The sequence below is a fragment of the Cyprinus carpio genome, chromosome B14 (assembly GCF_018340385.1).
Source record: "Cyprinus carpio isolate SPL01 chromosome B14, ASM1834038v1, whole genome shotgun sequence".
Taxonomy (NCBI): domain Eukaryota; kingdom Metazoa; phylum Chordata; class Actinopteri; order Cypriniformes; family Cyprinidae; genus Cyprinus; species Cyprinus carpio.
The window spans coordinates 11,025,888-11,602,603 of record NC_056610.1 but is presented as its reverse complement, the minus strand read 5'-3'; the positions used below and the strand labels follow the sequence as shown (position 1 = coordinate 11,602,603).

Genomic DNA, 576,716 nt, shown 5'->3' with positions numbered 1-576,716 from the left:
ATGTTTCATTGATTCACAAAAAAAATATTTTGAGTTTAAACTATAATTGGCACACTCCTTGTGGTACTGCTGGAGACCCCCTGTTGAAGACTCCTGATTTATGTTTTTTCTTTTGTTTATTTTTCTTTTTTTCATTTGCTTTGCTCTTTTACTATAACCACAAAGTGCCAAATAGAAAGTATTTTTGATATGTGTGACCGGTATTAATATAATTATTGTAATATTGTGTTTTTTAGTTTATATAGCAATGGCTTGCAGTTTATTAGATTATACCTCCAATATCTCAATTTCACCACTGACTTTGATCGTTGTGAAAGATGTAGAGAATAACTTTTCTCAGGAGCTTGCTTGTTTTGTACAGATGGCTCTGAGAGAAACTCGTGTCTAATCAACGAAGATTAATAGCTTCGGAGAGTTATGCAGTTGTTACAAAAGAGAGAGAGAAAAGACAAAAAAGATGATGAATCTCATTCCCAACAGGAGTAAATTAAAAATGAGTGTGTAACACTTAATTATGATCAAGATAATTACAGATGTTGAATATTTAAAAGCCACGAGAACTTTGTCTTACAAACACATTGTACTGTGTCACTTTTAGAGGTGCATATGAGGGTAAAATAATATGCTTTGGCTTTAGTTTAACCTGTTTGAATTAGTTTATATTTTCACAAGTTTACACTGTGTTATTCTTTTTGCCTTAAGCCATGTGAAAATATTTATATTAAGCTACATATATTCAACTGAGCCTTACAACACTGTAAGGAAAACAAAAATGCATATACTTATTTTCTCAGATAATATTTACTGATGTTTCAAACAAGATGGATATATATTGTAATGAAGTAAAAAGCATTATTTACATTATTGGATCTCGGTTAATGGCCCTAGTTCTGTTTTTGTGGAATTAACGATCATTCAAAGCATCTCTGACATGAGACACATGAATTGGCCCCTAAAGCAAGGCTTCGTGATTTAGTGAGAGGCAGGTAGAAAACGAGATGGGAAAGTGCAAAACGAGAGGAGAGCCCCATGAGGTTCATCTGAACTTTCAAAGAAATCCAATTAAACGAGGGAGATAAAGAGGCAAACACCAGCAGGGTTCCCTTTGTCTGCAGCTCTTTTCGTACAAAATGCTATTTGCTCACTGCATTGCCAGGAGGAGTTAGAAAAATAAATAAATTAAAAAATTGTAAATAAATAAATATATAACAAGCCTGGACTGCTGCTATTGAAGTTTGATGTGTATTTTTTTGTGCTTGGGTTCAAAGTGAACACAAACCGTGGTGTGTGGCAAAGCAAAACGAGCTTCAAGGTGCTTATCGCATCTGCTAGTTTTCAATGAGTCGTGATATACCTTTTCTTTGCATGTGACATGAGACGTGCTCACTGGATCCTAAAATAACACAAGGGGAAAGGAAAGCCATTATTCAAACAGGTCTTGTGCATCTAAAATTGTGTAAAGTACAATCAGCGAGAGTGTTTTTCAATGATTTCAAACTTTTAAAATGACACACTTTGTTATTTGCACTATTGATTTGAGTGACAGTGGATGATATACGTGTTTCATTAATATTGAATTTATGTCTTAAATCCTATTGGTGTTTTTCTTGTTGTTCTGATTGTTATCATTATTTTAGGGTCATATGTCTTCGCAAAAATTAATTACAGACTAAACGAACGATGGGTGGATGGAAACAGCAGATAGAGAGATGGATGGATGGATGCACTTTTGGTGTTTTTTTTGTTCTGATTGTTATTTTTGGATGATTTTTTCTTGAATCACTGAAGAAGGCTTTTTGCCGAAACGTTTGATTGTCCATTGCTCTGTTGCAAAATAAAAATTAAATTACAAGTCATTAACAAGATACAGCATATGTAGATTTTTTATCTGAAAGTGATGATTTTTCTTTGTAATGATGAATTACAGACTAAACAAACAATGAATGGATGAATGGATACAGTAGATAGACAGATGGATACCATGGATGGATGGATAAATGCACTATTGGCATTTTTCTTCTTGTTCTGATTGTTATTTTAGGGTCATTTGTCTTTGCAATAATGGATAGATGGATGGATACAGTAGATACTGTAGATGGATGCAATGGATGGATAGATAGGTATGCATGTGGATTTTAGACAGATGTCACTTATTAGGCAAAATGCAATGTCATTTAAATAATGTTATTTTATCTAAAATGATAGATAAGTGGATGGATGGATGGATGAATGGATAGATGGATACAGTAAATAAATAGATATGATTGATGGATGGATGAAATACAGTGGATGGATGGATGGATGGAAGAATGGATAGATGGATACAGTAAATAAATAGATATGATTGATGGATGGATGAAATACAGTGGATGGATGGATGGATGGATGCACTACTGGTGTTTTTCTTGTTTTTCTGATTAATAATTTAGGGTCATTTGTCTTTGCAATAATGAAATGCAGACTAAATGAATGATAGATGGAGAGAAGGAAGGATAAATGCAGTAGATAGATAGATAGATGTATACTATTAGCATGTACAGTTCATTATGTAACATTAATTCAATTTCATGTTCATGTTATTTGTTATATTTATGATACAATTTCTCATTTTTGATTTCACCATATCTCATAACTGGAGCATTGTGGCCTGTAAAGAGGCTAGTGCCGTGGGGTCTCTGAGAACTGTAATCTGTCCTTGCAAAGGGGCTGCATGAACAGTGAGGGCCAAGTGATTTATGATGCCTAACTGATGCCAAAAGCTGTGACCATGAGCTGCCAGTGTGGCTCCACTCACCTCTATTACTGGTCAAGACTAGCAATTACATTATGAAAGGCTGGTCTTAATGGAAATATTTTATGTTGCATAGATTTGAAACTGTATACAGTCTAGAGTGGAATCTATTTCCTTCTCATATAGACTTTTATTTGGTTATACACTGACGTGGCTAATGTTTATTTAGTTAAAATACTCTCTTCTGTTTCAGTTTAATGTACAGAGACAAGAAAGTTGAAGGCTGATTCCCCGAAATACATACATACATACATACATACATCCTAAAGTAATACCAGCCTGACACAGCAAGATTAGCTTAGCCAATGGCATAAGTCTATGGCAGGACTATCTTGGCCAGTGGCAGAGAAACCTGTTTGACAACAGTCAAATCAAATAAATTTTTGCAATTATGGCTGTTGGCACAAAAAATTCAACCTTCAAGTGTACTGAATTGTTAGTAGAGTCCTTGTGAACATCTTTTAGATTATAACAGACATACTGTAATAGGTTATAACAAAGAGTGCATTATTTCACAGCACTATAGTTTAGATTAACAAAGGGGCTCCCAAGACATTTCTTTTCAATTCTGATTGAATGAAATGGGTTTGAAGCATTTTTTTCTGTAGGCATTCTATATGAAAATAGCCCCTTTCAAGCTGTGCAATGGAATCTGAATAAAATCACTCCCGGGATTAATAGTGTCCTTTGATGTTCCTTGGGGTTTTATGAAATGGTTAATTTTACTGCAGCACACATGTCTCCCTCATGCTAATAACTGATGTCCTCTCTTGTCCTTGTCTTCTGGTGGGCTCTGCATTCTGTGATCTGTAGCTCGTCTATTTCTTGTGTCCTTTAGAACCACAGCCTGACAAGCTCAGCGCTTTTACACTAATCAAGATAATTAATAATACGTAAGCGTTAGCATGCTATTGTGTTAGAGTGTAACATTTCATGACAGTTCGCAGAGTAGTGTGATAAAGCTAGCTTGTTTTTATGTGACAGTGTATTGTGCATGCAGCTTTAAATAAAGTTATGATTAAACATGCTTTAAAATATTATCTCTTTTATATTATATAGCATTGGGAAATTGAAATTTTGTAGTGAATTGGTTAATTTAGATTTATATGAAGTCTTTCAAAAAAAAATTGTTGAATGATTCGAGTCTCTTTAGAGTTAATATATCTCTTCAAGTTAGTTGTTTGTGACCCTAATCAAGATTAATTTAAGCAACGATCATTCATCATGGGCTTATTGGGAAAATGTGTATCTACATTTTTGCTCCAAATGTCCCTTAAGAATGAACTATGGTAACCACAAATTATCTATGGTTAAAAAAATTGTGGTTATGCAAATGGAAATTAATTCACCCAAAAAACATGGTTACTACACTTTTGGTATAATAAAAGAATGGTTTATTTTCAGAAGGGGTATACATATAGTACAATTCCCTGTGATTTCTGGTTGAAAGGAACTAGTGGCTGTAAAACACCAACAACGTTTATTCCATTTTCTGAGTTTTTAAGTTAACTTCTTTCCTGAAAATCTGCTGTTTTTTAACTTCTTCAAATTAAGAGTAGCTTATCTCACCAAGCAACGTTTCCCTGACACTGATAGTGCTGTGTTATATTTCTGTGGTAAACAGAACTCACTGATAAAGACTTGGCTCACAGTTCCTAATAAGAATGCAAGAATAGTCTTTGCCATAGAGTCATCAGCCTATCCAACAACTTCTGAAACACCAGGGAATTAGCATTTCAAAGACATTCATTCATTTACCTTGTCTCCTTTGCATAAATCTCGTCTAGACTCCTGATATTGAGTGGTCTGAACATCTTAACTTCAATCTGAACCAATTAGGTCTTCCACAATAAGTAATTGGTATTCTGATAGGCGCCTGGTGGACTACACGTGGGAGGCTGCCTTGGCCATAGAGAGTTGAACTTAAGTGGCCCAGATGTTTCATCAATCAGTAAGATAATAAGATATCAAAGGGCCTCTCTGGGATGGTGGTGATGCTTCACCAACTCTTGAATTTATCTTCTTATTCTTCATGTATGCCCTGCTTTAATAAGCATGAAAAGCTGATTTACTTAACACCGCTCTTCTCGGAGGCCATGGAAAGAGAGAGACATTTGGGTTCAGTGTGTTAGGCTCAGTTATCAAATTTCTATAGGTGGCTGGCAGTTCAATTTTGCAGCCCAGCAGAGCTTAATCCAAAGAAATGCAGTGCATGAAGTAAGAGAGCGGATTTGCTTGGGGAAAATGGGCTGTGATATTTAGCACCGCCATATTCAATGGCAGCGGAGCTTGTGTAAATATGTTTTCAGTGCACACTGGGGCTGCACTGGATACTTTAAACTGCATGAAGCACACCTAAGCTCCTTTCGTATCTTAATGTTATTTTGGGGCTGCAAACACACCAGAAAACAAGGCATTACGTAAACCAAGGCACTCGAGTGCACAGATTGAGAATGTAAGGCCTGTTTATGTACAGCAAGACTTGCTGTGTGACGAAAACAAGGTCATATAGCCCTGTTTACACCTGACATTAACATCCATCTCAGGTGATCTGATCACAAGACAAATCGCTGGTAGTAAAATGCATCTTTTAAGACATCTTCTGTGACCACTTTTGATCAGATTTCATGGAGAGGGTGTCAGATTTTTATGACTGCATTTGTTACTGCGTGTTGATAAGTAATTGTTACTGCATATACTGTAAATAACCATATTGATAACTAAATGAAACATGATTTGAAAGGAAATTAAATATGTTTTGAACTTTCTACATATGCAGCAACAGTTCTGCAAAGGTGATTCGAATAGAACTTGATATTAGCATGATGCTAAGATGTCAAAACAGTAATCTAATATATGGTGATAGCAATACTTAGCACATACAAATATTGTAGACTTTTTTTTTTTAATTGGTTGAAACAATTTTGTTTACAATATTTTCAGAATATGTATTTATAACCAACATTTTTTTTTTACTCATTTACTATATTGGATGATTTTACATGGGGTTTCAAAATCAAATGCAACATTAAAATAAATGGGGTGTCACAATTATTCACAATAAAATGGAAATAGTAATGTGTTTTATCAAATTGCAATGATCAAATCAAAGGCTGTGACAAAGTAACTTTGTTCTTTGTTCCTTTTGGCCCGAAATGCAATAAATGCCCCAAAAATCAATCAATCTATCGAACTATCGAAGTCATGCAGTACTATACATCAAAAAATAAAAAAAATAAAAACTATCAATATAATACACCTACTTAAATTTATTAACACATTATAACATTTTGAGACATTTGAGACAATCAGTTGTATTTTTAATTATACTGTGTATTCCTTTTTTATTTATTTCTTAAATGCATACTTTTCATTTTATGTATTTCATAAGTTTTGTGTCCCAATTTTTGTCAGCTCTTCTCTAAAAGGTTTGAAGGGTCTTCACCACATGCCACTGTGGGATTGCCTTCTTCATGTAGGATGCTGCAATGCTGCTTTATAATTTGGCCTATTGGAACAGACTTTATGTCAGTAGCGTTCCCACAATGCCTTAAAATGCTGTCTATGTAGGCAGCTCACCAGGCATTGGAACAGAGCTATTATTTTTTATAGCCCATAAACCGTGCAGTGCAGTGCCAGTTTAGCTGAAGGTAACCGACTTTATCTCATGCTGTTTACTGCTTATATGTGTCTTGATGCCTTTTTCACTGTTTTTGTCACATCGATTTTGAATCTTCCGACATTTGGCTTCCAACTGAGAGTGTTTTGTCCCTGCTTCTCAGTATCGGTAAAATGGCTTAGGACACAGACTCATTAATTGAGGTCACAGGGTCTCTCCAGCGGTGCTTTTCTAATCTCCATAGCCTTCAATCTCACTCTTTATAACATGCTGAAATGGAGAAGTCCTCCAGGAGTAACCTTTGAAATTAAATGGCCCATAATTCTACTGATATGTGTCAGTGCCTGTCATTAGAGGCAGGGCTTGGCCATCTCCTCATCTGTCCCCAAAAACTGCAGGTCCCAGAAGAGATGCCCTCATTGCTCTTCCGTCTCAGAGCACAGCCTCTTTTTTTCCATTTGCGTGTCAATGGAGCTGTCAATCATGGTGTCCCTTGGCCATAATATATATATATATAATATATATATATATATATATATATATATATATATATATATATATATATATATATATATCATATTTCAGAGGATGAATCTCAATTCCAGGGCCCAAAACTCTGTCTCTCAATGTGATGCTGCTCCGATGGAGATTTGATAATACAACTCTCCTCTCAATCTTTTCTCTTCAGCCTCATTTACACATATAATATCAGAATCAATTGAATGCAAATAGATATCTCCTGACTGACAGACATGCAGATTTATGGGAGATAGGCTGGGTAGGTGATTGAATGCTTATATTCTTGGAGTGATATATTCATTTGCATCACATATTAGACATAAGCGGAATTCAGAGAATTCTTGGTCGTCATTCGTCATGATTTGCATGAACTACAATTTACAGAGCATTTAGTCAAGATAATGTATTGCTAATACAAAATTTTGCATAAATTGTGATTCATGGAGCCATTCATACTTGTATGAAAAACATACAGTCATTGTGCTAAGTGTTTTTGGGGTGTTTTTCTGGTCTAATAGTGCATGATTAATGAATATAGCAATATGAAAATGTAAATGCATTATACATTTGGGTATTCATTTTTTTTTTAAATAAATATAAAAAAAAATAATTGTTTTTAAATAATAGAACTGGTGGATTTTGAAAGCAACATTTGTGTGATTTATGGCTTCAAAAAATGTAAATGCAAAGTGATGGAAAGAGGCCTGATCTTTTAGACTTGTATTTGTTTGGTATGACAGGAAGATTTAATTCTTAATACAAATGATGAAAGATTAAAAAAAATGTCTGATCTGCCAGGAGGCCCCAGTGGTCAGTTTACTCTGAATGGTTAGCTTGGGTTGAATACTGCCTGAGGCATTAGAGGCTCCTGGCAGTCTGGAGGCCCTAGGGCCTCCCGATAGCCATTTCTTTAAATTTGTGTCCTCTTTAAAGGGATAGTTTACCCAAAAATGAACATTCACCTTCATGTAGGCCTCATAATAGAAAGCAATGGTCTCCAATGCTTTTTAGTTCCCAACATCCTTATTTTGTTCATCACAGAGGAATGAAAAGTACAGATTTGGAATGTCATGAGTGAGTAAATAATGTGAACTGATGTGAATAAAGTGAACTATTCCTTTTAATAACATTATGATGCAGTTGATCTTGGTTTTACAAAACAATTATTTTATCATACTAACCCTCCTGCTGTTCCAAACCTGTATGACTTACTTTTTTTGTGGGACACAGAAAGATAGATTTTGATTGATGTTTGATATTTTCAGTGCAATTATGATGAATAGGGACTGGAGTGTTTAAGCTTCAAAAGGGATACAAAAGATATACTAAAAATATCATCAAATAGTCCATGTGACTCAAATAGTCCATTCTGGAGCCTTGCAGTCAAGGTGAGCTGTAAACTGCAGCAACCAGATCATTGAATCAGTATGTTTTTGAATTGATCAGTCAGATTTGAAAACAAATCACAATCAGTTGTTCTGCTTAAAAAAAATTGTGGAAACCGTTTCTTTTTTCGTCTTTCTTTAAAAAGAAGTTTGAATAATGTATTTAACAGTCTTCATCCCTTACTGCTGCTACTGTATGCGACACTGAATTCAGGTTGCATAGAGATCCACCTCAAGAGATTACCTCAGAAACATTTCTTGTGTAAGATGTGATGGGGGTCTCCTAGCCTTATGTAGGACCCAGTGGAGACCATTTAATTGACATAGACTTTTCATGGCCGCAGGATGCCAATTGAAGCCTGGCTCTCCAACCAGCTGAGTGCTGTTCTGAGATGAAGAAAGCAGCTGAGTATGAAAAGGCTACCCTTGAGCGTAAATGATAATGGAATTGATTTTTTTTCTCCAGCAGCCTCATGTTTTTGTGGAACAGGAAGTGGAGTGCGTGTATTGGTGCAAAAGCACAGGCATGGTAGTAAATAGATATGCAGGAATATGCTACGCTATGCAATTAGAGCTTTAGTTTCTTGATTTCCCACTTGCACCGTTAAAAGCAACATAGGAGCCACAAGATGTCTAAAGCAGTTTACTTTCATTAGCTTTTAGGCCAATGGGAATTAGGGAAACCAAAACAACAGAGCTACTGTTCTTTCCCATATAAGTAAGAACATCTAGCATTCAGGTGTTTTTTATATTGGATCTTAAAATTTTGCATTCTAATAAAAGTAATAAGATTTGAACTCCAACAGAGGGACTTTGAGACTGATTCTGCATTCCAGCTTTGACCTAATTATGGAACTACAGGCTACTAGAACAACTAGAGTTGTGTTGAGATAGATGCCAGATGTTGAAGGAGTGTAGTAAGCACCTGTTTATATCTTCTCTGTCGTCTTTGGCTTCTGGCTCTTCCAAAACTGTCATTCTTAACTCTTTCATTAAGATAAATTACTGAGCTCTTGAATGGGTAAGGGGTGGCATCTTAATATTCATGTCTAATAGGTTTTCTAAATTTGCCATCGATGGCAGAAATTATGTGACTTTTCATTATAGGCAGGACTTTTTGATTGCATCTTTTAAAACTTTTAGAACTTTGATTTGAAGGCTTGCTGTCAATGAATACATGGTTTTCAGTGGATTGTTCAACTGTCAAAAACTTTACAAAAGTCTTTCAACAGAAGGAAAAAAAACCCCATGTTTTTAAAATGTTCTCAAATTTCACAGCCTCGTTTTCATCCATGTAAAATTCTGTAAGGGTTCTGACAAAGGTATTTTGTTCCTTATGTTCTGATATCTTGAGTATGATGCCACAAATGCAATGGTTGTGGGTTTTTGAATGGAACCACAGTATCAAAGTTTATTTTCTGTCCACACACTTGTGTGTGTTGTGTTTTTATTTTTTATTTTTTATTATTTTTTTATTTTGACCTATGGGGTTCTAGTAACTATGGTAACATTATGGTAGTGTTTTACATGCATTTGCTGTCTTTCCACTAGAGTTGCTTCCATTATTTTTGTTATCTGGTCACAACACTAATACACACTGGAGTTCAAAAAGGTTGGTTAAGATTAATATTTGCAAACTGCAATTTAACTTGTTCTTTAAATAACAATTGTGACATCTCGTTCTGATGGAAGTCATCATCATCATGTTTACTTTACTGTCACTATGGTTGCCTGCATTCTTTGACTTTTGGTAAGGACATAAAGTAAATCATGGCAAAAGTCAGTACACTACACCTGCAAAAATTATTTCCCTAATTTATTAAGACATTTCCACAATGGTGACATTTCAATCCAGCTGGCTCTTCATCAGAACACTCAAATTGAATTACTTTCTTTGTTTTTCTCTCTTTTTTTTTAATGGCTGAGTGCCTACAGTGAAGTTTTTAGGTGCTGTTCAAGGTTTTATTTCCCCTGTACTTTTAAAATTTTATTGGTGAGGATAGAAAAAATAGACAGCATTTGTGCCGCTGATTTCAGAGTCATTCCTGTAAGTAAATATGCATGTGATAACTGATTAGTATGAACTATATATATATATATATATTATATATATATATATATATATTATATATAGATATATAATATATATATATATATATATATATACATATATCTTAATACACAGTATCTTAATTATTAAAAAAAGAGTTAAATGTTTTTCAGTAAAACATCTAAAAACCCTAAAGATAGACCAAGATAAATTTGCTTGAGAAGCAAGACTGCATAAGATCTTAAGACTTGTTTTCATAGATTGTGTCTCAAATACAAATGTATTTTGTCTTTGTGCACTGGTAGATGTTTTAAAATTGTTTATACTAAAACAGGTGAAAAAAATATGCCTGTATAATAAGTCAAAATCAGTTGTATTAAAGATACATACTCTGAAAACAAGTCTTACTATCTTGTGAAGTGTTGCTTCCGAACTAAATCTTTTTATAAAGATTATTAGATATTTTAACTAAAAATAAGACAAAATACTCATTAAAAAGCTTGCAGAATACACTATATAATCTATAAGAATCTTATTTGTAAGATATATTTCTGTCTTGCACATATTAAAATTGATGTTACTGTTTTCCTTCAACCTCAGTAAGCAGTCCACCAGAAAGCAGGAACACAAAACCACAAAACAATTATATGAAATCACTTTATTATTTGGGTGTTGGTGATTCCATTTGGCAGGAATGTTACAGTCTAAAATCTGTCTATAACGGGCATGCAGTGAGGCCTACAGGTGGAGCGCTCAGAAAACACAGAGGACACACAGAAATATCATTTACAACCTCACCTACAGTGCACATCAGATGCATGCATACAATTCATCAACAAAGAGAGGAGAAGAAGAATCTACAATGACTAAAAAAATGCACCAAATAAGAAACATAATTCTTCCAAAATACAGCCACCAAGAGACAGGAACAGGAACAGATTACAGACGGAAAATCACACCGAGATAATTTATAATTTTTAACATAGAGGAAACCACGCAGGACGATGCAGTAGAACAGTAGACACATACATTCAGATAACAACAATGGAATATTTCATAATGTTACTGTGTTAGGCAGTATCTTCATTAGCATCTGAGAGACACGGAATGACTTTGAGTGAATGTATGATTTACATTTAGAGAAAGAGATGATGACTATGCAATATTTTTTCCTTTACTGAATACAAAATATGTTGAGGGAATGGGTGAACATTTTGTAGTTAATTGTTTTCACATTTTAAATTTAATTGTGTGATAATTTCTTTGTTCGTTTTAGGAATCTGTTATGGACAATCACAAAACCCAAAGCCCAGAGAGCTGAGATGGTACAGTAATCGCATATCACACTACCTTAGACAATAATGTAAAAGAACGATATTAAAAATAATAAATAATGGTAAACGTTCTTACAAACAGGAACACTCTTTGGTTTAATAAAACAGGTCATGATAGTATGGGTTATGGGTTTCGGGCAGTATTTATTTATCAGTGCAGCTGATGGAAACTCACTACGTCACACAGATCTCATTTCGGAGAGCGGCAGAATCAAGGGCAGTTGATAGTCATGTAGAAAAATCACCAAAACGGTAAAATTTGTGCTCAGAAATGGCCTCTGTTGATTGTAAAGCACACTGAGTTTCGGAAACGTGAGATCTTAAGTCATTTGCATGGAAGGTGGCACGTATTTCGCTAACAATTGTATGTTTTTAGCTGAATCTCATCTCTCGGAAAGTGTTACAGCTGACATCGTCACTTCTGGTGAGTAAAGGCCTTAAACACAAGTGGCAGTAAAATCAGACAACATTCAGGATGATTGACTACTGATATGAAATTTAGCATCTTAGCAACTGGCTAGTTTGTTTAGCTGTTGAAGGACACCATTCTAATCAGCAAGCACATTCATATCTTACACATTAATATATATATATATTTAATCAACTCCATGTTCTTGTGTTACATGGCAGGACAGAATGCTATGACATCACTGTGACCGTGTGCTATAAATCCACACCATTTTATTAACTAAACTGAGTTTTACTTTTAAAGCCACGGCTTATATGATTTCTAGAGACACCGAATAACATTTTTTATTTATATGCACACAAGCCAGTGTGGATCGGATGGAATGTCTGGAATATTCGGAATGTTCAAAACAACAGAATGGCAGCCTGATTCCTAGTATTTTTCTGAATCTGAAAATTTGCCTGGGTTTAGACATACACAATGATCTGCGACTAACAGGTTTTCCTGAACGAGTTGTTATTTACAATAATTGCGGACGTAATATAATGAGAATACAAGCATACTCTATCAAACCATGGCGTACTGTAGCTTATTTTTTCTTAGTAAAAATAAGAGAGGATGGATAATACAATCTGACTCCACATCTTTCAAATCTGATTTTCTCATTATTGAGTAATTCAGTCCCGCTGTTTTCCCCTTTTTTCAGTTACAGCAACAAGAAATAACGTCATACATAAACTAGCAACAAGCAAGCATAAAATCACAAGTCAGATCCTTTTGCAGCTCATAAAATAAGAGCCAGGCTTTGTTTAGAAACCCTAAAGAATAGGAATCTCACAACTTCCTTCTTTAGATCTATTTACTAAGCTTGTTTGACTGATACTAGGAAGACGACACGGCATTTGCACACAAACATTCTCTAGCAAATAAGCTGAATACATAGCTATGAAGATTGTCTGTTATTGCTGATCTGGGATCAGAGTCCCATATACAACCAACGGACACAGGACATCTTCATTCAGAAACAAATATTGCACCATTGTCACTGTCTGTTTACGTAATGTGTGCTCACAACCACGTTGTGAGAGCTAACGTAAATAAATGTAGACACTAAGAACTAGATTCTACTATACAGCAGTGAAGATGAAGAGAATATATATTTGTATTTATATAGCCCTATTGATCCAATTGTAGTTGTATGTGATCGATGTCACCCCTCACATTCTTAAGTACTGTAAAAAGCACAAAGAATTCAATTCAAGATGAGCGCTAAGCTAAGTGCTAGGTTTCACTCGCGGCGGCTTGCTAACACATGTGATTCCATTTTAATCGATCAAATCCAGTTTACTAGAGTGTGATGTGAATGTGTGTGACAATGTAATGAGGGACTTACTTTAAAGTTTAGTTACCTAAATTACAGATGTGAACATCAAGCTATTTAATCCAAAACCAGTGTATACCAGCTAAAAATGCTAAATGAAATGGGATACAGTGTACTGATAAACAAAGAAAAATTGATAGCATGCTTAGAGGAAAACAACCAGCGAAACAACCAGATCATGTGTGATATCGTACGTTCTCTTCCATATTACAGTTTTCAGTCATATTAATCAGATGTGATGTGACAATTCATGATGGCAGCAGGAACTGTATACTAGTTTGGATGATAATGAAACTGTATACAGTATATAACTAAGTATACTACATGGATTCATCAGTAATATCTATAACAGAGCAACAATCAAAAATATGATATGATTGGAGAAATTTCTCCAAGATAAATTTATGGCTTTTACTCATAGTCATTGTTATATATATATATATATACATATATATATATTATATATATATATATATATATATATATATGTATATATATATGTATATGTATATAGATATGTATATGTATAGTATATAGTATATATGTATATTTATGTATGTATATATGTATATATGTATATATATGTATGTATATATTGTATATATATATATATTATATATATATATATATAATATTTTTTTTTTTATATATATATATATATATATATATATATATATATTTATGTATGTATATCTGTGGTCATATACAGTTTTTTTTTTCATTTGCTATTTACAAACAAAAATAATGAAGCATGGGGAATATTCTTGCTCTAAGTTCTGGACTCAGGGGGCATTCAATTGGTCTTTAAACAGAGTCTGATATAATGTAACATTTCTAGTGCACACATTGTATATTCCTCATTGTTTTAATCAGAAAATGTCACATGTTTTGCTGTTAAAGACAGATGTTATGGCACAAATTTTGAGTCCAGAGATCTTAGAACATATGCGAGAGAGGGGAAGGGGAAAGAGGAGGTGGATTTCATGACATTAATGATTCCCGTTTTATTACAACTTGTCGTAGAACACTGTTACTTTTTATTGAACATATCTTGAAGCGGGCCTGGGAGGAACTTCATGACGGTGTCCACGATGCTTTCCTCCTCCTCTTCTTCATTGCCGCAGCCGGCAGGGATTGCTTTCTTGGGACGGGTCAGACTGCCTTCTGATGCCTGCTCCATGGCTGCCTGGGCTTCTGCCTCCTTCTCTTCCTTCTTCTTTATACCATACTGAAAAAACACAACAGTGTGTCAGGTGTTTCCACTTGTGACCTTTGGTTGTTTTATAATCACATATGTCTATATCCATTGTTGTTTATCTTCTGCAAAGATATGCACGCAGTTTATTAAAACGAAATCCTTAGAACAGTTTTTGTTAAATGAAATAAACTAAATAAATAATAATAATAATAATAATAATAATAATAAAACAATTTGAATGTATCTTTATGTACTAAAATAACTACAACTAAGTCTAAAACCAAATTAAAAATAACAAGAAAAAATATATGTGGCCACAACAACAATAATAATAACAAAAACACAACAAAATTACTAACATTTTAAATAAAATTACAATGAAAACAGAAACTATAAAAATAAAAAATTATTCATAAAACTAATAATACTATATCCATGATACTGTAATAACCCTGCTTGCATGTGAACTTGTTTAAACAAACAAACATACATACATACATACATACATGAATAAATAAAATATTGGTGTATAATTTGGTAACACTTTATTTTACGGTGTCCTTGTAACATGTACTTTTTTTATTTTTTATAAAACCCCAAATTTTAGTCTGCATTTTAGGATATAGGATAATGCTATAGTCAAAATAAGAGATTATTATGGCATTGCTTAATATGATGCTACTCTACTTGCTGTTTCTTTGCAAATATTTGTGAATTTTAATAGCAAAAAAATGTTTCTATAAGTAACATTATAAGTAACATAAGACCCAATGTGTGCCACCCTGATATTGTCTGGATGTCAAAATGTTATAAAACTGAAAATCTATGAACACTTTGGTGTCTGGAAAGGACAGGCAATTTGCTAAATGAATGACTTGCAGGACTATTTCCTCTTAATTAGCATACAAATGTTTAAGCATTGGAGAATTTTGGCTACACCCAATTCTAAATTACCTCATGACCTGGATGTTAATTTAGAGACATTTAAATTGGAATGGTGTTGACTATGTCCATAAAACCTTGGCGTGGTGCCACCTGGCAAGTCAGTGTAATTATTTGGACCTGACAGTTAGCTGAGTGATTCACAAAAGCTTCATTTAGATCTGAGACACTTTCTCATTTACAAACAAATGCCCTAATTTTAAATGGTGTGCCAAATATTGGCAAGGAAATCCACTTCATTAGAGAAGTGCTTAGAAAACAAATGGTCCATTTCTTCTTTTTTCACCCCCAAAGGGTCTGAGGCTCATTAATTCTTGCCTATTCTGTTTTAACCTTTTGGGTACATTAGAAAGACCACAAATGTATTAAGTAATTTTATATTGTGCTTATGCTGTTGATATATAAAAGTTTTTTTTTTTTTTTTTTTTTTTTTTTATGTTTTTGAAACCCGTTTCTTTTGCTCGCCAAGGCTGTATTTTTCTGATTAAAAAATACAGTAAAACAACAGTTATGAATTATTATTGCAATTTTAAATATTTTAAAATGTAGTTTATCCCTGTGTTGGCAAAGCTGAATTTTCAGCATCATTACTCCAGTCTTTAGTGTCACATGATTCTTCAGAACTCATTCTAATATGAATTCTATAAGAATCATTTAAAATTATTATCAATATTGCATTCATTTTATCAACATTGCATCAATTAAATGCATCCTTGCTAAACAAAAGTGTAATTATTATTTTAAATTTAATAAGCTTAAACTTTTGAACAATTGTGCACATGTATAATTTCTTATATTTCTTGTTTTAACTCATACATTCTGCAGATATATGATGGGTTCTGTTTCCTGTATCGCTTCAGGAATCACAGTCAAATCCTGAAGAATGAGGATGTATAGTAATTGGTTGGAAGGAGATTTATGTGAAGGAATGATGTTTAGGGCAAGGCATATATCCATTTTAGGACTCTCTGCTGCTTTAAAACATTTATAATTGTGACGTTTTGCCAATAAATGGATTAAACAATGGATGATGCCTGCCTCTGTCCACTGAGGTCACAAACTAGCTCTTGCAATCAGCAGCTGACCTTCTAAACAATGATTTTCTGCTTTTCTCTAACCATCTACTTGCTATAATTCCATCACTTATGTATGCATGAAATCTTATTAATGCAGCTTAATCTGAGAAATACTTATGGGTTACTTGAAGAGAGTGCTTGGCAAACCCTGAGGTTCAGTCATCGTGGATAAGACATAAGGACTACCCTCAGTATTGCAGTCACGTTTTGTACAGAATGTGGAGATGCTGCCTTAATCCTTGTGGTAAATTAGACCCATGGGGTGATGGCTTAGTGGGAAAAAGACAGGCTTTTTGGCCTCCCATCCTTTTAGCATGGTTTTGCTTAAAAATGTATCTGTTTTACTCCAAATCCGTTTGCTCACAAAAGGAGATCATTCTCCATTTTGTGCAGCAATGCATACAATCTCTGAGACTCAGCGGCCCAAGGTAAATGATCACGACAAATTCGTAAGTGGCAAGTCTGCTGATAATCATTTGTAGCTCTGACTTTAATACATTAATAAATAAGGCCTATTATTGGCAGTAATTGTTATTAAAATGATTAACAAACAATATGTAATATAGATCAATAATAAACATATATAACATATATATTAATAAATTACACTTATTTTTATTAAAAATAATTAAAAACAGCATGTAATGGAGATAACTAATAAATTTGCATTTCTATATGAATATAAGTGGGAATTAATTAATCAAAGTGCCATGGCAATTCTATATGAATATACATCAACTAATATAGCATTGCATATTGTAATAATGTTTATTGTAATGTACATAATGTAATGAAGTTGTTATATACCACCGTCTGTCATTAGAATAATATTTCCATTTACATAATCCCTGGGTCTTTCCTTTCGTGACACCTTTTCCCTTTTTTTCTTCTTCATATTGTCACACAGAAAAGCAGCCATATGGTGGTATGAGCGCAGGGACTGAAGCATAGTCAATCTCCACAGCCTCCATAGTAATGGAATGCTTGCCAGAGCTAGACCGTTATTTTTCCAGTCCCTCTGGTTCACAGCGTGCGCCTCAGGGCCCGTCCATCCCCATACACGCTTATCCCCAAGTGCTACACAGCATTAGCCTCCTCAAAGTGAAACCAAAGCAGCACTTTCACTTTAGTATTTATTTACCTAATTAAGAGTCATTGAAACACAACAAAGATTTTCCAAAACTAGATCAGTGATTCCCAGAAATAAATGTAATATGATCACATTTTTATGTATAGATATATATGTACTGTCGTGGCCAAAAGTTTTGAGAATTATATAATATCAGTTTTCAACTAACCTCTTTCCTATATCAGTATTAATATAATCTGTGGTTCCTGAAAATAATTACAAGCACTAGATCAGTGATTCTTCAAAGACAATTACATGAATTATGCAAAGAGTCAGTATTTATGATGCAATTCGACTGGGCATGCCCTCAATCAACTTCTGGGCCAAATCCGACTGATATATACTATATGGAGTTTGTCAATTAGAGAGAGCCTCTTGAGGAGACCACAAGTTCTCAATGGGATTAAGATCTGGAGAGTTTCCAGGATGGACCCAAATTTCAACATTCTGGTCCCCGAGCCACTTAGTTATCACTTTTGCCTTATGGCACGGTGTGTGTGTGGTGTGTTCTTGTGTTTGTGTGCGTGTGGGTGTGTTTGTGTTTATTCATGGCTGTGTGTGAGTGAGCCCACTCCCCTTGGATGAGAAGTTGAATGGTGTCAGGATGCTTTTACTTCGACACAGGCACTGATGGTAGCGCTCCCCTTTTCTTCTTTAATACTTTTTCCAGAAAACAAGAAACTTATATTTGGTCCCTCAGTCCATTCTGCTTCTGCAAAGATCAAAATGTCCCTGATTGGAGAGAATGGCTTTTTGATGCCCTTTTGACATTGCCATCTTCCAAAGTCAAGCCTCACTAAATTACTAAGCAGCTGCCATTTGTCCCGCAGCTGAATCCTTTTTGATTTTTGGACTTTATTTTTTTTACAAGAATTTTTGTATGAACCTATACACATGTGAGATTTAGGTGCATCTGTAGTAGCAACATCCTTAGGATATCCTTGCCTGTGAAGCCATTTTTAATGCAACGCAATGAACGCGTTTCTTTGCAGGTCCACTGGTAACAATGGGAAGAACAATGATTTCAAGTTTTAGTCTGCCATTCTAAACCAATCAGCCTGACATTGATCTCCATTCACCTGAGTTCAAGATGATTACTGAAATGATCTCAGCAGGTCCTTTATGACATGAAATAGTGGAAAGGTTTTTTTGGGATTAAGTTAAATTTTCATGGCAAAAAAGGACTTGCAATTATCTGATAATTCATAACATTTATGAGTAATGCAAATTGCTATTATCTAATAAAAACTTATCCTATTTATGTAATTCTCAAAACTTTTGGCCTATATATATATATATATATATATATATATATATATATATATATATATATATATATATATATATATATATACTTTATTTGTGTATGTGTGTGTGGTGTGTTTATAATTATAATATTGTTTTAGGCATAACTCCTTAATATAAATTTTTTCAGAAAACAAGACTTAATATCTAGTTTTTGCTTTTGTAAATTTATTAGTTTGAAAATGTTTAGATATTAACAAGTTTTAGACTAATAACTTAATTGTTTTTTGTTTTGTATTTGTTTTTTTTGTTTTTTTGTTTTTTTTGCACTGTAGAACAGTTTGAAAACTGTTTTTATTATTTTATTATCATTGATATTTTATTAATGTTAAGATTTTTAAGGATTTAATTGCTATTTTATACTAATATATTTTTAAATGTGAAATATAAAATAAGTTTTTTTTTTTTTAGTTTGTTTAGTTTAGGTAGTGTAATGTTAATGATAATGAGAAAGGCTGCCTGGTTTAAGTTTTCTTTTTATGTTATTTTAGATTAGATAATCAAATTAGCATAATAACTAGTTGAAATAAAATAAGTTTTCTTTTTTTTATGTTATTTTTGTGAGTGTTTGTGATTTTTTCCTTGTGCTATGTCGAAGCGATTCCCTCTCCGCTTCCATTTTTGCATACTTTGCCTTCCTCTCCTCCTCCTGTTGCCTTAGGGCTTCCTGTCTTTCTTCCTCCTTTCTCTCGGCATCAGGGTCCTTCTCCTCCTCGCCCCCCAGCATTTTCCCCATGTCTTTGGTCGCCCCTTTGAGAAAAAAAATTAAGGAGAGAATAAGGAACAGGAAATAACTGCATACTGCAGACTGCATACTGGTCACAAAAAGGGACTTCCAAAGACATTTGGAGGATAACCTCTAACACAAGGTGAACTAAAAAGCTGATAAATTAGTTCTCACTGTCATCCAGTTTCTTTTATAAATACTCTCAATGACGTCCGCTCTCTTTGTCGGCAAGACATGCAAGTAGGGCAGCCGCCAAGAAAAGGACAATGGGTCAGATCGTTATAACAAAAGGACTCCATTAGGGCCATGAGAATACAGGATTTTGACAAAGCAGATAATAAGTTCTGATTGCATCCGCAACTCACATTCATCAGTCATCAGACTGCTTGTTAGCACTCCGCAGTGTGACTATGTGAGACGTGGTGTATCTCTCCACTGGTTGGTCAAACTTTATTATTGCAACACAATGTTAGGTTGTGTCAGGCTTACTTTTGTTAAGTAATTAGAATTTAGCAAAAGACAAGTGCTTAGAATCACACAAGTGCTTAGAATCCCTTCAAGAGCAGCCAGCTAACACAATCCAAACATACAGACACTGACACTGAATAAACCATTAAATCAGGGGAAACAGTGGAAATAATGCACTGATTTAGTATAAGATGAACATTTATTGACATGATATTTTTAGTTTAGATAAAAACTAATCTGCATATGCATTAATTTTAATATGGTTCAATGTTAATTGACAACTTTGCATTGCGCCACTTACTGCAGATATTCATTTAGCAAATGTTTTTTTTTCCCAAAGTGATTAACAAATGTAAAGTATAACAGATTTTTTATAATTTATGTAGAATTAGTGCAACAGGATTTAAACAAGTGTAAAAAGATCCAAGTTACTGTCTTTTTTGACCAAATTGCTCATGTTATAACTTTCAGATCTAAACATTATTTGTGACATGATATAATTATATTGGATCAGAGAGGAAAGTCTTAAATTCATGGCATCAAGTGTTGCATGCACTGCAAAAAAACAGAACATCTTACTCAGTATTTTTAGATTTCCTATACAAAAATCTAAACCTCCTTGAGTCAAGATACATTATACTTGATACATCAAGATACAAGATACTTGAGATGCAAATTAAACATATGAAGTCTTGAAGTTTTGAACAAATGTGTTCATGCTTAAAACAAGAACAAACTTTTTTCAATGGGGAATGAAAACTTGTTTTCCCTTTGAATTAAGTTGATTTTTCTGAGCCCACTGGCAGATATTTTTCCTTGTTTTAATCATAAACTCACTCCACTTTGATAAATTTCTCATAAACCAAGATTTCCTATTTTATGCCATTTTGCTTCTCAAGTAAATATATCTTGATTTAAGAATCTTTGGACATTTGCACTTGAAAGCAACCAAAATACTGATTTTGGTTGGCGGTGTGAATACAAGTACAGTGAAAATTATTTCCATAGCAGGGCTATTAAAGTTTTTGTTTTTCGTAAAATAAATTAAAAAGTAATGGAGATCTATTGGAAGTTATATTTTCAAACATTGAAGCATTGCTTATACAAGACATACCTTTATAAAACCTGCAGAAACTGGATAAAAGTGTCTGCCAAATGTAATAAGATCTGATGATATGTATTTTAAAACAGGTTTTACCACTACATTTATCTGAAGCAACTAAAATTCCACTTATGTTACACATTTTTTTTATACCCATTACTGTGTCATTGCTAATGCCATGCTCTACAGTGTAAGAAAAAAATCCAAAGAAGAAACATAAAAGGTACTGGTAATTTTATACACTGGTATATATACACTGTAGGTAACATTCTATTGAAGTATAGCATATAAAAATGCAGTTGTGTCAGGCTGTAAACACACTTTCATTTCCAATTACTTTTTTGTATCACCAATCTTGTGGCCAATAATACTCAAATAATAGTACAAATAGCCACATTCAAAACTATACTTTTTGTCCCACTGCCACTTTTGTGTCTGAGTTACTGTAGGCTGACATTGCAGAACAGAAGTTATCCAAGTTCATGCAATATGTATTCATGTCACGTCAGTTTGTGCTGGGAGACAGAACGGCATGTAAATGCATGAAGGGTTCTGTTTTCAGTCCAGGAGTTTTGTTCTCCCTGGATCAGCAGTTTAGTGCGGCACACTGCCATTCCACCGGTCCATGAGGTCTGCGTTCAGCCTGCGTGACACATGGTCTCGCATTTACTGCTCTCTAGCAATTGATTTTAATGAGTGCTGGGTCTCTCTGACAGCAGAGACGTGTAAAGACTTCAGCCTTCAGATCTGACGATTCACTTCTCTTTCATCAACCTGGGCTTTTCGTTCTACTTGAGGGTTAGGAGGACAAAGCCTATCTTTACTCTGGAGAGGGTTGCTAAACAAATAGTCATCTGCTTTTTGTCAGGTGTTCATGAGAGACCCAGTTTATGGTTAGTGCCAGCAAGAGTCTTAGCGAAAGCTGCTAATAACTAGATAGTAAGAAAGTTAAAGTCACAAAAACATTGCTGGTCTACAATTCATCTGTCTACATAATTCATTTTTGAAGTTTTACTGTAAAAAAATAAACGCGTAATATTTACATAAAATATAACTGCTCAGCTGCTGACCGCAAGGCACTGCAGAGGGTGGTGAAAACTGCCCAACGCATCACAGGGACACCACTTCCTGCTATTGAGGACATCCAGAGGAAACGCTGTCTACGTCGAGCTCGCAGCATTCTTAAGGACTCCTCTCACCCTGACCATGGACTGTTTAACCCCCTGCCCTCCAGGAGGCGCTTCAGAAGCCTCTGGACAAGGACCAGCAGATTCAGGAACATCTTTTTCCCTACAGCTGTCTCCTTACTGAACTCTGCCATCTGACACCCCCAACGCCCCCCCATACCACACACAGACTCCTCACCCCTCCTCATCACTACATCTGATTTATTTATTTATTTGAAAACAAGCAAAAAACAGTAAACTTGTTATTACTTGCACTACTGTCTGTTCATCCAGAATACTGAGTAATCCATTTGCACATGGAAATATTTTCTATGCACTTTACTGTCCATTGCACTAGTGTAAATGATGTTCATATGTTCATAGTTTCTGCCTATGGTGTACATACACTTTTACATAATCCATCTGTATAGTATGTTCATAGTACACCTATCTGTATATCATGCTGATAGTATTTAAAAATCTGTAAATTATGTCCTTAATACTGCCTTATCTGTATATTTTTCTTGTACATTTGTAATATATTGTAGACCTTGTATACTCTATACTTACTGCTTATTGCACTTCTGGTTAGATGCTAACTGCATTCCGTTGCCTTGTACCTTACATGTGCAATGACAATAAAGTTAAATCTAATCTAATAAAAATATGGTATAGCAACAGTTTAGGTTTTACAGAACTCAAACTGAAATTTACAATATAAAAGGTATGTTTTATATTCTATCTAAAGTAATACCATTTATTTTGTACTAATATACTGTATATATAATGATGTACTGATATAATAATATAGTACATAATAAAAGAGACACATGATTAGTTATGCATTATTAGTTATTTTAGTAGGCATTGTTTTTGCAGATAATTAGTAAATGCAAATAATTTAAAGAAAAATATTTATTTAAACATAATTGTTTCAAATGTAATAGTTTTGGGTGTGTCAGTTTATTTTTTTTCTCTGTAAATTATAAGATGACTCTTCGTTTTTAATTCCAAAATCTGTACCATTCTGTTTATAGCAAGGGAACTTGCTGTTAACCAAGTAACTTTTTATTTTTATTTATTTATTAATTTATTTATTGTTACCAAGGCCAAAACAGACTAATAGCACATGCTAACCCTTTTCAGATGGGTTTTTTGGTCAAAAAGACTCCGCAATCAACTGCAAATTCACTTTCAGTCTGACTCCATCTTTTATAAGATGCCCACTTTTGTTTCGATTCATTTTTGATAAATCCATTTTTGATAAATTTTAGCCCTAAGTTTTGTTCTCAGAATATCCTCTTTTTGAAAGTAAAATGTACTGTAAATGGCATTGGTTTTAAATTTATCTGCATGATGTGAGGTCAGAACATAAATTTATATCACAAACTGATTGACGTTTCAGTGTGACTCACTTAAGTCTTTCTGTAATTCCAACGAAATGAAACAATTATCCTCACTCGTATCACACTGGAGCCAGCCATTCAGCTTTAGTACAATCAATAGGTTAGTAAGAGGCAGAATTGTACAAATTTATGAGCTTGAACAAAGCATGCCCATAAGGACTGTAGGCTTACTACTGCTCTCAAATTGACTTCTGAGAAGACAGAATGAGTCTGTGCAAAATGGGAAAAATGAGAGGAAACATTTGTCTTTTTTTAAATCCATTGATTTCAGAACAGTTGATTTGGGGTTTTAATTTTAGGGTTGGATCAACCTATGAAAACTGACTCAGTGGTGACTGAACTGAAACTACCCACTAGGGCATCCATGGAAAGGATTAGCTGACATAACCGAAAACTTGCTGAAACCGAGAAATTCTGTAGAGAGCTGTCACCCTGAATTACCAGTCAAGTGCAGAGTATATCCCTGTATGGAACAGCTTTAGCAAACTCAAAAACTCAAAAGAGTTTTGAAATGAGAATAGCTGGTGTGTATTCACAGAGAATATCTTTGGCTGCAGAGGTGAGCGTCTTGAAAGTACAAATAGTGCTTCACTGCAAAGTATTTTGCTTCCAAATCGCTCTTTTGAATTGCTCAGAATGCTCTGTATTGGTATCATTTCAGTGTAGGAGAGAATAAAGTAACACATGATATTTGTGGTTTGAATTTTGCATGGCACTCACTTAAATGGGCCAAACCAAAGACATTTTTATAAATTCTGTGGTTATATTATAAATATTTTATCTTTTTAAGGGAGTTTGACATTTAAATCAGTATGTGTAACCCATTTTACGTACTTTACTTTTGTAATGTGCTAGAGGATTTTCAACAGGTAAAAACTCCAGAGTAAAAGCCCATTCACAGCGAAGATAAAAATAAATAAAGTTTTTATAATCATTCTCATTCTGTGATAATAGTGAAGTCCACATCATGACTATAAAGTAACACAAAAGACACAGAGATACGATATTGGTGGGTAGCTCTCAGAAAGATTTTCTTTCAGCTGATGAAAAATAAATCATCAACAGCAAGTCCGAATTTTATGGAAGCATGTCTCCACCATGGGATCAAAAAATAAAGGTAATTTCGACATTTTATCTCACAATTCAGACTTTTTTCTTGCAATTCTAAGAAGAAAAGTTAAATCATCAACAGCAAGTTAATTCTTTGTATTTGTAACTTTTTTTTTTATTTATTAAAATAAATAATGTATTTGATGGATTATTTGTATGAAGTTAGGTTAGTTTTTTTTCTTAGTTATAGTTAGTTTATATTTCACTTTTTTCCTCGGAATTTCAAGCAAAAAAGTTCAAATTGTAAGATAAAATGTTGCAATTACATTCATTCATTCATTCATTCCCAAGGCAGAAATGGCCTTTCACAGAATCCATCCTCAGTTGCTGAAGTGGACGCTAATATACAGTAATTATTGATATGATTATCTTTATAGTCAAAGTTTTTGGGTGTGATGGGCCTTTAAGACTTATATCCATTGGGAATGTATTTTAAAACTGAACTGAATCTAAATAAAAATTGTATAAATACTCATAATAAACTCAAAAACGAATAATACCCTTGGTTAGACCAAAGAATTTTGAAGATAAAACTTGTTTCAAAGATACATAACTACATCCACTCAACTTCCAGTCCAATTAATATTAACTGCTTTTTCCCTAAAGTTTTTGAAGATCACAGGTGAAAGCCGTCGCTCTGTTCTCCCGTTTGAACTCTAGTATATTCCATTATCTGTTTTTAATTAGCACTGTTTTCACTGGCACTGGCACTGGCTCTTGTCTCAGCTCCTCTGCAGCATGCGTTGTTAATCTGCGCTCCTGAGGCTAATTAGCTCATCTGATCGTGACAAAGTCACCGCATGACACAAACTCTTTACGGCGTCTCTGTGCAGCATAGCGCTATCTACTGCTCAGCCGCTCATGCAGACCAGACCAGAGTCCCTTAAGTAGATCTCTTCATAACTAGCAGCTAACCACGCTAAAGCTACATTGTTCAAGGGTCTCCTCTATGTGTCATTGAACGTTTGTCGGCCGGGAGGCACTGAAAGATGCCTAAGTGATGCTTGAATTTGAAAAACGGTACAGTCACATGGGCTAGAAATGGACTGTGTTACATAAAAAGAGTGTGTTTGCGTAAGTATGTGTCTGTTGTAGCGGAAAAAAGTGATGGAGATGGCATACTTGACAGGTGGCATATCCTCATACCTTTGTGTGGCTGTCAGTGTGTCTATGTGTCCTTACTGTGAGAGAAAGTGTAGGTAGATGAGAACAAAATGTGCCACTCTTTACCTGAGTGCCTGTGCAGAAAAGGAAAACATAGCTGTATGGCCGTGCGGTATGTGTCGTGTGATAGTTGAAATGTGTCAGCTGGTGGAGAATTTGCAAAAACATTTGCTACACCTTTATACCACAGTAGATATTTTTGTACAGCTACATATTAACGGCCAGCCTTTTTATGGCCACTATCTATCTATCTATCTATCTATCTATCTATCTATCTATCTATCTATCTATCTATCTCGTGATTTTGACGGGGGGTGGGTGTGTTCGCAGAATTAAGAGATATAAATGCAGAATTCAGAACTTTTTTCTTGCAATTCTGAGTTTACATTTCACAATTTTGAAAATTGCGAGAAATTGTTGCAGTCAACTTTTTTATATATATTTCTCAAGTGGCAGATTACAACTGGAATGTGTGCTTATATTTGTTGTTCTATCTATCACTCTATCCATCTTTCTAGCTTTCTGGTGTTTCTGTGTTCCTATCAGTCTACTGATCCATCCATCCATCCATCTTTGTAATTTTATGTACACAAACGCAAACAGACACACAAAGACACACACACACACACACACACACACACACACACACACACACAAGTTTGTTTCTGTGAATTGTGGGGACTTTTCCATAGACTTAAAATTACTTTTATACTGACCAAACGATATTTTTATATTGCAAATATTGTATAAAATATTGTATAAAATATAAAATATTGTGCAATATAAATGTATTCCACTACACTTTTCAAGGTTATTTTTCTCTCTGTGCATGTGTGTATCTGTGCCTGGGTGTGTGAAGGTCATCCTCACACTGAAGGATTGTGAGAGGGGTGACCAAGTCCCCCATGGAGCCTGGGCACATGGAGAGAGCGCACACTCAAGGACTCTGTGTTCCTTTCTTGCTCCATCTGTCTTTATCTTGCACCTGCTAAACAGCGAGAGCCCAGCGGCACACCCTGCTCCCTGTGAGGACATTAATGTCCACCGACAGATCAGATACCACACGGGACACCCACAAACACTGTCTATTCCACAGTGCCACACAGCAGAGAGGGTACAACCTCTCCACTACTCTCCGTATGTTACCGGTAATCATGTGTCTCATGTGACGTATTCAATCCATCCCAATTAAATGATGATTTATGGTGCTTCAACCTTGAAAAAAAAAACTTTATTGGGCTTTGAAAACAGATTTTTTAAAACTTATCATCCTGTCCTTGATTGTCTCCGTAACTCCAAAATAATGATGTCTTTGATCATAAAAAAGTTTCATGTGCTCCTGAATTCTAGCTGATTCTGTTGGACAGTTTCTCTTCGCAATTTTTTTTTAAATTTTTTTTTTGTTACTATATATACCCTCCCAATTCCAAGTATTGAGGAAACCAAAAAGAGAAGAGCAGTGAGCATTCAGCTTCACTGGTATGATATATGTGTCTTTCGGGAGAGGTCAAGTAAACTAAGAACTGTGCAAAAGCCTGGGGCCAAAATGGAAGGATTGTGCCAGTATTCCATGCTCTAATGAGAGGTGGATTTTTTTCTTTGGGACTGGGTTAAAGGAAGTGAGGTGCATCTCCTAAATCTCCCAAGAATAGATAGGAGAATGTGTCAGGAGTGCTATCACGAAAGCCTTTTATCACCCATTCTCTGCCATTATCTTCCCTAACCAGCATGTGAAGGGCCAGGAAATGGAACTGATTGTGCAGGGCTGGACTGATCCATCACCGGTCTGGGACATTTTAGAGGTCGCTGTCTATCTGCAGGAGTTTAGCAGCCATTGTGGCTGTTAATTCATGATAAATGAAAATCTGTATAAGGAAGCAGAAGGAAAAGGATCTCAGAAATCTATCTATCTATCTATCTATCTATCTATCTATCTATCTATCTATCTATCTATCTATCTATTGCTGTATCATTCTATCAATGTATCGTTCTTTTATGCCATCTGAATTCGCTTCAATGTATCACTCAGTTTCTCTTCTAAATCATATTTGCAGCCTCTCTTTTCTCGTGCAGATCCTACACCTTTAGTCGTGCGTGCTGGAAGTACTGCAGTCCTGGGCAGCTCAGCATGCTGATCTTGGTGGGCTGCCAGAAATCGTGTATGACTGCAGCTGCCTCTCTCACACTCTATTACTTTCATCTTGCTGGGTACAGAGTTATGGCAGGAAGGCAAGAGCACCTCGTCCCTCAGTACTGAGAAACAGACAGAACCCAATCCACAAAATCTTAACCTGGGGCGAAAGAATTATTCGAACGAAATTCAAAGCGCTGCCATCGTTGTCCAATGATTGCCCTTCACTACAGATGCCGTGTCATGCGTAAAGGTTCAGCACAGGGAAATGAGAAGGAGGGAAGTGGAGAGAGGATTGCTTTTGGGGACTGGAGTCCATGGGATATTTAATCTTCAGCTGAAGGATTCAGGGACGCTACTTTGTCTCTGTAATGGAAGCCTGATCAGAAGAGGTTATGTTCTTGTAACTTTGAAGATTCTTTCAAGGATCTATGATGAACTTGTGTAATCGAATCTAGTGTGGTTACCTTGCATACCAATTACCAAAGATCTCAATGACACCTCCCGCCTAGTGTCCTCTGTTCCGGTGTATAAAGGCATGAGGGAATATTTCATAGGTGATTATTTTTAAATTCAAAGGGTTAAAGATAGTTTTCCTTTTTTGCTGGTCTGCTCAGATAAATGATGGAGGATATAAGCCCTGAAAAGTGTGCAGAACAAGATTAATGGGGAGAAAAAAAGTGATTTTATAGTGTCTATGTGTTTTGATTTTATTTTTTTTCTCTCAAGGGGGTTTTGTGAGTGTATCCTCAACATTGATGTTTAGGAACTAAAGTAATTCATCACCTAAAAGCATCTTGGCCGACTTTGCAAATGCCAAAGAAAGAAAAATAAAATAAATAAAAATAGAGAAAATTATGAGATGGCACCCACATTCTTATTTACTAAAGCACGTAGGATGTCAATATGTTGCCTTGGATACACCAAATGCTTGTGGAGCTGTTTAATTATGCTGTTTTCTTTCATGTTTCTGTCATTTGTGACCTTGAACATTTTCATGAGACTATTTTTTTCAGGCAAGCTGTGCTCTTGTATTAAAATGTATATGGCAGTCAAACAAAGCACTGTTTTAAGGGTTTAACTGAAGAAATGAACAAAAAGCACCCAATCCAAAAGCATAAATTGGGCTGATAGATAGATAGACAGACAGACAGACAGACAGACAGACAGACAGACAGACAGACAGACAGACAGACAGACAGACAGACAGACAGACAGAAGGACAGATAGATAGATAGATAGATAGATAGATAGATAGATAGATAGATAGATAGATAGATAGATAGATAGGTAAGATTTTAGTTCTGCAAACTAGTTTTTCCTTGTTTGATAATGATTAAATGCAAAATGATGAATTGTAAATGTAACACTTGTTTGTGTTAATTACCTAACTATAGCTAAATGTAGCTGTACCACTGAACAGATGATAGAAGTCTCTGATAAATGAGCATTGGCACTGAATGTTATGTGCATTTTACATGGAATTAAAGTATATATATGATTAAAAGAGCTTTGATAATTGTAGCGTGCAACACGTTTCACCGAATCTTCTGAGAGCATTTTGATGTTTCTCCACACCTGTGAACAAAACAAGAATTTAAATTTTTATTTATATATATATTTATATATTTTATATATATAATAAGCCAGCCTACTCTGTGTAATTAAGGTATCTAACTCACCTATTTACTCTATAATTTAAAGAAACCCATGCAAATGAACTATAATGACATAAATCTCATTTCATTTGCATATCAGGTGCAGCTACACATACCCCTAATTGTGGATTCAGCAGCCAATTAAAAACGCTTCTCTGGCAGGGTCACAGAGATGGAGCTAGTTATTAACACCTACTCTAACACATTTACACATTAGCATTCAACTAACCAGCAACTGGTCTGGACTCACTTACAAATTATACGCTGCATGTTTGCATTGTGCTTTCTTAATTGTCCATGTCTCACACAATTAGGACTTTTCTTTGGGCCGGCTAATTGGAATTAAGGCTTTTAAGTCTGGAATGTCTAAATTGGTTTTTTAACTTTCTTTTTTGGCTTTTTTTTTCTTTCTTTTCGGTATTGTTTTTTTTGGGTATGGTGTTGTTTTGTTATTGTATATTGTTGTTTTGTGATTGGATCTTCTACACACTGTGAGAATAGATTCAGATGCGCAAATTAACACATACCTGTGCCTGCACTTCATCTGCAGTACATCTTTTGTACTTGCACATATACGCTGTAAAATACACCTCCATGATGTTTTAGAGTAGCTTTTAATAATGTTGTTTTATATTAAAAGGCAACAGGGGCAACTTACAGGGTGGTGTTAAAAGCACAGCGACACGTTTTATGTCACTCTGTACTTCAACTATGCTCAAATAAAACTACTGGTGTGTTCATTTTTCATTCATTCAATACATTTAAGTAAAAACAAAATAGCATGTACATCATAGTGCCATCAAAAGGATAGTTTTATTGCTTCACGGTGCTCTTTCACAGCTCATTAGAATTGCTCGAGCTCTAAAGGTATAGGTTTATTTTTTAAAGGTGATTTTTATTGGTTGATTTGTATTGCTCGAGCTCTCGAGCAATAAATAATAAAAAAAATGATTAGTGTTGATTTTTAAAATCTATTTAGTTTTGCTCGAGCTCTCGAGATGGAAATAGTAATTCCGATAATATGGCTCAAATAATAAGTTTGAGGAGAAATAAATTTATATATAAAATCTTTACATTATTTGGGATATTAGCTGTGTCTCAATTCTGCAGCTGCATCAAGAATGCAGACTTCAAAGGTTACATCTTCAAAGGCCATTTATGATCCATTTATGTACAAAATGTAATATATAAAATAGCATCTTAGTAAGATAAGTCAAAAATGTGTTGTTTTTGTTTCTTCATTAAAAAGTGTATGAAACCCAATGCTTTCATTTAGAGGTTTAATCTGGCATTTTTTTTTTCTATATACAAAAAAAAAAAAAAAAAAAAAATAAAGTATTCAGTGATGATTGATGATTATTGAGTTTTTATATGGTTTAATTTTTTGTTTATTTTATGGTTTGTGGAATAAAGGATGAATTTTGAGTCCGCATTTGAAGGAGCTTTCAAAGTGGAACAGCCTTCATCGTGCAGCTGAGACACATTCTGTCTTCGAATGCAGCAGGATGTAGTCTCTGAATTGAGACACAGCTAATATGTATTTGAGAAATCGAAGTGGTCTTGTTTATGATCTTTCTTCCTTTCATTGAGTTTAAATGTTTACTTTTAAGTGTAACTTTATGTGGGTTTGCATGTTGTAGCAGCAATAGTGCCAATACTATTCTCTGCATCTGATTGGCGTTGCTAAAATCATATTTTTCTCATGACTGGAGGCCATGCTGTTGTTTTCACTGCTGAGCTCTGTCCTTTCTCATTTCTGGTTTTTGAACCTCTTATTTTTACCATAGATCATAATAGTATGTATTATTAACCTGTGGTTTTTAAATAATGAATATTTGTACAGGGGAAATTGCTTTTTTATCATAGAAGGAGTTTCGGTTAAGTTAACTGCTATATTACACTAGCTCTGCTTGTCACATGTCAGTATTATGTAAGAGTGACTGATAGCTCATTACTGGGCCTGGTAAATGTCAAAATAGGTTGAATAAGGCTTAAGGTCTACTGACTGACACAGATAAAGGTCACAGAGAAAGGTCAGACTCAATGATTTGCCATTAGGACAGAATTATTTGAGCCCTCAAGAAACTAACAGCAGGGTGCTAATATTAAAGGAAAAAGACTAGATTCTTGCTTCTACTCTCTGTGAATCCAGGAAAACACATACACATACAAACATTAACAATTAAACATGCATTTTTTCAACAATGGTTTTAAATGTGGACCAAATGAAGTAGCTAACAATGAGATAATTTTTTTTTCCTTTTGAATTTAGTTTATTTTTCCTATAGCAGACTTTTTTTTTCTTGTTTTAAGTATAAACATACTCGATTTTGATATTTTTTTCAGAAAACAAGACTTAATACCTTAAAGGCACAATATGTAATTTTTCACCGCTAGAGGAGGCGCATTCAAAATAAAGACCAGGTAGCATAGTTTGATGATGCCGTGACTGAGTGTGGAATCATGGGAGTTGTCGTCTTCATCCTCACAGCTGATGCAATCCGACGGGACTCGGGCAGAAATCATGTTCATGGATGAGCTAATGATTTATTAATGTAGTAGAATGAAGCAGGGTGAGGCTGGAAGCAGGGTAAGGCTGAAAGCCGTCGGAGCAAAACAAGGCCGCTGAACAATCGTGACACATGGCTCGAAAGCAGCGGAGCTTTTATTATGCCACAGTCGACCGATTCCGCTCCTTCCGGTCGTGCGTATGTGGGGAAAAAAGCAGTGCCGTTTTATCTTACTAGATACATCTGAAAGTTCTGTTAAAATGTTACTCTGTGCGGTCGTCTTCTGTCTAATAAAACGCATACCATATTAAAGTGTCTTTGATGTTTCTATTCTTCGGAAATTGAGGGGTTATGAGGTCATTGGAAGATGACACAATGACACTATGGACACGGTCCGTGTCACTAGTTAAAATTGCTTATTTCTCTGGATTTAAACATTCTTCAAAACATTTGGGATACTGTAAGTCAGCAAAATATATAACACTGTTCTAGTGGTTTTTGGATATTGTAATAAAAAAAAAACTTATTGTGCCTTTAAGTAATTTAATATATCTGAACAAAAGTCTTCAGATATTTGTATTGTAAAACAAGTCAAAAATAAGTAATCTATTTTGGGAATGGAAGCATTATAAACCTGCTCATGAATATTAATTAGGTGACATAATGTTCACCAAGTAGTCCTGATTTGCTAACAGGTAGGAAGAAGGTCTTAATAAAGTCTCATAATTTGCTCCAACTTCTTCTGAAACCAAAATATAAGTTCAAATATTTCCTATTATATATGTCAAAGACCAAATAACCTGAGCTTAGTTTTTCCAATTGTTTTTAAAGCTCTTTTCTTATTTTGTATGTCAACAATTGTCTTTTTTACTTCCTCTATGAGCTTACAGGAGAAGCAACGGAAACAGATCTTGATACTTGATACCAAGAACTAGGTACAGTATGTTTCAAGAGCTATAAATGAGAAAAATCAAGCCCTCAAATTCTCCTCTGTTTTTCTCTGGCACTTGGCATTGTAAAGTATTAGCCATCTAAATATGCCTTTTCTTATTCTGTGCAAACATATCATCCTCCACTGTGACTCCCAGAAGTCAGCCATCGATCTCGCAGCCGTTCTGATTCCCAAGATAACTAACACCATTATTCAAATTTGGGCTCGCCTACGTCCCTCCCAGCTTCTGCCTGTGTGTGATAGAATTTGTTTGCATTCAGTTAATCGTGAGATCTATGAAAACTCATTTGAGGACAATCCCATTCCCAGCATGACGCTCATGAGAACGCTATGGACGGGTCAGAGAGACACTCGAAAAGCTCTCGAGTGAGTCTCATCAGAATACATTATTCAAATGCACAGTGTTGGTTAAGCAGCTTGGTATTTGCCCTCCTCTTTCATCTTTTTCTCCCAGCAGCCTTGAAAAAAAGCCATTTGGCGAGACATATTGAAGCATGCGTTGAGCCAATAAGCCAAGGTCAAGGACAATTGCGCTCCATGCAGGTCACGTCATTTGTCGATTCACAGGATTAGACTCACTTTATCTTGCTGACACCATTAATGTAAAGCTGTGCTGTTTGGCCTGCTAAAAAAAGAACAGGGTAGCTGGTCACTGCAAGGCTTCTTATCTAGTTTAACCAGAAATGAATGTGCAGTATTACCAGTTGGATTGCATGGCTTTGTTGGTGCACCAGCTAGTCCAGCGGCAAATGTATTTATATTGATGCTTAATTTAACTTAATATGTATATTAGGGCTGTTGATTTAACTAATTAATTTGCAATTAATTATGGAAAAGCAATGTGTAGAAATTTTTAATGCAGTTAATGTTTCTGCCCAGGCCCAGAGCTGTAGTCTGCTGATGCAGGACGATGGGATGTACGGTAGTCTGTTAGAATTCAGTTATTATCCTATTGTCTTATATTTATATCATATGATATAGTTTAGCAATATCACATGAACAAGAGTGCTGTTTTCCCGAATATCTATACAATCACAAATGTGATACTGATTTTATGCAGTAGTTCAATAAACAAGTTTTTAAACACAATATTGTCAATTTATATATATTGAAAACGAAGTCTTTTTTCGAGTGTAACTAGAAAACTTATAAACGCATTTATGTCATAATTACTATTAATGATTGATGTCCTTGTTTTTTTTAATGTTTTGATGATTGTTTTCATGAAGTTTTTAATTATTTTGCAGAAATTAAACATGACTTGGTACATGCAAATCAGCTGCAGATGGTATTAGGGGGCGGAGCATTCTGAGAGGGTGTTTGATTGAACAAAAATCTGTGTAATGCAGGATTAGTCATTAGCATTTTTGTTTTGGTGTCCTTGAAGAGAAAGACTTTTAAATGTCAATTGTAAATGGATATAATTGCTTAAAATTGTCAGAATTTACAACAGTTAGTTAACAAATTTGGTCACAGCAGACCCATTTTATTGTAAATAGTATAAAATGATCGGTCCCACTTTATATTAAGAAGCCTTAATTACTATGTACTTACATTTAAATTACTCATTTGGTACAATGCATTTATTGTGAACATACATGTTTTTAAATTGTACTTATATTTTGAAATACCTGCATGTAATTCCATCTGTAATTAATTTCTATAATTACATTTATAATTAGACTTATCCTTTACACCTTAACCCACCTTAAACCTACCCATACCACCAAACCTTTCCCTAACCTTACCTGTATCCCACCTCAATAGCAAAAGTGTTTTGCAATACAATATGAACCCAATAAGTACAGTGTAGTTATTTTTTGATGTAATTACATAGTAGTTAAGGCCAACTTATATCAAGTGGAACCAAATTATCAATCCGGAATCCTTATAAAGTCTGAATAGAGGCCCTTTTCTGTGTTGTTCTACTGTACATTATCTGATTCAGAAGAATAGCGTTTATCTATTCTGTTCAAGGCGTTCAGGTATTCATCAATCTGAGCTGTCTGGTAATTGCAGAGGGACAGGACCTTGACATTATGCAGAGTCTCAATGAGGGTGTGATTCTGCAGCCGCTCTCCTCCGAGTCCATTAATCCAGTGTTAATATGACAGTTATGGTGTTTAGGGTTTGTCCTCTCAACCACTGAGGCCACTGAAACCACAGCAGTGCACAAACAACTCACAAGCATTTGATCCAAAAATCCCCATGTTCTCCATTACAATGGTGAGAATGGTAGAGTGTGTACTTTTCAAGACAGTACTGTATTTCTAATGTTTTATTGATGATGAGTTGTTTTTAGCACCTTGTGAAGCACATTGTCAAATTATGAAAGCCACTGAAAAGAACAATTGTGTGTATTGACTCTGCATTGAATCAATAGTATGAATCTGAGAGAAATTACACAATGGTGAAGCACATTTCTAGAGTTTATTGTTGATGTGCAATCTATTAAAATTAGTCTCAAGCAGTCTAAATTACCTTTTGCCTTTTACCAAGCACAGTTAGCATAATGAAAATGCATCTTGATGACTTTTTGTCTAAACTCAATTTTAGAGTGCTAATGTTTAGGAATTTAAGTGTTTTTGTGATAAATAAAGGTATAATGAAGTATGACAGTTTGTTTTTGTCAGTGTACTTTCAGATAGTGATTTGAACAGAATGTGTTCAAGTAGCCTGCTGTTGCTACGGTTACTCCATCTGGCCAATACAACTTTTGTTAGCAAGCATGTATTTGACGTCAAATAAAATACTCTAACTTTTGTTTTTACTAAAACAAATTGTTTGAATTCAAGGTTTTTGCATGTGTAATTTTTATTTTTATTTTTCAGCTTCATACACAAATGGGCACAATTCTTAATCGAGAACACAGGTTATGCACAAGTTAATTTATTTTTAATTTCACATTTTCTCATGTTTCATAAATGTGTATGTATGAATGTGAACATATATTACTGTAAATAGTGATCACTCTCTGTCTCTAAGGCCTGTGACCAATATATAAACTTCAAATAAAAATTTCTTTGAATTTCATTTTGAAACCTATTTCCACGTAGTCAAATTTTCATTTCTATTTTGTGTCATGTTTGTTACCTGATTTCAAAATTACAAATTCATTTATTTATTTATTTTTTAGTTCCAAATGGTGCACAACCCTGTCTTCAAAACCCAATGAATATCACACACAGAAGTTGAAATTTACAATTAGAAATTGGGGCAGAACAATAAAATAATGCAATGGAATATATAACAGGTGATATAAGCAACTCCACATCATGCACTAGTGTTATCTCAGTTCTCTATGTGTCAAGCTGTGCTGCAAGATGTACAGTGTACAAAATGTTCAAATGTTTCAAGGACAGTTGGTGAACTGACAAATATTCAGAGTTATTTCAAATGTCTTATTACTGAAAGGGAAGATTGTATAACTGCTTGCCAAGCCTCTGAGGTGTCAATGTTTTAAATATCGAGAATTCCCTGATGTTAGTGACTGGACAAGGACATCGAAACAAAGAGAGCCAAGCAATATGTTGTAGGTTTTGATATATGCTGACTCATTCACCATGACGACCTTCTTCTGGCTTGCCCAGGAATATCAATAGCTATACTGTATCTTGCAGAGCCAGGCTGTTTATTTCCCCCATCATTCCAAGCTTCAGTTTGGTATTGCCTCGTTTGGCTCATCTTTCACAGGAAATGTTTTAGATGAGGACAGCAGCAATGGTACAGCAATACCCAAAAGGCATAAGAGGGAGATCTTATTTTAACAGCTCCCCCCTTTTGTATTCAGACTTTAACTTTGTTCTCAAGGCTGTCAGGTTTTGAAGAGCAGTGTTGGGGTTTTTTAACATGTCAAAAATTTTGCTGCAGACTTAATTCCTTAGTGAGTCCACATTATTGGACGTGTTCTTGAAAAGATTTTAATTTCAAAATTATGTTCAAATTTTACAAATTTCGCTAGGCTCAACACCTTTGGTTACTTTTGCTAAGACCACAGCTTGGGAATTCTTGCTATAAATAGTGTGATTTAAAATGTGTACATAAAGTGGTAAAAAGGTAAAAAGGTGATTATTCTTAAGTGAGCTAAAATAAATTGTTACAAGCATTTTATCTGTCATTTTTATTTAAAGAAAATGTTCATTTATGCTTTTAAAAATGGGAATTTATTTAAATTTGGGGAAAATCATCTATATTATCCCAGCAACAACATTTGCATAACGTTTGCATAATTTCTGTAAAGTAGTATTCATAATGATACATATGCATAGAATTATATATATATATAGATATATATATATATATATATATATATATATATATATATATATATATATATACTTTTTTCCATAATGACAGAAGTCAACTGTTCTTAAATAACCTTTGTGCAGTATAAAGCTTTCGTAGATGTTAAAGTTGGAACCATTGAGTCTGTTTCTGAAGCAAGAGTTGAGGAATTACCCGCCTGACACTGTCTTCCAGGAAATGTACTTAAGATAGTATTGAATGATTTATATATGGATACAAGATGGCACTTCCTATGGCAGGATCATAGATGAACCTCTTGCGACTCGTTAAACCAGAGATCCTCACTTTTCATTCAGTCTTGCAGGCACATTAAGTGTTGGAAGCCTTACACATTTACATCATGATAGACCCAGAAAGCTCTGTCTCTCCTCGAGTTATCTGACTTATCACTCAGTGAGCCATACGGTGACTGTGTTGACCCTCTGGCCGTTGCTCAAAGACTCACACAGTTGTTGCAGAGATGCAGTCGGTGTACACAATGCCATTGTCTGGATCTATTACATTTGTCATTACTGTAATGCATCTGACAGGACCTGCTCACTTGGAAGATTAACCTTTTTATCCTTGAGGGGAGACTGGCAAATGGAGTGGGCATGGTAGGGTTCTGTGCAAGATGCTAAAGAAAGAATGAACATGAACGTTGATTTATTTGGTGCCAGAGCCACTTGGATTGTTTGCACACTTGTGTAAAAAGCCTAGGGCCGAACAGTACAATGACAAGTACGATCAAAGCAACGCAAACAAAAGTCCACAACAGCCACAGCACCAGCAGGACAACTGGTGATAAAACTAGCATAAATCTGTTATTTGTCCAAATAGATCTGTCAAGAAAGTTCTGGAAATCTTAAGGGCTTTTCAGAAAATGGTTTGTGTTTTTTTTTGTTTTGTTTTTTTTGTCACAGCACCAACCACAAATTGCTGTGCCAAGAGAATTCAGAAACAATGCAGTGCTAGAATGTAAAAGCGTGTTGTTTAGCAAAAGACAACCAATCATAAAATGCCTCAGTGTTTGTGTCATTAAATATTTATGCACTTTTTAGTCATCAAGATGTTCATGTGTTGTGCTTAGTTTCAGTGGTGGAACTGAAATGTCCAACAGTGATTCAAATTCTCCTCTGCATTTCATTTTTGTTCATTTCATAAGAATTTAGACATGTAGAATCAGTATTTTAAAACTGTAAATAGGCCCTTTTTTAGTATTTTGTAATTCCAATAAGATATATTGACTTTAGAAACAACACTACATAAGATATTAAAATTTATTTTCATATTCTAACATTAATTACTAATACGTTTTTTTTTCCACTGACACCACCATTACAAGCAATATACAAAAGACCAATTTATTATGTTACTTCTTGCACGTTTTGCGACCATGTTTTGAAATTTCCAACGTGTGCCATGAAAAGTGTATTCAGTTTAATCTGAAAGAGATTATTGTGAATCTGACACTATTTTATAATGTTGGTTGTTGTGTATTCACTGCGCAGTTCAAAAATGAAATGTCAGGTGATTGGTCCTAAAATGTTAATGCTCTGTTGTGTCTGAAAATATATACCTCCTACTGTAAATCTTACCAATAATGTAAAAGCATACTTTGCTTTTTGCGTGAGCAATCATGTCATTTTAGCTTGCTTTTTAAAGCCTTTGAGCTCTTTTATCAAGATTTGTACCCGGGTGCTCCACATAGCAAGAGCAATACTGTACCAGGTGAGCTACTGAGCAAGTTTACTATGCCAGAAAAGCTGTAAATACTGAGCTGGTTATGTGTTGCAAACATCAAAATGTATTAGTTTACAAACCATGCACTAAAAGCATTTTGACATAGCATAGCATAGTGTTTTACAGGAACTGTGTGAGTGATGTAAAAGTGATTTTGTGAAGAAAAATATATATATATATATATATATATATATATATATATATATATATATATAATTAATCGTGTATCTCTGGCAACCCAGTGCCACATCTGGTGCTATATAGTCCAACAATGGTAACCACACACAATTCTGAACCATTACTAAGAACACACCCTCAAACCAGTTTCACAAAATTTCTCTTTGCAAGCATTTGGACCCAAACCTTGTCAGACCTCACCCAGCGACAATGCATTAAGGGAAACTTGTGGCACTACAGTATCTTTAATAAAAATGTTCTTTGTCTTACTGCACTGGCTGATTTTTTCACTTGTTTGAAGTGTGAACAAGTCCAAAAATGTGCCAGTACACATTATACTCATGAGAAACAAGTGTTAATATTTTAAGCAGTGTTGCTTCTCAAGTAAATGTGTCTAGTTGGATGTATTTTTAGATATATTTACTGGAAAACCAGTCAAAAAAAAAAAAAAAAAAAAACTAATTAAACCTCATTAAGTCATTTTTGCAGCATGAAGAAGAGTTAAAAATATGGGAAATTTTGAATTACGAGAGACTCTAGCACTGTGGGAACTACAAGCATGTAGCTTTGATTTCGGGGTTTACACCCCCATTCCTGGTTAAATAACCTATTTTAAGATCTTATCGTGCAATGAGCAGATTCTAATTAATCAGCTTCACCCTGATTGCATTCCAGCATCCGTCTTCCCTAATCGAAATCATTAGTAATTAACCGCTTTAAGCATGTACCACCATTGTCCCTGTCTCCCCCTGAAGCCTAGCATATCATTTTGGTTTCCCCCTCATTAACAAAGCTCAGCATGAAACCAACTCAACTCGGAAAACATGGCCGATGGTAACATCATGTCCTGTGCTGGAACAGCCTCTGTAGTATGAACACTGTGAAGCCACTGATTGCTTTTATGAATGCACTTCCAGAACCACCTCCTTGTCTTGTCGCTCGTAGATTCTGACATGTTGATCCAACTTGGTGATTTTTCTTCATGTTAAAAATGAGCCAAAACATTGTTTAAATAATTAATCATGCCTGGCAGAGGTGTAATAGTGACATAAATCATTACGAATGCTGCACAAACATGATGACAGCTCACAGAGGAAAACAAGAAAAATTGTCATTCTTCAGAAATCTTACAGTGCTATCACAGATTCTCCAGAAAATATAGGTATATTTAGTAAAAATCAAAATTAATATCTAGATTATCTGGAATAGTATTAAGGGAATAATTTAGGCTGTACCATCCACAATGACAATATTTGCAGTGTCTTGTAACAACATTTATTTTAGTGTAAAAACACTACCATTTTAAGTGTTTACCTTCTTCTTTCTTACCAAGTGTTCATGTACTTGATCAAAAATAACAGTAATATTGTCAAATATTATTGCAATTTATAATATAGTGTTCATAGTGTTCAAAATTCAAGTGTGGAAAAAAATTGCATTATTTTCTAAGTAGACCATCAGAGAAAAATCAAGCCCAGTGCCCTCTGACCTGTTAATGTAAAGGAAGAGAGGCATTTTTAACCTCCCCTTTGAATTGTCTGTTATTACCCAGCTGATGGTCTCTATGTCGGACCCCATTATGAGCTATTACACTGCTATCTCTGTGCATTATCCACAAATGGGTTGCTAATTACATTCCTACATTAGCTTTGCTCATCCACTGTCTGCTCTGACTTACAATAACAGCAAATGACACTGGTGCTCAGCCCTCCTCTGATGTTTTCTTCCATAGAATACTCTGCTGTGCTCTTTCTGAGATGTGGCCTCAACGTAAATGACGTTCATTGTTGAAGTGTGCTACAATATCGGTGTGCAATTCCATTTACGTCTCTGACCTTTCCATGTGTAGCCATGCATGACTCTGGAATTGTTCACTTGCGGGATTGGTTGATAGCAATTGATTTTGCTTCCATTATTATTTTATGGGGGTCACACTATCTGTCTATGTCTTTGTCTGTCTCCATCCGTCCCTTCTGTCTTCCTCATATGATAATGTAATGCAAGTGTTTTCAAAACTTCATTTGTTCCCAGATTCAAATTAGATCTTGTATGTGGACTCTGCCTTTTGGATCCCATGTTATCTTCTTTTCCCAGGACGGGTCGGTTTGGTCCAGTGCGTTTGGCCTGTAATCAGATGTATTTGTGCCTTGGAGTGTATGGATGAGACTGATATCACTAGCTGTTGTTTCAAGGACAATTCCGTCCTTTGATGTCTACACTTCAATGGTCCCAGAAGTCCACCTGTCTTCCAGCCATCCAGATAAAAAAATTGGCTTTCTTCTCCAAAACACACACTACAGTCCTGAAATCAAGTTGATCTAAACAAGACTGCATATGGCGTGTTGACCCCCTCGAGGTGATTTTATTAGGTGTTAAAATGACATGGGCATTGAAAGAAGAGTATAGACACAAGTCTGATTCTCTCTTTCGTTTGCCCTCTGAACCCTCCTTTTCTTTTTCCTAGAAGCAAGCATGTCTGTTTGTCATGCAGAATGGGCTGACATTTTTGAGGCATCTCTGATCAACAGTGAAATGCACTGTCTTCAATTCAGCTTGTCAAAGAATACAATCACTTTAAAGTGATTCACCAAGCTCTGGCATTTTTAATTTCTTTCTCAGATGAGTCCATGTAATCAAATAGTTCATCCAAAAAATTAAAATTGTATCATCTTTTACTCCCTCTCATTTTGTTCAAAACCTGTATGACAACAAATAACTAACAAGTAACTAACTAAAATTAGCAATGCAACATAGGGTGACCATACATTTATCTAAATTGGCTAAAATATCTGGGTTTTGGCTATGTTTTCTCATTGACATGCTTTCTACAGTTCTCAAACATGTATGTATATTTGTATGCCATTATATATACAGTATGCCTATTCCCTGTGGATCCCACCTACTCACACGCCACAACTGGTTGATTACCTGTATGCAAGATGCCTGCACGCTAATGGACAAACAACTTTTTAGTCAAGTGTGAAACCAATATGAAAGCAAAGCTAAAAATCCCCAGCAGGACATGTCCAGGAAAAAGGACATACCGTCACATTAACGTAACAACATTTTTATTGGCATACAGTAGTTCAAAATAGTGCTGCTTTTCCAGTAACCTACTACTTTCTACAAATACTGGTGTAGTGTGACAAAACAGCAGCCCATGAATGTCCATTCTCTCATCTGTATAAAGCATTGAGAAGTCCAACTCATTTTAACAAATCAGTTTAATAAAATAATTCACTGACTCGTTTCTTTTTTATGAGTCATACCATTTCCCAGCACTGCACAGTGACAGTTCACCCAAAATGAAAATTCTTTTATTATTTACTCACTGTAACCTTTTCTAAAAGGACACAAGATATTAGATTAGATTGAAGGAAGATTAGAAATGACATGAGGATGAGTAAATGATGACATTATTAGGGGCCAAGCACCGAAGGTGCGTAGGCACCTATTGAAATCGTTGGCGTTATTATTAGGGGCCAAGCACCGAAGGTGCGTAGGCACCTATTGTATCCGTTGGCGTTATTATTATTCTTCTTCTTCTTCTTCTTCTTCTTCTTCTTCTTCTTCCGCCGCAAGTCTATGGCAGCCCATAGGAACCGATTGCGGGAAAGTTGTATAATTTGGCACACTGATAGAGGACAGTCCCCAGCATTAACTATAGCAAATTTGAAGTCTCTATCTCCTACTCTCTAGCGCCACCACTTGTCCAAATTTTCAATATTTTTATGCTAATAACTTTTGAACCGTAAGCCACAAAATGAAAATTCTTTTTTCCTCTGAATCCTTAGCTCAGGCCACGTCGAATGAACCCCGACATTCAAAAATCGCAAGGTTTAGTTTTTTCGCTATTTTCAATTGTTCGAAAAACCTACTTTTTCGAACTCGTCCTAGACGGTTAGTCCGAATTTCATGAAAATTGGCTCAGATCATCTTCAGATGATGGTGGCAAAAAGTTATGGAATTCAAGTTGATTCGTCCAACCGTTCTCGAATACCACGCGAAAAAATTCTACGAAAAGCATGCAAAAATGCTTGTGAGGCTATAACTCCACAACAGTTTGGCGTATTGAGACCAAACTTGGTGTGTGTAATAACAAGCAGGACCTGAGACTTCCTGCAGTGTTTCGACGCAGCGCCACCTAGTGGTCAGGAGATATGAAAAATGCATATTTTTGCTTATAACTTCTGAATGGTTTGGCCAAAAATCAAAAAACTGGTCTCATTAGATTCGGTGGGTCATGTCAAGTCGAATGATATCCAATTTTCCCGTGTCGGCCATTTTAGGTGTCGGCCATTTTGAATTATGTTTCAAAATGCTGTATTTTTTGAACGCACTATCGTATCGCTACGAAAATAATTACAAAAATGTTTGGCTCCATGCCCTGAAGCTACTCAAAAAGATTGGTGGCAGCGCCACCTTGTGGTCAAAGGTTATAATGAAATATCTTAAAAATGCTAATAACTTTTGAAAAAATTAGACTATTGCAATGAAAGTCATGTTGCTATATTCTTTGGGTAATGCCGAGAACATCGATACCAATTATGCCAAAATTGGCCATACTTCCTGTTCGCCATTTTGATTAAAGTTGAAAACCTACTTTTTCGAACTCCTCCTAGACCGTTAGTCCGATTTTCACCAAATTTGGTTCAGATCATCTTCAGACCAACCTGATAAAAAGTTATGGAATTCGTGTTGATATGCTAAACGGTTTTCGTTTAGCGCATCAACGAATTTGTTCGTAAGATGCCAAAACACATCTGAGGCTGTATCTCGGCAAAGCTTTGACATATTTGCACGAAACTTTGTATGTGCCATTGTCACCTCAAACTGACCACGCCACATTAATTTGGTAACAGCGCCACCTATTGGTCAAGAGTAATAAACCATTCATTAACCATTAATAATTACATTTATAAAAATGCTAATAACTTTTTATTGCATTAGCCTATTGCAATGAAACTGGTCTCAACATATTCCTTGGCTTATGCCGACAACATAGATACCAAATATGCCAGAGTACGCTGAACTTTCTGTCCGCCATTTTGATTTATGTTGAAAACCTACTTTATCGAACTCCTCATCAACCGTTTGTCCGATTTTCACCAAATTTGAATCAGATGATCTTCAGACTGTGTTGACAAAATGTTATGGATTTTGTATTGATAGACAAATCCGTGTTCGCATACCACAGCGACGAATTTCAGGCATGATGCCAAAATGACACTTCAGCCTGTATCTCTGCAATGCTTTGGCATACTGACACCAAACTTTGTGTGTGACATTGTCACCTCACACAGAACACACCAAAATGATTTGATTACAGCGCCACCTGTTGGTCAAAAGTGATAAGTCATTTAATCATAATACTAGTGCTTGTATTTATGATTTTTCTGCTATTTCAATTACAATCATCATAAAATTGTTGTAATTGTGAAAATCTATGCAAAGCTTTGACATATTTACACCAAAATTTGTATGTGCCATGGTCACATCACATTGACCACGCCACATAAATTTGGTAACAGCCCTACTCATTGGTCTGGAGTAATAAACCTTTAATTAATTCTAAACTATGAAATGTTCAAAAATGCTAATTACTTTTGATTGCATTGACCTATTGTAATGAAAGTGGTCTCAAAATATTCCTTGGGTCATGCCGACAACATACATATCAATTATGTCATAACAAGCCAAACTTCCTGTCGGCCATTTTGATTTATGTTGAAAACCTACTTTTTTGCACTCCTCATCAACCGCTGGTCCAATTTTCATCAAAATCAAATCAAATCATCTTCAAACTTTGCTGACAAAAAGTCATGGATTTCGTGTTGATAGACAAAACCTTTTTCGTACAGCTCTGCTACAAACTTTAGGCACGGTGCCATAATGACTCCACGGCTATATCTCTTCAAAGTTTTGACATAATGACAACAAACTTATTGTGTGCCATTGTCACTTCACACAGAACACACCAAAATGATTTGATTACAGTGCCACCTGTTGGTCAAAAGTGATAAGCCATTTGATCATATTACTAGTGATTGTACTTTTCAGCCATTTCAATTACAATTATCGTAAAATTGCTTTTATTAATCATTGTTGCACTTGGTGTGATGCTCCATGCCATGCTTAGCTCCTCAATTTGCCGCTGGAGTGCTTGGCCCCGTGATTGCTGCTTGCAGCTATATTTAGGGGCCAAGCACCGAAGGTGCGTAGGCACCTATTGTATCCGTTGGCGTTATTATTATTCTTCTTCTTCTTCTTCTTCTTCTTCTTCCGCCGCAAGTCTATGGCAGCCCATAAAACCGATTGCGGGAAAGTTGTATAATTTGGCACACTGATAGAGGACAGTCCCAGCATTAATTATAGCAAATTTGAAGTCTCTAACTCCAACTCTCTAGCGCCACCACTTGTCCAAAATTTCAATATTTGTATGCTAATAACTTTTGAACCGTACGCCACAAAATGAAAATTCTTTTTTCCTCTGAATCCTTGGCTCAGGCCAAGTTGAATGAACCCCGAAATTCAAAAATCGCAAGGTTTAGTTTTTTCGCTATTTTCAATTGTGCGATAAACCTACTTTTTCGAACTCGTCCTAGACGGTTAGTCCGATTTTCATGAAAATTGGCTCAGATCATCTTCAGACCATGCCGGCAAAAAGTTATGGAATTCAAGTTGATTTGCCCAACCGTTCTCGAATACCACGCGAACAAATTCTACGAAAAGCACGCGAAAATGCTTGTGAGGCTATAACTCCACAACGGTTTGCCGTATTGAGACCAAACTTGGCATATGTTATAACACTCATGACCTGAGACTACCTGCAGTGTTTCGACGCAGCGCCACCTAGTGGGTCAGGAGATATGAAAAATGCATATTTTTGCTTATAAATTCTGAATGGTTTGGCCAAAAATCACAAAACTTGTCTCATTAGATTCGGTGGGTGATGTCAAGTCGAATGATATCAAATTTTCCTGTGTCGGCCATTTTAGGTGTCGGCCATTTTGAATTATGTTTCAAAATGCTGTATTTCTTGAACGCATTGTCAGATCGCTACGAAAATAATTACAAAAATGTTTGGCTCCATGCCCTGAAGCTACTCAAAAAGTTTGGTGGCAGCGCCACCTTGTGGTCAAAAGTTATAATGAAATATCATAAAAAATGCTAATAACTTTTGAAAAAAATAGACTATTGTAATGAAAGTTATGTCACTATATTCTCTGGGTCATGCCGAGAACATCGATACCAATTATTCCAAAATTGGCCATACTTCCTGTCCGACATTTTGATTAAAGTTGAAAACCTACTTTTTCGAACTCCTCCTAGACCGTTAGTCCGATTTTCACGAAATTTGACTCGGATCATCTTCAGAGTGTGCTGACAAAAAGTTATGGATTTCCTGTTGATATACGAAATGGTTTTCGTTTAGCGCATCAACGAATTTGTTCGTAAGATGCCAAAAACACATCTGAGGCTGTATCTCTGCAAAGCTTTGACATATTTGCACCAAACTTTGTATGTGCCATTGACACCTCACACTGACCATGCCACATCAATTTGGTAACAGCGCCACCTATAGTTCAAGAGTAATATACCATTTATTTACCATTAAAATGTACACTTATAAAAATGCTAATAACTTTTTATTGCATTAGCCTATTGCAATGAAATTGGCCTCAAAATATTCCCTGGCTTATGCCGACAACATAGATACCAAATATGCCAGAGTACGCTGAACTTCCTGTCCGCCATTTTGATTCATGTTGAAAACTTACTTTTTCGAACTCCTCATCAACCGTTGGTCCGATTTTCACCAAAATTGAATCAGATGATCTTCAGACTGTGCTGACAAAATGTTATGGATTTTGTATCGATAGACAAAACCATTATCGCATACCACAGCGACGAATTTCAGGCATGATGCCAAAATGACACTTGAGGCTGTATCTCTGCAATGCTTTAGCATACTGACACCAAACTTTGTGTGTGCCATTCTCACCTAACACAGAACACACAAAAATGATTTGATCACAGCGCCACCTGTTGGTCAACAGTGATAATCCATTTGATCATAATACTAGTGCTTGTTTTTATGATTTTTTATGACGCCATTTCAATTACAATCATCCTAAAATTGCTGTAATCGCTCATTGTTGCTCCACGCCATGCTTAGCTCCTCAATATGCCGCTGGAGTGCTTGGCCCCGTAATTGCTGCTTGCAGCTATATTTATTAGGGGCCAAGCACCGAAGGTGCTTAGGCACCTATTGTATCTGTTGGCGTTATTATTAGGGGCCAAGCACTGAAGGTGCGTAGGCACCTATTGTATCCGTTGGCGTTATTATTATTCTTCTTCTTCTTCTTCTTCTTCTTCTTCTTCTTCCGCCGCAAGTCTATGGCAGCCCATAGAATGGGTTGTGGTTGTGTGGTTTTGTTTTGTGATATAGGACAGTCCCAGCATTAACTATTGTAAATTTGAAGTCTCTAACTCCAACTCTCTAGCGCCACCACTTGTCCAAAGTTTCAATATTTTTATGCTAATAAGTTTTGAACCGTAAGCCACAAAATGAAAATTCTTTTTTCCTCTGAATCCTTGGCTCATGCTAAGTCGAATGAACCCCAAAATTCAAAAATCGCAAGGTTTAGTTTTTTCGCTATTTTCAATTGTTTGAAAAACTTACTTTTTCGAACTCGTCCTAGACGGTTAGTCTGATTTTCATGAAAATTGGCTCAGATCATCTTCAGACAATGCTGGCAAAATTTATGGAATTCAAGTTGATTCGTCCAACCGTTCTCGAAGACCACGTGAAAAAATTCTACGAAAAGCACGCAAAAATGCTTGTGAGGCTATAACTCCGCAACGGTTTGGCGTATTGAGACCAAACTTGTTGCATGTCATAACAAGCATGACCTGAGACTACTTGCAGTGTTTTGACGCAGCGCCACCTAGTGGTCAGGAGATATGAAAAATGCATATTTTTGCTTATAACTTCTGAATGGTTTCACCAAAAATCACAAAACTGGTCTCTTTGTATTCAGTGGGTCATGCCGAGTCGAATGATATCCAAATGTCCCGTGTCAGCCATTTTAGGTGTCGGCCATTTTGAATTATATTTCAAAATGCTGTATTTTTTGAACGCATTGTCGGATCGCTACGAAAATAATTACAAAAATGTTTGGCTCCATGCCCTGAAGCTACTCAAAAAGTTTGGTGGCAGCGCCACCTTGTGGTCAAAAGTTATAATGAAATATCATAAAAATGCTAATAACTTTTGAAAAAAATAGACTATTGTAATGAAAGTTATGTCTCTATATTCTCTGGGTCATGCCGAGAACATCGATACCAATTATTCCAAAATTGGCCATACTTCCTGTCCGCCATTTTGATTAAAGTTGAAAACCTACTTTTTCGAACTCCTCCTAGACCGTTAGTCCGATTTTCACGAAATTTGACTCGGATCATCTTCAGAGTGTGCTGACAAAAAGTTATGGATTTCGTGTTGATATACGAAATGGTTTTCGTTTAGCGCATCAACGAATTTGTTTGTAAGATGCCAAAACACATCTGAGGCTGTATCTCTGCAAAGCTTTGACATATTTGCACCAAACTTTGTATGTGCCATTGACACCTCATACTGACCATGCCACATCAATTTGGTAACAGCGCCACCTACAGTTCAAGAGTAATATACCATTTATTTACCATTAAAATTTACACTTATAAAAATGCTAATAACTTTTTATTGCATTAGCCTATTGCAATGAAATTGGCCTCAAAATATTCCCTGGCTTATGCCGACAACATAGATACCAAATATGCCAGAGTACACTGAACTTCCTGTCCGCCATTTTGATTCATGTTGAAAACCTACTTTTTTTCGAACTCCTTATCAACCGTTGGTCCGATTTTCACCAAAATTGAATCAGATGATCTTCAGACTGTGCTGACAAAATGTTATGGATTTTGTATCGATAGACAAAACCATTATCGCATACCACAGCGACGAATTTCAGGCATGATGCCAAAATGACACTTGAGCCTGTATCTCTGCAATGATTTAGCATACTGACACCAAACTTTGTGTGTGCCATTCTCACCTCACACAGAACACACAAAAATGATTTGATCACAGCGCCACCTGTTGGTCAACAGTGATAAGCCATTTGATCATAATACTAGTGCTTGTTTTTATGATTTTTCCGCCATTTCAATTACAATCATCCTAAAATTGCTGTAATCGCTCATTGTTGCTCCACGCCATGCTTAGCTCCTCAATATGCCGCTGGAGTGCTTGGCCCCGTAATTGCTGCTTGCAGCTATATTTAGGGGCCAAGCACCGAAGGTGCGTAGGCACCTATTGTATCCGTTGGCGTTATTATTATTTTTCTTCTTCTTCTTCTTCTTCTTCTTCTTCCGCCGCAAGTCTATGGCAGCCCATAGAACCGATTGCGGGAAAGTTGTATAATTTGGCACACTGATAGAGGACAGTCCCAGCATTAACTATAGCAAATTTGAAGTCTCTAACTCCAACTCTCCAGCGCCACCACTTGTCCAAAATTTCAAAAATTTGTATGCTAATAACTTTTGAACCGTAAGCCACAAAATGAAAATTCTTTTTTCCTCTGAATCCTTGGCTCAGGCCAAGTCGAATGGACCCTGAAATTCAAAAATCGCAAGGTTTAGTTTTTTCGCTATTTTCAATTGTTTGAAAAAAACATACTTTTACGAACTCGTCCTAGACGGTTAGTCCGATTTTCACGAAAATTGGCTCAGATCATCTTCAGACGATGCCGGCAAAAAGTTATGGAATTCAAGTTGATTCGTCCAACCGTTCTCGAATACCACGCAAACAAATTCTACGAAAAGCACACAAAAATGCTTGTGAGGCTATAACTCCGCAACGGTTTGGCGTATTGAGACCAAACTTGGTGTGTGTTATAATAAGCATGACCTGAGACTACCTGCAGTGTTTCGACGCAGCGCCACCTAGTGGTCAGGAGATATGAAAAATGCATATTTTTGCTTGTAACTTCTGAATGGTTTTGCCAAAAATCACAAAACTGGGCTTTTTGTATTCGGTGGGTCATGCCGAGTCGAATGATATCCAATTTTCCCGTGTCAGCCATTTTATGTGTCGGCCATTTTGAATTATGTTTCAACATGCTGTATTTTTTGAACGCATTATCGTATCGTTACGAAAATAATTACAAAAATGTTTGGCTCTATGCCCTGAAGGTACTCAAAAAGTTTGGGGGCAGCGCCACCTTGTGGTCAAAAGTTATAATGAAATATCTAAAAAATGCTAATAACTTTTGAATAAATTAGACTATTGAAATGAAAATGGTCTCCATATATTCTTTGGGTCATGCCGAGAACATCGATACCAATTATGCCAAAATTGGCAATACTTCCTGTCCGCCATTTTGATTCATGTTGAAATCCTACTTTTTCGAACTCCTCCTAGACCGTTAGTCCGATTTTCACCAAATTTGGTTCGGATCATCTTCAGGCCAACCTGATAAAAAGTTATGGATTTCGTGTCGATATACGAAACGGTTTTCGTTTAGCGCATCAACAAATTTGGTCGTTAGATGCCAAAATACATCTGAGGCTGTATCTCTGCAAAGCTTTGACATTTTTGCACCAAACTTTGTATGTGCCATTGTCACGTCAGACTGACCATGCCACATCAATTTGGTAACAGCGCCACCTATTGGTCAAGAGTAATAAACCATTATTTAACCATTAATAATTACACTTATAATAATGCTAGTAACTTCTTATAGCATTAGCCTATTGCAATGAAACTGGTCTCAAAATATTCCTTGGCTTAAGCCAACAACATAGATATCAAATATGCCAGAGTACGCTAAACTTCCTGTCCGCCATTTTGATTTATGTTGAAAACCTACTTTTTCGAACTCCTCATCAACCGTTGCTCCGATTTTCACCAAAATTGAATCAGATGATCTTCAGACTGTGCTGACAAAATGTTATGGATTTTGTATTGATAGACAAAACCGTTTTCGCATACCACAGCAACGAATTTCAGGCATGATGCCAAAATGACACTTCACCCTGTATCTCTGCAATGCTTTGGCATACTGACACCAAACTTTGTGTGTGCCATTCTCACCTCACACAGAACACACCAAAATGATTTGATCACAGCGCCACTTGTTGGTCAAAAGTAATAAGCCATTTAATCATAATACTAGTGCTTTTATTTATGATTTTTCCACCATTTCAATTACAATCATCCTAAAATTGTTGAAATTGCTCATTGTTGCATTTGGTGTGATGCTCCATGCCATGCTTAGCTCCTTAATTTGCCGCTGGAGTGCTTGGCCCCGTGATTGCTGCTTGCAGCTATATTTATTATTCTTCTTCTTCTTCTTCTTCCGCCGCAAGTCTATGGCAGCCCATAGAACCGATTGCGGGAAAGTTGTATAATTTGGCACACTGATAGAGGACAGTCCCAGCATTAACTATAGCAAATTTGAAGTCTCTATATTCTACTCTCTAGCGCCACCACTTGTCCAAAATTTCAATATTTTTATGCTAATAACTTTTGAACGGTAAGCCACAAAATGAAAATTCTTTTTTCCTCTGAATCCTTGGCTCATGCCAAGTCGAATGAACCCTGAAATTCAAAAATCGCAAGGTTTAGTTTTTTCGCTATTTTCAATTGTTCGAAAAACCTACTTTTTCGAACTCGTCCTAGACGGTTAGTCCGATTTTCACGAAAATTGGCTTAGATCATCTGCAGACGATGACGGCAAAAAGTTATGGAATTCAAGTTGATTCGTCCAACCGTTCTCGAATACCACGTGAACAAATTCTACGAAAAGCACGCAAAAATGCTTGTGAGGCTATAACTCCGCAACGGTTTGGCGTATTGAGACCAAACTTGGTGAGTGTTATAACAAGCATGACCTGAGAATACCTGCAGTGTTTCGACGCAGCGCCACCTAATGGTCAGGAGATATAAAAAAATGCATATTTTTGCTTATAACTTCTGAATGGTTTGGCCAAAAATCACAAAACTGGTCTCATTAGATTCGGTGTGTCATGTCGAGTCAAATGATATCCAATTTTCCCGTGTCGGCCATTTTAGGTGTCGGCCATTTTGAATTATGTTTCAAAATGCTGTATTTTTTGAACGCATTATCGTATCGCTACGAAAATAATTACAAAAATGTTTGGCTCCATGCCCTGAAGCTACTCAAAAAGTTTGGTGGCAGCGCCACCTTGTGGTCAAAAGTTATAATGAAATATCTTAAAAATGCTAATAACTTTTGAAAAAATTTGACTATTGCAATAAAAGTCATGTTTCTACATTCTTTGGGTCATGCCGAGAACATCGATACCAATTATTCTAAAATTGGCCATACTTCCTGTCCGCCATTTTGTTTAAAGTTGAAAACCTACTTTTTCGAACTCCTCCTAGACTGTTAGTCCGATTTTCACCAAATTTAGTTCGGATCATCTTCAGTCCAAGCTGAAAAAAAGTTATGGATTTCGTGTTGATATACGAAACGGTTTTTGTTTAGCGCATCAACGAATTTGTTCGAAAGATGCCAAAATACATCTGAGGCTGTATCTCGGCAAAGCTTTGACATATTTGCACCAAACTTTGTATGTGCCATTGTCACCTCAGACTGACCATGCCACATCAATTTTGTAACAGTGCCACCTATTGGTCAAGAGTAATAAACCATTAATTAATCATTAATAATTACATTTATAAAAATGCTAATAACTTTTTATTGCATTAGCCTATTGTAATAAAACTGGTCTCAAAATATTCCTTGGCTTAGGCCGACAACATAGATACCAAATATGCCAGAGTACGCTGAACTTCCTGTCCGCCATTTTGATTTATGTTGAAAACCTACTTTTTCGAACTCCTCATCAACGGTTGGTCCGATTTTCACCAAAATTGAATCGGATGATCTTCAGACTGTGCTGACAAAATGTTATGGATTTTGTATTGATAGACAAAACCGTTTTCGCATACCACAGCGACGAATGTCAGGCATGATGCCAAAATGACAATTCAGCCTGTATCTCTGCAATGCTTTGGCATAGTGACACCAAACTTTGTGTGTGCCATTGCCATCTCACACAGAACACACCAAAATCATTTGATTACAGCGCCACCTGTTGGTCAAAAGTGATAAGCCATTTAATCATAATACTAGTGCTTGTATTTATTATTTTTCTGCCATTTCAATTACAATCATCCTAAAATGGCTTCAGTTACTCCTTTCTGCATTTGGTCTGATGGTCCATGCCATGCTTAGCTCCTCAATTTGCCTCTGGAGTGCTTGGCCCCGTAATTGCCTGCTTGCAGCTATATTTATTATTATTATTATTATTATTATTATTATTATTATTATTATTATTGTTGTTGTTGTGGACTATCCCTTTAATATTATGTTCCTACAGTAAATGAAATGCTGTTTTTGTATTTTGATCTTGCTAATGATTTGAATGTTTTTTTTTTATAATCATTTTAATATTCATAATTTTAGTCAGGAATTGGCAGTTTTTACAAATGCTTATTTTGAGCAAAACAGTGTAAATATTAATAAGGATGCAGTTTTAAACTTTTCCCGGGGGTTAGAGAAAGGAAAGGTCCAGGCCCTCATGGTATTGGAGGCCGTATTATTAAAAAACAAAATTATTATTATTATTATTTTTTTTTTAAAGGTTTTATCTGATATACTTTTTTCTTCAACTGGGTCACCACAAGGATGCGTTCTTTCACCTCTTTTATTTGTGCTTTATACTAATGAGTGTCAAACGCAACTAGAGAGGCATCATATCATCAAGTTTGCGGATGATTCAGGGATTGTTTCCCTTTTAAACAGCGAGGATCTTGATCATGGTCCTGTACTGGCAGATTTTATTGATTGGTGTAATTTGTCCTTTCTGGACATTAATGTATTTAAAACTAAAGAGATGATTACAGATTTTAGGAAGAATCATATAGTCATCTCTCCTGTGGTTATTAATGATCATGTTGTTGAGGCTAATGTAGATGCTGTGTGTAAGAAAGCCCACCAGCGTATGTTTTATCTGCGGAAGCTTTGTAGTTTTAATGTGGACAGTAGTTTCATGAAGATGTTTTACTCTTGTATTGAATCTGTCATTACTTTCTCATTTGTGTGTTGGTATGGGTCACTTAATGTAAAAACACAGACATAGATTGCAAGGTATTGTTAAAGTGTGTGGTAAGATTGTTGGCACCACTTTAAATGATTTGAAAGACTTGTATAAGGTCAGGTCTTTGAAGAAGGCTAAGTTAATCATGAATGATCCCAGCCATCCCCTGCAGATTGTTTTTAAGTTGCTTACTCCTACTCGCAGATATTATTTGCCTTTATGTAGGACCAATAGATTTAAAAATTATTATATACCAGATGCCATCATTTTTTATTTTATGTATATTGTTAATGGAAGTCATTGTTTTTGTCTCTGTGTTGTGGTGTTTGTTTGTTGATTGTTTATGGTTTACTGCTGGCTGTGAAACAAATTGCTCTCTGAGGATAATAAAGTTGATCTTGACCTTGACCTATTAGTACAACACAGAACTGGCAAGCCCATGAATTTGAGCAAACCTGCAGCCTCATCAAAACACCAGCTGTAGCCACAGCTGGGGATTCTTTAGTGTGTTTCCTATATTAGTTACTAATTTGTCATTTTGCTGAAGCTTTTATCCAGAGCAACACACAGTACACTTATTACAGGCACAGTCTCCTTGTGCAAGGGCATAATGCTGATCCTTCACAGCTCAACCCTTGTGAATTTGAATTTTACAGTTACAGTTTCAGATTTAACCCATTAGATTACACTTTCAAAGCTATAGTAGCTCTCTGCTTTTAATTTCCCATAGTTCCCATTCAGAAAGAAGGCGAGTGACGCTGTAATCCAAGCAATGATAGTAGTAGATGTAGAAGAGTGGGATGACTTTTTTTCCTTTAAGGTAGCCTAATTTTTAATTTTAACAATGTTTTTGTAATGTATTAATTATCACAGGCTGTAAAAAAAATAAAAAAAAAAAAAAAAACAGTAGGCCTATAGCCTACTAATGCTAAAAGTATATATTTGGTCGAATAGACAATATTTTAGTAGGCTATAATAAGTATGGCCTGTGATATATATATATATATATATATATATATATATATATATATATATATATATATATATATATATATATATATAAACACACACACACACACACACATATATGTACAGATTTATGTGTGTGTGTGTGTGTGTGTGTGTATATACACATCTACACACACATATATGTATGTATGTTTGTGTGAATGTGTGACTGTTAATACAAATAAGGCTATAAATCATTGTAGCTTTCAGAAGACAGGTATTAAGCAAAAGTCAACTGTAAGAAAAGAAGTGTGTTTGGCAGCTTTTGCTCTTCCTGGCTTTCAGTACTGGCTGGAAGTATTTGTTTAGATGGATGTGGTGCTTTCTAGCAGAGCTCTGCAGGGACTCTGTAAAGTGTTGGTGGGTCAGCAGAGGCCTCTCCAGACGCCCACTACTCCCTTTTTCTCTGACGCCTACCTTCACCACGTGGGTACTGCTCTGAAGGCATACCAAAACACAAGATTCATTCTGAGACCTTCAACTAAAAAATGGAGAAATAACCTCCTTCACAAAAGATGCTTTTTTTGTTAAATTTTGGCTTTAATAATTTTTTGACCTATCATCAAATGGAAAAGTTTGATGTGTAGCTGCATTTGGCTTTCTGAAAGTTTTAAAATATGTTAAAAGCACATGCTTTGAGAAGCATGCAACCTTTTGGAGCTGTGGTATTACTGTGAACACAACCCTGTTAGGAGGCCATGGACTCCCTTTTTATATTCCTAAGGCTGCACACAGTGCAAAGCTCAAGGTGATGAATGGTTTTGCATTGGCGTCACTGCAGGCCATAACTCTCCAACAGTGTCACAGGGACCACAGTGACTGCGTATGCTGCACAATTTCATATACACCATTTGTTGAAAGCAAGGCCGCTCTCTTTCTCTCTCTTGGAATATATAGTGGGTGAGTAACACCAGGTGAGGAAGTGGTGAGAGATGCTGAATAGAACATTTTATTTCTCTATGAGCTTTGGGATTCAAGGCTTTGAACCATGAAGGTAAAAAAAAGAAAAAAAAAGAATGCTAATTAAAGATAAATTAACTTCAGGAGCACATTACATGTTTATTGTTGAGACTTATTTAAAGGTGTATAATATTATAATATTAAGTTTAATATTAAGGAAGTGTCAACGAGGTAAGAAAAATACTATAATTCAAGGTATATTCTTTGAAAAGTCTTCTGCAGTTTTGGCTTATTATTATTGTTTTTTTTTGTTTTTTTTTGCAATGTAAACAATGAATCATCTTTCGATTTTCAACTGCTTTAGTATTTCATGGACAAGATTTTTTTTTTTTTTTGAAGTCGTTTAAAGATCTGCCAGTAAACGTGAAGCCAAAAATACCTTGCATTGATCAAAACATACTGTAGACACTCGCCTTTGTTCTGTTCAGCCCTTCTCCTTTAAGCCACTTAAGGCACTGAAAATTTATTACAACTTTCACAAGAGGGGGAAGGAATTTCCTTGTGACAGATGGTGAATGACATATCTTGCTGTCTGCATCAGTGGAAGCTGGGGTAATGCTGGGATCCAGTTCTGTCTGAAACCACTGACGGTGTCACATACTTGTTTCTATATGTGCTGGTGACATTTTATATACTCTAGTTGACCGTAAAGGTGAAGTGTATAATTATTCTGATGTGAAAGTGCCTTTTTTTCAGATTAATGTGCAGTGACAACTTTAAGTAAACCATTTGTAGGTTGACTTCCTGAAGTGTGTAAACACTTCAACCCTGTGGTGCTGTCAAAACGTGTTTCTGACATCTCAGCTTCTGGCTCAGCCAAGAGAATGTAAGAGTATTTGGGAAACCTGTTTGAAAACAATCATTACCTTACCATTTAAGTTTGGTTTGTGTCACAGAAATCATAAAAGTCACCTGTAAAGGTCCATAGTGGGAAAGCATTTCAAAAAATAAAGTGTATGGTGAAGACCTGTCATGCATATATACTATACATACATTCATATATTTCTGAAAGGTCTTTATATTTTATGCAGGATTTTTTTTTTTGCCAATGTAAACATAGTCTTTGGGATAACTGTTGCTTTGGTATTTCAGGGACAATATATTCTTGAAGTTGTTTGGACTCCATCTGCCACCAAACATGAAGCCAAAAATAGATAGCAATGATCATAACATACTGTAGATACTCGCCTTTGTTCTGTTCAGCCCTTTTTCTTTTAGTCACTTAAGGCATAGAAAATTTATTACAACTTCCACAAGAGGGGAAATATGACTGACCTGACTGATATTAGTACTATAAGCAAATATACCACTGTATTAAATTAATTATTCAAATTTATGCAATATTGCTGTTGTATCAGCTTGAACAAAGAGAACCCAATAAGAACCAAAAGCATTTAGACCAGATAGAGCAAGAGAGAGATTTTCAGAGTTCAAATACAGAAGACTCAAGCAAAAAATTCACATTCATGACTCTTGTAGCATGTTTCTGTATTGTTGATAAACGGTCTGATTCCATCTCTTTGGTAATGAGGCTGAAACAGTCATTCCATTTAAGAGTGTGATTGCATAACCTGGTGTTATTGTCGGCACAGGCCAAACGTCCACCACCAATCACACGTACACTTAATATCAAACACACACACACACACACTGACAAATGGTCTAGTAGTTCATCACAAAAGCACCAGACTGCTTAATAAACCTCCACTGTGGGACATAGCTGATGAGCACTGGAGAAAAAGTCGACAGAAAGTAGCATCTGTGACTGCAGTCACGGAAAGGGAATGGCTCGCAACCTTTCCAGGCCTGCTGTAGGATTACCTCTGCTAGGGACAGAAAGGTTGCCAGAGTTTCATGCTGGGCTGCGACCGTCATTTTGGACAGCGGTCAAGGGCAAGTGGCGTATCGGCCAAAAGACCTCTGCCCTGTGCCAGCGAGTGATGGAGTTCTCGCGCAGGGATACCGGATAGCACCTCGGAGACCCAACCGCCAGAGCGTGGCACGTCAAGGTTATCTAACAGCTGACGTTGGCAACCTATTTTTTGCTTGCCGAGGTTCCTTTATGTAATTTGCATGAGAACATTATGGGTGTTAACTTTCACTCATTAGTTTGAGATTTTATTTAGAGTGTGTTCAATTCTCAAGAGACATCCTGAGTTTATTGTGTCTGGATCTATTTCTACACTTGAATATTCCTAATTTAGGTCAGATGTCTTGTGGCTAAAAAAGTCTTAAAACAAGGACGTTTTAAAGTTTTTGTCATGCCGGCAGACATATAATGATCTTCACTGAGGAGCTCTGGGATACGGAGTATGATAATTGTTCCCTGGGCCAGGCTGTTTTATGGCTAAGATTAACCTCACAATGGTTTCATGACACTGGATTAATATTAGGCCCACTGCAGGAGGAAAGTAACAGTTGAAGAGAGAGCTTTGAGAGTTGCCTATAATGAATCAAATAAATTAAATGTCAAACAGGTTTTAATGGGGCCATTTGGACAACGTCTAGTAGGTACTAAATCACTTTTTTCTGTATTTTAACTTTTTTTATTTCAGTCATGGCTGTAATGACCATGTGTGCATCGGGAAGAGAGCATTATCTAGTTTTTTACATGGGTTCTTATAAAATATTAATTTAGTCAAATTTCATTTTATAAATTGAGATGGGGAAATGTTTGAAAATAATGCTGTAAAGGTGCCATGCCAATGGTGAGGATGAGGTGAAGGATGTTAGTAGTTTATGACGGTGATAATGATTACTGATTAATAAGAGCTTTCTAATGATCTACTGACACCTGCCTGAATCAGAAACTGCAGAGTACAAAGCAGGAGCTCACTGATCACACTGATGAGCACTGCATGTATAATTTTCTTATATTTTAAGTTGAAGGGTATTACTAACTGGTCGTGGCCAAAACGTCTGATACCCCTGATAAATATGATCAAAGGTGGCTATGAAAATAAATCTGCATTCTTTATCCTTTTGATCTTTCATAAAAAAATAAATTAAAAAAAATCTTTAATTCTTACAATTGCTAACTGTTAACAGTTACTGGTAAAACATCTACTATAATATAATGAAATTCTTCTTTGAATTAAGATTATACTTTTATGTAATTTTTTTGCAAGATGCTTTTTGCCCAATGAATGGTGTAGTTGCGACATTCACCAGAAGGGGTTGGATGATGAGTCCTTGTATATGTCAGAGAGTCACAGTCACCACTATCAACATAGTCATCAGCACCGACGTTCACAAGATCACTGGCCTCTCTCTGCTACAGACATGTTGGAAGAATTTGTCAATACTCTTCGAGCTTCCCTCTCGCCGGCACCTGCCTTTTGGATGTCCCATGGCCATCCCTGCTTCCTATGCGGGTGACCCAGCTGGGTGTGGCGGCTTTCTATTCCAAGTCTGGCTCTACATCGAAATGCAGCCCCAGAGGTTTACCACCAAGCGATCTAAGGTAGCATTCCTCATTTGCGTTGCTGTGGGCAAGGGTGATTTGGAACGCCCAAAGTGCTGTTATTAAGTCCTACGAAGCTTTCTCCAACCACTTCAAGGAGGTCTTTTGTGTTGCTGCTGGAAGGTTGTCCATGTAAGATCAGCTCCTGCGATTTAACATCAAGGTGGATCTGCTATCAATGAATATACCCTGGAGTTCCTCAGGCTTGCCATGCAAATGGATTCCATTCGAATATCCCACACAGAGCAAGCTCGCTGCATAGCAAATGGATTATGTCTGTACTGTGCTTCTCCAGATCATGCCATCAGAAACTGCCCCATAAGACCGCCACGCCCAGCAGTGAGTACGATTCAACTCGAACCAAATATTTCTTCATTATCCCTTCTCCCTGTGCAAGTACTTACCTCTTCATCCTCTGTTTCAGTCTCTGCCCTTGTTGACTTGAGCTCCTCTGGGAACTTCATATCTCAAGCCCTCCTAACCAGACTCAACCTACCCAGAAAGCAGCAGCCCCGGTAGCTCAGAGTCGAATCTATTCAGGGAGAGCCGCTGGGCCATGGAACGGTTAACTATCGTGTTCCCCCTTTTACATTGAGATTTGGATATCTGCACGAGGAAACCATCTTTTCTGGTACTGGAGGGACCCACGGTGGACGTCATCCTGGGATGCCCCTGGCTTAAACCATATTCTCCAGAAGTCAGATGGGATCCCTGTGAGATCACTCACTGGAGCGAGACCTGTTTCCTGAACTGTCTATCCTCGGTTCTGAAGCCGCCCCCGAAATCCTCACAGATGCAAGTGTGCTCCACCCTCGTTGAAAGTCTCAAGCCTCAAGTGAAGTGTATGATCCCATCTGACTACCAGAGATTCCAGGATGTATGTGGCAAGCAGGCAGCCACCCGCCTTCCACCGCATTGTCTATGGGACTGCGCCATCGACTTGCTGCCTGGGGCTAAACTCCCCAAGGGCAGAGTTTACGCTTTGTCCATGAAAGGCAATGGAGGACTACATCAGGGAGGCTCTTCAACAAGGATTAATTTGACCTTCTACTTCACCAGCCGCCTCAAACTTCTTCTTTGTGGGCAAAAAGGACGGAGGCTTGAGGCCTTGCATTGACTAACGGGCACTGAACCTGTGGAAACAAAACTATGACACCGGCAACCGTGAACTGCTGGCCATCAAGTTGGCTCTTGAGGAGTGGCATCACTGGCTGGAGGGAACCTCTTAACCATTCACCGTCATAACAGACCACAAGAATTTACAATATCTCAGATGCTAAACTCCTTAACCCCTGTCCAGCCCACTGGACCCTATTCTTCACACGGTTCCATTTCATCATCACATACTGTCCTGGAAACCAAAACCCCAGACATTTAAATTATTTAATGTTAATTTAAAATGTTGCACTTTTTTTTTCTTTCATTCATAACTAAATGCACATTTGTTTTTGTTTTTTCATATCTGTTGTCAGTGCAGAATGTACTATTTGAAATGTTAATGCTAATACTAAACACAGGCATAGATTTGTGAGGCAAAATGCTCTGTAATATCTTATAAGTAAAATCTCAAACTCAAATGTTAAAAACTCACCTTGCTTAAAGGGACAGTTCACCCAAAAATCAAAATTCTGTCATTAATTACTCACGCTCATGTCATTCTGAACCTGTAAGATCTTCGTTCATCTTCAGAACACAAATTAAGATATTTTGATGTATGCCAAGAGCTCTCTGACCCTCCCATAGACTGCAAGGATCCTAACACAATCAAGGTTCAGAAACGTAGCAAGGAGATCAATAAAATAATCCATGTGACATCAGTGGTTCAACCGTAATTTTACAAATCTACGAGAATACTTTTTCTGGGCAAAGAAAACAAAAATAATGACTTTATTCAAAAATCTGTCTCCTCTGCGTCACACTATAGTGCCATTTTGGAGAGTATCACATACTCTCAAATGATTTCAAATGTTAAATCATTTGACTGAAATGATTTAGTGACTCACTCATAAAGACTGTTTTGTTATTAAATGAATCAGCGTTTCTCAAAGAATCGATTGAATGATTAAATGACGTTCTCATTAGTTTCATTCGTGAATGAATCTGTCTTTTAAATTGCTTGCTAATGAAGATCATTTCACTTCCATTTTTTTTTCTCCTGTAAAGTGTGCTTGCTGTGTCAAACTGGCAAAGACCTTATGGAGACCCATTGCACCGTGTAGGACCATCGGCCGGTCCAAAGTCATGACTCATCCATTTATAACACACATGAATGGTTGCAGCTTGACTAGATATCTAACCCGCGGTCATTCTGGGGACACAGCCCATCTGTGCTGTGTCTGTATGTGTATGTGTGCTTATACGAGTGTGTGTGCAAATGTGTCACTGCATGTGACTTGGCAATTAAAGGACATTGATTGTGGATTTATGTGTTGACAAGGTATCCACAAGGCATCTTTTGTGCATGAATGGATCATAATGTCAATTTGATACATGCATTGGTGCATTGTGGGTATGTATATGTGTGTGTGTGTGTGTGTCATGATGGCAGGTGTTTTCTCTGTGTGGAACTGAAAGGGCCATTGCACACTTGTAGTCCCTGCAGCTCAGAGCCAGAAACCTACAGCCAGAGAACCTGCCCATGTGTCCTACCATGTGGTCATCTGCTGACCCGAAAGAGAGATGGATTGAGATAATGAGAGAGAGAAAGAAACAGTGAGAGCGTTGTGTTCCGCTCAGAGGTTTAAGGTCAGGCACGATTCACAGCAATACTGCTTCTTACACTATCTACAGGAGGAACAGGAAAACATATTGCATCCTGTCCTGGAGAGCCATTTAATATAGTAATGAAGGTGTGCATAAAGAAAGAAAAGTGTGTGCAGGTTTATTAAGCTGTATAGACCAGTGGTTTCAAATGCCAATGCCAATGACCCCCAAATATGATAATACCCTTGCGTTGTATATATATCGTGTGTGTGTTTGTGTATTTTCTGTTCCTTGCTGATTTGATTATATTTTCGTTATGCACTTGTTTTTATCCCTTACTGTTAAAAACAGCAGAATAAAATAATCATAATTCTCTTGAAATTTTTAATGAGCAATTTGACTTTATATTTGTCAATATTAAATATTTCAAATATTAAAATATATTATTTATTTTATATATTAAATTTGATTTATTAAAAATAAAAACAACAAAAAAGAGAATGTGTATATATACATGTGAAAAAGATTTTTCAAAATAATAAATAAAACAAAGATTATGGCACATTTTACAAGAAGTACTATTTTCTACTTCAAATGTATGTTTAATTTAATAATGAGTTACTTTGTATATGTGATATTTACTAGCAATTTCTGAGTGAAAATAGCTTCTACAACCATTTTTTAGTGTATATATTTGTCTATTTGTCACTGATTTTATTAACTACATGCACATTGCTTTCTGTCAATATGACTGTCATAGATAATAATTACTTTTCATCCTTTTAGACCAGTTTTTTTTAACAGAATGAAACATATAAATGTTAAATTCTGTAAATGTTAACATTTTTCATCTCCAATTTTCTGCTGACCCCTGTTTGATAAACCGTGCAACTCTGAGGGCAAAATCATCCTCAGAAGTTAGCTAAATATAGCAAAACATCCCTTTGAGGATGCTTCGTAATAGAGTTCATTGGTCATTCTAGATTTTATTACCCCTTCTCAGCCTGATTTCCCTCCCTTCACTCACCTTAGAGGCTCACATTACAATTAAAACTTGTGTCTGTCAGATTAGTTTGGCTCTAAGAGCTCCTAAAAGCCCTATAATCAATTTAATGTTCGTCTGATTCCAGCCGAAATGCCGGATCTAGCATTTAACCTCCTACCCTGCAGCGGAGGGATTGGCACCTGGCCCTATCTCAGCTGGCTTATTGATTTCAGCACATTGCATTTACCGTTCTTCTCATTACATGGTTAAAAATCATGCAGGCTGAATGTAAGTAATCAGTCCTTTATAGGTCAACACATAAATCAATAGGCATCGGTTCTAGTGCTGCACAGAGCTGGGCTTCCTGACGTCACAGACTTTGATTTCCCCTTGTAAGTTACACATGATGTACTGATGTACATTGTTGTTACTGTGGTAATTTAAATATCTGTTTGCTTTTAGGCCATCTATATGTCAGTGCAAGAGCTTTCAAACTGGGGTCTAGGGATGCAGAAAATTTCAGACATGACAAGGTTAACATTAACAGTTTTAACATTAAGGGAAAAAAAACTTTAATATAAATATATAAGTGTAAGGAAACTAATTGTTCCAAAGACCCTCTTGTGTGTATTACTCTCTGCAGATTCAGAACTGTTGAAACAAACAGAGTCCAGAGTCATCAAATCTATTGATTAAAATGACCCTCATAAAGACTTTCACTTTGTTACTAAATGAATTAGCATTTCTGAATGAATTAATTGAATGAATGGATGTGTCAGGGGTGGACTACTGAGAGGAGTGCAAAGCAAGGAACGAAGGAGACGAGGAGTGCATCAATCGAGAGAATTTAAATGACATCAAAGAACCAAGGAAAACTCACGTAGCACAGGTTGACATGAACAAAACCGGACGCTGAACTAGGCACAAGGGACACTATAAAAACACATGACAAGACGAGGGGATGATTCAATGACATCTAAATTAACACTCACTTGTTTCCTTCCTGAATGATCCCGTGTTTTTAAATGATTCATTTAACCGAATGAATCCATGAATCACTCGAAAATATTTTTTTTTTTACTTATTTTCATCCCCTGGATGAATCATTATTCAATTTTTATTTTTTTAAACAAATCAGCTGACTGAATGATTTAAAGACTCACTCATAAAAACAGTGGTTTGTTTCATTCCAGGATGATTTTGTGTTTTGAATGGTTGAATGAATTAGTCAAAGTCTCACTAGTAATGAAGGTCATTTATCGCCACCTACTGCTGAAACAATGTAACCCACAGAAAGAGACAGGGAAACCCCCACCCCCCAAAAAAAGAAAAGAAAAAAAAAATTGCATAACAACAGTAATATGAGTTTCTTGCAACAAACAACTGAGCTTATTGGGAATTTAAGAATAAAAATAAGGGGCAAGCTTTTAGATATGCCCTGCCAACACAGGGCTGAAGCTTAAAATGGGAAAACGTGACATAAGTAATAGCTTGTTTTCGCATGATAAATTTTTTTCCTTCATTAAGGTAAATCAAATTAACCCCTGTGACAGCCGAGATGTGGTATTACAGCACAGTTTTGCACAGCCATCACTTCAGTAGAACTCAATTTAGTTCATTTCAATTTACTTTGCATTGTGCATTGTGAAGTTACATTATGCATTTGATTAGGGGCATTTGATTAGATTATGCATTTACACGACCCATGCTAATGTATGACCCTTTGTCAGAGTGGCCTGCCAGAACCCCACAGGAAGTGCGAGAGCGTTGACACTAGGGTGAAGGTGATCTGATTCAGATCCGAACACCTCAGCTCAGTTTTTAAAATTGGATTCAGCCGAGCAGCTTCTGCATATTAATGACAACAGGTGTTAATTTACCACAAATGTGAGCGTCCCAATTAACAATGAAAATTATATACAGTGAGGCGTGAGAGCACATTGAAAATCTAAAATTTTAATCTGGAAACAAACTTTAAAAATGAAAACACATTCAGGCATGTCGAGCTTATTAACAACGCTGACCAACTCTATGCAAAACTCTGTTTCCACTCCACTGAGCTGCTTTAGCCAGAGAGATGCAAAGAGAGGGGTAAAAGAAGAAAATCATGGTTATATATGGAAGGAAATCCTGCAAAAATGTATGTGCATGTCAAGTCAAGTTTATTTATATAGCACTTTATACAATACAGATTGTTTCAAAGCAGCTTAACAGTAATGAAGAGGAAACTAGCAGAATCAATAACAGATCAAAAACATATCTGCCTCAGTTGGAGAGCATATGGGTTTTTTTATTCAAATCTTGTCATTTCTATCCATTTTTTCAATGCAATATCCCAAATATGCATAAAAATATGTAGATGGAAACATAGCTAATGATGCAAACTTCATCAAATATATGAGACAAAGCAGCTCTGTAAAGCAGCTCTAAAAAGACAATGGTGTCATTATTCAGTTCAGTGTTGGTTCAGTTCGGTTCAACAACTGTCTAAAGTTCATAAATTATGAAACAAGTTCAATTCAGGTATAAGCAGTTCTACTGAAGACAACAGTATCATTGTTCAGCTCAATTCATTACAAGTTTTGTTCTCATCCAATAGTGTCAGTGCAGTCAATCGATATTACTAAATATTTAGTGTCTTTTAAATCCCAACTAAGCACGCTAAAATGCAGTACTGAGCAAAAGATAAGGAAACAGAGAAAATGTATGTGAAATTCATAAAGAAAGTGAGATGAGTAAGTGTGAGAGTGCATGTGTGCATAGGGGTAGCCTCCCATTCTGGTTGCATTCTGGCTGATGCTGCAGGGATGCCCAGGAGATTTCTCTCACATAACCGTGATTAGTCTTACATCCGTGAGCTTTAGTGCCGAACTCTCTCGCCACATGCTGACCCGCTGCCTCTAAATCTCTTACTGAGCCAGACAGGCCCATTATTTCACTTCAGCCTGAGCTTTATTATCTAAAGTCGGTCAGAATCGCGTGTGGGGGCCTGTCAAAACGGCTGCTGGCAAATGGAGATTGCCTGTTCCATGATTTACAGGATCAATCAACAATGGAGACTGCAAGCATACAAAAAAAAAAAAAAAAAAAAAACAAGAGCAGCAGTTTTGAAATGGGCCAATATAGTAATGCATTTATGGATGCATCTGAATGATGCAATAAAAGCTTTAGAGCAAATACATACAACCGCTTCCATTTATTTGGTATCACGGGATTGCTTTTCTTTTTTTGCATCAATTTGCATATAGAATTATGATTGACCTGGTCTTCGTTGCATATTTTTAAATGCTTATTTGATTGTACCTTTCCTTGAGTGTGTAATATAGCTGTTTGTGCATCTGCAGACTTACAAAACACAGAAGTTCACATCAAAGGGAGTTCATCTCTCCAACATAGAACACTCATCGTTTGTAGTCCTGCCATTTTTCTGTGACTTAGCTTAATCACAATGTTATACATTTGCATAATGCCTGCCGTCTGGCTGCTTTAGCCCCACCCTTAAAAAGCAGTTGAGTAAGTGATTTTGCCATACTGGCTAAAAAATTTGTATATATAATGCTAATATTGACACCACAGTTACCAAAGATATAATACTATTTAAGCCAAGTCAATTCACCTTTATTTATATCACTTTTATACAATACAGACTGTTTCAAAGCAGTTTCAAAGCGGTGTAATTATTCAGCTCAGCTCAGTTCAGTGTTGATTCAGTTCATTTCAATAACATTATTAGGTTAGTTTAGTTTTGGTTTTGTTTAGTTTAATTTCAAAATTAGAGCTGTTTATGAAGCCTAGGGAGCTAAAACCCACAGTTATGAAATGAAGCATTTAGAGCTGCTCTATTCAGCTCAGCTCAGTTCAGTGTTGATTCAGTTCAGTTCAATAACAAAATTAGAGATGTTCTGGACCAGCTGACCATTCAGAACAGTCTGGGCTTTTTAGAAAGAGGGGTTTAATAGGCACAGGTTTTTAAACAGAGTTTTTCGGGCAGGCAGAGGATGTATGGTATGAGAAAAACAATGTGTTTTTGAACTTTAAATCATGTAAATGTATTCTAGCAGACCCCAATCATGTAAATGTATTCTAGCAGACCATGGATGTTTTATTATTTTATATGTGATTTTTTTGTGCAGCCAACTAAAAACAAGACACACCATGAGAGTCATCATCATTTGTGCAGAACCGAAGCCTGAAACTATGCTTACCTAAAACTTATTCTCTTGCTGCCTTGCAAGCACTGGTAATCCCTGCAGGAAATGCAAATCTAGCCGACTTGAAATCTTTAAAACATAATAACCCAAAAACATCTGAAGCCAGGATCAATTTATCTTAGATACACGCTGCTACTCTTAGAAAAGGACACGATAGGACGAGAGAGGAAAGTTGGGAGTAAACATGAAGCTGGGGACCACTCTCTCTTCTCAAGGGTGAAATCCCTTTCCATACAGCTCAGTGGATTTCACTCATTTTCTTTATTGATGGAGCAAGTGGACTAGGGCAGGACCCTCATGGGCTGCTTTACCCGGCAGCTGGTTAATGAAACAGGTCATACGCCACCTTTTTATAGCACATCCCCACTAATCAACCACCACAGTCCTGCTCTCGTGACATCCCTGGGGACCAGACTGTCAATCTCAGTCTTGATGGGGCTAAGTGCTCTGAGGAGCGGAAGTCCGCACTGAGTGAGATGGATAAAATCCTCATTACGAATGCAAAGGAGATTAATGAACCACATTAAGATGCAGTTCTGTTTAGACGTATTTATTTATGCCAATATTTATGGAATTATTATTATTTTGATTAAACTCGGCAGAGCACATTGTCAATAGTCAGTAATTCTGGTGTGTCTAGATATAAAATGTGCCTTGCAAAAATAATTAAAATGGAAAAAATAATAATTAGCAAAAGGATCATTTAAAAGTTATAGTAAATACAATAGAGAAAATTATCTGAATTGTCTTCCAACTAGAAAACAAACTCTTTTGTCATGAAAACAACAGGGAACTGCGGCAGATTTTGAAATGCGCAAAGACTCGCGACCTCTATCTACCAGTCCAACAGATCAAGTGCTTTCTAATCCATCACAATATTATCTTAAACCTCATTGTTTGACTTAAAAGATAAGCTATGCAAGACTAAGACAGATAAGAAAATACTACTCCAAAGACAAAAAAGCAACACTTGGTTCATTTTCCATGTGCATGCAAATAAAGGGCAGTGCATGACTTACAAGCCAAGAGAAAGATGATATATAAGCAGATTGAGCATAATGGTATTTCTGTGCAAGCTTACTGCATGAGTGTATAGTTTCTGCCCTGAGACTATTCTGTGGTTATGTCATGTTTGGAAAAACGGGACAGTCTGAAACTTACCTCCCAAAGCTTGCTTCATAACAAAATTCATGATGATGGCTTTTTATTCCTGCCTTCTTCAACCAAATATTACATTCAGGTTGAGCTTTTCAAGTAGTCCCTTGTCGCCAGATCTACAATGTGAAACAGACAATTACTTAATAGCAAAAACTTCGTTTGTATAAACAGCTATTCACCTTCAAAAAAAAAAAAAAATAAATAAAAAAACCCTAAGGGGCTATTTCTAACTTTCTTGACCCTTCAATTTTTTATTTGAGTATGTGTGTGATTTTGTCATTTTGTCATATTAAATAATGTGTTTGACTGGATCAAAACCATTTATCATAGGTGTCACAGATGAAGGCATTTTAGGTTATATGATAAAACATTACTAAAGATTGTAATAATAATGACTGCATGGCATACACAACACTATCCAACCGATCAGTTCACAAGATGCGACATATGAAGGACAGTAAAGGTCAATATACCTCGCATACAGTTCACACAAAGTGCAGAGTTGTAAAATTACGACGGGCTCCCGTTAGTGGCTTATCGGTGCCTGTATGTAACTTAACCTACACAAGGAAAAAATAGCGCTAATAACAAGCTCTGGGACAAGCATACATCGTGTACATTTGAAGTAAATCTGCAGGGAGCGTTTGTTCTTCTCGTGGGGAATGGCAACATAGCATTGCAACCTAAATATCAAATAACATTTGAGAACAAGACGAATTATGATGATTGTTAGAGTTTAAGAATGTAAATCTTAGAATAAATTATATTACAATACAACGCAATACTGGATTCCTTAATCTGTGTGTAAACTTTCCCTCATCCATCCTAATCAAACCCACACGCTTATAGTCCGAATGCACCGAAACGTTGGCTGATGAATGAGTCCGGGTGAATCTCGTACGCTACTGTGCTCCTAGTATCTTCTTACGCCTATAAATGCGTTAAAACGACCTGCTTTAATATTTACTACCGTTCCCGATGCGTGCCGAAGACAAAATCACTTCCTCGTTCATTGAGGCTGATTTCAGCACCATTGCTGGCGGACAGCTCCCGCTCCATCCCACATAGAGCAAAAGCCAAACGCTTGCGTTCCACACACACACATAAAGGTCATAATTACCTGCACGGCGATTTCAAATGTCTCAAGAAGCTGATTAACTCCTCAGAAATGAAAGTTGAGCAGTACTGATACAGCGAGGCTTTAACTGCTCGTTCCTAACATCTCTGGTTTCCAGGCAAAAGAAGGACGTCCTTGTTTCTCGTGCTCAGAGAGGCAGTGTGAGTGTCTGTGAGAGGAACTGCAGCTGCCGCTGATAAAGGCACTCACTGAATCACATGGAGAGCTCCCATCTGAAGCGTCCCATGTTCTGAGCGATCAATTTTTAACGACTGTGGCTGTCGTGGGCAGGTGTCCTGCTACATATTCCCGTTGTATGCTTCTGTAATCCCTGCGCTGGGGGATGAGCTCATTTAAAGCACCTTGCCTTGAGCAAAGGACTTGTCGCATACAAATGGGATATGCATGGAAGGTTGTGTATATAGGATGCGGTGCAATGCTTTTAGGGTTACGGCACGGTATGATTGAATGATTAAGCCTCCGTTTGCTCGGCCTCACCTCGATTCGTCCTTGAAGCTGTCTGATCCGACTTTGCATGCGTTTTCCTGACCAAGCGTGATTTCAGAAAGTGTGGCCGATATGTTTACCCCGAGAGCGTGATGAGTGCTGGTGATGTGCCTCGGGTTTCAGTTAGCAGGTTAATTGTTGTGTGCAATAATAGTGAAACCATCTAAGCCACCAAATCTAGGACTGGATGTATTAAAACAGGTCAAACTTGCTACTGTGAGTTGTTTAAGATATATTATAATTAGAGCATACTGTAGGCTATTAATAGTTCATTTAGCTTATTCAGGTCTATTATAACTATAGGGGAAAATTATCATTTGGTAAACTGTATATCCAGAAACGTGGCTTTGTTTCTTTGTAATTATTTGTTAAATTTACTAGCAAATTCTGGGTGAAAATTGCTTTCAGTATAGCAACTGAAAAAAAAAAACGATTTGTTCATCTAATAAACCCACAAATTTGTATCAAGGCAGTTATAGATTTTTTTGCATTTAGCAATGCAAGGAGCTACAAAACTTGTTCTTTCATCACTATGTGCGCACTATATGACATGGCATAATCCCCTCTTAAAATTAGAGGCAAACATATTTGCCTGATATATTAAATATTAAACCCCAGAGTCGCAATGAGATGCATATAACTCAACACACAAATCTCAAATACGTTGAGATCAACAAATGTTAATTCAGTAAAAAAAATGTGAAGTCAGAATACAAATCAATTTGAATGGCCATCAATGGAGAAAAATGCCGTTTGGTTTCAAATGATGTGCTTCTAGCATCTGCCAGCAGGGGCTGAAATACTTGAGATATATAACATGCTTTGCATGCTTTGTTATATTCAGAGTGATTGGTTTTCCCTCAAAAGTGCTTATTGCATCAGTTCGGTGCCTTGTAAACATAACTTCACTTCCAGACAGGTACTCTCCAATTTCCAGCCAATTTGATTGAAGCTGCTGATCTTTGGGTATGGCTTGCCAGATTTGTTTGCATCATACAGTCAGGAAACAAACAATGGGTGTCTGTGGGTCTCTGTGTAGCTACAGAAGAAAAGTTTTTCATTTATTTGATGCAACCCAAGAACAAGTAGTGAAGTGGGTGAAGCTTTATCCAAGGAAAAAAAGCAGTGCAGCACTGAATGGTAAATCAGTCACACTGCCTTTTGTGCCTTGATGTGACAAGAATGAAAATCCATTTTGTTTATCTAGTCTTGCGTGTTAGACATCAAGTGTTAAGTAGGCAGACATGGTTTTGAAATTACCATTAATACATGTCATAAGATTATCACGGCTATATCAGTTAACGCTGAAAACTTCCCTGCATTTTTAAAGCCAACTTGATCTGAAATGCTACAGGTAAAGTAGTATATTGCAGCAGAATTTACAATGCACACAGTGGTGATGTATCATATTTACGATTTGACCATCCTCTCTGGCCTTCTGCACCGCAATATTTTATTTAGCTTTGTATTCAAATCCACCCATTTGTACTGATGCCAAAAGAGAAAATGATTCACATATGAGGGAGTGAAGGCTGGTAATAACCTGGATTACAGACCGCAGTGGGTGTCAGATTCCCTGGGAATTTTGAAGTTGACATTTTGAGACATTTCGCCTCCCACCGCACTGTTACAAACAGCAGTGAAGGAGCATTCAGCCTCAATCAGCGTTGTCGCCCACACAAAAACCTCACAAACGCTAAACACCGCCTAAATACTTCACTTTCTGACCAACAGCAAGCACACAATAGTGATTAGGACGATCACAATGATGATGACGATGAAGCTAGGTGGTATGCGAACAGCTGTGTTTTTGTATTGTTTTTTAATGTATTAATGAATGCTGCCTCCTTAAATCCGCTCCTTAAATTAGAGATTCATTCCCCACATCTGTGTTTATCTGTGTTGGCTCTGTCTCCCTCATTTCAATCTAAACACATTAAAATGTCAAATGGCTTTGGGGCTGAATTGAGTAGCATTATCAAAACAGCCTGTCACACTTTTGCTGCATTTGATTTCTTGTCTCTATTTGTCGAGTTATTGCTACCTAAAATTGGAGATGGCTTTCGAAAATTGTGACATTAGAGTCACTATCCAAACCGTCAATCTTTCTCATGTTTGTATAATGTTATTATGGTTTCTCGGCGACACACACTTTCCCATAGCAATCAAAGTAGTCTGATAATTATTTAAACCTGATTTTAAAACAGACAGCGTTCAGAAGATTTTGTGCCACCTAAAGTCCATTTCATTTTTAATATGTAATATTTTTAATAAGCAGCAGCATCCAGTTCATGGCCAAATAATGGAAAAGTAACCTGAATCAACTTATTATTGGGTAAACAACATGAGTAGCTTTTTATTAAAGCTCTTGTGTCCTTCATCATGAGCTGTTGCCATGCCGGCCGTATTGTTTTCATTTTTTTAATCATGCCATAGTCAATTAAGGGAACAGCCTGCACTTTACATGGGTATTAACAAAAATCCCATTCTGCTAAATTGTCTAAATCCTGAACTGTAGAAACCGAAACGCCCACACATCATATTTTATAGCAGGTACCGCATCTTCAGCGTTCAAAGAGAAAAAGACAAAAGTGTTTACTGAAGTAATGGATGTTCTGACTCATCGTTCCGAAGAAAAAACACAGATCCTGCCTTCTAATCTCATATAAAACGCTCTAATTCTGAGGATATTTTCAACAGTCTTCTGTGTCCTAAATATTAAACTGTGACTGCAGTGCTGTTGTACTAAATGTGTTAATGCACCATGCGAATGAAGTAATGCGTCATGTGGAAACAAGCTACCCTGCAAGTAAATGTCAAAAACCAACTAAAGAACAGGATGTAGCACAAACAAACCAACACACACAGGCATAAATATATATACCAAGCAATTTGCTTGCTCCCAAAATGAACTGGATTACCCTGAGTAAGCACAGTACTCCATCTGCGCTTGTGTTTGTTGTTATTTCTTGGTAGATGGTGTGCAGGTTTGCAATAATGACCATGGGTAAGTGGACGCTGAGAGACCCCTGAACAGGATGATCATAATTTTCCATTCCTCCCGGTTCCTTCAGTTTGCCCTTTGGGAGCACAGTTTTCAAAGCTATACGTCACGAGGAATGGGTTAAGAAAGGGTCATTTTCCTGAATAAGCTCGATTTGCCTTTAGGCTACAACTTGCTGTTTGATAATCACTTGTGGGACTGATTTGTTTTCATTAACAGCATCATCAAGCGTTATGGTCAGAAAAACACATTAGACCTCGAATTTAAACAGTCACGTGATGTGAAACAGTATCCTTAAGGTAAGAGATAATTACTAGATATAAATCCCCACTGGTCATTTCCCTTTAGATTCCATGCGTTTATGCAAGTTGGAGTGTTTCAAGGGTTTAATAAAAATAGCTTTAATTATGAAAGATCTTGTGTTCAATTATACCCCCTTAGGTAATTAGGAAAGCTGTAGTAAACAAACCTGCTCACATCCTTGAGGCTGTGATGACAATCCTTTAGTTTATTCTGAACTGATGTATAAATTGTCTTCAGATGCATACTGAATCCACCTGCAATTTTTAAAATTATCATTTCAAACCTGAATTTCTTTTCTTCTGTGGAACATGACAGGTGAATTTTTGAAGATTGCCCTGTGCAATGCCATGATTTGTGCAACAGACCAATTTAAGTTAAAAATATTTAGGAGAGTTCAAGCGAGAAATACAGCAAAGTCTGATTTAAAACAAATCTGTTCATTGAATAAAATCTTTTTAATAAATCTTTTGATCCGGTTGCAACACAGCACTTGTATTCTCTCTTGGACTCTGTCTAAAACTTTTAAAATAGCCTTGCTCATATTGTGTGTCTTACAGCAGCTATTCAGATAACAATGTCTGTCTAGACCTTAATATCTTTAGCTCTCTATTTCTTTCAGTGAGTCATGACCAGTGGTCCTAATGATAGACCCAATTCAGATCCCTCGCACAAAATTGGGCTATCTATTTACAACAGGACAGAATGTTACTCTCTGATCACAGAGGTGGATTTTTGTCTCTCTGACTGTCTTAAAACAAGCCTGATCGCTTCACATTCTGTCCTTATATAAACACTGAGCTGTTCACTGCATTCAAAGGTGTGAGTTTCCACTATATTTTGGAACTAATTGCTGTAATTTCACAGTACTTTTTCTATGCAGTTCTACAGTTAACAAGAAATTAATGTTAAATCTTGACTGTGGAAACATGTTACTCCTTGTTATGTACTGAAACAACACTGGGTGATATTCATACAGTCTATTTTTTTTATTTTTTATTTTATCTCTGTTACAGTGGAATACAGCTGTGCTGAGCTTCACATGGTTTTGTTGTAACATGTCCCCAGATAATAAGTATATTCTGCTGTCTTGTGTCTTTTCTTTTCTATGTCTCTCTTCCCCTCCCTCTCTCTTTCTCACATATTATGTCTCAAGACTCTGCTTGTGACCCAAACTGTCATTTGTTTTCATTAATGCTGTCATAACTAAGCAGTCTAAAAATAAGGAGCCTTTCAAAGAGCTAAACCACAATGGTGCTTTCATCCATATTCTGCTTTTAGAACATAGTATGTACTCTAAAGAAGATTCAGTTCAATAAACAATATACAGTAGCCTAACTTAATCATGTTAGAAACCATACTGAGTTTAACGCGGATGAAAACAAGGTTATGAGTGACAGACTTGAAATGACAGGCACTATAAAAAAAAGTCCTAGATCATTTAATTGATCACAACTTCTACATAACTTATGGTAGGTATCTTTTAAAACTTTATGGAGTTTTTGTCTACCGGCTGACTAAGGCGGGATTTACGGACCAATAATTTCGATTCTATGTGTGCAGAAAAACTCTCGCAAAATAGAAGCGGGATTCATAACAGTTGTGTTCTCACGTGCTTTATTCTTACCTTCGTTCTAATGTTGATGAATCCGAATTATATTCTAAATGACGGAGCGCGTCCACGTACAGTAGTGATTTGCATAAAACACGCCAGAACCACGTCCATATAAAGCCTTTCCTTACAACCTCATCTCCTTTGCTCTCCTGCTCTCTCGCATTTTCTAGAGGGCACAACGGGCATGCGCACTAAAATCGAGAACAGTTACTCATTCTCAAAGCCAGTAAAAATGTAGGCTATTAGTGTATTTTGTTGTTACAGCTAGTTCTAAATTGGATCTTATTTTAAATAACTTTATATGAAAATGCATTGTTAAATCACGATTTCTGCGTGAAAACGTTTTATGCAGGAATATGTAATGACATCCAATGTGTTTTAAGCCGTGAACTCTGCACAAGATTTAGTACTGTTTACTGATGCTTTTAAACCAGAACAAGTACTTGCACAAAGACTGTAGAATTACTTTATTTCATTTATTATTTATAAAAAGTATTGCTGATAAACTACATTTGTATTACATCTTTACAATGCAGAGGTGACATAGGATGTAAATAACAAAACGACTAAATAAGATGACCATGTTGCACCTGTCACTGAAAACTGTTGGCATTGCAGCTTGTTGAAAGTAATCACATAATCAGAATCAGAATGACTGCTCTGTGGAGTCAAAGGTACCTTTAATGGTGCCTTTTCCGTTAACGTCAGCAGATCTGTCCGACTCCCTCTCGTACAATCCAGCCGTCTAATTCTGTTTCTATGTAGTAGCAGTTTGAGGACACAAGCCGAGCATCATCTCAATTTTAACAGCTAGGCATTTCAGGCAAAAGACCACATGTAGTGCAGACTTCATTTTTAGTGTACTTTATAAAAAAAAAAAGGCTAAGAGGAGACTCCATCTTCTTTGACTTGTGTGAAACTGAACAAAGACTTTCTAACTTTCCAAATCCTGCTGAATTTCCATGCTGGTCCAGACTGGTTTATGTTAGTTAGTGCTGGTATATCAATTTAGCCATGCTGTTCACCAGCTAGACTAGCACTAACTAGCCTAAGGAACCATCTAGCACTTTTAAGCAGTTTAGCCACTGAAAAGTAGTGAAGCAACAGCTCATTCTCTGACAACTTGTCGCTTGCATACACCGCAACACTTCAGATATAACCTAATGGCACTAACTCAACAAATAAAATAAAGAGAAGGAGGTCATGAAACCTGTGACTAAGGAGAGAGGTTTATAATTCCCAACACAGGTGCTCAAATTAACTTTGGCAGTGTGAATTAGATTGGTGGTCGGCTGACCCACTCACAGTGGTATAACATTAATTATCTTTCCCCAGAAGAAGTAAGATGAGACTGATGAGATGGCTTTACAGGGTAGTATGAGCAAGACTTAAAATATCAAGGCCAAGAGAAAAAAAAGTTAATTATGTTCAAAAGTTATATGAGGATATAATGAATAGTTGATGCGTTTTTGGAACTGCTAGTGGCTAGTGAGGATGTGGGCCTGTTCCTGGCAAAATGATATCCAGGTGATGACAAGTTACCATAAAAGTGCAGCCGCCATCATTACGCTAGGGAAAAATGGGAGAAAAAGACTTCGGCTCATTTTCTGCATGGGTAAAACATCTCATGAGATCAAATAAAACAATGAGAAATAGTGAGCCATACATCTCTGTAGTCAAAAGAGAAAGAAAATGAGGGCATAGAAGATTGGCAGAGTCCAAAAAAAGCATGTTTAAAAAGTAATTTCATGTGCACATGGTGTCATCTTGAAGACACAGGCATATGTGTTCTCTAATATAAAACAATGACCAGTTACTTTCTTTCCCTGGTGACAAAAAAAAAAAAACCTGTCTAGCTGTCTATGTGGCCATTATAGCCATCACAGGTGCACTCTTGATGCAAAGCCTGTTCCAAAAGCAAGGCAATATACTTATCTCGTGTGAGTGTAGAACCTTCTCTTGGACAAATAAATTCTGAAGCAACATCACATGTAGTTGAAAAAGAAAATCCAGTAATACATTGCAATTTCACAAGTACAGTTAAAGATATCAGACATGTCAAGAGGACATTTTGATAAAGATATTTAAATGTAATTAACAAATAACTATTTATCACAGTATTTGAGTGCATTGATTATACTAGTATAGTGATAGCAACATTAACATGCCTTTTTTTATTTGCTTCATATGTGTATGACACACAGTATACAGCAAAGTATGGTCACTTTTTAGATCTCATTTCAGTTATGATGTCTATGTAGGCAGCAGGCAAGGTACTGTAGCTCACTAGGTTATATAGAGCTATAATGTCAGTTTTATGGGGTATTAGGGGGGTACAGTACTGTACTGAAAAAATAAATTGGTGTAGAAACAATTTTCACTTAGAAAATCCAAAAAAATTTCACAAATAATTACAAAGAATTAGTAACTAACTGTGAATTAAACATGAAATTTTGAAGTAGAAAGGTTGAAAGTCTTTTCTTGTAAAACATACTCCAGTAATCTTTATTTACTAAGAAAAATATTTTTTACAGTTTCAAATGTAAAAAATAAATAAATAAAAATGTATAAAATACTATATGCATACTATGTTGTTACTGTAAATCTAATTAAAAATGTAAAATACAAAATAAATAACTATAAAAATATTATAATTTTAAGAAATATTTTACCTAATATGTGTTTGTTATTTGTATGCTTATTAGAATACAATGTCATTAGTTTAGCAACATATTAAACATTTGAAATGAAATGTTGACTTTTAACATAATTTTGTGGTATACAGTTGCTTCATTTGATCACTTGAATTACTTGTGAGGTTCTATTTCAGTTAAGGCTCATACAGATGAACACAAAGATAGCTCAAGGAATTTTGGAACACAGCCCATGCATTAGAAAAAGCAAGAGAGTGAGAAAAGCCACAAGAAGCAAAACAATGGAGGGGTCATTGCTTAGTAAACCTCATTAAAAGCCTCAGGGTCATCACAAACCTCAGTCTGATTTGAGAAGCGGGACATGATGGCGTTCTGCTCTCTAATGAGGAGAGAGAAGGGCCTGAAGCCTCTGAGAAGAGCCAACGTCTGGCACTCTGTCTCTGCGACACATAGAGGCCTGTCACACTCTCTCTCTCTCCCTATGCTCTTTTCGTCACTCCCTCTTTCTCTCTATTCCTTCTCTTATTTTACATATTCATTCACACACACACACATTCGCTGAGACAAAGATAAGCAGGAAACCTCTGACAGGACTGAAATTGGTCTGTGTGATAGACTCTCACAGTCTCAATGGGGCACCTCATATAGTTTCACCGTGGGATCTGACACAGATGACCAGTTTAATGAGCTTGTCTCTCTTTCCTGCAGCTTGCAACCTTTTCCCAGAAAAAAATGTGAAATGGACCTGTGTTACAAACAGCAGTACCTAAATGTTGCTTTACAATGACACATTCCTATCAACACTATAAAAAGCATTTGACCTGAGGATAGAATGGAGTGCTGTCATACTTCAATGGATTGTGGTCAGGAAAAAAACATCATTCAATTGCTCACTGCATTTCCGCAGGAGATTTTCAGTGACATAACAGATTACTAAAGCTGGTGGAAATGCTTGAAAATATTTCAGAATGATAAAATAGCTGTTAAATGTGAAACAATGCAGCATTTTCCATAAAATCTTCTTTGGAAAGCAATAATAAATCAATTTTGAATTTGTAATTAATTTAAAAATTTGTGTGTTTTTTAATTAAATTGCTAAATATTATTATTTTATTATTTTTTTCAGTAGACATTTTGCGTGATGGCAATTTAACTCTTGCAACTTTCCTATAAATAATATGAATCTGTGCACCAAACTGACTGGTAAACTACATATTGATTCACTGTGCTTCACAAAATGAGAGCAGCAGCCACGGCAGGTCATATTAATTCAGAATATAAAAGACTGTCCTATAAATTTATGAAAGGAGAAAATTCATTCTGTTGAAGAAGACTGTTTAGGTCAGGTCTTGAAATGTTGAAAGTACGTTACTTGAATCTTAATTCATTGGTTCAACACAGCAGATGTGAGTTAGAATTAAAATCTCTACACAGGACCAGTAAATCTCAGAACAGATGGGGGCTTCACACTATGAGATTCTCTTTACAGGAAATGATGCGTATAAGATCCTGTCTTCAATTGCTCTTAATTGTCATTATGCTTCACTTATGTGTCACTTGACGTAAGAGAGACATGAATTTTGCTGCTGTACTCTCCATCTAACACCTTTCAGATCAAATTGAAGAGCTCAACTTGTATGGCCTCACCTTTTTATTCAAGATCTCCCCCATAGGTCCATCTGTCAGCATGTAAAAATATGTACCTCTTGGACAATCAACTGACCTCCTACACAGTGCTGCCAGTGTTACATATTGACAGTGCAATTTCATTGCCAAATAATGAGATAATTCCAATAATAATAAAAATGTTTACAAATATTTGAATTGACATTTCAGTCTTTTTAAAGGTATCATAAATGCAATCCAGTTGACCTAAATGATATACATATACAAATTTGTTCACATGTTTTCAATTTTATCAAAAATGTATTCATGTTGAAATTTGTTATATTATTTCATACAGTGGATGTGCTGAATGTTTTTGATTCACTAAAAAGAACCAACTATCACACTGGTTCGTTTGGGAATCACTAAAAAAGACTACACTGGATGAATCAGATTACACTGAAACTCATTAGAATCATTCGTTTGGGAATCAGACTACACTGGATGCACTTTTAATGGGCAATCAGGCTAAATTAGTTTTAATTTAGGTTTTAATTCAATAAAAGGAACTGACTTATTTAGTACCACTGATTTAGGTATCAGACAACACTGGTTATGCTAAATGTTTTTGATTCACTTAAAAGAAGCTAACCTACTTTAGAGTTATTTGGTTCTAACTACACTGGTTGCATGCATGTTTAATAATCGACTTATTAGAGTCATTTGTTGTACGCTGATTCAGTAGCAGTGTTCCGCTTTGATTCATAAGATTATTCAGGCTTACAGATTCTCTGTTTTACTTCAAAGTATTACAATATACATTTTATTTATATGTATTACATTTTTTTTTTGTATATTTAATTTTTTTTTGCTGTAATGTTAAAGAGGACGAAATGTTTCTCTAGGAGACTTTAAAAGGAACAAAACAAATTACAGCAATATGAAAGAAAATTTTGCATACATAAATTGTCGTTGGTGTATAGTAAATTCAAGAATGGTCACTTTGTTCGTTGTGTTATGAATAAAAATATACTTGGTTGCAAATGTTATATAAGGAACATAAAAATAAAATACATTCTGGATCACATCATCTCAACTTGCATACTGTCTTCTGTCTTCATCTTGTAAGCTGTCATAGTCATATTCATCACAGGTTTGTATGGCAATTACTTTACAATCAATAGTTTAATGGAAGAAGTTTCAGAAAAACAAAACATTCTCAAACAAAAACCAAATCACAGTAACAATAATATTCAGAATAGATAGCTTGGTGTTATTGTATATCCCAGAGTGGTCACTTTGTTCGTTCTTATGAAAACACATTGAGAAGCCACAGGGCATGAGACAGAAAATCTAATATACGGATCATGTCAAAAGGAAAACAAGGCCTCCGATGAGAGGTGAGATAATGGAACGGAATGAAGAAAAAACCAAATTTCAGTTTATTTTTCTTCATAGCCGTGGCCTGTGGCGTCTGGTGAGCAGTGGCTTGTGTATCGGCTGCGTTAGAGTTTACAGTTCAGTTAATGGCAGCCAGAGGCAGTTCCAGGGTCAGTGGATATTCACGGCTCAGCTCAGACATCTGTGTACCATCCTTTGAAGTAATAGTGGAATATGATACACTTTAAAATAAACGTTATATCAGTGAGGAGTCATGTTATGAAGGAAATCTTTCAGTATTACTGGAGCAACAATGAAAAAAGTCTTACTAACCTATACTAAAACATGCCTAAAGGTCAAGAGTTACAGTCCAGGACTCAAAGGATTCTGTAAAATAGACTTTGTGTTTTCCCTGTGTATGGCAATGAGTTCTAATTTCTGATATCTCAATAAACACCTGCACCATTACTTAAATGAGTTTTCAGCTTGCAGAATAAGCTACAATACGCAGTATTAGAGCTCCGAATTAATGCACTGTATTAATTAGAATATTACTAGGCACAGAAACATAAGAAAAACAAAAACTTTCCTGGTTTTCCTAAAGACTTTTTATGCACCAAATACGATGGCAGGAACATAAATGACATACTATTTACACAATGTTGAATGATATACACTACTGTTCAAAAGTTTGAGGTTGGTCAATTTTTAAAATGCATTAAAAAAAGTTACATATTTTTACAATTTAAATAACTTTCAATTTTAATAAATTTTGCAGTTTTATTTCTTTCTTATGCATTTTCTGTGTCATTATTCCAGTCTTAGTGTCACGTGATCCTTCAGAAATCATTTGAATATGCTGATTTGCTGCTCAGGAAACATTTCTTATTATTATAAATGTTGAAAACTGTTGTGTTGCACAATATTTTTGTATGAAAACCATGATACCTTTTGATAAATAAATGAATAGTTCAAAATAACAGCATTTATATCATGTCAAATTATTTATATATTATTAATTATTTATTATGTCTTTACTTTTGATCAACTTAATGCATCCTTGCTGAATAAAAGTATTAATTTCTTTCTACAAAAATAAATAAATAAATAAAAATCATACTGACCCCTTTTGAACTGTAGTGTATTATGCAGGCAAGTACAGGTAAAGGCTAATGCACTATTGTGGTTTCAATGTCTTATATAAAAATCAATGTATATACAAAGAGCTCAAGAGCTGTATTTAGTAAATTTGCCTAAATATTTGATAAACTGAATGTTTAATCAGGAATCATGAGCTGACGTACATTAGGGGCTTCCTGCATCTTTGATGTATATAGGGAAAGTCTTGTCTTCATATTTCTGCCCGAGCTTCAAATGTTTTATTAAAAATGAGAAAAGTCTATGGTTTTCTGTGAGCCGGTTGATTTTCACATTTTGTTTTTGTCCAGCTGGTATAAGCACTCTGCTGGGAGCTCTGCAGCAGCACTGGCACTGTGGGGAAAACTCCTGCTGACTCACAACCTGCAGTTCAGCACTGAGTGATTGAGGCAAACACTGCACACGTTTCTCAGTTTGGGTAAGATGAAAACTAGTTTTTGGTTTCAAGGCTTTTCTCTTAGTTCTTAAACATAATAGTTCAGGCAAAAATGAAAAGTCTGTCATTATTTAGTCTATAAAACCTGCAAGAACATATAAAGTCTTCTGGATGCAGTACTTAACTCATACATCAAACAATTACACATTCATATTAACAATGCCAAATATTAAATCTCTCTGAATATGTGGCAATTTCCTTCAGTTCTATTATTAGTAGGTTACATAACCAGGTGAAACCTTTTGTCCCTTTAACAACGTGTGACAAAAAGCTGCACACAGCCATTATTCATAACATGATATTTCATATACAAGCATGGAACCCATAATTACCAAAATGTAGTGATTCCATTGCAGTTATTAATATAGCCACAAAAAAAGCCCCCTGACAGCCTATCATTTCACCATGTCTTTTAGAAACCCTGACAAACCTTTAGACAGAAGTTATATTTTGTGGAGCTATCTTTTGGTCTTATTTTTCTTAGAGTTTTTAAATGTTTTTCTATGCCTGACTACTAACAGCATATTATAAATTCAAGTCAGGTCACCTTTATTTATATAGCACTTTAAACAATACAGATTGTTTCAAAGTGGTTTTAAAATAATAAACATCAAAATATGATGCAAATGTGGATTTCAGGTGCCTTACCGTGCCCAGAAATGGACAAATGCCTGATTAAACTTTCAGTAACAGGAACAATATGTAGACATGTAATAGACCAATGAGATATTCATGCATATCAGACAAATGCAGGTGCTGGTGAACAAAAATACATAACTTTATTTCTTGTTGCACTTGCATATGCACATAAATGCTAAGACGTTTATTTCACAACAGGACAGGTAAAAATGGAATAATGGAAGGCTTAAATGATATGGGATGTACATCCCATATCACAAAACTTCATACCTGAAACAATTCAAATAGAATCACACTGCAATAGATGGCTATCAGTCTTGCATACTGGTCACATCAAACGATTAGAGTCTTCTTTAAATACGGACGGCTTCACACAATGGTGCTTCTGCGAGCGATTACATCAGATATAGTGTGTTTAAAACACTATACAGTTTCTTAATTGAGAAAACATCTTTGAGAATATAACATTCAAAACCTACCGCATTTTCATTCACCTGCGCTGTACTGAAATGCTGTGCTAGCAGCACTCCATTAACATGTGCCATTCGCTCGTACAAATGGCTAGTCGCCCTCTAATTTACATCACTAAGTATAAAAAACTGTTTACTGACACCACACACCTGACCTACTTTCCTATGTGCCACACAAACTTCATCAAGTATGAGCTTAATTCAATAAAAGTTCCCTAACAGTGTCAATGTAGCAAAACTCATCAAATCTGAAACAAAGATGATTTAGCAATAAGGTAGCGCTATAGAAGACAGTAGTGTCATCATCCAGCTCAGTTCGGTTCAAGTTTTGGTCTTATCCAATAGTTTCAGTGCAGTCAAATCAATAATGTTATTGAATGTTCTAACGTAAAACATTCTGCTATCCTTTAAAAAAGTGAATAAAGTTGACTGGAGGACAAAAACTACACAATCTGATGCAACTGTAATAATGGTTTAGCTCTCAAGCTACAGTATCCATCGATGTTACATCATGGATTCACATCTTTCCTCTGCTCTCCTATGTAAGTGCTCGGAGGCTTTGATGCTGTGCCCCTTCTATCGATGTCAGTGTTTTGAGGACAGTCAGACAACACCGCCTTCACACGCAAAAGTTTGCAGATGAAAATGGGCCTGGAACCTTTCATTCTGCACTGCTGAAGGTAGAGGGGTTGGGGGGTGGAGTCTCGTGGGGAGGCCGCTGCTTTCCCCTCCTACTCTCCCCTCACACACAAACACAAAGTGCTGATGACTGAGAACCTTTTCTGGTGTGGATGTCTTGGATTTAAAAAGGTGCCCACTCCATCTCCCACATACATTCTCCATTAGTAATACTTGGTCTGGTCTGGATAAAAAAAAAAGTTTCCATTTTTAAAAATTTCACAAATAATTACAATAAAAATGGCAAGTAACATTGAATTAAATGTGATATTTTGAAGTGTGAATTATAATTTTAAAATGTATAATTTTAAAACAAAGCAACTTTACAGAAAAAAATATGATGTTAATGTTTTTAATATCTTGACACCTTCATGCATTACAGTCGCATTTAGTAGATTAGAGCGGGGCAATAATAAAGTTTGCATTTTGCAACAATAAAGCAGAATTTTTTTTTTTTTTTTTTTTTTTTAAAGTGAGTACTCTGCAGATAAAGATGGACATACAGAGCTGAGCAATAACATCACTTTGCAATCCATTTCTTTACACATAATAAATCTCAATCCAAAACTATATTTTATATTTATAATTAAATAATCTAATATGCTGGGAAATATACAGTCAAAATAAAACTCTTTTTCATATATTAAAATGAATGGTTTGAACAGCAGATATTGAAGTGCTTGTCATTTATTTATTTATATTAACATTGATATTCATATTTACAATAATTTGACTTTTTTAGTATGTTCGTCCTGATTCTGTAAAACTGGTAAGTGTGTGTGTGTTTGTATGTATTTGTATTTATATGATCATAAACTGTGTGAAAGCTGAGCTATAAAGTAGATGTATGCACATTGTGCATTTCAAGTGCTATCAAAGATGACTCATTTTTGAGCTGCCTTTGATACCAGTCCGGACAGTTGCTTCAGGCTTTTTATCCATTCCATCAGTTAATCTTACATCCTTCCAGCCTCTTCTTAGTATTGATTGTTTCTTAGGTTAAAAAAAAAAAACATCTACAGACCTATTCCTGGAAATACAGCTTATGAATACTGATCTCATACTCTTGCATCTGCACAGAGTTTTGATGAACCTGTTATAAACTTTTTCCTGTTCTCTTTCTCAAATAGTTCATACAGTATGCCATATCAGGATTCTTTAAAAAAAATAAATAAAAAAAAAATAAAAAACATATATGTGACCCTGGACCACAAAACTAGTCATATGGATCAATATCAAAACTAAGATTTATGCATCATCTGAAAGATTAATAAATATGCTTTGCATTGATGTATAGTTTGTTAGAATAGGGCAATATTTGGCTGAGATACAACAATTAGAATATTTGGAATCTGAGGGTGCAAAAAAATCTAAATATTGAGAAAATCGCCTTTAAAATTGTCCAAATGAAGTTCTTAGCAATGCATATTACTTATCAAATATTACGTTTTGATGTATTTACGGTAGGAAATTTTAAAAATATCTTCACTGAACATGATCTTCACTTAATTATCCTAATGATTTTTGGCATAAAATAAAAATCAATAAATTTGACCGATACAATGTATTTTTGGCTATTGCTTAAAATATAGCCGCGCTACTTATGACTAGTTTTGTGGTCCAGGATCACATATATGATTTCAAATAAATAAATGTATGTAGACTCACACCTATAAGATAAAATCATATAACATCTATGTCCCGGTCCATTGCTGGTCCATTTTCACTGCAAGCTGCTTCCATTTTAAATTTGTATGAAGTTTCTCTTTCCTTATCCGTATAGAGGCCTGTTTGGTGCATTGTTTCATGTGCTCACATGGGCATTTAAATATATTAAACTGGATGCAATGGTTGTAAACAATTTACTGTGCAGTGCCTCCATTGTTTGCCAGTGAATTCAGTGCGACTGTGGCTTCAGTACAGTCAGAGTGAGTGGTATTACATTGTGGATCTGCAGAGTGAAGTGCCAGCCAGAGGCTCTTCATATTTCCATCAGCAAAAAATGGAGCTGCTCATCACACTGGCCTTCATTTCCTCTGAAATTTATCGATCACTGACCCATGTCTCCAGCTCTCTTTCATTCTCCCTCCCTCTGTATCTCTCTCCTTTTTTTTGCTTTTTTTGATTAATAATTACTTATATTTTGTGTTTTTTTGTTGGGAAGATGGTGGTCTTATACTCACTTCAATAAAGAAAAAAGATGAAGCATTGAAGCATTGAAAATAGCAGAGTTGAACACAAAAAGCTGGAGGTATAGTGATTTGGTATGCTATCACACATTTATTCACCAGATTTTTACATCAGATACCATTCTGGGATGCTACAATTCAGTTGTTCATTTGTGAGAGGAAGCTAGGTAATACTGTAAAATTATATTTAAATAAATGCTAAATAGATGCAAAAGCATATCATGTTTTTGTGATGGTATCAGATATTGTTTTCTTTGAGAACCATATTCTTATATCATGTCATTGTTGATTTATTCATTCTGATAGGTTGACAGAGGTTCAAGTGTTGATTAATTTTTAATGCATGGACATAAAGTAGTAGATATGTTGAGAGCGTTTCAATTCCATATCACTGAGTTCTTGGAAATTAATGCTAATTGATGCCTGATTGCATGATCTTCATCAAAGTATAAGATTAGAAAAGACAAGTCTTTGAAAATGACTACACAGCCACTCAGATGCTGAATGCATTAAGAAGAAAAACATCAATAAGCTCTGCTGAAATGACTGCAGGGAAAAGCAGTCAATGAATAGATGAATGCATTGTGTATATTAAAGTGATAAAGGGTGCAGTTCTATTTCCAGGCAGAGGATATCTACTACAGTTAGCCTCAGAGGGATTGCTTTTGTACTCTGGAGAACTGAGCCTGATAAAGCAAGAGAAGCCGCTAGCAAACAGGCCTACAGTAGGCTACATCATCAATGCCTGTGCATGCACAGATATTCTCAGGTATTCTCACAAGCTCCACAAAACTGTTGGTGACAAGTCAGTTTGACACCAGAGTTCAGTTTAATTTAGTTGATGTAAAAACTGCCTTCCAACGAATTGCATCGGGTCCGTTTGCTTACGCACATCAATACTGTGTAATTTTTGTCACTCTGAACAACAATAATTACTGTATTTGCGTTTTGGTAAGGGATAGGTTTGGGGTTGATGGTAAGTATAGACGTTAATGTGATAGGTAGCAAATATACTTTATTGTTTTTTTCTGGCCATAGCTGTATCCCTTCTAGCCAGAAATTGCTGAATCATGTTTTGAACTAGCTCGAACCGAACTGTTCAAAAGAACATTCGAAAATGTATGTATGTATCATTGTATGACTGAACTGTGTTCAGCATTTTCCATGCTGTCTTCGGAGGACACATTTCAAGGTAGGACGGCTTCAAGGCATGTTCCAATCCAATGTTAGCTTCACTTCCTGCCTCCTGAGATGCCTTCATCTGGTTGACTTTTGAAGGCAGCATAAATGTATCCTTCGCTGCCTTTGATATTCCACAATCCTGTGCGTTCCATTCCGTGATGGTTGAGCAAAAAAATAAGATGGCATCTGAAAGTTGCATTTGTTGGTTAGTTTGTGTGTAAACTTTTTGCACTTTTGATGTTATTTCTAGTGAGAAATCAGTATTATAGTAATTAAATCTTCACTTAGTTATCACCAAACCTTGTTCTATTTTGTTGTAGGTCATTAAACGTTACGCTGCCTCAGAAGCATGTCCGAAATCAGTTTTGTGACTTGCCTTCGTGGGTAAACGCTGCCTGCGAAGTCACTGCAGGATAAGGCAGCGAGGCAACAAGTCAGCTGCATAGTTTTTCTGATGCAGCCGAAATTCCCATCACTAGTTCATGAGGACTCATACGGGCTGTAGTTGGTATGAACACAATCCATCATACAGTGACACAAAACATATAGCAGTAATACCCCCAAAATAGAATGTGAAACCAGAATGAAAACCGCTTTCACACACTCCTGCCAAAGATTGCGACAAAGCATAAATGAGGTCAACTTTCTTCAACCCACCACCATAGCGATAAACCCGAGCTCTGGCTTTGTGTGTGTATGTGATGTGCTTCAATACTTCTGTTGAGGCTGTGCCTGTGTGTAGGTGTGTGTGTTGTGAGAACTGTCTTGTGATTAAAGTGGGCTCTGTTGGTTCGTGTGTGGGTGGTGACGCTCCCTGCGGTAGTTGTGTAGAGAGGTGAACGGCGCCGCAGGCTTTTGTGTCGTTTGTTGTGTCTCCATTTCTGCAGGTTGAAGGAAAGAATAGCTGAAAAGATTCTTCTTACATCAGTACCTGCTCTTGTGGGACTCAATTGTTTTTTACTTCTTAGTGACTGAATTGATGTTTGAGCGCTGGAGATGTTCAGCTGTCAGGTTGGAAATAAGAGGTAACATCAGGACGACATATTGACTATTTCTTTCTCAGCGGAAACTTTAAGAAAATATACAGTTACAAATAAACAATAATTTAAACTCAAATCAATATTTCACATCCACATAGTGATTTATTTTGAGAATTGCGATGTATTAAGCAAGAGACCTTCTATATAGTCCCTTACATAATTTATGACTGCATGAAGTGCAATTCTCAATATGGGAGCTCATGTAAGTCATGTCATTTTCTGTTGCAGTTGTGCTGGTGCAGTGCAAAACCCATTTCCTTCATTTTCATTTTCCATCACACATTTGATATTAAAAATGAAAAGTCTCATAATGGTGCTTCATCCATATGTGAGCTGAATCTGAAGTGCCATCTCAAGTCACAGCTGAAAGAAAAGCAACTTGGATCATGTATTGATTTCTGCGCCGCTGCTGTAATGAAGATGGTGAGCGCATTGACAAACCTGCTAATGGTTGGGCAGATATTCCACAGCTGCTGCCACTCTTCGGCTTTTGTTTGGCTCCTGGTGTAGTGGAGATGGTGTGAGAGTTGAAAAAATTTATAATGTTTGTTTCCTACTCTTTCCAGCAAGGGTGGCCTATTATGTGCAGCCTGTAATTAGCCATTGATTGATGGAGATAGAGGTGCCATTTCCTTTCGAAATAAATGTAATACAGCCTCTGCAAACCATGTGATCCATGCACAGGCAGGACATTATCTGTGCGCTTTACTATGTGGTTCCAGTCTTTATAAACACATCAGGCTACATTCTACAAATGCATCATGGAGAATAAATAATACTTGTGTTTTTCTAGTACTCTACAGTATCGCTCATGATTTCAGTTCTTTTCATCCTCGTAAGTGAGGATGTGCTGCTATGCAATTAAGTCCTTGGGGTGGATAATGCATACAGGGTTACTACACAGTCTCTACAGTGTCAAGGGCCTTTCTTTCATGTCATCTCCATTACAGGAGCAGGTATGATGCATAATTGAATTTTGTGAATTGTCTGGCAGCTGCTGGTGGGGGCCCTGGCCCCGGCCCCAGGGTTAACAGTGTTTACTCTCCAGTAGACACATAGGATGAAAAATGACACTTTGCAAATTGAAAGACGATTTTTCTGTTCTCAGTCACGCAGCAGGGTTTGCAGGGCATCTGTGGAAAGGCTGTCATCGTTAATGACAGAATTATAAAAGGGTTTTTTTATTTTCGTTTAATTATCTTTTTACTTTTCTTTCAGGGGGCTGGAAAGCTCAGGGAGTCGTTCAGGTGCCAAAACTTTTAATAGACATCTTATTTTGGGTATCCTTTTTAATTGTGTTCCTTTTCTGTATTACATTTTTAAGCATAGGTTTCTTTTTTTCTTCTTGTTCTTCTTTTTTTTAACCATACTTGGTTTGGACATTTACAGGCTTGGGGTACCTGCAAGTTATTAGGTCAAGTGATTTGTCAACTGATACGAATTTGTTTTATTTGAGTCGTAGTGTGTTGGATAAGATAACAATTTATTTTATTTTTTATTTTTTTGTATTATATTGTACATGTTCCTGGTCCTGGTAAAGTGAAATGAGTAAGTTAGTGTACTGCACATGTTATAAAACATTGAGTTGTCTTCATATGGGTGACATTAATTTGTATCCCATTGTGTTCTATCATCTCTTAACTATTGTTATATCATATTCTTTGTTTTGACATATTTGTCCTTTTTAGCACAATTTCTGTTTTATTGCCTGTTTTAATCTTTTAATTTTGTTGATTTTATATATAGTTTATTATTACTGGTATTTTTCTTGTTGCTGTATCTTTTTTGGAAATAATGCTCTTGAACTTTGGAAAGGCTTAATGTTAAACATATTATTATTTTTAGTAATATAATATTTCTTCTTCTTCTTCTTCTTCTTCTTATTATTATTATTATTATTATTATTATTATTATTATTATTATTATTATTATCAATATAAAGAAAAATGACCAAAATACGTAAGTACATACATACATACATAAGTAAATAAATATGTTTTGGACCCCAGTGAATGGACAAATACACTTAAATGTTTTTCAAAATATATTTTTGTGTGTGTGAGTAAATGATGATTTGTGATGATTTATTAATGATGAATATTAATTTTTTTTGGATGTACTGCTCTTTTAACTCGTATTGAAATCAAAAACATTTTAGTAGGTAGGATGCAATTCTTTAAAACTCTTCTTATCTGTTCAGCAGCCATATTAGAGCGAAGGCAGCCAAGCTAAGACACACTATGAAATGCATGTAATTAGTTCAGATGTATGCATGGATTACCCTTACGCAAACATATCATAAATTCATGTCTGTGCAAGCAAAACAACTCACAGCTCTCACATGATTACAGGGGCTCAGCTCTCATCCTAGCTACAGAGACAGCTATATATGTACATACTGTGTATAGATATATATGTGTGAGAGAGGATGCATTCAACAGTTAATATTTCCTCCACTGCTGCAGTGGATCAGTAATGTGTTTGGTGTCAGTGGTTTCTTGACACGCTGGTAGAAAAAAACAACCTGTCATCCATCACTGCATGTGTAAACTGCACAAGAAAGAGTGAGTTAAAAATAATTCATTTGGGATGTTTGGTAAAAGTGCTTTTGCATTAAAGATACACTTAATTTTTTTTTTTTTTTTTTTTTTTTTTTTTTTTTTTTTTTTGCTAATTTGTACAATTAAATATACATCAGCTGGTAAACCTATTTACACTATTAATACTATTAACTGAAAAGAGATCAAGGGTCTTTCTTCTTCCAGCTGTCTGCATATGTTCATAATTTTTGATAATAAAAATTAGCCAGAAGGTCTAAACGAAAGCCATCTGCTACTTGACATTAGGTGTGTGACAACGTTCCTGTTTATGTACTGACAACTCCCACAAGAATTATATTGGAGGCTAATAACTAGAAGTACATTCACCTTGAACAGTAGTCACAGCACAAAAATAACCATTTAAACAACTTTATAGTTGACATGTTTTTACAAGTATTTGTGTATTTGACATTATACCATAAATAGATTGTGAAGAGATAACCGTTTGATCTGCTATTGAGATTCGAAACAACTTAATTATTCATATGTTTCTAAATATTCAAAATTTATTGAATACCGAAGTAATTCATTGATTTTTATGGTTGATGAATTTTTAGCCATCACATTTAATGCAGTTAACACATATCATAGTTTCATTCTGTTGTGTGATTTCTAAAGATAATAAATTCAGCTCTAATTAAGTGCAAATGATTTTAATCTAATTGGACCCATCCTGACATCATTTATAAATAATCATGATGGTTTTCTCTGACAAGTTTCCTTCTGCACAAATGTCTGGCTGCTCTAAAAAGTCTCTGAAGTTTTAAATTTGCAAGAGTTTTTACATTTTAGATTTTGTCATTATGTTGATATTGTACAACTCAGTGTCTATACAAACTACAAAAAAATTAGCGGTATACTCTACAAATACAAATGAGATCACTCTGTTAATAAACGTCCCAACACACAAAGTTAGTCAAAGTTGGGCCCTTGGTCAGACATTGAAATGTATTAATATTACAGTGTTTGGGGATGAGGAAAGGTCTTTTTTGGCAGATGAATTCGCAAGAGAATAGTTGGATTGGACCCAAAACCTTTGACAATAGGAAAAGAACAAGGCTTTTCACATCACCATCCAGCATCTGTCGCCCCCTCACTATGTGTTCACAGATTCAAGCGCACATCGCAGGCAACAGTCGTCTCTGCTCTGTCTCATGAAGTTCAGGTTACGGAGTAACAGAGGCAGTCGGGCGAGTTTGCGGTGTTGTCTGCTCACAGCTGAGTGAGGAAATATGGGGTTGCAGTGAACAATTTCAGGCTGACAGGCTACAATTAGGTGGAGTTTACTTGTTATTCTTGGAAGTGCCACAAAGGTGGCAGCTTTCAGGAGATGAGAACTTTGTGTTTGCTAAGTATAGTGAGTTTAAGAAAGTTGTGTGCTTCTAGATAGATAGATAGATAGATAGATAGATAGATAGATAGATAGATAGATAGATAGATAGATAGATTCTCTAATTCATTTTCCTAGCTTTAATATTTAGAAGATTCAGTGGTTTGTTGATACACTGTCAACTTGAGTTATTTACTTTTGGCTCTGCTGTTCATCATGCTGTATGAGGCTGTTTATGTAACAGCACATCCGTTTGTATCCAACTAAAATGCTTTTGGGTGTCCCTCTGCCTCTCCAGCTAGTGGCTTCTTATCAGACAACGTCAACTTGAATTACATCCATGTAGAATTAACCAGAATTCACAAGAAAAGTGAAACTTTAGAACTACTAAACTTCAGACACCATCTACAGAAACTCTGCAACATTACTATGCTAGAGAAAGACTAATGAGAGATCGGTGAGACACGAAAAAAGTTTACAATAGGGAACAGAAAATCCATATGATATTAACTTTCATCTCCGACTTAGGATTTTTATGAAAGGATGATTGCAGAAGATTATCAGCCTGCATTATACCTTTATTTCTTCAATAGAAAGAAGCTCGCTGTTAGCTGCAGTGGTATAGCATGAAAACTAGATCATTGTGTTTTCTTAAAAGAATGCTTATATTAAAAGAATGAGTGTTGTTGCAGTTCTGGATTGTTTTTGGGTTCTCTATAATATTCAAGTCCATTTTTTGTTGCCTATTGCATCATATGGGATTGCAGAAAGGTAATAGCTTTAATGAGGCATGATAAATGTCCATAAATAGAACAAATTAAGGTTTACGGTTGAGGGTATTGTCATCTCATTTTGCCTAAGTGGTCAGTTCTTTGTTAGAACAAGCTACTGTAATGACCAGACTTTATTCTTTAAGTCAAAGGCCTGGCTTTGTGGAGCTAGAGCTATAATAATGCCAATGTTTGCACAAAGAAAGATCCAATAATGAAGTATTTCTTGTGAAAATGTCATTTTTAAAAGAAAAAAAAATTAGACTTCTACCAGCTGCACACTCAGCACACTGTCATGCTTCACATAACGCATCAAACTCCTTTATAAACAATTGCTTATTTTCTTCAGAGATTTGACACTTTGTGTCAACCACTATATGGGAGTAATTTTTGCCATTTTTCTAATGTCAGAATAATTCATTTTACATGTACAAGTTTGTAACAATTTGCTGGGTATTAAAAATCTGCTGGAGGGAATTAGAGATCATATGCTGGCCTTTATTCACACCCACAGGACATCTGCAGCAGAAGAACCACCTGTGGAGATCTGTCAAAATACATACGCTTGCTAATTACTTTACCAGTGGTCACTTCACTCTGTACAGGTGGCAGTAATCCTGCTAACAGAGTTTCTCAGAACAGACCTTCTCAGAACTTTGGTTTTGATAAAGAGCAAAACAACTGTGATTAGCTTTATCATTTCATTTGGAACATTACTTGGAAAAGGTGAATTTAGATGACATGAACTGAACAGCATAATAAATTGAAAACAGTGAAACAGATGAAAGAAACCTAAAACAGCAAATAAGCAGGCATACAGGGGTCCTAAAAAGCACACTTAAAATTATTTAAATGATTTATTGCATTAGATAACAAAAAAAGCTAACTTTTCATTGGAGAAAGCATTATTATGAATAGAAGACTCGTATTTTAGTTAATTTGAAGTTAAAAGGCATTAATGATTGATTTGTTTTTTAGAAACATGCAGCTTTTCACTTCACAATACATTAACTGATGGACTGGAGTCGTGTGGATTACCTGTGGATTATTGTGATGTTTGGTAACACTTTATTTTAAGGTGTCGTTGTTACACATGTAAAATGTTCTTACTATTGAAAAGACAATAAATTATGCTAAATTACATGCAAATAACCTTAAACCAAACCCTAATCCTAACCTTACCCATAAAGTAAGTATATAATTAAAATTACTCAGTCCTTCAATACACTGTATAATTACACTGTAACAAGGACACCTTAAAATAAAGTGTGATGTTTTCAACAGCTGTTTAGACTCTCATTCTGACGGCACCCATTCACTGCAGAGGATTCACCAGTAAGTAAGTGATTAATTTGTTCTAATAAATGAGGAAGCAAGCTCATTTGAGCACATTTTCAGCAAATTTTAATTTGTTTAATGAGCATGTTTTCACAGAAGGCACATTTTCATTTAATCAATTCACAGCACAAAAGTGTTTATATGTGAACAATTACTTTCCTTATTTTTTAATAATTCATATGTCCATATACTGTATCCCTTTTCCATATTTTCCACATCATTTTCCTACTTTACAATTTATGTTTTTTTATTTTATTTTATTATTATTATTATTATTATTATTGCTGTATAAATACAATAATGAATATATTCTATTCACTGAGTTTTCTTTTGAAAAGCCTGTACATTTGTTTCCCTCTCATACAGGTGAGATAAGTACATTCTCTTATAATTTACTAATATTTCTGTTTCTTTGCTTCTATACCTCAACTGTCTTATTTTTAGAAAGCATGTGGGCTGTAATTCAGTATTTTTTCCCTTTGCAGTCACGTTATGTTCCTGCTTCTTACATGGCCCACTTTCACTCTCCCGTGACACTGTGTACAGAGAAGCTGCTCACTCCAGATCTCCACTTTAAAGGCACAGTCCACCAGCTCTGAATCACCTGAGGAATTGACTCCCTCTGAGGTCATAGTTTATTGTTTTCAAACATCGGCTTGAAAACATAACTGGAAAAGAGACACATGTTTATATTCTTTGACAGTATGTTCTTGCACTTGCCTTTTCTCAAATGGCTGCCAACCAGAACTTAAAGCTTACAAAAGATTTATATTTCAAACAAATGTTGTTCTTTTGAACAAAAAGGAAAAACACATTTCCAATATGTATGTGTGTGTGTGTGTGTGTGTGTGTGTGTGTGTGTGTGTGTGTGTGTGTGTGTGTGTGTGTTAAATTGTAAAAATATTTCACAATATTACAGTTTTTACTGTATTTTTTATCAAATAAATGCAGCCACAAGTAGATTCTTTTAAAATAAAATTAAAATATATATATAATAAAATAATATATATACTGTATATATATATATATATATATATATATATATATATATATATACATATATATACATACATGCATACAGATGACTTCGAAGCTTTCTGACATGAGCTACAAGCCATAAAATCACTTTTCTGTTTTATTTTCTCCATCGGTGACATTTGCTTTTTCTCATAGTGACAGTTTTGAAAGGAGCGGTACAGTCAGAAAATGTCACTGCATAGCATGTCAATGTGGGCAGAAGTTGTTGATGCTGATCTGAAATCAGCTTTGTGGTGTTACCAGCAGCGGTGATATTTTAAGACGGGTGGAACCGTGTCTGACGCTGGTCTAGGATCAGCGAAATGTCCACCCAGACAGACTCTGAAATGCTTGCTAAAGGGCAGGTCTCCTGGGATATCTGCCGTCTCTCATCCTGCTGATGTCCTGATGCCGCATGCAGAACCACAGGAGAGGCAGAGAAATAGCACTGCTCTGTAAAAATCTTTTTTTGCACACTTTTGATTTAATTTATGTGTTGTTTGACAACACTTTCATTATAAATATAAAATATAAAAGCTTTTTCCTGATTTATCCTGCTTAATACTTTTCTTTCCCCCATTATCCTGCATTACAATCTGATTTGTACTACGCTTGCTATCAGAACTACTCAGCTTCAGCCGTAATACTTGTCATGTTAACCTGCCTCATCTCAGCTTTGTACCTTAATATAGCACTGGAACAGCATAAGCACACTATATTTTTAATGTATTTTTTTTTTTTTTTGTCTTCTTGTATCAGTGCAAATGCTCACTGTGCCCTCAAAGAGATGAAAATTACTTTATTTTTTTTACATTTTCTGAAAATGTGAGCGATGCCTGTTTGAGATTCAGTAATGCATCACATTTTTCTTTTTCTTTAGTTTCACAGCACATTTGGAGGGAAATCTTTCATTTTGTGAATTCATATTGCATTTGCATAGTATTCGTAGAGGATTAAACATGTAGCCACATGTGGTTGCTAGGGTGTTCAAAGTGGTTGCTTGGCAAGTCAAGTTTATAAATATAGATTGTTTCAGAGCAGCTTCACAGTAATAAACAGGAAAAAAAAACAGAATCAGTGATGCAAACTTCATCAAATATGAGACAAATCTTAAATATGTTGTAAAGCAGTTTCTAAAAAGACAATAGTGTCACTATTCAGCTCAAGTCAGTTCAGTGTTGGTTAATTTCAATTCAATAACAATCTAAAGTTCATAAATTATAAAACAAGCTCAATTCACTACTGAAGACAATAGTGTCGTTATTCAGCTTGAGTCAGTTCAATTTTGATTCACTTCAGTCAATTCAGCAAAATTTGTCAAATATAAAACAAATTTGATTCAGCTATAAAGCAGCTCAACAGAAGACAATTGTGTTTTCATTCAGCTCAATTCAGTTTAATCAATTAATAATAATAATGAATATTTAGTTTCTTTTAAACCCCAACTAACTGAGCTGAAGGAGCCCAAACTCCATCAGTTGACATAAATTGAGGAAAAAACCTTGGGAGAAACCAGTCTTATACGAACAAATAGCCTACGGCGTGATTCATGATTTCAGACTGTAACACAAGTCCAGTTTAAGAATTAATATTGTTTTGGTGGTTTAGGTGATTCTAAAGTGGGTAGGTTGGTTCTCTTTGGCCCAACTGCAGACCTCAATCTAAAGAAATGTCTAAAAGAAAACATTGTCTCATTGATTCTTTTACCCATTTTATCATCATCCAGCAAGCAAAATTCATGTTAGCTTAGAAAACCAATATCACACCTCTGCTCAACAAACCCATTGTTTGCGGTGTCATATGTCTATAGTTGTGCACCAAATGTATTATAGGCTTAGAGTTTGTTTTAATCAATAACCCCAAGAATCAGCAAAACATACGGCAGTCAGTATTTGACAAGTCTGATCTTCGTTTTAGGATGTTGCAGTCAGTCCAAGTGTACAGAGAACAAGCAAATTACATATTCAAATTGCTAGAGCTTACTCATTTGATGTCCCATTGACATAGAATATAACATAAAAAGCAATCGATTTCCTTTGTGTATGTGATTGAAGGTGAAGCCTGTCAGAACGGCATGTTATTTGGTTTCATTTACACATTGAGCTAGATGTGTGTGCGTGCATTTGCTCGTAATTGTCCTTGTGAAGAAGTGTTTTTTCACAGAGGAATCTCCACACATCATCTTTAACTGGAGGTGACATATAATCTACAAATGGTTGGATGCCTGAAAATGGGATTTAAATTATGCAAAGGCTTCTCTAGGTGCTGGGTCGTTTGGTAAGCAGACATTTACTTGCCGACGGTATACAGCCAAAATGAAATTCAAGTAAATAAACGGGAACGTGCAAGAAATATAAAAAGATGTCAAAGAGCAGAACTTCTCGATGCAGGATTCGGCCCACAAACCATTTATCCACGCTGGGTTATAAACACTCGTGCTCAGCCAGAACCTCTCCTCCCACGCACCATATTTGCTATTGCTGCGTGCATGGGTAAGCATTCATCTGCCTCTGCTTCAGCATATGCAGGGGATCAACCCGGCTTGCATTTAGGTCTTATTCTTTACTGGACAGGAGAGCAGTGCAAAGGCTTTCTTTCTTTGTGACTGCTAGCTTCCTGGTTTCTGCTCAGTGTATGTGCACTTTTTCTTGCAGAACATTTTTTTTTTTTTTAAATCTTCCTATATGATTGCATCAGTATTTGTAGGTGTTCGTTTGAGTAGATGTACAATATCAAAGTATGAACAGCTTCTAAAACAAATCTTTTTATGCTTCTACTTCAGAGGTCTACACATTTTTTATGAATTCTCTTTCTAAAGACTTGGACTGGAACTGGAATTGCTGGGAATTTTGCAATAGTACTCCAACAAGTCACTAAGTTCAATATTCTGACAAAATATCATTACTCTATATTATATGTGAACAATGGAGAAACATTGTATGAGGAAAACTGTTTTTGGATATAATATTATATATTATAATTTACCATTGGAATATAGCACAATGTTTATTATTATATTATATTATATTATATTATATTATTTTTATTTTATTTTATTTTTTTTTTTTTTTTTTTATATTATATTATATACATTATTATATTATATTATATTATATTATATTATATTATATTATATATATATTCAAAGAGCAGAACTTCTCGACACCGGATTCAGTCCACAAACCATTTATCCAGTTTTCTGCTATAATATATAATGTATTATAATAAACCAATAGAATAGATCATACAATGCTAATATTACTTTACAAAATCATAGATTATATTATATATATTATATTATATTATGTTATATTATGTTCTATTATATTATATTATATTATATAATATTATATTATATTATATTATATTATATTCAAAGAGCAGAACTTCTCGACACCGGATTCAGTCCACAAACCATTTATCCAGTTTTCTGCTATAATATATAATGTATTATAATAAACCAATAGAATAGATCATACAATGCTAATATTACTTTACAAAATCATATATTTTATTATATTATATTATATTATATTATATTATATTATATTATATTATATTTTATTATATTATATTATATATTGCAAGGTTTGGAAAATGTTATTCAGGATTTAGTTGCACCAAAAAGAATTGTAATTTAGTTTTTTATGGACATTTTCCTTTTTTTTATTATCACCTGAGCTGTTAAGAAATGCTGTGTCTTCAGTAACAGACTCAATGCAAAGTCTGCATCACATTGAATTCATAACCATAAGATAACAAAAAAAAAGTGTTTAGGAATGATAGTATTTATTTTGCTTTCTCCTGATTTCCTCACCATGTGTTCTGGAACTTTACATACTAATATGTGAGAATACTTAATCACATCCATTAATCTTTGCATGCTTAAAACATGTTCTTAAACATGTTTGTAAATCTTCTAAACTGTAAATGTGTGCCTCTGTATCTTAGAATCATTTACTTAAGGGCCTACCAATCATTAGTTGTTTGAACAAATGTATGAACAATGAACAACTTTTTTTTTTTTAGTTTTTTTTAGCTGATGTAATATATGTTTGTCAAACAGACTGTTTAAAGCAGTGCACTTGAAGCCACATCCAGCAGTCAAAACTGACATGACTTCTGCTGTCCTTTGGGGAGATTTCTTCCACATGCTAGAACAGACTCAACTCTCTATCTGTGTGTGTGTGTATGTTTGTGTGTGTGTGTGTGTGTGTGTGTGTGTGTGTGTGTGTGTGTGTGTGTGTGTGTGTGTGTGTGTGTGTGTGTGTGTGTGTGTGTGTGTGTGTGTGTGTGTGTGTGTGTGTGTGTGTGTGTGTGTGGTGCTATCAGTGATAGCCGCAAGAGGCCGACGCAGCTGAAGGCTGATCCTGACATATCGATTTGTCTTGCATGTTGAGTGTGTGTGGTGTGTCTTGCATACTGAATGAATAAGTGTGGGTTTGTTTGCCATGCTGAGTGACTATTTATCCCAGCAGTGTCTACAGATATTGACCGGGGAACCTCTGACAAGCCAAACCCTCCTCCGTTCTCTTATGAATTTTTCTCCCCTGGCCTCCAGTTTCTCTCTACATACTAAATAAGATTTTGTATTTAACAAAGCACGGCTAATCTAAATGCCCTTGTAAGTCTGTGTGTGTGTGTGTGTGTGGTGTGTGTGTGTGTGTGTGTGTGTGTGTGTGTGTGTGTGTGTGTGTGTGTGTGTGTGTGTGAGGCTCTTGCTGGCCACTCTCCCTCCATATCATTGTGCCTTCTTCAGACGAAAGTAAAGTAATTAGCATGTTAATTGTATTCTAATTAAGCAAGCCCGTTTCATTTATCCTACAATGCTCTCTCTAATCATCCATTCTTTCTCCTTTTCATTTAGAAATGGATGGACATTGTGCAACAACAGTGTGCTACGTACACATAATAGTGAGTTATTCAATATAATTTTTCAATAAGACCATAAAGTCACCTTAATCTAACGACTGCTTCACTATCACCTTTCATAACTTTTTATTGAGGAAATTAACATTCAAAGCTGCATGATATTGCACCTAAGAAGCCAATACTAAAAGTGCAGAATTTACCCCACCTCGAAATGTCATACTGTAAGAAGCTTTTCTTCATCACTTAAATCAGATAAAACCCTTCGTAAGTTTACGTGAAAGAACTGACTGCATAACTTCACGCATTGAAAATTAACCCAGAGTTACTTTAAACCTGATCATATAATTGCATCCATTCTCACAGAAAGCCTCTTAATGATGGCCAGATTATTAGTATCACCTCTCATGTGAGATGAATTTAACCTCTGTGAGTCGACCACAGCAGGATTTAAGGGACATACATAATGCTTGTAAAAGAAAGGCAATAAAAGTTGTATCTGCATGTATTTGTTATACAAAAACAAGAATATTGTTATACAAATAGACCTACACCGATAGAACATAATGGACTGTAAGGATGTAGAAATATGGTTTGAAAGGAATAGTTCACCTAATAATTAAAATCACAATAAAATCCATCAAAGTCTTCTGAAGTGTAAAGCTGTGTGTTTGTGAGAAATAAATTCATCAAGATGTTTTTTAACTCCAAACCATTGCTTCTGATTAAAATATGAATCTATAATCCATAATGTTTACTCCAGTGAAACAGTCCATCCCCTGTTGTTCTCTCACATCAAAATCCACAGACATATTTGTTTATAACTGTTTTTATACTGTTTGTGCTTGTAAACGTTGTTTGATCTGTGGATATTTCTCTCCTGTTTCAGACGAGGAAAGCAATATTATGTATAGAGGACTCAACTGAATTTAAAACATCTTAATGATTTTGTTATTAATATGCAGCCTTTTACTTCAAAAGATGTTAACTAATGGAATATGCAGCCTTTTACTTGAAAAGATGTTAACTAATGGACTGTACTTGTGCTTATGGGTTTATCATTTCTGACAGTTATCAGCATTTCAATGTGCAAATGTATTAATTCTGACACACTTTTCATGTTATATAAAGAGCTATTTAATCTCTGCAAACTGTCACTCTTTTTAAATTTAATTACTATGAATTACATTTGATTAGTGGAATGAAGACTCTGCTGCTGTCAAGGCCTACTAAAAAAATATAGCCCTGACAACTGATATACTAAAAGATACAGTTTAGGTTCCTCATAAAACTTTCATCACCGTTTTTAAATGCAACATGTGTGACTGCAGGACCCTGTAAATGATAACTTAAATTTTGCAGATTGCGCACTATCATTTCAGACAGCAAATCAGCATTTCATAGCGGGGTATTAACAGACACTGATCTGTTAGGTTAGGAGCTATTTAAGTCTTTTTTGAAAGTGACGGGCAATGTGGAGAAGTCAAAGGAACATCTCTACACAGCATTATACTTGCAGCATGCCAGCTGTGATCAAAGCAACTGTGAGCAGTGCAGACATGATATTCAGCAAACACACAGCAAAGGCACATATGGAGGACAGAGCGAGAGGACAGAGAAAGTGACGGGTACTGTGGAGAAAACACTACACAGCCCAAGTACTTGCACAGGAACATGGAGGAGAGCGAGAGACAGAGAGTGAGGTATAAAACACCTTCCCAAGCAGCCAAGAGCGAGAGACACACACATAAAACACCTTCCCAAGCAGCCAAGTGTCATTTCCTTTTCACTACAGTCCTGACACACACACACACACACACACAGAGCTTTTGTATTTTTCTACTTCTTGCTCCAGGACCTGAATTAGCACTCCTGGCTCTGGATCCAGTGCTATTTGGGACTAACTGCATTAATGGTTACAGCACTGCCGTTGGCTGTTAATATGCTCTCTATTATGACATCCATCCAAAATAATACAGTCAAAGGTCTGAGGTGTTAAAATGTTCCCATATCACCAGTTCTATGGCACAGATTGGACCAAAATCCATGATTAAGCATTCTTCCAACCCAAATTCTGCCCTGGATTATCAGAACTCCTTTTTATCCAAAAACGATTCATTATTAATACATGTTAAATTATGCAAATCTGCCCTCTAATAGAATTTCACACATTCTAGAACATTCTTCAGAAAATGTGTCCAACTGCGCCTGTAATTTCCTGCCAGGTCTGAATTTCAATCATTTTGACTGATGAAGGTTTTATTTTTAGAGATTAGAGCAGGATCATTGGTCTTTTGTAACACATTGGGTCATTTTCAGTAGCTCATTAAGTTCTCAGTGAAGTCTGTCTCTGGTAAATCAAACAGAACCTTACAATTTCCATTGTTCCATTAAAAAAGGACTAATTAACAGGTTCTGCTTGCTGATTGGTCAGTTCCAGCCACATTGTAATTTGAATTAGTAGCTTTGATGTGAAACACGTGTTACTTGATTAGTTTCTTTAATCAAAATGTTCAGTTCTTGAATATTTTGCAACAACTTACTTACTTTCTTTCTTTGTGTTATGACTATAAGTGAATATTTTTGTTGCATAATCTGAAACTGGGCAGGGGATTTTCAGTTCCCAGCATGCTTTGCACAATACTGCAAAGTCACCCTGCATCCCAATGTTCATACTATCCATCCTAACTAGTATGTGAGATTAGAATAAGTTTGTCCCAATGCATATTATGTTGAAAAGATCAAGTCCCCAGATGGTCTTCTATTTCAGGTAGGTTTTTGAAGTGTGGATCCATGCACACTCTAATAGCTAATATTGCACAATCCATTATTTTAACCTGGTAAAAATATTTATTTAATGTTATCTGTGTTATATTTCATCTGCAACAACAATTTGAACTTTTATAAACGTCTGTTTAGCCATTTTAAATGCTTTTAAATGCATCATTATGCAAAAATATGAGCAGATTTCTCTGCATAAAGACCCACGGCTGGCAGATCAACATGCTTCTTCTTTTCTCTTCAATACTGTAAGAAGTTAAATTAAATAAAATGTGGAGAAAGTGAACTGTGACAAGATGACTGACAGGCCAGTTGTACTTATTAAAAACGGTTTAAAAAGTATGTTCTATGCACAGTTTTGAAAATAAAGATTCTTTATTTAAAAAAAATACTTTTATAAACTTTTATGGGAAAATATGAGCGGAAATCCGCTTCACTGCTATTCACAAATCCACTCCTATGGCCTTATAGTAAAGTGTCCATCAGATACAGAATCTCACCGGAAGTATAGGTCATCTGGGAACTTGTTGCCTGGTTGTGACTAGAAGGGATACAGCTAAAACTGGAAGCTAACAATAAATTAAATGTTCTACCTATTAGATTGTGTTTTATTAACGTCTACACCTACCCAACCCTAAACCTACCCCTTACAATAATGCAAATATTGTAATTGCTGTTATACAGTGTGACAAAAATTACGCTATATTGATGTGTGCATGACCAGTAGTTTTAGCTGTATCCCTTCTAGCCTTAACCACATGAATACTGTGAATTCAGACATGCTGCATTTTTCACATGCTGGTTTTCACCGAAGGATATTTTGATGTTTTTTAAAAGTTGGTTCCCAAACAGTTTTGGTTCCCATTAACTTCCATTGTTAGGTCAAAAAGTATAATAGGAATGATGGGAACATTCAAAATATCTTCTTTTGTGTTCCAGATAAGAAAGAATGTCGTATAGGTTTGGAATGATATGAGAGTAAGTAAATGATGACAGAATTGTCATATTGGGGTGGGTAATTGTTTTGTTATTTTATGTGATTGAGGCAGATGAGGAAAGAAGAAAACTTGTTAGTGTTTAATTGTCTGATTTGTGTACCTGAGTCAACCTGAAGATGATTCATTTGAGTTAATTTAATATTTAATAACTAGTTTTATTGGGACTTACTCAATTCAGTTCCACGATATAAAGTTTGAGTCTACATTAACTATTTCCAACACAGAACCACCATACACAACTAAACCAAATAATTATTTTACTTTTTTTTTCTTTATTATTATTTTTGGATGCAACAGGTCATTATTTTTGTTGCATAATGCATACTTAATGCATCATATTTTTATCATTATTTGTATATATTCATATTTTTATGTATTCATTCATGTGCAATTCGTCAATTTTTTGCTTAATAGCTTATTTGATTTTTATTTGTATTTTCCCTATTACAAAATGTCACAACTAATGTCAGATATCCCCTTAACAAGGGAATTTAGTTTTTCTGGCATTCTATTTTCCAGCACAGGACTGCCATTATGCCTAGAAAGCAAAACTACATTTGAAAGATGGCTTTGACCTGCTAACCTTTACTACTCATTTAGACCCTTGTTTTGTCTTCAGGGATGTGGTACTGTATGCACTGAGTCCCTGTTTATAATCGAGCTGTCAATCAAATGGGTGCATGCGGAATCTAGACTGATAGAGCCGCTACATGCCTGTAGAATTACCCACGGCATTCCATCTGTCATACGCATGTTAAAAAACAGCATGATCAATGCATTCAAATGTTGTTCAAACATGCTACATGTGCTCTGTTCTCTGCTGGGCTCTTTGGATCAATGGAATAAGTACACAACAAGCCTGTAGATATCTATAAGATTCTGTTTTCGTATAGTATTTTTCGCTGAATAAATGCACAAAAGAATTGACTCAAAAATCTGATATGGCTTTCAAGGACATCATGGCGTCCACTGTTGTTAGTGAATGCTGTTTCATCCTCGAGTAGTTTGAAAAAGAATGTTCATGAAACATGAAAGAGCTCTCAGAAGCTCAGCTAATGCACAGCACTGGAACACTGAACACAAACAGACTGCGCCACAGATTTATAGGCCTGCTGCAAAATGCAGCATCTTCCAAAGAATCAACCAACATTTCTTAATCAGATCTCTGTGTATTTAGGGTAGCATTCACTGACATGGGGTAAAATACAGCTGCCTCATAATAACAAATTATTATTATTGTTGTTGTTGTTGTGCAGTGTATGTGTATGTGTCTTTGAAGGAAAAAAAAAATATATAAAGACATACAATGAATAAATAAAGTTATTAATTTCTGTTTTTTGAAGCAAAAGACAAAATTGTTAATAATATATAAAATTAAAGATGCTGTATATTAGCAATGCCTGTGATCTGATGCATTTCACAGCAGGTCTGAATCTGTGACACAGTCTGTTTGTGTTCAGTGTTCCAGTGCTGCGCAGGGTTATTAGAATTAACTAAATTTAAAACTAACACTAAAACCATAAAGTAATTTTTGTAACTTAATACACACACACACACAAACTAATTTAAACCAATTAAAATCTATATTTTTTAAATATAAACTTATTTCAGCAAGTCGCCAAGACAACATTTCTCATTTTCTGGTATCTTATATTGATGTACTAAAATAAGTAAAACTGAGAAAAAAAAAAAAAAAAAGATTGAAACCTGATGATTTCAAAAACCTGATGACAAAAAATAAAATAAAAATAAAATTACTAAAACTTTAATTAAAATTAAAACAGAAAATATAAAAATCTAAATTAATTCAAAATAGTGATACATATTCTCACAATGATACTAAAATAACCTGGGTGCTGTTAATTAGCTGAGTTTTTTTTTAATACATATTTATATAATATTTTTATATAATTTTTTTTTTTATATATATTTATATATATATATATATATATATATATATATATATATATATATATATATATATATATATATATAATTTAAATGGTAATAATAAAATTGTATTTAAAAAAAAAACTCTGCTAATGTTCTCCCCCCAGAATGAATTTATTTATTTGTTTTTTTAATTTACTTTTTTCCACAAAATATTATGTTTTAACTGTCATCGTTTGTTCTTCTTAAATTGCTTTAAACTCCAAAATAGACCATTTTAGAGTCTTTCACATCATCTTTTATTCTAAAACAGACAGACTCTCCTGAAACAGATAAACTCAGGAGTCAAAGCAATGAAAACTCAGTCTGCTCTCATAAAGAGAGATGCCTTGAAATTGCTATTGATCGTTTCCCGTGAGGCAGTGAGAACACTGGAATTTAACCCACTAAATGTGTGACCAAATGCAGTCGCTGTGAGAAAGAAACATTTCTGTTCAAATTCACTTTAAATTGGCACAAAAATCAGTCCACATCTCTTAGATAGATCAGAAGACATCGTGGGCTGGCCGTTACATATCATGGAGTGAAATGAGGCCTTTAGGGACTAAACCAGAGGGTTTTACTGAAACTAATTCTGTTTCTAATACTTCTAAAAGTAGTCGATAGTAATCAGCATCTTCCCTCAAAAGATCCTAGAGCTTGGAAGATCACTTCAAAGAACAACGCATGAATTAAATACACATCAAGATCAAACCAAAGAGGAGGCAGAAGCCTGTAGGTAAAAACCTGTCTGGTCCAGGGCAGCAGACGTCTCTGAATATCATTTTTTTTTTTTTTTTTTTTGCTTTTTTTTATTGCTCTCAGTGTGAGAGATCTTCTGAGAAAGATTGGCTGGCCTTTAATATCAGCAGCAATGTGTCCTGAAACTCCCTCCAGTCGCTTTAATTCTGTTTGTCATCTTTTTGTAGGCTTGTGGGAAATAGGCCCACTTCTCAGAGCAAAGCAAAGGGCAGTACAGGTGATAGACAAGACATGGACTGAAGTACTCAAACATTTCAGGTAATGTGGCGTTTGTTTTGGGGAAGACTGAGATGAAAAACACTCTAAATGGTCTCAAATGGAAAAGAAGGGGATATAAGGCAGATATTAGATTGTAGAGCAGAGCTGAGGTCTTACAGCTTTGTATATACAATAAAAAATGGCTTGTTTACTTTCTTGTGGTAAAGCATTTCCTATTATAACAGGAAGTCATGGTGGGACAAGGTTTAAAAAAAAAAAAAAAAAAAAGCCGGTAGTAGTGTTTTTAAAACAGTAGCAATAGCCTTGTGCTGTTGTCCAATCCAATCGTTAATTGAAATAAAGCTGAAATAAAATATAAATATTACAAAAAAATCTATAAATACTGTAAATAGAAGTAGTAAGAAAATTTAGATTTTTAAAAATAATATTTGAATTATGTTTGTGCTGTTATATATAAGCTATTATATATATATATATATACACTCACCTAAAGGATTATTAGCAACACCTGTCCAATTTCTCATTAATGCAATTATCTAATCAACCAATCACATGGCAGTTGCTTCAATGCATTTCATTTTCAAAAAACATCTAAAGACTCATCTTTTTCACCTGCACTTAACCAACTAATACTAGTACTTACCTTTTCTTTTTCTTGTCTATCATATTCATATAAAAAAAAAATAATAAAAAAAAACCCTGGCTACGTGTTCTGTATTAGAATAACTGAGACTTGTCATAGCACTTGTATATCGTTGTTGTTCTCTTGTTGATCTGATTGTTTCTACTGTTCTCATTTGTAATTCGCTTTGGATAAAAGCGTCTGCTAAATGATTAAATGTAATTTAGGGGTGTGGTCCTGGTCAAGACAATCTCCTGAACTCCAAACTGAATGTCAGGATGGGAAAGAAAGGTGATTTAAGCAATTTTGAGCGTGGCATGGTTGTTGGTGCCAGACGGGCCGGTCTGAGTATTTCACAATCTGCTCAGTTACTGGGATTTTCACGCACAACCATTTCTAGGGTTTACAAAGAATGGTGTGGAAAGGGAAAAACATCCAGTATGCGGCAGTCCTGTGGGCGAAAATGCCTTGTTGATGCTAGTGGTCAGAGGAGAATGGGCCGACTGATTCAAGCTGATAGAAGAGCAACTTTGACTGAAATAACCACTCATTACAACCAAGGTATGCAGCAAAGCATTTGTTCGAAGCCACAACACACACAACCTTGAGGCGGACTGGGCTACAACAGCAGAAGACCCCACCGGGAACCACTCATCTCCACTACAAATAGGAAAAAGAGGCTACAATTTGCACGAGCTCACCAAAATTGGACAGTTGAAGACTGGAAAAATGTTGCCTGGTCTGATGAGTCTCAATTTCTGTTGAGACATTCAGATGGTAGAGTCAGAATTTGGCGTAAACAGAATGAGAACATGGATCCATCATGCCTTGTTACCACTGTGCAGGCTGGTGGGTGGTGGTGTAATGGTGTGGGGGATGTTTTCTTGGCACACTTTAGGTACCCCCTTAGTGCCAATTGGGCATCGTTTAAATGCCACGGCCTACCTGAGCATTGTTTCTGACCATGTCCATCCCTTTATGACCACCATGTACCCATCCTCTGATGGCTACTTCCAGCAGGATAATGCACTGTCACAAAGCTCGAATCATTTCAAATTGGTTTCTTGAACATGACAATGAGTTCACTGTACTAAAATGGCCCTCACAGTCACCAGATCTCAACCCAATAGAGCATCTTTGTAGGATGTGGTGGAACGGGAGCTTCGTGCCCTGGATGTGCATCCCACAAATCTCCATCAACTGCAAGATGCTATCCTATCAATATGGGCCAAACATTTCTAAAGAATGCTTTCAGCACCTTGTTGAATCAATGCCACGTAAGAATTAAGGCAGTTCTGAAGGCGAAAGGGGGTCAAACACAGTATCAGTATGGTGTTCCTAATAATCCTTTAGGTGAGTGTATATATGTGTGAGTGTGTGTGTGTGTGTGTGTGTGTGTGTGTGTGTGTGTGTGTGTGTAAAATATTAACCTTCTCTGTTAAAATGGCACATTCTGTCTTTTTTTCTGTTAAATATTAATAAACTCTCTCAATTTAATATCACAGAACATCTGGTCCTGATTTTTTGTCACTGGCCCTAAAAAGTGTCTCTCACACTAAAGCCTAATTCATTTACTGAACTGTGATTTAACCCCAGCACAGTATAGACTTCAAGTGCTAAAATGAAGTTTATGGCAGCTTGCTTTAGCCTTCATTGCAAAGTGAAGCTGAGATGCTAAGTATGGAGCACTGCCCTCTCAGGCGGAGATGTTCTTTATGTCCCATACACCATGAACTAATCTGTTTGAGTGGAGGACTGTTATTTTCTCTGTCAGGTGGAATCTATTCTGAGACATCGGGATGAATTTGTGCTACACAACGAATGGAGCTGCGGAAACTGAGCTCTCGCCTATGAAGGTTCAAAAGAGTAGAAACAAATTATCTCCACACTGTGATTTCCTGAACATGCCAATTAAAGCATTGCTGGGTTTAGTTGAGTCAGTGGTTAGCACAGCACGACCAAACTTAAAATACTAAATTAATGAACATGAAAGGCCATGATTTGTCTTTGGTGGCACTTCAAAGAAAAAAAACAGCAGATGGCATCAGAAAGAGAAACCGGGGCTAGTTGTTACTTTTCACACTTTTTAACAGCACTGAATATATCTTTGATTGGGTTTATTTTTGAAAGTCAGTTTCTGTACAGGCAAACCTTAAAGTGTTAAAAAATATTTTCACAATTGCTACCCAAGAAAAAGATAAAGTTAATTGAACACAATAATGTAAACTAAAGGCGGTGACAAAAATAGTTGCAATTAGTCACAAATGGAAACTGCATGTAAGTATGTATAATAGGCTTTTCAATTAAAACTATTTTTTTTATTTTTTTTTTACCTTTTTAAAAATGTTGTTTTGGTAATACTTAAATTCATGCAAAATATACATAAAAAAACTAAATACAATAAATCATATATATACTGTATGATGATATTGAAATTTTTGTTTGAATTGAAATTAAAACCATTTTGAACTGTTTCAAAACAGCAAACAAAACCACCATATTTTTGCATTTTGACTCAAAACTTTATAGATACTGAAACAAAGTCTATGGTCATTTTTATCATAGTACTTGATGAGATTATGATCTTTGTGATCACGTACACCTCTGCTTGAATTGTAATAAAGAATAATTCTCTTATGTGACTTTTTTAAAACTAAATTCAGAATGATTTATTAATATCACAAGTAACGCAGCCCGTGATCGATATGTATATAAACCAGAAAATAATGACATTTTATAGTGACAGCATTTTCAGCTCTAAAATAATGGGTTGTCGACATTACATGTTCTTGGAAATCCCATAATAATGGATGGATCTAGTTTAATTTATGTGTAAAATAAGTATCAGATTCTTTAGTGTAAGTAAAAATGATTGAGGAGTGTGATTGGTTTTGTATTTAGTTGATTGGATCAATGGTTCTAGACTAATCTGGTGTGGAACAATCCTGTAAATCAGAACTGTTGTGAGATCGTAAGTGCATGTTAGTGAGAAGGCACCAGAAAGCCATAGACTGATCGATACAGCTGCTCGCTACACTGGAGCACAATGACAGCATGCCAATGTTTTGCTCATACACAAGAGTCAGCAGATGTTTTGAGAGATGAATGGTTATTTTCAATCACCTTTTTACTGGAATCAACAGCAGAGTGTTTTGGGACCTGCACAGATTTGATTGGATGGCCTGATTTTGAGCAGACGCTGGGCATGAGCAAAGATACGGCCGCTCAGTCGGAGAGGAAATTAAATCTCAAAGTTTTGGAGGGTGATTGATTTTAAACTTCCTAGTGTGCTTTTACTGGGAGCTGTACAATATCAAAGCAATAAAAAGGCAAATTCCTTTTTTATTTTTATGAAGAATAAGTTATATAACATCCATACCGTATAATTACCATAATTACTCAAAGAATTGCCCAAAGAGAGAGTAAGATTAATTTTGTATTTAAACCCAGCAAGTCATTTATGCTCTCATCAGGATATCAGACATTAAAATGTAGCCTGTTCATGCAGATACAGTTGGTCAATGATTATTCTCAAAACATGAATCACTTCAGATAGAATTTACGATATTATGCTTCTAAAGCAAATAGAACCCATTATAATCAGTGATATACTGCAGGCTGTCAGTAAAACAGTTACATATAAAGACAGATTATGGTCTGTGAGGCCGCATCTCGTCAGAATTTTGCAAGAGGAAATTTGATGAATTATATATGAATTTATATGATGTGAACTGTATGAAAACATACGATTTTTAGAAATAAAGTATACACGTGAAGGTCTGCCCCTTACCCCACACCTAAACATAACCTTCAATGGGACGTCTGCGCATCATACATATATGTACGAAAGAGATTTTGCATGAATTCATATAAATTAGCCGCCAATTCACCATAAACTCAAGAGCTTGTTTCTGTCATGGGATAATAAATAAATAAATAAGCAAGCAATAAAAAATAGACTATTTATTCTCACAATTTAGACTTTTTTCTTGCAATTCTGATTTTACATCTCACGAATCTTAGTTTATATCTCGCAATTGAATATTTTTCAATTCTGACTTTAAAAAAGGGTAAAAAGGTTCCTCAGAATTGTGAGATATAAAAAAGTTTTTTTTTAGATTAAATTAAAATTTATATCCACTAGGTTCCATATAAAATAGTTACAAATTGGCATAGGATTGTGTTAGAATTGCAAGATGTAACATCCAAGTCATGAGAAATTATGATGCAAATAATGCAAATGCAAGGTATGAAGCTGCAACACATCATGTATGTGATACATAGCAAAACATTACATTTTTGACATGGTGCTCCACGTTCACTTATTACATCCAAGAATCAGTGGCATTGTTGATGTAAATTTTTGCGTTCCACTCCACAGACGGAAACAGCAAATAAGTGTAAGGGGCTGTTCACTAAATAAGCACAACTTTTAAAGAAAGTGTATCGAGGCTTTGCATTTTTTTTCAAGATGCAAAAAAAAACAAAAAAAAAAATACAGTGTCTAGAGATGCCATTTAGACTTCATTTAGCCTCCATGTAGTATGTTACCATAGAAAACCAATGGAAAACAGGAATGCAAAAAGCACGTGAGTAAATACAATTGTTATTTTCGTGTAAACTGTTCCTTTAAATACTAGCCACTGTTCTTTGATTAGTCTGAAATTTAAGCATCCCTGCTGAATGACTCTCAGCAGTATTTTGATGTGTCAGCCCTTCCACTCCAGATTGGCTGCTGTGCTTTGTTTAGTGCCCCATTAGTAGGAGGCATTCCCACTGAGGTCTGAGGAAGGTGGATTTAGTTATTATCATCTTTCTGCTGGTGCGATTTGAAAGACTGAAGAAAATCAATAGGCTCCTTGGAAAAGGCAACACCTCTGATGTATAATAAAACCAGAAGACATCAGCTAATTTATGGATCTTTAAAATGTGTTTCTTACAGACTGCTGCTCTTAAGTAGCACATGTCAAAGCTTAAAACACACTTTCGCTCTCTCTCTTTCAGTTAGTTTTCAAATTCAGACTTTTAGAGTTTCTAAATGCTTGATGCATTTTGGTTGGATATTAAATTTCCCATAATAATAACATAAATGGAATAAACAGTGCCTCACGGTACTGGCAACCAGGGTCTATGACTCAATATCCATGGCAGAGATGTAAGGGCTGCAGACATAATTGGTGGACAGATTCAATTACATGTAATCAAACCACTAGCACAGCCCTCAGTGGTGGTTGGACTGCAATAAATAAATAAAGGATCATTACTTATTTTCTCGTTTTGCAGTAAAATATCTAAACATTCATAAATCAAGGTACATTTTATTTGAGAAGCAAAATGAAATAAGATATGAAGTAATTTTCTTTAAAAAAGTATCAAAATGTAGTGAATTTATGCTTAAAGGAATAGTTTACCCAGTAATGAAAATGTATTGAAAATGTTCTCATCCTCAGGCCATTCAAGATGTAGATGAGTTTGTTTCTTCATGGGAACAGATTTGAAGAAATGTAGCATTACATCACTTGCTCTTCAATGGATCCTCTGCAGTGAATGGGTGCCGTCAGAATGAAAGTCCAAACTTGATGAAGAAACAAACTCATCTAAGTCTTGGATTGCTTGAGGGTAAGAAAATTTTAAGCACATTTTAATTTTTGGGTGAATTATTCCTTTAAAACAAAATATCTGTCAACAAAAAAACTTGTTTTCCGTTTTGAATTAAGTTTATTTTCCTAACCCCCCATTTCAGAAAACAAGAATTAATATGTTGAGTCATTTTCCTTCTCAAGTAGATGTATCCTGATTTAAGAATATTAGGATATTTGTAAACAAGTCAAAAACACTGAATGATAAAATATTTTTGCAATGTGAAAATATTCAATCTATTGCCTGTTTATCTTGAAGAAACAAGTTGCAATCTCTGACTTCTTGCTTATTGGCTGAGAAAAGTTATACTGCTTTCTTCATCTGTGCCATTGTATTGCCCCGCTGTGAAATCTGATATTTGTAACGATCTGAGAGGTCAGCAAACATCAACATATGCATATGTATGGACTACCTAATTATTTAGGACTTTGTTATTAGTATCTAAATCACTGAAACCTTTAATCATTAAATTAGTAATTAATTATAATGCATATTACCTTAGAAGGTTTGTCAGCCAGATTCAGAATCGATAATTCTAGTGCTGTGGCACGAAAAGCATTTATCTTGTAAAAAGATATTTTCAAGCATTAAACGTCCACAGTATGGTGCAGTAAATTATAAGTGCAGAGATCAGCTTGCAAAAAATTATCAAACATTCACAGACACTTTAGCTTCACATATGGCCTTCTTTTAAACAATAATAGCACTCGAGACAACGATCCTGGTTTAAGCAAAGCGTGTCAGGACTTTATGTAGGTGTATAGATGACAAAATACTGCGTATAGTTGATCAACACTCTCTCTCTTTTTTTGTGCAATAAGACAGCTGCTTTATCAAACGCTTTCATACAAAATCCCATTCGAAATGATGTTCTAAATTAAGATATTTACTAGATTTTCACATCTGCAACAAAAGTGATTATCCATGCAGAAGTCGGCAACATGACGATAGAGGGTTGAGGAGGGCCACAAGGTCATTGCTGTTGCTAAGTTGCTCTGAGTGGTTTTAAGCATGACAATACTGATGTATGTTTAAAAAAAGAGATGATTTTGCTCACTAAACATGGCTCAGTGTAAGTCTATGATGTATTTTATTATTTGCTGGCAAAATTAATGGATTTTTTTTCTCTGCCATGGAATAAAAAATGTAAAAAGTAATTGTGACTACTTATCGCACATGCCTGACCTTTAGTCTTATAATTCTGAGTTTATATCTCACGATTTTAAAATTTGAATTGTGAGATATAAACTCAAAATTTTGAGAAAAAGTTTAAAATTGTGAGATAAAAATTTCTTGATGGAAACAAGTTTCCTTAGTTCCAAATTAATATTTAATGTCGCTTTTTCTTTCAGATGAACCATGGATATAATACACTTGCCAGCAGGCTTTAAATAATATTGGAGTCTATGTTCCCACATAGCTCTTTTCTCAGGATGTGACTGGTGGGACTGTTACCAATGATGAACAGGCTCATAAGTCCAGAATAATATATTAGCTAGAAACAGTACCTCTGGTGTTATGTGTGCTGGTTCATAATAAAAACTGCCCGCTGTAGCATTCAATCTATTTGACACCTCATATTGACTCATATAAACTCAAAACAGGTATTGAGGTATTGTCCCTATTTTCAAAATGTCACAGCCTTGTTACTTTTAGTCCCGGTGTTTAATGGCAAGCATTGAAATTGTAATCACGAAAAGAACAAATGCACGCTCGGGTGCAAATCACACAGGTCTGTTTTCTGTGGTAGGCCCAGATTTGGCACATTAATAAGGATGAAAAAGTAAGTGTTATTTCGTGGTGGGCAATTAGATTTGCAGCAGTGAGCTGCTTTTTCTGGCCAGTTAAATGCCCATGGCGTTGTGCCCTCATAAAAGACCAGCATGTGAGGCTGATGCAGCAATAAACGCTTTAACCTTGAGAGACCTTCAGTCGCAGGGCGCGCTGGATTAAAAGCGTCTTTTTGGCGCCCCCTACAGACAAATGCGGAACTGCCGCTAATTACGTGAACAGGCAGAAGCGATGTGTGGAGATGATGATAATAATGGCACACCGGCCCTAGACAGAGCCTAGAATACAAAACATGCAATCACAGCAGGATTATTCAAGTGCTTATGATCATTACAGCCCGTGTTCAGATAGAGGACTCTTACTCCAGACTAATTTAGACGAGCTTGGAGGAAAGATTAAATGGCATGGATTGGATTGATGAGACATCATCATAATAACCATTTAACCTTAATGTAATATATGAAAACGATAAACTATATATATATATATATATATATATATATATATATATATATATATATATATATATATATATATATATATAAAGTAAAATGAAAAAGTTACATTTTATTCTTATTTTATTATAAAAAAATATATAATCAAATCATATATAAAATCATAATCTATTGTGGTGTTAAAATACTGCTTGTTTCACTGAATAGTACAAAAAAGCATATTTTTACCATTACCAGATTAACGCTGGCAAATATAAAACTAAGTTGTATTATAATTTTGATTATTTCAATGCCTGCAGAATAACTGGTGAGGGTTGTGGTTATAGCCGCTAGATGTCGTTGTTGTGTTTAGTTCAGAATGTATTCAGAGCCGTAGAAGAAGACGCGTGTGTCGTTCCTGTCGCGGTGTCTTCGGCTTCTCACTGCACATCACTATTATCATTTTTCAATAATGTCTATTGAAATAGAGTCAGCAGAGTAAGTTAATTAAATTGCGTGTTTCCAAACATCATATGCATGCATAATTGTGTAATTTAAACGAGCACTTCTATTTTACAGACTGTTTTTTAGCGGTCAGCAAACGTAGTTTTCTCTAGCTAACTGTGTTAGCATTATCAGGAGCTTGTTTTGCACACAGCTTAGATATTAAATAGAGTTTTTATCTTTCATACTTTTTGTATTTGATGTATTGAAGCTCAGTTTTTTCTCTGGTTTTAGTAGCAAATGCAGCTCGCGATTCCACTAGAACATGTTTTTAGAATAACAATTTTGTGTATTGTGGATGTCGTATGTGTGCTTTATCACAATACAAGATTATTTATTCGTTTGCACACATCAATTTGTAAGCAATGCTCATAACTATATAGACACTATATTATTTTATTCAACTCTCTTGTAATATATTTGCTCTCCAGTCTTGCAAAGTACTATAATGTCATGTTTTTCCAGCGTTATTCGTCTGATCATGCAGTACCTAAAGGAAAACAGCTTGCAGCGGACTTTAGCAACGCTCCAGGAGGAGACGACCGTGTCTCTCAACACAGTGGACAGTATTGAGAGTTTTGTGGCAGATATCAACAGCGGTCACTGGGACACTGTGCTTCAGGCTATACAGTCCCTCAAACTCCCTGACAAGACCCTCATTGACCTTTACGAACAGGTGAGAGGCAGATCAAATTAGGATTTTTATAAGTCGGCTGTTGTGATGTGGCTCATTTTGAATATTGATTGGGCTGTGGACTTTTTGCAGGTTGTTCTTGAGCTGATTGAGCTCCGAGAGCTGGGAGCTGCCAGATCTTTGTTGAGGCAGACTGACCCCATGATCATGCTGAAACAAACCCAACCTGAGCGATACATCCACCTGGAGAATCTTCTAGCACGCTCTTACTTTGACCCCAGAGAGGTGAGGGATCTAAAACAATGCACTTCACAAAAACCTAGCTATTTATTTTTACATATTTAAACATATTGCATATGAAATAGAAATACATTTATCTAGTAATTCATGCAGTGTTTCCTACAAGGTTTTGTGAGACCGTATCTAGATATAGACTATATCTGTATCTAATATATAAAGATGTTTTCGGTTCATTATGAAACTGTGGCACGTAATTAATAGAAAACATTGGTTTATGTATATCTACTTGGATTTTTACAAACAGTTTAATTTCCATTGTGGATGAATTCTGAGCTGATCTATCTATTTTTAGGCCTATCCTGATGGCAGCAGTAAGGAGAAGCGTAGAGCAGCTATAGCTCAGGCTCTTGCTGGTGAGGTCAGTGTGGTACCACCGTCACGTCTGATGGCTCTGCTTGGACAGGTGAGTTAAACTGCCCTTGCAACAGTGATGCATGTACACTGGTCTCAGAATTACACTGGAGGAATAGTTCACATTCCTGTAGTTGATGGTCTGCCTCTGTCTCTAAAGTCTCTGAAGTGGCAGCAGCATCAAGGTCTTCTGCCTCCCGGTATGACCATTGATTTGTTCAGAGGTAAAGCAGCTGTGAAAGACGTCGAGGAGGAGCGCTTCCCCACTCAGCTGGCCAGACACATCAAGGTACAGGAACCAGCATCTGGCCTCCACAGGAACATAAGATACAGTGGAGATTTGGTACTCACCTCAGTGTGTGTTTTTTTTTTTATTGTAGTTTGGTCAGAAGTCTCACGTCGAGTGCTCACGCTTCTCTCCTGATGGTCAGTATCTGGTTACTGGATCTGTGGATGGATTTATTGAAGTATGGAACTTCACTACTGGAAAAATCAGAAAGGTCTGTGAATCTGCGCTGCGACTTCTGGATCTGCATTTGTAGTTTATATATTGTTAATGCACGTTTATTCATGGATTGCGTGTCTTGTGTGTTCTGGACAGGATCTGAAGTATCAGGCTCAGGATAACTTCATGATGATGGATGACGCAGTGCTGTGCATGTCTTTCAGTCGGGACACAGAGATGATGGCCACAGGAGCCCAGGATGGCAAGATTAAGGTCTCATACACACTATATTAAAATTGGACAAATGATTAAAACCTTCAGTGCTCATTGATCATTTGTTTAACACAGGGATGCCCAAACCAGGCCCTGAAGCTTTTTAATTTGGCCCTGCATGCCATATCATCATATCTTAATTTCTGATTATTATTTCTAATTTTGTATTTTGAAAATCTAAGTGATCAGATATAAATCTGAAAGGATAAAAGTTTGTTTATTTAATATATGTGTGTTTACTGTGTATATTTATTATGCATGTATATGTAAACAAATATAAATATTTGCATAAAAATATAACATTTTTCTTACATATTTACATTCATTTGTGTATTTATATATATATAATAAATATGCAGAGTACACAAACATACTCTATATAGACATAGAAGTAAACAAACTTATTTTGGATGCGATTAATTGTGATATATATTATTTTGTATTAATGACATTATTATTTTTATTCTATTTTATTATTAATAGTTTTTATTAATATCTTAATTTGTTTTTATTTTTATTTTTTATTTTCATTAAAGTTTTTGTCATATATATTACATATTTTTTTAAATATGTCTATACATGTTTTAGTTGAACTACAAATAAGAGAATTTTATTATTATTATTTTTTTTTTTTTTTTTATAAAAAATAACCATTTAAATAAATAGAGTATTATTATTTTTTTGTATAATAAAAAGATGCAAACATGATATGTTTGAATGTAAGATTTTTGTGTTGTAAAAAGATGCAAACATGAGCTATATTTTATTTTTGTAGTAGGAAGGCTGATTTATTGGTTATTTTTAATGCTGGATGGGTTGTCTTTGTTTTTTTTTTTCAGGTGTGGAAGATCCAGAGTGGCCAGTGTCTGCGGCGATATGAGCGTGCTCACAGTAAAGGTGTCACCTGTATCAGCTTCAGTAAAGACAGCAGTCAGATTCTCTCTGCATCCTTCGATCAGACCATTAGGTGAGCGTCTCTTTTCACTGTCCTCAGCGTCCACAAAAATCACAGCACATTTCACTTATGCTTGATTTTCCACCAGGATACATGGGTTAAAATCAGGCAAGTCTTTGAAGGAGTTCAGAGGTCATTCTTCATTTGTGAATGATGCCACACTTACTCCTGACGGTCATCACATCATTAGTGCCTCATCTGATGGAACTGTGAAGGTACAGATCTTAATGCATTATCTCGACTCTCTCAAGTAAAGGCTCATAAAGTGTAACTTGTGTTTTGGTTTGACATCATCTTTCTCCCAGATCTGGAACGTGAAGACCACAGAATGCACCAGCACATTCAAATCTTTGGGCACGTCTGCGGGAACCGACATCACTGTCAACAACGTGATCCTGCTTCCTAAAAACCCTGAGCATTTTGTTGTGTGTAACCGATCCAACACTGTTGTCATCATGAACATGCAGGGCCAGGTGAGAAGCTCAAGTGTGGTGTTAATGAAAAAGGAGATGAGAATATTGAAATGATTTGGGTGATTGTTTATGAATCTCTTCGTCGTCTTACGGTTGTTCCTGTTGCAGATTGTGAGGAGTTTCAGCTCTGGTAAGAGAGAGGGTGGTGATTTTGTATGCTGCTCTCTGTCTCCTCGTGGCGAGTGGATCTACTGTGTCGGAGAGGACTTTGTGCTTTACTGTTTCAGCACAGTCACAGGCAAACTAGAGAGAACCCTGACTGTAAGTCTCCTCCATCCATCTCTCACTTCATTTACCAGTATTTATTAAATCAACATGTTTAAATCATTTTTTTTGTACAAATGTTTGTATTTTTACACAAAAGCTTAATATAGCTTTAAGTCCTGTTTAAAAAAAATGACTGTCATTAATTTTTTTACCATAATTTGAGGGAAAAATGTCATTGTGTAACAATAGTAATTGTAAAACAATCCTGTCAGGCAAATTTAGAGCAAGAATAATTAGATGACATTAAAAGACTAAGGATCACAGACTAATTTTATTGTGAATTAATTGTCATTTTAAATCTTTACCATCTTTCAAACCAGTAGGTTTTACCCGTTTTGTCAAGTTTTTAATCATTTAAAATATAATACAATTTAGTATTTACATAAATATCTGTTATGCTGAATGATGAAACACTATTTCATCAATATTTTCACAAAAGTCATTTGAAAAATTACAGTAGATGCAAACTTTACTTACATTTATTATGGTTTCTGTGTATATAAAATCACATTTTTAAATTGAATTTGATGTGGTCACTAAAATGGGATGTAAAAACTAATTATGTATGTTTTTAAATTTTTAATGTATTAAAACAAATGCATTTTTTTTTTCCCTACAGGTTCATGAGAAGGATGTCATTGGTATTGCCCACCACCCACACCAGAATTTGATCGCCACATACAGTGAGGACGGGCTTCTCAAACTCTGGAAGCCGTAACCACACAGATGTGATGTGGGGATTTGGATTGGTTGGGGCAGGAAGGAGAACACAATTAGAATATGTTGCCTACTTTTTTAACCCTTTTTTGTACATACCTGTTTTTTTTTTTTTTTTTTCTTCAAGTGCAGTGGATAAGTTTTTCAAATGGAAGCATCTGTAATTTATAATAAGTTTTCTTTTGATCCAACATTAGATAATTTTTTCTTGTCATTCTCTTCCTTTAAGTCTCATAATTAAAGCATTTGACCACAAGTTGTCAACATGTTGTCTTGCACATTGAAAAGCAAGAGGTTTAAAAAAAAAAAAAAAAAAAAAAAAGGATTTTTTTTGTAATCAATCACCCCGACATTAAAATTTGTAATCATAAAAATGTTCAAATTGAAACACCATAAGCATTTTAATATACTATAAATGAAGGCCAATATTGATTAATTTTTATTTTTTTGAACTTTAGGAATGAAACGAGTAAATACAGCCATTCAACAGTGACAGGCTCCTACACTACAAATTATGAGATTCATCTGTATATTAATCTCCTGCAAATATGAATTGGACAAGTTAAAAAAAAATGATCAAATTTATTTTAACCTAAAACATGGGTTAGTTTGGATTATGGGTCTTAACAAGAACCTACCATAAAACGTAGTCACACATAACACTTACACTTTGCTCTTAGTTTCAGAGACTAAATATGATTGTGAACTACAGCTATGAAAAAAATCAGAAGACAAAAAGTAATTTGTTATTTTTAATTATTTCATAATATCCCATAAAATACAAATACATTTATTTGCATAAAATGACCACAAAAAATAAAACAGCCTAGAGACACATGCAGACTATTTGAGAATGCTGAGTTTCCACTTGACAGCGATCCTCATCTTCGGAGCAGTCAGGGCTTCTGTGTCTGAGGAGTGAACAGGGTCATTGGAAATTCAAAACCAATCCTACGAATGAAAACAGCTTCACTGAAAGTACTCACCTTGCTGAGGCACAGCGGGTCTCTGCTGCTGAAATGATGCCATAATGCTATTGGCGGTTGAGTTTGGACCTGTGAGCTGAATAATTCAAGACTTTAAATATGCATGATTTACTGTCTTAGAATTCATAGAAATTTTATTATAATCTTTGTTTTCACATGGAAAGAGGTTAGCCAGTTGTAACATTTAATTGTAAGGAAAATAAACAAGCACCAACTGTTAAATTAGAGTAAAAAGTGGGCTTTGGGAAATTAATAAACAAAAAAGTACATTTTTGACCCGTTATTTTTTTCCAGAGCAAAAAAAAAAAAAAAAAAAGACAAATGAGCATGTAAACCTAAATTACAAAAAAAAAAATATTTCAACATGGTAAATATATTTGAAAATGAAACTGTAATATAAATGTTTAACACTTTTTAAAAATCTGAATATCAGTTCAATTAATCTCAAGTTCTACATTCAAATTATATTAAACTATTTAAAACCAAAACAACCCTAAATGTGCTGAAACAGTCAATGGGAGCCTGTGTGTGACTCACTGGGGTTTGGCCCTGCTGCAGGTTGTCAGTCCAGATCTCTGGAAGAGCCGTCTCCATGAGCTGGAGCAGCTCACCGTAGTCTCTCTGCAGGCTGCTGGCCGCACCGTCAAACTGGAAGAGCACCAGAGCCTTCAGCAGGCTGTGAACTTCCTCTGCAGGGTCAGACAACAAAAATCATCTGTGTGAATCTCATACACATACAGAATACAGCTACATAAGGAAACTGATCAGATTCATGTCAGTTCTGTAAAGCTTTAAAGTACCGTGGAGTCCAAACTATGCCAAACTTAAACTCTTAGATGCACATTTGTTGATGTCTGATTCACTTGAAATATGTCCATATTTATTCATATTTATATATCCATTATATCCATCTTATAATTGCAATATACATGCATATATTCAGATTTATACTAGTATTACATGTTTTTGTGTTTCTGTTGTGTCCTCAGCTCACCTCTCATCTTATCAACAATGGTGATGATTTGAGTAAGTGCGTTCAGGAGGGCAATGTCCTCGAATGGGCTTCCTTCCTTCAGACTGTGTTTCTTTCCCTCTGCTTTCCTACGATTCTTAGACGACCTCCTGCAGATCAGTTAGCAAACTTCAACCTCGACATTTGAGCTGCTGACAGGTTATAAGACACTAAAACAGTGAAGTGTTTGTTAGGGATGCACCAAAATGAAAATTCTTGGCCGAAGCCGAACAAAACGAAACACTGAGCCAAATAGCAAACATAGTTTTTTGCATTTTTTCCCCATATATTTCGCCAGTTTTTTCACCATTGCATAAACTGAGTAGCCAAAATATGCTTTTTACTGTTTTGTCTAGCCTTTCAAAGAAAAAATCATTTACAAAACGACAATTTAAAAATATTTACTTAACACTGAACTTTTTTTTAACATTCTAGAAACTTTACCAACAAAGCACATAAATTTAACATAAAATTAATAAGTTAGTAAAATATTTTTGGTCCATTTTTGAGATCCCCTTCTTTTTTACTGTAAAAATAAATGCAACCTTGGACTTTGAACCCTGGTGCTGCGAGCTCGTGCAGCACTGGATACATTATTTAATTTGTGCGTATATTAGAATACACAACGTTCTGCAGTTTATTTACTAATTGTTTAAGGCCATTTCACGATTTCAATCATCATTAATCAGCAACTATCACCCCTTCCTCTTCTCATCGGAGACATGCAATGCAGTACTAAACAGTCTCTCGCTGTCAGTGCTTGTAATGATTTTTGCGCTTTTCTTGGACAATTTTAAAAGCTTTTCTTACTGCCAACATGCTTGCTGCATTAGTGCGGGCCTCTATTTGATCGCGTCACGTCATTGTTTGGTACAGTGGTATTCAGTGCATCCCTAGTGTTTGTAAATTTGTGTTAGCAAAGATGTCACTCACGATGAAATGCGAGAGTTGCTGCGGGAGTATTTCGAGCCAAGATGGCTGCCGGTCAAGACGCTGCTGGCCTCTGAGTAGAGCTCAGCATCCGCACAGTCAGGGCCATCCTCATCTGAAACACCAAGAGGCTGTCAGTGAGCAACAGGAAATAGCTTAAAACCAAAAGTATACTAATGAAGATTTCATGTGATTCAGTAAAACCTCTCCATTTAAAAAATATATATTCTGTAAGATAAAACATGCTATATTTTTTCTAAAGGACACACACAGTGTCTTCTGAAAAGCTAATAATATAAATGGAACTCAGTAATATTTCCCGTTTACCAAATAACTCCAGTCTGGCCTTGGCTTTGAGTTCTTGGACCACAGCAAGGCGGTTTTTGTGACGGATAAACAAAGCCTTCTGGGACTCCAGGAAAGATGTCTGATTATTGTGAGCTACAGGCAACCAATTATACAGTTAAGATACAGCATAAAATAAATCCAACATTAACAGGTCAATGACAAAAATAAAAAATATGATGGTTTACCATCTAGAAGAGCAGACTTCAGATCAGTCTCAATGATGTCCTGTCTGTTGTACAAATAAATCTGAAATAAGAAATAAATTAAATTATGGTTTTTGTAATTATATTTTTTATTATGTTTTTGTATACACACACAGCAATAAATCTGAAATAAGAAATTAAAGTTTTTATACAGCTATTGACCAATATATATATATATACACACACAGTGATATTTTTTTTTTTTTTTTTTTTTTTAAACCAAAATGCATTTAAAAGAAATTGCCAATCAAGTAAAAAAAGTTTTATAATATTATAAAACATTAAAGCCACTTTACTGCAATATTAATAACTGGTAAAGCTATGTAAAGAGATTGCAACATGCTGATCAACAACTCACCAATCTGAGCGCTTCTTCCCATGCAGCTCCCTGTATCAGAGCAGAGATGGCCTCCTCACAATCCTGCCAACACACAGGCATGAGCACATGACACAGCAGACAACAGTCTTGGAAACAATGATGACTATGAAACATACAGTGTAGTTTTGCATTATGATACTGATCAAAGGGCGGGTTGGTTTTGTTTTGTGTCCTGGAGTAGTTTATTTTATATGATAAGATAAGACATACAACATGGCTTACCGATATTCATGATCTCATGGAAACATGCATACATGACAGAGATCTCCACCTGCCAGGTCTCGGGCGAGCAGTGCCAGCTGTTCAGGTGGTAATGGGATGTGTGTGGCCACAGCGAGGGCGTTTCTCCAGCTCGTACAACTGACAAAGGCCTGCAGGGCACGGGCGTTCTCCCCACATCTCCATAGCAACAGTCCCGCCTGCTCCGCCTGCTGCTGCTCCACTAGATGCTCTGCATAGGCCACGCTCAGGGTCTGATGACATCACAGGGGTAAAGGGTCAAGATCATGTCATCACAGCTACAGTTAAAACATTACCACACAAGCTAAATATTTAAGTCAGTTCTGCTATGGCCTTTTAGGTAGGAGTTTATAAAATAAAACTTGCCTTGTATTGCTCACTGTTTAAAGAATAAAGCTCAAGAGCATCACTGTACAGCCTCTGATCCTTCACCAAGTTTAACAATTCTGTGAAATGTTCTTCACCTGAAAAACATGAACAGGAGATACCAAACAGGCATAAAGATGGTGGAAGGGAGTGAATAAAAACAGAGGAATTTGCTGTCGGATTGCTCATGGATGTCCAACAAGGCTCTCACCACACTTGCTGAGGTGATGTAAGGCCTTCCTGTATCTCTTGAGGTGTTTATCGATGGTGTAACGCTGGTAGTTCGGCTCCAGGGTTTTCAGCATGTTCAGAAATGGCAGGTACTCTTTGGGGTCCTACATGTTTGAGGGAAAAAAAACCTTTTATACATTCCTTTTATAATATAAAATAATGTAATTGCAAAATAAAATAATAAATAATAATAATAATAATAATAATATAACATATTACAGAATACAAATATGTGAAATGGCTGCTTATGTGAGAACAAGAATTTTATTCATTACGCATTTATTAAATGATTTGTATGTTTTATAATATAATATTTTTAACATAATACAATAAAACCAAATACCCAATGTGCAATTGCTATACTGAATTTTATTTATTATGTGTTTACTGAATTGTGTTCATTAATTTCATACAAGTTTTGTATGTAAAATGATGAATATAATATAATAATGTTATAAAAACTAACAGTTAAGATGAATCAGAGTTGGAATCTTCTGACTGACCTTCTGAGATTTTTCAGCCACCATGAGCACTAGGTCAAAATCGTAGGTGCCGAGGGAGTGTTCATACAGCTCATTCACGTTAACGAGGAAGAGCAGATACTTGAGGGCTTCCTCTGCGCTCACACTGCTGCTGCCACTGGGTGGGTTCACTAAACACACAAGCACACACATGTAACAGACACATAATCAAACTTATTTTTATTGGGCTTGAGCGAATCCAAGCTCACCTCGTAACTCGTGGACCTTCTGTAGAGCGAGTTCTAATTCTGGTGTAGTTTTTCTCACGTGTGATGTCAGAATACATAAACAATACCTGTGTATAGATGAAAGCATCTCAGAGGAGGAAGATCAGGGCTTGATGTACATCATGTAATCTTATCTCAATTGGAGAAGGAAGTAGAAGGGCTATACTATACTTCATGCAATTTACAAAACATAAGTAACATTAATAACCGTGGAACTGACTTTTGTGGGTCGAGAGTCTCCATTGTTGACCGTAAAGCATCACAGATGATGTCCACCTTCTTTCCTCCTTTACCTGAGACAGAACTAGAGGCTGAGCGTGAAGGACATGGGTACATTGTTGTAGTGGTGTCTTCCTCTCTAAGAATCAAAAAACATTTTTTTATTAAAAGACAAATGAAAGGGAAAAAGCATCAAAAGAGATTTAATCAATGCCTTTGTGTTAAGGTTTACTTGAGTTCAGTGAGGAACAGGTTGATGTAGTTGATGGAGTCGATGTGTTTCAGGAACATCTCAATGTTGGCAAGAAACACCTGTGAGAGGAATCATGGGATGGGGGTAAATGGAGTGGTGTTATTCATTTAGTGCCATTCTCTGAAAGAAAATGCAATCCATGGTGTAGAAGAATGTGTTTAGATGTTATTGTAAAAAAGGAAATGACAACAGAGTGAGGTCACTCACAGTTGGATTGTGGTCATAAATGAGGTTGAGGTTAATCCTCAGCTTCCTCATGCACTCGAAAGCATCTTTAAATCGGAGACTGAAACAAACAACATAGCAAAATGATTCAAATCAAATCATTTAATTTATCAGGAATTAATTTTTACATTTTTAAGTAAACTATAAATGCAATATAAAAAATATAATGCAATATAAAATATTTTTGAGAAAAAAAAGTGTTTTTTTTTTTTTAAAAAAGGTCAGTATTCTCTTTGTATATGTAGCATTGTCTGAAGTTTATACCCATCAAGCCACTTTCTGAGCTGAGCAAGTACAAGAGCTTGATGATGGATGGTTTCCAGATTCCCTCGTGGCATCTGAAAACAAAACAAATCTATTTGTCATTAAAATACATAATGAAAAAAATACATAATCATATGAACATGTTCAGTTGACCTGCAGGATGAGTCTGGTGTCCTGGGGAACCACAGAAACGATGCGAGAGCCTCGTTCTACCTTTCGTACAGTCTCATCATTCTGATGAGCATCCGAGCTCAGAGCTGACTGCAGACCTGCACAGGACACCAATATAGAAATAGAAATATTTTTATAATTATGGAATATATGCTGTATTTATATTGTATTATAATACACTACTGTTGAAAGGTTTGGGATTGGTAGGATTTTTTTATGTTTGTTTTAATAGGTCTCATTTATTTTATAAAAAAAATACAGTAAAACAGTAATATTGTGAAATATTATTACAGCTTAAAAACCTGTCTTCTATTTTAATGTTTAAAAATTTAACTTTTTCTTTTAATGAATTTTCAACACAGTCTTTCAGCACAGTAGCTATGTTTCCATCCAAATTTACAAACTAAACTTATGCGCAAAATTGTAATATCGCATAAAACATTTGCGAATAAAGCACCGTTTTAGCACCAAGTTAAAGAGAACAACACTGTCACTTCCTGATTAACTTGTGCTAAATATCACAAAGAAAAAAATTATTTGCTGCAGCAGGAGAAGGCACTCTATATAATAATGTGTGTACAATAAAGCCTCTGAGCATGCAGACAAAAAGCGTTCATGTTATCTTATTTTCGGAGCCTGCTGTTTGTGAAGGGAGTTCATTATAAAAAAACACTTTGCTCAAGAATTACAGAATGAAAAAAAACCTAGCATTTCAGATGCTGTACAATGTGATCAGTTTGTTGGTTGGTCCAGCTGTGCTGTCCCATCGCAAAGTCACATGTCTTTTCAGATGCACATAAAGGAATTTAGTAAAAGTGTTTCCATCGTAGTTTATGTGCATGTTTTCTTACCGGATAAGACATTTATCCTACTTAGTTAAGCACAAAAGTTTTTTCTGCACATTTTTAGAATTTATGTGCATCTTGGCATTTCCATCCCACGTTTTTTTATGCAATATCCCAAAATACCCATAAAAATAGATCACATGATCCTTTAGAAATCAATCATTCTAATATGCTGATTTGTTGCTCAAAAAACATTTCTTACTATCAATGTTCAAAAAATTTTTGTTGCTTTTCTTTGCAACTTCGATGCATTTCTTCAGGATTATTTAATGAATAGAAAGTTTGAATAAAAAGTATATTTTTGCAATATGATGCATTCACATGTACCTTTGATAGAGAGTGTGCTGAGGTTGAGACAGTGGCACATGTGAGAGTGTGTGGTGAGCAGGAGGAAGTCGTCATAAACTACAAATGAGGAAATATTGGAGGCCACCTGCGGAAGAGACACTCCAGTGAGCATACCAGCCTGGATTTTGGCACTAAAACACTAAATGTAATGTAATTTATATCCTTTTTATATCATTTTGGGGTACTCACACCTACCAGTGAGTCACCGATGTAGAGGTGTGACCTCTCTGTGAGGCCTATCAAATGTTCCTATTAAAAAACAAATACATACGAAGCATTTATTGAAACTGAAGTGAGCATGATGAAATAAAGGTCAGTGATAGATGCAGACTATATATGCACCTCTCCGCTGAGGGTACATAGTGCCGTCTGAACACAAGGCCGGGGAAAGTTGATGATATTGCCAGTAGAATCCTTCCATTCTGTTAGACTGAGCTCTGAAGAGTCTGTGTAAAATATTCTAGCATTTACAGTGGTCTTTATATGTGTGATTAAATTATTCATTTTTAAAGTGCATTAGGAAGAAAAACAAACAAGACAAGTGATAAAACAGATACTACATAGAAGCCAAATCCAGTTCCTGTTATAATTAGTGGACTGACTGACTGACCCATGTGAACTTTCCGGATCTGTCCGTCATCAAGTTGCAGGGCCACAGTGCCATTTCCAAGGCTGTGACACAAGCTGATCACAAAACCATCCACTGGAACATCTGACCTGAGAAATGACCAACACCAAGAATTTAAGAAAAAGAGACACTGCATAAAGTGCAGAGTTTAAAAAATGCAATTTTTTTTTATAATTCCCAGCCCTTGAGGTCATGTCTACGCTCGTTAGATCAGTCTGTCTTTGCGTGAGCTACACTGAATACAAATATGGACAAGATTGGAGGAGTTAGTTATTTTGGCGCCAGTACCTGATCTCCAGCGTGTCCTTGGAGTCCTGGCTGTCTGATGGGCTGAGTTTCAGCAGGCGGGTGAAGTATCTTCCATGAGCCACAGCCAAAAACAAATCGTCATTCAACCACAGCAGCAAGCGCAGGGTCAGAGGTTCCTCCTGATCCATGGTGACCCTGGGAGAGAACATCAGCATCAGCATATATGCTACATGTAATAATTACACAGTAGTGTCGATCTGAATAGATATGCTAGCCCGATGAGAAAATGACAGAAAAGAATCCAAAAACAGTGGAAAGGACAGTAGAAAACAGTGGATTTTGCAGAAAAGAGCTGTGGAAAGACTGCTGCAAGTAATATATTTTTGTTTGTAGTATATTGTATGCTGTATATTGAGTTTGAGATCACTAAGATTTTTTTAAAGAAATAAATACTTTTATTCAGCAACATTGATAAATATTTCTTGAGTAGCAAATCAGCATATTAGAAGGATTTCTGAAGGATTATGTGACATTGAAGACTAAAGTAATGATGCTGAAAGTTCAGCTTTGCCATAAGAATAAATATATTTATTTAATAATTAATATAGACGAAAAATATTTTAAATTGGTAATAATTGTTTAAATTATTATGTAAATGAATGTAGCTTTGGTGAGCACAAGACTTTCAAAAACATTTAAAAATCTTACCGACCCCAAACTTTTACAGCTACACTACCATTCACAAAACATGTTAATTATTTAGTGACACCTTCTTGTTAAATAAGGATTGGAGAAACATGAATAAACATAAAACATAATCAACAGTCAAACTCAAAATCATCTGTACCTGTATGTCTTTCTTAAGACTAATGGTGGCGAGATGACTTTAAAGCCAGATACCCCAGGTACACCTCCATTTTCAACTCCACCACCTGAATATAAGAAATGTAAGTGAGAAATCCTAAACAACGTTATGTTTGAATCAAGTTTCAAATTATGTTACTCACCTTGACCATATACATAAATATGTCCATCGGCTGTGAGTGCAGCGAGCTCATTGGTCCTCTGGGCTTGAGAACGGAAGGTGACCAAGTTCACGGGAACAGGAAGTTGAAGTTCAAAAGCACACATAGGTGGAGGGATCACACACTGGCGGAATGTTGTCAGCAGGATTTTATCTGCAAAACACATTAGTTAAACACTGAAATCATTCAGACCTTTAATTGTTGGACTGTACTCAAATGTCTTATTTACTCTATAAATGATGTAAAACTAGATATGAGAAACAGCGTGTTGTCTGCAATTTATTAAAGTAGATTAATCAATTATTCATAAGTTAGACAATGGCCATGCCTACCTCCATCAATCACTGCCACATTGGCGTTATCATGGCAATCTGTGCCATGACTGCGGTCTGTGCTCCAGCCCCAGTCATAGGTGTAGCTGACCCATCCTCGAGTCAGGAGGTGGAGACGCAAGGGCTTCTCCGGATCCCAACATACACACGCCGGAGCCCTGAGGGGCTCACTGCCAAAATGCAAGCTCTGCTTTAGATACCAATGATAATTCCCGACTGTCCACAGCTGAACTGTGAAAGAAAGAGGTCAGATGTTTAAAACAAAGCATCCTGGCTGTCTTGTTTGTGCATTTTCAAATGTTAAATTATCAAATTTAATTTTGACTGAAAACTACAGGGAGCCCTTAAAGCTTTTGTTGATAAGCACTTTTTATTACAAAAATGTGAAGATGGTTGGTGCATGCTGGATTCATAAATGCACAATAAAATGACCCAAAATCAGAGAAGATGGAAAGATGCAGTTTGTGTGAAGTAGTATTTACTGAACATATATTTATGCAATTCAACTGCAGCCTTTGTAATTTGATATTCGCACTAAACCTTGTAAACTCAACCAGAGGTCCCAGGCTCAAATTTCTGATTTTGTTATACATATACACATACATACATACATACTCACACACACACATATGTATATATATATAGATAGATAGATAGATAGATAGATAGATAGAAAGAAATATATATATATATATATATATATATATATATATATATAGAGCTTTTCTTTTCAACATACACATATATGTGTTACGACTAAAATAATGTTAAAACTACAAATCAAATTTTTTTCTATCGGCTCAATTGCATAGAACATACATGTCTTTGAGTGTCATAAATATTATTTTTCTAAATCTGTCATGCTTGTAACTTTACAATATCTTAATATCCTTCTAGATTCTCATTCTTAATAAGCTTTTCTTTTGGAATCTCTATTGCTAAAGTCAACAGATTTTACTAACAGACCTATCAATATTCTTAATATCCTTCTAGATTCTCATTCTTAATAAGCTTTTCTTTTGGAATCTCATTTGGCTCCAAATCTCAGGTCAAACTTGGCATTTTGACACGCCTCTAAAAAATAGTGGATTACTCAGTAAATATATATCTGTGACATTTAATATTTTGGCTTTCAACACTATTTATGTACATTTAATAAGCTTTTCTTTTGGAATCTCTATTGCTAAAGTCAACAGATTTTACTAACAGACCTATCAATATCGTATGATTTTGGTTTATTTTGATTAATCATGCAGCCATAATTAAGCAACACTGATCATTACTGGACCCATCACTGAATATGCAAAGCAGTCTGATCTGCATCTTACTGAATGTGTTGGGATGCTCGTTCTCTCCAGGCTTTAAGTCCTCCATCCAAACAGCCAGAACAGTAGCGTCACTGTTCCACAGCAGTTCCTTTACCTGAGAAAAACACACAAATCATCAGCTTTTCATGCACCATGACTTGTATTTCTGATCTTTGAAAATAACATATACAGAGGAGATCTACCTTGACCTGTTCCTTTCCAAAAGGCAGATTAAAATCTCCATGCAACAGTCCGTTCTTTTCCATAAACACCACACTGTGTTTGTTAGGGTGCCGCTGTGTGGAAGCGATCAGGCTGCCGGAGGGTCTAGAAGAAAAATCCATTTTTGTCAGTTCATATCAGGTCAGACAAACGCAACATGAAGTCAAAAGAAAAAAGTAAAAAGACATTCAGAATATCTTACCTCCAGCAGAGAGGCTGTTCCAGACCATTAACAACCTCGCTGGTGGCCTGCAGAACACATTCTCGGTTCCAGATTCGAACCTTTCGAGCACCTGAAACAAAAAGCTGCTATATTTTACATTAACATTAATGCATCTGGCAGACACTTTTATGCAAAGTAACTTTCAAAATACACACTTTATCAATTAATGCATTCTTTGGCAACCAAACACATGACCTTGGTGTTGTTAGCGCCATGTTCTGCTGTTTAAGCTACTGTAATAATGAACAATATTAACTGTCACAACTTTTCATGTGATAACAATAGCAGAAAGTGAGAGTCTCACCAGTCTGAGGACATACAGTGCTGACAGCAAAGAACTGCCCATCGCCACGCCATGTGATTCTTGGCTTCCTGTCATCCCATGGCAGAGCAGGCTGCACTTCCTGTGAAAGTGTATGAGAACTAGGTGAGAAAAAGACCATATTCAAACCAATGATCTCCTGATGATCCTCAGGTCAGTATCATACTTCCTAGCTGCAGCGAGTTGATTTGGTAAAGCAGAACGATGCTAAGCAGAACAAAAACTTACTGTGGCTTTCCGCTGGGCGGCCTGCTTGCCCTCAGAGCCATGAAACTGAGTCTCCTTCTTCCCCCAACCAACTGTGATGAACTTACCTAATGCACAGAAAAAAATTTATTAATCACCCATCAGACACGATATCTGCTCATATGCAGAGAACACAAGTCACCTAAATGAAAGCATGATATTAAGAGGTAAATGAAGACTTTTATAAATTATACCTTCGCCAAAGTCATCCTGATTGATCGCAACTTCAGTTATTGGCTCAAAGTCCTTGGTCATCATGATAATCGTCTCCTGACCTGACATGCAACATAAGACACAAACAAACACAATGAGAAAGCGTGAAATGGCACTATTATGCACTTCTAAACAGATATATGCTGAGTGGCAGGGTTATTATAGTTACTTAATCTAAAGCCATAAAAAACAATTCTGTTACTTGAAACAATATAAATGTTAACTTAAAATAAAACATATTTTAGCTATTAACTTTTAATTTAGCAACATTTCTCTTTTTTATTTAGTTTAACTTAATGCCCTAAAAATTTTTAATTATAAGTAATATAAAATAAACATAAATACACAATTAATATATATATATATATATATACACACACACATAATAAAAAACTAATAAAACTGACAAAAACTCATAAAAGTACTAAAACTTAAAATGAAAATGGAAAATATATACATAAAAATAAAATCAAATAACATCTCAAGGATGTTAAAATAACACTGCTAGTGATATAGACCTGTGGTCAGAGTCACTAACTCTTGGTCTGGGCTCCACGTCATGCCAGTTAGACCGCTTTCCACACTGCCAACACATTCTAACTGTGAGAGAGAACTTGATATTGTTAATTAGACAGTACAACACGAGCATATACATTTCACAGCATCATTTAGCAATCATTTTATACAATCATCAAAGCATTTAGAACAAATGAACGATCACCTGACTGGTGTTGAGGTTGTAGAGAATGACATCACCACTGCCAGTGGCTACACACACGGACTCCTGATCTGGCAGATCTTGTATCGCCACCACAACCCCACTGCCGTCCTCTGGGAGATACTCCTCCGCCGTCAGTGAAACCTCTTTATGAACCTATAGAAGCACATTATACAGAAAAAATCATGTATAGCTATTTAGGTATTAGAGATCCTAAACCAGAAACAATCCCCCTGGAACAAAATGGGGATACAACTATCATAAATCACCCTTTCTGGGATTTAAACTTCTATGAAAACTTTTTATTTTGATTATTTAAATACCTCTTGGGTCCGAGGGTCAAACTCTGTGATGGCAAGCTCAGAGGCCACCAGCACGGTTCCAGTCTCGCTCCTGATGGAGAAACACTGTGGGGTTCCCGGGAAGGAAAGATCCACGCACTTGAAGCGCTGCAGCAGACTGAGGTTTCTCATTTTGGGTGGATGCTTTCAACAAGATGAGATCTGAAACAGTTTTGCAGTTTTTGTTAGATTGATATGATTGCAATCAGTAAAATAAGACAAGGCAGGTGGGAAAGACTTCATGTCAACTTCAACTGCACGACATGCATTCTGGGATGCTTTTTAAACAACTATACATGATAGACATTCATTGGTTGCCTTACCTGAAAATAAATGTATACTTCAAAAAGTTTAATAGATTATCAGCAATAAATTTTGTCAAGTGTGTCCGAATTTGACCAGTGTTTCCATGGTACTGAATGATTTCAATGCTGATGTATCATGGTATTCACATGATGGTACTAATGAATGAGTAATACCAAAAATACCATGTTACATGTCCACAACACACGACATTACCATGGTACTAAAACATGGTAGCACCGGGGAACATTATGTTAGCGAGTTAATAACAATACAACGACATCAAACTGAATGAAACGTAACGTTATCTCTTTAACAGGATCTACCTCCTTATCCAGTATACAAATGCTTTCAAGATCAGAATAATTCTTATGATTACAAAATGGATACGTATTACGTATGTTTGAAAGATGTGAGCAGCAATTCCAGTTGTATTTAAATAAAGACACAACCATCAGTAATACTTACCTTGTTGTGTTTTTGACCTTTTTATATGAGGTAAATTATCATTTGCGGCATACACATTCACAACACACGCACGTTGTTGTCAGTACAGCCTGCCCTGAACTCTGACGTCGTAGAAAAAATGGCAGTGTGTGATGATGCGAGCAAGTGCGCACTCTGTCGTCTTGGAGGAACAGCGGGGACGTCAGATTTTGAAGAACCGGTTGGATTCTTTCGTTTTGGCATTCAATCGTCAAAAGTTTCAGCTTCAAAGTTCCAAAAACCTTAGTAAAGTTATGTGTTCACATATATTAGTTTTTTTTTTGTTTTTTTCGATTAAGTGCCATTTATAAAGGTGTAAATTTAGGTTGCTTAGGTCAGTTAAGATCTTCTGGGATAGGTCTTCTGTACGTCTCAAAACAAACTGTGTGTGTGTGTGTGTGTGTGTGAGAGAGAGAGAGAGAGAGAGAGAGAGAGAGACCCTAATAATTTGGACCCTAATAATTTCAGAGGCATTTGTGTGAGCAGTAATCTGGGGAAGTTAGCCTATTTAGCAGTATTTTAAACCACAGAATGGTAAACTTCCTTAATGAGCATGATGTCCTGAGCCCGAGTCAGATTGGCTTCCTTCCAAATCACAGAACGACTGACCACATTTACACCCTACACACCCTAATCAATAAACACAGTAAAAAAATATTTGCATGCTTTGTGGATTTCAAAAAAACATTTGATTCTATTTGGCACGACGGATTATATTATAAGCTTTTACAAAGTGGTGTAGGGGGAAAAGTTTTTGTATTCAAACAAATCCGAATTGGCAACAAACATACAGAACTCTTCACCCAGAAAAGAGGAGTGCGGCAGGGCTGTAGCCTGAGTCCAACGCTGTTCAACATTTACATTAATGAATCAGCGGTGCCGTTGGAACAGTCTACAGCCCTTGGACTCTCTCTACAAGACAAAAACATCAACTTTTGCTGTACGCAGATGATCTGATGCTGCTGTCATCCACCCCACAGGGACTACAGCAGCACCTGGACCTGCTGGACAACTACTGACAGAACTGGGCCCTGGCAGTAAACCTCAAAAAGACCAACATTATGGTCTTTTAGAAAAAGCCCAGATGTCAGGAACACAGATACCAGTTCAGTCTAGGCAGCACCACCCTAGAACACATGATGCAGTACACTTACCTCGGCCTGATCATCACTGCATCAGGGAGTTTCAGTTCGGCAGTATTGAAATACCGCTTCCAATTTGGTGTAAAATCTTTGATAGTGTGATTCAGCCCATAGCGCTGTATGGAACTGAGGTTTGGGGTCCACTCAGTGATCAGAGCTACATTAGATGGGACAGACATCCAACAGAAGCCCTACACACAGAATTCTGCTAAATGATTCTAAAATTACAAAGAAAAACACCCAATAATGCATGTAGGGCAGGATTAGGCTGATTCCCATTTATTATTAATATGCATAAAAGATCCCTGAAATTCTGGATGCATCTTAAATCAAGTCCCACAGAATCGCTACATTTTAAAGTGCTACAAACCCAAGAACTGAACCCTGAAAAGAGTCCACTCAGTCAGCTAGCTCTGAGACTTACTAACCTGACTAACTCTACTAACACTAACCAGTCTCAAACCAGCACTGCTTCTCACCTGAACATCAAAATAAATCATTATCAAACAATCTAAAAATACACGTCTGGAACATTATGATCAAGAAACTAAAACACAAAGTAAATTACAATTCTATCGAACTCTAAAATCAGATTATGAATGTGAAGAGTATCTCCAGAGTGTCAGAGACACAAAGCAGAGACAGATCCTGACCAAGTACAGGCTCAGTGAGCACAGTCTAGCCATCGAGACGGGCAGACACAGAAAGAGCTGGTTACCCAGAGAGCAAAGAGTGTGTGCTCACTGTCAGAGAGATCGAGACAGAGATGCACTTCTCTGCCACAGCCTGAGAGACAGCAGGTGAACGTGTGTGTGTGTGTGTGTGTGTGTGTGTGTGTGTGTGTGTGTGTGTGTGTGTGTGTGTGTGTGTGTGTGTGTGTGTGTGTGTGTGTGTGTGTGTGTGACCTCAGTGTGTCTGACCCTATTGTTCACCACAGTCATCCTTAGTTATGTTTGTGTGATTCTATGTAAGTTAAAGACTGTGGTATCAAATGTTCACACATTATAATCTGTTATAGTTCAATATTTTAAGATGTTATAATATTTAGTTCCATTGCTGTGATGTTCATTTAATTATTATTATTGTTAATTTATTATTATTTTTATTATTATTATTATTATTATTATTATTATTATTATTTTATTATTTTTTTTGTATATGTATATTAAGCTTTGGCAATATTGAATAATTTACATTCATGCCAATAAAGCAATTTTGAATTGAATTGAGAGAGAGAGAGACAGAGAGAGAGAGAGTTGATTAAATTTCGAACATTAAACGGTTCTTTTGCCAAAAGAACCAAACGAATCACTGCGAGTCGGATATGTTCGACAGAAATGGTTCTCGGTTCAATGAGTCGGTCAGTTTTAGCAAAGACTTTGGTGTTAGTCTGTAGTCAGTCTGTACTAACAGAGTTCAACTGGATTTTCTGTAGTTGGGTAACGATGCTTTTTGAGATTGAGGTCAATTCAAGTCAATTTAAAATTGCTTTATTGGCATTTCTGTAAATGAATATTGCCAAAGCTTAGTATACATATACAAAAAGATAGAAAATAATAATATAATAACAATAATAGTAATTAAATGAACACCACAGTAATATAATATTATAAAATCTTAGAAGTATTAAACTGTAACAATTTATAACGTGAACATTTGATACCACACTCTTTAACATAGAAACACACATAGGCTACATACTAAGGATCACTGTGGTGGACATTAAGGTAACACACATTCACCTGCAGTCTCTCAGGCTGTGGCACGTCCACACGTATCTCGCAGCCAGTGCTGCTGTCTGTCCCTCTCCCAATAGTATCTTTATTTGTTCTGTTTCTCTAATGGCTGTAAAGTTCTTTATCAAGTTGGTGAATTTATTGAAGTAGAGGTTTCTTATGGATATGTATTTATGACAGTGAAGGAAGAAGTGCATTTCTGTCTCAATCTCTCCTGTCTGACATTGAGCACTGAGCACACATCACGCTGCCTACGCCCTTGGTTTTGACTATTAAAAACAGTTTACAAGTTTCTGAAATTCGACAGATAGTTGGTAAGTGTATACTTATTTGAAACGAGCAGTAGGCTACTTCAAAACAGTGTTTGAAGGCGATGACATTCATGACACGCCTCCCTAAAGACGAACGCAACACAATGTTACACATTCCTGGTGTGTAATATTTCCTGATTTCCTTAATGGGACTCGCTGAAAGAAATATGATTCACTTGTAAAGGAAGGAAGCGCAGCAGTGTGCGTGTTGTTTAGATCTGTAAGTGCCACGAGACGCGCCCTGGACAGACACATGGAGTAAAGAACACTGAGCTTTTCAACAGAGAAGGTATGTGATTATTATCAACTACTGTGCTGTAAACAGTGTGTTTTATTTCAGTTTATTCATTACAGCAAACAGTGAACAAGGCGCGCATGTTAGCACATGTTGACTTATAAGAATGACTTGCCTACGATACAGCGAAGAGTTTATCCATTTTATTTACTGTTTCATAGATTAACATGCATTATACTATTTTATGCTTGAAAGTCCGATATTAAATAATTAAAAAATGTCAAACAACTTTATTGGAACTATATTTCCCTATTTGAATTAATCATTTTCTATTTGATACGAAGCATCTTATAATGTTTAATTATTATTACAAAGAATTACATGGAGTTGTACATTAATGAGCGCTGATGATATGTAATTGTGAAATATTCCTATGTGGAAACTGAAATAAGGTCATAGCCGTACATAGGCCTATATTGTGCAATGTTTTTGAAAGTGGAATTTGTATCCCACAGAATGTATGGTTCTCCATGCTGCTACTGCTTCTTCTTCTTTAAGTATGATAATATCGGGCAAGACGCCCTCCAGGACAAGTTAACCCCACCTCTTTTTTTTTTTTTTTTTTTTTTGACCCCTCAAAGCTTTTGAGGTTATTTGCTTTAATTTTGTGTCTCTAGAAAACAGTTATTTTTGACATTATGTGTCTATTTGGTAATAAGGGATTTGTTGGCATACTGATGTTTTTAGACTTAAAGAGTAAAAAAAATTGTTTTTATTTTTAAGTAAAGAAGATTTTGTAATTTTGGGGGTTATTATTCAATAATGCCATGACTTAGCAGCACATTTTAGACTAATTGATTGAAATTATACAGTTTGAATTCAGAGTGTTGCTATTATGACATGTTGTCAATAAAATATTGCACATGTATATATGAATTTGCTATGTAATTTATAGAATAAATGTAATGTTCATATTAATCTTTTACTAAGATTCTGCTTTGTCCTTAGTTATTTACTTATTCAACTAAACTGGCATAACAGAAAATAAAATAGATCAGATGATATATTATTATTAATCAATGACAGAATATATAGGTAGGGTGGCTAGATGGATTATTTTTAATAATGTTACATCTTGTGTTATGACAACTAAATTAGCAAATGTTTATATTTATATTCCTTATATTTATATAAAGTGTATTATACATATCTTCTACTGAAGCTCTAAATGGCCATATTTTTATGGTGTGGCTAAGCTAATAGACGTCATTTGATTACTTGAAGAACATTTTGTCTGATGTTACTTATTCTCTTTAGATAACCAGATGGAGAGCAATGGAAGCTCCAGCATGCCGCCTCCACCGGATGTGCACGTATCTCCTGCAGATGAGTGTGTCGGCTCTGAGGAGACCCAACAACAGCGTTTGGGACAATCAGATGGGGCTCAGGATAAGAATGACACCCAGATCCATGCTGCTGTTTGTGGCGGGGGGTCTGAATGACTCAGAGGTACATGCTGTTCTTCCAGCACTAAACTATGTGGCTACCTCAACAAGAAGGGTGGACCTCTCAAAGCCTGGAAGTCCCGCTGGTTTGTCTACGAGGAGAAGAGCTGTCAGTTGTTTTACTACCGTATGGCACAGGATATCAATCCTCTGGGTAAGGTGGATCTGTCTCGAGCCACGTTCAGTTACCCGCTGCAGGGAGAGGAGGGAACCTTTCACATTCAGACACCAGAGCGCACTGTCATTCTCAAGGTAATGTAATCACATGGTTTGAAATAACAGATTAAAAAATTGTGAATTGTGAAGCAACAAAGGGCGACAAGCTTGGGATAGGTTGGTACAGTAATTGTGAAAAAAATCTCTCAGATGAACATGGCCACTATAGATTATTTTACATAAGTGTTTATATGAAGAAACTTAAGTCCATTTCAGTGCTGTTATTGTTAAATACAGTAAATCTATTAAAACTCATTTTATTTAACTACAAAATGAAATAAAATAAACATTAGATAAAACTTGAAGGAAAATTAGAAATGCTGCCTTGGTTACTTACTGAAATAACAAATAAGATTAAACTAAAGCTGAAAATAAATGACAATTAAATATAAAACTGTAGTACTTTATATATTACAAAAAGTAAAACTAATAAAAATGAGAACAGCACATAACAATTACTAAAACTTATTGAAATTGAAGCACAAATCTGTATTGTCAGAATTTATCTCTGCAGTTAACTTTGTAGTTGTCTGTAAGTCTCATTATCCTGAAAGGTGATTCTCATTAAAAACTACTTTTTAGTTTTATTACTTAAAGGGATAGTTCACACACAAAAAATTACAATTCTGTCATGTTGTTCCAAACCCGTAAGACCTTCATTCATCTTCCGAGCACAAATTTAAATATTTTTGATGAAATCCAACAGCTTTCTGACCTTGCATAGACAGCAAGGAAACTACCACATTCAGGGACCAGAAACGTAGTAAGGACATCATTAAAATAATCTGTTAAATAGTTAAAATAGTAATTAATGACTGAATGTTCATTTTTGGGTTAACTACTCCTTTAAATGAGCATACTGTACATTGAAGACAATACATCAAATACTGTCATAATGTATAAACACTTAACTATTTATTTATTGCACCACAGTAATGAGCACTGGAAAGAATATGTGCTTCATTGCAACAATATTGAATAAATGCCAATGTGACTGGGAAAGTCCAGGGACTGAACTGGGAATGTCCCATGGAAAAAAAAAAAGTGAAAGCATGTTTTATGATTTAAAAAAAATAAATAAAAAATTGACAATTACTGATTTAAGATTAGCGATTCTAAAGGTCAGTTGCTTTCCAAAAACGAGATTGTAGGGTATAAATGGGGGGAGGAATCTAAACGTTTCTTTCTTTCTTTCTTTTTTGTCTCCAAAGAGCTTGTTATCTTTGGGGTCAGACAGCCTTTAAAATAGCACAGTGATCACATGACTGCACTTCATATTACACGCACCACATACTAGAGTATCAACAGAGAGAAAAGGCTGCTGGCTGTACACATTTTGATAAAGTGTAAAGTTCTGATTAGTGGTCATTGGTCATGTTTTTTTTTTCTTAATTCTAAAATTATATTCACCCTTGAGTCTCTCTTTTGACTGTTACTCATTAGGGTTATGTATGGAGGAATAACAGTCAAGCTTCTTGAGTAAGACAACAATACTTTCCTCTCAACAGTCTTCAAACATGATTTTGTTTTTAGGCAGCTAACAGGGATGCCCAGATGTACTGGTTGCAGCAGCTGCAGTTGAAACGTACGTTATACAGGGAGCAGCATGCTGAACATAAGTCCATATCCAGCCCAGACAAACACAAATTGGAAAGCAGCCCATCAGCAAACAACTGCCATGGTAAGAGCCTAACATCTTAGTAATAATGAAACCCGACATTGATTACATAAAACTAAAAAAGATATTTACTACATTATGAAAATGACACTATGAAATAGGATCAGAGGGTGAATGCACTTAATTTTTTTCCAAATAAAGTTCAGTTGTTTGGCCAGTCATGTGATACCAAGTTAATAGAAAGTGAAAGATGATTAGAACCAGTCAGATCTTTAGGGTTATTCCAGAATGCCTTGGAATCTGTGCACCAAAATAGTGTTTTAACTGACTGTTTAACTGACTTCACCTTCAAACTGGTAAGATAATAATGAAAAAAGATGCCTTGTTAAAATTACTAAAACTAAAAATAAATTACATTTAAAAACTAGTAAAAATGTCAAAAGCATTTAACAATGAACTAATATATTCTAGGACCATTTTTCTTTTTCCTTTTTGTATTGTGACAGTATTTTCAAGACAAATAAGCACATTTGTATCTAAATTTTTATTATCAGAATGTGTCTCTGCATTTAACTTCATAGTTTTTTTTTTTTGTAAATCTCATTATTGTCATTATTCTGAGCACAGGGCAGAGACGGAGACAGGAAGCAGAGGCAAGGATAGAGGGAGGAAAGCAGCAGATTAGGCTGCAAAAGCTCTCTCAGATATTTAATTTGATAGATCATCAGGACTCATACAGTCTCCAGCCAGTTTGTGCATGTATTGTCTACACTCATTCTGTTATCTGTCTTAGCAGGAGGGTGTGTAGACAGGAAATGTCAGGACTGTTAATCATCCACAACTTCAAGCCAAAATTTAGCAGTTCTGGAAAAATGGTGGGATGGATATTGATATCCATCTTTTCTTTTTCATGATCCACTACATCTCACATAAACTATGGAAAATGATAAAAGCACATGGTCACTAAAAACATAATATATGGCTGATGAAGTTTGAAATGTAATTTAAACTAATTTTTGAGGCACCCAAAACTTTTGGCAATTAAAGTGGAAATGTGGCAGCAGTAGTTTGATACTTATTGTTTTTTAGTGTATACCACCTGTATCCAGAAAACTGGATTAATTAATTAATTAATTGCAAGTTGTTCCCTGTCTCTTATAATTTCCAATGCATAAATGGATCATTTCCAGGAATCCAAGTATACAGGGTTGGGCTTCTCGTGCTAAAAGCACATTCATTACTTACATTCGCAGCCATCCCCTTCCAACCGCAAGCTGTTAAGGCATTAAGCAACAGCTGTTGAATGAGAGTCAAATGCAGAAAAAGAGGAAGTGAAAGTCTGAGCGGCTGAATCGGTAGAAAATCTGGAATATTTCATCATCAGACAAAGACAGACAGTATGGATATGTATTTATGTTTTACTCAATGCTAGCTTGTGGTTAGCATATGGATCTTTTAAACAGTACTTATGTGATTATTAGAAATTCCAGGCATGCTGGGACATGTACTGTACCCCACCCTGTGCTAAACAACATTGTTTCGTTCTGTCATTAGAAAAGAGATAGGTAAAGCAAGATAAAGAAACAAAACTAAAATATCATTTTACTGGCATAAGCTTTATTTTTCTTCATAAGCTTTTTATATTTTCTGTCTTACTCTACCATTTAAAAGTTGGGGGTCAGTAAGATTATTTTTCGTTTTTAAGAAATTAAGAAATTAATACATTTATTCTGCAAGGATTTATTAAATTGATCAAAAGTGACTACAATTATACAATATATATTTCAGATAAATGTGTTTTCTTTTTAACTTCATATTCATCAAAGAATCCTGAAAATAAATGTCATGGTTTCCACAAAAAAATATTAAGCAGCACAACTGTTTTCAACTTTAAAAAAAAAAAAAAAAAAAAAAGAATGTTTCTTGAGCAGCAAATCAGCATATTAGAATGATTTCTGAAGGATTATGTGACACTGAAGACTGGAGTAATGATACTGAAAATTCAGCTTTGATCACAGGAATAAATGACATTTTAAAATATATATTTATATAGAAAAGAGTTATTTTACAATTCTCAGTATTAAAGTTTTATTATATTTTTATCAAATAAATGCAGCCCTAAGCATAAGAGATTTTTTTCCAAAACATAAAATCTTACTGTGATCTCAGCATTTAAAAAATTGTGTTTTCTTATCAAACAATTAAGAAACAAGAAAATCTCATTATCTGAAAGCATGTTGTTATACTGGTCTGTCAGATGTATTTAACGCAGTAGGTTTGCTGAACATACTTTCTGCCTTCTATTACACAGCTGACTTCTTGCCCATAGTGAAGACACCTTCTGGCCTGGTGGGTGAAGAAGCAGCCAGTCTGCCTGCACCTGGATTAAACAGCCCGCTCAACATGTCAATCAAACATCCACTAATTGAGCTGCAGTGAGTACATGTGCTTATGATGTATACTCTGTCTGTTCTCACAGAATGGATGGGATATTTCTAAAAATGGTAAAATGAAAAAATGGTTCACGCTAACAGTCTGCGTCAGTGCCTTCCAACAAAAGCTGTGTTGTAATTCTTTGCATTTCTCTAGAATTATTATTTTAAGGAAGTCAGACCCACAAGTATATATGTCATTTCCTGGGATTTTATTATACGCAGGAGTGACCACATTGTTTTATAAGGGATTCTCATACTAGACAACATCTGTTATATTATTAGTCAAAAAAGTGATTATTTTTTTGTTCAATGTATAATGTGAGCATTGTACCAAATAGTTTATCTAATATTAGGGCTGTGCAAAAAATCGAATACGATTTTCATGCGCATCTCATCAGTAAAGACGCTCCTGTAATTAGTAGTAGATCTCCAGCACGTGCGTTCAGATCAGGGTTGCCAGGTTTTCACAACAAAATCCTGCCCAGTTGCTTCTCAAAACTAGTCCAAAACTAGCCCAATCGCGTTTCCAGGAGGTTTCCGCGATAAAAATTGCATCCCGGGGTTAAAATGTACGTTTTTTGGCATGGTTGCCTTGGTAAAATTCTCATTTTAGGGGCTAAATATCACGTTATTGGTATTGGGGTCGCTTCAACCCGCGGACATGAAAAACAACCGCAGACTTGGCAACACTGGTTCAGGTGGAGCGGCATTTATTACACAGAGCCGTAGCCCACCGACAAGCTACACAAAATCGCTTTCAAAATCGAGAAAGAATCGCCTGCGATTTTAAAATCAATTTTGTGTAGACTGTCAGTGAATTACGGCTCTGTGTAGTAAATGCCAACCAGTGTTGCCAAGTCTGCGGTTGTTTTCCATGTTCGCGGGTTGAAGCGACCCCAATACCAATAACGTGATATTTAGCCCCTAAAATGTGAATATTACCAAGAAGCAACTGGGCAGGATTTGTTGTGAAAACCTGGCAACCCTGATCTGAACGCACATGCTGGAGATATACTACTAATTACAGGAGCGTCTTTACTGATGAGATGCGCATGAAAATCGTATTCGATTTTTTGCACAGCCCTATCTAATATATGATTAGGAAGTAATATTAGTTTCACATCTGTCTCAATGAAAGTGGGAAGTTGCTTCTATTTCTGAATAAAACACATCACGACAAATACTATTTCATCATCATCTTCAATGACAAAAATTATTAATTATTTTAAATGATTATATAAGGGTGCATGTTAGCCTGTTAATAGTTGTTGTTGTTACTTGTACTTATGTTTGAGACTGAAACTAACCAATCAGCACTTGACTTTCATTAACTGAGCTATGGGCATGATACAAATCATGAAGTTGGTGCTGTTACTTTTAACCATGTAAAGTCTGACATATGAAATAAGAGTCAGAAAAATTTTGTGTGTGTGTTTTGTTGAGTATCATATTTAAAGAGTCAGGTTTTATGACTCAGTGTGATATAGGAGCATTTAAAGCATTTTTAGAATTATACTTGAAGACAACAATCAAATGACTGAAGGAATGTAGTGGATTGTTTACAACAGGTTTTGCAGAAAAGTTTGATCATGTTGATAATTTACAGGCCTTGTTGATAATTTACAGGCCTAGCAGATATAATCCAGTAGACTTTGATTTATCTGATGGTTAATAAGATGTGCATTGCGCAATTAAACCCTACAGACTTAAATTAAAGAGCCTAAGACATGTCTATAGACTACAGTGTCCTCTGTTAATTTAAGCCACCTAGCAACCATCTACAACACACTTAGCATCATCACAACAAGTTTTGTACTCGCCTTTTTCTTCCAAAAATGAAGTTATCAGTTCTTCAGTGGTTTCTCTATGTTTGATTTATAGGAACACAATGCACAGTTTCCGTAAACGGCACTCACAGGAAATTAGACAAAGTGTCTTCCATATTGATGATCCAACTGACAAACAAAAAACACCCTCATCTAAGACATCCAGTAAGTGCCACAACTTTCTCACTAGAAAAATAATAAACAATTGTTTCAAATTAAAATGCTCATGGCCACCGTCCTTCTCAGCTTTAGAGGTTCCCACACCCAGTTCTTCTCAAGGCCCAGAATCCCCTGCTAATGCCAGGTCTGAGGAAGATCTCTCCACCATTTCATCAGTCAGAAAGAGTAGCAAAGAAACGTCCAAATCACTGGATCTCAAGGACACATCTCGACTTCAACATGAAAAACTTTACCTGGCAGAAGAGGTCAAAGCGCAGAAGGTAAAGTGAGAAAGTTAATAACCTCTTCAGCTTCTCATTTAAGATGAATCAACTGAAAATCACATATGCATGTGTTGTCAGGAGTTGGTGTTGCTGTTGCATAAGGTACTAGAAGCTGCTCAGCTAGAGAAGCGCACCTGTGCTCAGTTTCTAGCCGCTGAGGGGGAGCAGGAGCGATTGGAGCTCCTCAGACACGGCGAGCGACGAGCGGCCGAACTGCGAGACCAACTGGAGTCCCTGCAGCAGGAGAACGAGAACCTACGGAGGGATCTGAACCAGAGGGACGCCCATATCGCCGAACTCCAGGAGAGTGTCCAGCTCCTGATGCACAAGAATCAGGCCAAACAGGAAGTGATACTGAAGCTGTCTGAGAAGTTTGTAGTCTTTGGGGAAGACCAGCATTGCACCAATGGGCTGCAGTCAGAGGCCTTAAAACAGCTAACAATCGAGAATGAGAATTTGAAAGTGAGAAAATACAGCATTTTTACATACAAATGTGTGATATTACAATATATTTTTCTATATTTACATAAAAATATTGTTCTTTTTGTCAGTATTATTTTATTATATATACATATATATATACATACATATATATACGTATATATACATATATATATATATATATATATAATACACACACACACACACACACATATAGATAGATAGAAAATTCAGCTTTTCCATCACAGGAATAAATTACATTTTAAAATACATTAAAACAGAAAACAGTTATTTAAAATTGTAATAATATTTCATTATATTACTGTTTTACTGAATTTTTGATCATATAAATGCAGCAAGAGACTTCTATATAAAAAAAAAAAAACATACAACAAAACTTACCAACCCCAAACTTTAGAATATATAACTAATACTATAAATGTGCATTATTTATGAGCAGTTTATTGCATTTTATGCTTCTGAAATGACTGCTCCAAGCATGATTGCAACTTTACTCTAAGCCCAAACATGATCATATCTCTATTTCAGGATGATTTGAAGGCATATAAAACTCAGAACCAGTACCTAAACTCTGAGATCTATCATCTGACGACACTTTGGAGAAAAAGTTGCGAACAGGAGCAAAGTCTGATAGTAAAGGTAAATTATTTTTCAGTCAAGGTTTCTAGCACCAGAAACAGACACATTTTTGCTACTGTCTTTACCCTTTGTACTGATTGGCTAATCTAAACACTAAATGGCTCTTCATGAATTGAGAGAATAGTGTTTTGAAATTTAGAGTGTGTTCACTTCCATATCAAAAGATCAAGAGAAATTAAATTTTTATAATATAAGCACTTAAAAGGTGGTCAGAGCCATTTGCGATGGTAATCTGAGATGATAAACATCAAGAAGTGTTTGAAAATTGGATTAAGTGGTGTTACTTTGTGTGTGCCAGTGTGCTGTTCTGGAGGCCAATAGCTGTCAGAAGGAAAGCAGATACCTAGGAATCCTCCAGAAGCTCCAGGAGAGTAAGGAACTGAATCCAGAGCAGAGAGAAGCGGTCAAGAAGGTGGTTAAGGATGCAGTTCGGGCAGACCTGAGCACTGCCGTCAAACTAAACTCAGTCAGGTAAACAGTCCCATCCGTTTACCCCCAAATACAAATTCTATCATCATTTATTCAGCCTGTTCTTTTCGTCTGTGGAGCCTTGCTGTCAGCAGGCCTTAAATCACAAACATTTTCCCATATAAATGTTTGTCAGAGTTCTATTTATGTTGGAACTCACAGTTCCCGACATTCCACAGGGACTACGATGAATATGGATTTAGGATTGCAATGGACTACAAAGTTGAAGACCTGAAGCTCCTTGCTAAGATCCAGGCCCTGGAGATCCGATCCCAAACCCTGCTGAACCAGGAGGAATGCGACGGGCCATTGTTGGCTCGTTGCGCTCAGCTCCTGTTTGGACGGGCTGAAGGAGAACTGTCTTCATCCACAGAACTAAAGAATCTCCTCCGGACGGGCTTACCACGCGAGTACCGTGCGAGGGTTTGGCGCTTTATGATACAGACTAGGACCAAGTCTCTAAAAGAGCGTCATCCCAACTGCTATCAAGAACTGTGCGAGAAGAGCAGAACCTCGCCTCACCTGGTGCCCAGACAAATCCAGCTGGACCTGGATCGTACGCTGACCTCCAATCAATACTTTTCCCCTCCTTCAAACCCCTTGATTCAGAAGCTGGAGAGAGTTCTGCAGGCGTTCTCTTGGCAAAACCCCACCATCGGCTACGTGCAGGGACTCAACAGGTATTTAGCCTCCATAGACATAAAAAGAGAACTGGCTTTGATTAGAGGTGATTGAACTAATGTGAGTAGTACAAGTAATGCAAACCACAAAACCAGTCACAAGGGTCAGCTTTTTTAAACTGAGATTTATACATAATTTGAAAGCTGAATAAGTAAGTTTTCCATTGATGTATGGTTTGTTAAGATAGGACAATATTTGGCTGACAACTAGAAAATCTAGAATCTGAGTGTGCAAAAATTTAAATATTCAGTAAATCGCCTTCAAATTTGTTTGAAAATTGAAAAAGTTTTTAGCAATGTATATTACTAATCAAAAATTCATTTTTTGATACATTTACAGTAGGAAATGTACAAAATATCTTCATGGAACATGATCTATACTTAATATCCTAATGATTTTTGGCATAAAAGAAAAATCAATAATTTTGACCCATACAATGTATTTTTGGATATTGCTACAAATAACCCCCATGTGACTTATGATTGGTTTTGTGGTCCAGAGTAACAAATTTACATAAAAATAAAAATATTATAATTTTATATAATACATGTTACAAAAAACAAAAAGTGCCAAATTTTGACAAATTTACTACTAACCACTTTAAATGTATTTTTAAATATAAAATGTATTAAATATATTATATATTTATTTCAAAGTTATAGTTTATAATATCTTATATAATGTAAAATATAATTTTTGAAAGAAGTCAGTATCTTATTTATTAAATAATTGAAGCTTGCTGATTTTAAGTGTGGTCTCAGATTCTCAACTACTCTTAAATAGTTCAAATATTGAACATAAATCTCAATGTTAAATCTAAATGTTAATATATAAAATACACAACTTTTTTGCTTAATCTGGTAAAATATGGCTTAAAAATGCTTTATTTCAAAATTCTAACCAAAGCTATGTGGTAAGTGACAGAAATGACATGTAGAGTGATAGTTGCCTCCTCTGCCATGCTGAACACTGCATACTAACGATTTAATACCATAACATGTATTGTACTGACATCTGCTGGTCACTTGTTGATCAACAACATTCTGATGGAGGGTTGCCAAATTGGGCTACTTTACACTGTTGTCGTGGGTTGTTTTTCATGTCCGCGGGTTTTAGCGACCTCAATAACGTGATATTTAGCCCCTAACATGCGACCCCACCAAAAACGTGTATTTTACCCCACCGGAATGCGATTTTTAATAAGGGGATTCCCCGCGAAACGTGATTGGGCTAGTTTTTTTCAGTAGCAATTGGGCGGGTTTTGTTGTGAAAACCTGGCAACCCTGCTTACAGGCCAAACAGAGTTAGGTGTAGGTTTACTGTAAGGGCCACAATATCTATATGCAAAAAGAAAGGTAAATAACACCATCGATGCCACTGTGTGCAGACTGGCAGCCATTGCTCTGCTGATATTACAGGACGAGGAAGATGCCTTCTGGTGCTTGGAAGTGATTGTGGACTACATCATGCCCCCCCATTACTACACTAAAGACCTGGTGGGCTGTCAGGTGGGAACTCCGCATTAATCCTAAAACCTGCTGCTTATTTGAATGGTTCAGATTTAGTTTACAATCCCAGATTTTCAGTATGGTCTCAAACTATTATACATGACCATTTTTAAATGTTTGGAAGCAAGTATTGAAATATTTTTGATTTTCTTCTTCCAATCTCTCCAGGCCGACCAGCGTGTGCTAAAGGACCTCATGTCTGAGAAGCTGCCTCGACTCACGGCTCATCTGGAAGCGCTAAAAGTAGACGTGTCACTCATCACTGTTGAATGGTTTCTGGTGTTGTTCGTTGAGAGTCTGCCTGCACGCATACTGTTTAAAGTATGGGACGCCTTCCTGTATGAGGGCATCAAGGTACCGTAAAGCATTCTGGGGAGATGCTGTATACATCAATAGCTGGGTCTCTAATAGTTTGAGGTTTCTGGATATTCCACTGAATATTTTGCGACAGTTTTGTTTGTAATATGATTTACCCTCATTTTGCCCCTTATCCACTTGTGTAAAAGACCTACATTTCCCATCATTTTCACAAAATTTACAAGCCTGCAGGCCAAATACAAGGACACAATATTGAACCAAATCCCTCATTCATGTCTCACAGGTGATATTTCGCTATGCATTGGCTCTTTTCAAATACAAAGAGGAAATCATCTTAAAGATCAATGACAGTGTTGAGATGTACCAGTATCTCCGCATCTTCCCCTACACCATTGCAGATGGAAGGTAAGATGAAGGATAACAAATGGAAGAGAGAACAATGTACAGAGTGTGAAAAAAAGAGCAAGAGTAACATAAAATATACATACAGAATACAGTATATATATATAATGACCTAACATGCAATTCTACAGTATGGAATTTTAATATTATCATGCATACGATGCATTCTAAAAGTATTAAAGAATTATACAGTAAATTTATTCATGCCTTGTGCTATAGGATATAATGTATTATTCATGGTTACAACTTTGAAGGAGTATTATGAATTTTACCAAAAGTCTTTTCTAAAAGACTTTTCTCTGTAAAGATATCAGCAGGTATTATAATGTGTTTATGATAAGAAACAAAGGACAATATATTAATAAGCATTGTAACCAGAGCACGTTTTACACACTTAAAAAGAGTTATAATTATGTACAAGCAAATTATTGAAAACTATAAAACATTCATGCATAATCAAAATATTTTTTACAATTGTGATTTAAATAGTATATATTAGTCCATCTAAATTTATAAAAATATTTTTCACAAATTTTATTTTATATATATATATACACACACACACACACACACACACACACATATATAATATATATATATATACACATACATATATATATAAAAAAAAAAATCAAACTTGAAATGGCTTTTGTATGTGTATGTTTTTTTTTGGTGTAGTTATTTTTGACAATGTATGAATTCACTGTGTATTATTAAAAACAAAGCAGCCTGCATCTGTTAGAAACAGAATATAGGTCAGATGCTTCTGTGGTGTGGCTATTTTAAAATAGTATGCCCCTGATACTGTGTGCACACACCTGCTCACTCCTATTTCCAGTGCATGGCATCGTTTCAAAAAAACAATGAGGAAAAGCTGGCTTGGGGAGAGTTTTTCCAAACCGCAGGTTTCTGCAGGAAATAAACAGAGCAGCTAATTCATCACTGGAGTTTCAATCCCAATATACCTCATCTTTCTTGTCCCCAGGAAGCTGACAAGCATTGCCTTCAACGATATGAATCCACTGCCCATGAAGCTGCTACAGAACCGGCGCGCTGCACATCTGGAACGCCTCCATGCTGAGATTAAAGAACTGGAGAAATTACGGAAAGCATACAGAGCTGAACAAGTCCAGTGCAAAGACAAAGAGCTGGACACCCTGGCTAGTGAGGATGAAGAGGAGGTATAAGACATCAAACATAAGCTTTTGATGCATGTGCTGAAGCCTTGAATGCTGAGTGAGAAACACTAAAGAAAAAGAACTCCTCATCATTTATTCACCCTCATGTTGTTCCAAACCCACAAGTATCAGTTCTTTATCAAGTGAATGGAGATGGCACAATAAATTAATCTATTTAACCATATTAACTATATAATGGGTGGCTAATATATGATGAGGAAAAGACCAAACACAAACATCATTTGTAAAAACAAATCTTTCCATCAGCTACTTTTAGTGCTTTTATCAGAATGATATGAAGGTGAGTAAATGATAGCAAAGACACTGCATAAATGGTTTGACCAAAATCATTTTATCAGCAAAAAAGCAGCACTGATCTTAGTATTGGGCATGCTGAAGTCCTATTTATTTGGACTGATATGCATGTGCAACTACACTACTGTTCAAACGTTTGGGGTCAGTAATATGTATAATTATAAATTAATTAAATCTTCAATTCTGCAGGGCCACATTAAATGGATCAAAAGTGATAATAAAGGCTTGTCAAGTTTTCCACTAAAATATTAAGCAGCATAACTGTTTATAACAGTGATAAGAAATATGTTTAGCAGCAAATTACTATATTAGAATGATGCTAAATAATTCAGCTTTGCAATCACAGCAATTAAATTATATTTTAAAATATATTGAAACTGAAAATGGGTATTTTACATTGTAATGTCATTTCACAATATTGCTGTTTTACTGTATTTTTTATCAAACAAATGCAGCATTGATGAGACGAAGACTTTTTTCAATAACTTTTTAGAAAACTTACCAACCACAAGCTTTTGAATGGTAGTGTACATGTAATCTCTTCAGCATAGATTTGTTTTTAAATTGGAGTGTTTTATTGTTTTTGTTTAGTTTTTTTTAGTTTTTATAGATTTTCTACTGTATATATATCACATGCATGCCTATATTATCAGCATCATGCAGAGTTCACAGACTAATATGGTATGCCATAAAATGCACATAATAATAAAAAACTTTAAAAAAGAAACTTTCACTTCAGTTTGTCTTCATATTGAAGAAAATCCAGGGTGAACATCGGACACATCTGAAGAAACAATATCCTTTTTTAACCCCCATTTTATTACTTTAAAAAACAGGATACGTATGAAATCATAAATATAAAAATTAAACAAATCAACAAAAACTTAGTTCAGTGTTACAAACAACTTTACTGTAGGTAAGAGCTAATAGCTAATATCACACCAGAGGAGTAAACTGATGTATTGCCCATCCATGACTGTATCCGATAACAAAATCGGCCTATTCCCCCGTGTGACATGAACAGAAGCACAGTTTCCCAAAATGAAGAGAAATAGCCTCACAATCTCATCTTGAAAAAAACAAAAACAAAATAAAAACAGTGGCTTGTCGCATAATAAAGCTATTGTTCTATCAGTGTTAAGTCACATGTATTCTAATGCCAAACAGTTCACGTTCCTACAAAAATGGCTCATTGTTTTAAAGAGTTAGAAAAGTCCCAGGTCAGGAGCATGCAGGTCATGTGTGTGTGTGTATACAGTGGTTATGGGTTTACTAGCTTGTCTCTAAGCACAGCTCATCTGTCTCTTTCTAATACACACTGACAAGACTAGAGAAGTCACGGCTGTTACTGAGATGCTTTCAGTGATTTAGAGAAAGAAGAAAAAGGCTGTGAACAAAAAAATCCAACCGGTTTTCCACCAGGTAGCATAAGAGAGAGTTTGTGCACTTCTTACATTTCCTTTTGTGCACATTTGGCAATATAAAGTGGAGTTGTGAGCCAAAGCCGATGTCTGAGGCCAAAAAGATCCTGTTCAAGTGAATATGACACAGGAGTCTGTAAAAAAAAAAAAAAAAAAAAAAAAACCTTCTCAGGCAGTAAATGCTCATTGTAAGTTCAGTTTTCCGGTCCAAATCCCTAAGTTCAAACCCTTTGAGTCCAAAAAAACGATCTTAGCTGATCTTAGTTCAGCATCAAAAGATGTATCTCACAAAACCTTTTTTTTTTTTTTTTTTTTTGCATAAAACATTTTTAGATTCCTTTTTGCATTGTTGACATTATTGTTTAAAAAAAAAAAAAAAAAAAGCACAATCATCATTACTGCATTGTAGTGTATATGTACTGTAATATATAGGTGTGTGTGTGTGTGTGTGTGTTTTAAATTGTATTTTAATGCTGTTAAATTAAATTACATACATTTTGTTCAATTACACAAAATTATTTTGTAATAATAATATAGTATTAGGCAAAACAATTGTTTAAAATAATTACAGTAGTGAAAAATTAAGCACATTTCCCTTCAGATTTTCATGTAAATAATGTCACAATTACAAATAACCTTAATGGTTCTAATTTTCTTTATGCAAAACATTTTTTCTTTTGATTTTGGGGTGACGTTTTTGTGAGATTCACCCTAAAAGGCAAGTTCCACCGTTCATCTTGAAAACACAACCTACTTGTTCAGTCATCAAGTTTGTTACCTGATAAAACTGTGGGTTGCGTAACCAGAAACTGCAACGTCAAGCATTTAAAAGACAATTTTGTTGACAGAGAAGATTTTCTTTAAACATTTATGAAACATCTCTATATTGAATGCGCTATATAAGACGATTTGAACTATAAATGTTTTACAGCTATCATTAATTCATCTCTGTGTTTAATGTATGCCATCTTAGTGCAATATTTAACATGCTTTCAGCATAAATTTTGTGTGGCAAATGTTAAATCTCTTTTTTTTCTTAATTCATGCTCATAATATCTCATAGATACAATGTTCATTTCTGAACCCTCTCCCCCCAAAAATCTCCTCCTTTTAAGATAATTAACATTTCCCTCCAATGCAAGACACGAAAACATGGAATAAAAATGATAAAGGAAAAAAAAAAAAATTCCTCAGTCAATATTTATCAATATGTAACATGACGTTCAAAACATCCATACAAAACTGCACACATCGATTTAGCTAAATCTGACATTTGTTAGAAAACAAAAACCAATAGACTGCACTGCAGATTTCTCTGTGCGTAAACAAATTATATATATTCTCCTCAGCCAGACTGAAAACATTCTGGCATTCCATGGGTTAGTTAAATTACTGTGAATAGTTAGATCTGTTTAAAGGGATACTCCACCCCAAAATGAAAATTTTGTCATTAATCACTTACCCCTATGTGGTTCTAAACCTGTAAAAGCGCCGTTCGTCTTCGGAACACAATTTAAGATATTTTGGATGAAAACGAGAAACCGGAAGGCTTGTGACTGGTCCCATAGACTGCCCAAGTAAAATACAATGTCAAGGTCAAGAAAAGTATGAAAAGCATTGTCAGAATAGTCCATCTGCCATCAGTGATTCAACCGTAACGTTATGAAGCGATGGCAATACTTTTTGTTCGCAAATAAAACAAAAATAATGACTTTATTCAACAATTTGTCTCCTTTGTGTCACTCCACATCAGCGTAGTGCCATTTTGGAGAATATGAGCTGAACGCAGGCAGCGTATGCTCTTCTGTGTCAGCCACGACACAGGATGCGCTGTTTTCTTTCAAATCAAAGCGTAAATATGTAGAAAACGTATCCTTGTGGCGCAGCTGACGCAGAAGAGCGTAAGCTGCCTGTGTACAGATCAGATTCTCCAAAATGGCACTACACTGACACAGAAGATACAAATTGTTTTATTGGAGAAAAAGTATTGTTTTTGTCTTTTTATAATTTTGGTTTTAAACCACTGATGGCAGATGGACTATTCTGATGATGCTTTTTATACTTTTCTGGACCTTGACAGTGTATTTTACTTGGCACTCTATGGGACAGTCACAACAATAGTGTTTCGAAGACCATAAAAGCTTTTATGGGTTTGGAACAACATGGAGGTAAGTGATTAATGACAATTTTCATTTTGGGGTGGAGTGTCCCCCTTTAAGGCAGGGGTAACCCTGCTTAGGCGATCGACTGTCCTGCATTTTTGCTTCTAATACAAAACACACCTCTTTAATTTTTAACTAGCCTGAAGTAATAGTTGCTTCAGATTAGGGTTGGAGCTGAACTTTGTAGGACATTCGATCACAGGGTTGGCCACCCCTGTGGTTAAGGCTTTAGGAGACTGTTTCTGTTCTGCAAAGTTGTGTTCATGCGACTCACTCCTGGTTCTGCACAAAGTTTCATGCGACTCTCCTCTTCCACTGCACTAACAGAAAATAAAACTGTTTCCTTTCAAAATACTTTGCATGAGTAGGAAGACTTAAGTTTGATGCGGATATTAATGTCGGTGCCCCTAGACATCTTAGATGAAGAATCGCACACAAGCAGAGATCAGTACTTTATGCTGTGGATCAACATCAGGGATGCTCATGCACTTAATTTCTGTTGACTGAGGCAAAGTCATGTTACTTTAACAACCAAAGACAATCTCCAAGACATGTCGCAGCACCAGAATTGCCCCGCTGCTGATTTATGAACAAGAGTAGCCTTGTGTTTCTTTGAAGGATGAATTGTTTTGAATTAGCTCTGAAGATAAGGTACACATCAAAGATTTGGAATTATTAGAATTTTACATTTTTGTAAAGAATCTCTTATTCTCACCAAGGCTGCATTTATTTGATTAAAAACACATTAAACACAGTAATACTGTAAAATATTACTAGTTTTAATACATTTTAAAAAGTAATATAGTATTACTGTAATGCACAGCTGAATTTTCAGCATCATTACTCCAGTCTTCAGTGTCACATGATCCTTCCAAAATTATTCTAATATGCTGATTTGCTGCTCAAGAAACTTCTCATTATTATTATTAATGTTGAATACAGGCTTTGCTGCTTCATATTTTTGTGGAAACCATGATACACTACTATACAAAAGGTTTGAATTAGATACAATGATTAGATAAAAAAAAATGAATAAATGCTGTTCTTTTGAACTTTCTATTCATCAATCAAGAAACTTTGTCAAATGTAATCATGGTTTCCACAACAAAATTAAGCAGCACAACAATAAAAAGAAGAAATGTTTCCTGAACATCAAATCAGCATATTAGAATGATTTCTAACAGAAGATTGGAGCAATGATGCTGAAAATTCATCATAAGAATAAATTCTATTTTAAAAGATATAAAAATAGAAAACCGTTCTTTTAAATTGGAATAAATTTAAATATAACTGGTTTTACTATATTTTTTATCAAATAAATGCAGCCTTGGTGAGCAAAAGAGACTTCTTCCAAAAACATTCAAATCGTCTTGTAGTGTAACTGTACTGTTATTGTTTGTTTTATTTGTTGTTTGCATGTGCTTTTTGTTGTAATGTCACTCATACTCACAGTTATATCAACTGTGGATCGTAGTCAGAAACCATTAATGTCTTCCTCCCAGTTTAAGGTAACCAGACCCAGTTTCTATCAGCACTAACAGTCACAGCAGGAAAATTTGACTTTTACAGTTTTATCACAACTCAGAAACAAACTAAAATTACCACCATTGGAGGGAAACCAACCAACCTTATTACACACAAGTTAAATTCAAGGACAATACCCTCATTTCAGGCATGGTAACGTTATTTTAGTAAAATAACACAACCAAGCATTTTTTTCTTTTCTGAAAATAAAGAAATAAAAAGCGTAAATGTTTCATTATTTGAATTAAATGAAACAAAAAGAACAAGTGCTGCACTGCAGTATGTGGGTTTCTCATAAATTAAAAAAAAGGTTTCTTATGAAAAATTGACATAATAAAAACAGTGATTCTAGACATTATTAATACTGTGTTTCACTAGATGGCAACTGGGTTTTTTTAGTCTTATAAAAAGGACATCACTACGAAAAAATGCATCAGGCTTTTTAAAATATGCAGCGCTCCAATATAAAGTGCTTCATTACATTGTTATTTCATTTTTTTACAGTTTCTTATTAAAATATTGTATTCCCTGGAGTGAAACCATAGTAAACATGTTACACATTGGTAAAAATAAACATTTTGGAATGTCTTTAAAAAGTCCCATGGGCTGATTTTGGTCAAGCAGAGCTTGTCCCGGGAGCCTACAGGAAAGAAAAAGGGTTATTAGTCTTATTTACTCCCAAACAAACCAACAACCAATCAACTCATCTGGATCTGGAGGAGTTCGTCCACTTCAATCAATTTCAAGCAGCAGAATGCATTAGAAAAAAGCAGGTGTGAGAAGCATGCATATCCATGCATATGGAGAGGCTGTTATGATGGATGTTAAAGGCTGTCTTGAAACCAGATTCTCAGCCCCAATACACATCAACACTATTCATAGTAACAGAATTTCAGAAACATGGAAAGTATATGGGTAGTTGACAAATGTGCACTTTTAAAAATGATCATGAATTTCTAAAGCAATTGCATTTAGTTTTGTGTACAGCTGAGTGGAATAACAGACGTATTTACAGTGGATAACTGAACATGTCCATTTGTTGTTGCCATAAAAAAAAAATCCACCCTTTCTGCTGAATTTTGTTTCCCCGTTTACCAAACATACATACTCCCATAGCAGACATTTGGAATGTTTTTGCTCATCAAATGAAAGTGGAACCCAGTGTGTGCACAAAAAGTATTATTGTAGCTTCATAACATTATGGTTGAACTACTAATGTCACATGGGACTATTTTAACAATGTCCTTACTACTTTCTGGACCTTGAACGTGTCAACTGCATTGCTGTCTATGCAAGTTCAGAAAGCTCTCGGATTTCATCAAAAATATCTTAATTTGGTTCCGAAGATGAACGGAGTTCTTATGGGTTTGGAATGACATGAGGGGTGAGTAATTAATGACAAAATTTTCCTTTTTTGGGTGAACTATCCCTTTAAATAAACCATGAATTTTTTCGTTTTTTTTGTGGGTTTTTAATTTAAATAAAGCATGAATTGTGGAAATTAATTATACAAGTCTAGAGGAACGTCATACTAACTGTCATATAAACAACCTTCCTGAGCCCCTTTTGCTACTGTGTTATTGTTAACCCACTTATATTTAATTATACAGTCAGCCCTAATCTTATGCTACCAAACAAACTGTGTTCTTCCTGACCCACTTATTTTAAAAAAGTTATTTTGTTTTATTTGCTATCTCTTGTTTTTCTAGCTTGGCAGTTTCAATTATCTTTCCTCCAAATAGCAACATGGTGATTTTAAGGCAACGGATAAAAAGTACAGTACAGTTTATAGCTGCCATATGAGTTCAAGACAGTCAATAAAAAAAGAAGAGGCAAGAATGGAATGAAAAAACAGATGAAAAAATAATAATAATCCACAGAAAAACAGAAGTTCATGCTCTGTTAGTGCGATGCACTAAAGGACAGATGAAATGATAGATGGGTGAAGGAGGTGAGGAAGCGTTAGTCAGCATGCAGCAGCAGCCACCGGCGTGTTCTGGAGCAATGTGACCAGGAAGAAGAGGGTGGAGGTGGGCAGGCAGACAGACAGGAAGATGATCATGTCTTGTGTGAGGCAGAGCACCAGTGTGTGCTCCGACAGGACCCAGTCCATCAGCACACACAGCAGCAGGTAGTACAAGTGGAACTCCTGCAAGGCCTGCCACTCCGCCCCTGCCACGCCCACGTCACCACTCACCATGGCCTTAACCTCCGTCAACTCTACCTCTTCCTTGGGACGGGAACGCTTGCTGCGGCCCTGCTCCTCCACCGCCATTGACCTCCTGCTGTTCTCCACAAACTCCTGCAGGAGAGGAAAGTAATAAATCAAACTATAGTCCAGTACAGCTGCTTCCTAGAGGCTGCTGTCACACTAGGTTTGATTTCTTAGTCTGAAACCCACTATCTCTGCCACAGTACGTTTGGGTGAATGTGCAAATCATATCTCACCCTAAAATAACACCTAAAGTACTCACCCCTAAAGTAATAAAAGATTATTAGCTTATGTAAGAAGCATTAAGACCATTAAATGATAATTATGCACATTTCCAAATTCCCATTACTGTAATGTGAAAAAAAAAATCTCATACTGGCAGAAAAAAATACTGTAGATGAATATTATATAAACAGTATATAATATAAAAGTATATATATATATATATATATATATATATATATATATATATATATATATACACATATATATATATATATATATATACACATACATAAACAGTATTTATATGCGTAATTTTTTATTGCAATTTTTACTGTAAATGTTTTTTTAATCACTATAAATTAAAGACAGAACATAATATCAACATGTATAAATACACATATAGGTATGTGTAAATTAAATACATAAATATCCATTGAAAATAATTGGAATTGTTCTTTAATTAAAAACATCCAAAATGTAAAACATCTGGATTCATTATCTGATGATAATTTGGGGGAATATAAAAAAATATTATTAAAATGCAATGGTTTTAAAATGTGTCTAAATGTATTTAAAGCTTAATTTAAGAAAAAAAATGTCTGTTTGATGCCTTGCAAGAAATGCTTACAGTAAGAGATTTTATTTGGAAAATCTGAAATTTTGAAAAAGTAATTCTTTAAAAGCGTTTACACTGGAAACAAAATATTGGTTTAGAAAAAATTCCATCAGAAAGTGCTAAAAAAAATTGTACAAATTAATTACAAAGAAATGGCAAGTAACACACTGAATGAAATGTGTAATAAATTTTCAAAGTAGAAATAGTATTTTCTTGTAAAACACGCACTAATATCTTTGTTTTATTATAATTTCGATTTATTACAAGTTTTTAGCGTAATTTCTCCTGTTAACCAAATCATCATTTCATCTTTTTCCTTACAGAATGATGATTGTGTAAAATAAATGTGTCATCAATAACAGATCACTTCTGCAACTTTCATAACAATTGCAAATTCTATTCCACATTCCTTCCACCAGAAGACCATTTTCATGCAGTCTAGGCTACAGTTCCTCAGCATGCAGCTGGAAAACAGCTTTCCCAATGAAAACGTGCTAAATGGAGCCAGTAAGTGCAGACTGCACAGATATTTTTACCCAAAACAGCCCTGAGAAAGAAAACAGCTGACATGTTCCAAAGTCTGTTGCTGTGCTACAACCTTTACTGCTAGCGACTTTGAATTTCTGAGGGCCGTGATTCTGTGCAGCACCTCAAGGCTCAAGCCTTCTCCTTTGATATCTCAAAGCTGTTGGCTACAAGATTTGGCTGACTATGTGAAAAGTAGAAAGCAGCTTTATAAGAGTGCACAAGAAACCACCCTTGTGAGTTTTTTCCCCTTGAAAAATCAAAGAGCTTTTCAAAACAAAAGTTGAAAGTTGCCCAAAGAGAATATCTGGGACACCATCTGAATCTTAAAATATTAACGTATCCAGGCCAGCAGAGAGCCTGCATTCAAAAGATGAACGAAGCTACAACACAAAACAGAAACGTGACTCAGATGGCAAGTGCTCTCTCAACACTGAGACTATTTATGGCGTTCTGATCCAACAGCAGACAGGAGAGAATTGCACAGATTCTCTTCAGCGGTGACTCACCATCAGGGCCTTGTCCATGTAGAACTCCCTCCCATGTGTGCCATTGTTGTATTTGGTGTCGATGGCAAAGCAGAGGAAGAGCACGTCCACCACGATCTCGAAGATGGACAGGAAGCAGTGTGCCACCAGGAACGCAAACAGACACACGATAATGAGCGGCAGGACCCACTCGGTGTAATCTCTCTGATAGTTCAGTGCTAACACCCCAGTAATCGCTGTGCACGCCACGATGAGGATCTGCATGGGGATAAATATGCAATTGCTCAATTACTGGGTATAAACATACGAAAAAGCATGCAGAAAAGTCGAGCTTAGCTGGTCTCCAGCATGGGATGCTGATGTGTCTTTTAGGCTTCTTAACTAGTTCATCCATCAAGGCTTCCTTTGTAATCTAGCTTCATAAATAAGATGGTTGAAGTAGCTTAACTGTTTAAAACACGGTGTGTTAACATAGGTATACTAGTCAAGGCACACTAACACAACCAGCATAAACCAGGTTAAACTACCATATACTTGTCTAAACTTATTGTTTATTCTTAAGGTTTTAGTGCATGTCTGTTAGCTTAAAGGACCAAAAATTGACTAATTATAAATGTAGTAATTGTGGTGAGAAACAGGCTAAAATGTTGCAATATATCATATTTATGCTTCATATTTATAATACAATAAAATACTATAACACTCTAAAAATGTTTGTATTAAAGAAAATAAAAGAGAAAAAAATGAATAAATGATGTTCTTTTGAACTTCCTATTCATCAATCAAAAAGCTTGAAAAAAATTTATCAAGGTTTCCATAATAAAATTTTAACACTGATAATAATAAGAAATGTTTCTGCATATCAGAATGATTTCTGAAGGATCACTGAAGTGACACTGAAGACTGGTGTAATAATGCTGAAAAATCAGCTTTGCATTACAGAAATAAATGACATTTTAAAATATATTAAAATAGAAAACAGTTATTTTAAACTGCAATAATATTTCACAGTATTACTGTTTTTACTGTATTTTAATCAAATAAATGCAGCCTAAACTGCACTATTCGAATTACAGTTTAGCTGGCTGCCTTTATCTTTTTTTTTTTTAATATTTGATGACCACTATCAAAACTCATCTGTCCTTCACCTTGCCCAGAAAGAGAACAAAATCTCCAACGGTGTTGATGGTTGCCACCCTAAGAGCGTTTTCCACCAGGATCATGAAGGCATCGCGGGCCGAGGTGCAGAAACTGGTGCTGTTTATGGCCGTCGCCGCATACGCATTTTGAAACAGATCGTAAGAATTAAAACAACAAACAAAAAGAGCTACAATTTCTACTTCAATCGCACAGTATGAGTTATCCATCGACTAACTTACCTGATTTAAATAATTGAGGCACTTCTCCAGACACCACAGACAGCAGATACAGGCCTTCAGCATGCAGCGTGCACAAGCGTTTTCCTGGAGAAGAATCAGAAAGAGCACAAACGTTTTCCACAGTGCATGTCTGATGCACATTTGTCAGCCTCTTGCTTTATGCTCCAAATCTGCCTCTATAAAGCTGGCACTGTTATCTATTAGAGTTCATTATATTCCCAAAATCCCCAGCCATATATCAAGTAAATGATACGTCACCTAAGTGAAACCCAAGAGGACAGTAATAAATTGCTTTCAGCATTAACTTCAAAAGATACCCACCCAAGTAAAGTAATGATCACCTGACTGCTGATTCAAAAAGCAAAAGCCAATTCAATATATTTTTCCACTTAGCTTTAAGCCATTGCATTATTCTTAAAAACTGCAAGTCAAAATTGAGCCTATTTATTTTAGTGATTTTATTGTGCATTATTTATTAGTAAACACCATTCTAAAGAAAAACCGTGATTGTCCACCCAGGATCACCATTAATAAAACTAAAACCATAAAAATAAAGATTTTTATTTCTTGAAATAAAATAAACATCAACTAAAATATAAAAAGAAAAATGTTTTTTATTTTAACCTGAAGTATTAAAATAACCAAAACTAATAAATAAAAATCAATAAAAACTATAAAGACATTCAAAAAACTGACACAATGAAATTACTAACCATAAAAACAGAAAACAGAAAACAAAAATCAGTTCTCTACCATGAAAACATTTAAATACAAAACCCATATTTAGCATATAATATTATCATAATACTCCTAAAAAAAACTCCTAATATTAGCATAAATATTCATGACATCAGTTAAGATTCTTGCAACGAGAGATATTTGCAATTTAGATCCAACATCCCAAGGACACGTCAAGCGAGCTGCCTCCCTACCTTTCCTTTGAGCTGGTTGTGGATGTACATGAGAATGAGGCGTGGGATCTTGACGAGGGTGATGATGAAGGAGCCCTTGGCCACAGTGCCCAGGTGATACCGCACCAGCCGCAGCACTGATGACAGGATGGGCGTCACCGGGAGTTTGTTTTTGTCCCTGCATGGATATGAAATAAATTACTGCAAAAAAAATGCAGTCTTTTTTCAAGGTTGCAACTGTGAGCTATTTCAAGAACAACTTCATGAATACAGGATTAGTTGAAGACAAGTACAATTATAGGCTTATAGTTCAGCCAACAATATAAATTTGCTAAAAATGTAGTCACCCTCAGGCCATCCAAGATGTAGATTAGTTTGTTTCTTCATCGGAGCAAATTTGGATAAATTTAGCAGTACATCATTTGTTCACCAATGGATCCTCAGCAGTGAATGGGTACCGTCAGAATGAGAGTCCAAACAGCTGATAAAAACATCACAATAATCCAGACGACTCCAGTCCATCATGTAACATCTTGTGACGCGAAGGTCCATAATCCATTGGACTCTCATTCTGACGGCACCCATTCACTGCAGAGGATCCATTGATCAGCATGTAATGTAATGCTACATTTCTCCAAATCTGTTCCGATTAAGAAACAAACTCATCTACACCTTCGATGGCCTGAGGGTGAGTATATTTTTTTTAGATTTTTTTCATTTTGGGAGAAATCTAGAGGAGAGAGATGTTTTGAGTGTGACAAATTTTTGAAAATCAAACAACAAGGGACTTAATTCTAGCCATCTCTGCATTTTAAAATGTGATTAAAGGAAATATTTTCAAAATATATTAACCAGATCACCTTTAACAAGAAAAGTGGTATTTCAGGGCATTTTCACTAAAAATACAGACCTTGTGAAATAGTAGGTTACCACAGCTCCGGCTACAGTCATCTGCTGACAAGCCAAGATGAACTCACTGATCCAGATCAGTCCCACTGCGTGGTACCAGGTCATGTACTGCAGCCCTCCTCTGAGCCTGAACTCAACCAGGCCAGTCTCCTCGCTCTTCTCCGGGTTCCCTGTGGACACGAGTATACAAGCTGCAGCCTGAGATTACACATTTAAAATGAGAACGAGATGCCCATGCAAAGTCGGTTCATTTGTGCTGCAGTACGTAAATGTCCTACATCAGGGATAGGCAACTCCAGTCCTGGAGGGCCACTATCCTGCAGAGTTTGCTTCACATAAAAAACTCACCTGCCTGTATCTATCTAGTAATCCCGGAAACACTGATTGCCTTGTTCAGGTGTGTTTAATTAGGGTTGGAGCTAAACTCTGCAGGACAGTGGCCCTCCAGGACCGGAGTTGCCTATCCCTGCCCTACATTATCTGTACAAAATGACTTGAACAGAAGGCTTGTACACATTACGTCTGAGAAAAAAAGCAAAGCAAAGCAATTCCTAAAATTGTTCATATTTCTTTTTGCACATCTGTACTTCAAAGTATGGATTCTTAAGTTATTTAAGGGACAACTAAATATAATTACATGATGAGTGAAAAAAGACTGCTTTTAAACAGAAATAACAAACTTAATATGTTTCCTGAAGTGAAATCAGAGTTCAGTATTATGACTGATAACTTTTTAATACGTTTAAAACTTGGCAAAGAATGTATAGTGACAATAAAATAATAAAAAAGAACAAAATAAATCAGAACAAAATAAAATGTACATAAACAAACAAAAAAACTAAATAAATAAATAAATAAATAAATAAATAAATAAACAAATAAACAAATATATATATATATATATAAACAAGTGAAAAAAGAAAATTTATAAAAAATTTTAATAAAGAAAAAAATCTTCAAATGACCAAACTGCTCCATGCATCCGATTGCATTATTGTGTATATTTTGGACTCAAAAAGCAGATCCAATATTGAATGTGCAATTAGATTTCAAGTTAGTTGTTTAAGGGATATTTCAACCAAAAATAATGAGAAGTCTGACATCATTTACCCATCGTTAAGTCATGACTTTCTTCAATAAAAACAAAATGAAGTTGCTAAACAAAATGAATGCTGTTTTTTCTCAATACATTGAAAGCAGACTTTGATAAACAATTTTGGAACAAATACAGTTTGGAACAAAATAAGGGGATGTAGCCTAACTGATGAAAGAAGTTTTTTTTTAACCCACAGGAATCTTCATCTCACCAGAGGTGCCGAGGAAGAGGAGGACCATGATCCAGTAGACCCAAAACAGAGAAAGAGCGAGGAACGTGCAGAAGGGCTGTAGTGCCAACAGCGGCAGGTGGATAAACACTTTTCCCGCCACGTGGAACAAGGCGATAGTCAGAGCCACCCTCTTCCTCATAAACAACATCAGAAGCAACAAAATTCCCTGCAGGAGCAGAAAGATGGAAATTGGCAGCATGACACAGCAAAAACACCAGCTGGGATCTCTCTCATATTCAACTTTCCATTTCTCTGAGGGCTTACAGTGAACACGGTAGCTGAAACGGCGTAGATAAGCAGTCCTTGAGAGTGGTCTTTGGTGGTCTTAATGCCACCGTTGGGTTCTTCTGTTTTTCTCAGATCTTTAGTCATGGTCTCATTCATTGTCATTCTATAGTCTATGTACAACCACCACAGAGCGCTGGTACCTCCTGAGAAAAGCCAAGAACAGACGTCATATTCACATTCAACACTGAAAAAAACAGGTGTAAGCCTAGAATAAAACCCACACTTTTAATGATGATTCAACTTTGTGTGGGACTGCATTACTGTGCATCCCTTTGGAACAGACACATAGTTCTAGCTGACAGTCAATATGAATATATGAACAGTGATATTATAAATCTATACAGTTGTCTGTTTTTCAAGCAAAAATACTATTTACAAAAAACAGATTCTCTTTCCTGAAGTAGAATAAGACATCAAATCATTATAATGTACGGTATTAAGATAACTGTTTAATACTTTTGAAACCTGGCAAAAAATATATAGTTTGAGAAAAATAAAATGAAATAAAATAAAATAAATTATAAAAAACTATAAAATAAAACAACATTATTAAATAGAATTAAAATAAAATAGAAAAAATAAATAAATAATAAAACTAATAAATTGATCAAAATAGACCAAGGCAAAATTAAATTATTTAAAAAAAATAATAAAATACAACATTATTAAATAAAACAGAACACAATTACAAAAAAAAAGGAAAATAAAATAGAAAATAAATTAATAATAATAAGAAATAGGAAAATAGAACAAAGCAAAATAGAAAAATAAAAAATTAATTAATAATAATAAGAAGAAATAAGAAAATAGAACAAAGCAAAAGTAGAAAAATCAAATCAAATCAAATTAAAAAAAATAGAGTGAAATAAATGTTTAAGATATTATTTAAAAAATATATATTAATAAACAAAATAAAATAAAATATTGACAAGTTGCCAAACTGTTCTAATCAGAATGTTCTATTCTGCACTCAAGATTAGGATGTGCAAATGAAGAAAGAAAGGATGCCATTCTCAGCTTGGGAAAAGAGCACAGAAAGCAGACTTGCCCAGGGAACCCAGAACCACCAGTCCAGTGAGGATCCAAACCAGGACAGCAGAGATGTAACGAATGATCACCATGAGGATCATGGACAAAACTGCAGCATGCACAAAACAGGATCACCAGTTAGAGGAAGACCCCAGACTAAACTACAATTAGTAGTTAAGCGTAATCTAAATGCATTGGAGCATGAAACTTAAAAGTGTTGTAAATGCTGTTTCATGACATCTTAAAGAGAGGACAAAATACTTCAGCTTTCATCTGATAGTGGCTCAAAATACTGTGATAATATTAAAATGCCGCACCTTAGATTAAGATAGTTGTTTGTTAATGCTTAATAGTGTAGAACTTAATTAGCCTTGATTTAATATGGATAAACCGTAATTATTCATTTCAACTCATTTTACAGATAAACACATAATCAGAAAATTGAATCAAATGAGCCTCAGCAGCAGCAGCAGCCAGAGAAAGTAGATGATTACCTAACGCCAGCAGACACAGCCCAACAATGATCTCTTTGCTGGCCGCCACCCCGGCAATCAGCCTGTTTAACATGCTGTTATCACTGACAAACGTGACCACCGCTTCAGCAAACTTAGCATAGCAGGAAATATCCACCGGCGTGCAGCGGTTAAACACTGGAAGAGCTTTGCTGCAGAGATCGAAAAGGCCAGAGGATAGAGGAAAGATCAAGAGAGAAAAGAGCTGTGCTTTACAGGGAGAGTTTGTTTGTCAAGAGTTTGTTTCATACCTCTGTGGTACTGGAAGTTTGGGACACTTTTCGAAGCGCTCTGGAAGGCTTGGGTACTTATGACCAGGTAACTCATATGAACAAAGCTCAGACCCTAAAAGAGAAGAAAAAGATTCAATATAAATCAACATCACTCCTATAACGCTAGGTCATGCTAAGGTGGTCAAGATGGTCTATAAGTTTAAGATGAAACAAGCTCTGGCAAGACTAGCTTAAATCACAGTGTTCCACCAGCTCTAACTAGGTTGACACCTTTAAGGGCTCAGTCGCAGGGCAGTCTTTATAGTTTAAAGATAGAAATAAGATGAGCTAAAGTACCTTTTTAAAGTACTAACTCCACTGGATTATCGAAAAATAGACATTGCTTCTTGATGATATGATATATGAATGTCAGGAGAGTTTCCTCCGAGGAGGCAAGGGAGACAGTGCCACTTCAAAATATTAAATGAGAAAACAATTTGAAGTATAAAAATAAAACAATGGCAATATTACAAAATATAACATTAAAAAGTGTATAAATCAGTAGTTTTTCTAAAGAAACATTGTCCAACAGCGACACTAGCAGGTAAAGTTACAGCGGGAGCCCGTGTCTCTCGCCTCCCCTGAGCCCATTGAGTTTTAACAGACCCTCTAAAGTGTGCGGTGAGTTTGCTGGGGGGTAATTGAGAATGAATGCAGGAAAGTCACGTGAGAGGAGGCAATGCCTCCAAAGCGATATGATTGGTTAAGTTCGGCTGTGGTTTTAAACTAAATTTCTGTGTCTTTGACTAATATTTACCAAGGTTTGATGACTGATGATCCAAAAAAGATCTTAAAATATATTGTTTAAACTGTCAATGCCTTGAGTTATTATTTTGGAATAAATGTAAAATGGTTAAAAACAATAACTTGATGAGATTCTTACCTGACTTTAATAATTAGAATACTGATTACATTATTAAATGTAAAAATCTAAATCTAAAATAATCTAAAATACTATTTTTTCTTCTTTTTCTGACAGTGTACGTAATGTTTATTTAAACAAGAAAATGTGATTTATAAATTTAAATTTATATTTGATTTAAGAAAAAAATTTAAAATGCAATTTTATGCAATGTTATTTTTTGCATTATTTATACACTATAAAAGTATTACTTAATATTTTTAATAAGCTTTTGTTTATATATATTCAGTTTTCCTTTTAATTCTAGTTTAAGTTTTAGCATTTCTGTTACATTCCTTGATATTTTTCCTTGTCTTTTTTTCCTCTTTATCTTTAATTTATTTAAATGAAAATTAAAAATGCTGACTTGGCAATTAACTGAAATAAGTTGAATAAGTTTCCATCTAATACTTGTTTAATTTCAGATTTATTTCAATTATCCAAAAAACAAATTTTAATCATTTCTTTTTAGTTAACAATAACAACACAGATTCAATGGCTAATTCACAAAAAAAATGACAACAGAAATTGTTTACATTTGATTGATTTTTATTTTTATTTGTCACATACATGGTTATATGGAGAGCATATGACCAGCAGTGAAATGAAATGTTAATTTCATTGACAATATTTTCAATAGAATTTTGGGGGAAGAGTGGGACTTTCATTCATGTGATCCTAATCTTCTTTACATGGGCAAACATCACCCTGTCATTTATTGGCCAGGCCAATATATCGGTATATATCGGTTTCAGTAGGGATGTGAAATGAGACAAATTAAATCCCCGTCAACTCACTAAGCATTTAATATGAATGTGAACTCCATTATGAACTTTCCTTATGTACAGAAAACACAGCTGGCTGGCTGACCGACTCACCATTTATCATGGCAAACTTCTTGAGGTCGTAGTAAGTCGCCAGTTCCTCGGTGGGACATTGTGACACACACAGCGCCATGGACTTTATTTTCCTCTGAATGATATCTATGTTGCATGGATCCAGGAAAAAGACGAATCTGTGAATAAAACAACAAATTCTCATTTTTCAAGACAGGAAGAGTCTCCAACTCAAATCTGATGACAAATGAAATACCAAAGCAGGATGTTTATTTCATGGAGTCTGATCTGTTACCACTGTGGGACTTAAAACACAGCATTATGTGATAAAGATCGACTCTGAACAGCAGATATTTTTGGTCACAGGACTGTTCAGCCCTGTTTTTTTGGCAGAGGGGAACTGAGAGCTTGTTTATGAGGCAAGCCTCCTCTGCAGCCATGGCTTTACTTCGGCATTTCATGCGGTGTGAAGTGGGCACACAGGCACCCATTGTCTTGTGTGTTCAGCACAAAAACAGACTGTCAGTAGCAGGGGATGCACGCACTTGAGGAAAGAGCACTTCAGCATTAGCACAGAGCTTGTCAAAAAAGCCTGGCCAAAGAAGAGGTTTACTGTGAAAACGTAGCCCAGATCTGACCTGAGGCTAGTCTAATGTGAAAGCATTGGAAGAAATAGCATTCAAAAAATTGCTAACTAGCTATTCAGGCATCTAGAACAGCTTAATTTCTTTAAAAAAAATTGAGACAAAATTTGTATTTGAGGTGAAAATAAAATTTGGAATAGAAATATTTTGTTACACTGTAAATTTATTCTATTTAATTAATGTTTGGTGAATAAGTGTTAATTTCTTCCAAAAAATAAATAATCAAATACATAAATAAATCTAACTGACCCCAAACCTTGACCTAGCCTGATGAGCAACAGTGTAAAAATCACTGGCATCTGGAGGTTAATGCACCGAATGTTCGGCAACCGAAATCATTCCGAAGAAAATAGCAAAGAAAAAAAAAAACATTTCGGTGTTCGGCCGAATAAGTGAAAATACTGAATAATACCTAACAATGACATGACATGATCAAATAGAGGCATGCACTAATGCAGCAAAAGTACAATCACACAGCGAGAGACTCATGTGTCCGATGAGAAGAGGAAGGGGTGGTTGGTTACTGGTTATTGTATGATGACTGAAATCATGAAATGGTCTTAAACAATTAGTAAATAACCTGCAGAATGTTATGTTTTCTAATACACGCACAAATTGCATGTATTCAAACAGCGCTGCGCAAGCTCTCAGAGCCTGGGTTCAAAGTCCAAGGAGCAAGGAAAATCTTGTCAGTTGCTCTGTAACTTTTTTAAAAAAAAATTTAAACGCATGTGACAATGTGATTTGTGCGACAAACATCTTCCCAAATTCGTAATGAGAATCATTTATAAATCTGCTGTTGTCAACAAAACTGAGAAAAGCTGAGAAAAACTCAATTCATAAATGTTAGTATTGTAATTTTACTGTTGTTCTGTAAAATAAGATAAAAAAAAGACAATAATGATAATAATTACCTTACATCAGCTCTATTTTTACATTTATTATAACATTCAGTCACACATAGTGTTCAAATTGGGATCTGTAGCCTAATATTTTCCAATGTTTTAAAAGAAGTCTCTTCTGCTCAGCAAGGCTGCATTTATATGTACAGTATAAAATGCATGCCTGATTCAAGAAGGGGGGTCTCAAAAATGGCCAAAGAATTTGATTTTACTAACTTATTAATTTTAAGTTAATTTCTGCTTTGTTGATATAATGTCTGCTAGAATGTTAAAGCGTGTTCAGTGTTAAGTAAATACTTTTTTTTAAATTGTGGCTTTATAATTAATTCTTTATTTGAAAAGCAAGACTAAACAGTAAAAAATGACATGGGCAGGGCTCCAAACTGTGAATAAAATGGTTGAATTTGCGACCATAAATATTAATTTGCATCGGCACGGCTCTGGCCCATTATCTTCTCACCGTTGCCAAGACTGAGCCGACAGAGCCTTATTTCAGCCAGAATCGGCCCGAGTGTGGTTGCTATGTGTGTATATATTTAAATGTTATAACTTAAAAAAAATTTGATGTAATGCCTTTTTTCCTAATTGTTTTGCCATCACATCTTTTGTTATGTTCACGCATTAAACTGAGACGATGCTCATCAAAGTTTTAGCGGGGAAAAAAAGAGTTTCAAACAGTCCTCATCTCTGCCGCACATCAGTGCTGACGCACACAGTCTGCTAAACACAGCTCAGCTGTGCAGCACGAGAGAGAGAAATGATGGAGAAGTAAGAAGGGAAAGTGCAGAAAAACAGCATCTATTTCATACACAACTTAAACTAGAACAGGTAAAGCTGTCAGCTGTGTGGATATTGGCAATATCTTTAACAATTCTCGTTTATAATAATTACTAATATGGCTTCTTCTTAACAAGATCATGGTCTGTGTTCTTTTAATGCGTGAACTTCATTAGCTATTTGCAGCGCACTTGCAGTACCAGCTTTAAAATTATTCCAAATTCATAACGAAATTCAAACAGTAAATACAGTTTTGGCACTCTTTAATGCAGCAGGCGTGGTTGCTTCAGTTCAAGGGCAAGTGAACCCATTTAATATTTGTCTTTACTACTATAGTACATAATGAACATGAATTACCATTAAAAGGTAGGCTATTTTATAAGGGAGTCTACAGGACAACTTACTGAAATGTCATGTAAAAGCTCATTCAGTGTTTCAAAATGCAGAAAACGTGTAAAGTTTGTAAACTTTGCAACGTAATATACATTTACCTCAGAATAACCATTAAGTGTCCATAAGTTCATCAGTCAGCTAGAAAAATAACTATAAAGAGGAGCATTTTGCTATATATATGCGCTATTGCATATTAATATTTTTACTTAATCTGTTGTCTACATGACTATAAAACTGCATTTTACTAATTAAGAAAAACCGGCTGAAAGTGTGAAAGACACACTCTTAAAAATAAAGGTGCTTAAAAGGCTCTTCGCAGAACCATTTTTGGTTCTACAAAGAACCATTCAGTCAAAGGTTCTTTAAAGAACCATCTCTTTCTCAACTTTTTATAATCTGAAGAACCTTCTTTCGCCACAAAGAACCTTTTGTGAAATGTAAAGGTTCTTCAGATATTAAAGGTTCTATATGATACCATTTAAACAAAAAATGTTCTTCTATGGCATCGTGAAGTACCTTTATTTTGACAACATTTACAGGATGCATTGAGGAGGAGCCCAAGCTACACTCAGTGGCCAACAGATGCTTATGGTCCATAATATTGGTACAGATTCTGTGTAATAAACAATGCGTGACTGTATATTTCAAGTTGGAAAAGACACTTAGTTCCCACTTTAAGTGAACTTAGTTCCCAAGTTATCTACAAGATTAATTAAAATGCTGATAAAGTCAAGACAAGATGAGACAAACACATGATGGTATGATTGAAATGTTAAAATGTAAATAAATAAATAAATAAATAAATAAATAATTATTAATAATAATAATAATAATAATAATAATAATAATAATAATAATAATAATAATATTAAAATAAATAAAACACATTTATTCTGTGGCACCTAAAAAAAATATTTTTTCTTACAGGAGCCAATGGCTCCTTGCTCGATTTTTTTGTTTGGAGCCCTGCATGGGGGAAAAAATTTGAAAAACCGTGTTTTGTATTTGGCCTTCGGCCCAGTGTTTCATTTTGTTCAGCTTTAGAAATCGGCCAAGAATTTTAATTTCAGTGCATCCCTAGAGAAAAGACAAAATAAACTCTACTGAACAATGACATTTTTGGTGACATGATTTGGATTAGGGCTGGGTTTCGATTCAAATTTCAAGAATCGATTCGATTCCGATTCTCAAGATCTTGAATCGATTATCATTATTCGATTCGATCCGATCTGATCCGATCCGATCTTCGAGATTTAGATAAGTGTTTTTGAAGAAAGCATTTTTTTTCCATTCGGCAGTTTGAGACCGGCTTGCGAGGCCAGGTTGATTATGTGCGCGAAGCAGCCGACGTGGGGTTAGCCCCGTAATCTCAACCGCACGGATCATATTCGCCGCGTTGTCAGTGACTATGGCTGGGTCTTTACTCAGCAGCCCCCACTCCACCATAGCTTTGGTTAATATTTCAGCTAGACTGACAGAGCGATGGTCCGTTTGAACTTCGGTTGTCTGCAGCACGTAAGACACGAGGTTCCAGAGCTCGTCTATGTAGTGTGCTGTCACACTCATGTAAGATTCCGTAGCTACGGATGTCCAGGTGACACTCGTAATGCCCACCCTCTCTGCGGTCTTAAGCTTAGACATTACACCATCTTTTACTGTCTGGTACATGTTGGGGATCACTTCTTCAGACAGACGTTTGCGAGACACAATGACATAATTTGGTTCCATTACCTTCATTAGCCGCCTGAATCCCACATTCTCAACAACAGAATACGGGCGCATATCTTTGCAAATGAAGCCCGCAATCGCCTCAGTTATTTTGACAGAGCGAGCAGAATTAGTTGGCAGTTGTAGAGTTTGTTTCAGTGTCATCTGTTGCGGTCCGGTGGCGGGTTTGGATATGATGTCTTGATGATGTCGCATCATGTGGTTCCTGAGATTAGTAGTATTTCCACAATACTTCACCTCCATTTGGCAGGCTTTGCAAATTGCTTTGCTTTTGTCAAGCTCGTTCTTTTTATTGCTTCTGAACCCGAAATGGTGCCAGATAGCAGCTTTTAGCGTTTCTGGAGTTTTCAAATTCAATTCAATTCAATTCAAGTTTATTTGTATAGCGCTTTTTACGATACAAATCATTACAAAGCAACTTTACAAAAAATTAAGTTTCTACAATATTTAGTAGTAGCTTATCAGTGGGACTGTCAGTTCATGTACATATGGCAGAAATGTTCAGAAAAATCAATAGTTTTCAAAGCTGCCATGTTCGTTGTTTTAATGTCCTTCCACCTCGCACGCATGCGTGAATTCAATGACGCGGCAAATTAAAATTCACAGGGAAAATGTAGGCCTATTATTAAATCGATCCTCTGAGTTATGGATCGATCTTTAGAAATTAATATGAAAATCGATTCAGAATTGGTGAATCGATTTTTTCAACACAGCCCTAATTTGGATGACCAAAAAAGCACCACCACCAGTTCTGAGTTCAGTTAAAATGACTAATATGCATTCATACATGGTTACTAATTATAATTACTAAAGTTCTATCATTAAATAATACTTGATTATCATAATATATTATAAAGCTTGACTGATGTTAAGAGTGTAGTTTCAGATATAAAAAGTTGTGCCATTATACAAACATATATATAAGTCTTTGAGTAAAAGTAAACTAAAAAATTTACTAGCCAATGGCGATTCAATTGCCAAGGTGTCCATAGAGGGATTGAGATGTGGCAAAAAGTTAGTTTAAGGCACTGCTTGCAAGTGTAGAAATTAGGACAAATTTATTGCAATTTCCCTACTGCAAGGAATAAGGAAAAATAATATACCTGTGAAACACTCATTTTCATTTATTTCACAGTGCAATTATTTTACAATATATGGCTATTACTGTCATAGGAATAATAATATAAAATTATTATTATTAGTAGTAGTAGTAGTAGTTTGGCTTCCAAACTCACCAGTGAGGCTGAGACAATATATCACAACTAAAAGGAGGGTTGAGTGAGTCCCTTTTAAATTTCAAGTACAAATAAATTCACCAGCCTTTTTCTTTGTTTAGTTTGCACACTGAACCGGTGTTGGAGCTCTTAATTTTGAACTCTGAAAGTGCACCAGATTGATGAATTAAAAGATATTATATATAGCTTGTAAAATATATTCATACCGACAACAGGGGAAATGGGAAATGAGCACTGAACCTAATCTAACCCAAAGCTTGCTGCACAAAAACTGCTGACAACCTTTATAGTATTCAATAAACACAATGATTACACATGAGAGGCAAAGATGGACCATACCCAAATTAATAAGAGATGGATAAAGTGAGGGATCATGGGCAGTGGGAGTGGGCTGCTGAATCATGGTATTAGCAGCTGAGAAAGTAAAACTGCTAATTGCATTAACCAGATGAACTTTGCTCGGCTAAAAACATTAGCTTGCTAACTCAATCTGGCTCCTAACACACACACAGTTACACCTCCAACATGTACTTTATCGAGTACAGCAGTAAGGTTGCTAGTAAAGTTGTTCAATGTTAGGTTTTTCTGAGTCAACTCCCACTACAGAAGTTGATGGAATTGACTCCACGACTCAATTTCCTTTAAATTAAAACAGGGTCAGGAACAGAATACAAAACTGCAGTCATTATTACACACTAAATTTATTCTTAAATATTCCTAAATTTGCTTTAACAGCCATTACCAGAGTACCATAGTAAAACCAAAGTTAATACTAGACCTCAGTCCAGACCACAACCAGGATCACTATTACTCTCCCCCACGACTGAATGACCCACAGGCCTGTGCTAATCTAATCGATTAAGTCTAATTACTACTAACATGGTAAGTGCCAATTAGAAAGGTAAAAGTCCACAGATCACAACCCTCCAAGCCTATTAACTGTGCTGTACATATGAGACTAAAAAGAGTGAAGGTGTGAATTCTTAGCTATTCATGAACAACAGAAATTATGAGAACAATTTGATAAGTCGTGATGTTTTTCTCTTTCCTTTGACTCATTAGGCAATGAGTCCAAAGCAATAGCAATGTACAACTCAGGCTCACTGGAAGTGTCTGAGGCAGCATTTCTTCAAAATAATATTACAATGCTTCTTGCATGTTTTGAAACAAGTTCAAAGCAAAATGTCCAGTGACTGGCATTAAAAGTGGTTCAGTTTTACTCAGAGAATTAGAAAACAGAAGAAAGTGAATCTGACAACTAGGGGTGTGCGATATCACAAATTTTGATAGTAGACGATTAAAAGATTAAAGTAGTATTGTGCTACAGCGCACATTTTATCAGTTGCAGTTCTGGTGCCTGCATCTCAGTACAACAATGGCATGCATTCACATCAAATGTTAAACTCTGTTTTTTTAATAAATTTTATCTTTATTAAAAAATAAGAACAAACATATAGGTTACAAATACACATACAAATAAAACAAACGGTTTTCAGGTTCAGGTTGAATTAACAAATATAAAAATAAAACACTATATACATAAATTCATTGATGATTATTAAAGCAACTGTATTAAAGTTCTTCAGTCAAGAGCAGTGAGTGATTTTTCACTTTGTGTTTTGTTTTATTACCATTATAAGGATAGCTCACCCAAAAATGACAATTATGTCCATTTATTCACTCTCAAGTTTTTTTTTAAATCCGAATGAGTTTCTCTCTTCTGTTGACAGTTGCCGGTCACCAGTTACTTCCATAGTATTTTATTTATTTTTTCCCCACCCACATTCAAAATATCTTCTTTTGTGTTCAGCACAAAAAAGAAATTAATGCAAGTTTGGGACAACATGTGAGTGAGTAAATAATGACTATCCCTTTAATGAGAAGTGGCATCATGTTTAGTTCTGTCACTTTAAGAGCTGCATGCATCAGTTTATTTTCCATGTAGGCACTCAGAGAAAGTGCATATCAGAACAGCACGCAAATGAAATGTTTAACCTGCAAGGCTGTAAACCACATGCAAATAATGTACTTTTGTGATTACGAATAAGTGCAGTGTCTAGTGAGTGTACTGCTGAGATAACATTTGATGTGAATGTGTGATGCGTTGTACAGTATATTGAGATGGAGGCACACTGTAGCATGATACTACGATATTAGTATAGCAACTATGCCATTTCAACTTGTTTCTACAAGCCTTTGAGCCCTTTTATGGTGACTTGTGGTATCCAAGCACTGTAAATAGTAAGTGAAATAACATACCAGGTGAGCTGCCAAGCAAGTTTACTACGTCAGAAAAGCCATACATATGGAGCTGATTATGTGATGCAAAAGTCCAAAAGTTGATGTTTACAAATCATGCATTATGGTAAAATTGTTTTGAGGTCATAACACAGTATTGTCCTAGAAACCACACAAAAATCATTGTTTACTAATCAATAATCTGCCCGTGTAATCATAATTTGTGTGAAAAGGAATAAAAGTTGTTGGTGTTTTACTGCCACTAGTGTTCATTGGAGCTTGAAATTACTGTGAATTGATATAGGTATATTTGTATAGGTACGCTTTTGAAGTTTGCAAAAATATATGCAGAGACGCATATTTCCAGCGAGCCTAGGCTGGCGTTGTGATGTGCGTGCATGTGTGCGCGTGTGTGTGCACGTGTAAAAAAGGAGACAGATATGGAAATTAGTGTGGTGCTGCTCAGGGGTGATTACACGTCTCTAGTGGTTCTATATTTTGAGCCAGAGTTAAAGCTGTAATAAGAGGAAGACAAGAAACGAGCAGTCACGCCTTCCAGTAGGAACAACTCACTCTAGGTGGTATTTACCACATCCGTCTCTTTTATGACATGAATAAATAAAGCAATTACTCAGAGCTATATGGTTGTAATAGGATAAGCAAACACCTAGACACATACTAATTCACACACAGGCAGCATCACCCTCATGAAAAAATGACTAAATGTGGAACACCAACATAAGATCTGATAATCACAAAAAAAAAAGATTCTGTAAATGGCCAGTTGACATGACATGTAATTTTACTGTCTTCAAAGGCTATAATTTTTCACCATGGCTGAACAGCAAAGAACTTTCTTACCATAAACATAACATTATATATTCAAATTGTGCATTGTTTTATTAGCAATTTCATGTCAAATGTGACTACAAAATTGCCCTGTGAGGTGATTGCCCTCATCATGAACTGTGAAATACAGACACACATCAAAATGATCAACAGTCTCTCAGTTTGGTTCACTAGGCTACACAATCATGGGGAAGACTGTTGATCTGACAGTTTTCCAGAAGACAATCATTGACACCCTACACAAGGAGGATAAGCCACAAACATTCATTGCCAAAGCCATTTTCAAGCTGGCTGATCACAGAGTGCTGTATCCAAGCATGTTAACAGAAAGTTGAGTGGAAGGAAAAAGTGTGGAAGAAAAAGATGCACAACCAACCGAGAGAACCGCAGCCTTATGAGGATTGTCAAGCAAAATCAATTCAAGAATTTGAGTGAACTTCACAAGGAATGGACTGAGGCTGGGGTCAAGGCATCAAGAGCCACCACACACTGACGTGTCAAGGAATTTGGCTACAGTTGTCGTATTCCTCTTGTTAAGCCACTTCTGAACCACAGACAACGTCAGAGGCGTCTTACCTGGGCTAAGGAGAAGAAGAACTGGGCTATTGCCCAGTGGTCCAAAGTCCTCTTTTCAGATGAGAGCAAGTTTTATATTTCATTTAGAAAGTGGTGTAATGTAGTCTGGAGGAAGGGTGGAGAAGCTCATAGCCCAAGTTGCTTGAAGTCCAGTGTTAAGTTTCCACAGTCTGTGACGATTTGGGGTGCAATGTCATCTGCTGGTGTTGGTCCATTGTGTTTACCAAGAAATTTTGAAGCACTTCACGCTTCCTTCTGCTGACCAGCTTTTTGAAGATGCTGATTTCATTTTCCAGCAGGATTTGGCACCTGCCCACACTGCCAAAAGCACCAAAAGTTGGTTAAATGGCCATGGTGTTGATGTGCTTGACTGGCCAGCAAACTCACCAGACCTGAACCCCATACAGAATCTATGGGGTATTGTCAAGAGGAAAATGAGAAACAAGAGACCAAAAAATGCAGATGAGCTGAAGGCCACTGTCAAAGAAACCTGGGCTTCCATATCACCTCAGCAGTGCCACAAACTGATCACCTCCATGCCACGCCGAATTGAGTCCGTAATTAAAGCAAAAGGATCCCCTACCAAGTATTGAGTACATGTACAGCAAATGAACATACTCTCCAGAAGGCCAACAATTAACTAAAAATGTTTTTTTTTTTTTGGTCTTATGAAGTATTCTAATTTGTTGAATTGGTGGGTTTTTGTTAAATGTGAGCCAAAATCATCCCAATTAAAAGAACCAAAGACTTAAACTACTTCAGTCTGTGTGCATTGAATTTATTAATAATATAAATTATGTTTCACAATTTGAGTTGAATTACTGAAATAAATTAACTTTTCCACGACATTCAAATATATTGAGATGTACCTGTATATTACCTTAATGCTCTTGGAGATGCTTAAAAATTGAGATCCAAAAAAGAATAACATATTTCTTTAGTTATTCAATTTTTAAAAACATCTATTATCTTCCACATGTCGTCAGACATATTTGGAAAGACATAAAGGTGAGTAATGACAGAATTTTAGGTTGAGCATTTCTTTAACAGCTTAAAATTGCATTTGTATGAAGCCTAAATAACATTAAATATACAGGTAAACTGCATGCCCTCGGCAAGTGCAGCCATCTATCTTTGACAGCTCCAGCAAGACCTTTTCAAGCTATTATTAAGTTCACATCTGCTCTGACAAGCCAATGAATACTCCACCAAATGAATCGCTCTGCCTCGTGATGAGTCAGATCTCAGTCCCATCTCTAAAAAGCTACGTACAATTCAGTTCAACCACACCTGAGAGCCAAAAACCATCATTTCACAGTGCTGCAAAGGAAATGGCCCGCAATACGGCTCTTTCCTGCAGGCTAGCACCCATTAAGGGCCGCACACTGTGACAGTACCCATCCTCAGGGCCTGTACTGAATTATTCAAGGCTCGTGTGTGTAGCTCAGATAGTCCTCAGCCATCTCGAGGTGAAACGCCAGCCATTTGACATTTTCATTGATGTGATAATCGAAGGGCAAGAGCTGGAGTGCTCTGATTTCACTGCTGACCATTTACGACGGAGAAAAACGGGTGTAAAAGCAGAGAATGAAAGAAAAAATGAGGGTTTGTGATTGTGCCGAGTGTAAAAAAAATAAAAAAAAGGGTGAGAGAGGGAGGAAAGACAAGCTGACTCACTTTCTGTCAGTATGATCGAGACCACTCAGCCGGACCCCTTCGATGGGCTCATTGCGTTGGCCGCATGTGTTCCCGTAGCTGTCATATCCGAAGACGAGCCGCGCCGCCCCTCCAGTCGCAATGGTAAACCCACAGATGCCACACTGGAATGAGAGTGGAAAAAAAAGTCAAACTCATTTGCAGCAAAGGCTAAATAATTAACAGGATAAACCTAATTATAGAAAGAGTCACCACTAATCAAAAGATTCCTGTGAGTTTCTTCATTTGCGTAAGACATGCATGTTGAGACATACACTAACACAATGTCCAAAATTTGCAATGACAAGCAAATTTGTCTATTCGCACTAAATGTGAAACTGCTGTGAGACCACATACAATCACAGCCAATCAGAATACATTTCATGTCTACTGGTATGTGGAACAGGATATTTTAGAGCAGTGAGATTTCACACTGGGTGGAGGTACCCTGTAAATGTCAAAAGAAATAGGAAATAGAATGAAGATTGTCGTTCATTGTTTGTGGTTGAAAAAAGCAAGGTGGGGTGGCATAACACTATTTATCAAAAGAGAAATTTCAAGAAAAAAGCTGAGCCATAAAATATTTAGGTCTGGTGTTTCTGCACTATCCCGAAAACAGTAATGAATGAATTATCATGGTGGGATGTTGTATTATACAGTATGGCTATTCACTAACTCTCTAAATAAACAAATGGGCTTTATTTAAGGCTGCATGATTTGGGAAAAATATCCAATTGTGACATTTCTGATAAAAACTTGCATTTCTTTTTCTTTTTTTTCTTTTTAAATTTTGCTTTGCTTGTTTATATGGCTTTTATAGTTTTGCCAACATGTAGAAATGATATATCAATATGGATATAATAATAATATTAATAAATAAAAATTACTAATTAAAAAAACATTACTATTGTAGAAAAAATTAAGAAAACTAATAATTATTTTTATTTTACTGTAAATTTACAGTTCATCTTTTTCAAACATTAAACCATCCAACATTTATTTACACTTTTAAAGCTGCTCTATTGTTGATAAGCACTTATCATTACAAGCGTGGGAAGATGGCTGCTGCATGTTGTTTCCAAATGCACATTAAATCAAACTCAGAGCACATGCAGAAATGATTTCATGTGGAGCAGCATTTACTGCAAACTGAGCCGCTCCAAACACCAGCAGATGAGCTGCTCATGTGTAAGAACACTCTGAAACACACAGCACTTTTATATATTATTGTTTATCAGCACATTTATTTATTTATTAAATCACACTAAGCCATATTGTGATTTTGATTTTATCTCAAATATTCATGCAGCTCCGGCATTTATTACTTTTTTTTTTAGCATTTTTTAGATATTTATTTTATTGTTTTATTGTGAGAGAAGAAAATGACCACAGGATGTCCAAGAATCCTAAATTCTACATCATAGTCCTGATTTACCTCTCTGTGTTTATTTTGTGTTGCATGTACATTATCTTTCTTTTTACAATAATAAATAAACAAATGCATGGATATAAAATACATTATAACACAGTGTTGCCCTGGACATCTGACTGTTGAATGCAAAACTGACCAATTAGAACTATAACATGAGCACTGACTATAATACACAATGTGACCAGAAGTATTTTCATAACCTGCATATATGAACATAATATTGTCTATAAATTATGAATAAAGTGAAATGTTGACTTACCATTCCCACAAGGAACAATGTAAATAACAGGAACCATGGCAGATCCGTGCAGTTCCGGTCCTCCAAAGGTTTCCATTCTCTTTTTGGCCTCTGAAATACAAAGACACGTTGCTGCATGTTCAATCATGCTTAAAATGGTTTTCGTTTGATTTAAATAACATATCTTCACACATTAAAGACCAACTGATAAGCAATACCATCTTCCAATATTTATACTTTTTCCACTTAATTGGTTCTAAACTTTTTGATAAATATTTTAAAAATAATTATTTTTAAATAACACTGCCCATTAAATAGGGGAAAAAAAACATTAGTAAAAAAAAGTTTAATTTACATAAGTTATTTATTACTATTATTATTATTATTATTATTATTACTGTATTATATTATTGTATGATTATTATTATTATTATTATTATCATTATTATCTTATTTTCATCTATTCCTTCATATGTCAGTATTTGATAATACATTTATTATTGTATCACTGCGTTTTACATTTAGGTTATCAAGCACTTAAATATAAAAATAAATCAAGAAAACAACCTAAGTCAATTTCTTCTTTACATAACTAGTTAGCATGCTGCAAACGTTAAACAGTATTTCATATAAGGCCTCACAAATGTAACCTGTCAAAACGGACATATTCAAAAATCAATTTCATATTACAAGCACCGACCACAATTGATATCCATTTATAAATAAGCCCCTTTGTGTAACCAGTGAGTTGTAAGAGGACAGCAGTGCCTGTAAACATCTTTACTAACACACTACACTAGGATGATGGGAAGCAAAAAACAAGGACAACGGTTTAACGCGGTGTATTTTGATGCAAAGACGAAATCATCACATAACTGTCATGGTCAAATCCATTCATCGCTATGTGCGAGCGCATAGGACATAATAATAGGATTACATGCAGTGCAAGCGACAGTACAGCACTTCACTGGCCCGTCAAAGGCGATCACCCGTGAAACAATGTATCACAGCGCCAGCAACAATGTAACAATGTATCAACACATCCGCGCCAGATTCCATACATGTTATCACGGTTTGTCGCGGCCAGCATCGCTTACCTCTGCGCTTCCACAGCATCCCATTGCCGGAGGGAGGTTAGGACCGCAAAAAAACTAAACGCTACACCGCAGGAAAACAATAACCCCAACTTGCAGGGAGTTGACGGTGTGTTTTTTACCCTGCATTAATCGCGCGCGTCGATCACATGAATCTAATCGCAGGGCTTTCCCCGGATGCACTGCATAATAATGTTTGTTCGCTCCTCTCGCTCCAGGTAAAAGGGATTATTACTTTAGGATTTATCGCCCTGCACTTCCTGGTGGGATGAGCAGGTGTAGCCGGAAAAGAACGGCAGCCGTCCATTCACATCACGAGCTGGATGAGGCGGGACGCGCGCTGAATGCAGGGACGCTGGAGGAACCCGGGAACTTCGAACCGCTGCGGTTTAATTCTGGAATTTGTGTCTAGAATAAATATAGTTTAAAAGATAAAGCTTGAAAAAAAAATTTCACATTCTAAACAGAATCGCTCTACTGCTTGTTTTTAAGAAATAAATAAAAAAATTATGCAAAACTAGGCCTTTATGCATATTGCCGAATATCAAAATTGTTTTGAAATTATAATTGTTATAATTGTATTTAAGTCATTTTTAACCATGTTTCCATCGTCAAGCTATTACAGGTTCTCACAGTCATTGAAATCCTGGAGTGAGCAATACTAAAATTGGGCTTTCCATTTTTTTTAAATAATAATAATAATAATAATAATAGTATTTTTTAAATTCACAAAAATCAATCAAATATTTATAGTGGTTTAGCTTTGACATATGAGTGTAATCAGAAAGAAGTAAAAAAATTAATTAGTAAAAGTTATACTGTAAAGGAATAGTTCACCCAAAAACGAGCATTTGCAGAAAAGTTTGTTTCTTCATCAAAACAGATTTTCCTTGCTTACCAATGGATCCTCTCTGGTGAATGGGTGCCGTCAGAATGAGAGTATAACAGATGATAAACACGGCCGTATAATTCACAATTGAAGTGAAAAGTCATTAAGGTGTTTTTAACTTCAAATCATATAAAATCCATAATATTGCTTTCTCAAGTGAAAAAGTCATCTTGTCTGAATCAAGAGAGGAATATAAATGCACAGATCTAAACCAAGATATCAGTTGATTTTAATGTGAAAGGAGAACAGGGGATGGACTTTTTCACTGGAGGAAGCGTTATAATGGATAATGGACTTTGTATTTTAACCAGAAGCGATGGTTTAAGTTAAAACGTCTTATAATGAATTTGTTTCTGTTCCGATGAAGAAACAAATTTTGTGTACAAACTTTCCTACTATGTACACAAGGAACTTCATTACATTTTCCAAGTGGTTTTGATGACGTCACTGGAGAAACCGTCTTTTTCACAGTCCATGCAGGAATGTATGGGTTCCATTTTTATGTTTCTCAGAAAGCTGCCCATTTAGATAAAGCGGGTCCAGCCAGTGGACTGTGATCTCAGACTCCCAAACAGGGCCTTAAATATCCTTTCACTTTCAAAACATTCACATTTCAAAGGTCAGAATGTGTGGGATCTACAGTTATTGTTAATTCTGTAACAAAAAACACATTTGCCCTAACAGTAACTATAGTAAGTATGATATTTCTGATAGAAAGTAAAGTTTATATATATATAGCTTCATAAGGGATTTAGTCGTAAACATTCCTATCTTCTGGTGATATAAACATGAAATAACCCTGATTGAAAGAATTTAAGGAAGGTTTAGCTTGGGCTTTAACCAGACCTCAATGCATATGCCTACAGATTTCTATAAAAACGGGACTGAAAGGTCACTGTTTATTTGACCACTATGAGCAGCACAAACATCAGTCGATATGTTGGGAATCTGCGTCACCGCTGCCACTCAGTGTGCTAGTCACTGTAAAAACTACAGCAAAACACGCACATTTATACAGGAACTCTATTTCCCAAACTCTTGTTTGTATACTTTAACCGGAGATTTCTAAATTTTTAAATAGTATTAGAATAATAGTAAATTACCACAATAGTTGATAGTGTGTTTAAGAATAGCTTAAGAACTCCTAAAACAGTTCAAACTCTTAGAGTATTCAAAATGTCACCAAATAAACTTCAAAACAAAGAAACTTCAACTTTTAATAGTTTTATATACACTTAGAAAGGTTATATACACTAGACGTTTCATTTCTGCCTATTTTATTTTTTCTGCTTATTTTTTCTATGCTCTGTTTACTTTTAGAAGTCGCACTATTACTTTCTGCCTGTTCTAAACTCGTAAGTCACTTGAATCGCATTAGGATAATGTCCCACCTTTATCCAGCTGGACCTCGTCCCCGGCCTATAGAAGCTTGATGTGGACCGTCTCACCTCCCTCATCTTCGGCGGTGTGTCGCATCACAGCGCTCAGTCTGTGAGGGGTAGAGCCTCAGCTTAGAAACGCCAACCCGGACCACAGAAGAGCTGCATTGTTTCATTGTTCTTTGTAGTACCAGGGATAGAGTGAACATAGAGAGTTATTGTGTGTGTGCGTGTGTCACAGAGAGAGACGGGGAGATAAAGAGAAAGCGAGAGAGAGAAAGAAAAAGGGAAAAAAACCTCCCCACATAACTGTAAACAACACAAGTGGTTTTATTGTCAAACTAACTGTGATTTAATGAGTGTGTCCACTAGAGGGAGCTCATAAACAACAAATACAGTATTACTCAAAACGGACGCTTTCTAATGGATTGCTTTAACAAGCATACCTGTCAGAATATGTAATGTATATACTGTACGCTAATGTATCACTATATTTCGAATATTATAATAATTATTAAATAATGAAAGTCACAAAGCTGTTTTCTTAAACCTCAGTTTTCCACAGCTTAATATTAACTAAAATCTGTTTGGGTTTTCTATTCATTGTTTCATTTTGCTGGTACTTAGTCAATGTTAGTTATGTTAAGTTCTTATTATCTCTCTCTACGTGCTTGGTACTGTAAATATAAGGGTCATGACCAACATTATCTCTCACAACTGGGTGAAACATTCAATTTACTCTTCTACTCTATGTTTATGTGCAATCTTCAGCAGTTTTAGTGGACGTCTCGACTTGTTATGCAGAAATGATAAGTTTTTTAGAATATATTTTGCTGTCTCTACAGCACCTAGGAGGCTGTTTTGCTCTTACAAACAAAATAGGTCTGTTCTATTCCTTAAACCCATGTAGCCTGAACTTTCCCCTTAAATGTGATGAAACAGCATTGACGTGTCTGTCACACACTTCTAAAGTCAGCATGTTTTTCTTGTTTATAAGTCCATTGTCAGCTTAGGTGTTATTAATTTTTCCATAAGAACCTTTACTCTATTTCTGACAAAGAGTAGTGTGATATTTATGTGTCATTTTAACATTCAAGCTCTCTTCTTCTAGCTTTCCCCGCTACTTTTTCAAGAAAACATCAGCTGCTCATATTTTATGGACATGAAACCTTGCAAAAGCCACCAAAGGTGGCAGGTATTTCCCCCACAGGACACACTGCAGGACACAAGCCAAAAATACATAGTTGTCCAAAGAAGACATACACCATGAAAATTTATTTTTACAGCAGCATCTAAACTTGTTATTGTAGCCAGTGTTTCCGAACTGAAACCTAACTGGCTTCATCTGGCGAATTATAACATTGGCAACAATTTCTAATCATTTTTTTTAATGGTAGCAAGTGTAGAGCATGTGTTCCCGGGGTTTTAGACAGGTGTTTTCCATCATTTCATCACCCTCCTCCACTTAAAATGTCAGTAATATTTCATGATTCCTGTAGCAGAGTAACTGACAGAGGTGGACTGTATGTACCACGCTGCACTGCAGCAAAAGCACTACATGAAGTGGTAATATCAGCTGACCCTTCCTCCCAAAAGTTAGATCACAGACAGGTTACTTAAGGTCATTGGCTGTTTGACTCGAGCTGTTTTTAAACCTTCCTATTGTCTTCTTGATCGCAATGTGTACTAAGAAATCATCTTAGTATTATCATGTATGAATTGTTTGGGAATTAAATTGTCTGTTTTGTTCTGCTAGTATTATGAAATACCGTTACTGCCCCATAAATGAAGATATCACTAGAACATAAAACATGGCTAAATTTAGATACTGAACTCTGCAGCATTTCGGAAAATTAAGATGACTCAGTGTTTGTGTTTCTCACAATTCCAGAATACCGGATTTGGTTTGACACTAGGTCCAGGATTTTACAGAATTTCACTAGCTTTCACAATGCCAGTTACATCTATATTGCAACACCACTGACAAACAACACACACGGAGAAAGTACATGTTGGCATATGCCATGGCATATGATAGTCAGTTTGTACCTGAGTTTACTCAGATGGTTATGGAAAATTGTTCCCTGATAAGGATTAAAGGATTAAGAACACAATAATAAGTGGCAGTACATAGCTTAATACATCTTATTCTGGTCCAGTCCGAGGTCTCCGCCTACAAGAAAAGCCTTCAAAAAACAATACACAGCCTACCTGGCCATCACAAGCCATCTTGGAGATACACCAGATATAACGTTCCTAATGCCTGGACATTGAGTCTGTCAAGCTGAAGATGACCTTTGGCACAGTTCCCATAAATGGTCTGTCACTTAGCACTCCATGTTCACATTCATGGATCATTTCCCATCAATACAGATGATTAAACTTGGATAAATCCAAACTAAATGGTAATATTAACCTAATTTACCATCCTTCAACCACTGTGAAATTCCACTGGCTATTAGATGGCTTTTAGTTGAATTAACATTTTGTGTTTTAAGGGAATGTCTCAGTCTATATATATGTGTGTGTGTGTGTGTGTGTGTGTGTGTGTGTGTGTGTGTGTGTGAGATAGAGAGAGAGAGAGAGAGAGAGAGAGAGAGTCACTGGGGTATATTTGTAGCAATAGCCAACAATACATTGTATGGGTCAAAATTATATATATATATTTTTCTTTTATGCCAAAAATTATTAGGATAAAGATAAAGATCATGTTCCATGAAGATAGTTATGTAAATTTCCTACTGTAAATATGTCAAAACTTTATTTTCGATTAGCAATATGCATTGCTAAGAACTTTATTTGGACAACTTTAAAGGCGATTTTCTCAATATTCAGATTTTTTTGCACCGTCAGATTCCAGATTTTCAAATAGTTGTATATCATCATAACAAACCATATTGAAAGCTTATTTATTCAGCTTTCATATGATGTAGGGTCCAAATTTAAAGAATTTAGATTTTGTTTTACATTAGATAAAAATTTAAAGAATTTAGATTTTGTTTTAATATATATATATATATATATATATATATATATATGTATATGTATATGTATATATATTGTGGCGAGGTGAAGGAGGACACGACTCGAGGATGAAGGGTAAGTTCCCCGAAGGGTGGATTTTATTAGAGGTCCGGGTAGTGAAATGGCGTTGGCGTGAGGTGGCTTGGTGCTCGGTGCTCGGCTTCCTCGTAAAAGGGGTGCGCTGGTGCAGTGTGGGTCCGTGCTTTCCCGTGGGTGTTGGGGCTGGCGGTCACACGCTGCTCTCTGCGGGCACAATGAAAGAAAGGGTTAGCCGAGTCTTGCGGAGACATCTCTCACCTCTGTGTTCGCTTGCCGGGTTTATGGGAGCAGCAGCGTTTGATGGGGCGCAGGTGTGGCCGCTCAGCCCGTGATGAGCAGGTGCAGGTGTGCCTGCTCAGTTTCCAGGGCGACGCTGATGAGAGCTCGGGACACGCGTCACACTCCCCCCCCCTAAGCGTCGTCCTGTTCCTATGGAGAAGCGGGGAGATCGGAGGAGGGTGGGGAGTGGAACCTGACAGACCTGCGAAAGCTGACCATAGCCGGGAGAGTCCGTCAGCGTTGGCGTTGGCCGTCCCCGCTCGGTGTTGTACGGTGAAGTTGAAGTCCTGGAGCGCGAGGAACCACCGTGTCACCCTGGCATTCGTCTCCTTGGCTCGGGCCATCCACTGTAGGGGAGCGTGATCTGTTACCAGGGTGAAGTGGCGGCCGAGGAGGTAATACCTGAGCTCCAGGACTGCCCACTTGACGGCCAACGCTTCCCTCTCTACCGTGGCGTATCGTTGTTCCGCAGGGGTCAGCTTTCGGCTTATGAACATCACCGGGTGTTCCTCACTGTCGTGGCCCTGCGATAGGACGGCTCCCAACCCGGTGTCGGATGCATCCGTCTGCAGCAGGAAGGGGCAGTTGAAGTCGGGGGCTCGGAGGACGGGTTCCGTCGTGAGGGCCGCCTTTATCCGGTGGAACGCCGCTTCCGTCTCGGGGGTCCACGGGACCTTCTCCGGCTGCCCCTTCCTGGTCAGGTCTGTCAGGGGAGCAGCTAAGGAGGAGAAGTTAGGGATAAAGCAGCGGTAGTACCCCGCCAACCCCAAAAAGGCCCGTACCTGTGCGAATGAATGACGACATCATCGATGTAGGCCGCCGCATATGCCTGATGCGGCCGAAGGAGGACGTCCATCAAGCGTTGGAAGGTGGCCGGGGCCCCGTGTAGGCCGAAGGGAAGGACCTGGTACTGCCAGTGGGCACTGGGGTAGAGAAGGCCGTCTTGGGTTTGGTCTGCTCCGTTAAGGGGACCTGCCTGTAGCCCTTGGTAAGGTCGAGAGTGGAGATGAACCGAGCCCTTCCCAAACGGTCCAACAACTCGTCCACACGGGGCATTGGGTACCCGTCAAATTCGGAGACTTCGTTTAGGCGGCGGAAGTCGTTACAGAAGCGGAGGGTGCCGTCGGGCTTCGGAACCATGACGATGGGGCTGGAACATGGGCTGCGCGATGGTTCAATTACCCCTAACCTCAGCATCTCCTGTACCTCCTCCTCGATGGCGTGTCGCCGAGCCTCCGGGACACGGTAGGGCCGCTGCCGGACGATGGTCCCCGGTGGTGTGCGGACGTCATGTTCTACGACTGGGGGGAGAACACATCCGGAAACTGACTGACCAGGTGCTGCAGCTCCGACTTCTGGGCGGCGGAGAGTTGAGGATCCATATCAACAACCACGGGAGTCGAGCTGGTGTAGGCCGAGAGCTGGGGCCTGGTCCCGACCCAGCGCTTCAGCAGATTGACATGGTAAAGCTGATCCTCCTTCCTTTTCCCTGGTTGCCGTACACGGTACGTGACGGGACCGACCTTCTCCGTGACTGTGTAGGGCCCTTGCCAGGTGGCCAAGAACTTACAGGCGGCCGTGGGAACCAGCACCAGGACATGGTCTCCTCGCTGGAACTCCCGTGGTTGGGCCGCCCGGTTGTAATGCCGTTGCTGCGCCTGTTGTGGCTTGACGAGGTGCTCCCGGACGATGGGCATGACTCTGTCGATCCGCTCCCTCATCTCACGCACATGTTCGATGGTGGTCCGGTGTTACCGCCGGTTGTTGTTCCCAGGCCTCTCGGGCCACATCGAGCAGACCGCGGGGTTGTCAGCCGAAGAGCAGCTCGAACGGGGTAAAGCCAGTGGAGGCCTGAGGGATCTCCCGAATCCCGAAGAGCACGTAGGGGAGCATCTGGTCCCAGTCCCGCTTATCTTCGGCCGCCACTCGAGCCCGGCGAAACATCTGTTTGAGGGTCTGGCTAAAGCGCTCGACGAGCCCGTCGGTCTGGGGGTGGTACACCGTGGTGAAGAGGGAGCTGTCGGATCTTCAGGAGGTTACAGACTTCGGCCATCATCCGGGACATGAACGGGGTGCCCTGGTCAGTCAGTATTTGGGAGGGGATGCCAACCCGGCAGGCCTGGCAGGCCTGGCAGAATCGTCGGACTTCGGCCTCTAGGCCCGGCCAGTGGAACCGGTCGCGGAGGCGCTGGATCGTATTTTGGGCCACCAGGTGGCCTGCCATCGGATGGGCGTGGGCGATCTCGATTACTGCCTCCGTTTTGCTGTGCGGGACCACCAGCAGGGTTTTTTCCTCCCCCCTCCGCTGGGCGACACAGTAAAGCAGGCCATTGTCCACGATAAAGTGGGGCGTTGGGTGGGGTGCCGGCTGAAGTTCCTTTCCCTCCTCAACCCTCACCCGAGCCCAACAGTGCTTGAAGCGATCGTCCTCATGCTGCTCCTTGGAGAAACCCCCGGCCCCAGTCACCTGTTGGAACCAAATCAAAGTAGAGGTTATGAGAGGGACGGGGTGACTCACCACCCCTGGGGCTGTCGGAGGGCAGCAGCACGGGACGTCGTCGGGCTTTCCTGCCGGGCTTCCGGGTTGGGCGGTTTCCCGGCAAGGCTGGCAGGCTGAGTGACGGCGGCGAGTAGGCGGTCGAACCCTGGCCAGTCCCTTCCAAGGAGGACCGGCACTGGCAGATCCCTGACGAGCCCGACGTCTACTGGCCAGGCACCGGTTGGCGCAGCGATGGTAACCCGCCGCGCTGGCACTTCTCGGGGTGTCGCCGTGCACACAGGTAATGGGGAGTCTAGTCTTGGCTTCGGCCCGCGGGGGTAGGATCGACGTTTTGACCAGGCTGACCGCACTGCCAGAGTCCAGAAGAGCGAGGAACGGGCGGCCGTTTATTTTCACCTCCGCCCGCGGCGCGTTCTCTGTGTGCACGGTGCAGCCTGCCAGCCAAGGTCGTCCTGGGGAGCGGGGTGCTTCCGTGGGCATGGGCTCATCCTGTGGGCCGGGAACCGCTGGCCTGCTCACCGGTCGCTGGGTGCCCTCCGGCGCGCGCCGCTCCTGGACCACCCTTCGGGGAAACGGAGGCGCTCTCTCCCCTACCTCCCGGTGTTGGGTGGCCTCCGCCAGCTCTATGGCCTCGACCAGTTCGTCCACGTTGGTCGGGTTCCGCATACCGGCTGCCTGACGTAGCGGGCGGGGAAGGGCACGCAGGAGGTGGTCCACCACAACGCGCTCAGCTACCTGGTGTATGGTGGGACCCCCGACCAGCAACCAGTGTTGGGCCAGACGGGAGAGGCTAGCGGCTTGAGCCCGGGCCGGCTGCCGCGGGTCGAAGGTCCACTCGTTGAATAGCTGGGCAGCGCTGATCGGAGACAGCCCCATTCGGCCCAGGATCTCTTTCCGTAAGACCTCGTAGGAGGTGCTTTGTTCCGGGGGAAGCGCGAAGTACGCTCGCTGAGCCTCTCCCGTGAGCAGTGGGGCCACGATGCGTGCCCATTCCTCCTCGGGCCATGCCTCCCGCGTGGCCACGGTCTCAAATATCTGGAGATACATCGTTACGTCATCGTGTGTTGTCATCCTGGGTAGTAGCTGCGTTGCCTGGACACGGGGGTCAGGTAGCGGAGTTCGCGGGGCTGTGGCGAGACGGAGCGCGGCCAGCTCACGTTCGGTTTCCCCCTGCTGGGAGGCCATGTGCTCCATGATTTGCTGCTGGCGGATGCTCACCTCGGTGAGGTGCTTCAACAGCTCTTCCATCGTTGGGGGAGGAGCGCCACCTGGGGAACCAGAGAAAATACGTGAGGCAAGGAGCGTGGGGAAAAAAAACAAAACAACAATCCAAACCAGTCCAGTCGTCGAACGCCGTGTGAGGAGGGGTCGTCGGTGTCCTCTTCACTGTCCTGCCTGCCCGCATTCTCCACCAGTGTGGCGAGGTGAAGGAGGACACGACTCGAGGATGAAGGGTAAGTTCCCCGAAGGGTGGATTTTATTAGAGGTCCGGGTAGTGAAATGGCGTTGGCGTGAGGTGGCTTGGTGCTCGGTGCTCGGCTTCCTCGTAAAAGGGGTGCGCTGGTGCAGTGTGGGTCCGTGCTTTCCCGTGGGTGTTGGGGCTGGCGGTCACACGCTGCTCTCTGCGGGCACAATGAAAGAAAGGGTTAGCCGAGTCTTGCGGAGACATCTCTCACCTCTGTGTTGGCTTGCCGGGTTTATGAGAGCAGCGTTTGATGGGGCGCAGGTGTTGGCCGCTCAGCCCGTGATGAGCAGGTGCAGGTGTGCCTGCTCAGTTTCCAGGGCGACGCTGATGAGAGCTCGGGACACGCGTCACAATATATATATATATGCCGCTCAGCCCGTGATGAGCAGGTGCAGTATATATATATATATATATATATATATATATATATATATATATATATATATATATATATATATATATATATATATATATATATATATATATATATATATATATATATATATATATATATATATATATATATATATATAGGCTATATTTATTTTTTTCTTAGCAAATTGCTGTCTTTTTTTGCGTTCAAAGACTTTTATCAGACATGGTTGAGTATTTCATCCCATCAACTGTATACAAAGAAATAAATCCAATGGAGTGAAAAGGGAAAAGGATTGTGCCAAGTGTTGTAATATGAAAGACTACATAAAAATACTTTTTCATCATCTATGTAATAACTTTTTCAAATAAGATTCTGTCATTTATGTCATTAAAATTCAAACAATATGTCACATTTTCCCAAACACCAGAAGAGGCATGTTTTATATGTTGTTCTCATGGTACTCGTTTGTCAGCAGATGTTTGCAGTTATGCTGTTTAAGAGCTGTTTTGAGCTCCACGTGTTGCTCCAGACCCAGTTAAAATGTGCAGCACACTGGATGACCGACAGTAACCCCGGCGCTCAGAGCGGATGCGATATAAAACCACTTCAAAACCTTCAGATGCTCCTTCACACGAGAACCAACAGCGGCGTCAGAGTCTAGACGGACGAATAATACATTCGATTTATTGGGATTACAGTCAATGTACATCATAGGCCATCAGCTGTCTGGTAAGATATATTTATGCTTCGACTTCTTTAACATCGTTTTATGTTTTTTTAATGTTCTGGAGAGAATGAACGGCAAACGCAACGTTTCAGGTGGCGTATTATTGAAAACAATATAAATACCATGACAATATTTAAGTGTTTATGGCGAGAGAGTAAACGTTGTCAAAGGAAATCATTGAATGAAGAAAGTTCATTCAGTTTTTTTTTCTTCATTGAAGTAAGACTTCAAATAAAATTGTGCGACACGTAGTTTTTATTTAACTGAAGAACATCTAAGCTTCAGATACAAAACCTGACATTTTTAAAAAAGTAAAAATAACATAAAAATAGCAAAAGGTGACATCGTGTGGTTCTTTATCAGCGGATAGAAAGACCAGAACTGCTTTAAGAAAAAAACAACAGAACAATGAACAAGACAGACAAAGGTACAGGTATCAATGTGCAAAAAACAAAACTACACTGTAAAAATACGAAACCCTACATTTAAGTGCCTTAAAGTATTAAGGAAACTCAAAGTGATGACAAATCCAACCTGGAGAAAAAGTTAATTAGACGTTTGACCACTTTCGGTTGAATTACAGATGAAAAAAAATGTGTAGAAACTCTGAAAACTTATACAGTTAAGTCAACATAACAGAACTTACTGTGCCAAGCTAAATTAGTAGACATGGATGTTTAAAACATGAAACATGAAAAAGAAAACAAGTTTACACTTATCTATATGAAAGCTTTTACCACCTGCATCTGTAATAGCGGAAGACATAATGTGCAAGTTGCTGGGAAAGAAAAGCTGTCTGAATTCTCAGAATGAAATGCAGCCTCAAGCATTTCATCTGAACATAATAGGGAATGCCTGGAATTAATAGTTAATGACCAGACGAATGTATATAAAAACACATAGAAAGCAGTTTGTATTTGTCATAGGTATAGTCATGTTTTATCGTGATCTGTGCATGATGATAAAGAATAACCTAAATATCCGCCTACGTCTCTGGGGCTGGGGTTTGGAAGGGCCAGTATGAACATTGTCCTGATTTTACTTTACTTTTTGTAAAATTTACTCTAAAGGTTCAGTAAACTATTCCATTTAAAAATGGAAATGTCAGGCTTTACAGTCCTAAGTTATGTTTCCATCTAAGCTCATCACAAACCTGATCATTTCTGTTTTGGGTTAGCTGATTAAATCACTGAAAGGGTCAGACAGTGAGAACAATGTATGCGTTAGATGAAGATCACTCAAGAATGTCTGGACCCTTTTCGCATTTGAATAGCTTTGTTAGCATAGAGCAAGGGCACTATGATTCTCTCCCTGACTTCCAGCAAATCTGTGCATTTTAAATGAAGCTCTTTGATCAAACGTGGCCATTAAGAGTGAAGCTACCATTCCCCAGAGACCCTAATGGCCTGTAAAATAACTTCCTTGATCATTCTCTGACACTATAAAGTCCACCACTTCCAGGAATTCTGGGGAAAAAAGAAAAGGTTGGCCTTCCCTAAAACGGGGCAGGAGAGGAGAGATGAAAAGGGAAGACGTGAGCGAGCAGCAGAGAGTCAGATAGGAGGGCTGCACTTTGTCCTGGACTATTGAGCTGCTCTGTTGGTCTTTTTCACTCCGCACGTCTCCCTTGTGTCATTGCAGTTGAGAGCTGAGAGTGAAGAGGGACCCGAGTGAAGATGTCTATCTCCACTCAGCTGGGTCTGCTGTTGTGGAAGAACTTCACCTACAGAAGGAGACAAACAGTAAGGACAACAGATTTAGTATATATATATATTATATATATATTATATTTTTAATATGCCATATATATAATATATTAATAACATTGTTTTTCAATATACATGAAGAAGAATAATTTTATGCAAATTCAAATATTACACATTATATTATTTTATGTATCGTTATAACAGCTCTTCATTCCTTATAATATAATTCTAGAATCTTGAGCTGTTTACAGTCTATAACAATCCACATATTTAGTAAGATATTTTTAGATAATTTCTAATTACTTCTAGAAGTAAAAGTGATGCAAATACAGACAGGCATAGAATTCATATCTCCATCTCCTCAAAATAGGGTATATTACTCTTTAAACCATTACAAAAAGCACTTTGGTTGTACGATACTATGGTATTTTGATGTATGGTACTGTAATGTGTATTTACAAGGTACTTCCAAAATGTCTTGTTCAATACAAAAACTTCAAAAAATTCAGTGCTTGATTTAATTTTCTATTGTTAAATGGCTTGAAACAGTACAATACTGATGCATTTACATTTTTATGCTTTAAAATAAATAAGCATAACCCACGAAAGTGCTAAATGGAGTGGTCAGATGGGTTTCATTCCCCATTGGATCTATGTAGACATGCCATGTTCCCAGTGGATGATCCTCTCTGCTGTTGTACTATATCTGGGGGGTCTGATTGATCTCCTGTCATGTATTAATAATAAATGTTGTTAATAAAAACCTGCCCTTGATGACATTACACACCAGAAGCCCTAACCTTAGACATTAGAGACTTGAGAGCTTTTTTCCTGAGAACTCTTAGTCATGTTTCATCAGGACCAAAGATGGTCTCTAACTGTCTGCACTTTGCAGAAAACGCTGACTGTTTTTGTCCTCTTGTGTTTGACTTGTTCAGCTCCAACTGCTGACAGAGATTGTGTGGCCTCTCTTTATTTTCTTCATCCTGATTGCTGTGAGGTTGAACTACCCGCCTTATGAACAACATGAATGTAAGTATACTCCTCAGTTTTGTACCTGTGAAAAGAGAGAAAACACATTTGTTGTGGTGTGTCTACACAATGCATCATTTATCCTGTTTTGTAGCATTCAGTTCCTTACATGACATTGGAAAACTAAATGGCTACCACGTGTTGCATGCAAAACAACTTTTCTAATGCATCCTGTGCATATTAATTGCATTGCAAAACCTAAATACATGGTGCACATGGGGCAAAAACACGTTTCGTTTCATTGGATGGTTTTTTTATGGTGTATCATTATCAGATGTGTCAAACTTGCAAGGTGTTTATGAATTCACATTGATAACTGTTCTATCAGTCACACATGATGTGTATAAAGATAGGGTCATGCTATCAGGAGCATGTCGGGATTTAAATAGTGCCCTATAGACAAAGTGACCACTATTTCTGCATTTTAGGGCACAAAAAAGCACAAAATGATCCATATTTCAACATTAGCTAGTTATATGATAGTGCTGTGATTTTGAACAAACCAGCTAATAATTCAGCTAATAAATGCGGTCATCAGTCTATCATTATTTCTTGTTTTATAGTTTTTATTGTGCTTGATCGGCTTTGTAATAGATTAAGTTTAGATGTCACCATACCCTGGGTAATGCTACTCATGCCAAGCTGTAAACTAGCCAGGAATTCAAAACACAATCCTTTTGAAATCCATTTGAAAAGACATACTACAATACAGATACAATTTTGTGAGATTGTGAACTTTCTGTTCTTCTTTGTGGAACGGTGAGCCTTTGTCATGAGATCTTGTTGACGTGCGAATGTGTTTGTGTGCTACCGCTTTGGTTTATACAGGAAATAGGAGGTCCTGTGTATAATTTCACTTCTCCCAAAGTCTGGAGTGTGCTGATGGACAAATAGATTTGTCATATGCGAGTACAGGCATGTTGCAACCTCTCTTTGTGAAGCGATTAAATGGACAGAAAAACAATGTCCATCATGTAGGTAATAATAAATTTTAAGACATCAAAACCAGCAATATTAATTTGCCTAAAGCTGTAAATACAAGGTTATGTAGGTAAATGAAACATTTACCTTATACATAGGTATATGTAAAAAGAAAATTATTATATTCCACAAAAATATAAGATTTTTTTGTTTTGTGATATTTTTGACAATTACTGCTGTAAACACAAGATTAAGGATTAAGTAGATAAATAAACTATATATATATATATATATATATATATATATGTATATATATATATTTTTTTTTTTTTTTTTTAGGGAAATGTTTTCTTCTTCCATATAATGTTGTGTTTTACAGGGAGCTTAAAATTGCTGTTTTTTTGCATCATAAGGAAATTATTATTACATTAAACAAAATATATGACCCAGTTATGTTCTTGATAGATATTTTGATTTCTTCTTCCATATAATGTTGTGTTTTACAGGGAGCTTAAAATTGCTGTTTACAAATAGCCCCTGAATTGATTACTTCATGCTTTAAGTATTATCTTATCTTTGCTGTGCTCAGCAGTGGAGCAGCTGGCAGTCTTAAGGTTGACTGATAGCACGTCTGCTTATTTGACTCATTATAGAAATAACAGTGAGTCCGTGGTGGGACATAGGTCACGTATACCGCTTAGGTAATCACTCGATAAGGTCCCCTCATAGGGTACGCATCCTCCAGGGATGGACAGTCAGATATTTGCTGATGTTTTTTAGGTCTGTGGGAAGATAAGGCAGTCTAAGGGTACACGTCAATTATTTGTACTGTATATGGGGATGGACCACAGTATTGGGATGTAGAAATAATGAAAATCTCATCCGGAACATCATGCCCATGCAGTTAGATGTCAATCTGATAATGTATCTGCACTATCTAGAGCTCCCATTATCAGGATCACGTCATATATAAAGTAAATGCACTTTTGAAGTCAAAGATGCATTATCTGGGGGGGGACAAGACGGATTTTGGTTTTACTGGAAAAAAAAATGCTTTTTTTCAACTTTTTCTGATATCATCACTCCATGCCAGTCTTGATTATGCTGGTTTTATCGTGTACACTTTCTCTTCTTCTGCTCTCTAAGAAATCCTTAATGTGGAAACTCTCCTTTCAACCCTCTTCAGTGAGGTATTTCATTTTGTCTCCTTTTATTTGTTACAGGTCACTTTCCCAACAAAGCCATGCCCTCAGCAGGCACCCTGCCCTGGATCCAGGGCATCGTCTGCAATGCCAACAATCCCTGCTTCCGACACCCAACCCCCGGGGAATCTCCAGGAGTCGTAGGAAACTTCAACGATTCCATGTAAGTAGTTGCCTACAGCTGAAGATTTCGAAATAACTCTGTAATGTGGCCAATTACGTGTAATACAAGACCATGCATGCAGTTTGGTAGTAATCCTGATTTCTTTTTCAGAATCTCACGCCTGTTTTCAGATGCCAAGAAGATCTTACTGTACAGTCAAAATGACAAGAGCTTAGATGGATTCAAGGAGCTTATCAGTGCAGTGAAAGTCATGCAAAGCAACACAGCTGGTGAGTACAGAATTGCCTAGAATGAAAACAGTTCATCCTCACGTGTTTCCAAACATCAAATGCTGCTCTTCTCCATAAAGTGAAAGCATAAAGTGACCAAGCTCGAAAAAGGACTAAAAACATCATTAGTAATCCATATGACTTGTGTGCTGTATTCCAAGTCTTCTAAAATCATATGATAACTTATATTTTCATCAAGTTTGAATATGCGATTCTGTAGTAATTAATTACTTAAATACTTATGTTTGAGCTTGTTCCTTTTTATGTTCCACCAAGGAAATAGAGCCATGACATTTGCAATGACACAAGAGTGCATAAATGGCATGTTTTTCATTTTTGGCTGAACTGTCATGTTTTTTGCCCTTTTCAGCAATTGTTCTCTTCCAAATCAAACACATCTCCTAGCCTAAAGTAACTCATTCAAATTATCAGTTAATCCTTGTAAATATATAAGCGAAAGGTTAATGCCCATCAGCCTTTTGTTGGGATAGTGCAATTTTTCCACTGAGAGAGGAGGAAGTGGGTGGCTGAATGAAGGATCAAGCCTTTCATGCAAGCCATGACAAGTCACATTCAGGGCTTGTGTGGGTGTAAATACGTACACACATCCCAGAATCCTGTCCTCTAGCATTACCTGCCCTTTTCACTTAGTGCGTGCTGGGTATACAGCGTGAATTGTCTCTTCCCGTTCACAGACTTCTCTTCTCACGCAAAGTGAGCTTTAATTGCATTTCTCCACCTAATGGAGAAAAGGTTGCACAGACACCATCACAGAATGTCTGCAGTAACAATAAAAATAATGTATTTACCAAAAAGTGAAGTATGATGACATTTTTAGATCTGTGACAGAGTGAAATGGGGAGATGAATAAATAGTTTTCATAGCTGTACAGAGAAAAACAGGATCAAATGGTCCAAAATTCACAGTTTATCGTAATACACCTTTAGAAAAGAGTTCAGCAAAGTATTGAGGAAAAAAGAGTTATGTCATTATCGTAATACACCTTTAGAAAAGAGTTCAGCAAAGTATTGAGGAAAAAAGAGTTATGTCTGACAATAGGAATGCTTTGAACTCGCCATCCAGTCATTGTGGGGCTTGTTGTGGCATCCGCATGTTGTGTTTTGATTAATTTTTGTGTTTATTGTCATGTTAGGGTCCAGTTCTCTGGGTTTAGGTTATATTTATCGCTTGAACCCATTCACACCTAGATCATTTGCTATGATTAGCTGTGATGCTGAATTCACAAAGAGTTTTAAATAGCTGCTTTACACTAGCCTCATAATGGGTTACAAATGTTTATGAAAAACATCACGCCCAAAATATGATGCTAATTGTTGTAATGGCCAAAGAAAACTGTACTGGTTCTCTCTTTGGTTATTGAGGGTTGAGTTGAGTAAGTGACTTGTACATTTACATAGCTGTCCTGATCACTACCTCTTAGATGGTTTGTGCACTTTCTGCAAAAAGAAAAACAAAAACAAAAAACAAAAACATAAAGGTACACTACTGTTCAAAAGTTTGGGGTCAGGAAGATGATTTTGTTTGCAAGAAATTTATACTTTTATTCAGCAAGGATGGTTTAAAGTGGCCCAAAGTGACAGTAAATACACTTACTGTATAATGTTATAAAAGATTTCTGTTTTAAATAAATGCTGTTCTTTTGAACTTTCTATTCATTGAAGAATCAGTTTCCAGAACAAATGATAATAAGATGTTTCTTGATGAAATCAGCATATTAGAATGATTTCTGAAGGACCGTGTGAAATTGAAGACTGGATTAATGATGTTGAAATTCTGCACTTATTGTCATCAATTGTCATCACAGGAATAAATTACATTTAAAAATATATATAAAAATAGAAAGCCATTATTTTGAATAATAATACTATTTCACAATTTTAGTGTTTTTACTTAATTTTTAATCAAATAAAGACAGTCTTGTGAGCATAAGAAACTTTCAAATAAATAAATAAAAAAATCTAACCAACCCCAAACTTTTGAATGTCAGAGTAAATTTCAAGACAACAGTTCAAACTGTCTGAGAACTGGATTAAAGGATTTTGGAAACCCCTGTATTACGTATATGTATTTTTTTTATTTCACCACGGCTCATTTAGACTCTTTAGACCCTCTCATTTTATGCTTGCATATACCTGTACTATCTAAAAAGGCCTAACAGATGTAATTAGCCATGACTTTACAGAAGGTCCATGCACATGTCTTTTCAGACCCGATTTTACTCCCCTATTTCTCTCCCTTTACCCTCTTTTCAAAAGAATGATTATTGGGGAAGCGACTGAATAGTTCAGGAATCTGCCACCTCCTGGGGCTTTGCCCCTCCCTAGCAACGAACACACTTCCAGCCTTTGTTTCCCTGAACAGCACAGATGGAAGACATGGAGACAGTTGGGCTACTCCGGGTGAGGGTTATCACGGGTAATTGTTAGCTAGGTGTGAATGGCTTCACTTTTCCATACACATCAGGTATAACTTTAGTTGTATGGATTGGAGAAGGGGTTTCTACTGTCTAGCAACATGAGAGATGTCCCCAAATGTACAGACTTGACCCCACTTTTGACACACATTTCCATCAAAACAGGGATCAGAAAAACTTTCAATCTGACCAGACTTTGAATTTCAGCAGATCCATCTCTGCATTTTAGGATTTTTGTTTCGATTGTGATTTGTCATATTCATCAGATAATGTAAAAAATCGACTTCACGTTTTAAGATTCGTATGATTAAGGAATTGCATTATCATTATAAAAGTTTTGAATGATAGTGTGATGCCACAGATTTAAGGAAGGAAGGGGAGTCTCACACAAGTCTGTCCAATTTGTGTGAAACCCCGTTTTAAATTCCAGAACATTTAGGCATCTAGACTCCCTGTACATTGTTTGTGGAATCACACGATGAATCAGTCATCGTTTCTTTCCACGCCCAGGAGAACCGCACTTGGCGGCCTGCTCAGACATGCACTTGAACCTTGAAAGAAGAATGAAATTTAAGGAGAGCACACGAGTGTGTAGTTAACACTCTCAAAGGCTGCACACCTGAATGAACAGCTCTTAATTCCAGCAAGTGAGCGCATGTACTCCGAATAAAAGTTTGACGTTTTGTAAGAATGCAATGTAAATGTAATCTAATGGAAAATGGGGTGCATTTCCAAAAACATTAATCCTAAAATGTGGGGGCGGGTCTTCTGAAATTAAAAGTCTGGTCAAATTGCTGAAAACCGATAACTACAGCCATTGTATGGTGGTTTTGTGAAACACTGCTTAACACGCACACACTTAAGTGGTATGTTTGTTCTTAGGTTTCAAGCTGAAGGACTTCCTGCGTGAAAATGAAACCCTTTCCATGTTCCTCCAGCAAAATGCCTCCTTTTCCCATAATCACGTGCAGAATATTTTGGAAGCTGATGTAAATCTTGAAAAGGTGAGAGTTGAAAGCATTATTTTGAAGCATAAATGGTGTCCATGACTATTTAGGTTCTCCACTGACTTACTTCTTCCATGCATCAAAGACCCAAACCTCACACTTGCTCTACTGTAATTACACCGCATACAGTTTGGAAGGCATGGTATTGGTCATAGTTTCTAGGTCCTTTTTGATAGTTTACCCCACACAAGCTGCTAAATTGACCCTAGGAATCAGTTAAAGAGAGGAAATCAGCATGCAACTTGATTTTTGTTTGTAAATCAACAGCTGCTAGCCGTGTGACATGCCCTCGGGGCATTACACAATCTACAGTCCTCATAAATGACCATAGGCAGCCTAGTTTTACCCTAATGTACCCTCTCAATGTGTATTCAAGGCATCTAGTCTTAGTGCCTTATAATTCCTACTGTCCTGATAACAAACTCATGGGTCATATGAACCGCTCTGTCCTCTTCTATCTCCAAAACCCCTCACAGATCACATAAACACCTTTAGTCTGCTCTCACTCCTACTGCTTATCACCAATGCTCCTCATGTTTCAGGTGCTGCTCAAAGGTTTTGGCGTCCATCTGAGAGACATGTGCAACACCACCACACTTGAGGATTTTGTGAGCATCCCAGACGAAAGGTTGGCGAGATTCACCCAGGACCTCATCTGCAGCGCTCCCAATAGCTGGCTAGACCAGGCCGAGAGACACTTCAAGTCCAACTTGGATTTTCTCAAACCTATTAGGGTAAGAAACATGGTACAGTGAATCAAAATGAACAGATTTGAAACATGTTTTTTTAATAATAAATAAATTAATTAATTGGTATTACCTTAAAATATTTAATAAGAAATTCTTAGAAATACTTAAAATTAGCATATATTCAAATTATCATAATGTAATTAAAAAATATTTCCATGTCATAAATTCCACGCAAAAATCAAAAGAAAAAGAAAAAAACACAAAATAATAATAACAGTAATACAATTTCATATTTTTTATTTGGGTGGAATTATTATTATTATTATTTATTTCGGTATTACAATATTATTATTTATTTCAATAATGCATTTCTATTTCTATATATTTTAAATGGTATTTTTTAAGGGTCAAAATAATAACGTTTAACTTAGATATTAAAATACTTTTTAAAGTAATGAGAATCATAATTGAGAGTAATTTAAAAAAGAGAGGAATTTTAAAAAAGCTAAAAAAAAGTTATTAAAGTTAAAACTTAAAAAAAAAAAAAAATATATATATTTTTAATAGTCAAGAAAATGTTTGTTAATTTCATAAGAGTGTCCAGATTATACATAATTAGTTTTGTGTTGCAGAGGACACAAGCGGTTTTACTGAAGACAAATGTAAATGGCCAGTCTAGAGCTCTGGATGAGTCCAGATGGGGTGGCTTTGTTGTCAAGAAAGGGAGTGAATAAACTGTTGCTTAAAGGGGTCATATGACATTGCTAAAAAAGAACATTATTTTGTGTATTTGGTTTACTGAAATGTGTTTATGTGGTTTAAGGTTAAAAAAACACATTATTTTTCACATACTGTACATTATTGTTTCTCCTCTACACCCTCCGTTTCTGAAATGTGTCGACTTTTACAAAGCTCATCATTCTGAAATGCGAGGTGAGCTCTGATTGGCCAGTACTTTGTGATGGGCTGAATACCTCAAGCGTGTGACGGAAATGTTACGCCCCTTAACATACTGTGATGCCGCCTCCCTGCACGACAAGACAAAAACAAAAAAACCTATTACAAATGAGGCATTTGTAACATCCAGTGGGGACATAAGTACAGATTATAATGACTTATACTGTCTTTTTACGCATGGCGTTGCATCGCGCCGCATAAACGTAAAACCATGTCTGCATTTGTGATCGGAGAAACGACAAACAACAAGCGCTACTCTACACTGCTCAAAACTCGCATTTGAATCATCAGTGGCAAATCCTTTAAACATGAAAACGTACTTACATGCTGTGAGTCAGCATTATTTGTCAGAACAACGTCATTGTAGGCTACTCTACAGGAAACAGTCCTCGTCCGGTGGCAGCAACTATATACAGCGAGAATAAAAGTTTATTTCTTTGCGTGAACATTTGGGCGGTGTTATGCAAATCTTTCCACACAGTGACGTAGACGTGGCAGCGTGTTTAAAAAAGGCATTTTAGGAGGGCATGGACAAGCCTTAATTTTTATAAAGAATATCTCTTTGGGTTTGAGACTTTAGCCTTTGCAACTTTAGGGATCTTATCTATTCACAAACAGCTTGTAACACTCAAAAGAAAAAGGAAAACTTGAAATCGCATCATTTAACCCCTTTGATAAATTCCCCCACCTTGTGTCTGAGGGTGACAGAGGTCATCATCTTATCACCTAAAGCATTGCAATAGAGTCCTTCCCTCCTCCACTGCTGTTGCTGAGGTGTTAAAAACAAAACCAGGTGACTTTATCATTGGCATGCACTGTGCTGAGACACAAACAACTCAACAACCAGCTAAAAGAGAGAAAGGAAAAAGAAAGAACGAGTTAGCTGGTTATGAACAGCGTGGGAGGACGCATGTCGTTGCATGTTGCCCTACACTCCTACTTTAATATATAGCCTGAAGGCACAGCTGGTAGTTACAACAGCTTCAGTTCCTCTCTTCTGCTTCTCCCTATGGTTGTTTAAAAGAAATACGAAGATGTCAGTTTGACTCACAGGTCTCACTGGTCAACGAAAGATGATTTTGACTCATCATTGGGATGCTTGGAAGTGAAGTGCAGTGAAAAACCAGATAAATATGTCATCTTAGTTTTATTTCACTGGCTGATGGCATGTAGAATGCATGAAATGAATATGGCCTTGCGTAACTTTTATGGTTCTCTGATTATTTTAATAGACATGCAAATTAGATACAAGCTATAAGATACTATTACGAGCAACTAGATTTGATTTAACAGCCATATAAACCGAGTGACACACAATATTGTAAATGACCTAAACTTTATCTGTAAATGACATAACCTTTTTATTCAGGTTTATGCATATTATAATATTTCATTATAGTTATCTAATGTTACTTAACGTAAATTAAAACAAAAAGTAAAACAGTTACATTTTTAAAAAACAATATTATAATATTTCATTATAGTTATCTAATAGTTTATATATATATATATATATATATATATATATATATATACCACACACATATATATATATATACACACACACACACACACACACACACACATACAGTATATAAAATATATATAAAACTGTTTTTTAAAAATAAAAAACATTAAAAACATAATTTTATAGCATATATAGGTTTATATTTTATCTAATGTAAGGTAAAGCAAAATGTTAATTATATTAATGTAAAAAAACATATACATTATTACTTTATTATATTTGTTATGTATGTGTGTATATACACTGCCATTCAAAAGTATGGGACCATTATGATTTTCAATGTTTTTTTAATGGAGTCTCTTGTGCTCATCAAGGCTGTATTTATTTGATCAAAAGTTTTTTTGATCAAGGTTTTCTGTTTTAATGTACTTTAAAATATAATTGATTGCTGTGATCAAAGCTGAATTTTCAGCATCATTACTCCAGTCTTCAGTGTCACATGATCTTTCAGAAATCATTCTAATATGCTGATTTATCAGTGTTACTCAGTTACTCAATATAAAACATTATTTTATGGTGTATATATATATATATATATATATATATATATATATAATATATATATATATATATATATATATGTATATATACAAATATAAATTTTTTTTTTTTTTTTTTTAATCTACACCATAATGTAACTACAAAATGTAAATGACATAGATAAATATACTTATATATATATACCATAGGCCTACTACTTTTTTGTAATAAGTGTATATGTGTGTGTTGTGTATATATATATATATATATATATATATATATATATATATATATATATATATATATATTTTTTTTTTTTTTTTTTTTTTTTTTTTTATTAAATAAGTGTATTTAATTAAATATTTTCTCTGTGTTTTACAGTCAGACATAAGGACTAATGCCACTGATGTCCGTCTAGTTGCCAAAGCTACAGACAACCTTCTGGAAAGCCTGGGATCACTGGCTGTGGAGGTAGACTTCATTTTAATCACTTATCATTAAAGTCTATGAGTTTATCACTACAGACAAGGTAGAACAATCCTGAGCATTCCTGTGAACTGTCAGAAAACTGCATGCGAGAGTTGACTATCGTATTTAAAACAACCAGCACACAGTAAAGCTCTAAAATCATCCCATGAGAGTGAAAGTGACATTTAATGGCGAGGACAACTGCAGGGCCAGTGACGCAGCAGTAAATGTGTCGCACTGAGCCTGTATGTGTCGATGGGTTCGGTAGTGTCTCGTTTGCCAGCTGTAGCAGTGCACAGCAGGAGGAAGAGAAAGTTGGTTCAGCTCCCAGCTGGACAGATATACAACCAAGCACAGCTGAACAAGCATCCAGAGAGAGAGTAACACAATCTACTCAGCAGTCAGTATCCAAAAACCGCAAGAAAGACGTTTGCTTAACACAGTGAGATGGGCGTTCATGACCTGTTTGCCCATACAAAAGCCCCTCTGTTTTCTGCTCCACTGAAAGGGAAACCTTTGACTATACAAGTCTACGTGAATGGAGCATTAAAGTCAACCCACTGTCTAGTTCGCTGGCTCACTTTCACGTTTGAGACGGATGGTGAATACCAGTAACCTTTTAATGTGTTGGTAAGAGACTAGACGAAGTGCAAAAAACATTTTCATTTCTCTAGTCTTCAGTGTCACATTATTCTTCAGAATCTTTTCTAATATGCTGGTTTGCTGCTCAAGAAACATTTTCTATTATTATCAATGTTGAAAACAGTTATGCTGCTTACTAGTATAAGATTCTTTGATGAAAAGATATTTCAAAAGAACAGCATTTATTTGAAATAGAGATCTTTTGTAAGATTATAAATGTCTTTGATGTCACTTTTGATCAGTTGAATGCGTTTTTTCTGAATAAGCTTACTTACCGCAGCATTTTGGTTGTGTACCCCAATTTCCAAAAAATATTAAGCAGCAAAAAGTTTCTTGTGCACCAAATCAGCATATTAGAAATAGTATGAGTTTATTCTGTTCATTCTGGAACTCAGAAACTGCGTGCAACTTTTCTCTGTACAGCTTTGTGAAGTTTAGATGGCTCATTATTCCTCTTTGATTTCTTGCTCTCCCCCCCTCTGAGAGAGTTTTTTGTTTTTGCAGTAGGACATCTGTTGCACCCTCCGCCCTCCATTCTCTGTGTACTTTTACACAAAATTAGCGGCACGTGACTTGTTTGCTTGCTGAGTCAGATCCGTAAGGCTCACATGGTTTTACCCAACAGTTTTATGCCTTACACCACACCTGCTTCAAAACAAATGACCGGCAGAAGCAATTCTCTACTTGGTGGATGTGTTCGAAATACTAACCTACTGCTTACTGCATACTGCCTACTATTTTTTGTTTAGTGTGCTTAACGAAACCTCCCAAGATTCAAGTTGACTCAAGAAGTAAAAATGCACCTGTAGGAAAGAAAAAATCAATAATAATATGTTTTATTTGTTTCTCTTAGACTGCAGTAAGATTAAACGGAGACACACTTGAGACTTTTTCTTAATATTTATAATAAAAATGAAAGTGTTCTCAGGGCAGTTGGGTTTTTTAAATGTGAAATGTCGTGACCAGCACAGAATAACATTTCTTTTCCTGTCAGTCAACCTCGAAAAGCAAACCTCCCAGCTTAGAAATGCATTTATGATAGACTTTCATTTTATGTTTGACAAAACCCTTTGTGTGTTGAAAAAGCAGAACCAGCTTTTCATGGGAGGGTTTGTTTGTCTAAAGTGAGTTGTGTTGGTTTGTCAGGCCCTTGGGGCATTGGCTTTCTAGATTCAGGATTGTTGGGTAAAACATCTAAACATGAGCTACACAATGACAGTAGCTGTCAAGGATTAGGCAAACACAGCCTGCACTGGAGTGAATAATGAAACACTAACATTATCTCTGCTAATAGTTGACAATTTTCTCTCTGATGAAATGTTACAGGGATAGTTCTCCCAAAATTAAAATTCTTCTGTTATTTACTCATCCTTAAAAAACTGTATGACTTTATTTCTTGAGTGAAACACAAAAGGAGATGCTTGTTTCACTTCTTTTCAATTAGAATGAATAGAAACTGGAGCTTTCATGCTTTAAAAAGGACACAAAAGCAGCATAAAAGTATCATGATAGCAGTTCAAACTACTTGTGCACTAATATTCCAAAGATCGTATGGATTTGTGAGTTATTTGATTTAGTTTACAAAAACTGTCTGAATGATTTGGTTACAAACCGCAGTGGGGAAATATTTTCAGTGAATTATGACTTAAATTCTGATCTGTTCCAAACACAGTTGCTATTATATGGCTTTAAAAGATTTGGATATCGTGTGCAAGTTGTTTGAACTACTTTAATAGTACTTTTGAGGCCTGAAACTCTCTGAGAGTGATTAGTCATTTTCAGTATGTGTCCTTTTGTGTTCAATGGAAAAATAAATACATATGGGTTTCATGAGGGTGAATAAATGATGACAGAATTTTCCTTTTTTAAGTCAACAAATTATTTAAAGATGCACCAGTTTAATATAAAACCCGACACGCCTGTTTAACAAACTAATGGAAACTTCTTAAGTAAATTTGTTGTGTATCAGCCGTCTTGACTTGACGATTATAATTGTATCCTCTGTCATTCTTTCAGCTGGCCAGTATGAGGAGCTGGAGTGACCTGCGAAACGAGATCCTGTTTCTGACAGAAAACGCCACCGGCTCGCCGAGTCTGATGTACCAGGCTGTGTCCCGTATCGTGTGTGGACACCCGGAAGGTGGTGGGCTCAAGATCAAATCCCTCAACTGGTATGAGGACAGCAACTTCCAGGCGCTGTTCGGCAGCAACAACGACAGTGATAACGAACCAGTTTCAGTCTATGACAACACCACCAGTACGTCAAAGCTACAGTAGTGTTCAGTATTTTTTATATACTATTATAGTTTTTATCAATATTTAGAATTAGCTTTTGTTTTCATTTTTAGGTTTTTTTCTTTGCTTTAATTTATTTTATATTTCATGTTTGGTTATTGTAATTGTAGTACTTTAACTTAGATTTTATTTCAGTTAACTGCCAGGGCAACTTTTTTTTTAATAATATTTAATTATCTTGATATATCATAAAATCTATGCCTCAGGGCAGGTTGATGTTTTAAAAAAATCAATACATGAATACAGAATTTCCCTAAAAATGATGTTATTTTATGGTGCCTTTATTTCAGTTAAATAAGCACTTTTTTATAGTTTTAGTTTTAGTTAACAAAAACATCCATGATCTACAACAGAAATTATGCTTTTTCATAAACAAAATGAATTGCGCTTGAAATATGATACTAGCATACTGCACAATAGTGGTACAATATGATGCAGAGCATGCAACATTAAATGAATGCTAAACTGTCCTTTAATGCATCTTCTTATGTATTGTGCTGCTAGCTCCATACTGTAACAACTTGATGAAGAACATGGAAGCCAGTCCTATCTCTCGAATGATCTGGAGAGCATTGAAACCTCTCTTGATGGGGAAGATCCTCTACACGCCACACAGCCCTGCAACACAGAAGATCATTCATGAGGTAACCATCCTGGAAAAGAAAAAACATGTTAATGGTACTTGCCATGATTTGTTGATTAACATCTTTGTTCTTTCCCAGGTCAACAAGACATTTCAGGAGCTCGGAATTCTACGAGATTTAGGTGGAATGTGGGAAGAAGCCAGACCGAAGGTTTGGAACTTCATAGAGAACAGTGAAGAAATGGATCTGATACGGGTATGATCTGCCTAACTCTCATTACTGCCTACATTTGGCTGAAGGTTACCAATGTTGAAGCTAATTTTAATTTCCGTTTCATTGTTCTTCCAAATTCAGACGCTTCTTCGGAACAATGCCACTGCTAGTTTCTTCAGTGCCCAGTTGGCTGGGACTCAGTGGAGCGTGGAGGATGTTACAAGCTTCTTGTCTAAGCACTCCGAGGACACGCGTCCCCATGGAACAGCATTTACGTGGCGGGATGTCTTCAATGAGACAGATCAGGCCATTATGAGCATATCCCGTTTCATGGAGGTCAGAACAGCTCTCTTTCATGCTACCTTTTCCTTTCTTTTCTCCTCCTACACATTTCCTTTCTATCTCATAATCCATCTGTCTCCCACATACATACTTTCACATAAAACATATCAACAACCATTCATAAGTCGCATAGCATGTCACAACCAGCACATTTGTCGGGAGAAAGGTATGTGCAAAACGTGTTTGTATGTCCTGTTCCAATGAATTGTGTGGGTTTTTGAGTTTATAATATAATATAATATAATATAATATAATATAATATAATATAATATAATATAATATAATATAATATAATATAATATAATATAATATATCTAAGTCAGCAATATGACGTATGTTAATATGACAAAATGAGATGTGAAAGATAAAAAGGAAGTGAAAATCAACTTGAATGTAGACTCAAGAGAAGTATAACACGACTTTAGAAGACAAACAACACACAGTTATTTTTAATGGGTCAAAAGTTCCCTTTTACAGTAAAAGAAGACCAAGCTATTACAGATCAAATAGATTATTTTAGGTCAGCTATAAAAGTTATTGATTAAATCACCTACTGTAGCATGTTCATAATCTAATATGGTCAAATAAAATCAACTCATTATCAAAAGATAGATAAAGCCACATTGTGACTGAATGGTGTTGTTTTTTTCAGTGTGTAAACCTGGATAAACTTGAACCTGTGAGCACAGAGGAGAAAATGGTGAACGAGTCCATGAGTCTCCTGGATAACAGAAAGTTTTGGGCGGGAATTGTGTTTCTGGACATTCAGTCCAACAGTTCTAAACTTCCCCCACACGTCAATTACAAGATCCGCATGGACATCGACAATGTAGAGCGCACAAACAAGATTAAAGATGGGTAAGTTGGTGTTTTCTTTTCTTAAATGCCCAGTAATGGAAACTAGATAGTGTGCTATGAAATCACATGCTTATTGGGTTTTTTGGTTGGCAGGTATTGGGATCCCGGTCCCAGGGCTGATCCGTTTGAAGATTTGCGGTATATTTGGGGAGGATTTACTTACCTACAGGATATAGTTGAACACAGCATCATCAGAGCAGTTACTGGGACCAAAGAGAAGACTGGTGTTTACATCCAACAGATGCCTTATCCATGTTATGTAGATGATATGTAAGTATTTCGACTGCACTGCAAATAAACCTAATTGAATAAAAGAGACTGAATTAAGCATTGTCTTTAAACTATTTCCCATGCAGTAAAAAGACTGCTTCATGCTAATCTTTCAGTATGTTCTGTAACAGTTGGAAGTGGAACAGTTATTTAAAAAAAAAAAAAACCTTTTTCCTGTAGTTTCCTTCGTATTATGAGCCGCTCCATGCCGCTTTTCATGACTCTGGCCTGGATGTACTCAGTGGCCATCATCATCAAAGGCGTCGTCTATGAGAAGGAGGCCCGGCTCAAGGAGACCATGAGGATTATGGGATTGGACAATGGAATCCTGTGGTTCAGTTGGTTCATTAGCAGCCTCATCCCTCTTCTCATCAGCGCAGGCCTGCTGGTTCTTCTACTCAAGGTACTAAAAAGACTTCAGCAGTTCTTAAGACAGGTTGTTTTCTAGGAAGCGCACTTTTTGCCTTACAAAAAAATGTTCAGTACACAATTTAGTTATTACAAATTATTTATACTGTATTGCAATTTTGACTTTTTTTCTGTTGTAGGATTTTTTATGTTAATAGTGCTAGTGACTTTATTAAATTAAATTACTAACTAAATAAATTAATTAAAACTAAATAGAAATGAAGATGAATAAAATAAGAAATATGAAAATAATAGAAGATATGACATATAATGACAAAAATGACTACAAACTAAAATTAAAATAAAAAAATTTAATAGAAGCGATAAAGCTCATTCAAAATACTATAACATAAAATAAATAATACTAACATAACACTTACTATTATTAATGTTATTTTTGTACCTTTGAGATAATATTTAGAATAATTTATTAATATTTCTATTTTCATTTTAAGTTTTAGTAATTTCATTGTTTATGTAGTTTTAGTCATTTTTGTTTTACATATATATGCATATGTGTGTGTATGTAAAACAAAAACTTTATATTTCTGTTAGTTTTATTTGTATACATAAAATATACCATATAGTAACCTTGATTATTATTATTATTAATTGTAATAAAGATTATTATTCATTATGTGGCATCCATTAATAGAAGCAAAACAGAGACAATAAAGCTGATTTCTTTTACCTTTCCAGATGGGTAATCTCTTGCCCTACAGTGACCCTGGCGTAGTCTTCCTCTTCCTTGGATCATTCGCTGTGGTAACCATCATGCAGTGTTTTCTAATCAGTACAGTGTTCGCACGTGCCAACCTGGCAGCGGCTTGCGGGGGCATTATCTACTTCACCCTCTACCTGCCTTATGTGCTCTGTGTGGCTTGGCAAGACTACGTGGGCTTCAGCGCCAAAGTCATTGCTGTAAGTTTATGACAACCTACCAAAACACTTAAAAAAAAAAAAAATATCAGTTACAAAGTGCAAATGCGTGCAGCGTCATCAATTATTGGCCTTAGGTTATCATACAGTATATTGCATAAGGAAACTAATTTGTACTGCTCTCCTTATCTAAAATGACTTACAGGTGCGATGAGAATATCTTAACTGTAAAATCGCACTTTAAACCCATTGTAGGCTTTGGTTCCTGACTCTAGATTACAAGGAATCTTCACTTGGGTGTTCCTGTTGAAACTAGTTAAATGCTTGTGATAGATTAAAGGTCTGGGCCACTAATAAAAGAGTTCAGTTAGAGGTGAGCCAGCGTTGGTTAGATTACTTTGACCAAGGCACTGAACCCTAGGCGGATTGATCCTGTGCAGTTCCTTGGTTACTTGTCATTAAACTGATTTACAGCAGACTTATTAACTCCAGGTCCTGCTGGAACAACCTGAGATTAAGTGTCCAGCTGAAGGGCACAGATGTAATAGGGAATATCAGTCAGTTCATTTACAGTACATGCATTTTTGAAAGTAATTTGAACTATTTGAGTTGAAGGTCATTATTTAATCTGACTCAAATCATACCAGATTATTTTTTACTAATTTTTGTATTTTTTTACTCAATATTTTTATCTAAACATTCCCAAATCGTGTTTTACTTGAGAACCAAAATTATATCTGTTTTCCGAGGGAGTTATCAAAATTAAGTGAGTTTATGCTTGAAATGAGAAATAAATCTGCCTGTAGGGTTAGAAAAATAAAATAATTTACCTTTTACCTTTATTTTTTATTCCCAATTTTAAGCTTAAACTAAAAAAGACAGACTACTCATTTTATGTAATTTTGCTTCAAGTAAATATATCCTGATTAATGAATGTTTAGATATTTGTACAAGACAAAAATACTGCGTGAGAAAATCACTTTTTGCATTGTAGATAGGCAACTGCATTATAGGGAATGTAAAATGTTAATGTAAAACTAAATTACTTATTTTGGTGCAAGAAACTTTGACTAGCATTATAAGTGGACTTACTTCTCACTTTCTACTTACACTTACTTCTAATTTGGTTGTGTTCACAGAGCTTACTGTCTCCAGTGGCATTTGGATTTGGCTGTGAGTATTTTGCCCTGTTTGAAGAGCAGGGTGTGGGCATCCAATGGAATAACCTCTTCTCCAGCCCAATGGAAGAAGACAACTACAACCTCACCACCTGCCTCATCCTCATGTACTTTGATGCCTTCCTGTATGGGGTCATGACCTGGTACATTGAGGCTGTGTTCCCTGGGCAGTATGGCATTCCCAGGCCATGGTACTTCCCTTTTACTAAATCCTACTGGTTTGGAGAGAGCAACACAAACAATACTGCAGTTCATGGAAAGAAGGGCAATGCTGGAGGTAAAAAAAAAAAAAAAGTTTTTTTATATAAGGGATACACCAATATTAAAATTCTGAACGGATGATTGTTTTGATATTATGGCTGATTACTAATTAAAAAGCTAAAAAAATAGCTATTTTTAAAAAGGCAGTTTAGTGTCAGTTTAGAGTTTTAAATTTGTTCATTAGATATAATCTTCAATACAACTGATTAATTGTGTTTTGTGATGTTTTTTTTAAAGCTGTCTGCATTGAAGAGGAACCCACTCACCTTGAACTGGGAGTTTACATTAAGAATCTTGTGAAGGTCTACCGTCATGGCAAGAAGCTAGCAGTCGATGGGTTGACGCTTGGCTTCTATGAGGGGCAAATAACTTCTTTCCTAGGTCACAATGGAGCTGGAAAAACAACCACCATGTAAGTTCACATTTCACTTTATATTCATCCAAGATTCATCACTTTCATATTAGAATGATTTCTGAAGGATCATATGGATTGGAGTAATGGCTGCTTGAATTGAGTTTTTTCTTTTTGGTTACAATATCTAACCCTCCAATTTGCCTTCATTGTTTTAGGTCTATCCTAACTGGCCTATTCCCTCCCACCTCTGGCACTGCATATATCATGGGCAAAGATATTCGCTCAGAGCTCAGTTCCATCAGACGGAGCCTCGGAGTGTGTCCACAACACAACGTCCTCTTCAGCATGTAAGTGCTTTAATTCAAAAAGTCACATACTAGTTGATGTTAAGATTGTATAGTTCTGTGGATGTTAATCTACCGGTCATATCTCAGGTTGACAGTAGAAGAGCACATCTGGTTCTATGCCCGTCTGAAGGGTCTTTCTGAGGAGGACGTGAAGGCTGAGATGGAGCAGATTCTGACAGATACTGGCCTTCCACACAAACGCAAGTCCAGGACCAGCCAGCTGTCAGGTGTGTGCCATTACAACCTCTGAAATTATGATCTGATGGTTGTTTGATTTGTTGCAAACTTACATTTTTTTATGCTTCTCAGGTGGTATGCAGAGGAAACTCTCAGTAGCCCTTGCTTTTGTTGGAGGGTCAAAGGTTGTTATTTTGGATGAGCCCACTGCTGGTGTGGACCCATACGCTCGAAGAGGCATCTGGGACCTTCTTCTGAAGTATCGTACAGGTAACTACTCCATTCGTTTTGTATTTAAAAACAAAGAAAATGCCATTAGATCTTATTGAATCAATGAGGACTATGGGTATTTCTTAGGTCGGACTATCCTTCTTTCCACCCATCATATGGATGAAGCGGATATTCTGGGCGATCGTATTGCTATCATCTCCCATGGAAAGCTTTGTTGTGTGGGCTCTTCGCTCTTTCTTAAGACTCAATTGGGAACTGGATACTATCTTACCTTGGTAAAGAAAAACACTGAGCCTTCTCTCAGCTCTTGCAGGAACTCAAGCAGCACTGTGTCCTTTGTTAAGAAAGTAAGTGCACTTCAGTTTGCAAAATCACTCAATGAACACATTGATTTGTTGTTTAGCTAATCAGCTAAACACTGTTGTTTCATTGTTTTTTAGGATGACAATGCATCTGAGAGCAGTTCGGATGCTGGTCTAGGTAGTGATCAAGAGAGCGAGGCCGCCACAGCAATAGGTAAGACACCACCTGACCTCAAATTTTAAAATGATGGATATCTTTTCAGTTCATGAGATTTTACCTGAATCTTCACTAAAGTTTTCAATATGTTCTGCAGGAACTACATGGCCTGAATCTCCTGTTGTTCCTGTTGATGTAGACCTCATCTCCAGTCTAATCCTGAAGCACGTTCCCGCTTCTCGCATGGTGGAAGACCTCGGTCATGAGATAACATATGTGTTGCCGTACGAGTCTGCCAAAGATGGTGCTTTCGTTGAGCTCTTCCATGACCTGGATGATCGGCTCGCTGACCTTGGCATTTCGAGCTATGGTATCTCAGATACTACACTTGAAGAGGTACTGTAGGTGTAGCTTGTCTTGGCTTTTATCTGTCAACAAAAAGCTTTAGGATGTTAGCTGTGATTTTTTACTACATGTGCAAGTTACTAATCATCTTTCTCGGGTGTCTTTATAGATTTTCCTTAAGGTGGCAGAGGACAGTGGAGTTGACACTGAAATCATCTCAGGTAAATTTGTACCTCACTATGTGCTCTCTAGTAAACTGAATAAGCAGTACAAAAACAAAAATCCAGAAAAGACCTCATCTTCTATTTTTTATTTTGTAGATGGAACATTGCCAGTTCCCAGACATAGACGACATGCATTCGGTGCTGACCACCAGAGCTGCCTCAAACCCCTGACTGAAGACGATGACTTTGACTGCAACGAATCTGACGGTGATCCAGGTAAACCTTAAATGCCCTTAAACATCTATAATACCCTATCTTTACAGTAGAGTCATCCAAATATCTTTCTTCAGATATCCCTATCTTATTTGTTTGGTTTTAAATGTGCTGTGCCAATTCCTTTTGATGTGTTTGATCACCAGAATCAAAAGAAACAGACTATTTGAGTGTTTCCAATGGGAAAGGATCCTATCAAGTGAAAGGCTGGAGTTTGAAGAGGCAGCAGTTTGTGGCTTTATTGTGGAAGAGATTTCTTTATGCTCGCCGCTCAAGGAAAGGCTTCTTTGCACAGGTAGGAATGGGAAATATAGTCAGTAAAAAATAAACCTAGGATGCGTTTACCAAAAGCATCATAAGACTAAGGAGATCAAAGAAACTGTTGGTGCGAGTGGTTTCTTTGATTCCCAAAAACAATGTAAGCCTAAGTAGATTGTATACACTATTGGTGCCAATGGTTTCTTCCACAATACAAGTAGATCGTAGAGACTACCGATGCCAGTGGTTTCTATAATCTAGTTAGGCTTATGCTACTTTTGGGAAACAGTACACTTCAGGTTTGATCAACTCACTTTGATCCTCTTTGCAGATTGTTCTTCCTGCTGTGTTTGTGTGCATTGCTCTGGTATTCAGTCTTATTGTGCCACCATTCGGAAAATATCCCAGCCTTGCTCTCAATCCCTGGATGTATGAAGAACAGTTCACATTCATCAGGTATGTCAATGACAATATTCTACTCTACGTTAAGTTGAAATACTTGCATAGAACCACTGAAATTAAATACAGTGTATTTTCATTACAGTGATGATGCTCCACATGATATAAGCACACAAAAGTTACTCAACGCTTTATTAGATGATCCTGGCTTTGGAACACGATGCATGGAAGGAGAACCAATTCCGTTAGTATATTACATGAAACCTTTTTTTCTGTAACTGCTAATATTTTTAATTTAAGAAAAAACTTAGCTTGTCTTCTCCCTTGGTTTTAGTGATGCTCCCTGTACAATGGGCGATGAGGAATGGTCTACACAAGAAGTGGCAGAAAGCGTGATGGACATTTTCATGTCGACAAACTGGACCATGGACAACCCATCGCCTGCTTGTGAGTGCAGCTGTAATGGCAAAAAGAAGATGCTCCCAGAATGCCCTGCTGGTGCAGGTGGACTGCCACCTCCTCAGATTAAGATGAGTGAAACTGAGACGCTCCAGAACCTGACGGGACGAAACATCTCAGACTATCTTGTGAAGACCTATGCACAGATCATTGGGAAAAGGTATGGCCTGATTGTCTATCCACATGAACTGAAATAGTTCAGTAGCGTCATTCAACACATTAACAGATTGTTTCTTTAATAGCTTAAAGAACAAGATATGGGTGAATGAATTCAGATATGGAGGATTTTCATTGGGAGCTAGAAGCACTCAGGTGCTTCCTCCTGCTGAAGAGATCGACGATGCCATCTCTAGAGTCAGGGAAATCTTCCAACTGGAGAAGGTAAGCCGAAACGTTGACTCTTAGGAAATTAATCAAATATTTCTCCAGAATAGTGCATGAAGTATTTCTTCTTATCCTACGGTTGTAGGACTCAGGATCAGCGGCAGACCGTTTCTTGAAAAGCCTGTCTACCTTCATCAATGGGCTGGACACTAAGAATAATGTCAAGGTGAGTCACAACTGGATGACTGCTATTTTTAAACCCATTATAGACATTCTAAGTGTACTTGGAATGATCTTTATTGGCATTTTTTTCAGATATGGTTCAATAACAAGGGCTGGCACAGTATTGGAGCCTTCCTCAATGTTATGAACAATGGTATCTTGCGTGCCAACTTACCAGCTGGCAAAGACCCTCGTCAGTTTGGCATCACTGCGTTTAACCATCCGCTCAATCTGACCAAGGAACAGCTTTCTCAAGTGGCCCTGTAAGCATTGAAACTGATTGAATGCAATTTAAATAACGTTAAGGACATTATTCATGTTGGTCTAATCTCTGAACCCTGATTTATGGCAATTTCAGAATGACCACCTCAGTGGACGTGCTGGTTTCCATCTGTGTGATCTTCGCCATGTCTTTCGTCCCCGCCAGCTTCGTTGTCTTCCTCATTCAGGAGCGAGTGAATAAGGCCAAGCACATGCAGTTTATCAGCGGAGTGCAGCCATATCTCTACTGGTTGGCCAACTTTCTCTGGGATATGGTAATTGTTTGATTTCACTTTCAAATCTCATAATGCACTACTCACCTTCTTGGCTGCTGACCCAAAATCTTTAATGCACATTTCTGTCTGTTTTTTGGTACAGTGCAATTATGTTGTTCCTGCTACTCTGGTGATCCTGATCTTTGTGTGCTTTCAACAAAAAGCCTACGTCTCTGCAACCAACCTGCCTGTTCTTGCCCTTCTGCTGCTTCTTTATGGGTAAGACAAATAAAGACATTCACTTATATTAATAATTCCAGCTCAATAAGGCAATAATTTATGTAGATACTGACAATATATATATTTTTTTGTAAATGGAAACAGAAAAAAACTGATTAATAACCACATTTATAATAGAGATATAATAAAATAGGGGAGAAACAGATTATAAAGTATGCTTAGGGACATTTTTGAAGAAAATGTTAAACAAATCTAAAAATAGAAAAAAATTGAATACAAAATAAATATTCAAATAAATAAATCACATTTTAAAGTATGTTTGGGTATATTTTCTAAAGAAATTTGAAAGAAATGGAATACAACAGAAAAAAAATACAAAGTAATTTTAGGTAAATTTCCTAATGAAGATATGAAATAGATATAAACATAAGAAAAAAAAAATGTACATTTAGGTATATTTTCTGAAGAAAATGGGAAATAAACTGGATATTAAAAAAAATCTGATTATAAACCACATTTAAAAATAAATAAATAACGTATGTTTAGGTATATTTTCTGAAGAAAATGTGAATGGTTCTTATCTTTACGAAATATGTATCTTAGACAGTCTGATCCCTAGATATTGCTGGGGTTCCCACATGGGGCCTATGTTTATTTCTGTATTGAAAGAGCCCACCCTCATACAGATAATATACTCTGTTCTGCAGATATGTAAAAACCTCTTTGGGTCCCCGTATGGGATTATACATTATACTTTCCAAAGTCAAAAGAGCCCACAACCTGGGAATCTTCCTTAGTGAAAAGAGCCCACCCTCATGTCTCTATGATATTATAGTACCTAGATATGCTTGGGGCCTGACATGGGACCTCAATACACTGCCAATTTGCACATAACATTTTCCCTGATAATAAATACTTACTCTTGTCTCTCTTCAGATGGTCCATCACTCCTCTTATGTACCCGGCTTCATTCCTCTTCAAAATCCCCAGCACTGCTTACGTGGTGCTCACTAGTGTCAATATTCTCATTGGGATCAATGGCAGCGTGTCCACTTTTGTCATGGAGTTATTTGGAAATAATGTAAGAAAATGCTTTTTTGGTTTCATCCTAATGCAGTCTTACGATTTGCTAGCTATTCTAAGCAGTAATTCTCAAGCACACATCGTGATTTCTAATGCCGCTCATCCTCTGCTGCAGGAGATTGGTGGCATCAATGACATCCTGAAGAACGTTTTGCTCATCTTCCCACATTTCTGCCTTGGTCGAGGTCTCATCGACATGGTGAAGAATCAGGCCATGGCTGACGCTCTGGAGAGATTTGGTAAGATTAGCTTGTTCCACTTTAAATTTAAAAAGATAGTTCACCCCAAAATGAAAATTCTGTCATTAATTACTCACCCTCATGTCTTTCCAAACGCGTAAGACCTTCGTTCATCTTCGGAACACAAACTAAGATATTTTTGATGAATTCTGAGAGCTCTCTGACCCTCCCATAGACAGCAAGGATCCTAACACGATCAAGGCTCAGAAACGTAGCAAGGACATTGTTAAAATAATCCATTTGACATCAGTGGTTCAACCATAATTTTACGAAGCTACAAGAATACTTTTTTGACAAAGATTCCAAGAATAAGAGCAATGAAGTTCAGAGTTTGACCTCATCAGCTTGATCTATGTCTACTTTATTACCTGTAACTACTGCAAGGGTCATTGAATGCTCTCTTATCTTGCATTAGGTGAGAACCGTTTCCGTTCTCCATTGGAGTGGGACATGGTGGGCAAGAATCTTTTTGCTATGGCTGTGGAAGGAGTGGTTTTCTTCATCATCACAGTCCTTATCCAGTACCGTTTCTTCTTTGAACCCAAGTAAGCAACATCACAACACGACTTTCTGAAACAAATTACATTTATATGAAATGCTAATGAAATTATGGATTTTGAAGATTTAGGAGATCTAAAGTGATGGTTTGATCAATTTCCACAGGTCTTTAAGTGCCAAGTTGAGTCCCATTGGAGAGGAAGATGAGGATGTGGCCAGAGAGAGACAGAGAATCATGAGTGGAGCTGGACAGGGAGACATTCTTGAACTCAGACAACTCACTAAGGTCAGCAGAAATCCTCTGCTGATGATCACAGACATAAACTTTAAATTAAGTCAGATAAATGGGGCCTTCATCAATATGTCATCCTTGTCTTTTTCAGGTGTACAAGCGGAAACAGAAGCCCGCTGTTGATCGTCTGTGTGTTGGCATTCCTCCGGGAGAGGTAATTCATGACAGCTGCCTCATGATCAGCCTCATCCGAATGAGTCACGTCTACTGTAAGACCACAAACTTTTGTTTCCTCCTCCTTTCAGTGTTTTGGTCTGCTTGGTGTCAATGGAGCCGGAAAGACAAGTACTTTTAAAATGCTGACCGGAGACTCTGTGGTCACCAAAGGAGAAGCATTCTTGGCTGGGAAAAGGTACAGACAGTAAAATACAAGTAGTTATTACATTAGAACAGATGGTACTACCTTATAACACCTTAGTCTATTATAAACAGATAGGTCATAGGTTAATCTTAAAATTCTGTGAGTGTGAATGCATTTTTTGATGACGCTGCTCTTTCTTATTTCTAGTATACTCAGAGAAATAGATGAAGTACATCAGAACATGGGCTACTGCCCTCAGTTTGATGCCATCAATGATCTGCTGACAGGACGGGAACACCTGGAATTCTATGCCATCCTGCGCGGTGTACCTGAGAAGGAAGTTTGTGAGGTGAGCAGAGTATATGAACTAAAACTAGTATTTAAACAGTGATTTGATATCATTTTTATTATTTTAATATAAATGTAATTATATTTTTTATATAATTTCACGGTATGTGACATTTAGGGCGAATCATACAGGTCCATATTTAACCCCAAATGAAAAATAAACCCTGAAATTGTACATGCTCATAAAAATTTAATGAGTGATATTTTTCACATTTGACATGCCAAATAAGTGCTTGCACCACCATAATGTTTATTATCAAAAAATAAACAAAATAAATATAAAATTTAATACAAATAAAAGTATTTAGACAGGCTTTAAGGTATGCTGATTTAATGAAAAATTAATTGTACAAATTATAAAAATACTGTATTTCAGTAATAATTTCCACTGACAATACAGTGAATTACAAATAAATATATATATATATATATATATATTGCATAAATATTTTAGCATTTTAACCATTAAGCACATTTCCCCATAATTCTCATCTCATTATTGTCATGCATAACAAGTATTTATACAGCCTTCAACTTATGCTGATTTAATAAAATACACAAAAAAATGTGATAAAGGGAAAAAAAATATGTATTATAGTAATGACAAATCACAATTAAGAACAAACAGAATTACAAAAAATAGGATATTGTATAATTTTTTTTTTGTTTGTTTTTTATAATAATATAATATAATATAATTCCTTCTTTTGATTTTATGTTAAATATGACCTGGTTTTGTGAGATTAACCCTAATAGAAACTATTAATGTGTTGTTCCTTGGCCAGGTGGCGGAGTGGGGAATCCGTAAACTAGGCCTCGTGAAGTACGTGGACAAGAAAGCAGGAAGCTACAGCGGTGGCAACATGCGCAAACTCTCCACCGCCATATCACTCATTGGAGCCCCACCAGTGGTCTTCCTGGTATGTACATTTCCTCAAACACACACGTACACACAAAGACACTTACACAACTGGCTCGAAGTCTTATGCCTCCTAGGGTGAATGTCTGCAAACTTATCAACGAAAACAACATTAGTCGGGATCATATGACCACTGTTTGGTTATTCTCTCAACTGGGTTTCCCGCTCTGGTTGTATAAGGAGTTCAAGACTATAACACCCCCAGAGCTAAATTACCCTGAACTCTTTAGCCTTTGCTTTCAGAGAGGCCTCATAACGGGTTGATTACACAAAGATCACATAAGAACACTTAATAGGTGGCAAGCCTGTTTCGGTTCACTTGAGTGTGCAATACACATGTGAAGAATAGATGGTGTAGCTAATCAGTGTGTGTTTCCTGTTGAACCAATGGTCGAATCTGAGCCTGGCTGTGCTTTTGGTTACAGGATGAGCCCACCACTGGAATGGACCCCAAAGCACGAAGAGCACTGTGGAACTGCATCCACAGCGTAATCAAAGAGGGACGCTCTGTCGTACTTACCTCACACAGGTACATTCACCACAATCAAGTTTATGCACTTAAACTAAACACTAAATGTGAGCTAAAGTTATAGACAAGCACATTAAGTGAGCTACTGCTAGACAGCAGCACTGGTAGCATTAATGATAGTATTGTTTTCCTCTATGTCTTCTTAGTTTAGCTTTGATTTTTGCTAAGCTTAAGACTTTCATCTATCACTAGGGGGCGGTATTTAATCTGTTTTCTTCCATACTAACCTGTGTGCTGTTCACTCTTAGTATGGAGGAATGTGAAGCACTGTGCACCAGGATGGCCATCATGGTGAACGGCAGGTTCCGATGTCTGGGTAGCGTCCAGCACCTTAAGAACAGGTAAGATCATGAATAATATAGAGTGCAGCAATTGGGTTCTGGAAGCAAGAATTCCATTAAAATCCTCCATTGGGGAATTGGTTTTTAAAGACTTATAGACAGACCTACTGTGTGCTGTGAGGATGTTAGTTGATTATCTATGCTTTATTGAATTCATCAGTTCAAATTATTTGTTATTTTTAATTGTGTGTAAAAATGGATTTCTTGTGGAAAAACTACATTACCCATGATTCTGCAGGGAACTCTCTACCAATCAGAGAACCGAAACAAGCAAACTGCCCCAAAAGAAAAACTACTTAAATATTTAAAAGGATGTACATGTTTTGTGATATACATGAAATTATATTTCTATATACACTAGAAACACCAGCAACAAATCAAAAGTTTTATAATTATGTCATTTTAATCAATTTTGTCATTCCCAATGCTTCATGGGATTGTAGTTTTCCCTCTTTGAAGTCATTAAATACACAGCTTTTTGTCCAATTTTTTTCCAAATTAAAGGTTTTGATTCACCGTAGGTGGATGGTTTGGTTCATGGTTTATTTAAGCTATTAAAGGTACAGTGTGTTAATTCTCCACACTAGCAGCATCATTGAATTGCAAAATTAACGACTCAAATCAAGAACATTAAGCATAATGCATACATTACTTTTTAGACATGTGTAAGAGAGTTTTGACACATATATATGTATGTGAGATCACTTGCTCCTCTTCCTGCAGATTTGGCGATGGGTACACCATCATTCTGAAGGTTGCGGGGCCAGATCCTGACCTGCAGCCGGTGATGAAGTTCATTGAGAGCGAGCTGCCAGGAAGCACCCTGAAAGAAAAACGAAGAGAAATATTGCAATACCAGCTTCCCTCCTCCCTCACCTCCCTCGCTCACATCTTCAGCATCCTCGCTAAGAACAAAGAGTTTCTCAGGATAGAGGACTACTCTGTGTCCCAAACCACTCTGGACCAGGTGAGGGGGCATTTCCAACACTGACACATTTCTGATTAGGGTTTATGTACTGGGGACAAGAGGAAGTTAAACAATTATAGGATAGTCATCATTTACTCTCTCTCATGTCATTCCAAACCTGTATGACTTTCATATTTAATATATTGTGAAGAATGTTAGTAACCAAACAGTTTCGGATCCCATTGATTTCCATAGCATTTCTGTCCATACTGTTTAGTTACCAACATTCTTCAAAATATCTCATTTTGTGTTTCACAGTAGAAAGAATGTCATACAGGTTTGGAATGACATGAGAGAAAAGTAAATGATGACAGAATGTTTATTATTATTTTATTATTATCCTTTTGGGACATGGCACATGATTAATATTCATTAAAGACAACAAAAAAATTGGCATCACAACAATATTATAGTTAACTTAAACTAAAGCCATTAAAAACGCTTTAAAAAATAAATAAATATATATATATAAATAAATATATTAAAGTTTGTGGAAGGAAATAAAATATATGAAAGTTACTACTAAACAAATGGCAAATTTTAGCTAATTAAAATAGCAAAAAAATTCACAATATTAATAAAAACTATAATATATATAATATAAAAAAACACTGATATACAACACATTTAATTCCCATAATGTGAAAAGTGTATGTTTGGCAGTAAATAATGTAGGTGATTATTGGATAAAATTACTTTTTCAGCAGAAAAGTGAGATATTTTTACATTTTGATTTAAAATAAGGAAAATAAACTTTTTCTTTACAATAACTTACACAGGTATTATTTAAAAACTACATAGGGCATCAAGTTTTATTTCATGTTTTATATTCATTTCCGTCTTTAAATCTCATAAACTAGTATAGTATTTAGTATATAATTATTTATTATGTTTTTTTGTCTTGCTGTGATTACTAAATACTCTTCTTCCCAATCATCAGGTATTTGTTAACTTTGCCATGGACCAAAGTGATGACCACTTTGACAGCTCCATTCGTCGTAAAGAGACAGCGGTCAACATGGCCCTCCTGAGCCCTCTGTCTGCTAAAGAGAACACTGAGAAGCCAATAGAAAGCTTTGTGTGAGCCGGAGACTCCCTTTACACTACATGCTAACTGGAGCCAGTGGATTCCACATATTTCATGTTTCTGTGGCCTTTAAGCTGTGGTCCGCCGTTCTGACCTCTGTCTGAAGATAGACGTCTTCACCGGTCAGCAGAGACGCAGATACTACAGCCGAGACACTCAATGCAAGTCAATGCAAAAAAAAATTAAAAAGACTTCTCTCGTGTTTCTAGCATGGCTGAATCCGAACCATGTTAGTCACTGTGTTAAAAACTTGAAGCCATAATTTGTGGACAGACTCTATTTTGTGCAGTCGTCAATAGAGATCGATTTTCATCGTGCAAGATAATCGGCTCGATGGAAAAATACCAATGATCAATAATTCAGGGTCAGTATCTTTGTATTTTATTTACTTAAGACTAGAAGACTGGGAATCACATGCTGAAGAATCAGAATCGTTTGCGTGGCCAAGGGCTGAACTGCAAAACTGGAAATTGTACTATGTTAAAATGATTTTGTCTTTGATATGTCTTTATTTATAAACAAACAATTGTTTTAGATGTTTTAAATAGTCAGAAGGGGCATTATTTTATAGGTTGTTCTATCCAAGAGTGCCTCATTATATCTTCATACATGCCTTTGTGCATGGGCAAAACAAAAAAAGTGATTGATTTCGTAGTTTTTTTTTTTTTTTTTTTTTAAATAAAAGAAAGTTTATACAAGTAAGCTTTACAGTTACAATATGTAACAAATACCTCGACTGACATGGCAATCCTAGTGGATGCTCCAGGAGTCGCATGAACAACTTAGAAGGAAATGATTTAAAACATACCATTTATGTGGCTTCTTTCATATAAGGGCATCTGGTGTGCCCTTCATTGTATCTCTGGACCATTAAATACAGAAATCCACAAACAACACTGATTCCAGCTGTATTACATAGCTGTTCATTACAGTAAGTGTGATCTGTCCATACATTGAGTTTGGATTGTTAAATCAGTATTTTGGATCTCATTGGGATTGGCGACAGCGTTGTCCGCCTTTATCCAAGCACTTTACTTGCTGTGTTAATTAAAATTTAATTTAATATCCAAATGTGTTAATCTTTTTGCACTGGATTCTCCACAGACAATGTTTTTGCTGTTTTTCATTTACTGTTTAGTTTTGGTTTGGGTTCGACCAAAACAATAGAACAACAACAAAAAAAAAAAAAAAACCTAAAAGGAAAAAAAGTTTTAGTACCACAGTGATGTTCCTCATTTAATACCTGTTTACATTTCAAATTTATGGCTGTGGATTGTCTGTTACTCACTTTGTACACTTACTGTATTTAGACAATAAAATGACAATTCTACAACCCTAACACTGTTTGATCTGTGACGTCATATTGGGAAATAAAACGTATGATTTATTTTCAGTGTCAGTCTGCTTAAAATGTAACCAAAAGAAGCTATTCTACATCTTATTCATGCAAAAATGCAAATTTTGACATTTTTGATTTTGACATGTAAGCATTTATTTAGAAATAGAATGACATTGCGAAACACTGACGGTGAGTATCAGCAGTAGCTTGAGGATGGAAGTCTTACTGTAATGCAAAGCATTATTTTGATTCACAATAATTACTTGACCATCAGCAAAAAACTTGCTAGAATTAAATCCATTTATCAGTTCACTGATCTCATGCACTGCGTCAATAAAATTTCCCACTACATTTACATAAGTTTGGAGTCAACCCATGAAGCCATTTTATTTGATTGGTGAAAGCACAGGGGAACATGAGTTTGTTCTTCTGTGATACCAGGTACGCCGCACTCTCCCTTACTGCAAAAATAAAAAATACAAACAATAAAACAGAAATAGATCATTTTTCCAAGACAAAAATTCCCAGAATGCTCTGATAATAATGGTTATATATATTATATTTAAGATTGACCTGCTGCCACCACTCTGGCGTCTTCATGAGATGTACGCCGTATCGCTGCCCGCTCGTCTGCGCTCTCATACCACCATAAAACATGCACTGTGCATGGAAATAACAGAATATATATTATATATATATATATATATATATATATATATATATATATATATATATATATATATTTAGATCAAAAATGCAGTACTATTAAGAAACATAACTGCTACTAAATTGTTTTATATTTTAAAATGTAATTTATTCCTGTGATGTTAACGCTGAATTATGATTCACTATGAACTGATACAGCATTTATTTCAAGATTATTTTATGAATGGAAAGATTTTTTTAACATTATGAATGCCTGTACTGTTGTCTACTTTGTTGAATAAAAGTATTCAAACCCCCTACCCCCACTCCCATTACTGACCCCAAACTTTTGGACACTAGTGTATATTTAAATTACAGTTTGTAAGTATGAAAAATATGATTATGCATTTGTTTGAAAACATATTCTTGTCTACACTCACCTTGATTGAGCGGTCCAAATTCAGAGTGAAAAACCCCAACTGCGTGGGCGTATCCTGACCCTGTGCGGATGCCCACTGATGCATGAAACGCCTTGCCCCACACCGCAGGACCGCCTGGCTTCATCTGGAAGGTGGCCAGCTCGAAAACTCCTACAAATAAACATTTTTCAAAAGAAAAAAAGCCAACTAGATCAGTTTGCCTAGAGCATTTGTAATCTGTACAACTTTGTTTTGTTAACAATTTATAAACTTTTATGCACAATTATAATGACAGAAAGGGGACTATTTGGGGAAACCTCTTTGAAAACAGTCATTATGATCAATCAATAAGTTGATAAAAAATTTTTGCTTATGTTTATATTCACCTTTAGTATCATGTGAGCATGCACTGGTGCTCCATTGAAAATCAATGCATGAATGTTAATCCACATAGTTCTCACCTCCATCTTTGGGTGGTTTCTGAATTTTGCTCCAGGGTACGAGGTACATCACCTCATTATCCTGAGAGCTCAGCATGGGCATCGCTTTAGAGATGTACTGCTCAATCCAGTTGGGGTCTTGAGCCAGGGCTGCCCGCACTGATGCCCGCTGAGCATAGCTGTCTAAACACAATTACAGCAAAGACAGAAAAAAGTGTTTCTTATGGAGTAGCATGTGAGCTGCATTGTGCTTTTAGGCATTTTAAATAAAATCACATTATCTTTGTAAGATTACTTGTTTACTGCATTAACGCTAAGAATGTATAAAACTGTCGTCCCTCATTTGTGTTACGGCAATTTTGACCTAGAAAGGATTTTATTTTTCTTGAAAATGCTAGTTAATGTTATCACATTAGACTTAAACTTACTAAGTCTGCTCACAAAGGGCATTCTACTTTTTGATGAATTCTAGAACATTTTAAAAGCATAGATTAGACATTCAAGAATTCAGTCATCCTCACCATACTTCCAGATGTGGAAAACCTGATTGAGACCTCCATATTCCACACTCCAGTATCCGATGAGCTCTGAGTGGGCTGTTCGCAGATGGATCTTCTCACTGGTCAGTTTGAGGAAAGCAGCGTTGAGATGCGGCTGGATGTTATAGGTGCGGAACTCATAGAAGGTTCCGTGCTGCTGCTGAGGTCCGGTGGAGATCCATGCCCTGGGCTGCTTGGGAAATGGAAAACAAACTGCTAGTGTCACCATGTGGTCATCATTGGAACGGTTCAACTTAAATACAAGATCTACACTTGTCTGAATCTATATGAACCATGAGATCACATAAAACTGACTCTTCTGACTCCTGCTTCTGTTTCTTTTTTATTTCAATTTCCTAAAAAAAAAAAAATTAAGGCACAGCCCCCCATCCTAAACACTGAGTGGATTTTAAAAGCCTTGAAACTAACACGTGATGTTTAAGATAAAAACATCACAAATGTTTGCATTCTAAAGCCTTAGACCAGCCAATTCCCACTGAAGTCCAAAGATCTGGAAATTATGTCCCAAATCCTGTATATACGATATACAGCATTTTTTAAAACGAGAAAACCCTATGTTTAACTCTAAGCAAGGACATGTTAAAAACTGAACAGCTAGACACACTATGTATAAATATAGAAGGGTCAGAAAGTCTCAGACTGCATTGGGAATTCAATTTCTTTTGGACCTTTAAAGATGGAAATGTAAGAAGAAAGACATTATGTTTTTGCACTATTTATTTCATTAAATCAAATAAGCAAAGCCTTGTGAACTCCTATACACAAAAGGTCAGATTTTCTTCATTTTCACAAGATGTTCTTTGGAGCTTTCTCAAATCATGCTGCTGAACACGGTCGGTCGTCAGGTTTTACAAATGTTTGGAGTTTATGCAGCTCAACTGCTGCTGTCATAAAGAGTCATATTAAGACATTTAAACTTTTCACAGAAACTGTAATGCTCATAATGTAATTTGTTATTAATTTTTGCAGTAGAATGTAAAATATAAGCAAATTTACCAGTAGCCTCAAACATTTGGACCTCACTATATAATTAACATATGCACTGTGTCTATTAAACACCTCTGCAATGATTTCATGCTTTTGTAACTCCTGACATTGCCAAGGTCTTAACAAACAATGTAACAATGGAGTTACATGATCATATGACTACAGTGGTGGGGCGTCCTCTGACACGTTTGTCTTTTAATACAGTGCCATTAAAAAGTCACACAGGTTCAGAATCATCAAATCGTTTTGTGAAGAAAGCTTAAACTGTTGAATGTGAGCTATTTCCCAAAGTGTAAAACTATGATTAAACTCACCGTAGCTGGGCTTTTCACAGACAGACAGTGTTCTGCGTGACGTGACGCGTTCCGGAAAAAAGCGCGTAATTGTATCATTTTATCAGTTTGAATCTGAACTGTACCTGCAGCGTGATTGACAAGCCAGGCGAGACGTGCAGTACTGAACGAAGTTCACTGTCAGTACGGAAGCCGATAAGGACCGTTGCACAAACTCGCTGCATAAAACAATCAGCTCTTGTGCAATATGTACATTTTTATTTATTTATTTATTTATTTATTTATTTATTTATTTATTTATTTATTTATTTATTTAGTTATTTAGTTAGTTATTTATTTATTGTTGTTGTTGTTGTTGTTGTTGTTATCAGCCTTTAACGTATTACATTTATTTAAAAACGCACAGCATAAGGATACATGTTGTCGAGCTAGATGTTTCTGACATAAACAAATACTAATCCTTTGCACATTAAAGAAACAGTTTGCCCTAAAAATGCTAGAAATGATTTTTTTAAGAAGTCTCTTCTGTATATTCTGTGTGTGTGTTTATTCACCATTTACTCACAATATGCTGATTTTTTTTTCCACACACACACACACACACACACACACACACACAAGGGAATTTTGAATTTACAGCTGTCAAACTCCAAAACACATATTAAAAATCCATAAAAGTATCAATATGATGACTTTGTGATTTTTATTTTAAAGTTAATTTAAGTTATTAAAGGTATTGTCCACCAAAAACAACAATTCTGTCATAATTTACTCACCATTCCAAACCTGTATGCATTAATTATTATTATTATTTTTTATTTTTTATCAATTTTCAATTTATTATTTAAGTTATTCTATGATAACCTGTATATGGGGGCTGTGTGTATTCAATAATTGTTATTAATCTGAAGATTATTGTACTTTAAAAATCAAGTAGAATATAGTACCTTATATCTGTCGCTTTAATAACTTGATTTGTTTTTGGTTAAATTTGCCAGAATTTCTGTGTTTTGTTTTGTGCCATATTTTCCCTCCACCTCTATAACACTATATAATTGTTAAAAGCGATTCCATTTTGTGCAATTTTTCATAAGATTAAAAAAATTATATTAATTTCAGAAATTTTCAACAGGATGTTCTCTTTTGCCACACATATACATTTTTAAGTTCAAAGTGTTTATTAATCCAATATTACCTTCTAAATTATGTAGTGAAATATTACATTACATAATTATTGTTAACTGCATTCCATGTTTAGTGGAATTCCATTCATTTCACTTTGGGGCCAATAAACAGGGACACACCTCCCAGCCAGACCTGTTTTGAGGGATATTATACAGACCAATGCATTTTGGATTGTGCTCAGCAATTTTTGGACAGACTGGAATGTTTATCCCTTAATAAAGAGAGAGACAATAGAGAGGCTTTGTTCTCAGTGTTGTTGATGGTGGGTAGGTGGGGTGGAGAGCCGTCAAAATATCAGCACCTCTCCTCCTCCTCCTCACTTTCAAACTATATGTTGCCGGTCATCAACAATACAACACTCATAAACGAGCTGGAAGTCATCAGTTGCTAAGTAAAAGCTCTCTGCCTGAACTTACAAATACAGATTACCCTTTTAAAATCCGGAGTTCCTTCATTTGAGCATCATGACTGGAACAGCAGTGGTTCTGATGAGCCTGGTCCTCATCCTCTCTGTGGGTATGTCACTCCCATTGGAATTTTTAAAAAGCACTGTTATTATTTGAATCATTGATGTGTGCCATTTGTATTATTGCAATGAGATTAATCCGACAGTACACATTTTTTTCAGGTGCAGAGGATAAATCAAGACTCTACCGCAGGGTAAGTCAATTTATGCACTAAAACTCAGAACAAACACCAATTAGAACATGATTTGAACAATTGTGTATGTGTTTTTAATCTGACAGCCTGCATGTGGAGGTTTGAGCGTCAATCAAGCATGCCCTCTCAATTACTCTCCCGTATGTGGTAATGATGGAATCACATACGTCAATGAATGCACCCTGTGTGTGCAGAGAATGTGAGTCCATTCATCTGCTTCTGTTTGTGTGGGATAACAGCATTACTGTATGGATTTTGCTGTTAGTTAGTAAGAGTTATGGTACGGATGCTGGGATTTTGAATCACTGAAAAGGTGTTTGTTTTTTAGGCACACTAATGCAGACATTTTGATTGTGAAAGATGGCCGCTGCTGAGGTGGAGGACCTTATGATATCATCTCTTCGCTTTTCATATCCATGTTTGTTTAAGAGTGTTGTTTGCTATGCTCATCCGGGGGATGTGATCAGTATACCTATAAACAGTAGACGTGTGAACACATCTAGCACATGTTAAAATGAAAAATATAAGTACTAAAAGCAAGTACTAATGTGTCAGTTTTATCACATCTCAGTGACTTTGAGTGAATAGTGCTTGGATTTTCTACTAAGTCAGTTGGTTTCATGATACTGTCCTGTCTTTCTTTAACATATTTCTTTCTATAATATAAATTTATTCCTTTATTTCTGTAGTAACTGCTCTGAGTGCAATGTTTTAGGAGTGAAGTTTTGCAGTGACCGCTTATTTTTATAAATATGTTTTTAAAAAAATCTAACAAAAATGGAATCTGTCCATGGAAAATGGACAGATGACAAGCTGTGGGAAGACCATTTATACCTTTATTTTATTTATTTATTTATTTATTTTTATTTTTTTTTGCTAATAAAATAAACATACTTGGCCAAACAAATGTAAGACTGACCAGCTTCACTTTGTCTTGCTTTTCTTTGCATGATCTTTTAACTCCCTTTAAAATCACCAATGAAACATCTCGTTCTATTAAAAACATTGCTGACAGAAATTTTTGATTTGTGTCAGATGCAAGTCATTACGCTTTTAAAGCTTCTAAAGTAGCTGATGTTTCGTAAACTGTGTGGCGGAACAACATTTTCAGAACTGTATTTTAAGGGACTTTATACGGTGACGTACCAATACAATGACCGCTTACGCACATGTGTGTTTTGACACCACATACTTCCGGTTGAAGAATAATATTTTGTAATCAGTATAATGTTAAATATTTAAAAATACAACGCGTTTTAAGAAAAACACTAGTTGAAGTTCTTCCCGAGATATAAAAATTAACATTTAATTCATGTCGATGCGCTTTCTGGATGACAGCTATCCGGTTACGCCTCACAAATATTCTGAACTAACAACATGATTTAAGTTTGATTTTAGTTTAATCGTTATTTTTCTTGTATTTTTTTTTGATGTGATTGTTATAGGTCTGTTTTAGGTGGATTTTAGAGGGCTTGAAGATCTTAAGTCTTTATTTAGTCTTATTTTCTGTAATTGATATGTGCAAATTTGAATACGTAAGAAACTTTGAGCTCGACGACACATGTTTGAGAAACTGTTACATTGTGGTTCGGCTAGATGGACGCAACTTCCACAAGTAAGTGCTTCTGTACAGTTACAACATGCTATTGCAGTCTCGTGTTCGTACAATTTCGAGGAGGGTAGAAAAAGAGTGATGATCTTTTTGATTCCAGGTTTTCTGAACAGCATAACTTCATGAAACCCAATGATAACCGAGCTCTGGGTTTGATGAGCCGCAGTGCCCGTTCAGTCATGGAAGAGCTGGAGGACATCACTATAGCCTATGGACAGAGTGATGAGTTCAGCTTTGTGTTCAAAAGATCCACCACTTGGTTCAAAAGAAGGGCCAGGTACAATGCTGACACACTGCTGTAAATAAACACATTGCCTGAATCTGCTTTAGTTACTATCTTGATGGCAAACACCACAGCTGGAAGATGGTTGTCCAGTGTTATGCTTTCTAGGAAACTCGCCCGTTAAATATTTTGCTTTCTCTCTACAGTAAACTGATGACCAATGTGACATCCCAGTTTTCCTCCAGCTTTGTTTACTACTGGAAGGAGTATTTTGGGGAGCAGCCGCTGCGGTACCCACCCAGCTTTGATGGCAGGGTGGTTCTGTACCCGAGCAACCGTAACCTAAGAGACTATCTAAGCTGGAGACAGGCAGATTGTAAGTGAATGTATTTCGTAGTAGATTTAGTGATAAAATGTGTAACATGCTTAAAACAGTATAATAGAATGAAGTAGAATTATTTTTGACTTTTGATTTTTCCTGTGATTGTATTTTATTTAATGACAAGCCTTTGATTGTTAATATGGTAATATTAAAATGTTTGCTTGTAATGGAGCATTAATTTATACATGTTCTATATGTTAATAACATAAATATATTGTATTTTGATATTGCATTAAAAAATAAATGTAAAATGAAATCCATTATTTTTAGGGGTCTTCAAAATGAACGTCTAGCTATAGAGACTTTTAAATATTTAACAAAGGATTTAGAATTGTTTCAGAATCTCACTTTTTTTTTTCAAATTTTACATTTGTTATTTCTATACAGGTCACATTAACAATTTGTACAACACTACGTTTTGGACGCTGGTGCAGAAAGGTGGACTGAGCACAACGCAAGCTGAGGAGAGACTCGGTGTATGATCAATTAAATTATTATTTGTTTAATTGAGTATTTTTATGTGTGTTCTGATTTGTTTTCTTTTCTAGACCAGTTATTATATAGTTTTGGATCGAGAATCTGGATTGAGAATGCTTGTCACTAATGTAATATGAACATGGCAATATATAAAAGCAGACTAGGTTTTGTCTGTCTTTTAGGAATGTTATCCAATAAACAGATTTAACCAGAAACATAATCAGTACTTAATTAACAATACAATACATAAATGTCTAAGTGTGCCTTAATAGATTTTATTTTTCCATATAAGTTTAATTAAAAGTTGCATGATTTTTCCCATATACAGGGAACACAGGCAGCAGAAAAGAATGAGATCTTGTTTTCTGAGTTCAATATCAATTACAATAATGAATCCCCAATGTACAAAAAAGGCACAACGTTAATATGGGAAAAGGTAAGCTGCAGTTGCAAACATTTTTTCTTTAAATTATCTATTATCTTAAGTGCAATTTTTAATTTTCAAATTCTTTACTTTAGGTGAATGAAACCACAACTAAACGGATAAAGCAGCCAGATGAAGGAGAGACAGAAATGAATGTAACACGGACAAAAAAGAAGGTCACAAGTCATTCCTGTGATATCATTGGAGATCAGTTCTGGGAAGAACATCCAGACATTCTGGAAAGCGACCAGTGTTGATCACATGGTTAAAAGACTGTACCAGACCAAATGCAAGTTCATTTTTCCCTTTGGTATTTAATAAAAGAAATATATATACAAAAACTTTCTGTGTTTTATAGTTTGTCTAGTTTGGAGGAAAAGAAGCAGAATGAAGGGGGATGTCGCCATGTTATTTCCCCCCTAAGATTCCTAGAAGAGATAAGGAGTGACACAAGGATCTTATTCTCTTCCTGCAGGGATGAGCATCTGTTTCACCTCACCCCCTGCTGTTTCCTCTCTGTGTGGAGATGACTTTAAAAAGTCAGTTTTTTTCTCCAGCCAAATTTCAGTGTCATATCCTGTACAACGGTGCACATGTAATGAAATGAGGATTAAATAATTACTTTAAGAAATTTTTGAGGTTACACTTAGTCCACAGCATTTGTGGCATAATGTTGATTACAACAAAAATTACTTAGATTTGTGCCCCCTTTTTCTTAAAGTAAGAAGGAGCAAAAATTAATAAAATAATAATGTTTTGGTGATGCTTTTATGATAGAAGTAAAATGTCCAACGGCCAATTTCTGGATGATTTAAAATAAAAAAATGTGAATCTTATAATTCCATAAAAGCACATAAAAATTGTGCATTGTTTAAAGAGCTGTTCAAGTTGAGCTCAAGTTTTGTGGTATATGATATATATAATATTACAAATTGGCCCCCACTGAAACCCAGATTTTTGCTTTAAAAAAATGTAATATCAAAGCTTTGACAGATCTGATGTAGTGTGTGCTGGTCTGGTCCTTCCTGTACTTTGATGTTGGACACAATTAGACGAAGTCACGGAATTATTGCTCACACAGCATGTAGTCTGATCACGAAATCTCTCTCTCCTTATCTGTACTTCTAGTTTTAATGAATTACCGCAAGCACCAACATCTCCTTTCTACACTACTCTCTCCGCTAGCTGTTTTGAAGCCAAGGTGTATATTATTACACACAATGTTGTGTGTAGTGTGTAATATGCTACCCCTGACCTCGTTTCGTGCTTAAATTATAACAGCGAATGTACACCGTCACTGCAACAACTGTAAGTGCCTTTCAAGACCAAGCATGAACTTGATATTTTTACCACTAATATTTAAGCAGTGGTCAGTATTATAGCTCACTCAGCATGCACGCTGCTGATAGAAATCTCTGTTTCTTTTAGTTTTAATGAATTACACTTATAGTGTAAAGTGTACACTTAAAGTTATTTTGGTGTCAAGGAGTATTTTATTTCATATAAAGTTATATTGGGTAACCCTGACCTCATTTTGTGCTTAAATTATAACAGCGAGTACTGTATAACAGCATGTTGTAACTGTAACAACTGTACATGCCATTGAAGACCGAGGACGTCTACTAGTTCAGGTTTTTTTTATTTTCATTGAATTAATCTTCATCATAAATCATGTAATTTTTATTGTAGGGATTTGTTACTATAGTAAAGACGTGATAATGTAATAGACGGAAGGACGGATAGATAGATAGATATTTTTATGAATGGTAGGGGAGGTGCTTGTATCTGGTAGAGAGCTGTAAAGATGCGCTCCTCTCACTGCCTCTGTCGGTCTCTGCAGACACACACATACCGGTGCTGTTCATCATGAATGCTATTCATAATCGATGATAATTCATCGTGCACGGCTCGTTTATTTCGTGCATTTTTTTTTTATTTACCTTTTATGATGTTTCAGGGCGTGCATTTGAATCGCTGCATGGTCGCGGGCGCAGTGCAGTTGCGATTATTTTTATTGTTATGTTGTTGTTGTTTTCATCTCTCTTTAAGATGCGCTGCACATGGCGAGGACATACATACGGGTGAGTGTTATTGTACATAGTCATTGTAAAAATAATACCGGATGCTCGTTGTTGGGTTTCGTGGAAGTCTACGTGGAATAGAAGATGCTGAGCGCTGGAACTCTGGCTAGAAATTGTGTCAGATTGATTATTTACTGGTTACGTGATTGATTTTTTTTTTTTCACGAATAGATAAACCTTGGCATAGAGACTCATCTCGCATCCATGACAACCCGGAGCACTTTATCACTTATCCACAGTGGATCAGCCCAGCCAGACACAAAAGATCTCATAAGGGCTCTGAGGTAATGAGACTCTTAAGTATTGCTGTTTTAAGAATGAGAGTCTTTCTAGGTGCATCTGAGTGCATCTGAGGTTCATTGTGCTTTATATTGTCAAACTACACATTTGGAGGCTTTATTTGTCGTAAGGTAGCTTGCTAATCAAACATTTAGATCTAGTTCTAATTCAATACATTATATTTCAGAATAACAATTTCAAATAACTAAAAATGTTTTCAAAAGTCTTGGTATATTGATATGAACTCCTTTGTGTACGTTATCCAGAATGATTTAAAATAGTCGAAAAAGTATGTTTATTATAAAAAATAAAACATTTGACCTTTAGTAAACCAAAGTTTAACTAATCATTTTAACAAAGTTGCTTTTGTGATAAGTGCTTTAGAATTAGGAATATTAGAATATTCCTAAGAACCTTAGAATATTTCTGTTTTTAGCATACATTTAGTTTAAATTTGCTTAATTTTGTTTTTCTCAGTGTGTGTGTATATATATATATATATATATATATATATATATATATTCTACACCTATATATGTATATATATATATATATATATATATATACACACAGTATATTCCTCTTCTCTTAGTATGCTCTCATGTTTTTAGACCCCACTGTATATATAATACCTGTAAAACAACTTGCCTCTTTCATTTATTTGTTTATTTTTTTTTGCATAATGGAATTTATTGGGTAATTCTATTCTAACCTGATTGATTTACCTTCCCAGCATCCATCTGAGGCAGAGGTCAAAATTACTGTGGGAGGACAAGATCTGATTCTACAGCTCCAGAGAAATGAGTGAGTTTGGGCGCGTAGTCGTTTAAATAAGCATCTCCATTCACTGTCCCGCTTTACTCCCCTGTAGCCACATATCACTTACCAACTGGAGGTGTCGTGATATATTCGCAATGAAATGCTGTTCATAGCCTTATGCCAAAAATACACGTCTATGTAGTTTCCCTTTTCATTTTGGCACAAGCAGATGTGCATGTGTTGATGGAGTGCGTTTGCACCGCACGAGATTTAAGCCATATGGAAATGACATTTGATACGCCTGCTCCAGGACACAGGAAGCTGAGCGCATCACATGGTTTACTTTCTCCCCCTGGAATGCATTGCCATTAGGGAGTAAGTTAATTAGTGGACATGATAACAGACAACAGAATAAATCAGGTCGATTGTTTCTGAGGTGTATCATTGGCATTAAAAGGCTAGTGACAGGTCTTAAAAAAAAGACCTCCCGCTTTGCTTTTCTGTGGCAAGGATTGTGTTGGATGCCTCAGAAAACCCAGGTTGCAACCAGTACAATCCTAGGCTAGTTTTGACATAAAGGGGCACTAAGTTACAACGTACAGTCTAAGTTACAAAAAGTACAGAGTTAGTTACACACTACTGACACTAGCTAGTAGTTACTAAGCCTTTAGTTTGGACTATATGTTCCATGTAAGAACTTGTAAACGGCTGTGGTGCAACTCTGCAAGTGGTGTCACATTAGTAGAAGTACTATCTGAAAATCAGAGCAGATGGAAAAGCCAAGGGCTACAAACTGAAGATCCATCCAGAGCACGACTCCATGGTGTCTGACTGAGATAAGCCCAGGGGACGACACCCTGCTGTGAGCATTTGTTACAGATGAAACTTTTTTTAAAAACATGTTCTTTGGTGTGATAAAAAACAGTTAGTTCTGTTTCCCGAGCACTACATTGTGTCAGCTTATTTTTAGGAAGGATGTGGTTGATAATTTGCAAGAATTTAGTCATGTTTTACACTTAATATTGAGTAACGTATTCTTAGAGACAATTTGTTATTCGATTCCAATCTGATGCAATGTCAAACTGTTAAGAAGTCACAGTGACTGACCAACAGCAGTGTTTTGGAGAGCAGCATCAATAGATAATATCCATACAAAGTAATATTTTTTCAGTTCTGTAGTGTGTGAAGCGCTGCAGAAATATAGAATAACTGGAAATGCTGGATTTTCATAAATGTGAGCATTTGGTTTTGAAATTTGGTTAGCAGCTATGTTGAGTTGGCCTTGTTTAAACCCATTTAGCAACTTGTTAGCAACTGCCTTTTTGAAGACAAGTAAAAGCTTTAAAGAATCACAAGTGATTTTTTTTAAAGTGTTGTAGAATAAAACATAATATCTTGAGCTTGTGTTAACCACAGACCTTATTTCAGACATTTAACCAAAAAAACCATCAACAAGGACAATGGAACCTGAAATGCTAAAATGCAACTAATTTCCAAGTAATACGTCATGCTTGCAGCTCCTCTCTTGAGTAGGACTGATATGATATATTCTACTTTTGGTGTTTCTGCAGAACAATTTTTTTATGCCGAGGGTTTGAGTACTAGTTTGATTTTCTTTCATGTGGATTGTTTATCAATTAAAGATGTTGCAAAATCAATGCAGTGTTTGCTATACCACACTCATTCCCGCATTTATATCCAAGCACTGAATATTAATACAAGCTGGGTTTAATTTTCTCTCGTGGATACTTTTAGTATTTGTGTGACAAGATAAAAGCAAGGGAAATGGTTTTAAAGATATCCATCTCTGTACAAATGCTCGGGTTAATACTAATTGGGGTCAAGTTTCTCATTAATTAGAGATATTTTTCTGTCATTCCTACTTCTGGAAGCCTGTGAACTAGAGTGTATCCCTCTGTTTAGCGATTTAACCTCCATCTTCACCCATGGGTTCCACAGTGGGAAAAACAATCCATGCTAATTAGGTTTCTTGACGGATGATTTTGAGTGCAGGATATTATAACAGAAATTTCAGCTTCTCTCACATTAAACTGCAACTGAGCTCTCATTTATACACAATTACATACTGAACTGATAAATCTTTAACTGTTAAAGCCAGTTTGATTTATTGACTGTTTTTGTTTATTTGCACATGAACTTTTAGCACTTTCAGCTAAAATTGATATGTAATACACTCCATAATCGAGTGCAATCCATGTCAGAAGGCTGGTATATAATACAAGTTTCTTAGCTTTTTAAGGATTTTGTTGCTGCAGTAGTTGATTCGGGGGAATTTTTGGCTGTCAGTGATGTAAATGTTAAACATTTTCTGCAACAGTGGTATGAAGCTAAATCTCTGTGCTTTCTGCCTTCTTGTTTAGTCGTACATCTTATTTGCTCCATTTAAAAGTAAGTGCTCATGCATAGAATATCAAAAAGCAGCTGTGAATCTCCAGGCATTTGTAGTCAGTGGCCGTCATCCAGGATAGATCCATCACAGTCTGAAGGAAAAAGCTTTTGTGTGTTTGTGTGTGTGCTGGCGGAGTATCCAGGCTTTTATTCTAATGAATGTTTGCCCTCATGGACCCAGAGGAGGTGATTGGGTTTAGATCCAGGCAGAGCGCTGCTGATTCAGTTTTTTTGAGGGTGGTATGTCTGGGCTATGACTTGAAGGTCAGTCGAGAGATGTTATTCGGGGCTCAAGTTTTCAGCAGTGAACCCCAAACTAGAGTCCTTGTTCTCTTTTGCACCCATAAACATTAGGATAATTCATGACAGACATTAGACTGTGTCTGCTGACCTGCCAGTACAGTTTCTTTCACTCTATCCCTCTTGTATTTCTGTCTGTTTTCTCTCTCCATAGGGCTGACAGATCTCCGAGGATACATTAGTCTCGGGTCTGACACCATGTCCTCCCTAATAGTTATTTCTATATGCTTGCTTGTGACATCAGAATGATACATAATCAGGGGATTGTTAGGTCACTAGTGGTTATTTATTAATAAAGTCAACCTGAAATGTAATTTACAACCATTTAGCTTTTATAGTGCTTCATATTTTGGAATCAAATAGAAATTAGTTAGAGCAGGACTTGGGTTTACCATCTGGAGTTGGATTGTAAAAAATGGGTGTTAGGTAAAAAAAAAAAAAAATGGTGTAGTGAGGTTTTTTTTTTTTTGTATTTTTTTTTTGATGAAATATTACAAAGACTAACATTTTTGCACCAAGAAATCATTCACAGTAAGTCCAGGAATGTGCATTAACCCTGTTAAGCTTGAAATAATAGTCAGGAAAATACTTTTTTTTTTGAGTATCATATTTGATATATCAGGCTTTTACAAAATATATGAAATGCAGTATAATGATGATTGAGAGATGAACTTTAATAAATCTTACTCAAAATCCTGATGACACATATTTAATGTTCATTAACTATCAGATACTCACATTTTAACATTATTTAAAAAATAAAAAATGATATATGGATAATCAAAGTTACTCCAGGCCTGTAATTGTTCATCTTGAAGTATATCTAACAAAAAAAAGGTTTACTTTATAAAAATCATCATGGATTTCACAGCAAAAATTAGACAACAGAATGTTTTGATCATGTTGATAATTTAGAGGCCTCAGAAATTTGTGTATGAAATACGATACAGTCTTTATAGGGTTAAGAAAGTAAATATGTTCAATATAGATTTTATGTTGAGTTTAATGTGTGCGTTCTGCAATTCTTTATTTTCTGAAACATGCATGGGCTCGTTTGACTTTCAGATGACCCCTCTGGGAGGCTGACTGGCTGTCAGTTAGAGGGCAAAGTGCTCGGACAGGCTTTTAGGCTTGCATACGCTCTTGCAAAGGGCAATAAAAGCCCCTCCATCACAGTGATGGCCAAGGCAATGCCCTCAATTACATCATCCTCCCCTCCAGCCCATCCTCTCTCCTCTTTTTACCCTTTCCAATCATTCTCTGTCTGTTTGTGATGTCCCTATTTGATCTTTCTCTCTCCCTCCTCCCTCGCCCTCCTTCTAGAATGATGTCATTTGATATGAGGAGAAAATGTGGCCCACTGACCCTTGAGACGCAGCCCGTCTGTACTGAAATGAGCTCTTTGTTTCAGCTGCTGCCAGACGGCCGCGTCTCAAACACACAGCTCTTCATCACTGCATCTGTCGGGCCCAGTGCCAACCCTTTTAGTGCTCCGTGGGTGGAAAATCATTCCTTATCCATTTTGCATCTTTGTGTTGTAATATATGAAAATTATTTTTCTATATTACACAGAAGGAGGTAGGAAGAAAGAGGATTTATTATCATTTTAAATGTAAATTTTATTTGCAGCAAACTTGAGCTAAGGAGTTTATTGAACCTTAAGACAAAATCTAGAAAATAGTAATAATAACATTTGTATGTTTTTGTTTTAGGCTGTTTTGGCTCACATAGTGTGATATAGGAGAATATGGAGCTCATACTCTGAGGAAAAAACACCTCAATTTTATTCAGAGGCCTAAAATGATCAAAAACATTAAAGAAAATTAAGATGAAGCTTGTATATCAGTGAGATCTTTATATTTTTACAGTAGACCACTTACATAAAATGCATATAAATATCAGTTGTCACTCTATATACTTTATAAAAATAAAGATTTCGCAACAAAAAGCAGTATGCTAAATAAACCCCTTTGTAATAGAGACAAACATTTTTTTTTTTAATAATGATGGGAAATAAAATTTAATTGTCAAATATTAATGGGCGGTTACGACCATTGGCGAGTTAAGAAAACAGTTATTCGAGGGCTCCTTGTACAGTTAGTTAGTTTGGGCCGCACTCAAACTTTCAAGGGGGTCTATTTTTACCAGTGCTTGTTTTATAGGTGTCTATTGAAAGTGTTTGTTATCGCGTAGCTAAAACAACTGCCAAGGCGCCACTTAAAATATCTGTTAATCGCCCACCTGGTAGGCACAACATCCTTCTTTCTGTCCGTAAAATTCCTCCTATCTCTTTCTCACTCACTCTGTTTTTCCAGAGCCTAAGGGACTGTAGTGTCATTCTCAGCCAGAGTCAGTTTATTGTTAATTTATGAGTCTTCTTGTTGGCCCAGGGGCTGTTTATGGCTGGGCTCAATATAGCATCACATTTTGGGTCACTGGGCGGCAGTGTGGCAGATTAAGTGCATGCCTTGTTTTAGTTCGCTCTTACTGCTCAGCAGAGGGTTGGATCAACAGGCGTGCATTGTTTGAGAGGGTATTAGATACACTCAAGAACCTTTTTGGCCTACTACCCCATATCTTGTCTTGAGTGCTTTTCCACACTTTTTTTTTTATTGTATTTGGAAGCAGAATGCCCTTGATGTTGTTCGCTGTCAAATGAAAAATTCTGACATAGCAAATTATACGCCTTTATTTGTCCATCAAAAACTGACTGGGCCTCCAGTAGATGTTGTCTCAGTTTGTTGCTGTCTGTTAAAAAAGTGGTCAGTGCACTTTTCTTTTCAAAATGAAGACTGCTTATTAAATGTCACCCTCTAAAGTTACTATGCTTAATTAGATGTCAGTGCTAATACATTTGATTACAGGGTGAAAAATGTTCATAAGTGTCTTGATTCTTATTGTTGAATTGGTGGTATATCTGTCCGCTTTGCTCTCGAGCCTAAGGAGCTCACGCTTGCATGTATTTTTCATGTATTTGCATATATTACGTTAAAATCAAACAGGAGAGGCATTTATTTCATAAATATCAATCACAATTCAATTCAAAAGTTGAACTGTATGTAACTGTAAAAACCTGATAATGTTCAAATCACTGCTGAGGTAGCTTCTATCCAGAATTGCCTTCATATTAGCATTAGGGGAATTAAACTGTTAATATGTAAATTTATGCTGTGCCTGTGACGTATGATTATACGACCTTAAAGAGACCCTGTGTGATCGTATTTCTACTTGTGGCATTATTTTAAAGACCCAGTGTATATCAGAAGGGTGTATGACCGGTATGTCTCTGAGGGCCTCTTTGGACTCGCGTCCATGACACTTTTTCTCCCTGGCAGAGATCCAGGGTCCTGCAGGGCCAGTGCGGACTTGTGCTGCCTGGTGGGTGTTCCTGCGTGGGGGTGATGGAGGTTGTGGCCCAGTAGGTCTGGACTGTGTCCAGCAAGTGTTGTTGGGCCAACTAATTTAAACAAATAGGGACAGATGCCTGAGATGTATATGTTTGTGTGTGAGAGAGTGAGAGACAGAATGAGACTACAATGTGTGGTAAGGTTTAGACAGACTCGTTAGTAAGTCAAATTATCACATCAAATGTACTTTTAGTGGTAGTTTGTGTCAGTTCCTATTTTGTTGGTGTACATAATGCATCATTTATTTATTTTTTAAATAAAGGTTAAAACAAGGTGGTACAAACAATGTGGCATATAAACTGGCTGTCTTTGTTATATGCTGGTGTAAATTTTTATTTCAGATGTGGGGGTACAGAACAAGAAAATAATCATAATCGTTATTAGTACTGTGTCTTCAAAGTATATATAAGACGAGATCTGAGTGTTATTTTTGAAAATCGTTTGTTAGACTTGTTAGGAGAAATTAAATATTTAGGGCCAGTTTAGCACTTAGTGGTCTGGTTTCAACATTTGAGGAGAAAGAAGAGTATATAGTTACAGTAAACAGACTGTTCTCAGACTGTAAGCATATTTACTGAGTATCTCTGATTCTCAAAGCATTCAGCCACTTTAGATGAATCTTTAATGAGCTCAAAGACATTAAAGGAAAGAGAACTCACACTGTCAGCCATTTTCTGTGTAGAAATCTTTTGAAATAAAACCAGCAAGTCCTCTTATGTCATCTGATGAGGATCAAATCCTGATTTGTGTGTGACTCCAGAGAAGGAATGGAAACAAGTTGGAAGTGTTTATGTTATTCCTTCATGGACATGATGGAACTTGTCTGGTTATATACCAGCTGTGTGCTGATTAAATGTATAACTGAACGATTTTGTCTTTTTATGTATGTTCTTCTCCAAGAGCTGTTCTCCTCTGAATATCAGGAAATATGGTACAATCCGAATGGAGACCGTCAGTTTTCCAGGCCTTCCAGCAGGGTGAGTGCAGGAGCCGTTCCACAATCTTTCACTTCTAAATTACACATGAATTGCATATATATTGTCATGGTAATCTTATGGTAAACTATGTTGTCACAGTAAGCTAATAGGCTCTAAATCACTACAGACACAAGTCATTTGTTTTGCTTTGCTTTTATGCGTGTTTAAAATGATTCAGTAAGTGTGATGTTAATGTTGTGAAAGTAATTCCAGATTAGATAAAGCAATATGACATCCATTACACATGATCACATTTTTTTCCCCTTTCCTCTGATGTTAGGTGTAGGATACTGTACCTAATGTATATGATGGATATAGTGTTGTTTTGGTTCCAGGAACACTGTTATTATCATGGGTCAGTCAAAGGGATCCAGGGGTCAAGTCTGGTCATTAGCACCTGTGCTGGACTCAGGTAAGAACCACAGCAGATCTGCATAATATACATGCATATTGGTAAGAACCACAGCTTTGTATAATATACATGCATATTTTTTTTTTTTTTGTATTGCATGTTCTATAGCTCAAAGTTATTATTTATAGTGACAATAGGATTGCAATAAAGTCTTTTTTTACTTTCAAATTATTTTTGCAGTTTCTCTTAGTACCACTAGTGGTTCAGAAATTGCACATTCGAAATATAACCGGGTAAAATCATGATAACTCATAGCCTACTTTGAGCTATAGCTTCATTTTCTGATTTAAATCTTCTAAAATCACACTAAATTTTTTTTCTTCTTCATTTTATATTTTATTTTGATTTTATTTTCTTTTGTTTGTCAGATTTATATTTTATAATGTTATTTTGCATTATCATGCAGAACTATCTCCTGTTTAGTAATTGGGACTTTCACAAACCATTTTAGCTCTATTTCCTAAGCTGTCAGACTCTAAAACTTCAGCATTAGTGCCATGACTTTGCATCATGAGGACATGTTTTCGTTGTGCAAAAGTTCTAGTTTATTAGCCCGGAAGTGAGTTCAGCGAGTTCACTGTAGAAGCATGGCCAGGTCTCTGGGTTTCTGAGTGGGCCGAGGGTAGATTTATAGAGTTGTGTTGAGCGCTTCGACACCTTCTGAGACTCAAACAGGAGAAGAACAGACATGCATTGACTGATCCAAACAGATCGATGAATATTTAAGCCAACACAGCTTGAGTGAGTGAGGCTTGACTGGAGAAGGGGAAAACTAGAGCGTTTTATAGTGTATACACACACCCTTCCAGATGATTTTCACAGCTGCGGTGTATGAGTCCAATAAATGAGAGCAATGAAGGCATTTTTGTCAGTGTTTTATGTATCATGGACGTGTCAACATATCTTAGCATGTTTTAGTTGACACATGAGAATCTTGTTATTGTGACTGTGCATTCTGCAACTTTGCAAAATGCTCATTCCTCAGAAAGTAGCAAGTTGTAACATTTATAGACAATTAACATTTCCATGAATCTTAATCTTATGTTTTGGCTTCTTTTTATGGTTCTTATTGTTTTGCATTTCTGCAGTGGAAGCATTGTTATTGATAGTTGGCCATCACTGCACATCTGTGAAGGCTGGTATGTGTAACTATGCTTGTGTTTGGGCAAAACTGGGGTATCCAGGAAGCAAGGAAATCTGTTTTTGCTTAAATAACCCAGTTCAGCATAAACACAAGTTGGCTATCAATTCGTTTTATTCCATTCTTTCTTCACCCTCCCATCCGGGATAAAGATCATGTTGTGTGGCGAAGCTACTCTGCTTCCTTTGCAAAACCCCGATGAGTGGTTTATATCCTGTCAGCCTGTTTAATTGTCCATAGCTACGATTGTCCCCTTTGTCATTCAGTCTCAATGTTTAAACATCCTTGTGATTGACATGTTGTCTTCTCAATCCCCAGGGGCATGATAACAGTCAATAACAGCGTGAGCTACATGATCGAACCGCTAGCTAACCAAACACACTCTCAGGGACATGTCGTTTTCAACGCTCAGAGTCTGAAACTGCCAGTGGGCACCTGCGGACACTACCATGGAGACGAGAATCACTCGGAAAGCCTTCAAGAGCTGATTGATGTCATGGCAAAGCCTCAGCAGACCAATAGGGTGAGATCATGGGTAACATGGGATTCCTGTACAAGAACCCTTGAACCAAATCCAAACTAGAGATCCTCTTGGATCAGTGTATGTTTTTGGTGCCCCATGGCATTTTTGAAGTGTTAAGGCACATTTCTCATGTTTTTTGTTTTGAAACTATTATGTTATCTAAAATTAACCTAGCATATAAAGTAGCTAGTTTTAGAAGCAATAAATCTTTATTAATAAATTCAAATCTGGATAAATCTGTAAAATATATAGTCTGTATATATATATTTTTTTCGTATTAGTCACAATTGAATGATTCAGATCAAACTAAATTTATTATTACACAGATAAACCGAGTAAATACAAAAGGCAGTTTTGAAATAATGAATTAATTTACTAAAGGAAAAAAAGCTGTCCAAACCTACCTGGCACTACGTGAAAAAATAATTGCCCCTTAAATCAAATAACTGGTTGTGCCACCCTTTGCAGAAACAACTGCAATCAAGCGTTTACGATAACAGGCAATGAGTCTTTCAATTCGCAGTGGAAGAATTTCGGCCCACTCTTCTTTGCAGAATTGTTTTAATTCAGCCACACTGGAGGGTTTGAGCATGAATAGACTGTTTAAGGTCATGCCACAGCATCTCAATCGGATTTAAGTCCAGACTTTGAGGTGGCCACTCCAAATCCTTAATTTTGTTTTTCTTGAGCCATTCAGAGGTGGACTTGCTGGTGTGTTTGGGATCATTGTCCTGCTGCATAACCCAAGTGCGCTTGAGCTTGAGGTCACAAACTGATGGCCGGACAGTCTCCTTCAGGATTTTCTGATAGAGAATTCATGGTTCTATCAGTTATGGCAAGTCGTCCAGGTCCTGAAGCTGCAAAGCAGCCCCAGAACATCACACTACCACCACTATGTTTTACTATTGGTATGATGTTCTTTTTATGAAATGCTGTGTTGGTTTATGCCAGATGTAACGGGAAATGCACCTTTCAAAAAGTTAAACTTTTGTCACATCAGTCCACAGAATATTTGCCCAAAGGTCTTGGAGATAATCAAGATATTTTTGGCAAATGTGAGACAAGTCTTTGTGTTCTTTTTGGTCAGCAATGGCATTTGCCTGGGAACTCTCCAATGGATGCCGTTTTTGCCCAGTCTCTTTCTTATTTTTGAAACATAAACACTGACCTTAATTGAGGCAAGTGAGGCCTGCTGTTCTTTAGATATTGTCCTGGGTTCTTTTATGACCTCCTGGATGAGTCGTCATTGTGCTCTTGGAGTAATTTTGGTAGGCCGAACACTTCTGGGAAGGTTCACCACTGTTCCAAGTTTTCTCTATTTGTGGATAATGGCTCGCTGGAGTTCCAAAGCCTTTATAACCCTTTCCAGACTGATACATGTCTCTCATCTGTTTTTCAATTTCTTTTAGATTGCGGCATGATGTGTTGCTCTTTAAGCCTGCTTCACTTTGTCATACAGGCTCTATTTAAGTGATTTCTTGATTCAACAGGTCTGGCTGTAATCAGGCCTGGGTATGTCTAATGAAATTGAACTCCGCTTTCTAAAATAATGTGGTTAAACACAATTCTTTCATGATTTAACAGGAGGGTGCAATTAATTTCGGGTCACGTAGGTTTGGACAGCTTTTTTCCCTTAATAAATGAAATCTTCATTTAAAAACTGCTTTTTTGTATTAACTTGCATTATCTTTGTTTAATATTAAAATTTGTTTGATGATCTGAATCTTTTAAGTGTGACAAATATGCTTAAATTGTTTAAATTGTAATAATAATAATAATAATAATAATAAAAAACAGGAAGGATGCAAAAACCTTTTCACGGCACTGTATGTGTGTGTATGTATATATGTATGTATGTATGTATGTATGTGTATATATATATATATATATATATATATATATATATATATATATATATATATATATATATATATATATATATATATATATATATATATATATATATTACAAATATATTTCTCTACGCTGTGCTGTTTACATTAGTATATATTTAAAATATATTTTGGCCAGGTATTTTTTTATTTTAATTCTCTTTGCGTTTATTTGTTTAATGTTTATTGCTAGGTTTAGGTTATTGGAATTGTACTTTTTTGTATTTTGTCAAGTTTTGAGAAACATTATAGCAAATGAATATAAAATATGAAATTTAGTTTAACCTCCTGAAAATGACATATCCTGATTAAGTAGACATATCCTGATATGCACCTCCTTTCACGATTTATTTAAAAAAGAAGAATGAGTTCATGCCCTATTCTGTATATTATTCATGGAAAGTACCAGTTAATAAACTTGTTATTTAAATAAATGTGAAGAGCTGACTAAAGTGGTACTAAACCAAGGACACATTGTTCTTACATTGGCTTGCATGAATAGAGTGTCTGTCCCTGTCCGAAGACACAGGATGTCCCCCAGTCCCAATTAGTCGTTTCTCACAGTATTTAAATTCATAAACTCAGACTTTGAAGTAGTGACTCAGCGCTTCTTCTGTAGTATATCAAATTAGCCTATGCTCATCCCTATCTTTTCTATCTCTTCCTGCAGGGAAGAAGAGATGTCAGCAGCAGCATGAAATACGTGGAGCTGATGGTGGTGGCCGACCATGCAGAGGTAAAATTTCTTAAAGGTGCAATAGTACATCTTGGAAAATGCTAACTTTATCCTGATACCACTGAAAGCGAATGTCCCACCCTCCCTGCAAATCACCATCCAAAGCCATGCCTCCTAAATGCATATACGTACACAGATCAGAGACAATATTACTACAATACATCATATATGTTGTTTATCCTGTTATCCGTTGAGTAATATTTATAGTACAGTTAGTAACATTACTACAATACCAGGAATGAAGATCAGGTTGTTGATGTTTGCCTGGCTTTCTTGCTGTCTGCATAGCATACGTGTACGTGCTGATGGCGTATCCTGTCTGCACGAACCAGGTGCGCAGAGGTATGCGAATACATATGTTGACAGGCAGCGCTTTGACTGGATGAACATTTCTTGGTCCTACGCCTTCCACAGAATACATAAATACAGTTAAACAACTTAACGATTGCTATCGGGATGTGAAGAGACTTTCAACCAGCATAACAAAACATGTTTCTGAAGACAATCATCTATCGCACCTTTAACTTCAGGCATCTGCTGAAAAACAGGGGTTTCTTGGGGAGCTTTGGGAGATGAGAGAGACTCTTGTCTTATTCACATCAGTGTAGATTAACTCAAACAGATGGCCGATAGACTCTGCTCAACAGATAAAAAAAAATATAGAAACACCACGTTTGAGATGTTTAATCAGTTTCAAACTGCTTCATGTTAAAATGATTGAGACTGTTTGTTCTTCGTTTTATCAGCATTTTTTGTAGGTCATATTTATCAAATAAATCATCACAATTATAAGCCAGCTGGTTGCTTTGGATAAAACTGTCTTGTAAATAACAATGACAGTTACCTGATAGCTCTGGAGCTTCAGATCTTGTCTGTTTGTTGACTCACTCTACTGTTCCTCTGCAGATAAGACTCGTTTCCTGTCATGACTCATGATAGAATCATCTCATCATCAACACCTATGTCTGTGGTTCTCAACTGGTTTGGCCTTGGGACCCACACTTTCCCATGGTCATCAAGCCATGACCCACAGTGGTGTGAAAAAGTGTTGGCCCCCACATATATACATATATATATATATATATATATATATATATATGCTATATTGATATATATATACACAGTGGTGTGAAAAAGTGTTGGCCCCCTTCCTGATTTCTTATTTTTTTTGCATGTTTGACACACTTTAATGTTTCAGAGCATCAAACAAATTTAAATATTAGTAAAAGATAACACAAGTGAACACAACATGTACTTTTTAAATGAAGGTTTTTATGTGTTGTTAAGGGAACAAACATATAATATATAACATTAAATTATAATATATTATTAAGGGAAAACAAAATCCAAAACTACATGGAGTTGTTTGGTTATGTGTTTGGTTATTGGTTTGGTCAAACTTGTTGGGAAAAACTGCATTAGCGGCTTTTTAAGGTCATGCCACAGCATCTCAACAGGATTCAGGTCAGGACATTGACTAGGCCACTCCAAAGTCTTCATTTTGTTTTCTTCAGCCATTCAGAGGTGGACTTGCTGGTGAGTTTTGGATCATTGTCCTGCTGGAGAACCCAAGTTCGCTTCAGCTTGAGGTCACGAACAGATGGCCGGACATTCTCCTTCATGATTTTTTGGTAAACAGCAGAATTCATGGTTCCATTTATCACAGCAAGTCTTCCAGGTGCTGAAGCAGCAAAACAGCCCCAGACCATCACAGTACCACCACCATATTTTACCTAGATGTTCTTTTTCTGAAATGCGGTGTTACTTTTATGCCAGATGTAATGGGGCACACACCTTCCAAAAAGTTCAACTTTTGTCTCGTCAGTCCACAGAGTATTTTTCCCAAAAGTCTTGGGGATCATCAAGATGTTTTCTGGCAAAACTGAGACGAGTCTTTATGTTCTTTTTTGCTCAGCAGCGGTTTTCGTCTTGGAACTCTGCCATGCAGACCATTTTTTCCACGCCATTTTTGCCCCGTCTCTTTCTTATGGTGGAGTCATGAACACTGACCTTAACTGAAGCAAGTGAGGTCTGCAGTTCTTTGGATGTTGTTGTGGGGTCATTTGTGACCTCTTGGATGAGTCTTTGCTGTGCTCTTGGGGTAATTTTGGTCAGCCGGCCACTACTGGGAAGGTTCTCCACTGTTCCATGTTTTTGCCATTTATGAATAATGGCTCTCACTGTGGTTCGCTGGAGTCCCAAAGCTTTAGAAATGGCTTTATAACCTTTTCCAGACTGATAAATCTCAGTTACTTTCTTTCTTATTTGTTTCTGAATTTCTTTGGATATCGGCATGATATCTAACTTTTGAAGATCTTTTGGTCTACTTCACTTTGTCAGGCAGGTCCTATTTAAGAGATTTCTTGATTGCGAACAGGTGTGGCAGTAATCAGGCCTGGGTGTGGCTAGAGAAACTGAACTCAGGTGTGATAAACCACAGTTTTAACAGGGGGGCAAACAGTTCTTCACACAGGGACATGTAGTTTTGGATTTTGTTTTCCCTTAATAATAAAAACCTTAATTTAAAAACTGCATGTTGTGTTTACTTGTGTTATCTTTGACTAATATTTAATTTTTTTGATGATCTGAAACATTAAAATGTAACAAACAAAGGGGGCCAACACTTTTTCACACCACTGTATATATATATATATATATATATATATATATATATATATATATATAATAAACATATATATAAATATTATTATCGTAAAGTTAAAAAACAAAGCAAATTTATTTCGTAAAAATTAAGTTAAGACTGTTAAGAATATGACCAATATTGAACAAACAGCCTATAAGGTGAGGCTATTAAATAACAGTCCTAAACTAGTTTTTGTTAATACAATAAAGTTGATATGAGCCACGCCACTACAGTCATTTAAAAATATACAAAATGACACAAAGTGAAAATAACATGGTATTTTTGGGTTATGGAAACAACAGTTACCATGGTGAATATACAATACTAACATGAACTGTTAATGAAACGTGGAAACTGCCCCTGAGTAGAATATCATACCTTCATGCAAATCCAGCTAACACACGCAGTACCAGCTGTGTGTTTTATCGGTACTGTACTTCTACTGTACTGTACTTTCATTTCACGCATTGCATTGCATGCTCATAGTGTCTGCGCTTTAGTGAAGTGACAATCCATGGCAACAGTGTTAAAGTAGCCCAATTCCGCGGGAAAACCGCCGACTTGGAAACACTGATCGGGACAGCGCGTTTTTCTCTGCCATCTAACAGAAGTGTCAACAGCTTTCCTGCACGTCTATTAAAATAAGTCTCACATCAGAAAAACATTTAGAATTACGTTTTTTGTTGTTGATGTCGTTTCTTTGGCCGTACACTCCGCGAGTTGAGAAACACTGACCTACATGACACAAAATTAATTTCAGCCATCTAAGGTCAAAGACGCATACTAATAGTGTCTCTTTTTCAGTTCTTGAAGCACGGTCAGAACCTTGAAAGTACCAAAATGAAGCTGCTTGAAGCAGCTAACTTTGTGGATAAGGTGAGTTTGCTGTGAAGTGTACTTTTAAGCACACTCTTTATCATTTACCTGCTTCTGGACTCTTAATATATTATGTGATTTGATGTTCTCAGTATTACAAATCCTATAACATCCGTGTGGCTCTGATCCGGTTGGAGATCTGGAACGATCAAGACAAGATCACTGTGACCGACAACCCCTACAGTACCCTGAGTGCATTTCTGACCTGGAGGAGGAAACAACTGCCACAGCTGCCCAATGACAACGCTCAGCTAGTAACGTCAGTCTCACTGTAGCTCCTCCCACCTCATTAACATATGAGCAGATAATAATGATCACTGATAATGATCTTGTTTATAGTTTTAAAGGGGTCATGAACTGAAACAAATTAATTCCCTTGATCTTTTGACATAAGAGGTCATTGTACTATAAAAACATCCAGTAAGCTTTAGAACTAAAAACTTTCTCATTGGTCTAAAAATAGCTTACATTGAAGCCAGTCTGCCAAAATGACAGCTTGTGGAATGTACAGTTCTATGAAGTAATAGTGTGGTTTAACACAGACTCCACAGAAGATGACCAACGCCTGTTTCTACAACAATGCCTGTTTAGCCCCGCCCACCAATTCACACCTATAGTGTTTATGAGAGATGCAAACCAGGTCTATGCAGAACCCAAAGGATCAACTTTATTTTATTAACTTTATTCTTAATGAAGTCTGAGACTGCATCAGTAAGAACTTGGTCCTTCGTTCACTTAATTTTACTGTGGATTCGTTTGCTTCCGAGTCTACAATCTTTCACGCCTGTTCAATCAGAGTGTTATGATGAGGGGGTCAAAACAGAACAGAAAATAGCTTATTCTAAATTATGATGGTTTTTGATTGAAAAATCTTGGAAACATTATAAGTGGTCATCTGAGAACAGTACAAAATAAAAAAACAAAGGCAGTTCATGACCTCTTTAAAATTCTGTCATTTACGTACACTCATGACGGTCCAAAACTAAATGAAATTTGGCTAAATTTTACTGTCCACTGTCTATTGTCAAGTGTAGCTATACATGAAGCTTTCTGTTGGTCAACCCACCAAATTCAAAAAGAAACAACTTTAACCTGATATGAAATCTGTGTGTGAATATCTTTTCCCCTCACAATTCAAGAATATGAATCACTTTGATTCCTATAGAAATGACTGGATATTGTGCATTAATTCTGCAGATTTTTTTAGTATTTATTTCATTTATATTATTAATTTTGGATTCTATTTGATTGACTAGTAGAACAAAACTGGCCCAATGGCTACTCAAAACTAGCCCAAAGGTGTTTCGAGGGGGGTCCCCCAGTAAAAATCGCGTTCCGGGGGGTAAAATGCATGTTTTTTTTTTTGCCGAGGTTCCCTGTTACAGAAAGAAAGCTGCAAAGAAGCAGCAAAAAGGACATAAAAGTACAATAAAAGTAGTCCATAATGCTCTATAATCCAAATCTCCTGAAGCGATTTTATAAAGTTGTGTGAGAAACAGATATTTAATAGTGCTTCCTCTCCAAGAACATAAGGGAAGCTAGGGGGAAATTCATTCATTACAAAATAGTACATAGATACTATTATACACCATCTAGACTTTACAGGATGGGGATAGCTGGAAATAATGTATGTTGGAAATGTAAGGAAGAAGAGGGCACTTATTTACATATGATTTAGGAATGTTCTTTAGTTCAGCCATTTTTGTTTAAGGTTATGGGAATTTTTTAAGTGTGTTTTTTGTTTAATTTACCTGTGGAACCACAATTATGCGTGTTTATTTACAAATATTTTTTGTATGAGATATGTCAGTTTGTTATTAAATAATTGGATATTATATAAAAAAGCTGATTTGAAAGACTGGATTCATGGGATGATTGAAATTGCATCATATTAGTGCATGTTGGGGAGACTGAGTAAGAGTGAGGGAGAAATGAAAAAGAAAAAAAAAAACATAGGTTAATTTTTGGCAGCATATAAAAATGGTGTGATGAGCAGGACTTCTTAACTGTTTCATTTCCATGTGCTTTTGTTTTGTTACATTGATGGTGACAAGTGGCTGAATATGTAATTGATTGGAAAGGTGAGTATGGAATACTGTGATGATTTACAAAGTTATGACTGTTGAACAATAAAAAAGTTGAATTACACATGAGTTTGAAAGGAAATGTGAGAGAGGAAATGATACAATTTTAATTTTTGGGTGACTATCCCTTTAAATGTTCAGCTAGTCAGTGCATTGGTTTGATTTGGTTCCTCAGTGGCTTTATTGGTTCTTCATCAGTTGTTTTTGTTGTGTTTGTAGGGGGGTTTCTTTTCAGGGCACCATCATTGGTCTGGCTCCCCTTAAAGCCATGTGTTCTGAATACCAGTCCGGTGGAGTCAATTCGGTAAATTCACCTACAGCATTATTCCAGTTTTTATAGCCATGTGCACTCAGTTTTTGTTTCATCTGCCTCTCTCTATATAGGACCACTCTGGAAGTGCTGTGGGGGTCGCTGCCACCATGGCTCATGAGATGGGGCATAACTTTGGTATGAACCACGATAGTCCAGGCTGCTGTCTCACTCAGCCTGATGATGGAGGCTGCATTATGGCTGCTGCCACAGGGTGAGAACCAAAGATGCTATATCATCTCAAGCCTGCATAACATTAGTAAATAATGACAGAATTTCTCACCAATTTTTGGTGAACTGCCACTTTAAAATCAACTTAAAAGTCAATGTTCTTCAGGGATCCGTTCCCTCGCGTCTTCAACCCCTGCAATCAGAAAGAGCTGGAGCACTACCTTAGCTCCGGCGGGGGGAAGTGCTTGTTCAACCCTCCCAACACCAGTGTCATGTACGGGGGCCAGCGCTGTGGAAACGGATACCTGGAGGAAGGAGAAGATTGTGATTGTGGGGAAGTGGAGGTCAGGAGAGAGTTTCATTGCTTCCTCTGTCTCGTTTTCTCCTACGCTGATATTCCGGTTGATCTTTAACTCTCACATTTTCCGTTTCTGTTTCCTTTACTACAAAGGAGTGCTCAAGTCCCTGCTGTAATGCCAACAACTGCACGCTGAAGATTGGAGCGGAGTGCGCACATGGAGTTTGCTGTCATGAGTGCAAGGTAAATCACTGCCAGACTCATCTCACGTTCTCTCTCTACAACCTTCCTGTGGTGACAAACAAACAAAAAAGGATTTTTAGGATGAATTTTTAAATCTGAATTGTAAGTGTTACTTAAAGTGCTGTGAATAAATAAATAAATATATAACTGTTTTTGTGTTTTGTTATGTTTAAAGTAAATAAGCAAACAAACTAACAAATAAGTTTTTTTTTTAAATGTTTTGATGACTTTAAATGGTAAGAATAAATAAATAAATGTTTTTTAGTGTTTTGTGATTTTATGATGAGTTTAATTAAAGTAAATAAGCAAACAAACTAACAAATAAAGATTTTTAAAAATGTTTTGATTACTTTAAATGGAAGAATAAATAAACAAACAAACAAACAGCATGTGGTGTTGCATTTAAGGTTAGTTAGAGGGTTTTTAAGAGAGTAGTATTTTTAACCTTAATTATTAATTCATCATGTCAGCTAATACAACAAAGCTTTTATACTCAAGATTTTCCATCTGCATATTTAGACAGGTCTCAAATGTTGAAAGTGTAGTTTTCTGTCATACTGTTAAGAAAAACCGATTGTATTGTAAATGAGTACAGTTTGATCTGTTTGTTTTCTCACACTCTTGACCAGCTGAAGAGTCCAGGAGTGATGTGCCGTCCACCTTCAGGCTCCTGTGACCTGCCTGAGTACTGCGATGGGAAATCAGAGTCCTGTCCTGCTAACTTCTACCTGGTGGATGGCAGCAGTTGTGCGGGTGGCAGTGCCTACTGTTACACAGGAATTTGCTTGACGCTGGAGCAGCAGTGCCTGTCTCTCTGGGGCAAAGGTCTGTGTGGTACTAAAGTCTGATAAAAGTCCCACAGTTTAAAAGTAAATCAGCATATTAGAATGAATTCTGAAAGAGTATGATGCTGAAAATTTAGCATTGCATCACAGGAATAAATTAAAATTGTATATATTTTTCATTTTTTTTCAAAGGAAATCCACATGTCAGTGTACTGTAGTTTACTGTATGGCAGATACTGTGCTTGGCTGTGATCTTAGTATCTGAATGTGAGGCCATCTGTTGCTCTCTGTAGCCATCATAGTCCAGCTGAGATATATAACATTCACCTAACCATTAACTTAAGACATGAGATGATGTGTTTGTTCTGTTCTGTTTCTGCTCTAAGGGTAATTTTCTGTCTCTGTGTCGTAGATGCCCGTCCTGCTCCTGATCTTTGCTTTACTGAGGTAAATAAAGCAGGCGATCTCTTTGGAAACTGTGGCAGTTTCATGGGTACATACAGGAAATGCACTGAAAGGTGAGATGCACTTACTTATAGTTAGACTACTGATCAAATGTTTGGAATAGATGATTTTTTGGAAATTTTGTTGGTTTAATGTGTTCATAAAGGTTTTGTTTGTTTTTTATAAAATTCAGTAAAAACAGTAATATTATCTAATATCATTTCAAAAAACTGTTTCTGATTGAAATACATTTTCAAATGTAATTTATTCCTGTGTTGCAAAAGCTGAATTTTCAGCGTCTTTACTCCAGTCTTTAGTGTTACATGATCCTACAGAAATCATGCTTATATTTGGTGCTCAAGAAACACTTCTTATTATCAATGTTGGAAATAAGTTTTTGTTGCTTAATATTCTTGTGGTAACTGTGATATGGTACCATTCAAAAGTTTGGGGTACAAAAGATTTTTTCAAAAGAAAGAAAAACAAATTGTTATGCATTAAAAAAAGAAATTAAATGGACACATTAAATCATCAAATTATAAAAGGATCCAGAAAAAAAAATATTAAGCAGCAAAAGCTGTATTCAACATTGATGAGAATAACTTTTATATTATTAAGATTATTATTATTTGAGCACCAAACCAGCAAATGATTTCTTGAAGATCATGTGAAATTGGATACAGCTTTGCCATCACAGGAATGAATTGCATTTTAAAATGTTTAAATTAGTCGACCGATTTTTGTTTTTCAAGCCCGGTTATTACAGATTAAGTGGAGCAATAACTGAAATCAGAAATGAAAATTAATGTCAAAATTAAGAATAATAAGGGCTCTGAAAAAAACCTTTTTAAAATGCTTTTAAATTGGTTATGAAAATGACCAATACCGATAACCATAGAAATGCTTAATATCGGTGCCGATAACCAGTTGACCCCTTATTCAAATATAAAAGTTATTTTACATTTTTAATAATATTTCACAATAGTACTGCTTTTAAAGTATTCTTGATTCAGTAAATGTAGCCTTGGTGAGCATCAGAGATTTCTTTGAAAAGCATTATTAAATCTTTAATCTCTATTCCAAACTTTTGACCAGTAGTTTATGTCATCATTGTTTGGGCCGGTCAAAGATGTTCTGTTGATCTTCTGTTAAGGGATGCTAAATGTGGGAAGATTCAGTGTCTGAGCGCTGCCAGCAAGCCTTTAGAATCCACCGCCGTCGCCATAGACACCAACGTCCAGGATGGTCAACAGAAGATCCTGTGCAGAGGGACACATGTGTACCAGCGGGGTCAGGGTAATGAGGAGCAGAGTGACACCCTAGACCCAGGCCTGGTTCAGACTGGGACCAAATGTGGGGAGAATGCGGTAGGTACTGATAAACTGAATAGATCTATCAATTTAAGTCTATTGAGAATTTATTACATTAACTTTTTGCTTCATTTTCTGTCTGAACAGATCTGTTTTGAAGGGGAATGCCGCAGTGCGTCCTTTCTGCAAGCCGATGAATGTAGTGCAAAATGTCATGGCCACGGCGTACGTTCATATTGCTTATTTATATGTAGAGTTGGCTAAGCTTTATTGTACATACATGGTCATCTTATAGCTACTGAAGCATGTCCTGTTTACATTATTTCCTCTAACTGCAAATACTCATCTATAATGATAAGTGATAAAATCCCTCACCCTTCTCGCTATTAATCACATGTGGGTTGTGTCTACATATATCACTATATACACATTACTCAAGTAATGAGTTCATTTGAGGATATGACAAAAGTGTGTGGGGAAATTTGAGTATTTTTGGATGTGCTAAACTTACAGCAGACTTCAGTAGTGTTTCAGTTCCAATGAATGCAGGTCACCATTATGTGACTTTATAAGCCAGTGTTTTTTATAGTACTAAATGAATATCTGTACTTTGGGAAATTCCTTTAAATTGTTGTTTCCCTGTGTTTCCCTGCAGCTTTGTAATAATAACCACAACTGTCATTGTAACTCCGGTTGGGCACCACCGTTTTGTGAGACGTCAGGTCCAGGAGGAAGTTTGGACAGTGGGCCTTTGATCACACACAGTACGTCAACAGGCAATGAATAAAAATGAATATTTCCTTGAATGTTTATCTTAATTTTTGCTCTTTTGTTGATGCATTTTGTTCTTGTCTTATCTTATCCAGGCAACCTTTATCTTGTTCTGGTTTTTCTGGTTCTGTTTTTCCTTCTGGGATTGGCTGTCCTTGGTGTCTGTTGGTGCTGCAAACAGAAGCTCCTTTCCACCAAAAGCCCCACCCTTCCTACTACCCAAATATGCATCAAGTAATCTAAATTCTTAACTGTTAAATACAAACACATTCATGCAGTGATCTTCATGTATTTGGCACTTCTTGCATTAGAAAATGTGTTATTTCTCTTCTTGTCAGTGTTCCAGACACCCCTGAGACTAAAAGTCACACCACGGGTCACGCCAACCCAGTGTTCCTGCCAAAGAAATCTCATGCTGAAGAACAGGTGTGAAGTTGTTTTGTTGTCAGCGTGGGTTCGCAGTATATGCATCCAAAAGCGCAGTTTCGTGGATCATTGGCTTTGTTCCGACAGCAAGCAAAAATGTTCTGCATCCAACTCAAATCCATTTAGTTGTCTGTTGATCAAACAGCAACAAACCATCCATATCAGTGCTTTTTTTAACTAAAACTAAAGCTATTAAAAATAATTTCCGTTAATTGAAATAAAGCTGAATAAAATAGTATATTCAAAAAAAATCTATACTTAAAATTCAATGAAAAACTGGAAATGTTAAATTGGCAACTAACGGAAATGAGTAAGTTAAAGTTGAACAAAAATAAATAGAAATATTTTAAAAAGCTCAAAACAAAATTACTAAAATGTAAAATAAAATAGATATGAAAACTGATGATATAAAATATTAAAAGCTAATTCAAAAATATTAATAAACACTGATCCATATGTGTTTTTAAATCTTATTAAAATCTGATTTTTGGGAATGCACAGGCAAGTTGGATTTCAAGTGGTTTATTCTGTCATTTTGGACACAATAGAAACTAACCAGAGCTTTGGGGAGAAATGCCTCAGATATTTACAATGTGTGAGTAAAGATACCCATGAAAATCAATTTCAGGGGTTGAATATTAACTCATATGCATACTGAAATGAGCAGAGAAAAAAATCCTTTATCCATCTTTCAATGCAGTGACAGTGACTCTTATGTCTCTTGTCATTCATTCATTACTATAGCAACTCATGCAGAAATACTGACTATCGACTACACTGTCTGACCAAATAGCTCCAATTCCATTACTTACAAAATGATAATGTGGAAAATTTATTTGAACTGGTAAGGCATTGTCATTAAAAAATGACCCGCATTCCACCATCCCAAGAATCCATGTGAAATGTATTCATTGTTATGATAAAATCGATTATTCATATTCATATTAGATTTGCATTCTTCAGGCCAGTCCTCGAGCGAGTCCTACAGGTCCACCCAGATCCAAACATTCTGTCATTCGACCCGCTGTGAAACCACCTCCAATCCCAGCCTACGCTCCACACAAGCAGAGTTTACAGCATTCAGACTTGCCTCAGCCGTCTCCATCAGCACCTCCCAAAACAAGACCGCTACCGCCCAGGAGACCCCCTCCTCCCTGTCCCATAACCAAACCCTCCCAGCCTGCAGAGGTGAGTGTCTTCCTGAGCAAATGCACCTCTAGATCAGTCATGCAGTTCAATATTCCTTAACAATTAGTCTATCTGCATAATTGTAGTGGATTGATTTGGTGTGCCAAGCATGTTATTTAATCAGGTAAATGTTCTTTCAAGTCTTTGAGTCAGTCGACCCTACAAAGGATTCACACATTTAATGGAGTGGAAACCCTGTTGAGAATATGGGTGAAATATTGAGGTACTTTTTATTGAAATCATAAAAACACTATCGTGTAGTTTTTCTTTTGCTATTTGAGCAAATGGGAATGCAAAAAATATATTTGTGGTACTCTCCCATTCACTGCTCTTCAAGTTAACCCAACTATGACGACTTCCGCTGCTGAGAAACCCAGAAATGTGAAAAAGGTCCATTGTAAGAATAAATGAAACTTGTTTTTATACTTTAAAATAATTAAACATGCTAAAACATTTGGTAACAATTTGGTAACAATAAAACATAAGGTTGGAAAAAAATAAAACATTTCATTTGCCGTAATTTTTTTTTAAAACTTTTAATAAATTGGTGTTAAATTGTTTAAGTTCATAAATGTATAATTAATTAGACATGCTTTTTGATTAATAAAATTTAATTTAACCATTAAAAAGTAGTTCAGAAAAAATTTAAACAGGAAAAAAAAAACGTAAACCTGAAAAAACACTGGGGAAACACTGATCATGTGACTCAAAACATCATGTCTGTCACATAATAAATGAACTGTTCACTGACTATGATTGTGCATTAGAAAATATTTGCCTGTTTCATCCAGATGCTGCCTAAGAATGGTGTGCCAGCATCACCAGCCATTTTGCAGAAAGGGAAACCCAACCTGATGCCCCCTTCTGTGCCTTTTCAAAATGTCAGGTAATCAGAAGGGAGAAGTCATAAGCACAGAATACTAGCATGCTGTTAGGAATAATAATAATTATTATCAATCATTAATTGGTAATTCTTATTATGATTGTGTTTTAGGTTCCAAAGGGAAGTTTCTGGAAAGAGCTGAGTCGCAGTGAAGCTCATTGGAGCGCTATATTGATCAACTCTGCATCTTTAAGATGTCCATAAGAGTGACCAATCAGACTGCCTCACTCATAGTGATCCCCGCCTTATTGACTTGAACACAGACTGAAGGATACCTTCCAACTTTTTTCAGGGGGTGCAGTTCCACTACTCCTGTGCCATATGTTGCATTTGCTTTTTTATGTCTATTTATTACAGAGACCTCAGAGAAATTAAAAACAAAAAAATATGAAGTATGGCATTATAATCTAATAAGAGCATGGGTCATCTAAAAGAATATCTTGCACCGAGAATATGAAATGTCAATTTTTGCACGCAGTAGTAATACATTGTAAGTACATTATATACATAGAATGAACTGGAAAATGGGAGCAGATTTCTGTACTCAGGAAACAGCTCTGGAAAGGGATATATATATATAAGTTAAAAGATTGTTTTCATAGCAATAATAATTCAAAAACTCATATGAATTGTATGGCATTGTGTTAAATTCTGTGTAGTCGTATAATATGTACTTTATAAGAAGTTTAAAAAATAACCTGTCTTGAAGGGTGTTTGCAATGATGCTGGACAAGAAAGGGTTAAATTACATATGGTGCTTTGTTTTTGAAATCTTAAATGAGAGAAATTCTCTAACAACCCTTTTAGATAACTCTTGATTAAATGTTCTGTTTAATATGGCATTAACCCAGGGATTTAGGTTTAAATAACCTATAAATGTGTAAATATGTATCTTAAGTTTTTTTTTTTCTTTGGTTGTCAGTCATTTGGAGGGAAAAAATCTCTGGACAATGCATTTTAATTTCTCCTTTCATAATGTTTTATGACCTACTATGACCAATGTACTGGTTTTCTGTCAGATTTTTCATGTTGTAGTTAAACTTATTTATTCATTCTGTTAAATTTTTAAATGCAATGACGCCTTAAATTTGGGTTTACATGAATGTTATTTTATTGATAATAATGGTAAGTGTTTATGTATTTGGATGTTAAGGTGGCTTGATATTGCACTGCATAGGAAGTCAGAAAAAGTCACTGTCATTTTTTATTTGGCTTAATTTTAGTTTTTAGTTTAGTTTTTTTTTGTTTTTATTAAAAATAAAAAATGTTGACCTATGCAAAATGCAGTGCCTTCCACGTGACGCCAGAAATAAATTTTCATTTTATCTTTAATTAATCTTCATTTAATCTTTATCCATCTATTCAATTTATATTATTTCTTCTTGTTGTTATGATATTAAATAAGACAATTGGTGTAAATGCTTGAAGCAGAATAATATTTCTGCCTGTATGCAGAGTTGCACTTTTGAATGGACTAAGTTACTGCTTATGTTAGGTTTTAATGCATAGTCTTCTGATCACACACGCACACGCACAAATTAGTTTTTGCTTGTTATGTCATCGACCTACTGTCACAACAAGGGTTGTTGACGCCTCAAAACACACATTAAAATGATCTTCTTGCGGTTCATTGGGCTGTGCTGGAGGTGCGTCGGAAGTCAACGCCTTCACACTCCTGCTGGTGACTTTTATTTTGAAACGCTGAACTTCCTGTCCGTCATTTTGGCAGTAAAAAGTGTTGTTCTCGATTGGATACCCTTGCGCTCGCTTACAAAAACCGAATTTAACAAAGATTTTTCGGTGTTTCCGACTTCACTAGCATACCACCAACGAATATTTAATTTAATAAACATGGACCAAATGGAAGACCCCGCTGGATCGGATAATAAACGAGCTATAGAGCGGAAAAGGTAGGCTCTCTCTTGTAAACAACGGCCTGTTTATCAGCGCTCGGAATCTTCTAGTGTTTGGATTGCAGCCATTTACCTCTAAAGAACCACTTAAATCCACTTTATCGCTGTTTAATGTCAAAGTGAGCTGGATTAACGTCACTATTATAAATTCTTAGCCTATATTACTATCAGCTTTTTTAATGCTGCACATTAGCTGTTGGGAACAGTTAGGTAATATCGTTAGACTGGTGTATCATGACCCCGAAGCTCCAGCATAACGGCATTTATTAATATATATTTTTGTTTTCAGTTGAGGTCTTCCTTTCACTTAAAAATGTTTCACTTTAAATCTGTTTTGTGATATCTAAGATCTTTGTTATGTGTTGAAATAGCACTAACTTAGATGAATAGCCGTGCGCGTCATGTTGTTTTGCTATATTGCTGTTATATAAGTTATAGTACTATGATAATAGACCATGATAAACATATCCCATGGGAGGGATCTGAATTTTTATGACGCACCCTTGGTGACATACTAAACAGCCGTTTTCTTTCCTTTTTATAGGAGTTGAAGATGCCAAAGGAGGACTTAAGAGAGGACAAGCTTTCAACATCAGCACCGTCCATCACTTTGTTCCTCACCCAATCCCCTAAACCTCAGGCACAGGTGGAAACACCCACAGCCATGTTTTTTAGATTCAGACAGTGTTCAAATACATTGATGGATTTTAACGTACAATAGAACAAACTACAATGTAATGTATTATTGTGTTGAAGTAATATGCCTCTCTCTTTTTGTCCCTGACAGGCCCTGGTTTAGCCAGAGTCCTCACCCGAATACTCCATTTAAGTTCAGTGGATTCGTCACAGGTGTTTTGATGGGAGGTAACGAAGGAGGTGGACGGGGAGGAGAGCGATGGAGCCTCTTCGGAGTGCGGCCCATCGTGCAGAAATCCCCCACTGATCCAGGATCAGAAACCAACACACCTGGCAAGAATCTGTTATTTGGAGAGATTATTTTAGCTTTTAAAAATGCCTGATTATAACCTCAGATTTGATTGTTTATCCTTTATACAATATTTGTTCAGCAACAAGATTTATTTGGTTGATTCCATTGTGAAATTAACTCATTGCCCTTTTTATTTTTTAGTTAAAGTTGGCATGTCCAACTTTATCAGCATACATTCAGTATGCTCTCGTAGGGATATTTATTATATAAAGCATATTTCAACTGCTTTTTTAAAGATTTCAATTAAACTAAGAATATTGGAGTATGTTTTAATTCAGTGTTTTTAATTTTTCAATGTGTTATTTTGTAATTCTTTGTTTCCATGACTACAGGGGGATTCACGCTGCACTCATACTTTGGGGTTCAGAAGTCCAATACGATGGATGCCTTGAAAACCCAAATAAATCTCGCGGTTGAAGATCCCGCCAATTTCAAATCTCCCAAGATCGAGATGAGCGGCGAGGACGGAAAGAAAACATCCTGTCACAGACTGAGACACAGAGACATGAACATTCTCACTCCTTCCGGCTTCTGAACTCCACAAGTCTTAAACTCTCCTAAGCTTCCTCGCCTTTTATATATGCATTACAGCACAAAATGACTCAACTGTCACTTGCCATTTTAGGGACTCTTGTGAGTAACAACACCCCAACTTATCCTGTTTCTCCATGTGACTAATAGAATTTCCCTTTAAATTAGATAAGAGATGCAGAATCTCTTAGATTAGTGCCAAGCTTCATTAATAGTTGTTTTTATTTGTTTTATCGCCCCAAAAGACCACTTGTTTAGCATTTTGAATGTATTTTTTGTTATTACTGTGTGCTATGACAAAGTGATTGCTTTTGATTATTGTGTGGTTTGTCTAAACCACAGTAAAAAAAACCTACAGAAAACTGCGGTCAAAATATGCATAATTATCAATAGGCTTGTGTTTTTAGGCGTGAGATACGTTCACGAGAACATCCGTTATCAGTAAATCTGAATTTTGTGGACCATTTTGAAAAGCTTGTGTATACTTGTGTAGACTTCTTTCAACAGCATATTGCATTAGGTTGATGGGTTTCATCAGTGCACGTGTAGTAGTTATAAAGCACATCAGCAGCATTACGTACTGTTGCACACATCTGTTTATTGCCACTATAAAACATGCAATCCAAAAGTCAGATTTGACTAAACAGTCAGGTATGCATCTTTCCACATAGTTGAAACATGTTTAAATGCCATTTTTGTGACTTAACTGAACTGCTTATGTAGTTCAGGTAACTACTTTATTTTATTAATTGATGACATTCGATTAACGTAGTATTTTATGTGGTGTGGTTCCCCGTGTGCAATAAGCTACAGCATTGTTTGTATCAGCATGCTAAAAGCACCTCATTTCTATCACTGGGTTTCACACTTCGTTTTATTTCATGTAGTTTTTTATTGTATTTTCCTTTATCAAATACAACAGTAAAGTACTTTTTACATGGTTGCTGTACATTCTGAATCATTTTACTGTTGCTGTTTTTTACACTTGTAGTGGAAATGCTTTGGCTTTACAATATTCCACATGGTTTAACTTGACATGTTGTTGTTTGTTTTCTGTAGTGCTTGAATCTGTTTTTAGTATGTTATATTTTGTAAGACCGAAGTGGCTTTTGCATCTCAGGCCAAATTGTATAACACCAGTCATGTGTTGTAGTACTATCACATATTTCCTCTTCATATTGCTCAGTTTGGATATTTGATTCCTACAATAAAACATCGCTGTCAAGCACAATAAGCGAATTTGATTGTGATTGTATTTGATTTATTTTCAGAAACACATTTTAATGTGATGCTAAAAAAATAACAGTACGACTGTCTGTAATATTATATATATATATATATATATATATATATATATATATGATATATATATATATAATATATATATTAATATATATATATTCATTTATATATAAATATCTTATATATTATAATTATAAATATATATGTATATATATATATTGATGGAAATTCTGGATATCTCTTGTTCTGACCCAGTAAATAAAAAATAATTTAAAAAATACTATATAATTTATATACGTTACCCCTATATATATATATATATATATATATATATATATATATATATATATATATACAGGGGTGCACATCATTTTTTCAGCTTGGTTCTCATAAGAGAATCTGGAGATTTGGTTTGGGCCTCACACTGCATATAGCGTGACCCATTAAATAAAAATTAATTTAAAAAATACTATGAAAAAATAATTAATAATAGCTATAATATAATTGTACTTTATTTTTTTATTTTTTAAATAAAATAATAAATAATAATGTGTGATAATATTATTAAAAGTTAGGGACTATGGTGATACAAAAATCCAGGTAAATAATAATGTGTGATAATATTATTAAAAATACAATTATTTTATAGTAAACTTAAAAATAAAATGATAATATTTACTACTACTTTCTTTGTTTACCTCTTTGAGAAAAATAGCTTGATGTATTCCCCAGATGGAGGTCGCTTTGGATAAAAGCGTTTTCATCATTTTCAAACTTAAAATCAGCAGGCTTTTATTTTGGCGGGTTGCCGGCAAGTAAGTATACGCGCTTCCGGATTTAGCGCCGCTGCTGATTGAAGAGCGTCAGTGAATGAATATCACAGTTTTGCATTGTGTTTTGAAAACGGCATCGGATAGCATAGATTTATGTTTTCAGTTTGAAAAGACAAATGTTATATAGTACAGTACATTTTAAAAACTTTGTTGATCTCTAAAATGGTAATTGTGTATTAACAGCTGTCAACCATATCGGGTTCGTAGCAAATGCGCTGTCAGACAACTCCCTTACGAAAAAATAAGTTTATTCAAGCTTTTGTGCTATTATTTTTTTTTGTGTGTAGTGTATACTTATTTTAAACTAAAAAAATAGGACTTATTTTAAAGTATACTTTTAGTTTACTTTTTATGTACTTCTCAGATTAAATGGGCTTTATGTACTTCTAAGATATATACTATAATGACAATTACTCCTCAGTATACTTTTTGAGCTGTCTATACTTACAAAAAGTCATAAAGAAAAAAATATACTTGAACTTTACATAAGTATACTTAATAAAATAAACTTTAAGTATACTACTTTTTGGTAAGGGCTTATTTACGTTATATAGCGCATTTTTTATTTTGGTCGCGCATGTTTGTATTTTTAATAAGTTTAATTTTTAGTATACTACTTTTTGGTAAGGGCTTAGTTAATATCGCGAACTGTGCGTATATAGCATATATATATTATGTATGCTCTGAGCTGCTATAAACTAATTACAGGTGTATTTTTTTTTTTTTCTCAAAAATTAGAATGCAGCCATCATGGTGAGATTAGTTCCCTACAAAAAAAAAAAAAAAAAGAACTGGAAAAGAATCGAAAAATTTGAGGAATCGTATTTTTTTTTTTTTTTTTTGCAACGGTCTGAAGTTTTTAAAAACTGTGAAATTTTTTCATATATTCTAGGAATCACCAACTCACATCTCCTTTCTTTTCTTTCATCCATGAAGACATTAAAGAGTTTTTATAGACTCATTAATTAAGTTTTTTTTTTTTATTTTCATTTTGACGTCTTTTCTTAGAGCTAAAAAAATATCCAGCTCATGAACAGTCACAAAAATCCTGTATCTCAAAATATTAGAATATTTCCTAAGATTGTTTTGCAAAACAGTGATTTACAAAACAGAAAATTTTAATGTATGTTCATTTATGCACTCCATACTTGGTTGGGGCTCCTTTAGCACCAATAACAGCATCAGTAAGGTGTGGCATGGAAGCGATCATCTTTCTCTTGAAAATATCTCATGGATTCCATATGGGGTTCAGGTCAGGCATGTTGACTGGACACTCAAGCTCAGTAATATCATGATCATCAAACCACTTGGAAGTGGTTTTGGCATGGTGGACAGGTGCCAAAGTCCTCCTGGAAAAGGAAATCAGCATCTCCATAAAGCTTGTCAGCTGATGGAAGCATAAAGTGCCCCAAAATCTCCTGGAAGACGGCTGAATTGACTTTGGCCTTGATAAAACACAATGGACCAACACCAGCAGATGTCACGGCACCCAAATCATCACTGACTTCAGAAACCTCACACTGGGCTTCAAGCAGCTTGGATTCTGTGCCTCTCCAGTCTTCCTCCAGACTCCAGACCTTGATTTCCAAATGAAATGCAAAATTTACTTTTATCTGAAAAGAGGACTTTGGACCACTGAGCAACAGTCCAGTTCTTTTTCTCCTTAGCCCAGGTGAGATGCTTCTGTTGTTTCTGTTTCAGAAGTGGCTTGGTAGCCCTTTTCCTGAAGCGGTCTGAGCATGGTGACTCTTGAAGCACTGACTCCAGCTTCAGTCCACTCCTTGTTAAGTTCCCAAATGTTTGAAACAGCTTTGCTTGACAGTTTTTTCAAGCTTGCGGTCATCCCTGTCACCTTTTCCTACCCATTTTCTTCCTTCTAGTCAACTTTGCATTCAATATGCTTTGATACAGCACTCTGTTTCAGTAATGACCTTCTGTGACCTACCCTCTTTTTGGAGGGTGTCTTTGATCGTCTTCTGGACCATTGCCAAGTCAGCAGTCTTCCACATTATTGTGCTTTCAAAGAACAAGAGATACCCAGAATTTATACTGTAGGGATGGTCATTAAATTAAACTCAAATGTAAATATTCTAAGATTTTGAGATACTGGATTTTTGACTTTCTTGAGCTGTAAGCTCTAATCATTTAAAAAAAAAAATTGTTACATGTAATGAGTCTAGAAAACATTAAAGTTTAACTTTTTGAAATTTTACAAAAAAAACTTTTTCCACAATATTCAAATTTTTTGAGATGCACCTGTATATATATTATTATAAAAAATCTTCTGGTTCTTGGCAGGATATATTAGATCATTTTAGCAGCAACAACATGAAGCAATAATTTTCTGTATGACCTTATTAGTCTCTAACATCGTTAGCAACAATTGCTATAAGATCATTGCTGATGTCTTTCCTCTTTAGCATTGTGTTAACACATACCTGAAGGTTCCAGACCAGCAACCTGCCCTTTTTTTTCAAAGATTTTTGTCAATGATGTACTTAATTTTCCAACCCTTATTTTGAACCTTATGATCCATTTTAAGGGGTGGTTCCTTTAAGGCTTGACTGTAAACTAAAACTACCACTGTTGTAATTGGCTAACATCATTGCATATAAAATAATATCAACACCCCCTTGCTATAGCACGCCAGTGCATGTTTTAAAAACATTCTATCCATATAAAACTGCCATTTATGAACAAAGCATTATGAAACTCTGTACTTAAGGTTTGCGATGCAGCTAATTTCAGATCCAATAAAGTTGGCTGCTTTATCTTTCAACAAGAGTTTCTTTACAAACACTCCTTTACACTGTGCCTTGTTCACAAAACAAACTTTAGTCAAATGCTCAGAATAAACATAATCAACCAACAAGTTTTTCTGCTGTCAGCAGACTCAAGCGTGTTGAGTATGTCAGAAAATTAATGTATACCATATCCAACAGACAGCGCCAGTAATTATACAGTAATTGGTTAGATTTGCTTAATTTGCATCTGGTGAGTACACGTGGGTGGGGCTTATAATAGATGATCATATACAAATATATTGACGTCACAGATCCCACAATATCTAAACAAGCCATTTTTGGAGCTTTAATAAATGCTTTATTTATAACGAGGAAGATATTTTAAAACCTGCAGAATGTTTAAATGGTACAAGCATTTTTATGTCAAAACCCCAAAAAATCTTATGTCAAAATCTGTTTAATTACCTTGCCATTTAAAGTCAACAGAAAACTGCACTCTTACTCATTACTTGGGCAGTGTGACATAGTTTCCAAGTGAAATAGAATATTCATGCAATGAAGAAAAAGAGCAGGATTTAATTTTCTTCCATTAGGAAGTGATTTGACCATGAAAAGTGTCAGAGAAACAGTTTGAATGTGAGTTTACAGTGGATTGTGGAGAACTTTTGAAACACCACACACTTTTTGACCATGACCAAGGTCAAAGGAAAGACAGTTTTTACTAATTTACTAGTAACAAACTTTAATTTCTATTTTATAAAACATCTTTGAAAGCAAACCAATGCATGTAATGGCTGTCAGGCAGTTGGTAAGGCTGTTTTCCTTACCCCATTTCAACTATTAAATACAAATACTGTTTCAGCAGCAAAATATCTTAAAAACCATCTTTCAGTATCTTCAAAATCAAACATCATTTGTGTTTGGAAAAAAAAAAAACACCTGTAAAGAAATTCAAAGGAAAAACAAAAAGCAATAAAATGTTCCAAAAATGTCCTCCCATTCTGTTTTGTTTCTATAATGCTATTGGTCAATCACATTTTTTTTACAGTTATGTATATCACAACATAGTAACATAGCAACATTTTGTCAACCATTTAACACCAAAGACAGTCTTATAAAAATTCAAATGCATTATCTGTAACATATATGCATTATAAGAACTTTTACATGATCTGACCACCAGTAATTTTAATATGAACAATAAATATTTCAGAAAAGCTTATGTAGAATGGTTTTAAATCCCTGAAAGAGGGTACACCATCATGGAAATGTATGCTGAACATGCTAAAATGCCTTAAAAAAACATCTCTTCTGGATGTCTTTTCTCTGTGTTAAATCTTGGAAAGCCAAAGAAAGAAAATGAGATTGATAAAATGAAATCTCTAATGTTTTCTTTGCTTTCATCCTATGAAAGATAATAGAGAAATACTTTGTCAAACTTGAGTCCTTGTAATGGCCGAACTGAGGCTATGAAAACACCTCAGTTTTGGCCATCTTCAAAAAGCACTTCAGTATATATATCATAAATTACTATGAACAGTAATATGGAATATGTATCAAGGATTGTGACATTAAAAACAACGGCAGGTAGTCACAGTCAACATACACTCTATCTCAAAGTATCACAACAAATGGGAGCAACATGTAGATGCAGTAGTAAATAAACAGGTACCACATAACACTCTATTCTCGCTCACTATATGCTGCGCTGATTTAAAACAGATGTAGTATTTATTTTGTTACCAATGATTTATGCATTAATAAGTAAATGCTCGCCATCCAAAGTTAGTCTTTGGGCGTCAATTCCAGATGCTTTGTGTTTTTGCTTGCAGGTTGCAAAAAAAACAACAACAAAAAATCAAGCATAAAATAGTAACACATAAGAAATAAATCTTTATAAATGACTGTTCATTGATATTCTCAAAATAAGGATCTGTTCTGTATCATCTCCGATGCCAAAGCCTCCTATCAGGCTGCTGTGGAGCAACTGCATCCATGAGGCCAATCCTTGATCTCTTATCATCTCCAAGAGCTCAACTATGTTCCTTCATGAAAAATATTGACCATAGCGAGGGCTGTCTGCACCCTCATTCGACCTGCATTCTGAGGACAGTCAATATTAACCAATATTATTGAGATGCCGTCACTTGAGGGACTGTAAAGTCATTTAAACTCCTCGGGTTCTTGAAGAACATCAAGGCTGGGAGAGACGTTTCCTCTTGAGTTTCTGAAGCATTCCCTGTTCCTTTGAAAACAAAAGGGGATATGATGCAAAATTCTTGTATTGGCACCAGTTGAGCAGGTCGGTCCAGCATGCCCATGCAACATTCCCCCGGGCACATTACAGGCATCTTATGGTGAACAATACTGTCATTTTATGCTCCAGGAAAAAAAAAAAAAGAAAGATTTTCTTTGGATTCAATAACCCAAATGGACACAAAAAAAGCAGTATCCACAATTTGGTTTACAATTTCTGATTAAAAAAAAAAATGTTGAAAAAATAACACTGATGAATGTTAATCAAAGTCTTTTGTCTTTATAAAATGTAAAAATATTTAAAAAGTGAAAAAGCTGTATGAAATTGCAATATATATATCACATCAATATGTACAGATGACATGCCTCAGGTTACACATCACTGCAAAAGAACAACAAACAAATCAGATTAGTGATGAGCAAAGCCAAATCCAAAATATAAATCCTAAAATGCAACATAAAACAGCTATGTGGCATTGTATGATTCATTTAAATAGGCAGTTGTTAATGTTACAGTCACACACATAAACTGCACAGTCATGGTTATGGAATATTCAAGTATCATAATTTTTTTTTTTACTGACCTTGTGCCAGCAACCTGGTATTGGAAGTCCATCAGGACCTTGAATGTAAGAAAAAAAAATGTGTGTAAGAGCAAAGAATCCGTTTTCAACTGTATTGCAATTTTAATTAACAAATGCATGTGTTAAAATGGTTTTAACATTTTAATTTTCACAATTGTCTGTAAGCATACACTGCACACAAAATCCTAATAATACTATATTTATTTAAAAAAAAATATGTAGACTTAATGCTGTAGACAACCTAAAAACTCAAATTTCCGAAAGGATCACAACACCACAAAATAAATAAATAAATACATGCTTGCAAAACTCATCACAATAATGCCATGTTATGGAGTAACACTAATAAAATATGAATGAGATTTTTCTTGACGACTTACAATGTTTCTCGTCGATCTTAGTTCATATTTAATGCATCAGTTTGGGTTTTATAAACCTTGAATAAACATAAATGTTCTCTAACTGTAATCTCTGTTGTGTTGTATATACACTACCATTTAAATGTCTGGGTCGTAAGATTTTCTAATGTTTTGAAAGAAGTCTTTTTGCTCACCAAGGCTAAAAACAGTAATATTGTCAAATGTCATCACAATGCAAAATATTTTTTTTTTAATGTAATTTATTCCTTTCATTCAAAGCTGTATTTTCAGTATCATTTCTCCAGTCTTCAGTGTCACATGATCCTTCAGAAATCATTCTTCTAAGCTGATTTGCTGCTCAAGAAAATTTCTTATTATTATTAAAGTTGAAAATAGTTGCTCTGATTTTTAAAATAAATATAGTTCAAAACAGATTCAAGATTCTATGATTAATATTAAGTTCAAAAGAGCAATTATTTGAAAAAGAACGTGTTATAGTTTGTGCAGCAACTTTTGATCAAATTAATCCATCCTTGCTGAATAAAAGTATTAATTTCTTTCAAATATGTATATGGCATATGGTCAGTATGTATATAGCAGACATAGGATAGTTTAAAAGAAGTAGTTAAAAGGCGAAAGCAGGAAGTGTCAGAAATCTGCAGGTATAAACAGAGCAGAGAGAGAGATACTGTACCAGTGAGCAGGGACCCTCAGGGGCCGGCTGCCCCATTTCCACTGCCTCTTTTTTACATCCATCAGCTCCCTGTCAGCGAGAGCACACATATACAATATACACTGCCATAATGACTAAAAACAAACAAGACACACACTCACACTAGAGAGACCAATCAAAGAGAAACTGAAGCAGAACATCAGTCTATAGAAACATACAGAAGAAAGGTGAGGAAATGTGGAAAAGTGGAAAAGATGTCTGTGAAATATCGGTGTTCCCAGATTGGTACACTTTGTTGTTCCTGACAGAATTACCCGGTAGGAATCTGTAACACATCACCACATATAAACATGAAAAGTAGCTATAACACGCACCACGGGACAGGGCTGGTCCAGACCCGGCGGCCCCTGTTCGCCTTTCATTCCCTTGAGCCCTCTCTTTCCAACAGGACCGCGATCTCCCTGTGAACAGGAGGATCAACAAGATCGTTTTAAGCAAAAAGGACTATGTACAGTCAGTAAATGAATAAATGAACATGTATGAACGCTTCATTGATTATCTGAGATAAATATCATACAGTACCCTGTCTCCTTTCTCTCCACGATCACCCCTGTCTCCCTTAATGCCGGGAAAACCCTACAGTAAATGAAACCAAAATTACACTGGAAAACTTCCATTGAAAAACAAAAGAGCAATCCTTAAGATGTATGTACAGTAAGAATGAATGAATGAATGAATAAATGCTGCTTACATCTAATCCAGGTTCCCCTTGTTTTCCCTGTGAAAGATAACAAAAATGCTTTTAGCTACATTTATATTTTATGTGTGGCTTATCGGGAAAGTAGTAATGTAATACTATTTTACAGTTAGGTTTAGATATTATTTCTGACATTTATCAAATCAAATCAAAATTCATTCATGAAGCACTTTAAAAACCACAGAGGGGTTAAAAATAATACTGAAATAATGAAATAGAGATAAAAAAGAATGAAATAAACCCCACAAATACATCTGCTCATACCTAACTGTCATTAAAAAAATAGTAATTAGTTGAATTTATGATTTGATTTACCTTTTCACCCTTTGTGCCGGGAAGACCAACTAATCCTGTTGCTCCTGGGGGCCCTTGAGGACCATGAAGGCCCTATAAAACATAATAATAGGTATAAAACATTGGATATGGTATGGTTATGGCTTACAGATGTTATGAGCATGGATAACACCATAATCACAACATCCACAGGCCAGTCCTACATGTTTGTGAATATTGCTTTTGTATTTAAATCCTGGACTAGTGCATTATGGGATTAGATGTGGTCTCACTTGTATTCCTGCAGCACCCGTTTCTCCCTTCTCTCCTTTAATACTCTCCCCTGGATCACCCTATGAGAGATTCAATACAGTGTAAGACTGATACAATGCACGGAGTGTGATTTTACTGGATATCTCCATTTATTAGGAAGTTTAAAGTAGTTAAGTTAGCTTTATGATGACGTGTTCCATATCAAGACAAAAAGTTTGATAAATCACTAAATTAAGGATAAAAAACTATATACATGACTCTGTTTAAAGTCTGAATAATAAAATAAAATTAAATTAAATTAACACCTACTTTGGGGCCTGGCAAGCCACGGTGTCCCTAAAACACAAATAATATCTGTCATAATCTTTGAATGAGGTAATGATATCACTCCTAAAAGTCAAGATCTTGCAGATAAATGGATGGCATAAAGAAGGGAGAATTTATGGTCAGGTTAAATTATCGAATTAAATGAAAGAATAATATCATGCATATCTAAAATGTGTCTCACCATGTATCCAGGTGGTCCTGGTGGACCTGGAAGCCCTGGTGGTCCAGGCTGTGAAATCATTTGAACCTGTACACAGTCATAAAACCACAGCTAAAGATAACTGTATTCTTAATGCTAGAATATTAATTAATACATTTAAAAATGTGGGTGCAATTGTACTGACCAGATTGTCTTCTAGTATAGACTCTCCTTTCTCTCCTTTCTGCCCATCCATTCCCTATAACACATTTGATTAATATTATAAGTGATAATATGACAACAAATAAATAAGAGTTAGAAAATGTATAACTTTGAATACTTACAGAGGGACCAGAGAGGCCCATTTCTCCTTTCTCCCCCCTGTCTCCAGGTTCACCAGGCTCCCCAGTGTCTCCTTTTTCACCCTGATGATCAAAACAATCCAAATATTGATAAGCAATTCATCTGCATGAACCTCCGAATAGCTCATATACTGTAGGTTCTACATAGGTGCTTGTCCTTGCAAAACTTTGTATATTTATACAAAATAAAAATAAAACAACTGATATTCTTGTAAATGAGTTGAAACAATCATCACCTTTTGGCCATCAACCCCAGCAGGGCCAGGCAAGCCAAGTTCACCCTGTTTGGATGAATGAAACACACAGAAGTTCAGAATTGATATTTCTCCTTATACTATTAATTAGATCATTTAGTTCTAGCACAAGCTTTGTGTGGCTTTAAATACAAAAATCACTCTGAGCCACTCCTTAGGAGTTTAGCAGATTTCGATATTCACCTTTGAACCTTCTTTTCCAGGTGGTCCCGGGGGTCCAGGTGGTCCCTGTTAGTTAAGAAAAGCAGAACAGACATAATTAAAGCTTATGAAATGGTCTTTTTGCAAAACCACTTTGCATTTTGAGAACCACAAACCTCTGATAGACCTCATTTTACGACTGCTATAAAACCGGATATGTTGTTCCAATATAATTCTTCATGTGAAATCTTGTGGAGTATGAAAACAACATCCTGAATGATATTTCACAATGTTGATGGCATTCTTTGAAGGAAATATTACTGTTCTTTGGTCTGATACAAACCATAATTATAGCTGACATTTTTGCATTTCCTTGTCACCATATTCAATGTATCTGTCACGCTTTGTGGTTCAATAAACATTTCAGACTGATTATACTGTTGATAGAGATGACCACAAAGCCTTGCAAATGTCTAAAATGATCAAATGCCTAATTTTTCCTAATATTTCTTAATTGCAATGTGACAAAACACAGAATTTCAAAGAATGGCATCGTCTAGAACATGCAAACAGACATTATAAATGTAACCACAAGAAGCATTCATTAAACAACCCAGATCCACATTCTCAGTACAAGAACAACAACATTTCTAACTAATGACTTCTAATTTTATAAAATTTGTCTTGTTATGTTACATAAAGCATCAAAGCATACTTATTTTATTTTTATTTTTTTCATTTAATTTTTTCATTGATGTTTGCTTCACACAATTTTACAACATAATGTTGCATGCATGCTACCAGCTTTGATTATAATATTTATATTAAAAATGACTCTTGAATGATCTATTTTGAATTAGCATTATATGCTGAAATAAAAATGAATTGTTTTCAATTCACAAGCACACACAGTGAGTATTTGTTAAGGATAATTTGGCTGCACATTCAGCTGTAATAACCAAAAATGGCAACTCATGCTATATTACAGTTACCGAGACACTGATGGTTTTGATGGCCTGCCAGAAGAAAAAAAAAATCAAGTCTGACTGAAATTTCAGAACATATTACGGCATTTGGTTTTAATATGACCATGAATTTATAGTCATCTGTTGTTTACATAATTGCATTTCAAGAAGTCTAACCAGTAACATCTAGTTTACATGAATCCAGATGACCGACTGGCAAAAATAACAGTTGTTAGGAAGTTTTTCTAGCAATTACCATCAATAAAATCACGGCTCACCTGAAAGGCATCTAAGAGTTTGCCATTGAAGTCAATGATGTCACCGGATCCTGATGCGCCTTTTTCACCAGGGTGGCCCTGCCGTGATCAAAACAACTGTTACACAACTGATCACACACATGTAAGTATTCTCAGATGTGAAGAGGTGTTTCTCTGCTTTTGTTTCATCCAAAGAAACATACTTTGCAATCAAGATATACATTATATCAGTTCATGTATTACCTGAGAATTAAACCTATGATCTTGGTATTGCTAGCAAAATGGACTTTTGTTGCAGTTGCTTGTTAATTTCTCAATCTTAGTTTTTTTTTAGGTACACTCAACTTTTATAGATTGTATCCTAGGTGTACAATACTATAGCATTTTAAAATTCAAATTAAGGGGTATTATAATTTTTTTCACAAACCAGTGCATATTTACGATTAAAGTTCAGAAATAGTTTGCAGCATAACTGACTCTTTGTGTACAGCTAAAATAACTGAAAGCAAATGACACTAGAAGCCTCACATTCAAGTTATGAAAGTCCTAAACAATGGTCAGCAGAAAATTGACTGAGCACACTTTGAATAAATGTATGATGAATCAGTCCTCACCGGATCGCCCTGGGGCCCTTGATCTCCAGCATCTCCCTTATCTCCCTGAGAAATACAAAGCCGACCAATACAGTCAAGCACACTGATGTTTCTCATTTACTATAAGTCTTGTCTTTTGTAGAAATCACTGTATATATATATATATATATATATATATATATATATATATATATATATAACAGAAAGAGCTTCACCCAGCGCTCACCTTCAAGCCTGGCAGACCATCGGTTCCTCGGTCACCCTGAGGACCTGGCTCTCCCTGCTCACCCTGCCAAACATATACAGAGCATTTACATTAATACAGAACAGATCGCAGAGAGAAATACTGCAGCAGGAGATGCTTGGACAGAGCAGTCAGATCCATATGAAGCCGATTACTCTATGAAATCATTCTTATTACGCTGTAATGATTAAGTAATGGTCAGCGGCTATGGTGAAATCAAGCACATGATCAAATCCAAAAAATATGCAGAGAAGATTGAATGAAATTGAACCTATGAGACTAAAGAGTGTAAAACAGGAGATAAATACACAGAAAATGAACAGGTAAAAAATAATATTGCTTGATGTCTCTTGTTTAAATACCAAAATGAAGGAAAAGGACCTTGAAAATAGTATGTTTTTGGATCATAATGGTGGGTTTTTTGATATTCTGGTGTCAAAACCAGAGGAAGAATGACCTCTGACCTTTGGCCCTGGGGGTCCCTGTGGTCCTGGGTAACCCTGATCACCAATTTCACCCTGTAAAACAGTTAAACATACACTTTACAGGCATTTAAAGACATTCAACACTAAAACGTGGAAGAAGCAACAGATTTATTCTTCTATCTTGTGATATTGTGGGGACTTGGATCGGTCCATCAGTTGTTGATTAGATGGAGGCAGATCTGAATGTGAGCTTGCACTTTTATACTATTATAATTTTTGTTAATATTTTAAATTAGATTTTATTTTATGTTTTATTTTTTCTGTTTTCATTTTTATTTTAGTAAAAGTTTAGTCATTTTGTTGAACATTTTATATCGTTTTTTTTTTTTAATTATTTTGCTTATTGTTTATGGCAGGTTGCTTATTCTGTTTTATTTTTTCTGTTTTTTTTTTTGTTGTTTATTTTTTATGGATTTTTGATTGGTTGTTTTGAAACAAGCTAAAATAAAATAAAATAAAGTTAATTTTATGTAGTTTAGTTTAAGTAAGGAATGCTTCCTTTTGGTTTTAGTTTTAATTAACAATTACAACACTGGCACTCACCAGAAAATTAAGTTATGACATTTTGATTTAAAATAATGGGCTTAAAGGTAAATAATAATATATTAAAAAGAAACATATTGTCACGATCTCTAGCTGGAGTGCAGTGAGCTTCATTAGAGGGCACTCCATTCCAGACTCTTGCCACTTCACCCTGGACTCCATTTCCCATAATCCTTTGCCAGGTCTCCTCATCAATTGCAATCACCTGTCTCTCATCACCTCATCAGTCTCGCACTATAAAGGTTGCACACATCCACACACTTGGCTGATTATTGTTTAGCCTCTACCCTGTATCTGTGTTTCTTTGCTTTGCCTCGCCTCCTTGTTTTTGACCTTGGACTGTTTATCTGTTTTTTGATTGTTTTGCTGCCTGCCCTGACATTTGCCTGTTTCGGATTCCTCTTTGTCTTTGCCTGGGACAATATTGTTTGCTGTTACTGGACTCTGCCTGTTTGACCACTCTCTATAATAAAGCCTGCATTTGGATCCTCAACTCTGTCACGACGCCTCCATCATAACACATATGCACACTGTACATGAATCATTTACAATAAGATCAAAGAAGTAGTTTTTTTTATTATTTACCCTACTTACTTTCTTAATGTTGATGGTCTTATTGTGAACAAATACATAATTGCAAATTCATCAAAAAAATAAATAAATTCAATGTAAAACCTTTCTTCTTCAAGACAACATTTTCACTTTTTCAATATAGTCTAGCCCTACATTTCTTACTGTATATCCTGCTTTGCTTAGAAATAAAATCACATTACAGAATTAAAAATGGTTGTGAACACCCTTTCATGCTGTCTTTTTGTACAACAGGTCCATGCGGCTCCAACACCACGCACACAGTATGTTTCTCATCTTAGTCTCACACACAAAAGTACACATGTACTAAAACCAAACTGATATTACACATAAGAAGTCATTCCAGTGAAACAGAAAGAAACTAATTCAAGACCTCATACAGATGTCAGTGCAACCAGACCTCAGTGTTCTCAGGACGGCTGAAGTCAGCAAGCACTTACTAGCACAAAGGGCAAAACACTCAAACATGCTGTTCATATTTATAACCAAGAGGAAAGAATTTAGTCTTTCAGAAAATTGCGAAAGCAAGACATTTTCCTAAAAAAACAAGAAACATCTTGGCCTCAAGGATGAGCACACACAGATTTGATATGTTTTAATCTTACCGGTTTTCCTGGTAAACCTCTTTGTCCCTGCAGAGAGAGAAAAAATGTTTGAAAGAAAGTAACATACAATAATATAATGTGAGCCATGAAGACCATGACCAAGTTGATCAGAAACAGTGCTGGTTACACTCACCTCCATTCCTTCTTGTCCAGGAGCACCCTAGAGAGACAGAAAGTATTTAAGAGTTACTTTAATACACCAAACTTTCAAGATGTATGTCAGTGTTTGACTGATGCCAGAGCTCTTTTTCAAAAGAGACCAGAGAACCAAATGTCATGTGCCAATTCTTAAATTGCATTGCATCATTATAGACATTAAATGGCTTGTTGGGTTAGTTTGTAATATGAGTTTCACATTAAATATCAAGTTAAGTCAAATTTATATGTATAGCGCTTTCCACACATCTCCAGTCCATCAATTCATGTTTTCTGATGTGAAAAGCTCTGTGTTCGTAAGAACCAAATCCATAATTGAGACCTAATTTAATTGTAAAATACGAGTCCTCTCTCCATAATGTTGCTTTCTCAAGTGAAAAAGATGTCTTGTCTGAATCAGGAGAGAGATATGCACAGATCAAGCACCATTTATAAGCGAAAACAATCGAAAACAGTTCTAAACAAATATGTTGGTGGATTTTGATGTGAGAGAACAAAATGGGATGGATATTTTCACTGGAGGAAGCGTTATTATGCATTATGGACTTATTTTTTTGGCCAAAAGTGATGGTTTAGCGTTAAAATGCCTTAATGATGAATTTGTTTATTACAAACACACAAGACATTAAGACATTTTTCCCATAAGAAAATAACTGATAACCTGGAGTTGTGTGGATTACTTGTGCATTATTGTGATGCTTTTATCCGCTGTTTGGACTCTCATTCTGACGGCACCCATTCACTGCAGAAGATCCATTTGTGAGAAAGTGATGTAATGTTACACTTCTTCAAATCAGTTCTGATGTAGAAACAAACCCATCTTCATCTTTAATGGCCTGCGAGTGAGTCATTTTCAACATTTTCAACATTTTAGGCAAATTTTTATTTTTGGGTGAATTGGGGTGAATCTGGAGCCATGCCACTTGTGGTTGTAGCCTATTTTATTTAGAAATTTAACTTGATAAATGTGAACTGTCCTTCCATTCATTTCCTATAAGCTGAGAATATAGGTATTTCAAAATTTTAATAACCTAGGTAATTTTCAAAGCATTTTTTTTTTTTTTTTTTTTTTTTTGAAGAGGTTTGTTTGTTTTTTATTTAATAGGTGGGGGTGAGTTACAACTTTGCTTATTTTGGTTGAACGTTTGCCATCAAATATTAGCCACCAATAGCAAACACCTGCTCACATTGATGCTAAGTTATCATAGGTTTCTTATCATTTCATAACAGAGGTTTTGAGTGTTTTTGTCATACACAGAGACAGAAAGAGTGTAAATAACTGCGCTTATCTTTTGGAGGATGTGCTGGGTGAATTTATTATGATATAAACTTAATAGGATGTCAAGCAATGTTTTTCATTTTTTGTAATCGATATTCTTGTCCTCATTCTGTACCTAAATTATCAACAGAATGAGTGAAGACATGGCACACATATGCATACACACAATCTAGTCAGATGTAGTATTTAATGTCAAGCAGACTTCAAAGCTGGTATTCAGCCACAATACAGAGAGACATAATTTTCTGTTCCCTGTCAAAAATGAACAAAACCAGAGGAAGCGCTTGGGAAAATCAGAAGCACTGTACTGTTCGCTTTGCCCATCTTCCTTCATGCTGTGCTTCTTAACAAGGTGGTTTTGCCAGTGAAAAACACAACAAAAGGAGATAACTAGCTAGTAAGTTATGTCAAGGAAACATCTGTGACCAACATGGTGCAGAATTTCATAGATTTCAGCTTTCATAAAACATTTCTTTAAACACAAGCTTGACGACAAAGTAGAGCTGTGCAAACAGAACATCTCGTCTCCTTGTTTTTTTTCCACAGGACTCTTATGAAAAGCTCTACTTCTGCACAGTGACTCTCTTTGTGCATGTGCATGTTTTTAGGGTGACCGTGATTTCACCAATTACAACATGTTCCTGGATCAACATCCTTGTTGATCCTAGAACAACATTCCAATTAACCAATCAGAATTAAGGGATAACTTTTCAGGAAATATCTGTTTTAGGCTTACGATCAGGATTGGGTGCTTCTACACCCTTGATAATCAGCTATCATTTCACACTGATTTTAGGAATAAATTATAGGTATAGTTAGGTTTAGGGGTAGAGATTGAGTTTAGTCTATATTTTTGGACAGTAATGTTTGATCCAGGATCAACAAAAGATGTTGTTCCTGGAACATGTCTTATTTGGCAAAATCACGGCGACCGTGTTTTTAGACTCATCAAATGATATCTCAACTGTGTTACTTTGTGCTTGAAGTGGGTAATATAGATGTTGGTACCTCGTTTATGCATAAGTACCTTGCTTATATATGCATATTAGATCTCCCAAATGTGACTAAATGCTTAACATAGTCACATTTAAAGGGTTAGTTTACACAAAAATTAAAATTCTGAATGTAAACAATGCTGATTACATTGATTTCTTTCTGGGATACTCTCCAAAATGGCAGAAGACGGTAAATCGGGGAAAATAATTGCTGAATAAATTATGTTATTATTGTTTTCTTTGTGCATAAAAAATAGCTTGTAGCTTCGTAAAATTATGGTTGAACCACTGATGTCACATGGACTATTTTACAGATGTTCTTACTACGTTTCTGTGCGTTGATCATGATAATACCATTGTTATCTATGGAGGGCCAGACAGCTCTCAGATTTCATCAAAAATATCTTAATTTGTGTTCGGAAGATGAACGAAGGTCTTACGGTTTGGAACGACACGAGGGTGAGTAATTAATCACAGAATTTTCATTTTTGAGTGAACAAACACATTAATGTAGTTAATGCATTTATGTAGTTTTTTTTATTTCTTTTTACTTTTTTTTGTGTGTGTGTGTGTGTATATACATACACACACACACACACACACACACACACACACACACTACACTCACACACACACACACACACACACACATATATATTAGGGCTCCAAAATTAATCACGATTAATCACATCCAAAATAAAAGTTTTGTTTACATAATATATGTATGTGTACAGGGTATATTTATTATGTATATATAAATACACACACATAAATTATATATTTAGAAAATATTTACATGTATATACATTTATATATTTATATTCTTATATTTTATATTATATATAAATATATTTAATATATAAACATAACATATTCTTCTTAAATATATACATGCATGTGTGTGTATTTATATATACATAATAAATATACACAGTATACACACATATATTATGTAAACAAAACTTTTATTTTGGATGTGATTAATCGTGATTAATCATTTGACAGCCCTAATATATATATATATATATATATATATATATTTTTTTTTTTTTTTTTTTTTTTTTATTTTTTTTTTTTTTTTTTTTACCTGATACCATTCAAAACGTTGATTTGTTGGAAAGCAATTTTTCTTTTTGAACATATTTAAATATGTAATTTATTCCTGTGATGTTAAAGCAGAAATGCTTCTGACAGAGCTGTTTATTTTCATACACTATCATCCTTCAGAAATCATTCTAATATGCTGCTTTGCTACTGGAAAAAACAACAACAACAACAACAAAAAACATTTATTTTTATCAATGTTGAAAACAGTACTTTTGTGTAAACCATGAAACGTTTCAGGATTTTTGTTGAATAGAAAGTTCAAAAGAACAGCTTTTATTTGAAATAGAAATGTTTTGTAACATTATAAATGTCTTTACTGTCACTTTTAATCACATTAATACATCCTTGCTGTAAAAAGCAATAATTTCACTGAATAAAATACTGACCCCAAACTTTTGAATGGTATCGTGTGTGTGTATATATAAATATATATATATATATATACACATACACATATACACACACACACACACACACACACACACACACACACACACACACACACACACACACATATTTAAACTATAGTTTGATTCAGATAATCCTGAGTAAATGAAATTCCCCACATGCTTGCCAAACCCCCAAATGTCATGTAAAATCAAGCAAAGTGAGTTTGGTAATTTAAAATGTCAGTCAGACGGCTTCTTCATATATGAATGAACGGTTCTTGGTCAGAGTAAGCTATAATATGCTGCAGATTTATTGCTGATAGTCAAAACCTTGGCTTGTGGAACTAACAGTCTAATAAGAGCGACATTACAAACTTCCACAGAAGAGATTATGTACCGTCTCTCATAACTTGCCGCTATGCAGGAATAATTTCTGCCTGGTATTGCAAAATAAATTGACAGACCAGTATGCCACTGAGAACCAGCCCAGTTTGAGTGAAATAAAACCATTTCTAGTTCGCTTTTAGTCCAAATTAAACTGCCCTCATGATAAGAAGCTAAAAAGGATGAACTTAATTTGAAGCAACCTAAGTCAATAAATGGTGGGAGAACTGTTCCTGAACCTGGATTTGTGCCAAATCTCCTTTTGGGACGTTCAGGAACATCAGAGCTTGTCAAGAACACACTGTGGCCGTGTCTTACCCAAACCAGATGAGTCTTTAGCCTTAAAATCTATATTTGGTTTAGCTTTAGGTGAGCAGCAGTGCACTGACATAGACTGTGGTTTTCAAACACCCCGCTGGGGGAATGATGAACTGTATTTGCCTCTTTCCCCTCTAACCTCTCTCTCTCAACAAAACACAACCATCAGATGACAGAGGCCAGAGCGGAGCAACGCTAATGCCTTTAACCTTTAAAGTACAACCTGTAACTGTTGTAAACCACAGGCTGTTATAGTACAAAAACAGCTTCAGATGATAAATCCAATTGTACAATTAGGGCCCCCTAGGTTAAAAAATAAAATAAAATCACAGTTTGTGGTGTTAGTTGGTGCCCAACACCATTTGCTTACTCTGTGTATGCTTTTTAAAAAATTGCACGCACACACAAACCCACACAATTTTCTTTTAACATATTTTACTTTTTAAAACGACTCTGTTACAATGAGCTGAACAAACACAATTCTTGAACATTTGTCACGGCTTATTTTCATTATGTCTTCGTTTCATTATGTTTAAGCTAACATAATGATTTTTTGTTGAGACTTCATGAATCATGAGTCGGTTTTGTTCACAAACAGTAAAAAACTGGGCAGTAGATTTGTAGTTCCCTGTATGCTTTGCATGGGACTGCACTCAGAGAATAAATGTTAAAATTAAGTGTAATTTTAGTTTTTCAATAAAGAGAAAGTCTTTTTAGTGTTTATTGTTAAGTTATGATGGACATTTAGAAGAGTTTCTATTATGCTTTTGAGATTTGGGGTTCAGCAAAACATCATTTGTTTAATTAAATGAGCTTTTTTAGTTTTGCTGTACACTTTTTTAGTCTTGTTGTGTAGTTTTATTTCAGTTAAGTTTAGTTAAGTTTAAGTATGGCTTAAGTGTTCAAATCCACTGTAAAATGATTTTTTCAAGGGGTTGAATAAAACAAAGATTATTAGAGGACATTTTACAAGAAAATACTATTTCAGTCGTTCTACTTCAATGTGTTACATTGTTACTCACTGTTTCTCTGTAATTATCTGCAAAAAAAACTTCGAATCTACACCATGTTTCTACACCTTTTTTCAGTTTAAATAATCTTTTTTTTCAGGCCACTGTGAATGCACTTATCATTTATGAAAATGCACATATCATTTATGAAACTGATTTTCAATTAAGAGAGTAAGATCTGTCAGTATCTTTCAGAGGTTATGCAAACATTTATTTGCCTTGACTGGATCTGGTGTAGTCTGTTCTGTGAATTGATATGAGTTGTTATATTTTAGCATTTAAATAAGATTCAAATAATACTCTTGTAGCCTGTACAATTTTCATGAGATGACCCCTTTAAGCAAGGAAATGTGTAATTTTAAGGCATCACAGAAGCAGGTAAAATGAGCAGAGCGTCTTACCGGTTCTCCCGGTGGGCCGCGGGGACCGTCCTTGCCTGTGTTTCCTGGGGGCCCTCTTGCACCAGGTGCTCCAGGAGGGCCTGGAGGTCCAGGTGGGCCAGCTTGTCCTTGATCACCCTGATGAAAACATAGACATGTGATATAGAATAAATTCCTCAAGTAAGTCACAGCAAAACATAAGCACAACAAAAGCAAAAATAACATTCTCTTGAAGTATATATATCTTTTTTTTTTTTTTTGGAAAAGTAAAAAAAAAAGTAAAACAAAAAAGATTATGTTTTAAGTTCATTATTACAGCTTATTTATTGTATATAAGTCATTTGCCTTTAGTGAACAATAATAATAATATTACATTAATATATAATAAAAAATAATTATGCCTCTAGCACTGTAAAAAAAAACTAAGTTGTTAATATAACATTAAATTTTTTTGTTTTAATAACACATTAACACATTTTTTTTTTGCTACTTGCAAAAATAATATATAAAATCTATCAGCAATTTCTACGAAAAGATCATTTCAAAGTAAATTCTACACCAAATGTTAGTGTATACTGACAATCTGTCAATTCTTATACATCTAAAAGGGTGAATCTCTTTAAAAATGGTAATACAGTATTTTCAGGATGACTATTATTATATTATTATATTATTTGTAATTCAACGATTAATCGCATCCAAAATAAAAGTTTTTGTTTACATAATAAATGTGTGTACTGAGTATATTTATTATGCATGTATAAAGACACACACGTAGTATATATTTAGAAAATATTAACATGTATTTACATGTATATATTTATATTCATATAATTTATATTATATATAAATATATTTATTATATAAACATGTGTGTGTATTTATATATACATAATAAATATACACAGTACACACACATATATTATATACACAAAAATTATTATTTTGGATGCGAATAATCATGATTAATCAAGGCCCAGCACTAATCTTTCGCATAGTGACATTATTTTGCATTACATTTCCTTATCCAAAATATAAAGACTATTGTTTTGTTGTTGTTGTTGTTTTTTTTTGATTATGTGGTACAATATGACCGAGATATTTTTTCGTGAGATCCACCCTGCATCAGCCTCATTCACTGAAGCAGCAAACTTGCATGCAACACTCTGATCCTTCACACATGAGGTTATTTGATTGTAAATATTTAGACACACAAACAATAACACAAGCAATCACGCAAGACGACATGGGTTAAAAATGAGGAAGATGAAGATCTAGTAAGGGGAGTGTCTGCACATGCCTTGCACACATGCTACCTTCAGCATACGCCTCTGGAAACTGGGCTGATCGGCCGAGATGTAGCTGTGATCGTAACGAGGAAAGACCATCTGTGCATGTGAGTCCCCAATACAAGGAGACAGGAAAAACAGATGGAGGAAAAGACAAAGGAGAAACAATAAGAGCACTGAAAACCTCAGACTGAGGGATAGTGAGGGAACTGAGGGGCCATGAAGGGAGACGGCCGTCCCGGATATGGAGCGGCTTGGAGATGAAGGCTATGGCAGCAGAGAAGAGACAAACCTTAATGAGAATCTGATTACTATGCAGCCCTGCATAATTGCCATGACCCTGCGAGAGGAACAGGATGAACAGAGGAGCAGAGATACAAAGAGCAGTCATCAAAAAGCATTGATAGGGCATTTCGCTGCCACTGGAATGTGAAATATCAAACCCAGCTGAGCACCTTGCAGGATTTACTTTTAGTTCAAGATATACCCTTCTAATGAAAGACCTGTATATAACGATCAGACCAATTATATTTGACTATTCTGAAATACAAGCAACAAAAACTGTGCATACTACCTTTCAAAAGTTTGGGGTCAGTAAATTTAAAGGAATTAAAGAAATTAATACTTTTATTCATGAAAGATACATTAAATTAATACATTAAAGACATTTATAATGCTACAATAGATATTAATTTCAAATAAACACTGTTCTTTTGAACTTTCTATTCAACAAAGAATCCTGAAAATTTGTTATCATGGTTTTCACAAAAAAAAAAAAAAAAAAAAAAAAAAAAATATATATATATATATATATATATATATATATATATATATATATATGTATATATATATTAAAAATAGAAGACAGAATTATTGTATTTAATGTATTTTTGATTATAAATACAGTCAAGAGACTTGTATATAATTAGAAATACAGTCAGGAGACTATATATAATTAGGGCTGTCATCGTTAACACATTAATGTATGCGATTCATTTTATAATCCTTAACACGTTCAAATAATTTAACCCAATTAACGCAAAATGACTGAAGCACAATTTCTATTCTAACCCTTTAACCCAATTGTGCTTCTCTGCTTGCGATCAAATTATTTTAAGCTGCTGAACTCCAGTCCAATGATCCAGTAAGCGAATGCATTCAAACAATCAGGCTGATTACAAAGCAGGCTGATTACATCAGAGATTGCAGCGAGAACAGAGATTTGCATTGCATTTTCAGTGAATTATTAATTCCAGTGTGTTTCGCTTTAAAACACAAGCTCTGTCATATTCTGTGATTGTCTTTGAAAACTTGATGCACTGATCGCACAGTGTATTTATGCACAGGCACAGACATTTCGTTTCCACACACATTCACGATAATGTTTTGATTTGTCATGTTTATGTTGCTGTGTTTAGTTATACTGAATGGATCCGTGTACTGTAGTAGATATATGCAGTCAGCAGATGATTGGTTTAGGTTTTTTTTGGCATCTCCATGAGGTCCTGATCGGTATCACAATTTGACTTCTCTAAAATTTAAAAAAGCTCTTTGTTGTTGCACTGTACACATATTATAAAATTCAGATTTTTTTCCTTTATATGTGCTTATATGGGCTCCTTATATCATTTGATTCTTTGGTGTCCTTTTGGAGCTTCTAAGTGTCCTTTTTTGGAAAGACATCTAAATTTATATTGAAAAAAGCTTGCAGAAAATATAGATTTTTGAGAATCACCCTTCAATCTTTGGGTTTACTTTGCTGGATATACTGTAGCAAATGATGACAAAATAAACATTTGAAACAAGATAAATGGTCTATGCTTAATTTCATGAGTGTGCGATTAATCTCAATTAATCCCAGAAAAAAGATGTGATTAATTAGATAAAAAAATTTAAACAGATTGACAGCCCTAATAATAATATAATATAATATAATATAATAATTAAAACATTATGAATGAACTCCCATTTCCTTATACTGTATATAGTATACATCCAGTATCTCATTGGATATGACTGGATCGGTTATTCAAACTCATGCTATGTCATGAAAATTAAAAACGATGCTTGCAATTTTGACTTGCTCTAAACACATCAAAAGGACAATGTGTTTAGACTGCCTAAATACAACTGTGATTCAAATACAAAATGACCAAATCATGTAAAATTATTGGTTTTGCCACCCTGAAATAACACTGGACAAAAACCATGGTTTTATTTTTGTTGTCTTAAATCACATTGGTCTGGACAATGTATTTATGTTTGCTTGTCTCTGTAAACCACAATCTGAGGGCTGGATTGTGCTGACAGCAGTAACAGAGAGCAGCTCGAGAGGCACAGATTGCCACAAGAGATTTTATATAAGACTGTGCCATCCAGGTGAGGATGGATGTCTCTTTTTTCTCTCCTTGAAAAGACTTGAGGATGGAAAGTGACAAAAAATAAAAAGCGTAAGGACTATTTTATAGCTTTTCACTGTCATGTTAAATCATGTTGCAGGAAATCTTTGCCAAACTGGTGACATTACATGGATAAGAAGGAAAGTTAGAGCCTTTCAAAAAATAAAGAGAAAGAAGAAAACAGAGAGAAAGTGGGAGTGACACAACACGTTGATGCCAGCGTGAACATGAGGGTTGAGTTAGCAGGGATGTGGTGACCTGAGGGATACTTGAGGTTTCCCACACTGCTGCTTTACTCAGCACTACACACACACTCAGCTAACTAAGCTTTCCATAGACTTCTATTGTTCTTACGCTATCTAAATTGCGCTAATTATATTTACTGCAGACTAACCTCAACCCTAAAATAAAACTTGTGGCATTTTTAGAAGAGAATAAAGACATTATTTACTCTGTATTTTTCCTTTTCAGTGCTTCCCCACAGGGAGGTTTGTTAAGATTTAGTTAAGGCCTGGAGACATTTTTCATTGTTTTTGTGCTCTGAAACATGCTATATCTTACATACACACAGATTCACACACAGCATACACTTTAGTGAATCAAAATAGATTCAAATCAGAACTGCTAGGTTTTTTGAAAAACCAGAGGGGCAGAATATGTAACAGAGCACTGTTCAAGTCATTTAAAAAAACACAGATTCACACATTATGTATATATATATATATATATATATATATATATATCAATCTATATATATATATATATCAATATATATATCAATATATATATATATACATATGTATATATATCAATTAATGTTTTAATTTTTTATACTTAATTGCAACAATTTTATTGCAATTTAATAAATATAAATAAATAAATAAATATAAATATATAAACAAATATTTTTATTTATTCATAAATAATAATAAATATATAAAATGTGTATATTTTAAATAAATACAATATATTTTATGAATAAGGGGGTACATCAAATTGCTTAATTTAAATAAATACTTATTTTAAAGCGTATTAAAAATTATTTGAAAAGTAAAAATGAAAATTCTCCATTGACACAGATGTTGGTAAATTTCACACTAGGCAAAATGAATATGTCACTGTTTTATTGCTGATCATTTCAAAATAGCCAAACATTGACTTATAATGATTGGAGCGGGGCTACTGGCACATGTTGGCATGGTCACTCTAAAGAAATTACCCAACTTAATAAAAAAAAAAAAAAAAATTGGATTGAATTTTATTTCTTCTCATATCTACTTTAGTTGCCCATCTCATTTATCTGCACATTGGTGTCTTGCCATGTCTTTTAATGTGTGTGAGAAAAATAATAAAGAAAGAGCAAGACAATATGAGCAAGAGAGAATATTGAATCTATTGAATGAATCACACACAGTTCAGCCCTTCAATTCTGATTTATGATGTACCATCTATCTTCATAAATGTCAGGTATGGCCCTCATTACTCTGAGGCAAATGTGACATTCTGTTCCTCTGACTGTAAGGCGAAATATTAATAATGTATAGCCTATACATTTATAAGTGACAGAAATATATGTGTACTGACCCTTGGCCCAGTATCTCCTTGATCACCCTACAACACAAACAGACAAGAAATGCAATTAGCAACACATGTGAACTTACAGTAAATACTAGATTTTTTGATATTCTGAAGAGGATTTGCGTGGTTTTTGACTGATTGCTAAGGTGTCTCTGTGGTTGTTTATGTTGTTGCAATTTGTCTGTCCATACCAAAGGTGAAAAAGGTGACAAACACTGCTTTTGATTTTACAAGTAACAGCTTCCTGACCCACTAATAAAATGAGTTAGCTCAGTCATAGTTTGACCTGGTTTACTATTTACTATCTAAAGTAGCATAACAAGAAAGCATAAAGCATAAAGCACAACAAATAAAATCAGGGCAGAGAATATGCATAAATCACTATAAATAAGTAACACTGATCTGAAAAAAAAAAAAAAAAACATCCTGATGCTTCATGTTTTTGTTTTGTTGTGCATATTTTATTTTCCACTGCAATCAGGAAAAGACTTCAAGACGGTCTTCAATTAAAACAGGTTTCTTGTTTCTCTAATTTGATGCCTGACACAGTTTACATCCCCTCCAAAACATGTGTTTGAAGACAAAAGCCAATGCAAATGAAATTTGTGAGTTGTTTTAGAAATCAGAAAACATCTGCTTGCTAGGAAACTGAGATCGGAAACAGAATGAAACATCCTGTGTGTGCGTGTGTGCCGTACAATATTGACAAAAAAAAAAAAAAGATACTAAATGTACCTTATCTCCTTTTGGTCCTGGCAGCCCCTGGAAATAAATGAGTTGGGTGTAATGATTAGACAGATTGTCCAAAATGAAAAATTGATGACAAAAGTCTAAAGGAAAATAGTTAAGCATAGTTCAAAAAATACCATGTGAACCATAAGTCATTCACTAAGAGTCTTTAGTGTCTCAGCGTCCTCTTTTTCAAAGTCATCTTTTTCCCAAATAAAAGTACAGGCAGCACCTCACATCTGCAGTAGATATAACTGTAATCTTTGATCTTAAAAGTCATTTGTGAATAACATGATCAAAAGTCTGGGAATATGATGAACGTACAACTGACTAAACATAAAGAAGATGGTTTGAGTGAAACTATGTGAGTGGAAATGAGAGGGAAGAGAGTCTATAGCAACATCCACACCACAAGACAAGTGCCAAATTCACTTTTTTTCTTTTGCTCAAATCTTTCATTTTTTGTTCACATGACCTTCTCCCTGTGACCCATATCAGACACTGGTCTGCACTGACAAGGCTTCTAAACTGATCTACATGTGTAAAACACATTGCTTTGAAAAAAAAAATAATAATAATAATAACAGAGGCAATGCTAGTGAAGTTGATGCAAAGTGATTGCTGAATAATTAAATTATGAGGCGGAGGAAGTGAAAAAAGGGGAAATTGTAATAATGATGTAAAGAAATACTCCAATTAAAACAAATATATATTTTTTCAACTGTAAACTGTTTTAGTTTATATACACTGCCATTCAAAAGTTTGGGATCAGTAAGATTCTTAATGCTCATCAAGGCTCTATATATTTGATCACAAATACAGAAAAATGGTAATATTGTGAAATATTATTGAAATTTCTAAAATTGGTTTCCTATTTTAATATACTATTTATTTTTGTGATGCACCACAGTCTTCAGTGTTACATGATCCTTCAGAAATAATTATAATATGCTGATTGATTGTCAGTGTTGATTTTGTTGTGCTGCTTAATATTTTTTGGACTTTTTGGACTCTTTGATTCTTTGATAAATAAAAAGTAGGACAGAATTTATTCAAAATAGAAATCTTTTCTAACGATATCTAACAATGAAGTCTTTTATCCATTTAACACATCCTTGCTGAATAAAAGTATTAATTTCTTTAAAAAAAGAAGAAAGAAAAAAATTACTGAGCCCAGAATTTTGAATAGTAGTGTATATTGTATTAAAACACAAAATTTCTATATTGAATAAACAATGTTCTTTTTAACCATTTTATTTATCAAAGAATCCTGAAAAAAGATCACAGGTCCCAAAAATATTAAACATCACAACTGTTTCCAACATTGATTAAAATATTAGATATATTAGATTTCTGAAGGATCACGTGAAACAGAAGACTGGAGTAAAGATGCAAAAAAAATCACAGGAATAAATTATATTTTAGCATAGAATAGAATAGATAATGGTTATTTTAAACTGCAATAATATTTGACAAAATGAAAAAAAAAATTCTGTATTTTTGATCAAATAGATACAGTCTTGATGTGCATAAGAAACTTCTTTAAAAAACATTAAAAAACTTACTGGTCCCAAACTTTTGTACGCCAGTGTATCTAAAAAGTGAGTATAATTTTCTCAAAAACCTCATAAATTAATAAATTGCTTTAATTTATTCATTTGTGTTTGTTTGGGTGGAATAAAATTTAAAACATTAAATTGCTATAATTACTGTTAACACTAAAGTCACATTGTAGAAACAAAATTTTCAGCCTGAATGAGACCTACAGTATGACCACATTTGACTTTCTTTCATGCGAGTCAAAACAAAACAACTGTCTTTCACAGGAAGCCACAGATGAATGGCATTTTGAGGTGGTCTGCTTTCCAGAAGAAGTGGTTTACGTTACATTGGATAAATGGGCTTTCCTTTGGCAGCACTAAAGAGTGCGACAGGGTTCATAAACGACCGCCTACAGCACAAGCTAACAATGATGAATTATCTTCTTTTGGTGTGTAATCCATTATTTCCATCTCATTTGCGGATAGACATACAAGGTAAAAGACACTTTGTGGTGTGTGACCCCCAATCTGAGGTGATAAATGGCTTGAAAACTTAAATAGGGTTTAATCCCCCTGATGCCATGCAAAATTAAAACCATAATTCCTCATGCACACAGTAGGAATGAACAACTTTCAAATGTGTGTAAGGGTTTGTAACTTCCATAAACCTTACTGAATGAAGCAGCACTTATTTATTTATAATATTAGATGATAACCTTCAAGGCACAGTAGAGATTTGAAATTGTATTTACCTGGCTTCCTTTAGGTCCAGGAATACCCTGCAAATAAACAAACCAATTATTATATTTCTATTCAAAAAGGGCTTAGGAGAGCCAAGTCTCTATAATATTATGGTCTCATGATTCAGCTCCCTCTTTCAGTGTAAGTCTACGTCATTTTTTTCAACCGTTTTAACCTCCATAAGTCAAAAATCATCATTCTGATTGCTTATAAAATTCACACAATTGAGGCATCATTTATATTCACAATATAAACTTTGACTTTGTCAATGGGGTGGTATAAGTTACAAAAGCTAGAAGGCACATCTTTGTCCCTTATTTACCCCTAAATTGTACATATTAGTACCTTTTGAAAGGAAACCACATCAGTGACAGTTTTGTACCTTTTTTTCTGAGAGTATAATGGTTAGTGTTTATGAGCAATAAAGAAATAAGTAACAATAAGCTTATGTAATCAAATGAAAGAAGCATCAACTTTGAGGCTGCTTCAGTTACAAGCTTCTTCCAAAGTGACTTTTGGAACCATTTGAAAGCAAAATGTCACTCAAAAAATCACATACTACCTTGGAAAGACAAATTTTCCAAACACACACACACACACACACACACACACACACACACACACACACACATTCTCATCTTGTCTCTTTAAAGCTCGGGAATACTCACAGGTTTGCCATCCAGACCGAGTGGACCCTGAACAGTGGAAAAAGAGAAAAACAGACGATTAAACCCCAGGAGTCCACCAGACAGCCAGTCATAAAAAGGGAAAGTGCAGATAGACTCTGAAGGGACGTGTGAGGGGTAAATCAAAAGATGAAGATCAGAAGAGAAATATAGAATGAAATGAAATGAAAATGATCATGTTGGGCCATGATGTCTTTCCTCTGTTCTTAAGAAGAGGACTGGAGTCAGACCAGTTTCTTTTGACTTATAACCTAAATCTTGTTATTAAAACCAATACCACTAGTGAGCACAAATACTAAATTCAAGATTAGTAGTGTCATATTAATCAAGTATGTTCACGCACCAGACGGTTTTCATAAAAACGGACTTAAAGACTTAGAAAAGATTCAAATGCAAGAATAGTCAATGATCTAGAACAAGTGTTGGGCATGTCTAGCCTGGGCTTCTTCATGTGTTTTGTTTGTAATACTGGACAAATGTGTGCATTATACATATGGCTAGAAATAAAACATAATCTAATTGATAATTGTCAGAAGTTTTAAAATAATTTTTAGTTAGACCAGGTAATTAAAAGCTGTGCAGATGTCCAGAATAGAAAGGATGTGCAATATTGGCAATATAAAATAGGTTTTATTACTTTTATTTTATAGAAAGCTTCATAGACTGTGCGTGACTGTAACGGGAGCAATCCAGTATGGACACCCATCTGAGCAGTCATGCAAAAGGTGACCTTACAGGATTTATTTTTGTTCAGAAGGCGTGATGTCAAAGGTGAAAAGCCCGATTTAAAAGTGTCATGAAGCACCAAGACTTGTTCTAAAAGTAGCAGTGTCAGATAAATCACATACTTTTGAATGAAGTGTGGAAGGTCAGCAAAATGCCAGAGACCTTTGAACTTTAAAACAAATATCTGTACAATTTCAGGCCCTTTTTTGGTCCCAAAATCTGGACCCTTGTAACAATCCCATGTCAAAAATGCACCTTCAGATTATTAGTGTTCAGAGTGTTAAGGTAGGAAAGAGGAAACATATTATCCCAAAACAATGCATAAACCAAGTTTTGGAAACAGAGAGAGGGACATAAGCCTCGTTGCAACCTGTGTGTTGGTCAAAAAATATATATAAAAAAAAATACACAATCCTGATAAAAAGTGTCATGTACCCCACAACCCACTGTGTAGTTGAATAGTTGATCAAGCTCCAGAAGAACAAAAATTAAGTGGATTTGAAAGAATATTGACAGTTACAGATTTAAAAAAGGGTGGGAACAAAGACTCCTAAACTCTGACACAAAGAACCATTTCAGAACAATATTGTTCTAAATATAACAATGTGTAAAAACCTTTAAAGAACCATTGTTTTTTTAGAGTGTAGAGTAAATTGGACTCAAATTGGACTACTGCTTTTACTGCATGGAGGAAAAAGAAAGTAGCAATTAGGAAAGAAATTGAGAGACTATACAGGTAAGAGAAGTGTGCAGCACAGCCTGAAACTAACTACAACATCCCCTCTATCTGTTAAACCCAGAACATGGATATTTAAAATCTTCCTCTCCCTCTCAATCTGATTGGTGCAGAGCAACAGGTCAGTCTAAAAAAACAGAGGTTGATCAGCTTCAGTCACTCACACTCAATGATTTGCTGAGTATCATCTACTCCATTTCCCCACAACTTCATGTTTCAAAGTAAATAAAACATTTGACAAGATTACACTGTTTCAGTGTTTCTACTGTACTTCAAAATTTCTGTGTAAATATGAAAATTATGAGTGAAATTCCTTTAAAGTAAAGCCTAGACCAATGTTTTTTCAAAGTAGCTTTTCTGTTTAAAGTTTGTATTTTAAACTTGCTTTGATCAGAAACTGTATTGTACTTCCTCCATGGCGTTCTTTGAGAAGACTTCCAAATAACTGGCATTCAGAAAGCTATACGAATTTGCAGGCCAGAGTTCACCAAATGAAAAATTGGTGCCCATGTGTTTGCGTGCGTATGAAGTGAACACAAGGTCTAGTGTGACAGGCCCTTCAAACTTCAATGAAGTATCTGTACCCAAAAGTAAGGGAACATCCTGGGCTAAAATAACGAACGCTAAGCTTCTGCCTTTGAATAAACAGACAAAAGATGTATGAGTCCATTGTGGACAATAAACAATCCCTGTTCTTAAGCATTCCCAGAGGTATGTTAAGGACAGGACGTTTGTTTTGAGGACGTGCTACAAGCTCTAATCATACATCTGGGAGCGTTTACATGGCTTGCTCTCTGCAGTGTCTCCTCATGCTGAGCAGACACCATGTGCACAGGTCAATGCCAGCGGACTTCCTGCAAGAGAAATGAATGAATCGGCCAAGACATTTAACTGATTTATGAGCATAGTACTCAGGGTCTGAGACCCTTTAAGTTCATCATTGTGAGGAGGAGGTCAGTCTTCCCACTGGTCACTGTTGCTGGGTCTCAATCTGTTGACCCTCAGGGCCGAAGACTTGCATTTGTAATTGAGTAATCCATCCAAATTATTGGGGGATTAAAAGTTTTCATCCTCAAAAATCCCAAAAACACGACCAAAAAAAAAAAGCCACTGTTGACTTTTTCATGGACAAACATCACTGATATTATGATCCAAGAATGCATCCTTCAAATTTTAATATCGGTCTCAGACCTGAAGCTCCATATGGATGCCACACATGAACTAAGACAACTCAATTTATGACCCCCTGAAGAGTGAAGGTAACCATGAAAAAATAAAATCCATCCGTTATTCCTAAACCTGCTTTTCATTCCTCTCCCGCAACATACTGATCTCCCAAAATACAAAACCTCCAAGACAAAAACTCTCATAAAACAATTAAATGAAGATGAATCCTGGCTATTTTATTTTGTTGTGTCCAAGGAGGAACAGCAGGAAAACATTCCAAAGTAGCACAGATTTACCACATAGATTTAACCACAAAGTGCAAAGAAGTGAGAATGAGGATTCAAATTACCAGTAAAGCCTCAAGAAAATGAAATAATGACTTTTTAGTCTGTTGCCCTTTGCCAGCGTTAAAGTTTTTCAACTTTGCTATAAATCATAAATTCATCACAGGGTAATCGAAACGCTTTGAGTTCAAGCCTACAAAAGCATTCCTGCAAAAATTGGACTTTGTGGTGGGCTCAATGGTGCTTCGTGGGAAATCTGGAGGGATTGTATCAATAGGCCCTTTGAGTCAAATTAAGACTTAAATGTTTTAATTAAAAGAATCTTTCACAGGTTTTGACTGCCCTCACCTACTTAAGAGATTGTGTTTGGGTTGGACAGTGTAGAAATGACCCATCTTTCGTTGCCAATATCTGGTTTTAAGCCTTTAAATGCACTGCAACTTTTCCAGTAAAAATATCTAAACATGATTTACTTGAAGAATATTGCACAAGACATCAAGACTTGTTTTCAGAGAATATATATCAAATTAAATTTGATTTAAGATTTTTCGTATCCCACTTGCAAATTGCAGCAATAAAATGAAGCATAAACCTCATAAACCTAAATTTTAGTCAAAAATAATGATGTCAGCATGAAAACACAATTTACCCTTGTCTTTTTTGTAAGCGTATGTTTTAGATCTTATTGTGAACGATTCATCTATGTACATGTTTCATTTTATATATATATATATATATATATATTTTTTTTTTTTTATATATATTTGATCATATTTGTGAAATCAGTGTAATATTTAATCCTGATATTCAAGGATTACACAAACTGAATAAAATTTGATTATGAATTCATCAATGATTCATCAATGATTTTTTGACTGAAAAAAAAAGAGATTAGGTCAATCATTTGGGCAAATGAAGTGGACAGCGAATAGAGACGCATACAGTACAACGCAACCCCCATTGTTGTTCAGGTTTCATTTTTCTGCATGAAAGAAACCCAAGAACCACAATTTCATCCCCGTGTGGCTCTGCAGGGAGAGACGACCCCTCATCTGGATCCAATGTCTATGAAGTCTCCACGTCTCTCTGTTCTACTTTCTTCTCTGAAGGGAATATCGTTTATTGGACTCTTTATACTTCAAGTACATGGAAATACTTTGAGATATGTGACATTCATTTCTCTCCCACCAGGCCACCAAGAAAGATGTTCCTGGATTTCAAAAAAAAACACTACCATGCCAATATTCATTTGACATATTTTGGCTCCAATGTTCCATAACAAGAATTGTTATACTAGACATTTTTAGGTTAAATAGATTTGTACATTTTCTGAAGAAAATAAAAGTTCTGTGTGCACTCGTACAACTGGATCTTTCTTAATAAGCAATCTTTATCAGTGGGATGACCATACACCCTCTTTTTTTAGACATGTTCTGGCTGGGATTTCTGAATGGCCACTTACACGACACCATTTTCAACTAAAACCAGAAAACTTTTAATAAATTTTGGTGGCTTGAAAGTGCAAACTTTTGAAAATGCATTTCAAAGTGCAGTTTTATGAAACACTCAAATTTGTGAAAGCAGTGATGTTATGCGCATTACATGTTTAGTTTATAGGCATGTGTGTGTTTCTTTACAAAGTGCCATCGCCAGCTACTGGCCTGGCATGCATAATACAGCTTTTTTTAGTCGTTGAACGAAATCGTTTTGACCTATATATGGTGCATATATTGTTATGAAAATTGCCTAAAATGTCCAGGTTTTGGCTTTGTTATATTACTGATGTGCTCTTTACAGTCCTCATACTTTGACTGTTCTCTATAAATCCCACCTTCTCTCATTTCACGACTGGTCGATTATATATATTGGTCAGACTACTTTTCAGTCATTACCTTCAGCAAGTATGAAAACAATAGGAAAACAAAGTCTAAACTAGGACATTTTGTGCAGTTTAGTAATGTGGGCCACGACATGTTCGGGAAAAAGAGTCACCCTATCCATCACATGCTCAAATCCAAAGGGATCATTTATGAGAGAATCTAAACGACAGTCTCGTGAGAGCCGTTCTCAGCAGCGTCTGCATGTAATACAGTCTGTTTACGATACCGCTAATCAAATCAAGGGCCTCAAATGAGCACCGACAACATGTGGGCACCACCTGAGCTTATAAGAACAATGTCGAAGCTTCTACACACACGTTGTGTCCACATATGCGAGTAACATTAACCCAGCACACTTACAGAACAGATTTAACCTGGATCTACCTGGATTCCATCAAATGTATATGCGTACACTTCCTGTTTAGCTCCTGTTGCTCATCAACTAAACTCCTCAGGGCTTGTGTAACAGTGTAAATTATATTTACTTGAAATCATCTGCTTTTTGTCATTAATAATCCTCTCTATATGACGTAAGTTAACACAAACTGTCTGTCAAACCAGTTTACTGGATAAGAACAATCAAGTTGTGAGGGAGTAAAGGGGATTGTTTAAAAGATGGCTATTGCTGGTGAATGGAGTGAAATCACTAGCGTATGTTTCACAGTTGCTGGCCGAAAGCATTTTGAGATTGCGTTGTAAACCGTAAAGGATGTGGATTTGGGGCAAGTTCACACACGCACCTGTCGCTCTGTACCAGATGCTACAGAGGCTTGGCAGATGCTAATGGACACGCTCCAGTTTAGGAAATCCGATCCACTCACATATAGTGAGCTATTCTACTATTGAGCCCAATGAGCTTCAGCTCCATGCCAAACAAACGCCAGCACAGCCTAAGGGTTTTTTTTTATGTCTAAATAATTTACTCTATATGAGCAAAGATAAGTTAAAGATGAAATGATATGTGATGTAAAGTTACATTTAATTTGTTTATGAATATTGCATTCCCATTATTGTAATAAATAATAATAATAATAATATATGGTAAAGAAATTCCCAGCTTACATTACAACATATAACATATATATATATATATACAGTATACATATTTAAATATATCTATATCTATATCTACATCTATCTATTATCTTATTATTCCCATAAATATATAATAAAATATAATTTAATGATATGTTTCAACAACATGATTTTCATTACTTTATTATACTATTTTACTAGGAGTGAATATATTTCTTAATGCAAATATTGCATTCCCATTAAAATAAATAAATAAATAAAGTCAATTTATTAATTGATTTAACTGTGATTGAGCTGTATTTTTTCATTACTTTATTACAGTAATTAGAATTAGATTTTTTTTTTCGCTGTGTAATTTATTTTTGCATGTATACATATACATATACACATATAATAAACCATACAAATTTTTAGGGTGAAATATGACCCAGACCTTTCTTTGTTTCCGTGTGTGACAGTGTGTGCCGCATGTACACACACACACACACACACACACAAACACACCTGTCTATAATTAGCCACATACTTTTCCCGGCAGACACACAAATCTGGGAAAACCATGAGTGTACCTCTGATACTAATTTGCTGGGCATGACTGACCCAGCCTGGCATAGACCGCTATCTAGAGGCTGATCTTACAGCAGATACGCCACAGCATATCAGCACAAACATCACTCTGATTTACTGCAACGATACAAGAGATAATGGGTACAGAGACAGGAAGTGGTAATGTAATAAATAATATCTGCAGTATAATTGGCTAAAGAGGCACAGTAAGGCTTACTCAGAACTCCCAGACAAGTATACACTTATTGAACTCACACTTCACGCCGCGAGGTGAGTAAGGCCTGTTAACTAAACATCTCTTGATATTTGGAGCCAAACCAACCAAACCAAGGGGTCCACAATTAAGATCCAGACAAAACAAGGTACAAAGCCTCATTCGCTTTGTGACTAACCACAATCTGACCCCAGGTTCACCTTGACATGTTCCAGAACAGCCTGCTGCTTATCATTCTGCTGTCCGCTGTTCAACTGAGAGCCACTAGAGGCCACCAGACCACTTCTACAATAGATCACACAATCAAAACAATGATCCAATTCAATTCGAAATCTGGACCGCACAAATTGATCTAATGTTTGTATCTACATAAACAGAGGTGCTAAAAAATATATAAACTGACTATTGATTGTTTGACTGGGGCTTGTTTCATAAGTGATTCAATTATGACTTACAGTTTACCAAGCAAATATCTTCTTATTTGAACACAAAGTACTCTAATCAACGGCCAGTTATCGGAAAACAATCATCAGATGTGTTGTACTTCAACAGATCAGAGTACCTCTGCCCATATGTCACAGTTCAAATGTTTTTTCTAAGCTCGATTCATTTCTAAACGCCTGACTGCGTTCCCAGTACTTTCCATTTCAAGGTTCAAGAAACCAGGAAATTATAAACTAAGAGTCCTAAGTGTCTCTGGCCTGCTGTCCTGCACCCACGTTTAGCCAAAGGGATGAATCTACAGCGTTTTCAACAGAGAAACACCATTACCAGTGTAATTGAGCCCAGGAGCGCTTTCACTCTTTCCAGGAAACTCAGCATCATTATCGGCCATGTTGCAGAAATAGCAGCGAAAGAGTTCATTCTTCATCGGAGATGAAGGTGTCGATGATGAAGAGTGCAGTGGAACAGTTTGAAACATTTTAGTGCAGGCTTTAGACACTATTGCTAACACACCTCTCACTGCATAAGCTGTGTAATTAATGTTCCATTTAAAATATATATATTTTATGTCCCAGCTAACAAAAAAATGTTCCAAGAACGTTATGCTATTGTTTCTGTTAAGTTACGAAATGTTCGCTGAACATCCAAACCATTTTTGAATGTTTAAAAAGTTTTTTTTAAGTTATCTAAATGTTAGAGAAAATTTAAAGGGAACGTTCAATTTTATCATTTTGCAAACATAATGGGAAAGTTACTTTTGAATGTTATGTAAACCATCTGAAACTTTTAACTTGTATTTAAAGCTGTTTAAATTGTTTCAAACCAGAAGTACGTCCAGCTAAAATGTTTCAGAAACTTTTCACAAATGTTCCATGAATGATACTGTATATATTGTATTAATGAATGAATCTATTAGCTGGGGAGCTACACAGGTATTTGGTAAGACAGAAAAGAAAACATTGAGATCAACATTAAATCAAATGGAAGTGATAGAAGCAATTAGAAAAAGAGCTCCATAAGATGGAGATTAAAACCCAAGAAAGAAACTAGATAGTTTAAAAGACATTTACCGGGTAACCGTCTCGCCCAGGTTTGCCCTGTGCAAAGAAAAATTAGATATTATAAATAAATATAGACCTACAGTAGATTAAAAAAAGATTACACATCTCAAGGTAATCTAAAGAGAATCTATGTTCAGTTTCATGTCAAAAGGCCACATTTTTTAAAATTTAGTGTGATAAAAAGTAAACTACTGTAAATTATTCTCATTAACCAATCTGAACTTGAAGAAAGTACTGTATTTACATTTTCTAAAACTTCCACAAAGAAAATCTCTGTTTTATGTGTGGATTAACAGCACCTTGCAGGATTATAAATGAAAACTTCAAGTGTTTTATGGTTTCTTTACACTGCAATAGCCCTCAGAGTAAATAAACTGGTGGACCTCTGCTCTACGGAAAACCAGAAACTAAACATGAAAGTTAGCTAACCAACCTAAACTGTTAAAATGTTGAAAGCTGTCACATAATTTGACATCTGCAAGCATTAAACAGATCAATGAAATCTTCAAGACAAATATGGATTAGAAGCCACATACAGTATCTGTTTGCAACAAGGTGTTGACGGCGTGGTTTTAACCTAAATCTAAAGCAGGTGACAGACAGTCTGCAACCTGTTCTTACACTGTGTTACACTTTTGTTGGATACCAGAACTTTAATGCTGGTTTTGAATATTCTAGAACTTTAATATCAGAAGCACAAGATCTTCTAAAGCGTTAGACTTTCAGCTGCTCTGAAGTGAATATTCCAGAACTTTATTCTGGAATCTCAGAAGAATGCTAATTCTAGAATGCTAATGTTTCAGAAGCTTAGATTTGGAGGTTCTAGAAATGTAAAGTAAGAAAAACTTGGTGCAAATATTCAGGATGTATAAATGATTCCAGAACTTGAAGGCCGTTTCTCAGGTTTTATGACTCACCCTTCCTTTTGTCAGCCTTACCACAACACAGAGCCCATATCTGCCTAATGTCATTATTTTGAAGTGTGAGGACAGGGTACTTACTGGGGGTCCTGAAAAATAAAAGAACAACAACAAACAGACCTTTAAAACAATTCAAATGTCTTTTAACGTTCAGTTAATAACACAAAATCACACTTCCACTCTTTTAACAAAAAGGTAAACCTCTAAACCTTTTTTGTGTGTGTGTTCTTCGGTTTTCTGAAATGTTCATCAGGTAGATGTTATGACCCTCAGAGGAGACAAAGAAGTTTAAAAGATGTGTTGAGGTTTTATGAGGCAGAAAGTTGTTGGCGTATTGGCATATTTACTCGCGTCTAGACGCTGACAGACTCTTTAAGAGTTTAAAGATAACATTCACTCAGCACAGTCAAGTTCTGACTATTGTAAGCGAAATGGCTTCACCATTTGGAAAGCATTTAGGAGTAAGATGTTGACAGAGAAAAATAATGAGAGTGTGTTTTACGGTTTAATTGAGCACATCAGAATTGTTTAGCAAAAAGATTAATCTTTTAATTGACGAGGGTTCTAATGAAACGAGTGCTTTTAACGATTTAACTATCATGGACGTATAAAACCTGCCTAATGTTTGCGCTGATTAGACTGCTAAATATCTTCCAGCTTTCCAACCATATTTTCTCCCTCACACTAGAGAAACAAACAGACTGTTGTGCAATGGAGGGCCTCTTCCTCCATCCACCTCCACATTCAACTCTTCCCGTCGCTTTACAGCCCAAACTACAACAAGAAGGCTCAGATAAACAGAACCACATCTAGCAGACTTGGTGACAAAACGACCCACTATCTCTATGTAAATAAAGTGCTCTGCCAACGTTTGAAGTTCCTCTCCCAGGGCTGGAACAAGTTTGAAAAACAGATGTAAAGAATTGCCATTGTGTGGGAACGCCGCAAACCCAGATTTAATTGGATATGGTCAGAAGGTGAATATAGGTTCTGCTGTACAAACTGTACACATAATCCAAAGATAATCTTATGGCATACTTGATGTAATGGTGAGACATCATCTGGACATCTTCTTAAGCTTCACAAGCTGTACTGATGGCTTCCTTCGCAAGTGACGCGACACCGAATCATTTTTTTTTCATTAAAACCTCTCTCAGTCTGTGCCCTTGAGAGCCACATGTGTGTCTACCACACAGCTCACTTAGAAATACATCAGCATCTTTATTTGTATGGCCGAGTCATCATCAGTCTTGAGTTTAATACCTGTGAATCATCTGAGGGTCTACAATGACTCAAAACCACATTCAGTGAGGACTTCCTCTCAGTCACATCTAATGATTATGAATAATGGACACTAGTAACAACGTTTATAGAAAAGTGCTAGACATCATGCATGAGGAATATAAATTAAGAGATCGCACTCACCAGGGTCACCTCTTCTGCCCATCCGTCCACGTTTCCCAGGAGGACCTGAAGTCAAGAAAGATATTTAATGACTTAATAAATATCTTACACAAAACAGTTTTTTTTTCTGATTTTGGAATTCATTTGACTTCCATTTATGAATCATTACTGAGATTTCTGAACATACGGATTCATTAAAATTATTTTCCCATCAGATGATTATAGAATCCTGTCTGAATGCAGAGCTGAAGTTGTTATGAACATTCAAATATACGTCAGTTACACAAAGAAATGTCTGGGTTACATTAGACAGCACAATCAAATCAAAACTTTAAAACATTTATTTTACATTTTAGTAGATTTTAGTAGATTTTTAGAAAAATCTCATTATAGTAATGCAGTGATTAGAAAAATGTAGTTTTGGTTAAAATTATCTTGTATTTTTTGTTTAATGTACAGTGGGTACGGAAAGTATTCAGACCCCCTTAAATTTTTCACTCTTTGTTATATTGCAGCCATTTGCTAAAATCATTTAAGTACATTTTTTTTCCTCATTAATGTACACACAGCACCCTATATTGACAGAAAAACACAGAATTGTTGACTTTTTTGCAGATTTAAAACTGAAATATCACATGGTCCTAAGAATTCAGGCTTTGAATAAAACTAACTAAGGCTTTGTCTGTGCTCATTCCATTTAAAATGAGAGGCAACCACTGCATTTCAATCATGAGCCAAAGATGCTGCGTACATGCAACATGAGCAGTTTTTAATCTAAATTAGATTGTATAATTTCGAAATCTGAAGCAAAAACAATGATTTGACTTCAGTTTTGTGAAACTATACATAAAAAATATCTGCATGAAACAGAAACAGCAGATGAGCTGAATGAGATGCAGATTCACTCTCTGCTGTCAGGAGGCACTTAAAGTGATTCCTTGGTTTCTGCTGTAAACAAAGCAGCGCTGCACTTATGAACTTTAATATGCATTATACAGAGGCAAGATGAAAAGAAAAAATACCATCTAAACTTTTCTAAAGACAGTAAGTTCCCCTCAGACATACATTCATACAAACTCCTACCCCCTAAATGAATCGCAATTTGTTTAGCATCACAACCGATTTGAATCGTCACATATTTGAATCGATTTTCAACTGGCTTGCGGTTAATCGTACATCCCTAGTTATTTATGCATTTTTGACCTAGACCACAGCTGTGTACACTTTGTACAAATGTACGCTGTCAAACATACACAACTCTTAGCCAATCATAGCAGTGGGTGTTTACTTCTGGGTCTACAATCTGCCACGCCTGTTCAAACAGAGCGTTCTGATGAAGGGGGTTAAAAACAGCACAGAAAATAGCTTATTACTTCTAAATTATGTTTTTGATGTAAAAATCTTGATAACATCATAAGTGGACCTCAGAGAACAGTACAAAAAAACACAGAGCGCCGTTCATGACCCCTTTAAAAAAATAAATGATACAATAAAAAAAAAATCATAATTATTTTCTAAATATGTTACTATTTTCTTTATGCTAAATATAATTTCTTATTTTTCCATTTGATTTTGAGGTGAAATATGACCTGGACGTGCTGTGACAGTTTTCATGAGATTCACACTAACAGAAGTCCATATGATCCAAACGTACGCAGTAACTTGACAAAGGCAGTAGAAAGGTGTAAAAACAGCACTGCATGTGTGATGCAGAAACCAGGACAATTTAATCTTAAATGATGGAAACAATCTGGATTAGGTGCAAATCCACTGTTCACAGACAAATGCAGATGAAGTGTGCATATCTGTGCACCTCGCATCACTTCCTGTTCGTGTATATGAAAGTCAGAACAAAGCGACCAAGGGCATACCTCCCAGACGGTAGCCAGGCCCCCCTCCTCTCTGTTCCTCTGGTTAACCGATTAACCCCACCTTCTCTCTGTCCCCTGGGCACTAAATCACTTCCATCAACCTCTTTCCCTCCTCTCTTCTTTAGGTACTGTGAAATAGAAACCATACCTGAGCGAGGCAGGAGAGGGGGATGCTAACAAGCTCAGGTCGCAGACACACTTTTCTTGTTGGCATTATTGTATTGTTCTAGGTAAATCAACCCCTGCTGGTTCAACCCCTATTAGAAAGATTGTCAAGAAAGGGTCTCAGGGTTTGCATTACTAAATCTAGAGCATCCGGCATCGTTATTGGAATGTTCAAGGTACAATTCAACTTAAAGGAACAGTTCATCCAAAAATGAACATTTGCTGAAAATTACTCACTCGCAGGATATCCAAGACGAGGATGAGTTTGTTTCTGTTTTGGAACAGATTTGAAGAAATTTAACGTTATGGATGCTTTGCAGTGAATGGGTGCTGTCAGAATGAGAGTCCAAACAGCTGATAAAAACATCACAATAATGCACAAGTAATCCACACAACTCCAGTCCATCAATTAACTCATGTGGAGTGAAAAGCTGTGTGTTTGTTACAAACCATTCCATTATTAAGACATTTGTAACTTAAAACCATTGCTTCCAGTTTAAATTCAAGTCCTCTTTCCATAAAATTGCTTTCTCCAGTTTATGCCAAACACGTGACTTTTCACTTCACAAGATGTAACATGATGGACTGGAGTTGTGTGGATTACTGTGATGTTTTAATCAGCTGTTTGGACTCTCATTCTGACGGCACCCATTCACTGCAGAGGATCCACTGGTAAGCAAGTGATGTAATGCTACATTTCTCCAGATCTGTTCTGATGAAGAAACAAACTCATCTACATCTTGAATGACCTGAAGGTGAGTACATTTTCAGCAAACTGTAACTTTTGGGTGACATATTCTTTTAAACACTATCTGTGACAAGTTGTTGATTGACACAGAAAATACATTCTACATGTCTGTCAGTTTGTAAAAACAAGCTAAAATTAGGTTTATACTCATAATGCAATTAAAATCTATTCAGCAAACTGTGTACTGACCAGGTGTTTCCTGCAATTTTTCTATCTATATTGAATTTAAAATCAGTGTATGTCAAAACACAATTACAGCCAGAGGCCTTGGTGAGACTTTTTTCCAAAACGTTACAAAATTCTAATCAACCTCAAACTTTTGAACAATATTGCACGTTAACTTCTAATTATCAACTTCTGTTTATTCCACCATCCTGACCAAGATGGCAACAAAACCTGTTTGAAATCAAGCAGTCATACAATTCCATTTACTGCCGCTGAAATTACACACTTCACCTAATTGTTTTAACAAAAATGAGCTTCACATTACTGCTTCGAAATCTCTCCAGGACAAAGTGCACTGTTGACTTCAGTTGTAAATACACTTTTGTACACAATTTCTTTTGTTTTTACAAACTGATGAACTTGTTGAAGTAATTATCCAATGTAAACACCAGGACCTTATTGATGCTTAAATTAGAAACTGAACTCAAACTTGCATAAAACCTGGAACATTCTTTCCAGAGGATAAAGGTCACTGTAAGAAGTGTTTTGGAAGTTGCTTTCTACAAACCCATCTGTTCTTTAAGATGCACTTTCAGTCTTTATCTTCTAACATTCTCTTTCTATTGCTCTCTCTTTCTCTTAAGTGGTCTGTTCTATATCATATACGGCTTTCAGCTCAACTTTCCCTATTGTAATGATGTCCCAGGGTTTGTGCATGATAACACAAATCATTGTCAACATAGTGAAAATAGTGAGCCGTGGCTTCATCTTGAGCTCTTTTGGCTTACTGCACTACACACTATCACGTTACAAAAGACCAAACCACAACGGCTATAAATACAAGTGTAACTATGTTCTTCACCAGCAGAGCCCATAAACACTATGAGGAACTGAGGCTGACGGCTCTATGCTGAAGACGCCGACGAAAGGGGCCTCTCGTGCTTTTTATCTGTCAGCATTTGATGAACTGTCTCATGGACAATTATTGTAACAGTAACAACTGCGAGATTAAAAACTTGAATCTGGATGCAATCGAGGTCTCCCGGGTTTTAAATATCTCTTATGTTCTACCCTATAGCTGTCCCGTTATATTAACATTAAGAAATCGGATCATTATTCTCAGCTTTGACGATCTAACCGCTCAAATTCCGATCCTTATCCGATTGAGAAAGTCTGGTTCTTATAGTCACGCATAGGCTTGATTTAGCTACTGTGACATTTTGTCTTAAACTAACGAAATCGTCATTGTTTTTCTCCGGCTTTGTGTTGGGCGCAACAACTGTTCGCAATAAGCGTCAACAGTGAAATCACAGAATTCGATCCTCTCAGTTTCTAAACCACAACTGTGTTTTTGTCCCAATATCCCTTGTTGACAAAATTAAATTCTAAAAATGGAAAGGAAATGAAATTAATACCAGAATGTGTGTGTGGTTTGTGTTGGGGTTACACTGTGACAACACTTTAGGAAAATTTAACGTAATCTGTCTAACAGGAAGTTCACACATTATCCTATTATTCAATTATCCAACACTGGTAACTCAATAAAATCTTGAACCAGTTCCTCTACATACCTATAGAAAAATCAACCAAGAAATGGTTGAAACCACTAACTTTAAATGGGTAGCTGATTAATAACTAGGCTTATTAAAGTTAACCTACCCTAAAACCATAAAAAAATGTTACTTGAAATAAAATAAATGTTAACTGAAATAAAATGAAATACATAAAACAAAAACATAAAATTTTAGCTATCTCCTCATTTTCATTTATTTGAATTAAAATAACTAAACTAATAAATAAAAATGCTAACACTGTACATTAAGGCCATATTAGTTATGCATTAACTAACATCAACAGTAAGCAATACATTTGTCACAGTATTCATTAATATTTTTAACAGTAGTTAATCAAATACAAATGTTCATTGTTTGTTCATGTTAGCTATGATCTGTTAAATTGTATTACCAGATAAATCTTTTGGTTTTAATAATGTACTAGTAAATTCTGAAAGATAAGTAAATGCTTTAAATGTATTTTCATTCTTAGTTTGTTAAGTAATGAAGTTAATTATCACCATTTACAAATAGAGGAGAGGAGAGGAGAGGAGAGGAGAGGAGAGGAGAGGAGAGGAGAGGAGAGGAGAGGAGAGGAGAGGAGAGGTGTGTTATCTGGACATTCCAGTGTATGTGAGTGTGTTTACGTGCACGTTCTGTATGTGAGGTGGTGAAAGTGTTGTGTGTTAAATTGCAATCAAAAAACCATCACACATGGAGTTCTGAAACACAAGATATGTTTTAAAGAAATAGTTTTTGTACAATTTTAAATTAAACTGAGCTTTTTAAGTGCATTATCATTTAAAAAATTTACATTTTAATCAATCTAATATTGACCCATTTTTGGGGAAAAAAGCCATTTTTCCCCCCTTTTTGTTTGCCATTAAGATTTTTAATTATGACATTCATGTAAAAATGAATTTATAATAAATACAATATAAAATAAACATAATAACTATGTAAATGTATAAATATATGAACAAATGTATTGTTTTTGATTTTGTTGTGAAATATAACCTGGATTCCTAACATGTTTTGTCTGATTCATCCAGGTAGTGAATTTCCCTTCATGTTGAAAAATATTCTGATTCTAAATACCAAAATTATATAGAAAATCAAGACTAGATCTCCTTCCCTGTTTACCATAAATTGTTTCCAGTATTGCAATGTATAACAAATAAATGCAATAATTCGAATTATGTTAAAAAAGAATCGTTATACTGTTTGAAATGCAATATTAACTACATAAATCTATTTTAAGTTTCAAACTTTGATTGATAATTTAATGTTTTAGTTTTTTTCAAAATATATGTAAAAAAAATCAAGACTATATGCCATATATTTTTTCATAGACAAAGCATAAAACAGCAACTATCATACATCAAAGTGATATTTGCAAATATTCTTGTAATATATAAACTAATATGACAATGACCAGACCTTCATGCCCTGAACATGCTTGCTTTCTTGTCATGCTTTTCATGCGCTATTAGACAAAAGTAAAATTTTAGCATTATTGTTTCAGAGAACATGTGTAAATCTATATCATCTCTTGTTATGAACAGTGTTGTGCTTTACTGAATTAACTGCAAAACTACCTGACTGTTTTTTAGGCATAAAGATGATATGCAACTGCACAGCTTCACTGAGTTTCCTCCTATTTATGTTTCTTTATGTTTATTTTTTTTTATTTTTTTATGTTTGATGACTTTGTTGAGAAGAGCAGATGAGAGAAGTTGAAATCTGGTAATTTTGTATTTTGATTTGAATAACACTGTTCGCTCAAATGATTTTAATAAAATACATCTGATTTTTTTTTTCATAATAACCATTTGTTAGCACATTTTAGCTTTAAACGTTCAAAAACTTGAGATTTTTTTATGCGTCTGCAGCATCTGCGCGCATTTATTGTCCAACCACAGCAAAACAAACACGGATTTCACTTCCTCCAAACACGACCCATTTAACATCGCTTTTGTGCAAAGATAAAATCAACAATTTAAGCCGCACTGCACCAAAAGAAACACATGGAACCCACCATTAGCATGTAAATGTAAAGCGTGCGGGTCGGCGTTTGCTCGTGTAAGTGCGGCTATTAGGAGTTTGGCCCTTGCATGATGGAGTGTTAACTCGCTTGACCTCCAGATAAACAACTCTGTCCCTCCACCCCCAACCGCCTGGCAGTGAAACATTTCCATCTGTTTGTTGACGCTGGAAGTGTTGGTGTTTATGAGAGGGGCCGGACTCGACAGGGTCCCAGACGCTCGTTGGGTGGCTCTCCCATTAGTACGAGTGATTATAACAGTGAACAGTGAGAGGATGTTCAGACTCTCTCCTTCAAATGCTGCATGACAAAAGCAGCTTGGGATCCAGGTTAAAAAGTTATGAAGTAGCTACTCATTAAGACAGGTAAGAGGTTAAAGTCATTAATCACAAATAGTCCTTACAATTTAGCGGCACAGGAAACGTGACTGTGCACAAATTGATAACACATTGTGTAAACCTGATATTTCTTACAAGTCATAATAAGCCCCATAATGATGGATTTATGTTATTTGAAAATCAGCAAGGCCACCGTGTTGTTTCTAATAGTTGTAAGTGATTGTTGTCTCTACACCACTCTGGAACAAGTTGAGTGTAAGACTGTAAGATTCTCCTGATACAGTATAAACATAAGCGGAACATTCCAGTGATATAATCAAACCAGACAGCATCTGCTTTCTACAAAGGTGTTAGACCCATTAAATCCAATTACAGTTACAAAACAACAGTCCAGGGTCCAAAATTAACACTCGCCAAGTATCAGATACTAGTAAAAACAAGCTTTGCAGTACAGTAAGTAAGGAGGCTTTGTAGTGAGTGATTACAATGAGTTACTCGCCAGTTGGCTGAACATAAAACATGATTAAAATAGAATTGGGAGAACGATAATCTGACCCTCATTCATTTCAATGACATACAAGCCATCTACTAAGATCAGTCACAAAACTTTGCCTCATAAAATACTTTGATCTCTAAAACTTTTACTTTAAAAAAATTTCTTTCAGTAAATAAATATATATATATATATATATATATATACACACACACACACACACACACACACACACACACACACTACAGGGCTGTTGAATGCTTGAATCTGATCGGATGACGAATGTTCTAAGGTGTGTAATTATTTTCAGGGAAGTGCACAGCTAAAGTAGTTCCAGGCAGGTTTTGACCGCATTACATGTTCATATCACTTAGCCAAATGATTTCATTTATTTCAAAATCTGTACAGCCTAAAACAGCAAAATAACCAAAATCCACAACGGCACTGAAAAAGCAAATAAATATAGTAAACAATTCGATAAAAATTACAGACTATTTTCATGCTTTTGTCACAAAATTACATTTTATTATGCACGGAAAACACATACTTCTCTAACTCTCTCTCCTTCAGAAACACATACACGGACACACACTCGCACACATGGAAACATACACAAGTTATGTAAATAAACCAATTTATATAAATATATTTTAAATAAATATATAAACAAACATAAATAAACTTTCTTTATAAACATACTTAAATGTGTTTAAAAATTTATATTTACTTACATTTAAATAAATAATATAAAACTTACATTATGCAAATGTGTTACAAATATATAAATGTGTGTGTGTGTATATATATATATATATATATATATACACATACACTGTGTGTGTGTGTGTGTGGTGTAAGAATTGTGAAGGGAATATTCTAGATAAGCTTTATTTACTTATTTTAGTTAGTTAGTTAGTCTAAAATAGATCTTCTGTCCACGTGAATGTCATCTGTGGTATCTAGTTAAAAAAAACACATGCGATGCAGCAAACAGGTACATGATCATGTAGTCTTGATTCCCAGATTACATACTCATATTTTGGCGCTCCATTAAACCCAGTCTAGGCAAAACTCTAGACTGAATGAGCATGCAAGGTATGAAAGTCGGCTCAAAATGCATGAAAAACAGTCTGGACAATCATCAGCTTTAAAACTGCTTTACTGGAAGACTCAGTGAATCCCTGTGTTTTTAAATATTGCCGACAAACTCACACAGTCTGAGATGAAAACATTCGTAACTCGAGCACTAGACATTTTAAATAGAGCATTACTGCAGCATGTTATCATTAAATCAGTTTCTGATGACCGTAAACCACAAGCTCAGGTTTTGGAGAAGCGGAAATCTTTTCAGCAGGTTTTAGTATTGATGTGAAAATCACTGTAAAGTGAGCCAAGATTTTCTCATCCCTATTGGAGGGAAGAATTTGTTAACCATGCCTAGTGACCACAGCATTAGTCTGCGGGTATCGTAACCTTACTGTATGCTTTAACTTTGCAGCCACTTCAGCTGTTCATTGATAAAACATGTCTGACTGTGTAGCATTTTCAGTTTAACTACTAAGACTATAGGGGGCAATGTTCAGTCTTAAGTAAACTTATAAATGGGATTTCATCTCATTAAATAGCACGAGAAGAAGATTACAAGAGGAGAGGAGTCCAGATTGACAGCGCTTCCTGTTCAGGGTGACCTTGGGAACATATTTACATCCATGTTGTAATACTTGTGAAAAGCTGCCAGATCACGAGCCTCTAAGCATGTCAGACATTTGGTTGCACAGCCAAATACAGTCAGACAAAGATGACTGGCTATCATTTACATCTCTGAACACCTAACTCATTGATTTCACAGCAGAGACTGCCAGAAGCCAGAAGCTTCAGTGAACAGCTCATTCCTCACCAGAAAACTGAGAAAGTGTGGAGAGAGTGAGAAAAGGAAAGTGATAGATAGAGAGAGAATTCACAGCATGTGTTGAAATTGCACAAACTCATATTATGATTGTCTAAAAGAATTACAGATCTACTATTTATCCCTGACCATCCTGATAAAATAAAAAATATATATTTAAAAGAATATAGAATACATAAAATAATATACATAATATAAAAAATGATTATTAAAAATAATGTAAAAAAAAAATATATCTAAAAATTTCAGACTATTGTATATGGCATGCATAACAATGTTAGTCACATATTTAAATTTTAAATTCACCTTTCTTAAAGGTCCACTACATAATTATGGGCTTTCTATTACCATTTGTGGCTAAAATATAAATCTCAAAAATATGCTCTCTAAGCTATATTGCATTAATGTCGCCAAATAACAATTTGAGCAAACACATAATAATACATGACGGAAATTTGCAGCCAAATCAAACCTAACCGCACTGAATATATATCATTATTGTAGGATTAACTTGGTGATTTTTTAAATTTGTAATGAAAAATGAAATGAGAAATCATCCAAAGTGGATCTTTAAGTGAACTGGTCAGAAAGAAAATACAGGTTTGGAGTGGCATGGGAGTGAATAAATGACAATTTTAAATATACTATTCTTCTCATATAAATGCAATTACATTTATCTTGTGCAATTTAAATTTAGTGAATTATTAAAAAAAAAAAAAAAATTTTTTTAAACGTATATATATATATATATATATATATATATATATACACACACACACACACACACACACACACACACACACACACACACACACACACACACACATATTAATAAGCTCAACACTTAAATTCTAATGAAACACTATATGAGAAATCCTCCATATTGGACCTAGTTCAATAGTTTAAAAGGAAAATAGAGGGCTGGATTGACATGAGAGTGTAAAATAGACAACATTAATTAGACTATTTTTCTCATATTAATGCAATTTTTCATTCATCTTCTGTGATTTAAACTTAGTGATTATTTTGAAAGAAAATAAAACGTTCAAATTACTAGTTTAAAATGAAAACAAGGCGGGAATGAAACACTATTTTTGTCAAATCTATCTGTGCCAGGCACACTTCACTCAACAAGATCAGATTCTTGGCCCTTCATTGCCCTGAAAACACAAAACCACATATGAAAACACCTCAAAGAACCCTCATATGTCACTAAATACGTAAGTGTTACATGATGGAGAGAAAGATTTGCATGACATCAGCAATATTATTTTAAATTAAAATCAATAGCATATGGTAAAAACACATTTCGAGTGTCAGTGAAATGTAGACCCGTCCGAGGTAATTAAGTACTTTTCCTTCGAGATATTTACACACGGGATGTATTTTTGACAGCGGAGAAGATGTGCCAAGTCCATAGTGGTGTCTGGATTACTACAACAAGCTTCCATGTTTAATGGGACATGATGTTTGTCCAACTTTGAGGAAACTCATCTCAATTAAGACAATAAGGTTCATAGTATTCTCTTCTGGGATTTGACTCACTGCTGTTTAACTTTAGGCTGGCAAAGTTGTTTTTGGTGGCTTGCGAGATCACAGCCAAATGCAACTGAGGTTCCTAGAATAAACACTGCACTGAGGCAAAGGGGTTTCTTTAAAGCACTGCCATTGTCTTAATGTGACTCGAGGAGCAAACTAAGACATCTGAAGTCAAAACACTATACATCTCCATCACAATTACATGCTCGGATGCCAGATGTGAGAAGGCAGCTCACAACTGAATCTCTCACACTATTACACTACGATTACCCGACAAAGATGAACAACTCATGAGCAAACCATGTGTTTCTGAAGAGCTTCAGCATCTGTCACACTTTCCAAGTAGACTGGCCTTGGGCTAGACGTCCCTTATGACAGACTGGATTGTACATCTTTTCAGAGACTTTAAAAATAATCAAGTACATTACGTTGCTCAACATGATCTGGTGCGTGTCCAAGTGAACTGATCAGGCATAGTCGGACGTTCCTGAATGACACACTCACTTTGATTACTGCAATAATTTGGGCTCTTCCTGTGCTTTTTGGACCATATAAGATGGGAACAATCCACAAACTGTAGGCTATCTAATATTAAACAAATGCAACTTGTCATGTTTGACTTTACACAGTCTGGCATCCCTGTTCCAGTTCAGTTTTCCCAGTTATTGGCTGTTCTCTGTGGTCGGATGTGTTCTATTGTCTTAATGTCTTCCAGCAATATTTCTGAATGAACTCAGACTGCTCATCTGTGCTGATGTACTGTATGCATAATTAGTGTATTGGGCTGATTGTCTCTTTTAACACTCATTTCCTGTTTTTTAGAATACTGACTCTGATTAGGTGACTCATGATGATACGGACAAATCACAAATTACAAAATCACAAAACCGTCTCTAAGTATTTTTCCTACAAAGCAATGAAATTAAATAAAAACCATATGGAGATCTGGAGGTCTCCTGTTTCTCATATTTTACCTCTAGAGAAAAAACCTCAGTAAACTCGCAAAAGATTATAATAATGTGTCAAACAGTGCTCAAGATATAGTAAGATACCACAGAACATTACACATTTCTAATTGAATACTTCCAAATAATATGAGCTATACACAGTTATTTTATAGTTTTACAATCTTACTTTATCATCGAGTTTAACATTTTAATTACATGAACTGCTATACTATATACTATAAGAGATACTATAATTTATTATTAATAATTTAAATTAGTTTTTATTTTTATATCTTCCATTTTAATTTTAATTTTAAAGTTTAAGTAATTTTGATGTTTTTTATTTTTTATTTTTAGTAGTTTGTTATGCCTATATAGTTTTTATCCATTTTTTAGTTATTTTAGTACATCAAGCTAAACTAAATTAAAATGAGAAATGTTGACATAAAGCTGGCATAAATATTTTTTGATTTTATTTTATTTCAGTTCGTGTTTATTTTATTAGTTACAAAAATGTTTTCTTTTATGGTTTTAGTTACAGTTTTAGTTTTCATTAACTATAATAACCCTGGTTATTGTCAACTAAAACTATTACACAATTTTGAAAGCTAGAAAAAATCTAAATTAAATCAAATTAAATAAGTACTAAAATAAAATAAAGTACTAAAACTAAAACTAAAATTAAATTTAAAAAATCTTAATAGAATATTTAACTAAAATTCAAATGAAAAATATTAACTATATATTATAATAGCATATAAGTAATACCAAAATAACACTGATGTTGTTTACAACCTACATAATAAGACAGTATTTTTATGCTACAAATGGATGATACACACTAGAATGCAGCAATACAAAATAACTAAAAAGGTAAAAAGGGTCAAGTTTGATTGCATGTTGACTTACAACAAACCAAGTCTCTAGAGTTATGAAAAAGCCACTTCTGAGCAATACCACGTTTCTCTGGGATGTTACCACAATTTCAGCAAAGTTAAACACTTTTTTCCGAATATACTGTAATGTTGCTTGCGTCAACATAAAAAAAAATGCCCTGGATAAAGGGGAAAAGACAATAACAACATGAAAAAGCCATTAAAAAACAATCAAACAACATTACCCAAAGTGATGCAGACATACACAAACACAAACCGATTTAATTACACCAGTAACTGCTCTACTCGCGATACTGGGCCACATATGGCTGTGGTGTGGGTGGACGGGCCATCAAACACTCCGCCCTGCAGATTTGCCATCCATTAGTCGGAGTGTGAGAGATCCCCTTCATGTTGACAGTACAACGCTACACGTGTGTTCGAGTTGAAGCTGACCCTGAACCAAACACATTTTTTAAAGGTGATTTATGATTCGCTAATGCCAGAAATGATGATTTGGTGAACCAGGCACTTCATCATGTGGGAAAAGGCCACACAAGGAGGCTAAAGGTCACACTGAAAGTCCACCGGAGATGTGGTTTAACACAAATCAGTTTCTGGAGGCCAATGTAACAGACTATAATCGAACCCAAGTGCAACAGGTATTTCAGGAGAAGTTGGTGAGATGCAATAACAAATATGAATAAAATCATTACTAATTCTACCGTTCCAAAGTTTGATGTCACCATTTATTTATTTATTGAAGAAAGAATTAAAAGTTTTATTTATCAAGGATGCATTAAATTGATCAAAAGTGACTTTTTGTGTTTGCTATCCATTTTTACCAAATATTTCCATTACAAATAAATGCGTTTATTTTGTCATTTTCATCAAAGAAACTTGAATTATTGCATCGTGGTTTCCATAAAAATATAAAGCAGCACAACTGTTTTCAACATTGATAATAATGAATGAAGAAATGATTCTGAGCATTAAATTAGCATATTAGAATTATTTCTGAAGGATCATGTAATTCTGAAGACTGGAGTAATGATGCTGAAAATTCAGCTTTGCCATTGCATGAATAAATTACATTATAAAATAATAGAAAACAGTTATTTAACATTTATAATTTTTACTGTATTTGATCAAATAAATCTTCAAATAAATTTAAGACTTCTTTTAAAATCAGTTTTACTGATACCAAACTTTTAAACACGCTTCAGTCAATTAAACACAGGCTATTATAAAATGTAATGCATTATTATAGTGTGTAAAAATTATTTTTATTGCTTATACTTAGGATTTGTGACTTTAATGAACCAGTAAACCTAAGTATTAAACTTGCCTCAGATGTGTCACTGAAAGCAAAGAAGCAAATGAAACCACTGTTTGTGGTTGAACTCTATCATAATCATCATTTCGACCAATCAGAGGAGTCTAATGCACTCAGAGGTCACACCGGCGGCCTGCCAAGTAATTATTACATTTGCAGAATTTAAGTATCTATCAGCCTATTAAAACACATGGACCCATTTCTCAGAGAAAATATAAAAAAGCTACAAGCGAGAAAATGTGCAATCTGCTTTATATAATTGACTTTAGCCGCTGGCCAATGGAGGCCCATTTCTTAAACGTACAACAGGGGCCATGATGTGCCCTGTACACACCATATGCTACTTATATAAATCTGTAACCGCAAATAATAAGAGTTTGTATGTAGCACACAGTTAAATAGGAACATGATTATGTTGAAATTAAGTTAAAAACACATTTATTAGTTTATGCTGAACACATATGCTAATGTTATTTTAAAGAGAGACCACTATCAGAAAGAAGAAAGACATAACAATGGGCATTTGTCCAAGCTGCATTCAAAAATAAGAAACAAGCTGTACCTTCAGGGTTATGTCTTTATTTCCTTTGTGGTAGGGTTTTGCTTTTTTGGGGGGTTGTTTTCTCTGAGACTAAAAGAGTCATATATGGAAGCCTGTTTCCACCACGGAATGACTGAAAAAGTGTGAATCTCACAATTCACACTTTTTTTCTCAGAATTCAGATGCATGAACTCAGCATTGTGAGACACAAACTCGCAATTCTGAGAAAAAAGTAAGATTTGCCAGATATAAACTAAAAATTCTGACTTTATTTCTTGCAATTTAGAGTTTACATCATGCAACTGTGAGTTTACATTCCAGAAGTCGTATTTTTTTCCTCAGAATTCTGAGTTTACATCTGCAATTCTGACTTTTGAACCACTGATGTCACATGGACTATTTACCTTTCTGGGCCTTGAACGTGTCAGTTGTGTTGCTTTCTGTGCAAGGTCAGAAAGCTCTTGGATTTCATTTTTGTGTGAACTATCCCTTGAATGCATATGCATATTTACATGCTATCTCTGCCACATCATAAAGTTGTGAGTCATTCAATGCTCTTTTTAGACTGGGGGAAAATACAAGGGACATTTGACTCCTCATGATATGACCTTTAAAAGACCTTTTATTAAGGGAGTAAGTCCTTTCACAGTGACCTTTAGGCTTACCTGATGTCTACGTTATCACATTTTGCATACCAGCTTTGAGTCCCACAAGCCGTACATACAGCAGGCCCTGAGAAGAGTGAAGGGAAGGCATACGAAAGGATTCCAGGAGACAGATTATTCAATTATGGAGATGTCAGAAAGGCCTGCCGGTCAGTGTGGAAGCAGAGCAGATGCCGATAACAGCATGTCATGATGTGTATCATAAAATATGCCAGTCAAGAGCAGAAAACAGAGCGGTTTGAGGGAAAAATACCGTGCAGGTATACATGTTTACACAGCACTTCCATCTCCTCAAGTGAACTGGGATGGGCACATTATGATCTGCAACTTCAGCTTGCACAAAAGAGATTTGTCATAGACAAGAAACACTAATATACCTTAAATAACAGGACCAAAAGTAAGCTATGCACAAACAAATGATTAATTTACATTTTTAATTTACAGCTCTAATACAAAGCTTCATGTCTCATTCACTTTAGACATTCTAACCGTAAATAACTTTGTAACTACATGTCAAGTAACTCTCATTCATTTTAAACTAAATGTCATCTAACTCTCATTAGTGTATTAGTAGACTCTAGGGGTGTAACGGTGCACAGATGTCATGGTTCAGTACATACCTTGGTTCAATACGATTTCAGTACAACGGGAAAAAAAAATCTACTATGCTAGGTTTCTTTTCATTTATATTGAACAGACCAGGGGCACCTACGGGATTTCATCTGAGGGTACACACAGAGACCCAGATGAGGACAACAGAATGAGGACATCCATCGCATGTTCAGAATGAGGACATCCAATGCATGTTCACATAGGAAAACAACTGAAAAACAGTACAGTAGGTGGACACAAAAACCGCTTCGGTGTGAATGGCCACTTATTCACTGGATTTAGCACAGCAGTAGCTGAATTTTTTAGTTAATTTTCAAAATTTAACATGATTACAATAATTTAAAAAAATGTACGTTAATAATTATTTCATTATTTTATTTCATTTCTACGGTTACTCAAACAACGAATAAATTATATATCGAAAGCGAGCAAAGAACATTTACATTATCAATGACTATAGTTTAGAACTGGCAAGAGTGCAGAATTCAGTCATACAGCACACTGATCAAAACTCTGGTATTTCAGCAATGACTCATCTGAAAGCCTCTGATTGGTCATTGCATTCATAAACATAACAGAATCGTGTGTGATTAGTATACTGCGCAATGCTGTAAAATGCGTACAAGAAATATTATGCGATATGAGCAGATCTAAATGTAATGCCACAATCAATACTTTTCATTTTCACTTTATTCGCGACAGCCGTAATAGACTTAGTTTAATATTACAGGGGCATTTTTGATTCAAGCTTTGTCTATGCGATTCAGTAGTGAGAGAGCAAACAAATGCGAATCCACCATTTCGCAATCGCGTTCAACCAATTCACCGAAAAGAGAGAATCTCACTCAAAAGAATGAGTAAATCATGAATGATTGCTGTTTCATTCGACAGAAATATGGGACACAAATAATTACTGCTGAAATATATGCAGGGAAACTCAGTTTAGTCAGAGCGATCATGGTACGCACAGTGCGTGCAGCTGTACACCTGCAGGCGCCACTGGAACAGACAGTAGTACAAATGACAATTTTTTCCACCTAGATGTGAAAATACTAAATATTATATTAAATTATAATGTTATATATATAAAATCTGCAGTACATATTTAAATACAAGGAATACATTCTTGAAATATATTTGATTTAGTTAACAGATTAATAAGCTGACATGTATTTGCAAAGTTATTTATAGCCAGTAGAATGTATTTTGTGGGACCAGCAAAATAAAGAGTTAGAAGATATTAAGCAGACACTCTACCAATACTTTAATAACTGGTATTTTACATGCAGCCACAAATTAATGAGAGTAAATTCAACTGACATATAGTAGCAAAGTTATTTATAATTAGTAAAATGTCTAAAGTGGACTATCAAAATAAAGTGTTACCCAAATAACTATTGAATATTAGATTAGATTAGATTAGATTAGATTAGATTAGATTAGATTAGATTAGATTTAACTTTATTGTCATTGCACATGTAAGGTACATGGCAACGAAATGCAGTTAGCATCTAACCAGAAGTGCAATAACCAGTAAGTACAGGATATACAGTGTCTACAATATGTTACAAATGTACAATAAATATACAGATAAGGCAGTACTATGGACATAATTTACAGATTTTTAAATACTATCAGCATTACGTTTATGCATTTAGCAGACGCTTTTATCCAAAGCAACTTACAGTGCACTCAGGCGTACATTTTTTACCTTATGTGTTCTCTGGGAATCAAACCCACAACATTTTGCGCTGCTAATGCAATGCTCTACCACTGATCCAAAGGAACATAATATACAGAATAGGTGTACTATGAACATACTATACAGATGGATTATGTAATAAGTGTATGTACACTATAAGAACACTATAAGAACATATGAACATCATTTACATTAGTGCAATGGACAGTAAAAAAGTTCATAGAAAAATATTCCAGTGTGCAAACAGATAATTCAGTATTCTGGATGAACAGACAGTAGTGCAAGTAATGACAAGTGAACTGTTTTTTGTTTGCTTGTTTGTAAACCAGATATATGCATGAATATGCATGCACATGTGCTGTTTTCACAAATTTGCGAAACATAATGGTATTGTTGAAAAAAATGTGTACTTTGAAACATATTTCCGAAAAATATGTGTTGACATCATGTTTTTTCTGAAAATAATGAAAAATATGAATAATATTTTTTATAATTGTGGTGGAGCCACAATATCCACTATTGGCCCAAATGGAGGCAAAACTTATAAATAAAACAAAAGAAATGGGAGATCAAAAGAAGACAAAAGATATTACCAGACCGCAAACTGGAACTATTGATAAAGATTTAAAAGCAAGAGTGGATAGCCAGACAATACTGTGTTCTGACCACCATCACACTGATCCACCACAAGAGCTTTCAAACCTCCTCTACACCACTACATCTGGGATCAATGAGCGTTCAGGGCTTCTGATTGGTGTGGGATGAGTGGGAGGAGCCTAGAGCAATCAACCAATGACGGAGTGCCGGAGCCAATATGATGGCTATGTGACAGTCCAGCTATAGTTTGCTATCGGAGAGGCCTAATCTGGAGCACAGACAGAGGACAAACATCTTTTATGGAATACACATCTGTAACATCTGTAAAGTCCGCCTGCCCTTTTAACCGCTGTCTAAACTCTAGACGTTACACTAATCAGACTGGAAGAAGAGCAGCTTTAAGAGTGATGAATGTCGGCTGCTTCAGAGCTCTTGTGTGTTTACTGTTTGTGGTTAAGTTTTACAGAGGATGCAACGCTGTTTACAGAGGGACTAAAACATCAGCTCACCCGAGCTCGGAAGAGACACCACTGGCACATGAGGTTTAAAAGCCCTTCCTTCCCACAAGATCAAAAATCGGAATTGTTCATTAATAGCTTTGATGTTTAATTGTGATTATTAATCTCAAATAAAGTTTAAATTGGGGGGTGAATGCTGACTGTTTATGCAGGCTACACATCCAACACAAGATTACAAGAACATTGGTGGACATCTTGAACATTACAGCGTTCAGTTTATAGTAGCTGATCATCAAGGGAAAGTGTAGAGGAGGGGAAAAAGCTACTCATGTATACAGAACAGAAGACATGATTTATATATCAGCTATCTGAATGTATACAGATCTCCACTTTTTCCAAATGCGTGTTGCGTTTGTTCAGTAATGTTGTGATGGCAAGAAAGGTCAAACTGCCTTTAAATTTCACTGATAAACTAAATACTTATGAAAAAACTGCTTTTTTATTACGTAAGGTTTACAAGGACTTTTCAAGTTTTCCTGGGAAGTTCCTACTTAGAAATTTCAATTTCTGTATGTGATGTGTTTAAGTGATATAAATAAATGATAAAAATACTATTTGTTCTCTCTTTCACTTCCTGACAAAGACAGGAAGGTTTTTAGTGCTATTGCAACCAAAGCAAATGATGCACATTAGATGTGTAATTGCTGCTGTATCTGTGTATTTTATCTCTTGCGTTGCCACAGAGAATTATAGAAAACACAATGCAGAAAAAGCCCACAACCTCACGAACCAGCTAAATTACTTGTATTTATTTTTTTTGTACCTTTCAAATCTCAGCAGCATACAGTATAAATTGACCGCAGTAAACCAAACATCAAACATTATTCTATGCTCTAAATCAATTTACTGACTTAAAAATCTCCCAGCAATCTTAAGTACTATATGAAACATCCTAGATAAGACCTTTATTTCTCGGTTGGGATCGTGCCCTTTGAAGCTGCATGGAACTGCAATTTGGACCTTCAACCCATTGGGTCCCATTGAAGTCCACTATATGGAGAAAAATCCTGGAATGTTTTCCTCAAAAATCTTCATTTCTTTTCAACTGAAGAAAGAAAGGCCTGAACATCTAGGATGAAATGGGGATGAGTACATTTTCAGGGTTTTTTTTTTTTTAATTCTGGAAGTGAACTTATCCTTTAAAAATAATGTCTGTAAACTGAGACATAAATGCATGTTTGTTATAAATTGCTTAATAGCAAAGAATCTTGATCCATACGACCACTCCATGTCCTTCACAGCTCTTACCCCAGCAACCTCCCTCTCCTCAGGGGCAGCAGCTGTGTCTCTGTTCCCCTGTCTGCCTCCTCGAGTCTGGGATGCCCCTTCTCACCCCCTGTGTCTGACAACTGCTGAGTTGAAAGTAAAAGCCTTGCTGCTTTTGATTAAGTTATTTGCTTGCTATAGCACAGGCTGAAGGAAGTTCCCCACTGCCAACTCCTGTCAACAATCTGTGGTCTGTAGAGCAGACGCATGTCACAAACACAGACCTCAACAGTCACCAGGACGTACATCTGACATCACTGACATGCAAATGGATCCAGACTGAGTATGTGGTTTGTAATATCTCTGTAGAATACTAGTAAACAATTCGAAAATGTATTAGAATGCTACAATATATATTTAAAATATAAAATATTATGCTTATTTAACCTCTTAACTGTCACCCTGTGAGACGCCTAAGTTTACTTAACTATTTTACAATTAAATCCTAATCTAATCATGACAAACTATATATTGTTGGAAAGGTCTAAGACTCCTAAATAGATATTTTACCACTGTTTTTTGTTAAAAATTATGTAGGAAAAGTAATGGATTAATTCATGACAAGAGTGCACCTCAAAAATCTACATCATAATAACAGGAGTTTTGACCTTTGTTAAAAAAAATGTCTTCTCTGTCACACTTTAGAAATCATCATAAATTATATATCAATTGAAAAACTTAAAATCTCAAAATTCATCCTTTGAAAACCATTTTAAAATCAGACATTGCATTACCATGAAAATGTAACATAAAAATCATGTTACAAAATGTTTTCATTCATGAATTATAAAAATTTAAGTTTGGATCATGCTTTTTCACGTCTATATTCAAAAATGTGAGTGACAGTTAAGGGGTTAATGCATTTATTAATTAATAATTAGATGATTAATTCAAATTATTTTAATACAATGTTATAACACACTAAATAATTTAAATATAAATATTTTAAATATACGTTTTAAATCTTACCTTATATACTATATGTGGTTTGTATACAACCTTGTATTTAAGGTTTCCTATGTCACAGTATATACTGGATCTGCCTCATTTAGCAAGAATCTACTCAAATGAGTGGTCAAAGTCATCTTAATTAGTCACGTTGAACTAACCTCACAATAACAATCTGGAAAAAATCAGTTTAAAACTGAAAGACCAGGTGAGATACTACCAACAGCAGACCTGAAAAAGGCAATTTTTCATGATTTTCATGCTGAGAGCACCATCCTAAATATATCACTTTTGGATTAAATCATTCTTTTCCCATACAATGTCATCCATTTACAATGTCACAATGGTTTCTAGCTGGCCATTTGGTTTAGGTGGATGTTCTATCAGTTCTTGTTAGCTGGCACATAGTAGGGAACTGATTAAACATGTTTCAAAAGCTTGACCACCTTAGGCAAGTGTGACCTGATTTTTCTAGCAAAAAGTGTATTCAAATAAAGTTGACATGAGTGCAGATCCATTGAAACAACTCAAGTTCTTCAGGGCAAAATCTGGAGAGTTTGACATCATTTAGTCTGCAGATCCTAGAGAAGGTAGAGCCTCAGGAGTGATGAATGGAGAAGTTCTGCGCTGGTGTTCAGTTTCACCTTACTTGCTATAGGTCAGTACAATAGCCTGGCCTAATTATGTCCTGCAGGTATTGTCTGAATGTATATCAAAATCAGATCAACAGTTCAGTCTGTGAATAGTTATGACTGGAGTCATCCAGTACTAACAATAACAGTAATAAAATGTAGTTATTAATATGAAAAGCAATGTTTCATGCCCGGAGGTAAGCTGAGTGTATATGACACACTGATGAAGCTAATGAAAGTTTCAGATGGCTCTATCAGAAAAGTCAACACAGATGGCCTAGACTGCAAACCTTTGCTTAAGCCTCATTTCTGAGTTATGCCAAGAAATAGCAGAGAAAAAAGGTACTAATTCGACAAACTACGTGCATAGAGAACAGAAGTGCTTAAACTACATATGCGTTACAGAAGACATAACCAGAGCTCTTCCATCACTCGCTTTCACTTCATTCAGTCTGTATGAGTTTGGGATTGTGTGTGCGCAATCATGCAAAGAGAACATGCAGATGTGCTAAACAACATTTTCCCAGGTTTGTCCCTCCAAGCCCAAGTGCTGGCCCCAACATTTGTCTTCCAGATCACTCCATCTGATTTCAATAATAGAGAAACAGAACAACAGAACAAACATACAAATGTATGAACAAATTTTAGAACAAATATTGGAACAAACAAACAATAGAACAAATGAACGAATTATAGGTTGATGGACGGATGAACAGACAGACAGACAGACAGACAGACAGACAGACAGATAGATAGATAGATAGATAGATAGATAGATAGATAGATAGATAGATAGATAGATAGATAGATAGATAGATAGATAGATAGATAGATAGATAGATAGAATCATAGATACGCACTAGCTTAACGCACTAGAGTGTATTGTATGTGAGAGTTGAACCCAAACTTCTCTTGAGTTAATTTATGTTTTGAGAGATGCTAGGTACAGTTGGTCCTCTGTGGCCCATGCCTGGGCTCTCACACATGGTCTAAGCACGTACATGCCTAGAGGCTCAAGCGCTCTATTTAGAAAAGGTTTTAAACATGCTACACATTACTTGTGACCACATATTTTGGCATAGTCCTCTAAAGGGTCACCTTACCTGTGTAAACGTCAAGAACGTGGCCTTGATTACTGTCTAAACAATACCATCAAAAGCAAACCACTTAAAACAAGTCACCTAAGATTCAGTCTTTAACACTTCCACATGTAACGTTGCCTAACAGCTTCTTAAGCGTGGAAGACTTCTACGCTAAGAGATGACGACAGAATCGCTATTCAAAATGCCACTGTAAAACTCAAATGGACCAGTTACATCTGACAATGCTTAGTGTTTTAGTGCCCTAAAGAGTCCCAGTCACTTTGACTTCTGGGAAATGTGACTGGCAGAATTTTTAATTGTAATAAACGTTGATGGAAGGAATGTGATGGCAGGAAAATGACATAATGACAATGGTGACTGGCACCATAAGAAAGCGTACAACCCCAAACCCTAGTTACTACCCTGAGCGGTGGCATGAAAGGCAGCAGAATTAATATCCAAAACAGTCTGTTTCAAGCTTTAAAGCAGGGGTCCTCAGACATTTTGGGGCCATTATGACCTCCTCATAATTATAACAATGATAAAGCATATGTATACTACAGTTTGTACTCTTAGATGCCATTGGAACTTGTGGTTTTCTGGAATTTTTTTTAACTTTTCTGAATGACCTTTTTTTTACTGTTTTAATTTTTAACGGTTAAATTGAACTGTAATTAAAAAGCATGTCTAATTACTTGAAAACATAGAACTTTTAATAAGTCGTTGTTAAATTGTATAACAAAAAATATATTTTTAGGGCCACATGAAATCTATTTCTTTTTTAAATTCTGTTTTATTATTCTCAAATTCAGTGTTTTCCATTAAAATTTTTCTAGATTCCATTTTATGGTTTAATCACATTTGAATAAACTAAAAGCATGTCTAATCATATTTAAGTTAATATTTTATTAAAATGTTTACAATAATATGATCACATTAATTTTTTTCTTTTCTTTTTTTAAATTTTTCTGGATTTATAATTTAAATTTTCTTTTTCAACGATAGTATTCAAATAAAAGGCATAAAACATTAACAATTGTTAACAGTTAACAATTAAAAGTTTACAATTTTTAATCAAGACATGAATCCACATCGCGATTTGATTAAGTGTACCGACCTAACGTTCCTTTTATTTATCCAGAACTTGTTTAATTTTGTGACCTTCTGCTTACACAGTAAATTCCATTTTGACTGAATTCCGTAATTCCATCTGCATTTAGTGCATCACGGAAATCATAGCACCCTAAATTTATTTTGTCGACCCCCTGACTATGGTTCAAGGACCCCTAGGGGTCTCCAAAACAAATGATGTAATAACACACACACATACACACACACACACACACACACACACACACACACACACACACACACACACAAATATTTTATTTATTTTGCAAAGTATTCAATTTTCTACATTATCAACAGTACATTAATTTATTTCTTTCAAAATATTATAGCTCAAGAGCAAAATTACAGGCTACTTATACGTAGTTTCAGAAACTGTTGTAAAACTTCTCTCATATACTTAAAAATGTTTCCACATGCCTACCTGTCTGCAAACTCTGGGAAATGCAGCTTTTCTTAACAAAGCCTGAAAGAAGAGCATTAGTGAGTGAAAGAGAGTCTGGTGAAGGGGTGTGGGAAGACAGAGGGCAAGGTCAGGGTTAAAGGTCACGTGTCTGGACCAGGTCAAGCGAGGGGGCAGATATCCATTAAAAGCACATCCTGTGCATTTGCTGTGACTGCAGACATACTGGATAAAGCCTGGTAGATACTAAATAATGATTATTCTTTTGGCCTTTTTATATGCAAAATATATACTTTAATTTCATAGAAGAATCCTGAAAAAAAACTGCTTTGTTTTTATAATCAAATGCTGTCTTGAAGAAACTTCACTATAATATTTTATTTTAAATATTCATGTTTGTAACACTGTTTATCCATAAATTAGTACAATGATGAATAATGTTTAATTATTTTAAATTTAACCAATATAAAATATACTAACAAACAGCATTATTTATCTACATGTATTTCATAAAATATTTAAATTTGACATCACCAGCAAAATTACTGCAAATTCATAGTGAATATTTGCTCAGCCCTCCTAAAAACTCACTTTTGGATGCGTTTTTAACACAATTTTTCAGAGACAAAATGTATAGCTGTTTGTTTGAGACACAACATCAGTGCTGTGCAGTGTACTTCTGTTAAGGTTAAGGGTACTCCAGAAAGAAGCAAAGGGCACAGGTCATGTGAACTGGCTGATCTGCTCGCTGTGGTTTGTTTAGCAGAAATAATGTTCTCCGGTGCCCCCAGGAAGAGCTGTCGCAGGTGAGTCAAAGGTGGGTCAAGAGATGAGTGTCTGTATTTATACATGTGCATTTGGGAAACAGAAAGGAAAAAAGACAAAACATGCAAAGATGACAGAGCTTTTGTCATGCATTTTGGGGCTTTGAATGTGTTGTTTACACCAGACAAGTGCAAAGAATAAAGCGACTCTGAACATCACATACTGACAAATGCATCAACATTTTTGTTCCGTCTGTTGTGAAATCACACCAACCAAAACAATGAGTCAAATTGAGACAGAAAATGAGTCAGAGAAGGACAGATAGTAAAACAGAAAACCAAAGAGGCTTGCTCTCCATCTGAGACACAAATACACCCTGTTACTGAAAACGTCTCAAAACCCAGGCGTTTTTCATGGAGATCAGAGAGATAAATAGCATAATAAACATGTTTGTTAGGCAGCAGAGCAAAAAGTTAAGGGATGAACACCAAACGTGAGGAAAGTATTTTTAGTAACTTTAAAAGCTTCATTTTTTCACATCTGGCCAGCGAATATTCTCCACCTGTTTTATTTATCATACAAGTGTGAGAAACTGTCTGTGTGGTCAGAGCACAACAGTTACCATTCACTATTTAGCAGTTTTGGGTCCAGAAGTATTTTTAACTTTTGCCAAAGACATTTAAAACATTTAAAAACAACTAGATTTAATCACAACATTAAATTAATCACAACATTTGATTAAAAAACAAAAAACATACAAGACTGCTTGTATTCTCAGGTCTATAACATTTCATTGGCTAGATGTATTTTTAGTGCAATCTCTATTAAATAATTTTTTAAAACCTTTAATTTAAGAAAATATCATGCCATACGGACTGGAAATGTCTTTTTTTTTTAAACGATAAATTAAATAACGATTATTGGAATAAATTTTAAAAGAAAACACTATTTCCGTCTTTATAATTTCATGTTAAATTCAGAGTGTTACTTGCCGCTTCTTTGTGATTATTTGTGAAATTTACTATAGCAATTTCTGAGTGAAAATTCAAAGCCCGTTTTTTTTCTCTCAGTGTAGATTATGTAATGATTTTCACCCTAATCATGCAAATCATTATTGTGTGGTAAGCAAAACATGTATTAAACAATGGAAAACCTTGTGAATATATTTTTGACTAGACGAGGCATGAACCACATCTAACAAGAGAGAAAAGGAAAACATATTGTCATCTTCTGCTCTGCAGTTTCTGTTAGTTATAATAGAACGTAAATACTAAGATTACAAAGATTACAAAGCTTAAAGCCTGTGTTGTTAAACCCCTAAAATCCTTAAAAACAGCTGGTCTTCAGGGATGTTGCTTTTTCTTTTCATGAATCTCTTGTCTTTTGAATCTCTCATGAATCTTGGCATCTCAACAAAGAATTTTCCATTTTGAGTTGTCTCTTTGATTGCTGAATGATAATATGGTGGTTTTTCCTCCATAGTCTCTGTTGGGGGGGGGGGGGGGGGGGGTGCTATGGGTCACACATTCCACATATGGGACTGCAGTGGCATTAAAATAAATGCAGATGACATTATAGATGTGCAGATTTCATCTTAAGCTTCAACGAAAAGCATTTAAATAATCAGTCATGCATGGGAAATTTAAATTGTTTAAGCTGTTTTGTTCTTTAAGGTTTGTGTCTTGTATAACTTCCTTGTCTTTTTCTCTTGGATCATTTTTCTCGTTTGAGAAGACCTTCTAGCTATCATGGAAATTATGCATTTTTTTTTCTACACTGTAAAAAAGATTTTGAAATTAAAATATTTGAAGTATGTTTAACATACTAGGTCATATATATATACTGTTTCAGTTTTCTACATCAAGATTGTGTGTGATATTTAGCAATTTCTGTAATAGGAATTATAATACACAATTCTACAATTACAATAGTATTGTAATAGTAATAGTAATTACAAGTGGGACGGTATCAAATTCACTCGCTCACATCATTTAGCATGACAGGTCATTATAGTTCCACTACAGCAAGACAGCTGGACAAATAACAGGGGAAGTTCTGATCTCTCGGTGGGTCAGCACCTTCAAAACTCTCCCTGCTCCCCCAAGCAAAGGTAGTGTTTGCCAAAGGGGTCCGGTAACCTCTACTGCCCCCTTGGAACCTGAGAGGCAGCACATCGCCCAGATTCAGTTAACCCGCCAATGAGTTCAGCCAATTCCCTTTACTGAAATCAACATCAAACCAGCTGATTGCCAATTCCTGTAGGAAAACACTCAAGTGCATTCAATAACAAGACCATAAAGGTGAAAGTCATGGCATAGCGATTAGTGCATTGGATAAAAGTGGCAAAAAGTCTGAAAAGATCTGTAGAGCCAAGGAAGTTGCCACTAAAAGTCATTATTTTTTATGAATTATGTACAAAATAGGCCTTGCAACTTAAAAGTTTACATTTATTTGTTTAAAAATATAAGACAGTTAAAATCGGATTTGTGGGATTTTGAAATTTTCTTGCAATAAAAATTAAAGCTGCAGTCTGTAACTTTTTTGTGTTCAAAATTTACAGAATTTATATAATAAGCGAGTACACCATGAATCCAAAAGAATCTGAGTACATTTCAGAAGAAAATACTACTTCAGTCTTTCTACTACAAAATTTCACATTTAATTCGATTACTTGCTTTTTTGTAAGTAAAAAATTAAGGTTTTTTTGAGTACAAATTATTTCTACACCAGTGTAGACAATAATTAAATTATTGAGTAAAATAAAATAAAATTAAATTCATATTAGATAATAGTTTGTCAAACATATCTAATGGGTCTTTGAACAATAAACATGGAATATTTGCCTATAATGCATTAAAAAAGGCTACTGTAGGTAGAAGTAAGGTATGAACACACCTGTTTAATTCCAGCTGGTTAATGTTACTACATGCATAGTCAAAACTTGAAACGGTCTCGCATACAAACAGTTCTACGCATCCCACGTGCAACCTATTTGTGACTGCAGCTGAATGGAAGATAACCCGACTTCACTACTCACATAATCACATGACTCAGATCAGATTCCTCAGTCTCTGCCATTGAGAGGTGCAGAGAGGAAACCCTGTAAGCTCATGCTGTCCACAAGCTGGATATTTTAATTTCACAGCTGAGGTCGTGTTGAAATGTGTGTACATGTGTTTGTTTTTTGGGGGGGTTTTTGTATTTAATGCTGTACTATTGTTCACATATGTACAGCCTCGGCTAAAAATGAACACATTAAGTAAAATTCAGCTTTAGTGAGTAAATAAAATAGCCAGATGGTATGTAACTCTTCTCTGAACTGCAAAATAAAACATGGCTGAAATTGCAATGCATGGAAAGATCTGACTGCATGATTTGTTTTCATATTTAATGCATGTATTTACATGTACAGCCAGGGTCCAAAATAAAAAACTGGCTTTGGCAAGTAAATGTAATGGACAGCTGGTCTGCAACTGTTGTCTGATATGCAATTAATTTCCATAAAAAAAAGTTAAAGACTTTTCTAGTAATAAAAATTATTAAACAAAAATTGAAATTACAAAATATAAATTTTTTATGAAGAAAAAAATCTCTACAATTTTGAAAACAATGTTCTAGTTAATATATATATATATATATATATATATATATATATATATATATATATATATATATATATATATATATATATATGATTGCATTTTTATATGCTGCCACCTTAGTTCAGGAGCTGAATTGCAATTTATTTATGAATGGCACACAACCCTGCACACGTTACAGTATGTATGGCAGGAAATCGGTGACAGAAATGGCCCACAATAAATATGAAGGAGAAACAAAGAGAGAGAAGGGAAGACAAATAAGGCAGCATGCTGTAATACTTAGGGAGAAAGAAAGTTTTGGCAGAGCGAGACTCAAAGGTGTTGGAAAGATTCACTCATCCTGTTTTCCTGTGCTTGATTCTGAGCCAGCTTATAAACCCTAAGCAACAACTAAAGCATCCAAGTGCCTCAAACTTGGTAACCTTCAGTTCATCAATGTGATGAATAGACGCAAATCCTTGAATTCATCAGTTTATTGCTCTGGATTGTAATGGTTATGTGCAGGCCATCTGTAAAATGTATGTAGAATTGTATAAAAAATGAAAATGGTGAGAGAGAAGAACATTACGCGGTGACATCATTACTTCAAGTACATCTGGAGGCAACACTGTGGCCTTGTTCTAACGGGGAATTAATCTGGTCCAGGAGTGAGTGATGAGTGGAGGTTTGCATAACAGTGTTTTATCCATCCCGTCTCTTTTCTCCTCTGCCCTCTTTTTCCTTCTCCCTCCCATTGCTCAGACAAGACTCTGATCCAAAGGGTCAGGCAATGAACCAGTAAATAAAACTGCTTTATGTGTTTAAGCTAAAGAGAAAAAAAAATCTGACTGGAATATTACAAAAATGATGTAATTAAACATTGAATGATTGAATGAGCATAACAATACAGCTTATAAACAACACCTGGGCGAATCTCACAAACAATCCCAACAACCTCACCTGGAAAGAACATGTTCACCACAAAAACAATAGGTATAAACAGTAAAAAGGACATTTTTTGCAACAGTGTGAAAAAAATATTTTCTTCCTAAGTGTTTTGTCTTGTTTTTTAGTAATACTATCTAAACATGCTTAAATCAAGATAAATGTGATAAATTGTGCATATTTTCACAATGACTTAAGATATTAAGCCCTGTTTTCTGAAAATTTGGTCAAAATTAAGTGAACTGATGCTTAAAACAGTAAAAATACAGATGAGGTAAGAAAAATATACTTAATTACATTTTTTAAATGTAATTTTACTATATGCACTTTGTGGAAGAATCTCATCAGCTTTGAACATTTTTTGTGTACTTTTTTATTTTTGCAAAATTTTTGGGGCATTTTACTCAAAATGATATATCACATTTCTACTTTTACCTTTATATTTATTCTTATTAAAATGATAAAAAAAAATGCATTACATTATTAACAATACTATAATTCAGTCAAAATTGAAAGTAGAAACTAACAAACATAAGTAAAACTCATTCAAAATTCATTCTATAGTGGCCCCATAAATGAGCCCTGACCATGTGTGTACACACAGGCGAGGAAGTGAAGTTCAAAAGTATCAAAGTCATTTGTTTCTTTACTATTTTAAGTACCAGAAACAGACCATAATAAGCCATAATGGGCAACATGATATTCTCTAAATAAAGGCCATACATCACTGTCCCATGCTTTTAATCAACTCTTTGTAGTTTCCGGAAGTCAAACAGCCTCAGATACTGTGGCTAAAGAGATGTTTGATATGATTCAGAGTGTTTACTACTGTTACTCATGTAGTAGATGACTTCAGGAAATATGAGGCACTGATTGCCTAGAACAGATTACTGGTGTGGACTGAAAAGCTTATTGGATTATAAGAATGTTCATTGTGATTTTTTAGACATGTGACTAACATGAGAAGTTTGTACAATAATGAATGGAACATGTAATCAAATTACCATCAAATGCACTAAACATGAACGCAATGTGCAGTGGCACGCTTTACTCCACATATGCTCTTTCCTAATTTGAATTATGTACAGTCCAGGGTTGCATATGGTGATATGGTAGTATCAAAATGACTTGCTTGTGAAGTGTTTAAATACATTTACATTAACAACATCTGAGTCATGAAAAAAAAGAGAAAAATTATCCAATCCCACATGCCTGATTGGGTTTAGCAGCCTACCAAGATCCTTTGGTTAAAGCATAGGTCTGGAGAAATAAATTATGGTCTGGGGCCCCATTTGTGTGTCGCCTGAGACAAATCAAATTATACATTTGATGTACTACAACCAAACATTCTCAGAGGATGTGAAAGCTTAAGATAAAATGTTGTAAACTGTCTTTTATGTTATGCATTTGGAGGACTGATTGACACTTTGAGAGGTGCTCAGCTGTTCTGCTCTGCAGTTCATCCAACTCTCTATTCAACAATTAAAGTGTTTTTGAAAATATGAGCAACGCTTTATGGGCAGTTTATAACTACCCGCCTTCTTGCTGGTATTACTGCCAAATATATTTCTGCTCTGTATATCTGATTCTGAAGTGAAGAATTGGCCAGTTCAAGTAGACACATTTGCTGTTGACAAACCTAAAGGATTTCAGCTATCATCTATAATCATTATCTGAAAGCACCAGCTAAAAAAAGAGCAAATGCATGAGGAAAGAAAGGAGCGTGGCGTAGTTTTCTACAAAGCAGACGATGCATCTAAAATTAGTATGGAAGTACTTAATGTTTGAATCATGTCTTCATTAAACCCCATTGCATAGACAACAGGCATGTAAAACGGCCTTATTTTAGATTCATGTATTGGCTTTCTTCTGTGAGCAAGTATGCACTCCCACACAAACACATTAAGACCTCATTTAGAGCCTATGCCTCTTTTATTTCTAAAGAACAACAAGAGTCGTTAAAGTCTGTTGCGCAAGTCATTACAATTGAATGCACCATTTTACAACCAGACCGAAGCAGACCTTAAAAAAAAATAAAAATAAACAGGAACAACAAAAACAAAAAGTACCTTTTCAATCAGCCACAATAATTTCACACGTTGTATGCAGAATTTAATTTTAAACAATTAATGTTGCCGTTTTGTAACTTTTAACTGCACATATATTGTAATTGCCAGTCTTAAAACCCCACAATCAAAATGTAAGTTAAAATACAAGTTTCCAAGCTCTCTGAAAAACATAAATTGAATTTGTACAAAACAATTAAAGTCACTGAACCATAATGAATAAAGCACGTGAGAATGAACAACTGTAGCTCTCCAGAAAGATCTGGATTAGATATAAATTGCAGAGAAATTTTACATTCCTTAGGCTGATGATCCATACCACCCAATGGAATATTGGAAAATTAGTAAATATTATTTTACACACCTGTTTCTCCTCTCAAAATAACAAACATGTCTGACTGATGACCATCCAGAAATCTTGCAAAAACTATTTCTGGCTAATCCAGTTTTTCAGTGGAATAATCCTGACCAAAGTCTATAAATCTCTTGACAGAGTTAATTCTGTCCTCGGTTTGTTATACAAGAAGCAGTAATAAGTCGTGTTTTAGCATTACAGTCATACCCTCAGAGAAACCATGAACAATGTAATGGGCAGCATTTGCTCTTTTAAACCAAGCCACTTAATGGAAAATAGCGGTTCTATAGTTATGCCAACAACTGACATTTTCTAACTAGAACAAGCACAATATTTGATGTCTGACTACCAGTGTAAGCAATGATTTTACCCCATAGGCACTGCTTCAGCTTTACACAATTCCTCAAATAAACCAAGGAATGTGTAGCAATCATGCTTTGCAAACCAATTATATGAAACTTAGAAATATGTTTCTAGTAGAAGCCATCAAATGACATGACACTGAATGGTACAATAGTTCCCTTTCAGTCTGTCACGTTCGACGTTATGTCGACTGAAGTTAGGGGCCTCACTCGGGAGCCCCAATCACCTCTGAGCTTTAGAAGAAAAGGCCAATGAGAATCATTGAGTGGAATTTGCATGCCAAGCCATTCCCCCGATATTTGATCTGGATGGCGGCTTGCATCCACTCATTCAGATTTCTGCTTCAGATCCGATCGCTCCGTGAGCGCTGCTTTCTAAAAGATGAAAGAAAAAAAGGAATCTTCACCATCTACAAGCTGTGAGTTCTCGGCTGTGGAGAATCTTCCTTCTCTTGAATTTCAGCGTAGATATCGCCCCGTGAACATATAGTTGAGAACTAAATATTGTAGAAACGTAATTTTCTGTAAAGTTGCTTTGCAATGATTTGTATAGTAAAAAGTGCTTACAAATAATAAATAAATTGAATTGAATTGAATATAAGTGCCTGGCTTAGGGAGAAGGGCATCCAGATTTCAGACTCGACGACTGGCTTATATTAGATCACTCCCTAGATCTGTTGTGCGAGCAGTGGACTTGCCTTCCTCTCTCCGGACCTGGCATTGATGTTGGATTCCAATGTGTCCCCTTGATTTCTTAATTTCCAAGTTTTCACATGATTCTGTCATTGTGCTCCGCCCCCTCAAACTGTTGAAGATGAAAACTCTGGCACCCCTGGTGGGCCCACTTGTCTGGCTTACAAGGCATTAGGAAGGTTATGTTTTGAGAAACATTTGTTCTGACATGCTTGCCTGTCAGCATCTGGATCCTCAATTTGTGTAACACAGTTCAGGTTGTGGCATTTTCCATAGGGACCCCTAACATCAGTCGACGAAACGTCGAACTTGACTGACTGAAAGGGAACATCTCAGTTATGTATGTAACCCTCGTTCCCTGAAGGAGGGAACAGAGACGTTACGTCCCTCATGCCACAACCTCAAACTGAGCTGAATGCCGGGTTGCATCTCGGCTCATTAGCACAAACCTGAATGAGTGGATGCACGCCGCCATCTTATATAGTGGCTTGGCATGCAAATTCCCTTGCTAATTCTAATTGGCCTTTTCTTCTAAAGCTCAGAGGTGATTGGTGCTCCCAAGTGAGATCCCTAACGTCAGTCAACATAATGTCTATATTCCCTCCTACAGAGAACGAGGGTTTCATACATAACCAAACGTTCAGCGGTTCTCAATCCCAATCCTCGCGCCTACCCCAACCCCATCCATATCCCCCCACCCAATCTGCATATTTTGCATGACTCTCTTAGTTAACACACCTGATTCAGATAACCAGCTCATTAGAAGAGAGCTACGTGCACGAACTGTGTTCCGATTGATATGATCCCTTCACAGTGTTCATTGCTGCCTACTCCCTGAGCAGGGGAAATCTGTTTACTTCACTTCAGAACATTCATTCACAGATTTGCTGCCTGCAGCATCTTCACACACAGACGAATGTGACATCATATACCTCTGTAAATATATACAATTTAAATTCACATCACACACACTTTAATGCCCTTTGAATGGATCATATACACTTATTTCAAACTGGAATCATGGCGGAATATCCGGTGATGTCCACTTCGCAGGGCACTTACTGTTGAATAGAACAAACGGCATATTCGAAAAGAGAAACATACGAAATATGCAGAGCGGGGTTGGGGGGGGGATTGGGAAATGCTGCAATAGTTGAACTAACAACTGAATATGTCTACTAAAATGTGTAACAAGAACTAGTAAATTACTGGATTATCAATGATTTTACTTAGAATGTCACACCTTCACCCATTCAGAGAAATTATCTGACAAAGGAATAATATCTACCCAGTGTAAATAATTCTTACATAATTTTACACACTTTAGCATCACATGCAACCCTCAGAGAAACTATGAACAAAGTAGCATTTGCTCTATGAAACGAAGCCACATGACGTTTAGTGATATTACAATTGAACTAAAAACTAAAGATATCTAACTACAATGGTTGGTTCTTAACCAGTATAAACAATGTTTTGACTCCATAGAAAACTCTTTATCTTCATGTTTATTGCTTTAGAAAACATTAGACAAAGGTAAGTAATTATCCATCTTCAAGAATCGGCTAAAAACACATCTCTTCCATCTTTATTTGATCCTCTAACTCTAGTACTCTCTATTCTAATTCTTTTCTTAAAACAAAACAAAAAAAACTGTCACTTTTAGACTTGCACTCTATTCATTTACTAACTGCTTGTTTTCTTAAAAAAAAACGAACACTAGCTTCTCTATTCTTTTTGTATTCTATTTTATTTTTATTTATTATACAATTAACAAAAGCAAAAAAAGGCATCTGACACTAACTTGCTCTATTATTTTTCTATTCTATCTGTTTTATTTTTATTTATTATATAATAAAAAAGAAACCTTGCTATATGTATTACGTTAAGCTAACTGAGACTTGTTATAGCACTTGTGTATCATTGCTCTTTTATTGATTTTGATTGCTTCTATTTTCCTTATTTGTAAGTCGCTTTGGATAAAAGCGTCTGTCAAATGACTAAATATAAATGTAATGTTTATGTATGTGTTTCACAATTTGCATTCACACTTTGCATTCAAACCAAATAATATGAAACATACATGTAAGATGTTAGCAGAAGCCATCAATGTAACTATAACTAGTTACATAATTGGTGCAAATGATTATCAGTTAAATTGATACAGGGCTACATATCATTAGTGCCTTGCAAACCAAATTACTTGAAATACAGCGATACAACAATAACAACTACAGTTATACTGTATTACAACATGTACAGTGGTTAATATAAGTAAGTAGTGCAAATAGTTACAAGCATGAGTTAAACTACAAAACAAAAGAATGCTTAGCATTGGCTGCTGTAATAGTGTTCTGTCAATAACTTTCAGTGTTCAAGTTATTTGGTAGCTACAACCTTCATCGTTCCCATAAATTGGGATCTACCACTAATTGTTTGGTTTGGAGAAGTACACATCCTTTACTACCTCAATATAAAAACACATAAGCATTTCTATGATCTAAAATGCATCATAATTAAAGCTCACAGAAGCTTGTGTTCGGCACAACAAGGCCTGGACGGACCCTATGTCTCCTTGTTCAGTCATAAAATTTGTTTGTAGACTAGGGTGAGGAATGGCCGTGTTCGGGCGGGGAGGAGTTTATTATTGAACTGTACGCAACAGTGTTTGATCTCATGCTACGAAGTTCCCCATGGCGAACTCCCAGCATTACTCAACTGACACAGCAATGCCCCATAAAGTACACTAAACTGTCAAGCTCTCATCTCCACATTTGTACAGCTGTCGTTTTACTACCTTTTATTTGGTTTCAAGTGTAATGCAAGTTCTCTCGCTGGGCCTATTTTGCTAGATAAGCATATTTCTGTTGTTTGACTGACAGCTTGTTGTAAAGCTACCCAAGACCATGTCCGCTGATGCTAGCTTGATCTGGCAGTGGGCCAATTTTCTAAACATGTTTTTGCAGGTTAAAGGTGATTTCCCATTTTCCCTAAATGGACCGTCAATGGCTTCGTGTTTTTTGTTCACTTGGTGGCCGGCCAACCAGACCGCTTGCTGTTTTCACAGTAAAGAGTTTCAGTTGTACTTCGAGACAAGTTGTCTTCTGTTCTCTGACTGTAAGGTCATGGAGGTTAAGACCACACAGAACGATTATTTGTGAAGAGATCTTATCACACCCTTTTGATTCCTTGATCTCCGAAAAATGCACCCACTCAGTACTACTACACCCCCTCTGCAATTTGCAGCAGATCACCAATCCTATACCTTGTCAGAGAACGTAATGTAGAGTTTAAGAGATGCTAATCAGCTCTGGGGGTTTTTGGCAAGCTACACTAACGCATGCGTTAGCCTGGCTCTTTCTCTGGTGAGACCGTGCGGACAGACGTCCCCAAACCGATGACAGGGGGAGGTCGTAGACCCTGCTGAACTCCAACTGAGCTCGCCATAACTCAGCTCTGAGAGGAATGAGGAGTTTGGGGAGGCAAATCGTCTGTGACAAGATCACACCATGAGTGAATATGTGTCTCTGTGTATGTACATGTTTTTAAGGGTGAGTGAAAGGGAGGTTTATTGCTGTTTACTAAGGCAATTGCTCATTCATTTCTTTTTCTTTTCTTCTTTTTACTTTGGCAGTAACTTTTCCCACAACATTTGTGCTACGGACAATGCAATCAGACTTACAAGTTTCCCTCAGATTTGAAGGATTATTGCAGAAAATAACCTCTGTGACCAATAAAAGTTTATGATCCATGATACATGCTTTGTTCAGCATGATAATCTTCACAAATTAACACAACTTTCAGGAATTTTGAAGCCTAAACACTAGGGGTGGGCAATATACCGGTCGATACGATTAACCGGTAGAAATTATATTATACAGTATATTGGATCTTGGAAGCTCTTAAAGTGACAGCAGTCTAATATTCCTGCTGTCTGTTGTTCATTTTAATCAAACAAAAAAATCTCTCAGTGCTCTTGACTAAATCCCTTTTGTAGCTTTAATAGGAAGAAATATACATTTCATTTACAAAGTGAAGAATATGTTTTATACATTTGATTACTTTAAACAATGTAGCATTTCATATTTATTTGTTCTACTGTATTATTTGTCCTGTTGCTTGTTATTAGTTTCTTATTCTTGTTTATTATCGCTTACTGTTTACTTACTATGGTATCAAAAATGTTGATATCATAAATACCTATATCGAGACCTAAATCAAAAATAACTATACTGTGATATATACTGTATTGTTACAGTGAAATAAAATTACTCATATCATGATATAAGATTTTGGTCATATCACCCACCCTACCAAACACAATCGGCAGAAGTAAAAGCTAAATGTATAGGCTATAAACAAACTACAACATGATGCCATTACTTTAATGCCACTAAGCTTCCAACAACTTTTTCAAACCTTTCATTTAAAAAAAAAATCTGAAAATTTGAGTTATAATAGTTTGATTGCGATTATAAACACATTAAGACTGAAAAAGTGACTAGTTAGTAGTTTAGTTTACCTGTTCAACGTGATGACCATTATGATGATGAAGCCAAATTTAGACAGTTTAAGCCACTCAGAACACTTTAGCAACTGCACTGCACCATCCTGGCATCAGTGTAGCAAGTTTTGCACAGGCAAGCACTAACAATTTCTTCAGAAAACATTGTTTTGTGTGTCTTAGGGATCACAAAATGAACTCACACTGTCCCCAGTGCATACTTATGCATACTTCATTTTCGACACTATTCCATTAGTCATCATTATGTTTTCAACAGAAACACTCTAATTTCACCACATGCTGTAGACCATGTACTCCATCTGAAAGACACGTTAGCAACGGTGCAATAAGCACTACATATTTAGCAATTTGTCACGAACAGACAACACAAAGCAGCTCCCTTCTTAACAAGTAATTCATTTCCTCAAAGCATGGGGAACAGGGTATTTTTAGACAAGGTGAATAACATCACAGCAACTCTCAATGAAGAGCCAGTCAGACGAAAAAAATGAACGATTGTATCCAGACTCACTGCAATACACAAATCACTTCCATATGAAGGAAAAACACCACAAAGGCCAGACTAAGACTTTCTTTTCTCGATCAAATTAATTCCCACCATGCTTAGTTCCTGGTGAATGTCTGACAGGACCTTTTTAATTGTTATCAGAATTTTATAGTGTAAACAAACTATTACTAGGCACAAAAAAACGTTAACCGAAAATGAGTCAGAGAGAGAGACTCAAGCATCAACTGTTTTTGTGTAAAGTTAATATTAATTGGGTCAGAGAGAGGTTATCAAGCAACAACTGTTTTTCACAACAACTGTTTTTCTGATTGCTTGGAAAATAAAATTAAGAACTAGATTTAGTGTCTGCCAGGCAAAAAATGTAAGTCTGATTGCTTGGAAAAGTAATAGCGGTCCTTTTTTCAAAAAGTGATTTGAATAAATGTTAATAACAAGATAAAACAAACCTCGCAATACCTTTAACTAATGTGAAAACAGAAACTCCACCCACCGCTGCTCAGATGATTTATCATTAGTACAAATAATATACATTTCTAGTTACACTTTGTCTGAATAGCATCAGTATTTGTATGTACTGTAAACAAAATGCTATTTGTTGCTATTTACACTTGGAGCAAACAAAATCTACAACTATTTACACTCACTGTAAGTAGCATCTACCTTCATTTACAATTAATGTAAATACCCACTGCTCAATATAAATATAATCAAGTTGATTTCATGTTGTTTAAAGTATATTTTTAGTTCTTTGTGCATACTGAAGCATAAACATAGTATTCAGAAAAGGTCAGGTAACCTTGCTCACTGCTGAAGAACAACAGCGGAGGGGCCCATTGTAAGACTCGTGACTGCATAACAGCCCATAAATTGTATTAATTCCCAGTGATGGACAGCTGCTGACAGAGAAAGAGAATGACAGACACAAAATAAAAAAGACTGAAATACCTGATGGAGAAGCAGGTGGATAGACCCAGTGAAGCCACAGCCAGTGCCATGAGAAAAGAGAGAGAGAGACAAGGGAGAAAAAAAACTTTAGGCAATTAAATTATCTTCATAGCACAAAATCTGTATATTATTTATTTTTCAATTTATCACTGTAAAATCTATAAAATGTACAAAAAAAACAGCATCTGTGACCGACAGAACTTTACAGTTAAAAAATATGACAGCAATATTCTGTTTTACAAATTAAACTTAAATTCACAGTTGAAAAAAATATATTATGTTAACTGAAATAATGTTAATATACCAAATTCTTAAAATGGGTTTTCAATGTACTGACAATTTTAATATACTGAAAAAAGAAAGCCACATGATGAATCACAAGTAGCTTTTCTGAAGCATATATTCAATCTATAATATATATTAATATATAGAAGGTGCATAGTGTTATACACAAAAACAATAATTCATCATGGCAACAGCATAATGCAATAAACATTAATTGAACAGCATAATATGTGACATAAACCCTAATGAGCATAACTAAGACAAAACAAAAAAAGAAATGGTTATTTCAGTGAAAAACCATCAAATGTGAGCTGTCACATAGACAATTTCTGATGATGTCAATTTATGGTTTCACTGTAAATTATGACTTTTTCTTTTTCACTTCTTTCACTTGCATTTAACAGCATTTTGCTGTAAAATTATGAAATGTCCCATAAGATGAAATATAGTTTTTTGCGGTATATAGAAAAAACTTACTATTATTTTTAATTGAATGGTAGATAGATATGGATGGATGGATGGATGGATGGATGGATAGATAGATAGATAGATAGATAGATAGATAGATAGATAGATAGATAGATAGATAGATAGATAGATAGATAGATAGATAGATAGATAGATAGATAGATAGATAGATAGATAGATAGATAGATAGACAGATAGTGTAAAAGAGAAAGGGCAGAGATAGAGACAGATATGAGTGTGTTTGCAGTAATGCCAAGCATGTGCCCTTTGACTGAACCCCCTCTCTCTTTTCCCCATCTCTTCTCTGCTCTGCGGGATCCTGTTTCATGAGACACTCACACACACGGCAATCAATCACACACACACTCGCCACTGTCTTCCAGCAGCTGCCCGGCCCTGAACCATCTCTCACATTGTAACACAATAGGGGAGCGTGTCAGGGGTGTGTCTGAATGTGTGCGAGCACTCGTCCCGAAACGCTCTGGCCAATGCAAAGTCCCGATAAGTAGAACTCTCTCCTGCTATTCACCTTGGGTTTGTACTGCAACTGGTTGCCAAGAAACTAGACTTCTCAGGGATCTGTCAGGAGTCGCCTAGCATTCATCATTTGCATGACAGATCATGTAGATCAAAGATAACATTAAATCAAAATTGACCCTAATTTGTTTCATAATAAATGCTACTGGTATTATTTTGCATCATTCATGACAGCAAGTTTTATTTTTTTGTCTTTACAAAATTAAATTAAGAAGTAAAATAAGGATTGATATCTCACAACATTTTGCTTCTCAAGTAAATGTATCTTGTTTTAAGGGTGTTTAGGCATTTTTACTGGAAGACAATGCAAAAATACACATTTATTTTTTATTAATTTAATTTAAAAAAAAAATTCTGCAGTGCAGCATCCAGAACATAAATTCAAGTTCATTTCACCAGAGTTGTTCACAAAACTTTTTCTCTCTATTTATTTTAAAACTTGATTAGTTGTTCATTCTGCTTCATTACATGAAAATTAATTCTGACATTGTGTATTTTTCCTTCATTTGGCTTTTCCCTCTTTTCCAGAGAATTGTGGGCTCTGCGGTCAAACATTATCAAGCAAATGTCTCACGTCTATAGAGGAGATGAACCTCACATCCAAATCAAACATCATTGTTGTTTATTCAGGATCTAACTCCAACCCCCCACCCTTTCGTATCCTGTTCAGTCTACCCCTAAATTCCCATGATACCTACTCTCTGACATCTCCTGCTTTCTGCAAGCCTTCAAATCCTTATTTCCACTCGGCATCCCAACCTGGGCTGCGTTCTTCTGCACTCTCTCTGTCCAACACTGACTTTTATGTGTTTATCTTTGAAGGGCTTCTGCAGACCCAGCTGGACGACTGATGTGAAGGTCCATAAGACCACCTCTGACTCCAGAGGGTCTCTGGCACACGCTCTAGCATGGCCCATAATGAAACCCCCCTTCATGCAGTGACATGAGCCATTCGTGTCAGTGATGTGGAAGACCCAATGGAAAGCCCAATCCGCATTCACTTTTTAGAGATTTATTGAACTCAGACTAAATTCAGTTCACAACCTGAAAATCTTTTTTTTTATGTAAAATGAATCCCGGGCAAAATTTCAACCTGAAATGGATCTTTGCTCGACACAGTCAGTAAATCGTGGTGTTGAAGCCTTTCATTTGAAGATCCTTGACTAAAGACTTGTGCAGACATCTTAAGTTTTGGTTTCCACAAGACTGATTTTAAAAAAGAAGGCTTTGTGTTTTGAATAACTGTTAAATTCTTTGCAAAATCCAGTGATTTCTGTTGTATTTATGGCATCTATAAAGTAAAACCCTGCTCACTTTTCACATACTGATTGCACTTTTGCTCTCTTTCCTATCATTTGTTTCCCATTGTAATATTGCATGTCAAAAATGTTTAGTACATTGTCAGGACATTGTGTAGACATTTTAAGTTTGGGTTTCCACAAAACAGATATTAAAAAAGAAGGCTTTGTCACACATTTTGCACAGAATAACTGTTAACTATTTGCAAAATTCAATGTTTTCTGGACTTCAGTGTAAACAATTTTCATTCAGAAATTGCTAGTAAATTACAAAGAAAAAGCAAGTAATACATTGAATTAAAAGTAAAATATAATACATATTTACAGACAGGTAAATTCAATCCATTCATATTTCGTCCTTGACTTCTACCTTCATCCCTCAACCTTTCATCAGCTGCACCGTTTGCATCTTCAGTTTCAGAATATCCCATAGTGTGATGTGAATCACAGCCATGCACCATTATTACCCCCCTCAGAAATCAAATTATCTGCTCAGCTCAGGAACAGCAGTGCTGCGTGTATCTGGTATCATTCTATTTTGGCTGTGTTTTAACCACACATGGATCATCAAGACTTCAATGCAGAACACTTTGAACAAGCTCCCCATCTGAAGCTGCAACTAATTCAAGCCAGAGATTATTATAACAACACACACCCTGTACATATGCATACACAAAACCAATTACAAACCACTGGACTGAGCTATGAAGCCATGCAATCACATGCCCAAATATGTGTGTTTCTTCAACTAAAGGCCTGTGGACATTTAATAAACTTTTCCAATTTGACTAGTTCATTCATTCATTTATCTGCAAGCGTCAAAAGTAAACACACAAGAGAAGTCATTTTCCTGTCATTTCCACCACATCCCAAAGTAAGAATTGTATTTAGTATTTTGCAAACGGCAAGAGGTAGAAATAACATTTTAAACATTTGTGGAATAAAATGGAAGACTCTTTTGCCTTGCTTATATAAATACTAACAAAATGAACACACAATTCTGTGTCCTAAATACACATAATGAAATCATATTTTAATTTTTTTTGGCATAATACACAAAAAATACAGTATGACTGGAAAAGCCTCATAGTAAATGTATTTTAAAAAGTGATATTTACCTTTATTTTTTACTTTCTTGACCAATCACAAGTCTAATAAATGTCAATCCTAATTTTGAAAAAACTTGTTGCAAAATTGTAGGACAACTATTGGAACAGTTGAAATTCACGTTAAAAAACATAATTTCATAAATAATTTTACATTCTCTGTTTAGATTCTCTTGTTTTAAAATGTATTTTTAAACGTTTTAAAATTATAATTTTTATATATTTTTATGATGGATTTTCATATTTTAAAAAGCTCTGGGTTTTGGACAATAATCAAAGAAAATGCATAAAATGCTTTTTTTTTCAATTATATAACAAAATTACAGCTTTACTGTAAATGCAGCATAATAAAATAAGTAATATTTACCATATTTTTTTTTTTACTAATTTATTTATGAATCACATTTTGAAAACTATTCGTACAAAATTGTTGAAGAACTGTAGACAAAGCTTACATTTAGAAAAAAAATAATTTTTACACATTTTTTTTTTTTTTGCTGTGCTTTACATTCTCTGTTTAGATTATCATAATTTAAAAACAAAAAAAGCTTATTCTTATTGTTTTTTCATATTTAAAATTAAATGTCTGGGTCTTGAAAAAAGTAGCAAAAATAAATAACGAAAACCAAGACAGTGTTAACAAAACAAAAAGAAAAAAGTCGAAAACTGTTAGTTTTAATAAAAATCCACCCCTGAGATATAAAAGTACCCATGCACAGTCAGAAAAACACCCAAACACAACTGCTCACACACAAGAACAACAGTGCTTCAATGCACCAGGCCAATAACCCTAAATAAGCCAGGCCCTGGAGATTTTATCACTTGAAGTTCCTCTCCCCAGTGGGCTAAAACAACATTGCACAATATGTGTCCTATTTCGCAGGACTCTTTTGTGCTCTGGTGTAGGCTAAACACAATGGGGGGTTCAGAGTCGTAATATGGAGCAGACTGCGAGAAGAACGCTGGCTCTGGACGAGTAGCGAGCGCCACTACGGTGGTCCAGCTAACTGCCATTGAGGTAGACTTTGGATTTGATGATGCAAATGTGAACTGACAGGCCTTCGGATGGGCCTATTTTACGTTAATGAGAGCACACGGTCTATGTCATGCGACTAAAGACTGAAGCTAAAGTAAATACAGGACTTTAATGAGGTTTATTGTTGTCTTCTTGAACAGAAATAAAGATGTCAGCATGAATATGTGGTTATGTGGCTGTAAATTAATTCCATCTCCAGTAACACTAACTAAACAATGTTCTCTCATGCCAAATCTGCCTGTCCAGCCAGAAACAAACACGTTTGGAACAGTTTGTGAGTCATTTAGTTTATTTCTGAGTCAGTTTGTGCAGGGTCTGCTCACTGTTAGGACATTACGTGGTGCTCTTCTGAGAAGTTTACTTCAAGTACAAAGAAATGCCTTGGTCTGTTTGTGGTCTGCAAAAACAAGCAGGAGCTGGCTGGAGACGGATTCTCAGCAGATTCTCAGCAGCAACGCTGGGTCACCGTAGTCTCACGGTCATGGATGCAATGCTTGATCAGAACCAAACTAAAGCCTAACATGAGGATACTTTTGGTTAGACATTGAGGGAAAAATATGTTTTACTAGTAGGCTTCATTTTCAATTTTGGTTTAAACTATGACCTGGACATTTTTTGATTAGATTAATGCAAAAATTAGAGTGAGATGAAAGCATTCTAACCAGATTTCCTGCAGTCCTATGGCTGACACACTATGGCTGGTTTCTATGTAACATGCGGTACCTGTATTGGAGTTGATATCTACACATGTGTGCGGATGTCTCATGTCTGACTTTCTGGCCGTTCGGGTGGTTGCCATGTGCCTTGTGTTCAGCAGCAGCTGGGCTGACACTTGTCTTACAGGTTTTTCAAAACATATGGACCATCTGGCAACCCCAAACAGGGACTCCCTCATCAACCCCCATGGACTTTATATGCTGATTGGAAAGAGATCTTTCATTTTCATTTTATGCCTCTCCGAATATGATCAATGAAGGAGAAAACATGCCAAGGATCTGTCTTTGATCTGGGCTGAGAGATCCTGGGAATCATGACATGGCAAGATTACACTTCAAAGAGCTCTGCCATCAGGCTGTTTAGAATTGCTTGGTGATAGTTAATATTAAGTGCCACATAAATATTTAAAGACTGTAAATGGTAATCGAAAAGTTACATGTGGTTTAAAAATTTGTCATGCTGTATCGTTTTGAAACTCCATATTGATTTGGTGTCCTAACCAAGACATTTCCAGTGTCCTTAATAAAAGCCAAAAAAGCAGTGCGAAATGTCAATCACAGCCAATCAGAATGTATTTGATGTGTAATGTAAAGCTATGTAGAGTCTGATTTTGCACCAATGAGATTTCACGGTGGGTGGGGCTTACAGAAAAAGGCCAATATCACATGTTGAATTCACTTAGGACAAAAAGAAACATGAAGGTGTTTGGCAGATATTTCTAATAACAAAATTTCCAACAGGAGGTGTTAAGCGGACTTGTTGCATCCAAGCTTTATCAAAGCAATTCTGAAGCAAAGCACAACCATCTGACTGTCTTTGCTGACACTGCTCCCCCAAAACTGGTCTAGTTAAGCTCAGGGAACACAGGCAGGATAGTTTTGACAGTGTTAAACAAACTGACCCGCTAATTCACCCTGGTTTTAATCCTACAGTCTAACAGGATCTGTTGAACTTGAGCCTGGACTGTCTTCAGCTCTTTACACATATTATTTCTGACTGCTAAAGGAATTAGTAATATGTAAAATGAAAACTGTTTAGTACAGGGGCAAGTTTGGTCCTAAACTCTGCAAGACAGCGACTCTTTAGGACCAAACTTTGCTACCCTTGATTTAGTAATACAAATACATATTAAAGCAATATTATTTCTTTTCGAGGCAATACAGATCTGATTAACTCACATACTGCCAACGAGGTCAATACAATCACAGTGTTTTCAATAATGCATTATCTTTTCATCAAAATGTATTTTGAGCCTTAAAACTTGAAAACACTCTGCAGGCAGATGTAACTCTATTGTTAGTGTGGAGATGCAAACAAAAGTGCCGAACAATTCCCATCATATGCTTCACTAGAGAAAAGGATGATTTGCTGTGACAGTCCGATATACAAGACCAGACCAGAGGCTGAAATGAATCCAGACACTCATGATGGTTGAAGGTACACTGGGGAAAGTAGCGTGTGTTTCTTCCTCAGTTCTCTCAAACCTACAAACAAACAAGTACAGAAGGAATACTATGATGCAAACAATTACCTCAACCATTGAATCAAAGGCCTGGTATTAATTTCCCTCTAGTTCAAGACATATTCAGAGCTCAGCTGAATAAATAAATAGCCTAGCTTTGGAAGACCTTTTTTTTTTTGGTTAGGAAGGTTGAGTAATTGGTGGCCATCTCATTTCTTCTCATCTTCGGAAAACCACACTATGCTTCTATTCAGACTTGAGCATGGGGAACAATACATCTACAGTATGATGCCACAAGATACACTCACACACACAGTGGATGGAAAATTATGACAGGAGGAATCAACATATAATATAAACTTGGCTCTAGAAAAGGTCTTTATTCCACAATAAGACAATAGTGGTATTTTATAAAATCAATCTTGGCAGCCCATTCTATTACAGAATGGATATTTGCCCAGATCGGTTAAAAGTGAAATAGTGCATTGCAAAACAGACCCGAGTATTTATATTAACAGCATCTTGGAACGATACAACGAACACAAGATAAATACACGGATAAACAGACGAACACAAAGCTTGGGTATTCAATAAACACGTTTATGTAATTTGCTGTAAAGCAGCGAACATTTTCAAACACGAAAAGTAAAGTTAAAGGTTAAGATGCAACAAAACACGTCTAAGTGAAGAAATGCGATGCAAAGACAACTCTTCTAATAGTAAATGTAATGAGAATTCTCCGACATGTTTTCTGAGTCGGCAAACTGGCTGCTGAAAAGAAAAGCTACTGTAAAACCTTGTTTTGTTTAGGCTGTGTGTTAAAATCCTGCATGCACTGGTAAAACTGCTGTTAAACTGAAAGGCTTTTAAAACATCTGAATAGTTGCCTGAGCTCTAATCTGCCTCTGGATAACGTGACTGGAACCAGAGGAGTAGCCTGAGAAGACTTTGAGAGATCTCTTGAGCTGAAGAGGTTTTCGTCTGAAGTGCACCTGGCTCTGATCGACACTGGCACAGGTGCAACACAAACATCAATGCACAAACAGGAAACTACAAATGCACTACAAATTTATCCCTTTAAGTCGAGTGCCGTGTTGAGAAGAACCCCGATGACTCACTGAGATGATTCTACGAAAATAAACAGTCTCTCTTCTCGGGCCTAAAAAGGTCATTCACTTTCACACAAATACTAAACAAATGGAAATAAGGTTATGTGAGTAGGACACCAATTAATGTCAAAATATATATATTCACAGTTCACTCGCTGTGTTTACATCAAGAGGTCAAATTTGGGATGGTTAGTCTGCCCCAGTTAGCCCCTGCTGGTAGATGATGTAACTACATCATTCAGGGGTTTTGCTTTTTCCATTGATAGCCATGTGTTCTGACTAATATTGTTTATTTTATATAAATGTATTACAATTTAAAATAAGTTCTTCTATTTTAATATTTTTACAAATGTAATTTATTCCTGTGATGGCAAAGCTTAATTTTCCGCATCATTAGTCCATTCTTCAGTGTCACATGATTTGCTGCTCAAGAAACATTTCTTATTATTATCAATGTTGAAAACAGTTATGCCGCTTAATATTTTTGTTGAAAGCGTCATCCTTTTTTTCCAGAATTATTTGATATGTAAAAAAAAAAAAAAATTCCTTGAAACTACTGTCGCTTTTGATTGATTTAATGCATCCCTCTGACTAAAAGAATTTATACTGACCTCCAACTTTTGAACAGTATTGTACATTATTTTTCCAAGTGATCAAAGTTGCCATGTTGTGATGTTAAAAAGGCACAGCTGTACATACAATTTTTTATTTTATTTTTTAATTAATTTTTCTATTTTTGTCAATTTATATTTACATGTATGTCTTTTTTATTCTCATCTTTTCTCATTTTATTATCTTTATGTTGTTGTTGTCTCTGTGTACTGAAAGCTTGTGACACTAAAACAATTTCCTTGTATGCGGCAAGAATACTTCGCCATAAAGCTCTTTCTGATTCTGAAATGGGTGACAAATCCCATAAACTTGCATTGGAGAAATGATCTAAACCATATCGAGAAATCAGAATGTATTTTATGTGGGTCTGTAAGCAACTTGTCTTGCGTGGCCAGACGTTCAGACTGACGGCTGAAGGTCTGGAATTCATGGAAGCTTTCATTGGCCAAGGACCGCCCACAAGGTCAAACAACCAATCACAGTTAGTTTCGTTCATCGTCACGTTTCGGGGAGTGGAAATGTCACAACAATAATTGACTGGTGTGTAAACCCTCGGACATATTTTAAAGATTTTATGCCTCAAACTTTACTAAATTCACCGTTTAGTTGATCCTGATAAGTGCTTGTTGTCACAGTTCTAAACATGACGGCTTTCTTCTTTCGTGGTGGGGTTTGGCGTCACAGCATCAGTTACCAGGCGGAATGTTAAAGAACACAACATGCACGTCTACTAAAATCCTGTATAATTCAACCAATCCAACGACGGCTTCGAAACTCCTTAAGTGTTTTCACTTTTGTGTGCCATATGCATCAGACGTTTTGCCAGTGGTCCATGGGCATGACGTCTGATGCTGAAACTAGTAAGCAACAACCCAGAACAGAATCATGGAAGCAAATTTTGCATAAACAACCATCACTCACACTTTCCCTATAAAAGGCAAAAATCTAGAAAAATCAGTCACTCTCCCAGGCGTAGAGTATAAGGTTGTTAAATCAAAGATCATTTTAACTGGGCATATTCAATGCATTTTTTGTCCGCCCAAATTTCTTGGATGAATTTCTCTTTCTTACTGGAAATAAATGTTCATTCTGCTTTTTCTCCTTATGCCTGGCAATTCACTATTATCTGTATTGCAAGATTTATTTTTTTTCCTTCAACCTGCTTCGTGAAAGACCAAACTCTCAGTTCAGAATGTTTAAAGTTTAGAAAAGAGAGAAATGTCACAATGGCACTTTTTAAAAATATATCTCTTTCTTCCAAGCTTCTAAATTATATTGTTGCTGTTCACCTCCCATGCTGACAGCACACCACAAGACCTGTGGGCCTAAATCAAAACCAAACTTCTTCCTCGACCTCCATGACCCCCAGGCTTTGACAATATTAAATGAACCATCATCATGCAACAACATCCCACTGAGCCATAGTTACGTTAATTCACACTCCCTGCAAATAGAGAACCATCATGAGTCACAGACATTGTGACCTTTGACCCTGTGTCTGCCCCTGTAATCCTGGCCAAGCTTATTTCTGCTGCTCAGTGAAGGGAAAGGGAGAGGAAAACGGCTGATGTCATAAAGGGAAATGCAGTGAGGTGTGAGAGGAACAGGAAATGAGCATCCACTCCACACTAAGCTGGATTTCAGGCCAATCAGATTGCTGGCTGGACTCCACTGTGCTAAGCAGAAAAGATGGAAGCTTCTGTGAGGTTTGATCAGAATATGCAAAGTGTAGCCACTGGTTTGATCTGTCTGAACCTCTATTATGTCTAAGAAAAACTACTAGAATTGAGCCCCCTTGGGGAATGTCTGAAACACTCTATTGATGTGAAACCAGACAGGAAAATGAAGACAGAGTTTCTAATAAACATCTTTGGGTTTTTACTGTCTTAAAGGAATAGTTCACCTAAAAAGGAACTTTTATAGTTACAAACCTGTACAACCTTCTTTCTTTTTGAAACAAAAAATGACAAAGGTTTTGTATGGACAGTTTTATGGTGTTGTTGAACCCTTTTTGAAGCTTAAGGCGAGACAATAAGGTAAAACCACTGTTCCAGGCACTGGTCAGTTTTGAGATTTTAGGCTGTTTGCTTCCATAACACGTCTTTTTTATTTTTTCTAAAATACACATTTAAGTCTTTATTTTATTACACATCTATTTTGTCTGTATATCTTAATTACAATACATATCTTTAAAAGCCATCTCAATTTTTTTTTCATGCAGTGAGCCAGAAATCTCCACTTACATGCATTAAACTATCCAGTTTTTTTTTATTTATTCTTGATTTTTTTGAAGGGGTGTGTATATATTTTTCCTGATTTTTTTTATAAAATGGTGGTGTGCTTTTTTTTTTATATGTTGATAGAATTTTTTTTTTAAGATATCAATACAGTAAAAATAAAAATAAAAATTTAAAATAAAAATAAAAAACATATCCAAAATTCCCTTTGTAAAAACATTTAACTCTTATATGTCAACAAAATTAAACAAGAATTTTGGACCTGGAAGCATTATTATTGATTCTTTGCACTATAGAGGGTTTGAAGTTAAAATGCCTTAATGATGAAATTGTTTCTTACAAACACAAACCTTTCACTTCACAGTACATAAACTGATGAACTGGGACCTTGTGGATTACTTGTGGATTATTGTGATGTTTTTATCAGCTGTTTGGTCTCTCATTCTGACGGCACCCATTCACTGCAGTGGATCCACTGGTGAGCAAGTGATGTAATGCTACATTTCTGCAAATCTGTTGTGATGAAGAAACAAACTCATCTAAATTTTAATTTTTGGGTGAACTATTCCTTCAATGTACAATGATTAATCAACAAGGGAAAGCATGGCTATTAGTTAACAATTTTACCGAATTCACCTTAGGTCTTTCTTGTCTTAAAGAATATAGTAATTCTATGGAAATTATGCAGCAACCAAGTACTTCTTACAGAAAAAGGACGTCATACAGGTTTGGAACAACAGGAGGGTAAGTAAATGATCACAGAATTTCATTTTTGGCTGAACTATTCCTCTAAGACACGGAGGTATAATTTTACAAAATTATGATCATAGTCAATTGCAATAATACCTGTCAGTTTAAAGTTTTGGCTGCAGTTGAACTGAATATGCCCTAGTGCTGCATTAAGTCCAACATTCATGGTCGATACTCTCTCCCTGGACGGCACATGTTTACCCAGCATTCCCTTGCTACACAGTAGAGTTCACCATGGACAAAGAGGGGTTAAACACAGCCTTTCTTATGCTGCTGCCTTCATGCAGATCCATTTCATTAAATATGGCATTGAATAGCACTGAATTTAGCAGAAAAATAAGATCTGTCCCTATGGGATGAAAATTTCCCGCTCCAATGAAAACAATAATATTCTCGCTCAGGGCTAGAGTGATTTCAAGAACGCTACACATAAATTTACATCCTATATCTGGTCTACAAATGTGAAACATAATATAAGGAAAATTCCAAGGTAAGATACATGCGGCACCCGGCATGACTGTCCTCGTTAATGAGCTGAAAAGAACATGGATATATGCAAACTGTGATTACTGTATGTATCTGGTTGCAAAAATGACTGAAAAGAAAACAATCAAAACTATGCATGACCTACAATAATTTCTAAAAACACTTCCATATTCAGAAACATCGTTTCTTAAAATCTGGAATATGTAAAAAATTGCATAATTAGATTTTACTTTGAAAGACAATTCAATGTCATTATCATAATACACAGAAATATCTCATTATTTAAAACAATTACATATAAACACATTTTAAAAATCAGATAAATAGACGTTAATGTATGTATATATTGTATTACAGTACAGAGAATTTGAGGGGAACCTTAAAAAAGGGCCTCATTATCTTCATGCAAAACTTAATTTTGGATTTATTTTCTTGTTTCTTTTCGGTCTCGATTGCATGGTGTGACCTGGACATGTTTTCCTGAGATTCACCCCAAAAGTAGTTTTCTCACTTGCTTTTTGAAATGTATATACATTGATTTTAAGTGTTGATCATTTCAGACTTTTTGTGACCCATGTTACATGGCCTACAGTTATTTTGAGGAAATCTAAACCATCCTTTGAATCTGAAAGATCATGTTCTCTGTGTGGGAAAGTTCACTGTTACCCTGCACCTCATCCTCAGTCAAACCTGTTTCTGCTTCAACATCAAAAACATGCCAAGGAGAGGCCAATTTAGGAAGAATTCACTTTCTCAACGCACGCACACAGACACGCATCCACACACACCCTCATAAACCGTCACTTTTGCATACAGATACATGGTCACTGCAAATAATTCCTGCTCCTTCCTGACTAGAGAAAATAAGAGAGAGCTGAAAGATGCATCTGTGAAAATGGAACCATCTGCTGACATTTGCCCACTTCAAAAGATACTATAGATGCTGTGATGAAGTTATTGAATGCAACGCTAATAAACATAAAAAGAAGATAAAAGCTGTATGGCCATGATCATACAATAATCTAAGAAAAGCACCTTTCATCACTTACTGTAGCCCCCAGTCATTCATTTTGATGTTTTTATGGGTATGAGGATGCTGTATATTCTGTCTGTTGAATATGTATCAGACTTGGTGTTATGTCTCAGGATCACAAAACTGATCTCAAAATTACACTATTTCTGTTACATGCACGGTTTCTCTTATGATCACCAATGCTGCATTTATTTGATCAAAAATACAGTAAAACAGTAATACTGTGAAATATTATTATAATTTTAAATAACTGTTTTCTATTTTAATATATTTTATAATGTAATTTATTCCTGTGATCAAAGCTGAATTTTTTAGCACCACTACTCCAGTCTTCAGAGTCACATGATCCTTCAGAAATCATTCTAATATGCTGATTTGTTGTTCAAAAAAACATTTATTATTCTTTTCAGGGTTGAAATATATATACAGTATATAGAAAAAATATGGATGAAAAAAGGGATGATTCATATTTTTTCTGTTCTTTTTTTAAGTTTTTCTTTTTGGTGAATAGAAAATTCAAAAGAACAGCATCTATCTGAAATAGAAATCTTTGTAAAATTATAAACACCTTAACTCTCACTTTTGACCAATTGAATGCATCCTTAATAAATGAAAATAATTAAAAGTATTGATTTCTTTAAAAAAAATAATAATAAATAAAATCTCACTGACCGCAAACTTTTGAACTGAAACAAACTATTTTAGTTGCTCACATTCTATTCTCTGATATTTTGGTCACATGATTCTGAAATACAAAATGTTATGCGCATGATAATTTTTTTTTACAACCATGAAAACTGCATTGTTTACAAAGATTTGTAAACTAATGGTATAAAATGAGATGAATAATAATAATGGGCCAAAAACAAAAAATACAAAATAATAATTATAATAAGAAACTTGATGAAACTTTGCTACGAGCTTGTATGTTAATACAAACATACAAAGCATCTAGCAGTACCTCCTTGGTGATAGTGTAAGGTAAATGGTGTTTACAGAGGAAAACATTTATATATCAAATTGAACATGAATTTACATTGAACTAATATAAATTCTCAGACACAGAGAGGAGACTTTGGCTCTTGATTTCTGAATTCCACCATTCAGTACTGATGTACAGTAAACTTAGCCAGAAACAGAGGTTTTCCCCAGGATCTTTAGTTAAACATCTCAAGAGCTGTCAAGATACTATTGTTATTTGCACTTCTGAGAAGTTCCTGTTTGCATGGACTGGTCTCCATCCAGGTATACTACACGAGTGCTTTTTCAAAGCTTTTTTGTTGCTTGATTTCCTTGGAGCAGATTTCTATAAACTTCCACAGGTGCATAATAAACCAAAAGGGCTCGAACCCAGTGAGAGTTATGTACAGTAAGTGGCTTTTACTCCCAAAAACAAGTAGGATTGCTTGCATTAGAGAAATAAATGAGAATTTTGGGCCATAAAACAGAACTCTTTTTACCACAATACAGTTTTTCCCCAAAGGCACTAAAAAATGAAAATTTACTCACCCTCATGTTGCTCCAACATATGTCACATATGACTTTCTTTCCTCCATGAAACACAAAAGGAAACATTTAGCAGAGTTTTTCCAGGTGCTCTTTTCCATACAATGAAAGTGAATGAAGAAGAATGTACGAGTGCCAAAAAGAGAATAATAAAGGCTTCATTAAAATAGTCAATAACAGTGTTATTTTAGTATCATATATGATACTATTATACTTTTATATTTTTATGTATTTTTTATTTTAAAGTTTAAAGTTTTAGTAAAATGCTGGTAGTTTTAAAAAAGTATAATTTTGATTTAATAACTTTTATTAGTTTTTTATGTTAATGTACAGTATATATACTTTTTAAACATTTTATTTCAGTTTGAGATATTTTAGCCCATTAAGATGAGAGTTTTCTATATTTAATTTAATTTAAGTTAATGTTTATTTAGTTAACTTTTTTTTAGTTAAGTATAATATCCCTGATCCATACAAGTCAAGCTCTATATTTCAAATAATTTTGAAGCATTTGATTTCTTAAATTTTGGTCAGTTCCTCAAAGCTATCATATTGCTTCAGAAGACATGGGAGATGTCTTTGTATGGAAAAGAGTTGTGCGAAGGTTATTTAAAAAATATGTTTGTGTATTACACAGTAATAGTAACAGTAAATGGTGACAGAATTTTCATTTTTTGGTCAATTATCCTTTTAAACTCATAAAGCATAAACAGTATTGATTTCTTTCTTTGTGTAAAATGGATGTTTCAGTCAAGACTGAATGCAAATCAGCTCACATTCAATACAGAAAATGTGTTTTTTGCATTTTCACAGCAAATCCAATCCCCACAACCACAACAAAAATGAGAATCAGTGCCAGCCACGTCTCACTTCCAGCTGAAATCATTCGAGCGAGTGAACAGGGACAGATTGAATGTTACTGCTATTAACTCCAGTGCTCTTGTCCCTCTAGGATGAAGCCTCGCTTTAAATGCAAGCAAAGAAAACACAGAAGCCCTTTTCACTCTGTAAGGCCAAAAGACCCTGCACAATGTGTTTTCACTTTTTGGAGCGCCAAAGAAAAGATCTTTTTTCATTTCAAACTGGATCTAGTATTATATCTCTTCTGAGACTGCCAGGTTGAGAGTTGGACCTCGTAGAGCATCTGGATTTTCCTCATTGATAAAAATGCAATTGAGAAAGTTCTGAATTCGAAACTGACACATGCGGTTCTAATAAAGCCATACAGACCGTAAGTGACACTCAAACCCTTTTCTCATTAACAGTTCACAAATACATACCAAATGGTGCTGCCTGGGTGTCTCGTCTGTCTGGCTTACCGTTGTCTTATCACACTTAGCCATCTCACAGGTCCCCATAACACGTTGTGTTTGAGACGATAACCGTGTCACCCAAGCCTTCCAGAAGGCCAGGACTCCCTTGAAAAGCACAAGCTCTTGCAAGATGACCCCTCATGTAATAATGTGTTCGTTTTAACCCGTCGTATCTCCACGCACCAAATCCAGCCTCTCTCAGAGGAAAGTCTGAGGAATGTATTTGAAGAGGTAATTTTAACTGCCTCTGAAATTTCTCAAACTAATTGATTTAAAATGCTGCCAGAGAATCACCTTTGCGTTTTTCTGATGGACCAGCCATGAATGAAGCAGGAGTTGTGAACTATATCAATGCATGCACTACTGTACTACTTTGTACTACTGTACAAAGCTTTGGGGTTGATAAGAGTTTTTAATGTTTTTGAAAGAATTCACTCATGCTCACCAAGGTTACGCTTACTAAATCAAAATACAGTAAATGTTTAATACTGTAAAATATTATTACAATTAAAAATAGCTTTTTTCTTGTTCCTTATTTTTTAATATATTTTAAACTGTAATTTATTCCTTTGATACCACAGCTGAACTTTAAGCAGCATTTATATTATATTATTATCAAGTAGTTATATTATTTATTTGCTGATTTGGTGAGTAAGAAACTTTTTTATTGTTATCAGTTCTGCTTAATAGATTTGATAGCTTTTTTTGGTAACCTTGAAACATATTTTTAGGATTTTTTTATTTATTTATGTTTGTTAAATTATAAATGTCTTTACTGCCACTTTTGACCAATTTAATGCATCCTTAATGAATAAAAGTATTACTTTCTATCTAAAGTACTGATCCCAAACTGATGCCAGGTGATAACATCAATATATATTGGAAATTTACTTTTGAAGAAATGTCCTGGTCATATTTCAAAATAAAATTTCAAGAAGAAAATTTGAAATTTTTTAGCATGAAGACAAGAAAAGCTAGATTCATGACAATTTACAGCACATTTGCAATTCTACATTACAATTATAAGCACTTTATGGTAGTAATTACTGTAATAAAAATGTAGTATCCAGAAAGATAAATAAATAAATTATATATATTATGGTAATAAAAAATTATGGGGAAAAAAATGTGTGAGGAAATGTGCTTTATTGTCACAAAAATGATTTCATAATGCAAAATATCTTGATGGTCTTAAAATATGCAATTTCTTATTTTATTCCTTTGTATTTTGGTGTAAAATATGATCTGGACATTTCTCATTGAGACTGCTTTTTGGACACAGAAGCGTTGAAACTATTTTATTCTATTTTTACATTCATTTCACAGATAAAGATCAGTCTTATTATGCTGTATGCTTCCTAAATGCCATTTCAAAAGAAAGGTAAAATCATTGTATGTTAATGCTCATGCCGTGTTTGCAGTAAACTTTGACCTGCTCTTACAAATAACTATGTTAATCTTTAGTAATGCCAATTATCTCTTAAAACAGAACACAGGAAATGCTTATCTGCATGGCCAGGAAGGAGATGGGGCTACAGTGACTGCTCTCACACATATAGTGAACAATCATCAGACAAAAATGATTCTCAGATGAACTTAAAACACAAAATTTGGTTTCATTTTTCATCAACAAATGATTGTGGACAGGATATGGGTGACAGGCTCAAATGGTAACATCTTTAGCTGCTCAGCAGATGACAAACTACCAGAGCCTACCAAGCCTTAAAACAGGATCATGCACAAACAATGGATAGCATAACCCAGCTGACCCTTCAGATACCCGAAACCCCCCGCTGTCCCAGACATATATCACCACAAACACACCAAATCACAATAATTACTCACATCTGTCCAGCAGAGATCAAACACAGATTAATTAAACACATTTTTTGTTTACAAGGACAAAATATGAAAACCCACTAAACTCAATCATTTTTGGTTTAGCAGTTTTAAAATGGGATAATTAAATGGAAAGCATTTGTTCGGCTGTCTTTTGACTTTGATTTTCTCGATTAAGTAAATTTACTTGATTTACTTAATGATAAGTATCCTTGAACTCACAATCTAAACTTTACCTCTACTTCGGGGAAAGTAGTACCAGGCTAAATTTGGGCAGCAAAAAAAAAAAATGTATGCAGCGCTATGGTGCAAGAACTTACATAACACCACATTTTGTCACATAAACATAACAAGATATATACATAAACATAACAAAGTCTATAACTAGATTACTTCAACATGAGATGACTGCAACACGTTATGCAACATTTGGTTCAGTGAAGTAACTCAGCTGTGTACTACCAAAGTTAGCAGTGCTAGAGAGTAACTTCTTATGCTACTAATTTTCAATAGCATGACATTAGTTTTGATGGGTTCGGCTAACAAAAGGTAGCACAAAATACTACACTGTGGTTATTCTTAGGACATTTGATTCAATTTAGTGAATCAGGTAATTTCTATTCTTTTTCTTTCTTGTATGAAAATATTTGGTTAAATCTTTTCTTTACTATGTGTTAAAATAATTGTAACTATAAATTAATATTTTCTAGTTTTAATATTTGTAACCCTTACCTGTGAGACAAAAAAAAAAAAAAAAACTCTTGAGATTGATTGGGTTCCAGGAAAATGTTGAGCTAATAAATGAACACATCTATTACTACTACTAATATGACAGACATATATTTAACAAGATATTGCCCCAATAAATAGCTTCATTATAAAATAGTTAAATAATTATATAAATATTTTCTTACTTTATTGTAATGTATACAACAAGTAATTAATATGTTGATTTACTTCAATGCATTGTATGTTGCTTTAGATAAAAGTATCTGGCAAACGCAAATATAAAAAAATATAAATATAAATATTTATAAGTAATTAAGGTATAGCAATTTATATATTTATATATATATATATATATATATATATATATATATATATATATATATATATATATATATATATACCTGAATTACTTTAAATTATGAGTGGCTTGGCATTATTCACTCTCCAGATTATAGCTCATATTTCAGGTAGCCATAATTCTACATTAGCAGTGTTCATTATACCTTAGTTTTCATTATACCTTATACCTCATTATACCTATAGTGCTGAGTGTTATTTCAGTACGTACGGAAGAGGATATTGCAAACTGTGGATTAACTAATCAATAAATAATGGTATTTAACGGTCTTTCTCAATTATTTCACGATGGCCGGCCAGCCTAGTCACGCTCCTCTGATAGCCAGCGTCCCGCCATCCCAGAGGGAAACATCTGGAACAGCGCCGGGGAAGAGGCCCCCCCCACTCTTGGTAAAACACTGCAGCGCTGCGCTAATAAGAACCAGTTGCATCATTTAGCCAAGTGCTGATGAATGACCCCTGTTTCAGTAATGCTCGTTGTTTTTAAGAGAGCAGGGGCGCGCTTTGACACTGGCCATGAGAGATAGTCTTGTAGTCAGGCCACAGACAGGCAACAGTGGTACCTGGTCTGGTAAGTTGGATAACAGACACTGTGTTCATTAACATTGCTCTCGTCTGTAAAAACATAATTACTTTAGTCATGAAACAGCTACTGTGAGTTAAGCCATATTTGACACAAAATGTCATACTTCATACATCCCAAGGCAAATCTGTCCTGACACAGTGCTTTTTAGTGCACTTCTGTGGGTTTATTACAAGTTAAGCTGTATTGACAGCATCTGATTACCAAAGAAAACTATTTCTGTCCTCAATTTCATTCCAAAAAGTACTGCACTTGTTGCGACTTATTTCCGTTGCATTGCTACTTGTTTCAGATGTGTTGTGCAAATTTCATTGTGTTGTGACTTGTTTCCGTTGCGTTGCTGCTTATTTCCGATGTTTTGTGCAAATTTCGTTGTGTTGAGACTTGTTTCCATTGTGTTGCTGCTTGTTTGCGATGAGTAGTGCAAATTTCGTTGTTGCGACTTGTTTCTGTTGTGCACTACTTGGCCACCGTAGTTTACCCAGAGAAAATCTACTCTCATAAATCATGTCAGTAATGCAAAAACATTTTTACAAAATTATTGTTCATGGGAATCAACAACATACCAAGTTTTCGATGGATCCTAAATTGTATTCAACTCGCAGGATGAACCTCAACAAGTAGGCCGAGAGAATGTACAAACTGTGCAGAACTGATTTCTAGACGAAGAAAAAGCTCAAATATATTTTTGTATAATGAACTGAACAAATGTACAATAAACTGAATAAATTTAAACATTTAGAATTTTCTGGATTGGTTATATTTTCTTATTAAATAATAAATAACTTTTTTAATAATAAAGAACCCTTAAATGGTTCTAAAAATAACCATCTAACTTCTATAGAGAACCATTTTGGGGTTCCATATATGAAGCGGGTGATAGAACCATTTCTTTTAAGAGTGTATAAGAGTTTAGATTTTTTGAATATTGTGTTTAAAATGGAAGTTAATTTTGTTATTGGTCTTATTATTAACAACTAGGGGTAAGGCTAAAAATAGAATTTATATTTAATATATGTGCAAGATCTGATATTTCATTCAATTCTAAACTTTGAATTAAAATGAAAATTAAAATATAAAGACGCACATCTTAAAATCCGGTTCGTTTATTTGAGTTCCAAATTGAGAGACATATCAAATGAAAGTGAATATCAGCTGTTTTTTATTGGTGGCCGATTGTTTGGAGTTAGAAAAATGTAATATATGCTGTTGCATTATTTAGTGATTTAGCCTCAGTTAGAGGATATATTAAATTGTTTTTAGAAGCACTGTATTTTTAGTTACCAAATTTTTGAATTCATTTGTATCGGTAGACGATCAACTCGTGAATCATATGTGAACTGATGTTTTCCCTCACCCCTATTAACAACATTACTCTTTTTTTCACTATTTCTTTCATGCACACACAGACACACACACATCAGGCTCTTGATCCAGTGGTCTGCTCAGTCCAGCTGTGAGGTCAGATGTTAGTGGGGTTGATTATGAGCAGTGAGCATCTGTCTACACCATCTGATAAACCTGCTCCTTCCACCTCAAAAACAGCACGTGAAAAATAAAAAAAGGAGGTGTCATCACCTTACGACCACTCATGACTTCTGTTGTCTTTATACACTGACCTCAGGTCTGTAAAGGAGGCGGCACAGATCACGGGGCAAATGCCTGAGCGTATCAATCAGACGAGCATCAAGCACATGTGCCATGTTGATGAAATGACCTGTCAATCACAGTGTCAGTGGATGTGCACAGGTGTGTAGAGTGAGAGAAGAAATGGCATCAAACACCATAAAACACTCACACATGCTTCCAAACAGAACGATAGAAAAGGCCATGGCGCACACATTCCCAAATAAAGACATGTAGTGCTTTTAAAGAGCAGACAGAGGACAGGTATCAGTAGTTTAGATATTAACGAAGCCTGACAGTAACACAGCAGTCTGAAAACAGCTGAAACGGTTACATGACTTAAAATCAAACATTATTTATTACAAACAAACCTGTTGAAACGTTTTTGATCATTTAATGCATACTGATTTGTAGTATTTGTAACAACGGGCAAATTGGAAATGCTATTTATGACTAGATCTTCACATTTTCAGTGTGGTTGATAGAGTGTTGCTTTGCAGTGGTTAAAGAGCTCTGAGTGGTTGTTGTCGCAAAAACTATATGCAGTGCATGCACATGTAGATGCAGTAAATCCATGTAAGTCTTCACCTGTTTTATCATTTGTTAATCACTTATTGAAATGTATTCTTATTTATTGTATTGTGTGTGTGTGTGTGTGTGTGTGTGTGTGTGTGTATGTATGTATATATATATATATATATATATATATATATATATATATATATATATATATATATATAACAAATTAAATATTAATAAAGAATATAGAATAGAACAGAAATATATTTAATGTAAATATATTTAATATTCATATTTATTGTAGATTTTATTATAGATTATAGATAAGCTATTTATTTATACAACTGTTAGTCGGTCTCTTTATGAAAGGTACATTATTATGCCAGTACACGTCTTTCGTAATGTTGGAGTCACAGAATTATTCTGCCAGTCAATTCCCTCAAACCCAATAATTCATTCAGGAATGAAACAAGTGACTGCTGTTCAATTCTCAACAGCATAATAGCATGTTACTCTTGTTATTTCTGCCATAGAAAGATATGGTAAAAAAAAAAAAAAAAAAAAAAAAAAATTGTAAAGGCAGCATGCAGTTCTGAATTCAACAGTATGAGTGACTCACTGAATCATTCACTCAACCGACTCCTTAAAAAAAAAATGATTCATTTGAGAACAAAACATTAAAACTGTCTGTTTTGGTGTTTTGGCTTTTTTGTGATTCTGCTAGAAAAAAAGTAAACGGCACTATCGTGTCTAAAATTTAAATTACTTGAAATTATCGTCTTGTTTTTTTAACTGTTGTTTAATAGCAACATCACAGTCATACTGTTGGTCTGAGCCTCTGTTGCAACCGTCTGACTGAGATGATCAACAGATCAGTATGTCTTATTAGCTTTCATAAATTAATTACTGGACATCTAAGAAATTACCAATGAGAAGCACCATGACACACCAGGTTCCGGTTGAATAAACTGTTTAGACTAGTCGTAAAAGTTAGTCATCTATTTTTTTCTAAAAGACTGGTAATGACTTTTTAAATTCAGTTACATAAAAAGATAAATGTCTAATGTGAATATGAAAATTAATACTTGTATATGCTATTTGGTCAAACCAGTTCTTAAGAGACAGTCTAAACATAGTGACTATGTTTAATCAACTAGGCCCCACACCCTTTGTAAGTCCTGTCCTGTCATTTTTGCCATGTGCCTGCTGAATATTACAAACACGAGACGCTAAAAGCCAGTATGTTACTGATCCAGCGGAGCTGATTGTTCAGACGGCTGGAACTAATGTACTGTCCATCAGAGAGATTATCATCTGCAGTCATCTGGCCACACGCACAGGCCATGGATCAATGATACCAGCGCAATCCACCAGTTAATGGACCATGATCCTCTCAATCTGATCTGAGACACTGCAACAAAAGCCTGGATTTATTTGAATCAACTGGTATTTCTAAAGCAAGGGATATCATCTAAGCAAGATGCATGCAATTCAAATAACCAAGACGATGGCATGTGCCTGCACATAACAGCATGTTTACTGCAGCTAAACATATAGGCCAACATGCTGAGTGTAAACTTGGCAAATATCAGGGCCAAGTCATGCCTCATAGAAAAGACTTAATGTGAAGCAGTCAAGCATTTGGATGGAGGAGATTTTGTAGGCATGGATTCTAAACAAAAAGGAATAAACAGATTTTTTCAAATTCACCAAATTTAATAATGCAACACGCACTTAAATGTTCTCTGCTAATCTTCAGATCACAAATAAAGAGCTCTCCAAATGATATAAAAGTGTAATGCTGGATTTGAAAGACATATTTTGGATCATTGCTTATTCGTCTGAGCCCCCTAGCAACGGCCTGAAGAACCACATCATTAACTTCTTACTTTAATGAGCTCACGACTTCCTCCTTTTGGGGCAGGGATCCTGTCTATTGAGGGCAGAGGATCTCTGCAGGGGTATTGCACAATGTGTGTATGTGTGTGTGTTTATGTGCGTAGGATGCTAGAGGCTGTAAGCTCAGGCTTTTATGAGCTGGTACCTCCTGTCTGACACAAATTTACAGAAAGAATTGTTTCCTGAGGCCCACACTGCCAATCAAACAATTCTTAAAACCATATACACACATATATTTTATTGTAAACTCTAAAATCTAAAGCACTTCTTGCAAATAGTGCACAAAAAAAGACCTGAAACTCCTAATAAATTCTTAAATTACAATTTTATAGTTATTTATTAACAGTTTTATATGTATGGTTTTCAAAAAAATATTATGCAGCACAACTGACTGCTGAAAATGTAGATTTCCCATCACAGCAATAAATTACATTTTTAAATGCATTTAACAGAAAGCAATTATTTTAAACTGTAATAATATTTCACTTTTCTCTGCATTTTTCTTTTTTTATCAAATAAATGCAGCCATGTTGAGTATGGGAGACTTAAATAATCTTACAAACCCCAATTTTTTAACAGTATTATATAGTTCTCTCTCTCTCTCTCACACACACACACACACACACACACAATCTTCTATAACAAATTCCATGCCAAGCTCTATTATTACACCAAAAAAGGAAAAAATAGAGTTGGATCCCCCTCTATATGGTGCATTGGAGATTACATACATCATCATATGTTGGTGTGATACTACACAGCTGCTGACACGTGAGAAAGTCCTCTGGAAAAACCTCTATTCCCTGATCCTCATTAACCTCTCTGACCACAACTGCGGCCTTTCAGGGAGTATCCAAACACGTCCACTGATTAAGGCAAACTTGCCGTACAGGAAGCCTGTAAACATGCGGTATGAGTGCACAGGGTCAAGGTGATTGAGCTTTCCCAACACAGAGTGGATGTGTATGACAGAAACGCAGGACATTTCACAGCAGAATTCACACAGAGAAGACGAAGTCACACTTTGTTGGTAATTCAATACGTTCCCTGTGTATATTTAAATGATGTCTGACCAACTAAATCCCCCTCTGCCATGGGACTACATAAAGGAAGTGCCAGGCTAAACAACATGGCTTACTGATGCTGCCATAAATACAGGGTGAGCAATCTGCATGAAATGTTATGTCAAAATATTTTTATGGTCTTCATGCTTTAACAAGTTCTCTGTGTGTGTGTGTGTGTGTGTGTGTGTGTGTGTGTGTGTGTGTGTGTGTGTGTGTGTGTGTGTGTGTGTGTGTGTGTGTGTGTGTAATGAAAAAAAATAACTTAGTCATCTCAGAATTTTGAAACCCAGTGTACAGATACATATAATGAGATATTGCACACCAAAATCACGCCTTTAAAAATACAGTTGTGTGTCTGTTGAAAAACATGATTTCATAGCATATTAAACCAACACTGATTTGCACATAAAGTTCTAATGAATTGATTAAATGACATAATTTCTTAAGTTAATTTTATTATTTTACTGAGAATGAAATGTAAAAATATCCATGACCACAGAACAGTTCTGGCTAAACTGAATTAATCATATTGACAACTGACAGCAACTAACAACAGCCCAAGGACTCAGATAGGCCATGTGGTGTAGTGTGATTTCCTTGACATGTCTTTATAATTGTATAATGTAATGAGTAAAAAATTTGATCAGCTGTTGAAGAGACTCTGTCAGTGGCATGAGAGTTTACTGACCTCTGTAAGGAGCCGCTGTTCAAAACTTTAGAGGAAGCCAAACTCTGTCCTCAATGAGTGTAGGACAGCTGTCCCCACACCCAAATGGACAGGATGACCTTGGACTCGGTGTATGTGCATGTACATGCTTAGCCATATGGTTGGGGGGGGGGGGGGTCTGACAAAACCTCCCTTTGGAGACACTCATAACCTCATAAATAAAATACATAAGAAATAAGGGTAACACTTTAGTATAGGGGATCAATTCTCACTATTAACTAGTTGCTTATTAGCATGTCTATTATTAACATATTGGCTGTTTATTAGTACTTTTAAAGCACATATTCTGCATGACCATATTTTACATCCCTAATCCCAATACCTAAATTTAACAACTACCATTGATAAGCAGGAAATTAGGAGTTTACTGAGTCAAAAGTCATAGTTAATGGTTTGTTAATACTGAGAATTGGAAACAAAGTGTGACTGAAATAATTAGTTAAAATTAAAATAATTCTATTTAATCTAAAAATCTAAAACATTTTCCTTTAGGGTTAAGGTAATATTTCACAGTATTACTGTTTTTGCTGTATTTATGATGAAATAAATGCAGCCTTGGTGAGCCGAGACTTTTTTCAAAAACATGAAGCCTTAATTATTCCAAACTTTTGACCGGTTATGTACAAAAATAGGTAGAGAAAAAATGAGAGACAGCAAAAGAGAGAGAGAGAGAAGGAGGAAAGGTTAAGTAAGAGATGGTATGAGAACAGCTTGTACCATAATTCCCAGCTGCTACATGCCACGGCAACTTCAGTGCTACTAGCTTTTCACATCTGAAGAGGGCTTTAGTGAACACTTCTTGGGCAGAATATTAGGCAAGCATGTAGCATTCCTGTTCAATATGGCAATGGCAACACCAAGATCATGGGTTCCATTCCCAGGAAATGCATGAACTGATTTGCACCAAATGCAATGTAAATTTATTTGGATGTCAAATGCATCAAACTGACACAATCAAGCCAAAGTTGTAGAGATGGACAAACCCCAGAGAACCCCAATCTCTAACAACTATTACAACCAAAGTGAAAGACGTTCTTGGGAATTTCTGAACAGATATTTGAATTTCCAATCATGTTGTCCTCAGTTATATAACTATGGTATGCTGCCTCTTATGTCAGGTCACGTCACACCTCTGCAATACTCACTCCACTGGCTTCCAATCTCTGCTAGGATCAAGTTCAAAACACTTGTCTTGGCATACAAGGCCATCAATGGACATGCTGATGTCTACGACCATTATTCGCCAACTTTGACTGATCAACACGTACACACTTTTTCTGTCCTCACACCCAAATGTTGGCCTCAATTTCTCCAATCAGAGAACAGCGAAATCCTCCCATTCACAATTTGAGTAATTAAAAATAGCACAGTTTGTGTTTTTAGCACTCTGAATCTTTGAAGTCCAAATGTAAATCTAAAGCACTTTCAAATACTTTAATTTTGATTAAATGAAGATCAAATCGAAATGTTTCTGAGAGAAAACATGCCAAGACATCAATATGTTCAATAAGTTCAATATGGACAACATTTTTCGTCTAATTCTTCCAAGACCAACACTATTATTCATTTAATTGCTAAACAGTTGTCTTCTTGACATTTATTGTTATGTTGTTAAAATTTTAGGAGAAACATCTGAGACTAAATTGATGCTTAAATGAAGCATAACTGATATGTGATTTAATAATAATAGTAACAAATATAGCTGCAAGCAGCAATTACGGGGCCAAGCACTACAGAAGCAAGCCTCAGACCAACTGCAGGAATGAGTAATTAAAACCATTTTAAGATTATTTAAGTAATATGATTTAGTAATATGACTAGTAATATGGTTTCTTGGCTTATCACTTTTGACCAATAGGTGGTTACCAAATGAATCTGTTACCAAATGAATGTGGCGTGGTCAGGGTGAGGTGATTATGGCACATACAAAGTTTGGTATCAATATGTCAAATATTTGCAGAAATACAACCTCAGATGCAGTTTGGCACTGTGCCTAAAATTTGTAGCAGTGCTGTACGAAAACGGTTTCACTTATCGACATGAAATCCATAACGTTCTGTCATCACAGTCGAAAAATCATCTTGACTCAATTTTGGTGAAAATTGGACAAACGGTCGAGGAGGAGTTAGAAAAAGTATGTTTTCAACATACATCAAAATGGCGGACAGGAAGTTTGGGATGTTTAAGCGAAAATTCATATCTATGTTGTCGGCATGACCCAAGGAATATTTTGACACCAGTTCATTACGATAGACTAATGCAATCAAAAGTTATTAGCATTTTTGGAAATTTTGTAATTAACAGTTAATGAATGGTTTATTACTCTTGATCAATAGGTGGCGCTGTTACCAAATTGATGTGGCGTGATCAGTTTGAGGTGACAATGGCACTTATATAGTTTGATGTAAATATGTCAAAGCGTTGCAGAGATACAGCCCTCAGATGCAGTTTGCCATCTTTCCAGCAAATTCGTTGACATGCTAAACGAGAACCGTTTCTTATATCGACACAAAATCCATAACTTTTTGCCAGCATGGTCTGAAGATGATCTGAGTCAGATTTATTGAAAATTGGACTGACGGTATAGGAGGAGTTCGAAAAAGTAGGTTTTCAACATAAATCAAAATGGGGGACAGGAAGTTCAGTCAATTATGGCAAAAATTGGTATTGATGTTCTCGGCATGATCCAAGGAATCTATCAACATCAGTACCATTAAAATAGGCTAATGTTTTCCAAGGGAAAATTGGATATCATTTGACTTGGTATTATGCATCGAATCTAAAGAGACCAGTATTGTCATTTTTGGCCCAACCATTCAGAAGTTATAAGCAAAAATATGAATTTTTCATATCTCCTGACCACTAGGTGGCACAGTGCCGAAACGCTGCAGATAGTCTCAGGTCATGCTTGTTATAACACACACCCAGTTTGGTCTCAATATGCCTAACCGTTGCGGAGATATAGCCTCACATGCATTTTTGTGTGCTTTTCGTAGAATTATTTTGCATGTTATTCAAGAACGTTTGGACGAATCAGCTGGAATTCCATAACTTTTTTCAGCATGGTCTGAAGATAATCTGGTTCAATTTTCGTGACAATCTGTGCAACAGCCTAGGACGAGATAAAAAAAGTAGGTTTTACGAACAAATAAAAATAGCAAAACTTTTGGAGTTCATTTAACTCAGCATGAATTTTAATTTTCTGGCTTACGGTTCAAAAGTTATTAGCATAAACATGAGTGCATCTCTGGACAAGAGAGTTTGAGTTAGAGACTCCAAATTTGCTATGGTGACTTTTCTCAAGCCCCTTTCACACTGCACGTTGGACCCGGAAAATTGCCGGAACATTGCCGGGTTGCCTTCTGTGTTTGATTCCGGGATTGATCCCGGGTTGGGGACCTAGTAACATTGCCGGGTTCAGTCCCGGAACGAGCGCTGTGTGAACAAAAGCCAGAACTAATGCCGTGTCGTAGTGATGACGCACGTTATCGCGCAACTCTTTTAGCGTGTTTTGAAGGCACAAGGGGCAAAATCTAGCGACCCGGGAACAATTGCCGGGACATATTACCCGTGTATTTTCTGGAATCGCAGTGTGAAAGGGGCTTCACTGTCCTCTATCAGTGTGCCAAATTTCACAGCTTTCCCACAAGCGGTTCTATGGGCTGTCATAGACTTGTGGTGGAAGAAGAAGAAGAAGAAGAAGAAAATCACACTAACGGATACAATAGGTGCCTAAGCAATAAAACATCTGCTCTGTTCACGGCAATTAAAAATATTGCTGCAACCAGGGAAAAAAAAAACTTTTCAAAACTTAAAAAAAAAGATTTTTCAGTTTTAGCTGTAATAGTTTTGGAGAGCCGAAATCATTGACGAAACAGTGACATTTCATTTGTGCTTCTTTGATGTAGATTGATTTAAAACCCAAGATTGATATATGCTGTAATTGTTAATATGTGAACAAAATGAAACATTAGGCTATTGTAGCATGCCTGACATTTAATAATCACATAGCTGAATGAAGGCCTCCTGTAGCGAACCAATGCGTTTTTGTAAAAAAAAACTTCCGCTAAAAAAACTTTGTGCAACTTCCGCTAACTGTTGTATGCACATTCACGAGAGACTGCCTTTCCAGCATATGACGTAGGACATACACGCAGCGCATGCGCGTGTTAGTCTTGCGAAAACCAACGTTTGTTCACAGGAGCAAAGGAAGCAAAGTGTCCTTACATTACCAAAGGAAAAACAGTCTCTTCTTGACTTTTATCGAAATCCTCTGACATTTTCTTCAAAAATCATCGTTTTGTGCTTCTAATTCATGACTGGCTTTTTGCTTTGTTCTCCCTCCGTCACGGTTCCGCGTTCGTCACTAATCATCGGTGCTTACATTACGCATATGTCCTACGTCATCCGCCAGAACAGCTTCTGCCTACGATAGTTAGCAGAAGTGCGAAAAGGGTGTTTATATAATTTTAAATATGGATATTTTTCTTACAAAAACACATTGTTTTGCTACAGGAAGCCTTTATTCACCTCCTGGAACAGTGTGAGGCACGTTTTAATATGGATGGATATACTTTATTTGACTACTTTTGGACTGTTGAACAAAAGAGCAAGGAAAATTTTTAATATAACTCCAATTGGATTCGTCTGAAAGAAGAAAGCATATACACCTAGGATGCCTTAAAGGGATGGTTCACCCAAAAATGAAAATTATGTCATTAATGACTCACCCTCATGTCGTTCCAAACCCGTTAGACCTCTGTTCATCTTCGGAACACTGGAAAAAATATTTTAGATTTAGTCCGGAGCTTTCCTGTCCCTCCATTGAGAATGTTTGTACGGTATACTGTCCATTCCAGCAAGGTAATAAAAACATCTTCAAAGTAGTCCATGTACATCATAGGGTCCGATAGAATTTTTGAAGCATCGAAAATACATTTTGGTCCAAAAAATATCAAAAAACTACGAGTTTTATTCAGCATTGACTTCTCTCCCGGGTCTGTTATGAATGCGTTCACAAAACTAGTTTAGTGATATCCGTTTTCGCGAACGAATCACTCGATGTAACCGGATCTTCTTGAACCAGTTTCACCAAATCGAAGATGGTTAATCGTTTTGAAATAAAGTTCGCGTCAACAATAAGCATTAATCCACTAAATGACTTAAGCTGAGTAATTTTTTAACATGGCTGACACACATTTTCTTAGTTCAAATAAACCAATACCCCGGAGTAATTCATTTACTCAAACAGAACACTGACTGAACTGATGAACACCGAGCCGACCCAGATAACGAACGAAACATTGACTCGTTCTGAGTCAAGAACCGTTTCATGTCGGACGCGTCCGGTTCGAGAGCCGAGGAGCTGATGATACTGCGCATGCGTGAAGCAGACTTCACACACAGCGCGTCTGAACTGAACTGGTTCTTTTGGTGATTGATTTCTGAACTGATTCTGTGCAAATGTGACCAGACTGGCGGGTAAACAAGGCTTGAATCAAGGGCATTTATCGCAATGAAGTCCTGTACGTCGAGCGCAAAAGAACTGGGGAACCGTTTTCGGCAACCGGTTAAATTGAATCAAACTGTCCTGGGAAAGAACTCGGGTCATCGGAGAAAGAACAGTTGAACTTCCCATTTCACTACTCGGAATCCGAAAACCGATAAAAGTTTCGCAGTTGTTTATGACCTCGAGATGCCCTGGACATTAGGTTTTTTTTGTGATATGTGGCTGTGTGACAGGTCTTTTTATGTGTGTTTTTAATGTGAAAAATGTTTTGTACTATTTCAAAAAAATGTTCTCTCACACTGCCAGCGCTTGTCAGTGTACATTGTCATTGAGTAAATGAACGATTTACTCCTGTTGATAATGGAGAGATTTGAACTCAGAGTGAGTGTCAGCAATAAGTGCTAAAAAAGTAAAAGAGGAAAAGCATTTCAAACCCAAAGCTCTTTGGTTTTCATTGACATGCGAACTCATTTTTCAAACGATTCAGTCGAGTGTGGCAAGACTGGTTCAAAAATAAAAGAATAAATTATCATGAAAGTGTTTCGTAATGCGAACCGGATGCACTTTTGGTTTTAGTGTTTTTGAACGCGCTTCCTAACAGACCCGGGAGAGAAGTCAATGCTGAATAAAGTCGTAAAACAAACTATTTTTGGAAAAAAATGTATTTTAATGCTTCAAAAAATTCTAACGGAAAATCCGACATTCACAATGGTATCTTTGAAGATGTTTTTATTACCTTTCTGGAAATGGACAGTATACCGTACACACCTTTTCAATGGAGGGACAGAAAGCTCTTAAATAATAAATCTAAAATATCTTATACTGGTGTTCCGAAGATGAATAATAAGGTCTCACGGGTTTGTAAAAAAAAATTTCTCAGGGTGAGGCAGTTCAGTCACATAATTTTCAAATTTTTGTGGGGCAAAAAATCCCTGTTCAATATTCTCTGCTGATAAAAAACATTTAGCAAATGTTTTTTTAATATTACACAATATCTGCATAGTTTTCACAACCCCTACATATATTCTGCAAAAGCCATAAAATAGTATAGTTATTTATTGACAGCCTGGGAAAAAACAGACTTTTGAGGGGCATGTTCCTGAAACTGAAATACACTACCCCCCTCCCTTTTTTATATCAAGTTTATTTTTACATGCATTAGTGAAGTCTTTGGTTAGGTTTGAATGACATATTTCTTAACACAAATAATAGTTGTGTAATTTAAATAATTGTCACGATTAATTACAACCATAATTATAATGGTTAGTTTATTAAATAATATAGATAAACAGGGTTTTAAGGGCTTCTTTAAACATAATTAATACAAACAAAACCTTTTCAGTTTTTGCTTGAAATTAAAACTTTTGTGATCCACTGGGATGTCCTCTTGCATTTCATTCAAATTCATTAAGATTCTGTTTGGTTTTAAAAGCTAATTTGTATTATTTAGTAACAAATTATGAAAAATTGAAAGAGGGGAAGATGGCAATGAGTGATTTTTGCCAGCATTCCACACATTTTTTAACTAACTACCACACCAAGTAGCAATAATCAACACAGACAGAAACATCTCAATATGTTCCTATAACATCTGCGTGCATGTAGCCTACCTGGCAAAAATTTGCAAACAGTGGATTGCACACAAACACTGAAGGTCTCTTATTCACTACTTTTGGTCCCTATAAGCAGTGGATACATGCAAACAGTGGATTGCACACAACACTTTCCCTCTCATGCTTACTTTGGTAGCCTATAAACGCACTGCTCACGAAAGACTGCTTTCCTGGATGTTAGCTGACAAATTCAGCTTTGATCACAAAAATAAATTCACAATTTTAAAAGCATTGAAAGCATTTACAGTCCTGTTACAAATTGTACATACAATCACCATATTACTGTTTTTGCGGTTTTTGGATCAAATAAATGAAGCAGAAAATCTGGGACTACAACTCTGCTCATAAAATAGAAAGAATCAGTTGATCATTTCATTTTTGTGAGTCAGGAATCACATCACTGTAGTAAAATAAAGTTTAGCAGTTGATACATTTAGGACAGCGGAGGTATACCATAACATGACAGCCTCTTTAAATTGTGTATCCTTCCAATCATAAAAAAATGAAGAATGGTTTATAAACTGTTACTATGTGAGAGTATCACTCTCGCTTTTAAAAAAATTCCAGAACACACTGCCAGCGCTTCATTTATTAACATTTTCATTGTGAGTAACTTTTAGATTTTTCTTTTTTAGTATGTTTGATATTTTGATTGTGTGTGTGTTAAAGATTGTGCCAGTGAATTTTTTAGAGGAACAAGCATTTAAAACCCCAACGGCGCTCTTTGGTTTTCATCTGACAGGTTACAAAGTAGACAAATGATCCTGTAAAGTGCGCAAGACGGCCGTAGACAAATGATCCTGTAAAGTGCGCAAGACGGCCAAAAAAATAAAAAATAAATGATCATTGAAGTATGCAAGGGCATTTTTTGGTGGCTTTGTTTGGCTTTCTAGATGGCAAATGCTAGCCCTCTCTCTCAGGCGACGTCCCACATGTCTTAGTCAGTGAGTGTGAAATCAAATAAATAAAATATGAGCCTTTAAACATAAAATAGTACTTATGTCAAACAACACATATTTATTTACCCTTCAAAAAAAACTTTGTTCAAACAGCTATCATTCTACTGTGCGGCTGCTGTGGAACTTCAGTTGATTCAATGAAAATAGAGGGGGCGGAGTTATCAGCTTAATGACAGCTTGAGGATCGAATAATTTAAACAAGCTCGTTTTAAGAACATAATGCAAATATTTGTAAAACATTCAGACAGACGTAAAGGGTTGCAATAGCATTGATAAAAAAAAAAAAAAACACCAAAAAAAGGGCACTTCGGAGTGTACAAAATACATAAATATTCTGCTCTGCACAGGTTGAGCCCTACCTGTGCACGTTGCCTGTAGTATGTTATTCTTGGCTGATTTTATTCAAAGATTTTATTCTGTTATCTGTGCCTTTCCACAAAAAATGAGGATGGTGCTCGTATTCACTGCACAGATATTAAATGCTAAGAACAATTTATTTAAGTACCACTTTTTATAAAGAAAGGGAAGTGATGTTGGAACGGTTCAGAAAACCACATAAAAGCCTGTTTATTCATTCGTTACATGCAGTCAGTGTTAAATCCAGCGAGTGCTTCACATATTTTTATCCCCTATAGCTGTCAGCAACCACAGGCACTACATACTAAACGGGGCACATTTATATATTTACATCAGGTGCTACACTCTCCATCAGTCACTGGAGAAGCAGTCAAAGAACTGATACCCAGTAGGAAGAGGAGGATGTTCATAACGTCACGGCGTACATTAATTCCTAACATCTCATGCTGCGACAACCAGCACAGACCCCCCCCTCCGCCCCATCATTCCTCTTCTGTCTCAAATTCCTGTCCGGGCCATCCACCTTTGGATCTTTTAATCTCCCTCAGGGACTGACGGCTGTGGGGTCTCAGACTTCATAATCCGTTTCGTGACTGTTCCAGATACATCCCTCTAACCCTGGAGGTGACGATCCACACTCATTTCCAGCACCAGTCAACGTGAGATGGGTTTAACGCCCTGATGTTTAACTGGGTGCATTCTTAACCCGCAGAGGGGAATCAACATCACTAAATGCTAAAATTAGAAACGAGATACTTGCTTGCAGTGGTTGAAACACTCTGTATCTTGATCTGGCCAATCAATTTAAAATAGTCCAAACAAGAAACAACTGAGGCCTGATAGTGACCTTGGCATTCTGGCAATGACGTAGACACGGGCCAGCTGGACTGAACTACACTGCCTGTCACTGATACTTTACAGTGAATCAAAAACATACAGCACAAACTGTGTACGATCAATTTATGATTAAATTACTTCAGTTCATTTGAGTGATTCAAAAACATACAGTGAAATCAGTATGATAACTCCATTCAGAAACAAATGATTTATAACCTGTTCTTGAATCATTCAAAAAGACAGCCGTTACTGTTTGAATCAGTCAAAAAGGATCTTTCACTTAAGAAACTTGTGAATCTGATGAAGCCAATATATAGATTGTTCATGTGTTTATGATATATGATTTTATAATGATTATACACATTGCAATGTAATTGATGGGCATCCAATTTAAAGTTAAATGAATTTCAATAAAGTTAAGTAAATTAAGTTGGTCACTTAGCAGTTTTTGGTTGTTTACTATATCTGATAAAACAAATAGCATTTGAACTGCAGGTTAGTTATTTTTGTACTTTTTTTAATGTTTTATTTGTGTAATTTAACAAGTTAACAGGTACAATTTACAGCATGAAAATAAATTCTGTATGCAAGAAAATTGGACAGTATAACTGAAATCTGCCCAAATGAAAATTAGTCAATACAAACTATTAAAAAACATACACACACGCTCTGGCAAACACAATGTGACTTTTCTACAGTCAAGCACAACTCACAATGTCTTCAGAAAAGAAAATAAATTGTAGGCAGACTTATGAATTGTTCAGATTCAACAATGTATTCAGGGTTCATTAGCATGAAAAGTCTGGGTCTCGGACACATGACAACCACTTAGAAGCCCTTATGAAAATATGGCACATTAATGAAAGACAGCCAAGCCAAAGCTCAAAAGCCTGTTCAAATCTGCACCAACTGTTTTTTTTAGAACTTCCCTTGGCAAGTCAAAATAATTACACATATCAATGATTGATTTAAGAATCATTTAAAGTGGCGTATGATTTTATCAGATGCTCATTTATTCCATTCTTGTTTTTACTGATTTAATGAAGACTGCATGTTCTGATGATGAGCTTGTCTGCTCTTTCCGCTGTATTCAATTAAGACGCTGCTCAAATCCACTGATCCGGATCTGTCTGTCACATCTGTCTGTTTTCATGTTTTGCTCACTTTCTGTCAGCTCTTTATGTTCTTTATTTAACGAAGACTGCATGCTCAAATCAGGAAGACGTCTGTTCTTCCTGCTTTCCTCCATACAATGAGTCAAGTTTTGCCTGGTTAGCATCAAAGACTTCTATTATGAAAGTTATCCTTTAGCATTCATCTCAATAGCTGCTGAAGGACCCCCCAGAAGTATCTGATTTGTTCTTTGCTCAACACTAAGCTGTCACTGGGGCAGCAGTCTTTCAAAAGGTACTAATATTTAGGTACTAAAATGTACACTTCAAGTACTTATATGTATATAAGGTACTAATATGCACCTTATAGGGGTAAATAAGGTACAAAGATGTACCTTTTGAAATGGCACCTCCCCACTAATAGCTTTTGTCATTTCTGAGAGAGAAAGATGCACAAAAAATGGCAACTAAATTCCACTGACCTGTTTAATTTACTTTATTTTTCATTTAAAGCACTTTTTTTCTTTTCAGAAAAATTGCAAACACAATCTACCTTGAAAGAGCAGCAATGCATCATTTCCAAATCTCAAAGACATGAGGCAACATTAGTCATAAACATGCTGAACTGCCTTGGAAATGGACAAAATCCTGATTTTGAATTTTGTCCAACCTGAGACTAAACACCAAAACAGGAGTTCACTAAGAATGAATTGCATGCATTCACTTTGTTGATTTAACATTGATTAACTAAGGGAAGTATGCAAATGTGTGCTGTATTGTGGAGGATGCAGACACACGTTACTTGCAACTGTTAGTCTCACTTCATCAATTCAGTCCAGATACCTTAATTGATTTTTTTTTTAAATGATTTTTTTTTTTTTTTTATGTTTATGAGCTCATTTAATGCGAGCATGGCTACAAAGAGCATTTAGTTTGGTCTGATTCATTAACAAATAACTCTCATGAACTGGTCCTTTACAGTGAATCAGCAACAAACAGCACAATCTTGTAGTCTGATTCACAAACAAATGACTTGTTTTTTTAGTGTATTTAACAAATAAATGATTTCTATTTTTGTTTGATTAATGAATTGATGATTGTTATTTGGAAGTTATTCTTGATAAATCAAGAACATACAGTCCAAACAAGAAAAAAATTATCTTATTAGCGGTTTTGTTAAGTGAATACAAAACATACAGCGGGACCAGTGTAGTCCAATTCATGAACAAAAGACTCTTACGAACCTCATGTTCAAAAAGACTCACCATTACTGTCTGAAACAGTCTACTGAATGTTTCACTGATTGAACCTGCCGAATCTCTCAGAGCAAATTTATGGATTGTTGTTTTAGGACACGATTATCTAAAAACAATATTAAAATAAGGATTCTTTAAAATGATTATGAGCTCATTTAAAGTGATTACCGCACATCTAGTGCCTGGTTAAACTGGATTATGGGTACTTATCGAATAACACACAAGATTGTAATCTGAAATACCACACGCAAGTGGTGCAACTGTTTAATGAATCCAAACCCGAAACTGTTGTTTGCATTGCAAGTGAACCACTCAGTCTAAAATGACCAGAAGCAAACATCCAAAAAGGATGATTACCATCATGTTTTATTGTTTTGCTCAGCGCAACTGCGCAATCACCCACCGCTGTCTCACAGTTGGGGCTGCAAAAGGTGAACTGCTGATGGACAGTTAGCAGTAGCTGAATCCTTAGAGGAGAGGCCAGAGTAATGAGGTCATCTGATACAGCCTGTGCGCTGATGGAGGTCTAGTCCTTAAAGAGCGGAGAGGGGGTAAGGACAGCGGGATATTGGGTTCAGGAGGGGTGTGGGGGAATGGGAGCGGGTGTTGCGTTGGTCTAATTGTCCAGCGAGGCCTGCTTGAGGCCCTGAGGGTATGTGCTCAATGCTGACATGTGAGACATATTATAAACACCATCATCCCCAGTGTCACCATCAGAAGATCATAAATCCAATTTTGAAGTTTTATTTTATGAAAAAACCTAACACCATACAATTTAATATTATACACAATCAAAATATATTGTGCAAACATACATTGCAAGTCAAAAATAAATCACTGTAATATTACAAAAAAAGCACAATGACATTTAAAATATTTTATCACATGGGCAAAGCATATAAAATATTAACAGATTTTTCTTTTAGTAAAATAAACACATACAACACACCCATTGTTGTTCGACGCACATATCAATTACTCTTTTGAGCCAGTTCTTTTTAGTGAATCAAACAAATACAGTGTGAGCAATATAGTCTGATTCACAAATAAATGACTCTTATGAGACAGTTTTATTAAATGATGTAAAGACATCAAGACTATTGTTTGTTAATAATTAGTCCATAAGGACAAGCTATGGTTTGAATCATTTGAATCCTTAAATATCCATAAGTTTTGCCTCTTTGTTGCCATCTCTGTTTAAAACCTGCAATTGCAGTTATTTGTGGAATTTTCATCTTTATGTGGGTTGTGCATCGACACGGCTCCTCAGCGCAGATGAATCTAATGTCTTGAGGAGTATGTGTGGCTGTCAGTCACCACACCAGTGTGGATATTCACTGTACTTCGGAATCACAGATTCTACATCTTGGAAGTATGATCCAAATAAGAATTTTTACTGGAAAATGGCATCTAAAGTAACATGTCTGCCAATTTTGTTATGACCAACTGAGGGAAAAAAGTATTACAATGCATTGCGCTGCCAATGGTGATTAAATCTAATGATTGCTTAACTCATATCACATCAAACCATTTAAATTAATATTGTTTTTATACTTTGTTCTCAAAATGTTAACAAAATCAGCATTGCGTGACTATGTGTATATAGTGTGTATTAGCGTCACCTGTAGACTACGGGTGAATGTCCAGCTGTCAGATAATTGTCGTGTGGACCTCCGCCATCAAAATGAAAAGTTTAATTATTCCAGCTACTGAGAGAAGGGCTATTAATGATCCACCACCTGCAGCATCCTCACATGCGATTTAGTCCAGCTGGGACTCCTTCTTTATGTTTACAGACACAACGTAATGAATAACGCAAATACGAAAATCAGCGTGCTTATATTTCCCACGAAAACCTACATTGTTACAAGCTTACTGTTGGCAATTGGGCTAAGGTAAGGAGATAGTGTTGAATACTAGTTGGTTATGTACTTGCCCAAAAATTGATTTTGGATATTTTTAACCAAAAAAGTTACAGACTGCAGTTTTAACTGAACTAAATCATATCAGTTAACGAATCAGCATCTGACTCACTAACTAAACTGCAAGTTGTCATTATTTTCAGTCAGTATTTTTATGTCAGCATATATATTAAGATCTTAAAGAAATTTATGCGTAGGAACAATTTATATGTCTACAAAAGTATTTATGCCATAAGATAGGAAGAAAATGTCATTTTCAAGATTATTGACGATTCAATCAAGTATCCAAATCTTTGACTAATAGTGCAAGTTTGAAAATTAGCCATTATTATGCCCATGATGAACAAGAAATAAGAACTTTCATACATTTCGGATGCCTTCGATAGGCTTAAAATATCTTGAACTGAGTGTCCAATAAACAGTCAGAATAAATCTTAGACAGACAACAGCTGACAATTTGTCAGCATAGCAAAGTTACTAAATATACTGGACAATTATTCTACCACACAGGACGGGATCGTTTTCTGTTTTCCTCCACCTGTCGATAGAGTATTATCTTCCATAATTCATCTGATGTCCACAGAGAGGAATAGATGACTCTAATCCACCTTCTATGAGGTCAAAACACCTTCTACACACATATAAGGGTTAAAACAAATAACTTCTGCAATCCCAAACAGCAGGTATCACAAGGTTAAATGTAATAATTAATGTATTTTCTGTGGTGGTTTACCACAGGGTTTGCTGCCAAACATTCATACACACTTAAGAGCTAAACCTTACAGTCTGGGGATTCTGGGACCACAAATATTTAAAGATATTGGCTGACTGCATACCATAGAAATTTTGTGGTTAAGAGTGTTCACCAATACACAGTGAGAGCTATGCACAACATCTGGAAAAACGTATATATATATGGATAGTTGGGACCTGATGTTTGACATTTTTTAACATATCAACCTGGAAGAGCAAATTGCATTCTTGAATATCATGAGATTGGGACAGGCTTGTTATTGTTAACTAAAACTAAGACTAAAACCATAAATAAAATCAATGTTAACAATGTTAATTTACCTGAAAAGGCAACATTTCTCATTTTTATTTAGTTTAGCTTTACGTATAAAAAAAAACAAAAACTGAAATAAATAATGACTATAGAAATGATATAGACATATATTAAAAATAACAAAAATTTTAATTAAAAACAAATAAATAAAAATGTATACAAAATATCAATAAAAACTATAATAGTATTGAGATTGGTATTAATTCCCAATTTTTAGGCCATACATTTTAGAGCCACACACTTCTTTTAAAGTGTCGTAAACATGAACACATCACTCCAGTTCTTAGATCTCTACACTGGTTGCAGGTTTGTCAGAGAATAGACTTTAAAATTCTCCTCTTTTATGTAAACCCATACATAACCTAGCTCCTGTCTACCTCTCTGAACTTCTACATCTCTACACTCCGTCCAGAAGCCTATGATCCTGTGACCAGGCTCTTTGTCGATAGTCCCTCAAGTAAGGCTTAAGTGTAGAGGGGAGCGTGCATTTGTGGTGGCAAGGACACATCTTTGGAATACTCTGCCTTTTGAGATTAGAATGGCCCCTTCTCTGTCTGTTTTTAAGTCACTACTAAAAACCTATTTGTTTTCCTCAGTGTGATACGGTCATTTTTAAACGGGCTGTTTTAAATTTTTGTCTGGTCTGTTTTCTGTGTATGTGGCATAATCTTGCTCTTCTGTAAAGCACTTTGGTCACATTTAGTTGTAAATGTGCTATACAAATAAAATAAAACTTGAACACACTGTCAAATGTTCATCAGTTGAAATGTGCATCAATTTTAATTTATATATTTATTTATTTCAAATAAGATTTTTTAGTTTTATTATGTTTTTTTAATAAACATCTTTTATTCCCTTTTCGTCTAATACTGGGAGTTTGTTTGCATTACCAAATCTAACTTAAGACCATTAAGGATCATTCCAGGCTCATTTAAGAACATTTTAAGACAATCCACATAGAAACAGCAGGCTCTAATCACAGTAATTGCTCATTGAAACCAGTCATTGCTATTAAAACACATTTAAATGGATTTTTGGCACAATATCAGCAAGAAGGATTTTAGCAATGCTGTTCTGATTAAACGCTCCCCTACTGCATAACTATAGCATATCTCTCTCATTAACTCACTCTCGTTACAGAACAAGTCTCAATCCTTAAAACATTTATAAACAGGCTACTGATAAACACTGATTTATATGACACATTTGAGAAAACTACTGAACATATAATGAGGATACATAGTCTTTTAGTGCAAACGTCACTGGATCTCTTTGGACTACTGAAGTTGGTTTACTCATGTCTGTTGTGTTGAGCAAAAGGCAAATTAATGACGACCCCCCTAAAAGCATGAAGCCATTTGCTGTAAACTCTGAGTAAATTCAACAAACCCAGTTTTACAGAGGTAATAAAAAAGACTACAACCCATAGTATTTCCGTTTCATAGTTCCCACTGACAAAACAAAACATGCTGAATCCATGAAGGACACAAACTAATAACCCTGTTTTAGAGATTGAGAGGAAGCAATACAGATAACAGTAACTGTTACAGATAACAGTAACAGATAAGTAAGCTTGTTGTTATACCTGCTGTCCTTCTCAGTTTTTACAGAGCACAATGCTTACAGCACACATCTGGATCTTTGAAGTACGTCACCAGAGCATTGAACTTTCAACCAGTGATCAACTGTTTTTCATCTGTTTAAATGAACGATAATCTTCTATAATTTGATAAGATGTGGTTTAAAGATAAAACGGCTGTGTTGAGAAGTGATCAACATGTCATTAATAAATGTTATAATCTTTACTCTATAACGCAACAACTCGATTTTTAGAAAGATTTAGAAAGAATGGCTTTTAGAAAAAAAGTGTATCCCATACACCAATTTAATATATGCATATACATATTAAATATCCATAAATGAAATATATTATCATATGAAATAAAGATTATTAGAAATCGGAACAGTTCCATATATTAACATATCTTGTCATACAAATATGCATGTTTATGTATATGCATTTTTTATATTTATCATGTACATCCATCCTAAACCTGTCAATACATGCTGATATTAAATAAAGAAACATAAAAGTTGTTTAAAAAAATACATAAACATACAGATGTATAAACAGATTTTTTAAGATTTTTACTAAAGCTGCACATATATATATATATATATATATATATATATATATATATATATATATATATATATATAGTATATATTGTGTTGAATCACAAAAATGTCAGATTAAAATAAATACATAATTTAAAATGAAATAAAACACTTACTAAAAATATTTTATTTGTGACTATTAACTGACATCAGAGAACTATGAACATGTGAATGTGTTCTTAAATGATTGAAATATTAACTTGAAAATCTCACGGGTACTTTAGATAAATATTTTAGGCCAAAGGGGTTCGGCTGACAAAAAAAGTTTTGTCATCCCTGACTTAACAGCAAAAAAAAAAAAAAAAAACTTAAATAAAGGCAAGGCTGTATGTCTAATTGCTTAATACCACGAAATAACTCTGTTTAACGATCTTAATTAGCTTACAAGCTCATGTATTTTCCTTTTCTTTATGTGAGCAATTTAAGGCTATGAAGAAAACCACACACACATACACTGGTAGCATGCAGGCTCAAACACACACACATTTACACATTGAGAAGAAAGACAAGCACTAACTTTTTTTAGCAGGTGCTGAAAGATTCTCACTCAGGCAGAGGTCCAGGACGGCCCATGCTACTGCAACCTGAAAGTTATAAAAGCACTCTTCCTGCCAAATGGGATTTTAGAGGTTACGCTGAAAGTTTACGACAGAACACTTCACTCGGCTGCGGTTAGGGAATGACAGGATAGATCGATACTTAATCGTAAACGGCCTCAAAAGTGGTGGGGAAAAGTCTGAGTTCTGTTAGTCTTTAAAGTGTACATCAAGGGAGCACAAATGGCTTAAATGATTCAGGAACGAAAGTATCATTGTAAACCGTGTCTAAATCAATTTTCTCTGTTTATCTTTAAATAATTCAAAAGATCTAATAACAACATTTATCACCAGGCTGTATCACTGGATTTTAAAATATGCTATTCATTCATTTAATAAGGACCGTTGGATGGGTTGAATGTCACAGACAGATGCAACTACCACAGTCATGTTTCAGCTCAGTTTGGGTTTTGGTGCACTGAAAACATCACAAACATGTAGACATATGAGAAATAGTGAATACAACTAAATTTGACATTTTCTATAGAAAATATGAGCAGTACTTTCCTGAGAGAAGTCGTGGCCTAATGGTTAGAGAGTTTGACTCCTAACCCTAAGGTTGTGAGTTCGAGTCTCGGGCCGGCAATACTATGACTGAGGAGCCCTTGAGCAAGGCACTGAACCCCCAACTGCTCCCCGAGCGCCGCAGCATACATGGCTGCCCACTGCTCCGGGTGTGTGTTCACGGTGTGTGTGTGTTCACTGCTGTGTGTGTGCACTTTGGATGGGTTAAATGCAGAGCACCATACTTGGCTGTATGTCACGTCGTCACTGTGTACATATTTTACCTGGATTCTAGAGTGCTATGAATGGTTTTACAGGGTTTTGCTGTGGTTTTTAGGTGATTGCTTACTGCTTACTTAAGTCAAAGTTTCTATAATATTTTCAGGTCCCTCCATTCTTGTAAGAGTCCGTTCTCACAAGATGCTTTTTCCATTGTATTTTGCATTTTCCATAGCTTTTTTTTTGGTGCTGTCAAATGATTAATCGCGACTAATCACATCCAAAATAAAAGTTTTTGTTAACATAATATATGTGTGTGTTGTGTATATTTATTATACATATATAAATGCACACACATTCAATATAAATTTTGAAAATATTTACGTGTATATATTTATATAAATATAATTTATATTATATATAAATCTATTTAATATATAAACATTACATTTTTCTAACATATATACATGAATGTGTGTGTATTTGTATATACATAATAAATATACGCAGCACACAAACATATATTATGTAAACAAAAATTTATTTTGGATGCGATTAATCGCGATTAACCATTTGACAGCACTAGTTTTTCTATGTAAACGTGCTAGATGGACATGTTTGACCGTTTTGCGTATGTCTAGCATTTTGCACAATACAGCATTCTAAAAAAAGCATTTTTAAAAGCTTAAATTATTAGCATAAATTTATAGCTGACTTTTTTAAAATTAAGTTATCAAGACCATTTGATTAAGTTATTACAATTTCATATACAGTACTAAGTATCAAAATAATGTTTGTAACTTAAAAGATTTAATTAAATCAATAAATCAGACGTTTTATCTTGCAACCATGCATTTAATTAAGTTAATAGCTAGGTCTCCTGAATAAGTGTATTTTAATGATTAATATTTTAATAATATTTTAGTGATAAATATTAACACCAAACAATAAGAAAAAAATATATGAGTCTGTGTCGCTCAAATGCAAGCAGTTATCAGATTTCCCAGTCTGTATGAAGCTGAACCCGCCTTGTCAAGGGAACAAAATTTGGGTTCAGTATCGAATTTATACGGGATAGGATCCGTATGTGGCTAAATGCCAAACAGCTGTAGGAAAATGCAATTTAAATGCAGAGTAAATAAGTTCAGATATTTTAAACAGGATTTGAAGTAATGGCGCAAGAACAGCTCCCTGCAATTTAGACCAGGAGAGACAGGTGTGTGTGAGTGCTGGATGAGAGTGATATCAGAGACATGCACGTGAAGTCCAGTGGCATGTTTGATGTGTTATGTGCATTAAAAGCCAGTAAAATGTTCTCAAACTTTACACTGTGACAGCAGAGTGAGAAAGAGTGAGCCAGAATAGCACTTGGATTTTTCATATCAACATCAGGGACATTTTAGACTGCATATTAAAGGGCAGCTTGCACTTGAACTTTTTTTAAATTAACATGTCAACAGAACGTAATAGATGTAGGCCTATATATAGTGATAAATATCAATATAAACAATATGAACAAATATATATTGTGGTTCTTTGCCATTTCACCAAGTCCTAGTCTAATCAAGAAAGCTTATTGAGAAAGTTAGAAGTGTGCATTGCAGAAACATGCAGCTGTATACAGATGCAGATCTGAGATCAGGTTCAAGGTGGGAGTTCAAGGAGAATCCATTGTGTGAAGGTGGTAAGTCGCTCAAAGCAACTGATGCACACAAGCGTAAAGTGTTAACCGTTTTTCATGCTCTCCCTCGTTAAATTTAATGGCAACTTTCCATGTCACCTGTAACTCTCAATAATGAAACTTAACACAATATAATCACTTCCATTCCCCCACCCGCGCCTCTCATTCCCATGCAACACCTTGGTGCACTGGAATTTAGTGACCTACAGTAAGAGCGCTGTGTCAGACTCCACAAGGGGGAATACAATTCTGGAATGCGGCCCACACATGGTCACAGATCTGATCAAATTAAATCATTTTTAAAAAATGCCAGTAATGAAACCTATCTATATGAGGTTTCATCATTGTGTACGAGGCTAAGCTACCCAATCCACTGCACAAGAGTGTTGTACAAAATTAATTTTCCATGCTGTCTTTGTTGGGTCTTAAAATGAGACATGCTTTAATAAATTCGCCCCATTATCAGCCTTGAACTCCAGGGACGGTAAAGGTCATCAGGCACATGAGGGTTAGCAGAGCCTTCTATTTTAGTTAATACTGCAAGCTATGCTGAGAGACTGTTTGAGATGCCACACTGCAAATCTCCTCCGTACCAAAGACAAATCATACTCCTTGTACAGGACAAGCCTGCAGGCAAAAATAGTGAGATATATTGAGATAATATTGTCTGTTCACTATTATTTGTTGAGCCCGTATGATGTAAACATACAGTTACAGGCTATAAAACATCACATGCAATTTTCTAATCTAAATCAATTGATCAGTGCTGTAAAAAAAATTTGGATAAAGTGCATTTGTAAATTTTAAAGGACAAAATATAATTAAAATTAGAAAAATTTTTTTTTTACTTTACTTGCATTTACTTGCATGTCCATTTGAATGAAGCACATTTTTACAATATATTTAGTTTAATCTCAGTGTCACTCATGTTATTGTACATGATTCATACATACATTATTTCCCACTGAAAATTGTTTTTAAGTCAAAATATGTCACATTAAAGATGTTAAATGCATTTGAAGCGGTTTCAAATTGTTTTTAAACCATAAATCTGAGCACACCACCTGCCCCAGTGAACCGATAGCTAGAAATGTTTTATAAGCGGTTGGGGTCGGTACGGTTGAAGTATTTAGACTCCACCAACAAGCCTGTGAGCTGTTTATTTTTCAGAGGGAAGAATGCAAAGAGTGTGGTTTTACAAAGCAAACTTTAATAAGATGACTGTTGAAAGACAAGTAAAGGGGAACGTTTTGAGGGGCCTGTCGTGCCACCCATACAGGGACTGAGGTCAACATCCTTTGCTCCTCTAAACCTGCTGACTACTGTCAGAACATAAGTGCTCAATATCATCAGTAATAAAAAAGATGGTGTAACATTAAATGATAGTTGGTCATGGCCTAAAAATGCAAGACAGGAGAAAACCAGCTATATGCCAATAACAAAAATCATAAATATTAATGATATTCATAAATAAACAAAAAAATTAATTAATTACAAGTTTGAAACTGACACAAAATAATTGCCAGCATATTTTTAATCACAATATTGATCACAAAAAAGACAATATTTAAAAAGAAAAAAATCTTTAAACAAAAATACTAGTGTCGCCACTTGACATTCAATGCAAAATGAGTCCTGCAGCAAAACCAGCACTGCTTTATATACCAGTTCTGCACAGATGTGCATGTGAGCATTCATAACTGCATACCACTAAACAAGTGCGAGTATGTGTACATGTGTAATAGAAGGAAGGTCCTAATTCCTAGTTGCATGTCCCGTCTCTTTTGCACAGCCATGGGCAGCATATCTAATTGCACCACTTCCTAGTGAGATATTACACATATGCACATGCCCTGACCGGATATTTTAAGCCGGACCTTTTGGAGGGATGAAAGCAAATACAGTGCTGAGTCCATCAGATCCCACTGCCACACCCAAAACCCTCTCTGATTTCTGAGAGCTGCTAAAAACCCATCCAGATTAAGCCTTTCTAACACCTTTTGTATGTTAATACCACTTACAGTCATTAACAAGTCAAAGATCAATTATTCACTGGTGTTTAATATTGTAATCACTAGCAGGCAAATATGAAACGATGTATTTCACTGTTGTTTCAAATGAGATGAGCCCAATACTTTTAGCTGTGCTTTATAGAACTGTGTAACTATGGGTAAATGGCTATGTATGATATCCTGGCCACTCTTTCTGTCCACTTAAGACGTTGACTATGCAAAGCCAGGTCAGAATTCACCAAACTTGAACTTTCATTTGCAACGGAATGCAAAATGTCTATGAATGAGCTTGCATTTTCAGTCTCCCTTGTACACATGCAAATGTGAACTGACGTCAAGGAAGCACAAAGTCTAGTAGGTGCATTAGTTCAAAGTTTTCGTTTTAGTGGATCACTTTTATCAGCTGTGTGGAGTCTCATTCTAACGGCATTCCATTGGTACAAAATGTTACATTTCCCCAAAGCTGATGAAGAAACAAACTCATTTACAGTTTGGATGACCAGAGGGTGCATACATTTTCAGCAAATTGTCATTTTTGGGTGAACAATTCCTTTGATTAATGTGGTCCAAGGGAATCAAATCCTCAGTCCTGGTATATCAGTAGCATTCTCTGCTGTTTGAGCTGCATAATGCTGTGAAGCATCATTTAGATACCAGCCAGCAAATCAGATTTGAGGTTGCCAGATCAAGAAATTGCTGTGCAGAATGCATCAGATTTTCAGCAGGTGGTCCATGAGCATGATTTTTGAGGATGAGACTGCGCAAAACATGGAATGTATTTATATTTATGCATTTGGCAGATGCTTTTATCCAGTGCCATTTATACTACATTTAATGAACACATTTTATCAATTCATGCAATCCCTGGGAGCTGAACCCATGATCTTGGCATTCCTAATGCAATGCTGTACTGTCTGAGCTATAGGTTCAGTATACACAACAAACAGGACACAGATAATCCTTGTCCATTTACACAAAGTATTAATGTGTTAAAAAAGGAAACAATTAATCAGCATTTCTTCAAGTGAAATAGACATAAGACAAAGAGACTCCTGGCTTCAGTCAATCACTACAAAACACACACCACACCTACAGCTCAGATGTTTCCTGAATAGACTTGTGCAAGTTGTACGGTGCCGACTTTCAAAAAAAGGGTGATGAAAGACAATAAATCCTTAGGGCAATGAATGTAGGAAAGGGGAGAAATGCATCCCTGACCTTGTCCAACCTTTCCAAGGACTAAATAGAGTGACGGAGAACATGCAAGCCTGAAAAATGAGACAGGGAGATGCGACCGAGTTAAAAACCTCTCGTGCTTTCATTTGAGAGTTACAGCTTGTTGTCAAACAGGGCCTGGTGTGATAACAGACGGGGAATCGTTTAGCATGCGAGGACAACCATCTCAGTCAACAGGTAATTAGGGAGAACTCACTCCGCCGTGAAGATGAACAGAGGAAGTAGAAATGATAGAAGCTGTGTGCTTGAGGAGAAAGACATGACAGGGACCTTCTACAACTCCTGCAAGTGCATTTTGTACAGTTTTGAAAAACTTTAGAAAGTAAAAAACATCACAATTGTGGTTAGCATGGTCAATTCTTTCCCATTTTAAAAATTCAACTCTTCAAGGGTGTGTTCAATAATAGTAAAAATTAAAAAAATAAAAATTATTAATTACATTAAAATAAATTCTCTCCATTTTCTAAATCTTTTTTTTTTTAATTAAGAGGCTTTCGCAATCAATAATAATGGTAAAAGCCCTAAAACATAATAATAATAATGTATTGGTTAAAAAAAAAAAACTGAATTCCCCGAATTAAAGCAAACTCATATTTTTATATATTTTACTAAACATTTCATTTTTTTTTTTTTTTCAAATCTAATTTTTAATGTATGGGTCGTCAAAGCCTTATACAATAAAAAATAATATCATGTTATAATATATAAAAACTATCTTTATAATAATAATAATACTAATAAGATATGGGTTCTTTATATAGCAGAATGAAACATAATAAGAATAAAAATAATAAACAATAAAATAAGTTTGAGAAAAAATTATAGAAGTTGAAAGATATTGTTTTCCCACACAGCAATTGTATGGCAGAAAAAAAGTATTTTATCATAAGTTTTGGATCCTTTTTGAAGCTTAAAAGCGTCATTAATTGCAACTGCATTGAAAAAAAAATCAACTTTTGTGCTCAATGGAACAAATAAAGTCACTAAGGTTTTAAACTCTTCCTCTCATCAGTGTCCTTCCAAGCAGCTCCTGTAGGGGACACTATAACCTGCCCAGTGGCAAGGGCTTTGCTCTCATGTCTGTTGTGGAGACTGAAATACTTCTCCCTCTGATCCTGCCTGCCAGGACCGCTCATAACGCTTCAGGTTTCAGGTGGCAACCATTGCTTCTAAAATGAAAGGGTCTCACCTTACAGTTCGGTGCCTCTGTTGGGCCTTCTGCGGCACTACCCACACAAACAAACAGAAATACACACTCACACAGACGCATACTTGGGGCCCCTTCACACACACACTCACGCTCAGAACCTATAAACAGATGCTTATGACCTCCCTCTTGTCCTGCGACATCAGTGTCTCCCCTCAGATGTGAACCGGCATACATTTATAGAAACACTGGGTTTTATAAGCACCAAGACTCGATGTAAAGAGTGATTGTGAAAAAGAAAAAGAAGGACAGCAGTTCTTCAAAGTTTCTCAATGCACCCAAACTCAAATTACCACCAACCCCATGTTTAACAACCACATTCTGTGACAGAGGAGCCCAAAAAAAAAACTCTCCGCAACCACCAATTCATCAATATGCAACATTTTTCACGTTTTCTCCTTCCCTCTGTATTTATATGATCACAATTGGAAATGCACAGAGCTGTGTAAAGTGAACTCTATAATCATGCCGATTTGTAATTGTCTTAAGAAACCCTGCATGCAACGAATGCTTATTCAAATTTTTAGGGCTGGTTGACGTCCCGACTGCAGTCAGCCAATATTATCACTAAACAAACTCTAAAAGCATGAAAGACTGATTATATGACTTCTAAACAGACATTAATTATTTAAAGGGATAGTTCGCCCAAAAATGAAAATTTGATGTTTATCTGCTTACCCCCAGGGCATCCAAGATGTAGGTGACTTTGTTTCTTTAGTAGAACACAAACCAAGATTTTTAACTCAAACCGTTGCTTTCTATCAATCTTATAATGTAAGTGGATGGGAATCACAGCTAAAACATACAATAAAAAAAAAAACATATACAAACAAAACCAAATTAAACCCTGCGGCTCGTGACGATACATTGATGTGTAAAGACACAAAGCTATCAGTCTGTGCAAGAAACTGACCAGTATTTATATAGTTTTTTACCTCTGATTCACGCAATGTCCGAACTGTTAGAACTCTCCTGAGCACGTCCTTCTGAGCGCGTTCTCAGCAGCAGGCGCGTGAGGCATCTTCTTCTTCTTGCTTTATGGGGGATCGCAGACTTATAGTTTGATTTGCGCGAACTATCTCTCAAGTGGACCATTGATTGTTTGTGTTGAGTCTCAATTAGGAGTGTCAATAGTCCACTTGAGAGATAGGTGGCAGTAATGAACTTATAAGTCTGCTATCCGCCATAAAGCAAGAAGAAGAAGACGTCTCACCCACCTGCTGCTGAGAACCAGGGGGGCAGGGTTTCATATTTTATTGAAGCATCCCTGGGCGCCGCCATTGGCTAGCAGACCCCTACCTGCTGTTAGCATTCCATTGACTCCCATTCATTTTGGCGTCACTTTGACAGCGAATAACTTTACATCTGAGGTGTTTAAAGACTCCATTTGTCCATTCATTATTTCTAAAGAAACACGAAAATGTATAAAAGGCCCCATTACCTTGTATCTTACGTTATGGCCCCCGTAGAAGCAGTAGTTTGTAAAAATAAGCTAACGATTGCGTCATAACCTGCGACTCCGTGTCGCACAGTAGAGAAATTACCATATGGACAGGAGGAGAAGCTCGCAGGCAATCTTTTACTGTCTATGAGGCTATCGGGGGGTACGTGGAGGCATGAAGTCAAGGGAGAAGCCCATAGAGAGTCCATGAAAGCAACGGGACAAAATTATTAAACAACGTCTGCAAGATTTGGTGGGTCATTCAGATTTCTCTTGGCACAGCGATTAGAAGACTTACAATTGTCAGACAGGTTGCTCACGTGACATTTACGTCATCAAGCCCAGTTTGAGTCTGCGCAGTACGCTCGACCCCCAGGAAGTGCGAGCTTCCAATTGACTTCACTTGTCTCCGTTGAATCCAACGGGGTCGCTGTGTCCAGTTCTTTTACTGTCTATGCTGAGAACATGCTCAGGAGGACAAGAGTGATAGACTGCAACAGTTTGAGTTAAAAATCTTGGTTTGTGTCCTACTGAAGAAACAAAGTCACCTACATCTTGGATGCCCTGGGGGTAAGCAGATAAACATCAAATTTAAATTTTTGGGTGAACTATCCCTTTAAGATATCTTTAAAAGAATGATATGAGAGAAATGAAACTACAAAAGCTATGTAGGAAATCAACTGACTTTATAGTTAAGCATCATTGTCCAAAAATATTTATTTGGAAAATGCTTTAATTGACCAATCAGAATCTAATATTCCTTAATTAGTTACCAATCTGATCTACAAATCTCAGAAACCTGCACTTTCACATGCACGTTCTCTAATCTGTCCATCTACGACTGATTTACCCTCCTCTCATCCACATCACAGCTTTGCAATCACTGTTCAAGAACAAGACATTGATGAATTCATCACAGTTTTCATCCCACGTTTTGGAACTGAACAGTCTGTTATGAGAACAGATTCATAAACGTACCTGGAGGACAGTTGCAATCTTGTGTCACGTCTCTCGCCACACGCAACTTGGGCATCGCTTCATTCACCCTCTGAAATGTGATAAACAACATGGAGGAAATCAGTTATTCAAATTTTGGGTAGAGGTCAAATGTCAACTTTAAAGAATCAGTCATTAATAAATCCATCCTGATTAAGCAGTAATCTGAATATTGAAGAGACACCAGAAGTGTCAGTGGTCATGGTTCTACATGTTTGTAGAAGACAAAAGGTGTGAATTTGCCATTACAGTTTAGTTAAAAAGCTTTATAAAAACACAACATAGTATGATTACACTAATAGTATTGGATTACATAGTACCCTACTGATTATTCTGTTGCATTCTTTTATTAAGATGTGACATGTATGTAATTTATTCATTTTACACAATTTACTATATTACAATATAAAATTGTTATTTATATATATATATATATACTGTATATTGGAATAAATACTGTAATTCTTGACATAGGACGGGAAAGAATATAAAGCACATGCACTTTAGTTTATTTTAATTAATACACCACAATGAGAAGAATTATCTTTAGTCCAAGAATTTACCAATAAAAACACAATAAATTAAGCATGTTTATTAATTTAAAAATCACTCTATTCACATAAACCTGTTGCTGCACATTCAGAATTATAAAATATTTTAATCTATAATCCTTTATGATAGATAGATAGATAGATAGATAGATAGATAGATAGATAGATAGATAGATAGATAGATAGATAGATAGATAGATTTTCAGCTATCTATTTTTATTTTCAGCTTTCATACTATTTTGTTACATTTATTACTTAGTTAAACAGCTTTCAAACTCACTGGCAACAAAGAGCAGACTATGCGAGATTAATGGGATTAACTAGCGGTAAATTAATCAGAGCCTAAATTAAATTGGATAACATACTACAGAAACACGTGAAACATATGTTGCAGCTTTCCTTTATTAAGAATTCAAATGCTTGCCTCCTGTAAGAGTGTTTCAATGGATTTGCGCAGCTCCTGTGGAACAGAGGTGTCCTTGGATGATTCTTGACAGATGTCAGTCATCTTTATCTCCAGCTCGCGCAGCCTGCTCTCCATCTGATGTGTTTTGAAACTCATGAGAAAACACACCGCTATTGAACTCAGCGATAACACTAAACACACTATGGTTGGAAAAGACACTAAATAGCGCTGACAACGCGGTTTCGCAGCATTCTGTTTGCTTTCTATATTTCCGTCCGCAGATTGATCCATTCTGTTAAAAGTCTCCGGTTAGTTTCCGATCGTTAGATGACTTTTAGTATTGATCAGCTCTTGATCGATGAGATGTGGTTGTCAGACTGAGCAGCGCGGAGCAGCACACGGTGCTTTGAACAGCATGAGTGTCTCAGAACCTAGTATGTGGACTACCTAGTGAACAGGGGTTTGGTCCGCCTGTGACGTTTACCAATAACGTTACTGTCTAGGTAGGGCGCTTAGATATTGAGCCACATCCCTTTGACGTTCAGCGGTGTGTGTGTAACGAGCGTGAAACGATTGGCGGAGAGCGTCCAAACGCAGCTATGAACAATCTGAGAGAGATTTTCTCTGTTTCAGGTTGTTTTGTCCACACGTAGAATCAGTGTGAGAATTCATCTGAACAATATTTCGTGGAGTAACATTTTAAAATTAATTTCCTTAGATTTTGCGGATGCTTTCTGTTCATCTTGCGGCCGTAGTACAGCTGTCCAAACCTCATCTTTTCGGCGATATATAACGTTACACGTATAATCGACAAATAATGCCAGTATTAAAGTATTTGTCTATACTTCATCCGATGACGATAACGAAAAATGATTAAAGCAAAGTATTCTTGCTATGTTTGCCTCCTGCGAATACATCTTTATAAGTTTTGTGATTAGTGAAATGTTTGAAAACCAAAGTGTGTGTGTGTGTATATATATATATATATATATATACACATATACATACATACATACACACACACAGTAGTTAACATTTGAAGTGGATCAAAAGTTGTCCTAAAACCAAAACAATACCCAATCTTGTCTTATGACAACTTTTGATCCACTTCAAATGTTGACTACTGTGTGTGTATGTATGTATGTGTATATATATATATATATATATATATATATATATATATATATATATATTTATAGATAGATAGATAGATAGATAGATAGACACACACACACGTAAAATATAAACCAAACTATCCCTAAACCACGTTTTGACTGTTCCCCGGCCACAATACTTCATAAACCCATATAGAAGCAGAAATACATTGAAATGCAAGTGAAAATTTGGTTGTGATCTACCGCCCCCTATTGCCCGCTTGAGAACATTACACCTCCATGAGACAAACGATACTGATCATGAACTAATTTTATTTAGAAATAAAGGAAAAACTTTAAAGACATTTACAAATATCACGATGTTTATATTGATAATGCTAACAAATGTGACAATTATCGTACATGTTTAATACCCTAAAACCTCGCCCCTTCACAGTTACACATCATTCTGTCATGTGATGCAGATAATACAAGCACAAATCAATAAAGAAATCAAGAGCAGGTCATGTATTCTAAACTGAAAAACAAGCACAATAAATATAAACAAGAAGGGAGCAGTGTATGATCTATACAGAGGACTGACACAGTCAACTGAAACAGCCTCTCTCAGAGAGGAACTATAGCAAAAATCAAGAGAATCCATCATTTATTTCTTGGTCTTCCTGATCGAGTCGAAAAAAGGGTTTGATGGCTTCATCCAGGGTGATCCGCTTCGTGACGTCATATTCCAGCATCCTCTCTATGAGATCAAACAGCTGTACATGCTCAGAGCTACTGGAGGCCAAGTATTGCTGCAAAACAATTAAAAAGTCATATTTCTTAAGTTGTGTGTTTCTAGATGCCTTAACGGCTTCAAGTAAAAACAAAAACCTTAACTGACCCAAAACCAACCTGAATTGTAAAACAACCTCAAGAATGAAAAACTTACTCTCAGCGGCTTGCACTGCTTCCGAACATAACGGCCTGAGGAGCTGTGAACGTCCCAGTCCAGCTTATCATGGTGAACGTATCTCTTCTTCCTGCATAATGCGAAAAAAGCCATTTCATGCAAAAAGATTAAACTAAGAAATAAGGAACAGCTTTTCAGGAACTACAAACAAGATTCTTCCTCCTTTTGCAATTTTTATGTCTTTTCAGACATCTGTGGTTCCTGAATAACAATTTTTCAAATTTTACTCATGAAGATAAAAGTTCTATCTAATAAAATATTACAGAGCTTATTATATTATAGAGCATAACTAAATACATTTGAATTACTTGTAGAGAAAATGACTTCCATGGGTGAGTTACAGTTGTAAAACTGATATTGATATTAACACAAATCCTGCAAAAAATCCTGAAATTACCTTGTTTTCTGCAGCATGTGTGTCGGTATAGGGCCCAGCACTCGCTCCATCATGGCCAGGTGCTCTTTACTGTCATGCGTCTGTAATTTCAAAAACCACAAACTACTATATAAGTGCTGAATCAACAAGTCATGTGTATCCAAAGTGAACACAAATGAACTAATCTGAACTCAGAGGATAGTGACCTGAAATAGAGTCGATCCCAGATAATACTCAATAAGAATGCAACCCACACTCCACACGTCACAGGAATGACTCCAGCCTAGATCTGTTAGAAACAGAAAGATATCTCCGTTATAGTTCACAATACACGCAATCATAGCAAGTGTGCCATCAATGTACCTCAGAATATATATATATAAAAACAACATATCTGTAACTACTTACCCAGAATAACCTCTGGAGCTCGGTAATGTCGAGTGGACACCACAGAGGTGTGATGCTCATGCTCGTATGTTGCATTCCCAAAATCAACTACTTTCACATCAGGATTCTTCAGCGTTCTCTCATCCCTCTTCTACAATTTCAAACAACACAAAAAATGCACAATGTTTTGTTTTTGTTAACTAAAACTATTTAAAATATCAAACACTGGGCTGAACTGAAATATATTTAATGGCGAATTTAAACAAAAATTTGAAAAGATCCACTAGCAACTAACTGAAATAAGTTTAAATTGAGTTACTACAATTACTAAAACTGAAAAATAATTTTCTATATTTTTACGTAATTTTTAAAAATAGAAATGTTCTATAAAACCTAATGAAATGACAAAAAATATTAAATATTATTTATAGAACATAAATAATACTGAAATTGTCTGAATGGAGTCAATGTCTCTCCTTACCATTTTTGGATTGTACTTGATGTCAAACTCTGAATTAATAAAGAGGATGTTCTCTGGTTTTAAGTCAGTGTGTGTCAGCTTATTCTTGTGAAGAACTAAGACACAAAGAAGCAAACAAACGCAAAATATTACATCAATGTTATGTCCAAAATACACTTAGAAAATGCATTCAAGCAAGATCCGTGACTCACATCTGACTGCTCTGATGATCTGGTAGGCCATGTGCCTGATGTGGTTCATAGAGAAGGGCTGAAAGCTATTTTCCTTCAGAAAATCATACGTGCTCAAGCCCAGCAGCTCAAAGGCGATGCAGATGTGTCCGTGATGATCAAACCAGTCATACATCCGTACACAAGCACTGGAGGAAGGAAAAATAGATTAGCATTCCAAATATGTAGTCTAGACTTCTATATACTCAGGAGGCTGTAAATTTCATATTAAGTGTGATATATTACACAGCCATGCATCACAGAGGCATGAATTACTTAAGATTTCTTTCTTATCTGCTTTCACAGACACTTACTATCTTCTGTCACAGTCAAGTGAGTTAATCTGCTCCAGCACCTCAACCTCAGACACAGCTGCATCACGATAGCGGTCAATGTTTTTAATGATCTTCAGGGCAATGCGAGCTCCTCCCCTGAAATAAGAACATACAGTAGTATCATTAACATACATGAGAACACAAATGCCTGCACTTATTATCAGACACTTAATCAACCGAAGCATTTCATGAAAAACATTTAAAATTTAAAGCTGCCATGAAATTAAACACGTCTAAACACATATTACTGATCTTGAAGGACTGATTGACCCAAAAATGAAAATTTGCTGAAAATGTCTTTAAATGTATTTGAAAAAATAATGTTGTAGTTTTTGCGCTTTTTGTTTTGGTGTTGTACGGTTCACTTTTGGGGGGTTTTCCACTGGGTACAGTACCTATTACTTTTTTTAGTACCACCTCGGTTGAGGTTCCAAGTGAACCGTACTGTTACCAAAACGTGACGTGTAAACTCTGCTGATCACGTATTGGCCGGAGAGAATCGTCACTACCTGCATCACTGAACTTGCGACACAAACACAAAAGACCCACTAGATTTAAATCAGCACAGCCAGCAAAGGATCGAACGCAACCGTTTTGAACAAGCACACCATTTTTTACAACAAAAAAGTTTTGTTGTCTGTTGCGGAAGTAAAGACGTTCCTCTTGTTGATAGCAGAGGAGCAGATCCAGTGAGAGCTTGATGGGGCAACGCTGAATGAAAGTTTTTGGCAGTAGAGCCGGCGCAACTACAACGACATGTGAATAATCCCGCCCACTCTAAAGCATTACTAAACTGCAGTGGAAACGCGCCATAAATACATTTCAATAATCAGTTTCATTTTAATGTATGCCACAATACAGAAGACTTGTTGTTATTTCCATTTAATAGCAACCTTTAAGTATCAGATTTGAGGAACTGTTATAATCAGCATGGGTTCTTGGGGAGAGCAATACAATTTAACATGGTAAAACGTAGCATGAAGACTTACTTTTCATGATCAATGCACTCCACCACTTTACCAAAGGCTCCCTCTCCAAGTGTGCACACAATCTCATCTACGGGTTTAAAGAAAGACAGTTAGAAACACGAAATTGACACAATGGTCCATCAAACCCTTTCAAAAGATTGCGCTGCGTTTTGGAACACTCAAATTAGAAAACCAATACATAAATAATCGACGAACATAAGACAATACTAGAATGGTGATACACACATCTGGATAAGTCTAAGTGTTTTGTCACAACTGCATTTATCAGGACCCCAAAATTAGCGTGTAAACTTAGTCTGATCCCACAACAGAAAATAAGCAGTGAAAGAAATAAAAAGATACAGAAGAGATACAGAAAAGTTTGTATTCTATACATCTTGCTCTCAGCATGTCTCCACTGTGATAGATCAGGTGCCCCTCCTCATCATCCTCAATACTCCTGGATCTTTTCCTGCGATGGCTCCTCTGGGGTTTCGGACCAACGCCATCATCATCATCACCACCATCATCATTAACCCATGAGAATCGCGGGGGACCAGAACGCGCCATTCATTCATTCACGATTGGGGGGGGAAGTGATTCGTCCCATTCAGATACCCGCAGCAGCCAGGCCCGGCCACAGGGAGAAGCCAATGCAAATTCAGCCCGCGAGATACACACAGGACCCACCACATCGTGTGTGTTACAGAAGAAAAACAATGGCAACATATTTTCAGATAAGATACTTTCTCAAACCATAAAGCAGACAATTATAACAATCCAGCATTAAAAATACATTCTAGATTTTTATTCCCTCTTCATGAATGAGGTGCTTTAAAACATCTTATGTGCTGTGGATATCAAACTAACGTTATCTCTTGAGTAAGAACCCTCTTATTATGTCATAATATTATCATAACAACATTCTTCCTGTCATTCATTCAGACTATACTGGAAATGAGGAACTCCCACAGTGCAAATAACAAGAAAGAAGGCACAGAAAGCAGACAGTTGCCATGGCAATGAGAGGCAGACAGTGGTCATACCGAGTCAGAGTGATGGTGCGAGCGACGGTGCCGGTGTCTGTGCCGGCTGCTCCGCCTGCTGTTGCCAGAGGATTTGCTGTAATGGTGCCAGTCTCGGTCACGCTCCCGGCCCCGGTCTCCATCACGGCACCTGGATCTGTCCCGGTCTCTGTCCTTGTCTTTACAAGCACCTCGGCTGTCATGCTCATGGTCTCTGAATACAGCTCGCCTGTCTTTAGCTTCCAGCCTTTCATTTGAGCTCCTTGTCTCAAGGTAATGCCTATTAAGAAAATGCAGCTTTTTTTAACAATAATAAAAAAATTATAACAACTTAACACATACATGCAAATCTACAAAATAAAATGTATCTTTTTATTTAGTTTCCAGTCTATTATTTGTACTCCATAAATCAGTGCATACCGACTGATTCACATTGGACTAAAGATTATAAAAACCACTCTAACTACTGTTTTCTATCCGGTGTCTTTATGAGTGAAATTAGGAAAAATAAATATTTATATACTTTATATTAATTTATGACAAAAATATATTTCAGCACATATAAAAAGACATTGCTGGGACAAAACCAAAAAAAGTTTAAGCATCAAAAGAAAAAGAAAAAAAACTTTAGTAAAATTTAGTATAACCGCTTTTGCCTTTATATTCTTTAATAAACATAGGACAGAATAAGAATGTTGTTTACGTTTTATGTAAATATAGCTATTATCTTGAATAATAATGTTGTATAGACTTAGTATATATTTATCTTTTTTTTTGATTTTTTTACTTGCATGCATTTAATATACTTTCAATGTATATACAGTGATTTTTGTAAATTTAACGTGATGCAGACACCAAAACAGGACCTCTTGTCTTTCTATAGTTTCCTGTCTTTCATTTGAGCTCCTTGATCTTGATTGTCTTGTCTTGATTATCTATTGTCTCAAAGTAATGTCTATTGACTTATTTGCATTGGGCTAAAGATTATGAACATCACCAAAGCTATTGTTTTCTAGTCAGAGACTCTTAACAAAATAAATTATTAAGAAAACATCATAAAAGGGTATTAAAAACATTACTAAAAATAAAAAGTATCTTTTCTGGGATGGAAAATTTTGATAAGAAAACATATCGCTGAGGTCCTGATTTGTTGACAATCCAGGCAAATTCTAAATGTTCTCTGTAATGGCAAATTAAACGATATGGATCTAAGTTATTAGCTTAAACTGAGGCACTAACAGATGACAAATCACGTCTAAATGGATGAGACTGACATATTGAAGTTATGTCATCAAATGTTTTCCAGGAAGCTTCCAAGAAGGTGGCCACCTTGTCAAACCAGTATTATACAACACACTGCCAGAAGATGTCCACATAAGGCCCGGGCCAAAGATCAGACAACCCTTAAATTAGTAACTTGCCGAGTAACTAATATCAGTATAAGATAACTTATAAAATTTGTTGATTTAAAAGGACTAAGAATAAACAGATGAAAATTACAGAACGATTCTCACCCCTCGCTGTTTTTGTGATGATGGTGTTTTTTTCTGTATTTGTTTTCTCTCTCGCTGCTGTGCGAGTCTCGTCGGTGTCTCTTTCTGCTCTCCATTCTCTCCTCCAGACTCACCTCTCTCAGCCAGGGAGAGCGCAATCGTATTTGTCTCATCTGATAAAACAAATAGAATACAAATACATAACTTTTAAATTAAGTACACATACTATATCCACGGAATCTGTATTATATATAGGCCAGGAGCCACAAATACAGCGGCCTCTTTGTTCTAACGCCTCGTGTCAGCGAAGTGTTTTCCCGATGCATAATATAATAATATTTCTTCTTTAGGAAGTCTAAAAATGGTTAGAAGATAATAACAACAATAAACTAAACCCATTTAGACAATAAAATGCATTTTGTTAAGATTAATAAAACACTGTCAGTATGTTAGTAGCGACGTCGTCAACGCGTTTAGGTGATAAAATAAAAATCTGATATAAAGAAGCTACTACATTGTGTGAGTGAAGTAATTAGCGAATACGTTAACATTACTTTACCTGGCTTAAGAAGGTCCTCTAAATAATAGCAGTACTCGATGATAAACGAATTTATTTCCTCCGTCTTCTCTGATGTCGCTGTTGTGGTTCAAAATGGTGTCCGTCGAGCTAGAATGTTCGAGAACTAGTCCGTTACGTCATCGGGTCTGGAGCGCGCCTGCACACAGAGGCGCGCGACAAACTAGTGCTGGGCCGTGTACTGTTAAAGAGGAACATCCTATTTTTTTACAGTCTATGGGAACATCTAGCCGAAACATTACACGAGATGTTGTGCCTTAATAATAATGGTAACCTAACCTGTTAAACCAATATATTTTATTTTCTATTCTTTCTTTCTTTGTGTTTTTTTAAAAACATTATGAATTTATTGCAGTGAATTGGAGAAATTAATTGTTCCATGCCCTTTGTGTGTTTTTTTTTCTTTTTCCAATCTCCTTCGTTCTGCGCTAATAATTGTCTCAGCTCTATGCTATGGTATTATATTTTATTGCGATATTATATCATATTATATTCTGAATATATATTCAGAATGCAGCGGCAGGACTGGTCTTCAGCGAGCCCAAAAGAGCCCATGTTACACCTCTCTTTATCTCCTTGCACTGGCTACCGGTTGCAGCTCGCATCAAGTTCAAGACATTGATGCTTGCAGCCACAGGCTCAGCATCCGCCTATGTCCACTCACTAATACGAATCTACATCCCCTCCAGAAGTCTGAGATCCGCTAGTGAGCAATGCCTCGTGATTCCAACACAGAGAGGCTCAAAATCACTTTCCAGAACATTCTCGTTCACCATTCCTGGCTGGTGGAATGATCTTCCCACCCCTATCCAGAATGCGGAATCCCTGACAATTTTCAAGTGACAGCTGAAAACTCATCTCTTTCGAAGCTACTTGACTTCATCATAAAAAAATAAAAAAAAATTTAAAAAAAATCTTTCTCTTTATTTACAACTAGAACTTGGAGATACAACTATCCTAGGACTCATCACTAATGGCGATGAGACATCCTGCAGAGATGAGGTTAATGCACTCACAGCATGGTGTGCTGATAACAATCTCTCTCTAAACGTCAGCAAGACCAAGGAGATGATCATGGACTACAGGAAGTCACAGAGAGAGGGTCACGTTCCCATTCACATCAATGTAGAGAAAGTAGAGACAGTTGAGAGCTACAAGTTCCTTGGTATTCACATCTCTAAAGATTTGGAGCCTACACTCAGAGACCATAGTGAGAACAGCCCGTCTGCGTCTCTATTTCCTGCGGAGGCTGAAGAGGTTTGGCATCTCTAACATTATGTCAAATTTCTACCACTGCGCTATAGAGTGCATTCTGAGCGGCTTCATCACTGTATGGTACAGCAACTGATCTTCTTTCAACCGCAAAGCTCTTCAGAGAGTGGTGAGAACAGCAGAGCTCATCATTGGACATAAATTCACATCTATCAAACTCGCTGCTTGAGAAAGGCTTGCAGCAGCATCATCAAGGACCACACTCACCCTGCTCATCACCTGTTTGCCACACTGCCATCTGGCAGACGCTTACGATCCATTCGATCAACCAGACTGAAGAACAGCTTCTATCTTCAAGCCATCAGACTGCTTAACAGCCAACTATCCTTCATCTAAAACCGGAATACATGCTGCTCTTAAGTTTATTATTTACTTGCACTGCCACTTTAAATATTCTTTCATGTAGCTCTGTGACAATCTACAATGATTGTCCCCCCAATATTCTTATAGCAGTACCTTAGGACTACTTATAACTCTTAAAACTGTCTACCCTTATTGTATCTGTTACTGCCACTTATTTGTGTTTAATGCTCTGTCTGTGTTTGTTGTTCTGCCTATGATCACTGAAGTCACTCAATATCCCAGTGCCCTCCACGTACGTATCTGTTTATGTTTGGTACTGTTATTGTCACTGTATGTCTAAGCCTTGTCACAAGCATTTCAATGCCCAGTTTTCCCCAGTGTTAACTATGCAAATGATAAATAAATACCTCTTGACCTCTTGACCTTATTTATTCCTTCTCTTTCTAGCTTGTACTTATTTGAACAATGTCTAAATCTTGGTATTACAAGCACTTTCTGTGTCTGTTTGCCTCTTTACGAAGAATCGCTTTATGTCCCCCAATTGTAAGTCGCTTTGGATAAAAGTGTCTGCAAAATGACTAAATATACATATATACGCTATATGTGTGTGTGTGTGTGTGTGTGTGTGTGTGTGTGTGTGTATGTGTATACAGGTGCTGGTCATATAATTAGAATATCATCAAAAAGTTGATTTATTTCACTAATTCCATTCAAAAAGTGAAACTTATATATTATATTCATTCATTACACACAGGCTGATATATTTCAAATGTTTATTTCTTTTAATTTTGATGATTATAACTGACAACTAAGGAAAATCCCAAATTCAGTATCTCAGAAAATTAGAATATTACTTAAGACCAATACAAAGAAAGGATTTTTAGAAATCTTGGCCTACTGAAAAGTATGAGCATGTACAGCACTCAATACTTAGTTGGGGCTCCTTTTGCCTGAATTACTGCAGCAATGCGGCATGGCATGGAGTCGATCAGTCTGTGGCACTGCTCAGGTGTTATGAGAGCCCAGGTTGCTCTGATAGTGGCCTTCAGCTCTTCTGCATTCTTGGGTCTGGATTATCGCATCTTCCTCTTCACAATACCCCATAGATTTTCTGTGGGGTTAAGGTCAGGCGAGTTTGCTGGCCAGTTAAGAACAGGGATACCATGGTCCTTAAACCAGGTACTGGTAGCTTTGGCACTGTGTGCAGGTGCCAAGTCCTGTTGGAAAATGAAATCTGCATCTCCATAAAGTTGGTCAGCAGCAGGAAGCATGAAGTGCTCTAAAACTTCCTGGTATACGGCTGCGTTGACCTTGAACCTCAGAAAACACCACTGACTGTGGAAACTTTACACTGGACCTCAAGCAACATGGATTGTGTGCATCTCCTCTCTTCCTCCAGACTCTGGGACCCTGATTTCCAAAGGAAATGCAAAATTTACTTTCATCATGGAACATAACTTTGGACCACTCAGCAGCAGTCCAGTCCTTTTTGAAGCGAGACGCTTCTGACGGTATCTGTTGTTCAAGAGTGGATTGACACAAGGAATGCAACAGCTGAAACCCATGTCTTGCATATGTCTGTGCGTAGTGGTTCTTGAAGCACTGACTCCAGCTGCAGTCCACTCTTTGTGAATCTCCCCCACATTTTTGAATGGGTTTTTTTTTCACAATCCTCTCCAGGGTGTGGTTATCCCTATTGCTTGTACACTTTTTTCTACCACATCTTTTCCTTCCCTTCGCCTCTCTTTTAATGTGCTTGGACACAGAGCTCTGTGAACAGCCTCTTTTGCAATGACCTTTTGTGTCTTACCCTCGTTGTGCAAGGTGTCAATGGTCGTCTTTTGGACAACTGTCAAGTCAGCAGTCTTCCCCATGATTGTGTAGCCTACAGAACCAGTCTGAGAGACCATTTAAAGGCCTTTGCAGAGTTAATTAGCTGATTAGAGTGTGGCACCAGGTGTCTTCAATATTGAACCTTTTCACAATATTCTAATTTTCTGAGATACTGAATTTGGGATTTTCCTTAGTTGTCAGTTATAATCATCAAAATTAAAATAAATAAACATCATTTGAAATATATCAGTCTGTGTGTAATGAATGAATATAATATACAAGTTTCACTTTTTGAATGGAATTAGTGAAATAAATAAACTTTTTGAAGATATTCTAATTATATGACCAGCACCTGTATATTCCGCTGACATAATGTCATTGTGCTGTGTGTGTGACTGTGAGGGACTGAGAGACGATAGTAGAGCTGACATTAACTTATATGTCACGACTTTGCAAAAAACAAACAAAAACAAGAGAGTCCAAAACTATTCACTGCGAGATGAAGCCCATTAGAATGCAGTTAGAATGCCCTTATAAGTCACGCAATGAAAGAACAAATACCCATGTATGAGTTTTTTATGTTTTTATATACATTGCACAAGCAATGTACTTTTCTGAATATTAGCACATAAATACGCTAATAATTTTATACAACAGTGTAGAGCAACACGGTGTCTCATTCCTTGAATGAATCTGTTTTGAATGAATCATATGAGAAAGTGGTTAGTGAGCCAGTTTTTTTGTTTTCTTTTTAATTGTTTCGTTTGTTTTTTAAGAATCGTTTGATTTGAATGATTCAATAAATCATTAATTAAAACAGGGACTTGCTGACACCTACTGGCGGTTTTATTGTCATCTTTCTCTATCCATGACAGTCGTAAATCAGCCAAGGTGCCAGCACAAAAACACATTCAGCAAACTATTAATTAGCAGTATTGACCCAAATTCCTCCATTTAAGAAAAATAGCTTAAAATAATAATAGTTTGTATAGTAAGGTTACAAATAGTAATAAAAATAGTAAGGCTAATTTTTCATTAAATAAAAACCTTTTTAGACAAATGTTATAACCCCCCCCCCCCCCAAACAAAGAAATTGACCACACCATCCCCCCTGAAATTTGATGAACATTTAACCAACACTTCACTCATATATCAATAAAATTATTATATTATATATATTAATATTTTTATATGTATATTAATATATTAACATTTTATTAATTTTTCAAGGATGGTAGGCTGTTTTGAGCAGTCTATATTTTTAAACTATAACAAGCAAAAAAAAATAATAATTATATTTTTTATTGTATTGTTTTTGTAATTTAACCAGTTGTCATTTGTTTACTGGTTCACTGTATATTTATCTTGGTGTTTCTAATGTTAATATGCATATATTCAGGGATGGGCAGTATTTATGATGCATGTTTTTCAAATACATTTTTCAGATATAAAATAGGATTTTGTCATTTGTATTTGATAGAGTTGATGAAAATGGCTTCATATTTTGTATCGAAATACTTGAGTGTTTTGTATTTTTGTAGTTTTAAAATACTGGAAAATGTCTACATGATGACATCATAAAAATGTGGCCTCTAATTGGTGCCTACTCCACAGTTTGACCAGATTTGTTATTACACTATTAATGTGTGTGTCCTCCATACTGGCTCTCAATAGATTCAGTGGTTGGAGTTGGGTTAATACTCCTTAAAAGTTCTGTTGCTTCTTTCTGATTAAGTTTCTGGCTACATTTAAAATCAAAACATATTGATCATTTAATAATTGTTGAAATGCTAAAATGTTTGTTTTCAACTTCCAAATAGGTGTCCAATGATTGATAAATAAATATTTGATTGCTGCAGTATCTGTTTAGTAGGATCATGAGTTTGCATACCAATGCATGAATGACTGCCTGACACATAATATATTATTATATTTATGATTAACAGTCAAATGATTAATTAGTTAGAAACTAGTTGCTATGAATACATTTGCCATTTGTCATTGAGTCAGTGTTGCTGATGCAAAGTATAGATCCTTCGTTACCAAACACCTGGTAACTAAATTAGGACAACAATTCAGTGTAATGGTAAAAGGATTGATCAAATAGTCCAACTGATGGAAGGTTTGTGAAGAAATTTCATGCTCCCTTGTAAAAGTATTTTTTTTAAATACAAAAATACAGTAGTTTATTTTGATATATGGTGTGGCTGCTGTATTTTGTAGTTTATTTTGATACACTTAAAATTAAGGTATTTGGTATTTTATTTCAAAATACAATTTGATGTATCTTTGCCCAACCTTGCACATAATAATGTAAAAAAAAATACAAATAAATAACCACTTGAGCCTATACTCTACAACAACTTTACATCATTTTAGCAACTTGCACCTTATGCACTCATTGCAAACATGCTATTTTTATGACTGTACAACACACAGGGAACATTCAACAATGTAAGTCCCTCTAGTCTTGGGTAAGACATCCCATAGATTTGTATACATGTATAAACTATACAGACATATCTACGAGACAACCCCTCAGGGGAACACAAGTTAAAAAAACAGGGAGCAAAACAGATAGCAGATAAAAACATAATGAATAATACACCAAAACACATACGAATTTATTAACATTAAAATATGAGAGCTTACAAAAAAGTTGTTTGAAGTTGTCTGTAATCTACACACTAGATGGCAGTAAACTGTCCACGTGAGGTATCTCACACGAGAACGCGGACTGAAGAAGACGGTTCACCCTCAAGAGTTTTACTTCCGCTGTGCTTCTTCCTTTTCCTCTTGCCACAGTGTGAGAGATATAGGGGGACTCGGCCCTCCGACAAAATCCAAGTCCATCCACCTTTATAGGTGATTATATCCTGCGCCAAAATGACCGAGCAGATGACAGTAAGGGGGACCCTCAAGGGCCATAGTGGATGGGTGACCCAAATCGCCACCACACCCCAGTTTCCCGACATGATTCTGTCCGCGTCCCGGGGTAAGTGTCCTCAGGGCCGCGCTGGAGCCCAGCGAATATCACGAGCTCTTAAACTTAAACTGAATAATAAGTCCATTCAGCTGTAATGTATAAAACTGATATTTTTCACTATCGAGACCTCGTTTTTGGTTAAATAGATGTTTATAATGCAGCATTGATGAATGGTAGTAACCTGTGAACCTGTCTAGTGTGCGGGACACCTTCAGCTTTCAAAATTACAGTGCTAATGAATACAGAACTGTCAGCTAACCTTCTGTTGTCCACCTTGCAGACAAGACCATCATCATGTGGAAGCTGACCCGTGATGAGACCAGCTATGGCATCCCGCAGCGTGCTCTGAAGGGCCATTCCCACTTTGTGAGTGATGTTGTGATCTCGTCTGATGGTCAGTTCGCCCTGTCTGGCTCCTGGGATGGCACCCTGCGCCTGTGGGACCTGACAACGTGAGTATTTGGAGGGACAGGGCCGTCATTAAAAATCCGTTCCATTGGATTTGAAGTGGTGATGAAACTCAAATGCCGTCTGTTTCACTGTGATGATAAAGAGGCTGTTTCTGAACTTAGAGCTCTTAGAAGCCCAGTGAATGTGCTCGTGTATGTCGGGAGTTTTCAACCTGTTAGATGCCACAGACCCCCAAATATGGGTCAGATCATCCTAGATGCCAGATGGATAGATGACATCATCTTTGTGCGAGGGACCCCCATCTTAAGATTTAAGTGATATATATAGTGTCTTGTATAAAGGCCATGTCTATAATGTGAAAAATTAATATTATGAATGTCTAAATATTATTTAGGAGAACATTTTGTTCTATTACGTTTCCCCCCCGCTTATCATATAGCTTTATAGTATTTGTTGAAGGGCAAAGAACCACCAAAATGTAAATATTGTCTGTATAACCTGACTGTGTGAACATTTTTTGGTCTGCCCGATTTTTGTCATGAGACCACAATTAAAAATAAACTTTGAAAGACTTCCACAAGATGGATGCAGAAAAACTTTTACAAGTAAGCACGAGTAGTTATGTTTATACAAAATGTAGTCTTTAGAGTTTTGAAGTATGTGTATTTATCTTGTTTGTGATATAGCCTGTTATGGTGATAAACTTAAGTAATACCAACTTTATAGTCAGAATAATAATAAAGAAGGGAGTCGAATGAATTTGTCTGTTTTTCTCACTCAGTGGCACTACAACCCGCCGTTTTGTTGGACACACCAAGGATGTTCTGAGCGTGGCTTTCTCTGCTGACAACCGTCAGATCGTGTCTGGATCCAGAGACAAGACCATCAAGCTGTGGAACACCCTGGGAGTCTGCAAGTACACCATCCAGGTAGGCCTCTAGATGCTCTTTATAGGAGTTTAGTGCTCACTTTATGGAGAGGTTGTAAGTGGACGTAGTCTTTGACATAAACGGGGAAATTTCATCAGGGTTTTCCTTAGGGTCCTGGAAAATCATATTAGTCTTAAATTCAGTCTGATTCAATTTAAGGTCATTAAGTCTTCATAAATATGGAATAACAAATCTTGTCATTTTAAGAGGTTTTAAATGTGTGCACTGGAATATTGATATGGCCTAATGTGATTGTTAAAGTACAAAAGGTGCTTAAATGGAAGCGCTGCATGTTTCAAAGTAAAAAAAAAAAAAACATTTTTTTAAAAATATCATATCAGCAAAATCCAATATTGATTAACCACTAAGGAGGGTTATTAATGTTAACAAAAATAAAACGTAATTGTTGCTTGAAATAAACATTAACTGGAATACTTATTTTAATACATTCAAAATATTAATATAGTACTTCAATGACATAAAACTGCCTTTAACTATTGCTATTAACTCATATTATTTCTCAGTTTCAATGTGCATAAAGAATAAAAATAAACTTGGTTAGCATGTAAATGTGTGTCTGTTAAAGTGAAAGAATCTCAGATGCATTTTTCATTTGGAGGTTGTATTGGTTTGTACTGCATGTGCATGCTGTATTTAATTTGTGCATGTCATAAAGGCTTTAATATTAAAAATTCTACAGATACCCCGATGTTTAGGTTTATGATTAGTTTGTGCTGTTCTGAAACCGTTTATTCTGATTTGTCTTCAGGATGACAGCCACACTGAATGGGTGTCCTGTGTGCGTTTCTCTCCCAACAGCAGCAACCCCATCATTGTGTCCTGCGGGTGGGACAAAACGGTCAAGGTGAGACCTTTGTCTGTACCTTAACGTAAACTAGAATAGTCACTCTGTGTTTTTGTAATAACTTTACCCTGTGATTAAACAAATCCACATTCATATTATCTGAGCTCTTGGGCTCTGATGACAAGTCCTGCAATTATGATGGGTAACGGATTGAGACCAACAAAGTGAACAACTTAATCAGAGCAACTTGCATGGATTGACTGAATATTTGCTAATGCAGATAGTTTAAGTTGTGCGTTTGTTACAGGTATGGAATCTTGCTAACTGCAAGCTGAAGACCAACCACATTGGCCACACTGGATACCTGAACACAGTGACCGTGTCTCCTGATGGATCTCTGTGTGCCTCTGGTGGAAAGGTACTCGTGTCACTTTTTTTCTGGTTTTTACTAATGCAGTCAGTGAACAGGTTAGAGTTTTGAGATGACTGGGTAAAGATGATGAAACCTTAATGCCATCTGAATCCATGTGATTATAAAAGAGGCTGTTTCTGAACACAAAAAACACTGGTGAAAAAAAAACATTGAGAGTTTGCAGAATTCATTTTTAACTTCCCTATCTGTATTTACGGTTTGTTCTTATTACAGGATGGACAAGCCATGCTGTGGGACCTGAACGAGGGCAAGCACCTTTACACCCTGGACGGTGGTGACAACATCAACGCCCTTTGCTTCAGCCCCAACCGCTACTGGCTGTGTGCCGCCACTGGACCTAGCATCAAGATCTGGGTGAGTTTATGTACATGAACCCATCTCGTTCATATACACTCCATATGCAAGGTTTTTCAAATGCAAAGATATCCTTATTTTAACAATAACTGTTTATATTGGAGCACAGAAATCAGTGATGAAAGTTCAATGCCTTCTGTAACTCTATGATGATAAAGAGGCTGTTTCTGAGAACTGTTGGCCCGAGTGGGTATAATATCATATTGCTGTTGCAAAGCTGACGGTTTTCTCTCGACAGGATCTGGAGGGCAAGATCATTGTTGATGAGCTGAAGCAGGACATCATCACCACCAACAGCAAGGCTGAGCCGCCTCAGTGCACTTCTCTGGCCTGGTCTGCTGATGGACAGGTGGGTTTATTTACAGCAGCCCTTTCTGCCTGGAATGAGCTCCTGAAATATTCCTTGCATTTCATTAGTCTGCAAATTTGGCTGGATCAGCTGCTCCCGTTGATTATTCCCAATCACTTATAACATCTGAAACCTTATGGTGACAGTCCTGCAAATATGAGGGGGCATTATATATGATTTTAAATCAGTAGCAAGTGTTTCTAAAGCGATGCATGATTATAATTCCTGCCTCTTTTCTCATCACAGACTCTCTTTGCTGGCTACACTGACAACCTGATCAGAGTGTGGCAGGTGACCATTGGAACCAGATAGACGCCTTTTCTAATGTCTAAATAAAAAGTCTTTTAAAAAGTTACAGTTGACTTTGTGATTACTTCAATTTCTCTGCCTTTAAATAAAGTACAACAGAAATGCAACCTTGGTTTGAATAGCCGCTAGATGGCGCAACTGTGGATTTAATTTATTCGACTGTTGCCTAGCAACAAGGTCAACAAACCGAACTCAAGGTTGAGAACGCGGCATGAAGCCTGAATTAAATAAACTATTTTAATGTTGTAAGAAACCAATAATTGTACTTCCATTCTGGTAAAAACTTTTTACACTATAATTTGGGAAATGTTGCCTTGGCTGTTCAATCAACTTTAAATGTAATTGTGAAAGTCCAGTAACTGCAGAAAAACAGCGTAGCACTAGTTGTTTAAAAGTCATGGAGTGCGACAGTCCTCAAAAACCTCGTATCTTCGTGGAGAGAACGCTGGCTTTAATTAAACCTGATGCCATCCACAAAACTGATGAAATCGAGGACGTTATTCTTCAATCTGGCTTTACAGTTCTTCAGGTACGTATCGATCAGACACGTGACGTGGCACGGTGTTTTTTATTTTTAATCTAAAAGAAAAATTTTGCAAGACGCATAAGATGAATTATTTACATGCTGAATTGACACAATCCCTGATTCTGGTCATTTTGTAAGCACAAGACAGTCACGTGGTGTCTGATGCCATTAGGCTGATGAAATGTATTAAAACTACAGAAATCTATGCCATCACTTTTTCTATTTCCTCCCTTCTAGCCTGTACTAATCTGGACAGTGTTTAAAACATGGTAATGCTAGTGCTTTTCGTGTCATTGCCTCCATATGATAAATATTTTTGCTGTCATTTTTTCCATTTCCTCCCTTCTAACGCTAGTGCTTTTCGTGTCATTGCCTCCATATGAGCTAATAGTTCATATTTGTAGCCAGTGCTTTAGTTTAAGAATGAGATTTGCATCGTTCTCATTTTGTTTTTCTCATTTACCAGAAAAGAAGGCTTCAGCTGAGTCCAGAGCAATGCAGTGATTTCTACGCTGAGCATTATGGGAAGCTGCATTTTCCCCATCTGACTGCCTTCATGAGCTCCGGACCGGTTGTTGCTCTAGCACTGGCCCGACACCAGGCTATTGCCACCTGGAAAGCCATAATGGGACCAGTCAGCAGCATAAAAGCTAGAGAGACACATCCTGACTGGTAATGAGTGTCACTGAAAGAATCTTCTGTCTGTGCAGGTGGTTTAATAATAAAGTTATTAAGTTACTTCTTTTCAAGTATTGAAGGGAGAACTATCACAGTGCACCAATAACTGTGCCTTTTAAATTCCTGGCAAAATAAATAAGATGCTTTTGTTGCACTTCAGGATAATAACTTACAAAACCAGTGTTCATTGCAATGCCTAAATCAATCACATAGCTCATTTGTCATTGCAACAAAGCTATATTTATTATGCATGCTGTAATATATGTAGGCTGACAGTCATATTTCTTTCCTCTTTCGGGAAAATACACCTCTGGGCACACATGATCGCTGTGAATGCCACCATCAGTCTGAGAGCGAGGTTCGGCACGTGTGACCTGCGGAATGCGGTGCATGGCAGCGAATCCTTCTCTGCTGCTGAGAGGGAGATCAGGTTCATGTTTCCCAACTGTGAGTAAATCTAACCTTGTCCAGATGAGTTCAGTGAACAGGATATGAAAGCGTACTTTTGGTCTTTGTCATCTGTTCCAGCTGTGATTGAACCTATTCCTATGGGAGATGCTGCCAAAGATTACTTGAGCAGGTACGTCAGCCCAACACTTCTCACCGGACTGACAGAGCTGAGCAAGAAAAAGCCACTGGACCCTTTTGTAAGTGTATCTATTGATTAAAAGTATTTAAAAGTCATTCCGAAAGATTTGGAATTTCTTGAGGGCAAATAAATAATGACAGAATTGTAATTTTGAAAAAAAAATTTTTTAATTGTTCGACCAGTTTCCGGTCTTTTGAGACAGTTGTTCAAAGGAAATTCGACTGGATTTTGACTATTGGATCAAATCATGAAAATGGGTTTCTCAAAAAGAAAAAAAGGACTCTGAAATCAGATAAGATCACACTGTCTTGGTTTTGATCTTAATTGATTAATTAATTTGATCTTGATCTTTTTAGTAGAAATGGGATGCCAAAAAAAAAATTGTCCCCATAAATTAATCCCACAGCTGTCAATATATATATATATATATAATTTGATATATAAAAAATGGCCATTTAATGGATTTCATAATACAGTAGTCAACAATTGAGGTGGATCAAAAATGTTCATCAAAGTTGTCCTAAGACAATAGCACATTTAGGTTTTAGGACAACTTTGATGAAAGGTTTTGATCCACTTCAAATGTTGACTATTGTATATTGATATGCTATTTTTGTACTGTTATTTTTTATTTACAGACATGGCTTGCAGACTGGTTGATGAAGAATAACCCTAATAAGCCCAAAATATCTGATGGAACAGTAGTAGAGGAGGCAGCAGTGTGATCTTTTGTTTTTCTTTCCTCAAGCAAGAAGAATTTACCAACAAGAAGATACTGTATTGCTCCATTTTGGACGTTTTCTCTCATATCATTCGAACTGTTTTATAAAGTAAAGTTTTGCAATTTTGTCTTAGCCCTTTTTATTGTGCTATCTAAATGTGTTAATGTGTTAAGATAAAATTTCAAATTTACAGTATCCTAATCCTGTCACTAATTACTGTAACAGTAGAAATATTTAGCATTATTCAACATCAAATAAAATAATAAAAAACCTTTCTGGTAGTGATAAACAAATATTTGATTCACTAACAGTTTTGAAAGTGGAGAACTAAGTACATTAAGACGATTAACTGATCTAACAAAAAAAAAAACGTAAGAATGAAAATAATTAAAAGGCCTATTGCAAATGCATCTGTAACCTTCTTCCTGTTACTATTTTGACTAAACAGGAAAAAAATCCAAATTCAAACGCCTGTTTCTTGCGATATCTGCTTTATAGCTCCCTTCTAAAAAAAAAATACATACTTTTTTATTTTATTTAAAAGTGGTCAACGACACGTTTATAAACCAAACAAGAACAAAAAGCGATCTTCCCCCACTCGACACGAAGGTTCAGAAGAAGCGCGTTTGGGGGAGGGTTTCTGTGACGTGCAAGCGACACGTTTGTTTGGCTATTAGAATGATAGGCGTTCAAAGCCACCCAATCAAAGGCGCCCTTATTAAACTTCCTTTATCTTTCATCCAGTAATATAAAACCAACCGCTTGTCGGCGCAATAAGGAAGGGCCCACACCGCGGAAAGCATTCCACGAAGAGTTTTCACTTGCTGCTTTTACGGTAAAGTATTTACGTGTAAATTGTGAATTTGTTAGCCTTCGTGTACGTATTAGTTGCGTTAACACTTATATTAAATTATAGCTCAGTAACGCTGTGTATTTATGATGTAGGAGTACGATATGTTTACATTCTTGTTGCGTATGAGAATGCAAGCGCCGCTCTTCAAAATGGTGGTTGATATGCATTACATAAGGCGCTTCCTTTCGTAACCATTTCACATTCGCTGCAGTTTTAGGTTTTCACATTAAACTACCACCATGTCAGACGCCGAGCAGCAGTATATGGAAACCTCAGAAAACGGCCACGAGGACGATCTGAACGGAGCCGGGCAGTACGAGGAGGGCGACGGGGAGGCGCAGGCCGCGGCGCAGGGGGACGCCGGGGCCGAAGACACGGCCGGGGACGAGGAAGACCCGCAAAACGGCTCATCGGACGGGGGGCAAATTGATGCCAGCAAAGGAGAGGAAGATGCAGGGTACGTTAAAGGCATAATTGTGCTAAATGTTGGGACGTAAAATCCTTTGTTCCTTCCCGTCTTTGTTGGCGCCATGTGTCTTTGAAGGGGGATGGGCACAACGGTGAATTGAACACGGAGAGGGGTTTTAAAATGCACTATTGAGCCTCTTAATTGTGTCCTTAAGCGAACGTTTTTGTATTTGTGTGTGCTTCATTAATATATCTGTGGTGTGTTGGAGTTATTTCAGTTTATTAGTAGAACGTGGAGGTTTTAAATGCAAGAAATGGGGACATTTATGAAATCTGTGCTACCACGCCCCCTCCTGGTCTCACTCTGGATCTTCTGCTTCGTTTCCTCAGGAAAATGTTCGTTGGAGGGCTCAGCTGGGACACTAGTAAAAAGGATCTTAAAGATTACTTCTCTAAATTTGGAGAGGTGACGGACTGCACCATCAAAATGGACCCCAACACCGGGCGATCAAGGGGATTTGGGTTTATTCTTTTTAAAGAGCCAGCCAGTGTAGACAAGGTAAGTTTTAGTGCTTATAAAAAGCCAGAAGTCTTGTGTTTCTCCGATGGTAAGCTAAATCGTCGGTTCTCTTTGCACAGGTTTTAGCACAAAAAGAGCACAGACTGGATGGACGACAGATCGACCCCAAGAAGGCAATGGCCATGAAGAAAGAGCCCGTTAAGAAGATCTTTGTCGGCGGGCTGAACCCCGAAACTACAGAAGAGAGGATCCGCGAGTATTTTGGTGCCTTTGGCGAGGTACTGAATAATTCCTTATAGATTTTTAAATTTTTTTTTTTTTCAATTGTTTTAAGCAGGCTTAACAAATCTTGGAAAAAATGCATTGGCTTGTTTGTGTAATTATAATGTAATTACTGTATGTTGGCCATGTAAAGTTTCTAGTTTGATCTTTGCACATTTTCTGTGCATAGTTTTTGTTTTTTCTGGCTTTTATTGTTAATAGATGTTTGTAGGTTTGGCCATTTATTTATTTTTTTGTACACACTTCTTAACATGATGATTTTTGCCACTGCAGATTGAGACTATTGAACTTCCAATGGATCCAAAGACAAATAAGAGGAGAGGGTTTGTCTTCATTACCTTCAAGGAAGAAGAGCCTGTCAAGAAAGTTGTAGAAAAGAAATATCACAACGTCAGTGGAACCAAGGACACAACTGGAAAAGAAGGCCTTGTGAGTGTTACCAGTGTGAAGTTTAGCTTGAATTCACTGATAGGTGTGACAAATATTCTACTGTTATGATTTCAAGCACTCATTTTATTATTTTCTTTTTTTTTCCCAGTGCGAGATTAAGATTGCACAGCCAAAAGAAGTGTACCAGCAGCAGCAGTATGGAGGTCGTTTTGGAGGAAGAGGAAGGGGGCGTGGAGGTTAGTACCGCTGCATGCTTCGCTCCTGTTGGACTCTCACCCGCCACTCAAACTGTCGGCTGCATTAGTCTGTGCAGAGTTTACATAGATGATGACTGCACGCTCATGTACAGAGATATGTGTTAGAAAAACAACTGAGTCACCCTTGTGTGTCTGTATGTATTGAAAGGTGTTGAGTCAACTGAGGCAACTCACTTATTTATATAGAGCTTCATACCTTGCAAATTGTTTCAAAACCACTTAATGGTAATAAACAAGAAGATAATCAATGCTGGGAACTTCAAATATGATGAAAACAAAATTCAGCTCTAAAAAGACCGTATTCAGTTAGCCAAGACAGTTCAGTGACTGTAAAGTTACTGCAGTTATGGAACAAGTTCTGTTCTGCTATAAGTAGCTCTACAGCAGATTGTGTTTATGACTGAGGCTGGTTTAAACATACTGATGAATCTGAGTTTCTGATAACTTCATTGAATTTGAAATTTGTAATAAGTCTTGTCAGAATTTTTTATTGCTCTCATGCAGGTATTTTACTCTAATTCCTCTTGCGTACAAGTCTTCAGATGTAATCTTATCTTAAAAGCTTTAGTTGATCTCAGATCTGATTCATCTAAATCCGTTCTAATGCCCCACAAAGCTTGAGTAGAGACCAGTCGCTTTATGGTTTTACTGGTTGCTTACAGATATCAGCACATTACTGTGCCGTGATGTTTAAAAATGGTTTGGTTTGGTTTTATAGGCCAGGGTCAGAACTGGAATCAGGGCTACAATAACTACTGGAATCAAGGCTACGGGAACCAAGGTTATGGGTACGGCGGCCAGCAAGGTTATGGTGGATACGGAGGCTACGGCAACTATGATTACTCGGGTGGATACTATGGCTACGGCGGCGGATATGACTACAGTAAGCACTGATTGCCCTTGGGGTTTCCCCCCTGCCCCCGTCAGGTTCTTGTGAATGCAAGGGACTCAAGTTCCTTTCTCTGCTCTTCTCTTACCCCCCTAGACCAGGGCAATACAAGCTATGGAAAAACTCCAAGACGTGGGGCTCACCAGGGTAGCTACAAGCCATACTGATCATGTGTAGTGCAGGTATGAATTTTAATTTTTTTACCCACCACTCGTGGTAAGGTTAATTTGGTTGTGTTGCTCCATTACCAATTCATCTCCATTTATCAAGCCCGACTATAAGGCAGACAGAGTGATCCAGTTGGGGGTGGGTTTTTGTGGTCCAGTAGGGTTGTAGCAGTAGATCATGATAGGCCCCCCCATCTCTTCACCTCATTTATTTTCAAATGTTAACAGTTTACATGGATTCACTCGGCTAAATCTCTGTGTTTTCTCTGTTTAAAGGTCGTAAAGCTACCGAGCAGGAGCCAGCGGTCTGGTCACAGTGAACATTGGGGTCTTTTACTTTTGGAAGTTGGCGGAATCTGGACTTCTGCTTCATTTTGTACAGAAAACATAAGGAATTGGGGGGCGCAAATGTCACTTCTCACATTTGTTTTATATTTTTTTTTTTTTTTCGTTGTGTCCTTTTTACATTTCCAGAGATGGAAGTGTTATTTTTTTACTGTACTTTTTGGTACCTTTTTGAATCTAATGTTATTGTGAGGTTGTATTTTACATCATGGCTGTGTCTACCACATCTAGGCTCAGAGTTTTCAAAATAAGCAGTTTGTTAATTTTTCTTTAGTGCTTCTAGATTCTTTTTTTTTTCCCGTCACCTGTGCTCTGTGTTGCAAAGTTGCATGGCTTCAAGGTGAGATAAAAAGGGATTTCCTTCCGATTGTAAGCTTGTCCATTGAAATCTGTTAGTGGCCAGTCTTGGTGACTACCCTTTATTTTTTATTTTTTTTTCCCCCTCTCTACTGCTTTTAGGGAGATTTCCTCCCGTCTTGTTAGATATTTAAGAGTGGCTTTAATAGTGATTCAACTATACCTCAAAACATACACAGGTATCTGTAACAAGATTCTTTCTCGAAACACTGGATACACATTCCTCCAGTGTCTTGGACAAATGTCAAGAAATAAACTTGATTTTTAAGATGTTTATTGTCTAAGTCTTTTGCTTTCAATTTTCATAATTGTCTTTCTGAACCAACAAACCCTAGTTTGACTATTAGTCACTATTTGACTAGAATTTAGAATGACTAAAAGACGTGCTGGAAAGATTGAACATTATTATTGTACAAATCGAAAGTGAAAACTAGGTTGTGAGGTTAGGTGTGTACAGTTAGGATTATTTTATAGAGGCAGCTGGAGGTATAAAAGAATAGGCCACAGGTTAAACTAGGCCAGTTTGTGTCTAAAGCTGATGGTAATAATTTGTTTTGAAACACAGCTTAGATGGATATGCATGAATAAAGCATCTTGTTCCAAACTTATTATATAAAGAGAAAAGTTACGACAGCACATGCATCTGCATCTTTCACTTCTGCTTTAAGAACTTAATTCCATTTAACGCAACGGCAGACTTTTGACAGTTGTCATTTCTAAATGTTTTTCCCTTGAGATGATATGCAGTGGATTTGGAGTGAGTTTTAAGTGGCATGAGCATCTACCAGCAGAGGCCATGCCAACCAGCTTAACCTATAGATACTGTATATAGAGCACACACTACTGTTTAACCTTTTTTTTTTTTTTTTTTAAGTAGAACAATTGGTGACAGACACATAATGACATGTATATTTCATTAAATGCTGTATTGCCTTTTCCACAAAAGTAAGTAGCACATAATGTCTCATTTAATTTTTACAGAACCACAACTTAAAATTTAAGCTCACAAATTTTGGTGCCTTGCAAACTCAGACAATTCCTTCTGTAAATCTAGTGTACAGAAGTCACATGCCTTCAGCAGTAGAGGGAAGTTCCCATGGTTTTTGTAGCGGTGTTATGCAAATTTTGAAATGCATTTTCCAAATAAACTTTAACAAATCAAATGATAACTATTTGTTTTTCTCATTTTTTTATTTCATTCAAAATAATAAAACCTGAGGAAATCCAGGCAAATGAAACACCAGGAAAACCCTGAGGGCACACAATGGTGTACATTTATGTTCTGATGTGCTATTTCAGGTGAAACACCAAACTTATGCAATAGACAGTCATTTGGCATATAATCCATCTTCACCATTAAACAATCAACAATGTCTGCAGAGATATAAAGCTCAGAAATGAGAGATTTTGCCATGGTTTTGCCCAGCTCCCACATGATGCTGCATTTTCTTAAAATAATAAAAATAAAAAGTAGAAAGTACCATATGTACATTAAAGAACATTAAAACACTGCCACTTGTCAAAGAATCGTGTTTTTTTCTTCTTTTGGTAAACACCTAACAAATACTTTTAAACAAAAGAATAAGATACCCTTTGGGTGTTTAGCTCATTAAAAAGCCCTGTAATCTGGTGAATATGTAATGTCCGCTGATCGTGGGGTAAGCAGCAACATCCCGACAGATATAATAGAATGCTCCACAGGAGGTAGATGAAAGACTCAAATGTCCATTTCAAACTGGTTGTCATCAGCTAAAAGAAAAGAAAAAAAAAAAGAGATTGATTAGAGTTTCTTTGAGATATTCTATGGAAGCCCGTTCCCACAACAAAAAAACAATTGTGACTATCTCACAATTTTCTTTCAATTCTGACTTTGTCTGAATTTGGAGGTTCAATCTTGCAATTGTTTGACGTTTATTTCACAATTATAACTTTTTCCTTGCAATAGATAGTTTATATCTTGTAAACTCAGAATTCAGAGAAAAGCATCTCACAATTCTGTTTTTTTTTTATGTAATTGCAACTTTTTTTTCTTGCAGCTCAAACTTTTACCTAGCAATTTTGAGTTTGTCTTGGAATTCTGACTTTATATCTCTATTTTAATTCTGAGTTTATATATCGCAATTCTGAAACTGGGACTTCTATCTCACAATGGCTTTTCCTTGTAATTGTGAGTTTATATCCTGTGACTCTGGCTTTATTTCTCTGAATTCCTAGATTACATCTTGCTAAAAATGTAATTGCAACTTCTCATAATTAATTTTTTTTTCCCCTCAGTTTCAAGTTTATATCACAGTTCTGAGTCTCGCAATTCTGAAAAAAATAAAAAAAATAAATCAGTTGTGAAATATAAACTCAGAATTGCAAAACAAAAAAAGACCAGACAGGATACACAAAAATAATTTGTTTCAGGAGAAACCTGAGGGCTTAAAGTTTCCTGGAAATTTTACTGCAGAACAGGTTTTCCTTTTTTTTTTTCTGGAACAGACAGCAATTTTACCTGCCAGATCCTTCTCCTCCTCCGTCTCCTCTTTGAGTTTCTGCAGTTTGGACACTGGATGGTGTGAAGGAACGGTCACTCCAGGAATCTGGGGCAAACAACAGGGTGGGGTCCGAGCAATGGGAGAGTTCCTGCAGTCCAGGAGGAACTTTCTGTCATAAATGATCCGAGTTCCTGGAGGAGGGATAGAACGTATATTACAGCGACCAATCAGACAGCTAAAAAAACATTTACATTCTAGGCTGCAGGGTACAACGTGCAAGAAAGATAAAAAACAACAACTTAGGATTCCAGCCATATGTTTTAGCACTCAAAAAACAGACAATAAAATGTGACTGAAGAGGATTTCTTAAACAGAAATTCTAATCTACAAAACAAAAGAAAGATAGCAAGGAACTTGATGTGCCACTCAACACGTCCACGCTATCAGACTGTAAACAAAGACTGAAATGTTTGAGATTTTGCATGTGAAAAGAAGCACTCAAGCTCCCACAATGAAAAACGGGGTGAACTGAATTGCAGGACTCAGCACCTCCCATTTTAGTTCTAGGAAATTTGAGCACATCTGCACGTGAGCAAGCAGAGCCGAGACATGAGGGCACCACGATGTAGCAGATGAACATGTTGTGAAAAAAACTTGTGGAGCTTAACTAGCCCCGGTTAGGTTTGTTCTGACTGCTATCATGTGCTAAACGTAGTTCCATCTCTGTTGTAGCTGAAGCTATACTGTACCCAACAGTCCTACCAGTGGCTGAAAAACATGTTATGCAATCTTTTGCCATTTAGTTCAGTGTGTTCTGGACAAAAGAGGGCTGAGAGAGGGGGAGGGGGAGGGTGTGGACGGAGCTGGTGACAGGGGTTGGACGAACAGTGGTCTCAACTGTGAGTTGCTCTGCTCAGAGGAATGCAGAGAGACCAACCCAACGGTTTCAGCAGGACTTTGTTCAGCATGTTTTGCTTCCTGATTGCTCTTCAGCTTTATAGAATTCAAGATAGTGGAAGTTTTTAAATTGCAAGACAATTAAATAAAGCACAAGTGTGCAATTTTTGCAAACGGTGACATTGTGGTTATTTAAAGAAACAGTACAACTACCCCCACCCCCCAAATATATTTTGTTATAAAAAAGAGAAACCTATTATTGGATTATTATTATTGTTTAATTTTCATTTTGGGAGTGATTGTGACATTATGTTCATGACATTTAAGCACAACTCTTACAAATTTGTATTTATTTAATACAACTTTAACATTTTTACAACTTTTTTTTTTAAGTATTTGTTATATATAGGCCTGGTTTCACAGACGGGGCTTAAACTAAACCAGGATTAGGCCATAGTTCAATTAGAACATTTAAGTATTTTTTTTTTATAAATGTGCCTTATAAAAAACATTGCTTGTGTACATCTAGAGACAAAACAACTGATATATTTTAAGATCACTAAGTGCAAGTTTCTTTCAGTTGAAACAGCTCAGACTTAGTCTGGGACTATAGGCTTAAGCCTTGTTTGTGAAACCAGGGGATATTATGTATGAATTATTTGTTATGTATATTATGTATTAACACAATGCCAAACATCTTAAATGGACCATTAAGCATTTTATTTGTTTCTGTATTTTGTTTGTATAAGGTTTACTGAGATTAACTGTTTTAGGGATTTACTCTCTCTCTCATATATATATATATATGTACATGCCTCTGATCTGATATTTTGCTTCCACCCTGAGGGAACCATCCATGATACAGTGGCCCCAATGAACCCATTTTCCCGAGCACATAGAGTTCTGTTATTCCTGAAATCCACAGCAGCTGTGAAGGAGGAGGGGTGTTTCTAAGAATTGCCTCCTCCTCCTTTGCATGTGTTACAGTTACAGCCACATGCCAAAGATATTCTAGTGAGGGACAAAGGAGATTGAGAAACATGTGGGGTGGAGGGTCCTGCCCATTAAGAAAAGGGGTCAAGCATTTGTTTTTCACAAGATTAGATTAACTCAGTGCCTAGTATCATATGGGACATGCAAGTCGCAAATCAGATAACCAGACATTGTAACACAACAAGCACGGCAGTTGTGCTATCTTGCTACAGACGGTCTGCCTTAAATGATTAACTTGTTGTTCAAAACAAACGTTTGTGTAGCAACAGGAATGCACACTACATCTCAGATCATTACAATCTATTAAAACGAACAGAGGTTTTAGTTTTAATGTACTTTATTAAAATGCATGCCCATACTCTGGCTTAATGCATAAATGCATGCATAATAAATAATTAAATAAATAATAGTGTCTTATTGCAAGTCAACCAATATAGCAAGGTTAAAAAGTATTGCAACAGACTTTCATATCACTTAAAATAGTTGAGATTGTGCAGCTCAACACATGGTGAGTGGTGCGTTGTAACACCATTAGTTCAACCAGTTTGAAATGAGATTCAGTGGTTAAAAATCACAATCATCCTCATGCAAAAATATAAAAGATTTACAGGACAAAAATAATGCTTAAGGGGAATTTTTTTTTATTATTATTTAATTTGTAATCATCTTAACATCTGCTTGCTCTGTTGCTTAATTTGGATGTACACAATATCTATCTATCTATCTATCTATCTATCTATCTATCTATTTTTTAATGTGTAAAGTAGGGGATGGCAACGTGTCTCTCCAACAATTTTACACACACTGCTGAAAGGAAACCCAGCCTAAACTAGACCAAGATGGTTTGTTGGTCTCGGCTGGACAACATGGTGTTAGCTGGTTTAAGTTGGTCTCACAAACTCACAAGTGCACAAAACTCACCTAAAACCAACAAACATATGATACTGGGAGAGCCGAGAGCAAAGAAGAATCTTTTATATCCCTGTAAATACATGTACACTAACTGTACAGGCACTAAGCCCAGTCTTACCCCCTGGTGTGGTGGAGAAGAGTGTTCCTCCAGGGGTCTGACTGTAGCAGTCTGGGAGCTGGGACCAGTCTTTGAGGTGCAGGACACGCGTGGGAATGGGGCAGCTCTTGCTCTGCTGCGTGTTGGCGGACATCGTGGCTGAAACGCGCTGTATGTAAGGGCTCTGAACACTCGTCTATATGAAGTGTTTGGTTAGGAAGAAACTTAGCTCAAAGTTTCAACAACATAAAAACGGCGAAGATATTTTTAGCGTGCTGCAGACAGCGCTGGTCTCGTGGTGCTCGCTGAGAGAAGCTGTCTGTCCGCGGTGGTGGAGCTGCTGAGGGCTGGGTGCGGGGTATTTAACAGCAGCTCAGACTACGTGACTCGCATCATGTGATAAACGACACTCGAGCAACAACAAAAACAGGCGGCGTAACATGCAGGGTTGCCAGATCTTTCAGGGAAGTTGATTCGTTTTTTAAAAAACTCCTGCCAAGGATTTATATTTCCACGACAAAAATATATGTATCTATGGAAGTAATAAATAAATAAATAAACAAATACTTCGTTAGTTATAATAATAATTATGACATTAAACATATATGAGATAAAAAGGTATAAGATAAAAATAGAAATTATGAGATACTGGGTAAAATATATGAAATATTAATATTAGTCATAAATAAAAAGGTGCGATTAAAAGATGCTATGTCATAATTTCGACTTTTTGAGTCATAATTCTAAATTACCAAAGCATTGTTTATTTATTTATTTGTTTGTTTGTCAACAAACAAACAAACTTCCAGAATTATAGGATAGCCTACGACATTTAAATAAAAAACCTGTTTCAACAAATGGTTATCAAAGGTTAACATTAATGAAAATTATGTTTGCCAACCCCAGGGGGTCAAGTTAATTTTATATGAGCTGTTTATTATTATTACTATCATTATAACTATTATTATTATTGTTGTGTGCTAATGATATTTGGAACATGTCTAAACCACTGATCTATAATATAGATCAGTGGTCTAAACTCTAAACACAGTTTTAAACCCAGTTGAAAAACAATTAACATTAATAATAGGGTTGTAAATGCAGCCTTTATATTAGGCTATATATTGTATATTTCTCAGAAGAAAAAAGAAAAAAACATTTTTTTATTCAGACTGGTTGATTGGCCTGGCAAATGCGAATATAAACCTTTTTTACGGTCTATGATATAAACAGAACCTGTGTGAAATGTTTATTCTTATGGAAACAGTAACACAAGTTCCTGATAGTGATACAGATAGAGAATGTACTTCATGTACTGAAATATTATGGGACACTATATTTAGGTTTACTGTGTCATATAGATTTCGAGCGCTGTAATTTCACATCCCAAACAGCAGGTGTCGACAAACGCCTCTGCAGTGCCTCAATCCGCCGCAGGTCAGGGAAGAGCGCCGTTTATCGCTCCTTCATACGCGAGCACAGTTCAGCTTCTCGGGTTTTATTATTAATTTACTTATTGTCGACATATATAAGACGTTGTATGGTAAAATACTTTATTAAGGGGTAGATAAATCACTTCACTTTGCTTCAGCTGAGTAGACGAAGCGTCTTTGCAGGGTTTATCAGAAGGTATGTGGTTCAGCTAGCTCACTAAGCTAACAGTTTTGTTTCCTCAGTTATTCTAAAGAGTTTCCCTCATTTATTATGTAAATAACTATTTGCTTTTTTACATAGAGCCTTGTTTTATGCTTAAAGGGATTTTCTTGTTTATTCGTTTTGACTGAATATAGAATGAATAGGAAATGTCTAGGTGCATGATTGATTGGATTAGCTTTAATTAATAGTTGGCCCTGTTGTTTATTTAACGTTAACGTTATATATTTTGGCTGAGCATTTTGCTTTATATGTTGTATGTCTGGGGTAGTTTACCATGCAGTCATGCTTCATTTGAAATGCAGATAAGTGTCTGAAATGCAGATCACTTTAAAAGAAATATTAGTGTTTGTGTTATACTAATAGTGTATTATAGAGTCACTGTCCTATATGTTGTGTTTTTACAGGGTTGTTTCCAGCATGGCAGATGGAGAGGGTTTTGTGGTGAGAGTCAGAGGATTACCCTGGTCCTGTTCTGTTGATGAAGTTCAGAGGTTTTTCTCAGGTAAAAAACAAAAAAACAAACCCTGCTTAAATCTTTTCCACTTAGCTTTTATTCCCTGCCTGACTAATTCTAGCCAAATTTAATCTTAGAGTGCAAAATTGCAAACAATGGGACAAGCATACACTTCACATACACACGGGAAGGGCGGCCAAGTGGAGAAGCGTTTGTAGAGTTCGAATCAGAAGAAGATCTTAAAATTGCGGTGAAGAGAGACCGTGAAACAATGGGCCACCGTTATGTAGAAGGTAGGCAGCTGATTTTGCCTTAGCTAGGATCCCTAAAGGAATAATTCACCCAAAAATGAAAATTTGCTGAAAATGTATGCACACACAGGCTGTCCTTGTAGTTGAGTTTGTTTCTTCATCAGAACCGATTTGGTGAAATTTAGCATTGCGTCACTTGCTCACCAATGGATCTTTTGCAGTGAATGGGTGCCGTCAGAATGAGCGTCCGAACAGCTGATGAAAACATCACAATAATCTACAAATAATCCACATGAATCCAGTCCACAATTAACACAAAACCATGTGTTTTTAAACTCGACATCAACATATTTGTTTAGAACTTTCAGACTGTTTTCACTTCTAAACCTTGCTTGATCTGTGCATATTTCTCTCCTGATTCAGACAAGCCAGAGGCAATGGTTAGAATTAAAAATGTCTTGTTGATGGTTTTTTTTTTTTTTTTTTTTTTTAGTTTTTAACTTAAAGATTTTGTATTTGATGGATGGTAATTGATTGGATTGATTGTTTATGTTTTTTTTAATCAGCTGTTTGGTCATTGTGACAGCACCCATTCACTGCTGATGAAGAAGTGATGTAATGCTAAACTTCTCCAAATCTGATGAAGAATCTGAATGCTGATGAAGAAACAAACTCATCTACATCTTGGATGACCTGAGGGTTTCGGCAGATAATTTGTTTTGGTGAATTACACCAAATATTTCAAGATAAAATACTGATCGATTCACATGTGCTTTCAGTATTCAAATCCAATAGTGTTGAGATGGACTGGGTTCTGAAGCACACCGGACCGAACTGCCCGGACACAGGAGGGGACGGCCTGGTTAGGCTTCGTGGTCTGCCTTTTGGATGCAGCAAGGAGGAAATTGTCCAGTTTTTTGCAGGTATGTCCGATAGGAACTTCGAATTGCCATTTTTACTCAAAATTAAAACAGTATGCCACCATTTAACTTAACTAATTTTAGTTCATCGGACCATCATTTGCACTTAAATGAGCTTTGAACATTTAAAATAAAGAGCTCAGTTTCAGTCATATAATCTTTAAAATTAGGAATAGTTGAAATTATTGAAAGTATTGAATCTTAAGAATTTGACCATCCAGAAGGACCAAGATGGGTCACTTTTTATCCAGCGTTGTCCGTTTATGTAATTATTAGAATTTGTGCTGCTTGTTTTTTTTTTATTAAACTGCCTCAGCCCTTTTTGTATTTGTATGTACCTAAAACAGTTGCACATCACTCTAGGTAATTTTTGGGGCTTAATAAATAAACGACATGGGTTGAGACAGAAGCTCAAGAGGCATTTGATTTAAGTGACCCTTCTTTTTCTTGCACAAAATTATCCATAAATTGTGCCAGAAAAGGTTCAAATGTATTGTGGCCCCATTTGGAATATTTATGTAGTACCATTTCTCATTTGACATAAAGAGAAACCCATAGAGTAATATAAAGTCTTGTTAATGGGCTTGTGACTTAATTTGTCCCCCACTGGGGTTATCTGTCCTTGGGTTGAAGGGTTGGAAATCGTGCCAAATGGGATAACATTGCCGGTGGACTTCCAGGGGAGGAGTACGGGGGAGGCCTTCGTGCAGTTTGCTTCACAGGATATAGCCGAAAAGGCTCTAAAGAAACACAAGGAAAGAATAGGGCACAGGTGGGGATGGCTGGTTGGTTGCCTGGATACGTTGCTTTTCTTATGGTGTTCACCTCAATAAATCATCCACTGCAGAAATGGCAAGATATGACCACAGATGAATTGACGGCAAAAAAAACAACAACAAAAAACAAGGAAGATGAGGTCCAGAAGCCTTAAAGATTATGTATTTTTAGTGCTGAGTGAACCATTGAGTTGCACTGTGTAGATTTAGAGAGATAACTGAATGTGGGCACTTTTGAGACAGTTTAGTGAATTTGTACTAATTTACATGAGCATTCAAAACATTTTGGCTTGTAATGGGCAGTTACATCAGCCAGATGTATTAAAGCTACTGTAGAATTTCTGCAAAATTATTTGGCAAAAAGCGTTCATTGTAAATTGTCTGTAAGTGTAGCGATGTATGAAGCACAGTTCACATAGAAGACACTTTCAAACCAAGCAGCTTTTTCATGGTTGTACTGAATTCATGAAAAGCATGAACCTCTTGCAAAATCTGTAAGGGGAAATCTTTTGTCTTCACATGAAATTCACGATCATGTGGATTCCTATGAAATGACTGGATTTCATCGGTAATTGCACCGTAATACGAGAGTATTTAGACTTATGTTTGACATGAGTAATATTGTGCAATATTTGTACAATTTAAAGGGATAGTTCCCAGAATGAATTTTGAATTTTCATCATCACCACTTCACTCTCCAGTGTCACATAATTCTTCAGAAATCATTCTGATTATACTGAAATATGGTGATTTGCTGCTCAAGGAACTTTTTTTTTTTTTGAGATGTTTGACGTCAACTCTTCCCTTCTTGACTGATAGGCTAGTCACATGGCCACTCAGCACTAAGTTTTATGCAATAGGAATCTCTCAGTTTTTCTACCATTTGAAGACTTCAGATCACGAGGACCCAGTTAAACAGGTAATACAAAGTTAACCCTAACAGTCTGAAGTGCTTTGCTAGCAGAGAACGAAAGCAGTGTGTCAGTCCAAAAAGATCCAGACCACAGTAACACATTGCCAGCTGCCTTCGGGTGACCATAAGAAAAGTTTTTCGTAATTAAGGGTTGAATGAAACTCAGTATTTAAGGGTTCTTTATTTTCTGTCTCTCTCTGTGTCTCTTTTTTTGGGAAACTGTTATGTAAAGTCACTGAACGGAGAGGCTGACTGTTAATTAGTGTCATCCCAGACTCATTCTAACTAAGGGTGTTTGTTCATTAGACCCGTTTTCAGACAGCCCTTATTTATACTGCACGCAGGAATGCTCTTGTCTCTTGCCGGTAGACCTTGGTGCCATTACTCTGCATTTATGTCGTTAGGTATATAGAGATCTTCAAGAGCAGCCGGGCGGAAGTGCGCACACACTATGAACCCCAGCGTAAGGTCATGGGCATGCAGAGACCGGGCCCCTACGACAGGCCTGGAGGCGGCCGCGGCTACAACAGTATGGGCAGAGGAGTCTCCTTTGAGAGAACGAGACGTGGAGGCTACGGTGGAGGTGAAGTATTTTTGGTTGTTATCAACATTGCTACAAATACTGTTGACAGAGCTTAATAATATTAAACTTTGAATATTGCTTTAAAGCAGGGATAGGCAACTCCGGTCCTGGAGGGCCATTATCCTGCAGAGTTTAGCTTCAGCCCTCATAAAAACTCACATGCCTGTATCTATCTAGTAATCCCGAAAACACTGATTGCCTTGTTTCAGGTGTGTTTAATTAGGGTTGGAGCTAAACTCTGCAGGACAGTGGCCCTCCAGGACCGGAGTTGCCTATCCCTGCTTTAAAGGGGTCATATGATGTTGCTAAAAAGAACATTATGTATTTGGTGTAATGAAATATGTGTATGTGGTTTAAGGTTCAAAAACACATTATTTTCCACATACTGTACATTATTGTTTCTCCTCTATACCCCGCCTTTCTGAACACATAGTTTTTTACATAGCTCATCGTTCTAAAAAAAAGTGAGGTGTGCTTGGTCACGTATCGCACCAGAACCGTTTTCGGAACCGAAAATTAGAAATTGCTCACGATTTTCAAAGAACAGAACTGGTTCTGAATAAGAACCGGTTCTCGGTTCCCAACCTTAGACATCATATACCTCTGTAAATAAATACAATTTAAATTCACGTCTCGCTCACTTCAGTGCACTTTGAATGGAACATATACGTTCGATTCGAACTGGAATCATGGTGGAATATCCGGTGATGTCCACTTTGCAGGGCACTTAACGTTTGAATAGAACAAACGTCTGAAGCCATAAGAGAAACACAAAATGTGCAGAGCAGGGGGCACATGGACTGGAATTGAGAACTGCTGCTTTACACTGCTCAAAACTCGTGGCAAATCCTTTACATATGTAAACGTACTTACAGACTGTGAGTCAGAACAGCCGGCATTGTAGTCTACTCTCCCAGGATCAGGAAACAGTTCTCCATAAAATGTGCTGCACACTAAATATTTGGGTTGACCTGTTCTGGAACAGTGTTGTAAATATAACTTAACCACTGATTTTTAGTTGTGTCCTCTTTTGGAAGGCAAAACAAAGTATTTTCACTTTTATAACGAAACCGCATCTCCACAACATGGCGCTGGCGGCAACAGCGAGAATAAAAGTTACATCTTCTTTCTTTGCATGAACATTTAGGTGGTGGCGTTATGCAAATCTTCCCACATCGTGACAGAGACATGTGGGGGCATGTTAGAACGAGCCGTTTTAGTGGGGTGTGGTTGACTCTTAACTTTTATGAAGAATATCTCTTTGGATTTGATACTTTAGTCTTTGCAACTTCACAGATCTTCTGTGCTGATATGCTGATTTTCTGCTCAAGAAATATTATGATGAAATGCTGAAAACATTGTTATGCTGCTTAATATTTTTGTGGAAGCTGAGATGCATTTTTTAGGATTCTTTAATGATTTATAATCATTTAATAAATATATAGTCTTTATATAAAATTTTGTTACTTTTGATGAGGTACTGCCTTGCTAAAAAAAAAAAGTATAAAAAAGTATTTTTTGTAGAAGTTTCATTTTTACAGGGTTATGTGATTGATAGAAAGTTAAAAAGAACATTTGCTGTCACTTTTGATTTAACGCATCCTTTCTAAATTAAAGTATCATTTAAAAAAAAAAAAAAGTACTTTATACTTTATAAACAAACTTTTAAATGGTTGTGTGCATATAGATAAAAATGTAGACACTATGGCACTCTGTTGAAGTAGTTCCAAAATAATAGTTGCAGATTTGTCCTGCTAACTGAATTGTTGTAGTTTCAAACCTTATGTGATTTCAAGGAACTTTCCTTGTAATAAACTGTTTTATGTCACTTTAGATAAGAAAGCCTCTGCTAAATGAAGAATAAAGGAATAGCTTTGCTTTTATTATGTTGAGATAAATCTTTGAATCTTGCCCTGTTTCTATGGCTTCCTGTCAAGATACTTGTGCACAGTTAAGTGAAACAGCGAAAGGCTTATCAGGAAGAATATTTTTTGTCTTAACTTGTTCTTGCTAATATTTGCCTCAAAGATGGTCGTTATGGAGACGGCAGCTCCTCCTTTCAGAGCACAACGGGACATTGTGTGCACATGAGAGGCCTTCCATACAGAGCCACTGAAACTGACATATACAATGTGAGTCCTTAGACACACACGTGTTTATTTCAAGTATCTTAAGTATTATTTGATTGCATACATGTCCTGTTCACTGTCTTTCTCAATGTTTTTTCTCTAGTTCTTCTCTCCACTGAACCCAGTGCGTGTTCACCTGGAGATCGGCCCTGATGGAAGAGTAACAGGCGAGGCGGATGTAGAATTTGCCACCCACGAGGACGCTGTGGCAGCCATGTCGAAGGACAAAGCCAATATGCGTAAGTGTTAGGAGAGGAAACAGAAGTAAAACTGAATGATTTTTTTACTAAAGGGATAGTTCACCCAAAAATGAAAAGTCTGCAGTTTGTTTACCCACATCCTTAAAACATCATCTTTTGTGTCAGCAGATAGGCTAGAAGTATTTCATACTTGAGATTGAGTCAATAATGAGAGCATTTGTTTTTGAGTGAACTATGTTTAAATTCAGTCCTATTAATGGGTCTTGAATGTCTACATTCTTCTATTGAAGGAAACTGAACACCTTAATTCGCCAGCGTATGCGTACAGTCGAACGTGCAGCCTTTCAAAGTGTCCTCCATTTGATAGTGTGAACGAACGCAGGCGGTCGACACATGCACTATGGAAATGTCCAGCATCTGTTGTTTTTTCTATAAGTAATGTCCGATAAAAATGTCTTTGTACTCTTTTACAAACCCTCTGATACAAGCGCTTGTCAGCGTGGCTGTCTTGTTGTTGCACTTTCTGCTATCTTGTTGTTGTTGTTGTTCCGTCTCTTTAGTTTCATTTTCTACTGTAAAACAACGGCCTGGGCCAGTGCTGCCACCTTGTGGAACAACTGATTAGTGCAAAACCAATCAATGCGCAAAGTACGGGCGGGTACAAAAATCAGACGGTGCGCGTACTATTCTGATGAATAAAATTTGCATCACGCACTGTAAGCTGACCCTCGCGTACACGTGAAAACTGAAGTATACTTTAGGCTTAACTGACAAAGCAACTTTTCAAGCTTATGGATGACAAAAACCTTGATATTGAATTATAATCCACTTAGCATTTAAACCAGCAGACGAAAAAACTTCAGCATATGCTTATAATAAACAGAATGTTATCTTCTGTTGGAGTGGATGCTAAATACATTTTGTTATTGTTCTTTATTCTCATGCAGAACACCGTTATGTAGAGCTGTTCCTAAACTCCACGGCAGGGGGCGGAAGTGGAGGATACGGTGGCCAAATGATGGGCGGTATGGGTAAGACCCCTTCTTCACCTCTCCTTTCAGACATTAGTAACTCTTACTGAGCAGCTATCATAAATGCTTAATTGTCGCTCTGCAGGAAACCAGTCGTCATATGGACACAGCAGCCAACAGATGGGCTCTGGCTACAGCGGAGGTTATGGTAACCAGAGTGGCATGGGGGGCTACAGTGACTACAGTGAGTGTCAGCTCTTCCGTAGCTCTGCTAGCCGGTTCCCTGCCAAATCCTATCGCCCTTGGACCCCTAGGGGTAGCTGTTTGTAATGCCTGATTAAAAAGCCTTTCGTGTTATCCTGTTGTAGCTGATCAGGTAAATACAATCACAATTAAACAGTACATCAATGCCAATAATATAATTTTAATAAAGTTTGTCTGGATTTTACATTGACTACACAGTATATTTCTGTTGAATAAATGTGTACCTTTCAATATCATAATGTTCACACATTTAAAAGAGAGCACAATTCAGTAAAGGTTGCATGTAAAATGCGTAGATTATGGTGATGGTTAGCTTACTAACCAAAACAAAGGCATTTTATGAATTACATCATCTGTGTCCCAATTCAGGGGCTGCATTCTTTGAAGTCTCTGAAGGCCAAACCAAGTATTGTTTAAATGGGATGGTCTCGCTAATGGTGGATTGCTGTTGTTGCATAGAAACTGTGACAACTGCTGTTGATGAGTGGCAGTAAAGTTTGTACTAGTAGACTTTTTGACTCTTGTATTGATAAGTTAAATATCAGAGTAAACTGAAACCCAATACTACATTTAAAATTGCAATTCTGCTTTTTCTCTCGATAAAAGTCCTATTACTGGTGCACAGTGAATCTTGGGATAGTTTGGACTGTGAAGGATTCATCTGTTGCATCCATCATGGCCCATTTTGAGGCTCCATTTAATGCATTTAGCCTTAATTGCCCCGCATCAAAGCTGCCTTCGAAAGATGCAGTCTCTGAATTAGGACATCCAGAATTTGTACACAGGATATATAATTAAAGAAAAAATGCTGATGTTTTTATTGATTGCATTGTGCTGGTTTATTGATGCATGTTGCTGGTTAAGGCTTAGTATTTTATAATTTGGTTCCAAAGACCATCCAGAGAGTTCTTCAAGCTGGTGGAATCTTTTAGGGGTCCAAGTGGGTTAGAATTTGACGCATCGCTCAAGGCCCTATCACATGACCTCCATCAAAGTCTCCCAATCATCAAACCAGCATTATCTCTGACACTGGATTGCATGCACATGCAATGATGTAATGTTTACACCCAAAGTTTAAATGGTTTCACCTTTGACCCCATCTGACCATTTAAACTAAAGTGCAGTTATTGATTGCCAAACAGTTCACCTGATGTATCGTTACATGGGTTATGCCATTGTGTAAAGACAAACAACTAAACGGGTGCGTTTCCCAAAATCAACTAACGATGCTTTAAAGATGATTTCTATATCTCTTATGATACCGCTTAATGCTTTTGTTTGCTAAATTAACTGGTTTAAGTTTTGTCTTTGGCATTTTTTTTTTTTTTATCTGCTGGTTTTAGCTGTTTTCTGTCTAATTCATTTGTCTAAATGAACTGGCTTTAGCGTTTTAACCTATTTAACTCTTTAGTTTCAACTTTTTTTTTTTTTGCTAAATCAGCTGGTTTTAGCTGCTGTTGTTTCTTAGTTTTTTGCTAAATCAGCTGTTTTTAGCTTTTAAAACTTGTAAATAAAAAACTTAACTATTTCAAACTGAAACCCTTTAAATTTTAAGCTTATAAAACTACTTCAAACTTTTTGGCTAGACTTTTTCAAGCCAACTTAAAATTTGTCTACAAACTTTATTTGCTTTTCATGTGGAATTTTTAAAATTTTACATAATAGTATTGAGGTACTATTATAATTATTAATAATTTGATTGTTTTATTTGTATATTTTTTCATTTTATTTCAAAGTGTTAGTTATTTTGTTTTTGTCATTTTTAAGTTTTTATATATGTCTATATATTTTTATTAGTTTTTTTTTGTTTTGTTATTTTAGTACTTCATTTTAATTACATTAAAATGAAAACTTGGCAACTACCTGAAATAAATTTTGTATTTCAAGTGACAAATGTTTTTTTGTAATGGTTTTAATTTTTGTGAAGTTAACTATAATAACCTTCTTTATCTATATCACGCTTCCATGACAAACCTGCATCGCTTGTCATGTGACCAGGCCTTGAGAGTCATAGTATAAATTGCGATTCTTTGTGCACTGAGAACTCCCTGGTCCTAAAATGTGTATTTCTTTCTCCTGTCAGGTAATCAGGGCGGAATGGGGAGCAGTTACTATGGTGGAGGGAGCCGCGGGTCCATGGGAATGAACGGCCTCAACAGCTGCATGGGGGGAGGCTGGGGGATGTAGCCTCCGGGGTTTCATAGCTGCTTTATAATCTTCATTTGAACAGTGTCCTCTTTCATTTGTTTGTTCCTTGCTCCCTTCTAAGTTGTGTTTAGGGCTGTACACAAGAAAATTTCTTTTTCCCTTTTGACATGGTTGAAAACAAATCCGGGCTAGAGGTAGTAATTTATGTTAAAGAGAAACTTTATTTGCTGAAATGTGACAGCCCATGTATCACACTGGAGAGGTGCCTGTAAATCTGTTATTACAGTAGAGTATTAAAGAGGTGATTTTTGTTTCCTCCATGGGCCAACTTTATCAAAGCCTTTTGTACAGCTTGACATCTTTGCACACAGAGGTTTAACTCTATCAGTGATTGTAGCATCATATCTTAAACTTTTGGCTCCTGCAAAGGTGTTTTGCATGTACTTAATGCTTACTCCAGGCCGATCGTTTAAAGAGAGTGTTTAAGTTTAGAAAAAAAGATTTTTGTATAATTTTAAAGCATGGTGGGAAGTGGACGGGTTTCCTTTAGATGCATGTTACTGTTTGCATTTTCTTTTTTTTTCCCATGCAGTGTATCACCTGTGATTTCAGTGTAGTGGACAAATGTCCTCATGGCTTCACAGATGGATTAATACTTTGAGGCAGTGTTTATTAAACCGTACACAATTCTATAAAATCTTCAGAAACTTCATTACATCTTTATGAACAGAACAGGAGACAAAAGAGGGTTCAACACAGGAAACTGTCGTACAATCTAAAATAGACATTTTGTATTCAGAGAGCCTTGAAAATTTTATAAAAAATTATTTTCTTGGCATGAGCAAAAAAAGTTGGAGAAAATACAATGCATCTGCTCTTTAGTCTTGCATACTATAAATGTGATCTTACCTTTGGACAATGAAAAATCATTTACAGACTTTGGGCCTCATTCATGATATTAGCAGAACAAATGTGTTCATAAAACCACCGTTATTCAATTCTATTTATGTAAGAATGGTTTTATGAATGATTTACACATTGTTGAAAAATTCGCATATCTACTCACTTCATACAGGAACTGGTCCCAACTTTTGACCTTTGATAGTGGTATATTTTTTTTGTATGACATGCACAGGTTAAATATTTATAGCACATACATAGTGAAAAAATAATGATAATTAGTGATAAAGATTACAATTCAGTAATTCCGTGTCTCCTTAAAAAAATTAAATTGAACACACCAAAATTTACAAAATCAGTACAAAATTAATTCTGTCCTATATTGAAAAGAGGATACTAAAAAGCATGAAGAGAATCGAAATCTGAATCCTCTGCATTCACTCTTGGTGAACACGTGAAAGGTTTATATATGTTAGTGCTCTCCCTAAAATGGAGACTATCATTATAAATACAATCAAATTAATGTTAGTTTCTAATTATCCTTGCATCTTCCTGTCCAAAAAAAAAAAAACTTTGCATATGGTTTTGCAACAATCAAAGATTTTAGTCAAACTGAAGCCAGTGGTAATTAATGCATAAGTGTTAAAAACAGATTGAGAGTTTGATTAATACAGTTAGCCTGTAGTTTCTCACACACACCATCAGCAGAGATGCTGAATGCTGTCAGGAGCCGATAGAGCTTCTCTGGAGCAGGAGGGAATGGCAGACGTCACACACGCGGACAGGTCTGGGGAACGAGGGCAGAGCCAGCTCATTGCTGGAGCAGCTGTTGCAGTAGATGTCTCCACAGTTCCTGCAATGGTGCCAAACAGAAAGAGCAGGAGTTGAGGTACATGCCAAACACTGCTGTATAGAGACTGAGAGTGGAGCATCACTCACCTTTCTCCGAGAGATTGAGAATTCTTTTTGGCACTGCTTGCACTGTGTAGCTTCATCGTCTTTTAGCCAGGCATGATTCTTGATGAGACAATTATTACGATAAGACAATTATTACGTTACTTAAATTATTGGAAAAAAATTAATACCTTTATTAGGTAAGGATGCATTAAAATGATCAAAAGTGACAGTAAAGACAATTTTACAAAAGTAAGTCACATCAATAAGAAGGGATCTTTAGCTTTGCTATGAAAATGGACACAATAAAGGTAACCCCATGAAGCTCTTTTACCTTCAAGGCTTTGTTGACCTCTTTGAAGTCTTCCATCTTGAGTTTGGATCTGAAAGCAGGATTTTAGTTCAAGATATTTAGCATGCTGCAAAGTTCTTCAGTTATGAAATGAACACTTTCAGCTGTAAAGAAACTCTAAAATGATAAAAGCATCATTCAGCTGAAGTCAGTTCAGCGCTGATTCAATTCAGTTCAAAAAGACTGTCAGTGTTCCAGAGTTCATCAATTATGATACAAAATAAAGCAGCTCTACAGAAGACAACTATGATTATCCAGAAATACCAGAAAATATGAGTGGAGTTGTCTTACTGGCTGAGATGAAGGCCCATCTCCTGTAGAGCCTGTTCCTGCTCCTCACACAGCTGCTGGAGCTGTTTCTTCTCCTGTCGAAGATCAAGAAGCTCCTGTGGAAACAAAGGTAGAGTGTCATCATTTATTAACACCATAATACAAACACTTCACTCTTGCTTTGATTTTGTATAATGTCAAGTCTTTATTGACTTGTACTGGTTAGTTTTGTGGCTGAAGCAGCAGTGTATCTGACCGTCTGCAGGCCCTGCAGCTGCTGCAGTTGTGTGCGCAGCTCTGTGCTGTTGTCCTGTTCTCTCTGTAGCTCCCGCTGTAGGATCTGCCGCTGCTCCTTCTCTGTGCTGAGCGCTGACTCCAGGCCTGCCCTGAAAAGAGAACAGAAACAACACATGAATCGAAAAAAATAAATAAATCTAAATCTAAAGGGGTGAAATTATTGCCCCTTTTGTGAGTTCATCGTCTTTTTTTTTAATTGTTCTTTTTTTTACTTTTTTGTTATTTAATTTACATTTTTGGAGAAAAAAATAAATTTTTAGAATACATAAAATATATTTTTTTAAATAAATAAATGTATTTAATGAATAAAATAAACATGAAATAAAATCTATTAAACAAAATGTATTTTAAAAAATGTTCTCTAATGCAGGATGAGATTTCTAAAGTGACTATAAAAGTAAATGTAAATTCGAAACAAATACTTTACAGCTTGTTTAACTTTAAAGGGATAGTTCACCCAAAAATGAAAACTCATCATTTATGCACCCTCCACTTGTTCCAAACCTGTATGCGTTTCTTTCTTTTGCTGAACACACAAGAGAATATTGGTAACCAAACAGTTGACGGTAGCCATTGACTTCTATAGTATTTTATTTTTTTCATACTATGGAAGTCGACTGTTTGGTTACCAATATTAATCAAAATACCTTTTTTTGTGTGTGTGTTCATCAGCCGAAAGAAATACATACAGTTGTGGAACAACTTAAGTGTGAGTGAGAAATGACACAATTTTCATTTTTGGATGAACTATCCCTTCAAGGTATTTACGACAGCAAAGTAAGCACATTTCTAGAAGCTTGATTTACACTACCGGAGTGTGTCGAGGTCAGCGAGACGCTTCTGCAGAGCGTTCACTTTTCCTTTCATCTCCGATCTCAGCTCATTCTGGCTTTCATCCGTGTCCTTGCGCACATTTTCTGAATTTTGAAGCCTAAGGAGCAAGTACTTATGTTTATCAGGTCTAGAAAAACGACATACATTTCATACATGTTGTTTCAAACCTGTGTGACTTGTTTCACCTACATTCTTTCAAAGACCATAAGGAAAACAAAGTCATTAGGTTTGGAACAACATATGGTGGGTAAATGATTAATTATTCCTTAAAAATGTCCTGGCACCTCTGCTCTAGTTCCTTCATGGCTGCTTCCATCTGAATCATCTTCTCTTCCAGCTCCTGCATGTCCTCCACTTTTTTCTGGGCCACTCGGCCAGACTCCTTATAGGTTAAACAACAAGACTTAAGTTTCGATTGGTTACAGCTAATCCTATTCCAGTAACATTTTGTTCAGACAGTAAGATGTAACACCTGTGCTTTGTTGAACATCTGTAAGTTGAGATTCTTGACATGGTCTAGTTGTTGTCGAAGCGCGACCAGCGTATCTTGTTTCTCACGTGTGTCCTTTTCCAGGAGTTTCATTGCAACTTCCATTTCCTGCTTCAGACCGATCTGCAGCTCCAGCTCCTTTTGCAGCTCCTGATTTGCCAAACAGTTTATTCAGATACTTTGACTGGCTCCATAAAATATTATAGTTACATTAATGCATTACAGGGATGAAAATTCCTCATTTATGTAACCTCAAGTTTTTCCAAACCTGTATAAGTTTCTGTCTTCTGTTGAACATAAAATTAGATATTATAAAATGGATAGTTCCGGTCCTTGGTTCTGATTGGTTGAGCCACATTCAAAGCTGTTGTGAATTACACTACAAACACACACCTTTGTTTACTTCTGTGTGTTGCTCGGCAAACACTTTGCTGGAATCACAACTGTTTCTGAGGAACTACATTGTTTGGTGGAAGAATACTGTTTTTATTTATATCATTACACTTTATTTGCTCGGTTTTATTCTGTGAAACTTTACTACGTGTATGGAATTACCATTTTATAAAAGCAACAAGCCCCGTGAAGCCGTGGTTTACAGTGAATTTACAACAGCTAAAGGCTTCGCATCGTACCTAACAACTGTTATAAATTTGCTGTAAACCACGGCTTCTTGGGGCTTATTGCTTTATTTTGAAGAATGAAGGTAACCAAACATTTTTTAGACCCAATTGACTTTCATTGTATTTTTTTTCCATACTATGAAAGTAATTGGGGTCCAGCAACTGTTTGGTTACCCACATCCTTCAAAATATCTCAGAAAAAAGAAACAACATGAGGGTGAGTATATTTTCTTTTTTTGGGTGAACTATCCCTTTAATACTATGCAATACAATACAGTCTCAAATTCAAAAATTTGAGCTGAAATATTTTATTCTTACCTGCCGGATTCGTTTCTCCTCCTTGTATTGCTTCCAGACTACATTGTACATTTCATCCAAACCCTGCCGTGTCTGTCGATATGTTTCTAGCTCAGCCTGGCTGTCTTGTAGAGTCACCTAAACAACAATCCAAAGCGAGTCAAAGTAGGCAACTTTCTTTTGGAAAGACAAAATACTGCATGCATTCATTTATTAGTAATAAACCAACAGACAGGCCTACATTTGGCCATTTTAAGGATCTGACATTAGATGTTCCAAACTTTTTCTAGTGACTTTTCCAGTGAATAGAAGCAGATTTTTAAACATTATTTCGTACTGAATGATTTTGTTCATAATATAACATTTCTACTGCAATTCTCACCTCCTCTTTCCTCTGACTAGATTGGAGAATATTTGCATTTTCTTGTTTAAGTTGTTCCTGCTCTTCGCGCAGAACGTTGATTCTGTCTGTGGCTGCTGTAAGCTGTACGAAAGACATCAAATATATTTATTTTTCCATGTTAATCCTGTATTTAGTAATATGCACAATTATGAACCAAGAAATGACAATATGCAAAATATAAGGTATAAATAAAGTCCATTAAAAAAAAAAAATCAATCAATCTGATATTTCCACCTCCTCAATGAGTTTGCTGTTGGTCTTCTCCAGTGAGTCCATCTTGGCCTGAAGATCCGTCACTGTGCAGCTCAGATGCCGGTTCAGTTCTTCAATATAGTGCTTCTGGTCAAGAATGGCTGTCATTTTTGAATCACTGTTAGCAGTTAAAAAATTAGAAAGAGTCAAAATTACCAAACTAGTTCTTGCCATGTAATCAGTGATTTAATGCTTAATCTTTGCTAAGTGATCACACACTCACTCCTGTGTGTTCTCAGTTGCTTGGGGATCCTTTAGATACATTGAAAAGTCAATGACGCCCACCTGCAGAAACAAGAACACAGTGTTCAGCGTCAGTGTTAAAGAGCACATCTGATAACATGGTTTGGACGGCTATATGTTTCACCTGGGAATCCAGATCCTCTCCTTTCACACACAGATTGGCATCGATCACATTCAGACCCACCAGCATCCCTACGATCACAGCCCCCTCCTCCTCCATTATGAGAGCCCCGGGGTCATAAAACTCCCTGAGACAGAAAAAAACATGAATTTACACTGGGAAGAAAAGTGATTTTTAGCTTTGAAGTCCAGAACTGAATAGCATTACAATAATTATTTATGTGGGTGTGTATATTTATTATAGTTGGAATTGAACTGCTCTTACCCAAGAAGGTCTCTTCTATTTATAAGCACTTTCATGTAGTCTGCGATTTTTTTCTGCATTAGAGCCAGATGAAGCCATGCTCGAGCTCGGCCGAGGCCTGTCCTGAAACAACACAGAACCGCATGAATGTAAAGATCAAATCACGCCCTCCTATTACACTGTTTCAGACAGGACATTATATTCAAGACAAACGCCTGTGATGGGAACCTACTTGATTCCAGGCATATCCCGCACACTGGTGGCAATGTCAGCTGACTCTGGGCACAGTTTCTCTATCAATTCCAGAGGAGCCCAGATAGACTTATTCTGACCAATGAAAGTCTTCTTTACTGCACAGGAGGAGAGACAGAAACATGCAGGATTTAGGCCACAAAATGGGTTAATTTCACAAAACCTGTCAAGAATATGTAGGTTTTACACTCCAAAATCAACCTAAATAAATGAGAAAAATAAATCATCTTTTCCTTCAAGAAATGTAGCCTTTAAGTTTTCATAACAATTAAACACATTTCTCTCCTGAATTTTTTTTTTTTATACTTTATTAAAACCCCGAAGCAGCTTTATTATTGTTGACTAAAATTAAAAACATAAAACCATTTTCATTGCTTGAATGAAACAAACATAAATGGAAATAAAATATATAAAAATACATATATTTAACGCATTGCTTTTCAGCCAGTAACCAAGGCCACATTTCTAATTTTTCAATTTCTGAAAACAGAAAATTTACTAAAAATTGATATTTATAAATAAATAAATTTTACTCATTGATTTTGAGTGAAACATTTTTAAAAAATCATGGAGGTATTTGTTGTACTGACATTCATATTTATTTTTGAAAATACATAATTTTTTATTCTTCTCCTTTGATTTTGAGGGTGAAACGTGACCCGAGTATGTTTCTGTGAGAGTTAACTATATGAATGCAGTGACATTTGGTAATTCTATATTCACTTTTAGGATTTATGTCCCATCTCACCTTTTAACCCGTGTTTAATGCAGTGCTCCAGAACCACAAAGAACTGCTGCAGAGGCGGATATTCAGAGTCCAGCGAGCGGCCGAGACTGAGGGAGGACTGGATCAGAACCTTAATGCTGAGCTTCATCATGCTGAGGAGGTTTGACCTCTCCACCACCATGGGATCCTTCACAGCTGGACAACACAGGTGCATTAACACAAACACTTCCTGTGACATCTGCAGGACTAATCAGCTCACGGTCGCTCAGCGTAACTGGTGAGTCAGTGTAATTAATTGTAAATGAAAAAACAATGACTTAAATATTGCGGTAACTTAGAATAACAAATAAAGAGGCTAAAACTGAACTTGAGGGGAAGTGGAAGTTCCTGCTGGAAAAAATATAAGAGTCAGGAAGCAGGTGCATTATTCATTTCCTGTATACTGTAGTGGTCTACAATACAATTATGTCACATCTTGGAATCATACCACAAAAACATATAACACTAGCTGCATTAAAATGTATAAATGACTTGTTATACTCATAGATGGCTAATCAAAATGGATAATGGCCCAATAAGAGATGCAAGGACTGACCTCATACTTATAGATCTCTATTACAAAACTGTACTGTTTGATGGAGCAGTGCTGCAGTCAGATGATAACACAGTTCTTTGTCATTTACTAAGTACATCATTTTTACTATGTTCATGTATCATAGTATTTGGGCAGCTGACATGATATTTCAAGCAGTGTCAGCAGCGTTCTCTAGTTTGCCATGTTATATTTTTGAGTATTTATACTCTAATCCACAACAGAAATTTTACTAGTACAGTTTAATACTTCTCATCAAGAAAATACACAAGGAATTTTTATTTTCTCATGTCAAGCATGAAAGGGTTTTCAAAACAGTAAGACACAAGGGAGAGCTTGGGGACCATGGAAAAGTAAAAATAACAAAAGTGTAAAAACGATAAATAAACAAAATAATACAAAAAAAATTATTACACTAAATTAAATGCAAATTTTGATAGAAAAGTAACAATTTGATTAAAAAAGGCAATCTGATTCAATAAAGTAACAATAATTAAAACTACGGTATTACAGTTTAAAATTAAATAATTAAAAGGCAGATTGAAATAAAGCATAAATAATAATACAATTATTTTTTAAATAAATAATTTAAAATAAAATAAATACAAATAATTTAATAATACACACAGTACAATATATTAGGTAGAAAAACGTGAAAAATACTTAAAGCATATTATACTACACATATTTTTTTTTTTATTATAAATTTTTCCCAAAACAAAACTGGGTGTTTACATATAGATGCAGTAGCTGGCATCTAAAATATGACACTAATATATATATATATATATATATATATATATATATATATATATATATATATATATATATATATATATATATATATAAAGTAAACATACACACCTTCCCTTAGACATTCGTACCAATCTGAACGTCAGATTTTCATGTTGCATTTAAAAATGTTCACATCCTTGACGCACCAGTTTACGTTGTGGAAAAAGTACTGTGCATGTAACGTATATTTATAAACAATATTATGGCAATACCATGGTCCCATTTCCAAAAAAAATGGCATTATCGTTGTACTTTTTTAATTCTGTTATTGACTACTTATCTTAAGCGCAGTCAGTTAACTTTCTTCTCCCTATATTTAAATATTAGAGCGCTGAACAGGAGTCATACCTGCTGTCTTCAGGGGATCTGAGCTGTCGGAGGTGTGTTGTGATGAGTCCGGTCCCTTTAACCCCGCGCTGTAGTGATTCACTCCACTGCTCAGCGTCTCCGTCGCCTTACGAGCAAACGACAGAATCGGCGCCGACCAGGAGCTGTCTGCCCGCTTGTCCTTCTGGACCTCGTCGGTATCGTTGGCGACATAATTTTGCCCAGGCTCCGTAGCCTCTGGTTGTTCTTCTTTCGCAGGAACGTCTTCGCATTCAACTTTGCTGTTTGGATCCTCGTCCGCCATGTTTACTTGTCAAAACATGTGACTCGAGACCAGAGCAATCGGTTCTTGATCGCTCAGGGAGACAAATCGATCGGCGATCGAAGAGGTTTTTATCTAGACATCGATTTAAAAAACAATAGAAAGATTACTAAATACGTAAAAAATAGACGAATAGAACCGAAAGAACGAAGATACTGAACAGAAATCAAATACAAAATAAACAAAAATCAATTAAAAAAATGTAAAACGTATTAAAAATAGATTGTAAAACTTAGCCACATACGGAAAGACATATTTTCAACCTTTTAAAATTGAATAAATGATGTGTGATGTATGTTGGACTGTGTATGAACGAGTTTAAAGTATCCACTAGATGGCAGTAGCGAACGCCGTTGTGCTTATTTAGTGAAACACAGTCCACATGCTGTTTTATGCTTTCTGCTCAGTGTGTTGTATCCAAAACTAGGGAAAGACTTGGCCAATGCAAAGTATTTTTTATGCTTTTAAGACAACTTGAGTGTTAAAAAAATACTTAGTTGTGATACATTACCAAAAGGCATAATTTGCGATTATGAAAGAATGCAATCGTCGGTAATTAAAAATAATCAAACCCATAAAGCAATTTAATGTTTGTTCATACATGTTTCCATTCATTCATTTGATCAGAGTGTTAGTCGAAATCTGAATCTGGTGTAGCTGCTATACTAGAGGTGTTTCGAACCCTAACTTTTATTAAAACTAACAGTCATTTCATTATCAGAGCACTAGTTCATGTCTGTTTAAACACACGAACATATGTTTTGAAAGAACTCTGAAAGAAAATTCAGTATGGTTTACATTCTGATCCACTTGGCATGGCTCTCCTGCAAATAAAATTATAGTGACATAATATTATGTTCTTTTTATTCATTCAAACTCGTGATCAAAACCATGGCAGGTGTTGTTTTAAACCCTTTATTGTCTTTGGGTCATTTCAGTAAAGAGTGCTGATAAGCTTATTTACTGCTCTAGACACAATAGCAAGTTATTTGTGAAAAATGTTGAAAGTGTAAAATTGTATCAATGATACCTACTTTACTAATACCAGAATATACAATTTGTTATACATTTTGTGAGATATTATGAAATACCAAAAGTGAATGTGCTCTATTTAAAAAGTAGTTTATTATTAAGTAGGCCAGGTGATCACAGGTGGGTGTATTTGTAGCACAGTAGGAGGGTTAAAACTTATGAAAAAAAAGAAGAAGAAAGAGGTGTAGACCAATAAAACAGCTAATAAAACATCATCAAAGGATCTTGATACACACTGTGACGCTCTGTAGTGGGCGTGGCCTCACTCATATTTAAACGGCTGTCACTGAGACGCGGCTGATTTTTTTAATCTTGACGCACGAGAGACGCTCACAGTAACAAAGACACGAAATAACAATCTACGGTGCCTTCAAAGGAATTAACACAGAGGGAAGGATTTTCATTTTAAAAGCTGTATCTATCGTCTTCATTACCAGAAGGGAAAATATGAAGTTTTTAACTATTTTGCGTCTTTTCGTCTTTACCATCGGTGAGTATAACTGACAGACCGAGGCGGCTTGTTGCTGAGGGGTGTCGCATTACAACCCGGTGCTAGCTATATACCTGTAAATATTTATTTTTTGATAAAGAAACTTTGGGTTTGCTAAAAAAAAATAAAAAAAAGTGAGTGGAAATTCATAACATGACTTGTTTCAACTGAGGCTTTTTTTACCATTCAAAACTTCGGATTTGCCAGTGAACCTATTAATGGGTCAACAATGTCATTCAGTCATTCTGTTTTAAGAATATTCTGGGATATATTTATTTTTGTCTCATGCGTTCATTCGTTAGCTCAGTGTCTGTGCATGCAAGATTTTTGTAAATGAAGCCCCTCTGCACCATCTAGGGGTTTTAGGTAATGCACATAACCTATTATTAGTTTTAAAACATGCTTATTTGCATGTCAGTCTCTGGGTCGTGAAATAAACTCGATTGGATTTATTCTAGTTAAAAGGGAAAATATTAGCGGGCTCTATGCATTAATAACAAAAAAAAGAAGACTCCAGCAAGTATATAATTTACATCGTAGTCAACAATCCACTGCATAACCATAAACAATCAATCAGTCTAACTGACTAAGTTTTAATGTCTATTCACTGTTTTTCCATTCAGTGTCTGTCACATCGGTGAGCGGTGCGTCTATAGAGCGGTTCGAGAGCGAGAGGCCTGCACAGACAGCTGTGATTAACCTTTTGGAGGCACTGAGTGAGAAGAGATCTACTGTGGACAACAAGCAAGTGGAATATGAGGAGGAAGACGAGTATTACTATGATGACGAAGAGGAGGATGAGTTTTCAGGGGACTACGAAGTGCCACTTGGTAATTCATTTAAACATATGCATTAAGCGGATGCTTTTATCCCAAGTGACTTAAAATAGAGGGGCATAAGCAATTCGTCACAGATTTTTGTGATTTGCATTTATGCTGTAGTTTAAATTTTAGTATGAATAACTGTACATTTCTTCTTCTCTCCCACCAAAACAGTGGCTTTTTCAAGCAAACCCAAAGACCCGAGTGCAGTTTTGAATGCGGAGAAACTTGAAGGCTCGAAGAGGAAGGGGCTCGGAAGGAAGAAGGCCAAAGGAAAGGGAAAAGGCAAGAAAAGGAATCCGTGTCTAAAAAAGTACAAGAACTTTTGTATTCACGGAACCTGCCAGTATCTCAAGAACTTAAAGGGGGCCTCATGCAGGTAAGCCCTTCCTTTAAACCATTTCTCCTGTAATTTTTGGCACTCTTTTATTGAAATGGTTATATTTTAAAGCCGTTTAAAAGAATCAATGGCTGTTTTTTTTTCCCCAGATGTGACCAGGGCTATTCGGGAGAGAGATGTCACCTTTTCTCCCTGGAAGTAAAGCAGAATGAGAGAGGGTATAACCCCACTACAGCACTTGCTGTGGTGGCCGTGGTTCTCTCTTCATTGTGTCTCACCATCATTGGACTTTTACTGGCACTCAGGTTTGTATTTAATCTCCCCCATTAATTTTTTTTGAGCAATTAGATGTATGCAGTCTATCTTAATGTCAATCTTTGTATCATCTAGGTTTCACAAGCAAGGTGCATATAATGTGGAAAATGAGGAGAAAATTAAACTGGGAGCCGCCCCACACCACTAAACGAGACTGGAGAGAACGGTGAGTGAGGTCAGCCATTCGTACATGCTGCGTAAAATCATCCAGCATGATTTGACTCAGTCGTCTGACATCTGCGTTCTGGTTTTATTTCAGGGCAGCCATGTGGAAATTCTACCTCAAAATGAAGTGGCAAAGTTGAATGTTGGGCAGAGCATGCTGGAGAGGAGGATAGAGTGACGGCATTTGTTTGGCAGGAGTCGTGGCGCCTCCGTGAAGGGGCCCTGACTCACAAACGACTCGCTAAATGGTTCACAGGAGAGCTCAAAACCTGCCACGAACTGGAACTCTGACAAGTAGACTCGGTCGGGAAGAGAAACCAAGCTGTTCGATACAGAATGAGAAGGATCTCTTCGGGGTTGGGAATGTAGTTTGAGTTTTAGAGGCGAGGCTTTTTCTAGTACTGAAGAAGCTTGGCCTGAAATAAGTATTCTTACAAATAAGCATTTTTGTTCGTCTTGTGCACTGTGTATTTAATCGTTGCTGGCTATGCTTTAATTTATTTATTTATGTATATATATATATATATAACTATTAATATTTATTTGGATTTAGACCAACTTTGTCCAGCCCTAATGCACTGGCAACGTATTTGAAAGTCTTTGTGTTGTATGTTGATGTAATATTTTATTTATTAAAAGAAGCAGTAGTAATCTGTCTATTCAGTAAATGAGTACAGAACAATGGTAGACTGAAAATCAAAATAACAGTATATTATAATGGTATGCGATTTTCTTTTTATATTTCTGATGCATTTAATGAAGAGAATTTTTAGAATTATTATTATATGTTTTTTGATGTTCAGGACAGTGTTAGAATGTATATTTCAGCAAACTTTAAGAAAAGTCATATTTCAAGCATTTTTCCTTTTTTTTTTTTTTTTTTCCATAGAAAGTTTTTTTTTTTTTTTTTTTTTTTTTTTTTTTGGCCAGTAAAATGCTTACACTGTAACTGAACAGTGTTCCTAATAAGAAATGTGAATTATTAGTTCATTTTCTGTTTATTTAATTTCAGCATCCTGCTCTGTAAGACACAGTAGTGGTTTTCTAATGTTCTCATTGTATGTATGGAGTATTTTTAAAATGCTCAGACAAAAAATTAAGGCAAAAAATAAATTTGATATAAAAAACCAAGTTATTGTAATTTCTTTAGAGAATTGTATGCTCATTATTTTCCCAAGGAGGAAGATGCCAGTGTGATGCAATGAGTCACTTCCTCATGAGAGCAGTTAGGACCGGTTTCCCATTTTGAAGATATTTTTGAAAACTGGAATAATGACAAAAATACAGTAATGTCTAGATTTTGGCATAAAAAGAAAATTTTGTCTAGTCTGCCTCCTGCTCTCAATTCCAAAGATGTCTTTCATGTGACATGCACCTGTATCCTGAGCATGTGATCTGCATTGTGGCCATTTGACAATAAACACCCTTTCACAAACACACCCATCACATGCAACATCTCACCTTGCGTTATCTGCTTGCATCATCGTGAAATTGCACTTCCTTGACAGAAAATTGCAATACTTGTTGGTCAAGCACTTTATACTCAACTGAAATTACTTCTGATATATAAAAACTGGATCTGTGACAGACTTAAAAGAGGAACCCACACCACAGAGCTCATTTCCTTTTACATGTTTGAAGTCGGTCTCAGATCCTTTGTTGGTTTTTTTAACCCTTGACCCTCACTGTTTTAAACCAGTGTTTAAACATCTGTGGCAAACCACCTCCGCAAAACACATTAACAAGCTCAGCTTGCTCCACACAGTGCCTGTCTGCTTGAATGAATGACTCACACTGTTTGTTTGTAAAGCTCCTGTTGGGTGACATCATTCATACAGGGGCCTCAGAAGAAGTGTTTGCTGAGTCCCAACTTTATCACTGTTTGTTAGTGATACTAAAGGACAACATGAACGGTTATTGTTTTATACTTATATGTATAAGTTCACTTAGCTTTGGGTAATTGGATATGGTGTGGTCATCTGACCAATCTGGCAGGAGATATTGGTTGTTCATCACACGCTGGGTGGCCAACAGCCCTCTTTTAGGGATGACATCATTCTCATGTTTTATGAGTTATCCAATCTAACTCTGCCACATCTGGTCGGAATACTGTACATATGGGTTTGGGTCACACCCTGGCAGTATGTTGAGCCTACAGTTCATAATTCAGGAAGGTTGTGATGACATACCAGAGCAGAAATGACCCCTCGACTGAGTGCAGTTTCTCCCAAGCTTCTTTTCTCCATCTCTGTCTCCTGGTGGAGTTTGGGTTCCATGCCACTGCTAACTTTGGCTTGCTTAATCTGTAAAAAAACCCCAAGATCATCAAAGTACGTTTTACAAGAAAATACTGTCAGTCTTGTTTCTTTATAATTAATTGTGAAATACACTAGTGATTTTTTCTTTATAGTTGAATTGAATTTGTTTCATAACTGATGAATTTTGCAACATCAGCACTGTTATGGGCGGTTTACACAGAGCACATTTTTGCTTTAAAGAAAAGAGGAAGGAAGAAAAGGCAATGCAATGAAAAAATGTGATTGGTGTGAACACCGCTTTTCCATTCAACTGCACTACTTTTCGATTGTTTTTCTATGCACACATTGTGTCATTTCAGTCATTTCACTCGGCAGCCATCTTTAAAATCTCTTTGAATGAGGAACATCAAATTCTCATGACCATTTTTATTATTAAAGGGGTCATAAGATGCTAAATTCATTGTTACGTGTTGATTAAACAAATGTGTGTTGGCAGTGTGTACACACATCTACCCTATAATGATAAAAATCCACCCAGTGGTTTTTATTTAATCCCTAAAAATAATATCCCCTTTTTTAAATCAGGTCGTTCTGTCTTTGTGATGTCACACGGACGAAGGCCACTCCCATGATTGTTGATTGACAGTGCTGTCTTACCTTAGACCCACCCTGAGTGAGCTGTAACAGTCTGACCGCCATTGTTTCACTGCCGGAGCAGATGTAGACAAGAATGGCTCCATAGCAACTGAGGTGTTCTATCTGTTCAGTCGTCATTTACATCTGAGCCACTGAAGACACAGTGGATTACTCTTGTTTGTGAAGGGAATGCGCCCCCGATCTACCTAAATGTGTTTATGTTGGAATCATTTGTGATCCAGCTTCACTTACAGCAGAAGTGAGTATAAGGTTTTTTTATGAATCTTAATAATCGCTGGTCCTAACAATGTGCTAATTAGCGAGTTTTACAGCTGAATGAGGCTAAAGTAAACAGTCTCTCAGAGCAGGTTTGTCACCCCACAGAAGAGAGGGGCGGGGTCAGCAGAGCTCATTAGCATTTCAAGCAACGTGCAAAAAATGGGTTGATTTCTGCAGAGCTGATTTTGACAAGGTAAAAAGGGTGTTTTTAACACTACCATTGAGAAATTTTAACCAAATTATGTTATAGACTTTTTCATTAAGACCCTGAAGAATCATATCAGCTTGTGGAAAATGGGCATCCGATGACCTCTTTAAATTCTTTTTTGAAATCACCAAAGAAATCTGACAACAACTGTTTCATATATGTTGTTTCTTTTGCCCCAATAGCATTAAAAAGGCATATTTTTAGGCTAGTCCAGCCAGTGCGCATGCACAGTCCAGAGACTGTCTTATTTTACCATCTTATTTAATGTAGTATTTACCATAAGAAAAAGTGTAATGGCTAACTTGGATCACATGAGGCACCTCAGTCATAAAATGGCCTCTGATCTTCTTCCCTGCGTACCACCAAAGCCTTTGGCTAAAGTTTGCAGTCTAGGTAGCCATGTTGTTAAACAACAGTTCAATCCATTGAACGCACTGCACTTCTTTTCCTTATAGCCTAATTTTTATTCCTGTCTAAAATTAAATATGATGCTACCCTGACTAAGGGTTTACTGAATCAACATCAAACTGGCATAATCTAAATAATAACCCTATTGTTTTCTGTAGAGCTGCTTATAGCTAAATTGAACTTGTTTAATAACTGATGAACTTTACACACCCATTGAACTGAACTGAATTAGCAAAACTGACTTGAGCTGATTTACAGTGAAATTTGAATTTCTTTCATATTTGATGAATTCTGCATCACTGATTCTATTACTTTTCTGTTTATTACTGTGAATCTGCTTTGAAACAGTCTGTACTGTGTAAAGCACTATATAAATAAAGGTGACTTGACGTACACTCAGACATTTCTTGTAGTGACTTTGCCTTTGAGACATCTCCAGCGGTTGAGTAAGATGACTCAGTTGAGTAACATTTATTGTTTGCCAGTAAAAACTTGCCTTTTCTCAAAACCCATTTGTTGAGCAAGGTGTTTCCTGCTGTAACAATGGTTCATTTCCAATGTACAATGGAAGTGCGCACGCTGACAGTTGGGGATCTCATTAGGCCACCAGAATGTGTTGGGCTAAAGGTTCATTATACATATCTCGAGAAGGTGTTGCGTCTTGGGTGTTTGTTTTCACTCACTCACCTGTGTTGAGCAGGGTGTGTGTGTGTGGTGTATTAAAGACTCTCTGGCAGCGCAGAAGAGCAGCTGCCACAGAGTCGGACACACTGTCACTCCGCCGGTGAAACACGAGATCTGATGGATGAGGTGTCAACAGAGCCATTGTGATTCAACACTGAAGGTGCCTGATAGAGACACTCGTTCACTATTTACAGCTCAAAGGGGAATCTAGAAATACTGTCTGAACATTTGCAGAATTTTGCCACAAAAACTTACATTTGTAGTAGAAAGAGTATTAACTATAGGGAGTTGTGGATGGTGGGTTCCAATGTGTTTCTATATTGTCCTCAGTGGTCATCAGCAGGTTGCTAAGTGGTTGCTAGGTGGCCACAAAATTTGAGATCTCATTCATGTCCATATAAACTGTGGAGCTACATCCTGAAATTCAACTCTTTTTTTGCATGTTGTCCACTACAGTGGATAGATCACAAAATGTAGCTCAGGAATATTTACTTTTATCTTCTATTGCAAAGGACTTTGGAAGCCTGTTTCCAACACTGAATAAAAAATGAAAAAGTAATTGCGACTTTTTATCTCATAATTCTGACTTTTTCTCACAAATTGCGAGTTTACATCTAGCAATTCTGATTTTTTTCTCAGAATTGTGAGATATAAACTCACAATTGTGAAATATGAAATCTAAATTCTGACTTTTTTCTTAAAATTGTGATATGAAATCTAAATTCTGACTTTTTTCTTTATATTTTGAGTTTATGTCTTTATATTTTGAAATTGTGAGTTTTTATCTCAATTCTGAGAAAGAAATCAGAATTGCTAGATGTAAACTCGCAATTTGCGACAAAAAGTCAGAATTATGAGATAAAAAGTCACAACTTTTCATTTTTTATTCAGCATTAGAAACAGGTTTCCAAAGTCCTTTGCAACAGAGGATAATTGTGAGATAAAAAGTCACAATTACCTTTTTTTATAATTTTTATTCAGTGGCGAGAATGGGCTTCCATATTATTGGCCTTCCATAATGGACAGATGAGTAACTATTTTAAAATAACTATACTTTTAGAGGAGAAAGAATGATTATGAGGGAATGCTATATATATATATATATATATATATATATATATATATATATATATATATATAAATTTTAAAAATATAGGTTAATATACAGGCATAAGGGTTTTGAAAAGCAAATTAAAAACCAATCCAAACACCACTAAATATAATAATAATTATTATTATTATTATTATTATTGTTGTTATTAATAAATTATAGATTGTATTTTATTATTGTTATTATTAAACATTCTAGATTATATTATTTTAATATTTATATAATATATTGCAATTATTATATCTATATAATCAATATTGATATAATATATAACTATGAAGTTGCATTATCCATAGTACATGGCAGTCTGAGGAAATGGACACACGGCTACGGATTATGGGTAAGAATTTAATGTTTACAGTAATCAGACTTCTAATGTCTCATGGGGCATCTCTACATAAACATCAACTGTCTGACGCACAATCTGTTTTTCTCCTAGAGAGCCAGTAGTCCACTTCATCTTCTGTCCTGATGGAACCACATGAGCTGCCATCAGATTCTTTCACCATGACCTCATGCTGCTGGACAGACACTTGTGTATCTTTATCACGTTATTAAATTCTCACCCGTCTATTTAGATCCCCTGGAGGTCCGAGCAGGATTGTATGTCAAATGAGAGGAGAGGATATGATAACGCTGGGAGGAGTGGACCACAGAGGGGACAAAATGACTAAGAAGCCATCTCTTTTTTGCTCCGGCTCCTGCACAAACAAATTCAGTTGCTTTTTCAGTGGATGCTGTCAATAAATGTTGGAAATCTGATGGTGTTCCAGGGCTGTGGCTTGTGTTAAGCATTGCCCTTTTTTTACCACATTGCAGAATTCAGTCAGAAGGGAGGGATGTCTTGCACTTTACTCACATATTTAACAAGAGCCTCCACCCCCTCAGAGCCTCACATTTCCGGCGAATGCGGTTGGGCAGGATTAAGCTAAAGCGTGCATGCCTTTCTGCCAGAATGACTCTTCCATGAGCCACTGTTTTGCAGAGCATGCTGATTTTAAATTGTTAACCAGGTTACACTCTCTGAAAACGTGACATTAGGTTACAGTTATGGTTGAATGACAAAAAAAGAGATCGCAACTTAATACCTCACTACTGAACATATACTAAAAACAAAAGGGAAAAAGTCCACTTACAGACAGTGGAAACCAATGGGGCAAGTACACAATGAATGACAGTACACTGTGAAGTGTATGAGCATCGAAGTATGAGTCAAAATGATTTGCTTTTTAACCATTTAAAAAGGCTGACTGGAGGGAATTAATAAGATGCAGGCAATACTGTTTAACTGTTTAGTGAATTTGGCCCACTGAGGACTCAAACATAAAAAAAAACCTCTTAGTAAAAGAATGACCAGGCAGCAAAAGGAAACACATAACAAAACAACTGAAAGAAAATGAAAAAGAAAAAGGACAATTGACCCTTTACAAAGACCTGCCTCCTTAGTTACAGTGGCTACATCCAACAAGCCATGGTGCTCTCACGCCACACATCATGTGTTCACGTGAAAAATGCATCATGGAGCAAAGAGGAAACTGACAATGCGCCAACAGACAAGACAGAGCAGGTTACTTTTGGTATGAAGCAAAGTCTAAGGATTAAAATGTTTTAATTTTGTAAGAAATTCAAACAGTAAATACTTTTTTGAGGCTCTTTAACGTGACAAGTGGCATGTGAACCCATCATCTCTTCCACAAAATAAACATGAATGAACGTCAGAAGGTATCTTTTTCAATTCGCTACGGCACTGACCATTTTTCAAGTTCAAGTCCACTGACATTAATCTACTCTCCTGTCTGATTTGTTTGTCGGACAAAATGGTAGATTTTGCCGTTATGACTGATTAGATCCCCCGTTGATCAAAAACCTTGGTGAAGGGTCTTGAGAAAAGAAGTGAATGAATGAATCCTTGAATTTGTGTGTCTTATGGTCACCGAGGCTGCATTTATTTGATCAAATATACAGTTAAAATATCTGTTAAAATTAATATTTGTGACCCAAAGCAATTTTCAGCATCATTACAGTCTTTAGTGTCCTGTGATCCTTCAGAAATCATCTGATTCGGTGCTAAAGAAACAGTTCTTATTATTATCAGTTGCTGAAAACAGTTGTGCTGCTTCTTATATATTTGTAAAAACTGTAAAAGTAAAAAAAATAAAAAAAATGTTTTTTTCAAAAGCTCTGTTACTCTGGCTCTGTTTTCTGTGGTAATAGTTAGCATGACATAAATACTGATAAAGCCTAACTTGTATTAACCAAGAAGTTTCCTTTAAGAAGCCTGAATCAGTCTCGCGTGTTGTCTGGTTTCTGAACAGCGAGCCACAGAGAGGTGGGAGCTGTAGTCAGGGCCCGAGGAATGTTAGGAGGGGATTTTTCATATTGTGAGCTCACTGCTCTCCTGTAAAAGCTTGGCTTAACAACAAAGAGATGTAGTAATGGCAAGAATCATTACCATGCTTTATAAGGAGTGATCCATTCCTGTAGTATTAGAATAATGTCCAGGTTTTTTATCTGCACCCAACCCTGTTCAAAAGACCAGCACAGACATGTGTTTTTGTTTTTACATCAATACATCATTTTCTTTATCAGTTTTATTGTCATGTTTTGCAGTAAAAGTGCTTAAAACATGATAAATCCTAACACCATTTACAACAATACACTTCTACAGTATGTAAAACACCCCTTCTAGTCCCAGAACCCTAAACTTTCGACCTTTGCAATAAGCGGAAGCTGTAATTTGACCACAAACCCAGATCCCAGAGTCATCGACTCTAATGTCACGGCGCAGGGTTTTGGCGTTTCTTCCAGGCATGAACAAAGCCTGGCTCAGAGCACTTAAAAGTAATTTTTTCTGTGTGCTCCACACTTCTTACTCTTTCAAAAGCTGACTGGATAGAAATATGAAAAAACGCTTTATTGCTAACAGTCACTTAGACCTGATAGATCATTAAAAAGAACTGCGGTGAGCGCTGATTACTCATCCATTTCCCCCGGTGAATGTGTAAGCGTGAGTCAGAGCACCCAGCCTTTGTGTCTCCATGTGAAACCTCTTTCTCTCAGTGCCCCCGTTGTGTTTTCCGGGGTTGACAGGCAGATGAGTGGCCCCGGGGACAATGAGATGATGTAGGTTTGTACAGGTCTGGCCCATCATCAATGAACTCGGATCAAACACTCACCACAATATATGGATTCAGGCAAATGTTACACTGATGACCTCGTACATTCTGTGAGTCAATGGACAATATCATTCAGTGAATCTGAAACACGACTGAATCACAGCTATGAACAATTAAGCTGCAGCTGACTATGCAAATATTAAATAAACATAGTTAGAGCAGCAATATTGACACTGACTCCATTACTAGATAAATGTTGAGGCTCCGTCCTTTCTAAATCTGGGTCCGCAGTTATGATCCGCACATCATAAAAACTCTAAACATAGACCTGTGAATGTGCCATGGTATATATTTAGATATTGGACCCGTGTGTTATCCGACAGCTTGACCCACTACTTGCGTCTGTGACTGTGTTTCTGGGGTCTAATTCATGTTCTCTGTAAATCTATGAAAGCCTGTTTCCACCACTGAATAAAAAAAATTAAAAAATAATGTAATTGCGATTTTTTTTTTTTTTTTACTAACAATTCTGAGAAAGAAAAAAACAACAACTGCAAGATATTAATTTAGAATTTTTTTTTCATTCTCATTTTTTCATGTTTTGTTATATCTCACAATTTTGAATTTTTACATTGAAATTTTGTCTTTTTCCCCTCAAAATAAAAAATAAAAATGTTTATATCTCAATTCTGTGTCTGTGTGTGGTTTTCATTTTTGGGTTTCTGCCACAGAATAAAAAAATAAAAAAATAATTGTGATTTTATCTAATAATTCTGACATTGTATCTCAGAAATGCAAGCTTCTCACAATTCTTACTTTTTTGACTTGCAGTTCTGAGGAATTAGTTAAAATTTTGAGATATAAACTCAGAATTGCAAGATATAAACTCATATTTTTTCGATAAAAAGTCTTTGTTTTGTCTTTGATAAAAAGATTTGTTTGTTTGTTTTCATTTTCATTTTGCAATGGAGTAACCCTTGTAAAAGGATATTAAATGAGAAGAAAATGCATTTTGAATCAGTATATGAACAAAAATTACTGAAAGATTGAGGACAGGTTCCAGACCACCTGCAAAAGGCGGGGCTTGCTGTAAAACCAATATTCCCCTACTAATAAAGCTGTACTGAAAGCAGGAACGAGAACATGGAACAGAAAACAAAGACAGACCTTTATAGCTAGTCATTAGCTGGTGATTAAACACTGTGCAGGTGGATCTGTGGGCATAAATCACACATCTGCTGAGGCTGATGCTGAGTCTTTCTTACTCTCTGGCTCAAAGAAACCCAATGGAGATTAAAGGAATGAGTCTGTTCACTGCTAACACTACGGGTCATTCCCAAGCATTCCTTGTGTAGGCTGGACTGATATTATGGGATGGTGACAGAAACTAAGAAGAAGCTTTTGTTTTATTTTGCTTCTCATGCCAACTGGCCTGTAACAAGAATACAAGGTGGATCCGGTGTAGATGCCCTTCCTTGATATTGTAATATGAAATGTTATGAAACGTTCTCTGGAATGTTTTATTCTGATTGGTCAGTTGTCAGAAAGAGTCAAAGAGAGCTCTTATTGTCAGTATGTCTTTTTTTTTGGAAAGAAATTAATACATTTATTTAGCAAAGACTCAAAAATTTTAACCGGCACAATTGTTTTTAGCATCAATAAAAATAAGAAATGTTTCTTGAGCAGCAAATCAGCACATTAGAATAATTTCTGAAGGATCATTTGACAGTGAAGACTGGAGTAATGATGATGAAAATTCAGCTTTGCATTACAGGCGTAAATAATATATTTAAATAATATTTAAAAAAAAAAATCAAATAAAAAAGTTCTTTTAAACTGTAATCATTTATCACAATTTTACAGTTTTTATAAATAAATGCAGCCTTATAAGTAAAAAAAAAAAACAAAAAAAAAAACTTTTGAACAGTAGTGCATTTCTGTATATTGACTATTAAACTGCATATTTGGCCTTTTTTGTTTCACTTCTCCTTTTTTAGTGTCATATTAAAGGTGTCAGATCATGCAACATAAAAATTCCCTAATCTTTTGAGATGAAACTATGAAAACATGCTGTAACTTAAAATGCATATTAAGTGAAACTAAGCTAAAAAAAAAAGGCTCACGCTGAAATCATTGGATTACAGACGTCAAATACATAAAAAAATTAACATTTACACTCCAACAACGCCTATTCAGTATTCAGAAACATGGCCCGCCTAGTCACAGTGAGAAAAAAAAAGAAAAAAAAGTTGATTAGATACTATTAACCTTAAAGCCAAATGGGAAAGTCCCCCAAAATGACAGAAACCACAATTATTTTTAACAGGATTCCGCATCATTTCAGTATATTAATGGTTTGTGTAGAACATTTCAGTGAATATTTTTTTTCTGTCAAATGTAATGCATAATTTGCAGTCAATCAGTAAATCAATCAATCCATTTATAGAGAAGTCTAGGCACAGCAGCAGAAAATGGTCCATTTTATTCTAAGGGTCAGGAGAGGGTTAAAAACAGTCATTAAAATCTAAATTATGGCTATCTTGGCACAAAAACAAACAAAGAAATACATAAAGCTGTTCTGAAGGCACACAAGCTTTGACGTCTCCTTTCACTGTTCAACAAACACTGTCAACAAGTAGCTCTGACAAACTGCAGCCTTAAATCAGCCTTTTTTTTCTTTTCTTTTTTTTTTTAGAAATAAGAGTAATTGTTTCACATTTCCATTCACCAGAATCTTATGCTATCTTTCTTCTCCTTGTGGGATCTATTCTTGGGTGTTTTCTTTTGAGGCAGGGTTCTTCCACTTCTGGGTTTTCTATAAATAACTTTAGAAGAAAAAAAAACTGATGAAACTTGTAAGAACATTCAAGGCCAGACTCGCAGTCACTAGTTTAACCTTTAAAGTGATAGTTCACCCAAAAATTCTGTCATTAATTACTCACCCTCATGTCCCGTAAGACCTTTGTTCATCTTCGGAACACAAATTAAGATATTTTTAATACATTCTGAGAGCTCTGTGAGCTTTCTGTAGATAGATATGTAGTTATGTTGTTAAAGGTTTAGAAGTGTAGAAATGTGGTAAGTAGATTAGTAAATTAGTCATTGGGGGTTCAACCGTAATTTTACGAAGCTACGAGAATACTTTTTGTATGCAAAGAAAACAAAAGAATTACTTTATTAAACAATTCTTCTCCTCTGCGTCACCCGGGCAGCATTTTGGAGAGTATCCACTGAATGTAAACAGTGTATTCTGAATCCAAATCAGTTGAATGAACAAATCAATGAATCACTCAGAAAATCACAAAAGAAGATATTTTGAAGAATGCTAGCCATTGACATCCATAGTATGAGGGAAATAAATAATATTGAAGTCAATGCCAGCAACTGTTTGGTTGGACATCATTTACATTTTTGGTTCAACTATCCCTTTAATTACTGTGAGTCTCGAAATGTCCAGTACCTATGTAGTATGGCTCCTTTCACACTGCAGCGCTTGGTTGAAAATACGGTTGTCAGACCTGAAATATAAGCTACGAGTGTGAGTTTGGTTATGTGGTTGTCAGTCACATAAATTCTGTCTATCTTCCATCCGAGCCACTCGTGTCATTTTTGTGCAGTGTTGCCAGGTCCATGGTTTTCCTGCAAAACTGGGCTACTTTAAAGGTGACATATCATGAAATTCTGATTTTTCCAGGTTTTAAGTGCTGTAATCAGGTCCCCGTGCATCTACCAACCAAGGAAACGTGAAAAAGATGAACCCAGTAACTTTGTTTTGGTAAGCCTTTTTCTGCAAGCGTCTGAGAAAACGAGCCCGTCTGATTTCACTCCCTTGGTGACGTGGCAAAGAGATCTCATTATAATATTACTGCCCCTTAATCTGTATGTTTATACCCACGGCGCTGTCATTTTGATTTTGCAAGAGACAACGGTGTAACAGTTCTAATGCCGTAATGAAAGTTGGAGCAAAACATACTAACTGTTCTGCCTTTGGCTGCACAGATGAGCACAGAACACTATTTATAGTCCCAGCCTCAGAGGAGACAACAGAGCAGTGGATTATTGATTTATTTAATGTATATTGCTGCTGCCACACAGATCTAAATTAAACACACAATTTATTTCCCAGCAGTTTACCTTCACAGACAAAACCGACTGTTTTTGTAACTCGTGTGTTTTTAACGTAAACTTCTGTGTGAAAGAGAACTTAGTTTAGTACTCACATGCTGTGACAGCCATTTTCTGTACATGTGCTTCAGATGTGTGCACTTAGAAAACCGTATATCAGAAGTTTTAACATATATGGTTTAAAACACATGATTTCAGTGGGATAAACATGATAATCGGAACCAAAACAGATGTTTTAGCAGGTCTGAGTTGTAATGACACAGCTCTATTCTGGAAAAGGGGGCGCCGAGCAACAGCTCATTTGCATTTAAAGACACAGGCCTGAAAAACAGCGTGTTTCTGCTTTCACTCAAAATAGGCATTTTTAAAATGATATAATAAATGATCTGTGGTGAGTATTTTGAGCTTAAACTTCACAGACACATTCTGGGGACACCTAAGGCTTATATTACATATTGTAAAAAGGGGCATAATATGTCTCCTTTAACACTTTTGCCAAGGGTTGTTGCAACCTCAATAACGTGAAATTTAGCCCTTGGAATGTGAATTTTACCAGCGGAACCAAGCCAAAAAAAATGTGTATTTTACCCCAAACACTAACAGTGTGTACTTTTCTTTGATTCAGTGTTTTGGGGAAAAAAATCAGAATGAGTAAATGAACTGTTTGTACATACAAAAAGAAACCATAGCTGTTGTTGTTGTGAATGGAAAACAGTTTATATGACGCATTCAGATCCCCTGCAGGTCATACCTGAAGAATGCCACCTACAAGCTAAGACAGTATGTGTAATCTGTTGCCATGGGCTACATTCTTTATCAGATCTTTATCTGATATGAAACCTTCCGATGAGCGTTTTTTTTTACAAAGCTGAGCCATGACTAATGCTGTGACTCTCAATGCCAGTAGCGTCAATTGAGGGCTTTTTTCATCAGGGGTGTTCAAGCAAAAGAAGCCCAGGAACTCCCTGAACACCCACGGCCCACTTATCAGGTTTCCTTTGTTTACTGAGGCCCACTCTGGCCTCACTGGATGCTTGTCATGACAGAGTGAATTGTTCTTTAAGCTAACACAAAACCTGAGTCGGTGAACTGTGTTCTTCCACCAGGTGTCAAATATTTACAACAGGTAAAGAATGAAGGTCGTACTCAAGGTTTGTTAATGTTAACCAGTGTACAAAGGTGAAATTAAGCTTCAGGAGCTTTCGCGTGGGAAGTTAATCTTTATTAGGACGTCTGGGAGTGTTTGTGTTTATCTTTAAGAGTTAATTTTAGAAAACTTGTCAAGAAAATGTCCTAGTCATATTTCACTTTCAAAATTTAAAGAAATTAAAGAAATATTTACTTTAAGAAAATGTCTATTTTTAAAACATTTATTTTAAATCAGCACAAATTTTCAGCAAAGTACTGCAAAAATATCTTTCTAAATGTAATGCTTATAATTATTATTTTAATCACACCTGCCACTAATGCTACCAGAATTTGGATGGAAATGTTCTTAATTTTCCTCAAAACAATGCTACAGTGCAATCTTCATGGTCTTAAATTTTTCATGCAATTTTTTTTATTATATGATTTTGACATGAAATGTGACTTGGACATGATTTTGCGAGATCCACCCACATCATCCGACTGCTGTAACATCTGTCTGGCAAACTTGTCATCAGGTTTCTGTCATAAAAGAGGTTTCCTTCTGGTTTATTGTGATGACACCCTAATGACTGATAGCAAAACATACGGTTTTGTTTGGGCATGTTGTTTCTGTTGCTCTTAGTTTCCCAGAACAACTGGACTTTAACCTCCGCTCCAGACTTTCCATTTGCTGCCGGCAAATGACAATCCTGAATTTATTATAACGTGCTGTAAGCTTACACAGTGTGCATATTGCGTAAATAAAAAAGGCCACAACCCAAAGTAAAGACCTCAGCCTGGCTTACCCTGCCATCGTGTCATCAAGAGCAGCTGTCCATACTGAGGAAAGCCAGGCCAATGTACTGTATCATGCTTCACAGAGTTTCCTGACCTTCACACAATATGGCCTGTGAAATCCCACAACACCATATCAGGGCTTGCAGCAAGCAAGTGCTGCATTTTAGAGTTTCTTAAAAAGGGTTACTGAGAGCCAAAACACACAATAGAACATGTCCCTTGACAGTCTATTTTTTTTTCCATTGCTTTCAACCAAGAAAATGAAATGTGTGCTAATGTCAAACGCAGAGGTTACATCACGTATGACATTACATTATTATTCTTTATTTAGCAAGCATTTATTTTTATCCAAAGTGACAAGCACAATCTTAAAGGGATACCCCACCCAAAATAAAAATTCTGTCATCATTCTGTTACTCACCCTCATGCCATTGAATTCTGCTACTTTCTATAGGGTGCAAAATAGAAATAGAAATTTAAACAATGTTAATGCTTTTCTTTTAAATAAAATGGCCATGGCTGTTAAGTTGCAAGTTGTTAAAGATACTTAGAAATATCATTTAAAAAATGAATTTCACACTATATTTCAGGTCTTAAACTCACACTAGTTTTAAAATCCTAACCGATTATGAAATCTGGCTGCAGCACACACATAAGGAGAATCTTTGCAGATTATCTTCCCTCAAATCTTAAACATGCACACACTACAGGATTTGAAAATCGTGGCGCATCACACACTACAAGATATTATTATGGTGATCATGCCAGAGGGAGCGCCTCACATGATTTTACACAGCAGATCATCACTGATATCAAAGACTAGTGCTGATATTTCAGTAATGTTTACATATGTTAACTAGCTTGCTAGCAGCTTTCTGCAATCACCCGGTACGTTCAAAACTGAGGCGATTTCACTCCAGCGCTTCTCTTTCTCCTTACGGTTGTGATACGTTTTCGACACATTATACAGACAACCTGTGGGACACAAACATAGACTTCAACCGCTATGCTGACCACCCACATTTATGCTCATTTAGATATGAAAATCTGAAAGAGCATATTTTTGTTTTTACAATGCCACCTGTTAGCTGAACTGGTATGAAGGAACTCAGTGTTCATCATTATGGCTTGGGTGGAGGTACGGATCTGCCTAGGCATGCTGGGTGCTCCCTGAGATTCGCGACGCTCTCACAACTCTGGAATGCTGTCCAAAATTTCCACAAAGCCCAAAATGAGTCTGGTTTCTTATACAGCTATTATTTTCAGGTTGCGTGTTGGATTTTCTCAATAAACAGTTCCTGAAATTTTTAAGCTACTGCAATGCTGTTGTGGGAAATACGGCACCTTGGATGTGACTCCACCAAGATTTAGATTAGTGCTCTGTGATTATATTGTGATTTGACAGTACCGTGGCAGGCGGGGATGTTTATCCAGAAGCAAACAGAAGTACTAACCGTAGAACACACTGTCCCACATATAAAAGAATGTGAAAATACAGCAAGTACAGTTACATACTTTGATTGGTTAGACTGTGGCTCATCAGACTTAACAGACTTTTATAGAAAGGAGGTTTAGACATGTGGTTTTACTGTGACAACATATTTAATTTTGTGTAATGCAGTGGAGAACATTCTTTTGCTGTTTTCCAGCACTGTTATTTTAATTTATTAGTGGTGTTTGCCATGGCTAGGGATATAAAACAAAACAAATATCAAATAATACGCTTGAGCAACAATATTAGGGACGCTTGCCTGTGTTACAGTCTGTAACTCAGCAAAAAGAAAGCCTTGTTCCTTCCAAAACTGGATTTAGCAGCAACTGCCTGGCACAGTGACAGAGGGTTTCATACTCTCATCATTGTAATGACTCCCAAGAGTTTACTTTGGCCTGAGGAAGGAGATTCATGTGTGACTTACACCATCAATCACAACCCATCATGTCATTCCAGATCTGAAAGCCATGCAACCATTCCTTCATACCCTCACCTAAAATGTGATTTGAAATGTGATATAGATACAGCTATTTTTTTAAATTGTGTTGCCACCGAAATCCACTGGACAGAATGTTTCTTCTTGGTGTTTTATAATCCAAACACGAGTGTGCTTGTTCATTAAAGTCATCTTGTTGTTTTAAAGCACATTTTAAAGCTCAAGTGTGTTTTCTGCACCTCTAGTGCCACCAAACGGGACTGCAGGCATAATGATTCTTACAAACAGGTTTCATGTGTCATCCATTGGTGAGATAATCAGATAGTTCCACCTCAAATTCATGCAATATAAGATCAAAAGTAAATGCTATATGAATATAACGTTGGGTATAATTGTATGCAAATGCATTTATTATACTAGTTTAGTTTTTTTTTCTGTGCATGGTTTGGCCAGACAATGGGTGAGTCTGTCCAAGTCTCAAAGGTAAATTCTGGCATTCTGTCTGCTGAGGTGCCACTATGACCTGATTGTGCTGGCATTCAGGGTGTCTATGGGCTGTGATGTCTGATGACATGTAGTTTCAACACCTGTCAGATGCAAACCCCCCAGCTCTTAGCGTTTGTAAAGGCAGAGAGTATTTGTGGTCACTGCTAGTGGGCTTGTAGAAAGAGTGACATTTGTATTATTAATGGGACTCCTGTCGAGGTTGTGAGAGGGATTTATTGAGCACTGAAAGACTCCTGAAGTTTACAGACTCTCTCTTCAAGAAATTCAAGAATGTTTTATTGTTTTACACAATGACAGATTTTCCAGTCTATCTCGTAGATGTCTTTAATGCAGCTTTCTTGAGTGATTTGCAAAAAAGCAGTGTCCTTAAGGGTTAAGGGTCAATGCCCTTTTTTTAAAACAACAACAACAACAACAACTTACAATTTCAGAAAGTAATTTATAGTAGTCAAATGTTTGGATGACGCAAGAAAAAAAAAAGAAAAAAAAGAAAGGAGTCTCACAGTGAATGAGGACCCAAAGCCAAACCAGAATGCCATAAAACAAACCTGGATTAAATCAGCTTTTGTATGAATGCATGATCCTCTTTGAGCCGGTTAAGATTAAATCAGCTTTTGTATGAATGCATGATCCTCTTTGAGCCGGTTAAGCAACCATGCAAAACCACACAGAACTGCACTGCAACATACAAAAGAATACCAACATATGACTTATATTTAATCCACAAAAAGAAATATATATATATATATATATATATATATATATATATATATATATATATATATATATATATATATATATATATATATATGGTGCAGATAGAAACCACCCAGAATTTACTGCCTGACAGCGGAGTGACAATCTTGGGAGACACAGTGCAGAAAAAGTTTTACTTGTTTTCAAAATACCGCCAGCTAATTAGCACTAGGCCATTAGCAAACGCCTAAATAACACACACACATGTTGAGTAGAATTTTTATTTGTTTACTCACACACATATATAAACCCACATATGAGAATTTACTGTAAACACCCATGAACAATCAAAGACTTAAAATAATTAGTGTAAACCTCAGACTGTAATTACTGGAATAATGTCTGGTGGGAAAAAACACAAACACTAAGACTTGCTATGAGGCCCACATGAACCCCTCTCTGGCCACAACCTACGCTAAGCTCTGCTGTAGTGATGGACACTCCCCCACTTGATAAATATAGCCTGCTCCCTCCTTATTATAATGGCTGGAATAGCATTAGCCAGCCGTCATGCACTCGATATACAAGCCGCATAAACACTCGCAGACTCTGTGAGCGGCCAACTGCAAAAGCCTGGACTCAAATCCTGCTGGAAACAAAAACGATGTGGTCGCTTGTTTTGCGTAAAAGGACAGTGAGTGAGAACTAAATATGATGTTGGAAGGTTGTTACTCGCAGACTGTTTGAGCCGCATTGTGCTGATTGAAGCACTGACTCACGCTGTTGGTTTGCCCACTCTTGAGAATTCTCAGAAGGTAGAAGGAAGGGTTTCGTCAGGAGGCGGGCAGGATGTACACAACAGTGACCACAGGAAACTGATGCAGGAGTCATGGAAAGATGTTTTGGGTAAACAATAAACCCATAGAAAAGAAAAACTACAAATGACACCTCATGACAATAATGAGCATGTAAGGAGACTTTAAAATCACAATTTCACTTACCCTCATGTCATTCCAATCCTTTAAGACTTTAAATATATGTTTTGTTTTTTACTCCAATTTTCTCTAGAGAAATCATACAGATTTACAATGGCATGAGGGTGAGCAAATGATTACAGGAAAAATAACTGTAAAGATAACTATAACGATAACTATATTAGCATCCACACCAATGGTTCTGTTTATTGTAAGCGTGCACTGCTGTTTAAAGGGTTAGTTCACCCAAAAATGAAAATTAGCCCATAAATTACTCACCCTGAAGTCATCCTAGGTGTATATGACGTTCATCTTTCAGACGAATCCAGTCAGAGTTATATTAAAAATTGTCTTTGACAGGCCCTGATTGGCTAATCGGGAGGACCGGGAGAATTCCTGGTGGGCCGGTCTGTTATTTTTGGCTGCAAAGGCCGGTGTTGTCATGCCACTGGGGTTGAGATACACTGTGCTGCATCCACTCACAGCAGCCCCACTCTTTTTATTTATTTTCACGCAGCCTCACTCGCAGGGTTGCCAGCTGTTCCGTATAATACGGAATCGTCCCGTATTTAAGGCATCAAAGAATCATCCCGTATGAAAGCTATAGCCTACAGAACGCAGTTTGTCCCTTATTTGCAAGCGAAATTCTTCCACTTCTCAGTGAGCGGGACTTTTCCGGGGCAATTCCCTTCCACCATCTGCGTTTTAATTTTGCCAAATCAGTTTGGGCGAATGCAAACAACTTATTGATCATGAGCCCAACATCCAGCAAGGCAGAATCTATCCGAGGGAAGACATCTTTCATTGTAAATTAATACTGTTGAATAGAGAAAAAATAGACTACATTTTTATAAAAATTTACTTCTAGTGTATTCTTAAAACTAGACCCAAGTACAAATCCAAAGACCAGAAGTAGCCCACTCTCTAAGTTTTCTTTAATTGAAAAATATGCATTTTCATTCAATCATAGGCTATATGATGATATAATGAGGTTTTGATAACATTATTTTAATAGGCCGATAGTCAGTTGTGGACTAAAGTGGGCCGGTCCAAGGCATGAAACTCCAGGGCTGAAAATGAGTCCCACTCCGGCCCTGGTCTTTGATCTTTCAAGCTGTTTCATGGCACTCACCGGGTGTTGCATGCATCAGTCAAAAAGAAGTTAAATAAAAAGTGCCCATCCATAAAAAAAGTGTCTCACATGGCACCGGGGGTTGAACAAAGGCCTTCTGTAGCGAATTGATGCATTTTTGTAAGAAAAATATCCATATTCAAAATTTAATAATCGCTTGAATCTAGCTTGCGCTCACTGTTGTAAACGGAAGCTGTTCCGCAGGAATTATGTATGAGGTCAGCTTTGTGCATGCTCCACTCAGAAGTGATGAACGCGGAAGCCGCAGGGGAGAGATCAAAACAAAACAACGGTCACTAATTAAGTAAGTACAAAACAAGTATTTCTAAAGAAGGATGTCGGAGGATTTCGATATATGCCAAGAGGAGACTGGTTTTCCTTTGCTAAAGTAAGGAAACTTTGCTACCTTAGCTCCTATTAACAAACATTGGTTTTCATGAGATGTTTTTTACACTTTGAATATGGATATTTTTCTTACAAAAACGCATTGATTTGCTACAGAAAGCCTTTGTTCACCCCCCGGATACGTGTGAGACACTTTTTTTATGGATGAGCGCTTTTTGTTTAACTTCTTTTGGACTGATGTATGCAACACCTGCTGAGTGCCATGAAACAGCTTGAAAGATCAAAGACAATTTTTAATATAACTCTGACTGGATTTGTCTGAAAGAAGAATGTCATATACACCTAGGATGACTTGAGGGTGAGTAATTTATGGGCTAATTTTCATTTTGGGTGAACTAACCCTTTAAACAGCAATGGATTCTGATTGGCAGTCACTGTTTTTATCAATTATCAGTTAAAAAAAATCCTTTTTAAAGGATTCCGACAATATCATTCCTCTGTGTCACTATCCTAGCTGTGGTGTGGACTTCCCTGTTCTCATAGAATCAGAAAGGTTACACAAACTTTTACCTAAAAATATTATTAAAATTTCCTTTGTATCTCCTTTGTAATGTACTGATAACCACCATAATACAGGTGACACAGTAGAAAGCCACATGAAGAGCTTATCATAAGTTGCCTGTCCATAAAACATAGCAAATATTCTTGTACAGAAGGAGCACAGGGTCATAAACACAATACAACATCTGGGTAAGACACATGATGCTAAAATAATGCAATAAACTACAGTATTACTCAGAAGAAAAATAATCAGAAACAACACTATTTAAATATAACCATATGCGATGTCACACAGGAATTTCTAGGAATGTCTGTGTGCTATTTTTCACCATAAATTACATGATAATTCATAGTGACAGTATTTTACAATAACATTACATATTATGCAATCCTGAAAGGTTTTTAGTTTTTCGCTATATGTGGTTAATGAAATTATAGTTAATTTATTGTTTTTTTTTATATATGGAGTATTTGGTTTGTTTTTTTTTTTATCATTTTTATAGTCATTTTCTGTAAACATTACAATTAACAGTGTAGGACTCCAGAGCTATAAAAGAAAAACTTGAATCTCAAAAATGTAAATAAAAAAATATTTAAATTTCACAACAGATGCGAATCATGATGCATCAGTTTGTGTGGCGTGATTAATGTGGCATGAGTGGTTTGATACATCTCTGGTCTGGTAATAAATGTAATTAATTTTGTGATTGTTTAACATAGCACTTGGACTTTCATCACTAATGGCATCATACTGACGAACTGAGTAAGCAGGGCAATATCTGCGGAAATTAGAAAGTGTTTTAAGGTGATAATGAAGTGATTTGGCAACATTTGTGTGGACATAATAAGGAGAGAGGGAAAGATGGAAGAAGTGAAAGACAAAGAATAGAAACAGAAAAAGAAAACAAAAAGCGAATTTCCCTAACAATAACTAGTGATGTGTTCGAAGAGTTGATCTCACTGTAAATGCTTTCATGTCACAGAAATTCTCAGTGTTGTGTCATCACTCCAAGAGCATTGCCTACACTGCATTGGCTATCACCACTATTTCTGTTTACTATTAAAAGTCAAAAGATTATTTATTGATCACTGTCCTTATCAATCTGTCTAATACATCCTCAAAATTAGACTTTAAGAATAAACAGTCACATACAGCATGCCACCACCTACTCTTTCAGATCAAGCATTTGACTTTAAATTTCTCACATGCCTTTGTGTTGCTTTATAGTGTCACCACAGAATCTCAAAGCCTTCCCCAGCATTCCTTGGGGTCGTGTTGATCAAATGCCATACTGACATCAAAGTGAGGGAGTGGGTATCAACAATAAGCAGTTTATTATTGCAGGAGGTAGGAAGAGATACCAAAAAGAAATGTGTCTGTCATGCTTTCCGAGATTATCGGCTTCCTACTGATAAGGGTTTTGTAGTAGAAACCAGTTGTGGGCATCTCTAAGAATAACTAGCGGTGAAACATATCACCAAAAGGCAATAAAATTGCAAATACATAAATTTTGAAGTGTTATATATGCTCACTTACATATGGTTGTGATCAGACACTAAAACAAAATACTTATTAAAAATCCAGACACCCTCATTTGTATTTATAAAACATACAACTGGGGATGTGACACATCAGGGTTCTTGAGAAAGGGTGATATCATAGATGAAGTCAGTATTTTGGATACACTGATCCAGAAGTTAAAGGGAGACATATTTTTACCCATAAGTCACCATCGATGTGACACACTCGGCTATGTTTTGTGTCCAGTCTCCTGTTCTGTAATCTTTCTGGAACTATAATATCAGTCTGACCTTGTGTTTTCATTTAATTTATAACAAAATCCAATAATGTGAGATCCAGATTTGATCCCTCAGCCGTGCCGGGAAGGGGAATCCCCTCATCTGAACTGTGTCACTGGAAACAGGGTTTCACTTTTCACATGTGAATAACACTGTATGATTAAAACCTCCTGCTTCACAAGCCATTTCCTTCTCATTTTATGTGAGTTTTACAAGGGAATTAAGGACAATATTTGCCTCTCCTCATCGTGTTGCCATAACACACACATACAGTAGCTTAATTTCCCCTCACCTTTGTCCTGTAATTGTTGATAGTATAGTGGTTTTATTCTCTCAACACACAGAGAGGCTCTCTAGGGCCAACGTCTCACTGCGAATTCCTTTCATCTTTCAAGTTTCAGGCCTCAGTGAGAGTCCAGTGTCCTGTGGTAAAGACATACCGAAAGAAGTGCTTAAGTGCTTACATCATCAAGTAACATTCAAAATATGTTCCGTATGTTCTCCAGGAAAGGGAAAGTAAATCTGTTTAGAGTAAATCAGTCAGAGCTTTAAGTTATTACACTTAAGTTTTATTTTTTCCATTTGATTTAATTATTTTATATTTTAATCTATTTAACAGATGCAAATGTATTATATAATCAAAAGAAAAAAAGAAGAAAAAAAAAGAAACAAGAGGTAATTTATTTATTTATTATTTTACTTTATTTTATATTTTATTTTATTCATACTTTATTTTACAGATGCCTCATGTATTTGAAGATACATAGATATAATTGTATTTGCATTAGGCTATATGACAAAAAAGTGCCATTTATTAAAAAACAAACAAACGAAAAAACAAAAAAGGGTTGGTTAGATTATGTTTAATGGGAACTTACTTCATGCATTCACACACTATTTTAAAACAGTGGTTCAGAAAAGTAAAATGGAATGCAAATGCAATGAAATTCAGACATTTTTATGTGTGATTCACGTCCAACAACTTTTGGGGCCACTGTGTATGTGGTTAATAAGTCAATGTCTGCAAACAGGAATTTTAAAAATGCCTGACGCAATAAAATAGCTCTTAAGTGAAATATAAGCAGGTGAAGCTGCTTCTCTCAGTTGTGTATGTTTGTGGGTGTGACTGCACCACCTGCTGGTACCTCAGCAAACAGTCTATTCTCCTCCCTCGGGAATTATTGTCGGGGTTTGGCCTGCAAACGGAAGCATTGTTTGTTCAGTTGTTGCTATGTGACATGACTCGACCGGAAGGGCAGCGGAAATACGTTTCCTAATCTGCGTGCCTGATCCATCACCCTGCAGGTACACAGACTTCATTCATCCTGCAGGCAAGTTCATTCATGCCCTTCTTGCTGATGTCATTCCCGGAATGCGTCCATATATGGTCTGTCCTTCAAAGCAGAACATGGTACAAGACAAAGTTAACATTTCTGCTCTGTTTAAGAGTATGTGAGTAATGAGCTATTATGTAGCAATAGCATTTACTCACATCCCAAGGGCAACTGAACTCCTCTAAGGAGCTGCTTCCTTATGGTTATTTTGCCTGAAATAAAAATAAAATGTAAGGGACACCCCTTCCTGCAGCAACCTAAGGTTAAGTGCCATGCTGAAGGGGTCAGCTGTGATGAGGGTTAAGGGTTAATCCTAATTAATCCATTTACACCATCGTCTCTGTTAGAACTTAATTTAAAAACATTAATTTGTGAAGTAGAATAAATATTTCCTACAAGATTTGAACAAATACACAGTGCCACTTTATTATACAGTAAAAAAAAAAATATTTTATAACTGATATCTTCTAATATCTTTTTATATTAATATCTTTGTAATTGTTTAAAAAAAGGTCCTACATTTACTTTCAAACAATTTTCACTCAGAAATTGCTAGTAATTTTTCACGTGGTGTGCATGGTACTTCAGTATACTTCAAATAAATTTGTCAGCCTTAGTATTCTAGTCAAATATTTTATGACCATCAAATTTAATAAGTTAAGTTGTTAACCTAAGTTAAGTTAAAAACCGAAATTAAAGAAATATAAGTTGTTTCAATGAAGGGAAGACAAACTATAAATTATTGCATTACAAAGTTTTACCTGAAAATTGATAAAGTTTTGAAGGGTTTATAGACCGTACAGACTAGTCTCAGCCTCATGGCACACAAAATTGGAAACACTTCAGGAGTTTTGAAGTCGTCGGATTGGTTGAATTATACCAGATTTCCGTGTTTGTCGAGTTCTTTAACTTTCTGCCTGAAAACAAAGATGCCATGGCGCCAAACCCCCTCACGAAGAAGAAAGCCATTGTATTTACAACTGTGACAATGAGCGCTTATCAGGATTAACTAAATGCTGCATTTTTGAAAGTATGTGAAACATGTAAAGTTCGGGCATAGACTCTTGAAAAACATGATTGGCTGCTTTACCTGTCAGTCATGTGGCCTCTTGAGTGGTCCTTGGCCATTCAAAGTGGCTAAGGTTCACAGACCTTCTGCCGTCAGTCTGAAGATCTTGCTACGCAAGACTAGACAAGCAGATGTTTGTTTGAAATCTGAGCTACAGGAATTTGTACTTAAAATTGCACAGTCTTCTTTATATTTCTATAAAATTATAGGAGAAGAACACTTCATTCCCTGTTGAATTTCTCTAAATTATAATTCAATAATTTCCTCTTCCTTTAATTCAGATTCAACTTCTGTTGGGATTTTGCCAAATTCCAACTCATGTTTTGAAAGGGATTCCAATTCTTCAGTTCTGAATTTTGCATGACCCTGATTTACAGTCATTATCACACAAACCTTCAGAAAGATACTGAATGGCCAGCTGTTTGAGATTAGTCCTTACATACTGTAAAATGGTATACTTAAGTTGTGTCTATAAGTTCTGACTCATCATGGAACAGCACATAAGGATACGTTTATGTAAAGATCAGTCCTTGCCCCAAGACATTCTTGTTTTAATTTCCACTCTACTCCTCTTCTCTGTCTGCTCAGAGGATCCTGAATGAAGTCATGGGGAAACTTTAATATCTTTGTGTTTTCAGTCAAACACCCCACAAACAGAGTCAATGCCCTCTCCCCCACAAAGCTGTCTGCCCACACAGACACTTCCATCAGCCTTTCTTACAGTATGATCAGACAGGTCAGGAAATCAAATTCAGTCATTTATGGGTGCGGCTGCAATTTGGGAGTAGGGAGAAGACTGTTTGCTTGAATAAGTGAAAACATTTCCAAAAAACGTCACAGCTTAGACCATGGTGGTCCATTATGTCACATCAGCCATGTTGAACACCCAAATAAAAGAAACACCCAGAATAGTTCACACCAGTCAAAACAAGTGATTTAACTAACAGAATGATCCCAGAGTTGATGGAAATACATAAAAAGTGGCCATATTATCTACGATATTTACAGATGGATCTAACTGAATCATGACTTATTATTTGTACACAAAGTACACCACATCATATCCATTCACATCCTTAAAAGAAAGCTTTAGACAGGATGTTAGACCTTGTCCACTAGGTGTCATCCTGAGATAAAACGACAGCTCAGCAGTGTCCCTATTCTCTAAGTGGGTCATCTTGTATTACAGTATGTTGTGGCTAGCAAATGTGGTTCTCCTAAACTGGATGCCATGTAATTTACCAAAATGGAAACTCTTCTTTTACATCTGGGCTTTATAACGTTACACAAAATGTGACAAAATGATATGCGGTAGACATAATATTTTACATTGTGATCATATAATTAAAGCAGTAATTACAGAAGTTGAAGTATACAGCTTTTAGCTTTACGCTTACTGAAATATGTCATATGTTGCAGTAAACATTCAATGAAGAAAAAAGACTGAGACTTGGATTTTGCAGACAGTTATGTTTAATGGGGTGTATCTATGTGTAAAAAATAGCAAATGGCAATCTTCTGAAGATAGAAAGTACGTCTGTGATTTTAATACTCATGAACTGGTGGATCTTGCTCATCCACATTCTTTAAATTTACCCAGATGTACAGCATCTACTTGCATGTCCCAGTGCACATAAAAGGTGTTGCACAAAGCAATTACGTCATGTCATATTATGTATTTGATAAATAATGTCACTTAGAGGTGAAAACGCCGAACACATTATTGCAGCAAAATAAATCCCTTCAGAAACATAACTATTAAGGATGTTAAAAGAAGACACTGTTTATTAAACCCTTAAACCCTGAAAGCTATTGCAACATAAGGCCTACCATTGCATAAGCCTTGACTATACAAGGAAAGTTAAGGACTGAAATTATATCAGACAATGACAACCATGATATGTCAATGTCAGAAAGTCTTCTTGAGGAGACTTACACAGTAAAATTTTAATTAAATGAGCAGAAAAAAATATTGTTTTCAATCCTAGTCTTGTAACTCAGTAGCTAAAACTTTAGACAAGACATTTTACGTTTTTACATCCCACTTAAAAATGCTGCCAACTAGAACAGATTTCAAATGTAAACAGACCACGTGTATCCACTGATGTTTCATGCTCTTCGTCCCCCTGAAGGAGGCATGCTTGATGGCTTGTGGTAGCATTCTGAAGGGGTTGCATTTGGGCTTGCATTCATCCCAGTGGGGATGTAATACATGCTCTCTAGATAGCTTTGATCCAGTGATGAATGGCCTTTTGGTTCATTTTTTGGCATCTGGCTTGCAGGGCTTCCATACCTTAAGGAAGTCTGGTGAAGTGTGGTGGGCACAGGAGGTGGCTCTGGATGGCGAATTTGCGGGGCAGTACCTGAGATTGCTGGGTAAGATGGCACTGCGTAAGGCAGGTACTGTGGTGCATACAACCCAGGACTGTGCAAAGAGGAGTAGGGTGGTGCAGCTGGTGGATATAGCCCTGAATGGGACATTGCCTGATGTGGTATGAGAACTTCTACATACTGGCCCAATTCAGGATCAAACAGCATTTTTCTGAGTGGTTGCATTGGTACCTCAATGTAGAAGTATTTACCAGTCTCAGGATCAAGAAGAACACGACGGGCACCTTGGCCACAGCTGAGCCCACTTGCATTCTCTGGATACAATACACCAGCTCCACCTGGACCTTCATTTGTGTAATCGTGGCCAAAAGATGGTGTCAAATCTTGAGGATTAAACAACTGAGGCCGGGGATCCAGAGTAGACATGTTAGCTGAATGAGAATACTCATGATAGGGAGCAGGAGCTGCTGCCTGAGGTGAAGGGTGATTGGCTGGCCGTCTATCTGCATGCAGCCCAGAAGCTGGAGGATGGTCATCACCATAGGATTGTGAGTTTGAAACTGGACAAGCTCGTGGATTGTGTAGAGGCTGAATCAAAGCTGAGGCATGAGGTATTGTGATATTGGAGACTGGTAGACCATCTGGTCTGCACTGATGAGGACGAACTTGAGCTTGCGGAGGAGCACCAGGACAGGTAAGGACTTGGCCTGGAGACCGAGAGGCTGCTGGTACCCGTTCCTGTGGACTGTTGTTGGGATGTCCTTGATGCGAATGAGAACTTGGCATGCAGGAGCAAGAAGACCTATGTGACCTATGTGGGGGTAAGTCTGAGAGCCGTAGCGGGCTGAAACTCTCCCGCTCATCATAGCTGGGAGGATCATCTGAAGCGTAGAAAAGATAGTCATCTGTGTGAAAACGATTATTAGATGATGCTCTTGTCACAGATGGTGTATGGTTAAGGGCTTGTGGTCCTGATGAGTTAAAAGCAATGGAACCATCTAGAATTGACTGGTCTTGACTGAATGATGGGGTTTGCTGCTGGTAAGTGCTGGTTGCTGGTTGCAAGAAAGCAGTAGATTGCTGTTGATCCAGACTGGACAGTGTCTTTGTGGTGGATTTTTGCACAACACTTGGAGTTGCTGTGACTGGGATGGATGGTGGTTTGCAGCTTGATACAGCTGATACAGCCAGTCTTTTTGTATCTGTTGATGAAGTCTCGTTTGGTTGATCCTTGTGTGTCACTGTTGATGGTGTTTCATTTTTCTTTGATTCACTACTTAATATTGTTTGCTGTTTAATAACAGACAATGCTTGAGTATCTGCTTTTGATGGGTCACTTGACACTGACTTAACTTCTGCAAATGACTGTTTATAGCTGGGTTTTGGTGTTACAAATGGCTTTAGTCTATCAGTGGATATTGATCTCACTTGTATGGGTAACTCAATCTCTTTTGATGCATTCACTGGTGTGGCATTATTTTTTGTACTGCTTGAAAAAGACCTCACCTCTGGCTTGCCAGATGTTGCTAAATAAGTTGGAATTTGTGTTGTAGTGGTAGTTTTCTTTTTTTCTTGTTCCTTTGTTAAAGATTCTTCTGTCAGTATTCCCTTGGGACTCTCACTTGGTTGAGATATTCTTGATGAATCATTGACAAATGCTGTTGGATTGCAAGGCAATGATGTATTTTCTGCCTTTACTTGTACTTCACTTGAAATGCTTTCTGATGAACATGCCTGTACAGGTACCTCAAGCCTGTTGACATGTTTAGCTGTAGCACTTGCACCTTCAGTGAGAACATCACACACTCCAATGTCAGCTTGCATCCCTTTTTCTTTCAGTAGCATGGATACAGAGTGGCTGCTGGTTGCAGCTTTCATTTGAGTAGAGTCAAGGATTGTAGGGGAAACAGACTTTGTCTTGGATGTGCAATCTGGTAGAACCACCAATGCAGAAACTTCTCGGTCCTTACTTGGGGGTCTAGGGGGCATCTTAGAACTCTGATCACAGTGACTGGAAGATCTTTTATTGATACCTTCTGATTCAGGTAATCCATCTGTGGTCGTAGAGTGAGAATATGGTGCTTTTTGTTTTGACTCTTTGTTTTGTTTTGAGCCTTTGGATGTTATTTCAGTGATGTCAGCATCTCTTTTTGTCTCTGCGCTCACCCATGGTTGTGATATTTTTGATATGTCAACAGGCAGTTTTTCATCATGACAGTGGATTGCTTTGCTGCCTGATGTTTGTTTGTCCTTCCAACTGATAGCTTTACATTCAATGTGTAAGGCTGGAGGAGTTTGCGGCGGCTTCTCTCTTTCCCCTTGAATAACTGTCTCTTCTGCAGTAGAGGTTGAATTTGATGCTTTGAAAGACAGGTTGTATGTGTTTTTCACTAACTTCCTCACATCCCTAACTCTATGTATAACAGATTTTTTGTTGCTGTCATCGTCATCTTCTGTCTCTATGACTTTAGTAGATTTGGTGCTTATATCTTCTGCAGCTTTCTCTATTGCCTGAGATTTAGATATTTCTCTGGACTGTTCCAAGTCAGGGGACAAAGACACTTTCAGAGAAGATGTCTTTTTTCCTTTGATAGAAGAAGGTTTCAAAGTTATCTCTGGGGTTTTCGACATAAATACACTCTTTCCAGCCAGTTGTTCCTGGTTCCGGTGTCATCTGGCGCTTTTTTATGTCTCTGGTTGTCATTCTGTTCTGCATGCTTATTGCTGGTGTAGCAACAACAGGACTTGTGTTACTGATACTGGCATTTGCTGAGTCACAATTGTACTTCTCTTCAAGGTTGCTACCTCCTCCCTCTTTCCTATCACTCTTGCTGTTTTGTATTTTGTCATCAACTTGTGGAGGAGCCACTATAGGCTTGGTTTCTTCCCTTGCAATGTTGCCAGCTACCTGAGCTTCCCCATTGTTAAAGAATGCAGGTCTTAAGAATGGCTTTGGTGGAACCTTTGGAGCACACTTCTTCGGCTGACGATGTGAAATTCTCTCCTCTCCCGCAGCAAAATCTTCAGATGAAAGAGTACATTCAGAATGCTGGCTAGAGCTTAAACTATGTTTCTCCATGGTACTTGGTACATCATCAAAAGAGCTGGGGCTGACATCAAGATGTTTATTTTTATCTCCAGAAGGACTTGGGTCTGTACTTTTTGGTGTCTCTTTCTGCACATCATGCATTTTCTTTGACAATACACTCTTGATAATGCAAGATGCCATTTGTGTCTTAGGGGAGCCATCATCTAAAGACACAGACTTCTGCAAGGTCTTTTTCCTGTCATTTTGTGGTGAATTTGGCACCTCCTTGGAAACTTCCTCTTGCACAATAGCTGGGGTGCTATGTTGACGAACAAGTGCGTCTTTTGAGTGTCTATATGTGGAGGGTGAATTCAAAATATTTTCATTGTTTCCTTTATGCTTTGATTCATCTGTGTTCCGCCTTAACAGCTGGATCTGCCTTTTAGGTACTGTCCTCTTTCCTCTACTGGATTCTTCCTTGCTCTCTAATGCAACATCCACACACTCAAAACTCCCCATTTCAAAGCGTTTGTTTGGGTCCAGGACATCACGGGATAAAAAAGACGAACCATCATGTTCATGTAAAGCTGAGCCACGTAAATCTGCGTAGGTCATCCATGCAACAGCTCCAGGGCTGTCTACAGTCGATGGCTGTGAAACATTTGTAGAGGACCTGTGGCTTGAATTGTACACATCCAAATAATCCACCTGAGGACTAGATAGGCTTCTGAAGGCCAGATCTGTAAACCACTTTACTTCATTGTCTGCTTCATCAAATTCACTTCCCATGTTGGAGGTCTCACCAGTACATTCAGGAGGAAGAAAGCCTGCACTGCTGTATTTACCCTGGGCAGCTGACTGGAGCCTCCTGGCGCCACCCTTGTTCTCTTGTTGTGAGCCCTGAGCTCTGAGCTGACTCTGTTGCTGCAAAGTTGTTGGGTGCGACTCAAAATAACAGCGAGCTGGAATTCCCGACTTTGGGTCTCGACTTGAGAGAGCTGGGCTGTGGCCTGCAGGCCCTTTTCTATTCCTGGCACTGAATGACAGCTCAACCTGTTCCCCTCTGTAACTACTCTCTCCAATAGTCTCCTCCCCCTCTCCCTCCTTCTTTCCACTCTCCTCTTTTTCCCTGCATGGTTGCCTGTCAAATTCACCACCATTGTCCCTACTGATAACCTCTGGGCTTTCTCTTAATGCTACAGGCACTTGACTAAGCCTCTTGTCACTGCTTGGGGAATCATTTTTTAACATTTCTGTTCCCTTGTTCCTATCAAAAACCTCAACATGGCATTGTTTCTTCTCTACAGATGGCACTGGCTTCGGCAGAGATGCATCCCATGCACACGGGGAGGTTAAATCAGTTGTGTTGTCAGTGACATTTTGTTGACTTTTCACAATTTTTATTGTTGACGATCCAGAATCTGAGGTTTTAGAGGTTGAATCTTGCAGTATCTGAACTGGTGGTCCACTGCCTTTACATTCATCTGGGACAAATGCAAGGCTTTTCAAGGTTGTTGGGTCAGCATGGTCATCAAAACAATCAAAACAGTCTATTGGGTTAGAGAAAGGATGACTAACTCCATCACAGATTATGGATAAACTCTGATTTTCTGCCTTTCCAAGAGTAATGGAAGGCTCAGGTTGGAGATAAGAGGATAGTGTTGTGTGTTTGGTATGGTCTGATGTAGCTGATGGGGGCCTTGATCTACTCTCTGGTGTTGGCAAAAAGTTCCTTGAGCTAGGTAAGACAGAGGTGTCATTTCCAAAAAGATAGCTGGAAGATTCAGAAGAGTTGTCACAGACATTTGTTGATTGGGCTAAATCTTTGGTTGGTGTAACGTTATATGTGATGCCTGGGGATTTTGTATTTTGTGGCAGAACACTATATGATATTGTTTTGATTTCAGGTGAGCAGGTAACTGATCTCAATTCCAGTGAAGGGGCTGGGGAATTGGGCTCTGGTGTAAGGTAATTTTCTCTGCTGTTTGGAGTAGAGGTAATGCTCCTTAACGCAGGTGTGGAATCTCTACTGTATGTAGGTGTTGCTGTGTAATCAGTTCCTGTGATGGCAGGAGAGGATGGTAGATCATTAGGTTCCACTGAAAAAAACATTCTCTTATTTGTAGGTGATGGGGTGATAGTATAACCCTTTGGTGAGTGAATAATTTCAGGTTCTTGTGAGTGAGCTGGAATGGAGTGATCAGTAGAGGAGTGCATATCACTGCGACCGCAGGGGGAAGATGTTGAGGCATCAGGTTCAGTTGAATAAACCCGTCTCTCATTTGTAGGTGATGGACTGATGTTGTAACACGGAGACGAGTGAATGATTACTGGTTCTGAGTGATCAGGAGAAGAGCAAATATCCCTGTATTCAATCCTTGTGACTACAGGGAAGGATGGTGAGTCTTCAGGTTCAGTCGAAGAAACGATTCTCTCATTTGTAGATGATGGGCTGATGGTGTAACCCACAGGGGAGTGAATCATTACTTGTTCTGGCGAGTGAGCAGATGCTGAGTGATGAGGAGAAGAGCAGGTTTCATTGATCTCAGGTGATACAGGGGAGGATGGTGAGTCTTCAGGTTGGACTGAAGAAGATATTTTCTCATATGTAGGTGATGGACTGATGGTGTAACCTACAGGGGAGTGAATCAGTACTGGTTCTTGTGAGTGACCAGGTGCTGAGTGATCAGGAGAAGAGCAGGTTTCATTGATCTCAGGTGATTCCAGTCTTTCTCTTCTATCTTTGGATGAGTATACCAGTCCTCTTGTTTCAGTAGAAATGTCAGACACAGATAGGGAATCTATTTTCCCATTATCACTGGTAGGCAGTGTAGATACAGATAAAGTAGCACCATAATTGTCCTCCAAGTCTGGAGTCTCTGATGTGTTCCTAACTTGAGTTGGACACAAATTCAGCAGCTCAGGTGAAGATCTACCGGTGGATGCAGGTGTGGAGGTAGTTTCCTTGCTTACAGGCGAGGTGGAGGTTAATCTGGGTTCTGGCATGACACTGGTTATGGATGAAGATGAAGTAAACATTTCCTGCATAAGGCTGCAATCTGTTGGAGAAGGGTTTGACAGTTCTGATGCAGAGCCACTGTTCATCGTCCCTTGCACAAAGAGAATGTTTTGCTCTCGTGGACTACAATAGATCATACTCACTTTGTCCTCAGAAGACATCACAACATTTTGTTTAAGTGGAGATACTGCCAAAGATTCACAGTCTGACTCAAATATTTGTTTATCTAAAAATGGGCTTGTGCTTGTATGTTGAGGTGTTTTAATAATTCCTTCTTGCTCAAAAACAGCAGGTTCTTTCTCTTCTGAAGAGCAGGATGTAGGATTAGAAGGTTTCTTTGCCGGATTAATCAGGGTGGTAGCTGGTGTTGAATTCACATACTGTGGTTCAGATGCATTTGTGTTTGCCGTTTCATTCACTGGGGCAGTGCTTACTGACACTTGGGATTCTTCCCAGTTATCTGTATGTGAAAGGTCACTACTATTGACTTTGGATGCAGGTGGTGTGCACTCTAATTGGTTAAGTCTATTTTTGGTATCAGACAAGATGGGTGATTTAGTTGGTGGTGAACGTGATTCCCTGGTCTCAGATGTGGAAAAATCTGGTGTATTTTCTGGAGAAGGTGTGTTGTAAGTGACTTCAGCATTGTCGCTTAAGTCGGATCCATTGGCAGTGTGGTAAGATCCTAAAGAGTCATTGGTATCATCTACTGGAAAAGACTGATCCACTTCCCTCCTGATAAATGCGGCAGAGGCTGGGCTACTGGAAAGTGACGGAGACTCGCCGTCATCCCCAAAAATGTCACACAGGCAGGTTGTTTCAGATATGGCATTATGATGGCTGGGGATGGAAGTGATATCAAAGATCTCCACACGATTTGGCCCTTCATGACTCTGCAGGTTGAACGTGTGTGGAGCACTGCGAAGAAAAGAGTAGCTATCACCTTCTAGAACCCAGCGTTCCATTTCTTCACTTCAGATACCACAGACATTGGGTTGTCTCACTTGAGCCTTTTATAAATGCATGAACAGGTCACTCATCAACTGTTGAATGCTTTCAGACCTGAAACATCAAAAGAAACAATAATGAAAACCTTTTACTAAAAGAATTAAATAATTCCCATGACAAACCTTAACATTTCTATAGAAAATATTTTTATGTAAGCTTTATACAAAGTTTCTGAAAGTCACTGTCTATCAGAAATTATAGCTACTTGAAACAAGTGTGTCTCTTCCAAATAAAATACAGTTTACTTATACAAAATAATAATAATAATAATAGTAATAGTAAACATGATTATTCTTGTCTACTGATAGATATAAATCAAAGCTTACTGATGCAAAAATATATACAGTAACTTTGCCGGTGTTAAACGTGTTTCAACACACATGCAGAAACCAAAGTTCACATAAAAGTCATCAGATATGATACTTGCCTTTTTTTGCTGTTTTCCATGTGGCCAGTTTGAATGAAACAACCCCTCCAGAGAACATTCACAGGGGACAGTTATGCACTGTACCATGAGCTGTGAATGAGGCTCCAACTGGGGGGTCCAGGTTTCCTGAGTGCCAAACTGACCCTTCATCGAAACAGGCCACTCAGTGCACAGATATGTCCAGCCCCTCAAGCTAAGTCCAAAAAATGCTACGACTCCTATACCATTAGCCCTGCCTGAGCTCACAGAGCCCAGCTATTTCAAACATTAATTGACACCACTTTTTTAAAAAAGAGACACAAGCATGCAAAAAAAGGAAGCTTTTTTGATCATGCTTGGACATAGGTGCATGTCTCTGCCAAGCTTAACAGGGTGTTACAGATAGGAACAGGTGCTGTGATAGGATAGACGGAGTCTGTGAGTGGAATCTGACACACTAGGCCAAGACAGTCATAGAGGCTCACTAATTTTAGACCTCTTCTATCAGGGGAAACTTTGCTTTGAGAGGCTGCGTACAGACGATATACACTGAAAAAAGTGTTTCATTCATCCAGTTAAAAAAATTTAGGGTAATGATTCACATCTATATTTTTGTTGACTTGCCCTTTGGCAATTGAAAGTAATTCTTTGCTTTTAGCTTGAAAATGCTGACAATTGAACATTATTTATTTAAATAAAAAAATAAAAAATGCGTAAAATATAACCTAATGACCATTTGAACTTCTTGAGCTATCTTCTTTCCACATTTTACTGCCCTTTGTTTCAGTGCATCAAAGTATATTTATTTCATGTGGTTACAAACTAGTCCATCGTCTTATGGGGAAAGAATGCTGAGCACTTCTGCGATGCGGGGATTTAGTGTTCACACCACTCTACTGACAGAAATCCAAAAGCATAGCAGCTTGACAATACCAAGAATAGGTCTTTGATCAACATGGACAGTCAAAACAGAATTCTGAATGACCATGAATAAAAGCTATAGACTTGCATTCTCATGGAGCCATCTGACATTTAATACCTTTGACTGAAAGGTTGTGTGCCTTTACAGAACAGAAACAAGATTAATTGCAGACGCCAGCACAAAAACACCATAAGAAAAGGAAAAAAAGTGTTATTTGTCTCTAGCACACTGTTATCTAGCACACTGTACATAAATATGCTTGCAGAAATCCCCCTGCAGAAACATGACACATTTCTATCTTGAGCTCAGTGTATTTAGATATTCTATTTTTTGACAAATATGCAGTGGGCAGAAACTGCCCCACAAATAAAACAGGCTTAGGAGGTCACTTGACAATTTGTATACAAAACACCACGTAACCTTATAGATACACCACTGACTCCGTAATATACGTGACCCTGGACCACATTTTTTATTTTTATTTTTTAAATTGAGATTTATACATCTTCCGAAAGCTGAGTAAATAATATTGGCCAAGATACAACTATTTGAAAATCTTGAATCTGAGGGTGAAAAAAAAAACTAAGTACTGAGAAAATCACCTTTAAAGTTGTCCAAATGAAGTTCTTAACAATGCATATTACTAATCAAAAAATATGTTTTTATATATTTACAGAAGGAGATTTACAAAATATCTTCATGGAACACGATCTTTACTTAATATCCTTAATGATTTTTGTCATAAAAGAAAAACTGATAATTTTGACCCATACAATGTTTTTTTGGCTATTGTTAAAAATATACCCCAGCAACTTAAGACTGGTTTTGTGGTCCAGGACACATACTGTATGTAGTGCAGCGAATTCTGATTTTGTCCTTATTTGGAGATAACAGAATAACTGAAAAAAGTAATTGCATAGTAAAAAAGTCTATTTCAATGCATTGAATCTAATACTGCTACTACTGCCTTAGTAATTTCCTGGATAACATCATGACTCAATCTAACAAAGCATATTCGGTTACTGCTGTCCAGCAGCACTGCAGTTTTATATGAGGTTAAAGGCACACTCAAAAAAAATATACCATCAGTCCTTATCTTCCCATGAACCCTTCTCAAAGGGATCTGTGGGTGTTCAGTTTATCTCAATTATTTCAGTTTCTATTTTTTGATGTCAGAGTATAAACAGCTCTGATAATAAATAATGTAACGTAATTGTTCTAACAAAAATTTAGTTGTTTTTATTTAGAAGATGTTTTTCGTAGAAACAGATGTTCTACTGTAATGCTTTCAGAAGTTCAATCTCTGGCTTTTGGTTCTGAGGTCAGAAGGAGATCCTCTTCAACAGCTAATGTAGTTCAATTTCACAAGCTGAAAGAAAAAAAGCATTATTACTTAATGATTTCTTAAAATCCAGTTATCATCAGCCTGCACTGTACAATATCAAATACATACAAAGGAATATTGTACGATTACTGGAAGTGTTATCATACAGATTATCTTATTTTATCAGTAAAACTTGATGAGCTGGCTGTGAAAGTGACTCACGTGAGGGCTTCAGTCTTTGTGCTCGAGAGAAATAGCGCGGTGCTAACATCCCAGCAGCATCTCCAGGGGTCAAGAGTACGCCATTCTCTGACCAGAAGAACTGAATCCCATCTAAACACCAACCAGAGGGGAGAGGAATCATTACAACTTCAGCTCTAACATCGTTAAACCTATTCAACTTCAACATCAAACTGGTTTTAAAAATGTTTTCTTAATACCTGACATAGCTTTCGCGACATCAATGTACACAGCTAGATCGCAACTCTGTCTCATTCCTAAAAACAGAAAAGAGACCATTTACAACTGTAAATAACCAAATTATGTATTTAAATTATATTTAAAAATCATATTCACATATTATGTACACATATTATTGGTCTGGACTGCTTCTAGGTTTATCATTAAAACAAAATAAAATAAAGACCTCTATAAATGAACCTAATCTGAAAGTCACTCACCACTGATGACTCCGCCCTCTCCAGGAAGCCCAGGTGCCAGGTGTATGTGAGTTCTGTTCATTCTGCTGATGCCCTGACTGTGTATTGAGGACCAGTGTTTCATATATGAGCCATGAACAGCTTCTCTTGGATAGTCAGGATCATCAAGTGCTACTGCTCTCAGCTCCAGATCTGTAACCTGAATGAGTCACATAATGTAACAACATTTATCAAAGTGTATGTAAACTTGTGTCAAGCAAATGCTCCAGTGACCATGTCCAGTTTTCAAATCTATTTTTCTATTGTATCTTTGCATGACCTCTGATCCAAACTGACCTGCACTGAGTGGCCCTGATTGGCTCGTATCTGAAGACGACCATCCTCCGGGTGGTGGCAAAGTTTGAATCGCTGTTTGTTGTTGGTGTCCACCACTCGCTTCACATCCTCTGGTGAAAACGAGCGGAACTGCTGATGAGCAAGAAGGTCCTCCACAAACACAAAACCATCTGTGGACGAGGACACATAAATACAGACAGACAAAAGGGATGATTTAAAAAAAAAGGAAATATAATTTATGAATAAATCATTTGTTTTATTGTCCAACAACAACAGTAATCATCCTCCGCTCATTAGAAATGACACAAAATACCTACATAACAACTTTGTAAGCAGACCTTATCATCAATCATACACTTCATATCATCTCACCCGAGTTCATCTGCAGACCCATCTTATTGGCCCCATGGCGTAATGCATAAGACAGGGATTTAGACAGACGCACATCTCTGCTCTGAAAGACGCAAAATAGAAATATAATTCATAACAGTGCACAGAGGCTTTCAAACTTTAACACAGCAAAGTTACACAAAATACTGTTATCATTAGCCTACCATTCACACTTCTCCACACAGGAGATGTGACCTGCTACACTTGTAACTGTTTTAAAAAGCATTTGGTTTTTCATAATGAAATTCATAAGTTATTTTATATTTTCTATTAACTTTTATTATTATACATTTTGAACTAAAATCTGGATTTTTGGCCAGAATATAAAATTAACAAAATGACAAAACCTGTTTGAATAAAAACTCGTAGTTAATAATTATGGTAAAATTCCAATTACCATGGTAAATATTTGTGTAAAAACAGTAAATTGTAAGACCACGGAAGTGATCAATCATAGTTTCTCCCACCTCTTCATTCCGGTTTCCTCGGCCTCCTCTTCCTCTTCCTCCTCTTCCTCGAGGCTGACAGTCCATTTATGAGACACTCGTCGTGATTGTATCATTCACAAACACAGCTATCGGATATATGGCCTAACGCAGTTACATTTGTGTCGTGTAGCATAACGTGACATCCGGAACTGAGGAAACGGTGAAAGAAGTATTCATGAGCATCCAGCAGGGGGCAGGAAAGACTTTGTTTTATATATATTCTGAGAGATTTTGTACCATCTAGCGGTGATGTTTTAGATGAGGCGTAAACTAGCGATATATTATTAATGGTAACAATATAACAAAAAAATTAAAATAACATTTTTGGAACACTTTCGCTACTGGCCAACAACTTAAAAAGAAATAAAAGTTTTCTCTTGTAATTAATAAATGTTGAGATTTACATGCAGATTATTGTTATTGTTATTATTATAATTATTTAAGTTTTTAAACCAAAATATATCCCACCCCGCACCTGTCGTCCATCTTTGTGGGGGGCATCGCTGCGTCTTTCATTCGTCCATCTTTGTGCGGGGCGTCTCGCAGACTGACGCTGTGTCGAGTGGAGCAACAAAACACTGCGAGCCTACGATCTAAAAACAAAGACCTGGGCTGATCTTACTTCGCTGCTATCTGTTCCGAAAGCTCGACATGTACTTTAACCGCGGTTACCCCGTCATCGCCTGCTGCGTCCTGGTCGGGCTGGTTCTGGGGTCAGAAGATGGCCCGGATCGCCCGGTTATCGGAGCTCCGGGATCCCCGGTCCGTCTGTCGGAGTCAGACCCGGGGGTTATGAAAGCAGTCAAATTCGCAGAGGAACGATATAATATGGGCTCCAACGCGATGCATATACGCCGTGTTAGCAAAATCCTTTCGGCCAGCAAACAGGTACAATTATTAATAACACATCGTTAAAATGTCAAATATCTGTTATTAACGGGTACAAACCCGGTAACGTTATATAACTGTTGTTCGTGTAATTGTTGTCTTATTTATGATGTGACTTCTTTATTTACGCGATTCTGATATTGGACAATAAGTTTATTATAAGTAGCTATTTTTACCGCATTGATGTGATTAAACGTAAACAAGCGCAGAGCGTCCGCAGAGGCCTCAAATACATAACAGTGCTGAGCTGATTTAAGCAGCACAAAACTGCGCGCATCTGTTCATTACGGTAGTTCATAAGAAAGCTGCGCACTTTTGAGCATTTACGATTTTTTTGTCTTTTTTTCTTATATCATAAAGATACATATAAATATTAGACAATCAAACAAGACCAAGAGGGGAGATACAATGATTAAAATAAAAAGTAATAATAAAAGGCAAAAATTTAATTTATTTAAGATATTTTCTACAAGATGGAATGTTTTCAAAGTTTTATTTTATTTGCAAATGTGGTATTTACCCATCATACAAATGAAGTCCAGGACATCATAAAGAACTGTTACACAGATGGAAGAATACAAGAAACAAAAGGGCGGGATATTTAAAAGCTGTTAAAAAGCCTACTGTTGTATAAATACCACAAATTCTTGCAACTTGTGATACAAAAAATAGTGTATTTATTTATATGAATTATTAGAACGTTTCTATAAATCTTTATCTATTAAATGTCAATCTTTTTTGAAATATGTAACAAATGTATTAAGATTATTTATAGAAGTTTGATGTTCCACAACCGTAATTGTTCCTCCAATGTCTTTTAATTTCTGTTCTGTGTCTTCCACAGCTGGTAAAAGGTGTTCGGTACAGTATTATGGTTGAGATTGGAAGCACTCAGTGTAAGAAATCCCTAAAGCTGAGCGGTGTGGACACCTGTGACTTTTTCCCAGAGCCTCACAAACAGAAGGTGAGCAAACACTCATTTTTTAAAGCCATATCAAACATCACTACTCAGTGTCTTGTAATGGCCAGTTCAGATGATTCTGTAACAGTGAAAACGCAGCACACAACCCATTTCATTTTGTCCATTATTAGCATGTTTGCAATATTGAATTTGATTTCAAAGTAATTTAAATCCAGTATGATAACCCCATGTTTTTGTTCAAAAATTAGCCAGAAGTTTAACAAAAGTTGAACTTGCCCATTCTTGTAAATTTCCAATGCACATTCTCTCTCGTAATCACCCCATTCTGTCTCTCCACAGACGGAGGTTTGTTTGTTTGAGGTTTGGGACATTCCCTGGGAAAATAAATCCACCCTGCTTAAACAGAAGTGCCAGCCTGTGGGTCAGTAGCCTGGGACAGATGGCAGATCTGTCAGCCTCATGTAGTCCAAATCATCTTTCTCACATGATATACTGCTGTGGTGTAAAACACAGACACATGCATACTCATTGTAATGTTTTAGGACAGGATATGAAGTGATTTTGATCATACATCCACATGCATGTGTAGTTACCTTGATATTGTTCATGCCTTAGTTTCCAAGGAGCTCAAAAAGGTTGCAGCCGTACGTCTAACCCATGGCAAACCCATGAAGGTATGGAGAAGTGTGCAGTGTACACCAAAAATGTCATTTAAATATTTGCATTTATCCCTATAAAATCTAATGTATCAAAACTTTGTTGAAAAACGTATTGTGCACAATCTACTACATGCTATCTGTCGTCTGATTATTAGTATGAACATAAACAACCTTTTAGTATAATTCAAATAATGGTAATGGTTCATGTGTCTTTTTGCTGTGAAATCTTTACTCATTTTATAAAGAAAATGTAAGAATAACTTTTATATTGTTAGCAGTATTACAAGATGAACACTTACCGGACTGAAGCAGCTTAGATTTACTTGAGTATCCATACATCACTTTTTAGAAAAATCATGGTAGAATATGAGTATCAAATATAATACATGAGGCTTCTGAGAAATATTTATTGTCCACCTTAATTATGAACTCTATATTCTAATTATTATATTATATGAGCTATGTAAAAGCCTGATGTATCAAATATAATACTCAACAAAAAACATGCATGCAAACTTTAAGATCTTTTTCATATTTTGCATATAAAATTCAATAAACAGTTCCATTTCAAATGTTTTTTTTTTTTTCCAACCATTATTTCAAATGTCAGGCTTTACAGGGTTAAATATTTGTGAGCTTTTCATCATGCATTTTATGATTTTTATTTTTTGCTATTTTCAGGAAACTGTGGAGCTTTTGACCGAGTTTAAAAACTTTATGATCACATACAATCGAACATACAGCTCCCAAGAAGGTAAAACACAGAGCATACTTTACAGTACTAATAATGTAATGTAATGTAATTTCTCAGGTACTTAGAAATTTTTAATAATAATAAACAAGTAATCAGTATGTAATCTTGTGGAATTGTGTAAGTATACATATATATTACCTCTCACATAGATACCATAATGTACTAACTATTACCATATTAGTTTTCTACACTAGTATGTTAGTTAATGGCTGTTTATAATGCACATAACATAATAAAAATTCCTTCTTTAAGCACTGATCCATTAAACTCCACAGAGGCAGAGAAGCGTCTGCGCATTTTCCAGGAGAATATGAAAACGGCACAAACGCTGCAATCTCTGGAACAGGGCTCAGCTGAGTACGGGGTCACCAAGTTCAGTGACCTCACAGGTAATAAAATGAGCAAAAATTGCCAATTAGTGATGACTCAGTGATCAAAAGTAAATCCAATCCAAGCCAAAATTAACATTATTAGCAATAGTTATTACATGATTCAAAGATGCTTTAACAAAATTTGTAACACTTGTCTAATATATATCGAGTATAAGATCATATCAGTGCAGCTGATCCCATCCTCTTTGTGTTTAGAGGATGAGTTCAGAATGATGTACCTGAACCCAATGCTGAGTCAGTGGAGCCTGAAGAAGGAGATGAAGCCAGCGACTCCGGCTAGTAAGGCTGCTCCTGACAGCTGGGACTGGAGGGACCACGGGGCCGTCGGTCCTGTGAAGAATCAGGTATGATGGCACAGATTAGCTTAATAGAGAGCGAATCAGTGAAACTGAGTACGTCTGCAGAATTGAACTTCAAATTAACATGTTTTATTATAATTAGTTCAACATTTTAAGTGACTGTCTGTTGCAGGGCATGTGTGGCTCCTGTTGGGCATTTTCTGTGACTGGAAACATTGAGGGACAGTGGTTCAAGAAAACGGGACAGCTTCTTTCCCTTTCTGAGCAGGGTAAATATAAACTACAATACTGTTGTTTTTTTAAAGAATACTTTTAATCAGCAAGGATGCATTCACAACTGATCAGAAATGACAGTAAAGACATTTATAATTACAAAAGATTTCTATTTCAAATAAATACTGTTCTTTTGAACTTTCTATTCACAAAAGAATCCTAAACAAATAACTTAATTGAGTGAAAAGATACATTCATTTCTTTGCTCACAGAATTAGTGGACTGTGATAAACTGGACCAAGCATGTGGAGGTGGACTGCCGTCTAACGCTTACGAAGCCATTGAAAAGCTTGGTAAGAAATAACATTCCCTAGAAGGCAGTTTCAATAAACATGTCCCATATAAATGTGCTTCTTTCTTTTACCTGTAAAGGAGGTCTTGAGACAGAAACGGACTACAACTACACAGGACACAAGCAGAGCTGTGATTTCTCTTCAGGGAAGGTGGCCGCCTACATTAACAGCTCTGTTGAGCTGCCTGACAGTGAAAACGGTGAGAGATGAGGAACTAGAGATGTGTCAATAAACTCATTAAAACAACACTGATGATGGAAATAGCTGCACTAGAGGAAATTAAAGCAGGAAATGAAAAATATCAAATATTTATATCAGCACATTTGCAGAGAAATTTGAGCTATAAGCTAATCTTTCTTAAGTGTTAATATACCACCGATAAATAGAGAACATCCAGTGTTCAAAAATTTGAGTAAGATTTATTTAAATGTTTAACTCGCCATGGCTGCATTTAGAGTATTTGATCAAAAATGACAGTAATAATGCAAAATATTATTACAATTTAAAATAATAATTTTCTTTCTTTGAATATATTTATATTAAAATGCTATTTATTCCTGTGATGCAAAGCTACATTTTTAGAATCATTATTCAAGTTTCAGTGTCACATGATTATTCAGAAATCATTTATATGATGATTTGCTGCTCAAGAAACAATTTAGTTTAATTATTATCAATGTTGAATAAAGTTTAACTGTTTAATATTATATTTCCTTGACGTACACAAAGTTCAAAAGAACAGCACTGATTTAAAGATTTTTTTTTTACAGTAAAAATGTTAAATGTCTTAATTGGTATTGCCTTGTAGAGATTGCTGCTTGGCTGGCTGAGAACGGTCCGGTCTCTGCTGCACTCAATGCTTTCGCCATGCAGGTAAAACAAATACACCATGGAAAAATATACCATTGCCATGCATTAAAATATTTCTCTGTAATGTTCCGGGAAAAACTGTATATAATGTAATTGATGAGAAAACAGTTAAAAAATTAGTGTGTGTGTGTATATATAAAATAAGCCACACGTTTCTAATGCAATAAGCAAAAGTAGCATGTACAGTATGTCTGGTCCTACAGAAACAAAAATACATCTTTAACTGATTACTTGAAGTTGATGTTTTTTTTTTACTGTCTGTAGTTCTACAGAAAGGGAGTGTCTCATCCTCTAAAGATCTTCTGCAACCCCTGGATGATTGATCACGCTGTGCTGCTGGTGGGATTCGGACAGCGTGAGTTATATTGATTTCAATGTTTGTACTGATACAGATGTGAACTTCAGGTGTTTAAACAGCAAGGCTATGCTTTGGAATGGATGTACATTTACAGGCATATAGAATCAGTCAACAGAGTTGTGTTTATTTTTCTGCAGGTAATGGCGTTCCATTCTGGGCCATCAAGAACAGCTGGGGAGAGGACTATGGAGAGCAGGTATGAAAAATCACCTCAACAATGTGCAAGAAAATGGCAGCAAACATTATTTGAGGTTTAATCACATTTTGAGCTGCAATATGAAAACTGCTATAAAAATAAGGTTTATTATTAAAAATGTGTTATTTGCAATTATTGTAGATTTTCCACCAAAATCACCACAGAAAAAAACAAAACATTTGGTCCTGCTCGTAACATACATGTAGGTGTTTGTAGACTGTGATATCACAGAAATGTTCAAATGTTTCCTGTACTTCTCTTATAGGGTTACTATTACCTGTACAGAGGATCCAGACTGTGTGGAATCAACAAGATGTGCTCATCTGCAGTTGTGAATTAGATGCACACACACACAGAAATAGAAAGCAAGCAAGCATGGATACAAAACATTTGAAAACAGCCCAGTCATGAAGGAGTTCATCATGTGATCTGTGAACACAGTGTAAACACATTCTGCACATATTTCATCTACATAAGCACATCATTCTCAGTAGTTCAGATACGTGAAGTATTTCTCTTGAGGTCATGTACTTTAGTTAATGCTATAGCTGAATTTGATGTACATTACCTCAGACCCACGTGTGATGTTATGGACACAGCAGATTACCAAATAGCAAATAGGTACAAGATAACAGCACAGTTTACCATGCTACTAAAACTTTACATAGTCTGTGTTATTGTGATTTTAGACTAGGTAATTTATTTGATTACTTTGTATTTTACACTAATCAGTTTTGTTATTCTGTGTTTTATCTAATTGTTAATTTAATTTCAAAACAATGAGGTGAGCCTGTGTCATATTTGCTTTTAACAGATTAGAAGTTATCAATTATTAAGTGTATTTTATTTTTTCCAAGTGCATTTTACTGAATATTTTGAGCTGCTGGTCTTGGAAACTAGATTTTGCACACTATGAATTTCCACAGTATATTGTGATCATTCCGTTAATTCAAGTATGGCTGTTTGTACCCGCACATTTTTTTTTTTTACCATATTTTGCTGCATTGGAAAAAGTTGCTGATGCTTCTTCCAAATGCACAATGGAAGATTTGTTTGAGGTTTGAGTTGTGGCTGAAAAGATGCATTTCTCATTTGCTGTATCTTTAATGCATTATCAAAGCTGTATTGCTGAATAAACTCCCAAATGTCTCATTCATGCTTTATTGTGTTGTGGCTGAAAAGATGCATTTGTCATTTTTTTTTTATATGAGCAATATTCATTTAGAAAAGGCTTAAATTAGTTTCAAATTTTAGCCACTTTAAAATGTATGAAGCCCAGGATGAAAGCAAACCCAACAGTAAATGAAGCAAGAGAACTATGGTTAACTTCTGAGGTTTGTTTCGAGTTAAAAGTGGAACTTGAAAGTGTTGTTTGGGTGGTTTTACTGTTTTAGATAAGGCAGCAAAAATCATCGAAAAAACTAAAATATAGAAATTAAATACTTTTCATCCAAGGTCAATGCTTTGAGTTTGCAGATTTTGTGGAGCCCTCTACTGGTTATTTGTGGTAGTTTAATTCCGTACATGGCATTGACCTCAACAGAGCTCACACAGTTAAATGAAACATGTCATGTTATTTTATTGTCTTAAAAAGTTACACAATCCCCAAGGGAGGGATTTAGTACACTAAAACATTTAACAGCACAACTACACAAACGGGGAATTTCTTTTTTCTTTTTTAAATATGATAGACTTTACAAAAAAAAAAAAAAAGATATCCCCCTTGTAGGTTTTTATACTCAGCTTGACAGATAGGCCATCTCTTACAGAATGACATAATGTCACAATAAGGAACAATGTTATTGAGAACCATAAGAAATGCATCATGTTTTGGGAAGACATTTCATGGACTATCAGTATTTCGTATGAAATATGTTCATTATAAACAGAACATCCATTCGGATGATTTTTTTCCTTTTTCTTTTTACAGTCACCAGAGAACAGGCATTAGTGCAAAAATGGTATAACAAGGTAGTCCTGGCTGCAGTTTATCCATTTATTGGAGAGCGTGACATTTTACAGTCCTCTAGAACTCATGAGGGGACTCGTACTCGGATGAATATGACAGATGTTCACTAAATGGAGCAGTGAACATCGTTTCACAAAAGAAAAAAAGCTATTCTTTCAGACTTGTAATTGAATAACTTATTTAAAAACTTAGAAATCACTGATTTTCAAATATTGGGGCAAAACAGGGCAAAGAATAAATGTTAATGCGTCAAAGAATTATTTTGTGTAAACTTGTATGCTTTCTGGCTTGGTTGCTACTTTATTAATAATTTATACAAGACTCGTTCACAGATCAGATATAAAATGTGTACAGTCATGTGACAGAATTAGCTAGACTTGTCAATATTTATAAAAATGAGCTGACTAATGTCAAATAATTATCATAAATACTGACAAATTTAGCATTCAACTTTAAGAATGAAGAAAATATCACACTAACATAACCATATAAGTATTAATTTTCTGTAGCCACTTTAGTTTAGTTTAGTCTAGTGTTGCTAATAGTAACAGGATCCAAAACATTTTTGTTGCAATCTTTATGATGGAGGTGGCAAATTATAGAAAGGGAACAAGTTGATGTATATATAAACTAATGTAATATATATATAAAAAAATTAAACATTATTACTATTTAAAATAACACATTTTCTATTTTAATATTTTAAAAGTGTTAAAAACAATGCCCCCCTAGGATTTTTTGATGAACAAAATGTTGGAAAGAACATCTAACTTTCTGGAAAGAAATAAAAAAATAACGTTTTGCCCCACATCTCAAGAATCAGTGAAATATTGTCCTAAATGCATACCATGAATTTGTGCACTAAAAGAACTGGAAAAAAACCTAACTGTAATAATAATAATAATCATAATAACAATAAATAATTGAACATGGCAGGACATATCAAAGATATGAAGTTCTAAATTATCCACTCTGTGTGGGTCCTATATGATTCCAAACTCTACACAAGTCTCCTCTCTATTACAATGAGATTTGGCTCTATTAGTTAGGTTACTAACGCTTGATGACGGAGATGGGATTGAAAAGCACTAGCAGTACATTCACAGTTTGCAAGCTGATAGTGGTTTGTCTAATACAGCGGGCCTAAGGTGGGGGTGGACGTCTCTCATGTCTCCCTTTACGACTGTACAGATAGTGGAGGTAGCAATGTGTTTATTCTGGGTCACCTAGTAGTTGAGCACCTGGTTAAAAGAGAAACTCTGGAGAAAAAAAAACGGATTTCAACTTTTTTTTTTTTTTTTTTTTTTAAATAATAACGCTCCATTCAATGAGAAAGCACCAGTAATATTTAAATTGGTATTTTTTATAAACAAATAATGCATTAATGGTGGTATGTTTTGTTACGATTCTACATAAATGTCCCAGAGAAATCCCAGGACGGCGGATGATACACAAGGATGCGCTAGAATGATTCCAGCAGAAACAGATGATTTCCAGGGAGATTATCGTGGCCTTCAAATTTCGGCCAGCAAATGTGAGACACTAAGTCAGTAGAGTTCAGAGGGACCTGAGCGTACAGAGTGACACACCAGACAGAGCGATGAATGAATAGGCAAGTTTGGATCAGAAGACAGTTAAGACCCGTAGTGGATACATTAAGCTATAAAGGACACCTACAAATGAGTTTGATCGAGGATTTTATCCCAAACAGATCGCAGATCGGCGTAAATTTAGTCCTAATGAAGTGACTTGTTTGTCTGCAGCAGTATTTGTTACAAATATCCCAAAAAGTACAAGACACCTCCAGTGAATCATGATGAAGTGTGTTTTTTGAAACACGTCTACATTTGAAAAGAGCAGGAACAGGCGTCACACGAGCGCTGTAAGATTGTAACAGTCCTGGCGGCCGTCCCCATCACTACACGCTGGTGATGGAGGCCTGCTTCTCCGTGCGGTTTGCGGGCGGCTCACGGATGGTGCGGAAGCTGGGGGGCTGGTAGGGCGGCGGGGGTCTTTTGGTGCCAATGTGTCCTGGACTCAAAGCCATATTCTGTCGCCTGCTATTTTCCACATTACTCGAGGTGTTCGATGCAAGGCTTTCCCGCGTGCTGAAGCAGTACAGAAGGACAGAAAGGGAAAGAGAATGAAAGTGTTATGAAGAAAGCAGAAATGGAAAATCGATTAGTAACAGGCTGGAAAAGGAACAAAGATGGGGTTAGTCAAGGTTAACAATCACAATCTTGTAATTAATGCTGATCAGGGTTGTGCACCGTTCTGAACTTGACTGAGAATGCAGTTTAATTTCCAAAGAATCTTCTGAATTTCAATTGAATTTGCAAACGGGATGTAGATTTTGATTGTAAAGTAGCAGAATTAAAATGGAATAAAATTCAAAATGAAGCCAAGCATAAATCATCTTGTCAATATTTTATCAGGAAAACAATGCAGTGGATAATTCTTGCGTAGCTGTAAAGACACATTAAAATGTTGAGAAAATGAGGAATACAAACCTGAAGGGACAGAACATCTATAAAGGTTTAGGGTGATGATACATGGATTTATGTGTTGAGTCTAAAAGCCCAGCGTCAATAGATGCTACTCGAAAAAAGCCAAACCTTCCCAAAGTAAGATGGATGACTGTACGAGAGTTGTAGGAATGCAAGTCTTCATATAAAAAATTATAGGAAAATATCAAATTATTTGGCCCATTTTAAATGTAGCTGCCCAAATTTTAAAGGGGGAATCAAAATGTATTTAATAAATCAAATTACAAGTGGAATCCATTCAGGTGACACACGGCCAAGCTCCAACTAACTAGCACATATATTAAATATCAGAGAATGATCAGTTTTTACCCCCTCCAAATACATAACTGTAAAAATGTTTTGTATATTTTATATATATAGATATTTTGTTATTTCAATAATTAATTAGCTTTTATTAACCATTTATTAACCAAGCATACATTTGATAAAGACTTACACACACAAAAAAAAAATATATATAAAAAAATCCTGTTGGATAGGGGTGAAGGGGTGGGCAATATGACCAAAATCTAATATCACAATATGAATAATTATTTCACGGTAAAGATATATAGTTGTTTTTGATTTAAATTTAATACCATACCATTTATTTAGAATTTTAGAATGTTGTCACTTTAAGAGTTGAAAGAGTTTTTAAGAGTTTCTTTTCGCTGCTGATTGCATTTTAACACCTTAAAAATCACGTTTTAAAAAGGCAATGCTTAAAAACGCATACTAATGATAATTTTTTGTTTTTGTGACCACTTAGCACAGCAACGTCACAAGAGCGTCTAACTGCGATAAAGATAATAGTCCAAAATCTCAACCGGCTGACAAATGTCTACCGTTATATCGCCCACCCCTACTGTATTTTAAAATAAAAAGGTGTTGTTGGTCCAAGAAACTACAAAATTTAAAAAAACATTAAAAAAAAAAACACATGAGATCTGATACAAGAGATCAAAATTTAAGCTTTTATTTCCAGGTATTTCCATCTGGATCTGACACACAACTTAGAGGATAACACCTTTTGTTTGAACCCACCCATTGCTCATGTGACCAAAAGTACTGGAACGTGACTGACAGGTGTGTTTTGTTGCCCTGGTGTGTCCTATTATATTGATTATTCAAACAATAAATAGCACTGATTGTCTGTGCTCAGTTTCAGATTTGGATTTTGCCTGTGCAGACTGCATTTAAAGTTAGCTGTGTAACCAACATGAAAACCAAAGAGCTGTCTGTGGGTGAAAAACAAGGAACTGTGAAGCTGAGAAGACGGAGAATCAATCAGAGCTATTGCACAGACATAGGCCCTAGCCAGTACAACCATTTGGAATATCCCGAGGAAGAACGAAACCACTGGTGTACTAAGTAACAGACCTCAAACAGGTAGACCAAGGAAAACATCAGCAGTTGATGACACAAACATTGTGACAGCTGTAAAGAAAGACCCTAAAACAACTGTTTGTGACATCAGCAACAACCTCCAGAGCGCAGGAGTGAAGGTATTACAATCTACTGTTCGCAGAAGACTTCGTGAACAAAAGTACAGAGGGTACACCAGAAGATGCAAACCACTCAGAATAAGAGACAAGCCTAAAAAATTCTTGGACAAAGTTTATGGACTGATGAGACAAAGATTAACCTTTACAAAAGTGATGGAAAGGCTAAAGTTTGGAGAATATGGGATCTGCTCATGATCCCAAACATACAAGGCCATCTGAAACACAGTGGAGGTAATGTCATGGCTTGGGCTTGCATCGCTTCTTCTGGGATGGGCTCATTAATCTTAACTGATGATGTAACACATGACGGCAGCAGCAATATGAACTCCGAAGTCTACAGAAATATTTTGCCTGCCAATTTACAGAAAGATGCAACCAAACTGATTGGTAGATCCTTCATCATGCAGCAAGATAATGACCCAATAGTGCCAAAGCAACTAAGGAGTTGATCAGGGGCAAAAAGTGGAAGGTTTTAGACTGGCCAAGTCAATCTCCAGACTTAAACCCTGGTATGCATTTTACCTGCAAAAAAAAAAAAAAAAGAGACTAAAGGGAGAAACCCCCAAAACTGAAAGAGGCTGTGGTGAAAGCCTGGAAAAGCATCACAAAAGAAGAATGCAAACGTTTGGTGATGTCAATGGGTCACAGGATTGATAAAGGATTTGGAACTAAATATTAAGTCTTATTCACTTAAATCAAGTTTAAGTCAATCTGTTCCAATACTTTTGGTCATATGAGCAATGGGTACGTTCAAACAAAAGGTGCTATCTTCTAAGTTGTGTTTATCAGATCCAGATAAAAATACCTGGAAATAAAAGATGAAATGTTGATATCTTGTCTCATATTCATCTTTTGATGTAAACCCCAAATGTCTACAGCAAAAAATATAGGAAATTGGCCTCACTGTTCCAATACTTTTGGAGGGGAGTATAATATATATATATATATATATATATATATATATATATATATATATATATATAGTTTTCTGGGTGTGCCCTTTTTTAATCTAGGTAATATATTAAACAATAACAAGTATTTAGAAGACTTCTGACATACCGCTGGAAACAGGCAATTTTAGCTTGAATGAAAACACAAGGAGGAGTTTCTTGAAGCTGTAAACCACACACATACGGAATTGCACAAAAATAAAAACAGGGAAAGACTGCAACTGAACCACTGTATGAAAAACAACATACTTTAATCTGGGAAAACAAAGAAACAAACAAACTAAAAACACAATTAATAAAAAAACAAAAAAGAAATCAGGGGGGCACATTTTGTTCCTCAAATGTTTGAAATGTCTCATCAGGCTTTTGGCACTGAGCGGGGTCGCCGTCACTGTAGTGAGGCGCTCCTAACACACTCTGCCTTGCAGGGTGACCTGAGTATCAGCACAGTGCTTGTTTTTCTTCATCCTATCACATTTTTCTAAACATAGTCAGAAAACATCCACTTCATCAATTTCAGCAGTTCAAGAAATCCGATTTTTAAAACACAAGGTATATTTCCTCAATTAGATGTCACAAACTTCACTCTGGATGTCACTGAGCCTTTTTAATGTTGGATTTTTGCCTGCAAAACAGACTTATCCAACTTTAAAGTGTTTTCTGAGTCAATATTATTGCAACGTCTGAGCATGAAAACATCTACTGGAAGTTTGCGGCATGAGAGGTTTCAGACATTTGGAAGACGAAATCAAAGGGTCTGGGTGCAGGTTGAAGGGGAGGACAAGGATAACGGTAGGATATGAAGTTGCACAAGTTGCATCATGTGCTCAAAGCAATTCATTCTTTAAGTAAGGCCTCAAACATATCAATAGATAAAGTGACAGACATGTGCTTATCCATTTTATATTGTGATCATTTTGAGAACAATGTCAATTAACCCAATGGATTTCGGATGAGAACACAATGCAACAACGCAGCACTTAATAATACAAACATGACATTCATTTAGACAAAAATGAAAAAAGAAGTACCCAATACAACATTATTTAAACAAAAATTCAGTTAAGGACAAACCAATAGTGTAAACCCTTTTAAAGACTGCAGTTATAGAACTGGTAGTGGTTGACCTACATTAAGGTGTATTCGGTACCTCTCACATTAGGGCCTCTACCATTTTAGTGAAAATGTGATTCATAGTAGTATTAAGCCTCCAACATACTCTAAGCAAACCTTTGCTAAATGTGTCAGAATGCATATTTGTAATGCAATGTGTAAAATGCATTATCATTACTTCTGCAAGGGCCACTATAGTGGTCAGTTATATTTTAAGTCAACAGCAGAACAACCATATTTACAATCTTGCAAAGCAAGTTAAAGTTAGTTAAACTGTTGATGTTTATAGCTAGTTATCTGAAATATAACCCATCAGGTTTAATGGCACAGACATTTTAAATTACCAAGGTTTATTACTGCCACAATAATGCAAGAATATATGCTATGTATGTACAACAGGACAGTGTGCCTACGACATGTTGGCTAGGCATCTGTGTTTTTGTACTTGCATAGAGTATGTTTCTAGCCTTAATGTCATTCACAGGGGTGGTTACTACTGCTTAAAATAAGAAAATGTAAGGTTTGCATGTATTGGGATTGAACTAACGCTCTACAGAATTCATGTCTATAAAAGCATAAAACCTAAATGTTCCTGTGAGTTAACACTGAGTTAAAAACAAGGATAATAACGTATGTCTATTCATAGAATAGCATACCCCTCATTTCAGACTCACCCTATTGCCAACGCAACAAATGAGACAAACCCTTAACATGGCCCTGAGTGCCTTACCGTGGGGAATTAAATCCACTGTCCACAGTCACACTGCTGGAGTCCATACTGTCCAATCGGGTAGAATGGACTGATTTTTGGCTGTTGTTGCTCTCACCTTCCTTGGGACTTAGAAAGGTAAGGTTCTTCTCAAACTTCCGTTGCAAATCCCGCTCTTTCTCCCGTTCCAGCAGCCATTGCATTGTCCCTCCCTCTTCTCGGACTTTCTCCTCCACCCGGTTCTTATGACTAGTCTCCTCAGAGTCATCATCTGACACGTTATAATAGTCGAAGGTGGTTTCTGCGCATGAAGCCTGCTCCTGAGCCGAGGATGGTGGCACGGTCAGTGGTAGAGGTTTATCAAAATGCTCCTGAGTCTCCAGGACCTCTGTTGACTTGGTGTGAGAGGACTTACCTATCGTACCTGGTCTTGAGAAGCTATTCTCCACATAGTCTGGAGGTTTGAACAAAGTCTCTTGGCTGTAAACCTCTGGCATTTTGTCCAAGTCACCTGAGTCGGGATTGTGTTGGTGCAACAATCGTCCATTGGGGAGGTGCTCAGGGGTTTGGTTCGTTGATGCTATAGAAATGCTACTTTGTCCCTTTGCTGACTCCTCTTTATATTCTATAGGGTGAGGTGGCGTAAGATGAGGGGTCAGTCGCTCCGATGAGATTCCCTTCCAGACACTATCTGTAAAGTCATGGCTGGGTTTTGCAAGAGAAGGTGGGGCAGAGAGAGAGACTTCATTTGCTGCAGTGCACTGGAAATAGTCGTCTACTGGTGTTTTGGGAGAGCAAGTCTTCAGGTCATTGTAAGCAGGAAGACTATCCCTGCTTTTACTCTTCTCCAGCGTCCGGTAAAGTACAGCATCCTCTGAGGATCCTCTTCCAACATCAGGCACACAAACATCAGAGTGTAATCTAGCAGCAGAGAGCATGATGCGGGAATAGTGGGTCGCCTGCGCAGATGCCCTCAAAGTACCATCGTCAGTGTAGTACCGACTCCTGTCATCGGGACTACACTCAAAGTCCTCTGGGCCTCCCAAGTATGGACCACCTAGTGGTCCCTTTGAGTTGTCCATGGAACGTGACCTTTCTTTGGCCTTGTCCGACCTCTCATTTCGTGACTTTCTCTCTTGCGTATGACTATGACTTCGGTGGACTTTGGAATGTGACTGTGCCCTAGAAGGTTCTGGGAATGGCATTTCTGTCCGCCGCTTTGCCAGTTCCCCAGAAACATCCCACTCTGGAGCGGTGGTAAAGTGGGACTCCACAATATTGGGGTTGCTGTGAACCATATACTTCCCCCTATTCCGCTCCATGGACATCATGGTTTCGCGTGGAGAACGTACCAATGAGGAGCTGTAGAATCTGTAATCCCTATCATAGGTTATGTCCAGATTGGATCCTTCAGACGGATCCCCCCTGGATGCACGTGTTTTGCTATGGGAACGCGAGGCCTTGCCCTGCTGGGCCTTTCGATGGCTGCGGCTCCTCTTGCTGCGGGCGCTCTGCTGAGCCGAGGAGTTGGCTTTGTTCCGCTGTGCCTTCTCCTCCTCCAATCGCTTCATTACAGCTGTGTGGCGAGCAAGGTTCTCCACCGTGAGATCTGGGTTGATCCGACGGATGATCTCCATCTCCACCTCTCTAGGAACAGTACTGGGTGTTTCCTCATCCCGCAGTGGCCACTCCTCAGGTGGGAACTGGGCTGAAAATGTGGCTAGATGTTTCGTCTTGTCCTTCTTGAAGCTCAACCTGAACAGCTTCAGGCCGAACTTCTTAGACTGCTTCTCCCCGCTGCTGCTGCTTCCGTCTTTGTGTTTACTGTTCGTCTCCGTTTTAAATGGAAAACTAAGCGAACTCTTACTCTTCTCTGATGGCTGCTGCTGAGGGGTCGGAGACACAGGAGAAGACTCTTTATGCTCCTTAGACCTTCTCTGTAAGGTTGAGGTATGCGTACTAGGGATGTCCTCCCGGTAGCTGTTGTTGTAGGAGTCACTGTGGTTCTTGGGGTGAGGTCTTTCCCGGACACATCCTGAAGTGGAGGGTGTCATGGTACTCGAGTGAGGAGAGGTACACGGTTGCTGCTGCTGCATGCGTTCCGGTATCCTCTCGTCCAGGTGGTACCACTTGCTGTTAGTCCTAATGAGGGAAGGCGTGATGAAGTATGTCTGCTGGGTAACAATGAAATAACCCTCTGGGGTGGGATAGATCTTCCGCTCTCGGACCAGCATGTTGAGCGTATGCCGTAGGATCTCCATACTTGGAGTGGGGACGCCTACGGATAGAAAGAGACAGAAGACAATCAGGTCCAATGCTCCAAATCAAATATCTTTATATCAACAATATCCATATTACACTTATAATCACAATCTTGACTGTACACAAGGTGCATTTGTACTTGATGACCAATATTAAAATGGGATTTAAAAACTATCAAGTAATTACAATTCTTCCATTTGTGACAACTAGGGGTAGGTCGATATACTGGTAGTCACGATTAACTGTTACAGATTAATCAACCGTAGAGATTTTCGATTGTCATCTCTATCATGGTTACAGTCATGTGATGTTGCTGTGCCACATGGTCATGAAAACTTATCGTTTACACACATTTTTTAAGCATTGTGGTTTAAAAAAAGTGATTATAAGCCATTGAAATGCAATCAGCAGTGAAAGGGAACTCTTAAAATAACAGCAATCTAAAATTCCTGCTCTGTCATTCATGTCAATCAAACAAAAAAGAGATAGAGAATCTCTCACTGCTCTTAACAATCACTTTTGTAACTTTAATAAGAATATATATTTAATTTACACAGTGAAGAATATGCAGTGTTTTTATACATTTGATCAGTGAGTTTTTTTTTATTTAGGTTAGTATTTGTTTTTGCGATGCGATACACTGGCGACAAGAATTATGAAAAACAAAAATAACTACACAGTAATATATATTGTTAGTAGTTACCGTGTAATAAAATGACTTGTATCGTAATATAAGATTTTGGTCATATCGCCCTAATAACTGTATTTACTGTGCATTATTCATTGCCTGCCCTCCATGCCTGGTTGACTGGTTTCACAGCTTTGCTCCTCTGTTGGGATTACTCCCCGTTACATCATGGAGTTCTTAAAGCCAGCCTAGTGTGACGCAATACACCCCCCTCCCACCTACTGCAGCTAAAATGCAGCAGGCAACACCCCATTCAAACATCAATGTTTTGGGGGGAGAGTCTACAGTTTATGTCTCTGTCTGCTCTATATACCTCTGTGGTCCAAATAGAGATATTTCTGTGCATTTGTGATGTCACAGTTCTAAAAGAAACAACAAAAGTATGTGAGCATTTTCTCCACTCTTGAACTCTTTTCAAACAGTACAGAAGCCTCAACATGTGTCAAAATATGGAGTTAAAGAATCGCTTGATCACAGTTTTGGTTTGGCTTTGTCATTTACATTTGTAGTCCAGAGCACTTCTATATGCAGACACTGAGGTGGAGAAGGGTTGCTTGTACTTACATCATAGTTGCTGCTTAGTTTCTCTGTCTATGAGGTGCAATCCTAATTCAACCTTACAAACACTCTCTCCCTCACTCACACACACACACACTTAAATGACTGTCTAATCCAATCGAGAACAACAGCCTTTCACTTAATGCAGAAATTCACTTTGGTTCTAAAGGTCTACAGCTGTTGAGTTGAGAAGTTCCTCAACAAGATCTTCTTGAAAGATGCGTTTCATTCAAATTACTATTGAACAGGTTTACAAGTTTGTACACACCTATTCCTTATTTTTTATTAGCATTAATAAAATAGTTTTCAAAAATATGAAATAAGACAAATGGAAGTATTGAATGGGATGGGAACATGACCCTGACTGCAGACATTTTTATGTTAAACTGGTATAAAAAGAAAAAGCCATCTCAATATGCATCAACACAGACAAATGTCCATTTTTTCTAACCCAATACTGGGAAACACTTCAGAGTGTTTTATAAAAAAAATAAACAATAATAATTCATCACTAGCACCATCCAATAAATGTGTACCCTAAGACACCAGTCTAATCCTAAAATCTCCATTAACTAACTATTGACCATTTTTCTTTCATTAAGTGTAATGATACACTCCTACAACAAAAGATAACAACTTTAAATGGATACTCCACCCCAAAATGAAAATTTTCTAACTACAGGAGCGAGGTGAGCCACCTGGCCAGGTGGTGCAGTGACAACAATCTCTCTCTGAATGTTGAGAAGATGAAGGAGATTGTTGTTGACTTCAGGAGAGTGCACACTCAGCATGCTCCTCTGACCATCAACGGTGCGTCTGTGGAGAGAGTGAGCAGCACCAAGTTCCTGGGTGTGCACATCACAGAGTACCTCTCCTGGACTGAAAACACTGCAGCACTGGCCAAGAAAGCACAGCAGCGTCTCTACTTCCTCAGCAAACTGAGAAGAGCCAGAGCCCCGGCCCCCATCATGTGCACCTTCTACAGAGGCACCATCGAGAGCATCCTGGCCAGCTGCATCACTGTGTGGTATGGCACCTGCAACGCGTCCTGCCGGAAGACCCTTCAACGCATGGTGAGAGCAGCTGAGAAGATCGTTGATGTCTCCCTCCCCTCCCTCCAGGACATTTATGGAACCCGTCTCACCCGTAAAGCCATCTGCATCCCAGGTGATCCCACGCACCCGTCACACAGCTTTTTCAGTCTGCTGCCATCAGGGAGGAGACTGCGGAATCTCCAGGCCAGGACCAGCAGACTGAAGGACAGCTTCATTCATCAGGCTGTCAGGAAGCTGAACTCGCTCCCAAACTTGCCCCCACTTGCCTGAAGGACAGCATGAAACTCAGAACCCTGAACCCCCAGTCCCTACCCCCAGCTCCCACTAACACACTGGAACATGCACCAGACACTTTGTACAGCATTGGTCTGCTCACTACCTCATTCAGCAGTTAACTGACCTCATTCAACTACCTCTTCTGTCAATTTAAATAAAGAACTGCTCTCTGAGATTTTTGACACTTTAATCAGACTGAATAAGCTCTTTTGCACTACAATCATTATATCTGCACTGTTTACTTTACTGGTTTGCTCTATCTACCATGTGCCTTGTGCTGCTTTACGTATCTTTCTTTTTTACATGACCTATTTGTATATTTGTATAGTTGTACTTTATATTTTATTATCATCTGTATTTAATATTCTACTGTTAGTGTTATCTGTATGCACCAAGGGTCTGAGAGTAACGCAATTTCAATTCTCTGTATGTATGTACTGTACATGTGGAAGAATTGACAATAAAGCAGACTTGAGTTGACTTACATCATATGTAATTTAAATGTGATAGAATTTTTGTTAGTGTTGGATTGACTTTTTTTGATTTTTTGGATGAAAACCAGGAGGCTTGTGACTGTCCCACAGACTGCCAAGTAAAATACAATGTCAAGGTCCAGAAAAGTATAAAAAGCATCGTCATACTTTTTGTATGTGAATAAAACAAAAATAACGACTTTATCCACATCAGCGTAGTGCCATTTTGGAGAATATGAGCTGTACGGAGGCAGCATACGCACATCTGTGTCAGCCACGACACAAGGATGCACTGTTTTCTTTCAAATCAAAGTGTAAATATACGTAGAAAATGTGTTTGTTTTGGCTGAGATAGAAGAGGATGTGCTTATTGTGTATGTGTAAGTTTCTGATTATTGGCACTACGCTGATGTGGAGTGACACAGAGGAGGCAAATTGTTGAATAAAGTTGTTATTTTTGTTTTATTCACATACAAAAAGTATTGTCATCGCTTCATAACGTCACTGTTGTGTTACTGATTGAAGATCTGATGGCAGATGGACTATTCTGACGATGCTTTTCATTCTTTTCTGGACCTTGACAGTGTATTTTACTTGACCAGTCACAAGCCTCCCGGTTTTCATCCAAAATATCTTAAATTGTGTTCCGAAGACAAACAAAGCTTTTACGGGTTTGGAACGACATGGGGGTAAGTGATTAATGACAAAATTTTAAGTTTGGGATGGAGTATCCCTTTAACTCAACTAAACTACTACTACTTTTTTTTCCCCTTTTAGATTACACAGAAAAAACATCAGAAGAATATACTGAGCCTGTGTCGCAGAACTTTCAATCTCAATGTTTTACGTTCAGTTGTTAGAAAAAGGGTGTATTTTTTCTCCAAACAAACAGACTTTGAACTGAATTGGAAAATGAGGAGCCAAGCAATAATAATATGATGCTGTGTGCCTCACTAAAATAAAGACTTCTTTTTATGACAGGATCTATGCAACATCCTTAGCAGCTTTCTCCAAAATAAACATCAATGGATTTGAAGCCAAAACCGAAACTTCATGGTGGGGGGGGGGGTTCTATCCTGCAATACTTGCAGTGAGATGAGCTGCTACATGAGTCATATGAAAATGTGCTCTGTGGAATAACAATATTACATTTCAATGATGCCTGTATGCTTTATTTGTACAGCCAATGCATCCCATATGAGTCTTTCTCCAGCAGACTTTTATCTGTCTAACATAAAACAATCCCCATTTGACTTTTACAAAGACTCTGGAATGCATATATACAGTACATGTTTTATTTTGGCAGATGCTTTTATCTAAAGTGACTTACAACAGTTCAAGGTTACCTTACAAAACGATTCAAACCAAACCAACTCAGGTACCATATTAACACACAGATTTTGACCTGCCTTCTTGATGCTAGTATTATTGTCCAAGTGGAGAGGTTATGATCCAGGTGTGTAAACATACAGCTTTGTGTTCAGGGCGTGAGCAGAAAGGATGAGGTCGTGATTCTATAGCAACCTCACCATTCCCTACTGATTCTATAGCAACCGCATTTGCCTCACAACATAAGGGACACAGAGCTCATTATGACTCAGCATCTGCTGCATCTCTTCAGCTCACTCTCACATGACATAATCAACATCACACTTATGAGCTGCTGAATCTGACAAATCTGTTTGGCACAAAAAACATGACTGACATGTAACAAAACAATTACGGCAGTGCCAATACAATTTGGGCTAGATAATATATTGAATAAACCACAATATATTTGCTATGATTTTTCTAGACATGTCATATTAACCAATATTGAATATGGCAATCTTGAATACAGCAATTATTTTTTTGCCATCAAATTTACTAAAGACCAACTTAATCTTTCGTTGTTTCTTGCATATTTCACCTCTGATTTAAATCACGGCATTAAAATATTTAATGCAGTTAATGCAGGGGTGGAGTTAGGGTTGGTTGTCCCACCCACAACTGCTGCTTCGGTCTCTTTTTTTTTCCATGACAAGAATTGCTTTTATTCTGATGCAGAACATCTTTACGATCAAATCAAACAAGAGATTTTTCAGATGTGCATTTCAACTTCACCTCGGCGCCAGGCGCTAGTCAAACGACGTGGAAATGGTACAAGGAGCTTCAAGAGAACATCAGTGAACTGTGGTCAGATGAGATGTCAGGCCATATGTCAGTAAAAGCTAATGTTCCTGTCCTGCCAGGGGTTATACTGTGCTCGAAGTAAATGCTCTTCAATTTCACACAAAAATATGATGGCGCGTGCTGTAGTCTGTATCATTTCATATTAAAGTGTGAATGAAACTATGAGCATGCGTGTCAGATCAGTGTCACATTCAGCAGCAGCAGCTCTTAAAGTAATAGCAACCAAATAACCTAATAACCCAGCTGCTGTGATGTCTGTTAATCAAAGAACAAAAGAAAAAGCAGAAAAAAGTGGAAATCAATCATTTTTGTAACTTTAAGGATTCATATATTTAATTTAGAATTTAGTGTTTGATAACTTTAATCAATTTCTATAAATAACTTGCTGAAGGGCAAAGGTAAATGTGACATTTATCAAAATATATACTAGGTCTGCCCCCTAATAGTCAACTAATCGTTAGTCAATTAAAAGAGGCTTGGTTGACCAAAATTGTATTTTTTTTTATTTATCTGAAATATGTAAGTATTAGCAACTTTACATGGCCGCTCAATCTAATGTTAACCTAGAGAAATGTGTGCTGTGTGGCATGTGGAAGCTGAACAGTTGCGATCACTGCAGGACAGATGGAGGCCTCTGTGTGGTCACTTGCTCTTAAAATACTCCCTTCATTTTTGGTCATACAGATAAGAGTAATACATCTTTCGTATCTGTAAAGACTCTGTTTATTTGTGTGCACTCACAATAACAACAAAACCCACTTTTGTAAAATAAAAGCAAACAGGCTTTCTGCCGTCTTGGTCTCTGTGTACTCGAGCGAGAAACTTTGTGTAGGCCTATATCTTTGCCTTACAGACATTAAAAATATAACTATAGAGAGTGAAATGTCTACTTTCAAATTAACCAATTAAAATGGAATACAAATATTCTTAGATTATGTAATCTGTATGAAACATGCATAAAGGTACATCACTACTGTGGAGATGAGTTAAACCTAAAACAAAGCAAGCACTAAATTATCAAACTGTTAAAATGTTAATGCAGTCTCCTTACTGTTTTTCCCCGACACATTCATAATCATTACTTCTGCAGGGCACTGTGGTAAGCTTTATGCGTGTGCTTGAGTGCTTATTAGGCTATGTAGGCAACTAAAGGCTCATTATAATAATTTAACTGGTTTATTAATATACGTACGATTATTTGACTAGTGCATAAAATGAACAACTATTAGTCGACCAGGAAAATCCTTATATATACACTAGTCAACATTTGAAGTGAATCAAAACCTTTCATCAAAGTTGTCCTGAAACCAATATGCGTTTCTTTCACAATTCATACATAACATGTAAATCTGTTGCTGGAGGAATGGCAAACCATTCCTCAACACAATATCCAAAAATTTATCTCAAGCATGCACAAGGCATTCTGAGGCTGTGATCAATGTCAGAGGTGGTAACACTGACTTATGGCTGGTTGTCTCAATGCATAACCTTTGTTGTTTCTTGTTCATGACTTATTTGTTGCATTTGTGAAACCATGCAATTCATAATTGTTTTACAGTACGAACTCAGATTTTTGATCTGCTGTAACGTGCAATAACATCTTGTTTTGTTGAACCAAAAAAGCTTTCTTTACCGCTTTGTGTCCTGCTTCAAGCTCTGACGCTCCACACAGAGTGACTACAGTACAGTACAGTACAGTATCCAGTGCATCACCATTATGACCGTTGTGCTGGCTCCTTGAGGCATTCCAAAGACACTACACTGCTGCACTACAGGCAATAATGTTTAAGAGGCATTTCTAGTCCATTGTGACTTTAGGTGAATCACAGAAGTACTGAACAACCAACTGTTTTTTTTGGTGCACTTTTGTCTTTACGAATGTGTGACAAGCCACTTCACACCTTGTGACAAACAATCATGTCTGGGCACCATCAAAAGTGATGAGGAATGCAATTCCAATCATGACAACATTGATTAATAGCAGACTTAGCCTACATGTTATACATTAATTTTTGAACAATACCTGTTCTTGTCTTAGGACAACTTTGATGAACTTTTTTTGACCCACTTCAAATGCTGACTACTGTATATATAAAATAAATGTTAAAATAAATAGCTCTCAATTATACACTGTAATGTTGAATGGCTAAGTATTAGGAAAAAGAACAGTTTCCAAGTTGTCAGTTTTGTTTAATGTTGGTATCAGTGATACTCGCCTTCAGTCATAAAAAAATGCCATTAAATAAATGTAAAAAATGTACTGACTTTATGTTGTTTCTACATTGATTTGAAGATTGAATGTAAAATTATTTCATAGTTTAAAAACTTTAATGTTAGGTGGGATTAATTGCACTTAAGTGCGAATAATTAAAAAATTGTGTGATTAATTAATGTTTTCATCAATTGACAGGACTAATTATTATATTTAAATAAACAACTAAAACCGACATTTCATTTAAAAAAAAATTGTTTGCGTCACACTTTAAGTCTATTCATTCACTATGTATGTGTGTACTGTTAGCATTTTGTTACGACCACATCCTCTGAGAAAATACTAAAACACATTTTCCCTCATAGTCCAACCACTAATTTCAGCAAAACATCATTATCCTGTGCTGTGTTTCTGCAAACGCATATAACAACGGATGTTAAACTTTCCATATCACAGCTGTGACCACATCATTGTTTATAAAGCTCCAAATATGAGACTTTACCCAGACATTCCAGTATATGGCTATTATCATGTGCAAATGGCTGTGTAAATGGTTACAATTTGTGTTACTGGCCAAAACTGAAGAAACTGAAATCACTAAACCATTATAAAACAGATTCAGCATGTAAAATGTACAGATGCTTTGAGCAAAAAGAAAGATTCAAAAAATAAAGATGCAAATTGTAGCACATTTTGTGATCATTATGAATTTTTTGTATTGTGACATTACTTGTTTTTCCTTCACTGATTTTCTGTGATATCATTGAAGGACGTTACCTGGGAAGCATGTTGCTAGGTGTTCGATGAGAGTCTCTTGTGTGACAGTCTTACGAGCGGAGTTCATGGCAGAAATGGCCAGGCACAGGATTTCTCCCAGTGGGATGAACTGGGATTGGCTGATGGGAGACATGCTGATGGGAGACACATCACCTGCAAAGGACAAAGATCAAAGGTCAAAGATTCACTCAGTGTAGCAGAGGTGAAAAGTTAAAAGGCTGCAGGCTTTAATACAGAACAGATATCATGACTTAATAGAGGAACTGATCAAAAGTTATAATGTGTAAGGTCATGTTTAAACACACACACACACACACACACACACATACAATACAATACAATACAATACAATTAATGAAAAACAATTAATTGCCCAATATTTCACCATTTTGAGATTATCTTCATCTCTCGATATAATCTCTAAAAAAAGGTACTACTTTGGATGCAAAGATAGCAATAAAGTTCTGGCACAAAACGATAAGTCAACATTTATTGTCATGTTATGGCAAATAATAAATGGCTGTTATTCAAATTCTCCATTATGTGCTTAAAAACTAAAATAATAATAAAAAAAACACTTAAGACTTTATTATAAAAACAATAGAAAAGATTTTTCAAAAGCTAAAGAGTTTCAAATGAAAAGTGCATTTTTGCAACACATTATAACAGAGACTATGAGATTTGAAAAATATTATATTTAACAATGTTTTTAAATTAAAAATGAGTGCTTGGTGATAGCAAAGAGCATGAGGTAAAATGTAACCTAAATGTAATCTAGTGTAATCAGAATGCAATCTAAATGTAAAAATGTGCAAAAATGAGCATGCCCAATTAAATATTAATTAATAAAAAGGTCACTTATACCAATATGGTGGCAATATACTGTTCATACCTAGATATTTAAGTAAGTATTTACTTCATTTCAGCAATTTTTCCTATAAATCACATTTGCTGTCATTATTTTGTATTATGTATATCAGCATTATACTGGTCGCAAATATTGGCAATGACATTTAAAAAACCCTTATCAGTTGACTCCTAAAACACACTCTCAAACCACACCTGGGCAAGAAATTGCTGGCAGTGCAACAAAAAACACTTTCCAACATTTTAATCTTCAGTCTCTGTTTTTGAAAAGCGCTGCAGCAGAAATGACAGATCCCACCTTTAGCCCGCTGAGATTAAATCTTTGCCCTTGATACAACTCTATCATCCTTTACTGACTTAACACTTGCTCTCCGGACCGACCCACATTCTGTACTACTCAAAGACCTCTCCCAAAAATAGCACAGAACATCTGGTGCTAGGACCTCCAGTACAGACCCTGGAAGAGACAACCAGAGGCGGCAACACAACCAGCCAGCAGGCCTTGGCACCTGGGTAAGAAGCTCAGCATGGATCCCTGGCTCTAAGAATCCAAATCGGGCTTATCATGTGTGCAAAGTGAGGACAGAAACATACTGGTAATGCACCTTCCTGGCTGGTGAAGAACAAGGGTAAGCTGATTAAGACAAAACACGTGCACAAAGTGAACTAGTGTCCATGTGAAGATGGAAAGCAACAATCAGACACTCTGGGGGTGGGCAGACTGATAAAGATGAAACACTGATCTAAGATCTGTTTGATGCAGGTTATCAGGGACGGTAGATACAGGAATCTGATTGTAAATTAACATGAAAGGTTATGTTTCTTCTAGCGGAGACATGAACTGTAGATATGCATAGGTGTCCCATTTACACTCTGGCCTGGTGCCAAGAGGTTGTCAAACCTGCTCAAAAAACCCAGGTGTTCACGTAACACGAGATTAACAGGACACTAGACAAGTGAGCAGTTTGGGTTCAAAGGCGATCCCAGCACAATCATATGTAGAATTAAGAATATCCTTTAGTATGAGGTCACCTGAGAAATATCAGACTTGTGCAAAACAAGAGTCTAAAGACGTAGTGAATATAACCTGCACAGACCACATACTGCATGCGTACTGCACATAAACATGCCAATCGCTGGCTGAAACTTGCTTCATTTACCCCAAAACAAAGTCATGCTACAAGGAAGAACTAAATCAAATAGATTTGTCTAGGTTAGTTGCATTAAATCCTTTGAATATACTCAGTTTTGAGGCAAGTAGTAGGAATTCAATGAGACATCCATGAACATTAAATTCTGCCCGGCCAAAAGCAGTAAAGTACAAATTATTTTCCTGATGCAGAGAAAAGTCTTCATATGTCAAGTCAGCATTGCAGTGAAATTATCTGAATTGGTAACAGGGTTAATAAAAATAACAAAAACGAGTTTAATCACTTGAAATAAAATAAAATATTCAAACCTTTGAACTTCTTTTATTTCAGCTTGTTGCCAAAGCAACATTTTATTCAGTTCAACCTGATGAACTAAAATAAGCTTAAACTGAAATAAACACTGTATACTATTTTTTTTTAATTGTATGTATACATATTAAAAAAGATAAATAACAAAAACAACAAAATTACTAAAACATTAACTAAAATTAAAATGAAATAAAACAAAATCTATAAGCAGCAGGTATCATGAACTTACATTTAACAATCGTTCATGAACTATTGTTCATTGCTAATATGTATTCAACCATAATACATTAATGGTTAAACTCAATTTAATTTGAAAAAGTATTTAAAGGTAAATATATATTTTAAAGTATTTTCTAATAAAGTTTTTCTAACAAAAACCAATGAAACTGTACTCACTTTGCATGCTGGTCCAAAAAAATAAAAATAAAATAAAAAAACTCTTTCTGAATAAGTGGGAAGTTGCTGGCCAGAATAAGCTACAAATTGGACCAAACTTTAATAAGCAAATGAAAAGAAACCGAGAATAAATATAAACAAATACATTTTTAAGCAAAAGTCACTTAACTAAACAAAACTTTAACTAGGCTTAAACTGCCTAATCATGGATACATTTAAGTCATTAAAAGCAGTTTTCTCATCCTCATGGGTGTAGGACTCTCTAACTCCCCTGAGAGATATTTTACGCCAGACCACCTCTCCTCACAGACATTGACATCACTGTTTACCTTCTCCTTCCAGGAAGGAGCTCCAACCGCCCGACTGGGACTGCGGTCCTGCGGCCCAGTCACTCGTGACCACAGACCCTGTATAGTAAACACACTGCAGTCCAAACATCACTTCGCCAGCGGCCAGAGCGATTTCTCACAGTTCATCACTATCATACATCTCACACAGAGCTCCTCAACTAGAAAACCTTATCTGCGTGTAGAAAAAAAAAGTGAAGGGGACACATAAGTCTTATCAGGGTGGATCATGAATAATTAGGTGATGCATTTTTTTTGATTTGCAAATCAACTGATTTGCTGAAAGGCAGGTAAGAGGGACTTAAGCATTGCTTCCCATTAAAGCATACTACAAAGTTTAAAATAAAAACAAATGCGCTATTGAGTCACTTCTAAAAATAAAGCTCCCATCGAGAAACTAAGAAAAAGGCAGGAATGATCCAAATCTTCAAACCCTCATTACGTTTTTCTTCACCACACAAGTGTACTTTGGCATAAACACTGTTTTCAGATCAAGCTGGGTCTTATTCCAGAAAAATTGGTTTCATTACACAACAGCAGTAGTGAAAGAGGACAGAGGGGAGGAGCTGCTCTCTGCATCCTGAGTGAGCTTTGATCTCTCTGATGGTCCATGCGTGTTGTGATGGTGGTGATAGCATTCAGCAGCTCTCTGCATTACAATGAGTCCTGAAACTCAAACATCGCCATCAAACTGTCATGCTGTGTTCGGACTAAAAGACTAGCGGCCAGAATTACTAGGAGACGAGAAAAAAAAAAAAAAAAAAAAAAAAAAAAAAAAAAAAAATTATGACAAATCATAATTGTCGATTATTCCCTGGAAATTGTAATTGCGATTATTAATCACAATTCACATTGAATGATGTTTATACCATTGTTTGATGCAACTGCATGCCGTATTTTTATATGAAAATAAACAAGCTGAAAACACTCTAACTGAAAAACTTTGTGCTTTTCTATAGTATTAAGCCTGAAATGTCAACTATACATCGGACTGGTTTCTTCTTTAAATTATAGAAAAGTAAAAATATGAATGGTATTATAATGTTATACTAAAACTAAAATTAAAATAATGGGAAAAACCCTTAAGATAAAATGTAGAAAGAAAAAAATGCATCTTAAGCACGCAGAATAACATAAGTGGACTCAGAACAATTAATTGCCGCTTTGAACGATTACGTAATTGTGGCATCCATAATTGTAATCGTGATTAGAAATTCGATTAATTGTGCAGCCCTAAAACAAACTATGGTTCATTTCAAGACAGACATCCCTGAGAATAATAACTCATAGCTCAGGGAGTTGGATGTCGACAAATTATTAAAAGTACCAGTTCATCTGGGTTTGTTTTCCTGCCCAGCTCCTTAGATAAGCATGTTCAACTATGCATACATACAGTTGTGGTCAAAATTTTACATACACTTTGCAGTATCTGCAAAATGTTAATTATTTAACTAAAATAAGAGGGATCATACAAAATGCATGTTATTTTTTATTTAGTACTGACCTGGATAGGATTTCACATAAAAAGGTGTTTACATATAGTCCACAAGATAAAATAATAGTTGAAGGAAGGAAAAACGATGCCTTAAGAGTCTGGAGGTGAAAACTTTTTGAATTTGAAGATCAGGGTAAACTGAACTTATTTTGTTCAGAAAGTATTTTACTGTAGCTTCTGAAGGGAAGTACTGAATGAATCAAAAAACAATATTTAAGCAACATTTTCAAATCTTTATTCTGTTTAAAAGTTTAGATCCCTCCTCTTATAATGTATAGTTTTCCCTTCTGGATGTGAAAACATGGACCTCAAATCATAGTTATTGTTGGAAAGGGTTCAAATATAAAAGAGATGCTGGAAAACCAAAGAATTTGTGGGACCTGAAGGATTTTTCTGAAGAATAGGCAGTTGAACTGCTCAGGACAAACAAGCGACTCATGAATAACTATCACAAACCAAAAAAAAAAACAAAACAAACAATACTGTGTTGTAACTGGATGATCCACAGCTGTTTAAGAATTTAGGGGAAGTGGTGGCCTAATGGTTAGAAAGTTTGACTCCTAACCCCTAAGGTTGTTGTTTCGAGTCTTGGGCTGGCAATACCACGACTGAGATGCCCTTGAGCAAGGCACCGAACCCACAACTGCTCCCCAGGCGCCGCAGCATAAATGGTTGCCCACTGCTCCGGGTGTGTGTTCATGGTGTGTGTGCACTTTGGATGGGTTAAATGCAGAGCACAAATTCTGAGAATGGGTCACCACACTTGGCTGTATGTCACGTCGCTCACTTAAAAAATAAAGGGTATGTAAACTTTTGAATGGGGTCATTTTTCCTTCCATCAACTATTATTTTCTCTTGTGAACATACTTTATGTGAAATATCTTATTCAGAACAGTATTAAATAAAAATCACATGCATTTTGTATGATCTCTCTTATTTTGGTAAAAACAGATACTGCAAAGTGTATGTAAAATTTTGACCACAACTGTACATTATACTCGCATTAGATATTATATATTATTTAGAATATTTCAACTTCTTGATTGTTTGCATCATCACAAAATGTAAAATATATTAACATCCATCTTTAATCTGCTTAATACAACTGAGGCACAAATATATTAAGATATTATAAGCATTAACATCATAATCTTCTCTGTGTATTTGTGAAAAGCAGTATACAAATAAATTTGACTTGATAAGATCATTTGCTTGTGAATTTAACTACACGGAAACTAATGATCATATTATGCTTTACTTGGCACATTATTACAAATTATCATAACTATTTTTTTTTTACTTATCAAGCACATATTGTTACTACAGTAAAACAAGGGTAAGTTCAGAATTAGCTATTAATAATATAAACAGAAAAGTTCTGAAAGCTGCTTGCACTAAAATATGGTTATACGTTCATAAAAAAAAATGTAAAGAGGAACAATTCTTACAAAAAAGCTTTTTTTTTTAAAATTACTTTAGATGTCAATAGCATGAGCATGCATGATGCATATGCATTCAGTACCATGGTATATATTAAAATACTATGGCACTGCAAACCGATATCATCGTGCAGTACTTTATAGTAAGGGAAGCCTTAAACTCAAAACAGAAATACTGAATTAAACTTCCAGATGCCGTAGAAACCGTAGAAACTTTCACAGATAGCTGGGAAACCAGGAAGTGACCTCACATGCAACAAAGAGCTGCATTATCAGAAGCAAAATGGAAAACATGTGATGTTGCTGTCAGCTTTAACCCCCAGCAGGGAGACAGGAAGAGAATGGCAGACATTTTCAGACCGTCCTGCTCCATTTGTCCACCCCCACCCCCCTCTAACAGTAGGCCCGGAGCAGGGGGCTCGCCTGATGGCTGATGGGGGGGGAAGAAACAGACACAAGTGCCGAGGGGTTAAAAACATAGTCTGTTTTTATCTGATCCCGCCTGCAACAGCTGCATCACAGTTCTGGTGAGATCAGCACGTCCCCGATAGGGTTAATACAACACAAGCATGCAAAAGAAAAAAAAAAGCCTGACATGACACGCAGAGAAAAAGAGGATGATAGAGAGACAACCATCCTTGAACGTGAATGCATTTTGCTCCAGAGGCGTTTTCGCCGTCAAATAATGGAGGAGGAGGTACGCAGGAGACACGCTCACGCCTGACGCCGCAGTAGTAAACAATCACCCCACAGCTTGGGCTCTTTGTCCAAACACTTCCCGATCAACCCCACCCCCTCTTCTGTGATTCATTCTGACAACGCCACGGCACACAGCCTAATTATTGCATGCAGACGAATCAGCCGTGCCTGCGATGAAAGAGAGAAGAAGATTAAGCTCTACCTTGGTTTATTCCGTGCGGCTCCAGCTCCTAAAATCCAAGCAGACTTTGAGATCCTTCCGAGAGCCTTCCACAGACAAATGAGCATTCACTACAGGGTCTTACCCAGCATGCTCTGGTCCACACAAAGAGATAGGAGGTGTGACCAATCACATTGGGGCTGAACTTGCTCAGGTTTTTTTTTTTTTGGGGGGGGGGGGGGGGGTCCTTACAACACTTGCTCACTACCAGGAATGCCCACTGACACAGTCTAGTGGGCGGCCCTTTCGGAAAAGGTTGTTATGGTAACGCATCCCTGTTGAACATACCTAGTACATGTTCATCCGCTAGCCATATTTTCTCTCTTTCTGATGCTCAGCTTCCACAGATTTTCCTCACATTCTGCTAATTAATAATTAAAGGAGTCAGGCTCAATGCAGTCATTCCTATGCAAAAACTGTATTGTGAGGAAGAAGACACACACACACACACGTCGAATGACATCACGCATCACAACCGTCCCGAATCCAACGTCACTTCCATCTGAAGGCAAACGATGAGTGTGTATCGCCATGGTAGCTGTTAATGTGGCAAGGGGGTGTGAGAGGAGGAGCGGGACGGAGAGAGGGGGAAGGGGGTTATCGCTGGGAGAGGGGGAGGGGTGTCTCTTAAAGGACACATGGGCGATCACAAAAGGCTCAGGCTTTATTCAGAAACACAGAGGATCTGCTGTCTCATGCTGTCAGCCCCTGAAATTAATTCAGGTTCCCAGGGCTGACTGACAGGATAACCTATAGAAGGAATCGTTAATCACTTTGTGAATAAATACCTCATGTTCAACCATGGTAAAGCCCTATTTCATAGAAAATTGAAACTGTGTGTTATTTTTTTACAACAGTCTTATTTGCAGTTTTAATGGGAAAGAATAGACATTTTTTAAAAGCATTTTAGAGGTTCCTTTTAAGGCAAGTAGCAATATTATTTCTTATAGCTAGGGCTTTGTTCAAATCAGTAACCCTAAATAATATCTAATAACATTCTTTCAAAACAAATGCTGTTCTATTCACACTTTCTCTTCACAAAAGAATCTTGAAAAAAAACGTATCACAATTTCCAAAAAAAACAAACAGTTATATAGAAATAATATTAAGAAATGTTTAAATGTTTAAATCAGCATATTATTATGCTTTCTGAAGAATCATGTGACACCGAAGACTGGAGTAATTATGCTGAAAATTCAGCTTTGTGTCACAGGAATAAATTACATTTTAAAATATAATAAAGCAGCAAAACAGCTATTATTATTAGTTATACATATTTATTATTAAATTGTAATAATATTTTGCAATATTGGTATTGTTTATTTACACACATAATATTGCAAAAAAAAAAAAAAAAAAAATCCAAAACAAACCAAATGCCAAATTCAGTATTGTATCTGGTTGGTATTGAAAAGTCCATTTTTTAATTTTACGCAAAATGCGATATCCGCCATGTTATTCTGTCATCTTTCCAAACCGCGACAAACACCAGTCTCCTTTCTCTGCAGAATGTGATTCATCAGCTCAACCAATCACAGTGCACCATTCCACACATTATAAACCATAACTGACAAGCTACGCAATATCATGTTCATAATAGTAGATGAATCGCCTTCGATTATGAACGTGATATTGCGTAGCATGTAAGTGACCTACGACTCCGTGTATTAAATGCCGCTCCATCTGAAAGCATGTAATGGAGATTTACTACTGATCACAGAACCGGCTTTACTGACAAATGCGCATGACATTTTTTTAAATTGTTATTATAACCCAAAGATGCTATGTGAAAGTTTGAAACAGAAAATAGTGGTTTTCATCTTGCCACTTTCTTTGCTGTGAAACACAAATGGGCAAGAAAAAAAAATAATGAAAAAGCTATAGGGAGACCTATGGGAACCCAGTATCATGACAGCAACTTTAACACAGGAAAGCACTGTTGCATTATTATAGCAATCTGAAATTGTGATTTAAAATGTTAAACTTGCCATAAAACCAGAACCAGAGAAACCACAAACTGAATCACTTCAGGGGGCTTATATCATATGAACAACTGTTTAAGTAGAAATATTCAGAAATAGTCTGCCACTTTTCTGGCATTCCAGATACAAATTAAGCAGTTTAGTCCTATAAATATTAATATAAATACAGTAACAAATGTCTGTGCTGACAATAACTTTTCCTGTATGCACTAAAAAAATAAATGCAAATACTCACTGTTGATTAAAAAACTAAGACACAGAGGCACTACTGTAAACACACACACACACACACACACACACACTCACACACACACAGAGCACAAAGCAGTTGTCACTCTGGTATTGCATGTCAAGACATCTAACAGGAGTGACCAGATGCCACAACAAATCTTATAACTTGTGTTAGGGGGTGGGACTAAACAATGAGACAGTTGTTTTATTAAAAAGGAGATTATCTTTTCTCTCTAGAATTGTTTTACCCAATTTGAAGAAATGAAATAACCTAAAATGCACCAAAAATATATATTTTTTTTTGCCTTAAATCAAAAAGTGTGCACACTTAGGCAAAAAAGCCAAAAAATTTTACAATAGACCCAGTTAAACTTATCAAACATCTCCCAACACAAACAACATTTACACAAAGGTGAAGTGCCATTTTTTTTGTTCAAATTCTCATGAATCCCTGCTAAATGTGGCGAGATAATTATAAATAAGCCATACGCTGATTTCCTCAAAAGTGTAAACAATGTGACAGAAACTCGTTTGAAAACATTCATAATTTTTGTAATTCAATTCACCTTGAATTGCTTATACCATCTGAACAGTAGCCCTGATCCTCTAGTTGCTGTTATGGTTGTAACACTAGATGGTGGTAACAGGAAGTCTAGGCCTGCAAGATAGTGAAGTTGAAAGCAATTCCTGCCACAGATCTGAAAGAATTCCAATTTTTGGCTACTTCTTGCAAATCTTGCGTCTCGTCTCCAGGATGGATCAAAACATCCAAAAGCTGTCAGGCGGCATTTTTCTGCAACTCCACTCAAATTCGTGTGGCAGCATGTTTATGCCCCATGGATCTGCCTGACTTCAATCACAGCACAACCTAAATGAATGAGATGCGAGTCTCTTAGAAAAAAGAAGCTCAGACTGTTTGGCACGTCTTCCACAAAAAAAAAAAAAAAAAAAAAAGAGACTAGGTTTCATGGCTCTGCTCAAGGGGAGACATCAAAGAAAACGAATTCTAGCTCAAAATATGACTGCCCTCCACATACCCTCTACAGATCACTATAGTACTACGTCTGTGATGCAATTGAAGCTGAAAACATCGTAATCGGCCCTAAGATTTAAATATAATACAGAAATCATGGTGACCAAATGATCCTATTGGCAAGTAAAGGTTTTGATGTAAATGATTGCAGCTCTATAGCCAATACCCCACAGTGCAGAAGGGGCTTCCGTTAACTGCTTTGTCATTCAAATGAAACCCATTCAACAGACAGAGTACTATGACAACATTAAACAAACAAACTCAACCAAACAAATACATGTTTGATATTAAAGACCCCATGAAAAATTGGATTTCAGTCTATGTTTGTTAGCTTTGAGGCCACCTATTTGCTATAGTGAAGTTGTAAACTAATAATGTACAATCTTTCTCATCTGGGAAAACACTCCAAAAATTTGAATGTCTCATCCTACATTTTGCAGTTTTTTGATAATGTCCCTTCTCCAATATAACCTTCTGAATTTTCCATGCATCCAGTGAAAGCAGAAATAGGAAAAAAAGAATGCTGTACAATCTACTATACATTTTATATGAAATTATACAATTAAATGAAAAAAAAAGCCTAAAAATTAAGATAATTAAAATAGACAATTTATTAAATTTGAGAAATGCATTTACTTTATTGAAATGTATTTATATTAAAATTTACTTTTAAAAATATTAAAGTATTTATATTTAAAATTATTTATAACATTAAAAAATTATAATATTTAATATTATAAATAAAAAAATAGAGTGATATACAGGTTTTCAGATTCTTTTCTATCAAAAACTCAAGTGCTTGCTAGAATGATATCACTAAACTGTTGCATGACCCTGAGGATATGACACTTGACTCCACCAATGTAGTGCAAACACTTAGAAAAGGTGTGTGTATGAATGTGTGAGAAGTATTTACATTGTCCTCCCACCATTAAAACAGACTGGTTCTTTGCTTACCAAAAAGAAACTCTGATATGGCCCTAAAAAAAAGAGAAAACCAACAACAGGCATCAATACAATTTCTTTTTAAACCACACAATCTCTTTCAAAGAATGGATAACTGCACTGTCTGAGCCCTAAAAGTTTAAGAAATCTGATTTTAAAATCAACTTTACTTTAAATGCCTGGAACGCAGCTGCAGGAATGAACTGAAGATCTGTGCTTTAAACAAACAACAGCAACATCTAACAGAATAGTAAATGTGATGCTTGGTTGTGCAAAAGTCTCTTGATTCTAAACTGATTCTGTCAAAAGGTTAACTCCTTCAAGTAAACACTGTGAATCATACTAATGAGATACTAGCATAACTTGTCCCTGAGCTGTAATGCGTAGCTCAGATAATAACAGCAAGATTAGATTCAGCTCTGATGCCGGACAGAACTGAGGATTTGACTCCTGTCACTCTACATGGAGTTCCGGATTATAAAACACACTAATCTCTGTGCTAGTGCTCCATATCTCTGATGATGATTTGGGTAGTTGGTTCACTCTAGTTATTCTACATATCAAAGAAATACAAACCAAGTAAAGTTGTATATACAGTATTGCACATTTAATTTAATGCATACACGTGTATTTAGACACTAGTATCTCACAGACAAGTTGCATGTGAGATACTATAAGCAGGGCGGTAAGCTGCATGCTCTGCAGCTATAAATGCACAAATGCATCTCACACACACAGCTGCTGCAGGTTTCCATTCATCATTTAACAAATGTTCTCCAGTGTGCTGGAGGGTTAAAAATATATGCTGAAATGCACAGGGCAAATCATGCACAGGCAACAGTTTCTCGAACACGGCACATAAAACAGGTCAAAACACCAGCAGATACACTCTGTGTCCTTTCCACTTGATTTAAATATGCATCTGACAATTCTGATAATGGCATGAAAAACATTTAGTGCTGTCAAACGATTAATCACGATTAAATATATAAATATAATTAATATATAAACATAATATTTCTCTTAAATATATATGTGCATGAGTGTGTATTTATATATACATATTAAATATACACAGTACACACATACATATGTAAACAAAAACAATTTTTTTTTTGGATGCAATTAAATCGCCATTAATTGTTTGAAAGCACTAGAAACATTAAAAGAATAGTTGACCAAATATAGAAATCATTTACTCATCCTGAAGTTTCAAACCGTATGAATTCCTATTGCATGAATTCCTTTTTTTTTTTTTTGGAGAAGAATACGCTGGGCTGGGGTCGTCAAGATCCAAAATTACAAAAAAAAGAGTGTCATAAAATTAGCTCATATGCCATTTATTGAAAGTCTTTTTAAGTTAGAACAGTTTCGTATAAAAAAAAAAAAAAAAAAAAACAGAAACGTATGAGAATCTTTTTAATGAATCTAGTCTGCCGGATCTATTCACAACTCTTTTTTAGTCTGTTCAAAATGTTCATTTTTGGGTAAACTATTCATTAAAGCAAATGGATTACCACATCTTTGTGAAACCAAAGTATTGATGTCTTTTTAATCAACATTTCTTCTTGCATCCCATGACTGAAAAACACTCAAATAAACCCCATTAACTAATCATATGAGCTGAGAACAAATTTGTCTCATCTGCCTGGGTGCATATGAAAGATTTATTGAGATATTCAAAAACAGACATTAAAAAGTGAGTATGTGTTGGGGTAAATGTGCGAGTACGTTTGTGTGTTTCTCCACAGGGGGCATTCTTGCATCAGGCAGCCAAGGGGCTGTGGTGGGTTAACGGGTTCATTCTGTATCCCAGCATGCACTGCTGCATCCTTTATGCCACAGTGTATGCGTGGGAGCCGACATGTCAGTAGGAGATGATGTGTATAGGTAAATGTACGTGTGCATATGTGCACATGTCCAGTGCAGTCAAAAACAATACTGGAATTTCTTTCGCTGATGTTGAACATCCGATGGATTCTGGTATAGACACTGAAATTCATTCGCAACTGCATCATAACAACGGCAGGGATAACATAAAAATATGCTGTTAACAGTGTTAACATCTGATAAAGCCAATATTGACAGAATTGCCAATAATGATTGCTCAGGCATCGCTCAATACCTGAGGCACCAATGGATGTCATTGCACATTAGTCATGGGTCACGACGGTCAACTAATCAACTGTGTGTCCGAAAACTGACTGGTCAATTAGCAAGCTCAACTAGTTTATCTAGACTTCTCCCTGCATCCATCCATCCATATACATTACATTATATTATACAAACACCACCATCCAAAGGTTTGGGGTCAGTATGTTTTGTTGTTGCTGTTGCTGAAAGAAATTATTACTTTCACTCAGCAATCCTTTATATTAAATCAAAAGTGACAATAAAAGACATGTGCAAAAGATGTCAATTTCAAATGAATGCTGTTCTTTTAAACATTCCATTAATCTTGGGGGGAAAAAATGTGCCACAGTTTTAACATACATATTAAGCACAACTGTTTTCAACATTTATATTTATTAATAATGTTTTTTGTTGAGAAGATAATCATATTATTATGATGTTTTATGGATGATGTTGTGATGATGAATGGTGAAAAAAAAAGAACATTTGACCGATTCTCAATTTTTTACGATTTTTAACTAGCCATCTTGAAAAAATAACTACAACATGATTTCTTTAACCCTATAGTGCACCACACATGAAATTATCAACATGATATAAATGTTAAACAAATCACGTGTTAAACATATTTGCAGAAAAGATGCATGAACTACAACTGCATCTTTTACAAAATTGTGTTATACATATTATGTTCAAGGTATAACACCAGTAGACTATTATTAACTATAAATATTTTGTAAAAACAACAGCAGCTTCCAGCCTGTCACCATGATGCAAACATGAAATATCAGACATACAGCAGTAGTTTTTTTTATCCGCTTGCACTGCTTTCCCATTGATTTTTTTCTGTTGTTGCACTCACATCTCTTGCAGCGTCTCGTGCATGAAACGACATTCTAAATATGCGGCGCTCAAGTTAAAAGAATGAATGAATGAATGAATGAAATTAAGTCAAGTTTTTCCTATTCCACTGCCCGTGTTGCATCTTTGTTAACACAAAAGCGCATTCTGTTTGAATGGCGGCTAGCGATACGAGTGTGTCACACATGAGTGGGTTAATCACGTACGCCGACATGCGGTTGGATTGTTCTTTTCTCTTTACCGTTATCATTGGCATATTGTCAAAGTGTCTAATTCTAACAATTGGTAATATTTCTATTTAAAAATCGCAATTCCTCCATTTCTAAAAAAAAACTAAATCGTGACAAAACATGCAATTTTAATTAATCGATAAAATCAGAAAAATCACCCGGCCCTATTTCAAACATTTAAAAGAAATCTCACCAACTCCAAACTTATGAACAGTAGTATATTATTCTTGAATCGCAATCAGTACATAAACTTGTTGGCCTCCAACACTGCAATGTCTGTCAGTGTGAACACATTAACTGAGCAACTGCTGAAATATTCTCACAAAATGCAGGTTTTGCCTGCCTGCTGAAGTAACAAATCCTTAAGATCAAACCAGTCACTGTCTGCTGATGATGCCAAAACATCAGTAGAAACATCTGGAATAAAAGGCTTTCACTGTAACAGGGAGGCAGAGCTTCAGTAAATAAATCTTCATTTAAATTAATCTGACATCATATGAATTACGACCTCATTACACAATGCATAAACAACAAACTTCACATTTATCAGGACCAAATGTAATTCAAGATCTGAAATACTGCGGTAGGGCATCCTATGAATGGCAGGGAAATGCAAAACTAGGGATGCACCGAAATGAAAAATCTTGGCCAAAGCTGAAACTGAACAAAATGAAACACTGGGCCGAAGGCCCATTTACATTTTCCACATGTATTATGCCAATTTTTTCACCATTGCATAAATTAAATAGCCAAAATGTGCTTTTTTTGTTTTGTTTTGTCTTGCTTTTCAAAGAATAAATCAATTACAAAGCAATTTATTTAACACTGGGCATTTTTTAAATTTTTTTAGCAAAGATTATACCAACAAAGCACAATTAAACTTACAATTGGCCATTTTTGAGACCCCCCTCTTGAATCAGGCATGTGATTGGCTAAAGACAAAAAAGAAGGAAAACTGAACACTTTGAGCAGCAAATCAGCACTATTAGAATGATTTCTGAAAGGTCCTGTGACACTGAAGACTGGAGTAATGATGCTGAAAATTCAGCTTTAATCACAGCAATCGATTACATTTTACTACATAATCACATACAAAACAGTTATTTAAAATTTTAATAATATTTCACAATATTAGTTTTTACTGTACAAATAAATGCAGCCTAGCTGAGCAGAAAAGACTTTTAAAACATTAGAAAATATTACAGATCCCAATTTGAACACTGTGTGAATGCTATAATAAATGTATTAATAGAGCTGTTGCAATTATTATTACCATTATTCTTACTTTAAGCTATTTTACAGAACAACAGTAAAATTACAATTCTAACATTTATGACTGTGGATGGAAGACCTCAGTGCTTTTTGTTGACAGCAGATTTATAAATGATTCTTATTACAAATATATTTTCATCGCATGTATCACATTGTCACATGCCTCTTACAATTTAATAAAAATGTGACTAAGCAACTGATGAGTAACACCGTTTCAGTGCAGATTTTCCTTGTGCTTTGGATTTGGAATCCTGGCTAACGAGCTTGGGCAGCGCTATCAGAATACTTGTGTGTATTAGAAATGTAACATTCTGCAGTTTATTTACTAATTTACTAATTGTTTAAGGCCATTTCACGATTTCAATCATCATACAGTAACCACCAACAACCACCGCTTCCTCTTCTCATCGAATACATGTGATGCAGTACTAAACAGTCTCTCGCTGTCGGTGCTTGTAACGATTTTGTGTCTTTCTCGAACAGTTTTGAATGCTTCCACACTGCCGACATGTTTGCTGCATTATAAAGAGTGCACACCTCTCACTCTACACTGGTTGCAATTTGATCATGTCACCAAAAATGTCATTGTTCGGTCGAATAATTTCAGTTGCCGAACATTCGGTGCATCCCTAAGCAAAACTACATATTTTCATAATCAACTGGTCAGTGGGTTGACTGAACAAGTAGTTCACTATAGTCAAGCTTAAAAGTGAAAATGTTAAACAGCAAAACCCTTTCTAAGATTTGCATGTGAAAATTAATCCCTTTTAAATCCCCAGCACTAAAGAAATACTGAAGCTAAATGCACATTCTCGCTTTCAGGCTGAGATTTGCTCTTTTAACTTTTACAGTTTAACAAGCTAAAGCATAGCATATTAAAACTTACTCATAGAGGCTGCATATCTCTAAACCCTCAACATCAAATTTAAAATTAAAATTAAAAATAAAAATTATACAAAAAAGACGTAACCAACTATTCCAACCCATTTTCAATTAACAGTCAAAACTTTTAACTTGGTCTCACCAGGACATGTACTGAAATGCAGCATTCATTCATTCTATGGCAAGAACCCTTGAACGGCAATAAGCGTGACATACTCCAAAATGAATGCTGTCCTTTACAGAGCAATAAGCTGAGAAAACCACAAAGAATTCTGGATATGTTTGAAGTTTAACACTCTCTCATTGGAAATGCTGCATAACACTGCACAGCCCTTCTCAAAAGGAGGTGATGACAACCTTGTCTGTGGTAAAAAGGCTTTCTATTCCTGTATTCTTGTCGCACAATCTGCAATTTACGGCCTGAATGGAGTTTCAAAGTAGGCTTGATGAATGAAAGATTAAAAGAATATCCAAGACATAAAGGCAAAACAAAGTGAGCAAATAAAAGAAAGTTGAAGCCATCTTTGAAAACTTCAAGGTTTGCAGCTTCAGTCACTTCCACAATAACTGAAAGACCAAAAGAAGAATAAATACAAACCGTGATTATAAAATGCCAAAGGGCTGCACAGCAGATTTTAAGTTAGCTGGAGAACTAACAGAGGCTCCTAAGTTGGGGCCCACTGACATCTTACAGTTTACTGAGACTGTGTGATGTCTAGGATAGGAAAGAATGGAAAAAAAAAGGCGAAAGACCAATATGGAGATATCTGAGAGAGGAAGAGACAGCTCTGGATGCTATAAAGATCTGTACAGCTTTTTTCTGGATTTAAGGCTTTTAACAAAGTTGATTACCGTAAATGAGAATCCAGTATGTGCTACTTCATAGCTCCAATTAATCTGTTTTACCATTAGGACCTATTGTACTTTCCACCTAAAATAAATAATAAGTGTGATAGAACAGGGATTTTCTCATTTTATTTTAGCCAAGAAAATTATGATTTCCTGTGACTGCAATACTGTGAAGTGATTGCATTACTAAACTATAAAAGTTACAAATATTATATACACCGCTATATATTTCTCATTTATACAGTGTGAGAAAAAAGTAAGCTTTATATTATAAATGCAACACATTTTTATATTGGTGGTCACGCTTTATTTTAAGGTCCAATGCTTGCTATTAACAAACCTTTAACTCCGACTTATGCCTCAATATACTTAAAAATTGCCGATTTTAGTTAGTAAGGTAGTTGTTAATTTTAGGTATTGGGTAAGATTAAAAATTTAGAATATGGTTGTGCAGAATATGTGCTTTATAAGTACTAATAAACAGCCAATATGTTAATAATAGGCATGACAGTAAGCAACTAGTTAATAGTGGGAATTGGTCCCTATACTAAAGTGTTACCATTGTTGTTGTACTATTCAAAACAAGTTACAAATATAATCTGGGAAATATTTACTATATAAATAAAACTCACTATTAAGTTAAATAGTTCCTCACAACCTCAAAGCTAAAAGTGACAGAAAAGAAAGTGTTACATTATCTTAAGTTTATCTCAAGTATGCTACCCATAAAAACTGTTTGTTTTCTCTCAAACTTTCCAGTTTGGAAACCCCTCATTTAACACTTCATTGAACTTCATATGCTGAATCTGAACTGCCGTCACTAGACACGAAGTCGCTCGCACTATTAGAAAGACTGAAAAAAAGACAGAAAGGGAGACTGCTGAGAACTTCACGACATCTTCAGAATCCAAATAAATCATGGACAATGAAAACATGGTGTGCAACTGTGTGTGTTCCAGTGTGTGTGTGTGTGCACTTGTGTGGTGGGTACATGGCAATTCTGAGTGGCTTGCCAATACTTCAGCGTTCCCATCCAATCAAATGACTAGAGGACCGCTCCTTTTCATGGCATCCAAAGCTGCTCTCTAAGGGTCTGGAAGGAAATGCATAGAGCACCAACAAACAAAAAGCATTCAAAAATGACAATCAAGCTCAAACAGTCTCCAACAATCAAAACAGCTTGTGGTAAATAACAGTCTCAAAAGCCAATCTGATGAATGACTGGGAATGACACAATGAAGCATCTTCCCAATAAACATACATTAATTCGTTATAACTCATGACATTTTATTTTTTTGGAACATAGTAATGGGGCACATATGACAAAAAGACTTTAAACTGTTTAAGATGTGAAAAAATATGGAAAAGTTTATCTTGTTTAACAAAACAGCTTGTTATGTGCACAAAAAGCCTTAAACGATCCTTAGAGGAGTCAAGTTTTATGGCAAAACAATGACATAATTTTTTTTTTTTTCCCTTTTTTTTTTTTTTTTTTTTTTTTTTAAGCACAACAACGCTTTCAGAAAATGCTTCTGTGCTCATTACTGAATGTCTATTGATCTGTAATGATTCAACATTCATCATGTCCTGACCTGCTTTTGAGAAAAACAAAAAAGAGCTACCATACTTTTCATTCTATTTAAACATTTCACTCATATCAGTGCTTGGACTTTCAGAAGAAAACACCATTCTAATTTTGTCAAATCACTACAACTTCATTATTATGATATGCAGTGAAGCTTAACCTGATTATATCCCAGTACAAGTAGTTCTTGAGAAAGCATTTTTCACAGTGTGTTAAAAGAGAGCTGTAGAGGTTGATAAGGGTAATTGGTCAGATCCAGTCACATGGTTCACTGACATCTAAGCTTGTCGCTTCTAGAAAATCAACCAACAATTACTCGGTATGCTCTGAACTGCAGGACCAGCTGTTATTTATTTTAGAGCTGTTATGTGACACTACAGCCAGTCTGATACCAGTGGGGTCAGATTAGAAATAATGACCATATACAAAAAGTCAGTCAAGTCTGATTGCGGCATTAAGATGCCTTTCAAGATGAAAAAGCCTCTGATCCGGGCAGTTAGCTATTTAGAATAAATAGTCTACAAATCATTAATCTCCTAATACTGTAATGGCAAGGTATCTAGTTCCATATGTACCACAAAATCGGCATCTTATAATTTAAAAGCATTACAAAGTTTAAGGTCACTTAATTCAGAAAATCTTGGAATAGTATGGGACGCAAGTCTTCAAAGACCATCAAGGAACTGCAGGTGGAAGTCTATCCCACAACAGATGTCCCATTTGAAGAAGTATCTACTGAAACGAAGTCTGGGATTTCGCCACCATTTAAGTGAATCCCTCCAAAATCCACAAGCTGACACGGAGCTCTGACATTCTTCTTGTGAGAAAACGTGTGTATGCGTGTGTGTCCAAAGTGGATCTGAAAGTCTCAAGATGTGTAGCGGCTTGAATCACATTAGAAGTTTCCATTTTAGGTTACAAGATATGACAGGTTTTCCTAAATTAGCAATGCACAAATCTTTCCTCTTACTGTAGAACAATTTTTCTCTCAGAGGCTGCAACCAAACGTATTACTTATTGCCTCAAATTAATTACACATTTGAAACCAATGCAGACTTCCCTAAGATTACTTTCCTAATGACTCTGGGAACTCCTCCAGAAAACCCCCTATAGTCAGTCAGTGTAATTTTGTGCTGAGCGACAGCCAGGTAAGATAACAGTAAATCTCTCTCCCAACTCACCCATGACAGCATAAAACTCCCTATAATTGTTTTAAAACTCCTTGTCTGAGAAAAACACTAAACTGGGGAACAAAGATTTTGGACACTGGAAAATATGATTGGACTAAACAGAGGTGCCAGTCAAAACAAATCAATAAGAAAATCTAAAACCCCACAAAAGTGTCCGTGTACAGCTGTAAGTTATCAACCTCGTCCCTCGGCCCGATTTGCATGTGGATATTGCATACCATGACTCCCTCACTGACCTGCATGAATTAGCACTCCATGCTAGGCATGTGTTACTGGAAATGCAGGAGAGTAATGAAAGACAAGAAAACACAGGGTCCAGTTATTCAGCATCAACCATAAAGCCAAAGCTTACGACTTTATCTCTGAACAATGCAGATGATTGTGCGACCTTTACTTCATAGTTTTTACCTTCCTGCCCCCAACTAACACTCCTCCACGAGAATGCAAGCCAGAAGTCAGGCGGTTTGTACAATCCGCAAACTCACTCGACCGGCATCACACCGCCACCACACTAAATATATCGCATAAGCCATGTGAGGAATTCAGAGTCATTTGATTTTCTGTGGGTTTTAACCAATATTGCGGAGAAAATACTTAAAACATTTGTTTGAAAAAGTACAATAGGATTTCAGTAGTTTATGGTCATTTCTTTCCTGCATGAATAAAGAAATAAAATACAGTCCAGAACTGTAAGTTTAAAAGTACATTTGTTTCATACTAAGTACAATAACATATTTACTGATATATCGCTCTAGACTTACTGATATAAAAATTATAATTCAACTTCATTTGGAGTACTACTTGTGCACAACGCATATTTCTTGTTATTAAACCTAAAATGTGTTTTAATGCCTCATTATTAATGAGGATTGTATGACCTTTGGATAATATCAGTCTTTAAATGCAAGAAAGTACACTTGCAATAGTTGCACTTTAGCACAATCAAATATACTTCAGTATAACTTTAGTTGGACTTCAGCACTACTTCCACACGATTAATGTGCATTAAGTACAAAATTAATTCTTCCAATTTTGCAGACTTCAAATATACCAGTTTAGTATACCAAAAGTATAATTGCAGGGTATTTCTATAAAACACATAAATACGTAAATGTATTTGTAGCATACTAAGCGTGAAATAAAAGTATTTAAAATACATTTCAGTATATTTATTTTTTACTAGGGACCTTAAGTCAGAAATACGAACAAGATTTGACAGATTTTCTTCAAGATTATCAAAGCAAATTATTTTTTCTGTTAACATTAGTTTATGCATTAGATATTATGAACTAACAATGGCCAACTTGAACATTTCCCCAACTTGAAATGCAAAACTATATGTAGTTTTATTCAAAATTAATACAGTTAAAGTATTGTTCATCGTCATCTCCTGATAGCTAACTGCACTGACTAATGTACATCATCTGATCTGTATTGTAGTGTTACTTTTAAAATTGTCATTTTACCAATGATCAAATACAGACAATGAACGTAGTTATGATTTAAATGCAACCCTTGCATTTGAATCTGGAGTAGCTATAATATGATTTGCCTTTAATCTAAGATTGAAAGGAACAGCTGTTTCTATGATTCCTTCTGATTGCAGGAATCATTAACAACAAAAAACTGCCTCTTCAACAAACCAACAGCAGACTTTACATCCAAAACCAAACACCAGTGCTTTGATATCAGCCACGAGAACTCTGTAAATAATGACTAATTTACGTCCCTTCAATGGAGATGCACTGTTTTAAGGAACTGTACATTACAAATTAAGTTGAGTTTCACAAGGCCTATACATCAAGAGAGAGCCGTCCAATCATTTTAACCAACTTTAAAACAGAACCTCCCACTTTCACAGCCCCACACACATTGAATCGCATGCTAGTGCTTTGTGCCCCAAATGACACCCAAACTCCACAATGACCAATTATTTAACCTTTGACACCCAATGTTGCTAGGAAACATGAAGGATCCTCAAACCAATGCAGTTTAATCCATTACCATTCAGCTTCACCTCAAGACTCTCTCACTTCAAATGAAGCAAAATGGAACGTAGCCATTTTACACAGGTCAGCGTAAATTTGAGCTGTGCACCTTCATGAACGTGCGTCAACAAGTGAACCATAATTCGCGTACCACGCACACCAAATATGGAAGGCAAAAACATTTTAGAGGACCATCAAGTGGTGCATTTCACGTCAGGCTCAAGTTCCCTCCAATTGTCGGCTTACACTACGTCTATTCTTGGACTTTGTTGGTGAGACTGCTGGACGTACACCAATCAAATTGGGATGGGGTAATCCTTGGTCATCGCCTCTTAATTCTCTCGTTAGCACAGAGGAGAGTGGCTGTAACGAGGGGGTTCTGGCACAGCGGCAATAAGAGTATTTATTTTTATGGGAGCACTCTGTTGTTTCAGGCCTTGAGCTCGGGTCTGGGATCTCTCTGCAGTGATTTGGTATAATGACATCCAAAAGGAAACTTTAATTAGCCAATCAAAATATGAGATGCAGTTTATCCCGTTATATTTTGCCCTCTGGGTCTGAACAAGTTGGGTAAAGTATCACAAAACGAGCACATGTGTAATCAACTTAGCTTAAATATCATATCGTGACAACAGGTCTCAGCACATCCAGCATATCTGATTCTAGTACATCATTTAATAAACGTAAATCTAGACTGGGAATACAGATGAGCAAATTTTTATAATCGACTGGTAGGTGAGTTGTCTGTATGACTATTTACTCTTAAGGACAGGGCTTCCTTTAGACTGACTAAAAGGCTTACCACATCTTTTTGACATTAAGATTGAGTTTTGGTTTTCATTTTTCCAGTTATTTGTGACTACTGGATGAGGAATTTAAAAATGATTTGGTTTTACTTCATTTACATCAATGACAAAATATTTTAAAGCTGTGTTACTACAGCTAGAACAATTTATATTCAACTCCTAAATTCCATTTCATTATTTTCCTGACTTCTCTAGGACTGGAAATCAAAATACCGAAATTCCCTGTGGAAATACTGATTGTATAATTAGGTTGATTTAGGGTCACATCCACCAGACCTCGATCAGATGCATTTCTTAAGGGACACATTCTTGTTCAGAAGCAGTTGGAAAGAGTGCAAAAGAAAGTCACAGAATGCAACAGTCTTAAGATGTTTAACTGTTTTAGCTTATGTATGAGACAGTACTGTGCACATGGACCAACATTAAAATAATAGCAATATATTAATAGCATCCAAGATATCTGACAGATATTCAACATATATGTAGGCTATACACTTATTGCACGAAACTACTTGAAGTCTGACAATATCTTGAAATTGCTTTGACAGCTACAGTTGTTCTGCTTTAAGAGAATGAATTTATGGATAGAACATCTAAGATAGCTTCCCATGCTGAGATTCTAACAGCACAATAAAACCAGCATGCTAAAACATTGCATCTCTAAATTCGTCCCCTGTAAATCTTTGCTGCTAAAAATAATAAAGCTAAAACAAAAACATGAATAAAACACAATCCAGATTAACTTGTCAACCTCATTGAACCACCTCTAGAAACTTGTAAAATATAACAAACTACATTAAATACCAAAAGCAAACAGATTCCAAATCAAATCTAGTGTTTTTCTTAAAATGTGGAGTAGCCGCTCGACACAAGCTCCAGATGCAACAAAGCTCGGCTAACACTCACACATACAACTGCATGTTCAGACAGTGTGGAGCAAATGCTAAAAATAGCTGACCTGCATCTGTAATGCAACAGACATAATCATCTCATAGCCCTAAATCTGGTGAAAGTCATCCATTCAAAGCAAACACAAAATGTAGGATGGCTGTAAAATCGGATGCACAAATTCAAAAAGTGTCGCTTCTGCCATTGGAGTGTAAAGGACAACTGACCTGTTATCATGAATCCTTGAGGGCAGTGAGAGATGAAGTGTTTAGGGTAATGTTTGTGGAGCCGGTAGTCTTTCTCGCTCCGTGACCGCGTGCGATCGGAGGCTCGGTCCGAGAATTCGGAACTGGGCCAGGCCCTGCGCAAAGTGGTGCTGCGTGTTTTTTTCATAATGAGCCCGGATAAACGCAGCGTGCCGGCACCAGCTCTGATATCACACTACCGCGATCACACTCCAGACATGGCGGGATACCGTCACTATCCACCTCTTCTGTCAGTCCAATGTAAGTGCATCCAGTGAAACGCTCGCACACACACTCAATCACAGATGCTCGGGTTGTGGAATCCCTTAGGAATGCTTTGGGGTCCTCCCGGTCCTGAATCGGTCAACTGCAGATGCATCAAGCAACACATCACCCTCCACACATCTAATCCTGGCTTATGCTTTCTGCAAACAGAAGCACACATGCACAGTACTCTCACATGCTCACCGATCGCAGGGGCATGTGGATGGAAGACGAGGAGGTGTGTGGGAGTGGAGGGAGGAAGAGCACGGGGGGACTCATGTAGGAGAGATGGAAGGAGGGGATTTTAGAGGGGTCGGAGTGGGGGGCTGCGGGGTTTTTGCACCGTGAGAAGAACCCTAGATTCAGACAAAAGATCAATTCAGTCGCGCTTCACTCCACTAGTGCAGAGCCGTCGAGACAAAAGAGACCCCCAAAAACAAATTAGACTTTTAAGACCAGGAACCACAGTGGAGACAAAGTCTTCGTGTGCAGGGCAAGGGTCCTTCAACCATGCAGAAATGACAAGCGGGGGGAAAATAAAAAGCATATATGTGGGAGACACAAGATCCAAGTCCTCCCCCTTCTCTGATTCAAATCCAATTCTGGAAAGAGCTCAATCTGTTTAAGAAAAATAACATGTCACACAGAGACCCGCTTGGGCGCATTGGAAGACTTGGAGATTTCTGACGCGTTCAGAAGATAAACACTGATGCACTGAGTGAAGATCCGTCTTTCTCCAGGCTGTGTTGTCTGACTTGCCTCTCTTGCACCAAGCACTCGTAAAAGCAAGGCTGGCGCATACAGCTCCTACTTTAGCCTGATGATTTGAGGAGCTGTCCGTCTTCAGACTTGTTGATCCAGTCAGGGTGTGCTTCTCGCCACAAAGAGACAGCGAGAGAAAGCCCTGAAGGTTCTCACTTTCTGGCAGTCCGCCCAGCCTATAGAAACCCTGAGCTTTATTTACATACGCTGCCTCGCGAGCTCCCCAGACAGTCGAACAGTCACAGTAAAGACCGTGTGAGAAATGAGGACTAGGAGTCCCTTATCTGCAAGGGACGGATGACAAAAGAGTTGAGTCTTGCAGTGCCTTTTCCAAAAGAACCTATTTTCTCTCTCTTCTCTGCTTTTTTCACTGAAAATCCCTTCTTCCTCCAGGCAAAGTCATTCACAATTCCCACTCGGTCCCGTCAGTTGAAGCACCAGCTGCAAGAGAAATTCCTCTGGAATGCAATTAAAGAGATCCCTCCACGGCAGCGTGAGCGGGAAAAAGGGGGTTCAGGGAGCAGCGTGGAATGGTGAATGGAGATCTCTCCTGCCCTCCCTTTCTCTCTCTCTCGCTCTGTCACGCTGTCATCCCTCCCTACCTCTCCTGACAGAAGCGCAATCGCGCATCTGTTTGAGAACACAGCCAGTCACTCCATGTCAGCAGACTGTGACAGGATCTCTCGCTTTCATGCATGGGGAACACACATTGCATTATTTAATCAGAGTTGGAAATACGACAGTCACAAAGACACACAAGAAGCAAAATGCTGGACATTTCGGTGTATTTATCATTTTAAATTTCACATGCTAAAAACTTTATTGAAAAAAAGAATATTATTATTACTATTGATGATGAAAATGTTTTTTTCACCACAACAGCAAGCTAGAGATGAAAATGTGGCATTTAATACAAAACAACAACAAAAAAATTATAGTGCAGTGTAGAGAGGGACACTGACCCCTCCTCCTCCTGTTGGTGCGAGCGAGTGGTCAGTCACGTGTGTAGGATGGCCCGGGTACACTTCACATTCAGCATTCCTTTCAGTCTCGCGCACAGCTTTTAAAAGTATACTCAACCGTACATGAGCGCGGACGGATGAGCTCGACACATGCGCAGTACCAGGGGGCGTGCGGCTGTCTGCGAGTCCTCTTGATGACGGAAATAATGTAATGCCGACAGTGTGCGAACGGCCGAAATATACTTTGGCCTTTACGCGCTCGGCAACTGGCTGTTTTGTGCCTTATTGCAATGCTCTGTTGTGGACTTGCAGAAACTGTGTTGCAATGCAATCATTTTTCACAATGTAATTTATGTGAAAATATGAAGTCTGTTAATGCCTGTTAACACAGGTCAGAGAAGCTGAAGACGGACACACAGAGAAAGATACTGTACCAGGCAGATCACTCACTGTTCATGATGCACAAACTATTGAAAATCCTCAATATTGATTTGGGGGTTTATAAGAATGTGTTTCTGAGGGGAGCTGACTGTCTTCTGAAACATTTACGTGGTATAATTTCACAAAGCTTGTCAGAACATTATGTTTTTGCTTCAAATTGGGTTATTATTAAATCAAATTACGTGTATGATTATCATATAACTAAATTATATGAAATTATATAAATGATATGTATATGAATTAAACAAAAATTGAACTAAAATTAAACAACTGTGTTAAACAATTACAGATTTAGGTTAAATAAAGATGTCTGTCTTTATTTTTTTCTTTTTAGGAAGGAAATCAAAGAAAAAACTAAACTAATTCTACTGTTTCTAATATTTTGTATGTTGCTCAAAAACAAAATATATTGTGTCCAGCAGGAAAAAATATATTTTTTTTACCCAGTCAGTTAGAAATAACATTTCAGAGCTGTAACAAAAATTAGGGTTGGGTATCGATTGGGTTTTTTACGATACCGGGGCCATATCGATACTTTTAAAAGGTACCGGTGCCTAATCGGTGCCTGAACCGATACTTCAAAAAACAAAAAAACTAAATAAACAAATAAGGTTAAGGCTAAAAAATGTATTTCACGATCTGGGTCATTATTTAATACAAAACCCACACATAATGTTTCTACTGTCTCTCTGTCAATCACTCTGATATTTAGTTAAAATGAGTGCTGTCTGTCACTGTCTTTAATCCGTTCTGTGAATGACTGTATGGTCATTCTTTATAAAGTAGCAACAATATTGTTTGTAAAGTACAGTACTGTGCAAAAGTCTTAGCACATTAGTATTTTTCACCCCAAAAAAGGGGTTTTTTATATGAGGCGCCGCGTAGGATTTAAATCAAACTTCGCTTATGAATATATGTATAAAACACGTGCATATACACCTATACATTACTCACATATACATGCATACTACTGGATGTTCACAAATACATATATTAAATACACATGCACACTAATATGAAATCGATACCAATACATATAATGTTAACAATGAATGCATACACACTTGTGAATAACTTGCGTATACATATAAACTTGACGCGTGCATACACCAAAAAGACACTCGCATATATGTATAAGCTCGATCCATGCATATACACCTACACACACTCGCGCATACATATAAACTCGCTGCTTACAAACACAACTGCACATACTCGCATATACATATAAACTTGATCCATGCATATACACCTACACACACTCGCGCATACATATAAACTCGCTGCATACAAACACAACTGCACATACTCGCATATACATATAAACTTGATCCGTGCATATACACCTATTAAACACTCGCATATAAATGTAAACTCGATGCGCGCATATACATCCATAAAACACTCGCGCATACATAAAAAATAACATTTACTAACGTATACAGTTCAGATAAGAAAGACACATGCTTTATTTGTGTAAATAATATATATGCAAGTGATTTCATATGTAGATGTGCAGAAACACAATCTGAATCGCGCACTTTGTTTCGGCCTTCTACCCCTGGTATACAAAAGCATCAATAACACGCAAACGATGTCAACATTATCCGCCGGCAAAGTTCACGGACCATATCACACTTGCCAGCATACCTGTCAACACTCCCGTTTTTCCCGGGAGTCTCCCGTATTTCACACCCATCTCCCGCCCACCTCCCGTTTTGTTATTTCTCCCGGGAAACTCCCGTAATTTGAAAGGCCCTACCTCGTTATATGAATAATCCACACATCAATACATTATTTCAAGGTTGTCCAGTTGCCAGACCTTGTATGAAACGCATCCTTCTCACACAATAGATATAGCCTATCATACAATTTTTAAACCCATTTGTGACCTCAACCTGGCAACCTACAGCTCTGTTGCGCAGGTAGACGGGGGAATTTGAATCAAGCGTCACTAAAAATGGCATTAGAAAGCTCAGGTGGTGCTACGGCGAACAATAAAAAACGGCGACTTAATATAGCTGCAAATATAACAACAGCTGGTCGGAGGAATTTAATTTCTTATCACGAAGCAGCATCGACAATTCCCACGCTTTTTGCAAAGTATGTCGCACTCATTTCGGTATCGGACACGGTGGGAAAAACGACGTAATGCAGCACAATAAATCCCAAAGGCACAATTGCCTCAAGTATTTAACATGAAGGTGTTTCCATGTACTTCAAGTACATGACATTTCTTGTTACATGTTCTACATGCACCACATTGTTTCCTTATATGTAATATAAAATTTGTTATAATAAAGATAAAAGAAAAAAAAGAACATGAATAAGTCTCATTATTATCACAATAATTCTTAGAAATAATTATGTATTATGTATTTACTTATGTGTATTTAACTTGCCTCTGACCCCCAACCTGACCCCCCCCCCCCAACAACCGCCACCGCCCCCGCCCCCCGGAGTCTCCCGGATTTCGGTATCCAAATGTTGACAGGTATGCTTGCCAGCAGTAAGTTAATTGGCAGTCTCGATCTAGAAAAAGGTGAGAATTTAACTTCTATGCAATCTTCGTGTAATAGCTGCAAACGCTATGCAAATTACACACACACAGAAAGAGAGAATAAAATGTCCTGTCTCTATAGTTAAAAAATATAAAATGTGTTCCCAACTAAGTCCCAGTTTTAATAGTGAGTTTTGCCATTTTCAGAATTAAGGATGTCAAGCAATTTAAATGTGGTTAAAGTTTGCTTTTTGTTAAACTGTGTTTGTTTTTACAGGCCAAGGACACAATACCATCGGACTTTTAATAAGGATGTTATACTGTTGACCTCTCCTGACGATAATGTAGTAGTAAAGCAAAAGAAAAAACAGCACTTGCATGAGATTGGACACATATTAAATGCGTTTGAATTTGACAAAGCATGGGATAGAACGGTTTTTAAGAAAAAATCAAAGAAAAAGAGCCACATGATTTAAGGTAAATGTTTTTTTTTTTTTTTTTTTTTAAGATGTTAGTTATTGTAAATGTTTTACTGCGTGATGTATTATTTAAGGGTTTATTAGTACCACTGGTTTTAATTGTGTGCAGTTTGGAAATACTTATGGGATGTATCCCATACAAGCTCATTACACCTTAAGTGAAGGTCAGGAACTGGACAGCAGCTTGATTTTAAAAGGTGTTCAAGCTGAAGGCCTTGTACGTAAATCCCTTAAGACCACTACTCTTGGTAAGACTGGAGTGTGTGTTTTTTTTTTTTTTTTTTTTTTTTTGTTATGAAGTTTAATTGATTTACTTTTTTTCTTTCCCATATGGGCTTCCTTATAGGGTTTAGGGTTATTTTAGGCCATATACAGTTGTACTCATAAGTGACGTGACATACAGCCAAGTATGGTGACCCATACTTGGAATTCGTGCTCTGCATTTAACCCAACCAAAGTGCACACACACAGCAGTGAACATACACACACAACATGAAAACACACCCGGAGCAGTGGGCGGCCATTTATGCTGCGCCGCCCGGGGAGCAGTTGGGGGTTCGGTGCCTTGCTCAAGGGTACCTCAGTCGTGGTATTGAAGGTGGAGAGAGCGCTGTACATTCACTCCTCCTACCTACAATCCCTGCTGGCCAGAGACTCGAACTCACAACCTTTTGGATTCTCTAACCATTAGGCCACAACCTCCCTCATAAGTTTACATACCCTTTGCAGAATGTGCAAAATATTAATAGTTGAAACAAAATTTGAGGGATCATGAAAATTGCATGTTTATTTTTTTTATTTAGTTCTGTCCAGAATAAGCTATTTCACATGAGATGTTTTACATATACTCTACAAGACAAAATATATAACTGAATTTATAAAAACGACCCCATTCAAAAGTTTACTGTAATACCCTTCATAAATAAACCTCTAATAAACCCTTAAATAATACATCACACAGTAAAAACATTTACAATAACTATAACATCTTAAAAATATATATTGTTTACGTTAAATCATGTGGCACTTTTTCTATGATTTCTATCCCATGCTTTGTCAAATTCAAACGCATTTAATATGTGTCCAATCTCATGCAAGTGCTGTTTTTTTTTTTGCTTTACTACTACATTATCGTCAGGGAGAGGTCAACAGTATAACATCCTTATTAAAAGTCAGATGGTATTGTGTCCTTGGCCTGTAAAAACAAATACAGCTTAACAAAAAGCAAACTTTAATTAATCACATTTAAAATTTCTTGACATCCTTAATTCTGAAAATGGCTAAGCTCACTATTGAAACTGGGACTTAGTTGGGAACACATTTTATATTTTTTAACTATAGAGGCAGGACATTTTACTCTCTGTGTGTGTGTGTAATTTGCATAGCGTTTGGATGCGTTTCATGAAGATTGCATAAAAGTTAAATTCTCACCTTTTTCTAGATCGAGACTGCCAATTAACTTACTGCTGGCAAGTGTGATATCATGGTCCGTGAACTCAACCGGCGGATGATGTTGGCATGGTTTGCGTGTTATTATAATAGTGGGCGAAGAAAGAACATTTCGCAAAATGCTAATTGCTTCAGTTGTAGAACGATCCCTATCCATGATTGCAAATGCGGTATATAGACAGGTTACTTCCGTTCACGCTTAAACGACTTCCTTTTACACTGAAATGCCTTCCGTTTACACTGAAATGCCTTCCTTTTACACTGAAATGCCTTCCGTTTAAACTGAAAACTTCACGCACATCTACATATGAAATCACTTGCACGGATATATATGTACACAAATAAAGCACGTGTCTTTCTTATCTGAACTGTATACGTTAGTAAATGTTTATTTTTTATGTATGCGAGAGTGTTTTATGGATGTGTATGCGCACATCGCAGTTTACATTTATGTGGGAGTGTTTAATAGGTGTATATGCACGGATCAAGTTTATATGTATATGCGAGTATGTGCAGTTGTGTTTGTATGCAGCGAGTTTATATGTATGCGCGAGTGTGTGTAGGTGTATATGCATGGATCAAGTTTATATGTATATGCGAGTATGTGCAGTTGTGTTTGTATGCAGCGAGTTTTATATTTGCGGTGTGTAGGTGTATATGCACGGATCAAGTTTATATGTATATGCGAGTATGTGCAGTTGTGTTTGTATGCAGCGAGTTTATATGTATGCGCGAGTGTGTGTAGGTGTATATGCATGGATCGAGCTTATACATATATGCGAGTGTCTTTTGGTGTATGCACGCGTCAAGTTTATATGTATACGCAAGTTATTCACAAGTGTGTATGCATTCATTGTTAACATTATATGTATTGGTATCGATTTCATATTAGTGTGCATGTGTATTTTAATATATGTATTTGTGAACATCCAGTAGTATGCATGTATATGTGAGTAATGTATAGGTGTATATGCACGTGTTTTATACATGTATTCATAAGCGAAGTTTGATTTAAATCCTACGCGGCGCCTCATAGTTTTAAGCTAGTTCTTTATATCTTTTGCTGTAGTGTGTCAGTAGGAAATATCAGTTTACATTTCCAAACATTCATTTTGGCATTAATTTTAATAATAATCTAGTGAGATTCTTGAATGCACAAGCAGTCTGACAACAGCCGGTGCTCCACATGGGGATCTGATCTCACAATCATCGAATCTGTCTGTGATTACATGAAGAAACAGATGAAACTGAGACAAACTAAATGTCTCTACAGCAAACAGACACACTACAGCAAAAGATATAATTAACTGGCCGAACACCACTCATTAGGGTGAAAATACTAACGTGCCTAAGACTTTTGCACAGTAGTGTATGTATAAAGTAAGTATAGTTAAATTAAGTATATTTAAATAAGTATAATTAAAGTATGCATTCATATGTGTTAAGGGCTAGATTTTCACTGGAGGAAACAGCTGTGGTGTGATGAGCAGTGAACGAAGCGAAAACTTTACAGTAGATGGGAAACCGATTGCTGCACAGATACAGATATTCTAACAATCTATCGATAAACACACCTTGTGTCCTCTGTTTCTGTTTGAGTCCCCTCGCGCTGCTCCAAAGATATTAAACTTATACATAATTTGAGTTGTAGTGGAAATGTATTCAGAAAAAAATAATAATACTAAATTATAATTTATTATTAGTACAACAGGCTGTACTCTTTAAGGTAATTTTTTTTTAATAGTGTCCACTACTGCACATTGTTAGTGCACAAATTAAACTAGTAAAAGTGTATAATTATTGTTTTCTGAAAGTCCACAGGGCCAATGGCACCCACAGTTAGGAACCACCTCAAACACCATTTAAGATACTCTGTGCGGGAGATGTTTTCCATTTTGTCCAGTATTATTTGGCTCTACTTTTCAACAAACTGTATTTAACAAGGCTGCTCTGTCTTTGACTCGTTCACCTCCGCAGGGCAGATCATTAATCAGAGGGAGGACTCCCTCTCTGTCTGGTCAAATGAGCAGCGAGAAACTAATGTTTTTCCAATAAGCCACAGATCAAAGGTCACCCATCCATAATAAAGCAGACCATCACCATCTTTCTCATTAATATCAACAATCTGTGCCCACGGCTTGCAGCGGACAAATTGGCAGCAGTGTTTCCAGAATGGAAACAAAAGAATGAAGGCAACTTATTCAAAGAATGGAACAAATAATGTCTAAGTATTTATGATGAACTTAATGGTGTCTTTTGAGCTTCAGAAATGGTTTGGTTGAGCACTGATGCTTTGCAGGCAGAGGGTGTTGGGTTACACAGCTCTTAATGGAACACTACAGAGTCATGGAGAGCAGAAACCTGCTGTAGGTCAAATGCAACCTTGGCTCATTAGTACAGACTTTGCAGGAGTCTTGGCAAATGCAGTTTACAACTTTCCATGAGGTCTGGACAGTTTTGAGGAAGACAACGCATCCACTGTGGCTAGTTTTATCTAGTTGGATATAGAGCATGGCGTTAGCAACACTAAGGTCATGGGTTTGATTCCTAGAGAATGAATAGGTTGAATGCAATACAAATCTGCCTGTTTCTTTGAGACTGTCAGAATTGCATTTAATATTCTCAGACCAATTGCAACACCAAATGTTTACCACTCAGCCAATAAAAACGTTCCACTGTCTGGACATCTTGGCATGACAGTTTCACTGAGAAACCCTCTGCAGGCGTTTCATGCCTTGTAAACACTTAAAGCTTCATTCCTCCATGGCTCTCTGAGTCTGGTAATCTCCGGGCCGGGCCACGGTACCAGTTCACATTTTCCTGGGTCTGTTGGTTCATATTTCTGGTTGTGTTATGTCAGGGCCGCCAATGATGACAGGAATGCAGACAAGGGCTCATGAAGCACATGTCTTCCCTTCCAGAGAAAGATGACTGTGACCCAGTTAAACAGTTAAAAGTTTGGGGTCAGTAAAATTATTTAAATATTTTACTTTTAATTTTAAAGGTTAAAACCTATTCAGTAAGGATGCATTCAGTTCACAAGTGACTAATAAAAGACATTTAAACTTAAAAAAAAAAAGAATCCTGAAATCCAAAATAGATTATGGTTTCCCCCAAAATATTAAGCAGCACAATAGTTTACAAAATTAATGATAATCAGAAATGTTTTGAGCAGCAAATCAGCATTTTAGAATGATTTCTGAAGAATCATGTGAGACTAAAGACTGGAGTAATGATATTTGCCATCGTGTTTGACAAAATAGTGCATTTAAACAGCAAACAAGTGATAAGTATCAAAGTATATTCATAATGTATTTGTTAAGCATCAAATTCAGGGTTTAAATTAAACAACTGAAACTTTTTCTTTCCCCCAAATCACTTTATTTTATGCACATCATAAACCTATGCAAATGTAAATGGACCACAATCCAATCCAACAATCAAAGCAATAATCACCAGATTAATTGATTATCAAAATAGATGGTTCAATAGTGATACCAGTTTTTTTTAAACACATGTATAATGCAAATACTGTTTTTCGTTTGCTTGTTTTGTTTTATTTTTGTTACTAGACTCTGTTAATACTGTGATATTCTTAGCTATAGCACATAAATAATATAATTTCATCTCATCTGATTAATTAGTCCCATTAGCATCTAATACCATCACTTAACCATGTTTCTGCCACAATACTAAATGTCCTTGAACACTGAGTGTGAAATTTTTGTATGTGTTTTTTTTCATATTTGTCATCCTTTGATATCAAAATACTTGCTACAGATGTGAAAATGCAGAAAATCGAAACTGATCGGAATTTTATTATGACGGATGAGTGACCTAAAGTGTCTCTCTTCATTTTCAGAGAATGTTATTGGTTTCTTTCAAGCCACTGTCCTCTCTGTGTGACTGATCCCACACTTACGCTAGGCTGCAGGTTTTTTTAATCCACTCAGAACCCCCCCATGCATGAGAAAAACGTGTTCTGAATTATCAACCCTGCCCCCTGCTTTCAAACCATACTGTTTTCCTTCTCTCTCACCCTCTTTTCTTCCAGGATCATCACAATCTCCTTCTCCCTCCTCGCAGCACCCCATACTGTAAGAAACACAGCGCTGATACTCCCACGCCAAACAATCCCAAACACGCCTCCATTAGTGAGTGTCAGAAAGTGCTCCAAGCTACAAAGACAGCTCTGTTTGCCCATATTTAGGCCATTCCACCTCCACAAATACCACAAATCACTCTTACATTTGCCACAGTAATGAAACAATTAAACAAACTCTTCTCTGACTATAGGAATCAGCGTGTTGAAACGAAGAAGTTGCCTCTTATTTTACACCAGTCTGAACATGCAGTCACACGTACATCATGTCTTTGGACTAAGGATTTCAAAAGCAAAAATGCTCCGAAATTAAAGTCAATACAACAGAATTAAAGCTATTCAATTATTTGCTATTAAATTAATTTTTGCATACCTGAATAACTTCCACTGCTGAATAAAATGGCTATCAATGACTGAAATTGCGAACATGCAACTCTACTGTGTTTGACTCTGCTCCCATGAGCAATGCATAGGCCTATTTCCTTATCTAACTTGTATTCATGCGGCACCTGATTCAGTAGCTCATCAGCTCATTAGTAAAGTGCACATGAGCTGAAATGGGTACATGTCCACTGGTGTGGAAGAAACCCGCTCAATATTACCAAAAACGCCAGCGGTCTGCTGCTTTAAAGAGCATCTGTAAAATGTAGCTACAGCAAGTACACACTCTCTCTACACACACTCTCCCATAAAGAATAAACTGCAAAACCCTGCTTACCTTCACACCAGTTGACACGTGTAGTATAATGTGCTTGGGAATCTAGAGCTTGATTGAGAAACACTGATCTAGAACCATCTCCATTAGTGGCCCTACACAATCTGACCAGAAACAATCAGCAGTAATGTCTGTTTACAAGAGTCCATGTAAGATGTGGTGTGTATTATGAAGACAAGATGGGAAAAGCATGCTGCTCTTGATTCTTCTGACACAGAGTGAATGTTTTGGATTATAAAGTTGGTCTGAGGACATATTTCTGAAAAATGCAGTGTTATTTAAACGGAATGTGTTCTTTACCTCATATATCAAAGTATAAGCCCTTAAAGGGGCCATATCATGGAAAACAAAAATGTTTATACTCTTTTGAAATAAATTATTTTTATGTACTATGCAATATTTACAACTCAAAGTTGCCTCCCTAGTTCATCCAGAACATTTAAGCTACAGGTCACCGAGAAGTCATGACTACTGTGAAGCCACAATGAGTACATTATTATTTACTGTACACGTTCCTAATCAGGACCTAAAACTAACAATCTGCCACACCTACAAATGGCCAGTGACTTGAGAAATTTAACTGCCATAAATATTTTGTAGCAGCCATGAAACTGTAAATGCATTATTTCATTTTAAAAAAGCTGAAAATGTAACAGCAATTTTTATGATTTTTTTATTTACTCAAATTATAAAAATTAAATTACTAAGGAAATATGACTATAGAATTATATACTACAGTACATCATAATAACAACTTTAAGTTATATAATTATTCATTTTCCTTTAATTATTACTTTATATAACAACAGTGCAATTACAATACTAATTTATGGCTGTCTTTTAATTTTCTTTCAAATGTTAGATCATAGTGCTTTTATTTTAGTGAAAAACATGAAGAAAAAAAAATTACCTTTTGAAATGCTTGAAAAATGCCTGTTTCAAATTATAAGCAGTTTCCAAATCATAACCGTTTATAATGAGAGTAACCTTGACCAACATTAATCACCAGACAATAAAAAAAAAAAAAAAAAAAAAAAAAAAAAAAAAAAAAAAAAAAAAAGTGGCTCCTTAAACTGAAAGCATTAATAATTTTACAATATGCAATACATGTGGATGCTGTATGCAAACTGAATGAGGAGAGCTCTCCATGTGCATGTCCTGAGAGGAAAGAGCCAATGCCAAGCTGCTGCCAATGAGGCCAGGCCTCTGGACTCCTCCTTTTGCAGCCTAATTTCAGTAAAAATGAGCAATTATAGCCCTCCATGAAATAAATAGCCAGCGCAGAATGACCTCTGCCAAACCACAACTGCATGGCCTCAGTCCAACCTTAAACCTGCAGGAGGAACTTCAACATTCATTAGGTACATAAGCTCAACGTTCTAGACAGTTCTGTGCTTCTCAAGGGATGGCAGACTGATGTGTTTAGAAGTTCTGGATGTGAAATAATGTGATCATATTGTACAGATTAAAGAGCAGAGAACTAAAGGTGGTTTCAAATGACATGGTGCTCAAAGTACATTAGAGGTCTGTGACTGTGTTGGTAGGTTTAAAATGGCTTGTCCAATTTAAAGCCATTTTTATTTCCCTGAAGTTACTAATAAAATATCAGTCTTTCTTTAAAAAATATTTTTGCTACTACGCCTTTAAGACTTACGTATTCGGTTTCTACACGGGCCTTACATTGACCCTTGATGTTTTTCCTTTCTCTCATATACACACACAATCTACAAACACCCCAAACTCTTTAATCAAATTTTCTTATTATACATGCCCTATATTAAGTCAAGCTGCACACATTAGGACAAGACTGTTTTCATTTTCCATGCACAAAAAGCTTCGGAGGACCTTGACACGTCACATACATCTTGGCTTTCTGAAATTTGTTTGGCCATCCCTGAGGAAAACTTTTATCACCCATCACTCCCTAAAACCACACACAAATGCGATCTTTAATCCTGGTCTACATCTTTCAACAGGCTGGTCTATTACAAAAACATGACTCTAATGAAGAGAAACGAAGCCGCCTGGCAGATCTGTTAAGCCCAAAATCAAAATATAACAATGAGAAGTGACATTTTGCATAAAGAAATTGCTTACTTGTTACTGTTAGTTAAAAATATTCCTGTTGTGCTCTATCATTGTTGTCATTACAGTTAACATATGCAATAAAATAAGAATTTTACAGTTAAAATAAAGGGTTTTCATTACACTCAAAATGTGTTTATATATATAAAAGTACTATAATACAAAGCAATCAATTCACATGCACATAAATAAAGTAATTCTATTTCTGACAGATGAATTAAAGTAGCTACTACATCAAAAATAGAAAGAAAAAAAAAAAAGAAAAAAAAAAAAAGGCGACCGCCAGCTGAACAGCCGCTTCCAGTTTGGACAGCTCTGTTGATTGTAATGGGAGTGATCTAGTTTCACTCGTGTCTGGTGTAGACGCACATATCCAAACTTTTTTTGACAGATGTAAGCACTCAGGTTTGTTTGTTGTCATCTCCTAGGCTACAGATGCATTTTTGCATTTTAGGCCTATAATAAGCCTGTATATTAGGCCACGGGATTTAAAGGGATACTCACCCAAAAAAAGAACACACTTCTGTCATCTTCTCATCCTCATGTGGTTACAAACCTGAATGACTGACTTTCTTTTGTGAAAAACAAAATTAGATATTTTTAAGAACGATGGGAACCAAACAACTTTGGAGCCTATTAATGAAAAAAAAAAAAAAAAAAAAAAAAAAAAAAAAAAAGGGCAAACCTTTCTCAAAATATTTTTTTTTATGTTCCACAGAAGAAAGAAAGAAATGGGGACCGGTAAAGGCAGAATATCCCTTAAGCCCAAAACAAAATTCAAAAAGCAAAAACTGATTTGAGTGTCAGAATTAAGGATTTAACTGCTAACACATGAAGGCTTGCAAAAAAAAAGTAAATAATAGGCTTTTTTTTTTTAGAAAAAAATATCTAATTATTTCTATGATTTTAGGTGCTTAAATGGATGGTTCACTCAAAAATAAAAATTCTGTCATCATTTACTCTCTCTCATGTTGTTCCAAACCTGTATGAAGGTCTTTATTCTGCTGAACACAAAAGATGATATTTTGAAGAATGTTGCTGGTAACAAAACAATTGATGTTAGACATTGACTTCCATGGTATTTCTTAAGTAACTTGCACAGGTCTGGAACAACTTGAGAGTGATTTAATGACAGAATTTTCAATTTTGGGTGAACTATCATTTTAATTGTCTTGAAAATAATATCATAATGCAAAAAAAAGTCATAACAATACTATAATAATAGGACCAGAAATAGACATATGACTCCCTGATTTTTTTTTCAGAGAATACTAGATGCCTCATTAAAAAAAAAATATATATATTTATTGGTTTTTATGAAGTGATTAGTTTATTTTGATATTGTTCATTATTTTCCATAATGTAATGATAAAAATTAAACTTTCATATATTTTAGATTCATTGCACACCAACTGAAATATTTCAGGTCCTTATTGTTTTAATACTGATGATTTTGGCATACAGCTCATGAAAACCCAAAATTCCTATCTCAAAAAATTAGCATATTTCATCCGACCAATAAAAGAAAAGTGTTTTTAATACAAAAAAAGTCAACCTTCAAATAATTATGATCAGTTATGCACTAAAATCTTGGTCTGGAATCCTTTTTGCAGAAATGACTGCTTCAATGCGGCGTGGCATGGAGGCAATCAGCCTGTGGCACTGCTGAGGTGTTATGGAGGCCCAGGATGCTTCGATAGCGGCCTTAAGCTCATCCAGAGTGTTGGGTCTTGCGTCTCTCAACTTTCTCTTCACAATATCCCACAGATTCTCTATGGGGTTCAGGTCAGGAGAGTTGGCAGGCCAATTGAGCACAGTAATACCATGGTCAGTTAAACCATTTACCAGTGTGGTTTTGGCACACTGTGAGCAGGTGCCCAGGTCGTGCTGAAAAACGAAATCTTCATCTCCATAAAGCTTTTCAGCAGATGGAAGCATGAAGTGCTCCAAAATCTCCTGATAGCTAGCTGCATTGACCCTGCCCTTGATAAAACACAGTGGACCAACACCAGCAGCTGACATGGCACCCCAGACCATCACTGACTGTGGGTACTTGACACTGGACTTCAGGCATTTTTGGCATTTCCTTCTCCCCAGTCTTCCTCCAGACTCTGGCACCTTGATTTCCGAATGACATGCAAAATTTGCTTTCATCCGAAAAAAGTACTTTGGACCACTGAGCAACAGTCCAGTGCTGCTTCTCTGTAGCCCAGGTCAGGCGCTTCTGCCGCTGTTTCTGGTTCAAAAGCACACGCCTGTGCACGGTGGCTCTGGATGTTTCTACTCCAGACTCAGTCCACTGCTTCCGCAGGTCCCCCAAGGTCTGGAATCGGTCCTTCTCCACAATCTTCCTCAGGTTCCGGTCACCTCTTCTATTTGTGCAGCGTTTTTTGCCACACTTTTTCCTTCCCACAGACTTCCCACTGAGGTGCCTTGATACAGCACTCTGGGAACAGCCTATTCGTTCAGAAATTTCTTTCTGTGTCTTACCCTCTCGCTTGAGGGTGTCAATGATGGCCTTCTGGACAGCAGTCAGGTCGGCAGTCTTACCCATGATTGCGGTTTTGAGTAATGAACCAGGCTGGGAGTTTTTAAAAGCCTCAGGAATCTTTTGCAGGTGTTTAGAGTTAATTAGTTGATTCAGATGATTAGGTTAATAGCTCGTTTAGAGAACCTTTTCATGATATGCTAATTTTTTGAGATAGGGAATTTTGGGTTTTCATGGGCTGTATGCCAAAATCATCAGTATTAAAAACAATAAAAGACCTGAAATATTTCAGTTGGTGTGCAAATGAATCTAAAATATATGAAAGTTTAATTTTTATCATTACATTATGGAAAATAATAAACTTTTACACAATATGCTAATTTTTTGAGAAGGACCTATATATGACTATATATATATATATATATACATATATATACATATACATACATATATATACATATACATATACATATACATATATATATATATATATATATATACACACACACACACACACACGTATATATACACACACACACACACACACAGCATAACAACAAATAAATGGGACATCCGATCAACCTGCGAGATCAATAGCTGTGAAAGTGGCAGTGAACTCCGTTCGAACTCTGGCTCAGAGGCGGCACTGAATATATGCAACTAGGTCGCCCGCGCATGGACGACGACTTCAGTCAGGCAGCCTGCCACCGAGCAAGGGCCTGTGCTCTCCTCGCTGCTTCATTAGGGAGCACAGCGCAGCGGTTTCAAACAGAATCCATTATGTGAAGTAGATTGAAATCCAAGCAATTAAAGGGAAACCCCTCTGCTCTTCAAAGGCTCCGGGAACGAGCAGGAACAGATATCTCTATTGCCCCCCTGCCATTTCACAGCCGCAAGATGACCGCAATGTCTTTGTTGAGTTGCACGCTCATAATCAACACCATAGAATCGATGCATTCTAGCTTCAAACATACAGAGCCCTACTTTCATGGTCTGACTGTAAAGTGATTTGGTCCAAAACCTCTCCATGGCACCGTGGCGTTAAGTTAAGCACTTGGCTGGCATTAATATATGCTGTGTCTCTCAGAGGGCCCCATAGCGCTTCTCGCCAAGGCTAATCATGGTTTAGCAATGAGCGCAGCGGCAAAATTTTTATCGTAGAGGTCTTAATGAGAGCACCATACGTTTGGCGAGGCCAATTTGAATAGTGTCCAAAAAAACTTAAAACGAGAGTCCTGCCTTTCTCTCGAATTGTTCATCAACAGTCAGAACCGTCGGAGATATGGTCACTGATACTTTGAAATCTCCACTGCTTTCATTCAACTCTCTGTTTCCACAGCGGTGAAGCACATGGGCATTGGCTCATAGCCCGGAGAGGAAACTTCATGATTTGAGCAATATAATATTTGAGTAATTTATTCCCGGGGTCCAGGGCCAGACTCGCATCCAGGGTTGATTTAGGAGTCCCTGCTTTGTTATAACTCATGGCAGACATTCTGGAATAGGGCAATTTCAGCTCAGCTGTGTGTAGTTTGGAAACCCACTATCATGGCAGAATAGAATAAAATTAAAAGAAAATAAAACCTTTTTTAGGCTCCGATTTAAAACAACACGGCTCAGTTTCATAAAAACACGGTTTAGACATGAGCAAACGCTTAAAAAGTGAGAAATTGTTTTATATCGCCTAAAATGGGCTTCACTTAGCAATAGCAGAGGGATACATATCTTCATTACGTGTTAGACCTGACAGAATATTTTAGGAATTAAAGGAATAGATCATCCTAAAATTTAATTTTTTTTCATCATTTACTCACCCTTGTGTTGTTTTGACCATGTATTATTTTCTTTCAAAGAAACACACACACAAAAAAATCATCAGAATTTGTTTTCCATCACATTACTGCAGATCTAAATAAATATATATGGCCGCAACTGAAATTTGTGAGATTATCTTGTAATATTGAAAAGTGCTTGAGCTCACCAAAGACGCATTTATTTGATCACAAAAACAGTAATATTGTAAAATCATATTACAAAGTATTATTAAAATGTAATTTACTCCTGTAATGCTGAAGTTTCAGTATCATTACTCCAGTCTTCAGTGCCACATGATCCATCAGAAATCATTCTAATATGCTGATTTGCTACTCAAGTAACATCTCTTATTATTATCATCATCAGTGCTGAAAACAGTTGTGCTGCTTCATATTTTTGTGGAAATAATGATTCAGGATTCGATTAATTGAAAATATTTTAAAAGAAAATAAATGTTTTGAAACATTATACGTCTTACTGTCATTTTTGATCAATTTACTACATCCTTAATAGAAAAAAAAAAAATTACTGACCCAAAACATATTGAATGTTACTGTACATTTGTATGCAAAAATATGAGTTTTTACACATACTGTAGCTCACAAGTAGTATGGACAATTTTCAAGCTTTTTTTTTTTTAAAGATAATCTTTCCTCTTTTTAATAGAAAAGAGCAGCTTAGACATGCTGCCTAACATAGACAATAATTTAGAGTTTGAACGACAAGAAGGTGAATAAATGACAAAATGTGCATTATTTTGAGTGAGCTACTCATTTTCTGCATTGTTTCTTATCCAGGTGATGGATGAGACATTTGCCAACACCCTGCAGCAAACTGGCAACCTGAACATTTAAAAATGGTTGCAATCAATGCTTTAATCAGCTAGAATAACAAGACATCTCTCTCTCTCACACACACATATGGTGTGTATGGCTAGGGTGTGTTCCAACAATCTGGAAAGCTTTTCATATACATTATTTTATTTAATAAGGGTACGAATCCAGGCTACAGATTCTATCATTGTTGTGATAGTCATTAGTGTATAATTATCATTATCAAAAGACTCCTTATTCAGGCACAAAATTGCAGGAATAATGAAAACCTGATGATTTTGTTCTCATTCACTGGAGAAGTGATTCAGTACTCCCAACATTTGAGTGCCATCTAACTGGCTGAATTATGTTAGTCTATGAATTTTATGAGGCATGGCAGATATTCTCTTGGAAACTGTTAAATGCTGTATCCAGACATTTGAATGCCCAAGACAGACTGCAGAGACAAATAGCATTTGAAATGTTTGAAATATGCCATTTTAAAGAATAAAATGTTATGAAAAAAAAAAAAAAAAAGACGACTAATGATTTTCGCCTTGTAGCTGACAGCAATATCCAGAGACCAGTGAGCAACCACTTAGCAACACCTTAGCAACCACCCATATCACTCTATAAACTGCATATGCCCCACACAGAATGTACAAATCTACCTCTAGTTATGCGGAGCCCCTATTCTTGTCAAGAAAGCATCTAAACCTCCAAATTTGGAGACCACCCTGAACTTTTAGGAAAGAAAGAGAAGTGAGGACATTCAAAGTGAGTGAAAGCCAATGTGTGAGTGAATGTCATCTGGCCCGCCTGAGCAGCCCATTCATAACTCCAGGTCACAAGGTAAAAGAAATCTGAGCCAAGAATTTAAAGCTTTGTTTTTCTTCTGTGAGAGAAGACCTGGGATTGAGTTCCGGAATCATTTGGCCAGTGTCCCCTGTTCCACAGTTGCCATAGCACCCACAGGATGTCTTCCAGATGACATAAGAACCCAACGGAACCCACTGGAGCGACGCTGCAATGAAAGGCATGTGTGTTGAAGGACTGGGCCATATAGAAAATATTCATGAAGGATTAGTGGTGATTTTGGTGGTGAAATAAATTATGCTGCTTTAAACTATTTTTTTCTAAAGACTCTTAGATTAGGTTAGACTAGCAATACAAAACTTTCTTGCCTCAAAAGAATTGTTACATCAATGTGAATCAGTTCAAATGGTCCATTTAAGTGAATCAGTTCTAGCCTGGGTGCCAGCCCGAACCCCGCCCACAATTTTTTTTGGACGGGAATATGTATGAGTATGACGAAGTCAGGCTAAATCAGTTCTATTATTTTATAATAAACTCTTGAATGTTAGTCTAGATTTGTATTACATTATACTTTGTTCACATAAAATTTATCAAAAGTGACAGTAAATTTACATGCATTTAAAAAAAAAATCTCCAGACCCTAAACTTAAAAGGTAGTGTATATTAAAGTATTACAGCAATTTTTAAGTAAAAATATTTGACTAGTTATTATATTAGTGCATATACATTAAAAAAAAAAAAAAAATTTTTTTTTCATCCTGTGTAAATTTAGTGCAGGGGGAAAAATTGTGGTATGGCCATTTTAAATTGCATTTTAGTTCTTACATCATCTAATTTCAAAATGATTTTGATTCGGATTCTAATTGGCACCAAAAAAAAAAAAAAAAAAAAAAAAAAAAAAAAAAAAAAAAACATTAAAATAAAAGTTACCCTATTTTGGCAATTCAGAGCAAACAGGCTACATATTAAAATTCATCATGATAAAATAATATTCCAAAGGATGAACATATTTAGCTATATTGCACAACCCCTGATGTGCTCTAAAGCCACATGTTACTGAAAACTAAATTTCAACATGTCTTGAAAGTGGGCAACTGGGTAGTAACTGATTACATGGAATCTGGATTACGTAATCAGATTCCAAAAATGTAGTACTTGTAAATGCATTATTTTTACATTTTAAAATTCTCACAATCAGACTTCTCACTCAACGACAGTAAATGATTTATTATTTATCGATTATTCCTAATTCCTCTTTTCTCTTTTAAATTTTCCTTTCTAAAACATATAGGGTGCGTCATATTGCGTAGCTGTGAACACACACAATATAGAATGGCCATGTAAATTAATTTGCGACCCATACTTCTGAATCTAAGGGGGGGGGGGGGGGCGGGGGCACCTCTCAGTTAATTATAGCATGTTAATACTTTAATAATTTAACAACATTCACATGTTCAAAGTTCTCTGATGTCAGTTAATGGTCACACAGACGTGCAGATAAACAAATAAAATATTTAAAATGTGATTATTTATTCATTTTAATTTTAAGATTTTTAAAGTAGTCAGAATACATTACCTAAAAGGAGTAATCTAGATTACGTTAATGATCACAGTTTTTAGCATGTATGTAATTTGTAATCAGTAACAGACTACAATGATGTGTAGAGACCAAACCATCAACATGTAATGCATTAGTCTTTAATAATGTATTTCATACATGGTCTGACATTCAATTCAAGTTTATTTGTATAGCGCTTTTTACGATACAAATCATTGCAAAGTAACTTTACAGAAAATTAAGTTTCTACAATATTTAGTAGTACCTTATCTGTGATGACAGATGTCAGTTTATTTGCATATAGCAGAAATGTTTGGAAAAAATCAATTAAAGACGTAAACAAACAGACGATTAACACTATTAAGAGCAATTATGCAATCAAACTTATAGCAAAATGTGGTAGTTCTGTATGTTGTTTCAGGGTTAGCATCATCTGACACAATGACTTCTAAATATCATGTTCCCTGCATCTTTAAAGTTTGCAATTGTATTAAACTTTGCTTTAATTCTTTGACTGGAACATTTGACTAAATGTATTTGTAAAAACTCCACTAAAAAATAAAAACAAGCCAGTGGGTCTGTCTTTATGAATGTCTAAAGTGCCATTTTCTAATCAAGTTCATTCAAAACACATTGTTCTTTGGTGTCTGAGAGATTTTGATGTTGCCTAAACATGTTCTCCAGATAATTTGCCTGAATATCAGTTACAAAAATACCAAACTACACCAAATGTACTGATTAACATAACAGGATAACCAGCATTCACAAAGCTGATTTGTCTGTCATCTCATCTGCTGGAATTGGGTCACACTGGACTGTTATTGATTATCTACACTATTAATAAAACGAGAGACAGACTCCATGAATATGGAAAGCAATTATGCATGCACACACGGTGAGGATCGAAGAGTACAAAAGTTTTACGAAGAGTACAAAATGTCTTAAATGGGACAACCATTTGTATAAACTGAACATTTTAAGTGGAATGAATATGATATATACCATGTTAATACCACCACGTTTTAGCAAATGGAAGAAAAAAGGAGACAATTAAAGAAAAGCGATATATATGTAAAAAAGGGAAATTTAGATATAAAACAGGGCAACCTTGTGACTGTTAAAGGACTAATTAGGAGCATAGTGACAGCAGTGTACAAAAGCAAAAGCTTACTGGTATTGATGTGTCGTTCTTGGCATTAAACTGTGAAAAGTAGTTAAAGAATCACACCAACAGTGAACCAAAGAATTATTATTTCTTTCAAACACTATGCACGATCAAGAGTCCATTTAGTCTAACCACTGATAATGAATTGCTATCTGACTCTGCCCTCTAGTGGGGAGAAGCAGTCCAACACCACAAGACCCAGCAACATGTGAATTAAACCAGCAGGGTCACTCCTGAACCCTGACACATTTATATGAAGTAGTTCTGTAAAATATACATGATAATTATGTTAAATCAGGAGGTCAGCCAGAACTGATTTATTACATAAATAAAACAGTCTTTTGAAACTGATATTATCATGCAGACTTTCTGTAATTTCATTAAAAAGGACATAATGAGAGAGAAAAACCACAGGATTCAGATCCATCACTAACCTTTTGTGCCAGCGTTTTCCTAAAATAAATAAATAGCCTATTAGCCAAAGTTTTGTTTACTTCAATGTTTAACTTCAATTTTTTTTTTTTTTACATTTTAAATACAAGTTCATAATTCTTATCCTATAATTTCATAGTTTGTCATTTCAGAATGTCCAAACATACATAAATATATTAATACTAGTATAATGTCCAAACATACATACGTACATATATACACACACACACACACACACACACATACATATACATATTATTCTAATGTCTTTAGAATAATGAAGATTAAAACCGTTATGATGTCACGATGACCTCACTGCTCACTAGCATTAAATGACCTGAACTTAATTTTACAAGCACTGGCTCCATGAGGTTTAGAGCCGGAAGATGTTCAATATTGTCCAAATATATGCTCAGCAAGAGGAATGATTTCACCCATACATGAAGCCTCTTAGGTAAATCTCAAGGCATTACAATGTATGCAATCACAGGATGTGTTAGATTGCCATGAGTAAGGCGGATTTAGATTAGTGTGCAAAGCACTTGATGAAGCTTATCAGTACTGCACCAGCAGGGGGAGCCCTGCACAATGCACCTCAAAGCTTTTGATCCATTTTAAAAGGATGAGATGAAGATGACCTCACCGCTGGGACTACCACAGACACCACAGCACCGCTCTGGTATTTCTCCGCTTCATGACGGCCCTCTGAGTCACCACAAGAACTACCTCTCTAGCAAGTCGAGTCACCTTGCAATTCTCCAATGAGGATGCTTTTAAAGCTAGTATAGTAATAATTCAGTTATGGATTTACAGCCTAATCCACAGTTATTCACCTAAATCAAGCCTGTCAAAATCTTTGTTATTAAATATCATTATGGTTCATTTCATGTCATCTTTAAAGCAATCTGACCAAGAAAAACACACTGAGTCAAGAGTACAAGCATTGCCAAACACGTTCTCTCCTTGAATTTATGACTCTTTACTTGTGAAAACGTTGTAATTTCCACCCCCGACAAACCAGGCGCTTTGGAATGCGTCTGACTGGAGTTAGTCATCCATAAATCACCAACTAGATGGCATACTGGTGTAGCTTCTGCAGCCCGCATCTAGACCACAACTGAAAAGATGCCAATCAACAACAGTTGCCATGTCAACACGAGCCAAATAGAAAAGAACAGCATGAGAATGAGTTGAATCTCCCGTCCTTAAAAGTGGACCGTCACTGATCCTAAAATCACTGAGCCTGAGGGGTCAGTCTCATAAAACTTGTCAAATACATGTCTGGGTCGTATTTCATCCCAAAATCAAAAGAAAGAAATAAGAAACTACATTTTGTTTAAAGATAGTGAAGCCTGTGAACACTTTAAATACATGTTCTGAATAATAAGTTTGGATACATAATTTTGGTCCTAATAATAGTCAATATTTGTCATTTTTTTAAAATACAATGTGTCATTTCACAGAGTCCCAATTTTAGACTGATACTGCATCACAGTTAAAAAAAAAAAAAAAAAAAAGGTGTTTTCTTTATGCAACTAAATACTAAACAATAACACCAAGAAAAAAAAAAAAAAAAACATACATACTACACACACACACAACTGCTATGTATACCACGAAAAATAAAAAAATATAATAAAAATAAATATATATATATATATATATATATATATTATAAACTTAAAAAAAAAAAAAAACATACACTACATACATTTGAGGTACACATATTGCATCAGCTCTTTAATAAACTCTGTGCATTGGCTTTAATGAGGTAATTGCATCAGCTCTTTAATTACTCTGTGATTGGCTCAAACTCTTTGACAGCAGACTGCTTACGCCAGTCCGAACCTCACACATGCTTTTAAAACATTAATCTTATGGCTTTGCAAGTCAATGGTAAAATTTCTTAAGTCTCTAAACAAAAAGTTACATTTACAATAAAGCTGTATTTTTGCATGTGTGGATATACTGTAGATGCATGGGAGGGAAAGCTAATTACATTTTGAAACATAGGCCGAGAAAGGTTTGCTTGAGTTTGCTCAAAGTGCAGGTCACAAGTTAAAAGCAATGCATAGCAGCACTGACTAAATGTATAGAGCTGAATGTTGCTCTCTTTCTGTTCTGAGTGGGTTTCTGGTTTCTCTTATAATTACCGAGCTCAGGATTTCACTGCAATAAAAAGGTCTTGGATCATTGCACAGGAAAATCTCAAACCGGGGTGAGATTTACGAGCAGTATAGTCAGTTGAGGGCATGGCCTTCTCTCCCCTCCCCGGAATCAGCCTATAAACACACACCTGAGAGAGCTGACTGGAAACAATACTCACAGGTGAGACCACACAACCCTCATTCAGCCATGGGCAAATGGGAAATGGCTCATTCCTGCACACATTTTTCAAACACACACACATAGACTCAGTCAATGTTGTTAAAGCATGCTTGCCTGAGTCATGGTATAATTTGCCAAAAGTAAGTTTTGTAATTTAAAAGCTGCCATTTAGAAAGTGCATAATCTGCATAACTGCACTGCACAACCCATATATTATCTGAACTTATGTTATCACATCATTTAACACTGACTTTCACTTCATGAGAGAATAAAGAATGCTAACAGCCACCTGTTTTCAACACTTCAGACTCAAAGTGTGGTGCAAAGGAACAGACAGATTTTTATTCTTCGTGGTTGTCAGAGTGTTTCTAGGAGGCTCTGGTCTGGGTTGCTGCTAGAAGGTTACCAGCCCAGGTCTCTGTGATATGCTAATATCGCTTCTTAACGTTTCTTAAGTTTTATCCCCTTACGAAAAAGAAGTTTATTCAAGTGTGATGTTGTTTTTTTTTTAGTGTGATAATAGGAAAGTATGCTTTTAGGTTTACTTTTCATGTACTTCTCAGAAATATACTTAAAATGACATTTAAGTATACACCCATATTTTGACTTATCGGAACTTACGTAAAAAGTCTAGTTGATATACTTGAAGTATACTACTTTTTGGTAAGGGTCAGCTATAAGAGAAGCAAAGGCAATAACCCTGTGCCCAGAAAAAAAAAATAAATAACGAAACATGCCGAGCCCCTAGACGTCATTAGCCTGTCCAGAAAAAAATAAATAAAAAAATTAATAGAAGTAATAGCACATCTCACCTCAATTTAAAGTATCTTTTTTTTTCTCTCTAAAATGTATCTTGAAGATGTGTTATAAGCAATTCTTAAGCAACAATTCAATCTGTCTTAAGACCATTATATTCTCATTCTATGAATCTGTCTTTCTTAATTCCAATGTATCTTTATACTATTTTATTTTGACTTTATATTTTTATTTCACTTTATTTTTATGTAACTTTTAAGACACACCAAAAGCCCTAACTAAGGGACGCAGAGACAAAGGAGATCAGAACCTATTCAAACATCACCAAAAGGTAGACAAAAGAAATAATGTCGTGGCAAAACATTCATTTAATGGTCTCCCACTCTTCCCTACGTTTATTATATTCTAATTGTACTGTATTTTGGCTTGCTTTTTTTTTTTGGCATGCAAGATCAGAACCTATTGATTCACGGCATTATCGTTAAATAATTTAATATTTTATATGACGCTACCCTCTCTAAGGCTGCAAATGATTAATCCTGTGACTGAAAATTTATTTGTGTATACATAAATATACACACACACTCGTATATATTTAAAAAAAAAAAAAAAAAAAAAAAAAAAAAAAAAAATTGTATGTGTATGATTTATTCTTGCATATAATTTATTATATAAATATTTTTTATGTAATTCTAAAATTTTTTCCTTAATATATAAAACGTTTGTGTGTAATATATTTATATATATATATTCTAAAATTTATATATATATATATATATATATATATATATATATATATATATATATTATATATATTATATATATATATATATATACACACACACATAAATATACATAGTACACACACATATAGCATTTAAACAGTTTTATTTTGAATGTGATTAATCGCGATTAATGTCCAATTTTATTGTTACTTTCAATAAAAGTTAAGCTATTTTATTGACTTGCGTTTTTTAAATTCAGTATCATTAAAATTATAGAGTTAAATTAAAAATCAGTTTTCGGCCAAGTGCATCTAGAACTGTCGGTTTCAGCCCAGAATTTTCATTTCGATGCATCCCTATTCATTTTTGTACGCATACACTAGCTAGCTGCTATCTCATAACACTTTCACACAAGTGCTTGTCAATGCGGACATCGGTTGTTCCGTCTCTTTAATTTTATTTTCTACTGTGAAACAATGGCCCAGGACAGTGGCGCCACCATGTGGAACAACTGATTAGTGCAAAACCAAGTCAATGCACATGTGCAACCTGCATGTACAAAAGTACACGTGGTTACAAAAATCGGATAGTGCGCTTACACTATATTTGTGTATATTATTTTGGTGACAAAATCTGTCACGCGCACTGTATGCTGACCCTTGTATGTTGTCGCTTATGCATAAAAACTGAAGTATGCTTTGCCATTAGAAATGATTACAATTAGGGTAAGGTAAACCCAAAATTAGATTAATTATTCAAGGCAATCTACTGATCGTTCAGGCAACTGACAAAGTCATTTAAAATCACTAGTTGAGTTCTGTATTTTTTATTTTTACTCAATTTCTACCACTAAAATATTTTAGAGCTTAAAATGTATATTCATTTTATATAAATATATATATATATATATATAATATATATATATATATATATATATATATATATATATATATATATATATATATATATATATATATATATATATATATATGCATGCTCACAGAGGTAGAAGATTTTATGAATTGAAACATTTCTAGGTAAAAAAAAAAAAAAAAAAAAAACGTAAAATTAAGGTAAAAATATTTAAGCTTTTAAAATAATTTTAAAACATGCCTAGATTTTTAGCTTGTTTTGCCTTATTTTTAAATCACCTTGAGGCCCCCTGGTCGAGAACCACAGGCCTAGTTAAAGTAATAGTAACAAATTCCATTCAATGCACCACAAAATAAATACTTTTATGATATTTCTTTTCTCTTGATAGACTAAAACTTCCACACGCCACTGAAAACTCATTACTGACCACTTTCTGAACTTTTTTTCTTGTCTTAAACTCTGTAACGTAATATCAAAATGAACTATTTTGTGTTAAGTAAACATGCCAAGAATGTCTCTGTCCATCAAAAGAGGGTTTTTCCTCTACAACTCAGCTGTTCCGCAAGACATGTCAAACACAAAGAGATGGATACAGCATAGCTCTTTCTACTGCAGAAATAGGGGTGGGAGATCAGGCAGAGAGAGAGAGACAGACAGAGATGCAAGTAGAGTAGGACAGAAGAAAGAAAACCCTGAAGCCTACAGCGACACTCCTCAAAAACCTGCTGTTTGTCAAGGACCAAGGCTCTTTCCTTCACTACACTAAGAACATGCCACAATACACAGACCTGTTCCATAATCTACAGAGCTGCAGTAACAGTAATGGCTACAGATAAAGAGTGCTGCTGTCCTCAGTGGGTGTCCATGGGGTGAATATGGGACAGCAGTTTTCTGCACTAATTAGTCTGAATAATGGAGCCGAACGTCATGGGTCTTGATGAGGATGCGAGTATATTAGCTTCATTCACAACTTCAAAACTCAGAATATCTTCAAGGAGACAACCAAAACCTATGCTAGTTGTTAAGACTAGATGTAATATAATTCTCACAATGTGCAAGAGCACAACTCCAGCACTGAAGGGAAGGCCTGTTCCTTTAGGAGAAGAACAAACACATGCATCCTGTCCTAATGATCACAAGAAGGTTTCAGGTTACAGGTGATCAAATTCCTCAATATCTCACAGCTGAAGACAAAGGCCGAGTCCGAAACCTGAAAAACGCTGCATATGCACGGAGTATATGACCATCAATGCACATCTGAATGTTTTTGTAACACCCCATCTACTAAGATGCCTCCTTCATTTTTTGAGCAAGCAAATCAATAACCATTTCTACAGAGAATTGCAGAACTTAAACGTATGCTTGCTTATTTAAGGGTCACTTGACTTTTTTGGAGATCAATGGACTTGACATTATAGCATTGTAAGCCACTGAACCAGGTTTCAGAGAATTGCAGAATTTAAACTTATGGACTGTTTTTTAAGGAAGTTAGTTGTTTGTGTTTAGAAAAGCACCAGTCTTAAATGTTTAGAAACAGCCAAAAACACCTAAAATATTGATCACAGAACAAGCAAGCACAAGCAAATAATGTTTTCTAAAAAGCTCAATGGCTGCATATGAGGATAGTATCCAACTCAAAAGTACATTAAAATATAAACATCAGGTCAATCATATTCCTGGAGATCTTCCTTCGTGAACAGTTTAGATCTCAGCTAGAAATACAACTTTCAACATTTATTTACTACACAAATATTCATATACTATAGTATTTACATGGTGTTCAAAATAAGCAATGAGAACTGTGAAGAAAAAAAAACATGGCACTACCATAGTACCTGTCCAAAAAGTACATAATATCATAGTAATGAATGAATGTCAGTTTCAAATACAATAGTATTTGCATGGAGCTGCAAGGTACTTCAAAGAAAACTATAAAGTAACATGGCACATATATCCAAAAACCATGGCATTATCATGGTTTATTTTCCAAAACCATACCACCATGTCAAAAACATCATGATAATACAAAGGTACTTTGATATATACCATGGTAAATGATTCTAAGATTCATAGACCGCTATATTTGCATGGTACTTCAAAGAACACTATAAAATTACCATGCCACATATCCAAAGAACCATGACACTGCCATGGTGCTGGTCCAAAAACCCTAATAATATCACAGCACAATTTCATAATACAAGGGCACTTGATATACACCATGGCACTGAATGATTAACATATTCATACAACATGACAGACCAAAACAGCGGCATGAAATTATCATAGAACATGTCCAAAAACCAGTGGCCCTACCCTGGTGCCATGCTCAAAACCATGGTCACACCATGGTACTTCAATGGACGATCTCCAGGAGGAAAACTGGCCACTAATGAAGTCCTCATCCTTGCATAAACATCATATATGTACCACACAGATGATTCTTACCAAGGTATTTGATGTCGAAGCCCTGCGGTGGTTTGAGGGACCTCCTCATCCAAGCCTCCCTCAACACCTCCAGGTGATCCTCCTTCCCCTGGATCAGCAACACATGCTCGTCTATCCAGCCCAGGAAGAAGGTCTCGGCTATGGCATCGGCCACCATCTTATTCCAGAAATATTTCATGTTCAGTGATTTGAAGTCGGCGAATATCTCGTAGCCGGTGTGATGCTGTGGCGGCTCCTCGCTCTCCGTCACTCCGGGCGCGTCCTCCGCCACGACGCGCGACAGCACGATGGCCAGAGAGTGCGGCGCGATCTGCAGGAAAGGCTCCATTGCTCTCCTCGAAGATGCTTCGTTAGACTCCACGCATTCCACGCGCGTGGAAGCGCAAATAAGGCGATGGATGGATTGACTGATTGATTGATTGACTGATTGAGCGCGCGCCCGCAACCAAACAAAGAGCGCGTTAGTTCATTTGACCTGCCTGTGTGCCTGGATGCAGTTATTATAATAATAGAACATTATGGTGATATAGAAAGGAATAAGGTCATTATTATTCCAAACAAAGGCTTGGGTGGATGCGGAATGTCATTTTAAGGGTAAAATACGCAGGTGATCATGTTATTCTCCGCTGAAATCGCCGCATATTATCCATTCCTCACCTTGATCAGAGACAACGGCGTGAAAATAATGACATCCTCTTCCAGCAGGCATGCGGGACGGAGAAAAACATTATCTTAACGTCCCTGGATGAAAAATAGGGTCGCGTAAAAAGCACAAATGAGATTTCTCGTCTTATTTTTTTCCTCGTCGAGATGCGGTGGGTCTCTGCAGGCCGGTGCGTGACGATGCCTGTGTGGTTACGGTGTGTAAAGCAGGTTATTACCTTGAAGCTCCCGCAGCTCTGAGATGGATTGCCTTTTGGGGGGGGGGGGGGGGAATGTGGGGGCGGTGTCCATGTGCAGGCAAAAATAAAGATTCTCTTCATTTACTCACCTTCGTTCCAAATCCGTTTTGATTTTTTTTTCTTTCAACGAAACACAAAAAATCGAAGTTTAAAGAATGTATTTTCATAGTGGCAAGCAGTCTATGAGATGCAGCCTGAAATCACCACTCGACAAGTGCGACATATTCCAAGCTGTCTGAAGTCATACGATTGTTTTGCTTGAAAAACGGACCAAAATTAAGTTGTTATTCATTAATTATTCTCCTTTCAGATGGCTGTTGTTGACTGTTAGCTGTCAGTGATTTAAACTCGAGATGCGAATCATCTGCGAACCGATTCACCGGCTCCATGCATGCGTTTTAATCGCTCTTTAGTGATTGTGCACATTATTTCGAAGTTCAGATCACTTGACAAAACGAGTTTATTTGTGTAATTATGTGTGTTTTAACGTGCATATATACGTTTTAACAGAATATTAGTTATGTGAAACAAAGCAAAACCACTCATCAAGAAGAAGCAACCTCAGCATCCGATCGCAGACCTTCCCGCTCCTTGAGATCTTACCAGTGCTTGAAAGCTGATCTGATATTTACACGGGTCCTACTTCTTGCCTTATTGCAAGCCTGCTTTTGTTCCGCAGACGGTTTCCTCTGTTGTTTTTTATCAGCCATCTCTATCTTTCTATCGCTGCTCGGCTTGGCTAATGTCCATCCTGTGCACTGAGCGCTCTCTCTGTCCCCATCATGTGTAGACACGCCCTTTACTGCTGATTGGCTACAAATTTGGTTTGGTACTCGCCCTGACTCATACCCCATACCACACCTTTAATGGATATCCTGTATAAACAGACTCTGATGCATAAACTCTGATGATCAAACAAAGCTTTCAATTTTACTGTGTTACAGCTATTTTATGTGTTATATTTTTGTTGTTTTATATTTACCATAGGTTGTTATTCTATTGCAATTGTAAATAAAGATATCATGACAAATTTTTCAATGCAATTACAGCATCCAGACTAAAGAGAATCACCTTATGTTACTACCACATGATATCTATTACAGCAAGAAGAGGTAGGGAGGACAGTTTGGGGGTTTTGTTCTTTTTTTACTCAGGCTCAGACATGTAAACATGTCTCTGCTTTGCTATTTGATTCTCCTGTTTCAAAATAGCCACAGGTGTTGTGTAATTTAATGCTTTAGTATGAAGACGGTGAGCATGTTGCTAACCTGCAGGAGGATGTTAAACTTGCCTACTGACTCCACAACAGTTCTTTTTCTAGCGTCGCTCCGTGTTTCATTATGGGTAATCACTTTGGACGTGACCAGCTGTGGAAGCTCCTATGACACCACGTCTGTCTTTGAAAGACAGGTTGACCAGGCTCTGCCCCACCTATATCAGTCAGATTGACCCCTTCCAAAGTCATTCGCTCTTTCTTCTAGTGAGAGACTGCAGCAAGCTCACTCATCGTATCATGGGTTTGTTTATTTAGCTATATTGTTAAACATTCTGGATTTGATTGTTTTGCTTAACCTTACGTGAGGTTAGTTGGATGGGATTATGTTGAGTGATAACCTAACAATTAGAATAGTGTCCACATCAAGGCAAGCTATTCTAATCGGCCTACTGCATATTAAATTACTGCGGTAGGTGACGTTAAGTCAACTAGAGGTTTAACGCGTCAAGGCGAGCCTTCAGAAGGTTTAATTACCTTAGATCAGCAGGCTAACGTGTTGTGACGAGTCTGAGGGTTGCATCACTTCTCAGCCATTATGTCGATGGCCATCACCCCCTCCAAAGGGTCAAAGAGTCATAGTCGGAGATGAATTGAAGATCTGGGAGGATGCATCCCGCCCTTGTCCATCCTCATGTGGATCTACCATCTCGGGCAAGGACCCTTACCACATCTGCATTGTGTGTATGGGTCCGAAGCACACTCAAACATCACTGGCAGATCCCCAAACATGCGCTCACTGTGCGTCATTGCTGGTGAAAATCTTAGAAAGGAGGCTGAGAGTGGTGGTGGATAACAAGCAGGACCCTTGTCTGTCTGGAGCGGCCACATAGTCTGGGGTTGACTGACCATCTGACAAGATCCAGTATGAGCTGTGCAGACATGATGGAAGCCGAATCCCCAGATATGCCTCTGCTGTATGAGGACCTGCTCACGCAGGAGGAGGATGATCCGGGGGATGAGGATGCAGAGGGCGATGCTAACTCTGATCTCCTCGATTTGGACATGGAGGATGAAGAGGAGGAACACAACTCCCTCTTCCCTGTCCAAAAGTCTAGGGCTCCGAGCTCGAACGACTTGACCTTGCAAGTAGACAGTAACTTGCACAAGTTGTGCAAATGAGCTGTAGTGAAATTGGGCCTAGCTTGGCCTGCGGCCAAGGATGCCGAAGGAGCTGAGAGGGACCTTTATGATGGAAAAGGGTTGCCTCCTGCTCAACCTGCAGTGAGACAACTCCTGCCTGCCGTGCTTGCTTGCATGAAGGAGGATGATTTTGGAGGAGATGGGGTGGCAGCTGTACTCGGCACTCAGCACTCTGGGACGATATTTGTGTGGTGAATGATCTTATTCTGCGCTCTTTCCGCAGGGCGGTTCAAGGCTGTGGCCACATGATGGGCTTGGCTGTGTCAGGTGAGAGAGCATTATGGCTAAACCTGTCAGGCTTGGGTGACACGCATAAGTCGGAGGTAATAGATGCTGCATACGATCCTACAAAGGGGATGTTTGGCCCAGCCTTTGAGAAAATAAGGTAAACCAGCACCCTCAGGAGATGGAAGGATGAAGCATTTAACCTCTGCTTGCTGTATAAGCAACCGCCGTGACCACCATCTCAACCGCTATGACAGGGCTTCACAGCAGCTGCCGCAGCAAGAGGGAGACCGGTAGGCGCTAGGGCTCAAAGACCTGCTCACAGCGGGCAGCAAGCTGGCCAGTGCTTACGACCGGATGGATCTGGACCTTGGGGAAAGCATTCTTTTGTGGCCATGAGGAGAGGAAGAAGTGTGCGACCTGACATGCAGGTATTACCCGTCCCTTCTCTCTCCGCCCGCAAGGAGGAGAGGGTGGTAATACAGCCCTCTTGTTTTGAGTTCAGTAAGGGCCCATTCGGTAAGCTCTCCTTAAAGTCATAGAGACGAGTGAGCTCAGAGTCATGTTCAACAGTTTCACCAAGCACTCACAGTGTTTTCAAACACTTTTCAGTTTGGGGGAATTGAAAATAAAGAATGCATCATCA

At 36.3% G+C, this 576,716-nt stretch overlaps 21 protein-coding genes, 1 long non-coding RNA gene and 1 pseudogene across 54 annotated transcripts; 12 read left to right on the top strand and 11 right to left on the bottom strand.

Annotated features, from left to right (window-relative positions):
* Positions 1 to 14,499: 14,499 nt before the first annotated feature.
* LOC122139617 (complexin-1-like) lies at positions 14,500 to 76,084 on the bottom strand. Of its 3 annotated transcripts, none has more exons than XM_042738093.1 (5): positions 75,957 to 76,084; positions 69,405 to 69,517; positions 19,725 to 19,888; positions 18,561 to 18,570; positions 14,500 to 14,718 (listed from the first exon to the last, which is right to left on the bottom strand). In XM_042738093.1, the coding sequence occupies exons 2-5, from the start codon at positions 69,433 to 69,435 to the stop codon at positions 14,519 to 14,521; spliced, it is 405 nt and encodes a 134-aa protein (XP_042594027.1). In that variant the 5' UTR covers positions 69,436 to 69,517; positions 75,957 to 76,084; the 3' UTR covers positions 14,500 to 14,518. The 3 variants fall into 3 exon arrangements, with proteins under 3 accessions (XP_042594027.1, XP_042594025.1, XP_042594026.1); XM_042738091.1 differs by lacking the exon at positions 75,957 to 76,084 and adding an exon at positions 70,522 to 71,004; XM_042738092.1 differs by lacking the exon at positions 75,957 to 76,084 and adding an exon at positions 69,875 to 69,967.
* Positions 76,085 to 116,823: 40,739 nt separating this feature from the next.
* LOC109100455 (WD40 repeat-containing protein SMU1-like) lies at positions 116,824 to 121,650 on the top strand. The gene is made up of 12 exons (XM_042738089.1): positions 116,824 to 116,973; positions 117,445 to 117,655; positions 117,746 to 117,898; positions 118,206 to 118,316; positions 118,425 to 118,553; positions 118,645 to 118,764; positions 118,866 to 118,982; positions 119,822 to 119,949; positions 120,026 to 120,152; positions 120,243 to 120,410; positions 120,519 to 120,671; positions 121,297 to 121,650. Exons 1-12 carry the CDS (start codon positions 116,948 to 116,950, stop codon positions 121,393 to 121,395), a joined length of 1,542 nt encoding a protein of 513 aa, XP_042594023.1. The 5' UTR covers positions 116,824 to 116,947; the 3' UTR covers positions 121,396 to 121,650.
* A 483-nt stretch (positions 121,651 to 122,133) lies between these two features.
* LOC109079308 (elongator complex protein 1-like) lies at positions 122,134 to 135,922 on the bottom strand. Its single transcript, XM_042738090.1, has 36 exons — positions 135,760 to 135,922; positions 134,971 to 135,150; positions 134,651 to 134,803; positions 134,448 to 134,529; positions 133,911 to 133,991; positions 133,699 to 133,784; positions 133,453 to 133,552; positions 133,128 to 133,218; positions 132,907 to 133,030; positions 132,725 to 132,818; positions 131,397 to 131,627; positions 131,047 to 131,217; positions 130,887 to 130,971; positions 130,079 to 130,234; positions 129,773 to 129,879; positions 129,505 to 129,608; positions 129,358 to 129,411; positions 129,142 to 129,247; positions 127,952 to 128,067; positions 127,799 to 127,872; positions 127,517 to 127,595; positions 127,289 to 127,368; positions 127,058 to 127,195; positions 126,820 to 126,905; positions 126,593 to 126,741; positions 126,070 to 126,193; positions 125,859 to 125,956; positions 125,524 to 125,725; positions 125,232 to 125,338; positions 124,856 to 124,916; positions 124,650 to 124,763; positions 124,326 to 124,437; positions 123,375 to 123,502; positions 122,918 to 123,069; positions 122,381 to 122,456; positions 122,134 to 122,305 (listed from the first exon to the last, which is right to left on the bottom strand). Exons 2-36 carry the CDS (start codon positions 135,118 to 135,120, stop codon positions 122,238 to 122,240), a joined length of 3,939 nt encoding a protein of 1,312 aa, XP_042594024.1. The 5' UTR covers positions 135,121 to 135,150; positions 135,760 to 135,922; the 3' UTR covers positions 122,134 to 122,237.
* Positions 135,923 to 140,709: 4,787 nt separating this feature from the next.
* On the top strand, positions 140,710 to 160,155 carry LOC109097040 (TBC1 domain family member 2A-like). The gene is made up of 14 exons (XM_042738082.1): positions 140,710 to 140,958; positions 142,456 to 142,603; positions 144,852 to 144,975; positions 146,857 to 146,966; positions 147,048 to 147,241; positions 147,323 to 147,706; positions 148,235 to 148,345; positions 148,644 to 148,816; positions 148,993 to 149,493; positions 150,882 to 151,002; positions 151,171 to 151,356; positions 151,604 to 151,725; positions 152,708 to 152,903; positions 160,032 to 160,155. The coding sequence occupies exons 1-14, from the start codon at positions 140,836 to 140,838 to the stop codon at positions 160,062 to 160,064; spliced, it is 2,526 nt and encodes an 841-aa protein (XP_042594016.1). The 5' UTR covers positions 140,710 to 140,835; the 3' UTR covers positions 160,065 to 160,155.
* LOC109111664 (choline transporter-like protein 1) lies at positions 158,055 to 187,111 on the bottom strand. 6 transcript variants are annotated; one of them, XM_042738087.1, is made up of 16 exons: positions 184,790 to 184,876; positions 183,482 to 183,571; positions 181,773 to 181,915; positions 170,796 to 170,932; positions 168,996 to 169,089; positions 168,727 to 168,896; positions 168,252 to 168,341; positions 167,180 to 167,346; positions 166,895 to 167,081; positions 165,589 to 165,757; positions 164,700 to 164,856; positions 163,768 to 163,851; positions 163,537 to 163,674; positions 162,410 to 162,646; positions 160,520 to 160,624; positions 158,055 to 158,962 (listed from the first exon to the last, which is right to left on the bottom strand). In XM_042738087.1, exons 1-16 carry the CDS (start codon positions 184,859 to 184,861, stop codon positions 158,939 to 158,941), a joined length of 2,064 nt encoding a protein of 687 aa, XP_042594021.1. In that variant the 5' UTR covers positions 184,862 to 184,876; the 3' UTR covers positions 158,055 to 158,938. The 6 variants fall into 6 exon arrangements, with proteins under 6 accessions (XP_042594021.1, XP_042594022.1, XP_042594018.1 ...); XM_042738088.1 differs by having other exon boundaries at positions 160,547 to 160,624; XM_042738084.1 differs by lacking the exons at positions 158,055 to 158,962; positions 184,790 to 184,876 and adding an exon at positions 186,835 to 187,111 and having other exon boundaries at positions 160,147 to 160,624.
* A 7,966-nt stretch (positions 187,112 to 195,077) lies between these two features.
* Positions 195,078 to 228,651, top strand: LOC109102826 (phospholipid-transporting ATPase ABCA1-like). Of its 2 annotated transcripts, XM_042738077.1 has the most exons (47): positions 195,078 to 195,234; positions 196,874 to 196,974; positions 197,877 to 197,970; positions 200,115 to 200,256; positions 200,368 to 200,486; positions 203,803 to 203,924; positions 204,470 to 204,661; positions 207,963 to 208,052; positions 210,708 to 210,948; positions 211,491 to 211,630; positions 211,709 to 211,825; positions 211,925 to 212,119; positions 212,778 to 212,983; positions 213,077 to 213,253; positions 213,434 to 213,656; positions 214,361 to 214,582; positions 215,680 to 215,995; positions 216,217 to 216,391; positions 216,550 to 216,681; positions 216,769 to 216,908; positions 216,991 to 217,128; positions 217,216 to 217,436; positions 217,530 to 217,605; positions 217,706 to 217,944; positions 218,063 to 218,114; positions 218,214 to 218,333; positions 218,477 to 218,625; positions 218,920 to 219,044; positions 219,133 to 219,231; positions 219,322 to 219,606; positions 219,689 to 219,827; positions 219,916 to 219,996; positions 220,086 to 220,255; positions 220,351 to 220,528; positions 220,632 to 220,747; positions 221,645 to 221,789; positions 221,907 to 222,030; positions 222,446 to 222,575; positions 222,694 to 222,814; positions 222,912 to 222,974; positions 223,066 to 223,172; positions 223,329 to 223,470; positions 224,255 to 224,389; positions 224,814 to 224,917; positions 225,166 to 225,258; positions 225,982 to 226,225; positions 227,166 to 228,651. In XM_042738077.1, the coding sequence occupies exons 2-47, from the start codon at positions 196,909 to 196,911 to the stop codon at positions 227,307 to 227,309; spliced, it is 6,849 nt and encodes a 2,282-aa protein (XP_042594011.1). In that variant the 5' UTR covers positions 195,078 to 195,234; positions 196,874 to 196,908; the 3' UTR covers positions 227,310 to 228,651. The 2 variants fall into 2 exon arrangements, with proteins under 2 accessions (XP_042594011.1, XP_042594012.1); XM_042738078.1 differs by lacking the exon at positions 195,078 to 195,234 and having other exon boundaries at positions 196,705 to 196,974.
* A 128-nt stretch (positions 228,652 to 228,779) lies between these two features.
* On the bottom strand, positions 228,780 to 232,200 carry LOC109102441 (protein NipSnap homolog 3A-like). Of its 2 annotated transcripts, none has more exons than XM_042738079.1 (6): positions 232,017 to 232,200; positions 230,677 to 230,887; positions 230,177 to 230,338; positions 229,737 to 229,886; positions 229,225 to 229,311; positions 228,780 to 229,112 (listed from the first exon to the last, which is right to left on the bottom strand). In XM_042738079.1, exons 1-6 carry the CDS (start codon positions 232,092 to 232,094, stop codon positions 228,982 to 228,984), a joined length of 819 nt encoding a protein of 272 aa, XP_042594013.1. In that variant the 5' UTR covers positions 232,095 to 232,200; the 3' UTR covers positions 228,780 to 228,981. The 2 variants fall into 2 exon arrangements, with proteins under 2 accessions (XP_042594013.1, XP_042594014.1); XM_042738080.1 differs by having other exon boundaries at positions 230,677 to 230,884; positions 232,017 to 232,197.
* A 1,158-nt stretch (positions 232,201 to 233,358) lies between these two features.
* Positions 233,359 to 234,797, top strand: LOC109102438 (probable pancreatic secretory proteinase inhibitor). The gene is made up of 4 exons (XM_019115784.2): positions 233,359 to 233,696; positions 233,809 to 233,840; positions 233,927 to 234,039; positions 234,169 to 234,797. The coding sequence occupies exons 1-4, from the start codon at positions 233,645 to 233,647 to the stop codon at positions 234,212 to 234,214; spliced, it is 243 nt and encodes an 80-aa protein (XP_018971329.1). The 5' UTR covers positions 233,359 to 233,644; the 3' UTR covers positions 234,215 to 234,797.
* Positions 234,798 to 237,262: 2,465 nt separating this feature from the next.
* Positions 237,263 to 265,639, top strand: LOC109102419 (disintegrin and metalloproteinase domain-containing protein 19-like). Of its 3 annotated transcripts, XM_042738074.1 has the most exons (23): positions 237,263 to 239,039; positions 239,211 to 239,323; positions 240,052 to 240,123; positions 247,093 to 247,170; positions 247,506 to 247,582; positions 249,042 to 249,246; positions 251,809 to 251,874; positions 255,323 to 255,394; positions 255,487 to 255,653; positions 257,698 to 257,782; positions 257,863 to 258,002; positions 258,126 to 258,303; positions 258,411 to 258,500; positions 259,130 to 259,325; positions 259,698 to 259,803; positions 260,883 to 261,096; positions 261,187 to 261,264; positions 261,695 to 261,803; positions 261,906 to 262,044; positions 262,149 to 262,236; positions 263,200 to 263,424; positions 264,216 to 264,310; positions 264,419 to 265,639. In XM_042738074.1, exons 1-23 carry the CDS (start codon positions 238,829 to 238,831, stop codon positions 264,447 to 264,449), a joined length of 2,835 nt encoding a protein of 944 aa, XP_042594008.1. In that variant the 5' UTR covers positions 237,263 to 238,828; the 3' UTR covers positions 264,450 to 265,639. The 3 variants fall into 3 exon arrangements, with proteins under 3 accessions (XP_042594008.1, XP_042594010.1, XP_042594009.1); XM_042738076.1 differs by lacking the exons at positions 237,263 to 239,039; positions 239,211 to 239,323; positions 240,052 to 240,123; ... (3 more) ...; positions 251,809 to 251,874; positions 255,323 to 255,394 and having other exon boundaries at positions 255,525 to 255,653; positions 257,714 to 257,782; XM_042738075.1 differs by lacking the exons at positions 237,263 to 239,039; positions 239,211 to 239,323; positions 240,052 to 240,123; ... (4 more) ...; positions 255,323 to 255,394; positions 255,487 to 255,653 and adding an exon at positions 257,238 to 257,475.
* Positions 265,640 to 265,995: 356 nt separating this feature from the next.
* LOC109102443 lies at positions 265,996 to 267,055 on the top strand. The gene is made up of 3 exons (XR_002019886.2): positions 265,996 to 266,217; positions 266,765 to 266,866; positions 267,008 to 267,055. It is a non-coding gene; the product is annotated as an uncharacterized LOC109102443 (long non-coding RNA).
* Positions 267,056 to 273,109: 6,054 nt separating this feature from the next.
* Positions 273,110 to 401,244, bottom strand: LOC109102434 (collagen alpha-1(XXIII) chain-like). 9 transcript variants are annotated; one of them, XM_042738065.1, is made up of 32 exons: positions 400,452 to 401,240; positions 399,459 to 399,528; positions 308,680 to 308,724; positions 307,336 to 307,343; positions 306,344 to 306,370; positions 298,203 to 298,229; positions 297,546 to 297,572; positions 295,259 to 295,285; positions 294,530 to 294,556; positions 290,574 to 290,645; positions 289,279 to 289,395; positions 283,373 to 283,399; positions 283,240 to 283,266; positions 281,480 to 281,533; positions 280,998 to 281,060; positions 280,793 to 280,837; positions 280,200 to 280,277; positions 279,949 to 279,972; positions 278,999 to 279,043; positions 278,798 to 278,842; positions 278,544 to 278,624; positions 278,405 to 278,458; positions 278,242 to 278,307; positions 278,043 to 278,069; positions 277,754 to 277,813; positions 277,503 to 277,574; positions 277,182 to 277,208; positions 277,013 to 277,066; positions 276,805 to 276,891; positions 276,452 to 276,520; positions 275,399 to 275,437; positions 273,110 to 274,803 (listed from the first exon to the last, which is right to left on the bottom strand). In XM_042738065.1, exons 1-32 carry the CDS (start codon positions 400,722 to 400,724, stop codon positions 274,753 to 274,755), a joined length of 1,815 nt encoding a protein of 604 aa, XP_042593999.1. In that variant the 5' UTR covers positions 400,725 to 401,240; the 3' UTR covers positions 273,110 to 274,752. The 9 variants fall into 9 exon arrangements, with proteins under 9 accessions (XP_042593999.1, XP_042594003.1, XP_042594001.1 ...); XM_042738069.1 differs by having other exon boundaries at positions 273,110 to 275,196; positions 400,452 to 401,237; XM_042738067.1 differs by lacking the exon at positions 290,574 to 290,645 and adding an exon at positions 290,839 to 290,886 and having other exon boundaries at positions 400,452 to 401,223.
* A 596-nt stretch (positions 401,245 to 401,840) lies between these two features.
* Positions 401,841 to 408,492, bottom strand: LOC109102205 (annotated as a pseudogene).
* A 5,977-nt stretch (positions 408,493 to 414,469) lies between these two features.
* LOC109102716 (guanine nucleotide-binding protein subunit beta-2-like 1) lies at positions 414,470 to 418,378 on the top strand. The gene is made up of 8 exons (XM_042738062.1): positions 414,470 to 414,751; positions 415,023 to 415,194; positions 415,935 to 416,082; positions 416,852 to 416,947; positions 417,195 to 417,305; positions 417,534 to 417,674; positions 417,913 to 418,023; positions 418,270 to 418,378. The coding sequence occupies exons 1-8, from the start codon at positions 414,643 to 414,645 to the stop codon at positions 418,333 to 418,335; spliced, it is 954 nt and encodes a 317-aa protein (XP_042593996.1). The 5' UTR covers positions 414,470 to 414,642; the 3' UTR covers positions 418,336 to 418,378.
* Positions 418,379 to 418,384: 6 nt separating this feature from the next.
* Positions 418,385 to 420,979, top strand: LOC109102224 (nucleoside diphosphate kinase homolog 5-like). Its single transcript, XM_042738063.1, has 5 exons — positions 418,385 to 418,861; positions 419,325 to 419,530; positions 419,883 to 419,983; positions 420,065 to 420,183; positions 420,764 to 420,979. Exons 1-5 carry the CDS (start codon positions 418,730 to 418,732, stop codon positions 420,848 to 420,850), a joined length of 645 nt encoding a protein of 214 aa, XP_042593997.1. The 5' UTR covers positions 418,385 to 418,729; the 3' UTR covers positions 420,851 to 420,979.
* A 542-nt stretch (positions 420,980 to 421,521) lies between these two features.
* Positions 421,522 to 425,585, top strand: LOC109102209 (heterogeneous nuclear ribonucleoprotein A/B-like). 2 transcript variants are annotated; one of them, XM_042738059.1, is made up of 9 exons: positions 421,522 to 421,682; positions 421,912 to 422,157; positions 422,499 to 422,667; positions 422,748 to 422,906; positions 423,184 to 423,339; positions 423,449 to 423,536; positions 424,276 to 424,440; positions 424,543 to 424,628; positions 424,890 to 425,585. In XM_042738059.1, the coding sequence occupies exons 2-8, from the start codon at positions 421,940 to 421,942 to the stop codon at positions 424,611 to 424,613; spliced, it is 1,026 nt and encodes a 341-aa protein (XP_042593993.1). In that variant the 5' UTR covers positions 421,522 to 421,682; positions 421,912 to 421,939; the 3' UTR covers positions 424,614 to 424,628; positions 424,890 to 425,585. The 2 variants fall into 2 exon arrangements, with proteins under 2 accessions (XP_042593993.1, XP_042593994.1); XM_042738060.1 differs by lacking the exon at positions 424,543 to 424,628.
* Positions 425,586 to 426,487: 902 nt separating this feature from the next.
* eif4ebp3l (eukaryotic translation initiation factor 4E binding protein 3, like) lies at positions 426,488 to 431,049 on the bottom strand. The gene is made up of 3 exons (XM_042738064.1): positions 430,716 to 431,049; positions 427,813 to 427,986; positions 426,488 to 427,064 (listed from the first exon to the last, which is right to left on the bottom strand). Exons 1-3 carry the CDS (start codon positions 430,846 to 430,848, stop codon positions 427,033 to 427,035), a joined length of 339 nt encoding a protein of 112 aa, XP_042593998.1. The 5' UTR covers positions 430,849 to 431,049; the 3' UTR covers positions 426,488 to 427,032.
* A 1,087-nt stretch (positions 431,050 to 432,136) lies between these two features.
* Positions 432,137 to 442,270, top strand: hnrnph1 (heterogeneous nuclear ribonucleoprotein H1). Of its 7 annotated transcripts, none has more exons than XM_042738055.1 (11): positions 432,137 to 432,323; positions 432,755 to 432,852; positions 432,942 to 433,097; positions 433,835 to 433,978; positions 434,609 to 434,747; positions 436,069 to 436,247; positions 438,276 to 438,379; positions 438,480 to 438,615; positions 439,524 to 439,601; positions 439,693 to 439,791; positions 441,895 to 442,270. In XM_042738055.1, exons 2-11 carry the CDS (start codon positions 432,768 to 432,770, stop codon positions 441,996 to 441,998), a joined length of 1,224 nt encoding a protein of 407 aa, XP_042593989.1. In that variant the 5' UTR covers positions 432,137 to 432,323; positions 432,755 to 432,767; the 3' UTR covers positions 441,999 to 442,270. The 7 variants fall into 7 exon arrangements, with proteins under 7 accessions (XP_042593989.1, XP_042593991.1, XP_042593990.1 ...); XM_042738057.1 differs by having other exon boundaries at positions 441,891 to 442,270; XM_042738056.1 differs by having other exon boundaries at positions 439,693 to 439,923.
* Positions 442,271 to 442,608: 338 nt separating this feature from the next.
* On the bottom strand, positions 442,609 to 451,232 carry rufy1 (RUN and FYVE domain containing 1). Its single transcript, XM_042738054.1, has 17 exons — positions 450,890 to 451,232; positions 449,176 to 449,349; positions 448,408 to 448,525; positions 448,197 to 448,298; positions 447,936 to 448,059; positions 447,792 to 447,853; positions 447,551 to 447,686; positions 447,296 to 447,397; positions 446,935 to 447,051; positions 445,979 to 446,146; positions 445,791 to 445,888; positions 445,484 to 445,603; positions 444,632 to 444,761; positions 444,397 to 444,491; positions 444,088 to 444,136; positions 443,799 to 443,876; positions 442,609 to 443,723 (listed from the first exon to the last, which is right to left on the bottom strand). Exons 1-17 carry the CDS (start codon positions 451,170 to 451,172, stop codon positions 443,583 to 443,585), a joined length of 2,097 nt encoding a protein of 698 aa, XP_042593988.1. The 5' UTR covers positions 451,173 to 451,232; the 3' UTR covers positions 442,609 to 443,582.
* Positions 451,233 to 452,502: 1,270 nt separating this feature from the next.
* Positions 452,503 to 455,484, top strand: hbegfa (heparin-binding EGF-like growth factor a). 2 transcript variants are annotated; one of them, XM_019074086.2, is made up of 6 exons: positions 452,503 to 452,712; positions 453,336 to 453,542; positions 453,708 to 453,912; positions 454,023 to 454,178; positions 454,264 to 454,354; positions 454,448 to 455,484. In XM_019074086.2, the coding sequence occupies exons 1-5, from the start codon at positions 452,670 to 452,672 to the stop codon at positions 454,334 to 454,336; spliced, it is 684 nt and encodes a 227-aa protein (XP_018929631.1). In that variant the 5' UTR covers positions 452,503 to 452,669; the 3' UTR covers positions 454,337 to 454,354; positions 454,448 to 455,484. The 2 variants fall into 2 exon arrangements, with proteins under 2 accessions (XP_018929631.1, XP_018929632.1); XM_019074087.2 differs by having other exon boundaries at positions 454,264 to 454,363.
* Positions 455,485 to 480,905: 25,421 nt separating this feature from the next.
* Positions 480,906 to 490,689, bottom strand: si:ch73-43g23.1 (mucin-17). The gene is given in 3 exon segments (XM_019114954.2): positions 480,906 to 484,328; positions 484,330 to 488,890; positions 489,264 to 490,689. Coding segments are annotated over 2 exon segments (7,233 nt in total). The 5' UTR covers positions 488,794 to 488,890; positions 489,264 to 490,689; the 3' UTR covers positions 480,906 to 481,559.
* A 688-nt stretch (positions 490,690 to 491,377) lies between these two features.
* On the bottom strand, positions 491,378 to 493,978 carry trpt1 (tRNA phosphotransferase 1). The gene is made up of 8 exons (XM_042738053.1): positions 493,837 to 493,978; positions 493,341 to 493,510; positions 492,856 to 492,937; positions 492,484 to 492,653; positions 492,169 to 492,346; positions 491,929 to 491,985; positions 491,711 to 491,821; positions 491,378 to 491,533 (listed from the first exon to the last, which is right to left on the bottom strand). The coding sequence occupies exons 2-8, from the start codon at positions 493,404 to 493,406 to the stop codon at positions 491,511 to 491,513; spliced, it is 687 nt and encodes a 228-aa protein (XP_042593987.1). The 5' UTR covers positions 493,407 to 493,510; positions 493,837 to 493,978; the 3' UTR covers positions 491,378 to 491,510.
* On the top strand, positions 493,915 to 500,417 carry LOC109101589 (cathepsin F-like). Its single transcript, XM_019114955.2, has 14 exons — positions 493,915 to 494,249; positions 495,094 to 495,213; positions 495,511 to 495,592; positions 495,787 to 495,845; positions 496,512 to 496,584; positions 496,860 to 496,973; positions 497,172 to 497,320; positions 497,448 to 497,544; positions 497,761 to 497,841; positions 497,921 to 498,040; positions 498,650 to 498,714; positions 498,976 to 499,066; positions 499,207 to 499,265; positions 499,531 to 500,417. Exons 1-14 carry the CDS (start codon positions 494,013 to 494,015, stop codon positions 499,603 to 499,605), a joined length of 1,422 nt encoding a protein of 473 aa, XP_018970500.1. The 5' UTR covers positions 493,915 to 494,012; the 3' UTR covers positions 499,606 to 500,417.
* A 407-nt stretch (positions 500,418 to 500,824) lies between these two features.
* On the bottom strand, positions 500,825 to 573,401 carry stox2b (storkhead box 2b). Of its 6 annotated transcripts, none has more exons than XM_042738046.1 (4): positions 572,528 to 573,401; positions 518,510 to 518,662; positions 508,058 to 510,314; positions 500,825 to 503,342 (listed from the first exon to the last, which is right to left on the bottom strand). In XM_042738046.1, exons 1-4 carry the CDS (start codon positions 572,853 to 572,855, stop codon positions 503,153 to 503,155), a joined length of 2,928 nt encoding a protein of 975 aa, XP_042593980.1. In that variant the 5' UTR covers positions 572,856 to 573,401; the 3' UTR covers positions 500,825 to 503,152. The 6 variants fall into 6 exon arrangements, with proteins under 6 accessions (XP_042593980.1, XP_042593981.1, XP_042593985.1 ...); XM_042738047.1 differs by lacking the exon at positions 572,528 to 573,401 and adding an exon at positions 542,535 to 544,077; XM_042738051.1 differs by lacking the exon at positions 572,528 to 573,401 and adding an exon at positions 529,608 to 529,704.
* Between the last annotated feature and the right edge of the window lie 3,315 nt (positions 573,402 to 576,716).

Coding starts and splice junctions, on each gene's coding strand:
- LOC109101589 (XM_019114955.2), top strand. CDS start 494,013: ATGTACTTTAACCGCGGTTACCCCGTCATCGCCTGCTGCGTCCTGGTC. Junction 495,846..496,511: donor CCCATGGCAAACCCATGAAG/GTATGGAGAAGT, acceptor TGCTATTTTCAG/GAAACTGTGGAGCTTTTGAC. Junction 499,266..499,530: donor GAGAGGACTATGGAGAGCAG/GTATGAAAAATC, acceptor CTTCTCTTATAG/GGTTACTATTACCTGTACAG.
- LOC109111664 (XM_042738083.1), bottom strand. CDS start 184,861: ATGGACGGCTGCCGTTCTTTTCCGGCTACACCTGCTCATCCCACCAGG. Junction 181,916..183,481: donor CATTGTTCCTTGTGGGAATG/GTAAGTCAACAT, acceptor CTCTCATTCCAG/TGTGGCATCTGTGGGTTTAC. Junction 167,347..168,251: donor GGTGGTTCTGGGTTCCCTGG/GCAAGTCTGCTT, acceptor GGCTTTTCTCAG/GAGGTACCAGCGCTCTGTGG.
- eif4ebp3l (XM_042738064.1), bottom strand. CDS start 430,848: ATGTCCGCCAACACGCAGCAGAGCAAGAGCTGCCCCATTCCCACGCGT. Junction 427,987..430,715: donor CTTCTCCACCACACCAGGGG/GTAAGACTGGGC, acceptor TCCCTCCTCCAG/GAACTCGGATCATTTATGAC. Junction 427,065..427,812: donor GGAGGAGAAGGATCTGGCAG/GTAAAATTGCTG, acceptor CTTTTCTTTTAG/CTGATGACAACCAGTTTGAA.
- LOC109102419 (XM_042738074.1), top strand. CDS start 238,829: ATGCTATTCATAATCGATGATAATTCATCGTGCACGGCTCGTTTATTT. Junction 251,875..255,322: donor TGGTGGCCGACCATGCAGAG/GTAAAATTTCTT, acceptor TCTCTTTTTCAG/TTCTTGAAGCACGGTCAGAA. Junction 258,304..258,410: donor GTGATTGTGGGGAAGTGGAG/GTCAGGAGAGAG, acceptor TTTACTACAAAG/GAGTGCTCAAGTCCCTGCTG.
- LOC109079308 (XM_042738090.1), bottom strand. CDS start 135,120: ATGAGAAACCTCAGTCTGCTGCAGCGCTTCAAGTGCGTGGATCTTTCC. Junction 125,726..125,858: donor TAAACAGTGAGCAATACAAG/GCAAGTTTTATT, acceptor TGATGTCATCAG/ACCCTGAGCGTGGCCTATGC. Junction 124,917..125,231: donor GGGAAGAAGCGCTCAGATTG/GTGAGTTGTTGA, acceptor TTCTTATTTCAG/ATTTATTTGTACAACAGACA.
- rufy1 (XM_042738054.1), bottom strand. CDS start 451,172: ATGGCGGACGAGGATCCAAACAGCAAAGTTGAATGCGAAGACGTTCCT. Junction 448,526..449,175: donor CATTAAACACGGGTTAAAAG/GTGAGATGGGAC, acceptor CCTCCTGTGCAG/TAAAGAAGACTTTCATTGGT. Junction 446,147..446,934: donor AGGAGAAACGAATCCGGCAG/GTAAGAATAAAA, acceptor TTGGCAAATCAG/GAGCTGCAAAAGGAGCTGGA.
- hbegfa (XM_019074086.2), top strand. CDS start 452,670: ATGAAGTTTTTAACTATTTTGCGTCTTTTCGTCTTTACCATCG. Junction 453,543..453,707: donor GGACTACGAAGTGCCACTTG/GTAATTCATTTA, acceptor CCACCAAAACAG/TGGCTTTTTCAAGCAAACCC. Junction 454,179..454,263: donor GGACTTTTACTGGCACTCAG/GTTTGTATTTAA, acceptor TGTATCATCTAG/GTTTCACAAGCAAGGTGCAT.
- LOC109102438 (XM_019115784.2), top strand. CDS start 233,645: ATGACTGGAACAGCAGTGGTTCTGATGAGCCTGGTCCTCATCCTCTCT. Junction 233,697..233,808: donor GGTCCTCATCCTCTCTGTGG/GTATGTCACTCC, acceptor CATTTTTTTCAG/GTGCAGAGGATAAATCAAGA. Junction 234,040..234,168: donor ACCCTGTGTGTGCAGAGAAT/GTGAGTCCATTC, acceptor TTTGTTTTTTAG/GCACACTAATGCAGACATTT.
- hnrnph1 (XM_019074082.2), top strand. CDS start 432,768: ATGGCAGATGGAGAGGGTTTTGTGGTGAGAGTCAGAGGATTACCCTGG. Junction 438,380..438,479: donor CTGAAACTGACATATACAAT/GTGAGTCCTTAG, acceptor TTTTTTCTCTAG/TTCTTCTCTCCACTGAACCC. Junction 439,792..441,894: donor GGGGGGCTACAGTGACTACA/GTGAGTGTCAGC, acceptor TTCTCCTGTCAG/GTAATCAGGGCGGAATGGGG.
- LOC109097040 (XM_042738082.1), top strand. CDS start 140,836: ATGGCACAGGATATCAATCCTCTGGGTAAGGTGGATCTGTCTCGAGCC. Junction 144,976..146,856: donor CATCCACTAATTGAGCTGCA/GTGAGTACATGT, acceptor TTTGATTTATAG/GAACACAATGCACAGTTTCC. Junction 151,003..151,170: donor AAGACCTGGTGGGCTGTCAG/GTGGGAACTCCG, acceptor CAATCTCTCCAG/GCCGACCAGCGTGTGCTAAA.
- LOC109102441 (XM_042738079.1), bottom strand. CDS start 232,094: ATGATACAATTACGCGCTTTTTTCCGGAACGCGTCACGTCACGCAGAA. Junction 229,887..230,176: donor GAAACCACCCAAAGATGGAG/GTGAGAACTATG, acceptor GTTTATTTGTAG/GAGTTTTCGAGCTGGCCACC. Junction 229,113..229,224: donor CGCCAGAGTGGTGGCAGCAG/GTCAATCTTAAA, acceptor TTATTTTTGCAG/TAAGGGAGAGTGCGGCGTAC.
- LOC109102209 (XM_042738059.1), top strand. CDS start 421,940: ATGTCAGACGCCGAGCAGCAGTATATGGAAACCTCAGAAAACGGCCAC. Junction 422,158..422,498: donor AAAGGAGAGGAAGATGCAGG/GTACGTTAAAGG, acceptor TCGTTTCCTCAG/GAAAATGTTCGTTGGAGGGC. Junction 423,340..423,448: donor CAACTGGAAAAGAAGGCCTT/GTGAGTGTTACC, acceptor TTTTTTTCCCAG/TGCGAGATTAAGATTGCACA.
- LOC109102224 (XM_042738063.1), top strand. CDS start 418,730: ATGGAGTGCGACAGTCCTCAAAAACCTCGTATCTTCGTGGAGAGAACG. Junction 418,862..419,324: donor CTGGCTTTACAGTTCTTCAG/GTACGTATCGAT, acceptor CTCATTTACCAG/AAAAGAAGGCTTCAGCTGAG. Junction 419,531..419,882: donor AGAGAGACACATCCTGACTG/GTAATGAGTGTC, acceptor TGCCACCATCAG/TCTGAGAGCGAGGTTCGGCA.
- LOC109102434 (XM_042738065.1), bottom strand. CDS start 400,724: ATGGATCAATCTGCGGACGGAAATATAGAAAGCAAACAGAATGCTGCG. Junction 308,725..399,458: donor AGATTGCAACTGTCCTCCAG/GTACGTTTATGA, acceptor TCTTGACTTCAG/GTCCTCCTGGGAAACGTGGA. Junction 278,459..278,543: donor TGGGCCTCTCTGGTCCCTCT/GTAAGTATTCAA, acceptor AATGTGTTATAG/GGAATGGATGGGCAGAAAGG.
- LOC109100455 (XM_042738089.1), top strand. CDS start 116,948: ATGTCTATTGAAATAGAGTCAGCAGA. Junction 118,554..118,644: donor AGCTGGCCAGACACATCAAG/GTACAGGAACCA, acceptor TTTTTATTGTAG/TTTGGTCAGAAGTCTCACGT. Junction 119,950..120,025: donor TCCTTCGATCAGACCATTAG/GTGAGCGTCTCT, acceptor ATTTTCCACCAG/GATACATGGGTTAAAATCAG.
- LOC122139617 (XM_042738093.1), bottom strand. CDS start 69,435: ATGAATTTTGTTATGAAGCAAGCTTTGGGAG. Junction 19,889..69,404: donor TATGAAGCAAGCTTTGGGAG/GTAAGTTTCAGA, acceptor TTTTTCTCAAAG/GGGCGACCAAAGACATGGGG.
- LOC109102826 (XM_042738077.1), top strand. CDS start 196,909: ATGTCTATCTCCACTCAGCTGGGTCTGCTGTTGTGGAAGAACTTCACC. Junction 210,949..211,490: donor AGTCTATGACAACACCACCA/GTACGTCAAAGC, acceptor TTGTGCTGCTAG/CTCCATACTGTAACAACTTG. Junction 219,607..219,688: donor GCACAGATCATTGGGAAAAG/GTATGGCCTGAT, acceptor TTTCTTTAATAG/CTTAAAGAACAAGATATGGG.
- trpt1 (XM_042738053.1), bottom strand. CDS start 493,406: ATGGACTGTCAGCCTCGAGGAAGAGGAGGAAGAGGAAGAGGAGGCCGA. Junction 492,938..493,340: donor GAGGAAACCGGAATGAAGAG/GTGGGAGAAACT, acceptor TGCGTCTTTCAG/AGCAGAGATGTGCGTCTGTC. Junction 491,534..491,710: donor ACAAAGACTGAAGCCCTCAC/GTGAGTCACTTT, acceptor TTTTTCTTTCAG/CTTGTGAAATTGAACTACAT.
- LOC109102716 (XM_042738062.1), top strand. CDS start 414,643: ATGACCGAGCAGATGACAGTAAGGGGGACCCTCAAGGGCCATAGTGGA. Junction 416,083..416,851: donor TCTGCAAGTACACCATCCAG/GTAGGCCTCTAG, acceptor ATTTGTCTTCAG/GATGACAGCCACACTGAATG. Junction 417,675..417,912: donor GACCTAGCATCAAGATCTGG/GTGAGTTTATGT, acceptor TTCTCTCGACAG/GATCTGGAGGGCAAGATCAT.
- stox2b (XM_042738046.1), bottom strand. CDS start 572,855: ATGGAGCCTTTCCTGCAGATCGCGCCGCACTCTCTGGCCATCGTGCTG. Junction 510,315..518,509: donor CCTAGCAACATGCTTCCCAG/GTAACGTCCTTC, acceptor TTCTATCCGTAG/GCGTCCCCACTCCAAGTATG. Junction 503,343..508,057: donor AGTGGATTTAATTCCCCACG/GTAAGGCACTCA, acceptor GTACTGCTTCAG/CACGCGGGAAAGCCTTGCAT.